Below are 576,716 nucleotides of genomic sequence, written 5' to 3' on the forward strand. Positions count from 1 at the left end.
TCCATCAAAAGTTGAGGAGAATCAATCCTAAGCTGCTGCCATTGATAGAAAAAGAAGTGAACCAGTTGTATATGTCCAGAATCATTGTGCCTATCAGATTTTCTAATTGGATATCAAATTTGGTAACCGTAAGAAAGAAAACCAGTGAGATCCGTTTATGTATTGACTTCAGAAATTTGAATAAGGTATCCTTAAAAGACAATTATCCGCTGCCCAAAATGGACCATATATTGCAGCGAGTAGTTGGAGCATCAAGGATGTCACTACTCGACGGCTATTCGGGATACAAGTAGATTTTAGTGCATGAAGATGATCGTGACAAGACTGTGTTCACTATCCCATGGGGAACATTTCATTATGCAAAGATGCTGTTTGGTTTGAGAAATGCAGGTGCCACTTTTCAGCGTGCAATGGACATGGCTTTCGCCAATGAGAAAGATGTATTTTTAGTTGTTTAACTTGATGATTTAACCGTGTTTTCAAATTCTGATGAGGAGAATTTATATCATTTGAAAATCGTTTCCCAAAAGTGCAGCAAATATGGCATTTCGATGAATCCAAAAAAGAGCCTTTTCGCCATGGATGAAGGTAAGCTACTTGGCCACATCATACCAAAAGATGGCATTCATGTTGACCATGCACGTGTTGAGGCCATCCAACAGATTGAACAGCCCCGGAACAAGAAATAAATACAATCATTTAATGGCAAACTGAATTTTCTGCGTCGTTTTATTCCAAATCTTGTCGAGCATCTTAGAGAAATCACGAACATGCTGAAAAAGGACAGTCAGTTAAGGTGGACAGAAGAGGCGGTGAAATCATTCAATTTGGCAAAATTAGCTCTTTCTTCAGCCCCTACTTTAATTAGCCCGGATTTTACACAGGACTTCATTTTGTTTTCATTTGCTCCTGAGCACACTTTGGTAGCTGTAATAATGCAAAAAAGGGATGGAGTTGAGAAGCCTATTGCTTTTTTCAGTCGTATTATAAGGGACAGAGCATTGAAATACAACATTATTGAAAAACAAGCACTTGCGCTTGTAAAGGCATTGAAAGATTTCCATGTGTATATATTTCATTCCCACATTATAGCATATGTTCCTAACGTAGTGGTAAAAGATGTTTTGGTACAGGCAGATCCAGAAGCAAGGAGGGGTAAGTGCATTGCTGCGTTGTTAGAGTATGATGTAGAAATTAAACCAACCAAGCTGATCAAAGGTCAAGGACTCGCCAAATTAATGGCTGAAACAATTATACATGTTCGAGATATAAATTTGATTGTCGCTGTGTCTGATGAAGATGAGGAGAGTCTGGTGAATGAGGTATCTGATATTTTTGTTTCTTCCCCTTGGTATGTTGACATTATATACGTACTTCAAAATTTGTCTTCACCTCCCGAGATGCCTAAAAATAAGAGTAGAACATTGAAATTGAAAGCTGTCAAATTTTGCATCCTTAATTCTACATTATATTGGAAAGACCCTGGTGGAATGTTGCTGAATTGTTTGGTAGAGGAGGAAGCTAAACGAGTTGTGGAGGATTTTCATAGAGGTGACTGCAGGGGCCATTTGTTTTGGAAAACCACAGCGAATAAGATTCTAAGGGCAGGTTTTTATTGGCCTTCGTTATTTTTAGATGTGTATAAGGCTGTTAAGAATTGTCATGAATGCCAAATTTTTCAGGGGAAGCAGAAACTACAGCCATTGCCTCTCAAACCAACTGAAGTTAGGGCACCATTTCAGTAGTGGGGCTTGGATTTCATTGGGGAAATTCATCCGGAATCGTTAGGACAACATAGATGGATATTGACAGCTACAGACTACTTCAAAAACTGGATCGAAGCAATTCCCACCCGACAGGCCACAGATGCAGTAATTATTTCTTTTCTTGAAACTAATATACTATCACGTTTTGGGTGTCATAGTAAGGTAATCACAGATAATGCAGCGGCATTCAAGTCAAAGAGAATGGTTGAATTTTGCTATAAGTACAATATCAGCTTGGGGCATTCAACCGCCTACCATCCGCAAGGAAATGGGTTGGCGGAATCTTCAAATAAGTCCGTGGTAAATATCATTAAAAAGTTGCTGGAAATCAATAAAAAGGGCTCGCACAAGAAATTAGTGAATGAACTGTGGGCTGATAGGGTAAGTTAGAAAAATTCTATTGGCATGTCTCCTTTCGAGTTGGTGTACGGGATAGACACGGTTTTTCCTACTTCGCTTGCTATTCCGGTAGTCAAATTTCTTCAAGAAGCTGGTAGTGAGGAAGATCCCATGCAGAGGAGGATTAGTGAGATGATTCATTTAAAGCAGACATGGGAGGAATTATTTCAAAATACTTTCAAGTTGTAGGAGCGCATAAAGAAGATTTATGATAGAAAGGCAAAAACAGATAAGTTTCAGCTGGATGAGGTGGTTTTGAAGTTGGATGCCCAGAATGAAGATAAAGGAAAGCACAACAAATTTGAAAATTTATGGAAAGGTCCTTATAAGATTGCAGCATATCATGGTCAAAACGCTTTTCTTCTCAAGGAAATGAATGGAGATGATTGTCCTGGAGTGCCGATCAATGGTCGGCTGCTAAAGCGATACCATTTCTGAGTATTTTCTGCTCATTTCATCATCATTGTATATATCGTTTTACTTATGTTCTATTGCATGTGTGTACTGATCTCTCATCTTCAGTCTGGGGCCCGTAGTGAAGGCTATAATTCTGGAGATGAAGGTTAGTCGGTTTGAGATTTGTCGAGTCATTTTTATCAGTCCTTTCAGTTTTCAAAATCGAGACAATTTAGGTCAGAGTTGTATTCAGTTTTCAGTCAAATCTACAATCAATAAATGTGTCAAAGTTTTGTGTTAAATGTTGAAATAATGACTCCATCGCCCAATGGATGAAAGCACTGGTTTGCTCTCCCAGAGATCTGTCGTTCTTGGTGTCTCCAAGGAGCCACCATCCCCATTGGAGCCAATGTTAGAGTCGGTCCTTATAGCCCTCCATCAGAGATATTTTCGCTTTTGCATATCATTTTTAGGTGTCTCGCTTGTTCCACTTCATTGCATTTCGCTAGGGGCATGCCATTGACTGACGAGGGGGTCTGGTTGTCTTGTGTTTCCTCATGTTTGTCCCTGCAAGGTTAGTGAAAAAACAAATTTTCAAAAAAATCACTGAAGTCCATAATCATGCATTCATTGTCATAAAAGTTTTGATTCGTTAAAAAGTCCTAGAGTCTAGGGTTATCAGTCCTTTGCATATACATAATACAAGCCTGCAGGCCATGAGGTTGATTTCAAAAGACTCTTGTTTAATAGTTTTTTCATAAAGCATTTTAAAACATTTTTAGTCCAAAGCTCTGTTTTGGAACTAAAATTTGTTATTGTAAATAATTGTAAGTTTTATCTGAAAGGGTTTCAAAGCGAGCCCCTGATCTTCTCCAAAGCCAAAATTCTAGATCCTTGCAAAAATCAACAAAAAATGATCATTCCAAACCTCATAAAAGCATGAGAAAATCAAAAAGCAGTTTTGTATTAAAAGACCAAAGGTGAAAAAGTGCCAAACATTACAAAGTGGGTTATTGGATCAATTTAAATCAAATCAGATTTGGTGAGATATTTTGTTTGTATATAAAAGGGAAAACAAGTCTATTTGTTCACAAATTCCCAAAGCAAGATCATGTTCAATTGTTTGAAGGCTGAAAACTGTGATTGCATACCCCTGGACAAAGTTGGAAGTGTGCGTTGCGCATTGGGTGGTGCGCTGCGCATTGGGCTACACTGGCCAATGCTAATTTACAAAGGCGCTGCGCATAGAAGGGTGCACTGCGCACTGGGTTTGTGCACTCCGCATTGAGTAGCAGCAACAAAAAAAACTTGGTACATGCGCCCAGAACATACCCAAATTCACTCCAAGCTTGCAAGTAGGTATTTTATTGCTACCTAGTCAATCTTAGGATGTTTGAAGTATGTTTCAAAGATGGGAATTTGATGTATTGGGTCTTGAAAAATGAAACCCTAGGTTCATGATAAAATCATTCTTTAAGGGTTTTTTTTTAAAGATATGTGGGTGGTTTGGTGAACATTTATCATCCTCCATTGATGAAAACCAGATCCATGCTCATTTTTAAACCTTAGTCGACATTCTAAAGGGCACACATTATATTTTTGTTCATTTGTCAAGCAGTGACTGTTTTGTGCCAGTTCATTGAAAACGGAGCATTATCATTATGACATAGTTTGTATGATGCTTTGGTAAAAATAGTATAGTTTTGAGTATACAATGAAATTTGACTCCACCACACCTATATCACTATACATATCACAGACATCTTGACAGCAAAGCCATGTCAGACACGAAGTGAGAGTATGAGCAGCAGTATGATAGTTATTCTACAACAGAGGGTAATGTGGCACAAAGGTCTCACAGAGGTGGCAAAGGTGGTAAGCCTCTCAAGGAAGAGCCTATCTCTTTGGTTCAATTGCAGGCTTGCCCGCTTGCAATGGATTGTTTTCGTCGTCAGTCATGCTATCACTATCGTGAGCTAATTTCACAAATTCAGCATCATCGTGAATTAGCTCGCTTGTTTGCTCTACATTTACATGATGGCCATGTAAACCTCGCAAGATTTAATTTCATTTTTTCACCAGAGACTATTGCAGAGGCCACTGGGATATCAAATATTGGAGAGTAATGGAATAAGCGTCAGAAGCTAGAGAAGTCCTATTATGAGCCATACATAAAACCTGGGTATATGAGGCACTTGAGCAGGGTTTTTCCTTTCCAATACCTGAATGATCAGTTTGCACCTTTGATGAAACTCATCATTCGGTATTTCAGTTGTGAGGGAAGATTCTCCCGTCTTGATGCGTACCATGTCCGTTTTTTGATGCATTTTACAAGGGTACGTCTCATGAACATTCCATACTTCATGTTTCGCAACATAAAGAGGATGGTTGTATTAGTACAAAGGAAGACCCCAGCGCAGCAGCACAGGAGTATTTATCATTGTGCGTTGATCAAGATCATAGTGGTTCATCAGTTGACACAGCTGAGTATTACTTGGGAGGAATTCATTTCTCGCGACTTTTTCACAATGCCACAGCCACCTCCCGCCATAGTTCATAATGAGGGAGGACCTTCACATCAGTTTGACATTCCTGAGATCGAGCATGTCAGTGCTCCAGCATGTGTGACATATCAGTGAGGCCACATGGTGTGGAAGGGGTCTCGCCTTTTTCTTCAGTACAGGTACAGGTTCAGGACAGAGGAAAGAGGCCAATTTATGACGAGGGCCATTCAGGTGGTCATGATGTTGATGATGCATTGGGTGATGTGGATAGGAGTTCTCCTAGCTCGAAGCTGAAAGAGATCATCCAAGAGAAAAAGGCCGAGATTGATAGCTTGAATGAGAAGTTGTTAAACGCGGAATGTCTAATCAATTACTTGGAGGAGCGCAATAAACAGTTAGAGGATGAGCACACACTTATAGAGCTGCGACAAATTCGTGAGGACTGAAGGCTAGCTCGAAAGAGACCAGGTGATTTGACACCTGTTGAGTGACAATTTTGGCTTGAGAAAGTCAATCGACACTTGGAGGAGTTTTTGGTGAAGGCCAATAGAGACAAAGACTTGCTTCGTCACATGAAGAATCATTATTGGGCTCACATGCATGTTAGCAAATCAAAAATGAAGATTTTGCAAAGGAGGTTGAGCAAAGCACTAAAACGGCGAAAGAGGATAGATCCGCTTCAAGTTTTGGCCGAGGCTTCTCTAGCTGAGCATGACACATGATGGAGGGTCTTTGCTCCGAATTTGAGCAAATTCGGAGAAAATTTTGTCATTTTGAAATTTTGGTCTCAAAAGACAGTTTTTTCCACTCAATGGGTAGCGCGCGAGCGTGCTTGCTTTTGAGTGGAGCACTTGCTGGAGAAAAACCTTATATTTTTTGGTTTTTCATGGTGAATTATACATGCTCAATTATTTCCAAGGCATTTCATCAAGTTCTGGATGATCAAAAGGCCTAAAAACACCATGAAAACCACGTTGCTGCCACCTTTTGCAGCAACTAGAAGTACCTCTTGGAGAATGCAACTTTGAGAGCGAAAATGAGCTCCAAAATGGAAAACTCCACTTGGGTTGGAAATTAGACATCTAGGGCTTTCTAGCGAGCTATCGTGAGCTCAATTTGGATGACGGGAAGTGCCTCAAAATCAGCCCGAAAAGTGCGTTGCGCATAGATATCAGGGCGCTGCGCATAGAGATCAGGGCACTGCACATAGAGGATTTTGGCCAATTTTTCACCTTCCAGCTCATAATTTCGGCCAGTTTTCACCAGTTTCACTCCTTGATATGATTTTTGACTGAACATAATGTAATTTGATCTATGTAAGGTAACATGGCACTTGTCTACCTTCTTCTAGATGATTCATTCACAAATTAGCAAGAAATTAATGTAATGAATCGGTTTCCTTCTTTTTAGAGGTAGGTTGTTTTGGTCACCTAGATTCTTGCTCCATGTTTAGAATTTGTTCAAACTGCTCCTAGAAGGAGGAGCTCGACCCCTAGAGGTTAGAGAATGAGGTTAGCTTGATATATATATGTAAATTTTCATTCAGTAGCACAGGTTGGACTCTTGGGAATATCTTGGCACACTATTATACATATTTTTCATATTTTGGCTAGGGAAAGATGAGAGGTTTTGCAGCACCTGTTGGGATTCTTGCGGCTTTCAGTTCTTGATAGTGTTATCTCTCAATTTATTGTAGGTTTATTCATGTTTAATGTATTCCATTCCCTTCTTATGCTTCTGAAACTAAATGAATGAGTAAATGAGGTTGAATTCATTCTTTACAGTGCTCTTCCTTTAAAATTTTTTAGTTTTACATGTTTTCGCGAGTTTGGAGAGGATCCATGTTCTCCTTTGCCCTCTTCAGCTCCTTATCATTTTGATCCATCCATACACCTGATCAAAGGCATCAAGGTTATTGCCTACCTCGCCCCAACTCGAATTCTGCAAAGATCTGACCTTAATCCCCGCACCCAAAATTGTTCTTTCCCATTTCTCCAACAAAAACCCAAAAAAATCTAAATCAAATTTTCCTATCAATTTACTAGCCTAAAATAAGTTCCCATTCTCGAGTCATCTGGCACCCTATTGCTCATTTTATCTAGATTGACTCGAGAGAGCCCTCTCATGTCCTCGTAGGGCTAGCTACGAGGCTCAGCTTGGTTTGATGTTGCCTTGAGTTTTGCCTTCCTTAGCCCCAGGCAGATTTGAGCGCTAACACTACATGCATTTGTTTATTTGTTTTCATTGTCATGAGTTTCTGCTAGTTTGAAAGTGATTTCAGCCTTACCTTTTCATTTCCACATAACCATGGTGTGATGGGATTCATTCTTGTTTGAGCTTTCTATTACCAGAATGTTTTGGAAGTAGGTGAGGTGATCTTAGTAAATACCCAAGGGTTTTGGGTGGAGGTGATTTTCTCAAGGAAGCCATCGACAAGTTGGTGGAGACAGGAAAATTTCTCAAGTTATGTTTAATGAATTCTAAGGCATAAAAGTTGGTTTGGTTGTTTATCTCAAGGCGAGTTTAGTTGAGATAAATATAGCACGCTGGTGGATGCACTTTAACCTATGAATTCCATGTTTTCTTTTTATTTCTTATTTTATCATATGAGATCCCACATTCATGTTTCAAATATGGAGCGGGCTGATTGACTCAAAGAAATATTTTGTTTAACCCAATCTATGGCTAGGTGGTAAATGTAAGGCCCTGACTTGGTTTGATTTTGCATAAGTTAATATGGGATATTATTCTAATGTAATTAATGAGCACAAGTACTTGTTATTATAAGGATTTTATGGATGACTTTTCATGGTTGCTATTTTTGTTATATACTTGGCTATACGATATGCACATTTTCATTACAACTAAAATTTATTAGGTTATGCAAGTATTAGTCTTCAGATTAAAGTGTAAAAAAGGTGAGGAAGTCTCAAAATTTTCTAGTCTCTAGGAGTCTCATTTTTCATTCAAATTCTCCTAGGAATTGCTACAACATTATACAAATTGTAACCACCAATTTCACTTCCAACTCTAACCTAACCCATGGAAAGAAGGAAATCTGGCACTGGCATTACATCACAATTTTCTACATTTGATTATGAATTCACAAACGTTGGTTAATTTAAATTCCTCAATGTACACCTTACTTCCTTAGATTAAAATCTTCATTCATAGATATAATGGGTTACTCGAAAATAGTCACATTATCCTATGGAAAGTGTAAGTTTCATGAGATAGGGATGTAGGGGGCAATAAAATACAAACTTAGGAATATTTTTATTGAATGGAAAAATCCCATCCCCGCCACTTGGAATGTCATGTTATTAAAACATAGACTTGGAATTCATCACCCCATTTTACTATCCACTTATAGATTTCTAAATCCCCATATGTCTTGTATAACTTGATCTTTGGTAGGAGTATATAATTTCAATTACTCATGAAATGATTTATAATAATCCATTAACATCATGGGCCTTAAATTTCTATCCCTTTAGCCTCAGAACACATTTCATAAGCATGTAGTACTAACAAGGCCTTGTTAAACATCCTAAAATGAATATGTATAATTTAATATGGGGGTATTTAGGGTTGTTAAGAGGATCTATCTCTCTAATTTAAGATCCATTATGCTCCCTAGAGAATGAAGTAGACATTTACTAAATTATTTTATGAATAACTGACCATCCATTCCTTTGAGGTTCTTAGAGAAGGGATTGGTATCAGGTCAGTATCATTCAATACCCCTATGATCTTCTAATATGTTTTCCTCAGATTGTTTATTACCAAAATTTCCTTTATGGAAGTATTGTTGTCTCATTGAGAAGTGGAAATATTTATACCTTCTTTCTACCACCTTTAACCATTGAATTCTTCAGTTTTATCTCTAAATAATTTCCTCTTACTTATGGTTATAACCATTTGTGACTAGAGATAAGTTTCCTACTCAACAAACTCATTTTTTTATTGTTTCATGAATGACTTGTAATGTAACTTGGTCCAATTATGTAGATAGGTATACTCAGGCTTTGAACATGTCCCCAAACTCCTACTTATTTAACTACCTCAAATAGGTCTTGACATATTGTAACCTATTTTAGAATATGTGCATGATGGCACCATTATTTGAGAGGGCTTACTACAACTATATGTCAATATTGTGTTAAGTGAAATGGTGTTGGATCCAATAGATTCAACCAAAGGAGTTTTTTGGCAATTCCCTTCCAATCCTTTATTATTCATACTAGGTAGTGATTGAATATATAAATAGGAAAAATTGAGGATTTTATAATGACTCATAAAATATTAGCCATTTAGAGATAATGAAATAATAAAGTGTGTAGGAAATTGATGTTGATCCCCCTTTTGTTGTTGCAAGTATACAACCCATGGGTGGTATCCTAATGAATCAATTATATCTCTTTAATTATATGAATAAAAATGCTTGATTCAATATATACTAGACACAATCCTCCTCTTTTCTAGAATTTTAATGATTTTGAAATGCAACCCCACAATATATTGTTTTTCCCTATAAATTGTAGCCCATGGTAAAGGATAAACTTTTCAACCCATATACATTTTTGAGACATCCTTTATTAGGAAAGCTATGAAGTTGAGTACTTTGCAAGACTTTTTCTTTAGGAACCTTTATTTTAGTTTCATTTGAGGCCTCTAATCTTCAATGATAGAATCTTCGTTGAGTTGTAGGAAAGGGATGGAATGAATCTATAAGAGATTCTATCAAAATTTATCTCATTTTCTCCTAGATATTATAGTTGCTTACTCTCCTCCGACCTCATTTTTTCCTCCTTGATTTTTGTTTCTGAGGTGTTTACTTTTGGTTTCTATAAAGGAGGCCTCAAGGTTTTCCCCTTTAATAGATTCTGATGTGTTTAATGCCATTCTGATATAGGCTTTTGAAACTAATTGAAGTTGTTGATATGGTATAGACTATGGACATTTTTCTTGCCAAGTTTCTATGCTAAATTATGGATCTACTTCATGAAGTTCAATGTCATGATGGTGATGGTGATATATTTAAACATTAATATCTATACACATGGTAGTCTAACTCACATATATTACAAATGAATCTAATTTTGTTGTAGTTCATTGGCTGAAGTCAATTATTGTCATACAATCCTATTATAGCTTTGAGATATCCATGTATACATAGATTCTAGCATAACATGTGTATGTACAATTTTTTTTCTTAGCAATGTAAAATTGTGCTTCCTATGATGCAAATTACCTCTCTTTGTTTTCTCTTATTTTCTTCTAATTTATAAGGTACCCCTATTATAACAACTATAATCTTGTAAGAGAGCTTAACACCTCCTCCCCATGGTGGACTAATGAGAGCTTGCTTAATGCCCTAGAGATTAAAGAAACTTTAACACTTAGATCCAAAGAGATACTAATTGAGATATGTGTTATTTATAACCATATGCAAAAAAAACAAAAAAAAACACATAGAGTTAACTTAAATGTTATAAATAATGATAATGACATGCTATGTCTCTTCTAAAATTTTATCATTCCCCATTATTATACTTATTCAATTATATTATAGTTATTTTCTCATCAATGTTTTTTTAAATATCAAATTATTCGCTAGAATGATCAAATAATAGATAAACATAGTAACAATATTTTTTTTTAATTAAAAACCAGTTTTCCAACAATAAGCTCAATTTCCCTTGAGGATTTACATAAATTAATGACAAATCACCCTACTACATTTATATCTTCATCAATAAATAAATAAAAAATTAAAGTATTCTCATAACAACATTACAACATATAACTTTCTCCAATACTTAAAAATTTAAGAATCTTTATAATAGTTATAATTTTTTTTTTTTTTCTCCTTCCCTTCTTAAATCCACACAAATATACTATTAATCAAAAATAATTTTCAAAACTTAAATGAGATTAAACTAATTTATCAACCTGATGCATAGCATTCATGCTCATGACCACTGATAAATAGTTTAACAACAGCAATAGTAATAAACAGTCTTCAATATCCTCCCCTTCTCATGACGATATTCTCATTATGGTATGAAAGACTACCTAAGGGATTTCAAATGCTTTCTACGGGTTCCTAAGGTTCCTCATCTTTTCATTCTATTCTAGAATTTGGTGCAAGCTAGGAGAGCTATGAAATTAAACATATTATAGTGTAACTTTGTATATTAAGGTCTAGACGCACGAGTAAAACTTTAACTAACATGAAATAACAAAATAAGAGTGTTTAATGTCTAATTTCAAACTTCAGAAATACTTCATTTTAGGCCTCTAATGTTCATCTACAATAAACTTCACACGTACTTCATAATCAGCTTACTTCAAAATTAATAAAATAAACATGATGAAAATTTATACTGAATATTAAAATACTACGTTTAAGAAAACAGTATTTGGTCTACTCTTTAAACATACATTTGAAATCAGTATTGCGCAATGTCCCAACTCATATAACTAGATTATCAGGGAATGCCCTAGGGTGCAAATCCCATATTTACACGAACGTATTCGCGTTTACTACGCCCTGTCAAACTTAAAAATCCAAAAGTACCAAAATTTACACCTGAGATTTCTATGGAAACTGGTTAATCCTGTTGCGTTAATTATGAAAAGCTCAAAGAAACATTTAGAAAGAGGGAGACATTGAGGCAATCTTCGACTGAAAGTCATTCCTGCATAGAGGGCACTCAAGTTTAGAGTAAAACCACTGAAAAATGCAGTTTCGATGAAATAGGTGATTGCAAGGCAACCGTTTTGCATCGTCTCCTGTGGATAGCATATCATGACAAATAGCACATAAAATTATATCAACCTCACCATCACCTGTGCCAACAGATTGGACTGGAATGACAACTGTTGGGGAAGAGTCAACAGCTGCCAGAGCAGCAGCTAAAGGATAAGTCCCATGGAGAGCAATGTATAGCGCTCGCAAATGAGGATGAAGATAAAAACGTTGACCCCTCATTTCTATAGAATTAACAGCATCACTATTTCCTTCCAAGAGTTGCAGTACCCTACGACCATCTTCAAAACTGCCACTCCATGCAACTTGCTGGCTCCACACATTTCCGTCTTCCCGACTCCAATCTACGATAGTTCGTAGCAAAACAATATTGACGTTTTCAGCCATTGTTTGGCCGCTGTAGTTGTCAGCACGCCATTCAAACTCGGGTTTCTGTCCAATGTCATCTAACTGACGTACAGACACATTATCCCAAATGTTCTCCAATTCCCACTCATCTCCGTTCCGTCTTCCAATCCGTCTAAACACTACGGTTGAGATCAAGTGCTGCTGAACAATACCTTCACCTTCCCTGGATGCTGATTCTTCATGTGAAAGGCCATCAGTTGCAGATGTTGCAGTGGAAGGTACACATCTCTCCCACACCATGCCTCTATTTGACGCTTTATCTATGTGTCTATAAACCCGCTGAAATATTTCTTTCGCACAATTTTTATTTTGAGTGTCGCTTCCAATCTGTGCTTCCGCCATCTCGTCGCTTACTGACTTTTTATTTACAATATTCAGTATATGTTGAGGAGTTCCCGCGATCACAACACATTAATCGGAAGACCTACGATATTGACCTCTGAGGCTTTATATTTCAATTTAGACGAGGTAATATAGTTACCTTTGTGTTATTGGTCCCACGCCGACCAAAGAAGGCTGGCTTTGTTACCCTTACTTTGTCCACAATTATATTTCGGTCTCAAAAGATAATTCGTTCATAGGCGGTCACTTATCCTAATCCGCACTTGTTTCAAACTTTTAAGTGGTCTACTTAGTCGTAAGTCAAAATAGGTCACATGTCTCTTTTATAGGGAGGAATAGAGGAAGAAACGAAAATAAATCTGAGTAAAGCTATATAATTAAATGGGTTCAAAACAATTAACAATACATTTATTAATCTTAGTTGACACAAACATGGTTGACACTTCGTAAATTTGGGTTCTATGTGAACTCCCCAAAGCTAAAATGTAACTTAATGTAGAAATAATTATTTCTCACAATCTCATAGGAATTAATAAATAGTGTTTTGTGATTAGAGAAGGATACATAAGTTTACTTAATAAATTGTTGTTGTCACCACGCCATAGTGACCCCTAGAGCATGCTTCACAAATGTGGTCCACAACTTCCTAGTGCAACACATTATTAATTCACCCTCACGGTGCCTCCACTTCTTGTAGCTAAGTGTTGGTTTAATATTGACTTAATCAATTTTCTTCTTTAACAATGTGCAATACACGTATAATATGCAACCTCATCGATACATATACAACAAATATATACCTTTGTGTTATTAGTCCGAGGGCAACCAAAGACACGTTGGCTTTGTTACCCTTACTTTGTCGTCAATTGTATTTCAATCTCACAAGATAATTTGTTCATAGGCGGTCGCTTATCTTATTCCAAACTTGTTTCAATCTTTTAAGTGGTCTACTTAGTCGTAAGTTAAAATAGGTCACATATCTCTTATATAGGGAGGAATATAGGAGGAAACCACAGTAAAGGTATATGATTAAATGGATTCAAAACAATTAACAATAGATATGTTAACCTTAGTTGATACAAACACTACTCACACTTCACAAATTTAATGTTATGTGAACTACCCAAAGCTAAAAGGTAACTTAATGTGGAAATGATTATCTCTCATAATCTCATAGGGATTAATAAATAGTGTTTTCTTCTTAGAGAATGATACATAAGTTTACTTAATAAATTGTTGTTGTCACCATGCCACAGTGACCCCTAGAGCATGCTTCATAAATGTGGTCCACAACTTCATAGTGTACCAGATTATTAATTCACCCTCACGGCGCCTCCACTTCTTGTAGCTAAGTGTTGGTTTCATTTTGACTTAATGAGTTTTCTTCTTTAACAATGTGCAATACATGTATAATATGCAACCTCATCGACACATATACAAGAGAAATATAGGGCGCGAAACACTTGGCTTAACACTAGAAAAGCATCAACATATAAGACAAATATAATTTATAATAAACAAGTTCAGGCACTTGGCTAAACACAAGAAATCCACTTGCAACCACACACAACATATCTTACAACCTCAACTAGTGTGATGTCTCATTTGCAACTCATTGCAAGACTCCCTGCACTGCAATTCTCGAGCCCCCTATTAGATTCGAAGATCAAATGGGAACCTACGTGTGGAACCAGTACTCGTTTCCAATCACTAAAAATCTTGACCAATCGACCAGGCTCCAAAGTTCTATCTAATTCTACCACCAATATTACATGTATAATATGCAACCTCATCGACACATATACAAGAGAAATATAGGGCAAGAAACACTTGGCTTAACACTAGCAAAGCATCAACATATAAGACAAATATAATTTATAATAAACAAGTTCAGGCACTTGGCTAAACACAACAAATCCACTTGCAGCCACACACAACATATCTTACAACCTCAACTAGTGTGATGTCTCATTTGCAACTCATTGCAAGACTCCCTGCACTGCAATTCTCAAGCCCCCTATTAGATTCGAAGATCAAATGGGAACCTACGTGTGGAACCAGTACTCATTTCCAATCACTAAAAATCTTGACCAATCGACCACGCTCCAAAGTTCTATCTAATTCTGCCACCAATATTACCAAACTTTGATTCTTGCAACCAAAATCACCAATATTTGGGTGGGAAAAACCAAATTCCATTTTAGACCTAAACACCTAATATTGAGCAAGAAAAAACCATATTTTGGGAAAGAAGAGGCCAAAGTTTGGTTAAGATCCAAACATCAACTTTCAAGGATTTGAAAACCAAATTTCTGGGAAGAAAACATCAAAATTTAGGTTGTTTGATATGTGCCCTTCGTAGACCTACCGAACTCACCCAGCTATAAATCACTCAGTGCCTAAATGAATTAAACCAAAATTTTCCACATTTACGTATGCTTGTGCCTACTCATTCTATAAGCTTCATGTTCTCCCCTTGGTAGAGTCCTCTCCGACTCACCATGTATGTTATATATACATGCAAACTAGTCATGTGCCTTATGTGATTGATGAAATGTTCCCAACAACCCTATCACACCGCGATGTTCATTTATGTGCACCCAATCTTTTGCATGAACTCCACACACATATGCCCCATCATGTGGTGCCTTGTTGACATGGCTTACTTCATCATCCAACTTGCCTAGATGAGACCCCTTTAATGCATTTTTACTCATGCACTAGTACACTAGAAAAACCATCATGTCACATTATGTGATATAGGCATTAAATTTTGTGTCACAATGATGTTTCCCGCTATACATGTTCAGTTACTTGTGTGCCCAACTCTGTGCACTTGACATCCTTGCTGCGTGTGGAGCCTGATTATCTTCTTTATTCAGAGATATCATTGCATTGTACCTGAGTTTGTAATGTGGCGGAAACGCCGTCCGTAATATTTATGGTGTAAGGGGGCCCCCAAAGCTAAAAATAGATATAAACTTTCCTTGTAAAATGTTGTAATTTCGTAGTCAATATGGATCGTTCATTAGGCAGAGATCTAATGGTAGAAGTTATGTTTAATTTATGGTTTTTTCCCCCTAGAAGGAAACCCCTCGCTATATATGAGGGAATTGTATTGCATCTACGTAGATCTGTATTTTAAGTGAGAAGGAGAGAAGAGACTATGTGAGAGTGAAGGGGGAATTACCTCAGATCTACTGTAGGTTGTATCTCTTCCTTTTGCTAGATAATATAAAAAGAAAGACTGCTTGTTTCTCTATGGACGTAGCACAAATTGGGTGAACCACGTATATCTGTGTCTCTCTTGTTTTATGCTTTTTTTGTGTTTATATTTCTGCAATATATTTTTTGTGTTCCATTGCTTTGTAATATATAAGTTTCTAACAATCCTCCCCCACTCAAAGCAATTTTCATCGTCAGAAAGTTCTAATAAGCGACCCCATACTTAAAAAGTCGCCAACCGAAGCATCCATGCACAAATCCATCTCCAAGTTTCCATGAGAATACCAAAGGTCTCAAACCTATTCTATCAACACAACATTCAAAAATAATTCTCACTATCCAAAGCTATGATGTAAGGACTATTCCCTCCTACTCTATCTATAATGCGTCAAGCTAATACTACCATCATGCTAATCATTAAAATATTTAAGGGTTGATCCACCTATGAAATTTTTTACCATACTCCAACTTAAATATATCATACATTTTCACATTCATATCCCCCAAAGTTTGTACTATCTGGGTAGATAATTTGACAATCACACATATCCCCTAACAATGCACATCCTCATTCCATCCTCAGTCATTTTTTTGGCATAATCATAGAATACTCATCGAAAACTAATTTCCAAAACCCATAAATGATGTCCATCTACAAACTACTCCATACCCAAGTAGATGAAGAGATCGAGAAGATAATAAATCTTTAAATAAATCATGTAATCCTTTCGTAATGTATCAATTCTTGCAACCTCACCTCAAGGTTCTCTATCGAGTCCAACTTGAATCCACTACTCCTACAGTCAATCAAATCTCTCTATTCCTCATATCCTTGAATATGAAAACTTGTCTCACATCTCTATGATGGAGGTAATGTCCCCATTTTCTGCATTAAGTCATCCATGTTGTTATACAGAATTTACAACTTCTCGCATAGGTATCTTTCCTAGACCTAATGGACTTGTCTAGAAGAAGAGAAACAAAAGAATATAAAGTTTCCCTTAGAGAAATTGAAGAATGGAAATATGCTTAATTTAAATTCATCAGAATATTTTCTCTCTTCTCAGCTTGTAAACTCTAATCGTAGCTCCAATTGTTATAATTAAAACATGCACATACAATCCACACAAGCCAAATATCTACGACATCTATGTAGTATTATCCCATTACTCTATTTAATGGATAAAAAAGACATTGAAATATATGAATGTAAACATAGCATATCAAAAATAGAAAAAGACGTACTTTTTTTATTAATATCAACAATAGAGTTTACAACCAAGAATAGTATTTGATCCTCTAGAAATATCCCCAAGTTGACTTGTCCTTCCTTCTCACAAAACACACCTCCATGATGCCCTAATGCATGAAGATGACGACTCTCATTCAATTCAAGGTAACAACATGAGAGTATGATCAGACTCCAAAAACCAAGCCTAATGTTGTAGATGGCTCAAAATTTATAGGAGATGGATGGTAGTTTAGGAATTCTTATCCATTTTCCAATATAGGCTTGAAATCCACTTAAAATTGGAGGATGAGCTCAAGGGATAAGAGGTGAAATATCCAAGGTAGGATTAGCTAGGATTCAAACTTCTTATCCAAGGTAAGTGGTTAAAAAAACTCTTGGAAGCTTATCAAAAAAGAAGCTTCATGATCCTTTTTATTTTTCCCATATTTCTAGAATAAGCGCACCAAAAAACAAGGGACAACCTGTTGCTTACCAATGTTGGTGTAAAAGGAAGCAAGATGGTGCTGAATACGGGTCCGTGAAGAGGAAGGTGTGTTTTTCATTGAAAGAACTGACTTGAAGCAGTTAGTCCCAAAAACTAATGGATTTGGAGGAGCCATGCTTAGGGATTTATGTAGGGATGATGACAACATGTTCACAGATGGTAATTTATCGAGTTTGTAGGGCTATCAACTAGATGCGGCAAAATGGTGTATAATAGAACTCCCTCTAAAGTGAAAATTCAGAAATGATACCTGATGACTGAAGTGTTTTATCTTGTGACGGCTTCAGATCAAGAACAACTAGTCAAGATCATCATTTTTTATAATACATTTTCATCATGATCTCTTCGCTGAGGGAGGCATACCCATGCTTACCATATAAGCTAAAATTACATGTATAAATATCAAGAAGGCACATCCACTAATGAAAAAGTTTGGAAGCATGAATGGATGACTATTTGTATGATCATAGCCATCACACTTTGTAATCTTGCATTAATACTAAAATCACAACCGATATGGATGAAGCTAGAATTGGGGTCTTCTACCTCATTCACTCGATTTTCCATTGTATGAGTCTAACATGTGAATAAATGTGTTCAATTCGAGGATGGTTGACACTATCTGATTATTGACCAATGATGTAATCCACTAAAAAACATGAGATAAATCATGTATTGTGTTAACGGTTCTCAAGGTATTTCACTACAATCCATATGGTATGAATGGTTCTAAGTCAACTTCCTAGATTATGAGCTGATTTCCATAGGAAGCAACCCATTAGAGGATGGCCATGATGTATCCCCCACCAACGACATGAAACATGTATCATGATTTGAGACAAAAAGATACTGATATGGAGCTAGTTCAAGAACGACAAACATGGGATGCGGACTTAAGAGTATCATATCAAATATCAATTGAATGATGTCTCTTGAACATATTGGTGACATTGAATGGAGTTTGCAGCATTAAACAAAAATCAAAAGTAAAGGATTTGACATGGTAATACGAACCAAAAAAAAAGCAAATTTTCCAACCCAATAGGCATGTAGATGAAGTGGAAGAGTATCATGTTCGAGGGCGACTCGTTCCCTTTAATAAGCAGAGTACCCTTTTTTCCCAATTTTCCCAACCATTTATGGCGAGTACCTCTTTATTTTTCAACAAGCTTGAGTAGGATAAAATATCCTTGATATGTAAGTTCATCCTTTGGATGAATCCCTCTAATTACTTTTAACGAAGATTGAGAAGGCATGGTTTTGTCCAGTCATGTTTGAAGAGTCCGACATTATTTAATGTTTCTACGAGTTCAATGTAGGTATAACACGATATATTTTTCACGTTTAGAGGTTTGAAAAAGAGGCAAAAAAGAAGACTCAAAAGGATCAGTTGTGTAAATTGTCCCTTAAGTCTGAAAAGGCACAAAACGATACTCAGAGAACCTCTTAGGAAAGATCGGCTAAGGTATTCCTTTTTTGTAAATAGTCTATCTTAGTCTAAAAAGGGATTAAATTTATACAGAGTAGACAGATTTTCATTTACTCTAACATGTTCAAAAAGACAAGTGCTTCACAATATTTTCATCTTTGTGGAGTCTGAAAAGAGTTGAAAGAGAACTCTAGGGGGCTTATTTTTCGTAAGACTATGGAGCTTTAAAATGCGTTAAAAGGATGCTCTTTAGTCAAAATGATATGTTTCAATTCATACATCTCTAAATCCATTAAACATTTTTCAAATTTCTCAAAACACCACCAATGGATTAAAAATAAATTTTTCATGATAAAATTGGATCGTATTTAGGTAAAAATATTAAAATATCAATAAAATAATGATGAAAATGACCATAAAATTGGAAAAATGTAATTCATTTTTACCATTTAACATTTTACCTCTTAGTGATTTATTTTTAAGTGATTTTCTTGTAAACCTTCTGCATCTTATTGGTACCAATATGGTGGACCGTTTTAAGCACTGTCACTTCTAGGTAGGAGAGATAACCTTCCTCTTTCTTTTCATGCTTCCATTTTTTCATTTCACACCAGTTTTTTCAAATTTTTAGGGACCTCTAGCTCTAATTCCACACCGTATGTCCAACGACCCCCCAACAAGTTGAAAGGAGAACTAAACAAGAAATAAATTCACTAAGGAGGGCACTCCAGTGCACTATATCACCTTAACGGGGTGCACTTAATGCAATTTCGATATTGATTTTTCCTATTTCTCTAAGCATTTCTCCAATTTTTTGCATGAGGTTTGTCTTAATGATCCTTCTTGTGGATTTTCAATTTCCTACCAAATAAAAATGTATTTAATATGGAAAGAAAAATAACATGAGGAAAAATATTTAATTGTAGCTACTGATCCTGCCACTATCCAAGCTTTAAGAGATTGTGTGCTCTTGAAATTTTTTTGGCTCACTGGGATTAGGCAACAGATGGAGTTGTTGGCATATCTTGTTTGAGCATGGGATTTTTAGGCACAAGCATTCAGAATTCGTGAACATATCCTTGAGATACATATGGAATATATATATTTCCTCATAGGTCTATCGAGCTGAGGTGGCCCCATCTCTTTATCTAGTGTGAGGACGGGTGGAGAGACAGTCAAGCATTACATTAGTGTATATTGTGGACCGATATATCAACTGACCAAGGATGAGGCGATCGAGTTCAAGGATGTGGTATGTTGACCTCTAAGGATGATCATGTTTAGTATCATTACTATATTGGTTGGTAGCACTACTCTACATTTGGCGAATATGTCTCATATGTAGTACACTCTATAGTGTAGGGTGCCGAAAATATTCAATTGGAGTGAGGGAGTACTAGCAAACATGAAGTAACAACTAACCAATGCCATGGATGGATGGTTGAACAACTTTGGCTATTGTTCGATCTTGATTTATTTTTCATTAGAGAAAATTCCATTGATCAAGACACATCACATCTCATTCGAGCTCGTATATTTGAGAGTCCCACAAATAAGGAGGTGGGTGGATCTCGTGTCCATACACGTAGTTCCATCATGTATGAGTTTAACACCAGTCTCCTTCAAATGCTTGCACATGAAACTCATTATTGTATAAGACTATCCATATGTAATGATGGATTTCCATATTACACCCAAAGTTTGTGCTTCCTGATGGTGAGCCATGGGGTGCCATAGGTAAAACAAGAAACATTTTGATCTTTTTTGGATTTTCAGTTTTACAAATTTTAGATAATATTGTATACATTTGAGACTAAATTGGATCCATCCAACCTATGGGTTCCTCTTATCTTTAGCATGCAGGATACCCAACATAGGCAACAACAGTAGTACAAGTTGTTACAGCAAGAAGAGAGGTACTACACGATATCAATCTGGTCGAGACCCTTGTAGAGGGTGAGCGTCACATGGAGGGGTCAACACATGGCATAATAGAGATTACATTCAACTGACTTTCTATGAGACTACCTCGACATACTATTTGTGTGCCTGGTCATATCAATCGGCTACTGCGCAAGATGGCTCGCGTAGTGTCGTGCTACCATGAACACTATAACAAGTATACTAGGAAGCTTCTAGCCATATTTGGACTTCATGTATACATTTTGATATGATAGGTATATATATATATATATATATATATATATATATATATATATATATATATATATATATATATATATATATATATAGATATATATACATAACTATATTTAGTGTTTCTTATGGTTCTATTATCCCTTTCAATGTATGTAATGTGTTTTGAATTTAATTTACATGTGCCACAAATGTATATATAAAACATGATTAGCCAATGCATCTCTCAATGTGTTTAGATTTCTAGAAATGTGTTGATATTCAATCGAATCAAAGTATCTTTCCAGAAGGTGAACCCTTAAGAATATACGAAGCATAGTTATATTTCTAACTGAATAGAAATGATTGAAATGTAGTGCTACAAGTTGTCAGTCAAGTTTGATAACTATATGGTGGATACCATGGGAAATAGAATCAGACAATAGTTCAATAACTACACTATACTCAACGATATTATTTGTAGAGATACTGATACAAACTCCTTGTAAACTCACTAACCCTCCATTCAAAGCATATATAGGCCATGCTACAAAAGAACGGTTTTGAGTACTACGATTAGAGCCATCAAAATCACCAACATATGGTTTGAGGGATGCTGACATCTTTAAACCAAATGTAAGCATGATTAATATAAGCCACATGAAACTACAAAGGGAACACACTACAAACACACTCAACACAACTATATACACCATGTACAAAGTGCACTACGCAAAAACTCAAGCATAATATTCCTTATGGTACAACCCATTTCTATGTTGCACCAATGGAACTCTATTGAAATGAACAAGATCATAGACCCCTTCAACAAGAACATCTTTCAAAATGTATGGAACTATCCACATTGGATCGAACTTCCCCCATCCTAATTTATCAGAATCTTGATCCTATAACAAGACAAGGTCTCCTTCCAAGAAGACACATGGCTTGAAACTCTTGCCATATTGCACCTTGATAAATTTATGATAGGTTTCATTAGCCATTGTGACATCATGCCATGTTTCATGTAACCATTTCACATGTAAGAGACAATCCTGTTCCGTGGAAGTGGCACGGAGGAGTTTGATATCAAGTTTGATAGATGAAATTTTACATTCAATTGGAAGGATTTCTTCCAGTCCATAAACCAATTTTAATGGTGTCAAATCAGTAGCAGTACTAACAGAGGTTAGATATGCCCACAAGGCAACACAAAGGATCAAATTATAATCCAATTTGTGGACCCTTATGATAAGTTGAAGCATTGTTTTGAGAACATTATTGGTCTTGATCTCATTAGGAAAACAATACGCATCGATATGTAGATTCTCAGCAATGTTGGATTTGATCAAAATATCGAGAGGGATAGTGTCTTGAATATTTGAAAATTGATTTCAAAATTGATATCATGAATGAATACAAAATTCCCTATCATGATAGTCCAACCTTGACATGTTGATAAGGGTGTTGTGGGAAAAATGCCTATGCAGGACGATCCTATCCACCTAAGGTGTGACAGTGCCTTAGCAACAAACAGAGACAGCTATTCTAGTATTCTTCCTTTATGAACAAAGAATGAAGAGAGATGGATGGACTAACCGGTGTCTTCCGTTTGTCCCTCGATCCAGTTTCTCTTCTCTTTGAGAGTTCCCAGCTACTTGCCTTCTCGTTCGCCCAGCTTCAACGGGTCTCTGCAAGATCACAAGAAAAGAACACTACACAAGACATAAATTCATATTCATAACTAGTTCAGGATTAGAAGTAAACTAAACATACTAATGCAATCATACATCAAGGATACACCAGCATATAGGAGAAACCAAGATAGCTTCATTGATGAATAACAAGGTTCAGGAAGAGATACAACCGAGAGGGCTCCAATCCAGCATCTCCTTCCCAGCAAAATGGAATTCCTATCTTCACCTCCCTTCAAAGCATTAAGCACCCAATGATTCCAGTCTCAAACCAATAACAATTCTTTGCAATAACAAAATTCCAACCTCCCTGAGGCAAGTGTCATTTTGGAAGCTTCCTGGGTTTTGACACCTTGAGAAATGAGCCTCCCACATGTCCACTCTCGCTCAGTGCAGGTAGCCAGTGTTGGCTTTGACATTCAGCGTAGGTAGCCAGTGGAGCCATTGACATTCAGCGCAGACAGCCAGTGGAGCCATTGACATGATCTTGAATTGAATTGTTTTTGAGCAGTTTCTGGTGGAGAACTTCTGTGAATTGTTGTGGTTTGTTAGCCTTGTTCCTCTAGGGGTAGGAACAACATGTTTAGGGACTTTGGATCCCTTAGATTATGGACATTTCATGCTCAATTCTGTAAGGCACAAAAATGTCTAGAACAGTTGCCCCCTAAAGTATGAGGCCGTTTATCGGGTGAAATGCTGTATCCAGGAGGGTCCAAAGTTCATCCAATGCTGGGAGGAGACCTGTAATAAGATACAATACAATACGTTATTTTTCATACTGCTTTCATGATCTAGCTGAGGCAGGAATTCCCATGCTCAGCTTTATAAATTCATTTTCTGTACATAGAACAGACAACCGTCTGATGGTAGACTGATAATTTTGATGAAATTATCATCCTTTGAGTAGGATGATCATCTGCTGCAATGATGTACATGTCAAATGTCTTTATATTTCCTGAATATATATCGCAGCCCGGATGGATGAAACTAGATCCGGGGTCTTCAAACTCGTTCGATCTTCACTCTAAGTACAAGTCGATCCATGTGAGAATTATTCTGAAGTTGAACATGGAAAGACATCGCTTGATTACCGGTCAATGAGGTAAACTGTTAACAAGCGCGACAGGAATAACCGATAATGATAATGACCCTCAAGGTACTGTAGTACAATTCACATGGTGTGAATAAAGGATTTGGCGTCGAACACCACGCAAAATCTTCTGGTCAAAGGTCATTGATGTATACCTGTAACCGGAAGTGAGAAACTTGCCATTGAGGCATGCAAGCTTCAAAGTACTGAAGGGGTTGTTCCTAGATCAACTTCTTGGATAATGAGCTGATGTCGACAAGAAGCGATCCGTCAAAGGAGGGCCTTAATGAATCCCACATCAGTGACACAGAACAGAGCTAATGATTTTGATGGAGGTGAAAACGATCTGTGACATATGATTCAGGGTGGCGGTCATGAATGGATGAAGGATAATGTATGGCAGTGGATGGGACACGGTTGACTCGTTCTGAACGACTTCTCTTGAACATATGGCGACACTGATTCGATGGATCAGTAGCATTACCCAAAATATGGATGGTATGGCGAGACCATGGTGATGTGACCGGTGAATGAAACAACCCAACCCGATTGTGGTACGGATGAAAAGTGTCATGTTCAAGAGCGACTTGCTACCATCAAAGTTTTCTTGAGTTTCTCCCAATTTTTCCCCAGTCATTGCTGACCAGTACCTCTTTATTTTTGTCAAGCTTGAGGAGGATAACATATGCTTGTTCTATAACTTTCCCTTCGGGCAAGCCCATCGCTATGTTTTAACGAGCCTAGCGATAGTAAACGCGTTCTCGTCTAAAGACAAGTTTGTCGCTATTTAGTGATCTTAACGAGTCTAACGACAAGGATAACTCGATCCTTTTCATTTTTAGAGAGTCTGAAAAGGTACATAAAGTTAACTCCAAAATTCCTTTTTCGTCATCTAATCCCATAAGTCCAAAAAAGTATAAAACAATACAGAAGGGATGAGTTTTCGATAGTTTTAACGAGCCGAACAAACAAGCACTCGATCTTTTTGTGTAATAATCCCTCAGGTCCAAAAAGATTAAAATCTAGAGGAGGGATAGCACTTCCGGTCGCTTTAACGAGCTAGAAGGCCAAAACTCGGCAATCTTTTCATATTTTACGAGTCAGTTGAAAATAGCTTAAAGAAGACTCGTCTTTTGAGGAACGAGTGATAAACAGGGTTAGCGGCTGATTCCAGGTACAGGTTGGAATTTTCCAATCACGGCAGTGTCACAAGGATGGCTAGGTGAAATCACTCTTCGCAGCTGTTCCTCAAAATGGGTAAACAATCATATGGAGGTGAACGATCGGCCAAATGAAAAGTGGAGGTGACGGTGCAAACACGACCAAGGCTTTAATGGCTGATAGTATTACATTCACAGTGGTTATTTACCGGGTAGTGGTTCATTTTTTATTTTAAAATGAGCTTAAATGCTGGTGGAAACACTTGCTCATTGCTTATGTTTATTTTTTAACGAGCATGAAGTCCGCATTAAAACTGCTCGGATCTTGCGCTTATTTTTTAACGAGCATGAACTCTGTGCTAAAACTGCTCGAATCTTGCATTTATTTTTTAACGAGCATGAACTGTGTGCTAAAACTGCTCGATCTCACATTTATTTTCTAATGAGCATGAACTATGCGCTAAAACTGCTCGATTTTGAGTTTGCATGCCCCCAGCATAATAACGCAAATCAAGGTGCATGCATATTGGTCACTATTTAAGCATAGTAACGCTTAAGGTACAACCCATTGCGAGGTTGCGCTAGTGGGATTCCATCATAATCCATTAACTCGTAGGCTCCTTTTGCTAACACTCGTTTAACAATATAGGGGCCCATCCATAAAGAATTAAATTTACCTGCTCCCAATTTGTCGGATTCTTGGTCGTAAAGCAAGACCAAGTCACCTTCTGAGAAGACACGGGGTTTGACATTTTTGTCAAACTGCGCCTTGACTCGTTTCTTATGGGCTTCGTTAGCCAAAACGGTGTCATGACGGGTTTCATCCAATTGGATTAATTCCAAGAAATGTGCCTCTTCTTCTAAAGTTCCGAGGAGGAGATCAATTGCGAGTTTAAGAGATGAAATTTCACACTGGACTGGTAAGACGGCCTCCAGGCCATACACCAGTTGGAAAGGTGTGAACCCAGTCGCATTCTTTACTGATGTTCGGTAAGCCCACAAGGCTGCGTATAGGATTAGGTGCCACCTTCTTGTGTGAACTCCGATTATCCTTTGCAACATACGCTTCAGGACCTTGTTGATTGCTTCAACTTGTCCGTTGGCTTGCGGATAATACGGGGTAGAGCTGTCGTGAGATAGCCCTAGCTTGCTAGCTAATTCAACCATCATGTGATTGCGAAAATGTGACCCATGATCTGTAACTATAGCCTGTGGTACACCGAACCTGGCGACTACATGATTGAAAAAGAAAAGGGCAGTTGTTTCACTAGTGTTATCTAATGTAGGCATCGCCTCGGCCCATTTGGTAAAATAGTCAACGACGACTATAATATACCCATGCCCCCCGGTCGAGGTGGGGTTACATTGCATGAAATCGATGCCCCATTTGGTGAAAGGCCCAACAGCAACTATTGGCTGTAAAGGTTCGGGTGGTCTTCTGGTTTTGCTATCAAAAATTTGACAAGCATGGCAACTTCTGACTGCGGTTATGCAATCTTTGAACATGGTTGGCCAGAAGTATCCTGCTCATAATATTTTTTGTGCTGTTGCATATCCAGATTGATGTCCCCCACACGCGCCTGAATGAAACTCATTCAGGGCTTTTTCGGCCTCCTCATGGGTGAGGCACCTCCTCAGAACTGTATTGATACCACGACGGTAAAGTGTATCACCGACGATCATGTAGTCTTTAGCTTGGTATCTTATACATTTCTGTTCAGAGTGAGAGGTGTTAGGCCTGAACTTTTGGGTTTGGAGATAAATTATGATATCTCCATACCACTCATTGCTTGTAGATATCAGAAACAAATTCTCGTCCACGAATGATTCTTTGGATGTTTCATCGTTGGACGACGATGGGAGATCAAACAATAATTCTGCGAAAGCTAGAGCTTTCTTTGATTTGGATTTTACAAATTCCAGATCAAACTCTTGAAGGATCACTATCCATTTTGAATATTTGCCCCCCAGCAACTGTCGCGACAGTATATAAGTCGTGGGGTTGCAATCTGATAAAATGGTAGTTTTCCGAAAGAGGACATAATGTCGAAATCTTTGAATCGCTTGAACAGCTGCAAGCGCTAGTTTTTCAACATAAGAATACTTGCTTTCTGTATCATTCAAGTTTTTACTTAAATAATATATAGGATGTTCAATTCCATCGACTTCTTGAACTAAAACCATCGCAATGGTCGTATCCGCTGCAGCCAGATACAGGTTAAAATCTCTTTGATAGTCTGGGGCATACATTAATGATGCTTTTACTAGAGAATCTTTCAGAGCGTCAAAGGAAGCTTGCTCCACCTGATCCCAGAAAAAAGGTACATCCTTTTTCAAAAGACGAGTATAACCTTTAGCAAGTTTTGCGTAATTTGGAATGAACCTCCTCAGAAAGTTTGCTTTCCCTTGGAGTTTCTGAATCTGAAGCAAACTTGAAGGTGGAGGCAAATTAATGATTGCCTGAACCTTGCAACGATCGAGACGAATCCCATCCTTAGAGACTACGAAGCCAAGTAAACGACCAGAACTGACGCAAAACACACATTTGTGTGGATTGAGTCTTATCTTGTAGTGTCGGAAACGTAGAAATATCGCTCTTAAATGCTGTGGATGATCAGTTCGCTTTCGCGAATGAGCCGGAAGGTCGTCGAGATATGGTTGAACGATGTTCTTGATGTCATGGAAGGCATAATTCATCGCCCTCTGAAACGTCGCCCCTGCATTCTTTAAACCAAAGGGTAATTTTCGATAAGCGAATGTGCCCCACGGACAAATAAATGCAGTGTTTGACTGGTCCTGTGGGTAGATATTTATTTGATTATACCCGGAAAATCCATCCATAAATGAAAATATTTCAAATCCGGCGCATTCATCAATTATCTAGTGGATGAATGGTGTAGGGTAGTTGTCCTTCGGACAAGCTTGGTTTACATCCCTATAGTCGACACACACTCTAATTGTCCCTTGTTTCTTCATAACAAGGACAATATTCGATACCCAATCGGTTAGAGGAACCGGGTAGACGAAACCAGCATGGAGAAGCTTTTCAACTTCTGCTTTAATGGCAGCGGCTTTCTTAGGGTGCACCTGCCGAAGCCGTTGTCTTACTGGTTTGACATCAGGATACATCTTAATTTCATCTTCAACGATACTCAAGTCAATGCATGGCATTTCATCATATGACCAAGAAAAGACATCTCTCAACTCGCGAAAAAGAACGTTATATATTTCCAATTCTGAAGGAGAACATCCTTTGCCGACATAAATATTCTCTACAACATTTGTTTTAGTTGAGATATTTATGGCTATAGTCTCTTCAATATTGGATAAGTTTCGCTCGGAATCCACCGTATTTATAGTATTTGATAGGAATTCAAAAACTGAAGGGTGATAAAGGTCAGGTTGAGTATCTTCTTCATAATCTGGAAGAAGGGAACGATGGTGGGAATCATTCCATGGTGTCCCCTCAATCAACATTGATTGTAGGATTCCTTCGTCAGTCCCATGCACTTTCGACCAAGGATCTGATGAGGTACCATATTCTCTAGACCTATCTACCCAAACGCTTGAGGAGCGTTGATTTGGGTTCGCCTCCCATGCGCGAAACATTGATTGCTACAATATTTCTATTGGGCTTGGGGGCAAAACCATTGCATGATCCATGTCGATATCGTCTTCTGAGATCTTCATGGAAGATATCATGTTGCAGGCTGCTACCAATGCTATTTCTCCTATATAGATGGGAGGTGGAAGCGCGAAAGTTCCCATCAATGTGGGGTATTTCAGTAGGCCTACTTTGATATCTTGAAGCAAATGGTTGCTTCCATGGATCATGGGAATGCTTCCTGTAACTTGTGAACCATTAGGGAGGAAGTTCTGTTGGTCGACGACCGTAATCCCTCCTTGAAAAGGGAATGCGATCTTCCTAAAATAAGTCGACACGACAACTGCCATGGCATATATCCATGGTCTTCCCAGTAGGATGTTGTAGTCAAGATTGCCATCAATGACTTCAACATCTATTTCGACTGTTTTTCCACCTAGTTCAACCTTCAAGTTATTTAGGATACCGTACGGGGTGTACGTCCTTCCGTCGAATGCTTTTAGTGTCGTCGAAGATCGCGACAGGGTTGGAGACCCTAGAGTTTTCCAGCAACGCATCGACATGATACATGTAGATGCCCCCTCATCAATAATTATTCGGTGAACAGTTTTGTTGAGGGCTTTCACTTGAATAAGGAAAGCTAGTTGAGCTGGTAACTGAGGATCATATCCTTTGTGGTCGAAGGATAGAAGATTGGAATCCCTAGGATCAACCCCACCAATAGCCGATAACAATGCCTGCCTTTGGGATGGGCAATTTTGTAGTACTTCAAGAGTTGACATAGCGTATGGCGATTGGGCCAAGTCTTCCACTATGTTATAATGCTACGCTGCTCTGGCGCGAGGATTAAATGTCGACTTGTGTACTACTCCCTTTGGCGGTTTAATTGTTAATTTAGGAATGATGGGCGGTACAACCTCTGTCGAAGTTGTTGTCGAACTACTTGGTTGATCTTTACCTTTGTCGTTCGACAGCTACGGATTCCCGTAATCTTTGTTCCTTGTCAAAATCAAAGCATTATTTTGTTGCTTGGAGATCGACAACATTAGCACTTGCGACGGGGAAGCATTTCCACTATCAACCAGATTTTGACCTGGATTGGGAAACGGATCAGTTAACACAGCTGAGGTGTGCGAACTTTTGAAGAAATTTTTAAGCTCAGCTTTGTATGGACAATTGGCTGTCCAATGATGCTCGTCACATATCATACATGGAGTTTTTGGTTTTCCTTTCCTAGGAGGGTTCGAAGAAGTTTTTTCAGGGGATGACTCACCCCGTTTCTTCTTCTTCCCTTTGTTTTGCTTCTTCTTGCTTCCTGGTTGATTGGTTTCTTTGCCTTTATCTGCTAATACAACATTTACTTCCGAGGCAAGAATTTCTTCTTTTGCATTTTGATCTGAAGTCTTACGGGCTTTCTTAGAGGAAGCCTTTGTCGATTTCACGTTTGCCGTGCCAATCACACCATCGCTGGCATGAGAGTCACTATTTGATTTAGGAGGAGGAGGAATTGAGAATTCCGGTCTAGGGGCGTCAGGTATTTTGTCGTAGAGTGTGCCAGACTGGGTATATACTAAGTCTAGATATTGTGCACGAGCAATAACTTGCTCCTCTGTTACGACTCCCCCCTTGGCCACATCTTCCGTTATGGCAGGAAGTAACGACTTGATAAACCATTCAGCTAATAGCTGATCGGGAACATATGTTTTGACCATCCTACGACGACGACGCCACTCATGTATATGATCGAATATATGAGCGGCTATTGTCTGCTTGAAGTTGGTTAATATTTCTGTTCCCGTTTCATACCTTATCGGTAATTGAAAATGGGTTAAGAAAGTCGTGGCTAGGGAGCTAAAATTATTGAAAGAGGCTCTAGGTAATTCAATATACCATTTTGTCGCTAGACCCGTTAACGTCCTCTGAAAAAGGAGAAGCCTTATCGAATCATCGTTTAGGGTGTTCGACGAACACCACGGATGAAATGTCATCACGTGATTTGATGGATCTTCGCCTAGATTTCCATTAAATTTAGGAATGTCCAATGGAAGCTTGTGAGGAATTGCTGGCCACCAAGGGGCGTAAGCAATTGGATCGTTCGTTAATCAGTGTAAATCCAGTAATTCTAAAGTTACCACAAATGGTAACTGTTGATTCAGGTTAGGTGAGGCATACCCAGGATACGATGGAATCACCTGAGAAGTAGGCCTTTGCATACCAGCATAATGTAATTGATGTTGGTATGACTGATACGGTTGGTGGACTTGACCACTGTAAAGCGGTTGGTTTTGACAGTTTTTAATATACGATTGTCCACTGTTCGCAAAGATCTACTGCTCAGAACCTTGGTACACTTGCTGGAATTGTGGTTGTTGGTATTGCACCAGCCACGGTTGTGAATCCATGTTCCGCTGCGCTATACTAACCGGCGGACCAAGATGTGGGGTAATTGTACCTGTTTGGACATGTGTCGCCCCACCAGTTGGAAATTGTGGTTTTGTCACAGGGTCAAGGGGTTGTTGCATTACAACCTGAGAAATCTGAGGTTGACATACAACAGGCATCGTTTGAACTTGTGACACTGTTATAATAGCTGGCGTTGTCGGGATGTTCGAAATAGGTACACATTGTTGCATAGAATACACAACTCTTGGCTGTTGGGGTAGCATAGGTACCCAACCACTTGTTGTAACTCTAGTATAACTTGAATACCGTTGAGAACTCCCGTATGGATATCCTCCGGGAGGGGGTAATGAAAGGGCATACTGCCCCCCATACGGTAGTAATCCGAAACTCAAGGGGATTGTTTGCCCTTGGGGACTGGATGGCCCAAATTGACGTCCATAGGGATCAATCTGTCGAGTCTCAACATAAGAGTTACCGGATATTATTCCGGAGGAACAAACTGGAACAGACCACACTGTCGAAATTGTCCCTGGGTGGACTCCTTCTAGCGGTTGCGAGCTAGTTGGGAAAGATGGTACGTCGGCAAACATTGTCGGAGTGACGACAGGTAGTTCTGTTGTCGCTGTGTCGTTCGACACAGTCCTAGATGTTGATGGTTGCTCAGACATTTTTGGTCTATCCAATAGATTTCCTAGTGATTCTACAGGAACTTCCACTGGTGATAGACTAACTTCTGATGTAGAAGGAAATAGAGTGACCCCTACTCCAAAATGGGTTGGAGTACTTGCTTGCAGATCCTCTTCAATTTCCTCTATCGCAATCAAACCAGGTGGAAGAGGAAGACCGTCAGGTCTGTAAAATATTTCTGGTGTCGAAGAAGGGGTTGATTCGATAGTGACAATTGTTTGAGGAACAAGACTCTTTGGACCGGTTACAGATGGAACTGGTTCAGTAACGCAAGTATTTGTTCTCAGACTAGGATCAATGTTACTATCCCTCTGTGGCTGTTGAACTTCTTCAATAGTGGCAGGGTTCCCAGAAATGTTTGGAGTAACCAGAATCTCAGATGTTGTCGGAACACTTGTTCTAACTTTGATAGGAGATTTCGAACTGGTTAAACGAGTTCACTTTGTCCGTACTATTTTCGATTCCGGAGACAAAGACGGTTGACTCGTAAGCCTCCGCGAACGACGAGGTTTCAATTGACTTTCTTCAACGATTGCGGGTTACTCGATCAACTAAAATACAAAAGGGGAAAATGTGTTTCCGAATTGAATGAATTTTTTAGACGCTTTAGACACAACTTGCTTTTTCACTTTTAAAGAGTCGAGAAAAAGCTAAAGATGACTCTAGTCTCCTTCGATGTTTTAACGAGCCCGAAGTGACAAATGCTCGGATGGACTTTTTCTGTTATAGAGTCTGAAAAAGGCCAAAAGAAACTGCTCTGGAGTTCTACGCAGAGGGTGTGCCAAACTTTTCACAAAACCGCAGAATACTTTTTAAGGTACGGGCGGTCGATCTTCCTGAATGCTGTGTTCAGTGCATTGCGATCAGCAGGGCGGCTGACACGACTTCCTAAGGATAAAGGTTATATTCCTATAGGGGTCTCCCAATATATACGCGACGGTACGTGGGAGCACAATCCGTACTGGCGCTATCGTCCCTGAGGAGGAATCACCCACCTTCCACAAGATCGACAGTCACTAGGCTTAACAACGCGGGAACACGTCTCTAGCCTAGACCTCTATGTTTTGCGTTATGCTGCAAAGCGTTGTTAGGTTCATTCAGTTTATTTTAATTTGATCTTTTTATAAGTTTGCCTTTCTAGATCACCACGAGATGTATGGTACAATTCCTAAATGCAGTCTAAGATGATAAGCAAGTTTTATATCTTTTCAACTTTGAAAATCCTAGCTACTTAGGGAAAAGAAAGACACCATCTTTTCTCAAAGAGAAATCAACACACTCTAATGCACTTTTCCTAAATCAAGCATGCAAACTATCAAAATGCAAATGCACAATGCAGGTGTTTATTTTCCGCTTTCTTAGTATTGATGCCTACAAACAAAGCTTTTTGTACAACTTTGAATTTGCTTTTAAATGACAAGTACAAACAAGTTTACTTTTTGGAAATCAACCAGGGTAGAAGAGATTACAACACTTTGCGACCTTCGAAATGAACACTTGTTTCGACACTTAAAAGAGACAAACTCAAAACAATAAGCAAAAGCAAATGTATAATCAACTGTAAACAGCCAATGAAATCTCTCCTAAGATCACAGTCAACAGATCTGAATCAAGGGCTACAGGATGATTATTTCACTCATGCAAAGGAAAAATGTAAATGACGCCACAAACACATAAAAACACTCACAGTATTTTTGTACAAAAGGAGGCGGAATTTAAGAAGAGAAAAGGAGTTATCAGACTGGTACTTATGCTGGTTATAGACTGCAAAAAACAGAGATCAAAACAGGGCAACAGAGAGCAGAGAACCCCAGCTGCACAAGGCAAAACTGGATCAGCGCAACCTCAACACTATGGTTTTGACATTCAGTGCAGGTAGCCTTCACGGGACCTGCGTTGAAATGCAGAATACCTTCACAGGGTTCGCACTGAATGAGAAACGAGAGTTTCTCACTGGGTTCTGGGTCATAGATTGCTAATTAATCAACGGTTTAAGGCCAAATAAAAGCAACAAGCAAGGTACAATCAAAGGGATGCTTTGAGAGGGTACTAAGATCTATCACAAAGGATCATCAAATCATTTGTGAGTCCATTTTTCAGATCATAGACAAATCCAGTGATTGGATCAAGGCAGCAACTGTCTACTTTGCAACTAAAAATAGCAGAAGCAGTTCGATTGTTGCTGTTGAGTCTATGAAACAAACAATGATAGAGACACAAATAAAATGACTAAAACAAATCTCCTATGCAGAAAAATGCCTATGCAGGACGATCCTATCCACCTAAGGTGTGACAGTGCCTTAGAAACAAACAGAGACAGCTATTCTAGTATTCTTCCTTTATGAATTAAGAATGAAGAGAGATGGATGGACTAACCGGTGTCTTCCGTTTGTCCCTCGATCCGGTTTTTCTTCTCTTTGGTTGATCACATCTACTTGCCCTCTCACTCGCCCAGCTTCAACAGGTCTCTGCAAGATTACAAGAGAAGAACACTACACAAAGACATTGATTCATAAACATAACTAGTTCAGGATTAGAAGTAAACTAAACATACTAATGCAATCATACATCAAAGATACACCAGTATATAGGAGAAAACCAAGATAGCTTTATTGATGAATAACAAGGTTCAGGAAGAGATACAACCCAGAGGGCTCCAATCTAGCATCTCCTTCCCAGCAAAATGGAATTCCTATCTTCACCTCCCTTCAAAGCATTAAGCACCCAATGATTCCAGTCTCAAACCAACAACAATTCTTTGCAATAACAAAATTCCAGCCTCTAGATATCATGGAGGAGAGATCCATATATAGATGTTTTGGAGAGAGGATGAGTCAGCTTGAGATCTGACTAGTTTCCTCTCCCTCTGTCAGTTCTTGATTCCACTTGGAGATTTGGAACCTCTTACTCGTCACCAGTCGAATTCCCTAAGGCAAGTGCCATTTTGGAAGCTTCCTGGGTTTTAACACCTTGAGAAATGAGCCTGCCACATGTCAACTCTTGCTCAGCGTAGGTAGCCAGTGTTGGCTTTGATATTCAGCGTAGGTAGCCAGTGGAGCCATTGACATTCAGCGCAGACAGCCAATGGAGCCATTGACATGATCCTGAATTGACTTGTTTTTGAGCAGTTTCTGGTGGAGAACTTCTGTGAATTGTTGTGGTTTGTTAGCCTTGTTCCTCTTAGGGTAGGAACAACATGTTTAGGGACTTTGGATCCCTTAGATTATGGACATTTCATCCTCAATGCTGTAAGGCACAAAAATGTCTATAACAGTTGCCCCCTAAAGTATGAGGTCGTTTATCGGGTGAAATGCTTTATCTAGGAGGGTCCAAAGTTCATCCAATGCTGGGAGGAGACCTGTAATAAGATAAAATACAATACATTATTTTTCATACTGCTTTCATGATCTAGCTGAGGCGGGCATTCCCATGCTCAGCTTTATAAATTCATTTTCTGTACATAGCACAGACAATCGTCTGATGGAAGACTGATAATTTTGATGAAATTATCATCCTTTGAGTAGGATGATCATCTGCTGCAATGATGTACATGTCAAATGTCTTTATCTTTCCTGAATATATATCGCAGCCCGGATGGGTGAAACTAGATCTGGGGTCTTCAAACTCGTTTGATATTCACTCTAAGTACAAGTCGATCCATGTGAGAATGGTTCTGAAGTCGAACATGGAAAGACATCCCTTGATTACCGGTCAATGAGGTAAACCGTTAACAAGCGCGAGAGGAATCACCGATAATGATAATGACCCTCAAGGTACTGCAGTACAATTCACGTGGTGTGAATAAAGGACTTGGCATCGAACACCATGCAAAATCTTCTGGTCGAAGGTCATTGATGTATACCTGTTGCCGGAAGTGAGAAACTTGTCATTGAGGCATGCAAGCTTCAAAGTACTGAAGGGGTTGTTCCTAGATCAACTTATTGGATAATGAGTTGATGTCGACAAGAAGCGATCCGTCAAAGGAGGGCCTTAATGAATCCCACATCAGTGACACGGAACAGAGCTAATGATTTTAATGGAGGTGAAAAACGATCTGTGACATATGATTCAGGGTGGCGGTCATGAACGAATGAAGGATAATGTATGGCAGTGGATGGGACACGGTTGACTCTTTCTGAACGACTTCTCTTGAACATATGGCGAGACTGATGCGATGGATCGGTAGCATTACCCCAAATATGGATGGTATGGCGAGACCATGGTGATGTGACCAGTGAATGAAACAACCCAACCCGATTGTGGTACGGAGGAAAAGTGTCATGTTCAAAAGCGACTTGCTACCATCAAAGTTTTCTTTAGTTTCTCCCAATTTTTCCCCAGTCATTGCTGACCAATACCTCTTTACTTTTGTCAAGATTGAGGAGGATAACATATGCTTGTTCTATAACCTGCCCTTCGGGCAAGCCCATTGCTATTTTTTAACGAGCCTAGCGATAGTGAAACTCGTTCTCGTCTAAAGACAAGTTTGTCGCTATTTAGTGATTTTAACGAGTCTAACGACAAGGATAACTCGGTCCTTTTCATTTTTAGAGAGTCTCAAAAGGGTACATAAAGTTAACTCCAAGATTCCTTTTTCATCATCTAATCTCTTAAGTCCGAAAAAGTATAAAACAATACAGAAGGGATGAGTTTTCGATAGTTTTAACGAGCCGAACAAACAAACGCTCGATCTTTTTGTGTAATAATCCCTCAAGTCCAAAAAGATTAAAATCTAGAGGAGGGATAGCACTTCCGGTTGCTTTAACGAGCTGGAAGGCCAAAACTTGGCAATATTTTCATATTTTACGAGTCAGTTGAAAAGAGCTTAAAGAAGACTCGTCTTTTGAGGAACGAGTGATAAACAGGGTTAGCGGCTGATTCCAAGTACAGGTTGGAATTTTCCAATCACGATAGTGTCACAAGGATGGCTAGGTGAAATCACTCTTCGCAGCTGTTCCTCAAAATGGTTAAACAATCATATGGAGGTGAACGATCGGCCAAATGAAAAGTGGAGGTGACGATGCAAACACGAGCAAGGTTTTAATGGATGATAAGGTTACATTCACAGTGGTCATTTACCGCAATAGGTTCATTTTTTATTTTAAAATGAGCTTAAACACTGGTGGAAACACTTGCTCATTGCTTATGTTTATTTTTTAACGAGCATGAAGTCCGCGTTAAAACTGCTCGGATCTTACGTTTATTTTTTTACGAGCATGAATTTTGCGCTAAAACTGCTTGAATATATGGTCAAATTTTGATTTTTTACCATAACTAGCTTAGCCCTTTTCAAAGATAGTACTGCATTCTCAATTGCTGCATCAAACTTAGTTAGAAATGAATAACATTTGTTTGAAAATGATATTAAAACCCTAATATTTCGCTTTGAACTATGTAAAAAGCAATTAAAAAGTGTTTTTACCTCTCATTTTACCATTTCATTTGAACTTGGTTTGTTGGAGCTTTGGAGGTGCCTCTTCCCCCTTGATTTTCACCAGCTGATTTCAGGAGATTCTGTGGACGATTCTCGGCGCCGTCTGGACCAGGTAGGAGCTAAACCCTAGCTCTTTTTTTTTCATGGTTTCATTTTTCCATTCTGTGCCTGTTTCCCTGTCTCCATGAGCACCTGGGGTTTTGTTAGGATGCCCTGCCATCAGCGCAGGTGCTTCACTTGAAACCTGCGTTGAATGTCAAGCTGCCTTAAGGCAGTTTGACCTTCAACGCAGGTGGAACACTTGCTACCTGCTTTGGGCACAAAAAACTGGTTTTGTTGCACAATTTTTTATGAAATTTTGCTAGTTTCTCATCAAATCCAGGATCTTACTCTTTCTCTTGTTTGTTTTGCAGGGACCATTGAGCAAAATGGCCCTTACATGGCGAGAACAAGAACATGAAGAAGAGGACATGATTGCCCCCCATGATCCTGTCACGGTGAACGCACTGCGGAACTGCGGCCTGCTGAAATTCTTCCGTATCTCTAGTATGACAGCACAGATCTCCTTACTAGAGTATATGCTTGATGCTTGGGATCCCATCAACCAAGTATTCCAGATTAGGGGCAAATCCATCCCCTTGACCATAGTGGACATTTACTTCTTGACTGGGTTGTCAAGGCGGGGTGCCCCCATTTCTTTGTCAGGTTCGGCCCGAGGGAATGACTCCGTGAGAGACTATGTCCGCCAGTATTGTAGGGAAGGATCTCAGCCGAGCAGAGACGGCAAGGTCGTTATCCGTGAGATTACTGACAGGTCTCTCAGGTCCATTCTGTATACTATTGGTAGGATGGCCGGTAGTGCATCTCTTCATGTCGCCAACAGATCTTATGTGCAGCACGCCTTGGAGTGTCTCCAACCGAAAGTATTCAACTGGTGTGATGCAGTACTTCTTCATATGAAGAGTTAGTCGACCAAGGTAAAGGACGGGAAGCTGAAGAACTTTGGATTTGGTTCTATTTTGACTGCCTTTGCCTTGGAAAGGATACCACTGATGCAGCCTCAGTATATTGCACTCGACTTGCCTTCTCCTACCGAGCCACGCATGCAGAGATGGGTTGATCACATGTCTAGGCATGCTGGTCAATCTCATATTACTTTCACTGATATCTTCTTCAGGTGGTTCGAGCGTCAGGAGATGGTCTATTCCGAGTATCCATATGTTGGCATGGATTTCCGAGGTGATCCGGATTTGGTATTACCGGATGGCGAACAGTGGGGCGCTATTGGTAAAATCTTCGACCATATCACTGTTTACTATTTTTATTCATAATGTCTTTTTGCTTTACTCTGTCAATACTTTTAATCAAACTCTTGTATGCATGCAGATGTTGGTCCTGTTCGTCCAGCAGTTCGCCCGAGAGCGCCAGTCGCTGCCCTAGCAGGGGAGCCTGCTGGGAGGGTTATTCTTCGCGACCTTGACGTGGCCGAGACCCTTACAGCTGTGTAGGAGCAGGTTGAGACCCTTACTCTCGGTATTCCGGATGTACGGATCGACGAGTTACCTTTACAGTTGCAGTGGCATACTACTGGTGTGCCTAGACGATGGACTCGTCTCTTGCACATGATTGCACAGGCCGTGAAGTGCTATCATGAGCATCACTAGGCTAGGGTGCCCCCTAACGAGCATGAACTTTATGTCTGCGAAACCAGAGATTCTGGGTTTGATCCCCAGCGTAGTCGCCAATTTGTTGTGGGGAAAAATGCCTATGCAGGACGATCCTATCCACCTAAGGTGTGACAGTGCCTTAGCAACAAACAGAGACAGCTATTCTAGTATTCTTCCTTTATGAATTAAGAATGAAGAGAGATAGATGGACTAACCGGTGTCTTCCGTTTGTCCCTCGATCCAGTTTCTCTTCTCTTTGGGAGTTCACAGCTACTTGTCTTCTCGCTCGCCCAGCTTCAACAGGTCTCTGCAAGATTACAAGAGAAGAGCACTACACAAAGACATTGAATCATAAACATAACTAGTTCAGGATTAGAAGTAAACTAAACATACTAATGCAATCATACATCAAAGATACATCAGTATATAGGAGAAACCAAGATAGCTTTATTGATGAATAACAAGGTTCAGGAAGAGATACAACCCAGAGGGCTCCAATCCAGCATCTCCTTCCCAGCAAAATGAAATTCCTATCTTCACCTCCCTTCAAAGCATTAAGCACCCAATGATTCTGAATTGACTTATTTTTGAGCAGTTTCTTGTGGAGAACTTCTGTGAATTGTTGTGGTTTGTTAGCCTTGTTCCTCTAGGGGTAGGAACAACATGTTTAGGGACTTTGGATCCCTTAGATTATGGAGATTTCATGCTCAATGTTGTAAGGCACAAAAATGTCTATAACAAAGGGTGAGGGGTTTCCCCCATGAGAGGAATGCTTCCAATAATTTGACGACTAGAGGTAAAGAAAGTGAGTTGGTCAATTGCCACTATACCGCCTTTATGAGGAAACTAAATCATTATAAAATATTGTTGTGGGGAAAAGTATCCGACTAGGAATGACCCTATCCCTACTCTAAGGGTGATAGTTCCTTAGCAACAACTGAAAGTAAAGCTTTGATATTTTTCCTTTATGAAAGTACAGAGAAGGAAGAAAAGATTGACCAACCGATGTCTTTCGCTTTTGTCGATCCTGTCTTCTCTCTTTTCCTCTTGTTCCCAGCTCCTTGCTCCTTTTGCCGGCCCAGCTACACAAAGATCCTGCAAAAACAAGAGAGGGAAACTACAAGAAACATGTACTCATAACTGATGCATGGATTAGAATGAATCAAATATACAGATAAAAACAATACATCATTGCAATACAAGTATATAGGAGAACATCGAAGCTTTATTGATAGAAGAAAAAGGTTCTGAGAAGGTTACAACCATAAATGGCTCCAATCCAGCAGCACCTCCCCAGCAGCAAGAAATCTCCTCTTCCCCTCTATAAAAGCAATCACCCAATAGCTCTAACTGTAGACCAACAACACTTCCTTGCTTTGCACAAAATTCCAGCCTCCTTAGACCTCATGAGAGAGCTCTATATATAGGATAGAAGAAGAAAGGATGAGTCAGCTTGAGACTGACATAAAGCTGCCTTGTGTCCTTTCCCTCTTCAGTTAATCTTCAGTTCTTAAGTCCAATTGGAGATCCTTGCTTACACATGGAGATCAAGTACCTCTTACTCATCACAGGGCGAATTCCTTGAACCAAGTGTTAGTTTGGAAGCTTCCTGGGCAATTGACACCTTGCAGAATGACTGTGCCACTTGGCCAATCTCGCCCAGCGCAGGTAGCCTTCATTGGTTTTGACTTTCAGCGCAGGTACAAGGAGGAGCAGTTGACATTCAGCGCAGATGCTCAGTGGAGCAACTGACATGATCCAAAAATAGCCTGTTTTTGAGTGTTTTCAGGTGGAGAACTGATAGGAAGTGCTGTGGTTTGCTGACCTTGTTCCTCTAGGGGTAAGAACAACATGTTTAGGGACTGAGGATCCCTGTAATTATTGACATTTCATGCTCCATGCTGCGAGGCACAAAAATGTCTATAACAGTTGCCCCCTAAAGTATGAGGTCGTTTATCGGGTGAAATGCTTTATCTAGAGGGTCCGAAGTTCATTCAAGTGCTGAGAGGTGCCCTGTAATACAATACAATACAATATATTATTTTTCATTCTGTTTTCATGATCTAGCTGAGGCGGGCATTCCCATGCTCAGCCTTATAAATACATTTTGGTACATAGAACAGACGATCGTCTGATAATTTTCTGCTGAAATTATCATCCTTTGAATAGGATGATCATCTGCTGCAATGATGTACATGACAAATGCTTTTATATTTCCTGAATATGTATCGCAGCCCGGATGGATGAAACTAGATCCGGGGTCTTCAAACTCGTTCCATCTTCACTCTAAGTACAAGTCGATCCATGTGAGAATTGCGCTGAAGTCGAATCATGGAAAGACATCGCTTGATTACCGGTCAATGATGAAAACCGTTAACAAGCGCGAGAGGAATCACCGATAATGATAATGACCCTCAAGGTACTGCAGTACAATTCACGTGGCGTGAATAAAGGACTTGGCATCGAACGCCACGCAAAATCTTCTGGTCGAAGGTCATTGATGTATACCTGTCGCCGGAAGTGAGAAACTTGCCATTGAGGCACGCAAGCTTCAAAGTACTGATGGGGTTGTTCCTAGATCAACTTCTTGGATAGTGAGCTGAAGTCGACAAGAAGCGATCCGTCAAAGGAGGGCCTTAATGAATCCGACATCAATGACACGGAACGGAGCTAATGATTTTAGTGGAGGTGAAAACAAACTGTGACATATGATTCAGGGTGGCGATCATGAATGGATGAAGGATAATGTATGGCAGTGGATGGGACACGGTTGACACTTTCAGAATGACCTCTCTTGAACATATAACGACACTGATGCGATGGATCGGTAGCATTACCCCAAAATGTGGATGGTTTGGCGAAGACCATGGTGATGAGACCGGTGAATGAAACAACCCAACCCGATGTGGTACGGAAGAAAAGTGTCATGTTCAAGAGCGACTTGCTACCATTAAGCTTTGATGTTCTCCCAATTTTTCCCCAGTCATTTCTGACCAGTACCTCTTTATTTTTGTCAAGCTTGAGGAGGATAACATATGCTTGTTCTATAACCTGCCCTTCGGGCAAGCCCATCGCTATGATTTAACGAGCTTAGCGATAGGGAAACTCGTTCTCGTCTAAAGACAAGTTTTTCGCTATTTAATCATTTTAACGAGTCTAACGACAAGGAAAACTCGGTCCTTTTCATTTTTAGAGAGTCTGAAAAGGTACAAAAAGTTAACTCCATAATTCCTTTTTCGTCATCTAATCCCTTAAGTCCGAAAAAGTATAAAACAATACAGAAGGGATGGGTGTTCGGTACTTTTAACGAGCCGAACAAGACAAGCGCTCGATCTTTTTGTGTAATAATCCCTCAGGTCCAAAAAGATTAAAGTCTAAAAGAGGGATAGCTCTTCCGGTCCCTTTAACGAGCTGGAAGGCCAGAGCTCGGCAAACTTTTCATATTTTATGAGTCAGAAGAGAGCTCAAAGATGACTCGTCTTTTGAGGAACGAGTGATAAACAGGGATAGCAGCAGATTCCAGGTACAAATTGGAATTTTCCAATCACGGCAGTGTCACAAGGATGGCTAGGTGAAATCACTCTTCGCAGATGTTCCTCAAAATGGGTAAACACACAAATGGAAGTGAATGATCGGCCAAATGACGGTGGAGGTGACGGTGCACAAACACGACCAAGGCTTTTAAGGCTGATAAAATTACGATCACTGAGGTTATTTACCGGGATAGGTTCTTTTTTTTAGATAAAAATGAGCTTAAACTCTGGAGGGAACATTGCTCACTGCTTCTATTTATTTTTTAACGAGCATGAAGACCGCGTTAAAACTGCTCGGATCTTGCATTTATTTTTTAACGAGCATGAACCATGTGCTAAAACTGCTCGATTCATGGTCAAATTTGATTTTTTACTTTTACTAGCTTTTCTCTTTTCAAATGTAGTACTTCACCTTCAATTGCTGCAACAAACTTTGTTAGAAATGGACAATATTTGTATGAAAATGAGATTATAACCCTAATATTTAACTTTAAACTGTGTAAAAAGTCATAAAAAGGTGTTTTTACCTCTCATTTATCATTTCATTTGCATTTTGCTTGTTGGAGCTCTGGAGGTGCCTCTTCTTCATTGATTTTCACCAGCTGATTTCGGGAGATTCTGTGGACGATTTTCGGCGCCGTTTGGACCAGGTAGGAGCTAAACCTTAGCCCTTCACTTTCATGGTTTCCTTTTTCAGTTTCATGCACATTTTTCAGGGTTTCTGAGCCTCAGGGGTTTCATCAAGGCGCCCTGGCATCAGCGCAGGTTCTCCTTTCGAAACCTGCGCTGCATGTCAGGTTGTCTTAAGGCAGACTACGCCTCAGCGCAAGGGAGAGACTCTCTGCCTGCGCTGGGCCTAGAAAAACTGATCCTGCATGTGATTTTTGATGATTTTTCGCCAGTTTTTCATCAAAATTAGGAACTTACTCCTTCTCTTGTTTTCTTGCAGGGGACTTTGTACAAAATGTCCCTTACATGGCGAGAACGAGAACATGAAGCAGAGGACATGGTTGCACTCCATGACCCGGTCACGGTGAACGTGCTTCGGAACTGTGGCCTACTGAAGTTCTTCCGTATCTCTAGCATGAGAGCACAGATTTCTTTACTGCAGTATATGCTTGATGCTTGGGATCCTGTTAACCAAGTATTCCAGATTAGGGGGAAAACCATCCCCTTGACCATAGAGGACATGTACTTCTTGACTGGGTTGTCAAGGCGGGGTGCCCCCATTTCTTTGTCAGGTACGGCTCGAGGGACTAATTCCACCAGAGACTATATTCGTCAGTATTGCCGGGAAGGTTCACAGCCGAGCAAAGACGACAAGATCAATATCCGTGACATCACTGACAGGTCTCTTAGGTCCATTCTGTTTACCATTGGTAGGATGGCCGGTAGTGCAGCTTTACATGTTGCCAGCAGATCTTACATGCAGCACGCCTTGGAGTGTCTCCAACCGAAAGTGTTTAACTGGTGTGATGCAGTACTTGTTCAGATGAAAAGTCAATTGACCAAGGTAAAGGACGGGAGGCTAAAGAACTTTGGATTTGGTTCTATTCTGACTACCTTCGCCTTGGAGAAAATCCCATTGATGCAGCCTCAGTACATCATACTTGACTTGCCTTCTCCGACCGAGCCACGCATGCAGAGGTGGGTTGACCACATGTCCCGACATGCTGGTCAACCTCAGATTAGTTTCACTGAGGCCTTCTTTAGGTGGTTCGAGCGCCAGGAGATGGTGTTTTTTGAGTATCCATATGTGGGTATGGACTACCGAGGTGATCCGGACTTGGTGCTACCGGATGGCGAGCAATGGGGTGCTATTGGTAAAATCTCTGACCATATCACTGTTTATTGTTTTTACTCATGATGTTACTGTGCAAAACTAATCAAACTCTTGGGTGCATGCAGATGTTGGTCCTGTTCGTCCAGCAGCCCATCCACGATCGCCAGCTGCTGCCCCAGCAGCAGAGCCTGCTAGGAGAGTTGTTATCCGCGACCTTGGTGATACTGATACACTTACAGCTGTGCAGGAGCAGGTTGAGAGCCTTACTCGTGGTCTTCCGGATGTACAGATTGACGAGTTACCTTTACAGTTGCAGTGGCACACTATTGGTGTGCCTAGACGATGGACTCGTCTCTTGTGCATGATTTCACAGACCGTGACGTACTATCATGAGCACCACTAGGCTAGGGTGCCCCCTAGCATCTTTTTGAGTTCTAGGTCATACGACCAATTTTGTTTTGATTACAGCACATCATGTACACACTATAAACAGCTTTATATATTTTGATTTTCGGGGTTTATTCTGGTTTATTTGCGATCCACTTGCATAGCACCGATGCATCTCTTTTTATATATGTCGTAAATGTCTATCTAATACATAGTTTGCTAATGAATCTGTTAATGTGTTCAAGTTTCTGGAAATATGTTGGTATTGAATTGAATCAAACTCTCTTTCCAAAATCTTAACCCTTAGAAACATTCGATAAATAGCTGGATTGCGGACTGAATATATACCAGTGAGTTGTAGTATCACAAGCTGTGAGTCTAGCCTAACAATTAGTCGGCGTATACCATGAGCGATGGTATCAGAGAGGAGTTCAATCAACGCGCTATACTCAGCGATGTTGTTTGTTGACTGCCCAATACACACACCTCTGAAACTCACTAACTCGCCGCTTGGATCAAAAATGGCCCAGGCTGCGGAGGACAAATTCCGCGTACTACGACTCGCTCCGTCGGCATATCCTACATATGTCTCAGAAAAATTCGACATCTGCAACAAACGAGAAGGGTGGATTACTAAACCGAAACAAACACTTTAGCGAAAACAAAATACAACAAAAGCACTCAGGTTACTATTCAGGCATAGTAACGCTTGAGGTACAACCCGTTGCGGGGTTGCGCCAGTGGTATCCCGTCATAATCCATTAAGTCGTAGGCTCCTTTTGCTAACACCCTTTTAACAATATAGGGACCCATCCATAAGGACTTAAATTTTCATGCTCCTAATTTGTCGGATTCTTGGTCGTAAAGCAAAACCAAGTCACCCTCAGAGAAGATACGAGGTTTGACATTCTTGTCGAACTGTGCCTTGACTCGTTTCTTATGGGCTTCATTCGCCAAAGCGGCGTCACGACGGTTTTCATCCAACTGGATCAATTCCAAGAAACGAGCCTCTTCTTTTGAGGTTCCGGGGAGGAGGTCAATTGCGAGTTTAAGAGACGAAATTTCGCACTGGATCGGTAAGACTGCCTCCAGGCCATACACCAATTGGAATGGTGTGAACCCAGTGGCGTTCTTTACCGAGGTTCGGTAAGCCCACAATGCTGAGTACAGGAGTAGGTGCCATCTTCTTTTGTGAACCCCGATCATCCTTTGCAACATACGCTTCAGGACCTTGTTGATTGCCTCAACTTGTCCGTTTCCTTGTGGATAATATGGGGTAGAGCTGTCGTGAGATAGCCCTAGTTTGGCAGCTAATTCAACCATCATGTGATTGCGAAAATGCGATCCATGATCTGTCACTATAGCCTGCGGAACGCCGAACCTGGCGACTACATGATTAAAAAAGAAAAGGGCAGCTGTTTCACCAGTGTTATCCAATGTAGGCATCGCCTCGGCCCATTTGGTAAAATAGTCAACAGCGACTATAATATACCCATGCCCCCCGGTCGAGGTGGGGTTACATTGCATGAAATCGATGCCCCACTTGGCGAAAGGCCCAACAGTAACTATAGGCTGCAAAGGTGCGGGCGGTCTCCTGGTTTTGCTATCAAAGATCTGACACGCATGGCAACTTCTGACAGCTATTATGCAATCTTTAAACATAGTTGGCCAGAAATATCTTGCTCGTAAGATTCTTTGTGCTGTTGCATATCCAGATTGATGCCCCCCGCACGCGCCTGAATGACAATCATTCAGGGCTTTCTCGGCCTCCTCATGGGTAAGGCACCTCCTCAGAACCGTATCGACACCACGACGGTAAAGTGTATCACCGACGATCATGTAGTCTTTAGATTGGTATCGTATACGCTTCTGTTCCGAGTGTGAGGTATTAGGCCTAAATTTTTGGGTTTGGAGATAAACAATGATGTCTCCATACCACTCATCGCTTACTGATATCAGAAACAAATTTTCATCCACGATTGACTCTTCTGATGTTTCATCGTTGGACGACGATGGGAGATCGCATAATAATTCCGCGAAAACTAGAGCCTTCTTCGATTTGGATTTTACAAAATCCAAATCAAACTCTTGAAGGATCGCTATCCATTTTGAATACTTGCCCCCAAGCAACTGTCGCGACAGTATATACGTCATGGGGTTGCAATCTGACAGAATGGTAGTTTTCCTAAAGAGGACATAATGTCGAAACCTTTGAATCGCTTGAACAGCAGCAAGCGCTAGTTTTTCAACATAGGAATATTTACTTTCTGTGTCATTTAAGTTTTTACTTAAATAATAAATAGGGTGTTCAATTCCATCGACTTCTTGCACTAAGACCATCGCAATGGTCGTATCTGCTGCAGCTAGATACAGGTTAAAATCTCTTTGATAGTCCGGGGCGTACATTAATGACGCTCTTACTAGGGAATCTTTCAGAGCGTCAAAGGAAGCTTGCGCAACCTGGTCCCAGACAAAAGGTACATCCTTTTTCAAAAGACGAGTATAACCTTTGGCAAGTTCTGCGTAATTGGGAATGAACCTCCTCAGAAAGTTTGCTTTCCCTTGGAGTTTCTGAATCTGAAGTAAATTTGAAGGTGGAGGCAAATTAATGATTGCCTGAACCTTACAGGGGTCGAGACGAATCCCATCCTTAGAGACTACAAAGCCAAGTAAACGACCAGAACCGACGCAAAACACACACTTGTGCGGATTGAGTCTTATATTGTAGTGTCGGCAACGTAGAAATATTGCTCTCAAATGCCGTGGATGATCAGTCCGCTTCTGCGAATGAGCCGGAAGATCATCGAGGTAAGGTTGAACGATGTTCTTGATGTCATGGAAGGCATAATTCATTGCCCTCTGAAACGTCGCCCCTACGTTCTTTAAACCAAAGGGTAACTTTCGATAAGCGAATGTGCCCCACGGACAAATAAATGCAGTCTTAGACTGGTCCTGTGGGCGGATATTTATTTGATTATACCCGGAAAATCCATCCATAAAGGAAAAGATTTCACATCCGGCGCATTCATCAATTATCTGGTCGATGAAGGGTGTAGGGTAGTTGTCCTTTGGACAAGCTTGGTTTACATCCCTATAGTCGACGCACACTCTTATCGTCCCTTGTTTTTTCATAACAGGGACAATATTCGATACCCAATCGGTTAGAGGAACTGGGTAGATGAATCCAGCATGGAGAAGTTTTTCAACTTCTACTTTAATGGCAGCGGCTTTCTTGGGGTGCACCTGCCGAAGCCGTTGTCTTACTGGTTTGACATCAGGATACATTTTAATCTCATGTTCAACTATGCTCGAGTAAATGCCTGGCATTTCATCATATGACCATGCAAAGACATCTCTAAATTCGCGAAAGAGAGCACCATATATTTCCAGTTCTGAAGGGGAACAACTTTTGTCGACATGAATATTCTCTACAACATCAGGTTTTGTCGAGATGTTTATGGCTACGGTCTCTTCAATATTGGATAGGTTTCGCTCTGAATCCACCGTATTTACAGTATTTGTTAGGAATTCAAACACTGAAGGGTGATATAGGTCGTGTTGAGTTTCTTCTTCACACTCTGGAAGAAGGAAACGATGGTGGTGATCATTCCATGGTGACCCCTCAATCATCATTGATTGTAAGATTCCTTCGTCAGTCCCATGAACTTTTGACCATGGATCTAATGGGGTACCATATTCTCCAGACCTATCTACCCAAACGCTTGATGAGCGTTGATTTGGGCTCGCCTCCCATGCCTGAAACATTGATTGCTACAATATTTCTATAGGGCTAGGTGGCAAAACCACTTGATAATCCATGACGACTTTGTCTTCTGCGACCTTCGAAGAAGATACCATGTTGCATGTTGCTACAAACGGGATATCCCCTACATGGAAAGGAGGTGGCAACGCGAAAGTTCCCATCATTGTGGGATCTTTTAGCAAGCCTACTCCGATATCTTGCACTGAATGGTTGCTCCCATGGATCATGGGAATACTTCCAGTAACTTGTGAACCATTAGGGAGGAAATTCTGCTGGTCGACGATCGTAATCCCTCCTTCAAACGGGAATGTGATCTTCCTAAAATATGTCGACACTACAGCTACCATGGCATATATCCATGGTCTTCCCAGTAGGATGTTATAGTCAAGATTGCCATCAATGACTTCAACATCAATTTCCACTGTTTTTCCTCCTAGTTCAACCTTAAAGTTATTTAGGATACCGTACGGAGTGTACGTCCTACCGTCAAATGCTTTCAATGTCGTCGAAGATCGCGACAAGGTTGGAGATCCAAGAGTTTTCCAGCAACTCATCGACATGATACATGTCGATGATCCCTCATCAATAATTATTCTATGAACAGTTTTGTTGAGTGCTTTCACTTGAATAAGGAAAGCTAGTTGCGCTGGTAACTGAGGATCATATCCTCTGTGATCAAATGATACAAGATTGGAATCTTTAGGATCCACTCCACCAATTGATGATAACAATGCCTGCCTTTGGGATGGATAATTTTGCAGTACCTCACGAGTCGACATAGCAGATGGCGATTGGGCCAAATCTTCCACTATGTTATAATGCTGCGCCGCTCTGGCGCGAGGATTAAATGTCGACTTGTGTACTACTCCCTTAGGTGGCTTTATTGTTAATTCATGCGTGAGGGGGGGTACAGCTTCTGCCGAAGTTGTTGTCGAACTACTGGGTTGATCTTTCCCTTTGTCGTTCGACACCGGCGGATTCCCATAATCTTTATTCCTGGTCGAGATCAAAGCATCATTTTGCTTAGAAACAGACAACATAAGCACTTGTGACGGGGAAGCATTTCCACTATCAACCATATTTTGACCTGGGGTGGGAAATGGATCAGTCAACACAGCTGAAGTTTGGGAACTTTTAAAGAACCTCTTTAACTCAGCTTTGAACGGACAGTTCTTTGTCGAATGATCCTTTTCATCCCATATCTGACATGGATAAATTTGTTTCCCTTGCCCAGGAGGGTTTGAAGGAGTTTTTTGAGGGGATGACTCACCATGTTTCTTCTTCTTCCCTTTGTTTTGTTTCTTCTTGCTTCCTGGTTGATTGGAGTTTTTGCCTTTATCCGTAGATACAGCATTTACCTCCGAAGCAAAAATCTCTTGATTTGCTTTTTGATTCGAAGTCTTACGGGCTTTCTTATTTGAATCCTTTGTCGACTTAGCGTTTGCAGTTCCAATCACGCCATCACCGGCATGAGAGTCACTATTTGATCCGGGAGGAGGAGGGATTGAAAATTCCAGTCTGGGGGCGTCAGGTATCTTATCATAGAGCGTGCCCGACTGAGTATATACTAAGTCCAAATATTGAGCACGAGCAATAACCTGCTCCTCTGTTACGACGCCTCCCTTGGCCACATCTTCTGTTATAGCAGGAAGAAGCGACTTTATAAACCACTCAGCCAATAGCTGATCTGGAACATAGGTCTTTACCATTCTGCGACGACGACGCCACTCATGTATATGATATGATATATGTGTGGCCGTTGTCTGCTTGAAATTGGTCAAGATCTCTGTTCCAGTTTCGTACCTTATAGGTAACTGAAAGTGTGTTAAGAAAGTCGTGGCTAGGGAACTAAAATTGTTGAAAGAGGCTCTAGGTAATTCAATATACCATTTAGCCGCCGGACCAGTCAATGTCCTCTGGAAAAGGCGAAGCCTTATCGAATCATCATTCAAGGTATTCGACGAACACCACAGATGGAATGTCATCACATGATTCGACGGGTCTTCGCCAGGATTTCCATTGAATTTAGGAATGTCCGAAGGAAGTTTGTGAGGAATCGCTGGCCACCAATGGGCATAGGCGATTGGATCGTTCGTCAATCGATGTAAATCTGGTAATTCTAGAGTCGCCACGAATGGCAACTGCTGATTCAGGTTTGGCGAGGCGTACCCAGGATACGATGGAATCGCCTGAGCAATCGGCCTTTGCATACCAGTATAATGCAACTGATGTTGATATGACTGATATGGCTGGTGGGCTTGGCCACTGTAAAGTGGTTGATTTAACCCGTTCTGAATATAGGGTTGCCCACTATTCGCAAAGATCTGTTGTTCAGATCCCTGGTACACCTGTTGAAACTGAGGTTGTTGGTATTGCACCATCCATGGTTGTGAAGCCATGTTTTGTTGTGCGATACTAACCGACGGACCAAGATGCGGGGTTATGGTTCCCGTTTGTGTCTGTGTCGTCCCGGCAGTTGGCGATTGTGGTTGTGTTGCAGGTTCAATGGGCTGTTGCATTACAACTTGGGGTTGACATACAACAGGCATCGATTGAACTTGCGACACGGTTACAATTGCTGGCGTCGTCGGGATACTAGACATAGGTACACACTGTTGCATGGAATATACAACTCTTGGTTGTTGGGGTAACATAGGTACCCAACCACTCGTCATTACTTCAGTCAAACCTGAATGATGTTGAAAACTGCCGTATGGGTATCCCCCCGGAAGGGGAAGTGAAAGGGCATATTGCCCCCCATACGGTAACAATCCGGAACTCAAGGGTATAGATTGCCTTTGAGGACTGGATGGCCCAAACTGATTTCCAAAGGGATCAATTTGTCTAGTTTCAACATAAGAATTACCGGGTATTATACCGGAAGAACAAACTGGAACAGACCAAGTTGTCGTAATAGTCCCTGGGTGGACTCCTTCTAGCTGATGAGAGCTAGTCAGGACAGCTGGTATGCCGGCAAACATCGTTGGAGTGACAGCAGGAGTTTCTGCTGTCGCTGTGTCATTTGGCACAGTCCTAGATGTCGACGGTTGCTCAGACATTTTAAGTCTATCCAATAAACTGCCTAACGATTCTACAGGAACTTCCAGTGGCGATGGACAAACTTCTGATGCAGAAGGAAAAAGAGTGGCGCCTACTCCAAAATGAGTTGGAGTATTTGCTTGCTGGTCCTCTACGATTTCCTCTATTGCAATCAGACCAGGAGGAAGAGGAAGACCGTCAGGTCCGTAAAAGATTTCTGGTGCCGAAGAAGGGGTTGCTTCGACAGCGACAGTTGTTTGAGCAACAAGACTCTGTGGACCGGTTTCAGATGGAACTGGTTCAGTTATGCAAGTACTTGTCCTCAGACTAGGATCAGTACAACTGTCCCTCTGTTGCTGTTGAACTTCTTCAATAGAGGCAGGGATTCCAGAAATATTAGGAGTGACCAGAATCTCAGATGTTGTCGGAACTGTTGTTCTAACTTTAATGGGAGATTTCGACCCGGTCAAGCGAGTTCGCTTCGTCCGTACTACTCTCGATTCCGGAGACAAAGACGGTTGACTCGCGAGTCTCCTCGAACGACGGAGTTTTAATTGACTTTCCTCCACGGTTGCGGATTACTTGATCAACTAAAATACAAAAAGGGGAATTATGTTTCCGTATTGAATGAATTTTATTAGACGCTTTTAGACACAACTTTGCTTTTTCATGTTTTAAGAGTCGAGAAAAAGCTAAAGATGACTCTAGTCGCCTTCGATGTATTAACGAGCCCGAAGTGACAAATGCTCAGTTGGACTTTTTCAGTTATAGAGTTTGAAAAAGGCCAAAAGAAACTGCTCTGGAGATCTAGGCAGAGGGTGTGCCAAACCTTTCGCGAAACCACAGAATACGTTTTACAGTACGGGTGGTCGATCTTCGTGAATGCTGTGTTCACTGCATCGCGATTAGTAGGGCGGCCGACACGGCTTCCTAAGGATAAAGGATAAATGCCTATAGGGGTCTCCCAATATACGCGATGGTACGCGGGAGCACAAGTCCGTATTAGTGTTATCGTCCCTCAGGAGGAATCACCCACCTTCGTAGAGATCGACAGTCACTACGTTTAACGACGCCGGAACACGTCTCTACCTAGACCTCTATTGTGAGCGTTATGTTACAAAGCGTTTTTAGATTCATTCAATATATTTTAAGGTGATCTTGTTTAGCAATTTGTCTTTTAGGATCACCACGAGATGTATTGGTACAAATTCCTAAATGCAGCTAAAATGATAAGCAAGCTTTACAATCTTTTTAGCTTTGAAAATCCTAACTACTGAGGGGAGAGAGAAACATTATCTTTCCACATAGAGCACAAAGCACAAACTAATGCACTTTCCCCTAGATCAATCACGCAAACTTATCAAAAAATGCAAATGCAAGATGCATGTATTTCTTTTCTTTTCCCTTAATGTTGATGTAAGACAAAAAGGAAACTGTTGTATAACTTTGAATCTAATTTCAAGAGAAAGTAAACAAGCTTTGTCTAAAATCAAAAGATGCCTTACAGGTACTTGTTTCGACACTAAAAATGTATGAATTCAAACCATAAAATGAAAAACAAACAAACTCAAACAGCCATGAACAGTAATAAAACTAGCTCTTAAGATCACAAAGACACTTGTGCAGTTCAGGATCTAAGAGGCCACAGCTATACTGGTTTGCTTTTCACAATGGGAAACTGTAACTGAAACAAGAAATACTAAAAGAACAATCACAGTTTCATCACACAACTGAGGCGGAATAATGTCAAGGAAAGTTGGTTTACAGCAAGTACAAATGACAAGCAATCAGCAGCAAAACAACAGTGAAAACAGGGCCAAGACTCAGTGGGAAACCTCAGGAAGACACTGGCTAACTGGTCCAGTGCAGGCTCTGGTCTGTCAAACTGACTTTCAGCGCAGTTCCCGAAGGGAGTACCTGCGCTGAAATGCAGACTGCCTTTGGGCAGCCTGCACTGAGACACGAGAGTTGTGTTTACAAGGGTTTTTGGGTCATAAAAAGCTCAAAAATTCACTGTTTTTGCTGAAATAAAAAGCTATAGGTCAAGTACAAGCTAAGGGATGATCAAGAGGATGAAAAGCTATCACAAATAGCACAAGATTCCTTGTGGATCAGCTCTTCAAATCATAAACTTGCTCAGAAACTGAGCCAGAGCAGCTGCCCTCTACTTTGCAATTGAAGGACTCAATTGCAGTTCGATTTGGTGCTCTCCTTGTTTATGAGATGAATAGCAAGAAACACAATAAACCAACAAGATACTAGCTCCCCAGTGGAGTCGCCAGTTTGTTGTGGGGAAAAGTATCCGACTCGGAATGACCCTATCCCTACTCTAAGGGTGATAGTTCCTTAGCAACAACTGAAAGTAAAGCTTTGATATTTTTCCTTTATGAAAGTACAGAGAAGGAAGAAAAGATTGACCAACCGATGTCTTTCGCTTTTGTCGATCCTGTCTTCTCTCTTTTACTCTTGTTCCCAGCTCCTTGCTCCTTTTGCCGGCCCAGCTACACAAAGATCCTGCAAAAACAAGAGAGGGAAACTACAAGAAACATGTACTCATAACTGATGCATGGATTAGAATGAATCAAATATACAGATAAAAACAATACATCATTGCAATACAAGTATATAGGAGAACATCAAAGCTTTATTGATAGAAGAAAAAGGTTCTGAGAAGGTTACAACCATAAATGGCTCCAATCCAGCAGCACCTCCCCAGCAGCAAGAAATCTCCTCTTCCCCTCTATAAAAGAAATCACCCAATAGCTCTAACTGTAGACCAACAACACTTCCTTGCTTTGCACAAAATTCCAGCCTCCTTAGACCTCATGAGAGAGCTCTATATATAGGATAGAAGAAGAAAGGATGAGTCAGCTTGAGACTGACATAAAGCTGCCTTGTGTCCTTTCCCTCTTCAGTTAATCTTCAGTTCTTAAGTCCACTTGGAGATCCTTGCTTACACATGGAGATCAAGTACCTCTTACTCATCACAGGGCGAATTCCTTGAACCAAGTGTCAGTTTGGAAGCATCCTGGGCAATTGACACCTTGCAGAATGACTGTGCCACTTGGCCAATCTCGCCCAGTGCAGGTAGCCTTCATTGGTTTTGACTTTCAGCGCAGGTACAAGGAGGAGCAGTTGACATTCAGCGCAGATGCTCAGTGGAGCAGCTGACATGATCCAAAAATAGTCTGTTTTTGAGTGTTTTCAGGTGGAGAACTGATAGGAAGTGCTGTGGTTTGTTGACCTTGTTCCTCTAGGGGTAAGAACAACATGTTTAGGGACTGAGGATCCCTGTAATTATTGACATTTCATGCTCCATGCTGCGAGGCAGAAAAATGTCTATAACAAATATGTCAAAAGCACTGCAGCCATGGCATAAATCCACACACGACCCAATATAATATTGTAGTCCCCCCTGTGAGCATCACCCGATGCAATGAGTGCTAAGTGAACTATTTAAAAATCATGAGAAATTAGTCACTTTACGACTACCTCTCATGGAAATGGTCATACGTTTGAATGACTTACTTAACGCAGTTGAATCCCAAAAATGATATCTAATATAATGCACTACGTAAATCCCCCATACTTAAATTCAAAAAGAGTCAAGGGATCTCTACTTGAATGGTTCATGAGGCACAATACTTGCTAAGGTTTTGCAAATGGGGTAGCAAGCTAAGTGGGCTTGATTGTGGGGAAAAACTCCACAGTTAAGCGCGCTTGAGCCAGAGGAGTTCTGGGATGGGTGACCTCCTGGGAAGTCCTGGTTACCGGGTGCAAGCCCCGGAAGTGATGATTGATGCTATGTGATTCGTTCTCCACATTTCACTAGTTTCAATCCCACTTCTTCACCCCTGTGAGCATCACCCGATGCAATGAGTGCTAAGTGAACTATTCAAAAATCATGAGAAATTAGTCACTTTATGACTACCTCTCATGGAAATGGTCATACGTTTGAATGACTTACTTAACGCAGTTGAATCCCAAAAATGATATCTAATATAATGCACTACGTAAATCCCCCATACTTAAATTCAAAAAGAGTCAAGGGATCTCTACTTGAATGGTTCATGAGGCACAATACTTGATAGGTTTTGCAAATGGGGTAGCAAGCTAAGTGGGCTTGATTGTGGGGAAAAAATCCACAGTTAAGCGCGCTTGAGCCAGAGGAGTTCTCAGATGGGTGACCTCCTGGGAAGTCCTGGTTACCGGGTGCAAGCCCCGGAAGTGATGATTGATGCTATGTGATTCGTTCTCCACATTTCACTAGTTTCAATCCCACTTCTTCACCCCTATGAGCATCACCCGATGCAATGAGTGCTAAGTGAACTATTCAAAAATCATGAGAAATTAGTCACTTTACGACTACCTCTCATGGAAATGGTCATACGTTTGAATGACTTACTTAACGCAGTTGAATCCCAAAAATGATATCTAATATAATGCACTACGTAAATCCCCCATACTTAAATTCAAAAAGAGTCAAGGGATCTCTACTTGAATGGTTCATGGGGCACAATACTTGCTAAGGTTTTGCAAATGGGGCAGCAAGCTAAGTGGGCTTGATTGTGGGGAAAAACTCCACAGTTAAGCGCGCTTGAGCCAGAGGAGTTCTGGGATGGGTGACCTCCTGGGAAGTCCTGGTTACCGGGTGCAAGCCCCGGAAGTGATGATTGATGCTATGTGATTCGTACTCCACATTTCACTAGTTTCAATCCCACTTCTTCACCCCTGTGAGCATCACCCAATGCAATGAGTGCTAAGTGAACTATTCAAAAATCATGAGAAATTAGTCACTTTACGACTACCTCTCATGGAAATGGTCATACGTTTGAATGACTTACTTAACGCAGTTGAATCCCAAAAATGATATCTAATATAATGCACTACGTAAATCCCCCATAATTAAATTCAAAAAGAGTCAAGGGATCTCTACTTGAATGGTTCATGAGGCACAATACTTGCTAAGGTTTTGCAAATGGGGTAGCAAGCTAAGTGGGCTTGATTATGGGGCAAAACTCCACAGTTAAGCGCGCTTGAGCCAGAGGAGTTCTGGGATGGGTGACCTCCTGGGAAGTCCTGGTTACCGGGTGCAAGCCCCGGAAGTGATGATTGATGCTATGTGATTCGTTTTCCACATTTCACTAGTTTCAATCCCACTTCTTCACCCCTGTGAGCATCACCCGATGCAATGAGTGCTAAGTGAACTATTCAAAAATCATGAGAAATTAGTCACTTTACGACTACCTCTCATGGAAATGGTCATACGTTTGAATGACTTACTTAACGCAGTTGAATCCCAAAAATGATATCTAATATAATGCACTACGTAAATCCCCCATACTTAAATTCAAAAAGAGTCAAGGGATCTCTACTTGAATGGTTCATGAGGCACAATACTTGCTAAGGTTTTGCAAATGGGGTAGCAAGCTAAGTGGGCTTGATTGTGGGGAAAAACTCCACAGTTAAGCGCGCTTGAGCCAGAGGAGTTCTCGGATGGGTGACCTCCTGGGAAGTCCTGATTACCGGGTGCAAGCCTCGGAAGTGATGATTGATGCTATGTGATTCGTTCTCCACATTTCACTAGTTTCAATCCCACTTCTTCACCCCTGTGAGCATCACCCGATGCAATGAGTGCTAAGTGAACTATTCAAAAATCATGAGAAATTAGTCACTTTACGACTACCTCTCATGGAAATGGTCATACGTTTGAATGACTTACTTAACGCAGTTGAATCCCAAAAATGATATCTAATATAATGCACTACGTAAATCCCCCATACTTAAATTCAAAAAGAGTCAAGGGATCTCTACTTGAATGGTTCATGAGGCACAATACCTGCTAAGGTTTTGCAAATGGGGTAGCAAGCTAAGTGGGCTTGATTGTGGGGAAAAACTCCACAGTTAAGCGCGCTTGAGCCAGAGGAGTTCTCGGATGGGTGACCTCCTGGGAAGTCCTGGTTACCGGGTGCAAGCCCCGGAAGTGATGATTGATGCTATGTGATTCGTTCTCCACATTTCACTAGTTTCAATCCCACTTCTTCACCCCTGTGAGCATCACCCGATGCAATGAGTGCTAAGTGAACTATTCAAAAATCATGAGAAATTAGTCACTTTATGACTACCTCTCATGGAAATGGTCATACGTTTGAATGACTTACTTAACGCAGTTGAATCCCAAAAATGATATCTAATATAATGCACTACGTAAATCCCCCATACTTAAATTCAAAAAGAGTCAAGGGATCTCTACTTGAATGGTTCATGAGGCACAATACTTGCTAAGGTTTTGCAAATGGGGTAGCAAGCTAAGTGGGCTTGATTGTGGGGAAAAACTCCACAGTTAAGCGCGCTTGAGCCAGAGGAGTTCTGGGATGGGTGACCTCCTAGGAAGTCCTGGTTACCGGGTGCAAGCCCCGGAAGTGATGATTGATGCTATGTGATTCGTTCTCCACATTTCACTAGTTTCAATCCCACTTCTTCACCCCTGTGAGCATCACCCGATGCAATGAGTGCTAAGTGAACTATTCAAAAATCATGAGAAATTAGTCACTTTACGACTACCTCTCATGGAAATGGTCATACGTTTGAATGACTTACTTAACGCAGTTGAATCCCAAAAATGATATCTAATATAATGCACTACGTAAATCCCCCATACTTAAATTCAAAAAGAGTCAAGGGATCTCTACTTGAATGGTTCATGAGGCACAATACTTGCTAAGGTTTTGCAAATGGGGTAGCAAGCTAAGTGGGCTTGATTGTGGGGAAAAACTCCACAGTTAAGCGCGCTTGAGCCAGAGGAGTTCTGGGATGGGTGACCTCCTGGGAAGTCCTGGTTACTGGGTGCAAGCCCCGGAAGTGATGATTGATGCTATGTGATTCGTTCTCCACATTTCACTAGTTTCAATCCCTCTTCTTCACCCCTGTGAGCATCACTCGATGCAATGAGTGCTAAGTGAACTATTCAAAAATCATGAGAAATTAGTCACTTTACGACTACCTCTCATGGAAATGGTCATACGTTTGAATGACTTACTTAACGCAGTTGAATCCCAAAAATGATATCTAATATAATGCACTACGTAAATCCCCCATACTTAAATTCAAAAAGAGTCAAGGGATCTCTACTTGAATGGTTCATGAGGCACAATACTTGCTAAGGTTTTGCAAATGGGGTAGCAAGCTAAGTGGGCTTGATTGTGGGGAAAAACTCCACAGTTAAGCGCGCTTGAGCCAGAGGAGTTCTAGGATGGGTGACCTCCTGGGAAGTCCTGGTTACCGGGTGCAAGTCCCGGAAGTGATGATTGATGCTATGTGATTCGTTCTCCACATTTCACTAGTTTCAATCCCACTTCTTCACCCCTGTGAGCATCACCCGATGCAATGAGTGCTAAGTGAACTATTCAAAAATCATGAGAAATTAGTCACTTTACAACTACCTCTCATGGAAATGGTCATACGTTTGAATGACTTACTTAACGCAGTTGAATCCCAAAAATGATATCTAATCTAGTTGTTTGTTGATAACTTTGAATTATGTGGATACGATGTTGCCACATAAGTCTACTTGCAACAAAGTCGAAATTCCACAAGGTTTGTAACTTTTTCCATCCAAGGCCATTAGGGTGGTCGGTGACTGACTTAATTGGAGAGAAACAATAGCCTTACAGCAAGACAAAGACATAATACAGGTTCAGGCCCCCTCACCCACAATGGAGTGATGTATATTCTTACCGTGAATGAATACATGGATCGTGAAAGAAAATTGAACCCGAAAGTCGAGGTGTGTAGTTCTCATTGTTAAAAAATACAAGTTGGAATCTCAGTGATCAATATATCCAATTGGTGAAACCAAAGAGTTATTTTAGGTGGAACAATGTTGTAACGCCTCGAGAGTGGACACATTTCAGGGAGATTGAGCGGGATCTTCAACTATGTTATAATTCTAATCGACTATCACACGAGGGTTGAAAGAATATTTATGGATAATGACTTTGGGAGGCTTAATCATCAGCTCAGTAGGTATGGCATTTGGAATAGGATTTGACGGAGGTGTAGTTGAACTGGTAGGTTGATTAGTAGCCTGACCATTCAAGGGATTCACATTACTATAGTATTTACTGCGGGTGGACACCATAACATCATTTATGGCTTAGTAGAGGAAAACATCGAAATGTCATTAGAGGATGTAGGATCCCTGGCAACCATATTGATCTCCCGATTCAGAAACACTTATGTCAACACAATAGGTGTAGTGGATGATTTAAGGAATTGATTTACTTGTTCCTGGTGTTGAAAATCATGAGGGAATTATCCTCATTACAAATCAAACATTGGTTATGTGGTTCCCACTTTTCATCAGAAGACTTATTGTTTTGTTTATCTTGTAGAGGAATATCTTTCTTCTTTTTACCATTTCCTTTCTTCTTACTTCGTGGTTGTTTAAATTTTCCTTCGGAAGATTGAACGTCATTGATATCCGAAGAGGAAGCCATAGGAGTGGTGGAAGGAGGGATTTTAGTGTGCATATCAAGGGTTGAACCAAATAGTTTACTCATTGAATGTTGGATAGCATAACCAATCATGCCATTGACAATATGTGATTCTTTTCCAAGAAGTTTAGGAACAATATTGGAAGGTTGCATAGAATTTGGTATTTTATCATGAAGCATGAGGGATTGGGTATAAATAAGATCCAAATTCTGGGTATAAGAAATTACCTACTCTTCGGTCACCATTCTGCCCTTAGTGACATATTATATGATGGATGGACACAGATACTTAATGAACTATTCATCTAAAAATTAGTTAGGAACAAAAGTTTTAACCAAAATTCCATAGGGAAACAATATAAATTGTATCATGGCATACCACAAATGCCTTATGGTTAGCAAATCCAAAATTAGTCGTTTCAACCTTTCCAAGGTTATCTTGGAGCTGGGAAGAAAGATTATATGTTTTATGGTTATCAAATTTCTCCTTATCCTAGAAAATAGATACATGTTGCTTAGGCCATCCCATATTACCCAAGGCATCCAAAACCATATATCAATGGCTAGTTTCCATTTGTAGCAACCGTCAAATTTCTAGATTTGACCAAACACACCAATGATCCCATCGCTCATTCTGCTTCATTGCCAGTTATGCCCACAAAATTTCCTAGTGATATCCCTAAATTCAATGGAAATCCTAGATAAGACCCATCCACACATGTGATGACTTATCAGTTGTGGTGTTCTTTGTACAGACACATGAGCTAATGGAAAAGTAACCTTTGGTTTAGTACTCACATGAAAGATGATTTTGGTGGATCTATTTCAGGTGGAGGGCCAAAATTAGTAGCTCCTGAAGTAGTAGATTCGATATTCTGCATATTTTTGTGATTTTGACAATGGCTAGGAGTTTCCTCAAGTGGAGGAGGATGCTTACTTTTCATTCTACACGAATACTGGTGTGTGGGGTGTTGTTATTCCACGTTGGTTTAATAAATTTTAACAATTAAAACAAAAAATAAATCAAAGAGGGTAATCTAGGCATAAAGGTTTACCAAGCAACTATGAACTATAATATATAGTTTTGGAGAAGCAAGAATATACATACGAGAAGGAAATCTCCTTGAATGTTGTGTTCGGTGATCACTGTATCTAATGCAGTTGACTCGGTTACCTATGGTGAGGATAGAAACCTATGGTATACTTCCAAAATATACTTGACAGTACATGGAAGGGCATTCCGTGTTAGTGTTTTCTAATTCATAATCATATGATGAGAAATTTACCGTATAATTTTCATGCATGTCAACCATATAATATACTCAGAGGTATGTCAAGAATGATCTGATAAACTTACATGGAGCAAGATATCACCCCTGGAATGCAATGTTGGAAAAATATGTAAGCTCCTATGTTTATAGACACCTGAAAACGTCCCTAGCCTAGACCTCTAGATGATTGTGTTAATGTTTCAAATGATCCTTGATATTTATTCAATAAATTTTAAATTTTATCTTAAACTATGTTTTGAGTTTTCAAGGCTCACCATGAATTTCATCTGAATATCCTAAAGATGCAATCTAGCATGATGAAATGAAAATTTTCTTTCAATGAAAATCTATATACGAGAGGGAAGAGAACAAAGAATGATGGAGCATACAAGATGAAACAAACAAGAAATCTACATCAATTCCCTTAATGCAACTATTCAAATTCCAATTCACACACAAAGCAATAAATGCAATGCAAAATGCATAAGAATTTTCTTTTCAATTCCACTTAACTTTCATGTGGAAATTAAGATGCTTTCCTAGTCACTAATAAAACAAAATATTCAAAATGATGACTAAAACACCAATTCTTCCAAGAAATCAATGATCAAGCTATCAATTTGTCAATGACCTAATTGACAAGAACAAAGAAAAATCTGAATAGATTCTTATCAATGGAAAGAAAAACCAAAATAAAACAAGATGAAGGGTTGTGAGCGACGAAGGCACACTCAGGGACATAAGGAGAACCATCCAGAACAAAGATAATTATAAAAAGCCAATTTTTTGCATCAAACAAGGGTCAGCACGGGTGCTAAAAGGGCACCAGTGCTCTATATCGTAGGTGTAGAGAAGGCTGGAGAGTGTTGTGATGCTCTGTCTCTAAACTAGGGGGAGTGTTGATCAAGATAAGGCTAAGTTACAACACAAAAATTCAAATGAAACTCAATCAAAGGTCTTCCTAGGTTTAATTCATAATTGAGTGAGGCAATGAAGGTCTGTGTAAGAGGTGAAACAAGTACTAAGGAAAAGGAAACCAGTAAGGGAATGAAACGATCTAAAATCAAGTCACCAATTTGTTATACAGAATTTACAACTATGGAGAGAACCATATTCCCTAGACCTAGTGGACTCATCTAGAACAACAAAAAATAAAGAATATAAAATTTCCCTTAGAGAAATTGAAGAATGGAAAGAGGCTTAATTGGAATCCGTTGCAAGATTTTCTCTCCTCTCAGATTTTAATCTCCAACCTTATCTCTAATTTCTATAATTATAACCCACACATACAATAAAAAAAGCCATATATCTATGAATCTATGTAGCATTATCAAATTACTCTATTCAATGGATCAACAAAGCATTCAAATATATGAACGTAAATATAACATAACACATATAGGAAAACAATGTACTCTTTGTATTAATCTAAATAGGAAGGAGTTTACAACCAAGAATAGTAGTTTTATTTTGTATAAATCTCCCAAATTTGAATTTTCCTTACTTATCAGAAAGCTCACCTTAATGTGCCCCTAATGCATGGAAATGAAAACCCTTGGATTCAAGGTGGCAACATGAGGGTATGATCAGTCTCCAAAACCAAACCCTGATGTTGTAGATGGATGCAAATTTATAGGAGAGGGATGGTAGTTTAGGAATTCTTATCCATTTACCAATATAGGCTTGATAACAACTTAAGAGGAGAGGATGATTTGAAGGGATAAGAGATGAATCTCGCAAGGTAAGATTGGATAGGATTCAAACTTATTATCTAAGGTAAATGTTTAAAATAATTGTTGGAAGATTCTGGAAGATGAAGCTTGAGGATCCTTTTTAATTTTCCTAAATTTCTAAAATCAACGCACCTCCATCAAGGGAAAACTTGATGATGATCAACGTTGGTGCAGAAGGAAGAAACGTATTTGTCAATGCAGGTCCCTAAAGGGACATGGTGTGCTGGGCTTTAAAAGAACTGATTTGAAGCAATAGGTCCAAAAAACGCAAGTATTTTGAAGAGACATTCTTGGGTATTTGTGTAGGGATGATGATAAAATGGTCATGGATGGTGATTCATCAGGTTTGTATGCCTATTAACCAGATGTCACAAAAGGGCCTACAACACGTGTACTACAAAAGGCATCTACATCAAGAAATTTCCAAATTTGTTTAGGTTCTCCTTATGAAGAATGCTAGAATTCAATAATCCCCTCAATCATCCCACTCTTCATAGCTTGTTGTAATGTCTAAGCCTCCATGTCTCAATATAACTACTTCCGAAGTGTCCTTGCATAAAACCCTCATCATAGCTATAGCCAAAAATAACCAAATGCACCCAGTGGATCATGTAGATGATGTCTCAAATAAGATGTTCATTTTCCAAGTCTACTCCCAAGAGACACATCTCATTCATCTAAATGAAGATGCACTTGGTCCATGTTGAAAACTAATCATAGGGATTGGGTGAACATTTGTAATTAGTGTAAATAAATAATAGAGGAAATGGAGAGCCATAGGGAGATGAACTGAAAAATAAGTGCGTCTTGTATATAATAATGAACAACCTGAATGAATAAATCAATCACATTTGAGGAGTTACCTCCTGGTCTGACATGGTATCAGAGCCAGCTCCCAAAATTAGCTTTTATGTTGTAACTCCCTGTATCAGTTTTCTGTCATATTTTGTCCCTCTATTCTCTACACTCTCTCCCATATTCTCTGTGCCCTCTAGGCTCTCTTCCATATGGTATTTTTTAATCATTCTCTGTGCTTTGTGCACTCTCTGAGTTGTGCATAATTGTTCTCATATTCCTGGCATACCTCGACTGTGCCTCTGGCCTTCATATCTCTCAGGTTAAATACGTTGACTGCTGGTGACTCTATTGAATGATGGAGACTCCTCTCCTCCAAACAGTCGGACCTGGAGAGCAATGAAGCATGTTTGAAGTAGTCCTGGAGGGTGTTTGATATGGAGAAAGGTGACAATATGTTGCCTCTGTGTTAACATCATCATTTTTATTTGTAACATTGCCCATTGGCGTCATTTCCAGATATATATGGCCCCTCCTCTCTACTACTCCCTCCTCACAACATTCCCATGTTACTCATGCACAATCTGAGTGGCAGATTTTGAAACGGTTCCATCTATCATGCACACCTCATTTTATGAATATGAAGGTGAAGTCACCCCTCAGCTTTAGCCCTCCCTCCAACTTTGTGAATTGACTACTCCATACGCTGTCATATAAGCACTACTCCTCTACCCTGATGCCTGATGTTTCTACTACTCATCCATAAGCACTCCTCCATACTGCTCCTCGGACCCTACAACCCCTCCTCCCATGCTGCACTACTCCTCCCACAATGCACCAGTCCCACCACTCGTAGTGCCTCCATATAACTCCATGCTTTAAGTCCCCGTCATACACCACTCCCATTCCATACAAATTCGCTCCTCCATATAACTCCATTTCACAGTAAATAAATCCAATTTTCATAGCACCGCTAGTATATTGACTCATTTTTTAATATATTGTTTGAAAATACCACCGTGGGGCCCGAACCCACTCTCGGTCCTCTCCATACAATATTAAATGATATTTCGAATTTTTTTTGGTATTAAATACTCCCCATGAACCACCTCCCCCATAAAACACCTCTGTGCTATATATAAAAGTGATTTTTTTCTCCAATTTTACACGAGAATTGCATTTTTAACACTAGACGTGTAATTTTTTTTACATTAGCAGTAGAAGTATTTTTACACTACATAGATTTTTAGAATGCATTCATTGATATCTATTGTGGGAGTGGTTCTCACCGGAAAGGATAACTATCTAGAATGGTCACGGAAAATCAAACACACTCTCACTTTTAATGAGTTGTGGAAAGGAGTGTGTGTTGGAAAAGGAGACAAATAGCCGGAACAACCTACCATAGAGAAGGAATTCTCCACTTGGGAAAATAAGAATAGCAAGGCTTATGCATTGATTGTAGAATTAGTAAATGAAGAGGTGAGTCACCATATTTTTCCATTTTCAAATGCTTTTGAAGCCTTACAAAAACTGAAGGAACTCTATGACTCACACTCTGCACTTGAAGTTGTTCAACTCATGAATAAACTGTTCACCCTTGAATTACAAAATGATGATCCTCTTTCTCTTGCAACAGAAGAAAAATCTATTATGCATGATATCAAAGTCACTAATGTTGAACTATATATTCCTTTGGTAGCTTTTCTCAAGGTACTTTATCCCACTTACTCAAATTATCTTGAGCCACTGCAAGAAAAAGGAAACCTCAAAGATATTTCTTTTGACTCCCTTTTGAAAAGATTTGTTGAAAGAGAGAAAGCTTTTGGGAAGAAGATAGCTCCTCAGTCTTATGAAGAGTCTGTGTGCCTTGCACATAGAGAAAATAATCTTTCTCAAGACTCTTCTAGAGGAAGAGGAGGTCGAAGAGGAAGAGGAAGGAATTACAGAGGCAGAGGGTGGTAGACTCTCTTAAGGAGAAAAGTCATATTTTCACTGCATATGCTACAAAAGGGATGGATCACATGATGCATCCACATGCAAGTTGCCTTGGGATAGAATTAAGTAGGAAAGAAACCAACCCAAAGGTAAAACTAATGACAAAGAGAATGGTAAAGAACTTGAATCCACTCACTATGTTGTGACACACTGTAATATTCGAGTAAATGAAGAATTATTTAATGCTTCACTTGCTTGAAGGAAAAATGATTGGTTGCTTGATTGAGGAGCAACTTGCCACATGAGTTTTAGAAGATATTTTTTGGAAGAATTTACTGACAATGTTGATGGAGCAATATACTTTGTAGAGAAATCAAAAAGCTAGCCATCAAGGCTTGGCATAATTAGGCTTAAATTGCCTGGTCTTACAGACTTTATTGTGCATCATGTGCTATATCTCCCACAGATGAGGAGAAACTTGTTGTCCTTGGTCCACATCCGCTAGTAAGGACACTCCATTCATATGTTTGATGGAAAGCTTGAGGTAAGAAAAGCATCAAAGCACTCACTTGTCATGATGGGGATAGAGGAAGAAAGGCTTCTCAAGTTGGAGGGTACCTCTGCTCGTGCACAAAATTTCTCATACAATTCTCATTATGAAGAAGGTACATTTCCATCATGTTTGTTATGGCATGCTAGATTTGGACACTTGAATTATGTCATCCTCCGCTTGTTGAAGAAAAATGGTGTTATTGGTTTGCTTACAATTCCTAGGAAACTTAAGCGATGTGATGCTTGCATTCTAGGAAATCATAACAAAAAGTCTTTTCATGACTCAGATTCCAGAGCACATAGAAAACTTGAACTCATTCATTCAGATTTATGTTTTCCAATTCATGTTCCTTCTGCAAATGGAAATAAATATATGATGATATTTATTGATGACTACACCAGAATGTGTTGGCTTTATTTATTGAAGAACAAATCTGATGCTTTTCAAACAATCAAGAACTTTCATACATGGATTGAAAATGATGCACAATCTCATATTGGCTCTATTCGCACTAATAATGAAAAATAATACACTTCAAATGAATTTGAAAACTATCTTCACCAACATTGGATCAAACATAAAATAGTTGTGCCTTATAATCCCCAACAGAACGGAGTAGCTGAAAGAATGAATAGGAAAATATTAAATATGGTGTGCTCCATGATGTTTTTAAAAAATGTAAAATTGATGTTTTGGGCTGATGTAGTTCTATCTACTGTATATTTAAGGAATAGATGTCCATCTAATGCTATTAGAAAGAAGAGTCCTTATGGAATGTGGTATGGGTACATTCCTTCGGTAAAGCATCTCAGGGCCTTTGCTTCCACATGTTATGCCTTGATACCAAAGGTCCATAGGAACAAACTTGGTGCAAGAAGTAAGTGTATCTTCCTGGGGTATTCAAACACCTCCAAATCATGTCGTCTCTATGATGAATTCAATTAAATGTTTGTTGTATCTAGAGATTTACTCTTTCTTGAATCATTCAAAATTGACAATGTTGTTGAGTGGCAACTTGATCGCTTGGACAGATTCACAAATGAAAAATCGTTTCAGGAAATTGATAATCAGATTCCATGTCTTGAAGGGGGGATTCCTGTACTAGATCAACATGCGGAATCTTCTTTTGAAGCACTCTCTCCCCTTCATGAAACTCCAACAATGGATGATACTTTGAATGATGTGATTGAAAGAATTGGGAGACTCAATCTTGTCTCAGTCCTAACTCAACCAATGGAGCAGCCTGGACCATCTGAGAAAGGTCCCCAAAAGTGGCTGACTAAGACACTTGAAAGTGTTCATCTTGATGAGGTTGGAAGACAGGAGCTAGAAATTCAAACCGGAAAAATGGAGGCGATGTAGATGACTCTGATTCATCTATTGTTTTGGATGTTTCTTATGATTGTGAATTTATTTTTTCTACATATTTTGGACCAACTTCCTTCAAAGAAGTTACTTCTCATGATGAATGGAAAGCAGCAACGAAAAAGGAGTATGATGCCTTAATAAAGAATGGCACTTGGACGCTAGTTGATCCTCCATTGGGAACCAAACCAATTCGCTACAAGTGGCTCTACAAGAACAAGTATAAAGCTGATGGCACACATGACAAGCACAAAGGTAGTCTTGAGGTGAAAATTTTTTCGCAGAAGGAAGTGGTCGATTACGAGGAGGCTTTTGCCCCGACAGCAAAATGGGCTACCATCCATACACTCTTTTCCCTAGCAACTTACAACAGTCGAAAAGTCCATCAAATGGATGTAAAAACTTCTTTCTTCAATGGAGATCTAAAAGAGAATGTTTTTATTTCCCAACCTAAAGGATTTGCTGTAAGAGGACATTGACATAGAGTATGCAAACTTGTGAAATCCTTGTATGGCATCTAACAAGCACCGCAAGCCTGGTATGGAAAACTAACTGAGAATCCTCTCAAACTCAATTTCAAGCATTATGATCATGATGATGCAACTTTGTTTGTCAAGAAGGTTGGAAAACTAGTTTTATATCTTGTGGTATATGTAGATGATCTTTCAACGACACAAAACAATGGGAGCTACATTGCATCCATAAAGAAGGAATTGAGGAAAGGTTTTGAAATGACTCATTTGGGCTATGTTCATTACTATCTTTGTATTGAAGTAACTCAACATCTAAAATTCATATTCTTTTCTCAAGATAAGTACATTGGAGAGCTGTTGAACAGATTTGGCGTGACTCAATGCAATCCTATGATTTCTCCAATGGAACAAAACTTAAATCTCACATCCATTGAGGGAAAAGAATTTGAGGATGCAACAAAGTATAGACAACTTGTAGGAAGTCTCAATTACCTAACTACTACTAGACCTTAAATTTCGTCTACTATTGGAATCCTCTCCAGATTTATGCGAAATCCTTGTGAGGGACATTGCTCTGCTACAAAAACACTTCTAAAGTACTTGAAGGGAACTCATGACTTTGGATTCAGGTATACATAGGTGGGAGACTTCAGCTTGATTGGATACTCTAATTCAGAATTTGATGGAGACAAAGAAACCAGGGTATCTACTTCAGGTTATGCTATGAGTCTTGGATCAGTAGTTGTCCCCTGGAGATCATGCAAACAATCAGTTCCTAAAGATTCCACAATAGAGGCAGAATATCTAGCAGCAACTGAGGCAACAAAGGAAATTTTGTGGCTCAGGAAAATTCTTGAAGATTTGCAGGTAAAACAAGTATAATCGACTCCTTTCATGATTGTCAATACCTCAACAATAAAGCTGGCGAAGAACCCAAAGTTCCATGATCAAACGAAGCACATCGATACAAAATATCATCTTATTCAATATCATGTTGAGGCCAAAACAATCTATCTCCACCATTGTTCCACTAATGAACAAATCACAGACATCTTCACCAAAGCGCTTGGAAGAGAAAATCTTGAAGGATTCAGAACGATGCTTGGGATCAACAATATCCCTTTAGATTTATGGGGGGAATGTTGACACCTAATCATAGCGATTGGGTGAACAACTATAATTAGTGTAAATAAATAATAGAGGAAATGGAGTGTCATCAGGAGATGAAATGAATAGTCACTCAATGAATAAATAACCTGAATGAATAAATCAATCACATTTGAGGAGTTACCTCCTGCTTTAACAATCCTTTCAAGTCACTTGATACAGTCTTATTAGTGATTAATATTTACCCCAAGAACTCATTTAACCACATGAGGGCTCTCACAGTCACAACCACGAACATCTGTATGTTTCTCTAGATCCTCATACCTAAGGCGTCATTGTCCCATTCTACTCTAACTGTATATAGCTCCTATCTCCATCTAGATGTGTCTAATCCCACAATAAATCTACCCCATCAAGACACCAAGTCATCATATATGATCATAGTGAAGTCCAGATGAAGAATACCCGAAAAAATATCTAGAGCATGCTTGCTTGAATGGCCTTGATCCTTGAGTCATAGTAGACACTTGGAGAATGTATCTCATGGTGAATTATCCAAGAATTAACCCCATCCAAGCTTAGGTTGATTGCACGATGTAGAACCTCTACGTCACTCTACTCTCTAACTCATTCATGAATGGTAACTCAACGAAAATAATAATGTGCACTCACTCTCACAATCATCATGTTATTTATGATCACCTCCAATATGTAAGAGTTACTCATGCTTTTGTCTACCTATTGTTGATGTGATCAACGAACTCCAAAATGTTTCTCACACTTCATTTTGGAGCTCACTCGGGATATTATGGTACGTTGCTCTATGGTTACTTCATAACTTTTTGATGTTTTGAAAAGTGTTAAAGTCTTCTTCTCGACTTCAAATAGTCAAGTCACTTGCTCTCACATGCACTGTTGGGTCCCTATAATACTAGTGATTACCTCATTACTATTGTAGTTATACCCCCTATTAATATGTTTGTGCCCCTATTGCCCCCATATTATTATTACTGTGCCCCATAGAATCCCTCTATTGTTATTTTTGTGGCTTTATATTATTATTGTTAGGTCGGCTGGATTATATTGTGACTCCTTAGACTCTTATATATAGAAAGGAGGTTTTGTCATTTGATCATCCAAGAATTGTTCATTTATGTAATGTAAAGGAGGTTTCCCCCTCGAAGAGGCTGAATTCTAAGGCGTTGATCTATCTTTTCTTGAGCTGGTTTCATAACATTTGGTATCAGAGCTTTGGATTCTAGGGTTTCGCTGCTCCAAACAGGTCATCGTGGAATTTTCGCTATAACTTTTTTCTGGGGTGTTTCAGAAGTTGAAAAAAAAAACATTTGAGAAGAAAGTGCACTGAACCTTGGGTCCGAATTTCAGAGCTTTTCGCGCGATATTTTCGGAGATATGATATGAGGAAGTTGGTATTTCTGCAGACTCCTGAATTACATTCAAAAAGGGTGACCTGCGAAAAATCGTCATAACTTTCTCTCTAGGGATCGGATTGAAGTTTCGTAAGAAGGTACAGAAAGAGGATGGACTGTAGTTTCTTGTGGGTGTTTTTCAGATCTAGAGGTCAAAACAGCGACTCGTGGCACGTCGTACAAGTTCGCTCTACTGAACTAGTCCATAATCAAGTCACGGTGGGAGATTTCGCATAACTCTTCCTTGGAGAATCCAATTTGGGTCAGACTTGTGGCATTGGAAGGAGGACACAGAGGGCTACTACAAGTCACAAATTCAGAACTAGATAATTGGAAAGTACAGAGATACATTAGAGGCAATATAGAGCTCCTACAAAGTGAAAAAAGGTGTGTAGATTTTCCTTAATTTTTGGTTAAGCTTGGTTTGAAAATTTATTTTGAAGGAATTCAAAGGGCATATTAGAGAATTATTATTAGTAACTGATGCCCCAAGGAAAGAAAATGCAAACACCTAGTAAGGAACCTAAAAGCTCTAGCATGACTCATGAAGAAGAAGAATAAATGCTATATGATATATCAAAATTACAAGAACAAGTGCAACAAGTGTCACTTGCACAAAAAGCAACAGAATCTAAGATGGATGGTTTAAGGAAAGATGTAGAAGCTAATATGGATGGTTTAAAGAAGGGTGTAGAAGCTAATTTGGATTGTTTAAAGAAAGGCGTAGAAGCTGAGATGGATGGAATGGAAGCTAAGGTGAATGGCATGGACGCTAAAATTGATGGCATGGATGATAAGATGGAATAATTGAAGATAAATATGAATAAGTTGCTACAGGAAATGGTCACTAAGGGTGAAAGGGTACTAAAGGAAACTCATGATGAGCACAAAAGAAATGTTAATCATGATTCCATAGACTCTAATGTTGGATCGAAGACTCACCATATTCCAAAAATCGATATGAGGAAGTTTGATGGCAGGGATCCCGCCACATGGATATTACAGATGGAGCAATTCTTCGATCTCAATAATGTGCAAAACACACAAAAGGTAAGTATGGAAACTTTATTTTTGGAACCAAATCAGTTTGTATGGTATCAATGGCTTTGCTCTTGTAAACAATTTATCACTTGGGAAATTTTTACGGAAGAATTGATAGCACATTATGAGGATACAAAAAACAACACTTTTTTTAGCCAATTGATAAGTCTCAAACAAAAGGATTCAATAATGGAGCACATTGAGGAGTTCCAAAAATTGAACATAAGGGTAAAAGATATTCAAGAGGAGCATAGGATTGATGTGTTCATAGGGTCTTTAAAGGATAATATCCAACATGATGTTTGCCTTTGGGAACCTGATTCATTAGAGAAGGCATTCAGGTTAGCAAGAAAAATGGAAAGCAAAATTATGGCAACCAGGAAGCATACCACTCACAACTATAAAGACAAAAGTGTTGTTACCGCTAGTCTTCCACAACCTATAAGGTTGACACCACAACAATTGGAAGAAAAAAGAGAAAAAGGGCTTTGTTATAGTTGTGATAGAAAATACACTAAAGGTCATAAGTGTGCTGAGAAGAAATTATTCTACATAGATTGTGAAGAGGAAGAAGAAAAGGAGCAAGAAAGGTCAAAAGAAGAGGATATACTCCAGGAACAAAGCCTAGATAAAGAAGAAATGAATCCGACCATATCTTGTAATGCATTGGCGGGAATTACCACTCCTCAAACCATCAAGATAGAATGAAAAATCAAGAAGAAAAAGGTAATAGTGTTGATTGATTCAGGAAGTACCCACAATTTTATTCATTGTAAGGTAGCAAGAGAATTGAATTGCTTCTTATATCCAGCACCAGAGTGTCAAGTGATGGTTGCAAATGGAGGAACAATAAATTTCTCAGGAAAGTGCCATAATATCAAGCTATCCATGGGAGAATATGTATTGACTAGCCCAATGCTTTCCATTCCAATGGGAGGTGTTGATGTTGTACTAGGAGTCCAATGGCTACAATCCTTGGGTACAATAGCTTTTAATTTTCAAGAACTTTTCATGAAATTTTCTCTGGAAGGAAAGGAAGTTGAATTAAGGGGTATTTCAGGGAAACCAGGAAAGATAATCAGCTCTAACGGTATGACAAAGCTTCTAAAAAAGGAACAAAGAGGTGTAATTGCACAATTATGTTCGCTAGATGTGTCCACAATGGAATCATCTATTTCTCCAGATCTCCAAAAAGTCTTGGACAATCATTCCAATGTATTTGAGACTCCCAAATGTCTCCCACCTATTCGTGATCATGATCATGCTATTCATCTGATTCCAAGAAGTGTTCCTCCAAACATCAGGCCATACAGATATCCCTATGCCCAAAAGAGTGAAATTGAACGTATGGTTGCAGAAATGCTAGAGGCTGGTATAATTCAACCAAGTCAAAGTTCTTTCTCTGCTCCAGTCGTATTGGTGCACAAGAAGGATGGATCATGGCGCATGTGTCCAGATTATAGGGAGCTCAACAAGCTCACTATTAAAGATAAGTTTCCCATTCCTGTCATTGATGAATTACATGGATCAATTTACTTCACCAAGTTGGATCTTCGTTCGGGATATCATCAAATCATAATGAAGATTGAAGACATTCCCAAAATAGCATTTAGAACTCATGAGTTTCATTATGAATTTTTGGTCATGCCTTTTGGCCCTACCAATGCACCTTCAACATTTCAAGGTTTGATGAATTCAATTTTCAAACCATTCCTTAGAAAATTTGTGTAATTATTTTTTGATGATATACTAATCTACAACAAGTCTTGGAAGGATCATGTTGAAGATGTTGATAGGGTGTTACAACTATTGGAGGAGAAACAGTTATATGCAAAAAGATCCAAATGTTTCTTTGGAGTCGAAGAGGTGGAATATTTGGGTCATATTGTATCTCATGAAGGAGTTAAGGTAGACCCTAGTAAAATTAAAGCCATTAAGGAATGGAAAATTCCCACATCCATAAAGCATCTGCAAGGATTTCTTGGGTTGACAGGGTATTATCGCAAGTTTGTTAAGAATTATGGGAGAATAGCAGCACCTCTAACAACATTATTGAAGAAAGATGCATTTTCATGGACCCCAGAAGCAACAAAGGCATTCGAACATCTTAAAGAGGCAATGTGCCAAGCACCGGTCTTAGCTACACCAAACTTCACAAAAACCTTTATTGTGGAATGTGATGCTTCAGGAAATGGAATTGGTGCTGTTTTAATGCAAGATGAAAGACCCATTGCTTTTGAAAGTCGTCCAATCAAGGGAAAGTTTTTACACAAAGCTATTTATGAGAAGGAAATGTTGGCAATACTCCATGCACTTAAGAAATGGTGACCTTACCTAATGGGAAGACACTTCAAGGTAAAAACGGATCATGATAGCCTTAAATACTTTTTAGAACAAAGATTATCCTCTGAAGAGAAACAAAAGTGGGTCACAAAGATGTTGGGTTATGACTTTGAAATCATCTACAAAAAAGGGAAGCAAAATGTGGTGGCAGATGCACTCTCAAGAAAGGATGAGGATGTGGAAGCATTGTTGTGCGCCATTTCTATTATCCAACCAGATTGGATAAACGAAGAAAGGGAGGAATGGAAGAATGACGAAGAAGTGTGGGCACTTATTCGAAAGTTACAAAAAGATTCCAGTATGTCTGATACATTTAGCTGGCAAAATGATTCGTTATGGTACAAAGATCGCTTATACCTTTGTAAGAATTCCCAGCTAAAACAAAACATTCTTATGGAATTGCACACTTCTCCCTTAGGAGGGCACTCAGGATTTTTAAAAACTTACCACAGGGTTAAGAAGGAATTTTTTTGGATGGCCTTAAATCAGATATTCAAAAGTTTGTGGCAGAATGTTTGGTTTTCCAACAAAATAAAGTTGAAACAATTAAGACACCAGGTCTATTACAACCTTTATCCATTCCAAGCCAACGTTGGGAGGAGGTTTCAATGGATTTTATCACAGGTTTACCAAAGTCTGAGGGAAAGAGTGTCATCATGGTGGTAGTTGACAGACTTACCAAGTATGCACACTTTTGTGCATTATCACATCCATTTAAAGCTAGTACAATTTCTACTGCATTTTTGTAAACAATTCAAAAGCTACATGGAAACCCAAAGATTATTGTAAGTGACAGAGATCCCATTTTCACTGGAAATTTTTGGACAGAATTATTTTCTTGTCTTGGTACTCAGTTAGCTCATAGCGCATCTTATCATCCTCAATCTGATGGGCAAACTGAGATAGTAAACAAATGTTTGGAAGGATATCTTCGTTTCTTTGTATTTGATAAACAGACACAATGGGTCAAATGGTTGCCTTTGGCTGAATGGTGGTATAACACTTCCTTCCATACAACAACAAAAATGACCCCATTTATGGCACTTTATGGGTATCAACCACCATCCATCACATCATATTTAAGAGAAAATTCTAAGGTTCAGGCAGTGGAACATCACATCGAACATCAACAACAAGTCCTCCAACTCTTAAAGGATAACCTCGTGTTGGCACAGAATAGAATGAAACAACGGGAAGATCAACATCATAGTGAAAGATGTTTTGATGTAGGTGATTGGGTATTCCTACGGCTACAACCATTTAAGCAAATGTCCCTCAAGCAAGCTAAGAAGGATAATAAATTATCACCAAAGTATTATGGTCCGTACAAGGTGTTGCAAAAGATTGGTACTATGAAATACAAATTGGAGCTTCTTGCAGCTTCTCGATTGCACCCAGTTTTCCATGTTTCATGTTTAAAGAAGGTTATAGCCGACAAGCTCCCAGTTCAAACAATATTACCAAAACTTGACGAGGAAGGAAAAATTATATTGGAACCGGAAGCAGTCACATAAACAGGAACTCGACAGCTACAAAATCGATCAATTTCAGAGTATCTTATCAAGTGGAAGAACTTATCCGCTGACGATTCCACATGGGAGGATGAGAATTTTATGCAGAATTATCCAGAACTACCAAGCGTTGAGGACAACACTTTTCTGAAGGAGAGGGGCATGTTGGGTCCCTATAATACTAGTGATTACCCCATTACTATTGTAGTTCTACCCCCTATTAATATTGTTGTGCCCCTATTGCCCCCATATTGTTATTACTGTGCCCCATAGAATCCCTCTATTGTTATTTTTGTGGCTTTATATTATTATTGTTAGGTCGGCAGGATTATATTATGACTCCTTAGACTCTTATATATAGAAAGGAGGTTTTGTCATTTGATCATCCAAGAATTGTTCATTTATGTAATGTAAAGGAGGTTGCCCCCTTGAAGAGGCTGAATTCTAAGGCGTTGATCTATCTTTTCTATCTTTTCTTGAGTTGGTTTCATAACATGCACAGTCTTCGATGGTATCTTGAGAACACTTATTTTATGCGATATTGAACAAGCATAGCATCATCGATTAAGATAGTTCCTGTGCAATTCTTAGCTCACGTCGATAGTTAGTGAACACTATTGTTGAGATTCTCCCTCCCATTGGTTGCAATCGTATTCCTATTTCAATGAGTCTTCTCAACTATTTCTTTTGCGCACCTTTGTGTTCACTGGTGTCACTTTCACTTTTGTGGCTATTTTGTTTTCTTTATTTTTCTTTAACAAGTGTCATATTCATGTTATATTCACTCTAGAATTTGTTTCCTTCAATTTACAAGTGTCATTTTCATGTTTTCATACTATTGCAAGTGTCGCTTTGTTATCATTCCAAGGTGTCACCATTGTTAATGAGTCATGTGAATTCCCTTGGTTTGCATCAAAGGAATTAATTTGTGTGATCCATGGTTGAGTTCTAATTGGATGCCTTACTCAATTTTACTTTATTTTTGTCAGACAACCATTTTGAAGCTCATTATTGGTCCTACTATTCAGTGCAATTTGTGGAGGCATTAACCTTCTTTGTATGTAATGAGCGTAACTTATCCATGAGCCTAATTAACCCTCATGAAGCACAAAGCCTTAAGGAACATGTCACACTCATGAAGCACAAAGCCTTAAGGAACATGTCACACTCATGAATCATGAATCATGAAGCTTCATCCTTCCCTTTGAGTGCATGGAGCAGTCACGAAGCTTGAAGCCTGAGCACATTCCTTTGACACAAACAACTACACCCTCTTTGAGAACATGAGCACACCTCGAGGCTTGAATAAGTTTATATTGTCCCTTTGACATGTGCTGGTCTACCATCCTTGTCATTGAGTGCATGAGTGCACCTTGAAGGTATGAAGGCCTAACACTTCTCTCCGTCTCTTTAGAGCATGCCCTTGTGCCCTATTCTTCTTTATGAGTGCATGAGCTCACATTAAAGGCTCAAATGTGTGAGGCCTCACTCTTTCATCTATTTGAAGTGCACCCTTGTTCCCTGAGAGCTCTCTCTCTCTCTTTCTTGAGAAAAAAAGAACACCTTGAAGGTCTCTTGTGAATCTTGATGATTTTAACTGTGACCTACTAATTAATCCTTCTCCTTATATCCCTCTCACAAGGTTATCATGAGAATATTATTCCATGAGCTAGGTAGTGATAGGATAGATGTTTTATACTGATTTTGTATCATCATGAATGATTTTAATTCATAGGAGTATTATCTTAGCATGATAAGATGATGCTCAAGAGTAGATAGCAAGGAGAAAGAATAAAGAAACACATGCATATAAGAAGAACAAAAGAGAGCTATCATGGAGATATGAAGCATATCATGGAATGAAACAAAAACAACACATCACGTTATGAGTTAGAGGATTCCAATGTTGATCCAAGGCCCTTTGGAGGACGAACATAAGAAACAAAGTTGATATTTCATGAAGATAAAACATAGATAAGATCTATCATCAATAATGCAAGATTAAGGATCAAGGAAGATAGTTTGGCATTGCCAGCTCATCATGAATTTCATTTCATCATGGTCAACCCGCAACTTGTAAAAGTGCCATCATAGTGTTCAATGTATTTCCATGTTGCATGCCACATCATCATGTGGATTGTAATGATGCATTTTCAAAGAAAAGGATAGAATGTAATCTGTGGAAGCCCAAGTGTCATATGTGGAACATGAAGAGTCAGATAGTCATATATGTACAAAGATTTTTTATAGGTCAAAAATTCATTTAGAAGTTCAAGAGTTGTTTAGAAGTCCAAGAGTCATGATGGTAATTCAAAAGTCATGAGGATATGAAAGGGCATTCCTCTTGTTATAAAAGAAACCTCATAATTGAAGCAAATGGATTTTAGAGGCTTAAGCTTTAGAGAGCTAGTATTGGCTTCTCTACTTAGCATAAGAGAGGAAAATATTCTTTGGAGAAGCAATAAGTGACTTAATGTTCCACTACCAAAATTAGTGTCCACATTGTAATTGATGTACTTGGATCTTTCACATTTTAATTCAATCTCAATTAGCCAAAACAATTTCATGTATGTATTGTGAATGTCATATGATTATTCTTTGGTTATTTTTTTCTACATGTTTTATTGATATGTGCTAAGGAAATTGAACTATTTTAGTGGCCTCAATAATTATCTTGTTGAAGGTGTGATGTATGTGCTTTAATGATCATTATGTCTATGTGAACTATTTCGCTAGATAACTAATGAATCTTTTCATGCTCTCATGTGCCTCTCCCAGGATAGTAGTATTCCTTTCCTCTTAGAGACTCACTTTTTGTCTCCCCTTGTGATGATTTCATTTTATGTCCTATAATTGGTGCTTCACAATGTCACCTTACTTGCTTGTTCAAGGGTTACATATATAATCTCTTATGTTATTCATTGAAACCATGGAGTACCTTGTGGTTACGATGGCTGGGATGATACTCCAGATGGGGATCCTACTCCAAGTGGTCTAACGTATGATTGGAACTTCACATCGAGGAGACCCCATATATGTTGGAAGTATCTAGCAACATCAAATTTTGGTGGTAGGAGGGAAGATGACAAGTTGTGTCTCTTGAGTTTGTTTTTAATCTCTTATATTTAATGGAAAATCCTCAAATCATACTCTTGGGGTGTTTCTCTAATTCATATGATGGTTAACATTTAATCCCCGATGACCTATTTATGACTTGCATCAAGTGAAATTTGACAGTGAGGATGGAACATGCATAGTCAAGCACATTTCTGATTTTCTTAAATTTTGTGAATATTATGAAATCGATGATGAAAATATTTCTCATGTGATTATATTCCTCACTCTTAAAGGTCATATTAATTGGTGTTGTTATACCCTTCCATCTAATTCCATCTATCTGTTTTATCAATTTATCAAGGAACTTCATCAAGACTTTGATAGGTATGATTACAAGACGTTTTCAAAAGGAATTATCAATTGAGAAGGTTCTGTAATGAATCAATAAACGTTTTTTCTAATATATTCCTTCACTTGTGATATGAGTTTCCTAGAGGAAATTTGGATTGGGATTTAGTTAAGAGGAATTTCTAAATTTTGGTTCATATCTCTTTAAATGATGAATCTAAACCCCCCGATGTTATTTTCCCCCAACTTTAGTAAATTGTGAGACCACTCTAATTCCAAAGGAGGAACCTAATATTCATTTTGTTCCTTGTCCTCCTCCTTTTCCAGTACTAGTTTGGGTGCCTCCTTGTGATAATGTTGAAGTTGGGAAATCTAGAAATCAAATTCCTAATCCATATTCTCAACCTTGTCCCACATTCCATGATTTAGAGCCTATGGAGAAATCCTTGGAATGGTTCATGGAACCCAAGGTGAAGGTTCGTCCCTTTATTTATTAATATGGTATTGACACACAGAACTCTAGTCTTAAATATGATTTTTATACTTGTTATCTTCTATCATCTCTTTCTCATGATCCATTTTTCCTTGATCCGCTTGACGAAGCTGTTATAAATTCAAACAACGAGCAAGAACAAGGTAGTCATTTCACATAGGTAGAGGAGAAATAAAGTGAGGATACTTTGATATTTATTCTCTTTTTCTAAATACTTCATTTCAAGAACATTCTCTTCCATCCTTATGAGATTTTGAATCTAACAATCTTGGCGATAAGTAAAATAAAGTTAATTAGCTTAATTAGTCTAAATTCTTGGACAACAATCATACTCATGATACTCATTTTGTTACTGTATGTGATGATGGTTACCTAAGTACACCATTTTATCTTCAGTTTCTCAAGAATATTTTGTTTTAAAATATCTAGACCTCAAATCTAATTCCATTGAAGAAAACGTTCATATATAGAATTCCTCTTCACCTCACTATATTTTTCATCCACTATCCAATGTTTTTTATTTTACACATTACTCTATATTGGTTTTCCTTGCCCATATCTTTGTGATTGCAGTTTGGAGGAAATTATGTTGGCTTCATTAGAAATATCATTACACTTAGCCCTTACATTCTAGCATGTTAGCCTAGGAGTAGTCTTAATTGCATTTAGTCTCCCTTGCACTGCATCCGCCCTCTACCCTGTTCTACACTGAGTCCTTTCATTTGTTTATTTTACTATCCCACACATTGTTTTTATGTCTTGCTTTCATTTTCTTGGTTATTTTGGTTTTATTTTTTTATTTTCTAGCATCTATTTTCCTTTGTTTGTTCAATAATAATTTGCATGAAATATTTTCCTATTTGGCTCAAAAGACAATGTGGAAAAATTGAGAACAACAATTGTAATAACAAAGAATGATTGGCTAATCTATTACCTCTTCTATATCTTAGGTTTACATATCTTTAGAGTCCCCGATGTCTGAAAGGAAAATATGATCCGCTTGAATGGAATACCTTTGTTCAAATTGTAAATCATGCATATATTCTAGGATCCTCATTCCTCAACTCGATATTGTAAGTAAATATTTTTTTTCTTTTTGATCCATGCAAGTAGAGAAAGGATAAGGGGAAAATGAAAGAATGCATTTTCTGCCCATTGAAAATTATAAGTGTTGAAGAACAATCCTATTAAATAAACAAAGCCCGAAAGAAGAGAAAGTTTCCTCCATAGGGAGGCGATGCAAGTGACTTCACCAGGTTATTGTCCATGATCATTGGTAGTGAAGCAATAGTTGTGCTCCCATTGTGACTCTATTGTTGTAGAGTCCAAGTCTTTTGGAAGCAAAGAAACACTAGAGATGAAACTCATACTCTAAACATCTTAAACACATTGCACATATTACCCTTTCCTATATCCAAATAATTATGTTTTGGAAAGAATTTATATGTGTTTAACCAATTAAGGGAGTGGACGGGACTATATCCCTAACCAGGTTAAGTATGAAGGCCAAGGTAATCAACAATATGAATCAATACTTCTTGAAATATTGATACCTTGCACTTAGAGAATTAAATGTAAACAAAGAAGCTAGAGTGCTACTCGTGTGTCACCAAGTGTTATCACTATGATCAACAACCTCCAAAATTTTTCTCAGATCTTAAATTTTCAAGCCTATTTAGGATCTTATTGTCTATTAATCTATGGTTACTCCATGATCATTTCATGTTTTGCACAATGTTTAAGTCTTCTTCCTAGCTTCAAATTGTGAAGTCACTTCCACTCACATGTATAGTCTTCGATGTTTTATTGAGAACAATTCTTTTATGCAAGCTTGAATAACCATACCAACATCCATCAAGACAATGTTTGTGTGATGCTTAGCTCATGCCAATAGTGAGTGCACATTTTTTTGACAGTCTCCCTCACCTTGGTTGCAATTGTATTCTTATTTTAGTCAGTTTTCTAAACCATTTCTTTTACTCACCTCTATGTTCTGAAGTGTCAATTTAACTTTTGTGGCTCTCTCTTTTATCTTAAAAAGTGTCATATTCATGTTATATTCACTCTCGCATGTGTTTGCTTAAAGTTATTTATATTTTTTAAGTGTCATTTGCCTAATTTCCTATTGTTGAAAGTGTTGCTTTGCTATCATTTGAAGTTATGGCTGTTGTTTGTGAGTCTTGTGCATTCCCTTGGATTGCATCAATGGAATTCATGTGTTTGACCCAGGTTTGAGTTTTTATTAGATGAATTTCTCTCTTTTATTAAATTTGTCTCACACTTAGACATTTTGAAGCCCTTTCTCGGTCCTACTATTTGATGCAAGTTGTGGAGGAATTATCCTTCTTACTATGTAATAAGGGTAATTTATCAATGAGCCTCATTGACCCATATTTCCTCCCATACATGTGCACTGAGTCCTTCTAGGGTCTCCTTACTCTCATAATTCATTAGTATTTCCTAGGAATAAGTGTCTCCTGATTGAGAAATATATTCCAGATGAGCAAGTAGCCATTGTTGGAGAGAATTGCACCATTCCAATAATGAGTGCACTTTGAAACAATAAAGCACACTTCGAACCAATCAATTTTAGTTGAAGTGATTAGTGTAAAATTTCACTTGAATAGAAAAACGACCTTCTTGCCTTAAAAATCCCTCTCCAAGAGCACGAGTGCACTTCAAAACCATGAGCACACTTCCAGTCTCTGAGTGCAGTCTTTCGACATGAAGAACTATGTCGTGTTACAACGCATGTAACAATCACAAAGAATGAATCCTTAAATCACGTATCACATTAATGAATCACGATGCTTCATCCTTCCCTTCTAGTGCATGGATCAGTCATAAAGTCTAAAGCTTGAGCGCACTCATTTGACATGAAGAACTGCACCATCATTAAGCGTATGAGCACATATGAAAGGCTTGAATGTTTTACTTTTGTGCCTATAGCATGCACCAATGCACCATCCTTGTTATCATGTGCATGGGTTCACCTTGATCACCTAAAGGCCCAAAGATTAACTCCATCTCTTCGGAGTGTGACCTTGTTCCCTCATTTTCTCTTAGATTGTGTAAGTGCACCTTGAAGGCTTGAAGTCCTCAATCCTCACTGCTTCATCTCTCCAAAGTAATCCCTTTTTCCCTATGAGATATCTCCCTCTCTTGCTTGAGCTCACAAGTGCACCTTGAAGCCCTCTTGTGAATTTTGACAAGCTTAACTACGCCCTCCTAATCAAGCCTTCTTCTTGTAACTCTCTCATGAGCCTATCGTGAGCACATCATTCCATGAGCTAGGTATAAATATGACAGATGTTTTAAATTGATTTTTCCTTATCATGAATGATTTTCATTTTCATGAGTACTATCTCACCATGACAAGGTAATGCCCAAGAGCAGAGAGCAAGGAGAAATCATAAAGAAAGGCACGTGAAGGAGACAAATAAAAGAGAGCTATCATAATTCATGGACACATGAAGTATATCACAGACCAAAATGGAAAGAAGACATTGCATGATGACCCAAACAACTCTAATGTTGATCGAAGACCCTTTGGAGGTTGAATATATGAAAAATAGTTGATTTTTCATGAAGATGAAGCATACATAATGTTATCACTTAGAGAAAATGTTGGTTGAAAGAAAAAATATAAGGTAACCTCAAACCACTTTGAGGTTGAATGCTGACCCTTAAACCTAGAGAGGGATATCTCCCTAAACTCAAATAATCAAGGTTATTGTAGTAGAAGGTTTGCAATTGAGTCCAATGGCTAGATTTATCTAAAAATGACTGAATTTTAGTTGAGATATGTGAAAGTTCCACCATTAGGCATGGAGTCCATCCCAATATGGTTTGATACAAATGTGGTTTTAATGAGAAAAAAACAAAAGAAGGGTATCAATAATTCCTTTGAAACTGGAGTATCTTATAAGAAGTTCAAGGAAATTAGTGTAAGGGTTAAGTGAACAACAATTATTAATGCCTAGGAAATAAAGAAATAAGAGCATAAAATATGAATCCCAATCATATACACTCAGTTTTTTAGACATGAGGAAATATAAGGTAAAGGAAAAGATAGACAATGAATTACAACATAAGAATTTCTGTAAATGCTCATGAAGACTGTTTTCATTAAGATCTACTCAAAAATATAGAAGGATCTTGTATCTCAAATAAAAACCAACACTTTTTCATTCTACATTTATTTCTTATATAAGAATTACAATAATTGAAACATGTTTGTAGCTCAAAAATAATTATAGTAATACAATAATACAAGTATAAATATCTTGTGTCGATGCATCTGAAAATATATTTAAACATATCAAGTTTTTTCCCAAAATAAAAACAACTTGCTGAAAATTATGCTGAAAATGGGGATGAGAAAATATATCATTGTTGTGCTTCCATTGTTGTATATCAATCATGTTCATCCTTCATTCTTTTTGAATTTCACTGACAGTGGGAATGTCAGCTCTCCTCTTTGACATTTTGTACCTAAACACTGACACGTCCATGATCAGTGATAGATCAACAAAATTCACTTTAAATGTGAATAATCAGAAACCCATAAATGGTTACTAGTTTCCTAGTTGAGGGTATTGGCCGCCTCCAAAAGAACATCCGCCTTATCCATCCTCTACCTCTTTCTCTGTTTGGTTTCCATAGGGGTTTTCTTTTTAGTTTCCTTAGCCTTTGACTCTTTAGAATCTATAGTTTTCTCTCTATTTAGTATCAGGTACTTTAATGGGACATTATCCACATCCATTACTTCCTTAGTGAGGTCGGGATTTTGTTTCAACGTTATATTCAACCTCAATTTGTTTAAGGGCATGATATGAGGTATTTTAACCCCATTGAACATTTCAAATAAGGATGGTTATTCCTCATCTATAACTTCTTTATCATGGGGTTTATGGTCATGCATCTTTCCTTTGATTTGCTCTGGGAGATGAGTTTTTGTAAGAGAACTCTTAGTGGATGACTTTTCAACATGAGTGTAATTCTCAGTAGAAGGAATATTTTCTGTGGGAGGGTTTACAATAGGTTGTGTCTTTTCAAGACTATCAATTCTAGCATAAACATTAGGAATTTTAGGACCAGAAGATGAGGGAATGTCTTTATCCTTTCAAATTTGGGTTTTCTCAGTGGAGGTGCTAGATGAGGAGGTTCATGCCTATGTTTTCTTTCATTGTTTGGTACCCTTATTCCTCCCTCATCTACCCTTAGGAATATGGGGTTGAAACACTCCCCATAAAAGGAAATGGATCCACATTCTTCTAGCTTTGGCCAATTCAACTTCAATTAAAAACTTAATTAAGGCTTTGCGATTATTGAAATGTGCCGATGGGTTCATTCTAGTCTAAACCCGAGAAACTGTGTCCTTGAGACTTTCTAACAAGTAATATCATGTATTCATTCTTACTTGTCTTGTTAGATGAGCTCAGAAATGAAAATGGTATAAGTTTACCTGGTTAGAAATCACTTCACACGTGAAATATGACTGGTTAATTCGTAGTAGCCCATGCCATTTTTCTTGTAGCCAAGACATCGGCACCCCTACCTTCCAATTTTTTCCTTTGAGTTTGACCTTCAGGTAAAGTGGGACATCAGTCCCAGCTAGAAGATGACTTCTCAAAACATTTTCCCCATCTATAGGAAAAGTTCTAACATCTTCCATTAGTTCATCTATGACTAAGAATGAAAGCCCTCCTACCTCCACACACTGACCATAAAACCCTTGGGAGAATGATTGAGTCACCACATCCTCATGTAATCAATGCATCGTTTGAAAAAATCATGCCACTGAGTCTGTTGGAATTGTTGCTAAATATCTAGGTAAATCTCCAGAAGGTTGGGATGTTAATCTTCCCTCTTTTTCCCATTATATTTAAAGGTTGGAGATTATGTATATGAGAGAACCGAATTTAATCTTGTATCTATGCCAATTACTTTGAGCCAAACAACTTTCCAACGATAACAATTAACAAAACTTATAAATGAAACGGTTAAATCACTATGCAAGAAAAAACATTTATGTTTCAGGAAGAATACCTTATTGACTAGTGAAATAATGTTTTAACCCTTCGATAATTATAAAAAAAATCATACCTCTTCGGTGGAAAAAACCTTCCTTTCAACATGTACCTTTCACTTTCAGATTTATTGTGGCATGATTGGGCAATGATTATTTTGTTGCTGATGTGGAATGTGTCAGCATGTTCAAAGAATCGAAATTCAAATTTTAATTTTGGCGTTGATACTCCCGTTATGAATCAATACTTGATAATGATGATACTCCCATTGTCAATGTACTCATATAGTAATTTTTTGAACTTAAAAAGCACTGATAGTCCTATTATAAACATTTCTCATGTTTATTACAAAAAAGTTTTTCTACACTGTAATTGTCAACATTTAAAAAAATTTGAAACCTAGCTGAATGTGATAACAGTTGGCTCCATGGGGATGTTGTCAATAATTGATGGTAGCAAGAACCCCACAGACCAAAAGCCTATTTATTACAAAATATCATTATCGAATAAATACTTCAACTAAATTTAAATAAAGAAGAACTATATTTTTAAAACATGTTCCTTTTACAGACTCTGTTGGGATTTTTTGAAAAACAATAACTGTTGTGAAAAACGTTATTCCCTAATAAGCATTATCAAAACCTTAGGGACTTCTCCTCAAGCTTCAATTTCTTTAGAATTCCCATCCACACCTGTAATTACTTTCAAAAATATGGATATCTACAATGAAATGTGGAACATTCATTGTTCAGGAAATGTAATCTTTCAGGAAACACACATTGACTAGACCTCTTGGAAGCAATAATCCCTTCACATCTTATAAATTGAAATTGTTCTTACCATGAAAAGTTTCAATTCTATGTGGACCTTTCCAAATGTTTTCAAACTTCCCCTGATTACCTTTATCCTCAATGTGAGCATCTCATTTCAAAAGTAAGTCTAGGAACTTAAGATAACCTTCCTTTGTATTTATGTTAAAAAAATTCTTTATTTGGTTATGAACTTCTTAATACTTTTCATACGCCTTCTCTCTATCCTATTGTACCTATATTAATTGATTTATCCTTATTTGTAGATGATTCAGTTCCTCTCCTAATTCTTGTAAATATGTCATAACACGAATTCCAATTAAAATTAGGAATGTTGCATCAACACCGTAATGTTAACTTAAAATGGGTAGTAGCTATTGAAATTTTAGCAATGAGCCTGTCTACCCACAGATAAAACATAATTTTTTTATTTCAAGCCTTTTGGTTGTCTTATAATGTATTTTTTGAAATTCTAAGACCTTTGTTTGAGGAGTCATATAGTCCATTACCTTGAGGGTAACAAGTTGCAGAATAATTAAGTTTAATATGGTACTCATCATAGAATTTTATTAGTCTTTTGGATTTGAAACACTATACATTATGAGTAATAACTATTTTTGGACTATGAAACCTAGAAATAAGGTTTTGTAAAAATTTAATAACAACGAGATCGATAGATTTCTTGCTTGGAAGTGCCTCAATACATTTGGTAAAGTAATCCATTCATTTTAAGATCGAGTTATGTTGGGATAATGTTGTCGAATGAATTTTTCCTATGAATTGAAGGCCCCATTGCTGAAATGGTGCTTCTACAAAAATGGGTTTCAAAGGTAGGGACATTTATTTGGTCTTTCCTTCAAATACCTAACATTGATGGGAGGTTGCAACTTCCTTTCGCACATTAGAAAAAAAAGTAGCTAGTAGAATCCTGCTCTCAAGATATTATCAATAGTAGCCTTCTAGTAATGATTTCCTCAATAGGATCTTTCATGATATTCATTGATCATGGCTTTGGCTTCCTCTTCTAATAGGAAAATCAATAAGATGTATTTTGGGTCTTTGCAAGCTAAAAAACCATCCAAAAGACAATATTTAACATATTTTAGCCTTAAAAATTGGGCCCGAGCTTTATTTGTCCCCAATGGAACTTGTAGATTCTGAAATACATAAATGACACCAGTATAGCATGAAAAAATTCTAAAACAGTCATCCTCTTTAACCATTTACTCGTCCTCTGGGAATTCTGATAATTCCATATTTGAATTCACATCAAAAGTACCAATATTTGTTTAAGTCTATAGCCTAACTAAACCATTTCCTTTGATTAATTTGGTAGGTATAATTTCCAAATTAAATTCTAATGCCTTAGAAATCCACTTCCCCTTGCTGCTATTACTATTAGGTTGGATCAAAATACTTTTTACTGCAGTGTTTGGTCCATAGGAGATCATGTGAGAATGGAGTATAAAGACCCTAAAATATTTTGGTGATTTAATCAATGCATATGCATGTTTGTCCATTATTTTGTATCTTAGTTAAACATCTCGTAATTCCCTACTAAAAAATTAAATCGGTTATTCCTAACCTTCCCCATTCTTCTTAAGTAAAACACCGGAGATGGTGTGCTTGAAAGAAAATGAAAAAAATACAAAAATCTTTAGAGAAATATGGGCTAATGAGTAAAGGAGCTTGACCTAAATCCTTTTCTATATAAATAAAAGATTCCTTAGCTTGTTCATTCCATTTAATATCATTTCGTTTCTTAACCATGTTTCACATCAACTTAAAAATATATGCAAATTTTGGGATAAATCTTCCCCGAAAATTTACCGTACCTAGAAATGAGTACACTTTTTCTTGTTTCTTAGTCATTCAGTGTTTTGTATTGTTCTCACTTGGTTGGGATCTATCTGAATGCCCTCCTTTGATACTATGTGACCCAACAACTTCCCCTCCTTCATAGTGAAATGAATTTTTTTACGATTTAAAGAAACTGAAAACTTCCTACACTTAATGAAGATTTTCCTCAAATGTTGTAAATTATGAAATGTGGATTTTGAAAAGAAAGTAATATCATATAGAAAAATTACAATAAAACTATTTCTTTCATCAATGAAAGTGATATCCATTGCTCTCTAGAAGGTGGCTTCGACATTCATGAGTCTGAATGGCATTTTGAATACATAAATGTGCCCCATGTTGTGGTGAAAGTAGTATTGTCCTGATCTTTTGGATTAACCATTATTTGATTATATCCAAAAAACTATCCAACATGGAAATCCTTTCTGAGCCAACCAATTTTTGCAGAATTTGATCCATTTTTGGTAAAGGATAATTATCCTTCAATGAGACTTTATTTAAATTTCTGAAATCCAAGCACATGCAAATTGCCCTGCTCTTTTTCTTGACTAGTACCAAGTTTTCTATCCAATTTGAAAATATTAGTGGGATGGTGTTTTTTGCATCCAATGGTCTCTTGACCACTTTTTGAATTAGAAACAACTTCTTTGGACTGATCCTTCTTAACTTATGTTTGAAGGGCTTCTCAGTTTCCTTGAGTGGTATAGTATGTTGGATGAAAATTTTATCATAGAGTTTTAAGTCTTCATATCTCCAAGAAAATACATCTACAAACTCCTTGAACAATTTTTCATACATTAGCTTCTGTTATAGTTTCAAATTGTTAGAAACTTTAACCATCTTTGGATTATCTTTAGTTCCCAAATTGCAGTATTCCATCTCTCCATCACTTGGAATGATTCTAGGCCTAACTGCCACATCATTTGAATCAAATAATCTCTTTAAAGGAACTAAAAGTTTAGGGATTATATTATTAATTACTTGAATTATACCCCGTCCAACAACAAAATTCAAGAAAGTTTTTGTTTCAGTGTATTTCTCGGTGGTCTCATCTTCATCTTTGTCCATTGGAGTGCTAGGAAATTCATGAGTTCTTTCAAGAAATATTCTAATTTTTTTATTTTCTTCAAACACCTCCCAATTCCTAGTATTATCTAGGATAGAAGGCCTATGTGTCACATTGATCTCATATTTTTCATTATGATAGATAGGAATTCTAAATGCGCTAGCAATTTTTGCTAAAGAATCTGCATTTCCATTTTTTTCTCTATGGATGAGAGAGATCTCATGATCATAAAAATAAATTGAAAACAAATCCCATATCTCATTTCAGTAGGCTCTCATTCTTGGGTGTTTGTTTTGACAAGTTCCTTTGAATTGGTTCACAATTAGCTCTGAGTCTCCAAAAATGTGATTTTTCTTCACTTTCTTCTCTCTTAACAAGTTCAACCTAATAATCATACCTCCATATTCTTCCATGTTGTTTCTACAGTAAAAATGAAATTTGTGTGAATGTAACTGAATAGTACATTATGGCAGAACAATCCAAATTCCTTCCCACAACCATTCGCACAAGAGGAGCCATCAAAATACAAATTCCATACTTCATCTAAAAATGTTTGAACCTATTTTTTTTAATACATTGACCTTAACGTGTTCAAATACTTCTCCATCAATACAAAAAACATTAAAGAAAATTCATGATCCTACCTTTGTATCTACTGCATAACTGGGATGATTATCTGGTTGCGTTCTACTACTTATCATATAGGCCATTTGGACTTCCCTATATAATATCTTCAACTCACCAAACAATGATATTGATGCGTAAGACATGTCCATCAGCAATGTTGCTCGTAATCTGGTTTCCCAAGACTAAAAAAATAGCATGTCAAATCTAGCTACAATATCTTCTACCACTGTGCTCCTCATTACACTTTTGGTAGGTATATGTGCTAGTGTTACAACTAGATCTTTTATCAACCCTAAAAATTTTACCTTTCTATAGTCAAATGAGAATAGGTCCTTGTAAGGCCTAGTAATATAAATTCCTATATGGTCCATGAATAACTTAGGCATTAGGTAATGTTAAGCTCCAGAGTCTAGCATGGCATTATGAAGAATCATATCATGTATGTTTAGAATTAAATAGAATGGGGGAGCATTATCACTTATAAAGGTGACATGTGGACCAAAAACAAATTCCAGTGCATCATCATCTAAATTTAGGGAATATTTTGAGTTTATATTAACCTGATCACTCTCTGAACTCTTAACCATTATAAATATTATTTTTGTAAACTATTAATTTCTTAAAAGTTCATCAAAATGAATGGATGCTTTCAAATTACTAATTTCACATTCCATATCTAAAGTTGATTGTGTTTTTTCAAATTACTTAATCTCCCTCTTAGAGTATTCTATTTTTCTCGACTCGTCCTGCGTAGGTTCATCTCATATATTCAATATTTCCTTCCTTGAATCAACATGTTTCTCAGTTAATGTCTTTTGTGATGGAGTATTAATACGAACATTTTGACCTCTGAGATGGTACTAGCTTTGAAGATCTACTACTACATTGTTCTAACCCTCTTGATAAAATATTGAATCACAAATGTAAATGTTGTCCTTTTCTACTCAGAACCCAACAAAAATATAATTCTCCTCCTTAGTGACAAACACTTTTGTTTCATTATCATCAGAACATCCAATCTGATGATCTTCTTCCTTGGTGACCTCCTCATCAAAAAATCCCTCTGGAAAAGGAGGCTGCACAAAAACTTGCTAATATTTAGCACCCATCTAGTCCCTTGTACGATTTTGAGTCCCTAGAGGTCTTCTGAAGTTCTGATTTCTCACTTGAGGTTGATTTTCATCCTTGAAAGGAGTTAGCTTATCAACTAGCTTTTCCATTGTCTTCAACATTACATCAAATTTCAAATCATGTGAAGAACATGATTCTTCTTTAAAGACCACTCTCTTCTCAGTTTTCATTTTTTCCTTCTTGGCCAACAAATTGGCTTCTACTCCAATTGCATTACTCTTAATTTCCTCTAAAGTTATAAGATTTATCTCCCAAATTTGATAACACATTTTAGAATCAAAACCATTGGGATAATCCAACAAGGCTAATTGAGGAGGAGATTTTTACTCAGATAGAATTGAATTGTAAACTCTGTTAAATCTAGCTATTAATTATTGCACTAACTCCCTTGGATTCCCTTTTAAACCTTCATATTTAGCTAAAATCTTTTGGGGATTTTTTGTCACCTCCCACCTAGTGAGAAATATCTGTTAAAACTACTAGAAAGTATTGATACTTTTTGTAGGTAAGGATCTAAACCATCTCTTTACCTCTCTTGATAGACTTTATGAAAAAAGTCTTAATTTTATGTCCTCATGGTCGATCTCCTCTAAATCAATGAAGTCATTAAGCTTGTCTACATGTTTTTGAGTTGTGTAAAGTCTAGTGCCATCAAAATGGATCACGTAATGTCTATAATTGAAGGGGTGGTCATGTATTGTACCTTGGAGGATTAAAGGCACATATCTAGTAGCCATAGGGCTCAAAGATTAAATTACACTAACAATAGGAGTTTGGACAATAGATGTCAAAGGAGTTGAGACTATTGTGATAATGGTTGATAAAACAGGATTTTGGACACCCACAAAAGACAAATGAGTGGTTGAAGAAAATAAAAATGGAATGAAATAAGGAAAGGTTGGAGACTTAGCTGCAATCGCCTGAAGTTCCTATACTTTTGGTTCTAATTTTTGAAAATGAGACAAATTATCGAAACGTTGTGGTAATGGCTTTAATTTTGCGATGGAAAAAATAAGGGTAAAGGTGTTTAAATTTGTCGAATTAAGGAAAGTGTATGAAATTATACTTTCATACTTAGATCTGATTAAATTACTTTCAAATTTAATATCTAATGGTAAATCCTCAAGAGATTCAACCTTTGTACGCAAAGAATAACACATTTCTAAGTAAGTTGTACTTGATTCATTTGGAGTTTTCTTCCTAGATAATTTTTTCAAGCTTGACAAAAACGAGGGCAGATTTGGATCAGGGTTCCTCCAAGTATGGATGCCTATATGAGCCAGAACTTTGTCAATAAGAAAACTTCAAATTATAATGTGGATTTGCTAAATTAAACACCTTGAATCCACACGGTTATAGAAATATATGTTTTCCCTCACAAATCTGATCCTAAACAATAAAATAGTTTGGTGAAAATATCCCTTTCACTACCTAGCAACAACACCAAAATGTTATCACTTAGAGAAAATGCTAGTTGTGGGAGAAACTCTAAGGTAACATAAAACTGATTTGAGGTTGAAAGCTAGCCCCTCAACCTGGAGAGGGATCTCTCCCTAAAACTGAACTACTCAAGGCCACTATAGTGGAAGGTTTGAAAGTGAGTCCCATGGTGAGATTTACCAAAAAATGACTGGAATTTGGTTGGGCTATGTGAAAGATCCACCATTTGGCATGGATTCTAACCTAACGAGGTTTTATACAAATGCAATTTTGATGAGAAAAACACAATTCCTTTGACACTTAAGTAATTTAGAGGAGTACGAAGAAAATTAGTGTAAGGGTTAAGTGAACAAAAATTATTAATTCATAATAAATAAATAAACAAGAGCATAAAATAGCAATGGAAATCTCATACACTCAGTTCTTCAAACATGAGGAAATGTAAAAAAAAGAAAAAGACACGCAGGGAATTACAACACAAGAAATTTTGTAAATGCTCATGAACATTGTTTTCTTTAACATCTACTCAAAAATATAAAATGATATTGTATCTCAAATAAAAACCAACCCTTTTTCATTCTACATTTATTTCTTATATAATAATTACAGTAAATGAAACATGTTTGTAGCTCAAAAATAATTACAGTAATACAATAATACAACTATAAATATATTACGTACATTCGTCTAAAAATATCCTTAAACATATCAAGTTTTTTTTCCAAAATAAAAACAACTTGCTGAAAATTATGTTGAAATGGGAATGAGAAAATGTATCATGGTTTTCATTCCCTCGCTGTAGATCGCGCATTGTCATCCTTCAAAAATGGGCTTCTTCTTTTCTCTTGTTTTCTTGACCATTCCTGCTGAAATATGTTGATACCTTAGTTGTTACTCTTTTAGGTGCCTGAACCAATAGTTTTACTGATAGGCCGACTGATAGTGCTTTTCTCAAATAGTTTCTTTCGAAATGCCTTAAAAATGGAAATTTCTGTGCTTGTGTGCAAAATTCTCTCACAATTGGAATGCCACCTCTCCTATGTGCCCACTCAGTACCTAAAAAATGGCAGACGCATGATCAGTGATAGATAAAAAAAATCACTTTAACATTGAACAATCAAAAACCCAAAAATGGTTACGAGATTCCTAGCTGAGGGTATTGTCCACCTGCAAAGGAACATCCACCTTATCCATCATCTCTCGCTTTCCATATCTAGTTTCCATAGGGATTTTATTTTCAGTTTACTTAGCCTTTGAATTTTTAAACCATGCAATTTTCTCTTTGTCTATTATCAGCACCTTTAATGGGACATTGTCCACATTTATTACTTACTCAATGAGGTTAGGATTTTGTTTCAACTTTATCTTCATTGTCAATAGTTCTAAGGGCCTCATGTGAGGTATTTTACCCCCTTTGAACATTGCAAACAAAGATGTTTCTTCTTCAGCTAGAACTTCTCCATCATTGGGTTTATGGTTAGGCCTCTTTCCTTTAGTCTCCTCTAGTAGATGATTTTCTAATGGGGAAATTTCAGTGGGTGGCTTCTTAGCATGAGGGTAATTCTTAGTAGGAGGCATATTTTTAGTGGGAGGCTTTATAGTAGGCTGTCTATTTTTAAGGTTCTCACTTATTCTAGCATAAACCTTAGAAATTTTAGCACCTGAATATGAGGGAATTTCTTTATCCTTTCACCTTTGGGTTTCCTTAGAGTAGGTTCCTTGAGAGGAGGTTCCTGGCCTCATTTTCTTGCCCTATTTGGTACCATTATTCCTCCCTCGTTTAGCCTTAGGAGGCTGGGGTTTAAACCCTCCCTAGAAAAGGGAGTGGCTCCACATTCTTCAAGCCTTGGCATATTGATTTTCAATTAGCAACTTAATTAAGTCTTTTTTATAGATGAAATGTGGGGATGGGTCCATTTTGGGCTGAACGTGAGAAGGCACGTGCTTGAGACATTCTAACAACAAATAACATGTATAAATTCTTATTTTTCCTACTAGATGAGCTAAGAAATGAAAATGGTATAAGTTTATTAGATCAAAAATCCCTTCACACGTCAAATATTACTAGGTAATCCATAAAATACCATGCCATTTGTCATCCAGCCAGGATCTTTGCACCCTTTCCTTCAAGTTTCTATCTTTCAACTTGGATTTAAGGAAAATGGGACATCAATCCTAGGTAGAATGTGACTTCTGAAAACTCTTTCCCCATCTTTAGGCAGAGTTGTAACCTCTACCATTAATTCCTCTACGACCAGGAATGGAAGCCCTCCTACCTCCACACACTGACTATCAAACCCTTGGAAAAATATTTGAGCCACATCAGCATGGTAATCAACGAGACTCCTCTCCTCCGAATAGTCAACCCTTGAGAGCAGCAAAGCATGCTTGAAGTAGTCCCAGAGGTTGTCTGATATGGATAAAGGCAATAGTATGTTGGCTCTATGGTAACAACGTTGTTGTTATTTATAACGTTGTGGATATCTGTAATGTTGCCCATTAGCGCCATTGCTGGATATATATGGCCCCTCCTCTCTGGTGCCCTCACAACATTCCCATGTTTCTCATGTGCAATCTGAGTCATAGACTTTGGAACAGTTCCATCTTTCATGCGCACCTCATTTCTTGAATACGAAGGTGAAGTCAGCCCTCAGCTTCAACACTCCCTCCAACTTTGTGAATATACTACTCCATACGGTGTCATATAAGCACTACTCCTCTGCCGTGCTACCTTGCATTTCCACTGCTCCTCCATAAGCACTTCTCCATATAGCTCCTCAGACCATACAGCGCTTCCCCCATGTTGCGCTGCTCCTCCCACAATACACCAGTCCCACCACTTGCAGCGCCTCCATATAAATCCATGCTTTGAGTCCCCATCATACACCACTCCCATTCCATAGAAATTCGCTCCTCCACATAAATCCATCGGATAGTAAATAAATCTAACTTTCATATCACTGGTAGTATATTCACTCATTTCTTAATGTATTGTTTGAAAATACCACCGTGGGGCCTGTACCCACTGTCTGCCCTCTCCATACAATATTAAATGACCTTTCATTTTTTTTTTGTATTAAATACTCCCCATAAACCACCTCCCCCATAAAATATCTCTATATTGTATATCAAAGTGATTTTTTTTCCAATTTTACACGAGAACTGCATTTTTAACACTAGAGGTGCAAATTTTTTTACATTGGTAGCAGAAGTATTTTTACACTACATAGATTTTTAAAATGCATTAATTGATATCTATTGTGCGAGTGGTTCTCACCAGAAAGGAAAACTATCCAGAATGGTCGTAGAAAATCAAACACACTCTGATTTTTAATGAGCGGTGGAAAGGAGTGTGTGTTGGAAACAAAGACAAAGAGGTAGAACAACCTACCTCAGACAAGGAAATTGCCAATTGGGAAAATAAGAACAACAAGGCTTATGAATTGATTGCGGCATCAATAAATGAATATGTGGGGCACCATATTTCGCCATTTTCAAATGCTTTCGAATCCTTACAAAAATTGAAGGAACTCTATGACTCACACTCTGCACTTGAAGTTGTGCAACTCATGATTAAACAGTTCACCCTTGAATTACAAAATGATGACCCTCTTTATCTTGCATCAAAAGTAGAATCTATTATACATGATATCAAAGTCACTAATTTTGAACTAGATAATCCTCTGATAGCTTTTCTTTAGGAACTTTATCCCACTTACTCAGATTATCTTGAGTCATTGCAAGCAAATGTGTTATCGGGAAATCTAGTGTGTATGCAGAGCTACTAGTCCCACTAAGGCTGGTAGCTACCTTAGAAACAAACAAACAAAAACCAATTTCGTTTTCCTTTATGAGAAGTAGATAAGAGGGGAATAAAGGAGACCAACCTCTGTCTTGCGCTTGGTTCCTTGCTTGATTCCTCTCCCTTCTGATAGGTCTTTGCCAATTGCTTCCTCGTCTACCCAGATTCAAAGAGAACCTATGGAATCAAAGCAGCATAACACTATCCAAGAAAAAAAATCTACAACCATAAACAATATAGGACCAGATATATATTGACCACACAAATGCATATATCATCAATCATACAAGAATGTGGAGGAAAATGTGAATAGCTTTATTAATAATCAAGAATAGCAAAGAGGATTACAACCAATTGCTCTGACCCAGCATCATCCTCTCAGCAAGAAGGCCCTTCTTCACCTCATGAAAAGCTTAGATCACCCAACACTATGATGTTACACCAATAAACCAGCAGCACTTCCATACAAGATACAAAATTCCAGCCTTCGGATCTCTGGGATGAGGGATCCATATATAGATGTTTGCAAGGGGGGTGAGTCAGCTTTTGAGAATTGATTACTATCCTCTCTCTGATAGTTCTTGATTCCACTTGGAGATTGATGATCTCTTACTCATCCCTGGGCGAATGCAGAGAGGCAAGTGTCACAGGAGAAGTTTCTAGAAGACTCCATGATCCTCCACCTCACAGATTGACCAAGCCATTTTTCCACTCTCGCCCATTGCACCTCCCATGTGCATTTAGGTGGGATGCAGCGCACTTTGACCATGGAGCAGGTGAGATGGTCCGTTTTTTACCAGTTTTGAGTAGTTTTTCATGGAGAACTTCTGGGAGATGATGTAATCAGCTGACCTTATTCTTTTAGGGGTTTGGAAAACACTTTTAGGGACTTAGGAGCCCTTTGTTTATGGACATTTATGATTGGGGTTGCAGTGCCCAAAAATGTCTATAACAGTTGCTCCCTAAAGCATGAGGTCGTTAATCTTTTGATGTCGGATGAAATGCTTTATCATGAGGATCCGAAGTTTTTTCGAGCTGGAAGGCGACCTGTAATAAGATACAATACAACACATTATCTTCATAATGTCTTCATGATCTAGCTGAGGCAATCATTCCCATACTCAGCTTTATAAATTCATTTTCATGTACATAAAATAGACAATCGTCTGTGTGCAGACTGATGATTTTAGTAGAGCCATCATCCCTTGGATTGGATGATTATCTATGCAGCAATGACGTACATTTCATGTCTTTATTTTCCTAAATATATATCGCAACCCATATGGATGAAACTAGATCCGGGGTCTTCAATCTCATTTGATCTTCACTCGAAGTACAAGTCGATCCATGTGTGAGATGTTCTGGAGTCGAACATGGAAAGACATCGCCTGATTACCAGCCAATGATGTAGGTTGTTAACATGCGCGAGATGAATCATTGATAATGATGATGAACCTCAAGGTACTACAGTATAATTCACGTGGTGTGAATAAGGGACTTGGCGTCGAACACCATGCAAAATATTTCGGTTGAAGGCCATTGATGTAGACCTATCACTGGAAGTGAGAAACTTGCCATTGAGGCATACAAGCTTCAAAGTACTGAAAGGGTTGTTCCTAGATCGACTTCCTAGATAATGAGCTGATGTCGAAAAGAGGTGATCTATCATAGGAGGGCCTTAGTGAATCCCACATCAATGACACGGAATGGAGCAAATGATTTTAATGGAGGTGAAAATGATCTGATGATATATAAGGTTCAGGGTGGTGGTCATGAAAGAATGGAGAGTAAATGTATTGCAGTGGATGAGACATAGGTGAATTCTCTGAGCGACTTCTCTTGAACATATCGGCGACACTGACATGATGGATTAGTAGCGTTAACCCCAAATATGGATGGTGTGATGGACCAATGTTGATATGACCAGTGAACGGAACAACCCAACCCGACTTGGATGCAGAGTGAAAGTGTCATGTTCAAGAGCGACTTGCTACAAATAAAGTTTCTTCGAGTTTTCTTCCCAATTTTTCCCCAGTCATTGCTGACTAGTACCTCTTTATTTTTTTCAAGCTTTAGGAGGATAACATATGCTTGTTCTATAATTTGCCCTTTGGGAAAACCCATTGCTATGTTTTAACGAGTCTAGCGATAGTGAAACTCGTTCTTGTCTGTATGGACAAGTTTGTCGCTATTCGGTTTTAACGAGTTTAACAACAAAGATAACTCAGCCCTTTTCAATTTTAGAGAGTCTGAAAAAGGGACGTAAAGAAAACTCCAATATTCCTTTTTCTTCATATAATCCCTTGAGTCCGAAAAAGTATAAAATAATACAAAGGAAATGAATTTTCGGTAATTTTGACGAGCCAAACAAAACAAGCGCTCAATATTTTTGTGTAATAATCCCTCAGGTCCAAAAGGATTAAAATCTAAAGGAGAGATAGCACTTCTGGTCACTTTAACTAGCTAGAGAGGCCAATTGCTCGGCAATCTTTTCATATTTTATGAGTCAGATGAAAAGAGCTTAAAGGAGACTCGTTTTTCGAGGAATGAGTGATAAATTTGGGTAGCATCTAATTCCACCTAAGGTTTGGAATTTTCCAATCACGGCAGTGTCACAAGGATGGCTAACAGGATCACTCTTCGCAGCTATTCCTCAAAAATGGTAAACAATCAAATGGAGGTGAATGATCGGCCAAAATAGAGTGGAGGTGATGATGAGAACACGACCAAGGCTTCAAAGGCTGATGGTAATACATTCACGATGGTTATTTACCAAAAATTGGTTCATTTTTTAAAGAGATTAAACTATGGGGGAACATTTTCTCATTGCTTATGTTTATTTTTTAACGAGCTTGAATTCCTCGTTAAAACTGCTTGATCCAATCATATAATAAGGATGTCTCATTTAAAAATGGCATTTTTCAAAGCTTTGCCCCACATCCTTTCTTTATGCAAGTTAGGAAACGCCCAATCCTATGAGTTTAAAGGGTTAGATGACCTACAAATTTAAAAACTGAATGGTCTCTCTTTCCTTGCATGCCAAAGGGTTTGCATACCCCAGGATATAGCGAAAAATTTTCAGGTTACCAAAGATTGTTCTATCCGCACCGCGGACAAAACACATCCTTGTCTACCGAAATAAACAAAGGTGAGTGGTGCAACTGGCTCCACTCACATAACTTTGATGAAGGAATATTATTCCAGTCTAATCTCATAAACTATTCATATATCCTTCACGGAAACCTACCCTATACCCAAGATTTTCCTGTCGAAACAGACCAGGGTGCATGCCCCCTGGGTTTCAGTCATGTCCTGTGAATCACTCGCGCTCATCAGGTGGACGGATTGGGGATTGATGAGACATTCCTTGTGTGAAAAGACCATTTAGGGATGGTATTTGACTATTTGATATGTGTGAACCAGGGAATGAAAGCTGGTCTATGAGCTTGACCACTCTTGGTTCATGCGGAAAACACATTACTCTAAAGAGTGAGGAGACAATGGCTCCCATGCAATAAATATAGTCATGTCCAAGGAGTAGATTATAATCCAGGCATCCTTGGACTACCATTACGTTCATGTGAACGACTTTCCTTCTCAATGTTATCGACACATTGGGAAGGATCCCTAACGGTCGACTGGTTCCTTTGTCGAAGCCTGTTACATTTCTCATTTCAGGAAAAAGTGATGGTGAACCAAGCGCTTTCCAAGCAGTTGAGGAAAGGATACTCACAGAAGCCCCTTCATCTATGATGGTACTGGCCATAACCGTTCTATATATTTGAGGAATGATTCAAAATGGTACACTAGCTGATAAACGGGGTCTGCCTAGTAGAGTCCAATTGAAGGAAACAAATAGGTTGCTTGGAGGTGGGATCGAATAGACGGCTGGATATGACTCTAACGAATTTCCTTCCTATGGTAAAGGAACCGGTAGACTACCCCCATGTTCATCGGAGTCTGTGCTTATGAAAAGAATTTGAATGGTGTCATTCTTGTTCTCTCCGGTGACTGTATCATCTAAAGATGGATCCTCTGAAGGTAAGAGCAGGTCAACTGCCGCCTTGACCTTTTGAATTTTTTCTGGTGTGGATTCAGATGGTTTATCTTCAATGATGGACGCTTTGGCTGACCATAATGGCATGTGATCCGGATTTTCAACTAGTGACGAACTCGGAAAGAGCTTCTTTTATCGAGGAGGAAGCCGTAACGGTGAAATCTGACAGTCGTCCAAATCTATTTTAGCCTCATCTAAGAAGGGGCGTTGGATGGTGTGATCAGCTTCACATAGTTTACAAGGAAATTTGCATTTTCCTTTTTGTCCAGGGGCTTCACTTTCACTAGTTGACGGTGTATTTTCAACATGATCATCAGAGGTTGATGACACCAGATTGTGCAAACGAGGAGACCAGTCTCTTAGGATCCGAGGGATGTAATGACAATCTCGATGATAGTGGTCTCCTTTGCAAATGACACATGGCAATTTAGGCCTGGACGGTGCAGTGTGTGGATTTTCGCTAGACAATGTCTGGTTGCCCCTTTTTGCCTTTGGCTCCTTCTTCTTCTTCTCTTTCTTCTTCTTCTGCTTCTTCTTCTCGGTTACTTGATTTTGGGCTTTACCAGCTTTATCAAGCGAAGAGGAAGGAGGAGAGGGAGAATTGGACGAAGTAGAAGGTTTGGGGGTAACTTTGGTATCGTTTAGTTGCTGACATGATTGTTCAGGAATCACGGTGTTCTAAACGACAGAGGTCGAGAAGAGCCATAAGGGCAAGCCGATTGTCAATCCTGGAAGTGACAATGTGGCCATATGGGTGCACCAAAATCTCCCCAAGAGGAGAAAGGAATAGGATTTCCTCCAATGGGAAATCCTTGGTTGGTGGACTCCATTTTTCTCAACCTAAGACCAACGTAGGAAAGGTGATGTTTATTCCGATTAAAATAAATTTTAGATGCTTTGACACAACTAGTTTTTTCATTTTTTAAGAGTCGAGAAAAAACAAAAGACGACTCTAGTCGCCTTCGATTTTTAATGAGCTTGAAGTCACAAGTGCTCAGATGGACCTTTTCCTTTAAGGAGTTTGAAAAGAAATGAAAGAGACTGCTTTAGAAATCTAGACAGAGGGATTACTAAACCAATTGCAAAACTGTAGAATACGTTTTACAATACGGTAGTCAATCTTCTCGAATGTTGTGTTCAGTGCATTGCGATAAATAGGGCGACAGGCACGACTTCCTATGGATAAAGGATAAATCCTATTGTGGTCTCCCAATATATACTCGACAGTACATGGGAGCACAAGTCCGTACTAGCACTTATTGTCTTGAAGTGGAGGAATCAGCCAACTAGAAATGAAAACAATAGTTACCAGGCTTTACAACACCGAAATATGTCTCTAGCCTAGACTTCTAAATGTTGTGTGTTAGGTTCCAAAGCATATTTAGATTCATTAAATTAGTTTACAGTTGATCTTGCTTAAGAAATTTCCCTTTCAGGTTCACCGCGTGATGTAGATGTACAATTCCTAAAATTCAATCTAAGATGATAAAAACTCATTTAATCTTCTTTTTTGCAATGAAAATCCTAGCTACCAAGGAAAGAGAGATGGTATTCTTTCAACATAAAGCCGAGAGCACACACTTTATGCAATGTCCTAAATCAAACCAACAAACAACCTAAATGCAAATGCACATGCATGTATTTGTTTTCAGCCTTCTTAATGTGTGAATGATAAAAAGAAAGCTAAGCGCAAATCTGAATTATTTTTCAAAGCGACATTACTAACAAGTTTCTTTTCAAGACAAAGTGAAGACAATGATGGCACTTTGTTCTTTGGAATTGAAAACTTGCTTTCAACACTTGAAAAAACTACTAATTCAAATCAAATACAAGAGTAATAGTGTAATCTACTATCAAGAACAATCAGATTCTCTTCTATGACTGAAAATGACACTTGCGACACTTTCAAATCAAGAAATGAGAGTTCAATTACGCTACGTATTTGTAAAAGAGAACTGAAAATGGCTCACAATACATAAAAACATTTACAGTTCTTTGCACAATGGAGGTGGAATAATGGCAAGGAACGGGGTTTCCAACAGAGGTATACTGACTACAGATAGTAAAACTCCTGAATAGATCTGAAAGGAGCGAAAAAACCAAAGTCTGGAGGCAAAATTAGCCCTTTCTGATCACCGCACCTGTTACACAGGTATTCCAGTATGCATCCCACCTACAACACATGGGAAATGCGATGCATACTGAGATCCTTGAAGAGAGGGTGCGATCGTACAGTGTGATAGTATTGATCTAGTTCTTGATCACAGTTTGCAGCAGAGTTCAGGGATTTAGGCCGAGCAAGTGGTAATCAGTACATAAATCACAGGGGTAGATCTAAGGAGGTTACTAGAGCCACCACAAGGGCAGTTAGGGAGCTTGTAAATCGATTGTTCAGTTTATAAACAAAACTCGGAGATAGACTGAAGCAACATTGATCTACTTTTCACTTGCATAGCAAATGCTGTTCGAAGGCTAGCTGGCTTGACTTCAGGCTCTGTCTGTAAGTTTATAAAGCAAACAAATATAGACAAACAAACAATCTATTTTCTCCCCAGTGGAGTCGCCATTTCGTTACGGGGAAATCTAGTGTGTATGCAGAGCTACTAGTCACACTAAGGCTGGTAGCTACCTTAGAAACAAACAAACTAAAACCACTTTCATTTTCCTTTATGAGAAGGAGATAAGAGGGGAATAAAGGAGACCAACCTCTATCTTGCGCTTGGTTCCTTGCTTGATTCCTCTCCCTTCTGATACATCTTTGCCACTCGCTTCCTCATCTACCCATCTTCAAAGAGCACCTATGGAATCAAAGTAGCATAACACTATCCAAGAACATAGATCTACTATCATAAACAATATAGGACCACATATATATTGACCACACAAATGCATATATCATCAATCATACAAGAATGTGGAGGAAAAATTGAATAGCTTTATTAATAATCAAGAATAGCAAAGAGGATTACAACTAACTATTTCGACCCAACGTTATCCTCTTAGGCAGAAAGCCCTTCTTCACCTCATGAAAAGCTTATATCACCCAACATTATGATGTTACACCAAGAAACTAGTAGCACTTACTTACAAGATACAAAATTCCAGCCTCCGGATCTCTGTGATGAGGGATCCATATATAGATGTTTGCAAGGGGGGTGCGTCAGCTTTTGAGATTTGATTAGTGTCCTCTCCCTGATAGTTCTTGATTCCACTTGGAGATTGATGATCTCTTACTCATCCCTGGGTGAATGCAAAGAGGCAAGTGTCACAAGAGAAGTTTCTGGAAGATTCCATGATACTCCACCTCACAGATTGACCCTGCCATTTGTCCAATCTCACCCATCGCACCCCATAGAAGGTCTTTTCAGTATGCATTGCACCTCCCATGTGCATTTAGGTGGGATGCAGTGCACTTTGACCATGGAGCAGGTGAGATGGTCTAGTTTTGACCAGTTCTGAGTAGTTTTTCATGGAGAACTTCTGGGAGATAATGTGATCAGGTGACCTTGTTCTTTTATGGGTTGGAAAAAAACTTTTAGGGACTTATGAGCCCTTGGTTTATGGACATTTATGATTGGGGTTGTAGTGCCCGAAAATGTCTATAACAAAATGGAAACCCCAAAGATATTACTTTTGACTCCCTTGTGAAAGAATTTGCTGAGAGATAGAAATCTTTTGGGAAGAATACAGCTCCTCGGTCTTCTGAAGAGGTTGTGTGACTTGCACATAGAGAAAAGAATCTTGCTCAAGATTCTTCCAAAGGAAGAGGTGGTCGAAGAGGAAGAGGAAACAATTTCAGAGGGAGGGGAGGCAGACATTCTCAAGGAGAAAATTTAGATTTGCATTGCATACGCTGCAAAAGAGATGGATCACATGATGCATCCACATGAAAGTTTCCTTGGGACATAATTGAGTAGGAAGGAAACCAACCCAAAGGTAAAACTAATGATAAAGAAAAAGGTAAAGCACTTGAATCCACTCACTATGTTGTGGCACACTGTAATATTGGAGTAAATGAAGAATTATTTAATGCTTCACTTGCTTCTGGGAAAAATGATTGGTTTCTTGATTTAGGAGAAACTTGCCACATGAGTTTTAGTAGATATTTTTATCAAGAATATACTAACAATGTTGATGGAGCAGTATACTATGCACACAAATCAAAACTCAAGCCATCAGGGCTTGGTACAATCACACTTAAATTGCTTGGTCTTCCAGAATTTCCTCTGCAACATGTTCCATATCTCCCATAGCTGAGGAGAGACTTGTTGTCCTTGGTCCACATCTGCTAGCAAGGACACTCCATTCACATGTTTGATGGCAAGCTTCAGGTGATTAAATCATCAGACCACTCACTTGTCATGATGGGGATGGAAGAAGAATGTCTTCTCAAGCTACAGGGTACCTCTGCTCGTGCACAAAATTTCTCATACAATTCTCATTATGAAGAACGTACATTTACATCAAGTTTATTATGGCATTCTAGATTTGGACAGTTGAACTATGACAACCTCCACTTGTTGAAGAAAAAATGTGTCACTAGTTTGCCTACAATTCCTAGGAAACTTAAGCAATGTGATGCTTGCACTCTAGGAAAGCATAGAAAACAATCTATTCATGATTCACATTCCAGAGCACATAGAAAACTTGAACTCATTCATTCAGATTGATGTGTTCCAATGCCTATTCCTTCTGCAAATGGAAATAAATATATGATGACATTTATTAATTACTACACCAGAATGTGTTGGGTTTATTTATTGAATAACAAATCTAATGCTTTTCAAACATTCAATAACTTTCATACATGTATTTGAAATGATGAACAATCTCATATTGGCTCTATCTGCACTAATAATGGAAAAGAGTACACTTCAAATGAATTTGAAAACTATCTTCACCAACATGTGATCAAACATCAAACAACTATGCCTTATAATCCCCAATAGAGCGGAGTAGCTGAAAGAATGAATTAGACAATCTTAAATATGTTGTGCTCCATAATGTTTTTCAAAAATGTAAAATTGATCTTTTGGGCTGATGCAGTTGTATCTGTTGTATATGTAAAGAATAGATGTCCATCTAATGCTATTAGAAACAAAACTCCTTATGAAATGTGGTATGGGCACATTTCTTCGGTAAAGCATCTCAGGGTCTTTGGTTCCACATTTTATGCCTTGATAATGAAGGTACATAGAAACAAACTTGGTCCAAGAAGTCATAAGCGTATCTTCCTGGGGTGTTCAAGCACCTCCAAAGCATACCATCTCTATGATGAAGTCCATAAAAAGCTTGTTGTATCTAGAGAGGTAATCTTTCTTGAATCATCCAAAATTGACAATGTTGTTGAGTGGCAACTTGATCGCTCAGATAGATTCGCAAATGCAAAATCATTTCAAGAATTTGATAATCAGATTCCACATTTTGAAGGGGGGATTCCTATACTAGATCAAATTGTGGAATCTCCTTCTGAGGCACTCTCTACCCCGCATGAAACTCCAACAACAGATGATACTTTGAGTGATGTGATTGACATAATTGGGAGACACAATCATGATTCAGTCCTAACTCAATCAACGGAGCAGCTTGGACCATTTGAGAAAGGTCCCCCAAAGTGGCTGACAAAGACACTTGAAAGTGTTCATCCTGATGAGATTGGAAAGACAGGAACTAGAAATTTAAAACGACAAAATGGAGGTGATGTAGATGAATATGATTCACTTGTTGATATGGATGTTTCTTATGATTGTGAATTGAATTTGTCTATAGATTTTGAACCAACTTCTTTCAAAAGAATCTCCTTCTCATGATGAGTGGAAATAAGCAATACAAAAGGAGTATGATTCCTTAATAAAGAATTGCACTTGGAAGCTAGTTGATCCTCCATTGGGAACCAAACCAATTGGCTGCATGTGGGTCTACAAAAACAAGTATAAAGTTGATGGATCACTTGACAAGCACAAATCCAAGCCTGTGGTAAAAGGTTTTGCAAAGAAGGAAGGGGTTGATTATGAGGAGACTTTTTCCCCCACAACAAAATGGGCTACCATTCGGATGTTCTTTTCCCTAGCAGCTCAAGATGGTTGGAAAGTCCATCAAATGGATGTAAAAGCTACTTTCTTGAATGGAAATCTAAAAGAGAATGTTTTTATGTCCCAGCCCCAAGGATTTTCTATAAAATGACATCAACATAAAGTATGAAAACTTGTGAAATCCTTGAATGGCCTCAAACAAGCACCGCGAGCCTAGTATGAAAAACTAACTAAGCATCTTCTGAAACTCAATTTTAAACATTATGATCATGATGATACAAATTTTTTTGTCAAGAAGGTTCAAAAAATAGTTGTATATCTTTTGGTATATGTAGATAATCTTTCGGTGACAAGGAGCAATGAGAGCTACATTGCATCTGTAGTGGTCTCAGCTAGGGTGCTAGACTGGACTCTATATTTAATATCGACCGAGGTGCGTAAGCTTAGAGGCGTGGTCTAAGGTATATAGACATAAAGAATTACCGCCCAGGTGATTATGAGGTAAATTGCAAAGCTTCTTTACGGAAGACCGTGATATGCAGCCTATCCTTCACACACCTAGATTACCCTACTGATGTATCTAACTGCAATGCTGGCTAAGACATGCATCTATCAAAGCAAACTGTGAATCTAAAGACTGTGTATGATTGTGGCAATGATTCTAACCCCCTTACAGAGGTATCACTCAGAAAACCTTTGCTTAGTAAACACACACAGCATGCAAGATATTTACACTATGAAACTATATAAAAAGAACATGAATAGACTGTGAAATAAGGCAGAGTTTATGAGCATGCATCTGTAAATCACACAAGGACCAAATCCCTTACAAGATTCTCGTTCCAGATCCTAGTGCTGACCATTCAACATAACAATAAACCCTTCAGATGCGCACACCATATACATGTAATGAAACTCAAAACATAAAGGAATCGAAAGTTCATATGACTGCAGTGTATATACTATGTGAATCAACAGTTATATAAATCGAAACTATGATGCAACCTGTGATACATAAATCGAAACCAATACAACGCTGTGTAAGCATATAGATTGAAACTAATACAACGCTGTGCAAACATATATGTATAAACTAAAATGAAATGTAAACAAAATGAAGAGCAGTATACCAAACAAAGGACGCAGGGCCCATCCGCGCCTAAGGGTATACTGACTACCACCGTTCAGCAATCAACCAATGCAAAAGAGTGAACACACGTTGGGACTGTAACCCGTTCTGGGTATTAACTAAACTCTGTTCTGAGCAAATGTTTTAACAACTGATTAATTAACCTTCAAAAACATTGAACTACTGTATTTACACATGCGTACATACAGCCATGTCATCGATGCAGTGAATGTACATAGTGTTGTTGCCGCGTTTTTACATAGCTTTTTGCAAAATGTTTCCATACCATAAGTTTCAAAAAGAACAAAAATAAAAATGAAAATAGAACAATGCTGTTGCTGCCTTTATGCGCCAGAGTACCCTACTTTGACTGAAGTTGACCGCATGCATAGGAGGCTCGATTGGGATGGAAGATAGGTGTTTCTCCATCCTTGGACATTCCACTTTTCGCCCATGCTTTTCGTTCTCGCTCATCCGCTGCGCCACATGTCAAACGGTAAACTTATTACAGGTTGTGGGTACTTCCTGTAGTAAAGTCATCAAAAACCTCTAATTCTGGAACATAAAACCCCTAAATTAATTCTTATGCAATTTAATAACTATAGAGCAATTAATAATCAATATTCAAGTATTTTGAGGGATAAATGATGAAAATGTATGGATAAATGATGTGAAACTGGGAAGGAAAAAGGTTCTTAAGATGATACCAACATCTCTCCCCGACTTAAGGACTTAGAATGTCCTCATGCTACACCAGAGGTACTCCCTTTAAACTCTGTGCCTGCATGGACCTCTGCTGCCTTGAGCAGGGTATCGAAATTCTCCTTCACCTGTTGATCCTTCTGTCCCTTGAGCTCTTGCTTCAGCTTTTTATATTTCTCTTTAAGAGCCTTTTTCTGGTTGTACCACTTAGTGGCCCAGTTGGAAATCTCAGATTGCTCAGTCTCTAACTCACTGATCCTTTCCTTTAGCTTTTCATTTGTCTTCTGTACTTCTTTGCTTTGTGCCCTGAGCAGTTCATTTTCTCTTTTGATGACCTTTTCCAACATGTTAGCTTCCATGAGCTCTTCTTTCAATTCCTCAATTTGCTTTTCTAACTTCTTCTGTCTCTTGGTAGGAGGTGGTGAACATTTCTCCTGCTGGTTATGGCTTTCCACCTCTATGTCAACTGCTGGTGCTGGAGGTGAATGATCACCACTTTCAACATCCAAATGGGCAGGGGCAGGAGATTCAAATTGGTCTTCTTGCAGCTGAGTTTTTGATGTCCTCCTTGATCTTCGGGAGTAGGTGGTGAAGATTTTGTCTTTCTCAACTCTCTTGACATCCTCTTTTTGCATGTTTCTGGTCCTTATGCTGCCCTCAGGTTGAGGCGCTCTGTTGGCCTTAGACACTGGAATTTCCTCATCGATATCCTTCATAAACCCAGAATCTTCTTGCAGCTCTTCTTTTTCCTCCTCATCTCTGATCTGGTTGACAGTTAAGAATTCTTTCCAAGGCTTCCCTCGCTTCTGCAACTCATGTTCAATGAGGATTTTAATCAGGCCAAAATGGTATAGACTTTTGTCCTCATTCCCTTTTTGTTTCTGGATAGTTTTGGCCATCTTTGTTAAACTTTGCAGCAGAAAATATGGCACACTGATTTCACATTGTTTCTTTAGATGGAGGAGTAGCTTGATGTGATAGAGATAAACAATGTTGTATCTACCTTCACATGTTATAAACTTTTGGATAATGTAGACCATTTCATCCCAAGGATGAACTAACCAGCTTCTTGGAACTCCCTTTTTCTAGTTTACTGAGGAAACTCTAGACCTGGACATGAACTATGTCCATGACTTCTCCTTGAATTGTTTAGTCTTAAAGTACTTTTCTCCCTCAGGGCTGAGTCCAATTGCCTGAGCTATCGTATCCTCTGAGATTCTGAAGGAGAAGGTGCCTATTAGGGCCTTTTCCCCATTAAAAGTAAAGGCAAATTGTTGTGTGACTTCTTCATTACTCCCATGGAATATTTCCAGAAAAGGTAGCCACTTTGCTTCTCTAAGAATCTCAATACAGTCTTCATGGTACTGTGAGCTATCGAATGTACTAGGTTCAACTCTATTAGTCATGGTAATGGCAGAGGGTTATGCCTCTAACACTTCTCTGTCTACACTTTTAGAATTTAAACACAGAGATGTCAAGTCGGTTACCTGGTATATGTAGCTTCCTTCAATCTTCAATTATGGTGCTTAGCTGGTTGATACGACTGCTGTGGGTGTTAGAAGTAGAACGGTGATGCTTCCCTTTTCGGCACTCACCGGTTTCACTGTATAAACCGACCCCAAACAGTGATACTTTCCTCTGCGCTCTTTGTTCAAATTTTCACTTTGTAACCCCACTCAAATGGTAACAATCGCCTCGGCGTTCCTTGCTTCACTCCTTTACGTTGTAACTCTACCCATATGATGACAATCTCCTCGCGTTCCTTGCTTCAAACTTTCGCTGTGTAAGTTATGGGAACCGAGGATGTGAAATACCCTGTACTCGCCTTACAATGTAATCATACAATTTAAAAACAGAGGGTTGTACGCTTGTATGCACATTAGCATAAGGATGTTGAGAGCGTACCGAAAGTGCTGAGCTATAATGCTAGGTAGCAATGCTGGATGGCGAGGTTATAATTCGGGTGTGTGTGTGGTGTAAAACATATAGGCCGTTTGTTATGATTCGACTGTATGGAGTAAAGAATATATATAGGCCGCTTCTATCTCATCCTTTGTATTTTTTTTTAAACAAACACACAGCTTACCACGTGCCCTTTTCAATTATATTCAATCATGTAGAGAATGTTGGTATGCCTGGAGGGTATATGTGTTGGTGATGGGTGTTAGGGATAGGTGGATGTAGGGAATGATGAAACTTGGTGGGATAAGGGGTGGTAAGTGGATGTATGAAGGTGTCCTTGAAATTAATTACAATAGCTTATAGTCACCAAAATTACATTAAAACTAATCTAGGAAATTAAATGCCCAAGAATAGAAATACATTACTCCTTTGTTGATCATTTGACATGCTGAGTTGCTAATCCTTTTGACTGTTCTTTTGACAGGTCCTCTGAGGGAGGTTGCATACACAAGTCCTTTGAGAAAAGTTTTGAAGATATAACAGGTCCCTTTCGAAAAATTTGAATGTACAGGTCCCTTTTTGAAGACTAAAAATGTAGTAGGTCCCTTGTGAAAACTGAAGATGCAATAGGTTCCTTAGGAAGATTTGAAGATACAGGTCCCTTGAGAAAACTGTAACAGGTCCCTTGAACAGCTGAAGATGTTCATGCAACTCTTTGTATTATTATAGGTTTACTAAGCTTGCAATTTGCTGGAGTGTTGGTGGAAGTCTGTTGAAGTAGCCTTTGATGTCAAGAAATTTTTAACAGGTCCCAACTGAATGTTTTAAACAGGTCCCTTACTGCTGGTTGGAATGTCTCAACAGGTGTCAATTGCTTTAAACAGGTCCCTTCTGAATATCTTAAACAGGTCCCATTGCACTGATGGTGTTGATAGCATAGGTGTCTGAACAAAATAGGTCCCCCTGCAAACTATTTATAACCAGGTCCCTCTGAAAATCATGACAGAACATCTTATTTGTTAAAGTCTAGAATGTTGCTAACAAGTTGCTGTTGGAAATTTACAGTGAAATATAGAATAAGAAATCTGAAGAATTTACAAGGGAGAGATAAAAGTAACAGAACAGATGTCTCCCTCTCCCCGACTGAAAGTTTGACTTGTCCTCAAGTCATGATGCAACTGAGAAATGAAACAATAAACAACAGAAATAGAATTCATACCCACCAATAAATTGGTTTTCAGGTAGGAATTCGGGGTTAGATTGTGCCAGATACTGGTTTTCGCATCTAACCCATTATTATTTTTTTTTGAATTGTTGTTTTATTTAATTTTATTTATTTATTTTTAATTTTTTTTTTGTTTTTTTTTTCTTTTTATTTTTTCTTGATTTTGAAATTGAAAGAAAATGAAACTAAGGCAGTGATACTGTAGCTGAGGGCTGCAGTACCTCAACCTCTTCTTGTTGAGATAACGTATTGAGAAAATCTTGGTTGCTGATGGGCTTGTTGTACAGCTTCAGGCGATGACCATTGACTGTGAAATAATGACCTTTGCCATCAATAGTTTGGAGTTTTACTGATCCATTGTCATAAGCCTGAACGATTTCATAAGGGCCCATCCAATGGGTGGTGAACTTAGCTTTATGATCCTTGAATTTTGAATCAAAAAGCAGAGCCCAGTCACCTTCTTTAAAGTGCTTCTTCTTAATGTGTGAATCATGCCATTGCTTCCTGTGCTTTTGCATGAGGGTGGTGGTTTGTTCTGCTTGTTGCCTTATCTCATCCAGCTGGTTCAACTGCTGGATTCTCTCTTTCTGTGCTTGACCCAAATCAATTAGTAAATCTGCAGCTAATTTAAAAGTGTGAATTTGGAATTCAATAGGAAGCATGACATCCTTACCGTACACCAACTGGTATGGTGTAAATCCGGTGGTATCTTTCCAAGTAATCCGGTAAGCCCAGAGTGCCTCCTTGAGCTTTTCCTCCCAGTTTTTGCGGTTCATTGCAACAGTTTTGGTAATGATGCTCTCCAAAGTCTTGTTGGTTGATTCCACCTGCCCATTGGCCTGTGGAAGGTAGGGGGTAATTTTTCTATGCTTTATCTGGTACTTGTCTGTGATGTCCTTCATGAGCTTGGAGGTGAATTGGGTACCTTGATCAGTGACAATTTCCCTTGGCACTCCATACCTCACAAAGATCTCCTCAAAAAGGAAATTGACTACTGTGTGTTCGGTTGCTCTTACCAGTGCTTTTGCTTCTGCCCACTTTGTGACATAATCAGTACACACTAAGATGTACTTCTTACCATTAGAGGCTGGGTTGATTGGTACTATGAAGTCCAGAGCCCACTTATCAAATGGTTCTAAGTGAACTTGGGGCTGAAGTGGCATCTGATCCGTAGCTGTGGGTCTGCCCATCCTTTGGCAGCTGTCAGAACTCTTTACATACTTCTTGGCATCCTTGAAAATGGATGGCCAATAGTATCCAAGAGTAAGAACTTTGAAGGCTGTCCGCTTCGCTGCAAAATGCCCACCACACGGTTCATCATGGAAAGATTTTAAAATGTCAATTACCTCATCATTTCGGACACATCTCCTCATGATCATATCAAAACCAGTGTAAAAGAGATCGCCATTGAGCCATGAATATCTAACACTTTGTTTGATCAGTCTTTTCCTTTCCTTTGCAGTGAAATGTGGAGGTGTCCTACCTGTAGACAAGTAATTAGCTAAATCAGCAAACCAAGGAGTTACTATGGAAATTGCAAATAAGTGCTCATCCGGAAAAGAGTCCTCAACAGGAACAATCTCACCTGGATTTTGCAGTCTAGAGAGGAAATCTGCCACCTGGTTTTATTTGCCTAGTCTATCTAGCACTGTGATGTTAAATTCCTGCAGCAATAGTAACCATCTGGTAACTCTGCCACTAGTTATTGGTTTATTCATGAGATGTCGAATGGCAGAGTGATCAGTATGTACAAAGACTTCATAACCATTTATGTAATGGCGAAATTTGTTCACAACATAAATGATGGCAAGTGTTTCCTTTTCTGTAACTATATAGTTAAACTCGGCAGGTGTGAGATTTTTACTAATGAAATAAATTGCATATGTACAAGATTCTTCTTTTTGGCCTAAGCATGCACCTATCGCAGTGTCAGATGCATCGGTAAAAATATGAAATGGTAAACTCCAATTAGGCCCTCTCAGGACTGGTGCAGTAGATAGCTTCTTCTTAAGTTGTTCAAATGCATGTTGGCGGTTCTCAGTCCAATTAAAAAGTACATCTTTGGCAAGTAGTTTAAACAAGGGTAAGGCTATGTTGCTAAAATGTTCAATGAATCTGCGGTAATAGCTAGCATACCCAAGAAAACTTCTTACCTCTCTCTGGTTCTGTGGAATAGGAAAATCGGAAATAATCTGTATCTTTGCTGGGTCAACCTGGATGCCTTGAAAAGAGATATAATGGCCCAACACTATCCCTTCATTTAGCATCATGAAGCACTTTTCATTGCTGAGGGACAGGTTAGCTTCAATACACCTATTCAAAACTCTTTCTAGATTTTCTAATGCATGTTCAAAAGAATTGCCATATACTGAAAAATCATCCATATACACTTCAACACAATCATGAATCAAATCAGCAAAGATAGCTAACACAGCTCGCTGAAATGTAGCTGGAGTGTTACAAAGTCCAAATGGCAAAACATTGTAGGCATAGGTTCCCCAAGGACAGGTGAAGGTGGTTTTGTCCTAGTCTTCAGAGGCAATCCAGATCTGGTTGTAGCCACTGAAACCGTCAAGAAAGGAAAGTGATGATTTGTCGGCTAGGGTGTCTAACACTTGGTCAATGAATGGCAGTGGGAAGTAGTCTTTGAGTGTTGCTTTGTTCAGCTATCGTAGTCAACACAGATACGCCACTTGCCATTATTATTAGGCACAATAACTAATGGGGATACCCACTGACTGTCAGAAATAGGATATATGAAGTTGACTCTCAAGAGTTTTTGCAACTCTTCTCTGACAATGTCTTGGAGCATGGGGTTCATTCTTCGTTGTGGTTGCCTCACCGGTTTAATGGTGCTATCAGTGTAAATGTGGTGAGTGCATGTGTCGGGGTGAATCCCATGCATGTCAGTGTAATCCCATGCAAAGGCTTTTTGGTACTTTGTCAAGAGTCTAATCAATTTTTCTTGTTGAGATGAGTCAAGGTGGTTGCCTATATTCAAATTTTTGCCTGGACTGATCTCTATGACTTGACTCTGAGTATTGGTGATGGATTGAACTAGAAAGATGTCATGAAATGTAGATTGCAAGGAGTGGATAGTGCATGTTTCTTGAAAGTTTTGAGCTAGAAGTACATCTGCAGCATTATACTGTTCATTTCTCAAATTTTCAGATATATCGGGCTGTGAGAGAAATAATTCTACCAAATCAATATTATCTTCATGGAAATCATAGATCTGGTCAATGCTAAAAACAGATTGTACCTCCTCTTTGTCATTAAATTTGTCATCAAGCCACAAGTTATGTGTGACTGCAGGTGATTGTGCTGATGGATGGAGGGTGAGATGTTTCCTTTCGGTCCCTCTAGAGATAATCATGTTACCTGATCGGCATCCAATAAATGCATCAGCAGTCGCTAACCATGGTCTGCCTAGAATGATAGGATGTCCTCCTAGATTGGATTTGGGTTGAAGGACTAGGAAATCCACCGGATACTCCCAAGAGTCCAGTGAAACAATGATATCTTCCAAAATCCCCTTAGGAATGACTTTGGACCTATCAGCTAGTTCAAGAACAATTGTGGTATGTTGCAAATTCACAAGCTGGAGTGTTCTCATAGTTTCAAGGGTCATGACATTAATTGCAGCTCCAAGATCTATCAAAGTGTTTGGGATCTGTACGTTGTTAATGATGGTGGTCACTTTTGGAATGCCCGGATCAACATACTTCTCCATGGAGATGGTATTGGTCATAAGGCCTGCTAAATTCCCTAGAACATGAATGGTCTGAGGATCAATCCTCTTCCTAGCAGGTTTCTTTAGACACATATCTTTGGTGGATTTGGTGTAAATAGGAATGTCCTTTATAGCTTGCAGCAAAGGGATTCTTATGTAGACATTTTTAAGTTCATCCAAAACATCAAATTGTGGTGGAGGCAATGGTGGTTTGACTTGGACCAAACGGTCCGGAAAAGGTGGTTGCAGTGACTGCATTTGTTTGTCTCTGGTTTCACTGCTTGGTTGTGTTTGAGTTGTCATTTCATTTTCTTTTTCTAAGTTTTCTCCTTGTTGATCTATTATTGGAGAATCCTTTTGGAGCACCCTACCAGACCTCAGGTTAATGTTTTGTAAAGGCAGTGTGGAGTAGGAAGTTCCTTCCTCTACATTATAAGTTGGCCTCTCTGCTCTATTGTTTGGATTTGGGACAGTTTGAGCAGGTATTTGTGTGGGTCTGGGAGGTTGTGAATTAGTTGGAAATTGAAGTTGTGGGACATTTATTTGTGGAGGAGCAGGAAAAGTTTGTTGAGAAGGTTGGGGCTGATAAACAACTGGCTGAGGATGCTGCTGATATGGCTGTGAATGTGATGGATATGACTGAGGGTACTGCTGATATGGCTGTGAGTAAGGTGGGTATGATTGAGGATACTGATGGTAGGATTGGGGATATTGTTGAGATGGTCTCCATTGATTTTGTGATTGGTTTCCATGCTGCCATGGCATAGGTATATTCCATGAGTTTTGTGCATACATCTGATCATTCATAGGAAATTGCATATTTTGATTAGGAAACATACCTTGGGGTGCTTGCCTTGGTTGCCATGGTCGCTTTGCACCCATGTAGTACACGTTCTCCATCTCTGTGTTGGCTGCCATGTTACAGTTCTGCACAATTTTAACTTTAGGACAGTCAAATATATCATGATGCTCAGTACAGAAAGCACATACTTGTATATTGTCTGGAGGACAGTCTTTTAATGCATGCTTCTTGCGACACTTGGGGCAGAAAATGGCCATGATATTGTCTTCTTCCTCTTGTTTCTTTTTGGATTTTAAGGTATCAATTTGGTTTCCTAGAGTACTCAACAAATCTGTTTTGAACTCTTCTAAAAGATTACCAATTTAAGCCTGGGTGACACTAGCAGAGGTAGTTTTTATGACCCTAGATGACAAGGTCCTCTTTCCCATTTTGGCTTTACTTCTTGAATATTTTTCACACAGTTCAGATATTTCTTCAAAGGGTAGGGCGGAGATATCACCTTTGCCCATTAAGTTGAGATCATCCATGTATTCTTCCCTAATACCTTTCAAAAAGATTGTGCGGACTAGATCAGGAGGCATGGTTTGGTGTTTAGATTTTTGCAAATTACAGACAAATCGTTCTAGATATTCTTCTAAGGTTTCGTCCTCTTGCTGGCTCATTCTAAAGATGTCATCTTTAGAGTCTTTGGATCTACAATAAGGCTGATATTTCCTCAGAAATATCCTCCTCATGCCATCCCAATCTACTATGGCATGTTCCCCTAGCCCCATAAACCATTTCAAGGCTGCTGCCTTTAATGTGGCTGGAAACAATCTCAATCTGTGAGCATCATCTGTATAACCATAAGTGCGACACACAATGTCGAACTCGAATAAGAATGAGTCCGGATCCTCTGATGCCATACCATAGAAATTGGGTAACACGGATGGGGGTATATTTTTCATTTTAATCTCCTCATCCTCCTGTGGTTCTTGTATAGGGAATTTAAAAGTGGATTCCTCTTCCTCTTGATGGGGAACTGATCCAGATCCCTCCTCAGCCATTTTGCTTGGTCTCTTAGTGTCTCTTGGTGGAAAAGAGAGAAAGGAATATTGTTTGGTAATGGTGCTACTTTTCCCTTGGGTAGAGGATTTAGGAAAAGGTTGCTGCTGTGATTTATGTGCAAACAGAATTTCTCTCTCAGCAAGAGTAATGTGCTGTCCTGAATAAAATTTCTCAGCTAACGTTTGAATATCCTCCTCAGTTGGTGTTGAGTCTGCTCCTGATGATGATGGATTAGTGTTAGGATGGTGGGGGGGTTTCACAAATCTCCCTTGATTGTCCCTAAGTCTAGGCATATATGAACATGATTCTAACTGTGTTTTTGGTTGTTTTTGTGTATTGAATTTTTTTTTTCTTTTTGTTTGAATTCTTCACGTACGCCTCCCCGGCAATGGCACCAAAATGTAGTGGTCTCAGCTAGGGTGCTAGACTGGACTCTATATTTAATATCGACCGAGGTGCGTAAGCTTAGAGGCGTGGTCTAAGGTATATAGACATAAAGAATTACCGCCCAGGTGATTATGAGGTAAATTGCAAGGCTTATTTACGGAAGACCGTGATATGTAGCCTATCCTTCACACACCTAGATTACCCTACTAATGTATCTAACTGCAATGCTGGTTATGACATGCATCTATCAAAGCAAACTGTGAATCTAAAGACTGTGTATGATTGTGGCAATGATTCTAACCCCCTTACAGAGGTATCACTCAGAAAACCTTTGCTTAGTAAACACACACATCATGCAAGATATTTACACTATGAAACTATATAAAAAGAACATGAATAGACTGTGAAATAAGGCAGAGTTTATGAGCATGCATCTGTAAATCACACAAGGACCAAATCCCTTACAAGATTCTCGTTCCAGATCCCAGTGCTGACCATTCAACATAACAATAAACCCTTCGGATGCACACACCATATACATGTAATGAAACTCAAAACATAAAGAAATCGAAAGTTCATATGACTGCAGCGTATATACTATGTGAATCAACAGTTATATAAATCGAAACTATGATGCAACCTGTGATACATAAATCGAAACCAATACAACGTTGTGTAAGCATATAGATTGAAACTAATACAACGCTGTGCAAACATATATGTATAAACTGAAATGAAATGTAAACAAAACGAAGAGCAGTATACCAAACAAAGGACGCAGGGCCCATCTGCGCCTAAGGGTATACTGACTACCACCGTTCAGCAATCAACCAATGCAAAAGAGTGAACACACGTTGGGACTGTAACCGGTTCTGGGTATTAACTAAACTCTGTTCTGAGCAAATGTTTTAACAACTGATTAATTAACCTTCAAAAACATTGAACTACTGTATTTACACATGCGTACATACAGCCATGTCATCGATGCAGTGAATGTACATAGTGCTGTTGCCGCATTTTTACATAGATTTTTGCAAAATGTTTCCATACCATAAGTTTCAAAAAGAACAAAAATCAAAATGAAAATAGAACAATGCTGTTGCTGCCTTTATGCGCCAGAGTACCCTGCTTTGACTGAAGTTGACCGCATGCATAGGAGGCTCGATTTGGATGGAAGATAGGTGTTTGTCCATCCTTGGACATTCCACTTTTCGCCCATGCTTTTCGTTCTCGCTCATCCGCTGCGCCACATGTCAAACGGTAAACTTATTATAGGTTGTGGGTACTTCCTGTAGTCAAGTCATCAAAAACCTCTAATTCTGGAACATAAAACCCCTAAATTAATTCTTATGCAATTTAATAACTATAGAGCAATTAATAATCAATAGTCAAGGATTTTGAGGGATAAATGATGAAAATGTATGGATAAATGATGTGAAACTGGGAAGGAAAAAGGGTCTTAAGATGATACCAACAGCATCCGTAAAGAAGGAATTGAGGAAATATTTTGAAATGACTGATTTGGGTTATGTTCATTATTATCTTGGTATTGAAGTAACTCAACATCCAAAGTCCATATTCTTTTCTCAAAATAAGTACACTGGAGATCTGTTGAAAAAATTTGGCATGATAGAATGCAATCCTTTGACTACTCTAATGGAACAAAACTTAAAGCTCACATCCATTGAGGGAAAAGAATTTTAGGATTCAACAAAGTATAGACAACTTGTAGGAACTTTCAATTACCCAACTACTATCACAGCAAACATTTTGTTTTCTATTGGAATCCTCTCTAGATTTATGCAAAAGCCTTGTCAGGGACATTGGTCTGCTACAAAAAGAGTTCTTAAGTACTTGAAGGGAACTCAAGAGTTTGGAATCAAGTATACACAGGTGGGAGACTCCAACTTGATTGGATACTCTAATTTAGACTTCGATGGAGATAAAGAAACTAGGGTATCTACTTGAGGTTATGGTATGAGTCTTGGATCAGGAGATATCTCCTAGAGATCATGCAAACAATCAATTCCAATAGATTCAACAACAAAGGCAGAATATATGGCAGCAATTGAGGCAAAAAAAGAAATTTTGTGGCTCAGGAAAATTCTTGAATATTTTTAGGTAAAACAAGTACAGTCGACTACACTCATGATTTACAATAGCTTGGCAATAAAGCTGGGTAAGAACCCACAGTTGCATGATTGAACGAAGCACATCAACACAAATATCATTTGATTCGACATCATGTTTAGGGAAAAACAATCTATCTCCACCATTGTTACACTAATGAATAGATTGCAAACATCTTCACCAAAGCGCTTGGAAGAGAAAATCTCGAAAGATTCAAAATGATGCTTAGACACACCAACATCCATTCTAATTAGGGGGGAATGTTGACACCTTATCATAGGGATTGGGTGAACAGCTGTAATTAGTGTAAATAAATAATAGATGAAACATAGAGTCATCGAGAGATGAACTAAATAGTCACACACTCTTGTATATAATAATGAACAACCTGAATGAATAAATCAATCACATTTGAGGAGTTACCTCCTCGTCTGACTGTCCATTCAAGATACTTAATAAAATCTTATTAGTGATTAATATTTACCCCAAAAACTCATTTAACCACATGAGGGCTCTCACAGTCACAACCACAAACATCAGTATGTTTCTCTAGATCCTCATACCTAAGGTGACATTGTCCCATCCTACTCTAACTGTATATAGCTCCTATCTCCATCTATATGTCTCTACTCATACAAGAAATCTACCCCATCAGGCCACCAAGTCATCATCTATGATCACAGTGAAGTCTAGATGAAGAATACCAGAAAAAAATATCTAGAGCACTCTTGCTAGAATGGCCTCAATCCTTGAGTCGTAGTAGACACTTGGAGAATGTATCTCATGGTGAACCACAAATCATCTTATGCAAATCTCTCTCATCCACTACCCCTATCCAAGAAAAAATCCCATCCAACCTTAGGTTGATTGCACCATGTAGAACCCCCACATCACTCTACTATCTAACTCATTCATGAATGGTAACTCAATGCAAATAATAATGTGCACTCACTCTCACTATCATCATATTATTTATGATCACCTCCAATATGTAAGAGTTACTCATTCTTTTGTCTACCTATTGTTGATGCAATCAACAACCTCCAAAATGTTGCTCACACTTCCATTTTGGAGCTTACTCAGATATTATGGTACGTCACTCTATGGTTACTCCATAATGTTTTGATGTTTTGAAAAGTGTTCAATTCTTCTTCCTGACTTCAAATTGTCAATTCACTTGCACTCAGATGCACAGTCTTTGATGGTATCTTCAGAAAACTTATTTTATGAAATCTTTAACAAGCATAACATCACCGATCAAGACAGTTCATGTGCGATTTTTAGCTCATGTTGATATTTAGTGCACACTTTTGCTAGGATTCTCCCTCCCATTGGCTGCAATTGTAATCCTATTTTAGTGATTTTTCTTAACTGTTGCTTTTGTGCACCTTTGTGTTCACTAGTGTCACTTTCACCTTTGTGGCTATTTTGTTTTCTTTATTTTTCCTTAACAAGTGTCATACTCATGTTATATTCACTTTGGAATTTGTTGTGTTCAATTCATTTAGCTTCTTACAAGTGTCATTTTCATGTTTTCCTACTATTGCAAGTGTCGCTTTGTTATCATTTCAAGGTGTCACCATTGTTAACGAGTCATGTGAATTCCCTTGATTTGCATCAAAGGAATTAATTTGTGTGATCCATGTTTGAGTTCTAATCGGATGCATTACTCACGTTTACTCTATTTCTGTCACACTTAGCCATTTTGAAGCTTGTTATTGGTCCTACTATTCAGTGCAAGTTGTGGAGGCATTAACCTTCTGACTATGTAATGAGAATAACTTATCCATGAGCCTAATGGACCCATATTTTGTACCATATTTGTGCACTAAGTTTTTCTAGAGTCTACTTCCTCTCATAGTGCGTTAATACTGCCTAAGTATAAGTCACTTGGAGAGAACTGTTCCCTTCCAAGCCCGAGCGCACTTCGAAACAACGAAGCACACTTAAAACAAATAAAATTTTCTTCAAACGCTCAACAAAAAATCATACTTCATAAGAACAAGGACCTTCTCTTCTATAAAAAGAAAACTCTAGAAGAAAAATTACCTTCCTTCATTAAAAAGTGCACTTTCATATCTTGAGCACACTTCAAAACTACAAGCGTGCTTTGAGACTATGAGATCACTCCTTGAACGTGAAGCATTGTGCTCTCTTAGAGTACATGTCACACTCATGAAGAACAAAGCCTTAGAGTAGATGTCACACTCATGAATCATGAAACTTCATCCTTCCCTTTGAGCACATGGAGTGGTCACGAAGCCTGAAGCTTGAGCGCATTCCTTTGACACGAAGAACTACACCCTCTTTGAGAACATGAGCACACCTCGAGGCTTGAATATTTTTCTGTTGTCCCTTCGGCATGTGCTAGTCTACCATCCTAGTCCTTGAGTGCATGAATGCACCTTGAAGGTATGAAGGCCTAACACTTATCTCCTTCATCTCTTTGGAGCATGCCCTTGTGCCCTCTTTTTCTTTATGAGCGCATGAGCTCACATTAAAGGCTCAAATGCATGAGGCCTCACTCTTTCATCTATTTGAAGTGCACCCTTGTGCCCTACAACCTCTCTCTCTCTCTTTCTTGAGAAAAAAAGAACACCTTGAAGGCCTCTTGTGAATCTTGATGATTTTGACTGTGACCTACTAATTAATCCTTCTCCTTATATCCCTCTCACATGGTTATCATGAGAATATTATTCCATGAGCTAGGTAGTGATATGATAGATGTTTTACACTGATTTTGCCTCTTCACGAATGATTTTCATTCCTAGGAGTATTATCTTAGCATGATAAGGTGATTCTCAAGAGAAAATAGCAAAGGGAAAGAATAAAGAAACACATGCATATAAGAAGAAAAAAAGAGAGCTATCATGGAGATATGAAGCATATCATGGACTGAAACAAAAATGACACATCACATTATGAGTTAGAGGATTCCAATGTTGATCTAAGACCCTTTGGAGGATGAAAATAAGAAAAAAAGTGGATTATTAATTAAGATAAAACATAGATAAGATCTATCATCAATAATGTAAGATGAAGGATCAAGGAAGATATTTTTGCATTTCCAGCTCATCATGAAGTCCATTTCATCATGGTCAAGCCGAAACTTGTAAAAGTGTCATCATAGTGTTCAATGTATTTCCATGTTGCATGCCACATCATCATGTGGATTGTAATGATGAATTTCAAAGAAAAGGATAAAATGTAATGTGTGGAAGCCCAACTGTCAGATGTGGAACATGAAGAGTCAGATAGTCATATGTGTAGAAAGATTGTTTAGAGGTCAAAAAGTCATTTAGAAGTTCAAGGGTTGTTTAGAAGTCTAAGAGTTATGAGGGTAGTTCAAAAGTCATGAGGATATGAAAGATCATTCCTCTTGTTATAAAAGAAACCTCATAATTGAAGCAAATGAATTTTAGAGGCTTATGCTTTAGAGAGCTAGTATTGGCTTCTGTACTTGGCACAAGAGAGAAAAATATTTTTTGGAGAAGAAATAAGTGACTTAATATTCCACTACTAGAACTATTGTCCACCTTGTAATTGGTGTACTTAGATCTTTCACATTTTAATTCAATGTCGATTAGCCAACACAACTTCATGTATGTATTGTGAATGTCTTAGGATTATTCTTTGGTTGTTTGCTATATATTTTCTATTGATATGTACTAAGAAAATTGAACTTTTTCAATGGCCTCAATAATTATCTTGTTGAAGCTGTGATGTATGTGGTTTAATGATCATTATGTCTATGTGAACTATTTTGCTAGAGAACTAACAAATATTTTCATGCTCTCATGTGCCTCTTCCAAGATAGTAGTATTACTTTCCTCTTAGAGACTCACTTTTTGTCTCCCCTTGTGATGATTTCATTTTATGTCCTGTAATTGGTGCTTCACAATGTCACCTTACTTGCTTGTTCAAGGGTTACATATATAATCTCTTATGTCATTCATTGAAACCAAGGAGTACCTTGTGGTTACAGTGGCTGGGATGATACTCCAGATGGGGATCCTACTCCAAGTGGTCTAAGGTTTGATTGGAACTTCACATCGCAGAGACACCATTTATGTTGGAAGTATCTAGCAACATCAAATTTTTGGTGGTAGGAGGGAAGATGAGAAGTTGTGCCCCTTGAGTTTGTTTTGAATCTCTTATATTTAATGGAAAATCTTCAAATCATATTCTTGTGGTGTTTCTCTAATTCATATGATGGTTAACGCTTAATCCCCGATAACCCTATTTATGACTTGCATTAACTGAAATTTGACGGTGAGGATGGAACATGCATAGTCGAGCACATTTCTGATTTTCTTAAATTTTGTGAATATTATGAAATCGATGATGAAAATATTTCTCATGTGATCTTATTCCTCACTCTTGAAGGTCATGTTAAATGATGTTGTTATACCCTTCCATATACTTCCATCCATTTATTTTATCAACTTATCAAGGAACTTCATCATGACTTTGACATGTATGATTACGAGATGTTTTCAAAAGGAATTATCAATTGAGAAGGTTCTGTAATGAATAAATAAAGGTTTTTTATAATATATTCCTTCACTTGTGTTATGATTTTCCTAGAGAAAATTTGAATTGGGATTTAGTTAAAAGGAATTTTGAAATTTTGGTTCATATCTCTTTACATGATGAATCTAAACCCCCTGATGTTATGTTCCCCCAACTTTAGTAAATTGTGAGACCTCTCTAATTCCAGAGGAGGAACATAATATTCATTTTGTTCCTTGTCTTCCTCCTTTTGCAGTACTAGTTTGGGTGCCTCCTTGTGATAATGTTGAAGTCGGGAAATCTAGAATTCAAATTCCTAATCCATATTCTCAACCTTGTCCCACATTCCATGATTCAGAGCCTATTGAGAAATCCTTGGAATGGTTCATGGAACCCAAGGTGAAGGTTGATCCCTTTGTTTATCAATATGGTATTGACACACATAACTCTAGTCTTAAATATGATTTTTATACTTGTTATCCTCTGTCATCTCTTTCTCATGATCCCTTTTTCCTTGATCTACTTGATGAATCTCTTCCAAATTCAAACAATGATCAAGAACAAGGTAGTCATTTCCCATAGGTAGAGGAGAAATAAAGTGAGGATTCTTTGATATTTCTTCTCTTTTTCAAAATACTTCATTTCAAGAATATGCTCTTCCATCCTTACGAGATTTTGAATCTAACAATGTTGGTGATGAGTAAAATAAAGTTAATTAGCTTAATTAGTCTGAAGTCTTGGACAAGAATCATCCTAATGGTTCTCATTTTGTTATTGTATGTGATGATTATTGCCCAGGTACACCATTTTATCTTCGGTTTCTCAAGAATATTTTGTTTTAGAATATCTAGACCTCAAATCTAGTTCCATTAAAGAAAATGTTTTTATATAAACTTCCTCTTCACCTCACTATCTTTTTCATCCACTATCTAATGTTTTTTATTTTGCACATTATTCTATATTGGTTTTCCTTGCTCATATCTTTGTGATTGGAGTTTCGAAGAAATTATGTTGGCTTCATTGGAAATATCATTACACTTAGCCCTGACCTTCTAGCATGCTAGCTTAGGAGTAGTCTTAATTGCATTTAGTCTCCCTTTCACTGCATCTGCCCTCTACCCTGTTCTCCATTGAGTCTTTTCATTTGTTTATTTTATTATCATGCACATTGTTTTTATGTCTCGCTTCCATTTTCTTGGTTATTTTGGTTTTTTTTTTCTTTTTTGGCATCTATTTTCCGTTGTTTGTTCAATAAGAATTTGCATGAAGGATTTTCCTATTTGGCTCAAAAGAAAATGTGGAAGAAATTGAAAAGGGAAATTGTGATGACAAACAATGCTTGGCTAATCTATTACCTCTTATATAACTTGGGTTTACATATCTTTAGAGTCCCTCATGTCTGAATGGAAAGTATGATCCGCTTGAATGGAATACCTTTGGTCAAATTTTAAATCATGTATATATTCTAGGATCCTCATTCCTAAACTCAATATTATAAGTAAATAGTTTTTTTTTCTTGTCGATCCATGGATGTAGAGAAAGGATAAGGGGGAAATGAATTAGTGAGAAAATGAAAATCAGAGGTCAATAAATACTTATTTGAAGGGTGAACCTCCTCTAATCTCAATAAGTCGGGATCCCTCTTCCACCCATTGAAAATAATAAGCGTTGCAACAAAATCATATTAAATAAATAAAGCGTGAAAGAAGAGAAAAGTTTCCTGCATAGGGAGTTGATGCAAGTGACTTCACGAGGTTATTGTCCATGATCATTACTAGTGAAGCAACATTTGTGCTCCCATAGTGACTATCGCTATAGTGTCCAAGTCTTATGGTAGCCAATAAACACCAAAGGTGAAACTCATACTCTAAACATCTTAAATGCATTGTGCATATTACCCTTTCCTATATCCAAAGAATTATGATTTGGAAAGAATTTATATGTGTTTAATGAAGTAAGGGAATGGACGGGACTATATCCCTAACCAGGTTAAGTATGAAAGCCAAGGTAATCCACAATATGAATCAATACTTCCTAAAAGATTGACAACTTGCACTTAGAGAATTAAATGTAAACAAAGAAGCTAGAGTGCTACTAGTGTGTCACCAAGTGTTATCACTGCGATCAACACCCTCCAAAATTTTTCTCAGACTTTAATTTTCGAGCCTATTTAGGATCTTATGGTCTATCGCTCTATGGTTACTCCATGATCGTTTCATGTTTTGCACAATGTTCAAGTCTTATTCCTAGCTTCAAATTGTGAAGTCACTTGCACTCACATCTATAGTCTTCAATGTTTTCTTGAGAACAATTCTTTTATGAAATCTTGAATAATCATAGAAACATCCATTAGGACAATTTTTGCGTGATTCTTAGCTCATGCAGATAGTGAGTGCACAATTTTTTTTACTGTCTCCCTCACCTTGGTTTCAATTGTATTCTTATCTCAGTCGGTTTTCTAAACCATCGCTTTCACTCACCTCTATGTTCTGAAGTGTCAATTTAACTTTTGTGGCTCTCTCTTTTATCTTAACAAGTGTCATATTCATGTTATACTCACTTTTGCATGTGTTGCCTTAAATTTATTTATATTTTTCATGTGTCATTTGCATGTTTTCCTATTGTTTCAAGTGTCACTTTGCTATCATTTCAAGCTGTGACTATTGTTCATGAGTCTTGTGCATTCCCTTGGCTTGCATCAATGTAATTCATGTGTTTGACCCATGTTTGATTTTTTATCAAATGAATTTCTCTCTTTTACTATATTGGTCTCACACTTAGACATTTTGAAGCCCTTTCTTTGTCTTACTATTCATTGCAAGTTGTGGAGGCATTAGCTTCTTACAATGTAACAAGGGTAATTTATCAATGAGCCTTATTGACCCATATTTCCTCCCATAAATGTGCACTAAGTCCTTTCTAGGGTCTCCTTACTCTCATAGTTCATTAGTACTTCCTAAGGATAAGTGACCTAGCCTTATGTGGCCCTCCTAACTGGAAAATACATTCCATATGAACAAGTAGCCATTGTTGGAGAGAATTGCACCATTCCAATCATGAGTGCACTTTGAAAAAATAAATCACACTTTAAACCAATCAATTTTACTTGAAGTGATTAGCGAAAAATTTCACTTCAAAGGAAAAAGGACCTGCTCTCCTCTAAAAAAGCACACTTTGGAAGAAAAAGGACCTTCTTTCCTTAAAAACCCACTCTGACAGCGTGAGTGCACTTCAAAACCTTGAGCACACTTCCAGACTCTGAGTGCACTCTTTCAACACAAAGAACTATGTCATGTTACAACGCATGTCACACTCACAAAGCATGGATCCTTAAATCACGTGTCACACTCATGAAACACGATGCTTCATCCTTCCCTTTCAATGCATGGATCAGTCATAAAGCCTAAAGCTTGAGCACACTCCATTGACATGAAGAATTGCACCCTCGTTATATGTATGAGCACATATTGAAGGCTTGAATGTTTTCCCTTTGTGCCTATAGCGCTGAAGGCCCAAAGCTTAACTCCATCTCTTTGGAGTGTGACCTTGTTCCCTCATTTTCTCTTAGATTGCGTAAGTGCACCTTGAAGGGTTGAAGTCCTCAAGCTTCACTCCTTCATCTCTTCAAAGTATGCCCTTCTACCTTGCTACCTCTCTCTCTCTTGCTTGAGCTCACAAGTGCACCTTGAAGCCCTATTGTGAATCCTGACAAGCTTAACTATGCCCTCTTAATCAAGCCTTCTTCTTGTAATCCTCTCACGAGCCTATCATGAGGACACCATTCCATGAGCTAGGTAGAAATATGATAGATTTTTTCAGTTGATTTTTCCTTGTCATGAATGATTTTCATTTCCAGGAGTACTATCTCACCATGACAAGGTGATGCCCAAGAGTAGATATAAAGGAGAAACCATAAAGAAGGACATGTGAAGGAGAAGAATAAAAGAGAGCTATCATCATTCATGGAGACATGAAGCATATCATAGACCAAAATGGAAAGAAGACATTGCATGATGACCCAAAGGATTCTAATGTTGATTGAAGACATTTTTGAGGTTGAACATATGAAAAATACTTGATGTTTCATGAAGATGAAGCATAGATAATGTTATCACTTAGAGAAAATGTTGGTTGTGAGAAAAAAATCTAAGGTAACCTCAAACCACTTTGAGGTTGAAAGCTGACCCTTAATCCTAGAGAGGGATCTCTCCCTAAACTCAACTAATCAAGGTTACTATAGTAGAAGGTTTTCAATTGAGTCTAACGACCAGATTTATCTAAAAATGACTGAATTTTACTTGAGATATGTGAAAGTTCCACCATTAGGCATGGAGTCCATTCCAATATGGTTTGATACAAATGTGGTTTCAATGAGAAAAAAACAAAATAAGGGTATCAATAATTCCTTTGAAACTAAATTAATTTATAGGAAGATCAAGGAAATTAGTGTGAGGGTTAAGTGAACAACAATTATTAATGCTTGGGAAATAAAGAAACAAGAGGATAAAATATGAATCCCAATCATATACACTCAGTTTTTCAGAGATGAGGAAATATAAAGTAAAGAAAAAGACAAACAATGAATTACAACATAAGAATTTATGTGAATTCTCATGAAGACTGTTTTCATTAAGATCTGCTAAAAAATACAGAAGGATCTTGTATCTCAAATAAAAAGCAACCTTTTTTAATTCTACATTTATTTCTTATATAAGAATTACAATAACTGAAACATGTTTGTAGCTCAAAAATAATTACAGTAATACAATAATATAAGTATAAATATCTTATGTGGATGCATATGAAAATATATTTAAACATATCAAGTTTTTTCCCAAAATAAAAAAAACTTGTTGAAAATTATGCTAAAAATGGGGATGAGAAAATATATCATTGTTGTGCTTCCATCGTTATATATCAATCATGTTCATCCTTCAAAATTAATGTTCTATTTTTCTCCTATTTTCATGGTCATTCTATTGGAATACACTCTTAATTTCTTGAACTCATAGCTTTGCTAAAGGGCTGACTGTCATCAATTTTCTGAAATTGTTTCTTTCAAAATGCGATGACAATGGAAATGTCATTGCTTCTTTTTGAAATTCACTGACAATGTGAATGTCATCTCTCCTGTGCTAAATTTTGTACCTAAACACTGGTAGGTCCATCATCAGTGATAGATTAACAAAATTCACTTTAAATGTGAATAATGAAAAACCCAGAAATGGTTACTAGTTTCCTAGTTGAGGGTATTGGCCACCTCCAAAAAACATACACCTTATCTTTAGCGTTTGGATCTTTATAATCTATAGTTTTCTCTTTATTTAGTATCAGGTCCTTTAATGTGACATTATCCACATCCATTACTTCCTTACTGAGGTCAAGATTTTGTTTCAACGTTATCTTCAACCTCAATTTGTTTAAGGGCCTACTATGAGGTCTTTCAATGCCTCTGAAAATTTCAAATAAGGATGGTTCTTCCTCATCTAAAACTTCTTCATCATGGGGTATATGGTCATGCCTCTTTCCTTTGGTTTTCTCAGGGAGATGAGTTTTTTGTAGGAGAACTCTCAGTGGATGGCTTTTCAACATGAGCGTAATTCTCAGTAGAATGAATATTTTATGTGGGATGGTTTACAATAGGTTGTGTCTTTTCAAGACTATCAATTCTAGCATAAACCTTAGGAATTTTAGGACCAAAAGATGAGGGAATGTCTTTATCCTTTCAAATTTGGGTTTTCTCAGTCGAGGTACCCTAAGAGGAGGTTCTTGCTTAAGTTTTATTTCCCTATTTGGTACCGTTATTCCTCCCTCATTTACCCTTAGGAATATGGGGTTGAAACACTCCCCATAAAAGGAAATGGCTCCACATTCTTCTAGCTTTCACAAATTCAACTTCAATTAACAACTTAATTTTGGCTTTGTGATAATTGAAATGTGGGGATGGGTTCGTTCTAGTCTGAACCCAAGCAACCATGTGCTTGAGACTTTCAAACAAGAAATATCATGTATTCATTCTTACCTGTCCTGCTAGATGAGCTCAAAAATGAAAATGGTATAAGTTTACCCATTTATAAATCCCTTCACACGTGAAATATGACTGGTTAATTCATAGTAGCCTGTGCCATTTTTCTTGTAGCCAAGATATCTACACCCCTACCTTCCAGTTTCTTCCTTTGAACTCGACCTTCAGGAAAATTGGGACATCAATCCTAGCTAGAACAGGACTTCTCAAAACATTTTCCCCATCTATAGGAAAAGTTGTAACATCTTCCATTAGTTCATATGTGACCAAGAATGAAAGCCCTCCTACCTCCACACACTGAGCGTAAAACCCTTGGGTGAATGATCGAGGCACCAAATCCTCATGGTAATCGGTGAATCGTTGGAAAAATTCCTGCCACTCAGTACGCTGGAATTGCTGCTAAATATCTAGGTAAATCTCTAGAAGGTTGGGACCTTTCGATTCATTTATGTTAAGCTTCCCACTTTTTCCCATTATATTTAAATCTTGGAGATTATGTATATGAGAGACTAGAATTTAATCTTGTATCTATGCCAAGTACTTTGAGCGGAACAACTTTCTAGCGATAACAATTAACAAAATTTACAAGTGAAATGGTTAAATCACTATGCAAGAAAAAACATCTATGTTTTAGGAAGAATACCTTATTGACTAGTGAAATAATGATTTAACCCTTCGATAATTATAAAAGGAATCGTACCTCTTCGGTGGCAAAAAACCTTCCTTTCAACACATACCTTTCACTTTGAGATTTATCGTGGCATGATCTGGCAATGATTATTTTTTTGTTGATGTGGAATGTGTCAGCCATCTAAAAAACCGAAATTCAAATTTTAATTTTGGCATTTCTACTCTTTATATGAGTCAATACTAGATAATGATGATACTACCATTATCAATGTACTCCTATAATAATTTTCTGAACTTAAAAAGCACTCATAGTCCCATTATCAACATTTCTCATGTTTATTACAAAAAAAGTTGTCTACACTGTAATTGTCAACATTTCAAAAAAATTTGAAACCTAATTGAATGTGATAACAGTTGCCTCCATAGGGATGTTGTCAATAATTGTTGGTAGCAAGAATACCATAGACCAAAAGCCTATTTATTACAAAAAATATTTCTCGACGAAATACTTCTACTAAATTTAAATAAAGAAAAATGATATTTTTAAAACATGTTCCTTTTACAGATTGTGATGGGATTTTTTGGAAAACAATAACTATTGTGAAAAAAATTATTCCCTAATAAACATTATCAAAACCTTAGGGACTTCTCCTCGGGCTTAAATTTCTTTATAATTCTCATCCACACCTATAATTACAATGAAATGTGAAACATTCTTTGTTTAGGAAATCTAATATTTCAGGAAACGTACATTGACTAGACCTCCTTGAAGCAATACTCCTTTCAGATCTTATAAAATTAAATTGTTCTTACCATTAAAAGTTGCAATTCTATATGGACCTTTCTAGATGTTTTCAAACTTCCCATGATTACTTTTATCCTCAATGTGAGCATCCCATTTCAAAAGTAGGTCTAGGCACTTAAGATAACCTTCCTTTGTATTTTTATTAAAAAAATTCTCTATTTGATTATGAACTTCTTAATACTTTTCATACACCATCTCTCTATCCTCTTGTACCTATGTTAACTGATTTATCCTCATTTGTAGATGATTCAGTTCTTCTCCTAATTCTTGTAAATATGTCATAACACGAATTCCAATTAAAACTAGGAATGTTGCATCAACACCGTATGTTAACTTAAAAGGGGTAGTACCTATTGAAATTTTAGCACTGATCCTATCTACCCATAGATAAAACATAATTTTTTTATTTCAAGCCTTTTGGTTGTCTTATAATATCTTTTTTCTAATTCTAATAAGACTTTTGTTTAAGGAGTCATATAGTCCATTACCTTGAGGGTAGTAGGTTGTTGAAGGACTAAGTTTATTATGGTACTCATCATAGAATTTAATTAGTCTTTTGGATTTGAAACACTATCGATTATGAGTAATAACTACTTTTGGACTACCAAACCTAGAAATAAAGTTTTCTAAAAATTTAATAACAATGAGATCGATAGATTTCTTGCTTGGAAGTGCCTCAATCCATTTGGTAAAGTAATCCATTCATGTTAAGATCAAGTTGTGTTGGGATAATGATGCCGAATGAATTTTTCCTATGAATTCAAGGCCCCATTGTTGAAATGGTGATCCTACAAAAATGGGTTTCAAATGTAGGGACATTTATTTGGTCTTTCCTTTAAATAACTGACATTTATGGGAGGTTGCAACTTCCTTTCTCAAATTAGGAAAAAATGTAGCTAGTAGAATCCTGCTCTTAAGATATTATCAATACTAGCTTTCTAGTAATGATTTCCTCCATAGGCTCCTTCATGATATTCTTTGATTATGGCTTTGGCTTCCTCTTCTAATAGGAAATTCAATAAGATGTATTTTGGGTATTTCCGAGCTAAATAACAATCCAAAAGACAATATTTAACGTATTTTAGCCTTAAAAATTGGGTCCAGTCTTTATTTGTCCCCAATGGAACTTGTAGATTTTGCCATAAATAAATGACACTAGTATGCCATGAAAAAATTATGAAACAGTCGTCGTCTTCAACCATTGACTCATCATCTGGGAAGTCTGATAATTCCATATTTGAATTCACATTAAAAGTAACAATATTTTTTCAAGTCGGTACCCTAAATAAACCATGTCCTTTGTTTAATTTGGTAGGCATAATTTCCAAATCAAATTCTAACGTCTTAGCAGTCTACTTCCCCTTCCTCCTATCACTATCAGGTTGGATCAAAATAATTGTTATTGCAGCGTCTGGTACATAGGAAATCATGTGAGAATGGAGTATAAAGACCCTAAAATATCGCAATGATTTAATTAATGAATATGAATTTTTGTCCATTATTGCCTATTTCAGTTAAACATCTCATAATTCCCTACTAAAAAATGAAATCGGTTATTCCTAACCTTCCCCATTATTCTTAAGTAAAACACTCGATATGGTGTGCTCAAAAGAAAATGAAAAAAATACAAAATATTTACAGAAATATGGGCTAGTGAGTAAAGGAGCTTGATCTAAATCCTTTTGTATATAAATAAAGGATTCCTTAGCTTGTTCATTCCATTTAATCTCATTTCGTTTCTTAAGCATGTTTGACATCACCTTAAAAATATCTGCAAATTTTGCGATAAATCTTCCCCAAAAATTTACCTTACCTAGAAATGACTACACTTTTTCTTGTTTCTTGGTTGTTCAGTATTTTGTATTGTTGTCACTCAGTTGGGATCTATCTGAATGCTCTCCTTTGATACTATGTGACCCAACAACTTCCCCTCCTTCATAGTGAAATGGATTTTTTTTCGATTTAAAGAAACTCAAAACTTCCTACACTTAATGAAGACTGTCCTCAAACATTTTAAATGAGGAAATGAGGATTTTGAAAAGAAATTAATATCATATAGATAAATTAGAATAAAGCTATCTCTTTCGTCAATGAAAGTGATATCCATCGCTCTCTAGAAGGTGGCTTCGACATTCATGAGTCTGAATGGAATTTTTGAATACATAAATGTGCCCCATGGTGTGGTGAAAGTAGTATTGTCCTGATCTTTTGGATTAACCATTATCTGATTGTATCCAGAAAGCCTATCCAACATGGAAATAATTTCTGAGCCAACCAAATTTTGTAGAATTTGATCCATATTTGGTAAAGGATAATTATCCTTCAATGATACTTTATTTAAATTTTTGAAATCCAAGCACATGTGAATTGCCCTGCTCTTTTTCTTGACTAGTACCAAGTTTTACATACAATTTGGAAATCTTAGTGGCATGGTGTTTTTTTCCATCCAATGACCTCTTAACCTCTATTTGAATCAGCATCAACATCTTTCGACTGATCCTTATTAACTTATGTTTAAAGGGCTTCTCATTTTCTTTGAGTGTTATACTATGTTGGATGACAATTTTGTCATAGACTTTTAAGTCATTATATCTCCAAGAAAATACATATGTAAATGCCTTTAACAATTTTCATACCTTAGCTTATGTTCTAGTTTCAAATTGTTAGAAACTTTAACCATCTTTGGATTATCTTCAGTTCCCAAATTGCAGTATTCCATCTCCCCATCACTTGGAAGGATTCTAGGCTTAACTGCCACATTATTTGAATCAAATAATCTCTTCAAAGGAACTAAAAGTCTAGGGATTATATTATTACTTACTTGAATTATACCCTGTCCAACAACAATATTCAAGAAAATTGTTGTTTCAATATATTTCTCTGTGGTCTCATCTTCATCTTTGTCCATTGGAGTGCTAGGAAATTCATGAGTTCTTTCAAGAAATCTTCTAATTTTTTTATTTTCTTCAAACACCTCCCAATTCCTAGTATTATCCAGGATAGAAGGCCTATGTGTCACATTGATCTCATATTTTTCATTAGGATAAATAGGAATTCTAAATGCACTAGCAATTTTTGCTAAAGAATCTGCATTTCCATTTTTTTCTCTACAGATGAGAGAGATCTCATGCTCATAAAAATAAATTGAAAACAAATCCCATATCTCATTTCGGTAGGCTCTCATTCTTGGGTGTTTTTTTTGACAAGTTCCTTTAACTTGTTTCACAATTGGCTATGAATCTCCAAAAATGTGAATTTTCTTTGCTTTCTTCTCCCTTAACAAGTTCAACCCGATAATCATACCTTCATATTCTACCATGTTTTTTGTACATAAAAAATTCAATTTGTATGAATGTAACTGAATAGTACATTATGGTAGAACAATCCAAATTCCTTCCCCACAACCCTTCGCACAAGTCGAGCCATCCAAATACAAATTCCATACTTCATATAAAAGTGTTTGAATCTATTTTTTGAAGACATTGACCTTAACGTGTTCAGATACTTCTCCATTGATACAAAAAACATTAAAGAAAATTCATAATCCTACCTTTGTATCTACTACATAACTGGAATGACTATCTGGTTTTGTTCTACTGCTTACCATATAGGCCATTTGGAATTCCCTATATAACCTTTTAAACCCACCAAACAATGATATTGATGCATAAGACATGCCCATCTGTAATGTTGCTCATAATATTGTTTCCCAAGACTGAAACAATAACATGTAAAATCTAGCTAGAGTATCTACTACCATTATGTCCCTAATTACACTTTTGGTAGGTATATGAGCCAATGTTACAACTAGATCTTTTATCAACCCTAAACATTTTAGTTTTCTGCAATCAAATGAGAATAAGTCCTTGTAAGGCCTAGTAATATAAAGTCCTATATGGTCCATGAATAACTTAGGCATCAAGTTATGTTAAGCTCCAGAGTCTAAAATAGCATTATGAAGAATCATATCATGTATCTTTAGAATTAAATAGAATGGGGGAACATTGATCCAAATGGATCCTAGAATACTCACTGAGTCTTCAAAATCATTCAAAATATTAATAGAAATGCATGGTAAGAACCCTTAAAAACATCAGAAAAACACTATTGGGAGGTGAGAAACATAAGAAAACTGTGAAAACAGAGCTATTGACGACTTGAACAGTCAATGCATAGTAGCCATCAGATCTAGCTGATCAACGGTCCATATCTGGTTGGAAAATCACAATCGGAAAAGGCTATCGAGGGTTATCTTCGGAGACCCTATGAAACATGTGATGGAAATCGACGGAGTCGACAAGGATAGTTGATCAATCGTGCAGATCGACAGCCCACATTTGTTATAGACATTTTTGTGCCTAACAGCATGGAGCATGAAATGTCAATAATCTGAGGGATCCAAAGTCCCTAAACATGTTGTTCTTACCCTTAGAGGAACAAGGTCTGCAAACCACAGCACTGAAAATCAGTTCTCCACCTGAAAACACTCAGAAACAGGCTATTTCTGGATCATGTCAGCTGCTCCACTGAGCATCTGCGCTGAATGTCAACTGCTCCTCTCTGTACCTGCGCTGAAGGTCAAAACTAATGAAGGCTACCTGCGCTGGGAGAGATTGGACAAGTGGCACAGTCATTCTGCAAGGTGTCAACTTCCCAGGAAGCTTCCAAACCGAAACTTGGGTCAAGGAATTCGCCTACTGATGAGTAAGAGGGTCTTGATCTCCAAGTGGAAGCAAGATTCTCCAAGTGGACTCAAGAATTGAAGATTAACTAAAGTGGGAGAGGACACTAGTCATCTTCATGTCAGTCTCAAGATGACTCATCCTTTCCCCAAAAACCTATATATAGATCTCTCTCATGAGGTCTAAGGAGGCTGGAATTTCGTGCAAGTAAGGAAGTGTTGTTGGTTTGAGTATAGAGCTATTGGGTGTCTTGCTTGAAGGAGGTGAAGAGGAGATTTCTTTCAGCTGGGAGGTGTTGCTGGATTGGGCCTACTGTGGTTGTAACTCTCTCAGAACTTTACTTCTATTATCAATAAAGTATTTGAGGTTCTTCTATATGCATGTATCTTGATGATGAATTGATGCTTTCATATTTGGTTTATGCTAATCCTATAATCGATTATGGATGTATGCTTCTTGTAGTTTCCTTTTCTTGTGCTTTTACAAGATCTGTGTGTAGCTGGGACGGTGAAAGGACAAGGAGCTAGGAGCAAGCAGCAAGGAGTGAAGACTGGATCGACTATTAGCGCAAGATAACAGTTAGTAGATCATCCTTTTCTTCCCTCTCTCATCTCATAAAGAAGAATTCTTGAATAGCTTTGCATTCAGTTGTTGCTGAAGTACTATCACCTTCAGAGTGGGATAGAGGCATTCTGCATTAGATACTTTTCCCCCCAACAAATTGGCGACTCCGCTGGGGAGCGTATCTTGTTGGTTATTTGTGGTTTTTTGCTATTCATTTCGTAAACAAAGGGAGTACCGAATCGAACTGTGTTTGAATCCATCAAACACAAAGTAGAGGGCAGCTACTCTAGCTCAGTTTCTGGGCAAGTTTATGATTTGAAGAGCTGATCCACAAGGACTCTAATAAGCTCTTAGTGATAGCTTTTCATCCTCCTTTACATCCCTTAGTGTGTCCTTGACTGATAGCTTCTGATTTGAGCAAAAACTATGAATTTTTTAGCAATCTGTGACCCGGAAACCAAGACGGACGAAAGTCTCGTTCTTCATTGCAGGTTGTACAAAGGCTGTTTGCATTTCAGTGCAGTTCCCGAAGGGGCTACCTGCGCTGAAGGCCAAACAGGCAGTGTTACACCTGCGCTGGACCAGTCTTGGCTTGAGCTACTAGGGTTTCCTGCTGTGTCTTGCCTTGTTTTCACTATTGTTTTTGCTGTTTGTTGCCAGTCAGTGGGCCTATCTGAAACCATCTTCCTTTGTCATTATTCCGCCTCAGTTGTATAAAGAAACTGTATTTGTTCTTTTGTATTTCTTGTGTCATTTACAGTTTCCCATAACGAAAGTGAACCAGTCTTGCATTGACCTCTTAGATCTAGACCTGTGATTAAGTGTCGTTTTGATCTTAAGAGTTAGTTTATTTGTTGTTCATAGCTGATTGTGTTTGTCGCTTTCGTTATATGGTTTGAATTTATATATTTCTAAGTGTTGAAACAAGTAAATCGTAAGGTGTCTGTCGATTTTGGACAAACTTGTTTTCTTTCGCTTGAAATTGAATTCGAAATTATACAACAGCTTTCTTTTTGTATTTCATCAACATTAAGAAAGAGAAAAGAAATACTTGCATTGTGCATGTGCATTATGACAGTTTGCATGTTGATTTAGGAAAGTGCATTAGTGTGTGCTCTATGATCTGTGTGAAAAGGTGTTATCTTCCTTCTCCCTCAGTAGTTAAGGTTTTCAAAGTTGAAAGATTGAAAAGCTTGCTTATCATCTTAGATTGCATTCAGGAGTGTTTCTATACATCTCGTGGTGATCCATAAAGGCAAACTGCTAAACAAGATCAACCTTAAAATAAATTGAATTTACATAACAACGCATTGAAACATAACGCAAACATCTAGAGGTCTAAGCTAGAGACGTGTTCCGGCATCGTTAAACGTGATATCTTAGCGTTGAGTGGTTGGGTGATTCCTCCACGGTGAAGCGATAAGTATCAATACAGACTTGTGCTCCCACGTACCGTCGCGTATATATTGGGAGACCCCTATAGGATCAAAGCCTTTATGCATAGGAAACCGTGTCGGCCGCCCTACTGATCGCAATGCAGTGAACACAGCATTCATGAAGATCGACCACTCGTACCGTAAAACGTATTCTGTGGTTTTGCGAAAGGTTTAGCACACCCTCTGCCTAGATCTCCAGAGCAGTTTCTTTTGGCCTTTTTCAAACTCTATAACTGAAAACGTCCAACCGAGCATTTGTCACTTCGGGCTCGTTAATACATCGAAGGAGACTAGAGTCATCTTTAGCTTTTTCTCGACTCTTAAAAAGTGAAAAAGCAAGTTGTGTCTAAAAGCGTCTAATAAAATTCATTCAATTTGGAAACACAAATTTCCCCTTTTAATATTTTAGTTGATCGAGTAATCCGCAATCGTGGAAGAAAGTCAATTAAAAATCCGTCGTTCACGGAGGCTTGCGAGTCAACCGTCTTTGTCCCCGGAATCGAAAACAGTACGGGCAAAGCGAACTCGTTTAACCGGTTCAAAATCTCCTTTGAAAGTTAGAACAAGTGTTCCTACTACATCCGAGGTTCTGGTTACTCCTTACATTTCTGGAAACCCTGCCTCTATAGAAGAAGTTCAACAGCCACAGAAGGACAGTAACACTGATCCTAGTCTGGGGGCAAACACTTGTGTAACTGAATCAGTTCCATCTGTAACCGGTTCAGAGAGTTTTGCTCCTCAAACAACTGTCGCTGTCGAAGCAACCACTTCTTCGGCGCCAGAAATATTTTACGGACCTGACAGTCTTCCTCTTCCACCGGGTTTGATGGTGATAGAGGAAATTGCAGAGGATCCGCAAGCAAGTACTCCAACTCATTTTGGAGTCGGGGTCACTCTATTTCCTTCATCAGAAGTTAATCCACCACAAGTGGAAGTTCCTGTAGAATCGCTAGGAAATCTATTGGATAGACTTAAAATATCTGAACAACCGTCATCATCTAGGACTGTGTCAAATGACACAGCGACAGTAGAAGCTCCTGCCATCACTCCGACGATGTTTTCCGGCATACCAACTGTCCCAACTAGTTCTCAACAGCTAGAAGGAGTCCACCAAGGGACTATTTCGACAGTGTGGTCTGTTCCAGTTTGTTCATCCGGAGTAATACCCGGCAACTCTTATGTTGAGACTCAACAGATTGATCCTCATGGAGGACAATCTGGGCCATCAATCCCTTTTAATTTCAGATTGCTACCGTACGGGGGGCAATATGCCCTTTCATTACCCCCTCCGGGAGGGTATCCATACGTGAGTTCACAACAATGTTCAGGTTATACTGGAATTGCATCAAGTAGTTGGGTACCCATGCTACCTCAACAACCAAGGATTGTATACTCTATGCAACAGTGTGTACCTGTGACGAACATCCCAACCACACCGGCTATTGTAACCGTGTCGCAAGTTCAAGCGATACCTGTTACATGTCAACCTCAGGTTGTAATGCAACAGTCGCTTGACCATGGGTCACAACCACAATCGCCAATTGGTGGGTCAACACAAGTACAAACGGGTACAATTACCCCACACCTTGGTCCAATGGTTAACATGGAGCAACAGAACATGGCGTCACAACCATGGCTTGTACAATACCAACAACCGCAGTTCCAGCAAGTATACCAAGGTTCTGAGCAGCAGATCTTTGCGAATAGTGGACAACCGTATATCCAAAACGGTCAAAACCAACCACTTTATAGTGGTCAAGTCCACCAACCGTATCAATCATACCAACATCAATTACATTATGCTGGTATGCAAAGACCCACTGCTCAAGCGATTCCATCGTACCCTGGTTACGCTTCGCCTAACTTGAATCAACAGTTACCATTCGTGGAAACTTTAGAGTTACCTGATTTACATCGGTTAACAAACGATCCGATTGCTTATGCCCCTTGGTGGCCAGCGATTCCTCATAAACTTCCATCTGACATTCCTAAATTCAATGGAAATCCAGGTGAAGACCCGTCGAATCACGTGATGACTTTTCATCTGTGGTGTTCGTTGAACACCCTTAACGATGATTCGATAAGAGTTCGCCTTTTTCAGAGGCCATTGACAGGTCGAGTGGCTAAATGGTATATTGAATTGCGAAGAGCCTCTTTCGACAACTTTAGTTCCCTAGCCACGACTTTCTTAACCCACTTTCAGTTACCGATAAGGTATGAAACGGGAACATAAATATTAACCAACTTCAAACAGACAACTACTACCCATATATCTGATCATATACATGAGTGGCGTCGTCGTCGTAGGATGGTGAAAACATATGTTCCCGATCACCTATTATCTGAATGGTTTATAAAGTCGTTAATTCCGGCTATTACGGAAGATGTGGCCAAGGGGGGAGTCGTAACAGAGGAGCAAGTTATTTCTCGTGCACAGTATTTGGACCTGGTGTATACCCAGTCCGGCACACTCTATGACAAAATACCTGACGCCCCTAGACCGGAATTTTCAATTCCTCCCCCTCCTAAATCAAATAGTGACTCTCATGCTGGTGATGGCGTGATTGGCACCGCAAACACGAAATCGATAAAGGCTTCCGCAAAGAAAGCCCATAAGAATTTGGATCAAAATGCAAAAGCAGATATTCCTGCTTCGGAAGTAAATGACATTTCGGAAGATAAAGGCAAAGAAACCAATCAACCAGGAAGCAAGAAGAAAAAACAAAACAAAGGGAAGAAGAAAAAACAAGGTGAATCATCGCCTAAGGAGAATTCTTCAAACCCTCCTGGGAAAGGGAAACAAATTTATCCATGTCAGATATGTGATGATGAGGATCATTACACAAACAATTGCCCGTTCAAAGCTGAGTTGAAGAGGTTCTTTAAAAGATCCCAAACATCAGCTGTGTTAACTGATCCGTTTCCTAACCCAGGTCAAAATCTGGTTGATAGCGGAAATGCTTCCCCGTTGCAAGTACTTATGTTGTCGGTTTCGAAACAGCAGAATGATGCTTTGATTTCGACAAGGAACAAAGATTATGGAAATCCTCAGGTGTCGAACGAAAAAGGTAAAGATCAACCAAGTAGTTCGACAACAACTTCGACAGAAGTTGTACCACCAATTATACCTGAACTGACAATAAAACTGCCAAAGGGTGTAGTACATAAGTCTACATTTAATCCTCGCGCCAGAGCGGCGCAGCATTATAACATAGTGGAAGATTTGGCCCAATCGCCATCCGCTATGTTGACACTTGAAGTGCTACAAAATTATCCAACCCAAAGGCAGGCATTGTTATCAGCAATTGGTGGAGTAGATCCTAAGGATTTAAATCTGGTATCCTTTGATCACAAGGGATATGATCCTCAGTTACCGGCTCAATTAGCTTTCCTTATTCAAGTGAAAGCCCTCAACAAAACTGTTCACAGAACGATAATTGATGAGGGGGCATGAACATGTATTATGTCGATGAGCTGCTGGAAAACTTTAGGATCTCCAACCTTGTCTCGATCATCAACGACATTAAAGGCTTTCGACGGAAGGACTTATACCCCTTACGGTATCCTTAATAACTTGAAAGTTGAACTTGGAGGAAAAACAATAGAAATTGATGTTGAAGTCATTGATGGAAATCTTGATTATAACATCCTACTGGGAAGACCATGGATTTATGCCATGGTAGCTGTCGTGTCGACTTATTTTAGGAAGATCGCATTCCCGTTTGAAGGAGGGATTACGATCGTCGACCAACAGAATTTCCTCCCAAATGGTTCACAAGTTACAGGAAGCATTCCCATGATCCATGAAACTAACCATTCAATTCAAGATATTAGAGTAGGATTATTGAAAGACCACAGTTTGATGGGAACTTTCACGCTACCACCTCCTGTTTATTCGGGAAATGTACCGTTTGTAGCAACCTGCAACATGATATCTTCCAAGAAGGTCAACATGGATCATGCAATGGTATTGTCCCCAAGCCCTTTGGAAATATTGTAGCAATCAATGTTTCAGGCATGGGAGGCGAGCCCAAATCAACGCTCGTCAAGCGTTTGGGTAGATAGGTCTAGAGAATATGGAACCCCACTAGATCCTTGGTCGAAAGTACATGGGACTGACGAAGGAATCTTACAACCAATGATGATTGAGGGGACACCATGGAATGATCACCATCATCGTTCCCTTCTTCCAGAATATGAAGAAGACACTCAAAGTGACCTTTATCACCCTTCAGTATTTGAATTCCTAAAAAATACTGTAAATACGGTGGATTCCGAGAGAAACCTATCCAATATTGAAGAGTCTATAGCCATAAATATCTCAACCAAACCAGATGTTGTAGAGAATATTTATGCCGGCAAAGGTTGTTCCCCTTCAGAACTAGAAATATATAACGCTCTTTTTCGCAAATTTAGAGATGTCTTTGCTTGGTCATATGATGAAATGCCAGGAATCAACTCGAGTATAGTTGAACATGAAATTAAAATGTATCCCGATGTCAAACCAGTAAGACAACGGCTTCGGCAGGTGCACCCGAAGAAAGACGCTGCCATTAAGGAAGAAGTTGAAAAACTTCTCCATGCTGGATTCATCTACCCGGTTCCTCTAACCGATTGGGTATCGAATATTGTCCCTGTTATGAAGAAACAAGGGACGATTAGAGTGTGTGTCGATTATAGGGATGTAAACCATGCTTGTCCAAAGGAAAACTACCCTACACCCTTCATCGACCAGATAATTGATGAATGCGCCGGATGTGAAATCTTTTCATTTATGGATGGATTCTCCGGGTATAATCAAATAAATATCCGCCCACAGGACCAGTCAAAGACTGCATTTATTTGTCCGTGGGGCACATTTGCTTATCGAAAATTACCCTTTGGTTTAAAGAACGTAGGGGCGACGTTTCAGAGGGCGATGAATTATGCCTTCCATGACATCAAGAACATTGTTCAACCTTATCTCGACGATCTTCCAGCTCATTCGCGAAAGCGGACTGATCATCCGCAGCATTTAAGAGCAATATTTCTACGTTGCCGACACTACAAGATAAGACTCAACCCACACAAATGTGTGTTTTGCGTCGGTTTTCGTCGTTTACTTGGCTTTGTAGTCTCTAAGGATGGGATTTGTCTCGACCCCTATAAGGTTCAAGCAATCATTAATTTGCCTCCACCTTCAAATTTGCTTCAGATTCAGAAACTCCAAGGGAAAGCAAACTGTCTGAGGAGGTTCATTCCAAATTACACAGAACTTGCTAAGGGTTATACTCGTCTATTAAAAAAGGATGTACCTTTTGTCTGGGACCAAGTGGCGCAAGCTTCTTTTGATGCTCTGAAAGATTGTCTAGTAAAAGCATCATTAATGTACGCCCCGGACTATCAAAGAGATTTTAACCTGTATCTGGCTGCAGCGGATACGACCATTGCGATGGTTTTAGTTCAAGAAGTCGATGGAATTGAACATCCTATCTATTATTTAAGTAAAAACTTAAAAAATACAGAAAGTAAATATTCTTATGTGGAAAAACTAGCGCTTGCAGCTGTTCAAGCGATTCAAAGGTTTCGACATTATGTCCTCTTTCGAAAAACTACCGTCTTGTCAGATTGCAACCCCATGACTTATATACTGTCGCGACAGTTGCTTGGGGGCAAATATTCAAAATGGATAGCGATCCTTCAAGAGTTTGATCTGGAATTTGTAAAATCCAAATCAAAGAAAGCTCTAGTTTTCGCAGAATTATTATGTGATTTCCCATCGTCATAGAACGATGAAACATCAGAAGAGTCAAACGTGGACGAAAGTTTGTTTCTCATATCTGCAAGTGATGAATGGTATGGAGATATCATATTTTATCTCAAAACCCAAAAATTTAGGTCTAATACCTCTCACTCGGAACAAAAACGTATACGATACCAAGCAAAAGACTACATGATCGTCGGTGATACACTTTACTGTCGTGGTGTCGATACAGTTCTGAGGAGGTGCCTTACCCATGGGGAGGCTGAAAAAGCCCTGAATGATTGTCATTCAAGCGCATGTGGGGGGCATCATTCTGGATATGCAACAACACAAAGAATACTATGAGCAGGATACTTCTGGCCGACCATGTTCAAAGATTGCATAATAGCAGTCAGAAGTTGCCATGCTTGTCAAATCTTTGATAGCAAAACCAGACGACCACCCGCACCCTTGCAGCCTATAGTTGCTGTTGGGCCCTTCGCCAGGTGGGGCATCGATTTCATGCAATGTAACCCCACCTCGACTGGGGGGCATGGGTATATAATAATCGCTGTCGACTATTTTACCAAATGGGCCGAGGCGATGCCTACATTGGATAACACTGGTGAAACAGCTGCCCTTTTCTTTTTCAATCATGTAGTCGCCAGGTTCGGCGTACCACAGGCTATAGTTACAAATCATGGATCGCATTTTCGCAATCACATGATGGTCGAATTAGCTGCCAAGCTAGGGCTATCTCACGACAGCTCTACCCCATATTATTCGCAAGCCAACGAACAAGTTGAGGCAATCAACAAGGTCCTGAAACGTATGTTGCAAAGGATGATCGGGGTTCATAAAAGAAGATGACACCTAATCCTGTACTCAGCTTTGTGGGCTTATCGGACCTCGGTAAAGAACGCAACTGGGTTCATGCCTTTTCAATTGGTGTATGGCCTGGAAGCAGTCTTACCAATCCAGTGCGAAATTTTGTCGCTTAAACTCGCGATCGACCTCCTCCCCGGAACTTCAGAGGAAGAGGCTCGTTTCTTGGAATTAATCTAGTTGGATGAAACCCGCCGTGATGCCGCTTTGGCTAACGATACCCATAAGAAATGAGTGAAGGCTCAGTTCGACAAAAATGTCAAACCCCGTGTCTTCTCAGAAGGTGATTTGGTCTTGCTTTATGATCAAGAATCCGATAAATTGGGAGAAGGTAAATTCAAGTCCTTATGGATGGGCCCCTATATTGTTAAAAGGGTGTTAGCAAAAGGAGCCTACGAGTTAATGGATTACGATGGAATTCCACTGGCGCAGCCCCGCAACGGGTTGTATCTCAAGCGTTACTATGCTTAAATAGTAACCTGTATGCTTTTGTTGTATTTTGTTTTCGCTAAAGTATTTGTTCTGGTCGAGTGATCCACCTTTTTCATTGATGGCAGATGTCAAACCTTATGGAGACATGTGTTGGATATGCCGACGGAGCGAGTCGTAGTTCGCGGAACCTGTCCTCCGCAGCCTGGGCCATTTTTGATCCAAGCGGCGAGTTAGTAAGTTTCAGAGGTGTATGTATTGGGCAATCAACGAATAATATCGTTGAGTATAGCGCGTTGATAGAACTACTCTCTGATGCCATCACACGTGGCATACGCCGACTAATTGTCAGGCTAGACTCACAGCTCGTCATACTACAACTCAATGGTATATATTCTGTTCGCAATCCAGCTATTTATCGCATGTTCCTAAGAGTTAAGATCTTGGAAAGACGATTTGATTCAATTCAATATCAACATATTTCAAGAAATTTAAACACATTAACCGACTCATTAGCAAACTATGTGTTAGACAGACATTTGCAACATTTATAAAAAGGACACATCATCAAAGATTGTACATATGGATCACGTAAACCAACCAGAATAAAATCCGAAAATCAAAATATATAAGCTGTTTATATAAGTTCATACATAATGTTCTGTAACCAAGACAAAATTGGTCATATGACCTAAGAAATCAAAAAGATGGTAGGGGGCACCCTAGCCTAATGGTGCTCATGATAGTACGTCACGACCTGTGCAATCATGTGCAAGAGACGAGTCCATCGTCTAGGCACGCCAATGGTATGATGCTGCATCTATAAAGGTAACTCGTCGATCTGTACATCCGGAAGGCCACGAGTAAGGCTCTCAACCTACTCCTGCACAGCTATAAGGGTCTTGGTGTCGTCAAGATCGCGGATAACAACTCTCCTAGCAGGTTCCCCTACTGGGGCAGCAGCCGACGATCTCGGACGAACTGCTGGACGAACAGGACCAATAGCTGCATGCACCCAAGAGTACAATTAAAAGTCTTGATAGAATAAAGCACAACAATGTTATGAATAAGAACAATAAATAGTAATGTGGTCAAAGAGTTTACCAATGGCACCCCACTGCTCGCCATCCGGTAGAACCAAATCTGGATCACCTCGGAAATCCATACCCACATATGGATACTCAGAAAACGCCATCTCCTGGCGCTCGAACCACCTAAATAAGGCCTCAGTGAAAGTAATCTGAGGTTGACCTGCATGCCTAGACATGTGGTCAACCCACCTCTGCATGCGTGGCTCGGTCGGAGAGGGCAAATCAAGTATGATGTACTGAGGCTGCATCAGTGGGATTTTCTCCAAGGCAAAGGCAGTCAGAATAGAACCAAATCCAAAGTTCTTCAGCTTCCCATCCTTTATCTTGGTCAATTGACTTTTCATCTGAACAAGTACTGCATCACACCAGTTGAATACTTTCGGTTGGAGACACTCCAGGGCGTGCTGCATATAGGACCTGTTGGCAACATGTAAAGTTGCGCTGCCGACCATCCTACCAATAGTAAACATAATGGACCTGAGAACCCGATCAGTAATCTCACGGATAACAATCTTGCCGTCTCTGCTCAGCTGAGAACCTTCCCTGCAATACTGGCGGACATAATCTCTGGTGGAATCAGTCCCCCGGGCCGTACCTGATAAGGAAACGAAGGCACAACGTCTCGACAACCCAGTCAAGAAGTACATGTCCTCTATGGTCAAGGGGATGGTCTTCCCCCTAATCTAGAATACTTGGTTAACAGGACCCCAAGCATCAAGCATATACTGCAGTAAAGAAATCTGTGCTCTCATACTAGAGATACGGAAGAACTTCAGCAGGCCATAGTTCCGCAGCGCGTTCACCGTGACCGGGTCATGGAGGGCAATCATGTCCTCCTCTTCATGTTCTCATTCTCGCCATGTAAGGGACATTTTGCTCAAGTCACCCTGCAAAGCAAACAAGAGAGAGAATGAGTTCCTGTTTTGGTGAAAAACTGGCGAAAAATTCATCAAAATAACCTTAAAACTCAGTTTTTTTGAGCCCAGCGCAGGCAGGAAGTCTCCCACTTGCGCTGAGGGTCAGGCTGCCTTAAGGTAGCTTGATCTTCAGCGTAGGTTTCGAAAGGGAAACCTGCGCTGATCCTAGGGTGCCCTGGCAAAACCCCAGGGGCTCAGAAAGACCGGAAAACAGGCAAAAAACAGGAAAAGGAAACCATGAAAAGAAAGAGCTAGGGTTTAGCTCCTACCTGGTCCAGACGGCGCCAAAAATCGTCCGCAGAATCTCCCGGAATCAGCTGGTAAAAATCAAGGGGGAAGAGGCACCTCCAGAGCTCCAACAGACCAAGTGCAAATGAAATGGTAAATGAGAGGTAAAAACACCTTTTAATAGCTTTTTACATAGTACAAAGTGAAATATTAGGGTTATAATCTCATTTTCATGCAAATATTATTCATTTCTAACATAGTTTGCTGCAGCAATTGAAAAATACAGTACTATATTTGAAAAGAGAAAAGCTAGTAATGGTAAAAAATCAAAAATTTGACCACAAAACGAGCAGTTTTAGCATAAAGTTCATGCTCGTTAAAAAATAAACGCAAGGTTCGACCAGTTTTAAAGTGGTCTTCATGCTCGTTAAAAAATAAATAAAAGCAGTGAGCAATGTTTCCCCCAGAGTTTAAGCTCATTTTTATCTAAAAAAAGAACCTATTCCGGTAAATAACCATTGTGATCATAAATTTATTACCCATAAAAAGCCTTGGTCGTGTTTGCACCCGCCACCTCCATTTCATTTGGCCAATCGTTCACCTCCATATGATTGTTTACCCATTTTGAGGAACAGCTGCGAAGAGTGATTTCACTTAGCCATCCTTGTGACACTGCCGTGATTGGAAAATTCCAACCTGTACCTGGAATCTGCTGCTATCCCTGTTTATCACTCATTCCTCAAAAGACGAGTCTTCTTTGAGCTCTTTTCAATTGACTCGTAAAACATGAAAAGTTTGCCGAGTTTTGGCCTTCCAGCTCGTTAAAAGGACCGGAAGAGCTATCCCTCCTCTAGATTTTAATATTTTTGGACCTGAGGGATTATTGCACAAAAAGGTCGAGCGCTTGTTTTATTCGGCTCGTTAAGGTTATCGAAAATTCATCCCTTTTGTATTGTTTTATACTTTTTCGGACTTAAGGGATTAGATGACGAAAAAGGAATTTTGGAGTTAACTTTCTGTACCTTTTCAGAATCTCTAAAAATGAAAAGGACTGAGTTGTCTTTCTCGCTAGACTCGTTAAAATGATTAAATAGCGACAAACTTGTCTTTAGACGAGAACGAGTTTCCCTATCGCTAGGCTCGTTAAAACATAGCGATGGGCTTGCCCGAAGGGCAGGTTATAGAACAAGCATATGTTATCCTCCTCAAGCTTGACAAAAATAAAGAGGTACTGGTCAGAGATGACTGGGGAAATATTGGGAGAACCTCAAAGCTTTGATGGTAGCAAGTCGCTCTTGAACATGAAACTTTGTCCTCCGTACCACATCAGGTTGCGTTGTGTTATATTCTTTCCACGACTAACCTACGTAGTTAAACGGGGGGTTAGAGGGGAGCGGTAGCCCCCCTTCGTTGCGCCAATTGGGCAGCGGGAGGGTCACAGGGGGGCAGCAGCCCCCCTGTCCGGGGGGTTTGAGTGGGGCGGGTAGCCCCTCTCTACGGGGTCTGGGGCAGTGCCCCGGGAAAATTTTTTTTGGACCCTATATTAGGTTGGGCGAACCTACCTATGGTTTTGTGCATGATTTTCGCACATGGTATTGGACGCGATGGTTTTTCGGTTCATGGTATTGGATGCTTCGGCATGTATAAATATGTATTGTAACATTGAAAGGAATATAATGAAAAATCAAGCTGGTAGTCGCGGTTTTGGGATCCAAGGAAAAATCTCTCTGCATATGTGTTTTATGGGTTATGCTCTCACATTGTTTATTTTCTTTGTTTAAGAATTCGTATGCAGGTAATTTCTGTACAGGGTTAAAACCTACATTTGGTATCAGAGCTGTTTTGGCTTCAAGGGGACGCCTTTGTTGCTGAGGGGTTTCGCTCGGGCTTGTGGTAGACCCTGTTCAGTGGGAGATCTGCGAGATCGATTCTGGTGGTGAAAGAAGATGGCGAGCAGTGGAAAGATCGAGATTGAGAAGTTCAATGGTCAGAGTTTTGAGTTGTGGAAACTCAAGATGGAGGATCTGTTGGTCGATAAAGATCAGTGGATCGTGGTAGATCCGGGTACTAAACCATCGGGAGTGACCGATGAAGAATGGAAGAAATTGGATCGGAAGGAAAAGAGCACAATACGATTGTGTGTCTTAGATTCAGTATTGTTGAATGTATCAGGGGAAGCTACGGCAAAGGCTTTGTGGGTCAAGTTAGGGACTTTGTACCAATCTAAGTCTCTGGTGAATAAACTGTTGCTGCGGAAAAAGCTGTATAACCTGAGGATGAAAGATGGAGACTCGGTGACAGAGCATCTGAATGCGTTTAATACTGTGGTAAGTCAATTATTATCTGTTGATATTAAAATTTCAGATGAAGATAAGTGCATCAGTCTATTGTGTTCTCTACCAGATTCGTGGGATAGTCTGGTTATTGCAATAGGTAGCAATGCAACTACTTTGCAGTTTGATGAAATAGTCTCAGCCTTGCTGACGGAGGAGATGAGATGGAAGAATATGGACAACCAGAATGGTGATGCCTTGTCTGTACGAGGACGGTCCCAGAACAGAAACAAAAATAAGTCATCGAGTGGGAGATCTAAATCTAGAGGGAGATCTAAATCTCCAGGAAAACCTACAAAGGTGGTGTGCTGGAAATGCGGAAAGGAAGGGCACTTCAGAAGGGATTGTAAATCTAAAGCTCCTGATAAAGGAAAGGGATCTGATGATGCTCCTTCTGCAGAGGCGAAAACCACCTCAGATGAAGGTGGGGATGTGTACTTGGCTTCTTCAAGTACACATGTAGATCATGAGGCATGGTTGATTGACTCAGGTGCATCCTTTCACTTCACTCCCCATAGAGAGTGGTTCTGCGAGTATGAGAAATACGATGGTGGTGATGTCTTCTTAGGAGATGATAGGAAGGCTAGAATCATTGGTCGGGGAAAAGTAAAGTTGAAGTTGCAAGGTGGAAGGGTTAGAACAGTTCTGGGTGTTCTACATATTCCTGCATTGGCCAGAAATCTGATTTCTGTAAGCAAGTTGGATGATGCAGGTGTAAAGACGGTGTTCGAGAAAGATACCTGCAAGATGGTTCGAGGAGCACTGATATTGATGCGGGGAGTTCGGACTGGAACTTTGTACAAACTGCAAGGTAGCACTGTTGTTGATGGGTGCAATAGTTCTATGGTTCCTGAAAATTGAGTAGAAAATCTAGTGGTCTCTGGAGAGAAGACCATGTTGTGGCATCGAAGGCTTGGACATATTGGAGAGAAGGGCCTTTGAATACTTAATGGTAAAGGTATGGTAGAAGGTATGAATGATAGCTCTCTGGATTTTGATTTCTGTGAAAATTGTGTGTATGGGAAGCAGAATCGAGTGAGTTTCCCCTCTGGTGGTAAGAGGACGAAACAGATATTAGAGCTTGTGCACAGTGATGTGTTTGGACCTGTGAAGGTTCCATCACTGGGTAAGTCTGTGTACTATGTATCATTCATAGATGACTTCTCAAGGAATACATGGATATATTTCCTTAAGAAGAAATCTGAAGTCTTTGACAGGTTTAAAGAATTTAAGGCTCTGGTGGAAAATCAGACAGAGAAGAAGATAAAGGTGCTGAGGACAGATAATGGTGGAGAATTTTGCAGCAAGGAATTTGAAGAATTTTGTAAGAAGTGTGGTATAGCACGGCAGAAGACTACTCCATATACACCTCAGCAAAATGGAGTCGCAGAAAGAATGAACAAGACGTTGATGGAAAGGGCAAGAAGCATGCTCAGTGGTGCCGGGTTAGGACAGGAATTTTGGGCAGACGCGGTGGATACTGCACGTTACCTGATCAACAGATCACCCTCATCAGCGTTGGAGGATAAGACTCCACAAGAAGTATGGACTGGTAAGAAACCCTCTCTTTCACATCTGAGGGTATTTGGATGTGATGCATATGTACATGTTCCAAAGGAGAAACGAACCAAGTTGGATAGTAAATCTGAAAAGTGCATCTTTATTGGGTATAAGGATGGTTTAAAGGGTTATAAGCTTTGGAACCCAGTCACACGGAAGGTTGTGTACAGCCGAGATGTGGTGTTCAGAGAGGTAAAAGATGTTATTCAATCTGAAGTCCAACCAAAGGAACCTGAGAAGATAGAGTTTGAGCCAAAGGAGGAAGAATCAGACTCTGCAGCAGAGGAGGAATCAGAAGATGAAGAGCCACAAACTCCGGCTGTGAGAAGATCAGGTCGAGAAAGAAGGCAGCCAGAAAGGTATAGTCCAGCTGCTTTCAGTTCAAATTTTTCTTTGTCTCTTATTGATGATGATCCCAGAACTGTGAAGGAAGCAGTGGATTCAGAGGATGGAAAACTCTGGAAAGAGGCCATGGTTGATGAAATGGCATCTTTGCACAAAAATGAGGCTTGGGATCTGGTAGAGTTGCCGGCTGGAAGGAAACCCATTGGTAGCAAATGGGTGTTCAAGAAGAAGACTAATGCAGAAGGAAAGGTGGAGAAATACAAAGCTCGGTTGGTAGCAAAAGGTTATTCCCAGGTGCTGGGAATTGATTTTGGTGATATTTTTTCTCCTGTTGCCAAGGTAGCTTCTATTAGATTACTTTTATCTGTTGCTGCTGCTTTTGATTTTGAGGTAGAACAGATGAATGTGAAGACAACATTTCTTCACGGGAATTTCGAAGAGGAAATCTACATGAGGCAACCTGAAGGCTTTGCGGTGAAGGGTAAGAAAGAACTGGTATGCAAGTTAAAGAAGTCTCTGTATGGGTTAAAAGAGTCACCAAGGATGTGGTATCAAAAATTTGATACATTTATACGGGGACTTGGCTTCACCAGAAGCAAAGCAGATCATTGTGTGTATTTTAAATTAATTGGTGACCGTGTTATTTATCTGGTCTTGTATGTGGATGATATGTTGCTGGTTGGAAATGACAAAGAAATTATCCAGGATTTGAAGACCCAATTGTCCTCCAAATTTGACATGAAATATCTTGGTGCTGCAAACTATATTTTGGGCATGGAAATTAAAAGAGATCGGGCAAAGAGGAAGCTCTGGTTAAACCAGAGGAAGTATGTCGAGACAATACTGCAGAGGTTTAATATGCAGGATAGTAAACCGGTGAAGGTTCCTATTCCTGTAGGTGTGAGGTTATCTGCTGAAGAGTGTCCCAAGACACAAGAAGAGGAAGAGGACATGTCCCGTGTTCCATATGCAAGTGCAGTCGGTAGCCTGATGTATGCAATGGTCTGTACTAGACCAGACATTGCACATGCAGTGGGAGTATTGAGCAGGTTTATGTCAAAACCTGGGAAGGAGCACTGGACAACAGTGAAGCGGGTTTTCAGGTATTTGCGTGGCACTAGTGATTATGGTTTGTGCTACCAAGGAAGACCAGGATTGGATAGAGTGTTGGATATTCATGGTTTTGTTGATGCAGACTGGGCTGGAGATCTGGATCAGAGAAGATCTACAAGTGGGTATGTGTTTAACCTATTTGGAGGTGCAGTCAGTTGGATGAGTAAGAAACAATCTGTAGTGGTACTATCAACTACAGAGGCAAAATACATGGCAGCCACTCATGCAAGAAAGGAAGCAGTTTGGTTGCAGAGATTGTGTTCAAGTATGGGGTTAGTACAGGGAGCTATAAGAATAGACTGTGACAACCAAACTGCAATTTTCTTGGCAAAGAACCCTGCTTATCATTCAAAGACAAAGCACATTGATGTTCAGTATCACTTTGTGAGGGATATGATAGAAGACAAAAAGGTGTTGCTGGTAAAGGTGGACACTTTGAAGAATACTGCAGATGCATTGACAAAATCTGTGAGCTCTGAGAAGTTCTCTTGGTGTAGAGAAACAATGGGTGTTTCAGGGCTGGAAAAATGACTAAGCTCTCCTGTGGCCCCCTGTGGAAAGAAAACAACAAGTGGGCAGCGCCCCGGGAAATTTTTTTTTGGACCCTATATTAGGTTGGGCGAACCTACCTATGGTTTTGTGCATGATTTTCGCACATGGTATTAGACACGATGGTTTTTCGGTTCATGGTATTGGATGCTTCATCATGTATAAATATGTATTGTAACATTGAAAGGAATATAATGAAAAATCAAGCTGGTAGTCCCGGTTTTGGGATCCAGGGAAAAATCTCTCTGCATATGTGTTTTATGGGTTATGCTCTCACATTGTTTATTTTCTTTGTTTAAGAATTCGTATGCAGGTAATTTCTGTATAGGGTTAAAACCTACACTAAAGTCATTAGCTCCGTTCCGTGTCACTGATGTGGGATTCATTAAGGCCCTCCTTTGACGGATCGCTTCTTGTCGACTTCAGCTCATTATCCAAGAAGTTGATCTAGGAACACCCCCCCAGTACTTTGAAGCTTGCATGCCTCAATGGCAAGTTTCTCACTTCCGGCGACAGGTATACATCAATGACCTTCGACCAGAAGATTTTGCGTGGTGTTCGACGCCAAGTCCTTTATTCACACCACGTGAATTGTACTGCAATACCTTGAGGGTCATTGTCATTATTGGTGATTCCTCTCGCGCTTATTAACGGTTTACATTATTGACCGGTAATCAAGTGATGTCTTTCCATGTTCGACTTCAACGCAATTCTCACATGGATCGACTTGTACTTAGAGTGAAGATCGAACGAGATTGAAGACCCCGGATCTAGTTTCATCCATCCGGGCTGCGATATATATTCAGGAAATATAAAGACATTTTATATGTACATTATTGCAGCAGATGATCATCCTACTCAAAGGATGATAATTTCAGCAGAGAATTATCAGTCTATCATCAGACGATCGTCTGTTATATGTACCAAAATGAATTTATAAAGCTGAGCATGGGAATGCCCGCCTCAGCTAGATCATGAAAGCAGAATGAAAAATAATGTATTGTATTGTATTTTATTGCAGGGCACCTCTCAACGATTGAATGAACTTCGGATCCTCCAAATAAAGCATTTCACCCGATAAACGACCTCATACTTTAGGGGGAAACTGTTATAGACATTTTTGTGCCTAACAACATGGAGCATGAAATGTCAATAATCTGAGGGATCCAAAGTCCCTAAACATGTTGTTCTTACCCTTAGAGGAACAAGGTCTGCAAACCACAGCACTGAAAATCAGTTCTCCACCTGAAAACACTCAGAAACGGGCTATTTCTGGATCATGTCAGCTGCTCCACTCAGCATCTGCGCTGAATGTCAACTGCTCCTCTCTGTACCTGCGCTGAAGGTCAAAACTAATGAAGGCTACCTGCGCTAGGCGAGATTGGCCAAGTGGCACAGTCATTCTTCAAGGTGTCAACTGCCCAGGAAGCTTCCAAACTGACACTTGGGTCAAGGAATTCGCCTAGTGATGAGTAAGAGGGTCTTGATCTCCAAGTGGAAGCAAGATTCTCCAAGTGGACTCAAGAACTAAAGATTAACTAAAGTGGGAGAGGACACTAGTCATCTTCATGCCAGTTTCAAGATGACTCATCCTTTCCCCAAAAACCTATATATAGATCTCTCTCATGAGGTCTAAGGAGGTTGGAATTTCGTGCAAGTAAGGAAGTGTTGTTGGTTTGAGTATAGAGCTATTGGGTGTCTTGCTTGAAGGAGGTGAAGAGGAGATTTCTTTCTGCTGGGAGGTGTTGCTGGATTGGGCCTACTGTGGTTGTAACTCTCTCAGAACTTTACTTCTATTATCAATAAAGTATTTGAGGTTCTTCTATATGCATGTATCTTGATGATGAATTGATGCTTGTATATTTGGTTTATGCTAATCCTATAATCGATTATGGATGTATGCTTCTTGTAGTTTCCTTTTCTTGTGCTTTTACAGGATCTGTGTGTAGCTGGGACGGTGAAAGGACAAGGAGCTAGGAGCAAGCAGCAAGGAGTGAAGACTGGATCGACTATTAGCGCAAGATAACGGTTAGTAGATCATCCTTTTCTTCCCTCTCTCATCTCATAAAGAAGAATTCTTGAATAGCTTTGCATTCAGTTGTTGCTGAAGTACTATCACCTTCAGAGTGGGATAGAGGCATTCTTCATTAGATACTTTCCCCCCCAATAACATTGCATCGTAGAATCACAATCGGAAAATACAATGGAGTGGGGCTATAGACATATATATGTGCGTGATGTGGTTAGCCAAACCCGATGGAAATAGAAACGCGATTTCATAAGGTTTCAGATCCGTTAAACAAAGTTTTTAATGTATTTCCATGTATTTCGTTTATTAAACAAAATACAAAGGGGAGTGCCGATGTGATGAAAATTGGACATGAAAGGTTGGGGAATGAAAATGAATAATATGTCAAATCAACCCAAAGCCATTTTTGCAGGATTTTTCATTATTTTAATGTATTTTCCAAATGCAAAGGAAATCCACAAAACAAGTGGGATTTTGAGAGGAACAAAGCGGTAAGTGGTTTGGGTTGGGCTCCACCCGAGCACATACATTGGCTACCAAGTGTCTAGGTTGATCAGAGAGAAAACCACCCTCATTGGGCAGTTAACCTCCATATGGAAGGGACGCCCGAAATAGAGCACAACCATTGGATCTGGATCTCTCATATCAATGGTGGAGATGTGATATCACTACAAAGGCAGACCCGATAGGAGTTAAAAAGAGGATTCACAATATTTCAAATCTGATGAAGAGTGTTTTGGAGGATTTTCTGTGTTTTTGCAATGTTTATCTTTGTTAATAGAAAACAACTAATTTTGGGATTTCAAAGCCCCGATGACCCATTCCATTACAGTACAGGTGGCCACCATCCCTGAAAGCCTTTAGAAATGATTGCTAACACTCAGAGGGGGATCTGAGCAGGCAGAGGTCGGGAAGCCAGAGATCCTGAGAAGGAGAATGAACATACAATGCAAATTGGCTTTAAAATCCAAAGACCAATAGAAAAAAAGGCACGCAGTATTGAAGGTAGTGCTGAGACAGAGCCATAGAGACAGAGAGTCAGTAAGGAGAGTTTGTGTACTCAGAAGAGACTTGGGGGATCCAAGTAAAGGCTTATTGTTTTGTACCTATGTGTGAGGCTCTAATTGAGCTCACTATTGTAAAAATTTGTTCCAAAAAAATAATAGAGAGGCCACCACTGAAGGCCAGACCAGGAGATGTATCCCAGGAGTGTTGGATGAACTCCTTATTAAACTTGCTATGTTTATGTGTGTTGTCTATTATGTTTCTTTTACTGCTTTGTTGTCTATGTATTTCACAATCTGATCGATCCATTGCACAAAGTAGCATAGGAAGATCCATGCACATGAGTCTGTAATACCTTAATAATTGTCTTAGATCTCATTTCTAGATCAAGTGGTATCAGAGCTTTAGGTTGCTAAGGTTAGACAAACTTGTGCTGGATTGGTGAATGGTAACTAGGTCAAAGCTCAGATTAGGAGAAGGAGAACTAGTTGAAGCTAACCTAGAAATAGGGAGAGTCTATCCTAGGAGGAAAATGTAAGAAGAAAATCGCTTGGAATCAGACTCTCAGTTCATGGACAGTTTCATGACCATGAGAGCCATGGTAGAAGATATGTATCAAGAATTTAAGAAAGGTCGAAGTGAAGATTATTCAACCTCCAAACAAGATAAAGGAACAGAGGAACCTCTTTTAGATGGCCATTCTAAAGGCAAAGGTAAAGGAAAAGAGCCTCATCTAACAGCACCTCCTTCTAGCCCTTTGATTAAATTAGATGTAAAATCTGATTTGCCAATATATGATGGAGAATTAAATGCAGAAAAGCTAGATAACTGGATTAGACACATTGAAGTATATTGCAGGGTGTAGAACATAGATTTAGAAAGGGGAAAGATTCAGCTGGCCAGTCTTCACCTTGGAGGAACTGCCCTAGTGTTGTTGTAATGCAGGACACAAGTTGATTTCAAGAAGCATGGTAAAATTCTTTCTACCTGGAGTGAATTTGTTTCTGCCATTAAAAAAAAATTCTATCCAATAGCTTATATGTAGCAAGCTATGATGAGTTAGCAAGATCTTCACCAATTAAAGGGGCAAAGTGTCCAAAGCTACACCCAAGAATTTAGAAAAATATCTTTAATTCTAGGTGTTTCTCTAGACTCACTTGAAACTTTGTTGAAGTATATAGGTGGTCTACATAGCTATGTGAGGCACAGGGAAGATTTTAATAAGCCCCCCTAAATTTACATGTATAATAAATGGGCGAATCTCCATGGTATATAGGAAAAATGGAAGGCGATTTTATCAATAATATGATATGTATATATAAGTTTTTGGCGAATATCTCACCAGGCATGGCGAATATTTTACTCAATTATAAAATCTTGTGTTTATTGAATACACAAATGAAATCATTGCATTTCTTTAAAATATCTTTTGAAATCAAAATTACCGATATTTGATACCTTTCGGGGGTTAGTAGATCCAGAGTAAAGATGGATCTATGCTGGTTTAATTCCCCCACTTAAATAGGCTACATTGCAGGTGAATACCATGGGTCAATACCATGTGCCATTTTGGCGAATACCATGGGTCAATACCATGTGCCATTTTTATTTTTATTAATACTAATATTAGGGTTAATAATGTTTTTTTGCATGGTGTTAATAACAATCTAGTCCATGGTATTTGTCCCGTAGTATTTTGCCCATAGGTTTCACCTAAATATAACTCATTTTTTGAGTGTTCGTAAATATAAGGTGACTTATGGAGTAAATATAAAGAAATGTTTTATTTGTTTACCATACCTCTCGTTTATTTATATTTTTATTAATTTACCATACCTCTTTTACAAATATGGTATTTGGCCCATAGGATTCACTTAAATAAAACCTATTTCTTGAGCCTTCATAAATAGAATGAGGATTATGGGCTAAATATAAAAAGAGATTTTATTTATTTACCATGCGTCTAGTTTATTTATATTTTTATTTATTTACCATACCTCCACTTTACTTATATTTTTATTTGTTTACACCCTTGCATGTATATAAGGTGACTTATGGAGTAAATATAAAAATTTATTTAATTATTTACCATACTTCCCATTTATTTATATTTTTATTAATTTACCATACCTCTTTTATAAATATGGTATTTGGGCCTTTGGCCCATATGATTCACTTAAATAAAACCTATTCTTGAAAATGGGTGAATGGATTCACTTAAATAAAACCTATTCTTGAAAATGGGCGAATGGAAGGTTGTAACTCCTAATTTCAAGGGCTAAATTTACCTTTTTTACCCTCTCCCTTAAAAGAAGGTGGGCTATTTGAGGTTATTTGTAAAAGTGTACTATGATACAAAATAATCGCCCACTAAAAATTTAAAACCCCTTAATTTCGCCAAAGGGCGAACATTCGCCCCTAAAATCACCCCTAGTGAGGCACACCGTTCTCATGTTTAACCCTACTAGCATAGATGAGTTATATATTTAGGCTACAAATCTAGAGGCTAGAGGGAAGAATGTGAACCCAGAGATTGGGGGATCATCAAAACCCACTGCAAACAAAAGCAAGGAAAAGAGGAATCAGAAATGGAAAGAGAGGAAGGCAAACATTGTATAGAAAGAAAAACTTTCATGCACTCACTGCAAGAAGGGTGGACATGTTGATGAACATTGTTGGTCTTTGCATCCAAAACTAAAACCCAAGAAGTTCAATGGCAAGAAGAAGAAGACTAATGCTGCTATTTAGAAAGATTTGGCGTCAGACTCAGGTGATGAAACAACAGCTGCAACTATAAGTATAAAAGGTAAAAATTTTGAAGCATCTACTAGTAATTCTACACAATCTAATGATATTGAAGAAAATGAGAGGAAAAGACATGAGCTTTTTCATATTCGAGTTATTTCCAAGCATCAAAAGGTTGATACTTTATTTGATAGTGGCTCACAAGTAAACTTGACTTGTAAAGAGATTTAAAGAAATTGGGACTACTAACCACACCTCACAAGAAGCCATATCCATTAGGTTGGGTATGTGATAAAGCAAAGCTACAAGTGACTAGACAATATAAACTTAGGTTTGCTTTTGGGTCAACATTTTTAGATGAGGTTGAGTTAGACATAGTTCCCTTGGATATATGCGGTATTATTTTAGGAAGTCCTTACTTATACGATAGAAAAGCCATTTTCTATAGAGCTGAAAATAAGAATCAACTCACAAAAGATGGAATAGAATATATTGTAAGAGATTGTCAGCTCAAAAATAACTACACTCTCATTAACTCAGGGCAGATGGGAAGAATTGTAAATTCATGCAAGCAATTTTTACTAATGGTTGTAAAGGAAAAGAAACCTGATAAAACAAATGTATTTGAGGGTTGTGGTGCTAAACAGAAAGCTGAATTAGAAAAAGTTGTTTCAGAATATGATATTCTATTTCAAGAACCTAAATGTCTGCCACCTAAGAGGAAAATTGTACATGATATTAATTTGCAGCAAGATGCTCCATTGCCTAACATCGGAACGTACAAGTTGTCCACTTTAGAGAATGAAGATATCAAGAAGCAGGTATAGGAGCGACTAGAAAAGGGGTTGATAAGGCCAAGCACATCATCATGGGGATCTCCAATCATGTTGGTGACAAAGAAAGATGGTTCGTGGAGGATGTGCATTGGTTACAGAGAACTGAATAAAATAATGATCAAGAATCGTTATCCTCTTCCTCGCATACATGACCTATTAGATCAGTTGAAAGAAGTTGTTTACTCTTCCAAGTTGGACTTGCGTAGTGGCTACCATTAGGTTGGAGTTGCAGCACAAGATGCATGGAAGACTCCTTTCAAGAAAAAGCAAGGGGTATATGAATGGCTAGTTATGCCTTTTGGGTTAACTAATGCTCCTGCCACTTTCATGAAAGTAATGAATGATGTACTCCGACCTTTTATTAATGATTTTGTAATTGTATATTTAGATGACAATCTTGTTTTCAATAAAACATGGGAAGAACATTTGAAGCATGTAAAGCAGACTCTAGATGTTTTCAAAAAAGTAAATCTATATGTTAAGTTATCAAAATGTGAATTTGGCAAAACATATTTGAATTATTTGGGTCATATAGTAGGGGGTGGTGAATTGAAGATAGATCCCTCTAAGGTCGAAGTCATTATAAACTGGCCTAAACCCAAATCTGCTATAGAAGTTAGAAGCTTCCTAGGAGCAACACAATATTGGAGAAAGTTTATTGCTAACTTTTCCTTGATTGTAGCTCTCTTACATGCTTTGACAGGATTGAACAAGGTGTTTCAATGGGGAGGCAAACAACATAAAGCCTTTGGAAGAAAAAATTAGTACAACACTAATACTAGCATTGCAAGATCTTCAAAGACCATTTGAGATTGAAACCGATGTCAGTGACTATGCCATGGGAACAATGTTGATGCAACATGGTAAACCCATATGTTATCACTCTGAGACATTTAATTCTGCAGTAGTTAATTATCCCACATATGATAAATAATTGTATGCATTAGTGCAGAGTGTGAAAAAGTGGAAACATTACCTATTAGGAAAAGAAACAATTATACATACTTATCATCAACCACTTCAATATTTACACTCACAAACTAAATTGCAGCAATCAAGGCACTATAGGTGTATGGGTTTTCTACAATAGTTTCATCTAGTCATCAGGTATAAGAAAGGCATACATAATAAAGTTGCAGATATGTTGTCCAGACCAATCATAAATGCATCTACTATACTTTAGCATAACTCAGTATTGCATGAAAGCTACATTGAACAATATGCTCAATATGTAGATTTTAAAGATGTATAAGCAACTTTAAGTCATGGAAAACATGTAGAAGAATTATATTATCATGTTAAGGACCAACTCTTATACCATTTGGGAAAGTTATGCATTCCTCAAACTGAAAGACTTAACATAACCTGAGAAGAACAGACTTCTGTAATATTAGGTCATTTTGGGGTAAGTAAAACAGTTGCACAGCTGCAAAGATTTCATTATTGGCCGAGAATGCATGAAATGGTTTCTAGATATATTAAAGGGTGTACCATGTGTGCTAAAAGCAAGCCTAGCAATAGAAAAATAGGCATGTACACTCCACTTCTAGTTCCTTCTCATCCTTGGGAAAGTGTTTCCATGGACTTTGTTGGGGGACTGCCAAAATCTAGAAAAGGCCATGATTATTTATACGTTATTGTGGACAGGTTCAGTAAAATGTGTATTTAATACCTTGTAACAAGCAGATTACAGCTGAATGAACAACAAAGTCGTTCTGTCAGCATGTATGGGTTCATTTTGGGTTACCCACTTCTATTGTATTTGATCGAGATTCCCGATTTGTTGGGAAGTAATGGTAAAGTCCATGGGAGTTAATGGACACCAAACTAAAGAAGAGCACATCTTTTCATTCACATACAGATGGCCAAACAGAGGTGGTCAACAGGAAAATGATCCAATTGCTCAGGGGTTATTGCAGCAGGCATCCCAAGCTTTGGGATGAACATTTGTGTTATGTCAAACATGCTTACAACTGTGCTAAGCACTCTTCTACACAGAGATCTCCTTTTGAGACATGTTTTGGTTTTACACCAAGGTCTCCCTTCGATTTTGTCTTTATTAAAGACATAGCAGTTGATGGACACAACGATGTGGAAAAAGCAACCAATTTCATTGAATAGATCCAAGAAATTCACGACGCAGTGCAAGAACAACTGGAAAAGAGCCAAGCCAAGCATAAGGAAAGGTGATAAACATCTAATTGAGCATAGCTTCCAAGTTGGTGATCAAGTATGGCTATACATCAACAAAGAAATAATGCAAGGTGAAGGTAAAACACTGAAGCCAATAAGGTATGGGCCTTCCAAGATACTTGAGAAAATTGGTTAGAACATTTTTTTCCTTGATTTTCCAGCTTACATGCACATCTATTCATTAGTTAATGCAAAGAACTTGTGACTATTTGAACTTTCTTTGATTGAAGATCCGAAAGAGTAAAGCCAGTTTCCTTCTATTGATGATCTATTGCCTGAATATCTCAATGAGTTGCAGGAAGATACAGTTCTGGACAAGAAGGTGAGAATTATGCACAGTGGGGATGTTGAGTACCTAAGAATCGGACTCAAAGGTTCAAAACCAAATAGTGCAAAATGGATAGAGATTGGACAAGTAAGGATGTTTTATCCTCACTTGATTGATGCTTAAAAACCAACTTTTTGTGGTCCAAAAGCGTTTTCACAGGGAAGGCGTGAGGCAAATATATCCTAGAATACTCACTAAGTCTTCAAAATCATTCAAAAGATCAAAACAAATGCACGGGAAGAACCCTTAGAAACATTGAGAAAAAACTATTGGGAGGTGAAAAACACAAGAAAATAATGAAAACAAAGCTATCAATGGATTGAACAGTGAATGCACAATAGCCGACAGATCTGGCAGATCAACGGTCCAAATCTAATCCTCAAATCACAATTGATAGAGGCTATCAGAGGTTATCAGCAGAGACCTTGTGGAACTTGCGATGGCGATTGACGGAGTCAATGAGGACCATTGATCAAACGCGTAGATTGATGGCCCACGTCGCATCCCAGAATCCCAATTCACAAACACAATGGAGCGGGGATATATACATATATATGTGCGCAATGCAATTAGCTGGACCCGATGGAAATATAAATGCTATTTAATAAGATTTCAGATTCATCGTATGACATTTTTAATGTATATCTATGTATTTCATTTATTAAACAAAATACAAAGGGGAGTGTTGATGCAATGAAAAGTGAACCCGAAAATGTTGGGGAATGAAACTCAATAATAACTCAAATCCACCGGAAGCCATTTTTACAAGATTTTTCAGTGTTTTAACGTATTTTTCAAATGCAAAAGAAATCCATGAAACATGTGGGATTTCGGGAGGAACAAAGTGGTACGTGGTTTGGGCCACGCTCTGCCCGAGCCAATACATTGGCTACCATGTGTCCAGGCTGAGGAGAAAGGAAGCCACCCTCATCGGGCGATTAACCTCCATACGGAAGGGACGCCCGAAATAGACCTTAACCATTGGATCTGGATCTTCCAGATCAATGGTGGAGATGTGATATCACTATAAAGGAAAACCCGATAGGAATTAGAAAGTTGATTTATAATATTTCAAATACGATGAACAATGTTTTGGAGGATTTTCCGTGTTTTTGCAATGTTTCTTTGTGTTAATAGAAAACAACCAATTTTGGGATTTCAAAGGCCCAATGGCCCACTCCGTTACAGTATAGGTGGCTGCCATCCCTCTAATAGTTTAGTAATGATTTCTAATGCTCAGAGGGGGATCTATGCGGACAGAGGTCGAGAAGCCAGAGAGCCCAAGAAGGAGAATGAACAGATAATGCAGATTGGATTTAAAAGCCACAAAGCGATAGAAACAAAGGCAAGTAGTATTGGAGGTAGTGTTGAGATAGAGCAACATAGACATAGAGTCAGTAAGGAGAGTTTGTGTACTCAGAAGAGACTTGGGGGATCCAAGTAACGCCTTATTGTTTTGTATATGTGTGTGAGGCTCAAATTGAGCTCAGTATTGTAAAAATATGTTTTGAAAACATAATAGAGAGGCCATCACTTAAGGTTCAACCAGGAGATGTAGCTGAGGAGTGTTGGGTGAACTCCTTATTAGACTTTCTATGTTTAAGTATGTTGTATATTATGTTTCTTTTACTGCTCCATTGTCTATGTATTTCGCAATCTGATCGATCCATTGCATAAAGTAACATAGGAAAATCCATGCACATGAGTCTGTAATACCTTAATAATTGTCTTAGATCTCATTCCCATATCAAACATCATCACTTATAATAGTGACATGTGGATCAAAAACAAATTCTAGAGCATCATCATCTAAATTTAGGGAATCTTTTGAGTTTATATTAACCTGGTCACTCTCTGAACTCTTAACCATTGTAAATATTATTTTTCTAAACTACTAATTTCTTAAAAGTTCATCAAAATGAATGGATTCTTTCAACTTACTGATTTCACTTTCCATATTGAAAGCTGATTGTGTTTTTTCAAATTACTTAATCTCCTTCTTAGATTCTTGTATTTTTCTCAAATTTTCCTTCTTAGGTTCATCTCATATCTTCAGTATTTCCTTCCTTGAATCAACATGTTGCTCAGTTGATGTCTTTTGCGATGGAGTATTCATAGGAACATCCTAATCTCTGAGATGGTACTTCCTTTGAAGATATACTACTACATTGTTATAACACTCTTGATAAACTATTGAATCAAAAAATGTGAATGTTTTCCTTTTCTACTAAGCACCCAACAAAAATATAATGCTCCTCCTTAGTGATAAACACTTTCATTTCATTATCATCAGAACATCCAATGTAATGATCTTCTTCCTCGGTGACCTCCTCATCAAAAAATCCCTTTGGAAAAGGAGGTTGGATGACAAATTGCTAATATTTAGTACCCTTCTGCTCCCTTGTATGATTTTGAGTCCCTTTAGGTCTTCTGAAGTTCAGATTTCTCACCTGGGGTTGATTTTCAACCATGGAAGGAGTTAGCTTATCAAACAGCTTTTCCATGGTCTTCAACATTACATCAAATTTCAGATCACGTGAAGAAGAGGATTCTTCTTTAAATACCACTCTCTTCTAAGTTTTCATCCTCTCCTTCTTGGCCAACAAATTGGCTTCTACTCCAATTGCATGACTCTTAATTGCCTCTAAACTGATAGGAGAGTTGATAATACATTTCGGCATCGAAACTGTTAGGATAATCCAATAAGGCTAATCAAGGAGGGTATTTTAACTCAACTAGAATTAAATTGTAATCTCTAGCTATTAATTATTGCACTGACTCCCTTCGATTCCATTTTAAACCTTCATATTTAGTTAAAATCTATAGGGGATTTTTCGTCACCTCCCGCCTGGTGAGAAATATCTATTCACACTACTAGAAACTATTGATAACTTTTGTAGGTAAGGATATAAACCATTTCTTTACCTCTCTTGATAGACATTATGCAAAAAGTCTCAATTTGATGTCCTCATGGTCAATTTCCTCTAAATCGATGAATTCATTAAGCTTGTCTACATGTTGTTGAGTCTTGTAAAGTCTACTGCCATCAAGATGGATCACGCAATGTATATAATTTAAGGGGAGGTCATGTATCGCTCTTTGGAGGATTAAAGGTGCATATCTACAAGCCATATGGCTCAGAGATGAAATTACACTAACAATAGGAGTTTGGACAACAAATGTCAAAGGAGCTGAGACTGTTGCGATAATGGTTGACAAAATAGGATTTTGGACACCAACAAAAGACAAATGAGTGGTCGAAGAAAATAAAAATGGAATGAAATATGGAAATGTTGAAGACTTAGCCGCAACCACCTGAAGTTCCTATACTTTTCCTTCTAATTTTTGAAAATGAGACAAAATCTCAAGATGTTGTGGTAATGGATTTAATTTTGGGATGGTAGAACTAGGGGTAAAGGTCTTTAAATTTGTCGAATCAAGGAAAGTGTTTGAAAGACTACTTTCATACTTAGATCTGAGTAAATTACTTTAAAATTTAATATCTAATGGTAAATCCTCAAGATATTCAACCTTTGTAGGCAAACAATAACACCTTTCTAAGTAAGTTGTACCTAAATCCTTTGGAGTTTTCTTCCTGGACAACATTTCCGGGCTTGAAAAAAATATGGGTGGATTTGGATCAATTTTCCTTGAAGTATGGATGCCTCTATGAGCCAGAACTTTGTCAATAATAAAACTTCAAATTATAATGTGGAGTTCCTAGATTAAACATCTTGAATCCACACTGTTATACAAATATATGTTTTCCCTCACAAATATGATCCTAAACAATAAAATAGTTTGGTCAAAATATCCCTTTCACTAACTAGAAACGACACAAAAATGTTATCACTTAGAGAAAATGCTAGTTGTGGGAAAAAAATATAAGGTAACATCAAACTGATTTGAGGTTGAAAGATGGCCCTTCAACGTGGAGAGGGATCTCTCTCTGAAACTCAACTACTCAAGGCCACTATAGTGGAAGGTTTGCAATTGATTCCCATTACGATATTTACCTAAAAATGACTAAAATTTTGTTGGGCTATGTGAAAGTTCCACCATTCAGCATGGATTATAAGCTAACCAGGTTTTATACAAATGCAGTTTTGATGAGAAAAACACAAAAGAAGGGTAGCATAATTCCTTTGAAACTTAAGTAATTTAGAGGGCGATGAATAAAATTAGTGTAAGGGTTAAGTGAAGAACAATTATTAATTCATAAGAAATAAAGAAACAAGAGCATAAAATAGCGATCCCAATCTCATACAGAAATATAAAACAAAGAAAAAGACAAGCAGGGAATTACAACACAAGAATTTTTGTAAATGCTTATGAACATTGTTTTCTTTAATATCTACTCAAAAATACAAAAGGATCTTGTATCTCAAATAAAAGCCAACCTTTTTTCCTTCTACATTTATTTCTTATATAAGCATTATAGTAAATGAAACATGTTTGTAGCTAAAAAATAATTACAGTAATACAATAATAGAAGTATAAATATTTTACGTACATTCATCTAAAAATATTCTTAAAATATCAAGTTTTTTTCCAAAACAAAAACAACTTGCTAAAAATTATGTTGAAAATGGGAATTAGAAAATGTATCATGGTTGTCCTTCCCTTGCTGTAGATCGAGCATTGTCATTCTTTAAAAATGGGATTATTTTTTTCTCTTGTTTTCTCAATCATTCCTGCTTAAATATGTTGATACTTCAGTTGTTACTCCTTTAGGTGCCTAAACCAATAGTTTTGTTGACAGGCTGATTGTCATATCTTTTCTCAAACGGTTTCTTTCAAAATGCCTTAAAAATGGAAACTTTAGGGCTTATTTGCAAAATTATCTTAGAATGGGAATGCCAACTCTCCTTTGTGCCCACTTAGTACCTAAACACTGGCAAACACATGATTAGTGATAGATAAAAAGAAATCACTTTAACATTGAATAATCAAAAACCCAAAAATGGTTACAAACTTCCTAGCTGAGAGTATTGTCCACCTCCAAAGGAACATCCACCTTATCCCTCCTCTGACTCTTGCTATATCTATTTTCCATAGGGATTTTATTTTCATTTTACTTAGCCCTTGAATTTTTAGAACCTGCAGTTTTCTCTTTGTTTATTATCAAGTCCTTTAATGGGACATTGTCCACATTTATTACTTACTCAACCAGGTCAGTATTTTGTTTCAACTCTATCTTCATTCTCAATATTTTTAAGGGCCTCGTGCGAGGCATTTTAACCCCTTTGAACATTTCAAACAAGGATGTTTCTTCTTAGGCTATAACTTCTTCATCATGGGGTTTATGGTTAGGCCTATTTCCTTTAGTATGCTCTGCTAGATGATTTTCTAATGGGTAAATTTCAGTTGGTGGCTTCTCAGCATGAGGGGAATTCTTAGTAGGAGGCATATTTTTAGTGGGAGGCTTTACAGTAGGTTGTGTATTTTTAAGAATTTTATTTATTCTAGCATAAACCTTAGAAATTTTAGCACCTAAATATGAGGGAATTTCTTTATCCTTTCACCTTTGGGTTTCCTTAGAGGAGGTGCCTTGAGAAGAGGTTCCTGGCTGCATTTTCTTGCCCCATTTGATACCCTTATTCCTCCCTCGTTTAGCCTCAGGAGGCTCCAGTTTAAATCCTCCCCAGAAAAGGGAATGGCTCCACGTTCTACCAACCTTGGCATATTGATTTTCAACTAACAACTCAATTAAGTCTTTTTTATAGATGAAATGTGGGGATGGGTCTGTTTTTGCCCGAATGTGAGAAGCCACATGCTTGAGACATTCTAACAACAAATAACATGTATAAATACTTATTTGTCCTACTAGATGAGCTAAAAAATGAAAATTGTATAATTTTACTCGATTAAAAATCCCTTCACACGTCAAATATTACTAGGTAATCCATATAATACCATGCCATTTGTCTTCCATCCAAGATCTTTCCACCCTTTCCTTCAAGTTTCTATCTTTCAACTCAGCTTTAAGGAAAATGGGACATCAATCCTAGGTAGAACATGACTTCTAAAAACTTTTCCCCATCTGTAGGTAGAGTTGTGCCCTCTACCATTAATTTCTTTGTGACCAGGAATGAAAGCCCTCCTACCTCCACACGCTGACTGTCAAACCCTTGGAAAAATATTTGAGCCACATTTTCATGGTAATCAATTCATCATTGGAAAAGTTCCTGCCACCAAACCCACTAGAATTGCTCTTGAATATTTGGGTAAGTATTCAAAATTTCGGGACCTTTTGGTTCATTTTTGTTAAGCTTCCTATTTTTCCCTATTATGTTTATAGCTTGGATATTACATAGAGACTAGAATTCAATCTTGTATCTACACTAAATAGTTTTATTTGTACAAATTTCTAGCTATAATAGTTAACAAGACATACAAATGAAATGGTCAAATCACTATGCAGGAAAAGACAGTGATGTTTCAGGAAGAATAATTGATTGAAAGGTGAAATAATGTTTTAACCCCTGAATAATTACAAAAACACGTCATACCATTTCGGCGACGGAAAACCTTCTTTTCAACACGTACCTTTCACTTTCATATTTATTGTGACATGACCAGGCAATGGTTATTTTGTTACTGACGTCAAATGTATCAACACATTTCAAAAATAAAAATTGTAATTGTAATTTTGACATTGGTACTCTTGTTATTGTTTAATACTCAATAACATTGACAATCTTGTTGTCAGTATATTCCTCTAATAATCTTATGAACTTAAAAAGTGATGATAGTCCCATTATCAACATTTCTCCTGTTTATTACAAAACAATTCACCGACACTGTAATTGTTAGCATTTAAAAAAAATCAAACTTAGCTAAATGTGATAATAGATCATATCTATCATCAAGAATTTAATATGAAGCAACAAGAAAGAGAACTTGGCATTTCCACCTCATCATGAAGTCCATGTCATCATTGTAAAGTTTTAACTTGTATCGGTGTCATCAAATTGGTCAATGTATGTCCATGTTTCATGCCATATCATCATGTGGAGTGTAATTATGTATGTTCAAAGAAAAGTATGAGATGTAATTTGTGGGATTCCAAGGGTCATATGTGGAACATGAAGAGTCACATAGTCATATATGGAGAAATATTGTATACAAGTCCAAAAGTTATTTAGTAGTTCAAGAGTTGTATAGATGTCCAAAGGAGACACTATAGGTCAAAGAGTCATGAAGGTAATCTAGGAGTCATGATGATATGAAAGGTCATTCCTCTTGTTATGAAAAAAAAACTCATAACCCAAGCAATTGGATTTTGCAGGATTAAGCTTTAGGGAGATTGTCTTCGATTCTCTACTTGGAATAAGAGAGAAAATTATTCTTTAGAGAAGCAAGAATTGACTTAATGTTCCACTGTTGGAACTAGCGTCCACCATTGTAATCGATTCGATTGTATATTTTTCCTTATAATTGAAGCTCGATGAGTCAACACACATTCATGCATGTATTGTGAATGTATTAGGACTATTCTTTGGATGTTTTCTATATATGTTTTGTTCATATGTACTAAGGAAATCAATCTATTTGAGTGGCCTTAATACTTATATTATCGAAGGTGTGTTGTATGTGATTTAATGATCATTGTGTCTATGTGAAATCTTTTGATAGATAACTCATTAGAGGAAACTTAACTCTCAAAGTGCACATGAAATTTTCATGTAAATTTCATGTCATAATATGTAATCCAATCAAAATCATTTAAATTTGAAAAAGAGGTATATGTAAATATTTTGGAAGGAAAAGAAGAAAAACTACCTTTTTCAATTATATTTTTGGCTTATCTTTGCCGGGAAAAGTACTTGGGGGGGTGAGTCAGTACTTTAAAACATATTTAAACCTTTCAATTTATTATTCATATTTTTTTATGTTACTATAATTAAGTAAACCAATGTATGTATGGGGTTATGAACAACATATACCTAGTTAACTAACTGTTCATATATTTCATCATATGTTCTACTTTAACCAATGTATCATTCCTTCATTAGGCTTTAATTAAACATGAACAATGAGAAGTAAGAAAAAAATAAACCATGACACATAAGCAAGACAACAACACATGAGGACACCAGGATTTTTACGTGGAAACCCAATGTGGGAGAAAACCAACATTGCCATCATCTCTCTCTTCATCTTTTATTATAAAGGAAAAAATCTTACATTATTGTACTACTACAGGCTCATACTGGCATGCAGACACCTACCTGTAGAAGGCTACAACCTTCTCTCATTATTTAGTAGCCACTAAAAGGGAGCTCCAGGCCCCTGATCCTATTTATCAACACCCACTGGAAGGGAGTTCCAAGCCCTTGATAAGATTTACTAGCTACCATAGGAAGGAAGCCTCAAACCCCTCATTGAAGGCTTCGACCTTCGACACCTCTATGAACCACGTTTCATAATTTTTCATACTGGATCCACCTGACTCATAACATCAAACGTATAGGCCACTTTTCATTATATTTTTAGACTAGACCCACTTCCAACATTTAAGCTCAATACCAAATAACAATACTGAAACCAATCACTGTATCAAAAGACTGAATCTCTACCATTTCTTGCAACTGAATCAAACCAATTCATAACAAATATAGTACATCAAATCAAATACACATTCATCAATATATGAATCCAGACATTGTTACCCATCACAAAAGCAAACTTCTATCACTACTAACCCTAATCAAGCATACATCATATTATATATGCTACTGTTCTGAGTCATACATGCGTATGTACATGCTTTCCCTGAAGAATGCCTACGTACAAATCTCAATACAATTATAACTGGATCTGAATTACTGTACCATTGAATCACATACTAAACCCATCATAAATCACATAACCAAATACAGATCACCACATAATAGCATCGACCCTAGTCAACATATCATAAATAATTGAATAGGGGCAGAATTGCAAAACATAGATTATCATAAGAGAGACTTCATCGACAAACAACAAAAAAATAACAGAACTGATCAGACATGATTAACAACTTTTACTAAAAAACCCTAGCAGATGTATGCAACTCTTACAAATGACTTACGCGTATGTGCATGCTTTTCATGCTTGACACCTGTGTACAGATTCACAACTTTTCCTAGAATATACATGTAACTAACAAGAGGAAGATACATGTATGCACATGACTTCTCAATGGAAAACCAACGTATAGATTTATAACCACTAATTCATACCTTCACTTCATAACACAACATTTGTCAAAACCAAATCTCGGCATGCAAACTGTTACAGACACACATCATAATACCATGATCAGAGATCTATTAAACCATAAATAGATTGGACAATATGTATTCATTTTTGATCTATCAGATTTAATCCATCTCCATTATCCCTGGTACAAACCTATTTCATATCAAGTCCTTCATAAATAATCCATCACATGCATACGCTAACACTTCATCTCCATCTCCTTATATAACTTAGGCCTTACTGAGTACTTTATGCCAATCCATTAATAATTTCGTTGGTATTCTTTGACATGATCAAATATCTCTTGTCACATTCAATAGTATGGGATAATACCGTGGTAAATACCCCTCGTACTGATAATACCATAATGAAAAAACTATATGTAAGTTATCTTGATTATAGATGTTCTTAAAATTGACAGCTAGGACCAAACTCAATGTGAGTCATCTTATTCATGGTCAATAATATTTTTACTAGATTCCTCTCATCAAGAGATGTAGGATTGATCTAAAGATCATCTGATTCCGACAAGTATTTATGGAGATATGAATTTATTTTTATTATGGAATAATTATCAAGCTGACCAGCAACTCATGGAGGCTCAGAAGCCCAATGGACGCATCTATTCATCATCAACATTTGTGTATAAATACAGGAGGTATTTCCCTCATTTTGACACACACACTGATCATCACATATCTCTCTCTGGTGCGCGGCGAAATCTTACACTGGTGCGCGACGAAATCCTGCGCTAGTGCGAAGTGAAATCTTGCACTCGTTCACGGAAAAATCTTGCACTAGTTCGTGGAAAAATCTTGGACTGGCGCATGGTGAAATCTTGGAATGGTGTGTGGTGAATCTTGGACTGGTGCACGGTGAAGTCTCAGACCGGTGCATAGTGAATGACTCATTGGTGGAGAGTTGAATAGTTAGATCTAGGGTTTGTGGCCCTAGTTTAGGGCTGATCTGGGGTTTGTTGTTGCTGATATAAATCAGATCCTTGTACTATTTATCTCTACTGAACTATTGAAGATAAAAGAAGATTTGATTAAAGGGTTTCCCCATATTGGGGTTTGTCCCTGCCTAGCTTTCACATCTTATGTCTCTTGTCTTGGCTTGTTTTTTGTCAATCGTTTAATGTTCTATCTGCACTTTACTTAATGTACATGTGATTGATAATCTGTGGATAATATTAAGAAACATAAGTAAACTACTCTAAGCATATAACGTACCATAACTTAACATGATATCAGAGCTGAGGTGAAGACAAAGCCCCAGCAAGAGCAAGAGCAATCACCGAAGAGAAGATTGGTAGGTTATCGAAAAGGAATTCATGGTTTCCTCAACACACTTCCCTACAGAAGACAAGATCTGCGATAAGTCTGACTACCATGGATGGAAGATGTCTCTCGATATAACATTAGAAGAACAGGAAGTGTTGGACAATGTGAAAGGAGGAATTACTGAGCCTCCATCAAATACATCTACTACTGCTAGGAACAAATGGACCTAAGGGTGGAAGAAAAGGATGATGTTACATTTGTGATAAAGAAGGTCACTATGTAAGGCAGTGCCCTGATATAAGGGACTCACAGTAGGAAAATGATCAAAATCCCTCTCATGGCAATTATAGGAACAAAAAATCTAATAGCAGAGGTAGAAGGAGTGCTTGAAATCAAGGAATAGGACAACCATTCAAGAAGGCTAGAACTTCCGGGTATGAATCTAACACTGTTAACAATAAACAGGATGAATATTATCTACTGGCTACTCTATATACCTCTGCTCCTCTCGACACATTAGGAAATGATAGTGGTGCCTCAAGGCATTTCACTGGTTACAAAGAAGTTCTCTATAATCTGATAGAGAAAGAAACTGATCTAGAAATTTTCCTTGGAGATAATATGAAATACCCTGTGAAAGGTGTAGGCAATGTCTCTCTTAAATTGAATCAAGGTAATATGATCCACTTACAGGATGTATTATATTTAACTGACCTCAAAAGGAACTTTTTGTCCATGTCTAAAATTGAAGATGAAGGCTACAAGGTGACCTTCAGCAATGGCAAGTTACATGTATGGAAAACAATGTTAAAGATGCGTTCACTATTGGGTTTCCAGTTGATTCAGTATATCATGTCGGTGGAAGTCCGCTAGGTGTCATGTCTTCTAACACATCTCTTCGGTCCGAACTTTGGCATGGAATGATTTCCTACCTTCATTATAAATCTCTACCAGATGTAAGACAAATGGTGATAGGGATGCTCGAATTTTGAGTAGAGAAAGAATGTGTATGTCCGGGATGTGCCGTAGGAAAGATGAAAAGGGGACCTTTCCCCTCAAGCCAAAGTAAGACCTCTGATATATTACAGTTGGTTCACTTAGATATATATGGTATCATTCATGTGAAATCCTTGGGAGGATATTCATATTACCTTAATTTTACAGATGACTATTCTCGAAAGAGTTGGATATACTTCTTGAAATAGAAGGATGAAGTGTTCTCTTGGTTTTGACACTTCAAAGCCTTGATCGAGAATCAAAATGAAAAGAAGATCAAGATCTTAAGACCTAATAATGGGACTGAATATGAATCTAATGAGTTTCATGGCTTTTGTAAAGAAGCTAGCTTTAAAAGGGAGACTACTTACCATATACTCTTGGATAGAACGGTGTGGCAAAAAGGAAGAACCATACGATTTTCGAAGCTGTCAGTTCCATGCTCCATGACCAAAGACTTCCAAAGTTTCTATGGGTTGAAGCTCCAAACACCAGGTGTTGTATGTTTACAAAACTGAAGCCTTCATCAAGCATTGGGTTCCAAGGCTACTAAAGGAATGTTCACCGGTAAGAAACCTGACATATCTCATTTTAGAATTTTTGAAATCCTTGTATATTTTCAAGTGGCGAAAGAGAAAAGGAATAAATTGGGTGCATCTGGAAAGAAAGGAATATTCATGGGCCATGGTGAAAATACTAAGGGCTATAGGATCTAATTGGTCAAAGGGGAGTCATGATTAGTCATGATGTCAGCTTTGATGAAGATATGGCTCTCAGTAAGGTGAACAGTCTTCCTACTTTAAGGAGCTCTCAAGAAGCTGACACTAGGGAACCAAATGAAAAAGATGATGAAACAATGCCCGATGTGGATGATCCCATGGATCCTATTGATCCACCTAAGCATTTCTCTTCTAGGAAGACACACTATTGGTGGCTTAGGGGGCTACTTAATGATGCTAAAGGACACATCACACCTTGAGAAATCTTCAGTGAAAGTAAGAAACCTAGTAGGTATAAGGGATACTTGACCATCATGAGCATGATCATACAAAATGAGCTTTCATAATTCTTAGATTCCATCAAGTATAAAGTATGGAAGGATGCTATGAGCGAAAAATATCAGTGTATTATGAACAATGATGTATGGGAAGTAGTTCCCAGACCCTAGTTCAAGATAATTGTCACTTCTAAATGGCTTTACAAGATAAAGCATGCAACTGACGGAAGTACGAAAAAGTATAAGGCTCGTTTTGTTGCTTGTGGCTTCTCTAGGAGGAAGGTATAGACTATGACAAGATATTTCACTTGTTGCCAAATATACCACCATCCGCTCGAACATAACTGTTGTGGCTTCATAAGGATGGAACCTGCATTAGATGGGCATCAAGAACATGTTCTTGCATGGTTCGATCAAAAAAGTGGTCTACATGGAGCAACCCGAAGGATTTGAGATTTATGATAAAAAATCTCATGTGTTCAGGTTGAAGAAGGCCCTCTATGGGCTAAAGCAAGCACCCCAAGCATGGTATGAGAGGATTGATAACTACTTGATGAAGCAGGGATTCACTAGGAGCGAATCCGATCCCAAACTTTACTTTAAGCTTGAAGATGACAAACCTCTCATACCAGTATTGTATGTTGACGACCTCTTTCTAATAGGTGCAATCCCTCCCATTCACAAATGTAAGAGGGAGTTGGCTTCTGAATTTGAAATTAAGGACCTAGGATCGATGCACTATTTCCTAGGACTTTAAGTTTGGTAGAAGCCAGGGGAATTCTTCCTATCTCAAGGAAGATATGTGGTGAAGATATTGGAAACATTCGGTATGGTGGACTGCAAGCGCATAACTACCCCGCTGGATCTTGACTTCAAAAATTTAAGTGGTATTGCTGCTGGACCTATTTTACGAAATGCCACTGAGTATCATCAACTCGTCGGAGCATTAATGTTCTTAGTGAACTCCCGTCAAGACATATGCTTTGCATTCAACACGTTGAGTCAAGATATGGGTTAACCTCACCACATACATTGGATTGGTGCTAAGAATCTATTGAGATATCTTCATGGCACAATTACTTATGGGTCAAGATACACTACCGGAGATATGAGACTACTTGGATTCACTGACGTTGATTGGGTAGGCTTTGTGATGGATCGGAAGAGCACTTCTGGGTGTTGTTTCTCCTTGGGATCTGCTTCAATATCCTGGATGAGCATGAGGCAGAATTCGATTGCTTTGAGCACCACTGAGGTAGACTATATTGCTGCTAGCATGGCCTCTAGTGATGCAGTCTAGTCGCGAAAGCTCTTTAGTGTGCTTTTTGGATTTACATTGGATACCACCATGATCCTATGTTACAACTAGAGTGGGGTTTGTTTATCAGATAATCATGTATTTCACGATCGCTCCAAGCATATCAATATTAGGTGCCACTATATTCGAGATATGGTGCAGCAGTGAGCTATAAGGCTTCAACATATCGATACAGATGAAGAGGTCGTCGACATTCTCAGGAAGCCCCTAGGGAAGGTCAAATTCTTGACTTTCTGAGAATGACTTGGTGTCATTTAAAGACCCTCTCATGAGGGTCCTGTATGATGTATTGAGCTCTAAGATCTCTAGGGGGCCGCGGGGTACTTTTTGACTGACATATGACTGCAGGGTGACTCACCATCCCCTAGTAGTGTACGTGTATAGGGTAAAAGTATCAAAACTTTCCCTGTGACACCCTATGATGTTTATGTAGCAGGATGATTAGTTCTCTTGTGAGGTCGGGATGATATGTTCTCCATGATGATTATGTAGTAGGATGATTAATTCTCCTGAGGTCTGGATGATGTGTTCTCCATGACGATTATGTGGCAGAATGATTAGTTCTCATGTGAGGTCTGGATGATGTGTTCTCCATGAAGATTATGGAGCAGTATCATTAGTTCTCCTGTGAGGTTTGGATGGTGTGTTCCGCATGACGATTATGTAATAGGATTATTAGTTATACTATGAGGCATGGAAGATGTGTTCTCCATGGCGATTGTGGAACAATATGATTCACTCTCTTGTGGGATAGGATAATTCGCTCTCCTTGTGGACAGGATGATTCGCTCTCCTGTGAACAAGGTGATTCGTTTTCTTGTGGGACAAGATGATTTGCTCTCGTATGGGACAGGATGGGTCCCTCTCCTGTGGATAAGATTGATTAGTTCTCCTATCGAGGCATCCTACCCATGTAGTCTAGGACTCATGAGAAGTACCTCTCATCTAATCAATGACTAGGGTAATCAGGATAGGGACCATGGTAGAACTTATGGATGCATCACTGTACCTACCCTACTCCCTACACTAGGATGACCTTCATTGATCTTAGATCAATGTTACTGGTCTCGGACCAGTGGTAGGAGTTGTAACCACTATGACAATGACTTCAGGTCGGTTGAGGACTGGTCTAGGACTAGTGGTATACACTCTGAGACTGACTTTGAGTCAGTGTCAGATGGTACGATGCATCCTCGATCATTTCTTGTTCTTCATAATTTGGACAAAGAAGAGAAGAGAAAAATAGAGCAGATCAGAGTATATCAGAATAGGAAAGAACAGAGCAGAGCAGGCCGAATATAGTAGAGCAAAGCAAGGGCCAAGCGGTACAGGGTAGTGCAATTGATGGACGAATAGTAGCGAGCGACAGACGAAGTTCTCCCTATTTGAGAGGGAGTGTTAAAATTGACAACTAGGGCCAAAATCCATGTGGGTCATCTTATTCATGGCTGATAACATTTTTATTAGATTCCTCTCATCAAGAGGTGTAGGATTGATCTAAAGATCATCCGATTCTGCTAAGTATTTATGGAGATATGAATTTCTTTTGATTATGGAATAATTATCAAGCTGACCAGCAACTCATGTAGGCTCAGAAGCCCAAGAGATGCATATATTCATCATCAACATTTGTGTATAAATACAGGAGGCCTTTTCCTCATTTTGACACACACACTGATCATCACATCTCTCTCTCTCTCTCTCTGCTGCGCGGTGAAATCTTGCAATGGTGCATGACGAAATCTTGCACCGGTGCGTGGCGAAATCTTCGACTGGTGCACTGCCAAATCTTGGACTAGTGCACAACTAATCTTGTAGTAGTGCACGATGAAGTCTCAGATTGGTGGACGGTGAACAAATCACTGGTGGAGACTTGACAAGTTCGATCTAGGGTTTTCTGCCCTACTTTAGGGTTGATCTAGGGTTTGTTGTTGCTGATATAAATCAGATCCTTCTACTATTTCTCTCTATTGAATTATTGAAGATAAAAGAAGATTTGATCAAAGGGTTTCCCATATTGGGGTTTGTCCCTAGCTAGCCACCGCATCTTATGTCTCTCGTCTTGGCTTGCTTTCTGTCGATCGTTTAATGTTCTATCTGCACTTTACTTAATGTACATGTGATTGCTAATCTGTGGATAATAATAAAAAAATAATTAAACTCCTCTAAGCATAGAACATACCATAACTTAACATGTTATCAGAGCTGAGGTGAAGACAAGGCCCATGCAAGAGCAAGAGCAATCACCGAAGAGACGATTAGCGGGATATCAAAAAAGAATTCATGGGTTCCTGAAAACACTTCCCTATTGAAGACAAGCTCCATGAGACATCTGACTACCATGGATAGAAGATGTCTCTCGATCTAACATTAGAAGAACAAGAAGTGCTCGACCATGTGAAAGGTGGAATCATTGAGCCTCCATCAAATGCATCTACTACTGCTAGGAAAAAATGAACCTAAGCGTGGAAGGAAAGGATGATGTTACATTTGCGATAAAGCAGGTCACTATACAAGGGAGTGCCCTGATAGAAGGGACTCACACTGGGATGATGATCAAAATCCCTCTCATGGAAATCAAAGGAATGGAAAATCTAATAGCAGAGGTAAAAGGAGTACTTGAAATCAAGGAAGAGGACAACCATTCAAGAACGTTAGAAATTCCGGGTATGAATCTAACACTGTTGACAATAAACAAGATGAATATTATCTACCAGCTGCTCTATCTACCTTTTCTCCTCTGGACTCAATGGGAATTGATAGTGGTGCCTCGAGACATTTCACTGGTTACAAAGAAGTTCTTTATAATCTGATAGAGAAAGAAACTAACCTGGAAATTGTCATTGGAGATAATATGAAATATCCCATGAAATGTGTAAGAAATGTCTTTCTTAAATTGAATTAAGATAATACAATCCACTTACAAGATGTATTATATGTACCTGACCTGAAAAAGAACCTGGTGTCCATCTCGGTAATGGAAGACAAAAGCCACAAGGTGACCTTCATCAATAGCAAGGTTTGTGTATGGACAAACAATGTTAAAGATGCCTTCACTCTTGGGTTTCCAGTTGATTCAATATATCATGTTGGTGGAAGTATGCTAAGTGTCATGTCTTGTGACACATCTCTTCAGGACAAACTTTTGCATCGAAGGTCTGCCCACCTTCATTATAAAGCTCTACCCGATGTAAGAAAAATGGTGACAGGGGTGCCTGAATTCCGAGTAGAGAATGAAGGTGTATGTCTAGAATGTGCCGAAGGAAATCCCAAAAGGGGCCTTTCCCCTCAAGCCAAAGAAAGACCTTCGATATATTACAGTTGTTTCACTCAGACATATCTAGTATGATGCTTGTGAACTCCTCGGGAGGATATTCATATTACCTTAATTTTACAGATGACCACTCTTGAAATACCTGGATATACTTCTTGAAAAAGAAGGATGAATTGTTGTGTCGGTTTTGACACTTCAAAGCCTTGGTCGAGAATGAAACCAAAAGGAATATCGAGATATTAAGGACTGATAATGGGACTGAATATGAATCCAATGAGTTTCATGGATTTTGTAAAGAAGCTGGAATTAAGAGGGAGACTACTACACCATATACTCCTTAACAGAGTGGTGTGATGGAAAGGAAGAACCATACGATCATGGAAGTTGTCCGTGCCATGCTCCATGATCAAATACTTCCAATTTTTTTATGGTCTGAAGCTGAAAATACCACCATATATGTAAAAAACCAAAGCCCTCATCAAGCATTGGGTTCCAAGACTCCTGAAGAAATGTTCACTTGTAAGAAACCTGATGTATCTCATTTTAGAATTTTTGGAAGCCCTATATATTTTCATGCATTGAAAGAGAAACATAATAAATTGGGTGCATCTGGAAAGAAAGGAATCTCCATGGACGATGGTGAAAACACTAAGGGCTATAGAATCTATGTAGCCGATCAAAGGGAAGTCATGATTAGTTAGGATGTCACCTTTGACAAAGATATGGCTCTCAACAAGGTCAACAATCATCCTACTTTAACGAGCTCTCAAGAAGCTGACACTAGGGAACCAAAAGAAAAACACGATGAAATAATGCTCGATGTGGATGAACCCATGAATCCTATTGATCCACCTGAGCCTTCCTCTTCTAGGAATATACCCTCTTGGCTTAAGGGGCTTCTCAATGATGCTCAAGGACACACTGCACCCTAAGGAACCCTCCGTGAAAGTAAGAAACCTAACAGGTATCAGGGATACCTCACCGTCATCAGCACGATCATACAAAATGAGCCTTCATCATTCTCAGATGCTGTCAAGTTTCAAGTATGGAAGGATGCTATGACTGAAGAATATCAGTGTATTACAAAGAATGATGTCCAGGAAGTAGTTCACAGACCCCAAGAGAAGACAACTGTCACCTCTAAATGGCTTTACAAGATAAAGCATGTAGCTGATGGAAGTACGGAAAATTATAAGGCTCATTTTGTTGCTTGTGGCTTCTCCCAGAAGGAAGGTATAGACTATGATGAGATATTTGCACATGTTTCCAGATATACCACCCTTCGCTCGATCATAACCCTTGTGGCTTCACAAGGATGGAACCTACATCAGATGGATGTCAAGACCACATTCTTGCATCGTTCGATCAAAGAAGAGGTCTATGTCGAGCAACCTAAAGGATTTGAGATTTATGATAAAAAAATATCATGTGTTCAAGTTGAGGAAGGCCCTCTATGGGATGAAGCAAGCACCCCAAGCATGGTATGAGAGGATTGATCACTACTTGATGAAGCTGGGATTCACTAGGAGCGAAGTCGATCCCAACCATTACTTTAAGGTTGAAGATGAAAAACCTCTCATATTGGTGCTATACGTTGACGACCTCTTTCTAACAAGTTCAGACCCTCTCATTCTCAAATGTAAGAGGGAGTTGGCTTCTGAATTTGAAATGAAGGACCTAGGACTGATGCTATATTTTCTAGCACTTGAAGTTTGGTGGGAGTGAGGGAAAATTTTCCTATCTCAAGGAAAATATGTGGTGAATATGTTGGAAAGATTCGGTATGGTGGATTGTAAGCCCGTAACTACCCTGATGGAGCTTGACTTCAAAAAGTTAAGTGGTAGTGATGCTGGACCTATTTGACGAAATGCCACTGAGTATCCTCAACTCGTCGGGGCATTAATGTTCTTAGTGAACTCTTGTCTATACATATGCTTTGCATTCAACACGTTGAATCAAGTATATGATTGAACGTCACCACAAACATTGGATTGGTGCCAAGAATCTGTTGAGATATCTTCATGGCACAATTAATTATGGGTCAAGAAACACTGTCGAAGATATGAGACTACTTGGATACACTAATACTGATTAGGCAGGTAGTGTGGTGGATCAGAATAGCACTTCTGGGTGTTGTTTCTCCTCGGGATCTACTTTGATATCCTGGATGAGCAGGAGGGAGAAGTCGGTGGCTTTGAGCACTACCTAGGCAGATTATATTGCTGCTAGCATGACCTACAGTGAGGCAGTCTGGTTGGGAAAGCTCTTTAGTGAGTTGTTTGGATTTACATTGGATACCACCTTGATCCTATGTGACAACTAGAGTCGGATTGATTATCAGAGAATCATGTATTTCATGATCACTCCAAGCATATCGATATCAGGTACCACTATATTTGAGATATGCTGCAGCAGGGAGCTATAAAGCTCCAACATATCAGTACAGATGAATAGGTCACAAACATTCTAATAAAGCCCCTAGGGAAGGTCAAATTACTGACCTTTCGATAATGACCTAGTGTCATTTAAAGATCCTCTGATGAGGGTCTCGTATGATGTATTGAGCTCTAGGAGATCTGGGGGGCATGGGGTACTTCTTGGAGTGACATATGACTGTAAGGTGACTCACCATCCCCCAGTGTTGTACGTGTACAGGGTAAAAGAATCGAAACATTCTATGTGACACCCCATGACAATTATGTAGCAGGATGATTAGTTTTCCTGTGAGGTCTGGATGATGTGTTCTCCATCACTATGATGTAGTAGGATGATTAGTTCTCCTATGAGGTTTGGATGATGTGTTCTCCATGGTTATTATGTAGCAGGATGATTAGTTCTCCTATGAGGTCTGGATGATGTGTTCCCCATGAAGATTATGTAGCAGGATGATTAGTTCTCCTTTGAGGCCTATATTATGTGTTCTCCATGGCGATTATGGAACAAAATGATTTGCTCTCTTGTGGGACAAGGTGATTCTCTCTCCTGTGGAAAAGATGACTCGCTTCCGTATGAACACGGTGATTCTCTGTCTTATGGGATAGGATGATTCCCTCTCTTGTGGGATAGGATGATTCTCTCTATTGTGGACAAGATTGATTAGTTTTCCTGTCAAGGCATCCTACCTGTGCAGTCTAGGACTCATGAGAAGTACCTCTCATCTGATCAATGAGAAGGGAAATGAGGATAGCAAACATAGTAGAACTGATGGACACATCACTTTATCTATTGTACTCGCTATGCTATGATGACCTTCATTGGTCTGGGATCAATGTTACTGGTCTGGGACCAGTGGTAGGAGATGTACCCACTCTGACACTGACTTCGGGTTAGTTGAGGACTGGTATGGGACCAGTGGTGCACACTATGAGACCGAATTTGAGTCATTAGAGGATGACATGATACATCCTCAATCATTTCTTCTTCTTCATTATTTGGACAAAGCATGGAAGAGAAAAATAGAGTAGAGTAGAGTAGATTATAATAGGGCAGAACAGAATAGAGTAGAGAAAGTAGAATATAGTAGAGCAGAGCAAGGGTCAATCTATACAGGGCAATGTATTTTATGGATGAATAATAGTGACCGACAAACAAATTGCAGATGGAGTTCTCCCTAGTTGAGAGGGAGTGTTAAAATTGACAACTAGTGCCAAACACCATGTGGGTCATCTTATTCATGGCTGATAATATTTTTATTAGATTCATTTCATTGAGAGGTGTAGGATTGATCTAAATATCATCCGATTCTAATAAGTATTTATTGAGATATGAATTTATTTTGAATATGGAATAATTATCAACCCGACCAACAACTCATGTGAGCTCAGAAGCCCAACAGATGCATCTATTAATCATCAACATTTGTGTATTAATACATGATTCCTTTTCCTCATTTTGACACATGCACTAATCATCACATATCTCTCTCTCTGTACTGCGCGGTGAAATCTTGCACTGGTGCATGGCAAAATCTTGCACTGGTCCGTTGCAAAATCTTTGGATGGTGCATGCTGAAATCTTGGACTAGTGCGTAGTGAATCTTGGACTAGTGCACGGTGAATTTTAGGATAGGTACATAGTGAATGACTCACCGATTGAGACTTGAAAAGTTCGACCTAGGGTTTGCTGCCCTAATTTAGGGCTGATCTGGGGTTTCCTGCTATTGATATAAATCAGATCCTTGTACTATTTCTCTCTGCTGAATTATTGAAGGTAAAAGAAGATTTGATCAAAGGGGTTCCCCATATTGGAGTTTGTCCCTAGCTAGCCACCACATCTTGTGTGTCTTGTCTTGGCTTGTTTTCTATTGATCATTTAATGTTTTATCGGAGCTTTACTTAATGTACATGTGATTGCTAATATGTGGATAATAATAACAAAAAGAAGTAAACTGCTCTAAGCATAGAACATGCCATAACTTAACACATGCGTATGTATGGGGCTTTTCACACAAGAACAATGTATGCTTTCCTAAACTTTACCTTCATAATCCTTCTATCTCTAAACTAATATTCCATTATCCATTGTCTATGTCACATATATATACCAACCTAGATAATCATCCAAATATCATCATGTTGAAATATTTATTAAGTAGGTTTCAATCAAGGAAAAGAATTTAGTCATAATGCTAAAAATCTCCCCTTTTGGACTTGATGGAAACTAGTTTGGTATTTGGTCACCATAACCTATAAATACTTACAAATACATTTCTAAGCATACTGTGTTTCTCCCCAATAATTCTTCTCTAAACAACAAGCTACTCTCCCCCTTTGACATCAAGGGAAAAGGGCTAACAAATGCTAAATGAAGACTTATTCTCTCTTTGTAGAGAGGATCATTGTAGGCTTGTCTCTGGAATATGAACACTAACCACCCTCTCCCTAACCATATGTTGAATCTTTTGGAATATTTCCAATGAATTACATGACTCTATGGCTCAGCCAAGTATTACCTTTCCTACCAAGAAATCATTCTTACATTAATCACCCAAATAAAGGGGCTACATATTTGACTCAACATTAGATTAAATGCCCAAAATTGGATTACATACATAATTGAATTGATCCCTGACAGTGCAAACATGACTGAATAGATTAGTATGGGATCCTTTTTGGAATTGTTTCTACTTAAGATAAAATAAAATAATTTGGTTAATATCAATTAGAGCACCCTTCTTCCTCATTATTAACAAGCATTGTGCCATTGTTTCACCACTTTTTATGCCACTATTTCACTACTAAGAGTGCTTGAATTTTTTTGATTCCACACCTACATAGCATCAAGGAGTAATAGAGAAGGTATGGGGGTAGTATTTAAGATAAGGAAACCATCAAACACTAGGATAATTCACCAACACCCTAATGTAGTTAATATCTTCAGAAATCACTAGTGGTTAGGTTTATTTGATTTACTAAAGGGGTAGGATGATGATATTTCCCATAAATTTACCATGTAATTGCATTATGAAGGGGAATATAGTGCCAAACCTGTTGTCAAAGGGTTGGCCATCTCTCTCAGTCCAGAAACTATAACCAGGGTGACCACCTTTCCTCTACGAATTAGATGGAGCAAAGAAGACAAGAAAGTAAGTGTCACAGCTAGGAAAAACTTCTTCCTTTCAAAAGAGAATCATGTAGAAGACAAGAATGGAGTGAGAAGCTAAAGTATGCCTTACCCTTGGGATGAGGTAAGTTGTCATATCCTTAAATATATAGATTGTGAACGGAGATTAAGTTTGGTTTGAGCCTACCACTTGAGGTTACTCCAAGAGTTTATATTCAAGGTAGAATTACCACTATCTCAAATACTTAGTGTCCCTCATTTCCTTCTGTGATCAAACATGGAGATGAATTACAATGTAAGGGAAGGAAAACACCAACATTTAGCTCACCATCGACTCATCAAATTGATTGTGGTAGATGCTCTGAACCGCATGAGAATCCATGTCATATGGAACAAATTTATGGACATCGATAGTGATAATTTCATATAAATGCAAGCCCTCACACTAAGAGAGACTCCAACCTCTAGTGTTGGAGGAAGAGAAGGGAAAAGAGAGGAAGAAAAAGGATCAAAGATAAAGGAGGAATAAGCAGCAAGAACAAAAGAGTAATAAAGAAAGATAGAGGAGGAAGAGGTAGTAAGAACAAAAGAAGAAGAAATTAAAACATAGGAAACAGAGGTAGCAGTGACAGAGGAAGGACAAGTAAAGATGAAAGGAGAAGAGGAGGAGAAGAGAGAATTAAAAAAATTAAGTCGTGAAAAGACTTATCCACGCCAAAGAGCAGAAGGAATGGACATAAATAGAGAGGAATGTAGGATTTAACCCCCAATAAATCAAAGCATTTTAGCAGCCTTGAGATGTCAAAGAGGCCACAAGGGCCATGAAAGAGCTGCACATGGATAACTGAGTTTCTTAGAGGATGTGAAACACCTTCAGCAGGAGGATGATGATGAATCTCATCAATAGAGACATTTTAAAGATTAATATGACATCCTAAAACTTTAAATATATACTTACCTTACATTAATTCACACTTTTTGTTAGATTATTCTTAGTAATAGGAGTAAAAGGTGTTTTTCATATTATGTGGCCTAATCTGATCTAATTGGGGGAAATAAAGCATTTTTATACTATTACTATGTAAGGGCTTAATGGAGACAACTCAAAGAGAATGTAGGTGGATTTTTACAGCTCCTTACCTCCCTAAACATGGTTTGAGATAATGGTATCCTCTCTCTCCAGTTGGTGTTCATTGGCAACTAAGTGACTCCTAGTGCAAGTGAATGTCAAGAGGTACAAGATCCACTATTTTCGAGATCAAGGATGTATCCACTCCTACTTTTAAGGGAGTTTCTTCAGTTTCCCTTCTGTATAAATAAACTAGAAGAAGAAATCATTATGATTAAAAAAAATTCAAATAGGTGTAGTTATTGAGCCTCAAGCTTGACATTGCTATTTTCAAATTTTATGTGATGTACTAGACTTGAACTTTCTGATAATGGGAAGTTGGATTTTAAACTACATATGAGTTAGTTTTGGAGGGCTGAGACCCTTGGGTTTGGGCCCAACCTAGAGGCTTTGGTCCCTCTTCTTGTACTTATGTTTCTTCTTGATTCCAAGAATTTCATAGTTTCTTGCATTTCAGTAGAGATTAAGCCATAAAATTGTGTAGTTGCAGCCTCTACATCACTATCATCTCTCACTATTATAAAATGAATATTTCATTACTAAAAAAACAACTAAAATTTGCATATAAATGACCATTTTTCGGTCGATGACCAATAGTAGGTAATTTATAGTATCTTATAACGCGACCAACTTTTAGTCATTTTCAACTTGGTAATTAATTGGTTTCCTCAATTTTACCATCTAGTAGTATATTTAGTCATAAATTCGGTCATTCGCTTTTCATTGGTTTAGACATTAATTGTTGCAATTAATGACCAAATATACCATAAAATATATTACTATATGAATCATCGAGAAAACCAATTAATAACCAATTAAATATGACCAAAATGTTGGTTGTGTTATAAGATACTATAAATTAGCTACTATTAGTCATATATATGCAAATTTTAGTCATCATTTGAAAACAATTACTCACCAATGAAATATGACTAACATTTAGTCATGTTATAAGATACTGTAAATTGGCTATTAATAGTCCTATATATGCAAAATTTAGTCATCATTTTAATAAAAAAATTATCATTTGCAGTAGTCATTTATCTTTTCTTGGTATTATCATATTCATTATATAAACGATGGATTCAGTAGCTTCTATCCATTTTATTTAATTTAATTCATAATCAATAAAATGTCTAATTTAGTCGCATATTCATTTTATTTTTTTTCATCATTAATTAATATAAATTACTAATTTAGTATTTTTAGATTGATTTTATATGTTCATTATTAATCAACATAAATTAATTAGTATGATTTTGGGACTAAATTTAAAAAAATGCCATACAGTGTGCATGTTTATATAATATGATAACACAAGGTTACATATGTTAATTACAATACTAAATAATATCAAGTGAAAATAAAAATAATTTCAACCATATAAATTTTATTATATAAAATATCAAGTATTACAATATGAGTTTCCAACTTAATATCGGTTGGACTAAAATTTACACATGAAATATTGTTTCATCATTTCGAAAGATTATCATTATGTTGCGAAAGAATTGCAACTGAATTCACCAACTCTGAAGACTTGACCATCAATATCTATGAGTGTGTCTTATGCAAGATATTGGTTCTAAGGGTATCACTATATAGATTCTCTTCTCTCTCTCAATTTGCATTTGTCACTCCAGTGTTATTGATCTCCTCTTTCTTCAATTGCTGCTTCTGAACATCAATATTGAGTTCCTGTCCTGAAAATCAAAGAAGATACAATGCAGAGTATAAGATATGAAAGAGGATGAATACTTGAATATAAAATAAATTAGACTATAAAATATTTATACGACATATACCTCAACATTTGATAGTGGCCACTATGCAGCTAGACGACATGTATAAACAAAGAAAATAAAACGTCACCATAGAAAATAACATCCTAGGAACTTAGTATTCAACCTTCAACAAAACCTTATGAACAATCATACCAACCAAGTTACATGTTAAAAATATCAGGCAATAGATAACTTGTGAAAACAAATGGAAAAAAAAAATTAGTGTAAAAAATATCCTGATTCCTTGTTCCAAAAGAGTCATGTTCCTTAAATTTGGATATTATTTTTCCCACAGTAAAAGTTCCTCACTATTATCACCTATTATTTTAGGATCATGAGATTGATCCAACATCATATTGGATTGTGGAGACAAAATGATTCAACTTTGCAATATGAGTACCTCACTTAGTTGAATGAAGGTGCTAGTTGTGAGTAGTGTCAAAACCTTACGGAAGCAGAACACTAAGGCCTAAGAAAATATATCACCACCTGTCCACTGAATGAAAAAATCACAATCCTATAATGGCCTCTGGGTGTACATTTCATTGGATGGATATTATGGTTTGGGAGGTGATTGTATAATATAATTATAAGTGTACATATATCGTCACAATGCCCCTCATAATCAAACCCTATAGATGTGTCTTATAATATTAATAATATTATACTATTTAATTATAAATTATGACTATTAGATAAGTATTAGTTTGAATAATTAGTCTGAAATTGGGTTTTTAGTATTTCTGTATACATGAAAATATTCAGAAAAGAAAAGGTACTTTTTGGGACAAGTTAATTTCAAGTGAATCTAAATACACAAGAAATTATGGTGCCTCGGTGCTTCTATAGCGATTATCCACTCATTGTACCAATTTCTCCTATGTCCTCTACTGCTTTTGGTCAGTTCCTCTTTGATGATGTCCTATGGCAATGCAATGGACACTTATCCTCGTCTTTTCTAAGCCAAAGGGAAGCTACAAAAGTAACAACCAAAAATTAGCCTCAAATATACTATTGGGGGCCAAAATGCATTAATTATATGACAAGCCAAGAAACATTGCACATTAATCGTCTTCCCTTTAATATTGATTAATAATTTTTGTGCATGATCATGTAATAATAAAGTGTCAAGTAGGGACATTTAAAGCTATTCATCCATCAATATCATCTTTGAGAGTGCTTAGTAGTTAATACTTCCTACTACACACATAGTATATCACCAACTTCAAGGATAGCAATATAAACACAATAAAATTGAAATTAAAGAAATGCTAGGAAGTCAAATGCGACTCATATTGAGTCAAGAAGATACCGAGCCCTTCACATTAGAAATGAATTCTTAGACAATAAAGTAGAAAATCCTTCCATTGCATCGTTTTGACCTTTTCTTTCATTTCTTTAATTAAGAACATAACTTTCAGAAAGAAAGAAAAAAATCAATGGAAAAGGTCTAAAAATCCTAACAAATGCTTGAGTGATTGTTGTATCAATTAAAAATAAAGGAAATCGTTTGATATGCTTTTAACTTGTGGAATATATTGGATAGTATGAAGCTTTCTCATCCCTTTCTCCTAATCAAATTGTAATCTGTGGGTCTCAATCAAGTAATCAATTTCCATCCAATATAGTTAAGATATCACTTTAGAGAAGGACTTCTAGAAGAATTGGGATAGTAGAAATTGAATTAACTATGAGGAAAATAAAGCACTTTAGTGGGTGCTCCAAAATATTTGAACACAAACGAAAATGATTGTATACTCCCTCCACACATTTTAAAATAGAAACCATTCAATTATGTCTAATTTATTTTCCACCTTTCTATAATATCTAATTCTTTGACCAAGAATAGAGCTTTCATAAATATTGTAATGAATGAGGACTCTTCATAATCCTAATAAGTTGGGCTCTAAAAAATAAACAATTTCATGTAGTGAATAAATCTTACATGGTATATTTCAGTGATTAAAATGACAACTTTATTCTTAATCTCATTACAACAAAAATAAATTCAACCCTAACTAGCTCGGATCTAACAAATCAAGAATTTCAAGTAGTAAAGTAAACTTACTTGGTAGATCCCAATTATTTGCATCGACAAATTTATTCCTGATCTTATTACAACATAGATAAATTGAAGAGTACATACATATTTCCTCATGTAAGACAAACTCTGAACACATTCTGAGATTTTATAGAAATATAATGATACGATTGACCTGTAGCACATGAAAAACCTATCTACATCTAACACCCGTCACTGGGCAATAATGTTATTGAGACACCATCTCATGGCATTAGAATCATGTAGATAGATAGCGCTGCAGAGATACCTTGTAACACATATTTAACACTATCTTCAAGCTTTAAATTCATCAATTGATTTACTTTAGTAGCAAATTCTAGTGGTATTTCATTAAATACAACATGACAAAGCCATTTATGATAGTTGTCATTGCCTTCTCTAGATCTACCCCCCTCTAGAAACAAAATAACTAATATTCCATAATTTTTGAGGTACTTTCTTCATGTTCAACATGGGCTACTGGGTTCTTCATGTGGAAAAGGTTGCAAATATTAGATGTATACTGGAAACAAGCATGCAATTCAATGTTGCTCCTAAAGTCTCTTGGGAGAATTATTAAACACCATCCACTTAAAAATGATCTATAGTAGTAACACAAACCTACCAAATATCCCACTTCATAATTCAAAATGTTGCAAATAGGAGATGTCTTAAACAATATCAACTATTTAATTGCATAATCACACTAAAATAGACAAATATTTAAAATGTTAAAAAGTGTGAAAAAATGGAGTTGGAATATTATAGTTACGTTAGGGTAGATATAGCTACGTGAAATGTAACTTATGCATAACATTCTAAATATCCTTTTTCAATCATTTAAGAGACTAACATCTCTTCATCTTTGGTTAATAACTTAACACTCCACCAAAAATATCATCGAATTGGTTCTTCACAGAGCAAGGGGAAATTTTAAACTACTGTGAAAATGCTTACTCATTCCCCTAGCATATTTCTCATGTTTTATTTATGTGCGGATTTAAGCTAGTGCAATGTAAAAAATTACCCATATAGAAGTTATACAATTAACATATGCACAATAAGATACAATATGCATGTGTTATAAGTAAGATGACGTTTACATATTATATCAAGACAAACGTTTTATCATCTCATCAACTCTTAACTTATACTTGGTGATGGATATAGCCTTTAAAATTATGAGCCATCCTTGTGCTATCTTATATCTAATGATGGATATAGCTTTTAAAAGCATCAACCTTGTTTTTTATTTTATGTATGGTCAATTTAAATGGAAGTACTCTTAACTTTATTCAATATTATCTTGTACAACTACAAATAAAATGATGTGGGGCTGGTGTGTATGATGTTTTTCAAACTTGTTTTAATTACCTAAAATTAGGCTATTTAAAATAAACAGGGTTGGTGTCTCTAGTGATTTTTAAACTTGTTTTAATTACCTAAATTTAGCCTATTTAAAGTAAATAGTTGCACTAACCATCTTATCTTCAAGTCAGTAACTTTTCTTGAGGCATCTTCATGACATCCACCATCTCTAAAAATTATGAAATATTAGTAGTATCTTGCACTAAATAGACAATGTTGGCATATAATTTATTGTGTTTTTTACTCCATGTCACAAATTTATTGATATTTTATGATTCTTGGTTTCGATTTCCATGCTAAGACTGGATTCATTATGAATGCTAGGATTTTTAGTTGTGCACACATCATATTTCTCACTTATAATTGTATAAAAAATAGAGAGTATGAACAATGACATGTAGTGACATGTGGGTGCCTATTTTACTCAATTATATGCTTGATTTTTTAACCCTTTCAAATCCTACCATAATGAAATTAAGAGAGGCAAGGACACAAGAAGGACTATCAATAAATGAAATTAGATACTTTAGAATGCCACTCAAATTGTACCTAAATGTAACAATAAGTATTTGTAGCTACCTGGTCACCGATGAGCATCGAATCACACTATGAAAAATTCCTTTCATTATGAGAATTTGGTTGCACCTGAACTAATCCTCTTTAGTATTTCCTTGAATTGCCTATAGATATAATTTTAGAAACAATCCTACTCTTGCAATTCTTCCCTATATGGATCATGTTTGTCCCCCCTATTGATATTTATTTTTCAAGCTAACAAAATAGAAATCTCAAATTGCATCATTGCCTTCCAAAACAATGCTTGAGTATTTCTAGGTGATTGTCGAACCAATATCTACTCAGGTCCATGAAATCCTTGATTTCTCTCCATCGCACAAACCTCTTTTTGTAATAAAATTATAAATCCCATGTTTTCATTCCTCATCCCCAACATAGCAATTCTTTACAGTGGAATACTTTATCATTTCTCCCTCTGTGCAATAGAGATCCACTATTGTGGCATGGAGATGATTGGTGTCATAAAATGGTGTAGTGCATCATTCAATATATGTCACATAACTCTTCTCACCTCACATAACACCTCTCATCTACAACCATAAGAGTCCTCTCAAAGTGCTTGGTCTCCATCTCATTCATCCTAAAATAAGTGGGTATTTCCATGGGTGACAAAGTGTGATTGAAGATTTTATAGAAGGAGTATCACTAAAAAAATAATACAATGCAGCATAATAGTTATCAGTAGGAGGAACAAACCTACCAAGGCACTTCCTAACTAGATCAAGGTACTCCTGAATTACCTCTTATAATGAAAAAAAATATAACCTCAACTGCCTGTAGAGTCTAGCTATGCATGGTGGAAATGAAAACACTATCAAAAACAACATCTGCAACATCATTGGCCAATATCTTCTTCTAGTCAAGGGCATGCCCGGCTTCATAAAATTACCAAGGAGGTTAGGGTCAACCTCATCTGGGCTGCTCTTCTTCTTCTACTCTCTCTATTTGGGTTTAGAATAATAACAAATGTCTTGGGAATTGATGGGTGGATAAAGGTTATCAGACCATTTGGGTTCTTCCATTTTTAATCATTGTATGTAAGCAAAGAGTGTAAATTTCAAAAGCCATTCAAGTTCCTTCTTTTTAGGTGAAACTAACCAGAGCTTTGGAGAGCTTTAAGGTTTAATAGATCTAAGTATATTCTACTTAAAATATAGTAACATGTTTTAAAATTGTAGGAATTGAGATAAGAATATATAGATGAAACAAAAAATATTTTATATTCATGATTACAAGAAATTTTAATTTTGTGTGAAAAAGTTTGAGGAAGGTCTCTTATTTTCATCCTACTAGAGAATTTTCTTACGTCTCTCGAGCCCTTTGAATTTGGGCATGGTAGAGCCCATTACACAAACAATCAACCCCTAAAAAAATGTGGAAAGAAAAAATAAAATTTCATGCATTCTGACCCTCGAAAAGTTAGGGAGGAGAAAACTGATCTATATAATAAGGACATGCAAAATTCTTACTTATACATTGCCTTTTGATGAATTGTTAGTCAATGAAGATCGAAATTACCATAATCATTAAACCCTTTGTACAATAAGGACATGTAAAATTCTTACTTGTGCATTGTCTTTTGATGAATTGTTGGCCACAATCAAGATCTGCATTATCGTGATCATTAAACCCTCGACTCTAGATGAAATTTATGCTTTGATAATATAAACCCTCAAAATTGTTAACCCATACGAACAAAAATCATCTTTAGTAAAAAGGAAGAACTCTCTAGAGTCAAAATTCATATCCATGTACAAATGGCCAAAATCTCTCGAAATTGTTTACCCATAAGAACAAAAATCATCTCTAGTAAATAGGAAGAACTATCCAAAGTCAAAATTCATACCCATGTACAAATGGCCAAAATCTCCACGTCCAATGACCTTCTTCCTCCTCCATCTAGTCATTGATTCTCTCCTAAGGTGTTTCCCACGCAAACTCCATCTGCGATTCGAATCCCAGGAACTCCATAGATCACGTTGATGGTCTTCCTTCTTCTGGAATTTCCAAGAAGATATCAACAAGGTAGAGAATAATGTATTGCTACAATGTAATGTTGTAATCTCTGAATATTCTATTTGAACTCTATTTGAACCCGGTGCTAGACTAGAAATGAAAAAGAAAAGAAATATTTATAATGGAATAAGTAAAACAAATATTTATAATATCAAATGAAATATATAAATTGCAATTGGGTTAAATGATTTATTTCTAATAAGAATTTGTTATTTTTGTGTAAGATGCTAAATTAAAAGGAATATGAAGTTAAAAATGATATTGGGATGAGTGTAAACATTTACATATGGCCTCAATTATTAATAAAAAGTTAAATTAATAAAAATGATAAATTTAAATTTGTTATATTTTGATTTTTTTATTAACTTGTGAATAGGCCTTGTTACAGTACCATGGGCCAATACCATGGCCTATCAATGCTACAAGTTAAAAAAAAACATAACATATTTCAGAACCAAAATATTTTATAACAATATGACAAGATTCTTAACCCTCGATATCCACCCCCACATTATGGTAGATATTATTAACTTGTAAAAAATAGCCTTTGTTACAATCCCATGGGACAATACCACGGATTATCCATAGCAGATGCCCAAAAACCATAATTTCACAGTCAAAATATTTTATAACAATATGAAAAGATTTCTAACAATTAATATTCACCCTCACTTTACTATGAATATCAACTTGTAAATCATATTTGTTACAATAACATGGGCCAATACCATGGCTTATCAATATCACATGCCAAAAAAACCATAACTTATTTCATAGTAAAAATATTTTAATTTAATTTAATTTTACAACATTTTTTTAATTGAATCTAAAAGGGAAAATGTTACAATTTGAGATATATCTAAACCTTCTATCCTCATAGAAATTAAATTAAGGTTTCAATAAAATTAATCTAAGAGGGACGTATGCAGGTTTTATATATATATAAAGAACTTGCATAGATCCATATTAGCTAATGATCAAAGGGATGAGATCAAGAAAATTGACTAATTATACTAGATTAAATATAGTTGATGATTTTTTTAAAGTTTTTCAAATTTTTATTTTCTTTGACATGATTTATCTAAAATATAGGTTTAATATTTTACAACCAATTAAGTTTTTTCAATTTAGATAATTTCTTAAACACAATACAATGTGATCAAATTTAAGAGAGAGTTGGGGAGGGGGTAGAGAGAGGGAGGGAGATAGTGAAAAAGTTGGAGGGCGTGGAGAGAGAAAGAGAGAGTGATGGGGGGAGAGAGAATAAGGTGGGAGAGAGGAAGCCATAGGAAGGAAGCAAGATGTGTGTGTGTGTGTGTGTGTGTGTGTGAGAGAGAGAGAGAGAGAGAGAGAGAGAGAGAGAGAGAGAGAGAGAGAGAGAGAGAGAGAGAGAGATGGAGTTGGAGTGGGAGAGAGAGGGAGGAAATAACAAAGACATAGATATATAGAGGAGGAGGGAGAGAGGAGTGAGAAGGGAGAGATGGAGAGAGGGTGAGAGAGAGAGGAGAGGAGGGAAGAGAAAGAAGAAGAGAGGATAGAAAAAGGGAGAGAAGGGTAAGGGAGAGAGATGGAGACATGGAGATGGAGAAGGACATGGAGGGGGGATATAGTGATAGAGTTGGAAGAAGGAGAGAGAGAGAGAAGGAGAGTGATTTGGGGGAAGAGACAGAGGGAGGTGGGAGTTAAGTGGTAGAGAGGAAGGAATATAGAGATGATGAGAGAGAGATGGAATTAGAGGGGGCAAGAGAGGGATGGAACAAAAAAATGTAGAGGGAGAAAGATGGAGAGAGAGAGGGGGTTACAAGGGAGTCATGCAGAGAGAGTGAGGGAGAGAGGAGAGTGGGAGGGAACAAAGAGAAGGATATAAATAGAGATGAAGAGAAGGGGAAGGGAGAGATAGACATAGAAGGGAAGAGAGGGAGAGAGAGTGTGTGCACGTTTGGTGGGTGAGATAGAGAGAGGGAATAACAAAGAGACAAAAATACAAATATAGATATTATATTGTATTATATAACCTTAATAAATCCATATTAACCCTATAACTATCAACTGTCAAGAGGGGTGCAATATCTCGAGGTGCAAACATTTCCTCAAATTTTTCACTAGAAAAGAATAGAAAATCACCTCAAGAGATTTGATCCCTCTCGGCGATTGATAGATCTAGGGTTAGGATGGATCTAGGTAGGCTAATATGAAATTAAAGCGTTTTTTATTTGATATTATAGTCTTGAAAGTTAAAATTTGTCCTCAAATTAATTTCAAATTGGAACTAGATCCAATTAGATTCAATGAATATATTTTTTTTAAATACATAAAATAAAATTTTAAAAATATATTTTTAAAATTACAAAATATTAGAGATAAATAATGCAAATTTGGCACACCTATACACCATGTGAGGATGAAGAAGTGCTTAAGGAAGGATAACCTTTCAACCAATCTTTAACAGCCTTTCAATCCCCTATCACTTGTAAGTTTATATTGCTTGACACAATTAAGATGACTAACATAAAAAACGGATTCATATTATTGTAGTACTTGTTAGGTAGTTTCATTTTTGTTCTTAGACTAAATTAGTCATTCATTTTAGTCATTTTTAGTTGTATTACTTGTTAGCTTGTCACATATTTTAACCTATGACTAAATTAGTTATTTATGTTAGTATTTTTTAGTTCGGTCACCTAACATTGCTCATTTTTGGTAGAATTTCACTTGGAAAAGCTATGGTGACTAACGTTTTTAGTCACCTAGTCACTAATTTCTTTTTTTTCTACTAGTGTCTTGTGGGAAAATGAGTGGAAGGATTCACAACCACAACCCACAAAGATTGTGTTTATGATTTCTTGGAAATAGATTAGAGTTAGTTGTCATGGTTTGCATTTTCTTTGTATAGCTTATAAGTTAGTTTAGCGATTATATGAGTGGTATTTCACGAATTAGATGTCATTTAAATTCAACAAATATTTTCCATCATAAGTTATTTCATTTTGTTAATGATAAATGGATGCATGCATGTGATTGATTGCAAGGTTGGTTGATTTTTTGGAAAGGGAACCTTCAAAACTTCTATCCTAATCTCCTTAATCTTCCCCTTCCACTTCTAAAATCTATCCCAAAACCCTATTTTATAATCCATTCATCCTAGGTGAATTGGAGCACTCCTCCTAGTGCATGATGGGCCTTCGAGAGGTCTTGAGCTTGGCTACGGTCTCAGACCAACCCCCTTTCATTTTCTTCAACTACTATCCACCACTCCATACCCTTAAGACAATGTTTTCACCCAAAAAAACCACTAATATGCCCTGGTGTAGCATTACGAGCCTACCTATAGCATTACGTGCCCCCTGTAGTGATCACCTATAACAAACCTGTAGCAGCAATGTCCTTCCTCAGTTTCGATCCCCACTACAAATTCGACTTAGCATAGATTCATAATGATGCCCAACTGGGATAATATGATCTGGGGAACCTCCTAGGCCACTCCAAACCTTACTTTTGTTCACTGCAAAAATAGAGTAGAGTTAGTTTCTTTATCATGCAAGTAGGTTACTGATTTATGAGAAAGTATGAACTAGGTAGATGGTGCATGCAATTCTAATTGGTAGTTTGATTAATTATGCAAGATATGTTGGTTTCCTTTCTACAAGTACATGAGTTAATTTGATGAATTATACAAGATAACATAGCTTTATTTCTACAAGTAAGTTACCATTTTTCCTTTCATAAATAGATTAGTTACATTTTTACAAGTTGAGTCAATGGAATTTCTATTTTCATAGCTAGAAGTAGTTTCTAATTGTCTTTTTACTAGCAAGATTTCATTCTAATTTAGTAGGAGGAAAGGTCTCTCAGATATTTTTGATCTAATGTCATAATTGATGGTGGCATGAGCAGAACCCTATGTACTATGCATATGGCATTGTCACCTTGAAGTTTGTACGAACACCGGGTTTCTAATTTGAGTTGAGGAACCCTTGGATATTGCAACATTTTTGGTGCAATGCCAAGGCTCACAAAATCTAGGAAACAAAACATTTTGGAATATTACCACTTTTATTAATAAAGTAATGTTGAGAAGAAAAGATATAACTATTTGTAGCCTTTCCTATGTTTGATCAAAATCTATTCTTAATCAATTTTTTTTATACTATCTATTTTATTTCCTGATTTTAAATATATTAGATTTTATAAGATAATTGTAAAACTTTGAAATTCCATAGAAAAAAATAATTGAGGAAAGATGTTAAAATAATACAATTTTCTAAGATTTTTAGAAGGAAAATAAAATTAGAAATGTTTGTAGTCTAGCTAGTTGATGTTTGTTTTTTGTGCCCTCGCTAGCCATTAGTCATTTTCTAGCTACTTTGATGGGCCCACTTTCTCTGCTCCAACAACGTCTGTCTCCTATGTTTCGTCAACGTCCTCCTAATGTTTGTTTTCATTATGGTCTAGCTATAAATGATTGTATACACCATGGATGATGTTGCTCTCACACCATGATTTAAAATTTCAAATTAAGATGTAAATTATGGTACACACCATGCATGATGGTGCCATGCATGATGCTGCTATCACACCATGATTTCAAATTTCAAATTAAGCACAGAATGAAATTTTGAAATAAAGTGAGAAGCTATTTGGGTTTCTCTTCTCTCTAATTTAAATATGTTTGGTGAGGTCCTTGTTTAACATTTGGAACTTATATCCTATCAGTGATAGGATTTTCGTGAGTCTGAGAAAGAATCATAGGCACAAACAACTACACATTTGTAACTCCAATTATTTGAAGGAAACTATCTTTATTTTGACAAGGGAGACAATCTATAGATGAATGACCATCCATCCATCTCGTCATATCCTGGACTTGTTTCTTGAGGATATAAATTCCTAAGTATTTGTTGTATTGTTTTATTTTAAAGATTATTTTTTTACTTCAAATTTGAACAATTTATGGGATTCTAACTTGAAGCGATGATCAGAGAAATATAATTTGAAATTTTGTGCACATTTAAGGTGGATTCATAATAATAGTAAATATTTTTTCCACCTTTAAGGAGGAGTGATAATAACAATAAATATTTTATGCATCTTGCTCATGGACAATGGTAAACTTATTTTTTTGCAGCTTTAAGGAGGAGGGATAATAATAGTAAATTTGTTCTGCAGCTCATGGAAAATATTTTATGCATATTGCACTTGGACAATGCTAGACTTTTTTTATTTTCTCCCTTAAGGAGGAGTGATAATAATATTTTATCCATCTTTCTCATCGACAATGCTGGACTTGTTTCATGCAAACAATTTGGCATAATTTTAAGAGTTGGTGTATGGGCATAGTTTTATCAAAAAAATTATAAAATCACCTAAAATATTCAAACATTTTAACCATATAAACATATTTTTTTATAGATTTTTGTTGTATTTTAATAAATGGCTTTGATACCTTCAACTGAGTTGCAAATATATGAGAAGGTGAACAATAGGAGAAGTATGTGGTGAAACACAATAGAATAAATAACTATTGTTTCCAACTTATAAATAGATATCAAGAACCTGAAAACAAAAATATAATTTGCAACATGTAAAACATAGATTTCAACAAACAGTACTTTGTTTTAGTAAGGTACCAGGGAGTTCCCACCATTACGGGGGAGTTGCCCCAAGTAAAAGTAATGGAATTTACACCACTAAAGAAGGAGTTGCACTCAGTTTTAAAATTATATAATTTGTTTTATTCATATATTTTATTTGGTTCACCTTTCACATGATTGACTTGCATAATAGTTAAATCAATAAAAAAAGAATATAAAAATCTAATCTCGTGGAAAACTAATTATGGTGATGAATGCATGCCTAACAAGATTAATGCTAAATTAATGAATCATAAATATGGATAAAAATTTCTGCATTTCAAATATTGTATTCAAAATTTGATTTTGAATCACTTTATGGCATAAAATGTATTTTAAAGTTCAAAATACAGTTGTATAACATTTTACAATTGTTGGCTGATAACGGGTGTCTTCTAAAACACCTAATTACCCCACATTAATCATCAATCTGAGCAAGTCCTTTTATTCCAATAGTGTACACAATATGTGCATGCTATGAATCGAGAGAGTAATGATTCGTAAAAGGAAGTATATACCTTTAATACAAGAGTAAACAAATACATCAAATAAACTAAAATTGCAATCATTAGAGGAAATATGACATCTAATATTTAGGACACAAACCTCTGCCAAAATCATAATCAAATCTCACATAAACAATTCAAGTAAGAATAGCATCAACTGAGAACACAGTAGCAATAACTCATATCTTCTTAGTTGATTCAATATAAATCATACTCAATATCTATAAAGTAATCCAAATGGAAATGATATCAATCTAAAAGTTTGATAGCAATAACCAAACGCTTATAGTTGATTAAATAAATACGGTTCACTATCTAAGTAATTGAATCTGGAATAAGCATAAATTGAATCAAATCACACTGATGTAAAATATTTAAAGGAAACGTACCTCTTCCATACAAGAAAATAGTCATTAGCGAATAAGATTAACTCATAGAAAACAACAAAATTATCAAACCAATCCTACTTGTGAGAATCATAAATATATAACATAGGGAAGTAGTCTAATCCACTAGAGATGAGGCCCTTAGCCACTAGCGAACACTATTGAGCTACTTCAGAGAATATGAATGAAGAAAAACGCCAATTATATATTAATCATGAAACTCAAATAGCATTACAATATCGTCGCGTTCTCCAATAGCATGAGTCTGTAAATTAAAATTATAATTTGAAATAACAGAGATCCCCCCTCTTCTTCATGTACAATCATTTTATTTTATAATCAGAAAGGGGTAAAGGATAAATGTGATCCCTCACGATCTCCCAATCCCGAGGGATCCGCAACTGATTTCTATCTTCAAACACCTTTCCTATTTCATGCTGATCCTCCTGATTTGCTCTCAGTGTTGTCCACAACTGATGCATTCCATACATCGTTTGTTGGTTTATGTTGTTCCATCATTAGGGAACAACAACTATTCCTTTCGTCATTTTTCTGCATAAAGAAGAGTAAAATTTAGTTACTATACCTAAATCTTAACTGTGAGTAGTTCAACAATTTCTTATCATAATCCATCAATATATTAGCGCATTAAGATATGAAAAAGATAAGAAACAAGGAAAAAGCTGATGAAATAAAAGTAAATACATACCCATTTCGTAACTCAACAACAACCGAGACGGAGCAAATTAAATTCATGTCAGAAAACTCCAATAAATTTACTTGTCTCTTAACTAAACTTAACTTATGATGAAACACATTATCTAACAGAATGATCAAAACTACAAAATGATAAAAAATGCATTAAATAAGATGGTTCTAATAAAAAATCAAACTATTATTGACTAAATTTTTATATAATAAAATGAAATAAAACAAAAATTAGTTAAAGAAATCTAATTAATAATTTAATATAATTAATTTTACATTTAAAAGAAAATTTTCTAATTAATTTATTTATATGTAAATATGGTATAGAATTTGAAACCATAGTAGTAAAGTTTTAGTAATAAGTTATAGCTGATTTGTCATCATTAAAGAGGGGTTGCTGCAATTGTAACAAGGAAATAGGGGAGTTGTAGCAACTGTAGCAAGGAAACAAGGTAGTTTCATCCACTAGAACAAGGATTTACACACACATAAATTAAGGTAAAAGGTCACAATTATGTCAATGTGAGTCGTACAAAACTCTCAGACCAAATAATTTAATGTTTTAAATAATTTCAAGTAAAATCTATAGATTGTGGCAATTTTTAAATCATATGATTGGTTTGGTTCAGATTTCAAATGTCTGAACTCCAAGGGAAAAGTGGATATTTTTACCAAATAAATTCACTCTTGAAAGCATAGAATTAATGAATGGGCTTATGGATGATTAAAACATAGTAGAAGTTAGTATGAAAATATCTAACGATATGATTCACTGTGGAAATATCGAATCACTCACATAGTAGTGTGATCAATTAAGTTTAAAAGATATCAATGAATTTATATTTCATATTTACTTAAATAATGAAAGAAACAACTAATAAAATAAATTATTTATAAAAATATTTTTAAATTAATTTTAATTTTGAAATTCAAAATGTCATTTTCATTTTTTTTAATTATTTCCTTGTTTCTAATATTATTCTTATTATTCCCCAGATGTGGGTGGGAAATGACGTTATGAGGGCTACGATCTGGTAGGCGTGCGCATGGCAAGCCCACTAGTTTTCCTATGGAAGGCATTTACTCACATGCAGAACAATAAATTTGATGGGTCGTCATCCTATGTGGCATTTATGCAGGTGGGGAGGCCGAGACACCAACAGCTTCAATACGAAGCCTCTGAGCCCTATGTACCCATCCTTAGTTGAGAATTCAGATGGTTAGATTTGGAATTATGGTGCTCTACCGATCTCCATGTCAAGGCAGCTCTTGCCTGTAGGTTCTCGTTGTTCGCCGGAAGCTGAAGTGCACAACCTTCACATCACTGTTCGAAGGCACTGCCCGCTGGCCTCCTGCATTAGTTCTATCTCTGGTTACCATTACTCGCACAGCCCGTTCTGTGCTTGGCACCTTCCTACTCTATTTGGCTTTTGCCCCCACCTTCCTCCGCTGGGACCCTCTGTCAATTCCACATTCTCTCACAATTTCTATGTTGCAATGCCAAGGCTGAGGTATCGTCTGAGATGCCGCATGGGGGGCTCCAGGCATCATCGTGCCCCTTCCCCTTCCTCTCACTCGTCCTCCTCTCGCAGTCCCTATGAAAGTGCTCCCCATCGTCTTCGTTGCAATGGTCAAGCTCGTCACCTTCCTCCCTCCCCACGGAATGATACCTTCACCTCTCAACATTCCTTTGAACCTCGGCCTACTTTCGCCGGCTCTATTCAGCATCCTTCCACTGATGTCTTCCATTACCATTGCAACTCCTCGAGCCCCTTGGTCATTGGGATGATTAATATTTCTTTCAAAGAGATACCCGAGGTGATTCCTCCCCCCCCGTCTTCTGCACCCCTTATTAGCTTGTAGGCCTCTCCTTCTGTACCGCCTATTTCTCTACCTGTAGACAAAGGTCCCTCTCGTTTGGCAGGTGAAAGCAGCTCTAGCCCACCCGAGGCCACCAGGATGCCTGAAAGTGAGCGTGAAGCGATGGATGCCACTCCTCAAAGTCTTCTAGGTCTAAATCCTGATGACAAGGAAGGATGTTGGTGTAGAATTGAACAGGAATCGCCCTGGGGTGACTACGGACTCTAGCGCTACTGCCTTTTTTCTTGCCATCATGCCTAGTCTTTTGAGCATTTTTCTCGTTTTGTCACCTACGTATCTTAGCTTGTTTAAATTGATCTTTGTAGTTAAATTCATCCTAAATCTGTGTATGAGTCGGTTTCCCCTTGTGGGCGGCTTAGATTTTTGGCTCACTATTGTTAAGTCAAGGCTGGTTTCATCTTACGAGGCAACTCTCAAACGCTTCTCGGGCTGGTTTCCCCTTGCGGACGACTCAATTTTTGGTATCTTGCTGACTGTATGGTGACACTCTGATGCCTAGAACTCTTTGTACCATATGTTACATTAATAGATTTAGGCTTACTTAGAAAGGAAATATTATGCTTATTATTGTTAGGTTTCACTAACACAACTAGTTCACAATGGGCGTCAATAGCATGGCGACCCGGGATCAAACCTCATGAGGAGTGGTTGGGCCCTATGCTTGGGGGAGAAGACATGCTAAAAATCTAGTCATCTAAGGACTCGCGTGGCCCAAGATGGATGTGATTCCTGAGTGACTTTAACGACTAATATTCCCCTAAGTCGCAACTCCTCAAGCCACAAGTCAAGTCTCGAGGAGCAAAAACAACTTGACAAAAAATCTTATTGTGTTGATTCTTTAAATATTGATAATAATAGGTCTTTAAATATGTAAGGCACTTCTCATTCATTGATTTCATCCAGTTATAATTATTTTAATGCAACCTATCATTTGCATATTAACTTTCACAGTGAAAGAAAATTAGAGCTTTCAACTTATGGTTGCTTGATGTAATAAACTTAGAGCTTTGAAGTTTTGGTTGCATGATCACTTTTAGAGGTAGGTGGATAATTTTCGTTACCTAAACTTCAAATTGTCCCATTGGGAGGAATTCATAAAGCTGAGTTTTTTAATGTTTATTGGGTTTAGAGTGTGATAATGAAAATTAAGTTTAGTTTGCAATTTTTAGAAACTTATAAATAAGAGCCAAAATAACATTTCAAACAATATTTTAAATGTGGAAAAAAATATTTTACATTTGCCATGCTATTTTTTTCCAAAAATAATTTAAATATCTATTGATCTCAGATATATGATATATAGGCATTTAATGTGTTGAAACACGTAAGTAGAATTCCTCAAAACCTCCTAGATTTTAATTTAGAAAACAAGAGTTCAACATGTTCTTATCGTTCAAATATTATATCTTAGAAATATATATATTGATTATATCCAAAACTCTATTTTGAAGCATTTTATGGTACAAAACAATTTTTTAAATTTAAAATAAAATTGAAGAACATTTTACAACCAAGTAAGAGCCGATTAAGTTAAGGTGAGAAAGCTCATAAATTAACTTGTCACTTAATTTAACTTCATATCACAACAAGAATAAACTAGCATTTGCACCAAATGTTGCAAAGGAAATGTCGCAAGGCATAAAGTGTGGAAGAATAGCGACATGTGACTGGACATTGTTGAAAGCAAGGGTGTTGTGGGGAAAAATGCCTAAGCAGGACGATCCTATCCACCTAAGGCGTGATCGTGCCCTAGCAACAAACGAATGCAGCTACTTCGGTTTCTTTCCTTTATGAAAATGAAAGAGAGGAGATTGGTAGACTTACCGTTATCTTTCGGTTGTCCCTCGATCTAGATCCTCCCCTTTGTGTGTCCACAGCTACTTGCCTCCTTGCTTTTGTTCCCACAAGATCACAAGAGAACAACTACCTGTGACAAGAGAACAACTACATAAAACAAGAGAAGGACACAATACAAAGGCAAATATACATATTCATAAATGATTCAGGATTAGAAGTAAATCAAATACACTAATGCAAATCATACAATAAACACCAGCATATAGGAAAGAACCAAGAAGCTTTATTGATTGATAAACAGGGTTCAGGAAGAGATACCACCCATAGGGTTCCAACCCAGCATCTCCTTCCCAGCAGCAAGGAATTCCTTCTTCAACCACTTTCAAAAGCATAAACACCCAATGATCCAACCACAATCCAACAACAATTCTTTGCAATACAATCCAGCCTCCTTAGACCTCATGAGAGAGCTCTATATATAGGAGTTTTGGAGAAAGGATGAGTCAGCTTGAGGTTGGCATGGAGCTGACTAGTGTCCTCTCTCACTTCAGTTCTTGAGTCCACTTGGAGGTTCCACTTGGAGACTGATCCAAGTGTCATTTTGGAAGCTTCCTGGGCATTGACACTGAGTCTGACACTTGTCCAAGTACGCTCAGCGCAGGTGGCCTTCTTTGCAGTTGACATTCAGCGCAGGTGGCCTTCTTTGCAGTTGACATTCAGCGCAGGTACACAGTGGAGCACTTGACATTCAGCGCAGATGCTCAGTGGAGCAGTTGACATGATCCAGAAATTGCTTGTTTTTTAGTGTTTTCAGGTGGAGAACTTTAGTAAACTGTTGTGGTTTGCTGGCCTTGTTCCTCTAGGGGTAGGAACAACATGTTTAGGGACTTTGGATCCCTTAATTATTGACATTTCATGCTCAGTGATGCAAGGCACAAAAATGTCTATAACAGTTGCCCCCTAAAGTATGAGGCCGTTTATCAGGTGAAATGCTTTATCCAAGGGAGTCTGAAGTTCATCCATTTGCTGGGAGGAGACCTGTAATAAGATACAATACAATACATTATGATTCATTCTTCTTTCATGATCTAGCTGAGGCGGGCATTCCCATTCTCAGCTTTATAAATACATTTTAGTACATAGAACAGACGATTGTCTGATGGTAGACTGATAGTTCTGGCAAAACTATCATCCTTTGAGAAGGATGATCATCTGCTGCAATGATGTACATGTCAAATGTCTTTATTTTCCTGAATATATTATCGCAGCCCGGAGGGATGAAACTAGATCCGGGGTCTTCAAACTCGTTCGATATTCACTCTAAGTACAAGTCGATCCATGTGAGAATTGCGCTGAAGTCGAACATGGAAAGACATCGCTTGATTACTGGTCAATGATGAAAACCTTTAACAAGCACGAGAGGAATCACCGATAACGATAATGACCCTGAAGGTACTGCAGTACAATTCACGTGGTGTGAATAAAGGACTTGGCGTCGAACACCACGCAAAATCTTCTGGTCGAAGGTCATTGATGTATACCTGTCGCTGGAAGTGAGAAACTTGCCATTGAGGCATGCAAGCTTCAAAGTACTTAAGGGGTTGTTCCTAGATCAACTTCTTGGATAATGAGCTGATGTCGACAAGAAGCGATCCGTCAAAGGAGGGCCTTAATGAATCCCACATCAGTGACACGGAATGGAGCTAATGATTTTAGTGGAGGTGAAAACAATCTGTGACATATGATTCAGGGTGGCGGTCATGAATGGATGAAGGATAATGTATGGCAGTGGATGGGACCTGGTTGACTCTTTCTGAACGACTTCTCTTGAACATATGGCGACACTGATGCGATGGATCGGTAGCATTACCCCAATTATGGATGGTGTGGCAAGGACCATGGTGATGTGACCGGTGAATGAAACAACCCAACCCGATGTGACGGAGGAAAAGTGTCATTTTCAAGAGCAACCTGCTACCATCAAAGACTTCTCGATTTTTCCCAATTTTTCCCCAGTCATTGCTGACCAGTACCTATTTATTTTTGTCATGCTTGAGGAGGATAACATATGCTTGTTCTATAACCTGCCCTTCGGGCAAGCCCATCGCTATGTTTTAACGAGCCTAGCGATAAGGAAACTCGTTCTCGTCTAAAGACAAGTTTGTCGCTATTTAATGATTTTAGCGAGTCTAACGACAAGGAAAACTCGGCCCTTTTCAATTTTAGAGAGTCTGAAAAGGTACATAAAGTTAACTCCAAAATTCCTTATTCGTCATCTAATCCCTTAAGTCCGAAAAAGTATAAAACAATACAGAAGGGATGAGTTTTCGGTACTTTTAACAAGCCGAACAAAACAAGCGCTCGATCTTTTTGTGCAATAATCCCTCAGGTCCAAAAAGATTAAAATCTAGAGGGATAGCTCTTCCTGTCCTTTAACGAGCTGGAAGGCCAAAACTCGGCAAACTTTTCATATTTTACGAGTCAATTGAAAAGAGCTTAAAGAAGACTCGTCTTTTGAGGAACGAGTGATGAACAGGGATAGCAGCAGATTCCAGGTACAGGTTGGAATTTTCCAATCACGGCAGTGTCACAAGGATGGCTAGGTGAAATCACTCTTCGCAGCTGTTCCTCAAAATGGGTAAACAATCATATGGAGGTAAACGATCGGCCAAATGAACGGTGGAGGTGAGGCTGCAGAAACACGACCAAGGCTTTTATATGGTTGATCAGGTTACATACTCAATAGTTATTTACCGGTATGGGTTCATTTTTTAATGAGCTTGAATACTCCCAAAACACTGCTCAAAGCTTATGTTTATTTTTTAACGAGCATGAACTATGCTACTAAAACTGCTCAAAAGCTTATGTTTATTTTTTAACAAGCATGAACTATGCTGCTAAAACTTCTCGATATACCAGTCATATGATAAGATTGTCTCATTGTGAGATCCCTATTTTTTATGGAGCTTCATCTCACTACGCTCTGCTCCGCACCCTTCCTTTATGCAAGCTCGGAAACGGCTAACCCCAAAAACAGATAAATAACCAGTTCCGACACAGCTAACCCAAAAAGTAGGTAAATAGCCGCACTTTTCCTGCACTCCAAAAGGGTTTGCATGCCCCTAGGTATAGAATACAATTTCAAGGTTGCCTCTCCTCCTCGTCACCTCTACTTTTCTTTGGGTGTTCACAGCTACTTGTCATTGCAAGAGAAGAACACTTCTCAAAGACAAAACATTGGTGATGCTGAGGGAGGCTTACCTCTTTCTGGTTACCTGAAGATTGTTTTGTTAGATAAAACACTTCCTTGGCCTACCTTTTTCAGGTTACCTAAAGATTGTCTCGTTAAACAAAACACTTCCTCGGCAATGTCTACCGAAATAGACAAAGATGGGAGACGGGCCGCATCTTTCCCAAGTACCTTGACAAAAGAATCCTATTCTAGAACAACTCTCTTTCCTCCATGGACGGGGTATGGACTAGTCATATTCTTTCACATAAATTCTACCTTATACCCAGCGTTCTCTGCTGAAGCAGACCAGGATGCATGCCCCCTGGGTTCCAGTCATGTCTTCCCGAATTACTCGCGCTTATCAGGAGGACGGACCGTGGGTTGAGACATTCCTTTCGTGAATAGATCATTTAGGGATGGTAAGCGAATATTTGCGATGTGTGATCCGGCAAACGAAAGTTGGTCCACGAGCTTGACCATTCCTCCTCCATCTGGAAAACACATTACTCTAAAGAGTGAGGAGACTATCACTCCTATGCAATATATATAGTCTCGTCCAAGGAGTAGGTTATAATCCAAGGGTCCTTGAACGACCATCACGTTCACTTGAATGGTCTTCCCTTTCAGTGTTATTGGCACATTGGGGAGGATTCCTAAAGGGCGACTGGCTCCTTTATCAAAGCCTGATAGATTTCTCATTTCAGGCAAAAGCACAGGCGAACCAAGCGCTTTCCAAGAAATAGAGGAAAGGATACTCACATATGCCCCCTCATCAATGATAGTGCCCGCCATTACCATTCTGTATATTTGACAAATAATTCTGAATGGTATACCGGCTGGAAACTGGGGTCTGCCTAGTTGGTTCCAATCAAAGGACACAACCAGGTTGCTTGGTGGTGGGACCGAGTAAACGGCCAGATAGCGCTCTGACGAACTTCCTTCCTGCGATAAAGGAATGGTGGCATTGCCCCCTTGATCATCAGAGTCAGTGTTGATGAAGAGAATCTGGACGGTGTCATCTCGATTCTCCTCTGTGATGGTGTCATTCGAAGATGGGGCCTCTGAAGGCAAAACCGGGTCAACTGCCATATCAACCTTTTGACTTTCGTCAGGCATGGATCGAGATGGTTAATCTTCAATGACAGGTGCTTCGGCTGACCACCTGGGTGGGTCAACCGGATTCTCAACTAGCGAGGGACTTGGCAAGAGTTTTTGATATCCAGGAGGAAGATTCGCTCGTAATATCAGGCGATCTTCCAGAACTCTTTTCGTCTCATCTAAGAAGGGACAACAGTGGATGGCGTGATCACCTTCACACAGTCTGTAGGGAAATTTAGCTTTCCCGCTCTGTCCTGGAGCTTCACTCCCACTAGTTGATGGTGAACAATCGACATGGCTATCAGAGGTCGATGTTACCAAATTGTGCACAAGGGGGGACCAGTCACTTAGTATCTGAGGGATACATGGACAATCTCTATGGAAGTGGTCTCCCCTGCATATGACGCATGGCGATTTAGGCCTTACGAGTGCGGTGTGTGGATTTTTGTTAGATGACGCTTGTTTGCCCCCAGTCGCCTTAGGCTCCTTCTGCTTCTTTTCTTTCTTCTTCTTCTCCTTTTTCTCGTTCGGAACTCGGTTCTTTGACTGACCAGTTCCGTCAAGCGAAGAGGAAGGAGGAGAGGAAGATGAAGTAGAAGGCTGGGAGGCAACTCTTGTCTGATCTAACTGTTGACTCGACTGTTCAGGAATGGTGGCATTCTGAATGACATTGGTTGAAAAGAGTCAAATTGGTAGGCCAATTGTCAGTCCTGGAAGCGACAATGTGGCCATGTGGGGCGCACCAACATATCCCCAAGAGGAGAAGGGACTAGGATTCCCACCAAGGGGAACTCCTTGGTTGGTGTGCTCCATCTTTTCAACCTAAAGATCAACGCGGGAATAAGGGTGATTGTTCCGTTTAAAATAAATTGTTAACGATGCTTTTAGACACAACTTGCTTTTTTTAGTTTTAAAGAGTCGAGAAAAAGCTAAAGATGACTCTAGTCTCCTTCGATGTTTTAACGAGCCCGAAGTGACAAATGCTCAGTTGGACTTTTTCTGTTATAGAGTCTGAAAAAGGCCAAAAGAAACTGCTCTGGAGATCTAGGCAGAGGGTGTGCCAAACCTTTCGCGAAACCACAGAATACGTTTTACGGTACGGGTGTTCGATCTTCGTGAATGCTGTGTTCACTGCATCGCGATCAGTAGGGCGGCCGACACAGCTTCCTAAGGATAAAGGATATGTGCCTATAGGGGTCTCCCAATATATATGCGACGGTACGTGGGAGCACAAGTCCGTATTAGTGCTATCGTCTCTCAGGAGGAATCACCCACCTTCGTAGAGATCGACAGTCACTACGTTTAACGACACCGGAACACGTCACCTAGACCTCTACTGTGAGCGTTATGTTGCAAAGCATTGTTAGGTTCATTCAATATATTTTAAGTTGATATTTTTAAAGTTTGTCTTTTAGGATCACCATGAGATGTATTGGTACAAATTCCTAAATGCAGTCTAAGATGATAAGCAAGCTTTATAATCTTTCAACTTTGAAAATCCTAGCTACTAAGGGAAAAGAGAGTGACTATCTTTTCTCAAAGAGAAATCAGCACACTGTAATGCACTCTTCCTAAATCCAACATGCAAACTTATCAAAATGAAAAATGCACAATGCAGGTGTTTGTTTTCACTTTCTTAGTGTAAATGCCTACAAAGAAAGCTTTTTGCACAACTTCGAATTTGCTTTTAAATGACTGAAAATAAACAAGCTTACTTTTTCCCAAATCAGCAAGGGTAGAAGAGATTACAATCACTTTGCGATTTTTCGAAAGAAATACTTGTTTCGACACTTAAAAGTAACAAATTCAAACCAATAAGCAAAAGCAAATGATAGATCAAACTGCAAACAGCCAATGAACTCTCTTCTAAGATCACAATAAATCACACAATCAGATCTGAATCAAGGCTACAGGATGACTATTTCACTCATGCAAAGGAAAATTGTAAATGACGCCACAAACACATAAAAACACTTACAGTGTTTTTGTACAAAAATGAGGCTGAATACAAGCAAAGAAAAGGGATTACAGATGTGGTACCTATGCTGGTTAAAGGTAGCAAAAACAGAGATCAAAACAGGCAAAAGACAGCAAGGAACCCCAGCTGCACAAGGCCACACTGGTTCAGCGCAGGTGCAACACTGTCAGTTTGACATTCAGTGCAGGTATCCTTCACGGGACCTGCATTGAAATGCAGACTACCTTCACAGTGCCTGCGCTGAAAGGAGAAACTCTCGTTTCTCTTGGTTTCCGGGTCATAAAATGCTCAAGAATCAACTGTTTTAGGCCAAATCAGAAACACAAGCAAGGTATAAACAGAGCGATACTTTGAAAGGGTACTAAAGACTATCACAAAGGATCATCAAGTCATTCATGAGTCCATTGTTGAGATCATAGACAAAAACCCAGTAAAGGATCAAAGCATCAACATTCTACCTTGCAAAGCAGTTCGATTGTTGCCGTTGAGTCTATGAGGTAAACAATGATGCAAGCTCAAACAAAATGACTAAAACAAAGTTCTCCCCAGCGGATTCGCCATTTTGTTGTGGGGAAAAATGACTATGCAGGACGATCCTATCCACCTAAGGCGTGATAGTGCCTTAGCAACAAACGAATGCAGCTACTTCGGTTTCTTTCCTTTATGAAAATGAAAGAGAGGAGATTGGTAGACTTACCATTATCTTTCGGTTGTCCCTCGATCTAGATCCTCCCCTTTGTGTGTCCACAACTACTTGCCTCCTCGCTTTTTCTCCCACAAGATAACAAGATAATAGCTACCTGTGACAAGAGAACAACTACATTCAACAAGAGAAGGACACAATACAAAGGTAAATATACATATTCATAAATGATTTAGGATTAGAAGTAAATCAAATACACTAATGCAAATCATACAATAAACACCAGCATATAGGAAAGAACCAAGAAGCTTTATTGATTGATAAACAGGGTTCAGGAAGAGATACAACCCATAGGGTTCCAACCCAGCATCTCCTTCCCAGCAGCAAGGAATTCCTTCTTCAGCCCCTTTCAAAAGCATAAACACCCAATGATCCAACCACAATCCAACAGCAATTCTTTGCAATACAATCCAGCCTCCTTAGACCTCATGAGAGAGCTCTATATATAGGAGTTTTGGAGAAAGGATGAGTCAGCTTGAGGTTGGCATGGAGCTGACTAGTGTCCTCTCTCACTTCAGTTCTTGAGTCCACTTGGAGGTTCCACTTGGAGACTGATCCAAGTGTCATTTTGGAAGCTTCCTGGGCATTGACACTGAGTCTGCCACTTGTCCAAGTACGCTCAGCGCAGGTGGCCTTCTTTTTAGTTGACATTCAGCGCAGGTACACAGTGGAGCACTTGACATTCAGCGCAGATGCTCAGTGGAGCAGTTGACATGATCCAGAAATTTCTTGTTTTTGAGTGTTTTCAGGTGGAGAACTTTAGTAAATTGTTGTGGTTTGCTGGCCTTGTTCCTCTAGGGGTAGGAACAACATGTTTAGGGACTTTGGATCCCTTAATTATTGACATTTCATGCTCAGTGATGCAAGGCACAAAAATGTCTATAACAAAGGGTGGATGATAATAATTTATAGTTTCAATTATTAGTTATGTGTATTCTGATTATGGATATTTTGTAAATAATAATAGTGTCATGTAGAGGTTATCCATTATCCATGTAGTTGTTTATGTGAGCATGTTTTCATATTTTATTTGAAGGTTTATTATTTTTTATTTTTAAATGATTTTGTGGGGCAGAAGATTGTTTAAGATATGAAATTTTCTTCAGATATGTATTTTTTCCATACATGACCAATCTATGGCACTTCTTTTTTATACCTGGGGAAATTGAAGATTAATTATCATTTTATATTCAGTGATGACTTTTTAAGTTTCTATAAAAAATTACTAGTAGATTGTAATGGAAGAGGTGAAAAAAATGATATTACATTGTGAACAACATCATGATTGTCATTCCATATTTAAAAATGCATCAAAACTTCTTGGAGTCATCAAAGACTTGAAGAAGTAGTAAAGTACTTGCGAAATGTATATTTTGTTAAAGTGATGTACAAGTATTATTAATATTTGAAATATGGAAATTAATTATGGAAACTCATTATTGGAAGGTTATTGAAAATAATAATTAATAAACAAGATTGCATGTAATGGTGCAAGATCAAGGTAATTCATATACATTAGGTGGAATTTATAGATAGTATAATGGTTGTAATGAAGAATGCCTCTTGATCTTCAAAGATACTTTTTCAAGTTTCAATTGAAAAATACAAGTAGTAGATTATAATGGAAGAGGTGAAAAAAGAAATATAACATCGTGAAGAACATTGTGGTTGTCATTTCATATTTGAAAATGTATCAAAACTTGTTGAAGACATCGAGCACTTGAAGAAGCAGCAATGAACCTACAAAATGTATATTTTGTTAAAAGTTGTATATGTAAATTAATCATGGAAATTTATTAGTAATAGTTTGCATGTGAGTTGCGTTAAAATGAATTTGGAATGAATGGAAATGAACTTACCTTTGTCATGGGGATTTGAATATTCTTAGTCTAAAATGGAAGGCGAACGATGGCATATCAAAAATCATTGAAGATTTATGCGTAATTGGAGATGGATATTTCTTGATTGCCAATCCGTCCATATTTTTCACATTATGTCACATTGATGAATGTGGATTATGAATTCGAGAGTATATTTTAATCGTAGTAATATTTGTATAGTTTGACAGAGGCGGTATAATGGTACTTCTAGATTTGGTACCGATAGAAATTTGTTTTGTATATTTTGCAATGTGAGAATTATTTCTTCAATTTTGTCACAGTAGTTATATACTTGTGTTATTTCTGAGTCCATATGTCATATTGCAAAAGAAAGAAAATGTTAGAACAAGGTAAATAGAAGATATAATGAAAATGTAATATTTTCAACCATGTATTAATAATGATTAAATTTGATTATTTTTCAATGATATGGAAGGTATGTTATGAAATAGATTGAGGTTAATAAATATAGGAAACGTTTTGGTGATGTTAACGTATGGGTTGGAGAATATTGTCTGGAGATGGAATTGAACGAATAACTTCTTCTACATGTTTCCTACGAGAAATATTTTGTTTTACTTCAGTTTATCATAATGAACGAAACTAAATGACGAGAAAAAAGATCTTGTAGAGAAGGTGTTGGGTGTGGAGCCTGATTATCTTCTATATTCAAAGGTATCGCCACATAGGACCCCAGCTCGAAATGGGGGTGGCAATGCCGCCCGTAAAATGTTCGCTGCAGGGGGGGTCCGGGGGGGAGGCGGCTGTGACCTTTGGGAGCCCCCCCCTGGCGGGGGATTTCGGGGGCAGCGCCCCCGAAGCTAAAAACAGCTGTAAAATTGCCTTGTAAAAGTATAATAATTTCTAGTCAATCTGGGCCGTTCATTAGGTGGATGATCTGACGGTAGAACTTATGTTTAGTTTAGGGTTTTTTTCCCTAGAAGGCAACCCCTCTCTTTGTATGAGGGTATTGTATTTGAGGTTGTGTGATAGATGTGTATTCTGTGAGCGAGAAACAGAGAGGTGAGGTTGTGAGAGAAAACAAAGGATATTACAGCGGATTTGCTGTAGGTTGTGTCTCTTCATTTTGCTGGATAATAGAAAGGAAGGACTGGCTGTTCGGGGTGGACGTAGCCCAAACTGGGTGAACCACGTATATCTGTGTCTCTCTTATTTTGTGCGTTTTCTGTGTTTATATTTCTGCAATATTTTTATGTGTTCCATTGCTCCGTAATATATAATTTTCTGACAGAAGGGACTCTTGAAATTGATGTGAATGTGAGACATTGACATTCAGTTTTTGCAATGTTAATTGTTTCTTTCGACAATGTCATACCTTGAGATTTATGTATGGTTAATTCCCAAGCCGTCATTAGTGGAATTTTCATAGGTCCATCTATTTTTATTACTGGAATAGGTAAGTAAGTCGGATTTATTTCATCCCAAGGATGTTCAATGTATTTGGGAAAATCCACGAAAACAAATGTTGGAAGTTGTGGAGGTGCAATAGCTTCTTTGGAGAAGATAGATATAATTTCTCTAAGGGAACCATTAATAAGTCCAGCTAAAACCCCAAGGTTGGATGTTAGCATCACCTTTTGGAATTTGCATAGAAACACAATTCGCTCAAGTTTCTTGTCTTCTGAGCAAATGTTTGAATATGTGTTATCATCTTCACCAATGGATCTTGTCACAAGAGTGTTTAGAGATTTGATCATTTACTTACTACGGATCGTTGTTTGAGAATTGGTTGGGAATAGGTGCATGGATTCATGGAAAGAATGTATTTCACCTTCTGATCAGAAGGAGTCTGTGCATGACATGCTTGAGCTCAAGTCGTAATTGTTGGATTTTCACTTCTAATGTTTCGAAGGATGTTTCTAAAAGTAATTTGGGCAATGCTATCCCATTGTTGACGACATATTGTGTCCAATGTGATGACTGTGTTAAATATGTTCCACAGCGCGCTTATGTGCCTTGTTCCTACATATAGAGATATGTCTTTGACGGGTGGTAACTCGTCGAGATCACCAACTAATATAATGGAACACCCACAGAAAAGAGTGCTTCTTTGCAGTAGAAATGCCTCTCGAAGACATTCGTCAATACGTCTTGGAATATTTGGCCCAATGAAGCTCACTTCATCAATTAGTATATGTCTGATATGCTTAATTTCTTCTTGGAATTTTTGAAGAGCATTGACTTCTATGGGTGTAAGATCCTTTATAGCAAGCTCAAGGGTGGAATGGATTTTCAAGGCTTATATGTTGAAGATTGCAATGCCTGTAGGGGTGACAAGCATGATTAGTGAACTTTTTAGGCTTGCTAGGTTTATGGTAATTTATTTCATGCAATTTATAAGGAGGTATTTTCCTATACTAGTAGTGCCTTGTATTATCATTCTTAGAGCGGCTAAAATATCCTTCTTAGAAAAATTATTAGAAATAATATTTATAGCTTTTATTTGCATTGGAGATAATGTAGTAAGGATCATCACGATATTTTTATGGGTTTGAACAATGTGTTGAACAAACCTCCTATTCTCAATGAATTGTATGCCATTATTTTGTACATCTAATGGGATAATGGTATGATTCCAGTTATGTTTATAATCAAATCCATGAAGTCCAGCCATGTCAAGGTAATTTATGAGGATATTGTTTGTACGGTGTAATTGGGATACTAATTCCCATCGATTTATTTCCATGGTGTCTAGAGGATTGGTTTCATAAATAGTTGAGTTATCATTTGCAAGAGATTCAATATCAGATAGTGTGCAGTGTTGATGCCAAGGATTGTAGAAAGGAAAAAATGTTTGTGAGTTTTTTATGAATTCTTAGGCATAATCTCCTAAATCTTGTACAATATGACGAAAGGGTTTGTATAGAATAAGTTAAACTCGACATAAGTTAGCATAACAAGGTTATGTTGTGGATAGTATGGAGGAGTAGCGTGGTATCACCTAAATAATTTCCTTTGTAGGTATAAGCTTTCATTTGTTTGTCTTACGACGAGGATCATATGACAAAGATATTTGTATTTCTATAAGTGATGTAGATTTTATGGTATATGGGCATTGGATATATATATCTATGATGTGTGGTGATGTAGAAGAGGTGGTGTTAGTTTCTGGAAGGCACACATAATCTTCTTGGCTTACATTTGAATAAAATAATGATTCATTACATAATGTTAATGGTAATTTTTCCAGCATACGACATGTTTCTTATGATTCAATTTCACGATCAACAAGGGTTTCTCCAAGGAATTTTTGAAATGTAGATGTTGCTGGGTCAACATTGGGTGAAGCTAGGATAATTCTATGTAACATGTGGTGGAATCTTTTAGATTTTTTTTCTGATTTGGATGCATATTTTGCGATATATTTCTATACAACATGTATGGAGAGTACTAGTTGGCAGTCAAAATTTGCACGCCAAATAGATAGGATGGTAGAGTTATGGGTATTGAGTCGATCATATTTTCTACAAGGGATGTATGTTTTTTTTAAATTGGAGTGAATGGGTAAGGATAATTTTAGATGTAATTCCCATGGTGCTTTATAGCGACATTCAAATGAGGATCCTTTCTATCCTATGCTTGTGCTTTCGATGCATTTTGTGTGACATTCAATGCAATTGATTTGTTCGTAATCATTTAGAGGATTGGTTCAAAAAGTATGTGGCATCGACAATAGATAAGGGTCTTATGAATTTGTTTGAGTAATTGGTTGGTTTGAAGGAGAAGGAATGTGATGGTTCCAGCCTGAAATATATTTGTCGAGGAGTTGCTTAGAAATATCCATTGCTTCTATGTCTTCTTAGTTGGGGGTTTCCATATTAGGTGAATTTTATATCCAAAGGAAACCATGGATTTGTGCATATCATCTATGTTTCCATTCATACTTGTTAAATATATGTTTCTCTAAGATAATTTTGTAGTAGATGAGCTTTGATTTTTAGAGAGTTATGAAAGAAATGTAATAGAATGCATACCTGTACCAGTACTCTTTTTTATGCAAGCATTTCTCTAAGATAAATTCATGAAATGTTATGAATCTATGGTGCATATATAGCGATGTTAAATGTGGGTTAGAGATAATGTTATCATTTCTCCATTTTTGTTGTTTCTCAATATCAGAAGGTTGACATCAGGGCATGGCTACATGAAGATCAAGCAATTTGTATCAGTTTCACTTAATGTGAAGAACAACATCGGGCAACCGAGATGATATATCATGTCCGTTAGTTCATTTTTAGCTTTGTGCCAAAAAGATCTTGTGCTTTGTAAAGAGAAACCAAATCGCATGACTTTTTCTGCCATCTTCTCGTTTGGAAATTGGTCTAATCGGATGCTCATATCTTGAATAGGTATTGGAAAGTTATCTGCAATGTTCCTTTTTAAAAAAATGGATCATGTTGCTTGATTGTGATACCGCATCATGAGATTTTCTATGTAATAATGAAAACGTGGTTTCTTTCTGAATTTGTTATCATAGTAACATATGATATGCAGTGTGTATTCATTTAACTAGACTAATTTCATTCTTGGTTGATTCTGCATTACAACTCCAATGGGGAAAAGGGTGGGGAAATCCATAGAGAGTAGATTGCTTATGTTGTACTCATTGATTGGGGATATGCCAATTAGTGGTCATTCAATTGTAGTATCGAAATGGTGCATGTAGGTGTGTAAATAATGTTGTATTCCTTAGAATTTTTGTATTTGTATTGGGAATAATGGGTATGAATGATGATGTGTGGTGTAGGTATGGGTTTGAGGAATCTTCTGTGGGGTCAAGAGGTGGTTCATGATGAAGGTGGAAAATTAGTTCTGTGGTATTGGAATGGTGAATAGAGGAGTTGACATCAGTGGGGATTGTTGGTAAGGATGATAGTGTGTTGTTATGAATACGAGAATTCTTATAGTATGGGTCATTTGCCGATTTGTATTCTAATGAAGCGAGCACAAGATGTCTACTCATAATGCAATCATAAGCACGATGGCCATTACTATGAAGGGTGACAATCAAAATTTCCAAGTCTTCAACACATCACAAAAAGATGTTTGTGATTTTTGTAATGTTTTGTGGAAAAAAATTTATGTGGTCATTGTATTTATATTGGTCACCATGTGTGTAATCACAGTCAATTACTTCAACATTGCATTTTGGGTAAAACCACATGCTTCTATTTTGTGGAATAAGTTTTTCTGTTGATTTTTAATGTACCTTGGACAAGTAGTTTCCCATGGGTTAGTCTCTACCTAGGGAAAAGTGACCAAAATAATTATTTTCCTAATTGTGACTTTATCAAGTGAAACTCACTTTATAAGTGGTAAAGTCCATGTCAAATTATAAAGTGAAAAGTGACTTTAGACATAAAGTACAATGTGGGTACTTTATTTAATCGGTGAGTTAAAAAATATAAAGTGAATTAAATGCACATTTATTCTCATCCCTTAATCTAAATGAATCTAAGAAATTAGATCTTAGGGTTTCCCAAAAGTCATTTATGGAAACAAAGGGGGAAAAATAAACGAGAGACTGCATTCATGCTTCATGAAGAGATTGGAGAAAGGAGACTAAGAGCTAGAGAAACGTTCTGAAGGAAAAATTTGTTGCATCAAGATGAAGGAGTGATTTCTAGGAAAAGTTCATCATGGAAATCAAGACATAGAAGGAAACAAATGGTACAGTATAGACAACATTGAATGTTGTGAGACGCACATCGTTCGAGAGAAGTTGTTGAAAAAAATGAGAAAAAAAAATTGTACAGTCTGTACAGTGGTACGAAAATTCATAAAGTCCGTACGAAGTCCATACACTACAATCCATATAGTTGTATACATACAAAAAATATTTTCATCCTCTAGTGGGAATGGAAATCAAGGAAAAATTGGCATAGTTTTGGAGTTTTTGGCTGAAGAGATAAGTTGTATTTTTCTATTTTGTTTTGTTTGCAAATGTATTTTTCCTGAACTTCAAAGATAAATAAATTTGAATAGCTCTCTAATTGAAGAGGATTTTCATCGGTCTAAGTTGACCAAAAATATGTGTGTATTTTTACATGTGTGGCTGGTCCACTTATGTCCATATTTATTTTCAGCATGTGTTGACAGTCCCATGTGTTTTAATCTGAAAATTTCATTTATAGAATTACATACATTGAATTTATGCTTATATGCAAAAGGGCATTTAATTGAATGGGAGTGATAAGCTGAAATTAAAATCAGGATGGGATTGCACGAAAAAAATTGGTCTTCAAATTTCAACATGGCATGAAAGGTACATGCTGAAAATTGCGGTTTGGGCAACAGACAGTAGTTTGGGACAACAAATAATGGTTTGGACAACAAACTAATATTTTGCAATAGCAAGGTGAAATTTCACACAAAGCAAACTTTTGGGACACAAATGTGTGTTGGGAAGTTCATTTCTCCATTTTCTTGGATTTGTAAATTTTGGATAGTAGTCATGGCCATGTCATTAATGATAGAGGAGATATTAGATGGGATATCAAACTATGTTGTTTGGAAGGACAAAATTACAATGTTTGAGGAGGCAACAATTTGGGACATAGTGCGACAAGTGGTTATACCTCCAATGGCTACAAATGAACTTGCTAAATTCACAAAAAATAATGAAAAGGAAAAAAGGATTTTGATGGACAGTGTGAAGGATCATGGGGTTCCTAAGGTGAGAGGAAACACATATGAATATCACATGTGGACATCTCTAAACACTCCCTATTAGAGTACCAATGAGATCAGAAAGATGTTACTCAAAGAACAATTGAAGAACATGAGGATGGAAAAGGTTCAAATTGTAGATCATTTCTTGGTAGGGTCAAACAAGTACGTGATGATTTGACTGCTATTGGTGAGGCAATTGAACCCACATAGTTAGTCAGGATAGCTATAGAAAGACTTCCTAAGTGTTGGGAGGTCTTTGGATATGTTGTTATTCCCAATTGGGATATCTCGGATGATTGTGTGCAACATGAGATAGAAAAGACTGGAAGTGGTGGTGTGAGGATAGGCGATGTGGAGGATGTAGCCCGGATGTCCAAGAAAGGGGCCTCATCAGATGGGGCTAATGGAAAGGTGGAGGAGAAGAAAAAAGATACTGATATATCCAAAGTCAAATGTTGGGCATGTCAGAAGATAGGACACTATGTTGCTATGTGTCTTGAGAGGGCTACCTCGATCTTGCATGGGAATTCTGAATTGACAACTTACTCTATTCTGAGTCAACGATGTTGTAGATGGATTCTACTCATCAAGATGTCTCTGTTGATATATGACAAGCCAAGTAATTCTTAGTGGTTCGAGAGATATTCACGTTTAAAGTTAGTAACCCCATTTACTGTGCTACAACCCTATGGGGTTGTTGCACCACACTCATAATGACATGATGTGTCTCTTCTAAAATTTTATCATTCCTTATTATTATACTTATTTAATTATATTATAGTAATTTTATCATTAATATTTTTCTCAAATATCAAATTATTCTCTCTGATGATCAAATAATAGATAAACATAGTAACAATATTCTTTTTATAAAATTAAAACCATTTTTCCAACAATAAGCTCACTTTCCCTTACCATTTACATAAATTAAGGTCAAATCACTCTACTACATTTATATCATCATCAATAAATAAATAAAATTCTAAACTATTCTCATAACAACATCACAACATACAACCTTCTCCAATAGATTTATATCATGAATAAATAAATAAATTTCTAAATTATTCTCATAACAACATTACAACATATAACCTTCTCCAATACTTAAAAATTTAAGAATCTTCATGATAGTTATAAGATTTTCTTTTCTCTTTTTTCTCCTTCTTTTCTTAAATCCACACAAATATTCTATTAACCAAAAATCATTTTCAATATTTACATGAGACTAAACTAATTTATCAACCTGATGCATAGCATTCATTCTCATGACCATTGAAGTAATAAACACTCTTCAATATCCTCTCCTTCTCATGACGATATTCTCATGATGGTATGAAAGACCACCTAAGGGATTTCAAATTCTTTCTATGAGTTCTTAAATGTTCCTCATCTTTTCATTCTATTCTAGATTTTGGTGCAAGCTTAATGAGCTATGAAAATTAAACGTATTATAGTGTAACTTTGTACATAGAGGTCTAGATGCACGTGTACCAAGTAAAAACTTTAACTAACATGAAATAATAAACATTGTATATTGAGGCTAGATGCACGTGTACCCGGTAAAAACTTTAGCTAACATGAAATAATAAAATAAATGTTGTTAGATCACAGTTGACATGGTCGATTCTCCATGAGGTGCTTTGAATGTCTAATTTCAAGTTTCAAAAATACTTCATTTTATGCCTCTAATTTTCATCTACAATAAACCTCACAAGTACTTCATAATCAACTTACTCCAAAATTAATAAAATAAACATGACGAAAATTTATACTGAATATTAAAATATTACGTTTAACAAAACAATATTTGGCCTGATCGTTAAACAGACATGAAAAAAATGCTACATGGGAAAACACTAAAATGCTAAACCGAAAAACTATGAACATAACCAGATTTGAAATCAGTATTGTGCAATGTCCATATAACTAGATTATTAGGGAATGCCCTAGGGTGTAAATCCCATATTTACATGAATGTATTCCCGTTTACTATGCCTTGTCAAACTTAAAAAGCCAAAAGTACCAAAATTTTCACCTAAAATTTCTATGGAAGCTCAAAGAAACATTTAAAAAGAGGGAGACGTTGAGGCAATAGAGTGCACTCAAGTTCAGTGTAAAACCACTGAAAAATGCAGTTTCAATGAATAAAATGCAGTGATTGCATCGTCTCAGTGGATAACATATTATGACAAATAGCACATAAAATTATATCAACCTCACCATCACCTGTGCCAACAAATTGGATTAGAATGACAACTGTTGGGGAAGAGTCAATAGCTGCCAGAGCAGCAATTAAAGGATTGTTACACAGTAATTTATCACTGCCTTCCTGTCAGTCATCCTGCTGTATCCAGAATTCACAATCATTAAGTGTTTGATCCCTGAACTGGCTTAAAAACCCTTTTTTCCAAAGTTTTGTTCATCAGCGCGTCTGTTCCTAAAATAACCGCGATGACAGGCGCCTTCCAGTGTATTCTGTGCGCTGCCATCGCGGAAGAACATCACTTTCCCGCGATGATGCACAGCGCGCCTTTCCCGTGTTCTTCCGCGCTGACATGACTTATTCAGTTACTGATATGTGCTGACAGCGCGGCAGTTTCCCTATAATCCGCGCTGATCCAGTTTGGGCGAATTTGTTCAAACAACCTGCCTTCCAGATCTCTCCAGGCTTGGTTGTTAGCTTTGTGAATGTCGACTCCCTTCTATGGCATGTCTGTTCGACCCTTTCCAACAACTTCCCTTGAAGATAAGCTCATCCTTCCACCTTTTTAGGAGACTCCTTCTCCTATATAAACTTCCACCATTACCATGAGCAGCTAGTTGGAACTAGTTAGACTTAGCTTGGATTGTACAGAGCTTGTAGTGCTCAGATTGCTGCTATAGGTTTGGTGTGTTAGGTGTGGAAGTGATTGATTGCTTGGGGAAGTTTGTTTGTGACATTTGTGTGAGAGAGAGAGAGTTGTTTGTCTTGGGAGAACCATCCTCAAAGGTGAATGCTTGAGATACATGCTGACTGATCCCTCCTGAGAAGTTTATCGACGTCAGAACATTTGGTTGTACTCTTCTCTATTCTGATTAATAATAGATGACTGCTATTATTGTTCCATTCTCGTTTGTTTATGCAATGGATAAATGTGAATTATGTCTTTTCTGACTGACATATAGTTACTTTTACTAGATTTCACGCTTGCGTTTGCTTTCTCTTCGTGTGTGCAGGTGTCCGTTCGCGGGGATCGCGGAGGACTGTGACCAGCTGAAGCGAAGGAGCGAAGGAAACATCTCTTCGTCAAACGACAGCGCAGGAATCCAAGTAGGTGCTCTTTACTTCTTGTTTAATTGTAACTAGGAACATGCGTGGCAGCATTGTGTGATTGTTGCTAGACCCCTATTGGGCTAGTAGGGATCGCCTCTATCCGTAGAGGGGATTTACCTCTCCAACAATTTAGCTACTTGTTTTTTTGTATTCGTTTTGGTTTGGTTTAAAAATTCTTTGCTCTCTCGTAGCTAGAATTCATCGAACGAAATGAAATTCTTTTGCATATAGATTGCATCTAAGTAATTGTGAGCGAACATACGATAGAGCTTGAAATCGAAACTTAATCTCAAGATCAACTGTAAAATGAACCAAATGAATCTAAAAACGCATTGGAACTAAACGCAAATATTTAGAGGTCTAGGTTAGAGACGTGTTCCGGCGTCTTAAAACATAGTCACTGTTGTTTCACATTAGGTTGGGTGATTCCTCCTTCTGTGACTCGATAGTGGTCTAATACGGACTGCGCTCCCACGTACCGTCGAGTATATAGGGAGACCCCACTAGGCTTTTATCCTTTATCCATAGGAAGCCGAGTCGGCCACCCTACGATTCGCAATGCAGTGAACACAGCATTCACGAAGATTGACCACCCGTACCCTAAAAAGTATTCTGTGGTTTTGCGAAAAGTTTGGCACACCCTCTACCTAGAGTTCCAGAGCAGTCGCTTTTGATCCTTTTCGGACTCCCTAAACGAAAAGGTGCCTGTGAGCGTCTTGTCACTTCGTGCTCATTAAACATTCGAAGGAGACTGGAGTCATCTTTGTCCTTTTCTCGACTCCTGAAACATGAAAAGGTCAAGTTTGGTCCTTGCGTCTTAAAATTAATTTGGCCACGATAACATCACCTGGTTAGATCTTGTGTGCGTTAGTTTGAGTAAGTGTCGTTTTCGTTTGCTATGGCAACTTTTCTAGGATTCACTAACCCAGGTTCCCCCTCTGATGGGAATCCAGGACAATTCCCTCCTCTTGGGAATGTTGGTGCCCCGTATATGGCGACGTTGTCCCTACCAGGGTTAACTGTCGGGTTGCCTGTGTGGTTGTTTTCAACCTCTTTGGTCTCTACCGTATTGGCTGTTAGTCCATCAGTCCCACCACCTGAACAACATCATGTTGATCCAAAGGTGGATCTCTCCCCTTCGACGCCTACTTCTACGTCGTCCTCTTGTACTTCGCCTGGTGAAATTCTCGATGTGAATAACCAGGTGGCTAAGAAGAAGAAGAGGAAGACCCAGAAGAAGAAGTCCCCTAAGGGAGAGCCTACGCACAAAGTCCCCCTCTCGAGTCCAGCTATCCACTCCAGTACGCCTGAAGTCGGGTCACCTTCTGCTCCTCCGCAGAAGGTTAAGTTTCCTTGTCGATTATGCAGGGAGAACCATCTGCTTCGTGATTGTCCTGGCATTCCCAGGGTATTAGAAGTTTGGTCTCAGGATCCGGCCCGCCCTTCATCGTCCACTAATGATCATGGCGATGCTACCTCATCAGTTGGGAATGGTAAGGAGAAAGGGAAGTTTCGAATCCCCTGTCGACTTTGTGAAGGCAAACATCCCCTTCACCTTTGTCCCCTCATGGATAAAGCCTCTGCTGTGTTGGAAAGTCTTGCTGCTCCTCCGAATCCATTTCCCGCTGGTTATCAACGTCTTTCTACAGCTGTAGATCGCACCCCTGTTGACAAAGAGATCGCTTCAGATTCCCCTTTTGTCCATGCCCCTCTTCCCGAACTTGGCTGTTCCCAGCCTGTTCCAGACCCGCCGTTGGTCGGAAAGGGTGTTGATTCGAGTTCACCTCCTCTCAACCACTCTGTTTCGGAAGAGCAAAATTCTCATGTTCTTCTCGTCTCGGCGAATCCTCCGGAGCCTGATAATGGTGTTCCCACCCCAACCTCTCCCGAGGATTCAGAGTCGGTTCTTTCCGAGCAGGGGGGCAACCATATGGTTCCCCCACCAAGTAGTTCGGTCATCTCCTTTGATTGGAGTCGTCTGACTGCCCCTCCCCTTCCGTCCCATGTGCCTTTCTGGGTCACCGCCTATGCTTGCAATAAGGCGCTGCCCGGCACTGTGTTAGACGAAGGAGCATCGGTTAGTCTCATGCCCGTTACTACTTGGCGAGCTTTGGGTTCCCCATCGCTTGTACCTGTCGCACCGCATCTCACCGCATTTGACGGAGGAACGAGTAAGCCATTAGGGATCCTCCCGAAGTTTCCTATTACTTTGGGAGGCAAGACTGTCTATATAGACATCTCAGTTACCCAAGGTTCTTTAGACTTCAGTCTTCTCCTTGGTCGTGATTATGTGTATGCCATGGGAGCCCTTGTTTCTTCACTTTTCCGTGTGGTCTGCTTTCCACACGATGGAAGAATAGTGACGTTCGATCAGTTATCGTTCGTTCGTCCACAAGCCCCTCCGGCGCACTCATCCTTCCCTCCTGGTTTTCATCCACAAGTTGCATGTGCCTCACCGCAAATCAACTACGTGGCCACCTACCCCGTGCCCTTACCCAGTGATGACACCATCGTGCATAGTGTCCTGGGGGCATTAGGTCCTGACTTCTGAGATATTGACCTCCCACCGGGAGCGCCACTCTTGGAAGCCCCGACTTCCTGTTCATTATGATGAAGTTCGGGCGGAGCATAGTTCCCTTTCCTATGTCAAGCTCCCTAAAAAATGAAATTGGGTCTGGTTGGAGCATAGTTCTTTTCCGGTGTCAAGCTCCTTAAAAAATGAAACTGGGTCTGGTTGGAGCATAGTTCTTTTCCGGTGTCAAGCTCCTTAAAAAATGAAACTGGGTCTGGTCGGAGCATAGTTCGCTTTCCTGTGTCAAGCTCCTTAAAAAATGCAACTAGGTGTTCGAGCATAGTTCCTGATCTTGTGTCAAGCTCGTTAAAAAATGAAACACGGGTTATGAGGATAGTTCTTTTACTGTGTCAACCTCATTAAAAAATGAAACACCTCCCTTTCCAGATCGAGTCTTTTGATTAAGATCTCGTAAAATACAAGTCGAGTCTTTCATAGATCTCGAGAGTGAACCTTCATTCCATCCACTTTGTCGAATGCAATGAAGCTAGGGGGGCATGTACCTCGATTTGCATCATTATGCTGGGGGCATGCGAACTTATAACAAGCATAGTTTTTCGTTTCAAGCTTGTGTAAACATGAAACCGAATCCGAGCAGAGTTCTCCACGGTTCAAGCTTGTGTAAAAAATGAACCCATACCCGATTTACATCTCATGATTGCCATTTTTATCCGCTAAATTCTGCTAGATGAGCCTTGGTTGTTTCATTCCATTGCTACCATCTCTTTGGCCGATCATATGCTCTCACTTGGTTGTTTATCCTTTCCTGAGGAGCCGCAGCGATGAGTGGTTTTATTAGCCAGCCTCTTAACCATCACATGTTTTGAACAGTTCCACCATTACCGGAACCAGTTGCTACCCTTTATACCACTCGTTCCTCTAGGACGAGTCGCCTTTAAGCTCTTTTCTGACTCGTAAAATGTGAAAAGATTGCCGAGTATTTTTCCCTTTTTGACTCGTTAAAGAGAATAAAAATGGAGGTCTGCTTTCAGCTCTTTTCTGACCGTTTAAAGATGAAAAGATTGCCGAGTCCCCCTCTCGACTCGTTAAAAGGAATGAAAGGCGGTCGTTTTTAAGCTCTTTTTCCGACCGTTAAACCAAAAAGATTGCCGGGTGTTTGTCGTTTCGCGCTCGATATCGGCCCTAAAACGACGTGTTTTCGACCGCTTTTTTACTTTTTCAGGTCAAAGACACTATTCATGAAAAGTACTCCTCGGTCGTAATGGCCGGGCAGTTCTTTCGAGCATAGTTTTATACTTTTTCGGGCTCGAGAGACACAAACTGTACGAAAAAGGACCCCCCTGGAGTCTCCTTTTCCGCATTCTTTTCAGACTCTCGAAACAAGAAAAGAAGCCGAGTTTTTCCTTTGTCAGGCTCGTTAAACACTCAATGACATCGGATATTGTCAACATGACACACATCAAGCATATGTTATCCCCGTCAAGCTTGTCATCCAAAAATAACCGGGGTACCTGCCTGCAAAGGTGGGGAAAATGGAACCATGATTACAGTCGTCTCGGCAGTACGTCACTCTTGAACATGGCACTCCGCTGTTTCGTGTCTGGGTGGGATCATCTCATCTCGTTTTCACTAGCCTCCAAGGGTTTGGGATATCCTATTTGACCTCTCATCTGTTCATTGCCATCACCATCTTATTCGCTGCTCATTTGATGTCAAGTACTGCCAAATCCGTTACAGTGCCGTTATATGTTCAAGAGAAGTTGTCCTCTGCCACAATGCAACCTCGTTCGCTATCTCATCACAAACTATTATACCTCTCTCTCATGTCGATGATGTGGGAATCATCATGGCCCACCTTCGATCAAGGTCACTTCTCGTCGACTTCAACTCATTATCCGAGAACGTGACTTAGAGACTCCTTCCAGGTGCCTTGGAACCTGCATGCCTCAATGGCAGGTTCTTCGTGTTCGACGCAAGGTTTACATCATTGACCTACGATCGAATGATTCCGTGGGTGTTCGACACCAACTCATTGATTCACACGCCACGGATTGTACCTATAGTACCTTGAGGGCCATTGTCATTATTGGTGGTACCTCTCGCGTCTGTTAACGGTTTTCATCATTGACCGGTAATCAGACGATGTTCATGCATGTTCGACTTCAACCCATGTATTCACATGCTTGGACTTGTACTCTGTTCGGGTCGAGATGGAGCGCAAGACCCTGGATCCTTGCTCACTGTGGTCCAGGTTGCGATTTTGTGGATAATCATTACATGACTCATTGATGGATGGCTGCGCCCATACCTGAGTCTTCATGGATGGCTGCGACCATACCTTGTCATTATTATGGTCTCTTTAGCTGGGTGGCTGCGTCCATACCATAGACCATTCTCGCATGTCTTTTGGATGGCTGCGCCCATGCCTAGACTGCATGTATTTGATTGTCAGAGATTTTCGGTACTTCCTGGTGGCGTTCCAGTTCGGCGTGTGTTGTAAAGCATTTCACCCCTCCCACTCTCTCGGTCTTCATGCTTTAGGGGGCATCTGTTACACAGTAATTTATCACTGCCTTCCTGTCAGTCACCCTGCTGTATCCAGAATTCACAATCACTAAGTGTTTGATCCCTGAACTGGCTTAAAAACCCTTTTTTCCAAAGTTTTGTTCATCAGCGCTTCTGTTACTAAAATAACCGCGATGACAGGCGCCTTCCAGTGTATTCTGTGAGCTGCCATCGCGGAAGAACATCACTTTCCCGCGATGATGCACAGCACGCCTTTCACGTGTTCTTCCGCGCTGACATGACTTATTCAGTTACTGATATGTGCTGACAGCGCGGCAGTTTCCCTAGAATCCGCGCTGATCCAGTTTGGGCGAATTTGTTCAAACAACCAGCCTTCCAGATCTCTCCAGGCTTGGTTGTTAGCTTTGTGAATGTCGACTCCCTTCTATGGCATGTCTGTTCGACCCTTTCCAACAATTTCCCTTGAAGATAAGCTCATCCTTCCACCTTTTTAGGAGACTCCTTCTCCTATATAAACTTCCACCATTACCATGAGCAGCTAGTTGGAACTAGTTAGACTTAGCTTGGATTGTACAGAGCTTGTAGTGCTCAGATTGCTGCTATAGGTTTGGTGTGTTAGGTGTGGAAGTGATTGATTGCTTGGGGAAGTTTGTTTGTGACATTTGTGTGAGAGAGAGAGAGTTGTTTGTCTTGGGAGAACCATCCTCAAAGGTGAATGCTTGAGATACATGCTGACTGATCCCTCCTGAGAAGTTTATCGACGTCAGAACATTTGGTTGTACTCTTCTCTATTCTGATTAATAATAGATGACTGCTATTATTGTTCCATTCTCGTTTGTTTATGCAATGGATAAATGTGAATTATGTCTTTTCTAACTGACATATAGTTACTTTTACTAGATTTCACGCTTGCGTTTGCTTTCTCTTCGTGTGTGCAGGTGTCCGTTCGCGGGGATCGCGGAGGACTGTGACCAGCTGAAGCGAAGGAGCGAAGGAAACATCTCTTCGTCAAACGACAGCGCGGGAATCCAAGTAGGTGCTCTTTACTTCTTGTTTAATTGTAACTAGGAACATGCGTGGCAGCATTGTGTGATTGTTGCTAGACCCCTATTGGGCTAGTAGGGATCGCCTCTATCCGTAGAGGGGATTTACCTCTCCAACAAGGATAACTACCATGGAGAGTAATGTATTGCGCTCACAATTTCCGGCATTACTTCGACCCCTTTATAGAATTAGCGGCATTACTATTTCCTTCCAAGAGTTGCAGTACCCTATGACCATCTCCAAAGCTGCCACTCCATGCAAATCGCTGGCTCCACAAATTTCCGTCTTCCCGACACCAATCTACGATAGTTTGATTGGCCGTTGTAGTTGACAAGATGCCATTCATAGTTTGGTTTGTATGCAATGTCAACTAATTGACGTACACACACATTATCCCAAATGTTCTCCAATTCCGACACATCTTCGTTCCATCTGCCAATCCATCTAAACACTACGCTTGAGATCAAGTGCCGCTGAACAATACCTTCACTTTCTGTGGATGCAGATTTTCATGTGAAAGGCCATCAGTTGCAATTGTTTCAGTGGAAGGTACACATCTTTCGCACACCATGCCTCCATTTGATGCTTTATCTTTGTGTCTATAAACCCAGTGAAATATTTCTTTCGCACACTTTTTATTTGGAGTGTCGCTTCCAATCTGTGATTCCGCCATCCCGTCGCTTACTGACTTTTTATTTACAATATTGTGTATACGTTGAGGAGTTCGTATCACAACACATTAATCGGAAGACTTACGATATTGACCCCTCAGGCTTTATATTTCAATTTAGACGAGGTAACATAGTTACCTTTGTGTTATTAGTCCCAGGCCGACCAAAGACAGGTTGGCTTTGTTACCCTTACTTTGTCCTCAATTGTATTTTAGTCTCAAAAGATAATTCGTTCATAGGCGGTCACTTATCTTGATCTGAACTTGTTTCAATCTTTTAAGTGGTCTACTTAGTCGTAAGTCAAAATAAGTCACATATCTCTTATATTGGGAGGAATAGAGGAGGAAACCACAAATCCGAGTAAACTCATATGATTAAATGGATTCAAAACAATTAACAATAGATGTGTTAATCTTAGTTGATACAAACACTATTGACACTTCCTAAATTTAGACTCTATGTAAACTCCCTAAAGATAAAATGTAACTTAATGTGGAAATAGTTATCTCTCACAATCTCATAGGAATTAATAAATAATGCTTTGTTACTAGAGAAAGATACATAAGTTTACTTAATAAATTGTTGTTGTCACCACGCCACAACAAACCCTAAAGCATGCTTCACAAATGTGGTCCACAACTTCCTAGTGTAATGGATTATTAATTCACCCTTTGTAGTTAAGTGTTGGTTTAATATTGACTTAATCAATTTTGTTCTTTCACAATGTGCAATGCATGTCTAATATGCAACCTCATTGGTGCATATACAAGAGATATATGGGGTGAGAAACACTTTGATTAACACTTGCAAAAAATCAACATATAAGAGAAATATAATTTATAATAAACAAGTTCAACCACTTGGCTAAACACAACAGATTGACTTACAACCACACACAAAATATCTTACAACCTCAACTAGTGTGATGTCTCATTTGCACCTCATTGCAAGACTCCGTGCAGTGCAATTCTCAACCCCCCCATTAGATTCGAAGACCAAATAGGAACCTATGTGTGGAACCATTACTCATTTCCAAACACTAAGTTTCTCTAGGGTCAAAACACCACATTTGTCCCAATCACTAAAATTCTTGACCAATTGACCAAGCTCCAAAGTTCTATCTAATTCTGCCACCAATATTAGCAAATTTTGATTCTTGCAACCAAAATCACCAATATTTAGGTGAGCAAAACCAAAATTTCATTTTAGGCAAAGCAAGCAAACACCATATTTTAGTAAAGAAAAGACCAAATTTTGTTAAAGATCCAAACGTCAATTTCAAGGATGTGAAAACGAAATTTCAGGGAAGAAAACTCCAAAATTTAGGTTGTTTGATATGTGCGCTTCATAGACCTACTGAACTTGCCCAACTATAATCCACTCAGTGCCCAAATGAACTAAACCAAAATTTTCCACATTTACGTATGCCTTTGCCTACTCATTCTATAAGCTTCATGTTCTCACCTTGGCAAAGTCCTCTCCCACTCACCATGTATGTTATATATACATGCAAACTAGTCATGTGCCTTAAGTTATCGATGAAATGTTCCCAACCACCAGGTCACACTGCAATGTTCATTTATGTGCACACAATATTTTGCATGAACTCCACACACATATGCCCCATCATGTGGTTCCTTGTTGACATGGCTTACTTCATCAACCAACTTGCCTAGATGAGACCCCCTTAGTGCATTTTTACTCATGCACTAGCACACAACTAGAAAAACCATCATGTCACATTATGTGATATAAGCATTAAATTTTGTGTCACAACGATGTTTCCCACTATACATGTTCAGTGACTTGTGTTCCCAACTCCATGGACTTGACATCCTTGTTGGGTGTGGAGCCTAATTATCTTCTATATTCAGAGGTATCATTGCATTGGACCCGAGTTCGTAATGTGGCGACAATGCTGCTGGTAATTTTTGCACTGTAAGGGAGGGCCTTGAAGCTAAAAAATAGATGTAAAATTCCCTTGTAAAATGTTGTAATATCGTAGTCAATCTAGGTCGTTCATTAGGCGAGGATCTCACAGTAGAAGTTATGTTTAATTTAGGATTCAAAACAATTAAAAATAGATGTGTTAACCTTAGTTGATACAAAAACTATTGAAACTTCCTAAATTTAGGTTCTATGTGGACTGTCGAAAGCTAAAATGTAACTTAATGTGGAAATAATTATCTCTCACAATCTCATAGGAATTAATAAATAGTGTTTTATTATTAGAGAAGGGTACATAAGTTTAATTAATAATTTGTTGTTGTCACCATGCCACAGTGAACCCTAAAGCATGCTTCAAATGTGGTCCACAACTTCCTAGTGTAACAAATTATTAATTCACCCTCACGGTGCCTCCACTTCTTATAGCTAAGTGTTGGTTTAATATTGACTTAATAAATTTTCTTCTTTAACAATGTGCAATACATGTATGATATGCACCCTCATCGGCACATATACAAGAGGTATATAGGGTGAGAAACACTTGGCTTAACACCTGCAAAGAATCAACATATAAGAGAAATATAATTTATAATAAACAAGTTCAAGCACTTGGCTAAACACAACAAATCAAATTGCAGCCACACACAACATATCTTACAACCTCAACTAGTGATGTCTCATTTGCACATCATTGCAAGACTCCTTGTAGTCCAATTCTCAAGCCCCATGTTAGATTCGAAGAAAAAATGGAAACCTACGTATGCAACCAGTATTGATTTCCAAACACTGAGTTTCTCTAGGGTCGAAACCCCACATTTGTCCCAATCACTAAAATTCTTGACCAATCGACCAAGCTCCGAAGTTCCATCTAATTTTGCCACCAATATTATCAAATTTTGATTCTTGGAAACAAGATCACCAATATTTATGTGAGCAAATACCAAATTTCATTTTAGAGCTAAATTCCTAATATTGAATAAGCAAACACCATATTTTGGGAAAGAAAAGAACAAAGTTTGTTTAAGATCCAAACATGAAATTTCAATGATGTTAAAACCAAATTTCAGGGAAGAAAACACCAAAATTTAGGCTGTTTGATATGTGCCCTTTGTCGACGTACCGACCTCGCCCAACTATAATCCACTTAGTGCCAAATGAATAAAACCAAAAATATCCACGTATATGTATGCCTCTACCTATTCATTCTATAAGCTTCATGTTCTCCCCTTGGCAGAGTCCTCTCGCACTCACCGAATCTTTTGCATGAACTCCACAAACATATGCCCCATCATGTGGTCCCTTGTCGACATGGCTTACTTCATCAACCAACTTGCCTAGATGAGACCCCCTTAGAGCATTTTTACTCATGCACCAACACACAACTAGAAAAATCATCATGTAACATTATGTGATATAAACATTAAATTTTGTGGCACAACGATGTTTCCCACTGTACATGTTTGGTTACTTTTGTGGCCAACTCCATGGACTCGACATCCCTGTTAGGTGTGGAGCCTAATTATCTTCTTTATTCAGAGGTATCACCGCATTGGACCCCAGTTCGTAATGTGGTAGCAACACAACATGTAATATTTGTGCTGCAACGGGGGGCCCCGAAGCTAAAAATAGATGTAAAACTCCCTTATAAAATGTTGTAATTTCGTAGTCAATATGGGCCATTCATTAGCTAGAGATCTAATTGTAGAAGTTATGTTTAATTTATGGTTTTTCCCCTAGAAGGCAACCCATCGCTATATATGAGGGAACTATATTGCGTCTATGCAGTTCTGTATTCGGAGTGATAAAGAGAGAGAAGATTGTGTGAGAGTGAAGACGGAATTAGAACGGATATGTTGTAGGTTGTATCTCTTCAATTTGTTGGATAATATAAAATGAAGGACTAGTTGTTTCTCCGTGGACATAGCCCAAATTGGGTGAACCACGTATATTTGTGTCTCTCTTGTTTTATGTGTTTTCTGTGTTTGTATTTTTGCAATATATTTTTTGTGTTCCATTTCTTTGTAATATATAGTTTTCTAACAATCATCTCCCACTCAAAGAAATTTTCATCCTCATAAATTTCTAATGAGCAACCCCATACTTGAAAAGTTTTCAACAGAAGCATCCATGCAAAAATCCATCCCCAAGTCTCCATGAGAATACCAAAGGTCTCAAAGCTATTCTATAAACACAACATTCAACAAGAATTCTCACTATCCAAAGCTATGATGTAAGGAATATGCCCTCCTACTCTATCCATAATGCCTCAAGCCGCTACTACCATCATGCTAATCATTAAAATATTCAAGGGTTCTACCTATGAAATTTTCTACCATACTCCAACATAAATATATCATACCTTTACACATTCATATCCCCCAAAGTTTGTACTACCTGGGTAGATAATTTGACAATCACAGATATCCCATAAGAAGGCACATCCTCATTCCATCCTCAGTCATTTTTTTGGCATAATCATAGCATACTCATCGAAAACTAATTGCAAAAGCCTATAAATGATGTCCATCTACAAACTACTCCATAACCAAGTAGATGAACAGATCCAGAAGATAATAAGTCCTCAAATAAATCATGTAATTCTTTCGTGTTGTCTCAATTCGTACAACCTCACCTCAAGGTTCTCTATCGAGTCTAATTTGAATCCACTAGTCCTATGTTCAATCAAATCTCTCCATCCCTCATATTCTTGAATATGAAAACTTCTCTCACATCTCCATGATGGAGGTAATGTCCCCATTTGCCGTAATAAGTCATCCATGTTGCTATACATAATTTACAACTGTTAGCATAAGTATCTTTCCTAGACCTAGTGGACTGGTCTAGAACAAGAGAAAGAAAAGAATATAAAGTTTCCCTTAGAGAAATTGAAGAATGGAAATATGCTTAACTTAAATTTGTCACAATATTTTCTCTCTTCTCGGCTTTTAAGCTCTAATCGTAGCTCCAATTGTTATAATTAGAACATGCACATACAATCCACACAAGCTAAATATCTAGAACATCTATGTGGTATTATCCAATTACTCTATTTAATGGATAAGAAAGGCATTGAAATATATGAATGTAAACATAACATAACACATATAGAAAAAAATGTACTTTTGCATTAATAGCGATGATATAGTTTACAAACAAGAATAGTAGTTGATCATGTAGAAATATCCCAGAGGTTACTTCTCCTTCCTTGTTGCAAAGCACAGCTCAATTTTTCCCTAATGCATGGAGATGATGACTCTCCTTTGATTCGTGGTAACAAAACAAGGGTATGAATAGACTTCGAAAAACAAGCTTGATGTTGTAGGTGGCTTAAAATTTATAGGAGAGGGATGGTAGTTTATGAATTCTTATCCATTTTCCAATATAGGCTTGAAATCCACTTAAAAATGGAGGATGAGCTCAAGTGATAACAAGTGAAATGTCCAACGTAGGATTAGATAGGATTCAAACTCATTATCCAAGGTAGACGGTTAAAACAACTCCTGTAATCTTATCGAAAAAAATGCTTCAGGATCCTTTTTAATTTTCCAATATTTCTAGAATCAGCGCACCCAAAACAAGGTACAACCTGTTGCTGATCAATGTTGGTGCAAAAGGAGGAGAAATGGTGTTGAATATGGGTCCCTGAAGGGGAAGGGTGTGTTTTGCATTGAAATAACTTATTTCAAGCAGTTAGTCCCAAAAACGTAGGGATTTGGAGGAGCCATGCCCTAGGATTTATGTAGGGATGATGAAAACATGTTCAAGGATCGTAATTTGTCGAGTTTGTAGGCCTATCAACTATATGCGACAAAGTGGCGTATAATAGAACTCCCCCTAAAGCGCAAAGTCAGAAATGATACCTGATCACTGAAGTGTTTTAGCTTGTAACAGCGTCGTGTCAAGAACAACTGGTCGAGATCATCATTTGTTATAATGCATTTTTGTCGTAATCTCTTTGCTAAGGGAGGCATACCCATGCTTACCATATAAACTAAAATTACATGATCAAGAAGTCACATACACTGATAACAAAGTGTTGAAGCATGACTAGATGACTATTTGTATGATCATAGCCATCACACTTTGTAATCTTGCATTAATACTAAAATCACAACCCATATGGATGAAAGTAGATTTCGGGTCTTCTACCTCATTCACTCGATTTTCCATTGTGGAGTCTAACATGTGAATAAATGAGTTGAATTTGAACATGGTAGACACTATCTGATTATAGACCAATGATGTAATCCACTAACAAACATGAGAGAAATCATGTATTATGTTAACAGTTCTCAAGGTATTGCACTGCAATCCGTATTGTATGAATGAATGAATTGAAGTCGAACACAAAACATAATCTTTCGGTCAAAATCCCATGATAAAAACTTCTCACCAACAATGAGGAAACTTGCCATTGATGATATCATAGTTCAATGGAGAAGGAGGTGATCCTTCCAGTTATGTTTATGTTTCATAATTGAAGTGAGCTCAAGAATCTTATCTTGATGGAGTTTCACGTCAATCCGTACTCAGGTCATATAGGATATCAAAAGATATTGACTATGGTGATGAAGCTATGCTATTAGCCAAATTTGAAGAAGGAAGTGGTAGAGTTTGTGGACAGATGTTTAGATTGTTAGTAGGTAAAGGCAGAATGTAAGCATCCAGGTGCTTTACTCCAGCCAATAGTGATCCAGAATGGAAATGGGAGGTGATTTTTATGGAATTCATAATATTTCTTCTGAGGACAGTCAGGTAGCATGATTCTATTATTTTCATGGTTGACAAGTTGAGAAAGGTAGTTCACTTCAATCCAGTGAACACTACATATTCAGCCAGTGAGGTAGCATAAGTATACATTTGAAAGATAGTGATATTGCATGGTGTTACGAAGAATATTGTGTCAAACAAGGATTGGAAAGTTCATTTCCAAGTTCTGGAAGGATTTATTTGTAGGTTTGGGTAGAAAGTTGGCCTTCAATAGAGCTTATCATCTGTAGACAGATGGATAGACAAAGAGTGTGCATAGGATCTTTGAGGATATGTTGAGGATGTATGTGATGCACTATCAGAGGAAATGGGAGGATTATCTTCCATTGGTTGAGTTTAGATACAAAAATGGTTATTAGGGGTCATTGAGGATGATTTCTTTCGGGGCATTGTATGGGTGGAGTTGTAACAGTCCCATCATCTGGAGTAGTCGAGTGAACAATTTACTTTTTGGACTAGATATGTTGGAATACATGGAGTAGGAAATGAAGGTTATAAAGAAGAATCTAAAGGAAGCACATGATAGACAGAATAGTTATGCAGATTAGCATAGGGTTTTTGAGGAGTTTCAGGTTGGGGATCATGTGTATTTTCTCACAAAGCCTAAGAAAAACTCTTTGAGGATTGGTTCATGTGCCAAGTTCACACCATGGTATTTCGAGCCTTTCAATATCCTTAAGAGGATTGAACCAATGACATATCTACTTGCACTGCCTCCAATAATGAAATTCCATGATGTTTTCCATATTTCATTGGTTAAGAAGAATATAAAGGATGTTGATCATGTTATTGATTGCTCTACATTATAGGTGGAGTATGTAGGAGAGTTCCAGCCAGAGCCTCAGTGCGTATTGCAGTGGAACCATCTCATGATTTGAAACAGAGCCATACACCAAGTTAAAGTGTAGTGGAATCACTTTGGGCTTGAAGAAACTAAATGGGAGATGGTGGACCACGTGCGGGCCCCGTATCCTTCATTGTTTGCAGGTTGAGGCAAAGAAATTTTGGTTTGATGGTGGTAGATGTTTGGCATATGCTTTTCTAATGATTTGGTATATGTATATGTATATCGATGTAAATACCACCATGAGCTAAGCTATAAAGCTCTAATAAGTGGTATGAGTGTCATGTCATCTTGTCATGTTTTCATGATGTTTTTCTTTTGAGTAGTATTTCATTGTAAATACTACAAAGAGCTATGTTATAAATCTCCATGGGTAGTATGTTCTATTTTCAGTGGTTTTGTTGAGGTCATGGTGCGGTTTAACACTCAGGATAGTGTTCCCCAGGGGAAGGGTTCTATAATAGCCCTGGTGAAAAGTTCATGTAATAAAAGTTAATAAAGGAAAAATAAGACCATGCTTAAGGGAAAAGCATTCCAAGTTCAATGTTGCAAAAATATATCCTAGTGGGCATCGCAGTATTTGTGTTTTGGCTAATGAAAATTGGCAAAAGATAAGGAAAAGGCATTAAAAGGAAAAATACATTTTTGTCACATTTATTTATGAAAATAAAGGAAATTAGGATGAAAGGAAGATAAGAGGTCACAAGTTGCATGTGAGGAGGAAAATGAAGGAAAATAATGGAAAATTAAGAAATTAGAGGCCTTATTCATAAAAAGGATTATGAGGATCAGTGGGCAAGCTTTTCCTAACATTTTTTGTTCAATTTTGGATCTCTCTCATTATTCCATTATCTCTCACTCTTGGTCACTTAGAGTTTTCTTGGAGTTCTTGTTTTGGATCAAAGAAGGAAAACAAAGCAAAGGGACAGGAAGGAAAGAAATGATGAAGGAAAGGAAAGCAGGATCAAGCAGCTTCAACAAGAGGACTTGCAGTTAACATTGTGCATGTGTGATTTCCTAGCTGGTTTGGACATGCATGGGTTTGCATGTTGCTATATGGTTCTCTTGTTGTCAGTGGAATGGTTTCTTCGGATTATGACAATGTTTTTCAGCCTAGTCCTTCTTTTTGTAGAGAACATGGGATGTTGGGATGTTTATCTCAGTTTTGAGCTTTTTTTTTTCCATATGGATTTCGAAATCTAAGGCAGAGTTGGTCTCGAGTTTCATTCCCAAAGGCATAGGAATCCCTTGATCGATTTTGGCAGAATACATGGTAAAGCCTTAGGGACAAGTGTCAGTTTATGGCATAGTGATCCTGGTTTGGATTACAGTGAATCTTGAGAGATTGGTCTTGATCTAAGGCCTAGTGATCCGAGATTGAATTACTATAAAGCTTGAGAGAAAAGGAGACAAAAAATTCCTCAAGGATAGTGATGAATTGCCGATGGAATTCCAAGTTTGCTTCAGTTATGATCAGAGAACTGGGTATGGTGTCATCATGGTTTGGTGAGGGTGGAGGTGATTTAGCCTCTGGATTCCCTTTGTTGTTCTTGGATTGGTTGTCCTATGAGATCCCACATTCATGCTTGTAATATGGCATGAGCATGCCTGAATGAAAGAGATATTTCATTCAACCATGTATATGGTCGGGTGGTGTGTGGAAGTGATTAACCCAATCAGGTTTGTCTATGATTAATAAAACCTAAGTTCTCTCACTTCTACACTAGTTTAGATGTGGATTTAATGGTTTTCATATCTTTCATATTTATATCGTTTTATGCTAGTTATAAGCAAGGTGATATGACTGGTTCATCTCATGGCTATTTTATATATTTACTTGTAATATTTAAATGGATGGATGCAAGATCTAATTGATGATATAAGAGTTCAATGGAGAAGGAGGTGATCCTTCTGGTTATGTTTCATAATTTTTTTCATTCATTTATGCTCTATCTTGTATCCTAGACCTATAGGCTACATCCATGTGAAGTGTTTGAAAGAATGTTAGTCTCAGTCGGGGATACTCAGGCCTACTCCTGAGGTTGATTTTTGGTTTGTTTATCTTGTCATCATATTGTCAATGGATTCTGGAGGTTGTAACAAGCTTTGGGAAGACGTCAGGATTCTATGCTAGAAAAGTGGCAGAAATATCTGGGATGTTGGCATAGTTCGATTGAAACGATTCTAGGGATGATGGAAGATAGGCATTTGAGAGAAAATTGGCATTATGGACGTTGTCATGCCTATAGCATGAGAGTGACCAAGGGTTAAAAGGCTTAAATCATCAATGTGACTCACGGAGAGGATGTTTGAGTGGCTGACATGTCTTTTGAGGTGTTTTTTCTGATGTGGAGGGGTTGGTTTAAGGTGTTCCATTGACTCCATTTCCTTAAGGTCACTAAGGAAGTTGAAACCCTTACAGTAGCCTCTCTCGTCACATGTCTACCTCGACTGGTCGATTGCTTATGCAGACTTAGGATGGGGTCTTACAACAAGGGTAAAAAGGAAATTCCTAAGCTTTCTTTGATCTTACCCAATCACGGAATTATAACCTAGGGGTAATTATTCATATATATTAATTCAAAGTTGTATTGTGGACCAAAACTGGTGAAGGAATGTAATGCTACAATTTTTCTACAGGCGATTGCTACAGGAGGCCTATAATGTTACAAGAGTGAGAATCTTGCTAAATTATAAAGTAAATAAAACTAAAATGGGATGGATTTTTTTTAAATTAATTATTATGTCTTATGTCTCTATTCCAAGTGGAATAACTCCAAAATACCCATATTAAGACATGCTAAAATAATAGGTGAAAATTACTACTCTAAAAACTAGAAATTCAAGAACTAGTAAGATAGTTAACGTATCGAATGCGTAACCTAATAAATTGAAAATGTTAGGAAGCCAGCGCACAAGAAGATAGAAAAGATATATCAAACCCTTATAATTCAACCTCTTTGAGGGGGCAACCTCCTTTAGATTACACAAATGAACAATTCTTGGATGATACAAATGACAAGACCTCCTTTCTGTATATAGGAGTCTAAGGGGTCATAGTATAATCAGAGCTAACATAAAAATAATAATATAAGGGAAGAATAATAACAATAGTGGGCTTCTATGGGGCACAATAATAAAAATATGGGGACTACATGGCCACAACAATATAATAAAGGGGTTGTACTAATAACAATAAGGGGTTACATTAGTAGTATAGGGACCTAACATGCCTGTTGGGTCCCTATAATACTAGTGATTACCCCATTACTATTGTAGTTATACCCCTTATTTATATTGATTTACCCATGTAGTGCCCATATTGTTACTATTGTGCCACATAGAAGCCCACTATTGTTATTGTTGTGCCCTACAATATTATTGTTATGTAGGCTTTGATTGTATTGGGACCACTTAGACTCCTATATATAGAAAGGAGGTATTTTCATTTGTATCATCCAAGAATTGTTCATTTATGTAATGTAAAGGAGGTTGCCCCCTTGAAGAGGCTGAATTCTAAGTCGTGGATCTCTCTTTTCTATCTTTTTGTGAGCTGGTTTCATAACATTTGGTATCAGAGCTTTGGATTCTAGGGTTTCGCTGCTCCAAACAGGTCATCGTGGCATTTTCGCTATAACTTTTTTTCTGTGACATTTCAGAAGTCGCAAAACAAACCCATTTGCGAAGAATTGGTGCTGAACCGTAGGTCAGAATTTCAGAGCCTTTCGCACAACATTTTCGGAGATATGATCTGAGGAAGTTGGCCTTTTTGCAGACTCCTGAATTACATTCAAAACAGGTGACCTGGGGAAAATCGTCATAACCTTCTCTCTGGGGATCGGATTGAAATTTCGTAAGAAGGTACAGAAAGAGGACGGACTGTAGTTTCTTGTGTGTGAGTTTCAGATTCAAAGGTTGAAACAGTGACTCGTGGCACGTCATACAAGTTCGCTCTGCTGAACCAGTCTAAAAGCAAGTCACTGTGGGAGATTTCACATAACTCTTCCTTGGAGAATCCAATTTGGCTCAGACTTGTGGCATTGGAAAGAGGACGCAAAAGGCTACTATAGGTAGCAATTTCATAATTGGATAATCTGAAATTACATAGATACATCAGATTCAATATCATGCTACTATAGAGTGAAAAAAGGTGTGTAGTTTTTTTTTTTTAAATTTTTGTGTAAGCTTGGTTTAACGGAATTCAAAGGGCATAGTAAAGCATTATTATCGGTAACTGATGCCCCGAGGAAAGAAAATGCAAACACCTAGTAAGGAACCTGAAAGCTCTAGCATGACTCATGAAGAAGAGGAAGAAATGCTACATGATATATCAAAATTACAAGAACAAGTGCAACAAATGTCACGCTCACAAAAGCTAACAGAAGCTAAGATAAGTGGCGTGGAATCTAAGGTAAATGGCGTGGAATCTAAGATAAAGGGCATGGAAGCTAAGATGGATGATTTGAAGATAGATTTGAAGACAGACATGGAAGCTAAGATGGATGATTTGAAGATAGATATAAAGACAGACATGGAAGAATTGAAGAAGTTGCTACAAGAAAGGGTTACTAATGGTGAGAAGGTAGTAAAGGAACCTCATGATGAGAACAAAAGAAACGTTAATCATGATTCCATAGATGCTAATGTTGGATCGAAGAATCACCACATTCCAAAAATCGATATGAGGAAGTTTGATGGCAAGGATCCCGCCACATGGATATTACAGATGGAGCAATTCTTCGATCTCAATAATGTGCAAAACACACAAAAGGTACGTATGGCAACTTTATATTTGGAACCAAATCAGTTTGTATGGTATCAATGGCTTTGTTCTCGTAAACAATTTATCACTTGGGCAATTTTTACGGAAGAATTGATAGCACATTATGAGGATACAAAAAGCAACACTTTTTTTAGCCAATTGATGAGTCTCAAACAAAAGGGTTCAATAATGGAGCACATTGAGGAGTTCCAAAAATTGAACATAAGGGTAAAAGATATTCCAGAGGAGCATAGGATTGATGTGTTCATATGGTATTTAAAGGATAATATCCAACATGATGTGCGCCTTTGGGAACCTGATTCATTAGAGAAGGCATTCAGGTTAGCAAGAAAAATGGAAAGCAAAATTATGGCAACTAGGAAGCATACCATTCACAACTATAAATATGGAAGTGTTGTTTCCCATAGTCTTCCACAACCTACAAGGTTGACACCGCAACAATTGGAAGAAAAAGGAGCAAAAGGGCTTTGTTACAATTGTGATAGCAAATACACAAAAGGTCATAAGTGTGCTGAGAAGAAATTATTCTACAAAGATTGTGAAGAGGAAGAAGAAAATGAGCAAGAAAGGTCAAAAGAAGAGGATATATTCCAGGAACAAAGCCTATATGAAGAAAAAATAAATCCGACCATATCTTGTAATGCATTGGCGGGAATTACCACTCCTCAAACCATCAAGATAGAAGGACAAATCAAGAAGAAAAAGGTGATAGTGTTGATTGATTCAGGAAGCACCCACAATTTTATTCATTGTAGGGTAGCAAAAGAATTGAATTGCTTCCTGAATCAATCAACACTATCAAATTTTTCCTTCTTAGACTCTTATATATAGAAAGGAGATTTTGTCATTTGATCATCCAAGAATTGTTCATTTATGTAATGTAAAGGAGGTTTCCCCCTCGAAGAGGCTGAATTCTAAGGCGTGGATCTCTCTTTTCTATCTTTGTGTGAGCTGGTTTCATAACAATGCATCTCTCCTTCAAAAAGTGTTGTCCTCAACACTTGAGTAGTTCTTAATTATTTTGTATAAAATTCTTGTCCTCCCACATCGAATATTTAGCGGGTAAGTTCTTCCACTTGATGTGATACTCCAAAATTGATCGATTTTGTAGTTGTCGGGTTCTTGTTTTTGTGACTTCTTCAAGTTCTAATATGTGTTTTCCTTCCTTGTCAAGTTCTGGCAATATTGTCTGAACTGGGATCTTCTGCAACTTTTGAATGAGTTGCCACACTTTTTCATCCTTCTTCTGATCATCCCTTGATTCGTTTATCCAATATAGTTGGATAATAAAAGTAGTATAAAACAATGCTTCCACATCCTCATCCTTTCTTGAGAGTGCATCTGCAACAACATTTTTCTTCCCTTTTTTGTAGATGATTTCAAAGTCATAAGCCAACATATTTGTGACCCATTTTTCTTGTTCTTCTAAATATAATATTTGCTCTAAAAATTATATAAGACTATCATGATCCATTTTTACCTTGAAGTGTCCTCCCCTTACGTGGGGTCGCCATTTCTTAAGTGCATGTAGTATTGCTAATATTTCCTTCTAATAGATAGCTTACTTGAGATGTAGCCATAAAAATACCCAATCACCTACATCAAAAATTCTTTCACTACGATTTTGATCTTCTTGTTGTTTCATTCGATTCTACACAAAAGTGGCATTATCCTTTAAAAGTTGGAGAACTTGTTGTTGATGCTCGATGTGATCTTTCACTGCTTGAATATTTTTCTTCATTATATATCCTTCTATCTTGAGAGTTTGAGCTATGGTGATTTTTTCTAATGCACTACAATATATCATCATTTTCATTTCTTGATGCTCGATGTGATCTCTCACTTCTTGAACATTTTTCTTCTTAATATGTCCTTCTATCTTAACAGTTTGAGGACTGGTAATTCCAGCCAATGTATTACAAGATATGGTCGGATTCATTTCTTCTTTCTCGGTGTGATCTTTCACTTCTTGAACTTTTTTCTTCGTGATATGTCCGCTTATCTTGAGAGTTTGAGGAGTGGCAATTCTTGCCAGTTCTTTACAGGATAAGGTAAGATTCATTTCTTCTTTCTCTAGGGTTGGTTCCGAGTGTATATCCTCTTCTTTTGATGTTTTTTGATCCTTTTCTTCCTCCTCTTCACAATCAATGTAAAATAATTTCTTCTCAGCACACCTATGACGTTTAATGTATTTGTTATCACAATTGTAACAAATTATTTTTCCTCCTTTTTGTTCCAATTGTTGTGGTGTCAACCTTGTAGGTTGTTGAGGGCTAGGAGAAACAACACTTCCATCTTTATAGTTGTGAGCGGTAGAATTCCTTTTTTCCATAATTTTTCTTTTCACTTTTCTTTCCAACCTAAATGCCTTCTCTAATGAATCGAGTTCCCAAAGACAAACCTCATGTTGAATGTTATCCTTTAAAGTCCTTATGGATACATCAATCCTCTACTTCTATGGATTATCATTTTCCCTTATATTAAGTTTTTTAAAGTCCTTAATGTGCTCTACCATTGAACACTTTTGTTTGAGATTTATCAATTGGCTAAATAAGGTGTTTCTCTTTGTATCAACATAATGTGCTATTATTTTCTCTGTGAAAATTGACCACATAACAAGTTTTTTACGGAAACAAAACCCTTTATACCATAAAAATTGATCTGGTTCTAAATAATTAAATGCAATACATACCTTTTGTAACAGTGGTACACCATGTAGATCAAAATATTTCCACATTTGTAGTATCCAATTTACCAGATCCTTGCCATCAAACTTCCTCTTACTATATTTTCTTGATATTAGGAGCTTGATATTGAAACAACTGTAACTTTTTAATTTTGGATCTTCCATTTTTTAAATCATGACCTACAGTAGCCCTCTGTGTCCTCTTTCTAATGCCACCAACTTGATCAAAATTGGATTCTCCAAGAGAGACTTATACACAATCTCCCAACATGACCTGATTATATGCATTTTTAAAAGAGCGAACTTGTATGAAGTGTCATGTGCCACATTTTTTACCTTCAGATCTAAAGAATAGACACCAAAAACTAGAGTCCATGCTCTTTCTATAAGTTCTTACGAAATTTAAATCTGATTCTCAGAGAGACAGTTATGACAATTTTCCCAATGTCACCTATTTAAGATGTAATTCGGGAGCCTACAAACACCCCAAATTCCTTATATCATATATCTAAAACTGTAGTGAGTAAAGATCTGAAATTCGGAGCCAAAGTTCAGATCGTGTTTTTCCCAAACATGTTTTTTTTTTTGGTCTAGAAACTTGATAGCAAACAAGTTATAGCGAAAATTCCATGATAACCTGTTTTAGATGAAATTATGGATCTTACAAAAACTGTACCTTCCTCAGATCATATCTCCGAAAATATAGCATGACAAGATCTGAAATTTGGACCCGAGGTTCAGCGCAATTTCGTTTCAAATCCTATAGCAAAAGAAGCATCAATACTAAATACAAAAATAGAAAAAACAAGAATAAGAGATGCATGTGAATAAGAAGTGAAAAGATAAACGTAAATTATAAGAAAGAGTTTTGAGTCTCTTGGTGTGGAAAATACCAATGATAATAAGATTCCTACGAAGTATACCAAGATTTAAAAACTAAAAATGGCACCAAACTTCATTATTTGGATCAATCCAAGTACATCCCTACTAGAAATGAAAGTGGAGTTGCAAAAATACAAGTTTTCTCCACAAGTAAACTAAAAAATACATGCCCATGGAGGCCAATTATAATTGGTACTTATGAAAACTAATGAGGAATAATTCTCCTTGAAAGGAGGAAGATTTCCCTCCAAAATCCCTCAAATAGTGGATTTGGTTCCCAACACTAGGAATCTGCATTAAATGACAGGGAACAAATCCCTAAATTTTCTCAATCACTGGAGCTCCAGAATTTGTAAATAATTTCATGAGATTTTTTCATTTATTATCCGATATTGGTCCTCCTATAGTAAGGAGCAACACTGTAGATTATCCCCTCCTCTAAATCTTCATAATTTGCCCAATATTCTCACAATATTCTACAAAAAAAAATATATTAGTAACATAATATGCAATTATCTCTAAACCTTGCTAAGAACATTTTAAAGCTAAGAAATAATATAGAGTGTAGAAGGAGTAGTTTAATATAGACTTAAATAACTAAGAAAGGTTAGATGGGTCTTAATTTGTGTCTAATTTAGGACCCCGTTAGTTATATTCTAGTTAAATACCTCATTATACAACATGCTCTAGCTATGGCTCTTTTTCATGATTTGATCATTCATTGAATTGTTGATGAATGAATGGCTAACAAATGTTGTTGAACATAGATTGATATAACACTGAGACTTTTTGGTGATTCTTAGATGAGGTTCTGAAGTTTATTATCAAATATGCGTTCATGACCTGTAGCTTATATGTTTACCACATGTTCGAGAAAATGTATATCATGTACTACGCATGTCATGTTCAAGTTATTGTTCATTTTTTTGCATGTTTAATATTGTTATAATTTTATTTTTGATTCTATAAATGGATACTTCTACCCAAAACCGAAGAAACAAAATCGTTCTAATCTTCCACACATGCTACAAAACCTTCAAGAGCCAACCAACTTCCATGTGACCAACCCCTGAGGAAACTTGACATTTCACTAATGTCGACCCCCATCCACTCCCATTACAATATATGCATGCACCTAAGCCCTTCTAGTCACTCCTACTGCATGGGCATGCCAGCAATTGTGAACATTTTCAACTAGTTTGGGCCAATGACCCCGGATTTTGAGCTACAGATTCAGGGCCAAGACTCGGGCCACTGCCCAGAACTTCATGAAACCTTCAACAATGATAAATGATGTTGAAAAAAGGTACTAATGCAAAGACTTGACTAATGACTTGACTGGACCCATACTAGCCATGACAAGAATTTTGTCAAAACATGTCACAAATATGTAGTCTACATGTCATAACGACGGATCTGAAAATAGGGGTCTCATACTTATCTCAGATTTGTAAAGAATCATTGTTGCATTGTCACAATAGTTGCATTATCATATATTGGGCCATATATTCGTTGTAATTTCTAACACTACTCAAAACATGAAGGAAACCATACATTAAGTCTACCATAAAACATACTCATAACTAGCATACAACAGAGAAAAATATAAGGATATAACAACCATAAAATCGACATATAAGCCAATACATTTACACATGATATACAAATGATATATAACTCTTATTAATGAATGAAAAATGTAACTAGCAATGGGACTTCCATGAACCACCTGATCATAGATTGGCTAAACCAAATATATCTTTTAGCCAATCACCCCTATTCCATATTCCAAGCATGAATGTGGGACTCAGGAGCAAACCAAACTAGGTTTCATCATGCTTTACTGAAAACCCCACAGGATCAATAAGCCCTAAACAAACATGGATACCACTAGATTTCTCCACCTATACCATAAGGAAGTTTCTTATCTCCTAGTTCTTGGGATTTACCATATATCTCGCCATGAAACGGTCAATGATTCATAGGCCTAATCATGACTCCACCCTGTAGGATTTACTTTTTATCCTGCCATTCACCAGTCAAGGATTCGTAGGCATGATTCAGGGCGCACATATCTAGCATTTATTATATCTCCCACCATCCATTGGTTGAGAATTCCTAGGCCCATCGAGGAACAAACAATATGGCTTTACAGTAATCCTAGTTCGGTCCAACGATTCCCAGGCCTTGTGGTATTTTTTTTAGAGATCACCTCTCTCAGTTTTGAAACCATTCAGTAGTATAGCTCAATCGAATACAATAGAACACATCACATCATGGCTATTCAAAAATGGCAAGGTAAGGTTGAAGAATACAGTTGCACCTAGAAAAACCCACACCAATGACAGGAGAACCAAATACACACATGCATTTACTATGCATGCAAAAAATCACAAGGAAATCACACATGAAATCGATACCTGTAAATAATCTCGCTATAGCTACTAGATGTTGTTCTTCATTTCTTGATCTTTTCCTTCTTGGTCCTTCCTTTGCTTTCTTGATCCAATGCTAGAGTTCTCCAACAAAACTCTATGTTTCTGAGAGTGTGAAAGAGATAAAATAGAAAGAGAGCTCCAAAACTAAATCGGAAAAAGGTACCAACCGATCATCAGAGACTACTTCGTTAATGGGACCTCTATTTTCTTCAATTTTTTATTATTTTCCTCATTTTCCTCCTCACTTGCAGCCTGTGACATTTCACCTTCCTTTTCTACTAATTTCTGTCATTTTCATAAATAAAATGTCAATCAATTCCTCATTCTTTTTTAAATCCTTTGCCATTTAATTTGGCATTTCCCTTAGCCATAATAAACCAGATGAACACCCACACTAGGTTGTTTTGCACAACATTCAACTTGGGATAGATTTCCAATGACCTTGGTTATTGTTTTGCCTTTATTAAATTTATTACATGGAATTTTGACTAGGGTTGTAACAAAACCCGCCACCTTGGGGGAACACCATCCTTGGTGTTCATTGACACCTAAAACCAATAAGATTGGTGAAAGCAAAACATACTACCCATGGAGGATTATAACATAGCTTGATGAAGTATTTACAATGACCAACCTACTGAGAAGCAAACCAACATGGAAACAATAATGACATGATGTCCATACCACTTATTAGAGCATTATAACGCAACTCATGGTGGTATTTACATCCATATACATATCAGCATATACCAAAACATCACACAAAAACATATACCAGAAAAACTCAGTGAACTTGTTAATAGAAAATGATACATAGCTCATATTTAATCTCCATCTCCCATGTCGTTTCATCAGGCCCAAAGTGATTCCAATGCACTTTAAACTACTCAATTGCTCGGTTTCAGAGCCTGGGCATACGTTTCTACAATATACGGTAAGGTTTTTGCTATAATTCTCCATCCAGCTCAGCTAGCAATACATACCATTGAATCATATGATCAACATATTTAACATACTTCTTAGGTAATGACACATGGAAAAAATCATGGACTTTCATAGTCAGAGGCATTGCAAGTTGATAGGCTAATAGTCCAATCGTTTCAAGAATGGTCTGTAAAATTGAGTTACCACCTTGGCACATGATCTAATGCTCAAGGAGCCCTTTTTAGGCTTGATGCGCAAATATGTTTATTCCCGAACCTAGAACTCCTTAAAAAACCTATTTTGATCTACATAAATTTTTTATTTCTCTTATGTTACCTTTACATTCTGCTTGATAACTTGCATTACATGTTACATCTCTGGAAACATGTTCTATCCTATCAACACCCTATTCACATCATCATTCCAACTAATTGTTGTATTACAACTCTGCCCATATAGTTTCAAATAGAGTGATCCATAATGACTCCTCGTACCCATTATTGTAATAAAAATCAACTAATGAAGGGTACTCCTCCCATATCCTTTGTTTATGCATCACATACATCCTCAACATGTTATGTAATATCCCATTGACCGTCTCTATCTATAAATTTTTCTTCGGATGATAATTTGTACTAAAGGCCAACTCTATCCACAAAGTTGCAAACAACTCCTTCAAAAATTGGGAAGTGAACTTAGCATCCCTATGTCACAAAATATTCCATAGAACACCTTGCAACCTCATTACATCTCCGATGAATACCTTTGCCAGATCACTAGCTAAATAAGAAAACTTCTTTGGTAATAAGTGCAATACCTTAGTTAACCTGTCCACCACAACCATGATGGAATCATGTTGTCTAGATGTCCTCGATAAACGTCTCATGGAATACATGGAAGTGAATGCCAACTTCCACTCTAGAATCAGAATCACCTATAGTAGTCCACCTGGATTCTTACATTTAGCTTTCACCTCCTTACAATCCAAACATCTAGCCACAAAGTCTATGACCTCAATTTTGAGATTCGATCAATCATAAAACTTCTTCACTACTATCGATGTCTTCTTTTATCTTGAGTGACCTGAATAAGGTTTTGCACGAAACTTGCACAAGATAGCCTTCTTCAGCTCATTTTTTTCTAACACATATATCTTGTCCCTAAATCTCACAAGACAATCTTTTGTAAGATGATAGTCCACATGCTAACCATATGCACCCTATTGTAACTTGTGCATAAGATCTATGTACTTTCCATCCTATTCCCCTGCATGTAAGTTATGATCCTCTAAGTCTATCCCATAATAACTCATAGTTGTTAGGTGATTCACCTGTACTTTCCTACTAAGAGCATTTGTAACCCTATTCTCATTACCCTTAATGTACCTAATCTCAAATTTAAACTCACTAACAGTTGCCAACCATATCGCTTTTATGGCATTCAAATTTGATTGGTCAAACAAGTATCTCAATCCAATGTGATCGCTCATCAAGATGGACAACCTACCAAAAATATAATATCTCCACATATTCAATTCATGGATGACCGCTTCCAACTCAAGATCATGTGTCGAATTATTTTGCTCATGCTCATTCAGTTTCCATGACTCATAACACACTCCTTGTCCTTCATGGATAAGGACTCCACCAACTCCTATATTGGAACCATTTGTAGACACCAAATTTTTTTTTTCTGGATATGTTATCTTTAACACTAGAGTGTTTGTCAACAACTCTTCAATTTCTCAAAACTTGCTTCACATTCCTCTTTCCATTCAAATTTCTTAACTTGCCTCTAGAGTGATGTAATCGAATATGCAATGTGAGGGAATTTCCTAATGAACCTCTTATGATAACCTACTAAACCAATAAATGACCTTACCTCATCCAATTTTCTAGAAGCTAGATACACCATGATAGCTCTTATCTTCTCTAGATTCACTGTTATACCTTCCTTGGAAGCAACATATCCCAAGTAATGTATCTATTTCTAAAAGAAATTACATTTCCTAAGCTTGAAATACAATTGATGCTCTCTGAGTAATATCAACATTTTTCTTAACTGCTCAACATGCTCTTCCTCATTTTTAGAATATATGAGGATGTCATCAATGAATACAATAACAAACTTGTGCAGGTAAGGATGTAATACATTATTCGTCAAGCACATAAACATAGCTATAGCATTAGTCAAACTAAATGGAACTACAACAAACTCATAATTCACATACATTGTCTTCAAAGTTGTCTTGTATATGCCCTCTTCCTTGATGCATACATGATGGTATCCTGATCTTTCATAAATCTTTGAGAACATTGTTGCTCACTTCAACTGATTGAAAAAGTCATCAATTATAAGTAATGGGTACTTTTTCCTTATTTTTACCTTATTCAAATTCTTGTAATCAATACACAATTTGAGAATACCATCCTTCTTCTTCACAAAGAACATTAGTGGTCCCAAAGATGATACACTTGGCCTAATGTATCTGTTTTGAATCATTTCCTTTAACTGTAAATTCACCTCTACCATGTTGGGTCCCTATAATACTATTGATTCCCCAATCACTATTATTTTTTATATCCATTATTGTTATTTTTGTGCCCCTATTGTCCCTATATTGTTATTATTGTGCCCCATAGAATCCCTCTATTGTTATTTTTGTGCCTCTATATTATTATTGTTAAGTTGGCTTGGTTATAATGTGACCCCTTAGACTCCTATCAATACAAACGAGGTTTTGTCATTTGAATCATTCAAGAATTGTTCATTTGTGTAATGTAAAGGAGGTTGCCCCCTCGAACAGACTGAATGCTAAGGCATTGATCTATCCTTTCTATCTTTTTGTGAGCCGGTTTCATAACATTTGGTATCAAAGCTTTGGATTCTAGGGTTTCACTACTCCAAAGAGGTCATTGTTGAATTTTTTCTATAACCACTTTTCTGAGACATTTCAAAAGCTAAAAAAAACCCATTTGAGACTAAATCTTGCTAAACCATGCGTCCAAATTTCAGATTTTGTCTCGCTATATTTGGGAGATATGACCTACGGAAGTTAGGGTTTTTGCAAGCTCTAGAATTTCATGTAAAAGAGGGAATTGTGGAATTTTTGCTATAACTATTTCTCTACAAAGTTTCAGAAGCTAAAAAAAATACCCATTTTAGAAGAAATCGATCTGAACTGCGGCTATAAATTTTAGATCCTGTCTCCCTATATTTTCAGAGGTATAATCTGACAAAGTTAGGGTTTTTGTAGACCCCCAAATTACATTCCAAATAGGGCACCTTCGGAAAATCATCATAGCATTCGCTCTGAGCATCAGATTGAATTTTAGTAAGAACTTACAGAAAGAGTACCGAATGTAGTTTTTCTTGGTATTATTTTCATCGTACAAGTTCGCTCTACTGAACCAGTCTATACTGGGGTCATCATGGGGGATTTGGAATAACTATTCATTGGAGAATACAATCTTTATCAGACTTGTGGGGTTAGAAATACTACTCAGAGGATTATTGTAGGAAGAAATTTTAGACCTAGGATATCAAAAGTTGCAGATATACATCAAATTCAAGATTGAGCTCCTACAAAGTGAGAAAAAGGTGTGTATTTATTTTTTTTAATTTTTGCATAGGCTTGGTTTGAAGGATTCGTTTGAAGCAATTCAAACGGCATAGTGAAGCATTATTATTGGTAATTTATGCCCCAAAGAAAGAAAATGGAATCGCCTGGTAAGAAACCTGAAATCTCTAGAACGAATCATGAATAAGAGGAATAAATGCAACATGATATATCAAAATTACGAGACCAATTGCCACAAATTTAACTCGCACAAAAATTATTAGAAAATAAGATGGATTGTTTAAAGAAATATGTAAAAGCTAAGATGGACGACCTAAAGAAAGGTGTGGAAGCTAAGATGGGTGACGTGGAAGCTAAGATGGATGGTGTGGAATCTAGCATGGATGATTTAAAGAAAGGCATGTAATATTTGAAGAGAGATTCAACAAAGTTTCAACATGAAATGCTTACTAATGGTGAAAGGGTAGTAAAGGAAACTCATGATGAGAATAAAATAAATGTTAATCATGATTTCATAGACTCTAACATTGGATCAAAAAACCACCATTTCTGAAAGATCGATATGAGGAAGTTTGATGGCAAGGATCCCAGAACATGGATACTACAGATGGAGCAATGGTTCGATCTCCATAATGTGTAAAACACATAAAAGGTACGCATTGCAACTTTATATTTGGAATCAAATCAGTTTGTATAGTATCGATGGCTTTTCTCTCGTAAACAAATTGTCACTTGAAATATTTTGACGGATGAAATCATATCACATTATGAGGATACAAAAAGGAACACCTTTTTTAGCCAATTGATCAATCTCAAACAAAGGAGTTCAATGATGGAGCGCATCGAGGACTTCCAAAAATTGAATATAAGGGTAAAACATATTCTAGAGGAGCATAGGATTGATGTGTTCATAGGGACTTTAAAAGATAACATACAACATGAGTTTCACCTTTGGGAACTAGATTCATTGGAGAAGGCATTTAGGTTGGCAAGGAAAATGGAAAGTAAAATTATGGCAACAAGGAAGCCTACCACTCACAATAATAAAGATGGATGTGTTGTTGTCCCTAGCCATCCACAACCTACAAGGTTGACACCATAAAAATTGGATGAAAAAAGAGAAAAATGGCTTTGTTACAGTTGTGATAGAAAATACACTAAAGGTCATAAGTGTGCCAAGCAGAAATTATTTGACATAGATTGTGAAGAGGAGAAAGAAAATGAACAAGAGAAGAAGATATACACCAGGAAAAAAACCTAGAAAAAGAAGAAATGAATATGACCATATCTTGTAATGCATTGGTTAGAATTATGACTCCTCAAACTACTAAGATAAAAGGGCATATCGATAAGAAAAAGGTAATAGTGTTGATTGATTCGGGAAGTACCCATAATTTTATTCATTGTAAGATAACGAAGGAATTGAATTGCTTCCTATATCTAACACCATAGTGTCGAGTGATGTTTTCAAGTGGGGGAACCATAAATTGCTCATATAAGTGCCATAATATCAAGCTATCCATGGGAGAGTATGTATTGAATAGATAAATGATTTCCATTTCAATAGGTGGTGCTAATTTTGTACTAAGAGTCCAATGGCTACAATCCTTAGGTACAATAGCTTTTAATTTTCAAGAAATTTTCATGAAATTCTATTTAGAATGAAAGGAAGTTGAATTAAGGGGTATCATAGGGAAACTAGGAAAGATAATCAGCTCTAACAAAATGACAAAGCTTATAAAGAGAGAACAACGAGGCATAATTGCACGATTATGTTCACTAGAAGTTCCCACATTGAAATCATCCATTTCTCTAGATCTCCAAAATGTCTTGGAGAATCATTCCAAGGTATTTGAGACTCCCAATGTCCTCCCACCTATTCGTGATCACGATCATACCATTAATTTCATTCCAGGAAGTGTTCCTACAAACATCAGACCTTACAGATATCCCTATGTCCGAAAGAGTGAAACTGAACATATGGTTGGAGAAATGATAGAGGTTTGTATAATTAAACCTAGTCAAAGTTCTTTCTTTTCTCCATTAGTATTGGTTCACAAGAACGATGCATTATGGCGGATGTCTCAAGATTATAGGGAGATCAACAAGCTCACTATTAAAGATAAATTAACCATTCCTATCATTGGTGAATTATTGGATGAATTGCATGGATCAATTTACTTCACAAAGTTGGATCTTCATTGAGGATATCAAGAAATTAGACTAAAGACTAAAGACATTGCAAAAAAAACATTTAGAACTCATGAGGGTCATTACAAATTTTTTGTCATGCCTTTTGGCCTTACTAATTCACATTCTACATTTCAATGTTTGATGAATTCCATTTTCAAACCCTTCCTTAGAAAATGTGTGTTAGTATTTTTTGAGATATACTAATCTACAACAAGTCTTGTTTCTTTAGAGTATAGGAGGTGGAATATGAAAAAATCTCCAAATGTTTCTTTGGAGTACAAGAGGTGGAATATCTAGGTCATATTGTATCTCATGAAGCTGTAAATGTAGACCCTAGCAAAATTAAAACCATTAACGAATGGAAAATCCCCACATCCATAATGCATCTACGAGGATTTTTCAGGTTGACAGGGTATTATCCTAACTTTGTTAAGAATTATGGGAGAATAGTAGCAACTCTAACAACATTATTGAAGAAAGATTCATTTTCATGGACTCTCGAAGAAATAAAGGCCTTTGAACATCTTAAAGAGGTAATGTGCCAAGCACCAGTCTTAGCTACACCGAACTTCACAAAAATATTTATTGTGGAATGTGATGCCTAAGGAAATGGAATTGGTGTTGTTTTAATGCAAGAAGAATGACCCATTGCTTTCAAAATTTATCAAATCAGAATAAATTATCTACAAAAATCTATTTATCAGAAGGAAATGTTTGAAATATTGCATGAACTTAAGAAATGGCGACCCTACCTAATGGGAAGATATTTCAAGGTAAAAACATATCATGACAGTCTTAAATACTTTTTAGAATAGAGATTATCTTCAGAAGAGCAACAAAAATGTGTCACAAAGATGTTGGGTTATTACTTTGAAATCATCTACAAAAAAGAGAATAAAATGTTGTGGCAGATGCACTCTCAAGAAAGAATGAGGATGTGGAAGCATTTATTTCCATCATTTTTATTATCCAGCTAGATTGGATAAACAAAGCAAGGGATGAATGGAAAAATGACAAGGAAGTGTGGACACTCATTCAGAAGATACAACGACATCCCAATACATCTGATACATTTAGCTGGAAAAATGATTTTCTATGGTACAAGGATTGGTTATACCTAAGTAAGAATTCCCAACTCAAACAAAAGATTCTTAGGGAATTGCACACCTCTCCCTTAGGAGGGCACTCAGGATCTCTAAAAACCTACCACAAGGTTAAGAAGGATTTTTTTGGGGATGACCTTAAATCAAATATTCAAAAGTTTGTGGTGGAATGTTTGGTTTTCCAACAAAATAAAGTTGAAACAATTAAGACCCCAAGACTATTACAACCTTTATTCATTCCAAGCCAACATTGGGAGGAGGTTTCAATGGATTTTATCACAGGTTTACCTAAGTCCAAAGGAAAGAGTGTTATCATAGTGGTAATTGATAGAATTACTAGGTATGCACACTTTTTTGCATTATCTCATCCATTTAAAGTGAGTATAGTTTTTAATACATTTATGCAAACAATTAAAAATCTATGTGGAAACCCGAAGATTTTTGTAAGTCATAGAGATCCCATTTTCACTAGAAAGTTTTGGACAAAATTATTTTCTTGTCTTCGTACTCAGTTAGCTCATAGCACATCTTATCATCATCAATATGATGGGGAAACTGAGATCGTAAACAAATGTTTGGAAGGATATCTTGGTTCTTTTGTATCTCTTAAACAGACACAATGGGTCAAATGGTTGCCTCTGGCTAAATGGTGGTATAACACTTCCTTCCATGTGGCAACAAAAATGACCCCATTTATGGTACTTTATGGATATGATCCACCATCCATCACATCATATTTAAGAGAAAAATTGAAGTTTCAAGCAGTGAAAGATCACATCAAGCATCAACAACAAGTTCTCTAACTCTTAAAGGATAACCTCACCTTTGCGCAGAATGGAATGAAACAACAGGCAGATCAACAATGCAGCGAAAGAAGTTTTGGTGTAGGTGATTGGGTATTCCTAAGGCTACAACCATATAAATAAATGTCCCACAGGCAAGCTAAGAACGATAGTAAATTTTCACCAAAGTATTATGGTTCATACAAGGTGTTGCAAAAGATAGGTACTATGGCATACAAATTGGAGCTTCCTGCAGCTTCCCGAGTGCACCCAACTTTCCATGTTTTATGCTTAAATAAGGTTATAGGTGACAATATTCTAGTTCAAACAATATTTCTGGGACTTGATGAGGAAGGAAAAGTCATATTGGAACATGAAGCAGTCAAAGAAACAACAACTTGACAGCTACAAAATTGATCAATTTCAGAGCATCTCATCAAGTGGAAGAACTTACCTGTTGAAGATTCCACATGGGAGGATGAGAAATTTATACATAAGAATCTAGAACTACTCAAGCATTGAGGAAAACACTTTTTAGAAGGAGAAAGGCATGTTATGTCCCTATAATACTAGTGATTACCCAATTACTATTGTTGTTTTATCCCTTATTGTTATTATTGTGCCCCAATTGTCCCCATATTGTTATTATTGTGCCCCATAGAATCCGTCTATTGTTATTTTTTTGCCTTTATATTATTATTGTTTGGTCAACGTGGTTATATTGTGAACCCTTAGACTCCTATAGATAGAAAGGAGGTTTTGTCATTTGAATCATCTAAGAATTGCTCGTTTGTGTAATGTAAAAGAGGTTGTCCCCTCGAAGAGGCTGAATTCGAAGGCAATGATCTATCTTTTCTATCTTTTTGTGAGATGCTTTCATAACATACTAAATCTAGGGTGCTCATGCAATACAGTTCCTTTGATGTTGGTGCTTCGTCTGGTACCAGCTTAATGAAAAATTCCACTTCTCTATGAGGAAGAAACTCTTAAATCTCTAATGGAAATACATCCTAAAAAACTATTGTAATATTGGGTACCTACTCAATACCTATACATCCTCAACATCCTTACCTTTTTCACTGGAAAGATGCAATGCAATTAAAAAACACCCTTCTCTGCGACTGTGCTCTTCTTGTTTAGTTCTCACCATTATAAACGATGTTTCCTTCTTCTTACCCAACAAGATTCTCTATTCTCCATTGTCATCCAAACACTCAATGGATTTTTCATAACAATCCACTCTAGCCCTATGAATGTACATCTAGTCCATACCCAAAATAATATTATATGAACCCAATTACACTACATTCAAACATGTTGAGGCAATAATACCATTTAACTCGAATGCATAATCTCTTACCCAATGATACACTCTCTTCTTTGTACCTATAACCAATTGCGCTAACGAGGATTAGGCATGCATTTCTTTATTCAAATCACACTTATCAACCAAGTCAGGACTAGCATAACTATAATTACATTTAGGGTCAATCAAAATGGAAAAGACTTGATCACAAAGCTTATAGTCCATCTCAATAATAGTTTCATGGTTCTCTACCTCCCTGTTAGCCAGCGATGAATAAATTTGTGGAATGCTCTGCCCAACATCCCCACCCATTTTCGCTTCCTATACACTACCAATATCATTCCCACCACCATGATTCTATATACAATCCATCTTAATGTGCTCCTTACCACATGTACAGCACTCCAACTGTCTTGTACCATAACCTTTATTCTTCTGCCCTCCATGTTGTGACCCGTTAAAATTCTTGTAAGCTGGAATATTTTCTTTCTCACCTGCATCCTATGAGATTTTTCATTTTAGTTTCCATTTACTTTTAGATTTATATTTCCCTTTCTAACCTTGTTGATATTTTGTCCTACGCTTTGAATTCTCGTAACAATGATTCAATTTCCCAATAACTTCCTCAAGCGACCAAGGCTTATCATACTTTATCAGATCTCTAAATGCTAAAGGAAATCCATTGAAAAATATCTTAAATTGAGCCTTCTCATCTTTAAGATATAGTACATACCTCAGAAACTCAAAAAACATGGTGGTGTGCTCATCATCTTGTTGTTGGGAAAAGTATCCAATACGGAATGACCCTATCCCACTCTAAGGGTGATAGTACCTCAGCAACAATCGAATCAAAGCTATCTAAGATTTCTTCTTTATGAAAGTAAAATAGGGGAGAAAGAGGTCCACTAACCGATGTCTTTCGCTAATGGTTGATCCAATCTTCTCTCCTTGCTGCTTGCTCCTAGCTCCTTACTCTTTCACTGGCCCAGCTACACCAAGATCCTGCAAAATGGCAAGAGAGGGAAACTACAAGAAGCATACATTCATAATTGATTCAAGGATTAGAATAAATCAAATACACAAGTATGACAATACATCATTGAGACACATGCATATAGAAGAACCTCAAATGCTTTATTAATGGAAGAAGTAAAGTTTAGGAAGTGATACAACCATAAGAGGCCCAATCCAGCATCACCTTCCCAGCAGAAATAAATCTCCTCTTCACCTCCTTCAAAGCAAATCACCCAATAGCTCTAAACTCAAACCAACAACACTTCCTTACATTCACAATATTCCAGCCTCCTTAGACCTCATGAGAGAGCTCTATATATAGGATTTTTGGAGAAAGGATGAGTCAGCTTGAGAGCTGACTAGTGTCCTCTCTCACTTCAGTTATTCTTTAGTTCTTGAGTCCACTTGGAGGTTCTTGCTTCCACTTGGAGATCTATACCCTCTTACTCATCACCAGTCGAATTCCTTGATCCAAGTGTCATTTTGGAAGCTTCCTGGGCGCTGACACCTTGAGGAATGACTGTTCCACTTGTCCAAGTACGCTCAGTACAGGTGGCCTTCTTTGCAGTTGACATTCAGCGTAGGTACAGAGTGGAGCACTTGACATTCAGCGTAGATGATCAGTGGAGCAGTTGACATGATCCAGAATTGCCTTGTTTTTGAGTGTTTTCAGGTGGAGAACTGTTATTCAGTGCTGTGGTTTGCTGACCTTGTTCCTCTAGGGGTAGGAACAACATGTTTAGGGACTTTGGATCCCTTAGATTATGGACATTTCATGCTTCATGTTGTAAGGCACAAAAATGTCTATAACAGTTTCCCCCTAAAGTATGAGGTCGTTTATCGGGTGAAATGCTTTATCAGGAGGATTCGAAGTTCATTCAATCACTGAGAGATGACCTGTAATAAAATACAATACAATACATTATTTTTCATTCTGCTTTCATGATCTAGCTGAGGTGGGCATTCCCATGCTTAGCTTTATAAATTCATTTTGGTACATAGAACAGGCGATCGTCTGATGGTAGACTGATAATTCTCTGCTGAAATTATCATCCTTTGAGTAGGATGATCATCTGCTGCAATGACGTACATGTCAAATGTCTTTATATTTCCTGAATATATATCACAGCCCAGATGGATGAAACTAGATCCGGGGTCTTCAAACTCGTTCGATCTTCACTCTAAGTACAAGTCAATCCATGTGAGAATTGCGCTGAAGTCGAACATGGAAAGACATCGCTTGATTACCGGTCAATGATGTAAACCGTTAACAAGCGCGAGAGGAATCACCGATAATGATAATGACCCTCAAGGTACTGCAGTACAATTCACATGGTGTGAATAAAGGACTTGGCGTCGAACACCAAGTAAAATCTTTCGGTTGAAGGTCACTGATGTATACCTGTCGCCGGAAGTGAGAAACTTGCCATTGAGGCATGCAAACTTCAAAGTACTGGGGGTTTTGTTCCTAGATCAACTCCTTGGATAATGAGCTGAAGTCGACAAGAAGTGATCCGTCAAAGGAGGGCCTTAATGAATCCCACATCAGTGACACGGAACGGAGCTAATGATTTTAGTGGAGGTGAAAACAATCTGTGACATATGATTCAGGGAGGCGGTCATGGATGGATGAAGGATAATGTATGGCAGTGGATGGGACACGATTGACTCTTTTTGAACAACATCTCTTGAACATATAACGACACTGATGGGATGGATCGGTAGCATTACCCCAAATGGATGGTTTGGCGAGACCATGGTGATGAGACCGGTGAATGAAACAACCCAACCCGATGTGGTACGGAGGAAAAGTGTCATGTTCAAGAGTGACTTGCTACCATTAAAGCTTTGAGGTTCTCCCAATTTTCCCCAGTCATTTCTGACCAGTACCTATTTATTTTTGTCAAGCTTGAGGAGGATAACATATGCTTGTTCTATAACCTGACCTTCGGGCAAGCCCATCGCTATGTTTTAACGAGCCTAGCAATAGGGAAACTCGTTCTCGTCTAAAGACAAGTTTGTCGCTATTTAATCATTTTAACGAGTCTAACGACAAGGAAAACTCGGTCCTTTTCATTTTTAGAGAGTCTGAAAAGGTATAGAAAGTTAACTCCAAAATTCCTTTTTCGTCATCTAATCCCTTAAGTCCGAAAAAGTGTAAAACAATACAGAAGGGATGAGTTTTCGATAACTTTAACGAGCCGAATAAAACAAGCGCTCGACCTTTTTGTGCAATAATCCCTCAGGTCCAAAAAGATTAAAATCTAGAGGAGGGATAGCTCTTCCGGTCACTTTAACGAGCTGGAAGGCCAAAACTCGGCAAACTTTTCACATTTTACGAGTAAGATGAAACGAGCTTAAAGAAGACTCGTCTTTTGAGGAACGAGTGATAAACAGGGATAGCAACTGATTCCAGGTACAGGTTGGAACTTTCCAATCACGACAGTGTCCCAAGGATGGCTAGGTGAAATCACTCTTCGCAGCTGTTCCTCAAAATGGGTAAACAATCATATGGAGGTGAATGATCGGCCAAATGAACGGTGGAGGTGATGGTGCACAAAACACGACCAAGGTCTTTTTACGGTTGATCACGTTACATACTCAATAGTTATTTACCGGTATGGGTTCATTTTTTAACGAGCTTGAATGCGCCAAAACACGGCTCAATCTTATGTTTATTTTTTAACGAGCATGAACTACGTGCTAAAACTGCTCGGATCTTGCGTTTATTTTTTTTAACGAGAATGAAGTTTATGCTAAGACTGCTCGAATTACCAGTCATAAGATAAGAATGTCTCCTAAAAGATTCCATTTTTTATAGAGCTTGCACCTTACCAAAGCTATGCTCCCTCTCATCCTTTCTTTATGCAAGTTCGGAAACGACTAATCCAAAAAAAAAGATAAATAACCGCTCTTTGCTTGCACTCCAAAAGGTTTACATGCCCCCAGGTATAAAATACAATTTCAAGGCTGCCCCTCCTCCTTCCCACCTCTGTTTTTCTTTGGGTGTTCACAGCTACTTGTCGTCTTGCCAGTCTAATGTTAACGATACTTGTCTTCTCATTATTTTTAACGGGTCTTACGCGATACTTGTCTTCTCGTCAGCCCAACTTTTAACAGATCTTTTGCAAGATCGCAAGAGAACAGCTACTTGCGACAAGAGAAGAACACTACTCAAAGACAAAAAATTTGTGTTATTGAGGGAGGCTTTCCTCTTTCTGGCTACCCAAAGATTGTTTCGTTAACTTCTTCAAACAAAAACATTTCCTCGGCACTGTCTACCGAAATAGACAAGGGTGAATGACTCTTGTCAAACACGTAACTTTGACAAAAGAATCCTATTCCAGAACAACCCCTCTTCCTCTATGGACGGGGTACGGACTAGTCATATTCTCTCGCGGAAATTCTATCTTATACCCAAGGTTTTCTCTGCCCAAAGCAGACCAGGATGCATGCCCCCTAGGTTCCAGTCCTATCTTTCCAAATCACTCGCACTCATCGGGAAGAAGGACTGGGGGTGGAGACATTTCTTGATTGAATAGACCATTCAGGGTTGGTATGTGACTATTTGCGATGCGTGACCCCGGAAATGAAAGTTGGCCTACGAGCTTGACCATTCTTCCTTCGTGTGGAAAACACATTACTCTAAAGAGTGAGGAGACTATTGCTCCCATGCAATATATATAGTCTCATCCAAGGAGTAGGTTATAATCCAAGGGTCCTTGAACGACCATCACGTTCATTTGAACGGTCTTCCGTTTCAATGTTATAGGCACATTGGGGAGGATCCCTAATGGTCGACTGGTTCCTTTATCGAAACCCGAGAGATTTCTTATCTTAGGCAAAAGCGCCGGGGAACCCAGTGCTTTCCAAGCAATAGAGGAAAGGATACTCACAGATGCCCCTTCATCAATGATAGTGCCAGCCATTACCATTATGTATATTTGGACTATGATTCTTAATGGTATACTGGCTGGCAACAGGGGTCTGCCTAGTTGATTCCAATCAAAGGATACAACCAGGTTGCTTGGTGGTGGGACCGAATATACGGTCGGATATGACCCTGACGATGTTCTTTCCTTTGATAAAGGAATGGGCGCATTGCCCTGATGCTCATCAGAGTCTGTGTTGATGAAAAGAATCTGGATGGTGTCATCCTTATTCTCTTCAGTGAGGGTGTCATTTGAAGATGAAACTTCTAAAGGGAGAACCGGGTCAACTGTCGTTTCGACCTTTGGACTTTCGTCCGGTGTGGATTCAGTAGGTTCATTTTCAGTGACTGACGCTTCAGCCGACCACTTGAGCGAGCCAGCTGTATTCTCAACCAACGAAGGACTTGGCACGAGTTTTTTGTATCCAGGAGGAAGTCTCAACGGTGAAACCGGACGATCTTCCAAAACTCTCTTCGCTTCGTCTAAGAAGGGACAACAGTGGATGGCGTGATCGCCTTCATACAGTCTTCAGGGGGATCTTACTCCCCCTCTTTGTCTTGAACCTTCACTTTCGCTGGTTGACGGTAAGCATTCAACATGGCTATCAGAGGTTGATGCTCCCGAATTGTGCAAACGAGGGGACCAGTCCCTTAGTATCCGGGGAATACAGGGACAATCTCTATGGAAGTGGTCTCCTCTAGATATGACACATGGCGATTTAGGCCCGGTCTGTGATGTGTGTGGATTTTTGTCAGATGTCTTTTGCTTGCCCCCAGTCGCCTTAGGCTCCTTCTTCTTCTTCTCTCTCTTCTTCTTCTCCTTCTTCTCCATGGGAGATTGGCTTTTGCCGACTCTACCTTGCGAAGACGAGGGATTGGAGGAAGAGTTATAGGAAGTAGAAGGCTGGTGGGCAGCTCTAGACTGAGCTAACTGTTGACTCGACTATTCAGGAACCATGGTGTTCTGAACTACATTGGTTGAGAATAGCCAAATTGGCAGGCCAATTGTCAGTCTTGGAAGCGACAATGTGGCCATGTGGGGCGCACCAACTTCTCCCCAAGAGGAGAAAGGACTAGGATTTCCATCATGGGGAATTCCTTGGTTGGGGCGTTCCATGTTCTCAACCTACAGATCAACTCAGGAATAGGAGGTGATTATGTTCCGTTTAAAATAAATTTTATAACGACGCTTTAGACACAACTTGCTTTTTCACTTTTTAAGAGTCGAGAAAAAGCTAAGGATGACTCTAGTCTCCTTCGATGTTTTAACGAGCCCGAAGTGACAAATGCTCGGATGGACTTTTTCAGTTATAGAGTTTGAAAAAGGCCAAAAGAAACTGCTCTGGAGATCTAGGCAGAGGGTGTGCCAAACATTTCGCAAAACCACAGAATACGTTTTACGGTACGGGTGGTCGATCTTCGTGAATGCTGTGTTCACAGTATTGCGATCAGTAGGGCGGCCGACACGACTTCCTATGGATAAAGGCTTTGTTCCTATAGGGGTCTCCCAATATATACGCGACGGTACATGGGAGCACAAGTCCGTATTGATACTTATCGCTTCACTGTGGAGGAATCACCCAACCACTCAACGCTAAGATATCACGTTTAACGACGCCGGAACACGTCTCTAGCTTAGACCTCTATGTGTTTGCATTATGTTTCAAAGTGTTGTTATGTAAATTCAATTCATTTTAAGTTGATCTTGTTTAGCAGTTTGCCTTTATGGATCACCACGAGATGTATAATACAACTTCCTAAATGCAGTCTAAGATGATAAGCAAGCTTTTCAATCTTTCAACTTTGAAAATCTTAACTACTGAGGGAAAAGAAAGACATCTTCTTTTCACACAGATCATAGAGCACACACTAATGCACTTTTCCCTAAATCAACATACAAGCTGTCAAAATGCACATGCACAATGCAGGTATTTCTTTTCTCTTTCTTAATGTTGATGTACTACAAAAAGAAAGCTGTTGTATAATATTGAATTCAATTTCAAGTGAAAGCAAACAAGCTTTTTCCAAAATCAAAAGAAACCTTAAGATTTACTTGTTTCAACACTAGAAATACATAAATTCAAACCATATGACGAAAGAAAAAGCTCAATCAGCTATGAACAACAAAACAAACTAACTCTTAAGACCAATACGACACTTATCACAGGTCTAGATCTAAGAGGCCACAGCAAGACTAGTTCACTTTTCGTTATGGGAAACTGCAAATGATGTAAGAAATACACAAAGAACAAATACAGTTTCTTTATACAACTGAGGTGGAATAGTGGCAAGGAAAGGTGGTTTCAGATAGGTACATTGACTGATAACAGGCTGCAAAAACAAGGATGAAAACAGGGCAATAAACAGCAGGGAACCCCAGTTGCACAAGGCAACACTGGTTCAGCGCAGGTAGTACACTGTCAGTTTGAAATTCAGCGGAGGTAGCCCCTTCGGGACCTGCGATGAAATGTAGACTGCCTTCATAGTGCCTGCAATGAAGAGAGAAACTCTCGTTTCTCTTGGTTTCCGGGTCATATATTGCTAAAAAATTCATAGTTTTTGGCCAAATCAAAAGCTATCAATCAAGTACACACTAAAGGGTAATTAGGAGGATGAAAAGCTATAACTAATAGCTGTTTAGAGTCCTTGTGGATCAGCTCTTCAAATCATAAACATGCCCAGAAACTGAGCTAGAGTAGCTGCCCTCTACTTTGCATTTGAAAGATCCAAATGCAGTTCGATTCAGTACTCCCTGTGTTTAGGAAATGAATAGCAAAAACACAAACAACCAAAAAGATACGCTCCCCAGCTAAGTTGCCAATTTGTTGTTGGGAAAAGTATCCAATACGGAATGACCCTATCCCACTCTAAGGGTGATAGTACCTCAGCAATAATCGAAGCAAAGCTATCTAAGATTTCTTCTTTATGAAAGTAAAATAGGGGAGAAAGAGGTCCACTAACCGATGTCTTTCGCTAATGGTTGATCCAATCTTCTCTCCTTGCTGCTTGTTCCCAGCTCCTTACTCTTTCACTAGCCCAGCTACACCAAGATCCTACAAAATGGCAAGAGAGGGAAACTACAAGAAGCATAAATTCATAATTGATTCAAGGATTAGAGTAAATCAAATACACAAGTATGACAATACATCATTGAGACACATGCATATCTAAGAACCTCAAATGCTTTATTAATGGAAGAATTAAACTTCAGGAAGTGATACAACCATAAGAGGCCCAATCCAGCATAACCTTCCCAGCAGAAAGAAATCTCCTCTTCACCTCCTTCAAAGCAAATCACCCAATAGCTCTAAACTCAAACCAACAACACTTCCTTACATTCACAAGATTCCAGCCTCCTTAGACCTCATGAGAGAGCTCTATATATAGGATTTTTGGAGAAAGGATGAGTCAGCTTGAGAGCTGACTAGTGTCCTCTCTCACTTCAGTTATTCTTCAGTTCTTGAGTCCACTTGGAGGTTCTTGCTTCCACTTGGAGATCTAGACCCTCTTACTCATCACCAGTCGAATTCCTTGATCCAAGTGTCATTTTGGAAGCTTCCTGGGCGCTGACACCTTGAGGAATGACTGTGCCACTTGTCCAAGTACGCTCAGCGCAGGTGGCCTTCTTTGCAGTTGACATTCAGCGCAGGTACAGACTGGAGCACTTGACATTCAGCGCAGATGCTCAGTGGAGCAGTTGACATGATCCAGAATTGCCTTGTTTTTTAGTGTTTTCAGGTGGAGAACTATTATTCAGTGCTGTGGTTTGCTGACCTTGTTCCTCTAGGGGTAGGAACAACATGTTTAGGGACTTTGGATCCCTTAGATTATGGACATTTCATGCTTCATGATGTAAGGTACAAAAATGTCTATAACACATCTATCATTGATCCCATCTTTAGTGCATAAAATTCCTTGGCTTTGCTGTCATAGTACCTGTCTCACAAGTATTTCTTCTTGAAAAGTCTCTTGAATTCAAGCCAACTCAACCCTTTTGTTATGATATCTCCGACCCGCTTCACATATTCCCACCAGATTTTTATTTTTGTTTTAGGTTAAAGATGGTTATTTAGGCCTTCATATTCTCAGCGTAATCATGCAGCTCAAATAATTTATTCATCCAAAGTAGCCATGCTTATGCATCCTCCCACTTCTTCAAATCTCCATGAAATGTAGGTGGCTTCATTTTGTTGAACTCATTTAGAAAATATCCCTGGTCACTCCTCCTGTAATGACCATAACAATGACAATTATAGTGTCGATCAGAACCAGAACTAGAATAGAACGTTTGTCCATAACCTCTCCTATATGGAGTATCCAAGAGCCTGCCATATCTGATATTGCATCCCTTTCTGACCTATGCCCAACATGAGACCTACTTCCATATGCCCCATTAGTTTTTTCCCCATACACATGGTTGATCTGAAGTAGTCCATGTCTGTGCAATTATGACAAACTATGAATGATTAATGCATTGAATTATACTTGTTTCTTTTGTGCCTTAATGATTTTGTCATTATATAGCTTGCAAATTCTTATTTCTTCCTTCAAGCTTCTCAATGTGTCTATTAAGTGAGAAGAATTCCCAATAGCACACCCCTCATATGATCCATAGGGATATTCTCATAAAATGTAGTCTACCATTTTTCCAGTCATCTTTGATCTCTTTCCTTCAAGTACACCATGTTAGCTAAAACCAAAACATAACATAATTCACATACTTCAGTATAGTTGAGGGGAGGATACCTCATCTACAAGATCAACCAAATTAGTAGGATACATGCATAATGACGATCACATCAGCATGTTAACATCAATTTAACCACTATCCGGTTATCAATTCCTAATCATACCAACCACATATAATGACTCCACTAATGAGAACTACACCCATATCAATGTATGTATAACAATAGATAAGCACTGACATGCATACCTAATTCATAACTGACATAAGCTCATGATGACCACATCCAACAACAAACCATACACTTTAACATGGTGACACCACTGTACCTATGACCACCACCATGTATACACAACAAGTACATAGACCACAAGCATAAAGAAGACATATATGAAACTGACATGAATGCATGACCAACACAATTCCCATCCATTCAAAGGGGTGAACCATGCTCTGATACCACTCTGTAACACCCTCCCCCCACATTTACCCAAGTTAACTGGTATGCTAGGGTAAACATGTGACAAGAGGCTACTTTATTCGATTCAAATCCCAATGTACAATTAAGGAAGTGGAACCGATGAAACAAAACCATGGTGACCGTCCACACATGCTACAGAACCATTAGGAGCAAACCAACCCTTCGAGGTGACCAACCCCTAAGGAAACTTAAAATTTCATTCATCTAGGCCCCCAACCACTCCCATGACAAGCCATGCATCTGACTAAGGCCTTCTAGTCACTACCACAACATGAGCATGTCAATGACTCTGGACATTTCAGCAAGTTTTGAAATAGTGACGCTATATTATGAGCCACAATTTCAGGGCGAGGACTCAAGCCACTACCCAAAACTTCATGAAACCTCTAGAAACGATAAATTCCATTGAAATAAAGGTACTAATACAAACACTTGATTAATGGATTGACATGACCCCTACTATCCATGACAAACATTTCATCAAACATGTCACAAATATGTAGTCTACAGGTCCTAAGAACAAATTTGAGCATATGGGTCTCAAACTTATCTCAGATTCGTAGAGAATCATTTTTGCCTTATCAAAATAGCTTAATTATTATCTATTAGGTCATATATTGATTTTACTTTCAACTGTTAATAAAAACACGATGGAAACCATATATAAAATTTTTCATAAAACATACTCTTAACTAACATATAACTAGCATAAATACATGGATATAACAGGAATAAAATCCACATATAAGCTAGTACATTTACACATGATATACCAATGATAAATAACTCTTATTAATGAATAAAAGGTCCAACCAAGTATGGAACTCGCACGAACGACCTTGCCATAGATTAACTCAACCAAATATTTATTTCATCCAATCACCTATATTTTATATTCGGGCATGAATGTGGGAATTAAATCCAAACCAAACTAGGTTTCGCTCAAGATTTACTGCAATCCACACAGGATCACCAGGCCCTAAAATCCATGGATTCCATAAAATTTCTCCATCTACCTCGTGAGGAATTTTCGTTTCTCCTAGTCTCTAGGCTTTACCATATATCCCTCCACACAACAGTCAAGGATTCCCAAGCCTAATCAAGACTCCACCCTCCAAGATTTACTATATATCCCGTCATTCATAGTCAAGGATTCCTAGACCTTATCCAGTGCAAAAACCTCTAGGATTTACCATATATCCTGTCATTTACTGGTTGCGGATTCACAAGGCCACCGAGGCACACAAAATATGACTTCATCATAATCCTAGTCTGGTCCATGAATTCATAGGCCTTGAGTTATTTCTTTTAGAGACCACCTCACTCATTGTTTAAACCATCTAACAAACCACCTCAACCAAATATAGGAAAACCATCACACCATGGCTATATGCAAATGGAAAGGCAAGGTTGAATGAAACTCTCACACTTGGAAAATCCCAAGCCAATGACAACAAGAGAACCAAATAAACCCATGCATGTACCATGCATGCAAAAACTAGCAAGGAAATCACACATGCTAATTGACACTTGAAAAAATCTCGTTGTAGTTGTTATATGCTACGAGGGAAAATTCTAAGGATGGAATATTATCTTGAAGTTTAAAAACATTGGAAAATCTCAGTAGTCCCTAATATGCAAACTATAAAATTTTGGAAATAATAATAAGGGGGGTGGGGGGCGAATCAATATTTACAAATCAATAAATTTTCATTTCCATAATCAGATTTATATATGCTACTTCAAAGAAGGGAAGTCGTGTGTGCACGCAACTGTTCTTAAGGCAACCAACATGTATATAGTGAACTTATGATTCAGTTAATTTGTCATATTCTCATCTTCAGTGAGTGCACCAATACTTTATTAAACATTAAATAGTAAGCATGTGCAGTAATAATGGAATGAACCATCACACATAAGAAACACACATGAACATCAATATTTAAGGTGGAAACCCAATGTGGGTAAAGACCACCTGCTGTTGTTGTCTTTGTCTTCCTTTAATAATAAGAAAATCTATTTACAATCTTGTACTGGTGCAGACTCATACCAGTATGTAGGCACCCACCTATAAAAGGCTACAACCTTCTCTTGTTCTCCACCTTCTACAGGAAGGGAGCTACAACACCCTAGTTCTTGTACTAGACGATATGTTTACTAGTACGTAGGCTCTAACCTACAGAAGGCTACAACCTTCACTCATTCTCCAACTACTACCGGAAGGGAGCTCCACCCCCTGGTCAAATCACTAGCCACTACTAGCAGGAAGCTTCGACTTCCTCACTGAAGGCTTCAACCCTCAATATCCTCCAGGAAACATGCTTCATAAATTTTCATATTAGATGCTCCTGGTAAACAACAATACACATGAAGGCCTCGTTTCATCGAATTTTCATACTAAACCCATTTGCAACATTGAAGCTCAAAATCAATCACCACTGCAATACAACCATGAAATACATCTACATCAACCAATCACTGGAACACAATTAATGTTTGATATAATTCAAACCCAATCATCATTATCTGATATAACTGAAACAATCAATCACTGAAACCTTTGAACCCTTAACAGAACTGAATCAAACAATATTGAACCTCTGACACAACTAAATCAACCATTCATTCCAAATTAAGTAAATTCAACCAATCAACAGTAAAAAAGAGATAAATGTAACTAGCACATAGATCTGAACCTAGAACTATGTATCAACAACCAGAAGCAATCGTAACCTCAAAAGGCATGTGTAAAAATCTATGCACTCCTTTAATGAAGAAAACATACCTATATACACTACTTCCATTTGCCCAACCTGCGTATACCTCTAAATATACTGAATCATAAAACTTTTGAAACACAAATTGTAGCAATTAGTGACATTCTAAAGGTCTATTGTCATATTACAAAGTTCTAAACAGATACCAATAAGGATCACCATTCTTTCTTAATCAATTAGTCAATGGGACACAAACTCATTATGCATTAAGTTTTACTTTAAGATCTAAGAAGACTTCGTTGACAGACAACACTAAAACAATAACATTAATCTTATAGATCAGAACATCAAGCTTTTATTTTGCATACACTACTTGGAAGAGATGAACCAATGCATATATGAACCTTCATCAAAGAGAACCAGCGTATGTATTTGCAAATACTTATTGATAACTTTGTTGCAATTCCTGACTTCAGACAGACCCATATCATCACATATAAAGGATAAAACATGTGTTAGAAATCCGATCTAGCCCATCCATTATAAGATTACATAACGATAAGTCATTATGATCATGGTCCATCATTAGATCTCATCCATCATGAAACACTCAGGTGCATATTTAGTCTAGATGAAGAAAACAGTCAGAAACCCATAACATGCATATTTTCTTTTTTGATCTAAAAGTTCATAAGATATTCATTTCTTATGCACCTATCCCTTTGAGATTCTCCTCCTTATATAGGTCTAGGCCTTTCTCAATACCTTGGACCAAAACAACTTAAGGAAAATACCTAAGACCAAATTCCTTGCACCAATACCTTGGAGCAAATGCCTCAGAGTAAATACCTTGGACAAAATACCTCGAACCAAAACCTCAAACCAAAACATTAGACCAAAACCTCAAACCCAAACCTCGAACCAAATACCTTGGACCAAATACCTCGGACCAATACCTTGGACTAAAACCTGGGACCAAAACCTCGAACCAATACCTCGGACCAAATACCTCGGACTAAATACCTTGGACATAAACCTCGGACCAAAACCTTGATTTTCCATTCCATACATGCTTTTCCTTCTGTAAAAGTGTGTGCATATGTATACACTTGTTCTATTCCATGAGCCTGTGTGTATTCACTACTTGGACAAGGTGAACCAATGTATACTTCTTAAACCATTCTCTTTCTTCAATTTCTTATTCTGATTTGTAGTCCTTTGTTCCTTCATCCTATTCATTTGTACCATTACATTGTTCCCTCCGAATAGACTTGTTATAATGTAATTTTCCATATTGTTATGAAATCAGCTCACAAAAACATGGAAAAGATAGATGAATGCCTTAGAATTCAGCCTCTTCGAGGGGGCAACCTCCTTTACATTACACAAATGAATAATTCTTGGATGATACAAATGACAAGACCTCCTTTGTATATATAGGAGTCTAAGGGGTCATAATATGATCAGAGCCGACATAACAATAATAATGTAAGGGCACAATAATAACAATAGTGGGTTTCTATGGGGCATGATAATAATAATATGGGGACTACATGGGCACAACGATATAATAAGGGGGTTGTAATAATAACAATAAGGGGTTACACTAGTAGTATAGGCACCTAACATGCCCCTCTCCTTCAAAAAGCGTTTTCCTCAATTCTTGAGTAGTTCTGAATGATTCTTTATAAAATTCTCATCCTCCCATGTGGAATCCTCAATGGGTAAGTTCTTCCACTTGATCAGATACTCTGAAATTGATTGATTTCGTAGATATCGATTTATTGATTTTGTGATTGTTTCAGGTTCCAATATGATTTTTCCTTCCTCATCAAATTATGGAAATATTAATTGAATTGGGATCTTTTTCGACTTTTGAATGAGTGGCCACACTTCTTCTTCATTCTTCCATTCATCCCTTAATTCATTTTTTGAATCTAGTTGGATAATAGAAATAACACAAAAAAATTCTTCCACATCCTCATCCTTTATTGAGAGTGCGTCCGCAACAACAATTTGCTTCCCTTTTTTGTAGATGATTTCAAATTCATAACCCAACATCGTTGTGACCCATTTTTTTTTCTCTTTAGAGGATAATATTTTTTCTAAAAATTATTTAAGGCTATCGTGATCTATTTTTACCTTGAAGTGTGTTCCAATTAGCTAGGGACACCATTTCTTAAGTGCATGTAGTATTGCCAACATTTCCTTCTCATAATTAGCTTTGTGTAAATTCATTCCTTTTATTGGAAAATTTTCGAAAGTAATGGGTCTTTCATCTTGCATTAAAATAGCACCAATTCCATTTCTTCAAGCATCACATTCCACAATAAATATTTTTGTGAAGTCCGGTGTAGCTAAGACTCGTGCTTGGCACATTGCTTCTTTCAGATGTTTGAAGGCCTTTGTTGCTTCTGGAGTCGATGAAAATGCATATTTCTTCAATAATGTTGTTAGAGGTGCTACTATTGTCCCATAATTCTTAAAACACTTGTGATAATACCCTGTCAACCCTAGAAAACCTCACAGATGCTTTATGGATGTAAGGATTTTACATTCCTTAATGGCTTTAATTTTGCTAGGGTCTACCTTAACACCTTGAGGAGATACAATATGACCTAGATATTGCATCTCTTCTACTCCAAATAAATGTTTGGAGCTTTCTGCATATAATTGTTTCTCCTCCAATAGTTTGAGCACCCTGTCAACATGTTGAACATGATCCTTCCAAGACTTGCTATAGATTAGTATATCATCAAAAAATACTAACACAAATTTTCTAAGGAAGGTTTTGAAAATGGAATTCATCAAACCTTGAAATGTATAAGGTGCATTGGTGAGGCCAAATGGCATGACCAAAAATCCATAATGACCCTCATGAGTTCTAAATGTTGCTCTTAGCATGTCTTCAGTCTTTATTCTAATTTGATGATATCCTGAATGAAGATCCAACTTGTTGAAGTAAATTGATCCATGCAATTCAACGAATAATTCATCAATGACAGGAATGGGAAATTTATTTTTAATAGTGAACATTTTGAGCTCCCTATAATGCAAACACATGCACCCTGTTACACTAAAAAATGTCACCATGACTATTTACAGTTACGATGGCTCTATCAACAGTCATGCTACCCTCTTAGGCAAGTCTTATGCCTCTGCTCTCCATGTCAAACTCAAAAAAAGAGAGAAAGTCTTTCTAAAATGTATTTATCTCTGGGGACGCAGGTTCTCTCAACCTTGCCTGCGGGGACGCACCCAATGTTCACAAAAACTGCATCTTTGGACACTCTGTATGTAAAGGGGCAGGTGCGTCCCCCTGAAAAGGTTAAAATGCACAAGTTTCATCTTTAAAAAGTCACTTGTGGTCATTTCTAGAGCATTCTAGAAGGTTGTTCGACGTGTATTGAGCGCCTCCAGATGGTTCATGCACTCCTACCAAAGAGGAACTTATCCCATCAATAGGGGAGCTATCCCATCCAAAGAGGGGATTATCCCATTGATGGTGGACCTGATTAACTTCCTCTTGAGCACTATAAATACAGGCATTGGGCCAGAAGGAGAAGAGGTTGAAAGCTATACATTTCTAAGGGTAAATGTTGTAGGAATTAGGACTCCCATTTAGAAGCTTGTGAGGAGAGATTGCCATCTTTGCTTGTTCTATTTGGAAGTGGGTGAGCTTTGTCAAAGTAAAGGAAGACTCTTGTGGACCCTGGAAGGAGCTTGCACAACACCAAGGCTCAGGTTGTAATGGTTCCTTTTGATTACCTTTAATGCAAATTGGTCCATTCTTCTCAATAACTTGTTGTTTATGAGTTATTTCATGTACTCCTTGGTCTATATGTTGAATATGCTTTGTTTTATGTTATAATCAGGTGTTATTTATTGGTTTGACTATTGGTGATTGCAGGTTTTGGAGAAAAGGAGGAGCTCATCCAGATCAACAAAGCTTGGACTTCTACAACAGCGTTTGGACAAAGGTAAGAACAAAACACTTGATTTCTCATATTATAATGCATGTTTAGAGAAGGATAGCTCTAGTTTGTTTTGTTTGTCATTAGAATGTCTTAGACTTCTAGGAAGGTCGGTTGTGTCCGCACTTTTGACTGATTTCGTGTGACAAATTGGCGACCATACTGGGGATTCCATTGATGAGAAAAGTCTTTTCCTTTGTATGCAACTTTGCTCTTAGAAAAGTCATTTATTTTTTGGTTTTTGGCTTTGTGACTTTGCTTTTGGGTGGGTTAGCTTAGGGTTAGATTCATTTTGGTTTTTCTTGAATTTTCCAGTAGGACGCACCCTCTGAGTATTGCACAGTGCGTCACTGGACGCACTGTCGCTGTGAGCACAGAGCGGGCCCACACCTGTCTTAACGGGTTGCCTGCGTCCCCTGCTAAAATTTAAGAAAATTCCATTTTTTGCATTTTTTCTCTTAGATTTTGCTTTTTCTTAGTTTTTACTGCCCAGATCCATTAGTCTCTTGTCAAAGATCTTAACCTAAGCTTGTTTCATTGGCATTCCTATTTTAAGCTTTCATCAATTGGGTGTTTTGAGTCTCTTTTTTGAGAAATTCTTAATTTGATTTCCTTTGGTCATTACTTGGAGGTTTGTCTCAGTCTTTTCACAATTTTGCATCTTTTTGCTTTCGTTTTTGCAAAAAAATTTCCCCCTTTTGTGTGAGTGATAATCGCCTTTGAGTGTTCTTATTTTTTGATCTTTGGAACTCTCACCCAGTTTTCTCGACTTGCACTTGATTGATTCCTAGATTACATTAGAATCATCTTGTGTTTGAGGATTCTCTTGCATCGATCACGTTTGCATAATTAGAATTCTCATTTTCAGAATATGGATGAAAAATGTGCATAGATTACATCTGCATAGTTTTCGAGTGAATTGTGCTTAGATTACCATTGCATAGTTTACATTCTGAAAAATCAATCGTAGATTTAGATCAGCTTCCTTTGATTTGAATTTACACAAAATAAAAAATAAAAAAATGGTTTGGAATTGATTTGCATTAGTTTTTCTTGATAAAATTAGTGCATTAGAGAATTTGTTATATTTTCTCTTAGTGATCAATTTTTTGCATTGTCGGAAGTGAATGGAAACTCTCTCCTTACTTTAATTAGGATTCATCGAATTGAAAGGATTGCATTATCATATTCGATTGCATTCAGTTGAGTCGGATCATAACACCATTGGTTTCATATCCATTTACCCATTTGAGTAATAACAACCTTAATAACATAGCGCTTAATTAAAATTCATCTAGTAATTTTTACATTTCTAGGGCTCTGATACACCAACATAGCTTAGGCTAGTGTCTTGGAGTAGGAGAGTAATTAACTCTCCAAGACAGCAAAACCAAACAAGTAGCTCATCTTGTTGTAGGATAAATCCAATTGTTTCATTTGTACTCTGGGAAAGCTCCTCTTAAAGGAGAAGCACGAGCTCGTGTCCGAACCAGTGAGGGGATCAATCCTCCCTCGTTGGGAACGACGCCAGACATGCACGTATTACAAACGGTAAACCTCGGATTAACCATTGTCGAGGAGCCAGGGGTCACTTGTCGGTAAACCTTGGATTATTGTCAAGGAGCCGACAAGGGGATTGAGCTTGCTACTTTGCCCTTGCGTGCTGTCGGAGTTTAGACTGTTCCCCCAGGTGCATTTGTTGCGGTTGGTAACCTTAGTGACCATTATCTTTAGGATTCTACCGAGGTGACGGTGGAGGGAAGATCCCACTGTACCTGGAGCAGACGTCGGCTAGACTCACTTGGATTTTCTGGGGGGCTCACTTCACTCGAGACGGTTAAAGTGGAGGAACTTGGTCCAGTCTATTCATTAAGCACGTTGCCGGGGTAACTATTCCACCCACCATTTCTGTACTGAATTCTGTGAGGTTGGGCTTCATCACCAACTAGTGTTTTCGGTCCGGAGAGCTTACTGTTTGTGTGTGGTTTGACTCCTAGATTTCATAGTGTGTGTTAATTTGTTTGTTTTTACTTTTAGAGACCATAGGTGTGAATTGTGAATTTTAATTGTTAGGTGTGAATTGTGGATTGTTAATTTTAGTTTTAAATTGTTAATAAAATTCAATGAAGTTGAATATAATGGCAAATGTTCCGGAATTTACCAACCTAGGAACCCCTCCTAATGAGAATCCTAGTACTTTTCCTTACTTTGGAAATGTTGGTCCTCTTTATATGGCTACTTTGTCATTACCTGGATTTACAATAGGTTTACCGATATGGTTATTTTCAACTTCGTTGGCCCAAAGTACTCCAATTGTTCCACCTCAACCAGATTCTTCACCTCAATAGAGTTCACCATCTCAACATCACCAACCTTCTGTTGACCCTTTACCTTCTTCGCCTAATTTTCTTTCTCCATTTCTTCCTCTTCGCCTGGTAAAAGCCTTGATGCTAGTAACTAGGTATCTAAGAAGAAGAAGAAAGGGAAGAAGAAGAAGAAGAAGAAGAAGCAAGATAAGAAAGAAGTCAACCAACCAACCATGGCTGTAAGTGTTAGTTGTGTTGAGGAAAACTCTGACATGCATCATAAACCCAAATACCCTTGCAGGCTTTGTAAAGGTGACCACTTCCTTGTCAATTGTCCTGGTATTCCAAAGGTCTTGGAAGTATGGTCAGAAAAATCTCATCAACTTTCTGTTGATCCATCAACCAGTGATAGTCAGGTTCCTGGGAAAAAGGGTAAAGTTAGGTTTCCTTGTAAGTTATGCAAAGGGAGTCATCAAACTCACATTTGCCCTCACATGGATGAAGCCTCAACATTGTTGGAAATCCTTACTGTTCCACGGCAAGAATTTCCACCTGGTTACCGTAAACTTTCTCCCAACCTACCGTCAACTGACGGAGTGATTGATCTAAATTCAAGTATAGTCGATCACACTCTTCCATTGGAGAGTGAAACTCATGTCACTCAGGTTGATGATCCGTTAGTTGATCAAGTGGTCGATTCAATTTCACATTCGGTCGATCCCACTTTCCATTTAGAGAGTGAACTTCATACCGCTCAGGTTCTTCTTGTTACATCAGATTCTTCTATGCCAGGGGGCATTTCACCTGTTTCTACAGAACCCCCTCTAAGCACTGAGGTCTTTTCCTTTGATTGGAATAGACTGACAGAACCTCGTCTTCCTTCCTCCATCCCTTTCCAGATCATGTTCAAGGCTGGTGGTAGGGACATACATCGTACTCAGGTAGATGAAGGTGCTTCTGTTAGTATTTTATCCTCAACTGTTTGGAAAGCTTTGGGTTCCCCTCAGCTTGCGCCTATTACGCAGAATCTGAAAGCTTTTAACATAACCATTAGTGAACCTTTAGGGATCCTTCCTAAGTTTTCTCTTACCTTGGAAGGTAAAACTGTCTGTATTGATCTTATGGTAGTTCGAGGTCCCTTGGATTTCAATTTACTCCTTGGACGAGACTATGTTTATGCATTGAAAGTTGTTGTATCGACACTCTTTCGTGTGATGTCTTTCCCTCACAATGGACATATTGTGACTATAGACCAGCTTTCGTTCCCTAGTCTTGTTTCGACTACCGATAAAATGACAGCCCTAAATGTTCCTGATTCTCAAGTGGTATCTACCCTGCCACGGGTTAATTATGTGGCAACCGGTCCCATGTTTTCAGTTACCAATGTAAGTGAGCCTCTCACTGTTTGCTCATCTACCTTTGATTTAGATCTGCTAATTGACATGGAAAACTCTATGGGGTTACTTGAAAACGATGTTCTTATCCCTTTTGAGTCCCTTGACATGTGTTCCTTCCAAAGCACTATTCTTCCTTCTGATGAAGACCTCTTGGAAGCCATGATCAAGGTGTGTCCATTGACATGTCTTTCTTCCAGTTGGAAGCCATGATCAATGTGAGCGAGGATAGTTTTTTCCTGTCTCAACCTCGTTAAAAAATAAAACTGGATGTAGTGAGGAAAGTTCCTTTTACTGTGTCAACCTCGTTAAACAATGAATCAGTGTGTGCGAGGATAGTTTTTTCCTGTCTCAACCTCGTTAAAAAATGAAACAGGCTAGTATGAGGATAGTTCTTTTACTGAGTCAACCTCATTAAAAAATGAATCAGCTAGATTTTAGGATATGTAGGTAGATTGTAGAAAGTAGGATTGTGAGGACAGTTCCTTATCTTGTGTCAAGCTCGTTTAAAAAATGAAACAAGGGTTTTGAGGATAGTTCTTTTCTTGTGTCAACCTCACTAAAAAATGAAACGCCTCCCACAATTCTTTCCAAGATCTTGAAAGTAAAGCTTCATTCCATCCACCTCATTGAATGCAATGAAGCTTGGGGGGCATGTACCTTGTTTTGCGTCATTACGCTGGGGGCATGTGAACTTATAACAAGCATAGTTTTTCATTTCAAGCTTGCGTAAACATGAAATCGAATCCGAGCATAGTTCTTTTCCTGTGTCAAGCTCATTAAAAAATGAAACAAATCCTCCTCTACTTGAGTCGAGAGATTGATTAGATCTCATAAATGTTAAGTTGTATATTTAGGTTAGTTGTTTCAGTTTTTGCATAATTTTCTTACAGTTTTAGGTCAAGTCTTTCAAATGATCTCGTTCATGAACCTTCATTTCATCCAACTGGTTGAATGAAATGAAGCTGGGGGGCATGCGCTCTAGCAGTTACGCTTAGGGGGCATCAAGCACAGTTTTCTCTCTGTTTCAAGCTTGTGTAAAAATGAAACTACTTTGAAGCATAGTTTTTCTCTGTTTCAAGCTTTTGTAAAAATGAAACCTATCTCGAGTCAATTTCAGTTATTTTCAAGACTCGTTAAACTCATGAAAATCTCGAGATTATTTTGCTATCTTTCATTCTCGTAAAACAAATGAAAATGCCGAGTTCTTTCCGTCTTTTCCTGCTCGTAAATTAAATTGAAAGTCGGCCATATGAGTACCTTTTTTATCATTTTTTCGAACTCATTTAAAACTTATGAAAAAATGAAAACCATGAGTACATTTTTATCATTTTTTCGAACTCGTTAAAACTTACGAAAAAGTGAAACCTTAGAGTCATATTTTAAGCCCTTTTCTGACTCCTAAAACATGAAAAGATTGCCGAGCGTTTCTTTTACACTCGTTAAAAGGGAATTAAAAGACGGTCCCCTTATAACTCTTTTCTGACCGTAAAATCAGGAAAAGATTGCCGGGTTTTTGTCGTTTCGAACTCGATACGGAAATAAAACGACGTGTCCTTGATCACTTTTTACTTTTCAGGTCAGTGACACTAATTATGAAAGTACTCCTTGGTCGCAAGATCAAGCGGTTCCCCCAGGTATTATTTTATACTTTTTCGGGCTTGAGGGACACAAATCTACGAAAAAGTTCAACTTGGAGTCTTCTTAAGTTTTTCAGACTCTCTCAAATTGAAAATCGTCGAGTTTCTCCTATACTGGACTCGTCAAACATTTCACAGTGAAGGACCTATTCAATTACAAACAGGAACGAACCACTCCTTCCTAGGGTTCGAATCAAAACTAGGTTGGACTCATCCGAAGGATGAGCTTATAATCAAGCATATGTTATCCTCCTCAAGCTTGTTAAAAATAAAGAGGTACTTGCCAGAAATGGTGGGGGAAAAGAGAGAAGAATGAGCCTATTTGTTATCTTTTGTCTCAGAAGAAACTTTATTACCACTCTTGGACATGACACTTTTCATTCACCTGGGTTGGGAAATCCTTTACCTCACAGTTGATCAAACCACTTTGAAAGTCTTCAGCCGGGTTCCGGGGATTAACTTTGAGTTATTCATCACCAAGCCATCTGTCGTGTCGTTATGTGTTCAAGAGGTCTGCAAGCAAAACTTTCATCTGCAAAATACTTGTCATCCATTTGACCATCCCTGAGTCAGTCCTTACAGCAACATTTCTTCAACATGAACAATGATTTCGTGTTGTGGGATTGCCTGCAACGGGTCGCTTTCTATCGGCATCAGCACATTATCTAGAGAGATGACTTAGAAATCGTCAGTACCTTGAAGTCTGCATGCATCAATGGCAGGTTTCTCGCCTTTGACGTCATTTTACATCATTGACTTTCGATCGAAGGATTCCGTGAAATGTTCGACATCAACTCATTCATTCACATCTCATGGATTGTACTGGGTACTTTGAGAACCATTGACATTACTGGTGGTCTCTCTCACGCTTGTTAACAGTTCACATCACCGACTGGTAATCAAGTGGTTTCTACCATGTTCGACATCAACTCATTTATTCACATGGCTAGAATCGTACCAATTCGAGAAGTAGAAATGAAGACCCTGGATCTAGTCTCTACCATCCAGGCTGCGAGGAGTTTTGTATTCATTATCTAAGTAAACTAATCATAAACAGATGGCTGCGCCCATACTGTGTCTACAAAAGTCTATGATTATGATGTACTGCAAGATCATTCCTGTATCAGAGTAGTTAGTCTGTTAGTTAAAGTTTTAATCTGAGTATGGGAATCCCTACCTCAGTAATGATATAATCTTATACATGTATTTTGTGTTGAAAATTGCAGGTTCTGACCAGGATCTCCACGAGATAATCCTTGAAATGATAAAGCACTTCACCCTTCCTAGATAATACAAAACCCTAATCTATTCCAGGCTTCGCACTTTAGGGGGCAATCTGTTACACTAAAAAATGTCACCATGACTATTTACAGTTAGGATGGCTCTATCAACAGTCATGCTACCCTCTTAGGCAAGTCTTATGCCTCTGCTCTCCATGTCAAACTCCAACAAAGAGAGAAAGTCTTTCTAAAATGTATTTATCTCTGGGGACGCAGGTTCTCTCAACCTTGCCTGCGGGGACGCACCCAATGTTCACAAAAACTGCGTCTTTGGACGCTCTGTATGTAAAGGGGCAGGTGCGTCCCCCTGAAAAGGTTAAAATGTGCAAGTTTCATCTTTAAAAAGTCACTTGTGGTCATTTCTAGAGCATTCTAGAAGGTTGTTCGACGTGTATTGAGCGCCTCCAGATGGTTCATGCACTCCTACCAAAGAGGAACTTATCCCATCAATAGGGGAGCTATCCCATCCAAAGAAGGGATTATCCCATTGATGGTGGACCTGATTAACTTCCTCTTGAGCACTATAAATACAGGCATTGGGCCAGAAGGAGAAGAGGTTGAAAGCTATACATTTCTAAGGGTAAATGCTGCAGGAATTAGGACTCCCATTTAGAAGCTTGTGAGGAGAGATTGCCATCTTTGCTTGTTCTATTTGGAAGTGGGTGAGCTTTGTCAAAGTAAAGGAAGACTCTTGTGGACCCTGGAAGGAGCTTGCACAACACCAAGGCTCAGGTTGTAATGGTTCCTTTTGATTACCTTTAATGCAAATTGGTCCATTCTTCTCAATAACTTGTTGTTTATGAGTTATTTCATGTACTCCTTGGTATATATGTTGAATATGCTTTGTTTTATGTTATAATCAGGTGCTATTTAATGGTTTGACTGTTGGTGATTGCAGGTTTTGGAGAAAAGGAGGAGCTCATCCAGATCAACAAAGCTTGGACTTCTACAACAACGTTTGGACAAAGGTAAGAACAAAACACTTGATTTCTCATATTATAATGCATGTTTAGAGAAGGATAGCTCTAGTTTGTTTTGTTTGTCATTAGAATGTCCTAGACTTCTAGGAAGGTCGGTTGTGTCCGCACTTTTGACTGATTCCATGTGACACACCCTGATCCATCCTTCTTGTGCACCAATACTGCTCGAGCAGAGAAAAAACTTTGACTTAGTTGAATTATACCAGCCTCTAGCATTTCTACAACCATATGTTCAATTTCACTCTTTTGGGCATAGGGATATCTGTATGGCCTGATGTTTTGAGGAACACTTCCTGGAATCAAATGAATTGCATGATCATGGTCACAAATAGGTGGGAGGCCTTTTGGAGTCTCAAATACCTTGGAATGATTGTCCAATTTTTTTTGAGATCTGGAGAAATAGATGATTTCGATGTGGGAACCTCTAGCAAACATAATTATACAATTAAGCCTCATTATTCCTTATTTAGAAGATTTTTCATACCATTAGAGCTAACTATCTTTCCCGATTTCCCTACAATACCCTCTTAATTCAACTTCCTTTCCTTCCGCACAAAATTTCATGAAAAGTTCTTAAAAATTAAAATCTATTGTACCCAAAGATTGTAGCCATTGGGCTCCTAGTACAACATCAACACCACCCATTGGAATGGAAAGAATTGGGCTATTCAATACATATTATCCCATAGATAGCTTGATATTATGGCACTTTCTAGAGCAATTTATGGTTCCTCCACTTGCAATCATCACCCAACACTTTGGTGCTGGGTATAGGATGCAATTTAATTCATTGGCTATCTTACAATGAATAAAGTTATGGGTAATGCCTGAATCAATCAACACTATTACCTATTTCTTCTTGATATGTCCTTCTATATTTGTAGTTTTAGGAGTGGTGATCCCGCCCAATGCATTATAATATATGGTTGGATTCATTTCTTCTTTCTCAATGTGATAGTTCACTTCTTGAGCCTTTTTGTTCTTGACATGTCCTTCTATCTTGAGAGTTTGAGAAGTGGTAATTCTTGCCAATTATTTACAAGATATGGCCCGATTCATTTCTTCTTTCTCTATGTTCGGTTCCTAGTCTATATCCTTTTGTTTTGATGTTTCTTTATCATTTTCTTCCTCCTCTTCACAATCTATGTAAAATAATTTCTTCTTAGCACACTTATGACTTTTAGTGTATTTGCTATCACAAATGTAAGAAAGCCCTCTTTCTCTTTTTCCCTCATATTGTTGTGGTGTAAACCTTGTAGGTTGTGGAATTCTAGGAGAAAAATCACTTCCATATTTATAGCTATGAGTGGTGGGCTTCCTTGTTTCCATAATTTTGCTTTCAATTTTTGTTGCCAACCTGAATGCCTTCTCCAATGAATTAGGTTCCCAAAGATGTACCTCATGCTGAATGATATCCTTTAAAGTCCCTATGAAGACGTCAATTCTTTGCTTCTCCGGAATATCATTTACTCTTATATTCAATTTTTGAAAGTCCTCAATGTGCTCTGCCGTTGAACACTTTTGTTCGAGATTTATCGATTGGCTAAAGAAGGTGTTTCTCTTTGTATCCTCATAATGTGTTATCATTTCCTCTGTGAAAATCGACAACGTAACAAGTGGTTTATGAGAACAAAGCCCTTTATACCATAAAAATTGATCTGATTCTAAATATGAAGATGCAATATGTACATTTTGTAATAGTTTCACCTCATATGGATCAAAATATTGCTCCATCTATAGTATGCAATTTACTGGATCCTTGCCATCAAACTTCCTCATATCACCATTTCTTGATTTTAGGATCTCGATCTTGAAATGACTATAACTCTATAATTTTGGCTCTTCTAGTTTTGAAATTTCGACCTGCAATAACCCTCTGTGTCCTCTTTCCAATGCCACCATTCTAATCAAAATTGAATTCTCTAAGAAATACTTATGCACAATCTCCCAATATGACCTGATTATATAAATATTCAGAAGAGCGAACTTGTATGAAGTGCCACGTGTCACTGTTTTAACCTTTGGATCTAAAACAGATACACAAGAAACTTCAGTCTGTCCTATTTCTGTAACTTCTGACGAAATTTCAATATGATGCTCAGAAAGACAATTATGACAATTTTCCCAAGGTGGCCTGTTTGGAATGTAATCTGGCGGTTTGCAAAAACCTAACCTCCTCTGACTATATCTCTGAAACTATAGCGAGACATGATGTGAAATTCGGAGCAAAGGTTTAAACTAATTTCTTCTTAAATGGGTTTTTGTTTTAGCTTTTGAGACTTCGTAGCGAAATAGTTATAGAGAAAATCGCACAATGACCCATTTTAGTTGACATTTTGGAGCTTGTAGAAACCTTAAATTCGCAGATTGTATCTCCGAAAATATACCGAGACAAGCTCTGAAGTTTGGAACCAAGGATAAGTGTGACTTCTTCTTAGATTGGTTTTTTCTTCTCACTTATGAAATGTTGCAAAAAACAAGTTACAATGAAGATGCCACAATGACCTATTTGGAGTAGCGAAACCCTAGAATCCAAATCTCTCATACCAAATGTTATGAAACCAACTCACAAAAAGATATAAAGGATAGGTCAACGCCCTAGAATTCAGCCTCTTCAAGGGGGCATACAAATGACAAGACCTCCTCTCTATATATAGGATTCTAAGGGGTCATTTTATAATCAAAGTCGACATAAGAATAAAAATATAAGGGCACAACAATAATAATAGTGGGCTTCTATGGGGCACTATAATAATAATATGGGGACTAGATGGGCACAACAATATAATAAGGGGGTTTTAATAATAACAATAAGGGGTAACACTAGTAGTATAGAGACCTAACACATATTACTTCTAAAATGATTCCTTTGAATTGCCTTGCATTCTCTCACATCTGTAAATACAACCGTCCTGCATTCTGTCACATGTGATATCTCCCATGTAGATTCATCTAGTTACATAGATTCATCTAGTTACCATATAGAAGTGAGTTGTTCTGCTACAAGTGGGTTGCAATCAAGTACAACACGTACCATAATGGTAACATAAAATTCTTATTGATGTATTTTTAAAATATTTTAAATTTTATAATGATTTTATATATACTCTTTATATAACGTTGGCGATTTTTAAGGTAAAATAATTTTATATTGTAAAATTTGGGCGAATCATTTTTTATAAAAAAAGTAAATTGTCGAATCTTCTTTTGAAAAAATCATGGAAACTTAGCCCACCTATGAATATTACCCCATAAAATTTTCCATGGATGTTTCTCTTCCTTGCTTGATATTTTCCTTCTGTGTCACTTCAGTTCTTTCTTGATCCAATGCTAGACTGCTCCAACAAAAATTTAAGTGTCCAAGAGTGTGTGAGAGAGAGAATAGAGAGAAAGCTCCATAACTGAAATGATAAAAGATACCAAAAGATCCCCATAAGCCTTTTTATTAATGAGGCCTGTACTTTCTTCAAATTTCCATTATTCTTCTTCGTTTGCCTCCTCACATGCAACCTGTGAACTTTCACCTTCATTTTCTCCTAGTATCCATTATTTTCATAAATAAAATGCCAATTAATGCCTTGTTCCTTTCCAAGGCCTTTTCCATTACCTTTTCCAATTTCCTGAGCCATAATAAACTGAATGAACAACCACACTAGGATGCTTTGCCCAACAGTTAGCTTGGAATATGTGTCTATGAACATGGTCATCATCTTTCATTTATTAACTTCATTTCATGGAATTTTGAGTAGGATTTTTACAATTGTGAGCACATGCATTGGACTAAGGAATTTGAGTCATAACTACATGCAAGAAGGCTTATGTACAGGGTTATAGCCTCCTAGTCTCATGCACATAGTGGGGTATTTCTCTTGTGAAAAAATGTTCTAGTTTAGGGATTGATCAACTGAGGTTATTTGTAGGCTCTTAAGTGGTATGTAGTCCATAAGGGATGGTTGAAATTTTTTGGTTAGTCGACCCCACATCCATAATAAGAACTTGGAGTTCAGGTCGTATCATAGTGACACTCAACCAGTGTTTACCTTGGGGAGATTGTAAAGTGGGTAAATGTGGGAGGAGCCATTTACACAATGGTCTCTGAGCTTCTAGGTTGAAAACCTTCAAGTGGATGGGATAGATGTGATTGTTATGCATGCATGCCAGTCATATGTGTGTCTACTATGCATGCATTGCGGTGTCTATGGTTTTCTAAAATTATAGTCAATTTTGTAGCTTGTGTTATTTTTCATGATGTTGAGATGTCGATATGTTCATATATTGATGTCATCATGCTAATATGGACTGATTTGTAAAGATCAGAGATTGTCCCCTAAACTTCGTTGAGGTATGATTTAATTATTATTATATTTGGTTTATCTAACATGAAATGTTTGTAGGAAAGATAAGGTGAAACGTGAAGAGAATAACAATGGACTATAGTTTACATGACTTCTGTTACTGGCCTAATGTGAATTCTATGCAATGGGAAAAGTCAATTGAGAAACAAGGAGATGAGTATTCTCCTAATCTACCAAATACATTGAGAAGTATAAAGGGAGAAATCAAATGTTGCAAGGCATATAACAATAGGTTGATTGAGATTTAGGAAAGTTTGCCAAAGCTCAAAAAAATCAACCCAAGGTTAATGCAGTGATCCTTCGGAGACCAATAAGATTTGCAGATATAGGGGAAACTAAGGATTAGCCATGGATAGGAGGAAAGGACTAATGGGACATATGGTAGAAGGTATTGATCAAGATAGAGGTTGGACAAATATGATATAGTTAGATGTGGTAGATGGTTGGATACACCTGATAGGAGAGGTAGTGATTATTGCTTCTAGTTTAGTTTTGGTTCAAAGGGACATCATCATAATCACTACAATCATTCTTATAGGATTGAGAAGAACTATTTTCCACACAAGCTCAATAAATTCAAGCCTCCCACCTTTGATGGATAAATGAAGAAATTGGAAGCTGTAGAATAATGGTTGTTTGGGATGAAAAATTTCTTCATATTACATGATTATTCAAAGAATATGAAAGCTATGTGTTTGGTCGTTAATATGTCAACCTTTTAACACCCATTTCATCCATTTCTACTCTTCTTTATCATGTCATTTGTCATGATTTATCATGTAATCCCATTTTATAATTATTTATGATTTTATGGATAAATATTATTTATTCTCCTTTATTTTTAATAAATTGACTATTATGCATGTTTTTACCAATGATGGTTTATTAATAAATTCGTTGTAACATCACTCTCCATTTCAACCTCCAATATATTTTCCATATTTCAGATTTGACCTCCAGCTCATCATTAAATGTGCCAACTCATAAATTCGCTGGAATAAGAAGTGAGAATTCTGCATTGGACGTTTTGGGAAAATGGAGAAGAATGTGGAAAATCTGAAACATGGGCTTTGTCCACAACAGACCAAGTTAGTCTTCTAATGTGTCGTTTTCCCAAATTCAATCCATATGAAGATAATAGAAGGTTCTCTGAAGACGTTTTTCTTAGATTTGTTGTTGTGGACGTTTTCCAAATTATCTCAGTTGCAATACCAAATTCGACCTGTTCCTGTTGAATGTTGATTGAAAGATATTTCAGATATTATCTTGTTGATCAATTTGTTGTGAACACTTCAATTTTGTAATGGGAATCACATTGTGATCATCTTTGTTCTAACTGCTCTCTACTCTTTGTGTATTTAAATGAAAACATAGATCAAGGCAAAGGGAGATTATGGGATAGATTATGAGAGATTAAGATAGGTATTATTAGAGATAGCATAGGATATGATAGGAGGAAAGGGCACTGTTGTATTACCATTGTAATTCTTAATTACAGACTTTTTTTGTAGGGCGCAAATACGTTGTAATGATTTCATAGTTTGACGATTAATAAATGAAAGAGTTGGTGTTCCTCTCCATTCTCTGAAGTAACTAAACGGTGTACATTGGCAGCTACGGCTCCACATTCAGTGGAACTCATTGCTTCATCTGTATTATATGATTTTAATTATCGCAAGTGTGCTACTGTGATCATATTACTGCCTCCTTTCATTTTATCACTTTGTTGCTCATTGGTTCTTTGCGTGATAGAATAACTCTATTTTTCATTTAATTTACAGAATTGTTTCTTGATTAGTTTCCTTTCATTTCAGATTGAGTTTCATTGATACATCTCTTTCTCAGTGTAATCAACTGTAATGAGCTATAACTATTGTTGTTAAGAACTCTCAGATTGATGCCATCGTTATTTTACATTCGAATGAACATGATCTAATTTCTATCAATTTCTAAGGGAAGATTTATTATTATTTCACTCTTAACTGATAGCGCTGTTATACAGATTGCATTGTTGTTACTTAAATTACTGCAGGATTTGAGTTCTTTAAAGGATTGGACTTTCTTTCAATTGCAATTAGAAGTTATTTGTTGCATCGATTTATTCTTGAATTTGAGAGCAATGTACTGCACTTTAGAAACATTACTCTTGAGTAAATAGTCGCCACAAACTGTGCACACTCTTGAAATAGAAAATCTTGCCCATATTGATAACTAATGTGAAGACAATTGGGAGTTAAAAAGACACCTTTTATCAACCAACATTTTGGCGCCACTTCCGGGGAGAATAGGTTAGTGTAAAAAAAAAAAGGACATAAATAAATACATGTTGTTTTTATGTAAAAATAGTTATTTTTTTTGCAACATGTCGTGGCAATCAACATAGTTGATATATGTTTTAATTAGTTTGTGTATTTAGATGAATTATAATGGAAATAACAATTCTACAAACACTTATATTCATTTTTATCACCAATTTGGAAAAAATTCTTGAATATCATATTTTTTGGCTGGTGGGCTTGATGAAATTTCTGAAAGCACAGTCGGGAGAGTCATGTGTTGAGGGACGAAAATGGAATATTTTTAAAACTTGTTTCTGTCATAAGTATCCATTGATGTCTAATTTCCAACCAAATTTGAATCACTCAATTTGGATTTGAAACGAAAAAGTTAGAACCAAAACATTGACAACATGTCTAGCAGACAGCTCAGGAACAGAGTTCGGACAGTCCATTTTTGGAGGCCTAAATGACTATGTTTTTAAAACATTCTTTCTATAATAAGTAGCCCTTGATGTTTAATTCCCAACCCAATTTGAATTACTCAATTTGGATTTGAAACGAAAAAGTTAGAACCAAAACATTGACAAGGTGTCTAGTAGACAGCCCAAGAATAGAGTTGGGACAGTCTGTTTTTGAAGGCCTAAATGACCATATTTTGTTAATCTGCTTCTATGGTATTTTTCCACATGAATCCGTTTTACAAGTAAATTTTAATCACTCATTTTTTATATCATATTAGGAAGTTATGACAAAAATATTGTTTATGTATCGTAAATCGACACTCTTAAAACTTTACTTTTTGGGTTGTTCCTTAGAGTATTTGACCTATCAATTATTATTTTCTCCAAAATATGTTTCTATTGGAGATAAATAAATTAATCTAATTTTATTTCCAATTCAAATCATTTGAACCCAACATCAAACGAAAAATCTATGCTTAAATATCCACTGTTGTTCTAAGTGGGGTAGTCGAAAATGACTGAGTTATTCAGGTTGTTCTAAGTAAAATTGACATATCATATTATTTAAGTTTTAAAAATTGTTTTTATTGGAGATATACCTCTGAAATTTCTCTCATATGGATTTGGAATCACTCAATTTGGATGAAAAGTAAAGAAGTTGTGATTAAAACACTGCAAGTTAGCATGATTAGCCACTACTCTCCCGCAAGTGACAAATAAGTTTTACTTTGTTATTTTCTCCGTGGATTTGTTATACAGAGTAACTACTTGTTGTTTTTCTTCATAATTCTTGGACTACGAGAGCCCGATCACTTCTCTTTCTCCATGATTTAATGTTTTATTATAGGTAGACACTCGTTTTTTTTTTTCAGCTCCTAGGAGAATAAAGAAGGTCAATTTATGGACAAGCGATTCTTGAAAGAAATTTTAATGAAACAAGAGAATTTTATCCTATTCATTACCCAATGGATTCATAATAGAAGAAATGAAGAATTGATTTCGATTTGAATATTCATGTCACGTCTCTGCTGCCAAAACATTTTTCAAAGAGATCATTCTTTTCCTTGCCTTAGGAAATAACATCATAGCTATTGTAACTTAATTTATTCACATACTATTTGTAAATAAAGTGTTTGTGTTTTTGTTGTTCCATTTAAGGAATTGCTACTATTCCTCTTAAGAAACAATAGTCATTCCATTTAAGGAACAACAATTGCGTGTGTTTTTATTTTTGTTGTTCCTCTTAAGGAACAGTTGTTGTTCCTCTTAAGGAACATTAGCCGTTCCTCTTAAGGAACAAGAGTTTTACATATGTTGTATTTTTGTTGTTCCTCTTAAGGAACATTAGCTGTTCCTCTTAAGGAACAACAATCTTATGTATGTTGTATTTTTGTTGTTCCTCTTAGGGAACAACTGCTATTCCTCTTAAGGAACAACAATCGTTCCATTTAAGGAATAGCAGTTTCGCGTGCTTGTGTTTTTGTTGTTCCATTTAAGGAACGGATGCTATTCCTATCAAGGAACAGTTGCTGTTCGTTGAGAGGAATAGTTGTCGTTCCTTTTAAGGAACAACAATTTTGGGCAAACTGGTCAAAAGCGCAGTGTTGTTTTCCACCTTCTTTTGGAGGCCACCCCCTTAGCCAAATTGAGCGTGCAAGAGCTCGTTGGAGAGCTTGTCAAAATTGAGCTCATGATATCATTAGAAAGCTATTTGTGTCTACTTATCAGTTGACTCATCAAGTAAGTCATTTGATCATTTCACATAGGAGAAAAATTGATTTTACCAAGGTCACTCTAGAGGTTCACTAACCATCTAGAGGCAAATGATGTTTTTGACATTTCTCCCAAACCATGAAACCTTTGTAATAAATAAAAGAGGTTTTTCTTCCTAAGTCAATGATGGACAAAAACATCTCTCACTTTTCTCAAATTCATCTTTTCTTTCCCAGAAACATAGCTTTAAGAAAAATCATCCCTTATGTGTGGTGAATGGCTTGTTCCTTGGAATGACTTCTCGACAAATGATGGAGACCTGATATTTGATGATATGAAATGGCCTCATACCTTTTAATATCCATCATACCTCCTCTTCTCAGATATCTCTGAACAACACTTTTGCATGTATTTTCCTTTACTATTCCCTACAAGGAACAAAACGTTTTTGAGTGTTTTTGTTGTTCCTTCAAAGGAACAACACTTTGGGAGTATTTTCAAGAACAACCCTTCCTTCCTCTTGTGGGATTATTCCTAGTTCATCTCAACCACATTTATTGATTCCCCGTCATGTCATCAAGTACACTACTTTTATGAGGACAAGAATTATGGATTCTATTGAAGCGAGTTAATATCATTCACGTTATAATCTTTAACACGATAGCTCCTTGATGATAGATTATTTTCAAAAGGGACACAATTATTTATATACTACTTTACTGCATTGTTTTTTGTTGAACATGATACTGATTGGTCATCTTAATACCATGCTAGTTCCTGCCTTCCTGGTTATAATCTTCTTTGTTTGTAATAAGTGAGATTATGGGTATATTTTTCTTTATTGACATGTTCAACTTCCTCCACCATCCCTACTCTTAAGGAGTAATGAACCTCCCTCTTTTTATCATAAAAATGTTTAATAACAACAAAATTTTGTTTGCAGATGGAGGAGAGGGGGTTTCATTATGAGCCAACCTACCATGTTCATAAGGCTGTAACGCATTTACATTCCCTTTATGGCCACCACACTAGAGTTATGATCCATTAGATAGTCAAATTATCCTTGGAATAGGAGGTGTCATCACAAGCCGGCCTGATCACTTTTACTGCATTCCAGTGAATGGCAGTGTGGTTATCTGGTTACCACGCTAGCACACCGATATCTTTTGTAGAAAAACATTGGAACTCTCTAATTATAAATTGAGGATCCTGGCTCATACGGGTTAAAAAGAAACCCTGTCGAGGCTATGGATGCTTGTTGGTAACAGAGGCTCTGGTTATTGTATTGAAGTTATATCTTATCATCAATTATTACTATAATACCCTTTTCTTATTTTCTCTTTTTATCGAAGAATTTATTTCCTTAATTTTTTCCCTGTTTTGAACCTTTACGCATGAGAAATTGTTTTCATATCAATCGCGTCATTTTTTTCTAGAATACCACCAACAAAGCATCTTTTTGGCATATTGTTGTCCTTTTCCTTTTTCGCATAACTTATCATCAACCCAAAGCATCCTATCTCTTATTCATAACTATATTTAGACACTATGATCTCATTATAACCATAACTCTCGTCGTCTTATCATTGATATGTGTACTCTACTTCATTTAATGTTGTATCGTTCATTCCCTTGACTTGCCATCAGCATAACACCTTTCATAGGCTTTATGGTCATGGAATCCATTTTCCAATTGGAGGGGGGAATGTATGCATTATGGGATAACATACAATATGATTACTGCACTCTGCCATAACTTATTGATTTGACAATATATTAGTATTGTATGTATAGAAAAGTTTTTTATTGAAATTTTTGCATGCATCTTATCTTTCGCTATTCAAAACTAACGCTATGGATTCAAGAAGATTGTATGAAAAATAGTGATTTGTTGACAGGAGAACAATAAGTATGGGGGGGGAACTATATTCGCAACATGACCACACTATTGCAACTAACAGAAGAGGCTCGAGCAACTCGTAAATGTGAACAATTGTTCAGACATGACATGCTTGCCTAGATTCCACCTTTTGCATCACTTTCAGCACCAACTCTACCTACATCGGCTTCAAAAAATTCCAGTCCATACGTGTCATCAGACATTTTTTTTCAGAGGTAAAACTTGAGGTAAAATAGTATAATTTTTTGATTTATTACGAATTTAGGAGAATTTCATGAAAATCCATTGAGCATTATTTATTATCATCCATTCCACATCCTTACCACTTCCCATTTTTCAGAGACATATCATCTTTCACTTTGGGGGAGTGTTTCTTTCATTCATTTATTTCTTATGACCATGTCATTAATATTCTTTATCATCCATTGATATTCTTATTCATTCTCAACACCTCCCTTATTCCATGTTATTTTACACCAAGCATAGATTTCAATAGATCGTGGCAACTACCTCAATTTGTTTTCTAGCATTGCATGAGGGTATGATAATTCTTCATTTTGCGGGACGAATTGCTATGCATGATGGATGTTTTCTAATTTCTTTCTCATTTAAGGCATACAATTTCATTTTTATATAGTGCAGAAATTGCTCTCCATATATTTTTAAAACTATGAACCCAATCCTTGTGATTTTCAGAAAACACAAACATATCATTCAAATACACAAACCCAGATAATTTCAAGTTAAATTAGTTCATAAAATTGTGGAAATCATGCAGTACCACCTACAACCATTTTCTCTATATCTCATGATTCGTGCATCAAAACGATCTTATTTTTGGATCGTAAAAGCATTCATATATTATAAATCTACTTGCAAATTTTCAGCAAAATCTGGTTTTTAATTTTTGAGAAAATGGTTAATGAAGTTTTATGCTACTTATATGATATTTTGTTGCAACTTCATATACACATAAGCTCAACGTCAATGTAAAAATTGTTACGCCTTCATCAAGATTTCTAAAATTAAATATTCATTAATCGAGGAAGAATTCATTTGTTCTATCCATTTCATGAGTTGGGATGAACAATTTTTATATTATTGCTTGGTTAACATAGAGTCTTTCGATTGCATGAGGACATGCAATATATTCAGTTTGGGGGTATGTTGGGCCATTAATATGTCATTATTATTACCACTTTTTAACACCTATTTCATCCATTTATAATCTTCTTTATCATGTCATTTATCATGATTTATCATATAATCCCATTTTATAATTATTTATGCTCTTACGGATAAATATTATTTCTTCTCCTTTATTTTTAATAAATTGATTATTATGCATGTATTTTCCAATGATGATTTATTAATAAATTGGTTCTAACATCACTCACCGTTTTAGCCTCCAAGATATTATCCATATTGCAGATTTGATCTCCAGCTCATCATTAAATGTGCCAACTCAAAAATTCACTGGAATAAGAAGTGAGAATTTTGCATTGGACCTTTTAAACAAATGGTGAAGAATTTGGAAGATCTGAAACATGGGTTTTGTCCAAAACGAACCAAGTTAGTTTTGGGATGAGTCGTTTTCCCAAATTCAGTTTGTATTAAGAGAAACAGAAGGTTCTCTGAAGACATTTTTCTAAGATTTGATGTTGTGGCCGTTCTCTAAAGTATTTTAGTTGCAATACCAAATTCGACGTATTCCTGTTGAATGTTGATGGAAAGATATTTTAGATATGATCTTGTTGATCAATTTTTTGTGAACACTACAATTTTGTAATGGGAATCACATTGTGATCATCTCTGTTGTAACTGCTATCTGCTCTCTGTGTATTTAAATGAAAACATAGATCAAAGCAAAGGGATATTATGGGATAGATTATGAGAGACTAAGATAGGGATTATTAGGGATAGGATAGGAAAGGATAGGAGGAAAGTCGAACTATTGTATTACCATTGTAATTCTCAATTACAAACTTTTGCTGTAGAGGGCAAATATGTTGTAATGATTTCATAGTTTTATGATTAATAAATAAAAGAGTTGATGTTCCCCTCCATTATCTGAAGTAACTAAGCGGTGTATGCTGGCAGCTAGGGCCCGGCTTCTGGTGGAACTCATTGATTCATCTGTATTATATGTTTTTAACTATCGCAAGTGTGCTGGTGTGAACATATTACTGCCTTCTGTTATTTTATCGCTTTGTTGTTCATTGGTTCTTTTCGTGATAGAATAACTCTATTTTATATTTAATTTACAAAATTGTTCCCTGATTAGTTTCCTTTCATTTCAGATTGAGTTTCATTGATACATCACTTGCTTGGTGTAATCAACTATAATGAGCTATAACTATTGATGTTAAGAACTATCAGATTGATGCCATCGTTATTTTACATTCAAGTGAACATGATTTAATTTCAATCAGCTTCGAAGGGAAGAGTTATTATTACTGCACCCTTAACTGATAGAAATATTATATAGATTACATTATTGTTACTTAGGTTACTGCAGGATTTGAGTTCTTTAAAGGATTGGACATTCTTTTAATTACAATTAGAATTTATTTGTTGCATCCATTTATTCTTGTATTGGACAGCACTATACTACAATTTAGAAACATTACTCTTGAGTAAATAGCCACCACAAACTGTGTACACTCTTGAAATAGAAAATCTTGCCTAGATTGATAACTAATGTGAAGATAATTAGGAGTTAAAAATACACCTTTTATCAACCAACATTTTGGCGCCGCTGCGGGGGAGAGTGTAGCCATTTCTAAAGAGTAGTGTGCATTTGATGGGTGTCTGTTAGGAAAGATTTGGATATTAAAAATAGAAGGTAAGAACTTGTGTACGGAGCATGTAAAAGTTGTGATGCCTCGCCCGCTTTCTAGTAGAATTGTTAAAGAACTTAGGATAGAAATAAATGTTTGAATTCTGTTTGAATCACTAAAAAAAATTAAACTTTTGAAAAACAAATCTCACGATTTCACTTAAGTGGTGATGTAAGCACCACCCATTTCACTAACCAATTGACAGGAAAATTTGAAGGAGGAGCCTCAAAGAAACACATGAAGAACATCTTCTATTATGGTAAGAAATGGCTCACATTGCAACTTTTGAATTTCCTATCAAAGATCTAAGAGGAGTGACACAAATGCACATAATTCCCCCATCTTCTCTACCAAATTTTCATGGTTTGACAAATGAATATCTAGATACATTCTTATTTGAGTTCAAAATACTTTGTAGAGGATATCATTATTGTACTAACAATCAAAGGCTGAAAGTGTTTCATCTTACTGTAAAAGGAACAACTCTCTGATGGTTCATGAGCCTAGGTGGGAACTGCATCCAAACATGGGAGGACATGAAGAACATATTCTTGAAGAAGTACTAAGACTACTGCAAATCCAATGAAGATATTTTATGTATGATACAAGGGGACGATGAAAGCTTGGATGACTATGTAGAGCGATTTCAATATAACCTTCAAAAATCAAAGCATAAGCATTTGAAAAAAGAGATCTTAAAAACACTCCTACTAAAAGGAATCAAAGATGAATTTTTAGAACTCTTAAATATGATAGGAAAAGGTGATGTTTTTCATTTGTCATTTGATGATGTTTGTGAATCGTGCATAAGGTATTCAAGAAGAATCTCTAAGGATGGTAATAATTCTAGAGAATTTTGCTCTTTCTTTTCCAAATCTGCTACAAGAACAAGAGACATAAGAGTTGAAACCAATGATTTATTCGAACATTTTAAATTTTATTTTATTAGCTCTCTAAATTCAGAATTGGAAGTTTTTCAGGTGCGGAAAAATCAAGAATTTGATGAAGCGTTTTTCCCTCATTACCGAAAGGAGCATCCCATACATAGTTGTTCTTCCTTATCTAGGATGGATGTACCATATCAAAGAGATGAGGAAGCTACAACAATGTCAAAACCATGGAAATCATGGGCTACAGGTATGGTTCAAAACACTTCCTTTCCATTCTCTTACTTGGATAATCCATTATGGAATACTAATGCATTAGGGCAGCCATTTCAGTCTCAATACAACCACCACCAATATTGTCTACAAACTTGGCATGGTTCATCATATGATTGTATGACTACTCTCCATCATCTTGTAGCACAAATACATTATACATGTTCTTCATCAACTCTTCCACAACATCTTACTTGCTTGTCAAAATCATCCACTCAACCCAATCAACTACATCATCAAAATGCTCCATTCCGTACACAATTTCCTACTCAACTCATTCCACACCCTCACCATAATAAACCAGTACAACATGCTTACAATGTTGAACCACAAAATTTACCCACCCTTCCCACCCATTCTATCTCACATGCACCATTGGAAAAATCTTACAATGAGATTCAGAATGTTTCAAATTCAAAAATTGTAGAAGTTATGGAAGAAAATGAGGTTTCTTCTAGAGTGCATCAACAAGTCATTCTAAAAGCTCAAGAACTTCATGATATGATGGCTATCAAAGATCAAGAAAGTAAAGGATATATTGAAGATTGGTTTCACTCCATCATTTGTTTGCAGCAACACTCCGTACTTCAACAATTTTTTACACCATTTTTTCAAGGGAAGTTTTCTTCTCATATCGTAATATTTATTAACATGCATTTTTCAAATTTTGGTATGTTCATATTTGAAGCCTTATTTTGAAAATGGTTCCACTAGTAGTACTCTTATACGTAATCATATTTATTTTTCAAATTAGAATAGGTTAGCGTAAAAAATAAAATAAATAAGGACATAAATAAATACATTTTGTTTTTACGTAAAAATACTTATTTTTTTTGCAACACTCCATGGAAATCAACATATGTGATAAATGTTTTAATTAATTTTCTTATATAGATGAATTATAATGGAAATAATAATTCTGCAAACACTCATATTCATTTTTATCACCAATTTGGAAAAAATTCATGAATATCATATTTTTTGGCTTGTTGGCTTGATGAAATTTTTGAAAACACAGTCGGGAGAGTTATGTTTTGAGGGACCAAAAGGGAATATTTTTAAAACCCGTTTCTATTTTAAGTAACCCTTGATGTCCACTTTCCAACCCAATTCTAATCACTCAATTTGGATTTGAAACAAAAAAGTTAAAACCAAAACATTGACAAGTTGTCTAGCAAATAGCTTAGGAACAGAGTTGGGACAATCCATTTTTGAAGGCCTAAATAATCATATTATGAAAACCTGTTTCTATGATATCTTCTCTTATGAATCTAGATTACAAGTGAATTTTAATCACTCATTTTTGATATCGTATGAGGAATTTATAACAAAAATATTGAAAGCCTATAGTAAATTAGCACTCTTAAAACTCTATTTTTCCTATTGTTCCTTAGAGTATTTGACCTATCAATTTTTCCTTTCAAAACCTATTTCTATTGGAGACAAATAGATTAATCTAATTTTATTTCCAATTTGAATCATTCTAAATCAACATCAAATGAAAAATGTTATGAAACCAGCTCACAAAAAGATAGAAAAGAGAGATCCACGCCTTAGAATTCAGCCTCTTCGAGGTGGCAACCTCCTTGACATTACAGAAATGAACAATTCTTGGATGATACAAATGACAAAACCTCCTTTCTATATATAGGAGTCTAAAGAGTCACAATATAATCCGGCCGACCTAATAATAATAATATAAAGCCACAAAAATAACAATAGAGGGATTCTATGGGGCACAGAAATAACAATATGGGGGTAATAGGGGCACAACAATATAAATAGGGGGTATAACTACAATAGTAATGGGGTAATCACTAGTATTATAGGGACCCAACATGCCCCTCTCCTTCAAAAAAGTGTTGTCCTCAACGCTTGAGCAGTTATGGATACTTCTACATAAAATTCTCATCCTCCCATGTGGAATCTTCAGCGGATAAGTTCTTCCACTTGATAAGATACTCTCAAAGTGATCGATTTCGTAGCTGTCGAGTTCTTGTTTCTGTGATTTCTTCCGGTTCCAATATAATTTTTCCTTCCTCGTCAAGTTCTGGAAATATTGTTTGAATTGGGAGCTTGTCACCTATAACCTTCTTTAAACATGAAACATGGAAAACTAGGTGCAATGGAGAAGCTGCAGGAAGCTCCAATTTGTATGCCATAGTACCAATCTTTTCCAACACCTTGTACGGACCATAATACTTTGGTGATAATTTATTATCCTTCTTAGCTTGCTTTAGGGACATTTGCTTATATGGTTGTAGCCGTAGGAATACCCAATCACCTACATCAAAACTTCTTTCACTGCAATGTTGATCTGTCTGTTGTTTCATTCTATTTTGTGCCAACACGAGGTTATCCTTTAAGAGTTGGAGGACTTGTTGTTGATGTTCGATGTGATGTTCCACTGCCTGAACCTTAGAATTTTCTCTTAAATATGATGTGATGGATGGTAGTTGATACCCATAAAGTGCCATAAATGGGGTCATTTTTGTTGTTGTATGGAAGGAAGTGTTATACCACCATTCAGCTAGAGGCAACCATTTGACCCATTTTGTCTATTTATCATATACAAAGCAACGAAGATATCCTTCCAAACATTTGTCTACTATCTCAGTTTGCCCATTAGATTGAGGATGATAAGATGAGCTATGAGCTAACTGAGTACCAAGACAAGAAAATAATTCTGTCCAAAAATTTCCAGTGAAAATGGGATCTCTGTCACTTACAATAATCTTTGGGTTTCCATGTAGCTTTTGAATTGTTTCCATAAATGCAGTAGAAACTGTACTGGCTTTAAATGGATGTGATAATGCACAAAAGTGTGCATACTTGGTAAGTCTGCCAACTACCACCATGATGACACTCTTTCCCTCAGACTTGGGTAAACTTGTGATAAAATCCATTGAAACCTCCTCCCAACATTGGCTTGGAATGGATAAAGGTTGTAATAGACCGGGTGTCTTAATTGTTTCAACTTTATTTTGCTGGAAAACCAAACATTCTGCCACAAACTTTTGAATATCTGATTTAAGGCCATCCCAAAAAAATTCCTTCTTAACCCTGTGGTAAGTTTTTAACAATCCTGAGTGCCCTCCTAAGGGAGAAGTGTGCAATTCCATAAGAATCTTTTGTTTTAGCTGGGAATTCTTACAGAGGTATAAGCGATCTTTGTACCATAACGAATCATTTTGCCAGCTAAATGTATCAGAAATACTGGAATCTTGTTGTAGCTTTTGAATAAGTGCCCACACTTCTTCATCATTCTTCCATTCCTCCCTTGCTTCGTTTATCCAATATGGTTGGATAATAGAAATGGCACACAACAATGCTTCCACATCCTCATCCTTTCTTGAGAGTGCATCTGCCACCACATTTTGCTTCCCTTTTTTGTAGATGATTTCAAAATCATAACCCAACATCTTTGTGACCCACTTTTGTTGCTCTTCAGAGGATAATCTTTGTTCTAAAAAGTATTTAAGGCTATCATGATCCGTTTTTACCTTGAAGTGTCTTCCCATTAGGTAGGGTCGCCATTTCTTAAGTGCATGGAGTATTGCCAACATTTCCTTCTCATAAATAGCTTTGTTTAAAAACTTTCCCTTGATTGGACGACTTTCAAAAGCAATGGGTCTTTCATCTTGCATTAGAACAGCACCAATTCCATTTCCTGAAGCATCACATTCCACAATAAAGGTTTTTGTGAAGTCCGACGTAGCTAAGACCGGTGCTTGGCACATTTCCTCTTTAATATGTTCAAAGGCCTTTGTTGCTTCCGAAGTCCATGAAAATGAATCTTTCTCCAATAATGTTGTTAGAGGTGCTGCTATTCTCCCATAATTCTTAATAAACTTGCGATAATACCCTGTCAACCCAAGAAATCCTCGCAGATGCTTTATGGATGTGGGGATTTTCCATTCCTTAATGGCTTTAATTTTGCTAGGGTCTACCTTAACTCCTTCATGAGATACAATATGACCCAAATATTCCACCTCCTGGACTCCAAAGAAACATTTGAATCTTTTTGCATATAATTGTTTCTCCTCCAATAGTTGTAACACCTTGTCAACATGTTCAACATGATCCCTCCAAGACTTGCTTTTAGACTGGTTCAGTAGAGCTAACTTGTACGACGTGCCACGAGTCCCTGTTTCAACCTTTGAATCTGAAACACACATACAAAAAGCTACAGTCCATCCTCTTTCTGTACCTTCTTACGAAATTTCAATCCGATCCCCAGAGAGAAATTTATGACGATTTTCCCCAGGTCACCTGTTTTGAATGTAATTCAGTAGTCTGCAAAAAGACCAACTTCCTCAGATCATATCTCCGCAAATATCGCGCGAAAAGCTCTGCAATTCGGACCCAAGGTTCAGCGCGATTTCTTCTCAAATGAGTTTTTTTTGCGACTTCTGAAACGTCACAGAAAAAAAATTATAGTGAAAATGCCACGATGACCTGTTTTGAGTAGCGAAACCCTAGAATCCAATGCTCTGATACCAAATGTTATGAAACCAGCTCACAAAAAGATAGAAAAGAGAGATCCACGCCTTAGAATTCAGCCTCTTCGAGGGGGAAACCTCCTTTACATTACATAAATGAACAATTCTTGGACGATACAAATGACAAAACCTCCTTTCTATATATAGGAGTCTAAGGAGTCACAATATAATCCAGCCGGCCTAATAATAATAATATAAAGCCACAAAAATAACAATAGAGGGATTCTATGGGGCATAGAAATAACAATATGGGGGTAATAGGGGCACAACAATATAAATAGGGGGTATAACTACAATAGTAATGGGGTAATCACTAGTATTATAGGGACCCAACAAAAAATCTATGCTTAAAATATCCACTATTGTTCTAAGTGGGGTAGTTGAAAATGACTCTCTTATGTAGGTTTTTATAAGTAAAATTGACATATCATATTATTTAATTTCTAAAACCTGTTTCCATTAGAGATATACCTTTTAATTAGCTCTCATTTTGATTTGGAATCACTCAATTTGGACAAGAAACAATGAAGTTGTGATTAAAACACTGCAGGTTAGCATGATTGTCCATTGCTCCCCCGTAAGCGACAAATCAATTTTACTTTGTTATTTTCTCCATGGATTTGTTATACGGAGTAATTGGTTGTTCTTTTTTTGGATAACTGTTGGACTAGAGAAGCCTGATCACCTCTCTTTCTAGATTATTCAATCTTTTATTACAGGTAGACACTCATTTTTTTGTAGGTCCTAGGAGAATAAAGAAGGTCAATTTATGGACGAGCGATTCTTGAAATAAATTTTAAAGAAACAAGGGAATTTCATCAAATTCATTACCCAATGGATTCATAATAGAAGAAATGAAGAATTGATTTTGATTTGAAGATTGATGTCATGTCTCTACTGCCAAATTTTTTTTCAAAGAGATCATTCTTTTCCTTGCCTTAAGAAATAACATCATAGCTATTGTAACTTAATTTATTCCCATACTCTTTGTAAATAATTTTTTTGTGTTTTTGTTGTTCCTTTCAAGGAATAGCTATTGTTCCTCTTAGGGAATAGTAGCCATTCCATTTAAGGAACAACAGTTGCGCATGTTTTTATTTTTGTTGTTTCTCTTAAGGAACAACAGTTTTGCTTGTTTATATTTTTTCCATCCCTCTTAAGGAATAGTTGTTGTTCCTCTTAAGGAATAGTTGATATTCTGCTTAAGGAACAACAACCCTCTCTCTTAAGGAACAACAGTTTTGCGTATGTTGTATTTTTGTTGTTCCTCTTAAGGAACAACAGCCATTCCATTTAAGGACCAAAAATTTCACATGCTTGTGTTTTTGTTGTTCCATTTAAGGAACAGTTGTTGTTCCTATTAAAGAATGGTTGTTGTTCCTCTTAAGGAACAACAGTGAGTCCTTTTAAGGAACAACAATTTTGGGCAAACTGACCAAAAGCGTAGTGCTGATTTCAACCTGATTTTGGAGGCCTTCCCGTTAGCCAAATTAAGCGCGAAATATCTGGTTAGAAAGCTTGTCGAGTCTACTTTCGAGAACATCTTGAATTTTTTGATTTGGATTTCATTTTCCTTATCAAAGGTCCAACCTCCCAGGACTGGTCAAAATGTGTAGAATGAGGCTATCGAAATGCATAGTGATGTTGCGGTCAAATTTTGAAGGCCTTCCTCAACTCCAAATTGAGCTCATGATATCCGATTGGAGAGCTATCTATGTCTACTTGATTAGGTGACTCATCAAGAAATTAATTTGGTCATTTCATATAGGAGAAAAAATTATTTTACCAAGGTCACTACAGAAGTGCACTAACCATCCTGAGGTAAATGATGTTTTTGACATTTCTCCCAAACCATGAAACCTCTGTAAAAAATAAAATATTTTTTTCTTACTAAGTCAATTATGGACAAAAATCCCTTTCACTTTTCTCAAATTCATCTTTTCTTGCCCAGAAAGACAGCTTTAAGAAAACATGTCCCTTATGTGTGGTGAATGGCTTGTTCCTTGGAATGTCTTCTCAACAAATGATGGAGACCTGATGTTTCATGATATGAAATGGCGTTATACCTTCTAATATCCATCATACCTCCTCTACTCAAATATCTCTAAAAAACATTTTTGCATGTATTTTCCATTGTTGTTCCCTACAAGGAACAACACTTTTTTGAGTGTTTTTGTTGTTCCTTCAAAGGAACAACACTTTGGGAGTATTTTCAAGAACAACCCTTCCTTCCTCTTGTCGGATTATTCCTAGTTCATCTCAACCACATTTTATTGACTCCCCGTCATGGCATGAAGTACACTACTTTTATCTTAGTGGTATGCATACATCAACACATTTAAATGTGCTTCCTTTGGGATAACATAGTATGCTTTGTGGCATGGATTGGTTGTTTACTAACAAGACCATGGTATACCTCTATAAGAAGGATACTGAGTGCATGGATGATGATACGGAAAAGAAAATCTTGCACGGAAAGGAGAATCCTACATCAGTAAGAATGGTTACAGCCATGCAAGCTAAGCACAGTTCCAGGAAATGGTGTGTATTGTTTGCAGTGCATATTTCTAGTGACAAAGGGAAGGACTTTGAGGATGATTAAGTTTTGAAGAGATATCTTGTTGTTCAACTATTTGAGGATGTGTTCAAGCATATTTTTTAGAGTTACCACCACATAGGGAAGTGTATTTCCCTATTTTGTTGGTTCCATGAGCAACACTAGCATCAAAGCCACCTTATAGGATGAGTACTTCAGAGTTCGTGGAATTGAAGTTGCAACTTAAGGAAATGCTTGATAAGGGATATGTAAGGCCAAGTGTATCACCTCGGGGTGCATTAGTGTTTTTTGTAAAGAATATGGATCGTACTCGCATATTGTACATTAATTAAGGGTAATTGAATAGTGTGACCATCATGAATAGGTATACATTTCGACGAATTGATGACTTTTTTGATCAGATGAAGGGAGAAAAAATATTCTCAAGAATTTATTTTATATCATGCTATCATAAGGTGTGCATCAAAGAAGAATCTGGTATGGATATTGTAACAGTCCAAAAATAGATATCTAATGAACTTTTCTGATTAACATTAAATTCAACTAAGAATAGTGCTTACATGTTGTAGAAGTAGGCTTACCGCAACAAGGTTTTGGGAAGACTCTCCACCCAACCGTAGGCTCAATTGTGCAAGGATTCTGCTACAACTGGCCGCCCCCAAGCCCTCAATCAACGTACTACTGCCAGTGACTCCTAAGTCTTAGAACACCATTCTCCCAAGAGAATGCAAGATAGAATCTTAGAATGATGGAATTCCTCTCATCTTCCTCACCATGTATTAAATAGAACAACATTGAAAGGGGAACCACATGCACACACTCCATGTGTCTACATGCAACTTTCTTTTCATTTTTAGCTTTTCTTGTTTTATTTCCTTCTTTTTTATAGTTTTCTTGTTTTATTTCTATTTATTCTTATTTAGAGTTTTAGTATGGTTATTACTATTTTTATTTTTATTATTTTTATTTATTTCCTTGTATATTTTTAAATGTCATTTATTATTTAAAATTTATGATTTATTATTTTTATTATTTATTATTAAGTGATTTGTTATTTATTATTTATATTATTATTATTTATTTGTATTATTTATTATTTATTATTATATTATTATATTATTATTTATTATTTATTATTAAGGGGAGGAATATTACAAATATTATGAGTTTGTGGTGTTTCTTTTTGGTCTTGCTAATCCTCCAACCACATTTTATGCTTGATGAATACTGTGTTGGGTCCTTATATAGAAAATTTTATGATATCCTTCATTGATGATATATTGATATACTGTAAGAATGAGGAGGAGCAAGCATAGGACTTGGCAAAAATGTTGATATTGTTGAGAGAGAATCAATTGTATGCCTAGGTTAGCAAGTGTAGTATCTTTTAGACTCAAATTCACTTGGGACATGTTATTTCCAAGGAGAAGATAAAAGTGCACCAAAAAAAGATTAAACACATGATGAAGTGGCCAACTACTAAGAATATGGAGGAGGTCATATCACTTAATGGAGTAGAAGATTATTAGAAGAGTTTCATCATAAGCTTATCAATGATTTCCTATCCTATTACATCTTTGCATAGAAAGGGAAAGAAGTTTGAATGGATTGAGGAGTGTGCAACTAGATTTGAGAAATTGAAGACTTTTCTGAAGAATGCTCCAACTTTTAAGATTGCAGATCTTGATAAGGAGTTTATAGTCTATACATATGTTCATAAGAACGGTCTTCGTGAAGTCCTAATGCAAGAAGGATAAGTGGTATGCTAAGGGTCAATGCAGTTGAATGAGCATGAGCATAAATATGTGACTCATGATATCGAGTTGGAGACTATCGTTCATGCGTTGATGATGTGGAGACATTATCTTCTAGGCAAGAGGTTTCTTCTCATGAGTGATGATAGAGGATTGAGGTATTTGTTTGACCAACCCAATCTAAATTCCAAATGACCTAGATAGTTGGATACCCTCAATGAATTTAGCTTTGAGATAAGGTACATTAAGGGAAAAGAGAATAGGGTTGTAGATTCTCTCAATAGTAAAGTGTAGGTAAATCATATTTATTTGTTAGCCTTTATGGGGCAGATTTACATGATCAGATCTTGCTTGAAAAATGTCATGATGAGAGGTACGAGAAACTAAAGGACAGATTACAGCCACAATGTGAAGATAATAGAGATGAGGAGTATCACCTCATGATAGATGGATTCATCAAATTAAGGATAGTGTTTATGTGCCAGATAGTAGTGAGCTTGTTGAGTCTCAAAATTATCTTCCATTTTCATCTGTATTTCCAACATTTCATGTTCATTTAACCTTCATCTCATGACTATCTAGCCGTAAAACCCTACAACAGGTAATGATCTTCACAAACATATGGGTTACAATCCTTATTTTCCAAATTGATTTATTTTATGCATTATAAGTGAATTTATGATTTAAAACTAGGAAATTAATATGGTTTCTTATATCTATATATGTGTAATGAGTTTTGTGACATGTGTGTGCTTATTTGGATGTTCTAGAAGGGTCTTACTTTTCATCCCAAGAACAAATTCGAATTTCAACTCAATAGGTGAACCGTATTCCAAGGAGAAAGGTCATGGAGATCTTGATGTGTCAGAGTATTTGTGTCTAGTATTTAGGGATAAGTTGAGACAAGCATGGATCTAGTAGATATTTAAGGGATCTACATTTATTGAGAAGATATCTCTAATTCATGTATAAATAAGAGGAGCATCCTTCAAACAAAGGAGAGATTCACCAATTATTCATTACCATCAGATTTATGATTGTTCATTTATCATGAATAATATCATTTTTTCCACAATTATGAGTTATGAGTGTTGTTTGACTCTTGATGAGCGATAGCTGTTCATGTGTGCTCATTAAGGAATAGAAGGATCCCCATCAACCTCAATCTGTACACAATTATAACATAGTTTCATTTTTTTCTATTTCCTTTTAGCAAGTATGATTTCATTTCCTTGATTTGATTTGATTGTCATTAAACTACTTTCTTACTAGTTATCCTAGTTTTCTTTCTTGACAATTAAATCACTAGTTGTGATTTACTATTTCCTCATTAGTTGTTATTTACTTTTGTCTCACTAGTTGTTATTTACTTCCTTCTAGATTATCATAGCATGTTTTGAGTAGTTGTTCATAGATTAGTTTATAATATATTAGGAAGGCCATGGCATTCATTCATTTCACCCTTAGAATCTAATTCAGTTTTCTTGCATGTGATTTTTTTTGTAGATTTATTTAGTTATAATTGTAACATGCATTTCCATTCTAAAAAAACTTTCTACAACATTTTCATATGAGGTTCGATATATTTTGGTTTTCTTCTAAGTTTATGAAACCCCCGGGTTGACAAATTAAATGACAAAGATTTATCATACATTTAAATCGCCCTACATTTTTGCAATTGTTGTCGGGGAAGCAAACATAGATGCAACTAAGTTAGGAGGATTGTTTAGGAAGCATTTTTATTTAGGGTTAATTGTGTTTAATAATTTTCATTTGCATATAGAAGACATAGAAATAAATTAAACATCCAAAAATAAAAATAAAAACATTCACTAAAAAATAAATGAAAAATATAAAAAAAAATCATAAAAATCCAGTTGCAAAAACAAGATCTAAAGAGATTTGTGCTATGGCAATTTAAGAAGATAAAAAACCTAAAGATCACATTCAAATTTGGTCTCAACTAGTCATTAGGCTATCATTTTTAACATCAAATCTTCGTAATCATGTACAATAATTCACTAGGGTTTATTTTTCAAACTTGGATATGAGTTTACTCATGATCTTGTTACCCAAATGGATGCATTGGAAATTCTCTTATACTTAAGAGAATGTTCATTTTTTTGTTAAATAGAATAGGACTAACCAATAAAAGCAAGTTTTTGTGATTTCTAGGATAAATTTACTATTTTTCAATAAGAGCTACCAATTTACTAACCCTTGGCACGAAAATTTGCAATAATACAAATGATTGTGAACAAGGAGCACAAGAAAATATTAAACAGTGATAATTTCACATATGAAATTGATTATTCTCATTTATTTTCTGAATCTAAATTTAAAAAAAAAAAAGAGTCATTTAATGAAAATATTGAGTATGCTCTCTTCTGATGCTTTGTTGTTGAGAAATATGTCTAACTGATAGGAGTATAAAAATAAAATCACTCCAACTACTAGGAGTATTACAACTCCTTCCATATAATTCCTCGAAAGGACTCATCATCAACAATTCTTAATACTCATTGTTGGATGCAAACTCAACCAATGGAAGGTACTCTTCCCACTTTCGCTGATAATGCATTACATACATCCTCAACATGTCCTCAAATATCTTGTTGACCCTCTCTGTTTTTCCATCTATCTGCAGACGATAAGTTGTAATGAAGGCCAACTTTGTGCCCAAACATGCAAATAACTCCTTCAAAAACTTGGAAGTGAACTTGGCATCCCTATCGAACACAACATTTTTTGGAACACCTTGCAGTCTGAACACATCTCTGATGAGTACCTATGCTACATCACTAGCTGAGAATGTATACTTCACTAGAATGAAATGTGCAACCTTTGTCAACCTGCCCACAATAACCATGATGGAATCATGTTGTCTCACCATCCTCAACAACACTGTGATAGAATCCATGGAAATGACCTCCCATTTCCACTCTAGAATTGCAATCGGTTGTAGTTGTCCACCTGGATGTTTACACTCAGCCTTCACACATTGATAGTTAAAACACCGAGCTACAAACTGTGCTACATCCCTCTTTAGATTCTCCAATAGTAAAATCTCTTCACTCCAGTCAATGTATTTTGATAACCTGGGTGACATGAATAAGGTTTCGCATGAAAATCTCTCAAGGTTACCTTCGTGAGCTCATTTCTATTCGAAAAATATATTTTGTCTCATAATCTAACCAATCCATCTATTGAAAGGCAATAGTCCACATCCACTGCACCTACAAATGTACCATGACATGTACTTCTACCTCTACATTTATTATCACTTTTACCCATACTTATACCATCATCTGTAACAATACCTATACTATCACCTATACCTATACCATCACATGTACCTATACCTATACTCTGCTGGACCTTGTGCATAATCTCCATATATCTGAAATCCTACTAACCTGCATACAAAATCCTATCCTATAAGTCTGTTGCATAGGAACTCATAGCTACTAAGTGATTTACCTATTACTTGTACCTAATTACTAAGAGAATCTACCACTCTGTTCTCTTTACCTTTGATATAGTAAATCTCAAAATTGAACTCACTAATCGTAGCCAACCACCAAGCCTGCCTACCATTCTGATTTAGCTGGTCAAATAGATATTTCAAACCATTTTGATCACTCGTCAATGTAAACCTCCTACCCAGAGGATAGTGTTTCGACATATTCAATACATGTATAATCACTTCTAACTCAAGATCATGTGTGAGATAGTTATGCTCGTGCGCATTCAACTTTCACGACTCATAGCATATCACATGTACATACTGCATGAGGACGCCACCAAGTCCTTCCTTGCAAGCATATATGCATAAGAAAAACTCTTTTTCTAGATTTTCAATATTTAGCATTGGTGCATGTGTCAGCGACTACTTGAGCTGCTCAAAACTAGCCTCACAGTCCTCTATCCATTCAAAATTCTTGCCTTTCCTTTGCAAAGATAGATAGGATAAGCAATCTACGAGAAGTTCCTGATGAACATCCTATAATATCTTACCAAACCCATGATAGAGCTCACTTCATCAGCATTCTTAGGAGCTACCCACTAAATCATGACCCTTATCATTTTTGGATCTACTGCAATGCCCTCCTTGGAGACAACATGCCCCCCTTGGAGACAACATGCCCCAAGTAGTGTACCTCAGTCTGAAAGAAACTACACTTGTTGATATTAGCATTCAACTAATGCTCTCTCAACAACCTCAACAGTTCTGTTAAATATTCAGCATGTTCTTCCTCATTTTTAGAATATACCAATATATCCTACATGAACATAATAACAAACTTATCCAAATACTAATACAACACACTATTCATCAAACACATTAATGTAGTTGTAGCATTAGTTAAGCCAAATGGAACTACAAAAAACTCATAATGCCCATATAGTCCTGAAAGTTGTCTTGTAAATGTCCTCTTCTTTGATGCACACTTGATGATATCTCAATCTTAGATCGATCTTCATGAACACTGTTGCTCCCTTCAATTGATCAAAAAAGTCATCAGTCCTCCGAAAAGGATACCTATTCGTGATCGTTACTTTGTTCATATGCCTCTAGTCAATGAAAAATATGAGAATACCATCTTTCTTGTTCACAAACAATACTAGTGCACCCCATGGTGATGCATTTGACCTAATATATCCCTTGCCCAACACTTCCTTCAACTGCAACTTTAACTCAACCAAATGAGGTGTGTGGATCCTTATGTTTCTTTTGATGCAGGAGATGCCTCTCGTGCTAACTCAATATCAAATTATAGCTCCCTATAAGGTGGAAACTTTGAAATTTCCTCAGGCAATACATCATTGAACTACTAAAAAACTGGGTACCTGCTCAACACATCTATATCCTCAACTTCCTTACCCTTATCACCAAAAATGTGCACTACAAATAGCTTACACCCTTTCTTCCAACTACGCATTGATTGCATAGCTCTCACCATCCTAACTAAGGTATATTTCTTCTTACCATGTAAGATTGTTGGTTCTCCATTTTCATCAACACAATCAATGAATTTTTCAAAACAGTCTACCTTGTTTCTATGTAGATACAACCAATCCATGCCCAAAAATATATTGTGTGATGCCAATAGTAATACATTCAAATGTGTTGTGGTATGCATACCATTCAAATCAAATGCCTAACCTCTTACCCAATGATGAACTCATTTCTTCGTACCTATAGCCAACTGCACTAATCGAGACTCTACATGAAATTCCTTACTCAAACCACACTTATACACCAAGTCAATAATAACATAGTTGTAATTAGATCCATGGTCAATCAAAATAGAAATAAATTTATTAAAAATATTACCTTCCATCTCAATGATAGATGCCTGATGTTCTTCTTGTTTTTTGTATAATGTTGCATAAATACGTCGAATACTCTGACCAACATCCCAAATAGTTTGTGCCTCTTTCACACTACATATCATAGGCCTTCCAATCTAGTATTGTCAACAATCCCTCTTGCAATGATCTCCTCCACAAGTCCAACACCACACGAGCTCCTTATTTCTTTCCTCACATAGGTTTCCCTAACCTCTATTTTATGTATTGAATCTCTTAGGTTGTGAAACATTCTCCTTGCTACCCGAGTCTTGTGGTTTTACTCACTTCTTGTCCCATTTTCCTTTTTTATTTACATTACCTCTCCATTCTAGCTTAGTTTCAGACCTCCACTTCGATTGTTCATAGAAATTCCTTAGCTTTCACATGGCCTCCTCTAATGATCGAGGCTCCTTGATCTCAATCATGTCTTTAAATTCCATCAGTAATCCACTAATGATCCTTTGAATTTTATCCTTTTCCTCAGTGAGATAAGGTACATACCTCAACAACTCCAAAAAACTTCTAGTGTATTCATCATCTATCATGGAACCCATCTTTACCACATAAAAATATTTCGTCCTTGCATCAAATTATCTCTCTGACAAATACTTCTTCCTGAAAACTACTCAAACTCACTCCAATTCAAATCCTCCTCGTTAATGCATTTGAAATTATTCACATCTTCCCACCAAATTTCTACTTTACCTTTGAGATTGAACGTAGCCGCTCTATCTTTGAGATTCTCTTAATAGTCATAAAATCTGAAGAATTTCCTCATGCCAAGAAACCATGCCTTCGCATCCTTTGGTTTCTTCATCTCTCCATCAAGCATTGGTGTTTTTTCTTTCTTAAACTCATTTGAGAAATATCCCCTATCACTCTGCTTGTAAGGATGATAACAACGATGATCATGATGCTTATCTAAATGAAACCTAGAATAATACTTATGTTTGTCCCCTCCCTTATCAAGAGAGTGAAACAATCAACAATATTTGACTTTGTCATCTCTATCTGACATGTGACCACTATTCGACCTACTACCATATGCCATGTTACTTTTATTCTCCTACTCATAGTTGATCATGTAACAACCCCAAAATAAAAACATGTAATTAATTAGATTAATCATGCGATTTAAATTTATCAACTAATTAACATCAAATTTCAAAAATATGAGTAGAGACATCTTACATGTGGTGATGATGTTTCTCACTTGTGATTTTGGAGTTCAACACTAGTTGAATTTTTCTAACTGCAACAAAGTCTTCGGGATGACTATCCAGCCAACCGTAGGCTCAATTGAACAAAATCTTTCTATAATTGGCCACCCTCGAGCCCTCAATCAATGTACTACTACCAGGGAATCGTATGTCTCATAACATTATTCTCACAAGAGAATGGATGACAGAATCATGGAATCATGGAATGCCTCTCATCTTCCTCAACATCTATTAAATAGAGCAAACATTGGAACGGAAACCACATGCACACACTCCATGTGTCAACATGCAACTTTAGTGCTTTCTTGTTTTATTTCTTTTGTTTTTACTTTTTAATAGTTTTACTCATTTTTACTTCTTTCTTGTTTTATTTCTTTTGTTTTTACCTTTTGATAGCTTTACTGATTTTTACTATTTTTTTGTTTATTGATATTTATATTTATTTAGAGTGTTAGTATCGTTATTTATTATTTGTTTATTATTTATTTTCTTGTATTTTAATATTATATTATATTATTATTATTATTATTATTATTTTATTTATTTATTATTTATTATTAAGGGACATTACATAATCCCCCACTTTAAGGAACTTCGTCCCGAAGTTAAGTTGAATTATTTAACATTTTATTTTGTTATTTATTACTTCATGTTCGCTAACACCCTCTGTTGAACTAGTATAACTAGCAGGCATCGAAAATTTCACAACACCAGGGAAATCAACAGGAATCTTTGTCGTTTTCCCACTTTTGGAACCAGGCATAAGCCTCCTTGACCTCTATCCTAGTCCAAGGCTAGCCCGAAGGCTCACGCCTGACTCAGACCTCATCTGCCCCAAGGCGGGTATCTAGTATAGTGCTCAATATCTCCGAGCATCTCGCAAGGTTGTTCCACTCCCTCCACAACTCACTAAGGAGCACAAACCCACGCATCGAATTCCTTACACCCCTACCAGACTTCGGCATCCCAATACAATACTAGACACCTAACCTTCAATATCAGGCACTTGGCCTCCTCATGATGGTCCCACAGCCCTCAAGAGCTATCCATCACGAGCTATAGAAGACAAAGGAACCACTGGAATATGTAGGGTTGATTAAGTATGTCCCTAACCCATATGGTGTTACATATTCTCCCTCGCAGTTAATGGCTCCCATGAGATCATCAAATAACCTGGCCCTCTTGGCCCATTTGTGCAGTTCCTGTCAATCACCACATCTCAACATGCATTCAATGCATTAGTGATAACATCATAGTATCATAGAAAATAATCCACATGCCATGTATTGCATGTCACCGTGAGAACATAACGTCATTGTTCTCACAAAATTTTGCATGTCATAAATCTACACATAGTTACCACACTTTTCACATCATAATGTCATCAACATATCAACATCAAAGACATATCATTACATAATAAATGCAACAGATGTCAATATACCTCATATCATAACATCATAATCCCTATGCATATCATATTCATCATAAGCATACAACATCATTATCATATAAGAACCACATGTGCATCATTAACCTCATACCATCATATGATGAAACCTCATCCCAACATTACACTCTACAACATTATTTTGACATAATAGTTAAACAAAACCTTAACTAAAATCATTGTGTATAATTTAGATGTATCAATAAAATTTAAAAATTAAAACGTGATTTTTACATTTCACGAAAGTATCTATCTAAGCTAAGTTATACAATCCTTTGATTCACCACACAATTTAATAAAAAGGATAAGGAAAATCACGATGAATAGAATATCCATCCTCCATCTTCCGAGGTAGCTAACCAAGGGCTATATTGGTCCCATTGAACCTTGATTAGTTTAGCATATTATCAATTTAGTATGTTCCTTCATATTAGATGGTCTCTTCCTTTATCTTTAGTATACATTTAAACTTCCAATTAGATTCTATCAATAAGTACATACTTTGCAAATATTATTACTAACTATATTCAAGATGTCACTCAATGATTATAAATCAACCATGAAATTCATAAAATTCACAAGTTCACAATTTGTCAACTATCAATAATCAATGTATATAAAATATTCCAAAAATAATTTATCAAATTTATCTTTACAATCATATATTTAATTAACTCACTTACAATATCACATAAAATAATTTTGTATCAACCATTTTATTAATCGAGAATTATATGTAGTCATATAAATATTAATCGAGAATTATATGTAGTCATATATAATATTTATTAGTATAAAATAATTTCTTATTTTATGAACTCAACCTATATGAAAATTCTTGGATCGAATTTGATTAGTAGGCATGATTGTTTGATCCCGTGACTTACCAGGCTGAAAATTGATGAAGCCACGTGAATCTCTTGTTTGTTGTATCAACACTACTATCCGAACAATGAGGAAGTCTCATATTTTGTTTGTCTATGGATTTACTCGCCAAAACAACGGCAGGCAATTTCGAATCCCGACAAGCTCAACCGTATCTAGGTTTGAATAATTCTAATTACGTACTAGACATGACATAATGACACCATATTTAATCATAAGCATGAATTGAGCGAGGGCTTTGAACAAAGATTTTTAGTTGGAGCCACGCCCACTACTGGACATTTAACTCTAGTTATTAATTATTCCCGAGTTCTTTTAAGTTGATATTTGAGTAATGAAATTGTAAAAAGAACGTCCACCGTTGAGTGAAATTTATGAGGGTTTTAACTTTGATTTGTTTTTTTGTTAACAATTGAGATTACAATCGAAATTTGTCCCAGAAGTCAAGTAGGAAAGCTTATTGAAGTTTTTCTACGGTTAATAGGTCTTAATAATTGAAAACCTCCGAAATCTTTAAATTTTTATCACGTGTAAGATTCATTTTTTTTATATAATTATTATTTTTATTTATTTAATAATTAAAAAATTTAAGATTATGGATGGATACCGCATGGAAACAAAAATTTAAAGTTTATAATAATTTAATAAATAGTATTTATTTATTTTTTAATAATTTACATAATAATTATGGTAAGAAAAATAAGGAAACTATGTATTTATTTATGTCAAATTTAATTTAATTAGATTAAACAATTTAGTATTATTCTAATATTTTTTTTTGAGGTTATTCAGAGTTAAAACTTTGCTATGATACCATATGTAATAGCTCCAAAATAAAAATATGTAATTAATTAGATTAATCATGCGATTTATAATCAACACTCAATTTATCAAATAATTAACATCAAATTTCAAAAATATGAGTAGAAACAACTTACTTGTGGCAATAATGTTTCTCACTTGTGATTTCGAGGTTGAATGTTAGTTGAATTCTGCTAATTGCAACAAAGTCTTGGGGACGACTTATTATGAAACCAACTCAAGAAAAGATAGAAAAGATAGATCAACGCCTTAGAAGGGGCAACCTCCTTTACATTGCATAAATGAACAATTCTTCCATGATTCAAATGACAAAACCTCCTTTCTATATATAGGAGTCTAAGGAATCACAATATAATCCAGTCAACCTAACAATAATAATACAAAGCCAAAATAATAACAGTAGAGAGATTCTATGGGGCACAATAATAATAATATGGGGGCAATAGGGGCACAACAATATTAATAACGAGTATAACTACAATAGTAATGGGATAATCACTAGTATTATAGGGACCCAACATGCCCCTCTCCTTCAAAAAAGCGTTGTAGTCAACGCTTGAGTAGTTTTGGATACATCTGCATAAAATTCTCATCCTCCCATGTGGAATCTTCAGCGGATAAGTTCTTCCACTTGATAATATACTCTCAAATTGATCGATTTCGTAGTTGTCGAGTTGACTGCTTCCGGTTCCAATATAATTTTTCCTTCCTCATCAAGTTCTGGCAATATTGTTTGAACTGGGAGCTTGTCGCCTATAACCTTCTTTAAACATGAAACATGGAAAAATGGGTGCAATCGAGAAGCTGCACGAAGCTCCAATTTGTATGCCATTGTACCAATTTTTTGCAACACCTTGTACGGACCATAATACTTTGGTAATAATTTATTGTCCTTCTTAGCTTGCTTGAGGGACATTTTCTTATATGGTTGTAGCCGTAGGAATACCCAATCACCTACATCAAAACTTCTTTCACTGCGATGTTGATGTGTCTGTTGTTTCTTTCTATTCTGTGCCAACACGAGGTTATCCTTTAAGAGTTGGAGGACTTGTTGTTGATGTTCGATGTGATGTTCCACTGCCTGAACCTTAGAATTTTCTCTTAAATATGATGTGATGGATGGTGGTTGATACCCATAAAGTGCCATAAATGGGGTCATTTTTGTTTCTGTATGGAAGGAAGTGTTATACCACCATTCAGCAAGAAGCAACCATTTGACCCATTATGTCTGTTTATCAGATACAACGCAACGAAGATATCCTTCCAAACATTTGTTTACTATCTCAGTTTTCCCATCATATTGAGAATGATAAGATGAGTTATGAGCTAACTGAGTAACAAGACATGAAAATAATTTTGTCCAAAAGTTTCAAGTGAAAATGGGATCTCTGTCACTTATAATAATCTTTGGGTTTCCATGTAGCTTTTGAATTGTTTCCATAAATGCAGTAGAAACTATACTGGCTTTAAATGGATGTGATAATGCACAAAAGTGTCCATACTTGGTAAGTCTGTCAACTACCACCATGATGACACTCTTTCCCTCAGACTTGGGTAAACCTGTGATAAAATCCATTGAAACCTCCTCCCAATGTTGGCTTGGAATGGATAAAGGTTGTAATAGACCCAGTGTCTTAATTGTTTCAACTTTATTTTGTTAGCAAACCAAACATTCTGCCACAAACTTTTGAATGTCTGATTTAAGGCCATCGCAAAAAAATTCCTTCTTAACCTTGTGGTAAGTTTTTAAAAATCTTGAGTGCCCTCCTAAGGGAGAAGTGTGCAGTTCCATAAGAATCTTTTGTTTTAGCTGGGAATTCTTATAGATGTATAAGCGATCTTTGTACCATAACGAATCATTTTGCTAGCTAAATGTATCAGACGTACTGGAATCTTGTTGTAAATTTCGAATAAGTGCCCACACTTCTTCGTCATTCCTCTCTTGCTTCGTTTATCCAATCTGGTTGGATAATAGAAATCGCGCAAAACAATGCTTCGACATCCTCATCCTTTCTTGAGAGTGCATCTGCCACCACATTTTTCTTCCCATTTTTGTAGATGATTTCAAAGTCATAACCCAACATCTTTGTGACCCACTTTTGTTGCTCTTCAGAGGATAATTTTTGTTCTAAAAAGTATTTAAGGTTATCATGATCTGTTTTTACCTTGAAGTGTCTTCCCATTAGGTAGGGTGACCATTTCTTAAGTGCATGGAGTATTGCCAACATTTCCTTCTCATAAATAACTTTGCTTAAAAAATTTCCCTTGATTGGATGACTTTCAAAAGCAATGTGCCTTTCATCTTGCATTAGAACATAACCAATTCCATTTCCTGAAGCATCACATTCCACAATAAAGGTTTTTGTGAAGTCCGGTGTAGCTAAGACCGGTGCTTGGCACATTGCCTCTTTAAGATGTTCAAAGGCCTTTGTTGCTTCCGGAGTCCATGAAAATGCATCTTTCTTCAATAATGTTGTTAGAGGTGCTGCTATTCTCCCATAATTCTTAACAAACTTGCGATAATACCCTGTCAACCCGAGAAATCCTCATAGATGCTTTATGGATGTGGGGATTTTCCATTCCTTAATGTCTTTAATTTTTCTAGGGTCTACCTTAACTCCTTCATGAGATACAATATGACCCAGTTATTCCACCTCCTCGACTCCAAAGAAACATTTGGATCTTTTTGCATATAATTGTTTCTCATCCAATAGTTGTAGCACCCTGTCAACATGTTCAACATGATCCTTCCAAGAGTTGTTGTAGATTAGTATATCATCAAAAAATAGTAACACAAATTTTCTAGGGAATGGTTTAAAAATTGAATTCATCAAACATTGAAATGTTGAAGGTGCATTGGTAAGGCCAAAAGGCATGACCAAAAATTCATAATGACCCTCATGAGTTCTAAATACTATTTTCAGAATGTCTTCAGTCTTCATTCTGATTTGATGATATCTTGAACGAAGATCCAACTTGGTGATGTAAATTGATCCATGCAATTCATCCAGTAATTCATCAATGACAGGAATGGGGAACTTATCTTTAATACTGAACTTGTTGAACTCCGTATAATACGGACACATGCGCCATGATCCATCCTTCTTGTGCACCAATACTACTGGAGTAGAGAAAGAACTTTGAGTTCGTTGAATTATACCAGCCTCTAGCATTTCTACAATCATACACTCAATTTCACTCTTTTGGACATAGGGATATCTGTACAGCCTCATGTTTGGAGGAACACTTCCTGAAATCAGATGAATAGCATGATCATGATCACGCATAGGTGGGAGACCTTTGGGAGTCTCAAATACCTTGGAATGATTGTCCATGACTTTTTGGAGACCTGGAGAAATAGACAATTCCTATGTGGAAACATCTAGCCAACATAATTGTGCAATTACACCTATTTGCTCCTTTTTTAGAAGCTTTGTCATACCATTAGAGCTGATTATCTTTCCTGGTTTCCCTACAATACCCCTTAATTCAACTTCCTTTCCTTCCGTAGAAAATTTGATGAAAAGTTCTTGAAAATTAAAAGCTATTGTACCCAAGGATTGTAGCCATTGGACTCCTAGTATAATATCAGCACCTCCCATTGGAATGGAAAGCATTGGGCTACTCAATACATATTCTCCCATGGATAGCTTGATATTATGGAACTTTCCATAGCAATTTATTATTCCTCCATTTGGAATCATCACTTGACACTCTGGTGCTAGATATAGGAAGCAATTCAATTCTTTTGCTACCTTACAATGAATAAAATTATGGGTGCTTCCTAAATCAATCAACACTATTAACTTTTTCTTCTTGATTTGTCCTTCTATCTTGATGGTTTGAGGAGTGGTAATTCCCGCCAATGCATTACAAGATATGGTCAGATTTATTTGTTCTTCATCTAGGCTTTGTTCCTGGAGTATATCCTCTTCTTTTGACCTTTCTTGCTCCTTTTCTTCTTCCTCTTCACAATCTATGTAGAATAATTTCTTCTCAGCACATTTATGACCTTTAGTGTATTTGCTATCACAACTATAACAAAGCCCTTTTTCTATTTTTTCTTCCAATTTTTGTGGTGTCAACCTTATAGGTTGTGGATGACTAGGGGCAACAACACATCTGTCTTTATAGTTGTGAGTGGTATGCTTCCTGGTTGCCATAATTTTGCTTTCCATTTTTCTTGCTAACCTGAATGCCTTCTCTAAAATCAGGTTCCCAAAGGCGAACATCATGTTGGATATTATCGTTTAAAGACCCTATGAACACATCAATCCTATTACCATCTGGAATATCTTTTACCCTTATGTTCAATTTTTGGAACTCCTCAATGTGCTCCATTATTGAACACTTTTGTTTGAGACTTATCAATTGGCTAAAAAAAGGGTCGCTTTTTGTATCCTCATAATATGCTATCAATTCTTCCGTAAAAATTTCCCGAGTGATAAATTGTTTACAAGAGCAAAGCCATTGATACCATACAAACTGATTTGGTTCCAAATATAAAGTTTTCATACGTACCTTTTGTGTGTTTTGCACATTATTGAGATCGAATAATTGCTCAATCTGTAATATCCATGTGGCGGGATCCTTGCCATCAAACTTCTTCATATCGATTTTTGGAATATGGTGAGTCTTCGATCCAACATTAGAGTCTATCGAATCATGATTAACATTTATTTTGTTCTCATCTTGAGTTTCCTTTAGTACCCTTTCACCCTTAGTGACCATTTCTTGTAGCAACTTATTCATATTTATCTTCAATTCTTCCATCTTATCATCCATGCCATCAACTTTAGCTTCTACGCCTTTCTTTAAACAATCCATCTTAGCTTCTACATATTTCTTTAAACCATCCATCTTAGCTTATACATCTTTCCTTAAACCATCCATCTTAGATTATGTTGCTTTTTGTGCAAGTGACACTTGTTGCACTCATTCTTGTAATTTTGATATATCATATAGCATTTCTTCTTCTTTTTCATGAGTCATGCTAGAGCTTTCAGGTTCCTTACTAGGTGTTTTCATTTTCTTTCCTCGGGGCATCATTTATCGATAATAATTCTCTATTATGCCCTTTGAATTCCTTCAAAATAAAATTTCAAACCAAGCTTAAGCAAAAATTTAAGAAAATCTACACACCTTTTTTCACTTTGTAGGAACTCGATATTGTCTCTGATGTATCTCTATAATTTCCAATCATCTAGTTCATAGTTTGTGACTTGCAGTACCCCTTTTTATCCTCTTTCCAATGCCACAAGTCTGACCCAAATTGGATTCTCCAAGAAATAGTTATGCGAGACCTTCCACAGTGACTTGATTATAGACTACTTCAGTGGAGCGAACTTGTACAACATGCCACGAGTCACTGTTTCGACCTTTGGATCTGAAAAATGCATACAAGAATCCATAGTCCATCCTATTTTTGTACCTTCTTACAAAATTTCAATCCGATCCCTAGAGATAAAGTTATGACGATTTTTCCCAGGTCACCTATTTGGAATGTAATTCAGGAGTCTGCAAAAAGACCAACTTACTTAGATCATATCTCCGGAAATATAGCGCAAAAATCTCTGAAGTTTGGATGCAAGGTTTAGCATGATTTCTTCTCAAATGGGTTTTTTTTGCAACTTCTTACATTTCAAAGAAAAAATTTTATAGCGAAAATGCCACGATGACCTGTTTGGAGCAACGAAACCCTAGAATCCAAAGCTATGATACCAAACGTTATGAAACCAGCTTAAGAAAAGATAGAAAAGATAGATCAACACCTAATAATTCAGCCTCTTCGAGGGGGAAACGTCCTTCACATTACATAAATGAAAAATTCTTGGATGATTCAAATGACAAAACCTCCTTTCTATATATAGGAGTCTAAGGAGTCACAATATAATCCAGGCGACCTAACAATAATAATATAAAACCAGAAAAATAACAATAGATGGATTCTATGGGGCATAGTAATAACAATACGGGGCAATAGTGCCACAACAATATTAATAATGACTATAACTACAATAGTAATGGGGTAATCACTAGTATTATAGGGACCTAACACGAGTCTCCATGCAACCATAGGTTCAATTGCACAAAATCTTGCTACCATTGGCTACCCCCGAGCCCTCAATCAATGTAGTACTACCAGGGAATGGATGATGGAATCACAGAATGATGTAATGCTTGTCATCTTCCTTACCATCTATTAAATAGAGCAAACATTGGAAGGGGAATCACATGCACACACACCATGTGTCAACATGCAACTTTACTGCTTTCTTTCTATATTTGTTTTGTTTTTACTTTTTGATAGATTTTTACTGCGTTCTTGTTTTATTTCTTTTGTTTTTACTTTTTGATAGATTTTTACTGCTTTCTTTTTTTATTTCTTTTGTTTTTAATTTTTGATAGCTTTACTAATTTTTGCTATTTATTTTTTTTTATTTAGATTTTTAGTATTGTTATTTATTATTTTATTATTATTTATCATTTATTTAGTATTACAATTTGTTTATTATTTATTTTCTTGTATTTTAATATTATATTATATTATTTATTATTTATTATTATTATTATTATTATTTATTATTTATTATTAAGGGGAATTACAGATCCAACATGGTCCCTATCACTACAAATATGACAAACTTTGAAGTATCATTGCATTTACCTCTTCTTGTTTCTCTTGTGCCTGCAATATTTTGTCATTATCTTCCTTACAAATCTTTATTTCGTCCTTTAAGCTTCTCAGTGGAACTACCAAATCGAAAGAGTCCACAACGCCATACTTCTCTTCAAATTCATAGGGAGATTCTTTGTAGTCAACCATCTTGCTAGGCATTTGATATTTCTTCCTACAAGATATATCATGTTAGCTAAACGAAATCACAATAAACTAGTGTACCTTAGTATAGGTCGGGGAGGATACCTTGTCTGCAAGATCAACAAATCAACGTGGTACATGTATAACATAATTTTGACAACCTATTGAAACTTAATACATAAACATATAACCATGCAACCGTCATTCTAGCTAGGGTCCAGTTATCAATGCATGAACTGAACTACAACACACACCACAACTGCATGCATAATAACAACCACTACATCACTATACACTTCACTAGATGCAAACATGAACATGCATAAGAAATACGTAACCAACTATAGAAAATCATAAGCACATATGGTCAAGCATGAATGAATGATACTTGAACCAAACTTACAAGAATGATACATGCAACCAAACATACAAGAATGTAACAAAACATACTACAAAAGTACATGTAAGTGACATAAGTCATCATGTAAGTAGTCATACACTCACAATGCTACATTCCACAATAGCAACCTCAAATTTCACTTGACGACATCACTACAACCATGAAAAAAATCATGAAAATGCACCAAGAACATGGAAGGCTAGTGTGAGAGAAACACATGCAATTTACATGCATGCATGACCAACACATAGCCCATCCATTTTGAGGGGTGAACCATTCTCTGATACCACGCTATAACACCCTTCTCCCACATCTACAGAAGCAACCATCCGTCCGGGGTAAACATGTGACAAGAGGCCACTTTGATACGATTCAACCTCCTAAGTCACATTATGGAGGCAGAACCAATGGAAACACACCATATAGACATTCAACGTTAGCTTCAGGACCCTTAGGAACCAATCCAACACTTTAGAAAACTTTCCCTTAGATCCCACTAACCTTTTAGACAACTTAAGCCTTAGTCACTCTCATGCCAATGTTAGTGTTATGCCAATGTTCCTAGTATTTGAGCCACTTTTTTTAGGCCTAGAGCCCAAGTCACCGCCTAGAATTAAACCATCTTTTCATATCACTAAAATAAGATGGAAATGAAAATACTAAAGCAAATACTTGTTTAATACCTTCAGTGGACCCCTACTATCCATGAAAGGAACTTCATCAAACATATAATGAATATGTTATTTATAGGTGTAAATAATAGTTCTCAGCATGGTGGTCTCATACTTAGCTGAGAACTGCTAAGAACCATTGATGCCTCAACACATCAATTGCCATTCCATGCATTAGGTCATAGACAGATTGATCATTCAATTACAATTAAAAACATGGTGAAATCCATACATGGTTTCTTTCATAAAACACATACATAACTAGCATAATATCAACATACATACTCATGAAAGTGCAGCCATATAGACCACATATAATCGATCAAATGTTGATAAAAATATAAGGAGAAATAACCTTTTGGTAATGATGAAAAGTCTAAACCTGAGATGGGACTTCCACATTTCACCTAACCATACAATGGCTTAGCTAAATATCTCTTCATCGATTCACCCCCGTTCCATTTTCCAAGTTTGAATGTCAGATCTCTGAAAACACGAAAATCAAAACTTATCCAGGCCTTCCAAAAACAATCCACCTCCACCCATTAAACAATGATTCCACCTCACAGTGACACATGACAAAACCATCATCAGATTAGTCTCTATTCCATCCATCTAGGGCTCTAGAGCATTTGTTCTAACCAAGGCTCCAAGACTAGTAACTCAACCCACAACTGCTGGAGGACCCAAAACATTTGTCCAACATGGGCTCCAGGAACAGTAACTCAACCTCTCAAGGGCTCTAGGGAATTTTTCCAACCAAGGGTATGGGACTAGTAACTCAATCCAAGTTGTTACAAGGCTCAAGAGAATTTTGCCAACCAAAGCTCCAGGAACTTGTAACTCAACCAAAGATAAGGAAACATCAGAACCAACCAAAACCATAACAAGGAAATAAACCCACAAAATCCATGGCTATCTAGGAATTGTAAAGGTTACGCAATCCACTGTTAGTCCAAGCAATCCTCCATGCCAATGACAGATCACAACTAATAATCCACTTGCACATTCCATGCATGCGAAAGCTAGTGAAGAAATCATACATCAAACATAGTACCTACAAGAAAATCTAATGTAGTTGTTGATCTCAATGCCCTCTTGTGCTCTCGTTCTCTTCCTTTCCCTTCTTCATCCAAAAATCCAGTTATGCTAAAAATTGATTTGATTTAGAATATTAGTTTTTAGTGCTAAGATCTTCCTCATATTATAAGAAAAAGTATTTCATTTTGCTTAATAATTTATCAATTTTTGCAAGTAAAATGAAGATTTTTTATGCTAATTTTATGAGAAATTTAACATAAACCAGAAACTGAACAACATAAACATATACAGAGCGTCATCAAAAACACTTTACAACAAGAAAATGATAAAGGAGTTCACCCCTTTTGGGGTACATCTTCTTGGTCCAGCTTCTACTGTATTGGGCCTCTCTATTATGCTCAAAAGTCTAAAAATTTGTGTTTACAATGCTCAAATGCTTCAAAAACCTCTTCCAATCAGTTTAGAATACTAAAAAATGGCTATCTAGCCTCTCTTTGAAACCAATTTGGTAAAAAACTAAATAATTTATGCCTTCTACTAAATAATTTGTCTATTCTTTCCACAAATTGCTCCAAGCCCGACATGGTCCTCCAAATTAGCTTTGAATATCCACTAACTGGGTGAATATTTCGCCATGCAGAGGACAATAATCTGCCGACACTGACTATCGTATTGCAATTTACAATCAATAGAGTTCTATGGGATTATGTTCTTGTGAACATGGCAGGCAATGTGTGATTTCGATGTGGCGGACTTGACGGGAGTATTAACTAGAACCAGTAAACATTTTGCATTCAGGGACTTATCACATTTTGCAATTCTATGAATAACCAGGGTTTTGTATCTGCAAAACTTTGCACCGTTGAGATTTTCGATTGTGATATCGCATATCAACCTAATACCTGTGAGGGAACAACTCTGTAACACTTACCCTTCACCTATCTACGGTCTCGATCCATCACATTGTGCCTCCATCAATTTCTTTAAAACCTTTTTGGCTACTTTATCGCATCACACCCTTCGCTGCTCAGGGGCTAGTTTCTAATGCCAACCTACTTGCGGCTACAATTTGTGATATGTGAGGGCCAATGGAGGCTTGCCACTTGGTGCCTCCTCATTCACTAAAGGACCTTGCCACATCAACGAATCATGCCATGTGAGGAACTCAATCCTCAACTTTGGCTTCCTATAACTTCTGCATACAATCTCGGATTTGAGTGTCATTCACACCATTGGAATAAAAATGATGAAATCTTTGATATGAGGATAAGTTTATCAAGATTCTGATACTTTGATTTTTTATCCCAATTTTGAGCACCTGATCACTCCTCCACACTCAAAGCCTTTTGGACCCCAGAAAGGTCACTTCAATTGTTCAGTAGGTGAGGGTACAATTCCCTTATCTTTCCCACCTCTATCCATTTGGATTTTGAGGTAACTATAGCCTTTAGCCCCACTGAAAGATAATCGATACTTCCCCTTTTTGTTGTCGTTATTCTTCTGTCAGGTATAGTGTCTTACTTAGGAGAATCAAAGAATTATGGATAAAAGTCCCTAATAGATGGAATTTTAATATTCCCTCATCGATATTCAATCAAATGAGGATCGTTCAACCTTAAATTCTCAACATTAACAACAACATTAATTTTCATATATGGGGGAAAATCCAACCTGAAGGCATAATTTTCAATCTTTTCTAAAATTCTAAATGGACCATATCTAATTAATTTTATCTTCTTACCTTCTCCTTGGAGCCTCTCTTTTTTAACGTGAAGCCAAAATTCATTACCAAGTTGGAACTTGTGACCTTGACGATTCTTGTCGTGCCTTGCTTTGTACTTGCCTTGGCCTTTCTAGAGCTGTTCTTGAGCCTTTTGGTGTACTAATTGTATTTGTTCATTGAACTTTATTTCTTTTTCTATGTTGCTATGACCTTCAATAACAACACCTTTTCCAAAATTGAAATTCAAAGGAGATTTCGGGATGTATCACTTTCATGCATCAAATGGCAAAGTTTGAGTGGAAGAGTGCTTTGATCGGTTGTGAGCATGTTGAATATAGTGCAACTATTCATCTCACAACTTAGGATGCTTGGTGTAATATCCATGAAAAATATGTATTACTATTATGTTCACTTCCTATGTTTGACCATCTGTTTGTGCATGAAATGATGTGCTCTTTTTCAGTTTGGTGTCCATGAATGCCTAGATGTTTAACCATAAATTCCCCACAAAGTGATAATCTTGATCACTAACAACGGATGTGGGCAATTCAAAATGCACCTAAACATTCTGAAAGATTAACTGAGTAGTTTGTTCAGCTGTAACTTTCTTTTTACATGGCATCAAAATACACATTTTGGTGGAAATACCCACAACTACATAGAAATAATCATGGTCTCTTTTGAAAATGGATGGCCTCCTACAAAATCCATAGAAACACTCTCCCACGGCCATGAAGGAGCCAAAAGTGGTGTGTACAATCCTCACCTCCTATTTCTAGGCTTAGCAATTGCATATAATGAACATCCCTTAATAAAACGAGACAAACATTCAAGCATACGACGCCAATAACAATACCTGTATAGATGTGCCACCATATTACATACATCGAAATGACCAACAATAAGAGAAGTATGTGCCTCTCTTATGATTTTAACTCTTTCTCCCCACGGAATACAAAGCTTTCCAAGATGATACATCAAGTTATCATGTAAACTATAATCCAATTTCTCTTCTTGGTTACCTTGACTCAATCTTGCATATACATATTGAAAGTCATTATCTAAAGGATATTGCTCAATATAAATTTCATTTAAAATAGAATTGTGCTTGAGTAAAGGAGCTACGCTAAAAATCGCTCTATAAAGCATAGAAACAACTTTATCGTAGATATGTTCCTTATACATGATTACCAAGTGGAATTTTTGAAGGAAACCAATCCATTAGAAATGCCTTGATTGTTGTAAATTTGATTCGGATTACAAGTATTGCAACTGTTTATGATTAGTGTGAGTGCCCATTTCCTTACCCATCAGGTAGTGTTTCCATTTTTCCACACTTTGCACCAATGCATACAATTCTTTGTCATATGTAGGATAGTTAATTGCTAATTAGAAGTTCCTGAATCAAAACATATAGGTTTACCATGCTTCATGAGGACTTCACCAATAACATAGTCACTAGCATCTTTCTGAATCTCAAACGATTGTCTCAAGTCTGGAAGTGCGAGTACAAGATTTCTATTGATCGTTTCCTTCAATACATCAAAGGCCTTTGGTTGTTTGCCTCCCCACTGAAAAACATTTTTCACATTGGTCAATGCATGAAAAGGAGCTGCTATAAGAGAAAAATTAGCAATGAATTTCCTCCAATATTGGGCTGCTCCCAGAAAACTTCTTTCCTCTGTAAGGGTCTTGGGCCTTTCCTAATTTAGAATGACATCAACCTTGGAGTGATCTATTTTCAACTCACGTCCTCCAATAATATGACCCAAGTAAGCTAAAGAAGTCTTTCCAAACTCACACTTTCACATATTCAGATACAATTGTTCTTTTTCAAGACATCAAGTACTTTTCTTACATGCATGACATGTTCGTCACGGGATTTACTGAAAAATTAAGATTTCATCTAAGTAGACTACAAAAAATTCATCAAGAAATGGCCTAAACACATCATTCATCACACATATGAATGTAGCAGGAGCATTACATAAACCAAATGACATAACTAGCCCTTCAAACAAACTCTTTTTTTTTAATGTTGTCTTCCAAATGTCTCCAACTATTCTAATTTGATGGTAGCCACTTCTTAAGTCTAGATTTGAAAATACTTTGCATCTCTCAATTGATCTAGTAAATAATCTATTTGGTGCAATGTGTAATGGTTCTTTACCGTAATGTTGTTTAATGCACGAAACTCCACAAATATGTGCCATGTTCCATCCTTCTTTGGCACCAAGACAATAGGTGCACCACAAGGTGAGGAAGATGGTATGATGATCCCTTTATTCAACAACTCTTGAATTTGCATCTTAATTTCTATGCTTTCCACCACTCACATCCTTTATATGCCAATGTTAGGAAGAGGACAATCTTGTCGCAACTGTATCTCGTGTTCGATTCCTCTCTTGGGGGGTAATCCCTTTGCTTTCTGAAACATTTCATCATGTTCATTAACTATGTTAACCAATTCAGATTTCAAATTCAAATCACAACCTTGAAAAGCTTCATCGTGAACATCATTTTTGGGTTTGATCATGAAGAGAATGAAACTCTTGCTCTAATTCGCCAGTTTTTTCATTTTCCCTTCATTAACAAGCCAAATATCTATTTTCTTATTGTGAGCTCTCACAATATATTCTACTCCATTTTTAAATAAATGGTATTTATTTTCATGTCAATGGAAGATATATTTTCTGTCGTAAAGGTACATGCTACCCAAAAGAATGCCACAGATATCTAATGCCACAACGTCAAGCTCCATTTCATCTATAAATTTTGCAGTGAAAGAAAGTTTCAGTTTACAATTTCTTGTAACCTGAAATTGCACATTGTCGTATACCCATCCAAGGGGATATGGTTTATGATGCAGAATACTTTCTAGATTTAAAATCTTCACAATCTTTTTAGATATAAGATTGACTTGAGAGTCGTTATCAAACAACATATCAATCTTGCTACGTTTTGAGATCACCCTTATCTGAAATAGTTCTATTCTCCTCTTTTCATTTGAAGTTTCATTTTTCAAGTGGGAAGAACTAGTGCTAGAAATGGATTCTTTTCCTTTTAATCCCATGGCTGTGATTTTAGTTTCATTACCTGAGTCTGATCCCAAATCTTGTTGAGTGGTTGTAGTTGTGTTTTGTTTTCCCTTGTTGTAGTTTCTCTTTGGTTTAATTTCGGGATGAAGATTCAAGCAATGAGCTTCATCATGACCTCTCTAGAACAATGTCTTCATGTAATTTTTTGTCCTTCTTTTTTGATAGATGCATTTTATTTTCCTCCCCTTTGAAATCCTTTTCTTTTCCATTACTCTTAAATGGATTTATACTACCTTCTTCTGGGGTATTTTTCCCTCTTCCCTCAAGATGAGTGGCTTGCACACACACATCATCTAGATTAATGTGATTAAGAATTAAGATAATATGCCTAAGGTAACTGTGTAAAACCCCCATATATTTCAGCAAAGTGTCCTACGACTGCAAATATACACCTAACATCAGAGACCTTTTCCTGAATTCTTGGGTGTAATCTTGCACATTTTGACCGTTAAGTTTTATATAGTTCTACCAATTCATGATGGATTTCTGCATACTAGATAGAGGATATAATTATCCTTTAACTTGAGAAATTAAATAATTCCAAGAAATTGAAATCTTACCATGATTTTTAATCTCCTCTTAGGTCTTTGATTCCCGCTGATCCAGGTGGATGTTGGTGGCCACCCACCAACCCATTTGGACCCCCACAACTGTCTCTTTCAGTCTTTTCAGTTTCCTAAATTGTAGCACAGTTTACTATTTTTAGCAGCTTTTCGGGTCCTGAACTTCCGGAGCCGTTTTGAGGCCTTAAACGACGTTTTTTTGGGAATCATGGACCCATGTTGCCTCCCAAAATGGTAGTACTCGGATATATATTTCTAACGAGCTATCGTGCGCATCAAACAGAGATCGTATGCCAAAGTTACGACCTTGGGAAATTGATGTACCAATTTACCCAAACGGGGCCCACAATTTGGCGTTTCATCTTCTAGGGTTAGGTTTTGGAATGTGAAGGGTTTTCCATTGTTTCTCAACAATAAATAGGCCTCCGAGCCTCATTGTAACTCAGTTCGGAACAGTTCAGAGGCATGTAGCTGCACATCTCTTCTCAGAGATAAGCTACCATCGCCCTAGCTGGTTTCTTTCCATTTCTGTTTGTAAGCATATTTCAGTATTTTCCATTAATGAAATGAAGTATTATTTCCGCTACATCTCTGTATTTATGGTTATCGCATCTCTGTGTTTATGGCTATCTCTGTAATCTATTGCGTTCCCATTTAAATCCGGATCAGTGGAATCAAAGCGGTCTGCTTTTTCTCTGTTTTTCTTTGCATGTCCCCAACAAGGTCGGGATATAAGGAGTTAGGGCTTGAACTGGTCGAACCTTTGCAAGACCAGCCTCGCAAATCCCGACGGCCTCCCATGGCAGATGAGAAGAAAGACGAGGGGGCAGGAGATCCTATCAAAATCTTGCTCGAAGAAGCGCTCGAGCGGCAAAGGAACGCGATGATGGATAGCTTTGCGCAGATCCTTCAGCAACTACCCAGAGGTGACGCATCAGCTTCCAACAGCGACTCTGGAAACGCCACACCGTTTAAGGTACAAGTTAATTTTGAAATCCCCATCTTCGAGGGTCAAATAGACGCAGATGCCGTAGATAAATGGTTAAATCTGCTAGATGGGTATTTTTCTGTTCACGAATTTTCAAGTCGGGAAAAGATTGTTTTCGCTCTTCTCAAAGCAGCCCCCCACGTCAAGGACTGGTGGGAAACCTACTGCGAGCAGAAGGATGAAAGTACAGGCTCACTATTTTCAGCTGCACCCACTTGGAATGACTTCCGGGATGCCATCAAGGAGCAGTACTACCCTGTCGGAACCTATGAGGACAAATACATCAAATGGACCACATTGCGGCAGGGACGAGACCAAGATGTGTCGGAGTTCACAAACATTTTTCACACCCTTCGCACACAGTTGGGTATCAAAGATTCTGAGCTGCATCTGGTACTCAAATACCACGGCTGCCTACACAGATACATCCAGGAAGAGATGGTGTTCTTGAACATCTCCTCACTCGGCACAGCATACCGATATGCTGTCAAAATCGAGCAAAAGTTCAAACAGAAGAAGCGAGACTTTGGATCTGCAAATCCGAAGCCCAAAGAACAAAGCCAAGGCGGGGTGACCCAAGGCCACCCATCGAAGCCGCAAGAAAAGAACAACACCATGAAGCCGAAGAAGGACACAGGAAAGTGGTGTGAGTTCCACAAGAGTCCCACTCATAACACAAGTGAGTGTCGGACCAAGCAGTCACTCGTGGCTGAGTTGAGGGCTTCCGAATCAGATGCATGTTCCAACCCTGAGCCAGAACCCGACAAGGGGAATGGCAAAGGGAAGCAGATCATTGATGCAGATCCCACTGCCACTTTTGCCACCGCCAAGATCAAGAAAAATGAGCCCGAAGATCCAGAGGAGGGGGAGCGTCTTTTCCACTCATAGATGTGGGTGAAGGGTTCACCGCTGCGATTCATTGTTGACAGTGGTAGCCAAAAGAACCTCATTTCAGCAGAGGTCGTGAAGTGGTTGGGCCTACCGACTACACCACACCCACAACCGTACAGTATCGGGTGGCTTCATGAAGGACGAGATCTCAAAGTTCGCCAGCAGTGCCGCCTTCCCTACAACATCAAGCCCTTCACTGACGAGGTATTGTGTGATGTTACACCTCTGGATGTTTGTGATGTACTATTAGGCCAGCCATACTTGTGGAGGCGACATGCTGTGTATGAGTCAAGGCCTCGCGCTGTCATTATTTCTTTGAATAATTCATTATACAGGATACTGGAGGTAGCCCCACCTACCGCCACATCTTTGATCACTACCAAGAAAGGCAACAAGCTCATATCACAGACCAGGAAATTCATCTGTCTGGTTCACTCCCAAAATAAGGGGAAGATCGTTGCTACATCCATGACCCCCGCAAAGGATTCCTCCATGCAGCAGCAGCAGCAAAGGGATACGGTCATGACAGAATACAGGAACAACTTCTCCTCACCTACACGGGTACCACACAAGTTTCAGGTGGACAACAAAGTCTGGTTGCATCGACAGAAAGAACGCCTTACCAGAACCCATCAGAAGCTCAGACCACTCCGACCTGGTCCTTACAGCTGTACCAAGGCTATGGGGAACAATGCTTTGGAGCACATCATTCCTCCATTCCTTTGCCTGCACCAAGTGTTCAATATGGACCATCGTCGACCATGCTTCCCACCATTACTGGGCACATCAGAGATTGCAGGACAAGTTCAGCAGATGGAGGAACTCAACGCAATGGGGACCATTGCTTCCTAAGGGGGGAGGAATGATCCAGGTGGATGTTGGTGGCCACCCACCAACCCATTTGGACCCCCACAACTATCTCTTTCAGTCTTTTCAGTTTCCTAAATTGCAGCACAATTTACTATTTTTAGCAGCTTTTCGGGTCCTGAACTTCCGGAGCCGTTTTGAGGCCTTAAACGACGTTTTTTTGGGAATCTGGGGCAACATGTGTCCATGGACCGATGTTGTCTCCCAAAATGGTAGTACTCGGATAGATCTTTCTAACGAGCTATCGTGCGCGTCAAACGGAGATCGTATGCCAAAGTTACGACCCCGGGAAATTGATGTACCAATTTACCCAAACGGGGCCCACAATTTGGCGTTTCATCTTCTAGGGTTAGGTTTTGGAATGTGAAGGGTTTTCCATTGTTTCCCAACAATAAATAGGCCTCCGAGCCTCATTGTAACTCAGTTCGGAACAGTTCAGAGGCATGTAGCCGCACATCTCTTCTCAGAGATAAGCTACCATCGCCCTAGTTGGTTTCTTTCCATTTCTGTTTGTAAGCATATTTCAGTATTTTTCATTAATGAAATGAAGTATTATTTCCGCTGCATCTCTGTATTTATGGTTATCGCATCTCTGTGTTTATGGCTATCTCTGTAATCTATTGCGTTCCCATTTAAATCCGGATCACCCGCCCTACAAGTGTTTCACCCTCCATTCTCAAGGAACCTAACTGAATCTTTATGTCCTCCTCATGAAGGTTTTGAATCCTACAATATACCTCCAAATAAAGAATCCAATTAACAAGTTTGTTTGTATTCACTTCACCATTATACATGGGGAACTCAAATTTAAAATCAAGTTTAAAAAAAGGTGATTTACGAGTTCCTTTTGAGGAATGATGATGACTATGAGTAAGGGTTGTATTAGTGGAAGAGTGTGAACATGGTTGTGAAGAAGAATATAGTGGAGAGGGTCATCGTTTGCCTCATTCCCATTACCTCCTCCTAAAGAGCCTTCTCCTTTGGGAATTTTGGAACTTTCTCCTTGCGACTTGCCTCTCTTCATAGAGGACCTTGACCATCTCAGTCATATCAAATAAAACCTTTATGAATGTGTTCCCATATTTTTTCATATTTGTAGGTTCTCCTTCATGAGACATGATCTCCGAACTCTCAACTGCAACTTGAGGTTGAAATGGTGTTGGAGATTGTGGCAACCTTTATCTTCTTCCCCTTGACCCAACTTCTGGGCTTCCAACCAGCTTTCCTTCACCTATTTTTACTATTAACCTTGTAAGCATCACATAAACTTGCAAACAATTAAATTCTCCTTTCAAAAAGAAAACCTAGTCCTCCAATACAAAATTGATCTAATTTACAATAGTAGTTTGCAGTGCTAAGATCTTCCTCAAATTAAAAACAAAATACTTTCATTGTGGTTACATATTCATCAATTATTACAAGTAAGGTGAAGGGTTTTTATGTTAATTTTATGAGAAATTTGACATAAACCAAAAACTGAACAACAACTTAAACATATATAGAACATCACCAAAACCACATTACAAGAAGCAGATGATAAAGGAGGTCATCCCTCCTAGCTACTTCACCTCTGTTCTAGCTTCCAATGGCTCGGGCCTCTCTCCTGTGCTCAAAAGTGTTAAAATCTATGTTTACAATGCTCAAATGCTTCTATAACCCACTCCAGTCAATCCAAAATCCTAAAAATATAGCTATATAGCCTCTTTTTGCAACCAATTTGGTGGAATGTATGACTTATCCTAGTTCTCCCTCTATTCGTTCCAGAAATTTCTCAAGACATGACATGATCCTTCAAATTAGCTATGAAAATCTGCTAACTAGGTGAACATTTCACCGCACGTTGGAACATAATTTTATGGCACCTACTGTCTTATCACAAATCACAACCAGTCGAGTCATACAGGCTTATCGTCTTGTGAACATAACAGGTGAAGTGTGATTGCAATGTTGTGGACTTAACATGAGTATTGACCAAAACCGATAAACATCTCGCATCTGGGGACTTATTGCATTTCACAATTCAATGGATAACCGATCTTTTGTATATGTGGAACATTCCATCATTGAGATTTTCAATTGTGATATCGCATCACAACTTGATACCTTCTAGGGCCTGATTCTGTAACGTTGACTATTCGTCGATCTACAATTGTGATCCATCGTATCCTGCCTTTGTCTCTTTCTTGAAAACCTTCCCACCTACCTTATCGCATCATACCCCTCCCTACCTGGGGGTTGATTTATAATGAAGACATGGCTATGATTGTGATTTGTGACATGTGGGGGGCAATGGAAACTTGCCACTTGGTGCCTCCTCATCCATTGAAGGACCTTGCAACATCATCCAATCTTGCCATTTGAGAAAGTCAAACCTTAACTTTCACTTGCTATAACTTTTGTATACGAGCTCGAATTCAAGTGCAATTCACACCATTCGAATAAAAATTATGAGTTCTTCGATATAAAGATAAGTTTATCAAGATTATGACACTTTGAATTTTGAACCTAATTTTGAGCACCTGATTAGTATGCCAACCCCTCCAATAGTTCTCTAGGAAACCTCTAAGTCTCCAAGTGTATGAGAGAGAGAGAGAACAATAAGAGAGCTCCAAAATTTAACTGACAAAATGTTACAAACTAATCCTTAGAAATGTTTTTATGGATGAGGCTTCTATTTTCTTCATTTTCCACTATTTTACATCATTTTCCTCCTCACATGAAACATGTGACCTTTCACCTCCTTTTTCTCCTAATTTCCATTATTTTCGTAACTAAAAGTGCAAAAAATTCCATTTGGCCTTTCCAAATCCTTAACCATATGTTCTGCCAATTTCATTGGCCATAAACAACCACAAGTGATTCCCATCACTCTAATTTTGCCCAACATTCATATTGGAAAAAGTGTCCCATCATCCATGTCTATTATTTTTCATTTCTTAAATTTTATTACATTGAATTTTCACCATGGTTGTTATAGACAATGTTCCCCCATGGGGGAGGGGTTTCTCACAACCCCGAGTTAAAGTTTCATTTAGTAAAGGATAACAAAGGGAAAATAAGACCAAGGTCATGGGATAAATACTCCAAGTTGAATGTTTAGAAAACATTGTAATCAACATCATTGTGGTTAATAATGGCTATGGAAATTGGAAAGGGAATTAGCAAAGGAAAAGGCGAAATAATTGGCACTTTTTATGAAAATAAAGGAAAATAGGGGAAAAGGAAGGTGAAGAGACAAAAATTTTCATGCAAGAAATCAGATGAAAATGAAGGAAAATGAAAGAAAATGAGATATCAATGATCGAAATGGATCAGATATGTAACAAACCTCGTGAAAAATCCATGTAATAAAAGTAGATAAAGAGAAAATTAATTACCACAGTTGATGGAACCCTTATTCCAATCTAAGGAAATTGGCATAGGAAAAATGGCATTTTGACACAATTATTTATGAAAATAATGAAAATTAGGAGAAAAAGGAGGCGAAAGGTCATAGGTTGTATGTGAGGAGGAAAGTTGAAGGAAAATAATTGAAAATTAAGAAAATAGATGGGTCATTCATAAAAATACTTCTCAGGATCAGTTGAGAACCTTTTTGTCAGTGCAATTTTGGATCTCACTCAGTATTCTCTCTCTTTGTCTCTCATACTCTTGGAGACTTTGAGTTTTCTTGGAACAATCTTGGAGGGTGTGGCATACTTGGATTCTTGGAGCAAGAAAGAAAAGGAAATGAAGGAAAGTGCAAGAAGGCAACAACATCAACAACTACATTATATTTTATTGTAGTTAGTGTGTTGCATGTATGTTTCCTTCACTAGTTTTTGCGTGAATGGCATATGCATCTGAATATTTGGTTGTGCTATGTCATTGGCATGGAAGATGGACTAGATTGATAGTGGATTTCCAAGCCTTTCCATTTCTTGGATAGCCATGGTAATCTTGGGTTTATTTTCATTATTTGTTTTTGGTTGGTTCTCATGTTTCCTCAGCTTGGGTTGAGTTATTAGTTCTTGGAATCCCTGGTTGGACAATTCTCTTGAAACCTTGTAACATCTTAGGCTGGGTTGCTAGTTCTCAAAACCTTGGTTGGAGAAATGCTCTGTAATCCCTTGGTGCGTTGAGTTACTAATCCTTGAAGCAGTGGTTGGACAATGACTATGGAATCCCTATATAATTTGTGGGTTTAGTCACTGATCCTGGAAGCCTTGGTTGGAACAAGCAATCTTAAAGCCTTGGAAGGCTTGGATGTAAACCGATCTGATGATGGTTTTTGTGATCTCCAACTGGGTGGTGGAATCATTATTTGATGGGTTGAGGTGGATGGTGTCTAGAAGCCTTCAATTAGTTTTGATTGATGTGTTCTATGAGATCCTACATTCATGCTTGGAATATGGCATAGGGGTGAAAGGCGGAAGACAAATTTGGCTTAGCTACTATATGGTCGGGTGGAATGTGGAAGTCCCATCTAGGGTTTGGATTTTTCATCTTTAATGACAGGTTATTTCTCCTTGAATTTCTATGATCATTTTGATTGATTATATGTGGTCTATATGGTTGTATTTTTATCAGTAATGCTACTGATATAATGATGGTTATGTATGTGTTTTTTGAGAACAACCATGTAATGATTTCATCATGTTTTTTACTTGTAATTGAATTATCAATGTATTGATGACCTAATGGATGGAATGGTAGTTTATGTGTTAAGACATCAATGGTTCTTAGCGATTCTCAGCTAAGTATGAGACCACTATGTTTAGAATTGTTATTTACACTTGTAGATCACATATTCCTGATATGTTTGATATAATGCATGTCATGGTTAGTATGGGTCTAGGCAAGGTCTTAAGCAACTATATTATTTAGTACTGCCATTTCCAGCTTATTTTACTAAACTGAAGGTATCATAAAATTTTGGGTAGTGAGCCGGGCTCTGGGCCTCAAAAAATCGTTTAAATCACAGGGTCACTAGCATAGCACTAACAAATTTTGTCTTCGGTCACTAGTAGATAAGCGTGTGAAAGAAAATGTTGGTTTTTGGACACTGGAATTCCTATAGCATGAGAGGGATTGAGGCTTAAGTTGTCCAAAAATTTAGTGGGATGCAAGGGCAAGTTCTTTAAAGAATTGGATTGGTTCGTGAGGGTCTTTTAACTGATGTTCAATTATCTATATATTATGTTTCTCTCGATTCCACTTCCTGAACGTGATTTAGGAGGTTGAATAATATCATAGTGCCCTTGCGTCACATGTTTACCCCAGCTAGCCAGTTTCTTGGGTAGATGTTGGAGGAGGGTGGTATATAGTGGTATTAGAGTATTTGTAGTCAACCATCTTGCTAGTAATTTGATAATTTAGAGTTTGTCATATTTGAAGCGACAAGGACCACATTAGATCAGTTATGAGCAAGAGGATAAAACTAATGCAACATATGGTAATCGATCACATGGTGGTTAGAGGTCAAATATAGATGACACAATTAGAGACGACATATTGTTTAACACAACGAATAGGAGAGGGGATAGACACATTTTTTATTCTAGTTCTTATTCAAATAGGCATCATGGTCATCATCGTTATCATCCTTATAAGAGGAGTGATAGGGGGTAGTTTCTGGATGTGTTTAGGAAAGAAAAGACACCAACATTTGACGATGAGATGAAGAAGTTGTAGGATACAGAGCCATGGTTACCTAGCATATAGAAATTATTCAGATTACAAGACTATTTAGAGAAGATGAAATCTAAAGTGGCTACATTTTGTCTCAAAGGTAAATAAGACATTTGGTGGGAAGATGTGAATAATGGAAAATGCATTCAGGAGGAGGATTTGACTTGGAGTAAGTTTAAGAGGTTGTTCAAGAAGAAGTATTTGTCAAAGAGATACTTTGATGATATGGAGAAATAATTTTATGAGCTAGATATTGGTTCCGTGACATATGATGAGTACATTAGAAGATTCTTGAAGTTGTTGAGGTATGTGCCTTATCTCACATAGGAAAAGGCCAATATTCTGAGGTTCATTAGTGGGTTACCAGTTGAATTTAAAGACTAGATTGTGTTAGATGAGCCTAGATCATTGGAGGAGGCCATTTGGAGGCTAAGGCATTTATATGAACAATTAAAGCACAGAACTGAGGCTAGGCCAGAGTAGAGAGGTAATGAAAATAACAAAGGAAAATGGGACAAAAAGATAGCAAGGCCTCAAGCTCTACGTGACAAGGAGAATGTTGAACCACCTAAGAAGTTTAATGAATCAGATAGAGGACAAGGATTCTGATGAGGAGAACAAACGAAGGAGACAGGATAGAAGCCTATAGAGTGTTTGATTTGTGGCAAGAATCATTCCAGGGGAGATTTTCTATAGAATTAGGATGGTAAACCTCATATATATAGTGCATAGGAGGAAAAGACTATTGGGAATTTTTGTAAGAGCATTCGACATATCTATGAGGCATTCGATAACAAAGGGGTAGATCATTAGGAATCTATCATTGATATGGATGGTAGGATTTGTGATCGAGTTATTTATATTTCGATTGACACTAGATCAAACTATAGTTATGTTAGTCTTAACTTGGTGGATAAATGTGGTTTGAGTAAGGAATTGCATGCAGAATCCTTGTTAGTGCAATTTGCTACATGAACGTAGAAGTGAGTTCATCATTTGGTAAGAGCTTGTTCATTTGATTTGAATGGTATGCCTACAATAACACATTTCATTGTATTACAGTTTGGATCATGCAATATGTTTTTGGGAATAGATTGGTTGTATCTTCATAGAACCAAGGTAGATTGTTATGACAAAGCCATTGGTTGTGTTGATGATAATGGAGAACCAAGAGTCTTAGGTGGAAATAAGAAAGCCACATCAGTTAGGATGGTGAAAAATATGGAAGAAAACTATAGTCGCAAGAAAGGGTGTAAGTTATTTACAGTGAACATTTCTAGTGATAAAGGTAAGGAAGTTGAGGATGCGGATGTATTGAAAATATACCCTATTCTATAAAAATTCAAGGATGTGTTTCCTGAGGACATGTTATAGTTACCACCTCATAGGCGGGTAGAATTTCCTATTGAGTTAGTGTGAGGGGCAGCTCTAACATTAGAAGCACCTTATAGGATGATAATAGTTGAATTGGTTGAGTTAAAGATGCACTTAAAGGAAATGTTGGACAACGGGTAAATTAGGCCAAGTGTATAACCTTTGGGGTGCACTAGTATTGTTTGTAAAACAAGAAATATGGTACTAATAGATTATGGATTGACCACAAGAAATTGAACAAAGTAACCATCAAGGAAAATTATCCATTGCCAAGGAAAAAATGACATTTTTGATCAGCTGAAGGGAGAAGCAATGTTCATTAAGATGAACTTGCGATCTGTATGTCATTAGGTACACATCAAAGAGGAGTACATTTACAAGATTGCATTAAGGACTAGGTATGGCCATATGAGTTTTTTGTTGTTCGATTTGACTTAACTAATTCTCCCACTACATTTATGTGCTTGAGGAATAGTGTGTTGTGTCCCTACTTGGATATGTTTGTTATTGTGTTCATTAATTATATAATGGTATACTCTATAAATGAAGAAGGGCATACTGAGCATTTAGTAGCAGTGTTGAGGTTGTTGAGAGAGAATTTGTTGTATTCTAAGCTCAACAATTTTAGTTTCTTTTATACTAAGGTATAGTACTTGTGCCATGTTGTATCTAAGGAGGGAATTGTAGTACACCCAAAAAAGATAAGTGCCATCATGTAGTGCATAGCTCCTAAGTATGTGGATGAGGTGAGATATCACATGGGATTAGCAAGCTATTATAGGAGGTTCATGTGGAGCTTCTCATAGATTTCTTATCCTATTACATCATTGTAGAGGAAAGGTAAGAAGTTCAAATGGATAGAGGAGTGTGAGGCTAGTTTTGAGCAACTCAAGTAGTTGTTGACACATGCACTAGTGCTAAAGATTGCAAATCGAGACAAAGAATTTCTAGTATTCATGGATTTCTTGCAGGAAGGGACTTAGTGGAGTACTTATGTAGTATGGACACATGGTGTGTTGAGTTACAGAAACATAATGAGCATGAGAAGAACTATGCCACATAGGATCCTGAGATAGGATCGATTATACATGCATTGAAGATGTTGACACACTATCTTCTAGGAAGGATATTTACATTCATATGTGATCATAGTTATTTGTGATATCTATTTGACTAATGGAATTTGAGTGGTTGGATACAATTAGTGAGATTGATTTTTCGATCATATATATCAAAGGTAAAGAGAACAAAGTGGTAGATTCCCTTAGTAGCTGGATACAGGTAAATCACTTTGCAGCGATCACCTCCTATGGGAAAGATCTACATGATAGGATGTTGCGGGTAGGTCAACAATATGTCAAATATATGGATATTTTGTAAACATTGGAGCGGAGCATAGGCACAAGTACATGTGATAGTAGAGGTATAGGTATAGTTGATGGTACAGGTAAGGGTATAGCTGATAGTATAGGTATAGGTACAGGTGATAATAGAGGTACAAGTACAAGTACAGGTGCAGGTGCATAGGATATGGATTATTTTCTTACAACATATGGATTGGTTAGATTCTGAGATATGATATATGTGGCAGATAAGTGTGAGCTCAAGAAGATGATATTCAGAGACTTCCATGAGAAACCTTATTTAGGTCAACCCAAGCTACCAGAAGACACTGATAATAGTGAAGATATTTTTTTATTGGCAGAATATAAAGAGGGATGTAACAGAGTTCATGGATAGATGTTTTTATTGTTAGTGCCTAAAAGCAAAATGTAAGTGTCTAGGTCGATTGGTACAACTGATCGCGATTCTAGAGTGAAAATCAGAAGTCATTTCCACGGACTTCATTACAGGTTTTCAAAGCATAGTGAGACAACATTATTCAATCATGGTTATTATGGAGAGATTGACAAAGGTTACATATTTCACTATGTTGAAGTCTACATTCTTAGCTAGCAATGTCGCATGGGTGTTCATCAGAGATGTGGTCAAATTGCACGGTGTTCTGAAGAAGATTTTGTCATACAAGGATGAAAAGTTCAATTCCAAGTTATGGAAGGAGTTGTTTATAGGTTTGGGCACAAATTTTCCTTCGTTACAACTTATAATCAGAGACATATGGATAGACAGAGAGGGTCAATAGGATATTAGAGGAAATGTTGAGGATGTATGTGATGCATTAAAAATGAATGTGGGAAGAGTATATTCCACTGGTAGAGTTTGTGTACAACAATGTGTATAGCAAATCTTTGAGTATGATTCCTTTTGTGGCATTGTATGGGTGAAGTTGCAACACTCCAATCAATTGGAGTGATCTGGTTAGCATGGTATTGATTGGACCAAATATGTTGGCAGACATGGAATAAGGAATGTAGGTGATCAAGAACAATCTAAACGAGGAGAAGATATGCATAATAGTCATGTAGATAGGAACAAGTTGTTCAACAATTTCTATGTTAGTGAACATGTGTACTTCTCCATGAAATCGAAGAAGAGCTCCTTGCATATTGGGTCATGTGCCAAGATGGCACCATAGATTTATGGCCCCTTTAATATTATTGAGAGGATTGGGCCAGTAGCTTATCGACTTTCACTTCGTTTGACAGTGAAATTCCAAGATGTTTTTCACATTTCATCACTTAAGGAATATGTTAAATATGTTGATCATGTGATTGACTGGTCTATATTGCAGGTGGAGCCAGATGGAGAATTTGAGTCAAAGCCTCCATGTATATTACAATAAAAGGTGCTCATGCTCTGGAACCAAATGATTGAGCAAGTTAAAGTGCAATGGGAGAACTTTGGGCCTCATGAATCTACATGGTAGATGGTGGATTAGATGCAGGCTATGTATCCTTCCTTGTTTGCCAGTTGAGGTAAAGCATTTTTGGCTTGGTGTTTTGGTTTGATTTTGGTATATTATTTGGTATATGCTTTGGATATATGTTTGGTCATGATTGTTTATGTACATATGTATATGGATTTAAATACATCCATGAGCTATGTTATAAATATACAAAAAGTGGTATGGGTGTCATGTCATTATGGTGTTATGTTGTTCTGTTTTCATGTTGGTTTGATTCTCAATAGGTTGATCATTGTAAATATTGCATCAAGATAAGTTATAGAGCTCCATCCATAGTATAATTTGGTTACATAAGTTTTGTCGTTATATGTGTTTTCGAACACCAAGGATGGTGTTCCCCCAAAGGGGAGTGTTCTGTAACAACCCTCACGAAAATTCCATGTAATAAAGGTAAATAAATGAAAAATAATAACCACGGCTGATGGGACACTTATCTCGAGCTGAATGTTGGACAAAATCCTAGTGGTGGGGATCACTCATGATTGGTTATGGATAAGGAAATTGGAAAAGGCAATGACTACGACTTTTGAAGGAAAAATGGCATTATGGCACATTTATTTATGAAACTAATAGAAATTAGGAGAAAAGGGAGGTGAAAGGTCATAGGTTTCATGTGAGGAGGAAATTGAAAGAAAATAATGGAAAATAAGAAAATACTGACCTCATTCATAAAAAGGCTTATGAGGATCATTGGTAACATTTTTGTAAATTCAGTTTTGGGTCTCTCTCTCTCACACATACTCTTGGAGACATAGAGTTTTCTTGGAGCACTCTTGGAGGGTATGGCATACTTGGATTCTTGTAGCAAGAAGAGAAAGGAAGATTGGGAAAGCACAAGAATACATTGAGATTAGTAGCTACATCAAATTGTATTGTAGGTACTAAGTTGAATGTATGTTTACCTCACTATTTTTGTCATGCATGACATATGAATGTGAATTTTTGGTTGAGATTTGTTATTCGCATGGAGTATGGCCAATATTGAGAATGGATTGCCTAGCCCTGCCAATTCCTAGATAGTCATGGTCATTATGGGTTTACTTTAGTTGTTTTCTTTTGGTTGGTTCTCATGTTTCCTTAGTTTGCATTGAGTTATTAGTTCTTGTAAACCCTGGTTGTAGAAACTCTCCTGAAGCCCTATAATAGATGGGTTGAGTTATTAGCGCTAGAAGCATTGGATGGAAAAATACTCTGGAAGCCCTTGTTGGGTTGAGTTACTAGTCCTAGAAACCCTGGTTGGAAAAATGCTACAGAAGCCTTATATAAGCTATGGGTTGAGTTACTATTCTTGGAGCCCTTAGTTGGAAAAAATGCTCTAAAAGCCCTGGAAGGCTAGGATGGAGACAAATTTAACGATGGTTTTGGTGATGTCTAACCAAGTGGTTGAATCATTGTTTGATGGGTTGAGGTGGATGGCCTCTAGAAGCCTTGGTTGAGTTTTGATTTATGTTTTCTATGAGACCCCACCTTCATGCTTGGAATATGACATGAGCGTGAATAGATGCAGAGAGATTTGGCTAAACCATTCTACGTTCAGGTGAAATGTGGAAATCCCATCTCGTGATTGGACTTTTTATTTTAATGAAAGGTTATTTATGCTTGTATTCGTATGAGAATTTTTATGGATTATATGTAGTCTATATGGTTGTAATTTCATGAATAATTTTGTTGCTATTATCCTGGTTATTTATTTGTTTTATGACGACAACCATGTATGTCTTTCATCATGTTTTTTACTTCTTATTGAATGATCAATGTAGCTATGACCTAATGTATGGAATGGTAGTTGTTGTGTCAATATATCAATGGTTCTTAGCGATTTTGAGCTAAGTATGAGACCCCTATGCTCAGAAATCTTATTCAAAATTGTAGATTACATATTCGTGATATGTTTGACGAAATGTCTACATGGCTAGTTGATATGTTTTTGAATGACTAGTTTTTGTTGTTCTAATATCAATTACAAATTTCTAAACATATGATTTCTTATTGCTTCTTGTACTAAGGTTTCATAAGGTATTTGTGGATGTAATCACGTAAATTTCCTTAAGTTTAAAATGACATTCATGAGAAAAATAGCTTCAAAAAAAAATACTAAACATCAAACATTAAAAGTACAACAAACCATCAAAGAGAAACTTTAACACAGTGTTTTGATGAAGGAGTTCACCCCTCTTGGGCTACAACACCTTCGTGTAGCTTTCCTGGCTTGGACTTATGTATTAGCTCAATATGGAAAAATGTTTTTTTACAAACCTCTATGGCTCCTGATACCTACACCAATGTGTTTAGAATTTCCAAATTATCCAAGAACACCTCTTCTTGAGCTCAATTTAGTCAAAAAAATCCCTCTCTATGACTCAATCAATCTTTTCGTAGAGAAGTTCCTCTTAATTTGGAATAATTCTAGTTAGCATGCTAAATGTGGAGGCAGGCCTAAAATTGGTGGCACCGCCAAACTTCCACCAAACAAGAATGAGATTTAATTGGTTATAAGTTGAGATTAAGTTATGTTTTAGCGCTAATCACATAGATTAGGCTAACTGTAACCTTTAATATCGTTGGAACTAGTCACATGCTAACCATTTTAGAGTGATGGTATGCTGGAACCATCATATTAGCTAACAATTTGATGTAACATCCATTGTGTTCATGTGTAGAGCACTAACCATCGAAGTCTTGATATTGGACTGTGTGCCATATAAACTGTTTGTTGTTACAACTATCATGTTCACATGTGAAGCCATTGTAGTGATGGTTGGTTGCAGCCATTGGGGTTAACTCATTTTCATTCACATGGGGGAAGGTTGGCCCTCGCCTAACCACCCCAACCCACATCGCTTAACTTTAAATATAGATGGAAAACATATGGTGTAAGAAGCACAATGTAGTGGAGCTAGTTAGAACTTGTGGATGGTATGTCAAAGGTCACAATTTCGACGTTGACCTCCACTATAAAAAAAAAATCAACTGTTGAGACTATCAATGCCTTTGGGAGGTGCCATGTGGTGGCCTTCGAGCTTCCCATGTGGCATTCTTTCATTGGCCCAAAATGAACCAATAGAAATTTACCAACACACCACCTGAAACCAAATGAAATGATGAAACTTGTCCATATGTGATACATTATTGACCATATTTGACCATGCCTAGTCACTTGCCACGTTAGTAGTATCTAATGCTGACTGTGTAGTGACTAGGAATTTTTTTGCAAATTTCGTTTATTTAGCAAAGCGATCAGAACACAATAACTTTCTCATACAAACTCAGTTTTAAGCGAAACGAGTTGCATTAGGATCATTTTTCTGAGATGGACGTAGAAGTTTAGATTTTGATCTATTATAAGAACTTTGATTTTTGAGCTAAATACTATGCACCTGATCATTCCTCCCCACTAGAAGCCTTTTTGACCCCAAAAAATACTATCAATTGTTTAGCAGGTGAGGGTACAACTCCCTCACCTTCTCGGTCTGCAACCATTTGGCTTGAGAAGGCTTTTGACTATTGAGTCCCAATCTAAGGTATTTGACATCGCCTCTCATCAAAGTCTCGATTCTTGTGTCAAGTATGAGATCTTGTTGAATCTCCTCAAGATATTATGGTGAGAAATCATCTATAGAAGTCAGTTGAATGTGTTTTCCTTGATCAACATGAACAATAAAGTATATTTGTATATAAGGAGGCAAATCAGACTTAAAAAGCCTTGTTACCATTTTTTTCTAGAATTATAAAAGGACGATAAAGGATTGGTTTAAGACTTTTACCTTCCCCTTGAAGTATCTCTTTGCTAATATATAACCAAACTTCATCACCAGCTTGAAATTCCCAATCAACCAGGTGTTTTTCATGCCCTGCTTTGTCGCTACTTTGACTTTTCTCATGTTTTTCTTATGTTGTATGATGTATCAATTGAGTTTTCTCTATGAACCTCCTTGACTTATCGATGTCATTGTGACCATTGATGGCTACATATTTCTCAAATATGAAGTCCAATGGTGATCTTGGAAACTACCCATAACATGCCTCAAATGGCTATGTGTTTGTGGAAGAATTCTTTGCCCTATTGTGTGCATGTTGTCTGTAATGCAACTATTCATCCCACAACTTGGGATGTTTGCTGCAATATCATCTAAGAAGATGATTAATTGTTCTATTGACCACCTAGGTTTGTCGATATATCTATGGTTGAAGGGTTGTACTCTTCTTCAACTTTGTGTCCATCACGTCCGACAAATTTGACCAAAAATTCCCAACAAATTGAGAATCTCTATCACTTATAGTAGAAGTAGGAAAACCATAATGAACCCAAATGTTTTGGAAAACAATATGAGATGTTTACTCAGATCTAATTTTCTTGTTAAATGGTGTTATTATGCACATCTTCCCAAACCTATCTACAACTATATACAAGTAATCATGACCTTTCCTTGACTATGGAAGACCTCCTACAAAACCCATTGAGATACTCTCTCATGGCTGTGAAGGTACCAGAAGTGGAGTGTATAAACCAAGTTTCCTATTGCTCAACTTACTTGCATCACATAAAGAACATCCTCTTATGAAACAAGAAACATTATACAACATGCATGCCCAATAACAATACCTTTGAAGATTCACTACTCTCTTGCCTACACCAAAGTGTCCAGCAATCAATGAAGTGTGTGCCTCCCTTATGATGTTATTTCTTTCTCCCTATGGAATACACAACTTACCCAATTGATACAACAAAATTTTATATACATCATAATCCAACTCTTCAATTTGGTTTCCTTGACTCAAGCTTACAGATACTTCTTGAAATTCACAATCATTTGCATATTGTTCTATCTAACTTTTATGAAAAAAAGAATTATGCTCAAGTATAGCAGATGAATTTACAATAAGCCTTGAAATCATATCAATTACCTTATTTTAGATTCCCTTTTTATACCTACTAACCAAATGAAATTGTTGTATAAAACCCATCCATATGAAATTTCATTACTACTACAACTTTTAGTGTTACTGTAAATACTACAATGGTTGATGGTTGGTATGGATGATGGTCTCCTTCCCCATCAAATATTGTTTCCATTAATTAATGATTTGAACTAATGCATAATTTTGTTTGTCATGGGTGGGATAGTTAGATAAAACTCCATTAAAGATTTTAGAATGAAATGAAATGGGCTTACCATGCTTCATATTGCTCCCATGGCATAATCTCTTGCATTAATTTGAATATCGAATGGTTGTCTAAGATACAAAAGGTCCAATACTGGTGATGGAATTCTCTTTTTCTTCAAAGCATCAAATTCTTTATGTTGTACATATCCCCAATGGAAGACTTTCTGGACACTTGTCAATGCATGTAATGGAGCTGCAATGGAAGAAAAAATATCAATAAACATTCTTCAATATTGTGCTACCCCTAAAAAGCTTCTTACCTCTGTAACTGTATTGTGCTTGGGCCAATTAATAATGACCTCACCTCCTCCAACAATGTGTCCAGAATACACCAAAGAAGGGTTTCCAAATTCACATTTTGACATCTTTAAAAACAACTTTTCTTTTCTCAAGACATCACATACTTTGTTTACATGCATGACATGTTCCTCTCTTAACTTTCTAAATATGAGGACATCATCTAAGTAGACAATGAAAAATTCGTCTAGAAATGGTCTCAATACATCATTCATTACCCTCATGAAAGTAGCTAGAGAATTTGTAAGACCGAAAGGCGTAACAAGCTACTCAAAGAATCGTTGTTTAGTTTTAAATGTTCTGCTCCAAATCTCTTCTTAAACTATCCTAACCTGATGATAACCGCATTGTAAGTTCAACTTAGTGAAATACTTTTCATACCTCAACTGATCAAGAAAATCATCAATTCTTTCGAGTGGATAACGATCCTTTACCATGATTTTGTTTAGTACACTGAAATCCACACATTTGCACTAAGTTCCACCCTTCTTTGGAACCAAGTCAATGGGTGAACCATATGGTGAAGTAGATGGGTGTATGATACCTTTGTTAAGAAGTTTTGGAATTTTCTCTTTTATTTCCATTCTGTTCATAATCGACATACGATACATGCTTATATTTGGAAGTGGAACATCGTGTTGCAACTGAATCTCATGTTGAATTCCCCTGTTGGGAGGTAACGCCTTTTCTTCTTGAAACATCTCACCATGATTTCTTACCACATCAAAAAAATAAGATTTTTATTTATAATGACAACTTTCAAAGTATTCATAATCAATATCATTATTTTTCTTGATTATGAGGAGCACAAAACTTTTACTTTCATTTACTAGTCTCTTAATCTGCCCTGTATTAACCAAAGAAATCTTCATGTTTTTGCGATGGGCTCTCATATTGTACTCCACCCCATTCTTGAGTAATAGTTTTTTTTCATGGCGATAAAATACTACTTTCCTATCATACAAATAAGGACTACTCAAAATGATTACTGAGATGTCAAGTGGAACTACATCTAACTCAACTTCACCAATGAACTCTGCAGTAATGGTGAACTTGAATAAACAATTCCTTATAACTTGTAAGTTTGCATTGTCAAATATCCAACCAAATATGGATATCGCTTATGATGAAGTATAGTTTCAAGGTTTGGTTCTTTTACTAGGTCTTCTGAAATCAAGTTTGATTTTGACCTGCTATCAAATAATGCATCAACCTTCTTATGATTTGAAATCACTCTTACATGAAACAACTCTATTCTTGACTCTTCATTCGGAGTGTTGTTTTGACTATGTGAGAAACTGGTGCTTGAAAATGCTTCTTTCCTTTTGTAACCATGGTTGAAATCTTGGTCTCATCACCACAATCTAAACCAAGGTGATGTTGTGTGGTAGCGGTCATCTTTTTTTTCCCTTGTTGTTTTCTTTCTCATGCATTAATTCAAGATGCAATTTCTAGAAGTGGGCTTCATCATGCCCCTTTTCGGAAGAATGTCTGCATGTGAATTCCCCCCCTTATTTATTCACACTTGAATTCTTCTTTCCATTCCATTTTCCACCCTTCTCTTTCTCCTTGCCCTTGAATGGATTCCTCTTACAACCCTCTTCCTGAATGTTCTTTCCTCTAGATTCAAGGTCCATGGCTTGCATACTTACCTCATCCAAATTGTTTGGATTGAACATAAGGATGGTATGCTTCAAATAGGAATGTAAAGCCCCAATATATTTCAGCAGTGTATCTTGAGAACTCAAATTTACTCCTAAAAACAAAGCCCCTTTCCTAAAAACCTGTGTATAATCTTGGAATGTTTAGCCTTTAACTACCTAAAATAATGCTAACTCATAATGAATTTTTGCATATAGGCTAAACGATAAAACTTTTTTTTAATTGCAGAAAAAAATTCAACCGATGTATTGGATATCTTACCATGGATTGACATTTCCTCTTGAGTCTTTGCTTCCCACCAAACTAGTGCAGCTCCTTCTAGCCTCAATGAAGCCAACTAGATTTTTATGTCATCTTCTTGAATGTTCTAAATTCTATAGTATACCTCCAACTATCCAATCTAGTTGTCCAACTTTTCTGCATTCACCTCTCCATTGTACATGGGAATATCGAATTTTATGTCCAATTTAAGTAAGGGAGTCTTTCCTTTTAGGGTTTTTGAATGAGTATGGGAAGATTTAGTGGTGGTAGTGGAAGATGATATTGTGTGAGATGATGAAGATTATGAGGAATATGATGAGGATGGTGGAGATGGAGGTGGATTTCCACCATTCCCTTTGGAATCCTTCTTCTAATCGTTCTTATCCTCCGAGCTTCCTTCTCCATGTGGAGGTTTAGAACTCTCTCCAACCATTCTAGTGTTCCTCTCTTCATAGAGGATACTAACCATCTCAATTAAAGTGAAGAAATATTTCTTGAATTCTTCCTCTTTTGAAGAAGGACCTTCAGGCTCTCTTTCTCCACACATAATGGCTGTGGATTCACGCTGAAAAAATGGTACTACTTGTACCCATTCAATCTCAGTTGAAGGAAAAACTTCAGGAGTTTCAAGTGAAGTTGTAATTGGAACTTTAGGTTATGGAGGTTGTGCCCTTGTCGCTCTACCTTTTTTGGGAATTACCTCAGGAGTTGCAACCAATATCTTCCCTTCTCTTTTCTACAACTTTAACCTTATAAGCATCACAATTTCTCAACTATTAAAACCATAACTTCACAAAATCAAGCAGTCAAGTAATTAAAACTTACTCTGATAACAACTTGACCTATTTTTGAATGATTATCTTTTGTTGTGCTCATACCAATTACAGATTTCAAAAAAATATGCTTTCTTATTTCTTCTTGCATTGAGGTTTCATTAGTTGTTTGTGGATGTAATAAGGTAAATTTCCTCAAGTGGAAAATGACATTCATGATAAAAATAGCTTCAAAAACAAATATTGAACAACGTATATTCAAAGTACAACAAACCATCCAAAAGACACTTTAACACAATGTTTTGATGAAGGCATTCACCCCTCCTAGGCTACATCTCGTTGGTCTAGCTTCCATGGCTTGGGCCTCTCTATTAGTTAAATATGGAAAAATGTTGTTTTACAAAGATCTATGGCTCGTGATACATGTACCAATGTGTTCAGAATGACCAAATTAGGCAAGAACACCTCTTCCTGAGCTGAATTTGGTCGAAAAATTGCCTTCTCCATGACCCAGTCAACTTTTTAATAGAAAAGTTCCACTAAATTAGGAATGAGTACAGTTAGCACACTTAATGTGGAGGAAGGTCTGAAATTGGGGGCAACACCAAACTTCCACCAGACTAATTTGACATTTAATTAGTGTTAACTTGCGTTGAACTTATGGTTTAGTGATAATCACGTGGATTATGCTAGCTGTAACCTTAACTCCTACCAGAACGAGACACATGTTGACTGTTTTGGAGTAATGGTAAGTATGTAAACTTATATTAGTTGACAATTTGGTGTAACATACATCGTGTTTAAATTTGGAGCACTAACCGTCAGAGTTGGTGTATTGCAATGTGCTCTTTATAAACTGTTTGACATTAAAATTATCATATTCACATGTGAAACCCTTAAAGTGATGGTAGGTTGTAGCTGTGGGGGTTAATAGTAACTCTACGAAGTTACCACATTTGCATTCACATGGGGGAGGGTTGGCCCTCCCGTAACCGCCCAAACCCACATTGCTTAACTTTAAAAATAAACAAAAAACATATGGTGTAAGAAACACCATTTAGCGGAGGAGGTTAGAACTTGTGGATGATATGCCAGAGGTCGCGGGTTCGACCCCGACCTCCACCATAAATTTTTGTTCCACTGGTGAGATTGTCAAGTCCTTTACAAGGTGCTATGTGGTGCCATCCGGGCTTGCCACGTGGAATTCTTTCATTGGCCAAAAACGAACCAATAGAAATGTGCCAGCACACCACCTGAAACCCAATGAAATGATTCCACTTGTCCATTTATGATACAATGTTGACCATATTTGACCATTCCTAGTCACTTGACACATTAATAATACGAACTGCTGACTGTGTAGTGACTGGGCATTTTTTTTGCAACTTTTCCTGCTTTAGTAAAGTGATCAGAACACAATTGCTTTCTCATACGAAATTAGTTTTCGGCGAAACAAGTTGCATTATGATTGTTTTTCTGAGACGGACGCAAACGTTTAGGTTTTTAGCCATTCCAAGAACATTTATTTTTTAGCTAATTACTGAGCTATCATCACTAGTAGGGTTCCAGTAAAGGTGTTAAACACATTTGCTTTAGTACTGTCATTTGCATGTTATTTTACTAATCTGAAGATACCATGAAATTATGGCTAGTGACCTGGGCTTTGGTCCTGAAAAAGTGGCTTATATCCCTAATCCCTGGGTCATTGGCATAACACTCACAAATTTAGTCTTTGGTCACTGGAAGACAAGCGTATGAGACAAAATTTGGGTTTGTTGATGCTTTCATGACTATAGCATGAGATTGATTAAGTCTTAAGTTATCTAAAAGTTAAACAGGATCCAAGAGCAAGTTGTCTAAAGTATTGGATTGGTTCCTGAGGGTCCTATAGCTGATGTTGAATGTATCTATGGTTTGTTTCCATTGGTTTCACTTCTCTTCGCATGTTTACCTGAGGTGGTCTGTTTCTTGGGTAGATGTCTACTACAGGAAAAGTTGGGCACATCAACACCAACTTCTAGATCCATGTTATTAGGGTCTATCAACCCCTAATTGAGTTTTTTTCATACCCTAATCAATTTAGCCTACATCATTCATGCCTCCAAATAATTTCATGTCACCATTCATCCAAAAAATTCCGCTAAGGAGATCATCTCAGGCAGCCTTCTGTCTGGCTGCAATGCATTGCAGGAACTACACTATCTAGGTGCTATGCATCGCACCTAGCCTTTGTTTCACCTACGATGAGTGACATTCATCAAATTTTTGAAATGAATCCATTGGATTCCTCATCTAATGGATCCTTCTGGAAGTTTCCAGATGGATTGGGTTCGCATTTGGATGAGGAAGGAGATGAATGAACCTTGATCCATTATCCCTTCCTCCATGGAACCACTTCCAAATTATGGAAAAGAATTCATGAGGGCCATTAATGGCTTGACCTCCTCCATTCAGCTATAAAAGGACCAAGCATCCTAAGGCTAGTCTAGGTTGAAACTTCTTGAGCTAAGGAAATGCTATTGGAAATAGATTAGTAGAGAGAGTAATGTTATCATGTCAAATTGTTGTTTCATGAGGAGAGAAGGGTTAGAAGCTCGAAGGATGACGGTAAATTGGACATGCGTCTACATGGGTTTTAATCTTTCCTTCTATGAATAAAGATTTCTATGCTTTTTCCCATCCATGTGTTATGTCACGTATATTGTACTTTCAATTATATAATATGTTTAGTTAATAGATCGATATGTATGCTTTGATGGTTTTCTACCTCGGCTTATGTTTAGGTACCTTTCAAGCTAGTTAGGTATCGAAGGGAGTGGGGAAAGCGGTCAAAGGGAAGAGGGATCGAGCAAGAGATACAGGTTGGTTCTTTTGCTCCTCTTTCTTTTCTCTGTTAGCTACAAGAAAAGCAATGGAATTACTTTAACTCTTGTTCTACACTTGCTACTAGGTCTATGGCTTAGTCGTTTGGAGAAACACTAAATTTTCCCATAACAAAATGGTGACTCCACTGGGGATCGATCCTATCCCTTATAGTAGCTTATAAATCTCTTAAAACACATTGACATACTTTAACATTTTTTATTCATCGAATTCAAGTTCAATTCAATTAAATTTGAGTGAGTTTTGAGTATAAAATTGTCACTCTATAATCAACGCACCTTTGTAATTGACACAGTGCACTCCGTTGCACCCTTTGCATAGAGATAGTGCTATGCATCACACCGTCCCTCACTCTGGTTTGCGTTGATCCCTTTAGGATCAGTTTTCCCATCTACTAGCTGAAACCTTTATTCAAATTTCAGTTGTTTGAATTTCTTGTTGGATTTAGCTGAGGTTTTGTCTTTGAAAATAGACTTTGTTTCCTTGTTTCAAGCCAATTTAGACTAGAATGTTGAATTTTTGTTTACGTATTTTTTTTTATCATTTGCAGTCCATTCTCGAAAATAGTTTCAATCGATTTTTATGTCAAAAAATGAAGTGTCGTAAAATATTCATTCATTAAATAATTGATTGGTCTATTTGTGCATCAGATTCATATTTTCATTTAAGTGTCAAAAACCATTGTTTCCTTAAGGTTGAAAGTGTCGCTTAGTATTCCTTTACCTTTAAGGGAATTTTTCATAAATCGACATTTTTGTGAAAAGAAGTTTTGAATCATTTGTGCATTAGTTTTTCTTAGTGCATAATTCACATTAAGGTTAACTTAAAAGAAAAAGAAATACATGTAATTTCATTTTATAGTTTGAGTTTGTGTGCTTAAAAGGAATGGTTAGGGAATTGCATTAGCTTGTGTTCTTTCTTGTTTGATCCAAAAAGTACTTGTTTTCTCTATCCCTTGTAGCTAGGATTTTCATTGTTGAAAACAAATGGAAGGAATGCTTCTCATCCTAGTTTCATTCTTAAGAATTTTGTAAAACATCTCGTGGTGAAACCCAAAGGAAAACTTTAAGCAAGATCAACCTAAAATTAACTTCAATTAACCTAATAATGCATTGGAATTTAATGCAAACATCTAGAGGTGTCTATGCTAGAGACATGTTTGAGCATCTTAAAACCTAGTGGCTATCGTTTTCATTGAGGTTGGGTGATTCCTCCTCTCTGAGCTGATAAGTACTAGTATGAACTTATGCTCCCTGTATCGTCGAGTATATAGTGGGAGACCCCAATAGGTTTAAATCCTTTATCCCTAGGAAGCTGATTTTGCTGTCGTACCAATCATAATGCATCGAACACAACATTCTGGATCACTGACTACTGTACGGTAAATCCTTGGTAATTTCTCTTCCATTTACCACCAAGGTGTATATTGTGGTTCTGTGATTAGCTTGGTAAACCCTCTTGCTCAGTATCTCCAGAGTAGTCACCTTTGCTCCCTTTCGACTCCTTAAAAGAAAAGGTTCACCTGAGTGCTTGTCCTTTCAATCTCATTAAACAACGAAAGCAACTAGAGTCATCTTTTAGTTTTTCTCGACACTTAAAAAATGAAAAATCAAAGTTATGTTCTAGTGTCATACAAGTTAATTGACCATGAATAACATCCTTTTTCCTTAGTTGATTTTTTGTTGATAAGAATAATAAGCAATTCTGGAGGAACATCAACCTCCACTCCGTGTTCGAGGAGAGTTACGAGTAAATTGTCCTTGCCACCGGAAGTGACACCCATCCGGTCAAGGCGTACTCATGAAATTGAGTCTGGTACTTCAAGATTTTCTAGTATTTCATCTAAATTACCAGTGCCGACTATTACGGCTAGTACTAAGCCTCAAGTTACTCCAACTATGTTTAGTACACCTGTTACACAAGAAGATGTTACTCAACTACCTGAGATCACTGTAACAGGAACAAGTGAACAAGTACCTGAAGTTGATTCACAAGTTGAAGTTAATCAACAGGAAGTTACTTCAAAACTTGAACCAATTCAATTGGAATTTGATTTAGAACCCATAGAAATTGAAACCAAATACATTTCTGAACCTAAAACTGTTCACGCATCTTCCCTTGAAACTGAGGTTCTTTTACCAGAACATCTCGACTTTGACCTTGAGCATTCCAAAATTCTTACTGAAATACCTTAGTCATCTATAGTTCTTGAAACTCCATCTTTAACACCAAAATTCTTTTTTGGACCTGACGGTGAAATCCTTCCACCTGGATTAATTTTCATACAGGAAGAAGTTGAAGAAGCTTCTACGACTCCACATCATTTTGGATCTAGCTTATATCTTTATTCTGAGACTCTTCCTCATTTTACTGCTGCCTCTGAAATCCCACTTGATTCATTAGGTCAACTTTTGCGTCAGTTAACCATGGGAAAACAACCAAAAACATCCTAGACAGCTTCATCTTATGCAACTGCGACAGAATACTTTTCTACTACTTCTTTGATGTTTACAACCACACCTAAGTCACATTTGTATGGACAGTCATCTATCCATTCTAGTTACTAGTCGATGTCTGGAATCCACCCAGGGGCTTCTTATTTACCGTGGTCATCTCCCATGTCATCATCAGGAATTTTACCTGGTTCTTCTTATCAATGACAACAGTTTGATCCTGCGTACCAGTGTCAAACTGGGCAATTTGGTGAAAAAAGACCTGTATAACCTGTTAACACTAGACTACCACCAAGTGGTTAGTAGTATTCCTATTCAGAGTATCCTCCCTATCAAGGAGGAAAACCCTATGGTTATGTCTCATTGTATCTAGGTCAGCTTGAAATGAGAGTTTTCCAGTGGCAGCCAACTATGCCACTACAACTACATCTTATGTATCTAATACAACTTATGCAAACTTAGCTGATTATTCAACCCAACCTGTCATAACTATGCAACCATAGGTACAGGCTGAACTTGTTGTATCTAAACCTGTGCAAGTTAGTTATTCTACCTCGCAACCACAAGTTTCAGGTTAGCAAAACCAAACTTCTCAAGTTGTTATGCAATAATCACTTGTTTCTGGGGTACTTACCCTAGATCAGTGTACAATTATCTGGAGCGACTCAAGTTGCTACAAGTTTAGTTTATTCTCAGCCTGGTCAAAGTAGCGTTGGGGGGCAATATCAAACTTCAGAACCGATACCCCAACAACCTTAGAAGATGCAATATCCACAACCTCCTTTCCAGAATATCCAACCTCAGTATGGGCATGCTTTCCAAACTCAGCCTCGGTAAGGGCAGTATTAAGCATATCAGGGTCCTGTGTATCAAGCCCAAATGAGATACAGAAAAATGCAAGGTCAACCTGGTTTCAATACATATACCAAATATGTCCCACCACCTTTTCAAGGATATCTGCTTTATGCGGGTATGCAAAAGTCTATGGCGTGGGCAATTCCATCTTATCTCGGATATGTTCAACCTGATCTGATTTGGTAGTTGCCATTTGTGGCAACCCTAGAATTACTAGATTTAAACCGGCTCACCAATGATGAAATTTTGTATTCACCATTATGGCCGGTAATTCCTCATAAGTTTCCTTCTGATATTCGAAAGTTTAGTGGAAATCCTGGAGAAGACCTGCTAAATCACATTATGGCATATCATTGATGGTGTTCTTTGAACTCCTTTAATGATGATTCGGTAAGACTCCATCTTTTCCAAAGAGTGCTCATTGGTTCAGCTGCTAAGTGGTATATTGAATTGCTGAGAGCTTATTTTAATAATTTCACCCATTTAGCCACTACCTTTCTAACCCACTTCTAGTTACCCATCAGATATGAAACTAGAATGGATCTTTTGACCAACTTTAAACAAACGACTTCTACTCACATATTGGATCATATTCATGAGTGGTGTCGTCATCGTCGCATGGTTAAAACCTATGTTCCTCATCAGCTTTTAGCTGAGTGGTTCATTAAATCCTTATTTCCATATATCACTGAGGATGTGGCTAAAGGTGGCGTTGTTACAGAAGAGCAAGCTATTGCTCATGCACAATATTTGGATTTTATTTACACACAATCCAGCATGCTCTATGAAAAAATTCCAGATGCACCGTGCCTATATCAATCCATTCCACCTCCATCATCGAATAGGAATCTCATTCCAGAGACGGTGTGATGTTCCTTGAGCATGCAAACGGCAAGTGGACCATATGGTCAATCACTTGCCACAAATCAAACTATAAATGCACCTAAGGTTCCTGCTTCCAAGATTAATGTTGTGTCATCTAACAAAGGTAAAAATCAAAAGAAACCAGGAAGCAAGAAGAAATGGAAGAATAAAAAGAAAATTGAAAACCCTCCTTAAGAGAAATCATCTAATTCCTCTAGTTCGGGAAAGAAACCTTGTTACCCATGTCTGATATGTGATAACGAGCATTTTACAAGGGATTGTTATCACTTCTCAAAAGTATCTATATTGATTAAATCTTCTACCACATCTGCAGTGTTGATAGATCCATTTCTGAACCTGGATACCAATATGGTTCCAACTGAAAACGCTTCCACATCCCAAGTATTAATGTTATCCATTGAAAAATCTAAAGATGAAGTTTTGGTTTAGACACATAGTAAAGATTATGGTAATCCTCCATCGTCGTCAAATAATCATGCCACTGATCAACTTGGTTCTTCGACTTCGACCGCATCGGAAAATATTCCACTACTCATTGCACCAGAGTTAACAATAAAGCCACCTAAGGGAGTTGTGCATAAATAAATCTTTAACCCTTGAGCTTGAGCTGCTCAAAATTATAACATAGTATAAGATCTTTCTCAGTCTCCCTCTACTATGTCGATGATTGAGGTATTACTGATGCAGCCCAGGCCGCTCCCACGCCGCTAATACCAGGATCCTCTTACTCTCATGCATATAAAAGTTTATTTTATGATGTTATAATCTCATGATTTATAACCATGCTTGTTTCACACATAATGCTTAAACCCATACCTGTTTAACACTCGGTGCTATAATAACCATTCTCGTGCCCTTCATGAAATCCTTTTAAAAGAACCATATGATTTGTGGACTTACGCACATAATAGACATGTGCATTCATATTATATACGCCACAGCATACTCTCCCTTCCTCCTTGATATCGCGTCGGAAATATAGGCTGGCCCGCTATCATGTACAAAGACTCGTTTATATGTATATTGCATCAGCTTACAACTATATATCTCTATTTCTATGTTGCTTGCTTAAACAACCAACTGTCCGATACACTCATCCACAGTATATCTTTGGTAGGGGCGCAGTGCTTCAAGGAGGAATCGTTGTGTACATTCACCTTACTTAACTTGAAGCCTGTTATCCTTTAACAGTAATTTATCAATGCACATACATGCATTCAAACCAGTGATCGTTGATTACTCTATCACATGATGGACAGCTTCAAGAAGTCTTCGACGCCGGTTGAGGTGATAGATAAACGGTTATACCGTTTACTCCTAAGTTGTTCTCGGCCCTGGTTACACTGTTACTCACTTCACAACCGACAGAATTGAATGCTTGTCACTCAACGAACGCCGATATGGTCTAAGACAGAGGCGATAAAACTCCCAGGTGTGAATTCAAATACAAACAGAGAAGGAGAATTCAAGAATTCAGTTCTGCTTGTCACCGGTCAATGTAATGAGCAACTCCCCACTTTCGAAACGACGACCTATCTGTATATTTTGTCACAATTTATATATATTCGCTTCCAAATTCGGAACTTGCCCTATTGCAATACGTTGCTATAACCCAAGACTATATATATAAATCGTAGCATATAAACATGAAACGAAAGGGAAATTGACCCAGCCATTCAATGCAGTAATTGCGCATTGTGAAAAAACAGAACCATCAGCACCCATTAATTCACACAGGTTTATTATTCCAACTAACCACTGCAATTTCAACTATGTGCAGAACCATATCTCAAAATTTATTAAAGGCAAGCATGTCCATACAACATCGAATTCAACATCCTCATATTCACATAAAACAAACATTCATACAGAACTTGCTATTCACGGCCAGATATACAGATCTATGGTCCTTTTACACACTGTCCGAAGGCTCCCAAAGAGAATCCTTGCTCACTTCTCACACACTCTCCTCACACCCACTCCTACCTTCAATGCCTTTGAGGCTTCCTAATTTATTAAACTTAGCATGATCTAAAAATCCTAAAATCACTCAACTAAAGCTCATGCAATGCATACATATGGCAAAAGCATCCCTTCAGCTTTATTCTGTCTTTTTCCCTTGTTCTAAAATAGAAAATCTTTCCTTATCACTTAATGGTCCACATCCATTCCTTTTATGCCTAAAAGCTCTCCTAGTTTTATTTATTTATTTTGAGAATATCTATGTAACTTGGAATTTAGGAAACTAATGCATGACCCTTATGTCTATTATTTACAATAATTTCCCTTTGAGTTGAATGCTCCTACATCATACTCCGAAGGTAGAAAAATTTCATGATCTCCTGATCATGTGTTCAGTTCTATGTTTTCCTGGATCCCATATCTTGTACTGTAACTTTCCATTTTCCGCTGCTTCTGTCTGCTGTTCTTCTCCATGTCTCCACACTTTATGCTGCTTTGCTCCACTAGATGTACTCTTGCAATCTTCTGTTGTATTCCTCTTGTTGCTTCTGCTACTTCTCTTCTTTGTTGATGTCTTTTTCTGAGACACTTTCAACATGATTCTTCTAATTAATTCAATTTCCTTGTCTAATAAATCTTCAAGCTGTTGATTTCTTGCTTCTATGCTCGTCTTTGTTCTGACTACCACCCGATCATCCACCCCCTCTTGTCTTCTGGAACAGAGAACTTCTTTTCCCTTCAATTGACTGTCTAGCTGAGTCAAATGTTTCTCAGCACCGGCAACGATTCTTGCATTCACAAAACACATGTTAAAACAAAAATCACAAGGCATCAGTGCCTTACTTCCTTCTGCCAGCATCTCAGTATGTTGTTCCATCTCAATCAGCACATCAGTATGTTGTTTTTCTCTGCCCAAAGAATTCTCTAAAGAACTCTCAAGACTATCAATCAGTCTTCCTCTCATACCATCTGTTTCCATGATGTCTTTCTCCTCTTGTTTCTTCATCCAATAAGTCCTCTGTCTCTCCAATTCTCTTCTCTGGAGATCTAGTTTCCTATACAATTCAACAACTTCATTAGGAGTAGACCTTGGAAATTTCACATGATTTTCCATACCTCCACTAGTGTTTGACCAATCATCAGCTGGTCCTTCTCTTTCTGCATCAACATCCTGATTAGACTCCTTCTTCCCCATCTGCTTATGAGATCTTGCTAACTCATTATCGATCTGAACAGCCTTCAGGTTCAATTATTATTGCACAAACTCTAAAGCTTGTTTATCTTCCTGTTCTGTACCTGCAAACATGTGCAACTCATTAGTTTTTAAATCATGAGACTTTTCAGTCTTGACTGCTTCTTCCATTGCTTCTTTTCGAACAAATCTGCATTTGGAATCTTTAATTCCCATCTCTGGCATAAGAACTTTAAGCTCCTTCTTTAGTAAGGCAATCTCAATTTTCCCAACTTCCTCTGCAATTGTTGCCAAATCACTCTCTTTCCCTTCAGTGGAAAGATCCATCCTCTATTCTAGTTTTTCTACTCTTGTAGCCATTCTTCCAGTACCTGCAATTGTATCTTCATTACTGCAATCTCTCTTTCTCGAACTCCTGCAGTCATCCCATTTCTGTGCCATTTCTCTAAACTTCTTCTCTGATTCTCCATGATCAACTTCTCCAGCTGTATATAAGACCCATCTACCTTCTGCTTTTCCAGAACAGAATTTTGATTTTGCTGGTCTTTTTCCTTCTTCATGACAATATCAGCCAATTTTCTTTCACCTGCAAACATCCACAAATTGTCAGATTTAAAAATGTATGACCCTTTGGTCTTACTTGAAGTTTCAGTCTTCAAGCCTTCATCTTCACTATCTCCCAGAAATTCTCCTTGTTCTGGTTCACAGATGTATTCTTCCATTTCAACTTCCTCTGGACTTATATTCTTGCCATTTACCTTGGCATCCTCTTTATTATGTCCTCTACCGTGGCATTTTCCTGAACCTCTCTTATGACTATCAGTAGTCATCTTCTCCTTCGCCATGAGTTCCTCACCTATGAGTTGCATGAAGCCTCTACCACAGCAAACTCTCTTGCTGCAACTTACCTCACCAATCCTTCCCTCCGGATCTGGTCTTTTGGTAATCATTGGTCCTCTGCTGGAACCCTTCGAGCATTCTCCACTGCTCTTGTAGGCTTCTCTTATCTGCAACTTTCTTCAACCTCTGTTGATTCTCCTTTGCAACAAGCCTTTGCAACATCTAGTCCTCCTGGATGGAATCTTACCTCACTAAGCTCTCCTTACTTAGTCTTTTCGTAAGCACGGTCTTTTTTCTGGAACCTTCTCCTGAGCAACACCTTTTCTCCCTCTAGGCTTATCCTATCTCCTTCTCTCTCTTGAGAACACTTAAGTTGTCTTCTTTATCCAATTCCTTATTAGATTCTTCAGGTTCACTGCCACTTCTCTGCAACCATAAACTTCAATTCACAAATTTAAAACCAGGAAATCATCTCACCTCTTAAGATCTTGCATGATCTCATCCTTCCTTTGTTTCTGCAATCCTGTTCACTCATGTAGTTTGCATATCAAAAAAAATCATTCATCACACATTCAAAAAAACACACTTCAGTTCTCGACTGTACTCATTCAATAAAACAAACTTCTTCAACAAGGTATTCCTGCTCTGATACCACCTGATGCAGCCCAGGCCGCTCCCAGGCCACTAATGCCAGGATCCTCTTACTCTCATGCATATAAAATTTTATTTTATGATGTTATAATCTCATGATTTATAACCATGCTTGTTTAACACATAATGCTTAAACCCATACCTGTTTAACACTCGGTGCTATAATAACCATTCTCGTGCTCTTCATGAAATCCTTTTAAAAGAACCATATGATTTGTGGACTTACGCACACAATACACATGTGCATTCATGTTATATATGCCACAACATACTCTCCCTTCCTCCTTGATATCGCGTCGGAAATATAGGCTGGCCTGCTATCATGTACAAAGACTCGTTTATATGTATATTGCACCGGCTTACAGCTATATATCTCTGTCTCTATGTTGCTTGCTTAAACAACCAACTGTCTGATACGCTCATCCGCAGTATATCTTTGGTAGGGGCGCAACGCTTCAAGGAGGAATCGCTGTGTATATTCGCCTTACTTAACTTGAAGCCTGTTATCCTTTAACAGTAATTTATCAATGCACATACATGCGTTCAAACCAGTGATCGTTGATTACTCTATCACTCGATGGACAACTTCAAGAAGTCTTCGACGCCGGTTGAGGTGATAGATAAAGGGTTATACCGTTTACTCCTAAGCTGTTCTCGGCCCTCGTTACACTATTACTCACTTCACAACTGACAGAATTGAACGCTTATCACTCAATGAACGACGATATGGTCTAAGACAGAGGTGATAAAACTCTCAGGTGTGAATTCAAATACAAACAGAGAAGGAGAATTCAAGAATTCAGTTCTGCTTGTCACCGGTCAATGTAATGAGCAACTCCCCACTTTCGAAATGACGGCCTGTCTGTATATTTTGTCACAGTTTATATATATTCGCTTCCAAATTCGGAACTTGCCCTGTTGCAATACGTTGTTGTAACTCAAGACTATATATATAAACACAGAGACATGTTCGTAGCGTATAAACATGAAACGAAAGGGAAATTGACCCAGTCATTCAACACAGTAATTGCGCATTGTGAAAAAATAGAACCATCAGCACCCATTAATTTAAACGAGTTTATTATTCCAACTAACCACTGCAATTTCAAATATGTGCAGAACCATATCTCAAAATTTATTAAACACAAACATGTCCATACAACATCGAATTCAACATCCTCATATTCACATAAAACAAACATTCATACAAAACTTGCTATTCATGGCCAGATATACAGATCTATGGTCCTTTTACACACTGCCCGAAGGCTCCCAAGGAGAATCCTTTCTCACTTCTCACACACTCTCCTCACACCCACTCCTACCTTCAATGCCTTTGAGGCTTCCTAATTTATTAAACTTAGCATGATCTAAAAATCCTAAAATCACTCAACTAAAGCTCATGCAATGCATACATATGGCAAAAGCATCCCTTCAGCTTTATTCTGTCTTTTTCCCTTGTTCTAAAATAGAAAATATTTCCTTATCACTTAATGGTCCACATCCATTCCTTTTATGCCTAAAAGCTCTCCTACTTTTATTTATTTATTTTGAGAATATCTAAGTAACTTGGAATTTAGGAAACTAATGCATGACCCCTATGTCTATTATTTACAATAATTTCCCTTTGAGTTGAATGCTCCCACATTAATTACAAAATTGCCCCACCTAGAAGCAGGCTCTATTGTTGGTAATAAGTGGAATAGATCTCGCGGATTCTAATGTTCTGATTTTTAATCACTTAGGATATACACCACAGTTACCAACTCAATTAGCCTTTCTAATTCACGTTAAAGATCTCAACAAGAATATTCATCAAACCATCGTAGATGAGGGAGCTTCTACCTATATTATTTCAATGAGCTACCGGAAAACGTTGGGGTCACCTATCTTGTCATGATCACCAACCACATTGAAGGCTTTTTATGGAAGGACTTATACTTCATGTGCAATTTTGAATAATTTACAAGTAGAAATAGGGGGAAAATGGTAAATGTTGAGATTGAGGTGGTTGATGGACCCCTTGATTACAACATTTTACTTGGACAACCATTGGTTTATGTGATGGCTATTTTTGTTTCCACGTACTTTCATAATATTACATTTCCTCATAAAGGTGGAATAGTAGTTATCGAGCAAACCTCATTTTTTACCTTTATTTCTTAGGTTATGGGAAGCATTCCATCTATTAAAGGATCCCCACTTTCACTTCAATCTGTTGGTGTAGGTCTTTTTAAAAATCCCTCCTTAATGGGTACTTTCACACTTCCTCCACCAATTGGAACATTGGAAGTTGCGAGAGTCAAAACATGTAATATGTTATCCTCTACTTCATGTGATTTAAAGAGGATCACCAATAGTATTGAAGATGAGAATTTTTCTGAGGTTATGCCACTAAGTCCCATCATACTCGCATAGCAATCAATTTATCTTGCTTGTGCGACATTTCCAGATCCACATTCGCCAATTGTATGGCTAGATCATTCATTTGAATATGGTACTTCTTCCGATCGTTTTTCTTGTATATATTCTACAGACGAGGAAATCATCCAATCCATGATGATAGTAGAAGAACCTCGAGAAGATTAGCATCATTGTCCCATTCTTCCAGATTCCAAGGAATATTATTAAGATGAACTAGTATCAAGGAAATCTCTCGTATTTGTTGAACTACTTTCCGATATTCCCTCATTCTCCAACGATTCAACATCAGAAACATCAAATGTTGATGATTCTCTATTTATAATTTCTTCAATTGATTCATGGTATGAAGATATATTGATCTATCTCTAAGCCCAAGTTGTCTAACACGATACATTTCTCTCTAAACAATGACGTATCAAATACCAAGCCAAAAATTATCTGATTATTGGTGACACTTTATTTCTGTGGTACTGATATGATTTTACGTAGGTGCCTCACTCATGAGGAGGCCAAGAAAGCTTTGAATGATTGTCACTCAGGTGCTTGTGGTGGACACCTGTCCAGATATGCAACAGCACAGAGAATTCTCCGTGCTGGATACTTTTGGCCAACAATATTCAAAGATTGCATAATTTCTATCAAAAGTTGTCATGCATGCAAAATATTTTATCGGAAAACTAGATTACCACCTGCACCTTTGCATCCAGTAGTTGTTGTTGGACCATTCACAAAATGGGGCATATATTTCATGACATCTAACCCCACCTCGACTGGGGGGCATGGGTATATTATAGTTTTCGTTGACTATTTTACTAAATGGGCCAAGGCGATGCCTACATTAAACAACAGTGGTGAAACAACTGCATTATTTTTCTTCAACCACGTGGTTGCCAAGTTTGGTGTACCATAGGCCATAGTTATAGATCATGGGTCGCATTTTCGCAATCACATGATGGTTGTGTTAGCTGCCAAATTAGGATTGTCACATGATAGTTCTACTCCATATTATCTACAAGCTAATGTAAAAGTTGAGGCTATCAATGAAGTCATTAAGTGCATGTTACAATGCATGATTGGAGTTCAAAAAACGAAATTGGCATTTAATCCTATACTCGTCCTTGTAGGCATATCGAACCTCGGTGACAAATGCTACCAGATTCACACCTTTTTAGTTGGTGTATGGTTTAGAAGCAGTCTTGCCAACTCAATGTGAACTTCCGTCACTCAAACTCGCAATTGACCTGCTACCTGACACTTCTGAGGAAGAAGCATGTTTCTTGGAATTAATCCATCTCGATGAAACCCGTCGTGATGGCGCATTGGTTAATGAAGCAAATAAGAAAAGATTAAAGGCACAATATGATCAAAATGTCCAGCCTCAAGTCTTCTCAAAAGGGGACCTGGTCTTGCTTTATGATCAGGAGTCAGATAAAATTGGTGCAGGAAAATTTGAACCACTTTGGATGGGCACTTATATTGTTAAACGCGTTTTGACGAAATATGCTTATGAGTTGGTAGATTATGACGAAGCTCCATTGTCTAAGCCAAGAAATGTGTTGTATTTAAAATTTTATGATGCTTAATCACTTATGGTAAAACTCACGTAAATATGCATGGATTGCATGTGTGAGTGTGTTTCTTTTAGGATTTTTATTTGGTTAACAAATCCACTTAACATTTATTGCCAATGTCGAACTTTTAAAACAATTTGTTGGTTACGCTGATGGTGCTAGTCATAGTATGCAAAACCTATCTTCTACAACATGGGCCATTTTTGCTCTGAGTGACGAGTCAAAGAGTTTTAGTTTTTTGTATTGGTCGATAAAAAAAAAATATTTTTGAGTATAGTGCATTAATTGAACTTCTTTCTGATGCCATTTCACTTGGCATTCGCTGAATTATCATCAGGCTTCACTCACAGCTCATTGTGCTACAAGTTACTGGTGTTTATTCTATTCGAAACCCATCAATTTATTGCATGTTCCTTAGAGTTTGTATTTTGGAAAGTTATTTCAATTTTATTCAATATCAACATATTAGCAGAAGTCTAAACACATTGACCTACTCTCTTTCAAATTATGTGTTAAATATACATTTGCAACACATGTAAAGTAGATACTTTCAATTACCATCATCAGTTTAATATGATTGCATAACTCAACCATAATAAAACCGGAAAGTAAATTGTAAAAAGTTTCTAAAAACATTTTGTGTCCAAGACAAAAATTGGTCATTTGACCCAAAAACTAAATGTACGCGGAAATGATCTTAGTAAGCTTGTGGTGCTCATGATAATAAGTCACTGCTTATGATATCATGTGTAAAAGTTTCATTCAACGACCCAGTACACTGATGGTGTGGCGTTGCAATTGCATAGGTAGCTCCTCGATCCAAATATCTGGAATACCTACAGTTAAACCCTCTATGTGATTTCGCAATTCAGCCAGAGTCTCAACCAAGTCCAAGTCTCAGAGAATCACTCTCCCTATAGATCTCTATGCTGTTCCAGCTACATCTCGTGGGTCTCCCACAGGTTGAATAGGTCCAATATCTATATACATAAAAAAATTGTTTTTGTTTAGTCTTGGAGTTAATCAAAAACACAAAAAATGCAAAAACTTTAAAAATTAAAAACACTTGGTCAAACAATTTACCAATAGCACCCCACTTTGCTCCAACTGGTAGTGGTAAATCTGGATCACCACAGAAATCCATTCTTGAATATGGATGTTCTGCGAAAGTCATCTCCTGTCAGTTGAACCATTCAAAGAATGTAGGGGTAAATACAATCGTAGAGTTGGCACCATGCCTAGCCATTAGATCTATCCACCTCTGCAACCATGGGTCTCTTGGTCCAAATACACATAGTGAAATGAGTTGTTGTTGTAAGAGAGGTATTCTTTCCAACGTGAAAGAGATCACGATGGATCCATAACCAAAATTTATGAGCTTTCCATTTTTCACCTTGGTTAGTTGCGCTTTCACAGATGAAAAGACAGCCTCACACCAGTTGAATACTTTTGGCTCTAATCATTCTAAGGCATACTACATATACGACTTGGTGGCCAAGTGAACTGTGGAACTACCAGTCAATTTGGAAACGGTAGAAAGGATCGTATCTTTCTGTCAATCACTAACATCCTTGATATGTATCTTTCTGTCTCTACTAGGTTGGGCACCATGACTAGAGAACTGTTGCACATAATCTTTCACTGGTCTACCTCCGTGGGCAAGACCTGTTAGTGAAATGCAGGCACCTCACCTTGAGAATGCAGTTAGGAAGTATATATCAATGATGGTAAAAGGGATTTCTTTGTCCTAAATGTGAAAATTTTGAGCGGTTGGATCCCATGATTGAATAAGAAACTGTAGAAGATCCATATGTTGTCGCAGGTTGGATAGCTTAAAATACTTGAGTAATCCACAATTTCTTAGGGCCTCTACTATTCCCTGATTACTCAAGGCTATGCTATCTTATTCTTCGTGTTCTTGTTCTCTCCATATGAGTACCATTTCAAATTCCTGATTTGGAAAAAGAAACCCTAGGGGCCTCAAAACCCTAGAATGTTATTGACTAAAACAGGAGATAAATGAAATAAAAGAGAATGGAATTAGTTTCTACTTGATCCAAATAGCAGAAGGAATGATCCCTTCAATCCTTTGCAAGAAACTGGTGAACTTTGGAAAAATTTCTCAAGAAATTAGAAGGTAGAAATGAGATGGTGAAAATGAAAGGTAAGAACGAGTTTTTTATGTTTATTTCTTGCACACTAATCGAGTAAACATTGGGTTTTTATTTATTTAATCCATGAACATGTATTGCTTAATATTTTGATGGTACCTTGAGCAGTGCTAACAATTGGCAAGCATTTATGATGTGCTTATGTGTAGATTGTGTTAACACCCAGGTTGTTCCCTATGACTCCCAAGGGAATACGGCCGAGGTAACCACTAACCAATCTTTGGATCACAGTTCCTAGCCAAACTGTAATCAGAGAGGGCTCTCTCTTTATAATTTGTCTCTGTTTTGATGGTGTTTTAGGCTAGTTATTATGCTCAGGTTTTGGTTTATGTTTTGGTTGAAGGACTTCTTTCAGGGCTTAAGGTGTAGTGTTCAGAGAATAGTATATCATTGGGCAATGGAGTCTAGAGTTGTGAAATGCTTTGAAATGCAGGATTGGTGATGTTCAGACTGCAGGGCCTATTGTGTATCTTAAACAAACAAATTTAAACTTAAGTGGTGAAGCATGGTCAGCCAACAGAAAGCAATTAAGAATTTTCTATTGAGCTGGTGATATGAAAGTGAAACATGTTGCACAGGAGCAAACTTGAATTCCTGAAACAAAGCTCACTGTGAAAGATATATTCTGAAAGTGCAGCAATTAAGAATTACACTTATCAAGATTACAGCTGAAGAAAAACATTCATTAACAACACAGATTGAACTCAGGGTATTCCTTGAATAAGTCCTGAAGGTTATTCTTTTTCCTTGTTGCTAAATATTCAGAAATTAGAAACATATATGGGTTGTAAAAGATTAAAGCACATAACAAAGAGAGTTACAGAAACTTATTGTATTGTGAAGTACACAGGAATCCTGCAGTTTTCAACAGACACCAGAACGCATTCAACACTTCAGAAATCCGAGAAATTCCATCACTTTCTTTATTAAACTCTGAAAGGATTACAGCATAAGAACTTCTTCAGGAGAAATCAACAACAACCCTTTGCAAACTCATGCGAAGGGGACTTTATAGAAATGTTTATACAAAATATCTCAGGCATTGAGTCATCTGAGAGAGAAATATCTTCATTACTTCGTACAGAAAAGTAGAAAAGAAGTTATTACAGCTTTGAATACAACATAACTGCTCTTTAAGTCTGTCAGAGGATATTTTGACCTTTGGAGGTCACTGAGTCGGTTGGAACGCTTTGCTTAAATGCTGGAAAATGTGCCTTTACGTTTGTTGCGCTGTATCTTCTCGGCCCTGCCACCTGTAGCTTCCTACTTTTGCTTCGTTGGCCGAAATTTCTGCTGAGTTGGCTCAGCTTTAATCTTTAATGCATGCTGATTTTATTAAACTGTGCTTTGCATAACAATTCATATTTTTATAAACAAAATTTGGTGAATGGCTCACTGTTTACAAAATTGTTTGTATTGCTTTGGTCCACCAGTCATGTGTAGGTAATTGATGCTTGAGGATTGCATCTATAGTCTCCTCTGCCTCTGTATACTTATAAAAATTGGGAGGGGCCTCAAACAGGTGTTTGATTTCATTCATTATAAAAAATAAATTCTCTACTCTGTTATAGAGAGTCTGTCCTGTGGCTGGCCCTGTTTCCTCTGAGGTGCTGGGCTTCTCATTGATCTGACTAGTGGAAAATGTGTTGACCCTTTTGGCATACTGGTCATGTGTGAACAATCTCCCTGCGCTGTTCAGTAAGCTAGGGAGCCCTCTGTTTTCTAACACCTGAAACTTCTCCAAAAATCTGTTCACCTCAGTCTGCATATCCTGGGTTCTTCTTTCCAATGTCTGCACTAAGTTTCTCAGTGTGAGAACCCTTTTGATCAACTGAATGTGCTCAGTTCTGTTTGGAATTCCCATGGCAGCCAACTGAGTGCTTGTCCTATTGTTAAGCACATTGATCATCCTGGTGGCTATCTCAGGCATGTTGCTTAGAGCAGCTCTTGCTCTCTGAATTTCAGTGTGTGCTTTTGGAATGAGGTCCAACTGCTCATGGATTGTTTCAATATATTGCCATTGCTCATTGATAGATTGACCAATGTTAGCCCACAGCACTATTTTAAGCTCAGCCACCACCTTATCTAATTTGAGCTCATTTTCTAGCTCTTTGATTTTATCTTTGAGGGCTTTTATCTCCCTGCCGTTTTCTGCCACAGATTGCTTAGATTTATCATATCTGTCATTTACTTTGGCCAATTTATCCCTGGTCTCATTCAGCTCTGTCATTTGAGCTTCCAGGGCCTGGATCTCATTCCTCAGCTTTTGCATGTCCATGCTTGGGGCCTGCTCTATTGCTGGTGGTGCTGCTGAGGTGGATGTTGCTGCTTGTTCTGGCTGCTGAGGAGGAGGAACAGTAGGTGGAGCAGTTTCCTAAAGATTTATTACTTCAGGAGGAGGCTGGGAGGTTTGTCCTTCTTCTCTTTGTTTCAAAGCTGCCTGTAATGCTGCCTGTGCAGCCTCTGACTCTCCCAGCTTTTCTTGTGCCTGGATGAGCTGTTTATAGAGAGACACCAGTAAATCAGTGGCTTCCTTATCCTGCCTCTGCTGGGCAACCTCATCTGTTTGAGGGTGAATTGTGGCTGGCATTTTTATCTTTTTCTTCAAAGCAGCCATGTCTGCATCCCTTAACTTCAATATCTCCTGGATGCCCTTGATATCTTTGGGATCATGCCCAATCTCAATAATTATATCTTCTAAGGACCTAATTCTGTTGTCCTTAGTCTGTGATGATGCCCTTTCCAACTCAAGTTGGGCAGCTGTATTATTAAGGCTATTTTCCAGCCTGTAGTTGTCCAACGTTTTGTCTGCCAAGGAGGCATAGACCATCTCACCTGTTTGCTTGTGCAACTCAATTTTATCCATTGGGTGGATGTCTTTGGCAAGGACCTCAAGATTGGTCCTTATATAATCTGCATGAGTTTGGGGCTGTGCTACAGCTGGTAAGAAATGACTCATGATCATCTTGCCCTCACTGACATCAAAAGCAGACATCAGTCTTTGCTGGTTGGTGGGAGCCATCTTCAGCAAGTGATTATACAGCTGTATTTTTATGGGCTCACTCCTTTTCTTTATGTCTATGAACTGCTGTTTGATGCTCAGTTCACCCTCCCTCTGCTGGCTAGAGCAGCTGAATTCTCCTCCCACAGTTCTGTTCTGTTCCCCTTGGAAGGAACTTGCAGATACTTCCCTGCTAGGTGGGCCCATGCCCAGAGACTGCCATGTTGGCATTTCCTCATCCGAGAAAGGGTTCATTCTCTTTCTTTTCTCACCATGAATTTATGATGTGGCCAAGGGAGTCTCTCTGTCCCTTTTTCTGCTAGTATCCTCCTTTTGTGGAGTTTGGAGGATTGATGCATCAACTGATGTTTCTTGCCTAGGAGGCACTGTATTTTGTGCCTGCTGTTCTGTGGAAATTGGGGCTTCAACTGCCCCTTCTTGCTGTGGGGGCTGCTCATTATTATGTTGCCCTTCTTCTTGCTGCATTTCCTGTTGTTGTTGTTGTTGTACCTGTTGCTGCACCTTCTCATGCGGTGGCTGTTCAGTATCCATCTCTTTTTCCTTGCCCTTGCCAGATATATCTTCAGTGGCTTTGGGTGCTTGCTGGTTTGCAGTCGAGGAGGATGCAACTGCTCCCACTTGTGTGCTTGGCAGTGAAAACACCTGTGAACAAAGTTCAAGGTCAGCCATTTTTTTAAGATTCCTCACTGCTCTTTGATTCAGCTCTTCTTGTGTAACCGGCTCTTCTAGGGTTCCTCTCCTCCATTTTGCTTGGTTAGCATGTTTTTCAATGTGAGGGATTTTTAGATGATCATAGCCAGAGAGCCTATATCTGAGCCTTCTCAAAGTGATGAAGTGGTTGGGTTCATAAGGTTTCCAGAGGAAACTAGTTTGAAGGCCAAGGGACTCAAGCATCCTGTCTACTTCTTTCCAACCTTCCTCCCTTTGGTTATAGACAAAGTGGCCCAGTTGGTTCCTGACTTTCAACTGTGCTTTCTTGCCTTTTCCTGAAAAGTGAAGCACATCAACGTTGCCAAACTGCCTGAAGTATTCTATGGAAAATAGCCTCATAGGCACATATCTGGGTAGTCTGTAGGGAGGCAGTTCACACCCATACATCCTGATGACGGTGTGGTGCTGGTAAAAGTACCAGTCCCCAATGCTGTATGATTTGGATAGCTGCAGGATCCTTTGCATTTCATCTGTGAGTCTCGGAGGAGGTGAGCCCATCATCATTGACATAGCTGGGTGAATGAACTGATCTATGAACTCACAATAGGTGTATGGAGTTTCACCTCTACAGTGGAAAACAGATGACCAATAGACCACTGATCTTGGATTGCCTTGGGCATCCTCTCTTTTGATTGGAAAAGAGAATTTCTGATGTTGATGATATAAGATCAAGTGGTAAATGTAGGAGGTATACCTGAACACTCTTTCTCTTGCCAGGTTCATTAGTTGCTCATGTATTTTGTCTGCTATATAGGTGGCATAGTCATAGCAGATAGGAGACTTGCCAGGAGCAAACATGAGCATGATTACCAGCACAGTTTGATCAACAAACTCAATGGAGTTATAGCCCAAAATGGGACTAATCATGTCAGCCAGATCTCTGCCCAGTTGGTTTAGGTATACCTGATTGATAGGAGGATACTTCACAGAGTCAGAGCCAATGTATAGCTGGTTTAGTTTGGTAACCTGAGCATCTGTCATTCTGGCTCCTCGATTTATCAGGTCTACAAGTGATAGAGGGACCAGTTTCTTCTCAGTCCTAAAGCAGAGCATATCCTTGAAAGCTTCTGGGGTGACATAAAACACAGCTGATCCTGAAGGGTCAAGAACTGCCCTCTGAGTGGGGTCATAATTTTCAGCACACAGATGGATCAAATCAGGGAATTGGTTAACTTGAGGGAGTTTGAAAATAGGGAGGAATGAGCCCCATATCCCCAGCACATCTGTTCCAGCCTCATGCTTAGCCTTCAGTTCATTGAGCAGGTGGATGTGGAACTTAGTACCCATCAGCATTTCCTCTGAAATCTGATAGTCCATGTCTGCTAGAGACTGCCATTCCAATTATCTCTGAGGGGAATTTAATGGAGCAATATTTAATGCTATTGGAGCCACTGGTGGATCCATGACTTCTCCTAGGATTTATGAATAGAGTTGCTATGCAGAGCAACCCAAAGAGTTTTCTTTGAGGGAGAAATGTGAATTGTATGGAACAGAGAGTGAGTGAGACAGTTGCAGCAATTGAAATACTGCTTAAAGGACTGATAAAACAGTAGCAGGACTGAGCAAAGTGTTTTCTGTGGTGAATTTGGTCAGTTAAGGTACCTAGTTCACGACTGTGCGAACTAGCTGCGAATTTCAACTCAATTTGTCAAATGCGGCCCTGCAGGAGTTTAATGGCTTCACTGGCTGGATATAAGTGCAGGTCACAGTGTGTTTAATGGTGAAAATAGAGTTTTAAAGTCTGTTAACAGTTTATTTGTGGAATTATGGATGAAACCAGGTTTATGGGATGATTTTGAAGAATACTTGGTGAATTCGTCGATAAGAGTTGCGAATGCAGGTGCAATGGAGGCTCTGGCGGTCTCGGAATCGACTTTAGCAAGCTGGTGCTGGTTTGGACGTGAGCAGCATGCAGAAATAACAGTAGTGTCTTTTGCCAAAAGTGGAAAAAACACGAGATTTTGGCCTAAAAATGGATTTTTGGCAATATTGGCGCGTTTTTGGGATGACGTCAGCATGACGTCATCGGGTGGGGTCGGAGTCGGATGACGTCAGCATGACATCATCGGGTGAGGTGGCAAGCTGCTATTGGTCCACGGAGATGATGCGGTGGTAGACACATTGGCACGGGGGCGGACAAAAAGGTTGACGCGATGGCGGGGTGGCAATGACGTGGGGATGACGTTGGATGAGCGGATTGACCGAAACCGGAAACGGTTAGCGGTTTTATATCGCACCGCTATAGCTACAGAGGTGGAATGTGTCAGGCGTACCTCTGATGCATTGTGGGGAAGGCGCGTGGCGGGCACCTGACGTCACCTTCTGACAGATATCGGAAGGTATCTGTCGGACGTCGGGGCCGCTCCGATATCAACGAGGGCCGTCGGATCACATGGGTCCGATCCGACGGTTGACGGAAGAGTGATGTGATCGGACAATACAGATGGGGGGCGGGATTAATTTATTATTTGTTTTGGAATATGCGCCCGGCGGAAAACATTAGGATATGGTGTTTTGTAAGGCTTTTCAATGTATTTTGAAAAATCAAACATATGCGCCGAAACTTTGGATAAGCGGCAAAAGGTGGGTTTTTGGGTTATTTCACAATTTGAAAGGGGTTTATGGGTAGGAGGGGGTTTTTATAAGGTTTTTTCTTTACAAACGAAGGTTTAATGGGTGGAATGACTTTAAAGAAGGGAGAGGGGTGAGGTTTAGGTTCATCAAAGTGACCAGATGCCAATTTGATCCCTGAGAGAGGATTTATTGGCTATAATGCCAAGGGGAGGGATATGTATACAAAATTTTGGGGTTTATACTGTTATAGACAATTTTGTGCCTTACAGCAACAAGCATGAATTGTCAATAATCCATGGGATCCAAAGTTCCCTAAACATGATGTTCCTACCCCTAAAGGAACAAGGTCAGCAAACCAACAGCTCTCAGATCAGTTCTCCACCTGAAAACACTCAAAAACAAGCAATCCTGAAATCAAAGCAGGTGCTCCACTAGGTTTCTGCGCTGAAACGCAGTTGCTCCATGGTGTACCTGTGTTGCAAAGAAAGTGGGACAAAGGCCACCTGCGCTGAGCGAGAAGGGACAAGTGGCACAGTGAGTCATTGCTTTGGAATCTTCCAAAAATGACACTTGGATCAGGTATTTCTCCTTGTGATGAGTCAGAGGCTCTGTTTCTCCAAGTGGAAACAAAGTTCTCCAAGTGGACTCAAGAACTGAAGATCAACTAAAGATTAACTGAAGAGAGAGAGGACACAAGGCAGCTACACATCAGTTGCAAGCTGACTCATCCTTTCTCAATTCATCTATATATTGAGCTCTCTCCTATGAGCTCAGGAGGCTGGAATTTTGTGCAAAGTAATGATATGCTGTTGGTTTCACTATTGAGTTATTGGGTGATTGTTTGAGAGAGGTGAAGAAGAGCAATTCTTTCTGCTGGGAGGTGTTGCTGGGTTGGAGCCTTCAATGGTTGTAATACTCTCAGAACCTTTATTTCTTCATTAATAAAAGCTATTGAGGTTCTTCTATGTGCTCTTGTTTCAATAATATATTGTGATGATTGCATGTTTGGTTTACACTAATCCATGAACCAGTTATGATTGCATGCCTCTTGTAGTTTCCTTCTTTGTTATTTTGCAAGATCTCATTGTAGCTGGGCAAGCAGAAGAACAAAGAGCTAGGAGCAAGCGGCCAAAGAGAAGAGTTTGGATTCGACATTAAGTGCAAGGCAACGGTTAGTGCATTTCTCCATTCTCTTTTGCTTTCATAAAGAAGTAAACCTTAAGTAGTTTGTTTTACAGTTGTTGCTAAGGAACTGTCACCCTTAGAGTGGGATAGGGTCATCCGAGTCGGATACTTTTCCCTACAACAAACTGGCGACCATACTGGGGATCGTATCTGTTTGATTGTGTTTGTAGTATTTTGCTATTCATTTCCTGAACGAAAGAGTACCAAATCGAAAAGCTTTTGACTATATCAAAAGCGAAGTAGAGGGCAGCTACTCTTGCTCATTTTCTGAGCAAATTCATGATTTGAAGAGCTGATCTACAAGGATCCTTGTAAGCTCTTAGTGATAGCTTTGCACCTTCCTAATCATCCCTTTGAGTGTGTTTGACTGATTGCTTCTGATTTGAGCAAAAACCGTGCATTTTTGAGAAAATTATGACCCAGAAACTGTGAAAACGCAATTCTCGTTTTCCAAAGCAGGTAGTACACAGGCTACCTGCTTTGCAACGCAGGTCCCGAAGGGGCTACCTGCGCTGAGAGCCAGTTTGGCTGTGCAGAGCCTGCGTTGGCCCAAATTTGCCTAGTGCATTTGGGGTTTCCTCCTTTCTCTTGCCTGTTTTCACTTAGTTTTGCTGCTAGGTGTCAGTCTTGTGCCTGTTTTGAAACCAATATTACTTGCCATCATTCTGCCTCTTTTATATAACGAAATTGTACTTGTTCTTTGTATTTCTTACTCATTTACAATTTCCCATAACGAAGAGTAAACTAGTCTTGCTTTTGGCCTCTTAGATCTGAACCTGTGTTAGGCATTTTGCTGGTCTAAAGAGTTAGCTTGTCTGTTGTCCATAGCTGATTAGTCATTTTACTTTCGTTAGTATGGTTTGATTTCATGTATTTCCAGTGATTAAGCAAGTGAATCTTAAGGTGTCTTTTGATTTTGGACAAACTTGTTTGTTTTCGCTCTAAATCGAAATCAAAGTTATATAACCACTTTCTTTTTGTAATCCATCCACATTAAGAAAGGGAAAAGAAAATACATGCATTGTGCATTTTGCATTTGAAAAAGTTTGCATGATGATTTAGGAGAAAGTGCATTAGTTTGTGCTGTATGAACTGTGTGAAAAGAATTTGCCTTTCTTCTCCCTCAGTAGTTAAGATTTTCATCAGTCAAAAAGATTTGAAAAAGCTTGCTTCTCATCTTAGGCTGCATTTAGGAATTTGTCATATACATCTCGTGGTGAACCTTGAAAGGCAAACTTTAAAAAGATCAACTTAAAATATACTGAATGAACCTAACAACGCATTGTAACATAACGCAAACATCTAGAGGTCTAGGTAGAGACGTGTTCCGGCGTCGTTAAACATAGTGACTGTCGATCTCTACGAAGGTGGGTGTTTCCTCCTGAGAGTCGGTAGCACTAATACGGACTTGTGCTCCCACGTACCGTCGCGTATATATTGGGAGACCCATATAGGCAATTATCCTTTATCCATAGGAAGCCGTGTCGGCCGCCCTACTGATCGCGATGCAGTGAACACAGCATTCACGAAGATCGACCACCCGTACCGTAAAACGTATTCTGTGGTTTCGCGAAAAGTTTGGCACACCCTCTGCCTAGATCTCCAGAGCAGTTTCTTTTGGCCTTTTTCAAACTCTATAACTGAAAAGGTCCAACCGAGCATTTGTCACTTCGGGCTCGTTAATACATCGAAGGAGACTAGAGTCATCTTTAGCTTTTTCTCGACTCTTAAAACATGAAAAAACAAAGTTATGTTTAAAAGCGTCTAAGAAAATTCATTCAAATCGGAAACACAAATTTTCCCCCTTTATATTTTAGTTGATCGAGTAATCCGCAATCGTGGAAGAAATTCAATTGAATATCCGTCATTCTCGGAGGATTGCGAGTCAACCGTCTTTGTCTCCGGAATCGAAAACAATCCGGACAAAGCGAGCTCGTCGAACCAGTTCAAAATCTCCTTTAAAAGTTAGAACAAGTGTTCCAACAACATCTGAGATTCTGGTCACTCCAAACATTTCCGGAAACCCTGCCTCCATAGAAGAAGTTCAATCGCCACAGAGGGACATTAATACTGATCCTAGTCTGGGGGCAAATACTTGTATGACTGTAACCAGTTCCATCTGTAACCGATCCAGAGAGTTTTGTTCCTCAAACATCTGTCGCGGTCGATACAACCCCTTCTTCAGCACCAAAAATCTTTTACGGACCTGACGGTCTTCCTCTTCCACCTAGTCTGATTGCGATAGAGGAAATTATAGAGGAACCGCAAGTATCCACTCCAATTCAATTTGGAGTAGGGGTCACTCTATTTCCTGCTACAACAGAAGTTTGTCCATCACCAGTGGAAGTTCCTGTAGAATCACTAGGTGATCAATTGGATAGACTAAAAATGACTGAACAACTGTCGACATCTAGGACTGTGTCGAATGACACGGCGATGGCAGAATTACCTGCTGCAAATCCAACAATGTTCGCCGGCATACCATCTGTCCCAACTAGCTCTCAGTCGCTAGAAGGAGTCCACCAAGAGACTATCTCGACAGTATGGTCTGTTCTTGTTTGTTCCGGAGTAATGTCTGGTAACTCTCATGGTGAGGCTCATCAAATTGACCCTTTTGGGAATCTAATTAGGCCATCCAGTTGTCCAGGACAATCAATTGCCTTGAGTTCTGGATTGCTACCGTATGGGGGGCAGTATGCCCTTTCATTACCCCCTCCGGGAGGGTACCCATACGGGAGTTCTCAACCTTATTCAAGTTATGGCGGAATTGCAACGAGTAGTTGGGTACCTATGATATCCCAGCCACCGAGAGTTGTATATTCTATGCAACAGTGTGTACCTGTGACGAACATCCCAACTACACCGGCTATTGCGACCGTGTCGCAAGTTCAAACAATGCCTGTTGTATGTCGACCTCAGATTTCTCAGGTTCTCATGCAACAGCCCCTTGACCCTGCGACCCAACCACAATCACCTACTGGTGGGGCAACACAAGTACGGTTGGGTACAGCTACCCCACATCTTGGTCCAATGGTTAGTGTAGCGCAACAACCCATGGTGTCGCAACCGTGGATAGTGCAATACCAACAGCCGCAATTCCAACAAGTGTACCAAGGTTCTGAACAGCAAATATTTGCGAATACTGGACAACCATATATTCAAAATGGTCAAAATCAACCACTTTATAGTGGTCAAGTCCATCAACCGTATTCATCATACCAACATCAACTCCATTATGCTGGTATGCAAAGACCGACTGTTCAGGCGATTCCATCGTATCCTGGTTACGCTTCACCTAACTTGAACCAGCAGTTACCGTTCGTGGTGACTTTAGAGTTGCCTGATTTACATTGGTTAACCAATGATCCAATTACTTACGCCCCTTGGTGGCCAGTGATTCCACACAAACTTCCATCTGACATTCCTAAATTCAATGGAAATCCAGGTGAAGACCCGTCGAATCATGTGATGACATTTCATCTATGGTGTTCGTCGAACACTTTAAATGACGATTCGATAAGGCTTCGACTCTTTCAGAGGACATTGACAGGTCCAGCGGCAAAATGGTATATAGAGTTGCCTATAGCTTCGTTCGACAATTTTGGCTCCCTTGCCACGACATTCTTGACCCACTTTCAATTACCAATAAGGTATGAAACAGGAACAGAGATATTGACTAACTTCAAACAGACAACCGCAACTCATATATCATATCATATACATGAGTGGCAACGTCGACGAAGAATGGTTAAGACATACGTTCCTGATCAGCTTTTAGCTGAGTGGTTTATAAAGTTGTTACTTCCGGCCATAACGGAAGATGTGGCAAAGGGAGGAGTCGTAACAGAAGAGCAAGTTATAGCTCGTGCACAATATTTGGACTTAGTATATACTCAGTCCGGCACGCTTTATGACAAAATACCAGACGCCCCTATACCAGAGTTTTCAATCCCTCCTCCTCCTAAATCGAACAGTGACTCTCATGCCGGTGATGGCGTGATTGGCACGGAAAACACGAATCCGAAAAAGACCCATCAAAAGAAGGTCCGTAAGGATTCGAGTCAAAATGCACATGAAGAAGTTCTTGCTTCGGAAGTAAATGTCGTATCGACAGATAAGGGCAAAGAAACCAATCAACCAGGAAGCAAGAAGAATCAAAACAAAGGGAGGAAGAATAAACAAGGTGAGTCATCCCCTAAGAAAAATTCTTCAAACCCTCCTGGGAATAGGAAACGGTTTCCGTGTCACATATGCGACGACGATCATCGGACGGCAGATTGCCCGTACAAAGCTGAGTTTAAAAGATTCGTAAAAAATCCGCATACTCCAGCTGTGTTGACTGATCCTTTTCCCGACCCAAGTCAAAATCTAGTTGATAGTGGAAACACTTCCGGGTGCCAAGTTCTAATGTTGTCAAGTGATAAGCAACCAAACAATGCTTTAACTTTGACAATGAACAAAAATTATGGGAACCCGCAGTTGTCGAATGGCGAGGAAAAAGGTCGATTAGGTAGTTCGACAACAACTTCGGCAAAAGTTGTGCCGCCATCCAACACACGAAGCATCCCAACAATCCATGGAGGCAATCACCCTCTCCCATATATCGGAGTAATTTTCCTAAAAGGCCCTTCTTTAATGGGCACTTTTGCCCCACCACCGCCGAGTAATCTTGCGGAGATGGGGGCAACGGGATATGAAGCCTTCTATTTTTAATGGATCTAAAAGTTTCGAGGATAGTTCCTATCTCAAGTCAACCTCGTTTAAAAAATGAAATAAAGAGTAAAGAGGATAGTTCTTCACGATGTCAACCTCATTAAAAAATGAAATGTCCCCTTTAGAATTAGAGGACATATGCCTTGCCCGCATTTTTTATGCTGGGGGCATCAAGATCGAGCAGTTTTAGCAATGTTCATGCTCGTTAAAAAAATAAATGCAAGAATCGAGCAGTTTTGTACAGAGTTCATGCTCGTTAAAAAATAAACACAAGTTGTGAGCAATCTTTCCCTACAGTTCAAGCTCATCCAGAAAAAATGAACCGGTAAACAACCTCGAGAAATGTAAACTTTGAAAGCCATATTAAAAGCCCTTGGTCGTGTTTATATGCCATCACCTCCATCCGTTCATTTGGCCAATCGTTCACCTCCATATGTTTGTTTACCCATTTTGAGGAACAGCTACGAAGAGTGATTTCACTTAGCCATCCTTGTGACACTGCCGTGATTGGAGAATTCCAACCTGTACCTGGAATCTGCTGCTATCATTGTTCATCACTCGTTCCTCAAAAGACGAGTCTTCTTTGAGCTCTTTTCACTGACTCGTAAAATATGAAAATTTTGCCGAGTTTTGGCCTTCCAGCTCGTTAAAGGACAAGAAGAGCTATCCCTCCTCTAGATTTTAATCTTTTTGGACCTGAGGGATTATTACACAAAAAGATCGAGCGCTTGTTTTGTTCGGCTCGTTAAAGAAATCGAAAATTCATCCCTTCTGTATTGTTTTATACTTTTTCGGACTTAAGGGATTAGAAGACGAAAAAGGAATTTTGGAGTTAACTTTTCGTACCTTTTCAGACTCTCTAAAAATGAAAAGGACTGAGTTTTCTTTGTCGTTAGACTCGTTAAAATGATTAAATAGCAACAAACTTGTCTTTAGACGAGAACGAGTTTCCCTATCGCTAGGCTCGTTAAAACATAGCGATGGGCTTGCCCGAAGGGCAGGTTATAGAACAAGCATATGTTATCCTCCTCAAGCTTGACAAAAATAAAGAGGTACTGGTCAGCAATGACTGGGGAAAAATTGGGAGAACCTCACAGCATTAATGGTAGCAAGTCGCTCTTGAACATGACACTTTGTCCTCCGTATCACATCGGGTTGGGTTGTTTCATTCACCGGTCTCATAACCATGGTCCTCGCCACACCATCCGCAATTGGGTTAATGCTACCAATCCATCACATCAGTGTCGTTATATGTTCAAGAGATGTGGTTCTGTAAAGAGTCAACCGTGTTCCACCCACTGCCATACATTATCCTTCATCCACTTCATGACCGCCACCCTGAATCATACATCACAGTTTGTTTTCACCTCATCACAATCACTAGCTCCGTTCCATGTCACTGATGTGGGATTCATTAAGGCCCTCCTTTGACGGATCGCTCCTTGTCGACATCAACTCATTATCCAAGGAGTTGATCTAGGAACACCCCCCTCAGTACTTTGAAGCTTGCATGCCTCAATGGCAAGTTTCTCACTTCCGGCGACAGGTATACATCAATGACCTTCGACCAGAAGATTTTGCATGGTGGTCGACGCCAAGTCCTTTATTCCCACCATGTGGATTGTACTGCCGTACCTTGAGGGTCATCATCCTTATCGGTGACTCCTCTCGCGCTTGTTAACGGTTTACATCATTGACCGGTAATCAAGCGATGTCTTTCCATGTTCGACTTCAAGAAATTCTCACATGGATCGACTTGTACATCGAGTGAAGATCGGAAGAGATTGAAGACCCCGGATCTAGTTTCATCCATCCGGGCTGCGATATATATTCAGGACATAAAGACATTTGATATGTACATCATTACAGCAGATGATCATCCTTCTCAAAGGATGATAATTTCAGCAGAAAATTATCAGTCTACAATCAGACGATTGTCTGTTCTATGTACCAAAATGTATTTATAAAGCTGAGCATGGGAATGCCCGCCTCAGCTAGATCATGAAAAATGTATGAAAAATAATGTATTGTATTGTATCTTATTACATGACACTTCTCAGCAGATTGAATGAACTTCGGATCCTCTCAATAAAGCATTTCACCCGATAAACGACCTCATACTTTAGGGGGCATCTGTTATAGACAATTTTGTGCCTTACAGCAACAAGCATGAATTGTCAATAATCCAAGGGATCCAAAGTTCCCTAAACATGATGTTCCTACCCCTAGAGGAACAAGGTCAGCAAACCAACAGCTCTCAGATCAGTTCTCCACCTGAAAACACTCAAAAATAAGCAATCCTGAAATCAAAGCAGGTGCTCCACTAGGTTTCTGCGCTGAAACTCAGTTGCTCCATGGTGTACCTGCGTTGCAAAGCAAGTGGGACAAAGGCCACCTGCGGTGAGCGAGAAGGGACAAGTGGCACAGTGAGTCATTGCTTTGGAATCTTCCAAAAATGACACTTGGATCAGGTATTTCGCCTTGTGATGAGTCAGAGGCTCTGTTTCTCCAAGTGGAAGCAAAGTTCTCCAAGTGGACTCAAGAACTGAAGATCAACTAAAGATTAACTGAAGAGAGAGAGGACACAAGGCAGCTACACATCAGTTGCAAGCTTACTCATCCTTTCTCAATTCATCTATATATTGAGCTCTCTCCTATGAGCTCAGGAGGCTGGAATTTTGTGCAAAGTAATGATATGCTGTTGGTTTCACTATTGAGTTATTGGGTGATTGTTTGAGAGAGGTGAAGAAGAGCAATTCTTTCTGCTGGGAGGTGTTGCTGGGTTGGAGCCTTCAATGGTTGTAATACTCTTAGAACCTTTATTTCTTCATTAATAAAAGCTATTGAGGTTCTTCTATGTGCTCTTGTTTCAATAATATATTGTGATGATTGCATGTTTGGTTTACACTAATCCATGAACCAGTTATGATTGCATGCCTCTTGTAGTTTCCTTCTTTGTTATTTTGCAGGATCTCATTGTAGCTGGGCGAGTAGAAGAACAAAGAGCTAGGAGCAAGCGGCCAAAGAGAAGAGTTTGGATTCGACATTAAGCGCAAGGCAACGGTTAGTGCATTTCTCCATTCTCTTTTGCTTTCATAAAGAAGTAAACCTTAAGTAGTTTGTTTTACAGTTGTTGCTAAGGAACTGTCACCCTTAGAGTGGGATAGGGTCATCCGAGTCGGATACTTTTCCCTACAACATATACACCATGGTGTTAATAATAGTAGGGGAAGGGTAACATAGGGGAATTACATAATAGAGTTAGAGTTAATATGGGGGAAAATGTGAATGAGGGGGGAAATCACTAAGTTTATTTGAAACTTACTTAGTTTTAGGGAGTAGATCAAAATGAAAAGAATTTTAGACAAGAAATGTGGCTTCTAAAAAGATTAAGAACCACCATGAAACCATAATTTCTTCCATGAATCTCAACTGATGAGGGAGTGTTAGTAATGAAATGGAAAAAGGGGAAGAAGGGAGGTTAGACATGCTTCTTGCTTGCTGCAACTTGATGAAGAATAACACCTTCTTAATTCATTGATTTTGCTTTGGTAAACAAAGTTAGCACACATGCAACTTATAAGAAATGACCTTTCTGCAACCCCAACTGCCTACCCATCTATTTGCCTAGCATTTTTTATTTCTTCTTGGAGGGTGCACTTGGACTTGCAGACCCTTACTTGCCTTTTCTTTTCTTTGGCTTTTTCTTTTGTTTTTCTATCTACTTCTACCCTTATTTCTTCCAAGGTCCCAGATTAAGCTGTTGGGAGCCTTTTCTTCTCTACCTCAACTACTTGTCTGCCAAGATTAAACAGTTTGGACAGACTTCTTTCTCTATTCTACAACTGAAAATTCAAAACATGGCATGATCCAGATTAGACTGTTGGACCATCCATCAAAATTTGAGTCCATATCAAGCTATAAGCATAGATTGTATTCTCTTGGAAATATGTGATCTTTGAATCATCAAAGCAGAGCATATTTGGACCTTTTCATTGCCAATCATGAAATATGAAACCTATTGGTATAGGTAGCTAACAGATTGAACATCTTTGACCACAAAGCAAACTTTTATCGCTTTTTCGAGCTTTGTTAAAAACAAAAAAGGAAACCCCTTGTAGTCCTCTTTAAGCTCTTTTTAGACTCCATAAACATGAAAATATTGCCGAGAACTTCTCGTTTCTAGCTCGTTAATGGATTAGAATCGATATGTACTCAGTATAGTTTTACCCCTTCTTTGGGATGAGATAGATTAAATACGAAAATGGTACTCCTTATCCAAACATGATCAGTAGGTTTTGTGTTGTATTGTTTTATGATTTTTCAGGCTTGATAGACAAATGTATGAAAAATAACTTTTGGAGTTTCCTTTTTGTCCCTTTTCAAACTATCTAAACATGAAAAGGACTGAGTTATCTTTATCGTTAAACTTGTTAAAAACATCTAATAGCAAAAAACTTGTCCATCTAGAAAAGACTGAGTTTCACCTTTGCTAGACCCATTAAAATATCAAATAGCGATGGATTCACCCGAAGGGTGGAATTATACAACAAGCATATATTATCCTCCTCAAGCTTGATAAAAATAAAGAGGTACTGGTTAGAAATGACTGGGGAAAAATGGGAAGAAGTTGGGAACACTTTATGGTAGTGGGTTACTCTTGAACATGACACTTTCACCTCACCACCATGATTATGTGGGTTGGGTCATTCAACTTTATGGTTATCACAATGTTGGTATATCATACCATCCATCACTGTGGGTCAATGCTATCAATTCAATTCAGTGTCACCGATATGTTCAAGAGAAGTCATTTAGTTCAAAACTTCATCCTTTACAATATAATAAAGCTTCATTTTCATGCGCATGATTCCTAAACCTTGTGTCGTTAGTCAATGTTTTATCTCCAAAAATCATTTACCTCGTTTCCTGTCATTGATGTGGGATAAATCAAGGCCCACCTACGACGAGTCACTTCTTCTCGACGTCAGTACATCATCCAAGAACTTAACTTAGAAATACCACTTCAGTACCTTGAGGTTTGCATACGTCAATGGAAGGTTTCTCACTTCCGGCGATAGGTTGACATCAATGGCCTTTGACCGAAAGACTTCGTATGGTGTTCGACTTCGAGACATTTATTCACACCATGTGAAATGTATTGCAGTGCCTTGAGGTTCATTATTAGTATTGGTGATTCCTCTCATGTTTGTTAACAGCTTACATCAATGGCTAGTAATCAGATGATGTCTCTCCATGTTCGACTTCAGATCATCTATTCACATGGTTAGACTTGTACTTGAGTGAAAGATTGGACGAGATTGAAGACCTTGGATCTAGTTTCATCCTTTCGCGCTGCGATATATTTTTCAGGAGTACTATATCAAATGTACAATGGCCTTACATTCATTTTCATCGATTCATGGGTTTATATATGTAGACGACTATACTTGTACAAGTAATGCAATTTTATAAGGCTGAGCATGCGTATGCCTTCACTAAGCTAGATTGTAAGAAAAAATAAAATATCATGATATTTGTAATGTAACTAATGTAGGTCTCCTTCCGCTTCGAAAAATTCTCTCCAAGTGGTAAAGCATCTCACTTGACATGTTTATTTTCAACTTCATGCTTTAGGGTGCAACTCTTAAAGGAAAATTTGGGCACATCAATTCCGACTTTGAGATCCATGTTATTAGGGTATATCAACCCCTAATTTAGTTGTTTTCATTCCCTAATGAAGTTAACCTACACCATGCTTGCATCCCAAGAGTTTCATGTCACCATTCATCCAAAAAATGCCCCTAAGGAGATCATGTCAGGCAGCCTTCTATTTTGCTGCAATGCATTACAAGAACTACGTTGTCTAGGTGCTATGCGTTGCACGTATCCTTTGATTCACCTGCGATGAGCAAGATTCATTGAATTTTTGAAATGAATCCATTGGATTCCTCATCCAATGGATCCTTCTAGAAGTTTCTAGATGGATTGGGCTCACATTTGGATGAGGAATGAGACAACTAAATCTTGATCCATTATCCCTTCCTCCATGGAACCACTTCAAAATTATGGAAAAGAATTCATGAGGGCCATTAATGGCTTAACCTCCTCCATTCAGCTATAAAAGGACCAGACATCACAAGGCTGGTCTAGGTTGAAACTTCTTGAGCTAAGGAAATGTTTTTTGAAAGATATTAGTAGAGAGAGTAATTTTATCATGTCAAATTTTTGTTTCATGACGAGAGAAGGGTTTGAAGCTGGAAGGACGACGCTGAGTCAGACATGCATGTACACAGGTTGTAAGCTTTCCTTATATGAATAAAGAGTTCTATGATTTTTCTCATTCATGTGTTATGTGATGTATATTTTACTTTCGATTCTATAATATGTTTAGTTAATATATCGATATGTATGCTTTGATGGTTTTCTGTCTCATCTTATGTGTAGGTACCTTTCGAGCGAGTTATGTGTGGAAGGGAGCGGTGAAAGCGGTCAAAGGGAAGAGGGATTGAGTGAGAGATATAGGCTGGTTCTTTTGCTCCTCTTTCTTTTGTCTGTTAGCTATAGGAAAAACAATGGAATTACTTTAACTGTTGCTCTAAACTTTCTACTTGGTCTAGGGGTTAGTCATTTGGAGAAACACTGAATTTTCCTAGAATAATGCCGGAGGAGGTTGTTACAAGAGAAAAAATCCACAACCTTTTTCAGTTTACTTTTGACTCTTATTCACTATTACACACTTTGAGGATTCTTGGAGCACTTTAGAATTCACCTAGATTTGGAGGTTGGCAAGCAAGCAAGAAAAGGAAGGAAAATGACAAGAAAAGAAAAGAAGAAAAGGAAGGAGAAGGATGGATAAAAAATTTTAGTAGGATGGAAAATGTGAATGCATGCTACATGCATTTTTTTATTTGTTGTCATCAGCATGATTTTTTGCTGGTTTGAAAGTGATTTCAACCTTACCTTGTCATTTCTCAAATAACCATGGTGTGATGGGATTGATTGTTGTTTTAGCTTTGTATTACAAGAATGTTTTGGAACTAGGTGAGGTGGTCTTAGTAAATACCCAAGGGTTTTGGTTGGAAGTGATTTTCTCAGGGAAGCCCTCGACAACTGGGTGGAGATAGGAGAATTTCTCAAGGTATGGTTAAGGAATTCTAAGGCATAAAAGTTTGGTTTGGTTTTTTTATCTCAAGACCAGTTTAGGTGAGATAACTATAGCTCGAGCGTGGATGCAGTTTAACCTATGAATTCCATGTTTTCTTTTTTATTTCTTAGTTTATCATATGAGATCCCACATTCATGCTTCAAATATGGAACGAGGGTGATTTACTGAAAGAAATATTTCGTTTAACCCAATCTATGGTTGGGTGGTAAATGAAAGACCCTGACCTGGTTTGATTTTGCATAAGTTAATATGGGATATTCTTCTAATGAAATTAATGAGCACAAGTACTTGTTATTATGAGGATTTTATGGATGATTTTTCATGGCTGCTATTTTTGTCATATACTTGGTTATACAATGTGCACCTTTTCATTACAAATAAAATTTATTAAGTTATGCAACTATTAGTCTTCATATTAAAGTGTAAAAAGGATGACAAATTCTCAAAAACTTCTAGTCTCTAGGAGTTTCATTTTTCTTTCAAACTCTCCTAGGAATTTCTACAACATTATGCAAATTGTAACCACCAATTTCCCTTCCAACTCTAACCTAACCCATGGAAAGAAGAAAATTTGGCAAAGGCATTACATCACAATTTTCTACATTAGATTATGAATTCACAAAATTTGATTAATTCAAATTTCTCAATGTACACCTTTCTTCCTTAGATTAAAAGCTTCATTCATAGATATAATGGGTTACTCCAAAATAGTCCCATTATCCTATGGAACGTATAAGTTGCATGAGATAGGGATGGATGGGGCAATAGAATACAAACGTAGGAATTTTTTTGTTGAATGGAAAACTCCCCTCCCCGCCACTCGGAATGTCATGTTATTAAAACATAGACTTGGAATTCATCATCTCATTTTACTGTCCACTTATAGATTTATAAATCCCCATATGTCATGTCTAACTTGACCTTTGGTAGCAATATATAATTCAATTACTCATGAGAAGATTTATAATAATCCATTAACATCATGGGCCTTAAATTTCTATCCCTCTAGCCTAAGAACACATTTCATAAGCTTGTAGGACTAACAAGGCCTAGTTAAACATCCTAAAATAAATATGTATAATTTAATATGAGGGTATTTACGGTTGTTAAGTGGATCTATCTCTCTAATTGAAGATCCATTATGCTCCTTAGAGAATGAAGCAGACATTTACTAAATTATTTTATGAATAACATACCAATCATTCCTTTGAGGTTCTTAGAGAAGGGATTGGTATCAGGTTAGTATCATTGAATACCCCTATGATTTTCTAATATGTTTCCCTCACATTTTTTATTACCAAATTTTCCTTTATTGAAGTATTGTTTTCTCATTGAGAAATGGAAATATTTATACCTTCTCTCTACCTCCTTTAACCATAGAATTCTTCATTTTTATCTCTAAATAATTTCCTCTTACTTATGGTTATAGCCATTTGTGACTAGAGATAAGTTTCCAAATCAACAACTCAATTTTTTATTATTTCATGAATGACTTGTAATGTAATTTGGTCTAGTTATGTAGATAGGCCTACTTAGGCTATGAACATGTCCCCAAATCCTACTTATTCAACTACCTCAAATAGGTATTGACATATTTTAACTTATTTTTGAATATGTGCATGATGGCGCCATTATTTGTGAGGGCTTACTACAACTATATATCAATATTGTGTTAAGAGAAAGGGTGTTGGATCCAAAAGGATTCAACCAAAGGAGACTTTTTTGGCAATTCCCTTCCAATCCTTTATTAGTCATACTATGTAGTGATTGAATATATAAATGGGAAAAATTGAGGATTTTATAATGACGCATAAAATATTATCCATTTAGAGATAATGAAATAATAAAGTGTGTAGGAAATTTATGTTGATCCCCCATTTTGTTGTTGCAAATATACAACCCATCAGTGGTATCCTAATTATGCAGTTAAATCTCTTTAATTATATGAATAAACATGCTCGATTCAATATATACTAGACACAATCCTCCTCCTTTCTAGAATTTTAATGATTTTCAAATACACCAACACCACAATATAATGTTTTTCCATATAAATTGTAGCCTGTGGAAAAGGATGAACATTTCGACCCATATACATTTTTTAGACACCCTTTATTAGGAAAACTATGAAGTTGAGTACTTTGCCAGACTTGTTCTTTACAAACCTTTATTTTAGTTTCATTTGAGGCCTCTAATGTTCCATGATAGAATCTTCATTTAGTTGGAGGGAAGGGATGGAATGAATCTCTAAGAGATTCTATCAAAATTTATGTCATTTTCTCCTAGATATTGTAGTTGCTTACTCTCGTCCTACCTCATTTTTTCCTCCTTGATTCATTTGTTTCTTGGGTGTTTATTTGTTATTGTTATAAAGGAGGCCTAAGGTTTTCCCCTTTAATAGATTTTGATGTGCTTAATGCCATTTGATATAGGCTTTTGAAATTAATTGAAGTTGTTGATATGGTATAGACTATGGATAATTTTCTTGCAAAGTTTCTATGCTAAATTATGGATCTACTTCATGAATTTTAATGTCATGATGGTGATGACCATATATTTAAACATTAATATCTATACACATGGTAGCCTCACTCACATCTATTACAAATGGTTCATTGGTTGAAGCAGATTACTGTCAACATAGGTAAGGCAAATATTATCTTATTAGAGCTTTGAGATATCCATGTATACATAGATTCTAGCATAACATGTGTATGTACAATTTTTTTTTTTCTTAGCAATGTACAATTGTGCTTCCTATGATGCAAATTACCTCTCTTTGTTTTCTCTTGTTTTCTTCTAATTTATAAGGTACCGGTACTATAGCAACTACAATCTTGTAAGAGAGGTTAACACCTCCTCTCCATGGTAGAATAATGAGAGCTTGCTTAATGCCCTACAAATTAAAGAAACTTTAACACTTAGATCCAAAGAGTTACTAATTAAGATATGTGTTATTTATAACCATATGCAATAAAAACAAATCTAGTTAACTTAAATGTATGAAATGTTATAAATAATGTTAATGACATGCTATGTCTCTTCTAAAATTTTATCATTCCTTATTATTATACTTATTTAATTATACTATAGTTATTTTCTCATCAATGTTTTTTTAAATATCAAATTATTCTCTAGAATGATCAAATAATAGATAAACATAGTAACAATTTTTTTTTTTATAAAATTAAAAACGAGTTTTCCAAAAATAAGCTCACTTTCCCTTGACCATTTACATAAATTAATGACAAATCACCCTACTACATTTATACCATCATCAATAAATAAATAAAATTCTAAAGTATTCTCATAACAACATCACAACATACAACCTTCTCCAATACATTTATATCATCATCAATAAATAAATACAATTCTAAACTATTCTCATAACAACAATACAACATAATAACCTTTTCCTTCCCTTTTTAATTCCACACAAATAACATAATAACCTTTTCCTTCCCTTTTTAATTCCACACAAATATTGGGGAAAAAAGAGAATGAAATAAGAGAAATAAGAAAAGAAGAAAAAATAAGAAGAGATGCATAGCATTCATGCTAATTACCACTGATAAATAGTTTAACGACAACAATAGTAATAAACCGTCTTCAATATCCTCTTCTTCTCATGACGATATTCTCATCATGGTATAAAAGACTACCTAAGGGATTCCAAATGCTTTCTACGAGTTCTTCAGGTTCGTCATCTTTTCATTTTATTCTAGATTTGGTGCAAGCTTAATAAGATATGAGAGCTATGAAAATTAAATGTATTATAGTGTAACTTTGTATATTGAGTTCTAGATGCACGTGTACCGAGAAAAAACTTTAACTAACATGAAATAATAATCTTTGTATATTGAGGCCTAGATTCACGTGTACCCGGCAAAAACGTTAACTAACATGAAATAATAAAATAAGAGTGTTTAATGTCTAATTTCAAACTTCAGAAATACTTCATTTTAGGCCTCTAATGTTCATCTACAATAAACTTCACACGTACTTCATAATCAGCTTACTTCATAAAATTTACACCTGAGATTTCTATGGAAACTGGTTAATCCTGTTGCGTTAATTATGAAAAGCTCAAAGAAACATTTAAAAAGAGGGAGACTTTGAGGCTGTCTTTGACTGAATGTCATCCCTCATTTCTATAGAATTAGCGGCATTACTATTTCCTTCCAAGCGTTGCAGTACCCTACGACCATCTTCAAAACTGCCACTCCATGCAACTTGCTGGCTCCACACATTTCCGTCTTCCCGACTCCAATCTACGATAGTTCGTAGCAAAACAATATTGACGTTTTCAGCCATTGTTTGGCCGCTGTAGTTGCCAGCACGCCATTCAAACTCGGGTTTCTGTCCAATGTCATCTAATTGACGTACACACACATTATCCCAAATGTTCTCCAATTCCCACTTATCTCCGTTCCGTCTGCCAATCCATCTAAACACTACGCTTGAGATCAAGTGCTGCTCAACAATACCTTCACTTTCCCTCGATGCCGATTCGTCATGTGAAAGGCCATCAGTTGCAGTGGAAGGTACACATCTCTCCCACACCATGCCATCTAGGTGTCTATAAGCCCGCTGAAATATTTCTCTCGCACAATTTTTTTTTTGAGTGTCGCTTCCAATCTGTGAATCCGCCATCTCGTCGCTTACTGACTTTTTATTTACAATATTCACTATATGTTGAGAAGTTCCCGCGATCACAACACATTAATCGGAAAACCTTCGATATTGACCCCTTAGGCTTTATATTTCGATTTAGACGAGGTAATATAGATACCTTTGTGTTATTGGTCCCCCGCCGACCAAAGAAGGCTGGCTTTGTTACCCTTACTTTGTCCTCAATTATATTTCAATTATATTTCGGTCTCAAAAGATAATTCGTTCATAGCCGATCACTTATCCTAATCCGAACTTGTTTCAATCTACTTAGTCGTAAGTCAAAATACGTCACATATCTCTTATATAGGGTGGAAATACGTCACATATCTCTTATATAGGGTGGAATAGAGGAGGAAACCCCAATAAATCTGAGTAAAGGTATATGATTAAATGGATTCAAAACAATTAATTAACAATAGATGTGTTAATCTTAGTTGATACAAACACTATTGACACTTCGTAAATTTAGGTTCTATGTGAACTCCCCAAAGCTAAAATGTAACTTAATGTGGAAATAATTCTCTCTCACAATCTCATAGGAATTAATAAATAGTGTTTTGTTATTAGAGAAGGATACATAAGTTTACTTAATAAATAATTGTTGTCACCACGCCACAGTGACCCCTAGAGCATGCTTCACAAATGTGGTCCACAACTTCCTAGTGTAACATATTATTAATTCACCCTCACGGTGCCTCCACTTCTTGTAGCTATGTGTTGGTTTAATATTGACTTAATCAATTTTCTTCTTTAACAATGTGCAATACACGTATAATATGCAACCTCAACGGTACATATACAAGAGATATATAGGGCGAGAAACACTTGGCTTAACACCTACAAAGCATCAACATATAAGAGAAATATAATTTATAATAAACAAGTTCAAGCACTTGGCTAAACACAACAAATTGGCTTGCAGCCACACACAACATATCTTACAACCTCAACTAGTGTGATGTCTCATTTGCACCTCATTGCAACACTCCCTGCAGTGCAATTCTCAAGCACCCCTGTTAGATTCGATGACCAAATGGGAACCTACTTATGGAACCAGTACTCATTTCCAAACGCATGGCTTACTTCATCAACCAACTTACCTAAATGAGACCCCCTTAGTGCACTTTTACTCATGCACTAGCACACAACTAGAAAAACCATCATGTCACATTATGTGATATAAGCATTATATTTTGTGTCACAACGATGTTTCCCACTATATATGTTCAGTTACTTGTGTGCCCAACTCCATGGACTTGACATCCTCTCCCAGTCAAAGAAATTTTCATCCTCAGAAAAGTTATAATCAGTAACCCCGTACTCAAAAAGTCGTGAACTGAAGCATCCATGCAAAAATCCATCTCCAAGTCTCCATGAGAATACCAAAGGTCTCAAGCCTACTCTATCAACACAACATTCAACAAGCATTCTCACTATCCAAAGCTATGATGTGAGGACTATTGCCTCCTACTCTATCCATAATGCCTCAAGTTTATACTACCATCATGCTAATCATTAAAATATTTAAGGGTTGATCTACCTATGAATTTTTCTACCATATTCCAACATAAATATATCATACCTTTTCACATTGATATCCCCCAAGTTTTGTACTAGTTGGGTATATAATTTAACGATCACACACATCCCATCAGAATGTAGATCCTCATTCCATCATCAATCATTTTTTTGGCATTCTTATCACTTCCTCATCCAAAATAACTACAAAAAAAATATAAATGATGTCCATACAAACTACCCCATACCCAAGTAGATGAAGGTATCCAGATGAAAATAAATCTTCAAATAAATCATGTAATCCTTTCGTTATCCCTCAATTCTTGCAACCTCACCTCAAGGTTCTCTATCAAGTCTAATTTGAATCCACTACTCCTATGGTCAATCAAATCGCTCCATACCTCATCTCCTTCAAAATGAAAACTTCTCTCACATCTCTATGATGGAGTTAGTGTCCCCATTTTCCTCAATAAGTCATCCATGTTATTATATAGAATTTACAACTGCTAGCAGAAGTATATTTCCTAGAACTAGTAGATTGATCTGCAACAAGAGAAAGAAAGGAATATAAAGTTTCCCTTAGAGAAATTGAATAATGGAAAGAGGATTAATTTATATTCATTGCAATGTTTTCTCTCCTCTCGTTTTGTAGTATCCAATTGTAGCTCGAATTGATATAATTAGAACATGCACATAACATCAACACAAGTCAAATGAAATGATTGAAGACTGAAAGGGGGGGAGTGGAAGGACTGGCGCGATGGCTCTGAAACCGCGCTCCACAGAAGACCGCGACGGTTTCGGGTAAAACAACGCATCGGACACAGGACCACAGAACGGTTGTTTTCGGTCGGGAGTTAGGGTTTCTTGAACAGGTGACAGCTCGACGTCGACGGTTGCTGTTCGCTCTCGGTCGCAATGGAGGACTTTCCGGTAACGGACCTCGTGGATTATTCCGAGGATCCGCTATCCGGACAGGCGGTGTTCACCGACCCTATATTCTCATCTCCGTTTCAGGCAACTGTTACAGATTCTGACCTCCTGTCTAGGGCAAACTTGTCGTCAATTTCCACTGCTGATCAGGGTCTCGAGGCACCTCCCCTATCGCCTGCTACCGCTTACTTGCTCGCATCTTCATACCCAGAGACTCTGACTCTGGATGACATTCCTCCCACACCGATTATTCTTCCTTCCTCACTCCCGGATCCTCGGGTTCATGTGCCCCCGCTGTCGAACCCGGCTACCCCTCTTGCGTCATCCGGGTCAAAGCCCTCTGGATGCTTTGGCACACCAGTGATAAATTCTAGCGCTCCGGGGTCCTCCTCGGCGGGCAATACAAATCCCCTCTCTGAACATCCATCCGCCCCGCGAACAAAGAAGCCGAAGGCAAGATGTGTTAGGGCTATCAGGAAGGACACCACCGTTACCTTTGGGAATTCGACAAGCTTCGAAGAGACCATGGCGCTCGCCTGCACCGTCTTGGTGGGTCACGTGCGAGGGCGCACATTCTCGGTTGATCGTTTGATTCGATGGGTGAAGGAAATCTGGGGCTCTTTGCTTCCAAAGCTCCCAGAGGTTGAGGTACTCCCACGGGGATGGTTTACACTCCAATTTGCGCACGAAGATCACACGAACATCGTACTTGAGAACTATTGGCACATAGAAACAGCCCCTGTACTCCTGAAACGCTGGACCCCGCTATTTGACCCTGAGCGGGAGCAGATCGCTGCTGGACCTCTGTGGGTAAGATTGCCTGGACTCCCTAGGCAATATTGGAATGAGGAGGCGTTCATCAAAATAGGAAACGCTCTGGGGACATACCTGGATCATGACCGCTCTTATATAGACACTCGGAGAAGAACCTTGGCTCGCATCCTGGTACATCTTGACACCAGGGAAGGATTGGAGGAGGACATCACCCTGCAATGGGGAAGGCACAAGCGCATCCAGATTCTGGACTACGAGGGTGTCCCATTTCGGTGCAACAGATGCCACCAGGTAGGGCATCTCTATAAGGATTGCCCTCTCAATAATCGTGGGAACAGTCCACCAAAGCATACTCCCATTGTTTCCCGAAGATCGGCGCCACAGATCTCCCCGCCTCAGATGGCTTCATCAACACCACAGGGAGGGTTTCAACATCCACCGTCTTCTGCAAAGGGCACAGCCACTCCTCCCATGACGAGGCAAAGGGCAGCTGCGGCAGCTTATCAGAAATCAGGTACTGACTTACCTCCCTTATCACAATCTCTCTCCCTTACATCTGATTGCTTTCACTCTATCTCTGTATCTAAGGCTCAATGCTCAATTCCGCCGCCCCCTCCTACTACTGCCACTATCCCCCCTTCCCTTACCCATGATCGCTCCCTGTCCCCATCTCGCCCCAATGTGCCTCTTTCTGGATCAAATCCGCCTCACCATTATTCACTCCGGCCCCGTCCCTCTCAATCTGTATCTGAGGGTACCTCGGGGTTGTGCATTATTCCCCCTGAACCTGGTCACACCTCATCCAGGGGTCGAAAATCCAATTTGAATAAAGCCATTCGGCGTGCTGGGGCTGAAGTTGCTTCGGGACGTCAATCCACCATTGTCGGGGCCCTTAGAGCTACAAACCCCCCTCGGAGGGTTCCCCCATGAAGTGTCTCTCATTCAACTGCAGGGGTCTAGCTAGCACCCCGAAAAAGCTAGCCCTAAAACGACTTTTTCAGGTCGAAAATCCTGACATCATCCTCCTTCAAGAAACCCTGGGTTCTGCAGAAGCCATATCTCTTGCCTTGAAATCGATTGCGCCAAAGTGGCAATACATGGGGTTGGATGCTATGGGCCGTTCAGGTGGTCTGGCCATTGGGCTCAACCCTCTTTCCATCAGATTGGACTCCTCATGGGGCGGACCAGGATATTTGGGTGCTGACATTTTTTCAAAAGACCTTGGGATGCCACTGCGCATCATCAATATTTATGGTCCTTGTCAGCAGAGGGAAGGATTCTGGCGCACCCTCCTTAATCGTTCTTTGCTGCAAGAGGAAAACCTGATCATTGGAGGCGACCTAAACTTCTCCTTGGGATATGGTGAATCTTGGGGCTCATCTGCTCAATCAGATCCCATTTCAGACTTCATGAGGCATCTGCTTGAACAGCACGATCTCATCGACATCCCTATGCATCACCCTCTTCCCACATGGAGGAACCGAAGGATCGGATCAGCAGCCTTGGCTCGTCGACTTGATCGTTATCTGATCAAGGGACCGTTGCTCCGCAATCTCCATCACTATAAACAGTGGGTAAGTTCGGGGGGAATCTCGGATCACTCTCCCATCCTGATGGAAATTCTGGGCCCTCACCCTAAACCAAAAGCTCCTTTTAAATTCAACCATCATTGGTTACAGGACCCTGGTTTCTCTAAGCTGGTCACTGACTTTTGGGCAGCTCACCCTATTGACAGAGAACCCTCTTTGGCCAGGGGATTTGTAAAAAATTTGACGGAACTCAAGCATATTGTGATTGAATGGGCCAAGAGGAAAAAGGCAAGGGAAGATGAACTGCTCACCACGATAGAAGCAGACATACACGCCCTGTTGGATGAACAAAACTTGGGCTTTATCTCTGTGGATAGCAAGCATAGGCTGGTTGATCTAGAAGAGCAGAAGTCTAGCATTCTCAGACTCAGAGAAGAATCGATCAGGCTGAGAAGTAGAGCTACTTGGCTCAAGGCTGGGGATGAAAATTCCAGATTCTTCCATAATTTTGCAAATGGGAGGAGGGTTGCAAATACCATCTGGAACCTTCCCTATCCGGATGGGGGTCTGGCAGACTCTTTCAACAAGCTCTCTAGCATGGGTACCTCCTATTTCAAAGGCATCTTCAAATGCCCTGAGGGCTCCAACCTGGCTGAAATCTTCCGTGTCGCTTCCCATTTCCCGAGGTTCGTTAACAATGAAGACTTGGAGGATCTAAATGCTCCTGTCACCATGATTGAATTGGAGAACACCATTAAATGGTTTCAGAAGGAAAAGAGCCCGGGCCCTGATGGATGGACCATTGAATTCTATCTGGCTTTTTTTGACATCTTGGGTGAGGACATATTAAGGGTGGTAGAGGAAAGCAGAACCTCAGGTCAGATCTATCATGCTATAAATTCTACCTTCATTGCGCTTATTCCCAAGTCCGACTCGCCATCATCCTTTGCTGATTTTCGTCCCATTTCGCTATGCAATGTACTCTACAAGATCATATCCAAGATCATAGCCAACAGGATCAGACCCATCCTTTCCAATCACATTGCTCCTCAGCAATTTGCTTTCTTGGAAAACAGGCAGATTCATGAAGCCATTGGCTCTGCCCAGGAAGCCATTCACTCTATCTGGACCAAGCACCTCAAGAGTATTCTTCTCAAAATCGATCTCTCAAAGGCTTTCGATAGAGTCAGCTGGCTTTACATCAAAATGATTCTCATTCACCTGGGCTTTCCACATCAGCTTATCACTTGGATTATGGCATGCATTACCTCTCCTACTTATAGTATTCTGATAAATGGTGCTGCATCCCATTTCTTCCACTCTGAAAGGGGACTTCGTCAAGGATGTCCCCTTTCCCCCCTCTTGTTCCTATTGGTTACAGAAGCGCTCAGTCGTCTCATCATTGATGCAAAGAGGGATGGAACTATCCGGGGCCTAAAGATCTCAGAAGCTTGCTTCCTAACTCACCTTCTATTCGTGGACGATGTCCTCATACTTCTCGATGGAAGTATTCGGGATACCTCATCATTCAACAGAATCCTTAATCTTTTTTCACATGCCACGGGCATGGTGGTCAACCATGAGAAGTCTTCCATCACTATGGTTGGTACATCTGTAGCTGAATCACAATCGGCCATGCAGGCTTTTCCATTTATCACACAACCTCTGGATCGAGGTATAAAATACCTTGGATATTGGCTAAAGCCTACAAACCAAAAAATTGCCGACTGGGTATGGCTTGTCACCAAGATTGAAAAGAAAATAACTTGTTGGTACTTCAGATACCTATCCAGAGCAGGCAGATTAACTCTGATCAAATCTGTGCTGGAAGCAACTCCTGTTTTTTGGATGGCATTAGCATGGATTCCCCGAAACATTCTCTCAAAGATTCAGAGACTCTGCAACAGATATTTGTGGGCTGGAAAGGAAGAGAAGCGCACCTTTGCTTGGATCTCCTGGAGTAAGATTGCCCTCCCTAAGAAGTGGGGGGGCTGGGGATTAAAGGACCTGGCATCCTTTGCAAAAGCCCTCGCTGCTAAAATGGGTTGGGCATTGCTGACTTCCCACAGTTTATGGACAGAGATTGTATACCATAAGTACATCTGGCCTCTCGACATCATCGATTGGGCCAGACTCCCAAGCTGGAACAGAACGGGCATCTCTTCCATTTGGAAAGCCCTCCTACACTCCCTCCCCCTCCTCAGGAGCAACATCATATGGCGCATAAAAAGTGGGAACCGAGCACGCATCGGAATGGATCCATGGAGTGGATGCGAGGGAAGACACAGACTTCACTCAGACCTGATTGCCCTCCTAAACTCCCGTGGCATTAGAGTGCTTGCGCAGATCGCTGACCCTGTGGGCTCGGACATATTGCATCAGGCTTGGAAATCTGGCACACAGTTAGACATCCCGATCAGATGGCACGAACCATGGAAAGCATACTGTGACGCCCTCTCAGAATCCCATATCAGAATTATGGATGGACCGGATGAACTCATCTGGCAGATTGCTGATAGTGGGATTTACTCTCCTCGTGAGGGATACAAAGTCATTATTTCTCACAGAAAGCCGGAGGTGCTTGATAGATGGTGGCACCAGATTTGGAAGCTTAATGCATCGCCCAGGTCCAAGTTATTTACTTGGTGTGTCCTTCGCAACCGCATTCCCACTGACGAACACCTCAAGCGCAGGGCGGTATCCGGTCCTTCGCGTTGTGTGCTGTGCAAAGCAGACACAGAGACCACCGAACACCTATTTTTAAGATGCCCCATTGTAAATCATTTATGGCATCATATCAAACATCACTTACAGTTTTCGGGCGATTGGTCTGGTACAGAACTTATCAACGCGTGGATGGATTGGGGGAACAGACACCGTGGTTCGAAATTTGTAAACCTTCCGATCATTGTAAACTGGTCTATATGGAAGACTAGGAACATAATGATATTCGATGGATGGGAGCCTACATGGCCTCTCGTTGAAGCTGGTATCATTACAGCATATAACGAACTACCGAATCCCCCTCCCCCAAAACAGCGACGGCCGACCCCTCCTCCCAATATCGACATGAGCTCACCTTGGGCTTTCTTTGATGGGGCTGCAAACGAACATGGCTGTGGAGGGGGCATCATTATACACAAATCATTGAGGCACTTCTATCACATCAAAGTAGGACTGGGGGCTGGCACAAACAATTACTCTGAGCTCATATCTCTCCGCCACTTACTTCATTTTGCACTCAGCCATCATTGCACCAGCATCAACATCTATGGAGATTCTCAGATTGTCGTTAATTGGGTCAATAGAGTTACTACATGTCACTCACACACTCTAAATATACTGCTAGATGAAGTCTTTATACTAATGGCGGCTTTTAACTCATTTCACATATCTCATATATACAGAGAACATAACCAGACTGTTGACAAGCTTTCCAAGGAGGCCGCGGTGATGGAAAATGGCTTATGGGAAATCACTGAATCTTTGGAACAGCAGGAGCAGAAATTCCACCATCGGCCATATCTAGACCCGTCATATCCTACTGCGGGTCCACAAGCGACTTAACAATCAGTTTTTTTTTTGTTATTTTGACTGCACAATATGATATATATGTAAATAGATCGAGGTTTGCCTTAAATGGCACCATTTTGCACAATTTTTGTAAATGTAACAGACAGATATACAGCACTGATCTGCAAATATCTTGAAAATGCACTAAACAGTTTGGCATATGCGACAAAGCATCTACATATGTAATCTTTCATATTTATAATGAAATATTACGGATTTTTCCAGTGGAAAAAAAATCAACACAAGTCAAATATCTACTACATTTATGTAGCATTATCCAATTACTCTACTTAATGGATCAACAAGGCATTGAAATATATGAATGTAAACATAACATAACACATATAGAAAAAAAAATTACTTTTTGTATTAATATGAATAGGACAGAGTTTACAACCAAGAATAGTAGTTGATCTCATAGAAATATCCCCATGTTGACTTGTCCTTCCTTGTCACAAAGCACACCTCAATGTTTCCCTAATACATGAATATATCATACCTTTGGATTCAAGGAATCAACATGAGGGTATGATCAGACTCCAAAAACCAACCCTGATGTTGTAGATGGCTGTAAATTTATAGGAGAGGGGTGGTAGCTTTAGGAATTCTTATCCATTTTCCAATCTAAGCTTGAGATCCACTTAAAGTGGGAGGATGAGCTCAAGGGGCAACATGTGAAATATCCAAGATAGGATTAGATAAGATTCAAACCTCTTATGCAAGGTAAATGGTTAAAACAACTCCTGGAAGCTTATCGAAGAGGAAGCTTCACGATCCTTTTTAAATTTCTTATATTTCTAGAATTAGCACACCCATAACAAGGGACAGCCTATTGCTGATCAACGTTGGTATAAAAGGAACCAACTTCATCCTGAACACTGGTCCTTAAAGGGGCAGGGTGTGTCAATCCTTAAAAGAACTGATTTAATGTAGTTAGTCCCAAAAACTCAGGGATTTGGAAGAGCCATGCTTAGGGATTTCTGTAGGGATGGTGATTTATCCAATGTGTACAGTTATTGACTAGATGTGATAAAATTGTGTATAATAGATTGCCCCCAAAAGTTCAATGTTAGAAAGGGTAGCTGATGAATGAATTGTTTTGCTTTATGCCAACTTTGGATAAAAAACAACTAGTCAAGATCATCATTTGTTATAATACATTTACATCATGACATCTTTTCTGAGGGAGGCATACCCATGCTTAGCATATAAGCTAAAATTACATGTATAATGATGAAGAAATCACATCCATTGATGAAAAAGTGTGGAACCATGATTGGATGACTATCTTTATGAACATATCTATCATGCTTTGTAATCTTGCATTAATACTAAAATCACAACCCAGATGGATGAAACTAGATCTGGGGTCTTCTATCTCGTTCCATCGATTTTCCATTTTATGAGTCTAACCATGCGAAAAAATGATATGAAGTCGAACATGGTAGACACTACTTGATTATTAGCCAATGATGTAATCCATTAACAAACATGAGAAAAATCTTATTTTGTGTTAATGTCTCTCAACTCACTTCACCAAAATCTATATGGTGTGAATGAATGAGTTGAAGTCGAACACGAAACATAATATTTTGGTCAAAAACCAATGATAAAAACATGACGTCGAGAATGAGGAAACTTGCCAATGATGTATGCAAGTCCCAATGTACCAAACGGATAGTTTGTAAGTCAACTTAATAGATTATGAGCTTATGTCGACATGAAGCGAACCATCACAAGAGGGCATTGATGCATCCCCCACCAACGACACAAAACGGGTATCATGATTTGAGATAAAATGATACTGATATGGAGTTGGTTTAAGAATGACATACTTGGAATGAAAAATTACGAGTATCATAGTAGATATAAACTAAATGACTTCTCTTGAACATATTGGTGAAATTGAATGGAGATGGAAGCATTGACCCAAAACCAAAAGCAGAGGATTTGACATGGTATGATGAATAAAAAAACACGCAGATTTCCCAACCCAAAAACCACGAAGATGAAGTGGAAGAGTGTCATATTCAAGGACAAATTGTTGCCATTAATAGGTATAGTACCTTTTTTTCCCAATTTTCCCAACCATTTCTAGTCAGTACCTCTTTATTTTTCAACAAGCTTGAGGAGGATAGCATATGCTTGATCTACATGTTCATCATTTGGATGAATCCCTCTGATTATTTTTAATGAACCCTCAGAGTGAGTGGTTCAATCCTCTGATGTTTGAAAATTCCATCATTATTTGATGATTTCATGAGTTTAGTGAAGGTCTAGCTACACTACAAGAAAACCGTTCATTGGAGAGGGTCATGCTTGTGATTAACCTTCAAGGTTCATCACCAATGTTGCATATGGTGATGGTATTTGAAGAAACGTTGTTGTAAGTGTATATAGTCGTGGTCCTTTATGGTTTGTCACCGAAGCCATTTTCAATGACACTTTTGGTGAGGGTCTTTAAATGCCCATCACTAATTCTCTCTTTGGTGACACTTCTAGTGATGGTACGTTATTGACCCTCACCAATGATCTTCTTGGTTACTTTTAGTGATGGTCAATAAATGCTTGTCATCATTTAGAGTTACAATGAGTTTTTGATGACGCTTCATGCCTTTGATGGACCTTTAAGGTCCATCACCAATGTCGCATATGGTGATGGTGTTTAAAAAATCGTTGTTGTAAGTGTATATAGTGACGGTCCTTTAAGGTTTATCACCAAAGCCATTTTCAATGACACTATTCGTGAGGGTTGTTAATTTCCCATCACTAATTCTCTCTTTGGTGACACTTTTCGTGAGTGTTGTTAAAGGTCCATCACTAATTCTCTCTTTGGGGACACTTCGAGTGATGATATTTTATTTACCCTCACTAATGCTATTTTATGTTACTTTTGGTGACGGTCAAAAAATGTTCATCATCATTGATCATTCCAATAAATTTTTGATGACGCTATGTACGTGTTGCTATATTTTTGTCAAAATATAATGATTTAAGACCATTGTTGTGGAGTATTTTTCATTATGTGTCCAAGGTCATAATGGTTATAATAGCCAATCAATTTGTTAGGAAGTAATTAGTGTGTATCATTTCCCTCAAGTCATAAGAATATAGTCTTCCTATGAGTCATCTCTATTAGGTTTATTATCTAGAAAATTTCCTTCAAATAAAGTTCCACTAGTGTGTGTAGGAACTATGTTATTTGATACATAATCAAGCTCTATACATTCTATTAATGAGAGAGACCTAGCACTCCTCAACACTCATACCAAACCTTAACATGCTTTGGAACAATGCACTAACATTCCTTGGTACCTCGCATATCTTGGAACATCTTTGTACCTAGAACATCTTTCCATGACTAGGATGCCAAAGCACATGTTGGCATGCCATAGCATAGCATAGTACTCCGCTATCATGTGTTGCATTCCTTGTAGTCCCTAGCATGCCTTGGAACTCCTTGGCATAATATTGCATTGACAAAAAATAAAACTTGGCACACATTGTCACTTGGCATGTATTGGAACATATTATTAGTGTGCCTAGCATGCCCCTAAAAGAGAAAGTCTCAACTTTTTAGCCCTTTTATGTGTTCATTTCCTTTCATTTTCTCTTGGTTATTCCTTTTTTTGCCTTGAAACCGCTTGACACATATTGCCATACCCTGACACCCTGCGCATCCTAGCATGTCTTAGCATTTGGAATGCCTTGGCACTATTTGGCACATGTTAGCACACCCCGGAACTACCTAGCACACTCTAGCACTACTTAAAATTCCCTAATATTACCTGGCATGACTTACCCATTCTTAGCATACCTTGTCACTCCCTCATTGGCGTGACAACTAGCACTAACTGACACTCCCCAACACACCATCTGTTATGGGAAAATTTAGTGTCTTTTCGAATGACTAACCCCTAGACCTAGTAGAAACTCTAGAACAACAGATAGAGTAATTCCATTTCTTTTCCTATAGCTAACAGATAAAAGAAAGAGCAACCAAAATACCAACATGTATCTTTCGCTCGATCCCTCTTCTCTTTGACTACTTTTGCCACTCCCTGTTCATACTTAACTCAGTTGGGAGGTACGTTCACACAAGTCGAGATAGAAAACCATCAAAGAATACATATCGATGTGTTAACTAAACATATTATAGAATCGAAAGTACAATATACATCACATAACACATGAATGGGAAAAAGGATAGAACTCTTTATTCATAGAAAGGAAGATTACAACCCATGTAGATGCATGTTCGATTCAGCGTCATCCTCCCAGCTTCAAGCCCTTCTCTCCTCATGGAAACAACAATTTGAAATGATAACATTACTCTCTCTACTAATCTCATCCAAGCAACATTTCCTTAGCTTAAGAAGTTTCAACCTTGGACTAGTCTTGAATGCCTACTCCTTTTATAGCTGAATAGAGGAGGTTAGGCTATTAATGGCCCTTATGAATGCTTCTCCATATTTGGGAAGTGGTTCGATGGAGGAAGGGATAATGGATTAAGGTTCATTCATCTCCTCCCTCATCCAAAAGTGAGGCCAATCCTTATAGAAACCTGTAGAAGAATCCATTGGATGAGGAATCCAATGGATTCATTTGAAAAATTCGATGGATTTTGCTCATCGGAGGTGATACAAAGACCAGGTGATATGCATAGAACCCAAATAGTGTAGTGGCTACCATTCATTGTAGCCAGATAGAAGGGAACCTGCGATGATCTCCTTAGGGATATTCTTTGGATGAATTGTGTCATGAAATTATTGGGAGGCAATCATGATGTAGGTTAACTTCATTAAGGAATGAAAACAACTAAATTATGGGTTGATAGACCCTAATAATACAGACCTAGAGGTTGGGGTTGATGTGGGAAAATTTTCCTGTAACAGATGCCCCCTAAAGCATGAAGTCAAAAATAACCATGTTGAGTGAGATGCTTTACCATTTAGAGAGGGGTTTTTGAACCGAAAGGTGACCTACATGAGTTACAACACAAATATCATGATACTTTGATTTTTTCTCATAATTTTTCTAAGGGAAGGCATACGCATGCTCAGCTTCATAAACTTTCATTACATGTAAAAATATAGTCGTCTATGGATGTACATCCATGAATGGATGACCATGAATGTAAGGCCATTGTACATTTGATATAGTACTTCTGAAAAATATATCGCAGCCTAGATGGATGAAACTAGATCTGGGGTCTTCAATCTCGTCCAATCATTCACAAAAGTACATGTCTAGCCATGTGAATAGATGATATGAAGTCAAACATGGAGAGACATCGTTTGATTACCAGCCAATGATGTAAGCCGTTAACATATGCTAGAGGAATCACCGATAATGATAATGACCCTCAAGGTACTGCAATACATTTCGCATGGTGTGAATAAATGATTTCATGTCGAACACCATAGGAATTCTTTCGGTCGAAGGTCAGTGATGTCAACCTATCGTCGGAAGCGAGAAACATGCCATTGATGTACGCATGCCTCAAGGTACTGAAGGGGTGTTTCTAAATCAACTTCTTAGATGATGTGCTAGTCAACAAGAAGCGACTCATCGCAGGTGGGCCTTGATGTATCCTACATCAATGACACGAAATGAGGTAAATGATTTTGGAGATGACACATCGACTGACGACACAAGGTTCAGGCATGGCGGGCATGAAAATGAAGGTTTACTGTACTGTAAAGGATGAAGTTTTCAACTGAATCACTTCCCTTGAACATATCAGCGACACTAAAGTGAATTGGTAGCGTTAACCCCAAAAAAGCAATGGATGGTATGATAGACCAACGGTATGATAACCATCAAGCTGAGTGACCCAACCCACATAGTCACGGTGATGAGGTGAACGTGTCATGTTCAAGAGTGACCTACTACCATAAAGTGTTCCCAGCTTTTTCCCATTTTCCCCATTCATTTCTGATGAGTACCTCTTTATTTTTTATTGAGATTGAGGAGTATAACATATTCTTGTTGTATAATTTCGCCCTTGGGGCGAATCCATTGCTATTTGATGTTTTAACGAATCTAGCGAAGGTGAAACTCGACCTTGTCTAGATGGACAAGTTTGTCACTATTTGATGTTCTTAACGAGTTTAACAACAAAGATAACTCGATCCTTTTCATATTTAGAGAATCTGAAAGCAGACTAAAAAATAACTCCAAAAGTTCTATTTCATACATTTTCCTCTCAAATATGAAAAAGCATAAAACAATACAAGAGAGAACCTATTGATAACGTTTGACCAAGGAGTACCTTTTTCATAGTTAATCTATCTCAGCCCGAAGAATGGGAAAAACTATATTGAGTAGATATCGATTCTAATCCGTTAACGAGCTAGAAATGGCAAGTGCTTAAAGGGGTTCCTCCAAAAGAGCTTAAAGGGGTCTCCAATTTGAGGAACGAGTGTTTTCTAGGGTAGCAACTAGTTTCGGTGATGTTGGAACTTCTCAAAACATGTTGATTTATGTGAAGAGGTTCGCTAATAAGACAACTCATTGGAACTGTTCCTCAAAAAAGATAAAACAACCAAGTGAAAGCGTATGATTGGCCAAAGGAATGGTGGTGATGGGATGAAAGAAAACAAGGCTCATCTGATAGAAGGGATGATAGAATGGAAATCAGAAGCATTAAAATGGAAATCGGTTCATTTTTAGACAATATTGAACCACAGGGAACTATGCTTGGATTCATTTTCATGTTTACACAAGCTTGAAATGACAAACTATGCTTGGATTCATTTTGATTGTTACACAAGCTTGAAACGAAAAACTATGCTTGAATTGGTTTACATGCTCCCAGCATAATGAAAGGGAGAGTCTCCAGTAACGAAATGGAAGTCACTGCGGTGAAGTAGGATGGTTATCCAACACCTATTTGGCTTTGTCCAGATAGACAAAGGTGAATGGGGTGATTCCCTTCACATAATCTTCAGTGAAACTTATCTTTACCACTACGTGCATGTCGCCAAAGCTTCATTACATTCACCTAAGTAGACTACTCATGGCTATAAGGTGGATGGAATGAAGGTTCTCCTATGAGATCAAGTGAAAGACTCAACTGGGATTTTATGAGATCTACTCAAATACTCAACTTGGAACTTTGCTCTAGGTGTGCTTGTTTCATTTTTTAATGAGCTTGACACAAGACAAGGAACTTTTCTCAAATTCCTTGTTTCGTTTTTTTAACAAAGGTTAAAAGAAGACCAGGAATTCTCCTTGTATATCCTTGTTTCATTTTTCAATGAGGTTGACACAAGACAACGAACTATCTTCAAACTCCTTGTTTCATTTTTTTAATGAGGTTGACACAAGACAATGAACTCTCCTCATACTCCTTGTTTCATTTTTTAATGAGGTTGACACAAGAAAAATAACTATCCTCATATTCCTTGTTTCATTTTTTTAACAAGGTTGACACAAGACAACGAACCATCCTCGGACCCTTGTTTCATTTTTTAATGAGGTTGACACAAGAAAAAGAACTATCCTCATGCCCCTGTTTCTTTTTTAACAAGGTTGACACAAGACAAGGAGCTATCCTCGAACACCTTGTTTCATGTTTTAACGAGGTTGACATAAGACAATGAACTATCCTTGGACACTCGATCACAACTCAGAAGAGGTCATGAAAGATAGATCTGGTTCCAATGCCCCCAGTTCATGATGTACAACATCACTAAATTTATCGTTAGTCGATGCAGCTATGGAACAGGTTGCCACATAATTAACCCGTGTCAAGGATGATACCATTTGTATGAATGGACGAATTAGGGAATATGGTTGACTAGGAGCCATATTTGGACCAGGAAATGAAAGATGGTCAATGGTGACAATCCTGCCTTCATGCAGGAAACAAATCACTCGAAAGGGTGTGGAAACAACAGCTCCCACGCCATAAACATAGTCGCGCCCAAGAAGCAAATTGTAATATAAAGGGCCCGAGACTACCATCACGTTCAGATAAATGGTTTTTCCTCCCAATGTAATAGGTAACACAGGAAGGATCCCTAATGGTTGACTGGTTCCTTTGTTAACACCCAACAGATTCTGTGTAACAAGCACAAGCAATGGCAAACTAAGCGCTTGCCAAGCAGTTGAGGAAAGGATACTCACTGATGCACCTTCATCTATAATAGTGCTCGATACAATCATATTACAAACTTGTACTCTGATTTGGAAAGGCACATAGGAAGGAAGTCAGAATGCTGCGTGTTGATTCCAATCAAAGGAAGTGACTAGACTAATTAGAGGGGAGACTGTAGAAACGGGAGGATTAATACCTTGAGTTACGGGAACTAGAGGATTTTCCTCGTCTCTTGATGGTACAAGAATATTTTCCTCAAGCTCATTAGAATCTAAAGAAACAAAAGAACTTGAGTGGTATCATGTTCACTCTCTTCAGGAAAGGTATGATTTGGTGAAGGTGAATCCGAGTCAACTGTTACCTCGACCTGTTAATTTGGGTCGGGTATAGACTGAGAGGATTCACTTTCAAAGAGAGTGGGTTTGGTTGACGGTTGATTTTGGTCAGTGAAATCACCAACTAGTGAAGGATTTAGGGGGATTTTCCTATAACCAGATGGAAGTCGCTGCGATGAAGTAGGACGGTTATCCAACACTCTTTTGGCTTCATCCATATAGCAAAAACGGTGAATGGGGTGATTCCCTTCACATAACCTACATGGAAACTTGACTTTTCCCTTCTTTCCATGATCTTTACTATCACTAGTTGACGGTATGTAACCAACATGACCTCCAGAGGTTGATGACACGAGATGATGTGAATGGGAAGACCATTCTTCTAAGATCCAAGGAATATCAGGAAAATTTCGAAGAAGATGGTCTCTTTCACAAAGTTTGCATGGATATCGAATTTTATGAGGCTTAATGGACGGTTTCTCATCAAATTTTGCATTCAAAGCAATGGTTTCTTGGTTGCCCCTCTGCTGAATTACCTTATTCTTATTCTTCTTCCCTTTCTTCTTCTTCTTAGCCACCTAGTTACTAGTACCAATACTTTCACCAAGCAAAGACGAAGAAGGGGAGGAAGAAACAAACAAGGAAGAAGGCAAAGGGTCAACTTTATGATCAACTGGAGGTTGATTTTTTCCAGTTGGAGGTCTACTTTATTGCAGAGAAATCACGACATTTTGAACCAAAGAGGTTGAAAACAACCATACTAGCAAGACAATGGTAAATCCCAAAAGGGACAATGTATCCATATATGGAGCACTAATATTTCTAAATGGAGGAAAAGGACTAGGATTCCCATCAAAAATAATTCCTTGATTGGTGGACTCTATATTTATCGCCATATGTTTCAACCTAAGATCAACTAAGAAGAGAACATGGAGGATGTTATCCACGGTCAATTAACTTTTAAGAGACTAGACCTTAACTTCGCTTCTTCATGTTTTAAGAGTCAAGAAAAAGCAAAAGATGACTCAAGTCACTTTTGTTGTTTAATGAGCTTCAGAGGACAAGCGCTCAGATGAACGTTTTCTTTTAAGGAGTTGAAAAGGTACAAAAGTGACTACTCTGGAGATACTAAGCAATAGGGTTTACCAAACTAATCACAAAATTGAAATATACACCTTGGCGATAAATTAAAGAGAAATTACCAAGGATTTACCGTACAACAGTCATTCTTCCTGAATGTTGTGTTTAGCGCATTGTGATCGGTAAGGCGAAAGACTCAGCTTCCTAGGGATAAAGGATTTAAACCTATTGTGGTCTCCCACTATATACATAACGGCACATGGAGCACAAGTTCCTACTAGTACTTATTGGTTCAGAGAGGAGGAATCACCCAACCTCAATGAAACGATAGCCACTAGGTTTTAAGATGCTAGGACACGTCTCTAGCCTAGACACCTCTAGATGTTTGTGTTAAATTCCAATACGTTATTAAGTTAATTGAGGTTAATTTAGGTTGATGTTACTTAAAATTTTCCTTTTGGTTTCACCACGTGATGTTTTCCAAAATTCTTAAGAATGCAATTAAAATGAGAAGCAATCTTTCCATTTTGACAATGAAAATCCTAGCTACAAGGAAAAGAGAAAACAAGTACTTTTTGGATCAAACAACAAAGAGCACTCACTAATGCATTTCCCTAACCATTCCTTTTAAGCGCACACATTCAATCTCGTAAAATGAAATTACATGTATTTTTTTTTTTTTTCAGTTCTCCTTAATGTGAATTATGCACTAAGAAAACAAATGCACAATGATTCAAAATCTCTTTTCAAAGAAATGTCAATTTATGATAGGTTCACTTAAATATAAAGGAAGACTAAACGACACTTTAAACTTTAAGGAAATGAATATTTTCGACACTTAAACGAAAATATGAATCAGAGGGACAAAATAGACCAATCGATTATTCTAAGAAGGAAGATTTTACGACACTTCGTATTTGACAAAACAATTGACTGAACGTATTTTCTACAATGGAATGCAAATGATAAAACAAATACATCAACAAAAATTTAACGATCCAGTCTAAAATGGGTCAAAAAAGGAAACAAAGACTACTTTCAGAGATAAGAAATCATCTAAATCCAACAAACAATTCAAACAACTTAAAATTGACTTAAGGCTTCAGCTACTAGATGGGAAAAATGATCCAAAAGGAATCATCGCAGGCCAGAGTGAGGGACAATGTGATGCATAACACTGTCTCTATGCAGAGGGTGCAATGCATAGCACCCTGTCAGTTACAAAGTTGCAATGATTAAAGAATGACAATTTTATGCTCAAAATTGAGTCAAATTTGAGTAAATTGAACTTGAATTCGATGAGAAAAAGAGGGTAAAGTATGTCAAAGTGTTCTAACAGATTGATTAGCTACTATAAGGGATAAAATTGATCCCCAACAGAGTCGCCATTTTGTTATGGGCAAATTTAGTGTCTTTTCGAATGACTAACCCCTAGACCTAGTAGCAAGTCTAGAACAATAGTTAAAGTAATTCCACTGCTTTTCCTATAGCTAATAGATGAAAGAAAGAGGAGAAAAAGTACAATCATGTATCTCCAGCTCGATCCCTCTTCCCTTTGACCACTTTTTCCACTCCCTTTCATAGTTAACTCGCTTGAAAGGTACCCGCAGACAAGCCGAGACATAACACCATCAAAGCATACATATTGATCTATTAACTAAGCATATTATAGAATCGAAAGTACGATATACATCACATAACACATGAATGGGAAAAATCATAGAACTCATTATTCATAGAAAGGAAGATTACAACCCATGTAGATGCATGTTTGACTTAGCATCATCCTTCCAGCTTCAAAACCTTCTCTCCTCATGGAAATAACAATTTGACATGATAAGATTACTCTCTCTACTAATCTCATCTAAGCACCATTTCCTTAGCTTAAGAAGTTTGAAGCTTGGACCAGCCTTGAATGCCTGGTCCTTTTATAGTTGAACAAAGGAGGCTAGGCCATTAATGGCCCTCATGAATTCTTTGTCATATTTGGGAAGTGGTTCCATGGAGGAAAGGTTAATTGATTAAGGTTCATTCATCTCCTTCCTCATCAGAAAGTGAGCACAATCATTCTAGAAACCTTTAAAAGCATCCATTAGATGAGGAATCCAATGGTTTCATTTGAAAAATTTGTTGGATCTCCCTCATCATAAGTGATACAAATGCCAGGTGCTACACATAGCACCCAAACAGTGTAGTGCCTGCCGTTCATTGTATCTAGATAGAAGGCAACCTACAATGATCTCCTTAGGGACCCTTTTTGGTTGAATGGTGTCATGGAACTCTTGGGAGGCAAGCATGATGTAGGTTAACTTCATTAGGGAATTAAGACAACTAAATTAGGCGTTGATAGATCCTAATAATACAGATCTAGATGTTGGGGTTGATGTGCCAAAATTTTGCCGTAACACCCTCATATTCATTCACTTCCATGAATTTTGACCTAGTGCTCCCTTGTGTTGTCCTAGTACTCCCAAACACTCTTTAGCATGCATTGGGACTCTCTAGCACACCTCAACACTCATAACTGAGTGAAACTTGTAACCAATGTTACCAGACTCAGAATAGACAATAAATCGATGAGGAAAAAGAGCTAAGAGTTTTAATCAGATTTTGGAAAAACCAGAAAATAATCGGGAAAAATTTGGAAAAAACATAAGTGAATTCAATAAATAAAAATATACACATATATTGATTTAAAAAAAAAAACATTTTTCATTGATATTCAGTAAATCCATGTCCAAACAATTCATAATATCAATAGATGTTGAAAATATCATGAATGAATAAGTATCTCATATATGTTATGAGTTCGAACATGATCCAATGCACTGAGTCATGACTCCTAACTAGTGACTACATAGAAGTAGAAGCAACTGCTTCTAAAAGTTTACAAACAACTGCATACCAATTAGAAAAAAATCCGTAACTAAGAGTCTAAGACTCTTAAGAGTGAGAAATAGAAGTGATTCCTCCCACTCTTCTGCTTGCCTGACTCTCAAAGTTTTTTAAGTCATGTAGGCTTAAAAGATGAGCCTCCTCTAATTGGACCCAATCTGCTGCATTTGTAGTTTGAAAATATATCTCTTCATAGTATATTGGTGAATGATCCAAACCTATCATTATCATGAGACGTTGAAATGTGAATTTATGTTTGCCTTTGAACATTAAATTTTAAACTTTAAATTCCAAATCAGACCATGAAACCTTCAAATTCAAGCTCTCACCTAGTATTTTCTTGTTGCGAACTTGTATATTGTAATGGACAAATACAAGGTCATTTAAGTCATTTTGCGTCAATCGGTTGTGCTTCTTAGAATGTGTTTTCTCAAACATGTTGTAGTTGCACTCACAACCTGAAGCACTGCATGCTTGGTTTAAGATTTGAATGGCAAATCTCTTCAAATCGGGCGTATCACTACAAAAGTTTTTTGACCAAAGAAATAGCAAGTGGCAAGGGTTCGTAGGTAGACGTACTAAATACTAAGTAGTAAAAAATAAAAAAGACAACAAAATTTAATAAAACATTTAACATACAATATAAAGTTTAAACAAATTTTTTGAATTGATAAAGCCTTCAAGCCTCGAAGTGTAGCTGGCAACACCTTAGACCTTTCTCGTATAACACTGGTATAGGAAAATAATTTAGGTAGTGCTCTATAATCCTATAGTTTGGAAAATAAAAGACTTTGAAATTATAGATTAGGGAAGCACCTTTCCATGCATGTCATAAGTCCTCTGTGAACCTCCCCATCCTCATTAAATTTGCTCTTATCATAAAAATACTATGGGTTTAAGAAGTACTTAGCAAAATGTAAGGGGGAATGCAATTTCCTATCCCAATGTGAATCAATAATGTATTAAAGAGGCATATACTTTGCCCCCTCATCCCCATATCTTCTTTTGATGGCCTCCATTGCGAGATCCATCACCTCATAAATGTAACCCATAGCGGGTTTGCCTCCATCAACCATCCTAAAATTTCAAGATTTCAAATTCCAATTAATATGAAACATTGAAAATAAAAAGAAGCCTGAAATGAAATTTAGAACATGAAAAAGTTAAAAGACTTGAAGTACCCGAAAACTCTAAAAAGGGACTCCATCAAAACAATAATCTCTTCAACATCTTTCTAGAAACCGTCATTAAACACAAGTGCAAAAAATTCAATGCCTTCAAGGGTCCTGGAATGTTTAGATGCCATCAACTTAGGTCCCAAGGACATTGTCTTTAGATTTAACTTTTGATCAACAACAAATTGCAAATATATAAAATTTCTTGCAAATCTAGTCATTGCAGTTTGAACAATTTCTTTACCTTCAGTGTATTTTCTCACAATGTTTAGGACAATAATGTGGTTGCATAGGTATTTGGTTATGGATTTTTCCTTCTCTGCAACCTTATGTATCCAACGAAGCTTACCAATGTCCTCAAGCATTAAATCTATACAATGGGCAACACAACAGGTCCAAAAAATAATGGGGTGCCTGATCTCAAAAAGTCTACCAGCAACCATATAATTAGCTGCATTGTTGGTGACAATTGTAAAACACATTCTTCTCCCACTTCTTCAATGACTTCCTCCATCATTTTACAAATAATTTTTGCAGTCTTAACCTTGTTTGAGGCATCCACTGATTTGAGAGACATTGTACCTATTGGACAAGATACAAGGAGATTTATTAGAGTTTTATTCATTTGATCTATCCCTCCATCACTCATGATCGTGCACCCAGTTCTACCCTTGATGAATGAAAGTTAGATAACACAAGCATGACATATTCAGCACTTTCTAATAGAAAATCTATGCTAATGTTTTCTAATGGAGGAGCTTTGAACCCTAGACCTGCAACAACAATTGCATCAATCATAGCTTGCCAATAAGGACTTAATGCATAGTGGAAAGGTATGTCAGAATAGTACTAAAATTTAGCAATGGCCTTCCCTACCTCACTATGGATACCTTTTTTCCAATCAGTGGTATCCAAGGTTGGTTGGGAACTTGTTTTTTTGTGGGGAGAAAAAAAGGTGTTTATGTTTCCACCTCCAATGTTGAATGCATGAGGATTCATTTGGCCTTGAGTTTGACTTGGACTTGGAGGCATGTGTGGGAAACTTGGGAACTACATTGACAATTCAATAGAGGGAGATGACAACGGGGTAGTGGAAGAAAAAATTTCAACTCCAGTAGTTATTATTTCTTTCTTTTTCTTTTCTTTCTTTGCATTATGCGGACTCAACATATCAATGCCCAAGGTTGCGTGGTGTTTGACAATTTCATCAACATTTTTGTAGAGACCTATATCATGGTCGAGTATTTGTGCAAGGTGGTAATTGAATCTAGAAATGCCTCCACTAAATTTGTCTTTGCAAAGTTTGCAAAGGAGCTTAGGCTATCCAAGAACCTTGTCATAATAAGCCCAAGCAAATTCCTTCTCCCTCAACATAGTTGTTGTTTTAGACTTGTGTTTAAATTGCGGCTTCTGTTTAGAATTGGAGTTGTGCCTTCTATTTAATTTGGCTCCTGTAAAATACAATAAAAATTAAAATTAAAAATGCCATATATAACTTCGTAAAAAAGAGGATTGGTTTTAAAGGATATGAGGTTTTGTTAAGGATCAGAGAGGAGTCTGTCCAGAAACAAAAGCAAATTTCAACCTAGTATATCATTATGACCTTGAAACACAATTAGGTATATATGGGGAAATGCTACCTAAAGGAAATATTATCAATAAACATTGCACTATAATCTTGAACTTGGAAGTTCGTTTAGCATAAGACAACTGAACCAGTACATCAATAACAGATTCTGGAAGAACAAAAATACCAAAAGTTGTGAATGCATGGTTAAAGCATTTGAAGTCACAAGATATTAGCCATGGAAGGAATTCTTGATGACTTGTTCGATGGTTGTCATGAAACCATTTATTAGTGATTTTTTAAAATCTACTTAAGCCCCATTTATATGGTTGAAAAGTCATAACCAAAGGAACATGCCGAACATTCGATTGTTGAACTATGAAACATGAAACTTGCCATTGAAAACAACATTGAAACTTCAATATAGTAATATACCTATTATTTAAGCCAAGTGCCAATGTACCTCGATTGTTAAATAGTGAAGCGGCTAAGCATAAAGGTAACACATGTTCAAGGTGATGCATGACTTCCTGAGGGTCGATATGAAGTATTGATAGATCACACATTGGCGACTGTCCGATATGTAGTTTGGACTTAGGATCACCTTAGTAGTTCCCCGATATTGAGTCTAGACTATGTAATAGTGAGTAGTGATTGATTACTGAAGGTATCGACGTATGATTTTTCGTACTAAGAAATGATAAATAAATTTTGGAACGAGTGAAATTTAGTTTTTATCAATGCGACATACCTAAACTTGAAAAACCTTCATTGAAGCTAAGTTAAACATGGTCAGCGTGAGTTTGACTCGAAAATATTTAGATCGGATCGTTTGGAAAGTGAGTAGATTCTGACTCGTGATTAATCGTGATTGATCGATGAGTCTTGTTTCACTGCTTGTAACTAAAACCTGAACTGAAAATAGGAGATCTTCTAATTGAAACTACTTGTGAACTTTCTAAATTGAAATTGGCCCATCGACAGTGTTTCTATTTGCAACTGGGTGCATCAACGGAAGAGATTCATTTTAAATCAGGTTCATGGAGAAAATATTTAGTGGAAGATGTAAATTTGAATAATAATAGTATCTACTCTGTATCTCTCGTATCTCATTATTTTTATCTCCTGTAACTCATACAGAAAGTGGGGTAGTAGTGGACATGTAGCATCAAGCTCCACTCCTTTTAATCTAAAGTTCTGCATGCAAACCTTTGTGTCACTTGCGCCGCAAAGCTTGCACTATAGTGTGTGGAGTTAACACCTACATCTACATGATAAAAGATATGCATACCTTTTGACTTGGCTTTTTCACCTTTTGTACATTTTTTTTTTGGAGTGTGGGACAACAAGCTTCACATAGTTTTTTTCCATATCTCTATGTGAGTGTAACTTTGCAAATTTTCTTGCTTCAAGCAATATCAAAAGCATTTGTGAGCTTCTTTCCAGGCATGAATACATTCTTGAATCATGGAAATTAGCAAACTTTCTAAAGCAAAAAATAACCATGGGGTTATCCTCTTCCATTTCAAATATGTTAGGATTCTATTGAGTTTTTTTTAGAGATAATTATTAACTGGCCCTCTACTTTTCCCTTTCCCTTAATATAAGCTACATGTATCTTATTACATTTATAATCAAGACATTTACTTCAAATACTGGATCAAAGGGCCAAGGACTTTTCGTAAATGCTTCCCTGTCCAATAGAAGAATAAATGGTCGACATGTCAGTCTGGCTCCAATTTCTTGGGAATCTAGAACTATGTTTAAGCCTTGAAAATGGATTTTCCTCCAAATTGATATTTCAAAGGTCCTTACTAAAGGCTTCTCTATATCTCTGCCACTAGAATGAATGGCTTATATGTTGAAAAGTATAGCAGAGCTCCCTTCTGAAAAACCTGATCATCCCATTGTCACCAAGAGCTCCTCCTTTCCCCCAAATTGAACCCAAAACAACATTAAGTAGTTAATTATGATCCAACCTGAAAAATTTTGATTGACACTAGAACTCAAGAGCTATTAAATTTAAAGTGCGCTAATTTGATTTGTCATTCTTTCATTGAATAAGTATATTATTTTTGAATTTGTAATTTGTGGATGTAGTATGTGGTACTTACCTTATTTCACCTGAAAGGGTTTTTATTCTCGGACTATGACAATGCCAATAAGATTTAGGCATTTTTTTGTATTTATACCCCGTGATAATTTTTTCAAGATGTATGTCCTATGTGGAAAGAAATAAGAATTTAGTTATCACCTCCTAAACTAAAGCATTGTTTCTTTTACTATGTGCCATGAAATGTCCTCTACAAATTGACAATGAATGGGACGTAATATCCTATCCATCCCAGTAGAATATAGTCCTCGATAAGGGGGGGAACCCCAAGATACCCATATTTGGGCAATTTTTGGGGAAAATGGGCATAAAAAAGCCAAATTTGGGGTTTGGAGTAAGGTTTACTCGATCACTTAAGAATATTAAACCCGTCTAGAAAATCTATAAATATAGAAGGATTCAATTCATTTTGGATCACAAAGTATGGATTAATTCATTTGTTCTTAAGCATTCAGTCTGATAGTTTTTGACCCCTTCTATCTCTTGTCAATTTCGGTGGTGATATATTCCACCCTAGTTGACATTCTCTTATTATCTCACTATTTGAGCACAAGGATCTCTGTTTGGTTAGCAAATTTTGTTGGATATTTGTCTCTTGTCCTCTTCTGGGCACAAGATTTATGTTAAAGATGAACGAATTTGAAGGATAGTGCATAATAGCTTAGTTATTTTTGGCATAAACGTCTCTTGAAGGAAGCACCAAGGTTTTTGAGTCCTTAATATCTTGTTCTCTTCAAAGCACTTACCTTAGGCAGTGGATTCGTTTCTGGCACCTGAAGTAGCGAAACGCTTTTCTTTATTTCATTTTTTCATGCACAGTTAAAAGGAGCACTTCCCTAGTTATTAATTCTCAGCCTTAGCTAAGGAAGCATGCTTGCATACCTCATATCATATTCATTAGCAACAGAATTTAATTGTCTTGTCTATCCTTGAAAGGAAGGAGCATTAGGATTAGTTGTTAAGAAAGTTGAGACATTCTTGTACATGTTTTCAAATTCATTGTACCTTCTAGACGAAAGGAAAATTGAATAGTAGCGTTTGAAATTTTTAGTTATTCCTTGTTTCAAAGAGTAATAAATAATGATGTGATATGAGTTTCAAATCTATGTACTTGTTTTTACTTTCTTCAATGGCATGTGCTTCCCTATTTGAGACAAGGGGTTTTTCTATAGTATCTAGCATCCAAAGCTTCTTCAATGCAAACAAAATATCAAATCATGCCCTCGTACTCCAAATCATCTAAGGCATCACCCTATATAAGTTCCAAAGTAGACCAATGAGCTTTAGCAGTCCAACTGTAACCCCATGTCACTATACAAGTGTTGACATCAATGCTACAAAAATTATTCTGAAGTGTTTCATCCTACACCAATTCCTAAGATGGATGCCCAGAGGGGTTCTAGAATGAGGCTCAACCTTCATTACCACATTTAATAATTTTCAAATGGATTGGTACCTTTAAACCATACCAATCTTTACACTTTCACAATTTGGCCATGTTCCTATCAATTTATATTTTTTATTGAAAAGTCAGTCCTATTTTACGTGTTTATTAAATTTATGAACAATTATGGGTCAGGTCCAGCAAAATGACAACAAATTTGTGGGTTAGGTTGGTGTTTCTCCAAATACTATCACACATGTATGTATAATCACACATTTTCCTTTTTAGATCTTGATTGGTTGAACAAAAAGGTTTGTTGCCTATGTAATTTTGTCCGATACCTCCACATCAACACTCATAGATAACAACATTCTTAATTCTTCATCTATGTGAATAGTAAGATCCCTTTTGGATGCTAATTTTGATGGATCAGCCTCTGACAATACCCCTTTTACCATAGAGATGTTGTCGTTGGATAGAAATCTCCAGAGGAGTCTTACACCAGACATATAAATGGCTATTGTATATCACAATAATAAAAATTAACATATGAAGATGTGCAGACCCTAAAATATGTGCATTCAATCCATTACCTTTTGTTCCACAACAAATTTTGTTCTAAATAGTAGATGTGTTAAGGAACTTGAGTATGTTCTCATAAAAAATTCTAAGGCCAAACCCAGATTCTTATGTGTCATGGAAATTCAACATATCCCTTGTTCACCTAAGAACTACTTGTAACTCATCTTAGGGTAATCATGTACAATCTCACTCATCCCACTTAACAAGTTACCAAGACAAGGCTCATCACATCCAACCTTGTTCTAAAACAATTAAGCAACACAATTTACATCTTGACATGACATAGCACCTGACATGTCTTAGAATTCCTTGGCACTATGTGGCATGCGTTAACATCCCCTGCATTGATTGGCATGCTTTGACACTACCTAGCACACCATGGCACTTCCTGACATGCCTTGGTAGATTAGCATACCTTGGCATTCCCTAGGATATAATCTTGTCACTCCATCCTTAACACACCTAGAAATCATTGAAACTCCCTCTCACACACTCTTATTCGTTAATTTCCATGAATTTTGAACTAGCGCTTCCTCATGTTTCCTTTAAACCTCCTAACACTCCCTAACTAACCATAGCACCTAACACATCTTGGCCAACCGCCTTAAAACTCTAGCATTCCTTGGCACTACATAGTATACCTTGCCACTCCCTCCTTAGCACACCTAGACATCACTAACACTCTTGGTCATAAACTCTTATTCATTCATTTCCATGCATTTTTACCTAGTTCTCCCTTGTGTTTCCCTAGCACTCCTTATCACTTCTTGACACATTTTTTTACACCCTAGCACCTATGACATCTTGGCATATCACCCTAGCCTCCAGCATGCCCTAACACTCCCTAGCATACCTTGTCAATTTGTCCTTAGCATGCCTAGAAGTCACTCAAAATTCTAATCACAAACTCTTATTTGTTCATTTCCATTCACTTTGACATAGTTCTCCCTTGTGTTTCCCTGGCACTCCTAGGTAACACTTCCTTACACGCGTTGGCACATCTTGGGCCCATGTCACCCTAGAACTCAAGCATTCCTTAGCATTTCTAAGCGTGCCTTGTAACTCATGCTTAAAACACTTGGAACTCACTAACACTACATGCCACACACTCTTATTCCTTCATTTCCATGCATTATGACCTAGTTCTCACTTGTGATTCCCTAACACTCCTTGGCACACATTGGTACACCATGGCACTTGTCACATATTAGTAGCATTTCCTAGCACTTCATCTTCTATTGGCATTGCTTATCATACATTCTCACTCCCTCCTTAGCACACCTATAACTTGTTAACACTCCCTATGACACATGCACATTCATTCATTTACATGTAACTGAAATGCTTCCTCCCTCGTGTTTCCTTGGCAATCCCTAGCATGTGTTGGTGCCACATTCTCGAACCTAGCACACATTGGCATGCCTTAGAACTTGGCATGTATTGACATGCCTAACATTCCTCGGAACTTTATAACATGTGTTAGCACTTCCTGAAATTCCCTCCACACCTTGGCACTCCCTAGTTTTCATGCCCTCATAGATAACCTTACTTTTTTTGTGACTTGGGAACCCAACCAAGTCATTGAAAAAATAATGTTGTGCCTAGACCAAAGTCTCCCTTTGTCTCAAATTTATCTTTCCATACTCTTATCAAAATCATAGGCTTTCCTCCTACAAGTCCTAATACGAAATTATCCTAACACACTTCATCCATGGGACACCTAGAATTCACTAACACTCCCTAGCATAATCTCTTATTCATTCATTTCCATACACTTTGACCTAGTTCTCCCTTATGATTTCCTCACACTCCCAAACACTCCTTGACATACATTGAGACTATCTAGTATATGTCAGCACATCTTTTCATTCCTTGGCATGCCATGTCACTCCTTAATTATCATTCCCTCATAAATACCCTTATTCTCTTTTAGACTTACAAACCCAACCATGTCTTTCCTCGACTACAAAAACTTTACCAAGTTACATTTACTGCAACTAGACTATGCCTTGTTCCCTTAATGGACTATAAATCATCTTAGGCTTCTCATGTCCAATACTAACTCATCCCACATAACAAGTTAGCAAGTTAAGGCTCACATCTAATAGTTCCCATAAAACAACTAAGCAACTTACTTTACATCTTCACATGCCATAACATCTAGCACGTATAACAATCCATTCGCACTACGTGGAACACATTATCATCCATTGCATTCCTTGACATGATTTTCCACTCTCTAATAGACCCTACCACTCCCTAACATTCCCTAAAACTCTATCATGCCTTGGCACTACCTAGCATATACCCTTGTCACTCCCTCAACATAATTGGAACTTGCTGACACTCCTTATGGCACACTCTTATCTATTCATTTCCATGCAATTCTAACTAGTTCTCCCTTGTGTTCTCATGGCAATCCCTGACACACATTGGCACACCCTAGGACTTGTCACATCTTGGCATGTCGCCCTAGCACTCTAGCATTTCTTGGAACTACCTAGCATACCGTGTCACTCCCTCCGTAACACACCTAGAATTCGTTGACAATCCCTGTCACGTACTCTTATTCATTCATTTCCATGCATTTGAAACTAGTGCTCCATTGTTTTTCCCTAACTCTCCATAACTCTCCCTGGCATGCATTGACACACCTTAGCACCTAGCACATCTTGTGATGTTTCCCTGGCCTCTAGAATGCCTTCGCATTGCGTAGCATAGCTTGTCACTCCCTCCTTAACACACCCTGAAATCACTGACACTTCATGTCACAAACTCTTAATTCTTCATTTGCATGCATTATTTTCACCTAGTGCTACCTTCTATTTCCATAACACTTGCTAACACTTCCTAGCACTGTCTGGAACACCTTAGCACCTAGCACATATTGGTTGTATGTCCCTCTCGCATGCTAGAATGACTTAGCACTAGTTAGCATACCATGTCACTCCCATCTTACCACACCTGGAACTCATTGGCAGTCCCTGTCATGCACTCTTATTCATTCATTTCCATGCATTTAGACATAGTTCTCCCTTGTTCTTCCCTAGCACTCACTAACACTCACCACACATTGGCAAACATAAATGCAATGAGTTTTAGTAACAGTCAATCCAAAAAACCTTCAAGAGTGTACCTAGTTACTTCTTCTTCACTAAGATTTTATGGTTAAGTTTATTGTATAGTGTTCAGTGTGAAAATATTACTAGGTGTTTTTATCACATAGAGTAATTATGGTCTTCTAGATGTACACAAGGTTAACTGAGAAGTGTTTCCCATAGTCATGCAAGTGGAACTTCAACATGTACATGAGGGTAACCACAAAATATTTATCATATTTACACAATGCAAGGTGATAGGAAAATATTTACATTATATATGTGAATGTACTAAGATCAGTACCATTAGCATCATATCTAGATATTTACCAAAAGACAAGGGTCATTACAACCCCTTAAAAATAGCCATAAGGCCTTTCTCTTTTGCATCTCTTTGACCACAAGGGTTTAATTGAAAAGCACATAGTTCCTTTAAACATTTGTAGGTTGAGGCAGCCGCATCAAGCCCTTGAACTTAAAGATAATCAAATATTTGCAATTTGTTACAATAATAAGTCCATTGTGCACACTTCTCATCTTAGAGTTGGGTAGAGAGGGAGAATAATGGATTGCTGCGAACCTTGTAAATGAAAACTTTGCCTACACATTGGTTGGAAACTCCACCAATAGTTTAAACCACTAACACACACCAAAAGTCCAAGATACCCCTAATATGTGCCCTACACCCAAGGGCTTAGACTACACCTCCATAAAATGTACCTTCAACTTTAGATGTCCCAAAATAGCAATATCCTAACCCTAGCCTATTTGTTAGACTTTTGTAGCTTTCTCCTTAGCTAAAATTTTATTTTAACTATTTAATCCACTTACCATATACTCTGTCTTGTTTGCCACCACCTAGTATACAAGAACACTTATGTTTCTAATACAACCAAGTTAACAAGGCATGTTTCTTTCTTACAATTAAATATTTTCAATAAAACCAAGTTATGAGCACTTGTTTCCTTTTCAAATTCTAAAAGTAAAACATGTCTATCTCTATAAACTAACAACACAATCATTGCATAAAAAATGTAAGCTTAAAATTAAATTAAAATTATAATATTATTATTATGATAAACACCAAATATGGAAAAGTTGTTTTCAAGCACAACCATAAAAATAAGTGTTAGTTTATCAAATACAACTAAAAACTTATTAAGCAAGCCTAGATCCATCTTAACCCGGATCTATCAAGCGCCAATAGGGATCCAATATCTCGATGTTAAAGCCAATTTTTTGGCACTTGCTAGATCCAGGTCAAGATGGATCTACGCTAGTTATATAATACTCTATAATATCTATATTTGCATCTATGTGTCTCTTTCTTATTCCCACTCTCTATCTCACGCATAAACATACACACTCTTTCTCCATATCTATCTCTCTCTCTCACTCCCTCTTCCTCTCCGTCTATCTCTCCTCCCTCTATCTCTCCTCTCTCCGCCATTCCCTTGTCACTCCCATTCTCTCTACCTTTCTCCCTCTATGTCTTTCTTCTTCCTTCCATCTCTCTACCCCTCTAACTTCATCTCTCTCTCCCTCCTCTCTTAGTCCTCTCTCTCCCCTTCTCTCTCACCTCCCACTATCCCCTCCATCACTCTCTCTCTCTCCGCCTCCATCTTTATCCCTCCCTCTCTCTCTTTCCCTTATCTCTCTATCTTTATCCCCACCTATTCCCTCTCTCTCCTCACTTCTCTCCCTCTCTCTCTATCCATCTATCCCTTGTCACTCCCTCTCTCTCTCCACCTCTATATCCCTATGCCTTAGTTCTTTCCTCCCTCTCTCTCCGCCTCTATCTCCCTATGCCATATTTCTTTCCTCCCTCTCTCTCCCCCACTCTCTTCTTCTCTCTCTCCCCTCTCTCTCTTCCTACGTCCTTCTCTCTATCTCCCCCCATCGCTCTCTCTCTCTCTCTCCATCTTTGTCACTATCTCCCTCCCCGTCTCTTCCCTTCACTTTGCTTGCTATCATCACTTGGATCCTTAGTTAAGATAGATCTATGTTTGTTCTTACTAATATTTGTATTATATAAATTTCACATCTTTAAGTACAAAAGTATTCTCATTTTTTTATTTTATTAGAACCTTAATTTAACCTATGTGGTAACTGTAGTAGTTGTGAGGATAGAGGGTTTATATATATCTCAAAACTAATTACAACCATTTTCCTCAGGGAAAATTTTAAGAACCCCCCCTAGATTTATAAATATAATAAATGGGCGAATCTCCATGGTATATAAGAAAAATTGAAGGCGATTTTATCAATAATATAATATGTATATATAATTTTTTGGTGAATCTCTCACCAGGCATGGCGAATATTTTACTCAATTATAAAATCTTGTAAGACCTTGGCGAGTCTTTCACTAAATAATAAAACTTTGTAAAGTCCTAGTGAATCTTAGCATAGGCTACATGCTGGTTTAATTCCCCCATTTAAATAGGCTACATTCCACGTGAATACCATGGGTCAATACGATGTGCCATTTTGGTGAATACCATGGGTCAATACCATGTGCCATTTTGGTGAATACCATGGGTCAATACCATGTGCCATTTTTATTTTTATTAATTCTAATATTAGGGTTAATAATGGGTTTTTGCATGGTATTAATAACAATCTAGTCCATGGTATTTGTCCCATAGTATTTTGGCCATAAGTTTCACCTAAATATAACTCATTTTTTGAGTATTCGTAAATATAAGGTGACTTATGGAGTAAATATAAAAAAATGTTTATTTATATTTTTATTAATTTACCATACCTCTTTTACAAATATGGTATTTGGCCCATAGGATTCACTTAAATAAAACCTCTTTCTTGAGCCTTCATAAATAGAATGAGGGTTATGGACTAAATATAAAAAGAGGTTTTATTTATTTACGATACGTCTAGTTTATTTATATTTTTATTTGGTTTTATTTATTTACGATACGTCTAGTTTATTTATATTTTTATTTATTTACCATACCTTTTGAGTAAGTATAAAAAGACATTTTATTTATTTACCATACCTCTCATTTGTTTATATTTTTATTAATTTACCATACCTCTTTTATAAATATGGTATTTGGCCCATAGGATTCACTTAAATAAAACCTATTCTTGAAAATGGGTGAATGGATTCACTTAAATAAAACCTTTTCTTGAAAATGGGCGAATGGAAGGTTGTAAGTCCTAATTTCAAGGGCTAAATTTACCTTTTTTACCCTCTCCCTTAAAATAAGGTGGGCTATTTGAGGTGATTTGTAAAAATGTACTATGATACAAAATATTCACCCACTAAAAATTTAAAACCCCTTAATTTCACCGAAGGGTGAACATTCGCCCCTAAAATTATCCTTGATTTTCCTATTAGCTTCAAATAAAAAATGTTATAAAATTAAATTAAATTAAAATATTTTTATTGTGAAATAAGTTATGGTTTTTGGGCATGTGGTATTGATAAGGCATGATATTGGCCAATGGTATTGTAACAAAGCCTATTGACAAGTTAATAATATCCATGGTAAAGTGGGGGTGAATATCGATGGTTAAGAATCTTGTCATATTATTATAAAATATTTAGATTGTGAAATAAGATATGATTTTTTGGCATGTGGTATTGATAAGCCATGGTATTAGCCCATGCTATTGTAACAAAACCTATTGACAATTTCATAATATCAATGACAAATCAGGGGTGAATATCCATGATTAAGAATCTTGTCATATTCTTATAAAATATTTTGATTTTCAAATAAGTTATGTGTTTTGGGCATGTGATATTGATAATACATGGTATTGTAACAAAGTATATTTCCAAGTTAATAATATCCATGGTAAAGTGAGAATGAATTCCATGGTTAAGAATATTTTCATATTGTTAAAAAATATTTTTATTGTGAAATAAGATATGTTTTTAGAGCATGTGATATTGATAAGCCATAGTATTGGCCCATGGTATTATAACAAATCCAATTTTTTACAAGTTAATAATATCCACTATAAAGTCGGGGGTGAATATCCATGGTTAAGAATCTTGTCATATTGTTATAAAATATTTTGGTTGTCAAATAACTTATGGTTTTTGGGCTTGAGGTATTGATAAGCCATGGTATTGGCTCATGGTATTTTAACAAAACCTATTCACAATTTAATAACAAAATCGAAATATAACAAATTGAATTTTATTATTTTTATTACTAATTGAGCCAAAATTTAGATTTTTTCACTCATCCCCATACTTTTGACTTTTATTATTATTATTACTATTATTCTTCAACTAAGCCCATATTTAGAATTGTTTACATACGTATATTACACCTACACATCTACTCTGTACTCTATAAATTTTATATTTATTTTTTTTAGGGAGGGAAACTTTAACATTTTTGAAAAAAATCAGCATTAATTTTGATGTAACAAAGCCCTCCTAATTCCAATCTTCATTTACTTTCTAAAACAAGTAGTATATTTTCACTTTTCATAGGGTGGAGGGAAAACTAGTAGATATTTTCACTTTTCATAAGGAGGAGGGAGGGAAAAATAGTAGCATATTTTCACTTTTCATAAGGCAGGAGGAAAAACGATATTGAAGAGAGTTGTGAATTAAACCCACCATTAGATCTTCGATCCATTAATGGCACCCAGGTATGTTTAATTTCTAACCTCACAACCTTTACACCCCACTTTTAGTCTTCCTCCACACAGGGAGGAGTACACACACCTCATATCTCCGGTTCAAAATTCACTATTTTTTTCATCCTTTATTTTATGTTTATGAGTAGCATATTTTCACTTTTCACAGAGGAGGAGGGAAAATGAGATTGAAGAGAGTTGTGAAGGTTTTACGAGTAGTAGACTAATATTGAACCCCACCATTGGATCCTCAATCCATTAATGGTGCTTAGGTATGTTTTTTTTCTAACCTCATTACATTTCCACCCCAGTTTCAGTCTTCTTCGACACAAGGAGGACTGGTTCAAAATTCACTATTTTTTTCATCCTTTCTTTTAAGTTTAAGAGTAGCATATAGTGTTGTGAATTCAGGTTTTACTAGTAGCAGATTGATATCAAAACCTTCCATTGGATCTTCAATCCATTAACGACGCCTAGTTATTTTTCATTTCTAACCTCATTGCATTTTCACCCCACTTTTAGTCTTCTTCCACGTAGGGAGGAGTACAAAATCCTCAGAACCCCCACCATTGGATCTTCAATCCATTAATGGAACCCATGTATGTTTCATTTCTAACTTCATTTACACCTCACTTTTATTCTTCTTCCACACACGGAGGAGTAAACATAGCTCAGATCTCTAGTTCAAAATTCACTATTTTCTTCATCCTGGTTTTTAAGTTTACAAGTAGCATATTTTCACTTTTCACAGGGCAGGAGGGAAGACTAGATTGAAGAGATTTGTGAGTTAAAGTTTTAACTCTTCAATCCATTAATGGCACTAACGTACGTTTCCTTTCTAACCTCGCTGCATTTCCACCCCACTTTTAGTCTTCTTCCACACAAGGAGGACTCGTTCAAAATTCACTATTTTTTTCATCCTTCCTTTAAAGCTTAAGAGTAGCATATTTTCACTTTTCACAGGGAGGTAGAGAAAATGAGTGAACATAGGTAGAAGCATATGTATTTTTCTGTCTTTTATGGTTTTTCTCTATAGACTTGTTTTTACTAGGTGTACACTATATGCGTCTCAAAACATCTCTTTAGGAAATCCTATTTTTATTATTTCGAAGAGAAACTCTCTGAGGAATCCCAATGGATGTTTCCCCACATTCATGGAGCACATCCCTGGTAAATACATTGCCATTAGCTAGTGCACCTCACCCAAGGGATTTAAAATAGGGCACCCGCCAGCACAGAACTATCCAAACACCTAGTAACAGTAATGACATTCGGTTGGGCTAACCCCTTCGGCTCAATAAATCATAATCAACTACACTCTTTTCCATATTAACATATTGATCCTATTTAAAATTTTGTTAGAGTAACCATAAAAATCAAAGCATGTTCCTATTTTTATTTTGGCTTTTAATTCCTTCTTTGGTGCGGTGACAACTTTGTATGACTGTATAGATGTCTATTTTTGTCCGAGTATATGATGAAAGGTAGATGCTTTCTTACATTCTACCTTGTTTGTTTGTATGGATGGAGTTCAGTTTCATTAGTTGTCACTAAAGAACCGTGTCACGCATGTATACAAGTATTCTTGTATCATTATTTATAAAATGAACATTGTCCTTAAACAAGCAAAGTTGATCATTAATGCTACATGTTTGTATCTGAGGGAACTCCCAATCGTAATAAATGAGGTGAAATTTTAGTGTTTCCAGAATCCAAATCTCAAGTTTTGTGAATTCACTCACATATGGTCCTCGAAAAGCGAAGTGAAATTTAATTATTTCCAAATCTTAAATTCTGTGAATTCACTCATATTATGTCAATTCAATCATATTTGGTGCTAGAATCTTTTGAGAAAATAGGATGAATTTCTTTTAGTTGCATTCAAATTTTCCAAAAATAATACTAAATTTCTCCCCGACTAAAATTCTCCCTGAAATGGCTTTGGGATTGAAATTTTTGTAAATATTTTTAGGGAAACAACCCAAAATAATTCTTCCAGATTAGAGTTTTATAACACTAGGTACTAAAATAATATTCTATTTTCTGCTGCAAATGTCTGATAGAGACTTCCGAGAAACTTATCAAAAAATTAGGTAGATGCACTGGACGGACTAAATTATTTTTAATGAAAAATTATTTAACATAAATGATATATTAGGATGGATAAATATATAACTTAGAAGCATGAAATTAAGAAGAAACCTCAATGAGATTGATATATTCTTAATTGAGTTGAATGAGGCTAGGAATAAATTTGACTAGAGGGTGTTGAAAATGGCGTAATTTTGTTCTGGTTGGATAGATTTAGAACTAAAAATTAGCAGTTTTCTTGCTTGCATAACATCAGAAGATTTTTGTATCTCAAGTCTCAACCTTATTGAATACTATGATTTATGACTTGCAATGTTGAGATATGTTGTGATACCACTTGCTAGTAACCTAAACACTTCGGATGAAAATTTAGTTGTGAATTTTACTTGCAAAAGATATAAGTGAAAATATAGATTAATTGTCCCTTGTGTAGAATTTCCTTGAAATTCTGCTACTCCTTGAATGAATAAATATGAAACTAATTGTTTCATGAAGACAAAAAAATATCTCTACAGATTTGTAGTGGAATAGAATAGAAATAAAACAGAGTCACACTATAGCAAAATGAAAAACAAATTCTAGGGAACGAACTGGGAAAACACTCTACTAGCTATAGAAATTTAAAATACTATCCATATTAGACTTTGAGACACCTTCTTCAAGACCAGGTTCATCGATGATTATTTCTTTCCATATTCATTTTCATAACCATTAGGGTTGTTGTCCATCAAATCAGAGTAGTTAGGAAGTGTCCCGTTGATTTCAAAAAGAAGTTCATGATCAAATTCATCCAAGAATCCCCTAGAAGGCTCATGAGTAACAAGAAGAAAGGTATTTTTTTATTTTATTTCATCACTTGCATCCATCATAATCGATGATTAGTATTCATTTCTTTCACAGTCATTTTCAATGATAGATGCAAAAGGTAATTTAGTATGATATAATCCTTAGGTAACCAACCTCAGACATATTGTCGGTTAATTTATGTTGTTCGAAGTTTATTGAGTTTGAGTTTTATCATGAAAGTACTTGAAGCATACTAGAATGGTTGAGTTTATTATCTTGATAACAGTGTTATGGTTTGATCTATTCCTTGAAAGGAACTTATAGTTGATGGTCAAAATTTCACATTCCTTTCATTTTTTTATCTTCACATATAATAAATATCTTTATGTTATAGCCTCTACCTAGATATATAGTAAATGCCACTCAGAAGTTGGATGCCATCATTTTCGACCACGAGCTTACTCAACATACCTTTGTTTGAGTTGAAAATGTCATTAGATCTCATTATGTCATCTATTGCAGAGCATGAATCCAATTTACCTTTGTTTCAATTAAAAATGTAATTATAATTTTCTATATCATCTTTTGTAGAGAATGAATCCAATTTCTCATAGAACATTTGCTTGAGGTACAAAAAATCTACTTTAATTCATTAAACTTACTTTTCATATTCTATTTGCTGATTGTGATTCTGGAGGCCACATCTGCATTGGAAAAGGTGCATATTTAATGAAGTGTGGAAGGAGAGGGAAGCTTCAGTTATGCCCTTTCAAACATTCTATAGTATGTAATAAAATTAAAAAAAAAATCTCCATAGAATGTTGTGCTTTAACATTCTATTTTCATCATGGATTATGTATGTGATCTCCCCTATTTTACTCACAACTACAGTCCAAACATACATGGTCTTTCGGGATATGTGGACAATGGACATATTTATGCTAACCATCTATCTAGAAATTTACATTGTAGAAGACCAAGCATTTATAGTTGAATATTTCCTCACCACTAAATTAGAGTTGAAGAGTTAGGCTCCTATTTTTAAGGCATATACCTCACTTTTAAATCAATTTATTGCTCACTCTATATAGATCTTCCATGGGAGGGGAAAGAGTGATCACTACCATTGATTAATCTTTCTACTGACCAAGTAAAGATGCGAAATGTGTATAAATGAGTGGCTCCTTGGAGAATCCCAAGAGTGGCGCTTTTGTAGAAATAAGAAATATGTTTATTTTAAGTTTTTCATTAGTGCATTGATAGTATATTGTTTATTCGATACAATACCTCAACAATGTATGATCAAATTACAGTTAAGCATGTCATAATATTTTTACTTACCCCCTTTTTAGAGGGAAAATAGTGTGTGTCAAACTTGCACATCACAATTGTATCATGCAAAGTTTACCTGAGACAAGTTTTTTGGATCTAAGTAGGAAGATACATGTTGGAATTCAAGAGGCAACAATACTACAAAGTGGGAAAGAGGTTTTGACAGTTAAACATTATGGTTGGAGCCGGTTTGTTGGCAAGATGTTGGATACCCCAACTTCCTTTTTATGATTGAGTGCAAAATTCAATCCTTCGACATATTCCTCGCTCAATTGTCATTAAGTGATGGGTTTTCTTAGAAGTGTTGCACACCTATAAACTTTACTAGAGTTGTTCTTGAGTCTTTGGAGGTGGTTATCTTTTCAAAGCACACATGTATAGGAAGAGGAGAAATAATATTCCCAACTAATTTGAAGTTATCTACCTATGAATAGGGTGTTCCCATTAATAAACCTGACAACTTGCTCTACTTCTTTCTAGTGAACAACTTTGGGACTTTCCACGAATCGTGAGAAAATTCCAACCCCATAACTATAAATTTCTCGTTTAAATCTATACCCAATAGATTAGAATCTACAGAAGGAAAACTCCATCTGTGTTTCAAAAGAACCTACAATCGACTTGTACCATGCTATTTAATATTTTATGTATTTATTTGCATCCTTGGTCTATGACATAAAGATGCAACAAACTACCTTGCATTTTCTATACTAACACTCCTAAAAGATAGTAAAGTATGCCCAAATCTATCATTTCAAATGATCTATGTAGCTCATCTTTTGGTTTTTCAATTATCAAAGTTATTACCTATATTGATGAGAACTTCTACAACCGATACCAAAGTGACAATATATGTTATAGTTCTATCTGTGTTTCTATGAAGGTGTTTCTTGGAAATGCTTCACATCTATAAACTTTACCAGAGTTGTTATTGATTCTTTGGAAGTGGTTATCTTTCCAAATCACACACGAACAAGAAGATGAGAAATAATATGCCTGGCTAATTTCAAGTTGTCATCCTGTGAATGGGGTGTCCGCTTCCATAAACCTGGCAACTCGCTATACTTCTTTCTAGTGAACAAATTTGGGACTTTTCATGAATCGTGAGACAATTTCAACCCAATAACTATCAGTTTCTTATTTAATGTTATACCCACTAGATTAGAACCCACACAATGAGAATTGCATTTCTGTCTTAAAATAACCTACAATCGACTTATACCATGCTATTTAATATTTTATGTATTTCTTTGCATCCTTGGCTTGTCACATAAATATGCAACACATTATCTTTCATTTTCTATACTAACACTCCTAAGCAATAATAAAGTGTGCCCAAATTTGTCATTTCAAACGATCTATGCATCTCACCTTTTGGTTTTTTAATTCTTTAAGTTGTTACCTATATTGATGAGATAATCAACAGCTGAGGCCATAGTGACAATATCTATTAGAGTTTTATCCATGTTGCATTGAAGCTATTTTTCGTTCAGCAACACTACAATACATTGTAGTTTCCATTCAGCGAAGAAGTGTACCCAGTAGCAGCCTTTGTCCATGTGCAAATGGGTTGAATTCACAATAGACTTTATCTATTGTTTTGAAGGTGTTTCTCCTTCAATAGTACTTTATCTCAGCAAATCCTTTCAATCTACACCTTCAGCAAATGCATACAGCCTTGGGGTACATGCTATAGATTCCAGTTTTGTTGTGAGGGTATAGGAACAATGAAAGAATTGCATTGATTTTAGGCGTCTTATTGTTGATGTATGAAAGCATGATTGTCTAGCTTTTCCCAAAGTTATATATAGCCATATTTATTATATTTTTATAGTTTGACATAGATGCTCACTTTTCTTAGTTTAGGTGTTTTTCTTAGTACCATTTTATGCATAGATTTATCTTTAAGAAAAGTGCACAGTAGACAAGGGCTCTATATTTTGAGCAGGGGACACTCGTCTAGGTAGGAGGTATTCTATTATAGGGAGCTTCTGTCATGCATGTTAGGTGCTTTATCCTAGATAGAGTCCCAAGTCCTTTCCTCCTTAAAAAAGTCCCTGCCAGACATGACACTAGTGGATAGAGTTCCAAGTTCCTAAATTTTCAAGAAACCCACCTGACCCTAGCTATCTAGCCTAAAATCCTTTACGTTCAAGTCATCTCTTGGTTGTGGTTTCATAGAGAGAGGCCTTTCTGGTTTGGTAGGACAATATACCAAAATAAAAGCTTGGTCTATGGTTACCTTGGTCGATCTCTTCATCAACCTGGGAAATTATGGAAGAAAACAGAGGGAATGACAACTAGGGAGTGCTAAGGTGTTCTAGTGAATGTAAGGTTTCTAAGTCATGGAAAAATGTAATTGTATTTGTGAGGTCATGACTGGCAAGGTGTGTTAGGGAATGCTAGGGCATGCTAAGATGTGTGAGATAATATGAAGACATGCCAAACAAGCTAAGATGTCCCAAGTGCTAAGGCATGCCAAGGTGTACAGGGATTCCATGTCCCTGCCTCATCTTCTTCCATATGATATCAACTTATGACATTCCCTTTGCAATATTTGGTGCATTTGATAGTTATAGGTCATTTGTAGGTTATAAATGTCTTTAGAGTTTCACTTCTAATTGAGTATTCAACTGAACATATTGATTCTCTTATACATAACTAATGTTCCCTCCACCCAATTTTCGTAACTTCAATAACCATTAGGTAGGGACCTACATCTTCGATGTTTCTTTGTTTGCTTAGTAAAATACCTTTGAGATTTTAATTTATTGAAAGTTGTAGAATTTTCAATTTAAGAAGTTTCAAGGTCTAATTTTAAAAAATATAATTCTTTTAAGGGTGATAGCTCAATGGAAGAGGACTTTATTTACAAGCAGGAGGTTGGTGGTTCGATTCCATCATGCCTTGAGATCCATATGGAATGGCGATGATCAATTTTTTGCGTTGGACACTCTTTTGATCATCACCAATGTGCTTTGGTGACATTTTTCGACCCTCACCAACAATATGAAATGGTGACCCTCAACAAACGCCACCATATGTACGCATCAATAGTGATGATCCTCAAACGTTTGTAACCATAAATCGTTTTTTCTGATATGAAATGGTGACGGTTTTTTCCCGTCATTATAGTCATTATTCGTGATGGATATTGAATGTCACCACAACACCTATAGTTCTAGAAATGCGACTTTTGGTGACAGTCAATGAACGTCACCATATATATGCACCAATAGTGACAACCATTAAAGATCTATCACAATAAATCATGATTGTTTATATGAAATGGTGACAGTCACTATCCGTCATTATAACCAATATTTATGATGGACCTTGAATGTCACCATAAAACCTATACTTTTGGCGACACCACCTTTGGTGACGTTTAGTTTTTGGTGACAGAAGCTATGGTTCATCACCATTGCTAATATGCAATGGTGGCAGTCACTATCCATCATTATAATTCATTATTGGTGACGAAATTTGAATTTCACTACAACAACTATACTTTTGGTGGCACCAACTTTGGTGATGTTCAATTTCTGGTGATGGGGGCTATGGTCCATCACTATTGCTCATATGAAATGTTCATGGTCATTATTTGTAATTATCAATCAGTATTGGTGACAGAATTTGTATGTCATTGCAACACCTATAGTTCTCGTGAAGCCACATTTGGTGACGTTCAATTTTTGGTGATGAATGCTCTTTTTGCTATCACCAATAAGCTTATGGTGACATTTTTCGCCCCTCACCAATGTCCTTTTTTCTTGTAGTGCTAGTTATATTTTTCTTGTTTAGATAGTTTGAAAAAGAGGTGAAAAATAAAACTCTAAATGTTCATTTTTGTAATTGTCACTTAAGTCCAAAAAGACAAAAAAATGATACTCAAGAGAACCTCTTAGGCATGCTCGACTAAGGTATTCCTTTTTTGTAAATAGTCTATCTCAGTCTGAAAAAGGGTTAAACTTATACTGAGTAGACATATTTTCAATTACTTTAACGAGTTCGAAAAGACAAGTGCTTCACAATGTTTTCATGTTTTGGGAGTCTGAAAAGAGCTGAAAGAGAACTCCAAGGGGTTTCTTTTTTGTAACTTTATAGAGCCTAAAAAAGAGATAAAATCATACTCTTTTGTCAAAATGATATTTTTCAATTCATACATCACTAAATCCGTAAAAAAAAAATCAACCTACTTAGAACACCATCAAAGGATTAAAAATACTTGTTTCGTGATAAAATTGAATCATATTTAGGTCAAAATATTAAGATTTTAATTAAATAATGACGAAAATGACTATAAAATAGGAAAAAGAAATTCAATTTACTATTTCACATTTTACTTCTTGGTGAGTAAGTTATGAGTGTTTTTCCCTTCAATCTTTTGCAATTGATTGTCACTAATATGGTGGACCATTTCGAGCATCGTCACTTCGAGGTAGGAGCTACAACCTTCTTATTTCTTTTCATGCTTCCATTTTGTCATTTGACAAAAGTTTTTTCAATTTTTTACGGCCCTATGGATGTAATTCCTTACGTTAGTTCCAACGGCCCCCCATCAAGTTGAAAGGAGAATTGAACATTCTACCCTTAGCTTGTTCATTCCATTTAATCTCATTTTGTTTCTTAAGCATGTTTCACATCACCTTAAAAATATCTACAAATTTTGGGATAAATCTTCCCCGAAAATTTGCCTTACCTAGAAATGGGGAAAATTTTTCTTGCTTCTTGGTCATTCAGTGTTTTGTATTGTTGGGATCTATATAAATGCCTTCCTTCGATACTATGTGACCCAAAAACTTCCCCTCCTTCATAGTGAAATGGATTTTTTTCCGATTTAAAGAAACTTAAAACTTCCTACACTTAATGAAGATTGTCCTCAAATGTTTTAAATGAGGAAATGTGGATTTTGAAAAGAAAGTAATATCATATAGATAAATTACAATAAAACTATTTCTTTCATCAATGAAAGTGATATCCATCGCTCTATAGAAGGTGGCTTCGACATTCATGATTTCGAATGGCATTTTTGAATAAATAAATGTGCCCCATGGTGTGGTGAAAGTAGTATTGTCCTAATCTTTTGGACTAACCGTTATCTAATTATATCCAGAAAACATGTCCAACATGGAAATCCTTTCTGAGCCAACCAATTTTTGCAGAATTTGATCCATTTTTGGTAAAGGATAATTATCCTTCAATGTTACTTTATTTAAATTTCTGAAATCCAAGCACATGCGAATTTCTCTGCTCTTTTTCTTGACTAGTACCAAGTTTTCTATCCAATTTGAAAATCTTAGTGGGATGGTGTTTTTTGCCTCCAATGGTCTCTTGACCTCTTTTTGAATCAACAACAACATCTTTGGACTAATCCTTCTTAGCTTATGTTTAAAGGGCTTCTCAATTTCCTTGAGTGGTATAGTATGTTGGATGATAATTTTGTCATAGACTTTTAAGTCTTCATATCTCCAAGAAAATACATCTGCAAACTCCTTTAACAATTTTTCATACTTTAGCTTCTATTCTAGTTTTAAATTGTTAGAAACTTTAACCATCTTTGGATTATCTTCAGTTCCCAAATTGCAGTATTCCATCTCCACATAACTTGGAAGGATTCTAGGCTTAATTGCCACATCATTTGAATCAAATAATCTCTTTAAAGGAACTAAAACTCTAGGGATTATATTATTACTTACTTGAATTATACCCTATCCAGAAACAATATTCAATAAAATTGTTATTTCAATACATTTCTCTGTGGTCTCATCTTCATCTTTGTCCATTGGAGTGCTAGGAAATTATTGAGTTCTTTCAAAAAAATATTCTAACTTTTTTTATTTTCTTCAAACGCCTCCCAATTCCTAGTATTGTCCAAGATAGAAGGCCTACGTGTCACATTGATATCATATTTTTCATTAGGATAAATAGGAATTCTAAATGCACTAGCAGTTTTTGCTAAAGAATCTACATTTCCATTTTTTTCTGTACAAACGAGAGAGATCTCATGCTCGTAAAAGTAAATCGAAAACAAATCCCATATCTCATTTCGGTACACTATCATCCTTTGGTGTTCGTTTTGACAAGTTCTTTTGACTTGGTTCACAATTAGCTCTGAATCTCCAAAAATGTGAATTTTCTTCACTTTCGTCTCTCTTAACAGGTTCAACCCGATAATCATACCTCCATATTTTGCCACGTTGTTTGTACAATGAAAATGCAATTTGTATGAATATAATTGAATAGTACATTATGGCAGAACAATCCAAATTCCTTCCCCACAACCCTTCGCACAAGTGAAGCCATCGAAATACAAATTCCATACTTCATCTAAAAATGTTTGAACCTATTTTTTTAAGACATTGACCTTAACGTGTTCAGATACTTCTCCATCAATACAAAAAACATTAAAGAAAATTCATGATCCTACCTTTGTATCTACTACATAACTGGGATGATTATATGGTTGAGCTCTACTAATTAATATATAGGCCATTTGGACTTCCCTATATAATCTTTTCAACTCACCAAACAATGATATTGATGTGTAAGAAATGTCCATCTACAATATTTCTCATAATCTTGTTTCCCAAGACTAAAACAATAGCATGTCAAATCTAGCTAGAATATCTTCTACCACTATGTCCCTCATTACACTTTTTGTAGGTATATGTGCCAGCGTTAGAACTAGATCTTTTATCAACCCTAAACATTTTACTTTTCTGCAATCAAATGAGAATAGGTCCTTGCAAGGCCTAGTGATATAAAGTCCTATATGGTCCATGAATAACTTAGGCATCAGGTTATGTTAAGCTCCAGAGTCTAACATAGCATTATGAAGAATCATATCGTGTATGTTTAGAATTAAATAGAATGGGGGAACATCATCACTTATAATAGTGACATGTGGACCAAAAACAAATTCCAGAGCATCATCATCTAAATTTAGGGAATCTTTTGAGTTTATATTAACCTGATCACTCTCTAAACTCTTAACCATTGTAAATATTATTTTTCTAAACTATTAATTTCTTAAAAGTTCATCAAAATGAATGGATGCTTTCAACTTACTGATTTCAGTTTCCATATTGAAACTTGATTGTGTTTTTTCAAATTACTTAATCTGCTTCTTAGATTCTTCTATTTTTCTCGAATTGTCCTTCTTAGGTTCGTCTCATATCTTCAGTATTTCCTTCCTTGAATCAACATGTTGTTCAGTAATGTCTTTTGTGATGGAGTATTAATATGAATAGTCTGACCTCTGAGATGGTACTACCTTTGAAGATCTACTACTACATTGCTATAACCCTCTTGATAAACTATTGAATCACAAATGTGAATGTTGTCCTTTTCTACTGAGCACCCAACAAAAATATAATGCTCCTCCTTAGTAACAAACACTTTCGTTTCATTATCATTAGTACATCCAATCTGATTATCTTCTTCCTCGATGACCTCCTCATCAAAAAATCCCTCTGGAAAAGGAGGTCAGATGACAACTTGCTAATATTTAGCACCCTTTTGCTCCCTTATACGATTTTGAGTCCCTTGAGGTCTTCTGAAGTTCTGATTTCTCACTTGAGGTTGATTTTCAGCCCTAAAGAAGATGAATCTTCTTTAAACACCACTCTCTTCTCAGTTTTCATTTTTTCCTTCTTGGCCAACAAATTGGCTTCTACTCCAATTGCATTACTCTTAATTGCCTCTAAAGTGATAGGATTTATCTCCCAGAGTTGATAATACATTTTAGCATCAAAACCATTAGGATAATCGAACAAGGCTGATTGAGGAGGAGATTTTAACTCAGCTAGAATTGAATTGTAAACTTTGTTAAATCTAGCTATTAATTATTGCACTGACTCCCTTGGATTCCCTTTTAAACCTTCATATTTAGCTAAAATCTATAGGGGATTTTTTGTCACCTCCCACCTGGTGAGAAATATCTATTCAAACTACTAGAAAGTATTGGTACTTTTTGTAGGTAAGGATATAAACCATCTCTTTACCTCTCCTGATAGAAAAGTCTCAATTTGATGTCTTCATGGTCAATCTCCTCTAAATCAATGAAGTCATTAAGCTTGTCTACATGTTGTTGAGTTGTGTAAAGTCTAGTGCCATCAAAATGGATCACACAATATCTATAATTGAAGGGGATGTCATGTATCATACCTTGGAGGATTAAAGGAACATATCTAGTAGCTAGAGAGCTCAAAATAGAACTTACACTAATAATAGGAGTTTGGACAACAAATTTCAAAGGAACTGAGATTGCTGTGATAATGGTTGATAAAACGAGATTTGGACACCCACGAAAGACAAATGAGTGGTTGAAGAAAAAAAATGGAATGAAATAAGGAAAGGTTGAAGAATTACCGGCAACCACCTGAAGTTCCTATACTTTTGTTCTAATTTTTGAAAATGAGACAAAATCTCGAAATGTTATGGTAATGGCTTTAATTTAGGGATGGCGGAACTAGGGGTAAAGGTATTTAAATTTGTTGAATCAAGGAAAGTGTCTGAAACATTACTTTCATACTTAGATCTGAGTAAATTACTTTCAAATTTAATATCTAACAGTAAATCCTCAAAAGATTCAACCTTTGTAGGCAAAGAATAACATGTTTCTAAGTAAGTTGTACCTGATTCCTTTGTAGTTTTCTTCCTGGACAATTTTTCCGGGCTTGACAAAAATGGTGGTATATTTGGATCATGGTTCCTCCAAGTATGGACGCCTCTATGAGCCAGAACTTTTTCAATAAGAAAACTTCAAATTATAATGTGGAGTTGCTAGATTAAACACCTTGAATCCACACTGTTATACAAATATATGTTTTCCCTCACAAATCTGATCCTAAACAATAAAATAGTTTGGTGAAAATATCCCTTTCACTACCTAGCAATGACACCAAAATGTTATTACTTAGAGAAAATGCTAGTTGTGGGAAAAACTCTAAGGTAATATCAAACTGATTTGAGGTTGAAAGCTAGCCCTTCAACCTGGAGAGGGATCTCTCCCTAAAACTCAACTACTCAAGGCCACTATAGTGGAAGGTTTGCAATTGAGTCCCATGGCGATATTTACCTAAAATGACTAGAATTTGGTTGGGCTATGTGAAATTTCCACCATTTTGCATGGATTCTAACCTAACCAGGTTTTATACAAATGCAATTTCGATGAGAAAAACACAAAAGAAAGGTAGCAGTAATTCCTTTGACACTTAAGTAATTTAGAGGAAGATGAAGAAAATTAGTGTAAGGGTAAAGTGAACAACAATTATTAATTCATAAGAAATAAAGAAACAAGAGCATAAAATAGCAATCCCAATCTCATACACTCAGTTCTTCAAACATGAAGAAATATAAAACAAAGAAAAAGACAGGCAGGGAATTACAACACAAGAATTTTTGTAAATGCTCATGAACATTGTTTTCTTTAATATCTGCTCAAAAATACAAAATGATCTTGTATCTCAAATAAAAACCAACCCTTTTTCCTTCTACATTTATTTCTTATATAAGCATTACAATAAATGAAACATGTTTGTAGCTCAAAAATAATTACAGTAATACAATAATAGAAGTATAAATATTTTACGTACATTCATCTCAAAATATCCTTAAACATATCAAGTTTTTTTCCAAAATAAAAACAACTTGTTGAAAATTATGTTGAAAATGGGAATGAGAAAATGTATCATGGTTGTCCTTCCCTCGCTGTAGATCAGGCATTATCATCCTTCAAAAATGGGCTTCTTTTTTCTCTTGTTTTCTCGATCATTCTTGCTGAAATATGTTGATACTTCAGTTGTTACTCCTTTAGGTGCCTGAACCAATAGTTTTGCTGACAGGCCAACTGTCAGTGCTTTTCTCAAACAAATTCTTTCAAAATGCCTTAAAAATGGAAATTTCAGTGCTTCTGTACAAAATTCTCTCACAATGGGAATGCCAACTCTCCTCTGTGCCCACTCAATACCTAAACACTGGCAGAGGAATGATCAGTGATAGATAAAAAAATCACTTTAACATTGAATAATCAAAAACCCAAAAATGGTTACCAGCTTCCTAGCTGAGGGTATTTTCCACCTCCAAAGGAACATCCACCTTATCCATCCTCAGCCTCTTTCTATATCTAGTTTCCATAGGGATTTTATTTTCAATCTACTTAGCCTTTGAATTTTTATAACCTGCAGTTTTCTCTTTGTTTATTATCGGGTCATTTAACAAGACATTGTCCACATTTATTACTTTTTCAATGAGGTCAGGATTTTGTTTCAACTTTATCTTCATTCTCAATATTTTTAAGGGCCTCGTGTGAGGTATTTTACCCCCTTTGAACATTTCAAACAAGGATGTTTCTTCTTCGGCTAAAACTTCTTCATCATGGGGTTTATGGTTAGGCCTCTTTCCTTTAGTCTCCTTTGGTAGATGATTTTCTAATGGGGAAATTTCAGTGGGTGGCTTCTCAGCATGAGGGGAATTCTTAGTAGGAGGCATATTTTTAGTGGGAGGCTTTATAGTAGGCTGTGTATTTTTAATACTGTCATTTATTCTAGCATAAATCTTAGAAATTTTAGCACCTGAATATGAGGGAATTTCTTTATCATTTCACCTTTGGGTTTCCTTAGAGGAGGTGCCTTGAGAGGAAGTTCCTGGCTATGTTTTCTTGCCCTGTTTGGTACCCTTATTCCTCCCTCATTTAGCCTTAGGAGGTTGGGGTTTAAACCCTCCCTCGAAAAGGGAATGGCTCCATGTTCTTCCAGCCTTGGCATATTGATTTTCAATTAACAACTTAATTAAGTCTTTTTTATAGATGAAATGTGGGGATGGGTCTGTTTTGGCCCGAACGTGAGAAGCCATGTGCTTGAGACATTATAACAACAAATAACATGTATAAATTCTTATTTTTCCTACTAGATGAGCTAAGAAATGAAAATGGTATAAGTTTACTCGATTAAAAATCCCTTCACACGTCAAATATTACTGGGTAATCCATAGAATACCATGCCATTTGTCTTCCATCTAGGATATTTCCACCCTTTCCTTCAAGTTTCTATCTTTCAACTCAGCTTTAAGGAAAATGGGACATCAATCCTAGGTAGAACGTGACTTCTAAAAACTTTTTCCCCATCTGTAGGAAGAGTTGTAACCTCTACCATTAATTCCTCTGTGACCAGGAATGAAAGCCCTCCTACCTCCACACGCTGACTGTCAAACCCTTGGCAAAATATTTGAGCCACATCGTCATGGTAATCAATGCATCATTCGAAAAATTCCTGCCACCTAGCCCACTAGAATTGTTGCTGAATATTTGGGTAAGTCTTGAAAATGTCGAGACCTTTTGGTTCATTTTTGTTAAGCTTCCCATTTTTCCCTATTATATCTATAGCTTGGATATTATGCAGATGACAAACTAGAATTCAATCTTGTATCTACACTAAATAGTTTGATTTGTACAAATTTCTAGCTATAACAGTTAAAAAAACATACAAATGAAATGGTCAAATCACTATGCAGGAAAAAGTAGTGATGTTTTAGGAAGAATAATTGATTGAAAGGTTAAATAATGTTTTAACCCTTCGATAATTACAAAAACAAATCATACCATTTTGGCGACAGAAAACCTTGTTTTGAACACGTACCTTTCACTTTCATATTTATCGTCACATGACTAGGCAATGATTATTTTGTTGCTGACATCAAATGTATCAACACATTTCAAAAATAAAAATTCTAATTCTAATTTTGGCATTGGTACTCTTGTTATCATTTAATACTCAATAACATTGACAATCTCATTGTCAGCGTATTCCTCTAATAATCTTATGAACTTAAAAAGTGATGATAGTCCCATTATCAACATTTCTCTTGTTTATTACAAAAAAAATCGTCGACACTGTAATTGTCAACATTTAAAAAGAAATCAAACTTAGCTAAATTTTATAACAGATCATATCTATCATCAAGAATTTAATATGAAGCAACAAGAAAGACAACTTGGCATTTCCACCTCATCATGAAGTCCATGTCATCATTGTAAAGTTGTAACTTGTATAGGTGTCATCATATTGGTCAATGTGTGTCCATGTTTCATGCCATATCATCATGTGGAGTGTAATGATGTATGTTCAAAGAAAAGTATGAGATGTAATCTGTGGGATTCCAAGGGTCATATGTGGAACATGAAGAGTCACATAGTCATATATGGAGAAATATTGTATAGAAGTCCAAAAGTCATTTAGAAGTTCATGAGTTGTATAGATGTCCAAAGGAGACACTAGAGGTCCAAGAGTCATGAAGGTAATCCAGGAGTCATGATGATATGAAAGGTCATTCCTCTTGTTATGAAAAATAACTCATAACTCAAGTAATTGGATTTTGGAGGATTAAGCTTTAGGGAGATAGTCTTCGATTCTCTACTTGGAATAAGAGAGAAAACTATTCTTTGGAGAAGCAAGAAGTGACTTAATGTTCCATTGTTGGAACTAGCATCCACCATTGTAATCGATTTGATTGTATATTTTGCCTTATAATTGAAGCTCGATGAGTCAACACACTTTCATGCATGTATTGTGAATGTCTTAGGACTATTCTTTGGATGTTTTTTATATATGTTTTGTTCATATGTACTAAGGAAATCAATCTATTTTAGTGGCCTTGATACTTATATTATCGAAGGTGTGTTGTATGTGATTTAATGTTCATTGTGTCTATGTGAACTCTATTGATAGATAACGCATTAGAGGAAATTTCACTCTGAAAGTGCACATGAAATTTTCATGTCATAATATGTAGTCCAATCAAAATCATTTATTTAAAAAAGAGGTATATGTAAATATTTTGGAAGGAAAAGAAGAAAAACTACCTTTTTTAATTATATTTTTGGCTTATCTTTGCTGCGAAAAATACTGAGGGGGGGGGGGGGTGAGTCAGTACTTTAAAACATATTTAAACCTTTCAATTTATTATTCATATTTTTGTATGTTACTATCATTAAGTAAACCAGTGTATGTATGCGGCTATGAACAACATATACCCAATTAACTAACTTTTCATATATTTCATCATATGTTCTACTTTAACCAGTGTATCATTACTTCATTAGGCTTTAATTAAACATGAACAATGAGTAGTAAGAAAAAAATAAACCATGACACATAAGAAAGACAACAACACATGAGGACACCAAGATTTTTACGTGGAAACCCAATGTGGGAGAAAACCAACATTGCCATCATCTATGTCTTCATCTTTTATTATAAAGGAAAACATCTTACATTATTGTACTACTGCAAACTCATACTTGTATGCAGGCACCCACCTGTAGAAGGCTAAAACCTTCTCTCATTATTTAGCAGCCACTGGAAGGGAGCTCCAGCCCCCTGATCATGTTTATCAACACCCACTAGAAGGGAGTTCCAACCCGTTGATCAGATTTACTAGCTACCATAGGAAGGAAGCCTCAAACCCCTCACAGAAGGCTTTGACCTTCGGCACCTCTGTGAACCACGTTTCATAATTTTTCATACTAGATCCACTTGACTCACAACATCAAACCTATAGGACACTTTTCATCATATTTTCAGACTAGACCCACTTCCAACATTTAAGCTGAATACAAAATAACAATACTGAAACCAATCACTGTATCAAATCACTGAATCTCTACCATTTTTTGCAACTGAATCAAACCAATTCATAACAAATATAAACCATCAAATCACATATACATTCATCAATATATGAATCCAAACATTGTTACCCATCACAAAAGGCAACTTCTATCACTACTAACCCTGATCAAGCATACATCATATTGTATATGCTACTGTTCTGAGTCATACATGCATATGTATAGGCTTTCCCTAAAGAATACCTACGTACAAATCTCAACACAATTATAACTGAATCTGAATTATTGTACCACTAAATCACATACTGAACCCATCATAAATAACTTAACCAAATATAGATGACCACACAATAGAATCATCCCTAGTCAACATATCATAAACAATTAGATCCCGACAGAATTGCAAAAGATAGATTATCATAAGAGAGACTTCATCGATAGACAACAAAAAAAATCATAGAATTGATCAGACATGATTAACAAGTTTTACTACAAAACCCTAGAAAATGTAGGCAACTCTTACAAATGACTTACACATCTGTGCATGCTTTTCATGCTTGACACCTGCGTACAGATTCAAAACTTTTCATAGAATATACACATAACTACCAAGAGGAAGATCCAGGTATGTATGCGACTTCTCAATGGAAAACCAATGTATAGATCTATAACCACTAACTCATACCTTCGCTTCATAACACAACATTTTCCAAACCCAAATCTCGGCATGCAAATTGTTACAGACACACATCATAATACCATCATCAGAGCTCTATTAAACCATAAATAGATTAGCCAATATGTATTCATTTCTGATCTAGCAGATCTAATCCATCTCCATGATCCCTGGTACACACCTATTTCATATCAAGTCCTTCATAAATAATCCATCACATGCACACGCTAACACTTCATCTCCATCTCCTTATATAACTTAGGCCTTAGTGAGTACTTTATGCCAATCCCTTAGTAATTTCGTTGGTATTCATTGACGTGATCAAATATCTCTTGTCACGCTCAATACTATGGGATAATACCATGGTAAATACCCCTCGTATTCATAATACCATGGTGAAAAAACTATATGTAAGTTATCTTCATTATACATGTGTATGTATGGGGTTTTTCGCACAAGACCAATGTATACTTTCCTAAACTTCACCTTTATAATCCTTCTATCTCTGAACTGATATTCCATTATCCATTCTCTATGTCACATATATGCCAACCTAGATAATCATCCAAATATCATCATGTTGAAATATTTATTAAGTAGGTTTCAATCAAGGACAAGACTGTAGTCATAATTCCAATAATCGCCCCCTTTGGACTTGATGGAAACCACTTTGGTATTTGGTCACCATAACCTATAAATACCTACAAATACATTTGTAAGCATACCATGTTTCTCCCCAAGAATTCTTCTCCAAACAACAAGCTACTCTCCCCCTTTGACATCAAGGGGAAAGGGCTAACAAATGCTAAATGAAGACTTATTTCTCTCTTTGTAGAAAGGATCATTGTAGGCATGTCTATGGAATATGAACACTAACCATCCTCTCCCTGAGCATATGTTGAACCTTTTGGAATATTTCCAATGAATTACATGACTCTATGACTCAGCCAAGTATTACCTTTCCTACCAAGAACTCATGCTTACATTAATCACCCAAATAGAGGGGCTACATATTTGACTCAACATTACATGAAATGCCCAAAATGGGATTACATACATAAATGAATTGATCCCCAATAGTCTAAACATGACTGAATAGATTAGTATGGGATCCTTTTTGGAATTGTTTCTGCTTAAGATAAAACAAAATAATTTGGTTAATATCAATTTGAGCACCCTTCTTCCTCACTATTAACAAGCACTGTACCATTGTTTCACCACTTTTTATGCCACTATTTCACCACTAATATTTCTTGAATTTTTTTAATTCCACACCTACATAGCATCAAGGAGTAATAGAGAAGATATGGGGGTAGTATTTAAGATAAGGAAACCCTCAGACACTAGGATAATTCACCAACACCCTCATGTAGTTGACATCTTCAGAAATCACTAGTGGTTTGGTTTATTTGATTTACTAAAGGAGTAGGATGATGATCTTTCCCATAAATTTACCATGTAATTGCATTGTCAAGGGGAATATAGTGTCAAACTTGCTGTCAGAGGGTTGGCCATCTCTCTGAGTCTAGAAACTATCACCAGAGTGACCACCTTTCCTCTAGGAATTAGATGGAGAAAAGAAGAAAAGAATGTAAGTATTAAAGCTAGGAAAAAAATATTGCTTTCAAAAGAGAATCATGTAAAAGACAACAGTGGAGTGAGAAGCTAAAGTATCCCTTACCCTTGGCATGAGCCAACTTTCTGTATCCTCAAATATATAGATTGTGAATGGTGACTAAGTGTGGTTTGAGCCTACCACTTGAGGTTACTGCAAGAGTTGATATTCAAGGTAGAATTACCACTGTCCAAATACTTAGTGTCCCCCATTTCCTTGTGTAATCAATCATGGAGGTGAATTAGAATGTAAGGGAAGGAAAACACCAACATTTAGCTCACCATGGACTCATCAAATTGATAGTGGTAGATGCTCTGAACCACTTGAGAATCCCTGTCATATGGAACAAATTTATGGACATCGATAGGGATAATTTCATAGAAACGCAAGCCCTCACACTAAGAGAGACTCTAGCCTCTAGTGTTGGAGGAAGAGAAGGGAAAAGAGAGGAAGAACAAGGATCAAATATAAAGGAGGAATAAGCAACAAGAACAAAAGAATAAGAAAGAAAGATAGAGGAGGAAGAGGTAGTAAGAACAAAAGAAGAAGAAATTAAAACAGAGGAAACAAAGGTAGCAGTGACAGAGGAAGGAGAAGTAAAGATGAAAGGAGAAGAGGAGGAGAAGAAAGGATACAAAAAAATAAGCCCTAAAAAGACTTATCCACCCCAAAGAGTAGAAGGAATGGACATAAATAGAGAGGAATGTAGGTTTTAACCCCCAATAAATCAAACCATCTTAGGAGCCTTGGGATGTCAAAGAGGCCACAAGGGCCATGAAAGAGCTGCACATGGATAACTGAGTTTCTTAGAGGATGTGAAACACCTTCAGTAGGGGGGTGATGATGACTCTCATCAATAGGGACATTTTAAAGATCAATATGCCATCCTACAACCTTAAATATATCGTTACCTTACCTTAATTCACATTTTTTGTTAGATTATGCTTAGTAAGAGGAATAAAAGGTGTTTGTCATAGTATGCAGCCTAATGTGATTTAATTTCTGGAAAATAAAGCATTTTTTAGGCTATTACTATGTAAGGGCTTAATGGAGACAACTAGGAGAGAATGTAAGGGGAATTTTCCACCTCCTTACCTCCCTAAACACGGTTTGGGATCATGGTATCCTCTCTCACCAGTTTGAGTTCATTGGCAACCAAGTGACTCCTAGTCCAAGTGAAGATCAAGAAGTACAAGATCCACTATTTTCAAGATCAAGGAGGGAACCACTCCTACTTTTAAGGGAGTTTCTTCAATTTCCCTTTTGTATAAATAAACTAGAAGAATAAATCATTACGATAGAGAAAAAATAAAATAGGTGTAGTTATTGAGCCTCAAGCTTGACATTGCTATTTTCAAATTTTATGTGATGTACTAGACTTGCACTTTCTGATAATGGGATGTTGGATTTTACACTACATATGAGTTAGTTTTGGAGGGCTGAGACCCTTGGGTTTGGGCCCAACCCGTAGGCTTTGGTCCCTCATAATGTACTTATGCTTCTTCTTGATTCCAATAATTTCATAGTTGCTTGCATTCCAGTAGAGATTAACCTATAAAATCCTGTAGTTGTAGCCTCTACATCACTGTTCTCTCTCACTAGTACAAAATGACTAATTAATTACTAAAAAAACAACTAAAATTTGCGTATAAACAACCAACTTATATTCATTTTTAGCTTAGTCATTAATTGGTTTCCTCAATTTTACCATATAGTAGTATATTTAGTCATAAATTTTGTCATAAATTTTTCATTAGTTTAGTCATTAATTGTCGCAATTAATGACCAAATATACCACAAAATACATTACTATATGAATCATCGAGAAAACCAATTAATGACCAAAAAAATATGACGAAAATGTTGGTCGTGTTATAAGATACTATAAATTAGCTACTAATAGTCATATACATGCAAATTTTAATCATCATTTGAAAACAATTAATGACCGAAGGAATATGACTAAAGTTTAATCGTGTTATAAAATTGAACACTAATAGTTCTATATATGCGAAGTTTAGTCATCATTTTAATAAAAAGAATTATCATTTGCAATAGTCATTTATCTTTTTTTTGGTATTATCATATTCATTATATAAATGACGGATTCAGTAGCTTTTATTCATTTTATTTAATTTAATTCATAATCATTAAAAATGACTAATTTAGTCATATATTCATTTTATTTGTGTTCATCATTAATTAATATAAACTACTAATTTAGTATTTTTAGATTGATTTTATGTGTTCATTATTAATCAACATAAATTAATTAGTATGATTTTGTGACTAAATTTTTTAAAAATTCCATATAATGTGCATGTTTATCTAATATGATAACGCAAAGTTACATATGTTAATTACAAGACTAAATAATATCAAGAGAAAATAAAAATAATTTTAACCATGTAAATTTTATTATATAAAATATCAAGTATTACAATGTAGGTTTCCAAATTAATATTAGTTAGACTACAATTTACACATGAAATATTGTTTCATCATTTCAAAAGATTATCGTTGTGTTGCCAAAGAATTGCAAGTGAATTCACCAACTTTGAAAGCTTGACCATCAATCTCTATGAGTGTGTCTTATGCAAGATATTAGCTCTAAGGGTATCACTAGATAGATTCTTTTGCATTTGTCACTCCAGTGTTATTGATCTCCTCTTTCTTCAATTTCTGCTTTTGAACATCAATATTAAGTTTATGTCCTCAAAATGAAAGAAGGTGAAATGTAGAGTATATGACACGAAAGACGATGAATACTTGAATACAAAATAAATTAAACTATAAAATACTTATATGACATACACTTCAACCTTCGATAGTGGCCACTATGTGGCTAGATGACCTGTATAAACAAAGAAAATAAAATGTCACCATAGAAAATAACATCTTAGGAACTGAATATTCAACCTTCAACAAAACCATATGAACAACCATACCAACCAAGTTACATGTTAAAAATATTAGGCAATACATAACTTGTTAAAACAAATGGAAAAAAAAAATAGTGTAAAGAATATCCTGATTCCTTGTTCTGAAAGAGTCATCTTCCTTAAATTTGGGTATTCTTTTGACCATAGTAAAAGTTCCTCACTACTATGACCTATTATTTTAGGATCATGAGATTGATCCAACAGCATATTGGATTGTGGAGACAAAATGATTCAACTTTACAACATGACTACCTCACTCAATTGAATGAAGGTGCTAGTTGTGAGTAGTGTCAAAACCTTAAGGAAATAGAACACTAAGGCCTAAGAAAATATATCACCACCTGTCCACTGAATGAAAAAATTGCAATCCCACAATGGCCTCTGGGAGTACGTTTCATTGGATGGATATCACACTCTGAGAGATGATTGTATAATATAATGAGAAGTGTACATATATTGTCACAATGCCCCTCACAGTCAAACCCTATGGTTGTGTCCTATAATATTAATCTTTTTTTTGCTAATGCAAGAGTTGGACCTTCCCATTCATTAATCAAGAAATATATTACATATAGTTACAACACAACCTTCAAGCTCAATGACCAAGGAAAAGGACTTAAGCATAACTTTTCCTTACTTCTAACCATCAAACTTAACTGCTCTAAAGTAGAAAGATAAAAGAGAATCGACAAGTTTTCTTAAAAACCCAAAGAGAACTACAGGACGAGGAGGCTCCAACGCTTGAGAGAAAAATCCATGAAAAACCCTCTCGGGAAATGGTCCAAGAACTCACTTCCGCACTGCAAGCCCATACCTCGGGGACGACAAATCTGCTTGGGTGATCAAAACCATTGAAACCCCTAGGCCATCCGATGGAGGATAATAATATCACACTAGCCAACAAGCTTGTAAGATATCCTGTGATGAGGGCAGTTTTTCACCAGACCCCACCGCCACGTGGAACTCACTGATTGTGATCGCATACAAATGGTGAAAACCCCTTACCATCTATATCGGCCACAAAAACCACTTCCACAACATGAGCCTAGTCATCCCCTTCAGACCGTCGTATGGCTTAGGAAAAAATGGACAGATGTGCTTGATATCGCTCAGCCATAATTCACTAAACTTTAAGGTGCGATGGGGGTGGTATTCCAATCCGTCCCTCAACCACATGTCACTCTTTAAATGGAGTCGCTGTCCATACTCCGAAACCACTTTTTGATGGATTGCTATTCGAACTCCAGAATACTGCTACCTGTTCACCCGACTATAGGAATTAGGAAGCGAAAGACCCCAGCTCCACTACCAATGATTATTGACCCAGGAATTTTCTAGGCATGGGGAAAGCTTGTACTGACCCCTGAGGATTATAGGAAACGATATAAACCATCCACCATTATCCACCGGGACCATTCTTTTTCCAGTTTGCCCCAAAAGAACGAAACCAACCTGGCTCTCCACACAGTGCCAACAAGGGAAGCTAATTCGATAGCTCAAGGAGCCACTTTCCTGCCACTTCCCATCTAATGGAAGCCCCATAACCATAGGATGATCTGAAGAGGTGGAGGTAATCATTTCAAACCATCTGTGAACCAAAATTGCCCAAAGGGTAAGTCAAGAGGCCGAGGAAACATTAGCCGGGGACACTTCACCTCTGCTAGAAACCCTCCCACCCCTACAGGCCACCTAAATGTCCTGTACCACTTGGTTATAGCAAAGAACCTTTAAATGATTTTGGGGCAAATCCGACCACTTCATCACCATCCTGCGATCTTCATTGTTCACTCCTTGCTTGGCTGGAATGTCCGCAAGCTTGTTAGCATTTTTGTGCACATGATTGAAACTTACCGACCGTAAACCTTGAAGGTGAGCTTGAATCCTTTGATAAACCTAGATTAGTCTCCAATATTTTGACACTTTCTCCTGTTTGGATCCACAACAGATTATTTTAACAGAGTTGATCGTGATTTCGGAGTCTGCCTCAATAATTACATTTGAGCTACGATTAATAATCAGAATCTCTAGGCCCTACTCCATTGCCATAATTTCCACCATGTTATTGGTTTCTTTACCTAAATAGCTGTGGAAGATTAATAGGATTCTTCCCCTTTCATTCCTTAAAACTCCTCCAAACCCAACAACTCCCGGATTAACTTTCAAGGCTCCATCAATATTGAGTTTCAGGTAGTTTTTCGGAGGAGGCTGCTAGCAATCTTTCTCTATGTTTATTATCGTTATCTTTTTTCCCAACCCTTGCAGAATGATCTTATGCAATCCCAGTAGTCTGAGAGTTCTCAACACCATTGTTGAGGGAGGAGTCTAGAGGCTATAGCACACTGTGGTGCTGAGAGTTTCCCTAATCTGCGTTAGGATCATATCATATAGCTTCTAAGGTTTTCTTTTTCCTCCTTTAAGATCCTCTTATTTCTTTCTTTCCACACATTCCAGATAATGAATCCTGGTGTGAAAGCCCATGCCCAATTAATCGCCCCATTCTTCGAAAAGATCCTCCTCCAATTATTTAGGGTGTTTGTGATACTCTCTCTGTCCCTTTTTGATTGCTGGAATATGTTATAGAAGGAATTCCACAACCACGTGGTGTAAGAGCAGTCGTTGAGGATGTGCTCCATAGTCTCCTCATTCTCTTCACAAAGCTGACATTTAGAAGGCCCCAAGACGCACCTTTTCCTAATATTTGCCCAAGTTAAATTTTTCTTATGGTTCACCAGCCACAAAAAAGCTTGATTTTCATCCATCCTTGATGAGACCAGAGTTGCCTCCAAGATTTTTCTGGAACACAGGATTCCAACCCCAGTAGAATACACTTTGCTTCTTTGAGATTGAAGATGCCTTTGTTGTTATTGTCGCATCTCACTTGATCCTGCCCCTCTATGACCATGATCATCCTCTGTTTCGAAATTCCTCTCAGTTCTTTAGCATTTGTTGTTCTTACGTTGTTACTTCTACAATCGATGTTACTCCAATTTCTTCACTTGTCCTGGCCCTGAGGGATGATCTAGAAATATTTAAATTTATGCAATCCTTGGGATTTTGTTTCATGTTCGAGGCTTATGAAGTCCTCCTTTAACGGCACCGATTCTTGTTTCCATTTGTCCTCCCAAAAGAGTGCATGCTCCCCATCTCTTCTTTCCCAGCAACTGTGTTGTTGCACTATAATTCTATTCTCCCATGCCTTGTTCCAGATACGTGACCCCTTATATCTCCCGACATTCTGATAAGATTAGTAGTGTGCCAGGAGCTAGCATATTTGTCTTTCCAGACCCTTGCCCAAAGGGATATTGGCTCTTGCACCCATCACCACCAAAGCTTGGCTCCTAGAACTTTATTTAGAATCTCCTGATCATCTAAGCCTAGACCCCCATGGCTTTTGGGTTTGCAGATTTTTTCCCTGGAAACCAAGGCCCATTTCTTCCTTGTCTCCTCCTTACCCCACAAAAAATCTCTTTAAATGTTTCTGATTTTTTCTAAGACTCGTTTGGGAGATAGAAGGGCTGATAACATGAAAAACGATATGGATTGAAGAACTGCCTTAGTCAGAACTAATCTTCCTGCTAGGTTCAAGGCTCCAAAGGTCCATTTTTTAACTTTATCGTGCAACTTAATTATCATAAGATCCCGAAAAATTTTAAGCGTAGGTTTGTCTGTGAGAGGTAATTCCAAATATTTTTAGGGGAGGGATTCTCTTTGGAAGCCTGCGATTCTTGATATATTACTTTGAATAGAAATGTTAGCATTAAAGAAGAATATTTTTGATTTGGTGAGATTAACTTCCATACCTAAAGCCTTCGCAAAAGAATTGAGGATTTGTTTGTAGGCAGTCACTTCTTTGACTATGGAAATGCCTTGCATCATGGTATCATCTACAAATTATTGGTCAGTAAGAGTCTTTCCATTCTCCGATACTTGAAAACCCTTGAGTTTGCCCATATTTTTTGCCTGCTTGATAGCCCTACCCAGTCCTTCCATCATGAGGACAAAGAGAAAGGGAGAGAGCAGGTCTCCCTATCTCAGGCCTTGGGAGGGAAGGAAGATAAATGAAGGAGAGCCATTAACCAAGAGAGAAATGCTGGAAGTATTTACCAGAGCCATCGCCCACCTTATCTGGTTATGATCTAACCCGAAGGCTGTAAGTATCTTCTTGATATATCCCCAATTGACCTTATCATACGCTTTAGCAATATCTAGTTGCATGATCATCCCTGCCTGCATTTTTCTTTTAAGAGAGTAAACCACCTCATGAGCTTGAATAATGCTATCCAAAATTTTCCTACCATCCACATATCCAGATTTCTCCTCAGACAATAGTTTAGGAAGGAGGGGTTTGAGTCTCTTAGCCACTATTTTGGATATAATCTTGTAAATCACATTGCACAAAGCTATGGGTCGATACTTATCAGCCATTTGAGTCGATTCCTATTTGGGAATCAGGGAGATGAAGGAGGTATTGAGGGCTCTCAGGATAGATTTATTGACCCTAGAACCCTCCACAACATTTACAATATCCAGTTTAACTATATCCCAACAAGCTTTGAAGAAATCCACATTAAAACCATTTGGTCCTGGTGATTTTCCATTTTTCATTTCTTTGAGAACTTCGCTAACCTCCTCTTCAACTACTGGCTTGTTTAGGTTGATATTGTCCTCTCTAGACACTAGCTTAGGGATGTATCTAGTAATTTCCTTTATGGAATCTTCCCTGTCTGTATTGTTTTCTCATGCAATGTCCCGAAAATGTTGAACAAGAACTTTTTCAATTTCCTTATGAGTATTCCGTGTCTCTCCCTTTTTATCCCTTATTTCTGAGATTCTGCTAAATGCCCTATTGGCCATGGTGGATCTATGAAAAAGCTCGTATTGCGATCCCCTTCTTTGAGCCATTGCACTCTGGATTTTTGTCTCCAAAATATTTCCTTCTTTTTTCATAGAGTACCCCACTACTGGTTCAGTTTGTCAGATTTTTCATTTATCTCATTGTTAAAGCCTTCTTGGATCATCTGCTGGTTGAGTTCCTGCATTTTCCTTTCCAACCGATTTCTTGTTCACAAAAATGTTCCTGAAATCCACCGTGTTCTAGTCTTTGAGTTTGCTCTTAATATGCTTTAGTCTTTTATGAAGGAGAAACATTTTAGATCCTTGGGTTTGTAAGTCCTCACTCCACCACTATTTGATATTACTCTGGAAGTCCAGGTGGCAAGCCACATATTTTCGAATCTGAAGGGTCTGTTCCTTGGAGCATCCACACCCTTCATTTCCAATTGTTTTGGCCAATGATCCAAGCCACCGAAGGGAAGAATCCTTGCTGTAATTTCATTCTTTCTAAGCATAAGCTCTTCTGAAACCAAGAACTTGTCTAACTTGGAGGCTACCTAGGCTTCCCCTCCTCTCTTGTTGTTCCAAGTAAATAGGCCATTCTCTGAGTGTGGGTCAACAAATTTCACGTTCTTCGTGAACGCTTGAAATTCCGAGGAATCTCTGTTTAGCCCTCTAGTTCCTCCTTTCTTATCCGAAATAGATTTTATTATACTAAAATCCCCTCCGAAGATCTAGGGGATGCCATTTTGTCTGCTCCTAAGATCAGAGAGGGATTCTAGCAGTCTGAGTTTATCCTCTACTCTTGGAGGACGATAAATATTAGTGACTAGGAAGGTTTCAGCCACCCCTTCTGGTTGAATAACTATAGACAAATAGTTTTTGGATGCCTCTGCATCCAGAACTCTAACTTTTTGAGGGTTCCATAGAGTAAGAATGCCCCCCGCTGTGTTATCTGCTTTGACTTCTAAAAACTCAAATATTTGAAGCCATATGCTATGGATTTCTTTTATTTTCTATATGGAACACTTCGTTTCCTGAATGAATATTATATCCGACATATCCTGTTTCATTCTCATGCTTAGCATTCTTTGCTTTCTCTTACTACCCAGGCCTCTTATATTCCAAGATGTAAACTTCATTATTAAAGATTTGTGAAGATGTAACTGGTCAAGTCTTTCATCTTACTTGAATCGATCATGAGCTTCCCACACTCTACTAAAATCTCCTTCTACTTCTTTCTTCCTTGTTTCTTGCCCGTACTTTTGGTTGCTGAACCTGGATTAGCTTTCATTGTTTTCACTCCTTTGTATTGCTTCCCTTTGTTGTTTCTACCTCTAACTGCCCCCTTTTCCTGCGTTTTCCATAGAAATAGTTGCTCTATTCTATTACATTCATCTGGAGGTATAGAATCTATCCCCACCCTGGTTCCCTGTTGTAGAAAACCTTCCAAATCTAGGTTTTCCTTATGTAGTATTTCCTGCAGTTCATGATCCTCTAGACCTGTTTCGCTTTGGAACATTTCCTGGTCCATTTCTAGCTCTGTTTCACTCATCTTGGTTTCTTCTTCTTCATTGATATTATGTTCTCGAGTGTTGTTTTCATCTTTTTCCTTCTCCTTGGGGTCTTTTCCCATAGAATGGTTTTCAAATGGCATGTATTCCATCTCAACCAACGCTTGGAATTTGTTTTCACTACCGTTTTTTCCCTCTTTATGTTGTTTCTTTGGTTCTTTTTTGCTTCCTTTTCCTCTTCTTGAAACTTTCGGAAAGCTTTCAATGTCCTTCTTTGCATTTAGTTTACCTTTGTCTTCTTCCTTATTGAGAGGGCAGTCTCTATTCAAGTTTCCATGTTCATGGCATTTACGACATCTGAACAGAATATGCTCATAGTCCACCATTTGCACACATTCCTCATCAAATACTTCCAAGATGACTTCGTCCGGAAGAGCACCTAAAATGTCCATCTCCACACAAATCCTTGCATAGGAAGTATATTTTCCTCTTCTGGTGGCTTCTGAGGCTTTGATAAAATGACCTAGTTTGTTTCCTATAGCCACTATTGCTTCATTTTGCCAATAATCCATGGGAAGCGAAAAAATCCTTTCCCAAACAGGAAAGGAGGTGAAGGTCTCCCTCTCTGGAACAAATTTCATCACCAAAGGCCGCATATAAAGTCCTACTTCTACAAAAAGGTAGGGCCTTCCTTTGAATATTCTATCCTTGTCTTCAATGTTTGTAAACACCACTATGAAGAAACCCTTGGACCCAAGGTGCAGATCAATGCTCCCCTTAGGTTTCGATTGGTATTTGATCCATGTTTGCAGTGCTTTCTCAATGGGCCAAACCCCCATAAATTTTCATATGATGGCATACATTTCCATGTGTTCCATGGGCTCCTACAGTGTTGGATTATTTAAAACTACTCGAGGAGTGATGTTCGGTTTGGGTCTACCCGGTCCCTTTTGATTGGCTTCATCTTCTTTGTCTCCCTAAATTTTTTCTTCTTCCTCATTGTCCTTAGTGTTTCCCTTTTCCTTTGTCTTTGCCTTATCTGTCTCCTTCTCCTTACTGTTGTTTTCTTCTTCCCTTGTGACTCTCACATTCCTCAGATGGGTCTTGTTTTCGCCAGCTAGAGCATCCTTGAAGGAGGGAGTGGAGCTGCCTCCTCTTTTGGTCGCCATTAGGGTCCGCTCCCTCCTCTTCGGGCCTATGTGTTTCTAACTTCTGCTCGCTCTTCTGTCTCCCCGCTAATGTTCGCTCCCTTCCATGTCCTATAATATTAATCATATTATACTATTTAATTACAAATTATGACTATTAGACAATTATTAGTTTGAATAATTAGTCTGAAATTGCATTTTTAGTATTTCTGTATACATGAAAATATTCAGAAAAGAAAAGGTACTTTTTGTGACTAGTTAATTTCGAGTGAATCTAAATACACAAGAAATTATGGTGCCTCAGTGCTTCTGTAGCGATTATCCACTCATTGTACCAATTTCTCCTATGTCCTCTACTGCTTTTGGTGAATTCCTCTTTGATGATGTCCAATGCCAATGCAATGGACATTTATCCTCGATGTTTTTCTAAGCCAAAAGGGAAGATCCAAAAGGAACAACCAAAAAGTAGCCTCAAATATATTATTGGGGGCCAAAATGCATTAATTATATGACAAGGCAAGAAATATTGCACGTTAATCATCTTCCCTTTAATATTGATTAATAGTTTCTTTGCATGATCATGTAATAATAAAGTGTCATGTAGGGACATTTAAAGTTAGTCATCCATAGATATCACCTTTGAGAGTGCTTAGTAGTTAATACTTCCTATTACACACACAGTATATCACCAACTTCAACGCTAGCAATATAAACAAAACAAAATTAAAATTAAAGAAATGCTAGGAAGTCAAATGCGAGTAATATTTAGTCTAGAAGATACTGAGCCCTTCACATTAGCAAGGCATTCTTAGGCACTAAAATATAAAATCCTCCCATTGCATAATTTTCACCTTTTCTTTCATTTCTTTAATTGTGAACATAACTTTCAGAAAAAAAGAAAAAAAAAATCATTGAAAAAAGGTCTTAAAAATCTAAAAAATGCTCAAGTGGTTGTCATATCAATTAAAAAAAAAAGGAAATCATTTGATATGCTTTTAACTTGTGGAATATATTGAAGAATATGAATCTTTCTCATCCCTTGCTCCTAATAGAATTTTAATTTGTGGGTTCTAATAAAGTAATCAATTTCCCTCCAAGATAGTTAAGGTATCACTTTAGAGGACCTCTAGAAGCATTGGGATAGTAGTAATGGAGTTAACTAGGAGGAAAATAAAGCACTTTAGTGGGTGCTCCAAAATATTTGAACACAAACAAAAGTGATTCTATACTCCCTCCATGCATTTTAAAACAAAAACCATTCAACTGTGTCTCATTTATTTTCCATCTTTCCATAATATGTAATTCTTTGAGTAAGAATAGAGCTTTCATAAATATTGTAATGAAAGAGGACTCTTCATAATCCTAATATGTTGGGCTCTAAAAAATAAACAATTTCATCTAGTGAATAAATCTTACATGGTATATTTCAGTGATTAAAATGACAACTTTATTCTTAATCTCATTACAACAAAAATAAATTCAACCCTAACTAGCTGGGATCTAACAAATCAAGAATTTCATGTAGTAAAGTAAACTTACGTGGTAGATCCCAATTATTTGCAATGACAACTTTATTCTTGATATTATTACAACATAGATAAATTCAAGAGTACATACATATTTCCTTATCTAAGACAAACTTTGAACACATTCTGAGATTTCATAGAAATATAATGATACAATTTACTTGTAGGACATGAAAAACATATCTACATCTAGCACCCATCACTGGACAATAGTGTTATTGAGACACCATCTCATGGCATTAGAATCATGTAGATAGATAGTGTTACAAAGATACCTTGCAACACATATTTAGCACTATGTTCAAGCTTCAAATTCATCAATTGATTTACTTTAGTAGCAAATTCTAGTGGGATTTCATTAAATACAACCCGACAAAAGCCATTTATGATAGTTGTCGTTGCCTTCTCTAGATCTATCCCCCTCTAGAAATAGAATAACTGATATTCCCTAATTTTTGAGGTACTTTCTTCATGTTCAACATGGGCTATTGGGTTCTTCACATGGAAAAGGTTGCAAATATTAGATGTATAATGGAAACAAACATGTAATTCAAGGTTGCTCCTAAAGTCTCTTGGGTGAATTATAAAACACCATCTACTTAAAACATGATATATAGTAGTAACACAAACCTACCAAAGATCCCACTTCATAATTCAAAATGTTGCAAATAGGAGATGTCTTAAACAATATCAACTATTTAATTGCATAATCACACTAAAATAGACAAATATTTAAAATGTTGAAAAGTGTGAAAAAAATGGAGTTGGAATATTATAGTTATGTCACGGTAGATATAGCTATGTAAAATGTAACTTCTATCTAAAACACATAAATGTAACTTCTATAGCTACATGAAATGTAACTTCCATATAAAAAAAATGGAGTTGGAATATTATAGTTACATTAGGGTAGATATAACTACGTGAAATGTAACTTATATATAACATTCTAAATATCCTTTTTTAGTCATTTAAGAGACTAACCTTTTTTTATATTTTGTTAATAACTTAACACTCCACCAAAAATATCATTGAATTGGTTCTTCACTAACCAAGGGGAAATTTTAAACTAGTGTGAAAATGCTTACTCATTCCCCTGCCATATTTCTCATATTTTATTTATGTGCGGATTTAAGCTAGTGTAATGTAACTTCTACATATTTGACAATTTAAATGTGAAAAATTACCCATATTGAAGTTATACAATTAACATATACACAAGAAGATACAATATGTATGAGTTATAAGTAATATGACATTTACATGTTATATCAAGACAAACATTTTCTCTTCTCATCAACTCTTATCGTATAGTTGGTGATGGATATAGCCTTTAAAATTATGAGCCATGTTTGTCCTATCTTATATTTAATGATGGATATAGATTTTAAAAGCATCAACCTTGTTTTTTATTTTATGTACGGTTAATTTAAATGGAAGTACTCATAACTTTATTCAATATTATCTTGTACAACTAGAAATAAAATGATGTGGGGGTGGTGTTTATAGTGTTTTTCAAACTTGTTTTAATTACCTAAAATTAGGCTATTTAAGATAAACAGGGGTGGTGTTTCTAGTGATTTTTAAACTTGTTTTAATTACCTAAATTTAGCCTATTTAAAGTAAATAGTTGCACTGACCATCTTATCTTCAAGTCAGTAACTTTGCTTGAGGCATCTTCATGACATCCACCATCTCTGAAAATTATGAAATATTAGTAGTATCTTGCACTAAATAGACAATGTTGGCATATAATCCTTTATTGTGTTTTTTACTCTGTGTCACAAATTTATTGATATTTTATGATTCATGGTTTCGATTTCCATGCTAAGACTGGATTCATTATGCATGCTAGGATTTTTAGTTGTGCACACATCATATTTCTCACTTATAATTATATATAAAAAAAAGAGACTACGCACAACAACATGTAGTGACATGTGGGTGTCTATTTTACTCAATGATATGCTTGATTTTTTAACCCATTCAAATCCTACCACAATGAAATTAAGAGAGGCAAGGACACAAGAATGACTATCAATAAATGAAATTAGAGACTTTAGAATGCCACTCAAATTGTACCTAAATGTAACAATAAGTATTTGTAGCTACCTAAATGTAACAATAAGTATTTGTAGAAAAATTCCTTTGATTATGCGAATTTGGTTGCACCTACACTAATCCTCTTTAGTAGTTCCTTGAATTGCCTATAGATATAATTTTAGAAACAATCCTACTCTTGCAATTCTTCCCTATATGTATCATCTTTGTCCCCCCTATTGATATTTATTTTTCAAGCTAACAAAATAGAACTATAAAATTGCATCGTCGCCTTCCAAAACAATGCTTGAGTATTTCTAGGTGATTGTCAAACCAATCTCTACTTAGGTCCATGAAATTCTTGATTTCTCTCCATCGCATAAACCTATTTTTGTAATAAAATTATAAATCCCACGTTTTCATTCCTCGTCCCCGACATAACAATTCTTTACAGTGGAATACTTTATCGTTTCTCCCCCTATGCAATAGAGATCCACTACTGTGGCATGGAGATGATTGGTGTCATAAAATGGTGCAGTGCATCCTTTAATATATGTCACATAACTCTTCTCACCTCACATAACTCCTCTCATCTACAACCATAAGAGTCCTCTGAGGATGATCTTGTTTATCATTACCATATTGGTTGGTAATGCTACTCTACATTTGGCCAATGGGTCTCATATGCAGTACGCTCTATAATGTATGGTGCCGATAGTATTCAACTGGAGTGAGGGAGTACTAGAAAACATGAAGGAAGAACTAACCAAGGCCAAGGATGTGTGGTTGAAGAACTTTGGCTATGGTTCAATCTTGATTTATTTTTCCTTAGAGAAGATTCCATTACTTAGGACATATCATATCTCACTCGAGCCCGCAAATCTGAGAGTCCCATTGATGAGGAGGTGGGTAGGTCTCATGTCCAGACATGCAAGTCCATCATGGATGAGTTTCACACCAATCTTCTTCAGATGGTTGCTCATGCAACTAATTATGATATAAGAATATCCATATGAAGCGATGGAATTCTGTAGACACCCAAAGCTTGTGCTTCCTGATGATGAGCGATGGTGTGCCATAGGTAAAACAAGAAACATTTTGATCATTTCTCCATTTTAACAAAATTTAGATAATTTTTTTATACATCCAAGACTAAACTATTGATTTCTACATGTAGAAATTGGATCCATTCAACCTGTGGGTTCCTCTTATCTTCGGTGTAAAGGATACTCAAAACAGGCACCAATAGTAGTATAGGTTGTTGCAGAAGGAGGAGAGGTACTACATGATGTGAATGTGGCCGAGACCATTGCAAAGGGTGAGTGTCACATGGATGGGTCTACCCATGGCATAACAGAGACTAGGGTCGACCGACTTCCTATGAGACTGTAATGACATACTATTGGTGTGCTTGGTCATATCAGTCAGCTACTATGCAAGATAGCTTACGTAGTGGCATGCTAACATGAGCACTATTATTATTCTACTAGGAAGCTTATAGCCATATTTGGACTGCATGTATACATTTTGATAGGATAGGTTGTGTGGCCATATGTGCCTCGAGAAAATTTTAATTTTTTTATTAACTTGTGAATAGGCATTGTTACAATACCATGGGCCAATACCATGGATTATCAATACTACAAGTCGAAAAACCATAACATATTTCACAACCAAAATATTTTATAACAATATGACAAGATTCTCAACCATGGATATTCATCCCCACGTAACAATAGATATTATTAACTTGTAGAAATAGCCTTTGTTACAATACCATGGGGCAATACCATGGATTATCAATACCATATGCCAAGAAACCATAAATTATTTCAGAGTCAAAATATTTTATAACAATATGAAAAGATTGCTAATGATGGATATTCACCCTCACTTTGCTATGAATATCAACTTGTAAATCAGCTTTGTTACAATACCATGGGCCAATACCATGGCTTATCAATATCACATGCCAAAAAACCATAACTTATTTCATGTTAAAAATATTTTATTTTAATTTAATTTTAAAGAATTTTTTAAATTCAATCTAAAAGGGAAAATATTACAATTTGAGATATATCTAAACCTTTTATCCTCATAGAATTTAAATTAACGTTTTAATAAAATTAATCTAAGATGGATCTATGTGGGATCTTTATATATATATATATATATATATATATATAGAGAGAGAGAGAGAGAGAGAGAGAGAGAGAGAGAGAGAGAACTTGCATAGATCCATATTAGCTAATTATACTACATAAAATATAGTTGATGATTTTTTAAACTTTTTATTTTCTTTGACATGATTGATCCAAAATATAGGTTTAGTATCTTACAACCAATTAATATTTTTTTATTTAGATAATTTATTAAACACAATATAATGTGATCAAATTTAACAGAGAGTTGGGGACGGGGTAGAGAGAGGGAGGGAGACAGTGAAAAAGTTGGAGGGTAGAGAGAGAGAGAAACAGAGAGTGATGGGGGCAGGGAGATTGACATGGGAGAGAGGGAGCCAGAGGAGGGAAGCAAGAGGAGAGAGAAAGAGAGAGATGGAGTTGGAGTGGGAAAGAGAGGGAGGAAAGAACAAAGACATAGATAAATAGAGGAGGAGAGAGAGAGGAGTGAGAAGGGGGAGATGGAGAGAGGGTGAGGGAGAGAGGAGAGGAGAGAAGGGAAAGAAGAGGAGAGGATAGAGAAAGGGAGAGAAGGGTAAGGGAGAGAGATGGAGACATGGAGATGGAGAAGGATGGGGAGGGGGGGATATAGTGATAGAGTTGGAAGGAAGAGAAAGAGAGAGAGAGAGAGGGAGAGTGATTTGGTGGGGAGAGATAGAGGGAGGTGGGAGTTAAGGGATAGAGAGGAAGGAAGATAGATATGAGGGGAGAGAGATGGAATTGGAGGGGAAAAGAGAGGGAGGGAACAAAAAAAACATAGAGGGAGAAAGATGGAGAGAGAGAGAGGGGGGTGACAAGGGAGTCATGGAGAGAGAGTGAGGGAGAGAGGAGAGTGGGAGGGAATAGAGAGAAGGGTATAAATAGAGAGGGAGAGAAGGGGAAGAGAGAGATATACCTAGAAGGGAAGAGAGGGAAAGAGTGTGTGTGTATGTTTAGTGGGTGAGATAGAGAGAGGGAATAACAAAGAGACACAAATAGAAATATAGATATTATATAGTATTATATAACCATCATAAACCCATATTAACGTTATAACTATCAAGTGTCAAGAGGGATCCAATATCTCAATGTACAAACATTTCCTCAAGTTCTTCACTAGAAAAAATATTATTCACCTTGAGAGATTGGATCCCTCTCGACAATTGATAGATCCATGGATAACATGGATATAGTTTAGTTAATATGAAATTAAAGTGTTTTTTATTTGATATTATAGTCTTAAAAAATAAAATTTCTCTTCAAATTAATTTCAAATTGGAACTAGATCCAATTAGGTTCAATGAATAGATTTTTTTAAAATACATAAAATAATTTTTTTTATTAAAAAATATAATTTTGAAACTACAAAGAATTAGAGATAAATAATGCAAACTTGGCTCACCTAAATACCATGTGAGGATGAAGAAGTGCTTAAGGAAGGATAAGCTTTCAACCAATATTTAACAGCCTTTCAATCCCCTATCATTTGTAAGTTTAGATTGCTTGACACAATTAAGATGACTAACATAAAAAAACTGATTCATATTATTGTAGTGCTTGTTAGGTAGTTTCATTTTTGTTCTTAGACTAAATCAGTCATTCATTTTAGTCATTTTTAATGGATTACTTATTAGCTTCTCACATATTTTAACCCGTGACTAAATTAGTGATTTATGTTTGTAGTTTTTAGTTCGGTCACCTAACATTGCTCACTTTTGGTATAATTTCACTTGGAAAAGATATGGTGACTAACGTTTTTAGTCACCTAGTCACTAATTTTTTTTTTCCTACTAGTGTCTTGTGGGAGAATGAGTGGAGGGATTCACAACCACAACCCACAAATATTGTGTTTATGATTTCTTGGAAATAGATTAGAGTTAGTTGTCATGGTTTGCATTTTCTTTGTATAGCTTTAGTCAGTTTAGTGATTATATGAGTGATATTGCACGAATTAGATGTTATTTAAATTGAACTAATATTTTCCATCATAAGTTATTTCATTTTGTTAATGATAAATGGATGCATGCATGTGATTGATTGCAAGGTTGGTTGATTTGTAGGAAAGGGAACCTTCACCACTTCCATCCTAATCTCCTTCATCTTCCCCTTCCACTTCCAAAATCTATCCCAAAACCCTATTTTATAATCCATTCTTCCTAGGTGAATGAGAGCACTCATCCTAGTGCAACATGGGACTTTGAGAGGTCCTGAGCTTGGCTATGGGCTCAGACCAACCCCCTTTCATTTTCTTAAACTACTATCCACCTCTCCATACCCTTAAGACAATGTTTTCACCTACAAAAACCACTAAGACACCCTCGCGTAGCATTACAGGCCTACCTGTAGCATTACATGCCTCCTGTAGCAATCACCTATAACAAACTTGTAGCATCATTTTCCTTTGTCAATTTGGATCCCCACTACAACTTCAAGTTAGCATAGATTCATAATGATTCCCAACTGGAATAATATGATTTGGAAAACCTCCTACACCACTCCAATCCTTACTTTTATTCACTGCAAAAACAGAGTACATGCAATTTTGATTGGTAGTTTGATTAATTATGCAAGATAGGTTGGTTTCATTTCTACAAGTACATGAGTTAATTTGATGAATTATGCAAGATAACATAGCTTTATTTCTACAATTAAGTTACCATTTTTCCTTTCATAAATAGATTAGTTACATTTTTACAATTTGAGTCAATGGAATTTCTATTTTCATAGCTAGAAGCAATTTCTAATTGTCCTTTTATCAGCAAGTTTTCATTTTAATTTAGTAGGAGGAAGGGTCTCTGAGATATTTTTGATCTAATGTCATAATTGATGGTGGCATGAGTGGAACCCAGGGATATTGCATCATTTTTGGTGCAATACCAAGGCTCACAAAATCTAGGAAACCAAACATTTTGGAATATTACCACTTTTATTAATAAATTAATGTTGAGAAGAAAATATATAACTATTTGTAGCCTTTCCTATGTTTGATCAAAATTTATTCTTAATCAATTTTGTTTATACCATCTATTTTATTTCTAAATATTAAATATATTAGATTTTATAAAATAATTGTAAAACTTTGAAATTCCATAGAAAAAATTAATTGAGGAAACATGTTAAAATAATACAATTTTCTAAGCTCTTTAGAAGGAAAATAAAATTAGAAAAGTTTGTAGTCTTACAAGTTGATGTTTGTTTTTTGTGCCCTCCCTAGCCATTAGTCATTTGCCAGCTACATCGATGGGCCCACTGATCCGGATTTAAACAGGAACGCAACAAATTACAGAGATAACCATATACACAAAGAAGCAGTGGAAATAATACTTAATTTCATTAATGGAAAATACTGAAATATGCTTACAACCAGAAATGGAAATAAACCAGCTAGGGCGATGGTAGCTTATCTCTGAGAAGATATGTGATGGATACATGCCGCTGAACTGTGTTACAATGAGGCTCGAAGGCCTATTTATTGTTGAGAAACAATGGAAAACCCTTAACATTCCAAAACCTAACCCGAGGAGATGAAACGCCAAGTTGTGGGCCCCGTTTGGGGTAAATTGGTACATCAACTTCCCGGGGTGGTAACTTTGGAATATTATCTCCGTTTGATGCATACAATAGCTCGTTAGAAATATCTATCCGAGTACTACCATTATTGGAATGGGCAACATCGGTCCATCCCATGGACCCATGTTGCCCCTGGATTCCCCAAAAAACGTCGTTTAGGGCCTCAAAACGGCTCCGGAAGTTCAGGACCAGAAAAACTGCTAAAAATAGTAAGTTGTGCTACAATTAAGGAAACTGAAAATGCTGAGAAAGACAATGGTGGGGGTCCAGGTGGACTTGGCAGGTGGCCACCAATATCCACCTGGATCATTCCTCCCCCCTTAGGAAGCAATGGTCCCCATTGCGTTGAGCTCCTCCATGAGATGAGGAAACGTTTGTTGAACCTGTTCCCTGGTGAGCCACTTTCCCTGCTGAAGGAGTTGGCCTGCTTTGACAACTCGATATAGTTGGATATTCTGTTGGCGAGTGTTCTTGATCTGTGTGTCCATGATCCGATCAGTTGCAGCTTGTTCCATGCAATCTAGATTTAATTCTGTGGGTTTGAGATGTTCTGCAATGTCGGATGTGTCTAGCAATGGTGGAAAGCATGGTCGAAGGCGATCCACATTGAACACTGGGTGCAGGCCAAGGAATGGGGGAATGCTGAGCTCAAATGCATTGTCTCCCATAGCCTTAGTAATGGTGTAAGGACCATATCGGAGTGGTCTCAATTTCCGATAGGCTCCAGTAAGGCGTTCCTTTTGCAAATGCAACCAGACTTTGTCGCCCACCTGAAACTTGTGTGGCACCCGATGTTGATCATGTCGCTGCTTGTACTTGGCATTTGATTTCTCAAGAATGTCATGGACCTACTGGCGAATATGTTGGATGCGCTCAATGAAGCTAGTGGCCTTATCCGTTTCGGACTGGGCATGAGCTAAATTCATGTGAGTAGCTGCAAGTGGCATGGCCACATCAATGGGGAATAGTGGCTGGAATCCAAAACCCACTTGAAAAGGGCTATGGCCAGTGGAGCTGTGAAGAGCTCAGTTGTAGCTATGCTGAACATAGGGGAGGCTCTCGTCCCATGTGCGTGGATGCTTTGAGTTATACATGCGCAGAATGTGCACAATCATCCTATTGACAACCTCTGTCTGGCCATCAGTTTGAGGATGGAAGGTTGTGGACTTCGTGAGTTCGGTGTCCAGCATTGACCAAAGACTGGACCAAAATGTGCTGAGAAACCGACTGTCCCAATCTGAGATGATAGACTGTGGGATCCCAAAGCGCACCCACACTCGTTCAAAGAAGAGTTTAGCAGTGGCTTCTGCTGTGATATTCTTCTTGCAGGCCACCGTAATGGCCATCTTTGAGAACCTGTCGACGAACACAAAAACACAGTCATTTCCATGCTTAGTGGAAGGAATGCCTGACATGTAATCCATAGAGATGGATTCCCAAGGTCGACTAGGGGTAGGCAACGGGGTATAGAGGTCGTGCTTCTTAATGGTCGGTTTGGCAATGGCATAGGCAGTACATGATCTGATGTACTTCCCAACATCCTGTCGAAGATTCGGCCAATAGAAATAATTTTGCAGTACTGCCACTGTTTTCTCGACCCCGTAATGCCCAACAGCCTGGCTGTAGTGTGCTTCCAAAATCATCTTGGCACGCTCGCTTGAAGGAACACAAAGGTGACCGAGGTGGCATAATAGGGTATCCTGGAGGTGAAAATATGCAACACGCCAACCCTCGAAGAGTGTCTGGTATGTGTGGCCGAATTCTGGGTCGCTTTTGTAGAAAAGTGGCCAATCAGAAGTCTCGTGCCCACAAGAGTTGAGCACAGTGGTTAACGCCATGATCGGTGGTCGACTGAGGCAATCTGCAACGTTATTGGTGCTGACCTTCTTATACTTGATATTCAAGTGGAACTGTTGCAGGTATGTAGACCACTTTTGATGGTGATCATTCTGCAATTTCCCTTGGGTCTGTATGAACTACAGGGGTTGGTGGTCTGTGTGGATGACTATTTCCTTCCCCAAAATGTAATGCTTCCATTGTCCGCAGGCCTGTAAAATGGAATACATCTCTTTATCATAAGTGGGGTACTTCCGGACTGTGTCCGAAAGTGTTTCACTGTGATATGCCACTGGATGTCCATGTTGAGTAAGGACTGCCCCAATAGCATAGTCAGAGGCATTTGTCTCGACCTCAAATGGTTGTTGTAAATCTGGTAACGTGAGCACTGGTGCTGTGCAGAGGCGATCCTTCAACTCCATGAATGCCTTCTGTTGAGATTCAGACCAAAAAAATCTTGCTTTCTCCCCTCCCTTGGTGACCTGACTCAAGGGCCAAGAAATATGAGAAAACCCCAACACAAACCTGCGGTAGAAGTTGGCAAGACCTAGAAAGCTGCGGAGCTCTGTTAGAGTGGTTGGAGAGGGCCAATCCCGAATGACTTGGATCTTGGCTAGATCGACATGAACCCCCTGTTCATCAATGATGTATCCCAGATACTGAACCTGGGTCATGCCAAAAGTGCATTTCTCCAAATTGGCACATAGCTTGTGTTGCCGCAGTGTTTGGAGAACCTGTCGGATGTGGTGGAGGTGCTCTTCCCAACTCTGGCTGAAGATCAGAATGTCATCGAAGTATACTACTACAAAGGAGTTGGTGAATGGCCGCAAGATGTCATCCATTAGCCTCATAAAGGTTGCAGGAGCATTCGTCAACCCGAAAGGCATGAGCAACCATTCGAAGGGGCCCTCCTTGTATTTGAAGGCAGTCTTCCACACGTCAAAGGGTTCGATTGGTACCTGCTGATATCCTGACTTCAGATCGATCTTGCTGAAATATTTCGCCCCCTTTAGTTGATCTAGGAGGTCATCAATCCATGGGATCAGGTACCTATTATGGACAGTGATCTTGTTCAGCGCCCGATAGTCAATACAGAGTCTCCACGTCCCATCCTTCTTCTATACCAACACGATCGGGCTCCCACAGGGCGATGAACTCAGACGGATGTGACCTTTCTGCAGGAGCTCCTGAATCTGCCTCTTGATTTCATCGTTCTCCAGAATGGAGCACCGATAAATTGGTCCATTGGGTAGCGGCGCACCTGCGGGTCAGATCAATGGAGTGCTTGACTTGACAGTGCAGAGGAACCCTTGCCGGGGAGGTGAAGATGTCCTCATACTCCTCCACAATCTTGTCCATCTATAGTTGTCGTGCAGAGGGACCCCGTCTGGAGGCTGCGGCCACTGTCTTCTTCCTTCCTTGAGGGCGTATCATTAGGAACACAAATTTCCTGGTTTTGGAAATGATCTTACTGCATTGTTTTGCAGTAATCAAAGAGATGGCGGCAGGTAGTGCTACCTCTGGTATCCTGAACAACTTATTTCCCAATGTAATAATAACAGCACAGGGTCTTGATTCATACATAGCATGTCGCTTCCACAAGTATGGTTGTCCTAGTAATACATCACAAACTTGAAGGGGAGCAATGTCACACAATACCTCATCCATGAAGGGCTTGATGTTGTATGGAAGGCGACACTGCCGGCTCACGCGAAGATCTCGTCCTTGGTGAAGCCACCCAATGGTGTATGGTTGTGGATGTGTTGTGGTCAGTAAGCCCAACCGCTTCATGACCTCTGTCGAAATGAGGTTCTTTTGACTCCCGCTATCAATAATGAACTGTATCGGGGAGCCCTTTACCTACATCTGATAGTGGAAGAGACGCTCCTCCTCCTCTGGATCTTCGGGTTCATTTTTCTGGATCTTTGCGGTAGCAACAGTGGCGCTGGGATCCGCATCAATGATGTGCTTCCCTTTTTCATATCCGTTATCGGGTTCTGACTCAGAGTCGGAACATGCATCTGATTCTGAAACCTTTAGCTCAGCCACCAGTGACTGCTTGGCCCGACACTCACTTGTGTTGTGAGTGGATCTCTTATGGAACTCGCACCATTTTCCAGTGTCCTTTCTCGGCTTCGTGGCACTGTTCTCTGCTTGCAGCTTCGGCTGGTTGTCTTGGGCTGTCCCGCCTTGGCTTTGTCCTTTGTTATGTGGTTTCGGGGCACCTTTCCCCTGCTTTGGATTCGCAGATCCAAAGTCTCTCTTCTTTTGTTTAAACTTCTGCTCGACCTTGACGGCATATCGGTATGCTGCGCCGAGCGAGGGGATGTTTAGGAATTATATTTCTTCCTGGATGTACTTGTGCAGGCAGTCGTGGTATTTGAGTATCAAATGTTGCTCTGAATCCTTGATACCCAACTTTGTGCGAAGGGTATGGAAAAGATTGGTGAACTCCGACACGTCTTGGTTCCTTCCCTGCCGCAGCGTGGTCCACTTTATGTATTCATCCTCATAGCTTACAACAGGGTAGTACTGCTCCTTGACGGCATCCCGGAACGAATCCCAGGTGGGTGCGGCTGAATATAGTGAGCCAGTACTTTCATCCTTCTGCTCGCAGTAGGTTTCCCACCAGTTCTTGACGTGGGGGGCTACTTTGAGGAGAGCAAAAACAATCTTTTCCCGACTCGAAAATTCATGAACAGAAAAATAACCCTCCAGCAGATTTAACCATTTATCTACGGCATCTGCGTCTATCTGACCCTCGAATATGGGGATTTCAAAATTAACTTGTACCTTAAAGGGTGTGGCGTTTCCAAAGTAGCTGTTGGAAGCCGATGCGCCGCTTCTGGGTAGCCGCTGAAGGATCTGGGCAAAGTTGTCCATCATCGCATTCCATTGTCGCTCGAGGGCTTCTTCAAGCAATATTTTGATGGGATCTCCTGCCCCCTCGTCCTTCTTCTCATCCGCCATGGGAGGTCGTCGGGATTTGCGAGGCTGGTCTTGCAAAGGTTCAACCAGTTCAAGCCCTAACTCCTTATATCCTGACCTTGTTGGGGACATGCAAAGAAAAACAGAGAAAAAGCAGACCGTTCTGATACCACTGATCCAGATTTAAACAGGAACATAACAAATTATAGAGATAACCATATACACAAAGATGCAGCGGAAATAATACTTAATTTCATTAATGGAAAATACTGAAATATGCTTACAACCAGAAATGGAAATAAACCAGCTAGGGCGATGGTAGCTTATCCCTGAGAAGAGATGTGATGGATACATGCCTCTGAACTGTGTTACAATGAGGCTTGAAGGCCTATTTATTGTTGAGAAACAATGGAAAACCCTTAACATTCCAAAACCTAACCCTAGGAGATGAAACGCCAAGCTGTGGGCCCTGTTTGGGGTAAATTGGTACATCAACTTCCCGGGGTCGTAACTTTGGCATATGATCTTCGTTTGACGCATACAATAGCTCGTTAGAAAGATCTATCCGAGTACTACCATTGTTGGAATAGGCAACGTCGGTCCATTCCATGGACCCATGTTGCCCCTGGATTCCCCAAAAAACGTCGTTTAGGGCCTCAAAACGGCTCCGGAAGTTCAGGACCCGAAAAACTGCTAAAAATAGTAATTTGTGCTACAATTAAGGAAACTGAAAATGCTGAGAAAGACAATGGTGGGGGTCCAGGTGGACTTGGCAGGTGGCCACCAATATCCACCTGGATCACCCACTTTGTCTACTCCAACAACGTCTATCTCCTTTGTTTCATCAACATCCTCCTAATGTTCGTTTTCATTACGGTCTAGCTGTAAATGATTGTACACACCATGAATGGTGTTGCTCTCACACCATGATTTAAAATTTCAAATTAAGATGTAAATGATGGTACACACCATGCATGATGCTACTATCACAACATGATTTCAAACTTGAAATTAAGCATAGAATGAAATTTTGAAATAAAGTGAGAAGCTAGTTGGGTTTCTTTTCTCTCTAATTTACATATGTTTGGTGAGGTCCTTGTTTAACATTTGGAACTTACCTCCTATCAGTGACAGGATTTTCATGAGTTTGAGAAAGAATCGTAGGCACAAACAACCACACATTTGTAACTCCAATGATTTGAAGGAAACTATATTTATTTTGACAATGGAGACAATCTCTAGTTCAATGACCATCCATCCCTCTCATCATATCTTGCACTTGTTTCTTGAGCATGTAAATTTCTAAGTATCTGTTGTATTGTTTTATTTTAAAGATTATTTTTTTACTTCAAATTTGATTCTAACTTGAAGTGATGATAAGAGAAATATAATTTGAAATTTTGTGCACATTTAAGGTGGATTGATAATAATAGTAAATATTTTTTGCTTCTTTAAGGAGGAGCGATAATAACAGTAAATATTTTATGCAGCTTTCTCATGGACAATGGTAAACTTATTTTTTTGCAGCTTTAAGGAGGAGGGATAATAATAGTAAATTTGTTCTGAAGCTCATGGTAAATATTTTATGCAACTTGCTCTTGGACAATGCTAGACTTTTTTTATTTTCTCCCTTAAGGAAGAGCGATAATAATATTTTATCCATCTTGCTCATGGACAATGTTGGACTTGTATCATGCAAACAATTTGGCATAATTTTAAGAGTTGGTGTATGGGTATGGTTTTATCAAAAAAATTATAAAATCACCTAAAATATTCAAACATTTTAAGCATATAACCATATTTTTTTATATATTTTTTTTGTATTTTAATAAATGGCTTTGATGCCTTCAGCTGAGTTGCCAATATATGAGAAGGTGAACAATAGGAGAAGTATGTGGTGAAACCACAATGGAATAAATAACTATTGATTCAAACTTATAAATAAATATCAAGGACATCACAACAAAAATATAATTTGTAAGGTGTCAAACATAGATTTCAGCAAACATTACTCTTTCTTAGTAATGTGCAAGGGAGTTTCCACCATCACGGGGGCACTAAAAGTAATATAATTTACACCACTAAAGAAGGAGTTGCACTAAGTTCTAAAATTATATAATTTTTTTTATTCAAATATTTTATTTGTTTCACCTTTCACACGATTGACTTGAAGAATAGCTAAATCAATAAAAAAGATAAAAAAAAAAAGGATAAAAATCTAATCTAGTGGAAAACTAATTATGGTGATGAATGCATGCCTAACAAGATCAATGCTTAATTAATGAATCATAAATAAGGATAAAAATTTCTGCAATTCAAATATTGTATTCAAAATTTGATTTTGAATCACTTTATGGCATAAAATGTATTTTAAAATTCAAAATATAGTTGTATAACATTTTACAACCAAGTCAGAGCCAATTAAATTCATGTGAGAAACTCTAATAAATTTACTTGTCACTTAACTAAACCTAACTTATGATGAAACACATTATCTAGCAGAATGATCAAAACTACAAAATGATAAAAAATGCATTAAATAAGATGGTTCTAATAAAAAATCAAACTATTATTGACTAAATTTTGAAATAATAAAATCAAATAAAACAAAAAAAGTTAAAGAAACATAATTAATTTTACAATTTAAAAGAAAATTTTCTAATTAATTTCTTTATATGTAAATATGGTATATAAGTTGACACCATAGTAGTAAAGTTTTAGTAATAAGTTATAGGTGAGTTGTCATCATTAAAGGGGGGTTGCTACAATTGTAACAAGGAAATAGGGGAGTTGCAGCAACTGTAACAAGGAAACAAGGGAGTTGCATCCACTAGAACAAGGAGTTACACACACATAATTTAAGGTAAAAAATCACCATTATGTCAAAGTCACTCTTACAAAACTCTCAAACCAAATAATTTCAAGTTTTAAATACTTTCGAGTACAATCTATAGATTGTGTCAATTTTTAAATCATATGATTGGTTTGGTTTAGATTTCAAAGGTTTGAACTCCAAGGAGAAAGTGGATATTTATACCAAATAAATTCTCTCTTGAAAGTGTTCCATTAATGAATGGGCTTATGGATGATTAAAACATAGTAGAAGTTAGTCTGAAAATATCTAACAATATGATTCACTGTGGAAATATCCAATCACTCACATAGTAGTGTGATCAATTAAGTTTAAAAGATATCAATGAATTTACATTTCATATTTAGTTAAATAATGAAAGAAACAATTAATAAAATAAATTATTTATAAAAATATTTTTAAATTAATTTTAATTTTGAAATTCAAAATGTCATTTTCATTTTTTTTAATTTATTTCTTTGTTTCTAATATTGTGCTTATTATTGTCAAGTTTCACTAGCACAACTCGTTGACAATGGGCCTCATTAGCATGGTGACCTGGGATCAAACCTCACGAGGGGTGGTTGTGCCCTGTGCTTGGGGGAGAAGACATGCTAAAAAATATAGTCATCTAAGGGTTGGCATGGCGCTAAAAAATATAGTCATCTAAGGGCTGGCATAGCCGAGGCCGGATGCGATCCCCAAGTGACTGATCCCCAAGTGACTTTGATGACTAATATTCCCCTAAGTCACAACTCCTTAAGCCACGGGTCAAGTCTCGAGTAGCACAAAAAACTTGACAAAAAAAATTATTGTGTTGATTCTTTAAATATTGATAATAATAGGTCTTTAAATATGTAAGACACTTCACATTCATTGATTTCATCCAGTTATAATTATTTTAATGCAACCTATCATTCACATGTTAACTTTCACAGTGAAAGAAAATTAGAGCTTTCAGCTTATGGTTTACAAGCTTAGAGCTTTGAAGTTCTGGTTGTATGATTACCTTTAGAGGTAGGTGTATAATGTCCATTACCTAAACTTCAAATTGTCCAATTGGGAGGAATTCATAAACCTGAGTTTTTTAATATTTATTGGGTTTAGAGTGTGATAATGAAAATAAAGTTTAGTTTGCAATTTTTAGAAAGTTATAAATAAGAGCCAAAATAACATTTCAATCAATATTTTAAATGTGGAAAAAAATATTTTACATTTGCCATGCTATTTTTTTCCAAAAATAATTTAAATATCTATTGATCTTAGATATATGATATATAGGCATTTAATGTGTTGAAACACATAAGTAGAATTCCTCAAAATCTCGTAGATTTTAATTTAGAAAGCAAGAGTTCAATATGTTCTTATCATTCAAACATTATACCTTAAAAATATATATATTGATTATATCCAAAACTCTATTTTGAATCACTTTATGGTATAAAATAATTTTTTGAATTTAAAATAAAATTGAAGAACATTTTACAACCAAGTAAGAGTCGATTAAGTTAAGGTGAGAAAGCTCATAAATTAACTTGTCACTTAATTTAACTTCATATCACAACAAGAATAAACTAGCATTTTCACCAGATGTTGCAAAGGAAACGTCGTAAGGCATAAAGTGTGGAAGAATAGTGACATGTGACTGGACATTGTTGAAAGAAAGGGTGGATGATAATAAGTTATAGTTTCAATTATTAGTTATGTGTATTCTGAATATGGATATTTTGTAAATAATAATAGTGTCATGTAGAGGTTATCCATTATCCATGTAGTTCTTGTTTATGTGAACATGTTTTCGTATATTATTTTAAGGTTTATTGTTTTTTATTTTTAATCAATTTTGAGGGACAGAAGATTGTTTAAGATATGATATTTTTCTTCGGATATGTAATTTTGTGACCGATTTATGGCACTTCTTTTTTATATCTGGGGAAATTGAAGATTAATCATCATTTGATCTCCAGTGATGACTTTTTAAGTTTCTATAAAAAATACTAGTAGATTGTAATGGAAGAGGTGAAAAAAATGATATTACATTGTGAACAACATCATGGTTGTCATTCCATATTTGAAAATGCATCAAAACTTCTTGGAGTCATCAAAGACTTGAAGAAGTAGTAAAGTAAATGTGAAATCTATATTTTGTTAAAGTGATGTAGAATTATTATTAATATTTGAAATATGGAAATAAATTGTGGAAATTCATTAGTAGTAGTTTACATGGGAAGGTTATAGAAAATAATAATTAATAAACAAGATTGCATGTAATGGTGGAAGATGAAGGTAAGTTATATACATTAGGTGGAATTTACAGATAGTATAATGTTTGTAATCAAGAATGCCTCTTGATCTTCAAAGATTCTTTTTCAAGTTTCAATTGAAAAATACAAGTCTCTATTGTAATGGAACAGGTGCAAAAAGAAATATAACATCGTGAAGAACATTGTGGTTGTAATTGCATATTTGAAAATGCAACAAACTTGTTGGAGACATCAAAGACTTGAAGAATCAGTCATGAGCCTGCAAAATGCATATTTTGTTAAGATTTGTAATATGTAAATTAATTGTGGAAATTTATTAGTAATAGTTTTCATGTGAGTTGTGTTAAATGGAATGGAAATGAATTTACCTTAGTCATACGGATTTAAATATTGTTAGTCTAAAATGCAAGGCGAACTATGGAATATCAAACATTATTGAATATTTATGCGTAATTGGAGAGGTATATTTCTTGATTGCAAGTCTGTCCATATTTTTCGCATTCTGTCACATTGATGAATGTCGATTATGAATTTCAGAGTAGATTTTATTTGTAGTAATAACTGTATAGTTGGACGGAGGTGGTATAATGGTACTTCTGGATTTGGTACCAGTAGAAATCTGTTTTCTATATTTTGCAATGTAAGAATTAATGCTTCAATTTTGTCAGAGTAGTTATATATTTGTGTTATTTCTTAGTCCATTTGTCCTGTTGCAAAAGAAAGAAAATGTTAGAACCAAGTAAATAGAAGATATAATGAAAATGTAATATTTGCAACCATGTATTAATAATGATTAATTTTTATTATTTTTCAAAGATATGAAAGGTATGTTTGAAATAGATTGAGCTTAATAAATATAGGAAATATTTTGGTGATGTTAACGTATGGGTTGGAGCAGATTGTCAGGAGTTGGCATTGTACAAATAATTTCTTCTGCATGTTTTCTATAAGCAATGTTTTTATTTCTTTCATTTTATCATAATGAATGAAACTGAATGAGGGGAAACCCAAACATCTCGTAGAGAAAGGACTCTTGAAATTGATGTGAATGTGAGACATTGACATTCAGTTTTTGCAATGTCAATTGTTTCTTTCAGCAATGTCATACCTTGAGATTTATGTATGGTTAATTCCCAAGCCATATTTAGTGGAATTTTCATAGTTCTTACTGGAATAGGCAAGTGAGCGGGATTTCATTAATCCCAAGGAGGTTCAATGTATTTGGGAAAAGCTACGACAACAAATGTTGAAAGTTGTGGAGGTGTAGTTGCTTCATTGTAGAAGATAGATATAATTTCTCTAAGGGAACCATTAAAAAGTCTAGCTAAAACCCAAAGGTTGGAAGTTAGCATCACATTTTGGAATTTGCATAGGAAAACAATTCACTCAAGTTTCTTGTCTTCTGAGAAAATGTTGGAATATGTGTTATCATCTTCACCATTGGATCTTGCGACAAGACTGTTTACAGATTTTATCATTTAATTATTACGGATCGTTGTTTGAGAATTGGTTGGGAATAGGTGCATGGAATCATGGAAAGAATGTATTTAATCTTTTGATAGCAAGGACTTTGTGCATGGCATGATTATGCTGAAGTCTTCAATTGTTGGATTTTCATTTCTAATGTTCTGAAGGATGTTCCTGAAAGCAAGTTCGGCAATGTTGTCACCTTGTTGATGACATATTGTTTCCAATGTGATGATTGTGTTAAATATGTTCCACAGTGTGTTTATGTGGCTCGTGCCTACATATAGAGGTATGTCTTTGGCAGACAGTAACTGGTTGAGATCACAAACTAATATAATGGAACACCCACCAAAAAGAGTGTTTCCTTGTAGTGGAAATGCCTCTCGAAGACATTCGTCAATATGTCTTAGAAGATTTGGCCCAATGAAGCTCACTTCATTGATTAGTATGTGTCTGATATGCTTAATTTCTTCTTGGAATTTTTCAAGAGAATTTCCTTCTATGGGTGTAAGATCCTTTATAGGAAGGTGGAGGGAAGAATGGAGTTTTGATGCTTGTACGTTGAAGGTTGCAATGCCTGTAGGGGTGAGGAGCATGATTGGTGAAGTTTTTAGGCTTTCTAGGGTTATGGTAATTTATTTGATGCAATTTATAAGGAGGGATTTTCATATACCAGAAGTGCCTTGTACTATCATTCTTAGAGTGGCTAAAATATCCTTCTTAGAAAAAATATTAGAAATAATATTTAGAGCTTTTATTTGCATTGGAGATAATGTAGTAAGGATTGTCATGACATGTTTATGGGTTTGAACAATGTGATGAATAGAGCTACTATTCTCAATGAATTGTATGCCATTATTTTGTAGATCTAACGAGATATGGTATGATTCCAGTTATAGTTGTCATCAAAACCATTGTTGGACACCTAATCCTAAAGGGTTAGTGTGGAAGCCGAATGGACAAAGTAGTCCAAGAGACCTTGGGATCTGAAACCCAAGAGTCACAACATTGTATTATAAATGTACATCTCCTGTTAATAAAAAAAAAGCATTACATGATTTATCTTTCATATGTTTGAGCTGTCCATGTGTGTTTAACATGGTATCAGAGCAAGCGTATTCCTGCCTTGCATAATTAGTTTAAGCCACTTGTTTTTTCTGTGGCCGTTTTTATGTGCATGTCAGTGCTGCTTCTCCATATAATTAGCTGCTACACTGCATGCGCTCTGTCCTTTGAATTATGCCTGCGCTCTTTCCTGTTTATAAACGTTCTGTAAAAGAAGCGTTGCCCTGACATATTCTATTCCTGCTCCCGGTCAGAACTGTTTTCTCCGTTTAATCCACTGAAATTCTTCTCTAAAAGGAATTCTTCTTGAAGAGCGATTTATCTAACGATTTGTGTGTTGGTCTTCGAAAACGCTTCTGCCATGTGTTGCACTGCATCTACCCTGCAATCACTGCACCCAATCCATACCACGAAATCGCCCCATCATTTTTATTATGTTTCTCGTCTGAATAATTAGGCTGTAAGCTAGCAGTCTCTGGCTATAGCAGTCGAGGTGAAAACTGGCCATATACCCGAGGTGAAAGCGGTATCATGTATTATGGGATTGAAAATTTTGCATGTTCTTTTGAAGGTATGATAGCATCCCAAAGCGACACCTGATTCAATACATTTTTTGGTGTCTCGTATTCTGCTGCTACAAAGATAAAGACCTGTTTTGTGTTCCATGTAAACAATGACTGCAAATCAACTGTGATATTCATTGTCAAACTAAAGACAGACAGCTGGAGCGGTTCCCTTTGTGCATTGAAGACTTTGTTCGGTCGCATAAGAGGATTGAGGCGTATCAGTGCATACTTCAGAGTTGAATGATGGTATGTATGGGGACAAGTTTCAGTTAATTAAGGCGTGTATGCACAACTATTATTTCTTGAAGACCGAGCGTCATTCGGAGGTGGGAAATTCATTAATAGAACCGACATGGAACTGGCGAGGGCATATTAAAGTTATTGGAGACGGAGACCATTATGCACATGATGGCCATCTCTGCAAATTCTCTGCAATATTTTCTGTCCCTATTTTCTCTATGATTGGACAAAGCTTTCTCTGCTCTCTGCGTATGATCCATTTGATGCTTCTCTCTGGTGTATGCTACTCTCCGGCAAATTATATGTGTATGGTGCGGTGAAAGCCTGATTGATGTGCTGAACATTGAGCTTTGCATATTGTATCTGGTGGTGCGTTCATCCCTGTACGATAAACCCGCTGTGCCGTGAGCATCTGGTATGTGCATTAAAAAAAAAAACTTTGTTAAACATCGTGAGCAGCACACCCTTGACCAAAGCCATACTACGTGAAATAGTCGAGGTCGCGGGATTTCTCTATAGAGGGTTGATGTGCCTCAACAGATTGTAAGTCCGGTGGTCCCTTAAAGTAATCTTGCCAAGAAAAACACTAACGGACTATTCCATTGGACTCTTCTAGCACATTCGATTTACATACTACCCGCACAGGGCAATAGGGCCAGTTTCGGAGTTTCCCCATGCAAGTTTGACAAGATTTGGATCCGGAAACTCACGAAAGGCTTGGGCAAGACTTATAATCAACCACATCAGATTAATCCTCAGTTATACGCGTGGTAGATGAAGCTCATTAGAATTTGTAATTTCTTCTAAAATTTATGGATGAAAGAAAATCCTCTCCAGCCAGTTACAGACTTTTCTAGCAATTTCGTGGCTTTCAGTGACTAAACGTGGATAATGTGGGGAAGGAAGCTCAGATTTGTGGAACCAGTTGGCATAGGAACAGACGAGAAGAGCCTCTGCGTGCCAAGTTTGATTCCCACCAACTTTCTTTGCTGGGGCACCATATCTGACGTTAACAGAGACATATCAGAAATTCAAATGCCAACAGTGCATTCCGTCAGCGGCTCTAGATACCTGGACCTATATTCAGTCATCGATTCCACTTGCTGTTATAACACTAATATATTCAGTCATTTTCTCTCGCTGTTATAATACTAATATATTCAGTCATCGATTCCGCTTGCCCCCTCCAAGGTGCGGTCTGTGTTCCTGTTTCTTCTTATTCGACATCAACACATTTGTTCACTGTCACCATTGCATCACTCTGGCTTTCGACATACACAACAGCATTAAAACAACCATATGAACGTTACTGCTATTATTATTACTGAAATAGAACAGGCAGCTTGGACCATTGTACGAAGAGCCTGGCATTCTCATCAATTGGAGGATTAATTGGAACGACAGAGTTCAATGTTCATAAGCATTGGGGGGCTATTTATATTCTTTAAAGTTGCGGTTATTTGGCATTGTATGAGATATTTGTGCAACATTTTCATTAAATGGAGCAAATTGATGATGCATTACAGTTACTAAATAGTCTAATCTTTTCCACTGTTGATGGGACAGTCAGAATCAGTAAGGATTTTCTCTCAGAAATTCAGACATGTCTACAAAATGCACAGGAAAATATTGAGTTTTTGCAGTTGGAGACAAAGCTACAGTAAGAAGAATTACAACAGTGGAGTCATCATTCTGAACCTGTTTCTGTTCAGAACAATGAAACAGACTCCCATAAACAGCAAAACAATATTGCTGAAGTTCATTCAGATCCAGTGCCCAATAAAGCAGCAATTGTACATGCAGATGCAGAAACTCAGTCTGCATTTCCCAAGCCCATCATCAAACTTTGGGAACAGCTTGTCCACACCAAGCACAAAAATGGTCTTGGATATGACAAGGACTTGTCCTTTCATATTCCAGGCTATGCCAAGCCCATTCAGTTTCAGAGTGCTGGATTCATTTATGACAGTTCACCTGCTCCTTATGACAGTTCAGTTTCAGCTGTTCCAGATTCTTCCCCTCTTCCACAGCAACAACAACAACAACAGATTGTGAAATGCCAACACTGTGACCGAGTTGGCCATATGAAAGATCATTGTTTTGATCTTCATCCATGTAAGCACTGTCATAAAACCAGCCATTCTTCACACAGATGCTTCAGAAATAAACATCCTGCAAGAACAAAGATTCATCTTGGATGGATTGCTTCTTGGCAATGGGCATCAACAACCAAGAAGATATTCCAAACACACGTCAGAACTTGTTCCAGAATATTGAACAGTCTTGCAGTTGAGTTTTCTCCATCTTCTCACCTTGTATCTGACAGGGGGGGAAATGATGGTCATCTACAAGCTTCAAAGCCACATCAAGCGAGCCTGAGCCACAACCTACCACACCAGTTTCAAAGTTGTAGCCAGAGACAAAGATGCCTGAACATGCCTTCAGTTGGCAATCTGGGACACTTCCTCTAGAAGAAGACTTCAGCTTCTTGCCAGTTTTGGAAGAATTCCGGGAACACAATTGAGAACACTTCCTGTAGCAGAAGACTCCAGCTTCTTGCCAGTTTTGGAAGAGTTCCAGGAATTGCATTAACCATTCCAGAGTTGTTGGTCATCCTTAAACCATCACAGATTGAGAACACTTCCTCTAGCAGAAAACTTCAGTTTCTTGCCAGTTTTGGAAGAGTTCCGGGAACTGCACTAAGCGTTCCAGTGTTGGTGGTCATCCTTAAACCACCGCCCGTTATACCAACATTTAATAGAGCACATTCAGCCTAGTGCTGTCATGCATTTTTGCACATTTTGTATTAGAGCTCTCTTCTTGGACTCATACATAACCCTTCGGATTAAGGGGGGGAATGTTGGACACCTAATCCTAAAGGGTTAGTGTGGAAGCCGAATGGACAAAGCAGTCCAAGAGACCTTGGGATCTGAAACCCAAGAGTCATATGTTGTACTATAAATGTATATCTGATGTTAATAAAAAATATGCACTCACTGATTTATCTTTCATATGTTTGAGCTATCCATGTGTGTTTAACAACCATGAAGGCCAACCATGTCAAGGTAATTTATGAGGAGATTGTTTGTACAGATAAATTGGGATACTAATTCCCATCCATATATTTCCATGGTGTCTAGAGGATTGCTTTCATGAATACTTGAGTTATGATTTGCAACAGATTGAATATCAGATAGTGTGTGGTGTTGATGCTGTTGTGGGGAAAAGTATCCGATGCGGATGACCCTATCCCTACTCTAAAGGTGACAGTCTTTAGCAACAACTGAAAGTAAAGCTTTGATGTTTTCCTTTATGAAAGTACAGAGAGAAGGAAGAGAAGATTAACCAACCTGGTGTCTTTCGCTTAGTCGATCCTTGTCCTCTCTCTTTTATCTCTTGTTCCCAGCTCCTTGCTCTCTTTGCCGGTCCAGCTACACACAGATCCTGCACAAAACAAGAGAGGAAACTACAAGATACATGTACTCATAACTGATGCATGGATTAGGGTGAATCAAATATACAAGTAAATACAATACATCAATGCAATACAAGTATATAGGAGAACATGCAAAACTTTATTGATAGAAGTAACAGGGTTCTGAGAAGGTTACAACCATAGATGGCTCCAATCCAGCAGCACCTCCCCAGCAGCAAGAACTCTACTCTTCACCTCTAGTAAAACAATCACCCAATAGCTCTAACTGTAATCCAACAGCACCTCCTTGCTTTACACAAAATTCCAGCCTCCTTAGACCTCATAGAAGAGCTCTATATATAGGAGAGAAGAAGAGAGGATGAGTCAGCTTGAGGCTGGCATGAAGCTGACTAGTGTCCTCTCCCTCTTCAGTTAAACTTCAGTTCTTGAGTCCACTTGGAGATCCTTGCTTACACATGGAGATCAAGTACCTCTTACTCATCACAGGGCGAATCCCATGAACCAAGTGTCAGTTTGGAAGCTTCCTGGGCAATTGACACCTTGCAGAATGACTGTGCCACTTGGCCAATCTCGCCCAGCGCAGGTAGCCTTCATTAGATTTGACTTCCAGTGCAGGTACAAGGAGGAGCAGTTGCAATACAGCGCAGATGCTCAGTGGAGCAGCTGAAATGATCCAAAAATAGCCTGTTTCTGAGTGTTTTCAGGTGGAGAACTGATGGGAAGTGTTGTGGTTTGCTGACCTTGTTCTTCTAGGGGTAAGAACAACATGTTTAGGGACTGAGGATCCCTGTAATTATCGACATTTCATGCTCCATGCTGCGAGGCACAAAAATGTCTATAACAGTTGCCCCCTAAAGTATGAGGCCGTTTATCGGGTGAAATGCTTTATCTAGAGGGTCCGAAGTTCATTCCAGTGCTGAGGTGGCGCCCTGTAATACAATACAATACAATACATTATTTTTCATTTTGTTTTCATGATCTAGCTGAGGCGGGCATTCCCATGCCCAGCTTTATAAATACATTCTGGTACATAGAACAGACGATCGTCTGATAGTAGACTGACAATTTTCTGCTGAAATTATCATCCTTTGAATAGGATGATCATCTGCTGCAATGATGTACATGACAAATGCTTTTATATTTCCTGAATATATATCGCAGCCCGGATGGATGAAACTAGATCCGGGGTCTTCAAACTCGTTCGATCTTCACTCTAAGTACAAGTCGATCCATGTGAGAATTGCGCTGAAGTCGAACATGGAAAGACATCGCTTGATTACCGGCCAATAATGAAAACCGTTAACAAGCGCGAGAGGAATCACCGATAATGATAATGACCCTCAAGGTACCGCAGTACAATTCACGTGGCGTGAATAAAGGACTTGGCGTCGAACGCCACGCAAAATCTTCTGGTCGAAGGTCATTGATGTATACCTGTCGCCGGAAGTGAGAAACTTGCCATTGAGGCATGCAAGCTTCAAAGTACTGATGGGGTTGTTCCTAGATCAACTTCTTGGATAATGAGCTGAAGTCGACAAGAAGCGATCCGTCAAAGGAGGGCGTTAATGAATCCCACATCAATGAGACGGAACGGAGCTAATGATTTTAGTGGAGGTGAAAACAAACTGTGACATATGATTCAGGGTGGCGATCATGAATGGATGAAGGATAATGTATGGTAGTGGATGGGACACGGTTGACACTTTCAGAATGACCTCTCTTAAACATATAGCGACACTGATGCGATGGATCGGTAGTATTACCCCAAATGTGGATGGTTTGGCGAGGACCATGGTGATGAGACCGGTGAATGAAACAACCCAACCCGATGTGGTACGGAGGAAAAGTGTCATGTTCAAGAGTGACTTGCTACCATTAAACTTTGATGTTCTCCCAATTTTTCCCCAGTCATTTCTGACCAGTACCTCTTTATTTTTGTCAAGCTTGAGGAGGATAACATATGCTTGTTCTATAACCTGCCCTTCGGGCAAGCCCATCGCTATGATTTAACGAGCTTAGCGATAGGGAAACTCGTTCTCGTCTAAAGACAAGTTTGTCGCTATTTAATCATTTTAACGAGTCTAACGACAAGGAAAACTCGATCCTTTTCATTTTTAGAGAGTTTGAAAAGGTACAGAAAGTTAACTCCATAATTCCTTTTTCGTCATCTAATCCCTTAAGTCCGAAAAAGTATAAAACAATACAGAAGGGATGAGTTTTCGATTGCTTTAACGAGCCGAACAAGACAAGCGCTCGATCTTTTTGTGCAATAATCCCTCAGGTCCAAAAAGATTAAAATCTAGAGGAGGGATAGCTCTTCCAGTCGTTTAACGAGCTGGAAGGTCAAAACTCAGCAAACTTTTCATATTTTACGAGTCAGTGAAAAGAGCTCAAAGAAGACTCGTCTTTTGAGGAACGAGTGATAAACAGGGATAGCAGCAGTTTCCAGGTACAAATTGGAATTTTCCAATCACGGTAGTGTCACAAGGATGGCTAGGTGAAATCACTCTTTGTAGATGTTCCTCAAAATGGGTAAACAATCATATGGAGGTGAACGATCGGCCAAATGAAAGTGGAGGTGGCAGGTGCAAAACACGACCAAGGCTTTTATGGTTGATCAGGTTACATACTTAATGGTTATTTACCGAGATGGGTTCATTTTTTAACGAGCTTGAATGCGCCAAAACACTGCTCAATCTTATGTTTATTTTTTAACGAGCATGAACTATGTGCTAAAACTGCTCGGTTGTTTGCATGCCCCCAGCATAATAACGCAAATCGAGGTGCATGCCCCCCGAGCTTCATTGCATTCAACTCGGTGGTTGGAATGAAGGTTTACCTTTGAGAAAGGGGATTTGTTTCATTTTTTAATGAGGTTGACATAGTAAAAGAACTATCCTCATGACTCCTTGTTTCATTTTTTAACGAGGTTGACACGAGATTAGAACCGTCCTCGGGGCCCACTGTATTTACAGTATTTCCATTAGGGCGATGATCCATGCTGACAAAATGTTCAGGAATCTTCCGAATCCATTAGATATAGAAGATTTCATATTGTAGGTTTCCACTGTGGCCACTTCCGCCAGATTTCTTGCAGGCGGTAGGGCAAAAGTACCCATTAAGGCAGGGTCTTTTAGGAGACCTACTCCAATATTTTGAAGCGAATGATCGCTTCCATGGATCATTGGAATGCTTCCCGTAACTTGTGAACTGTCGGGGAGGAAAGTTTGTTGGTCGATGACTGTAATCCCTCCTTGAAAGGGAAATGCAATCTTCCTGAAGTAGGTCGACACGACTGCGGCCATGGCATATATCCAAGGTCTTCCCAGTAGGATGTTGTAATCGATGTTTCCGTCGATTACTTCCACATCAACTTCTACTGTTTTGCCCCCCAGTTCAACTTGCAAGTTACTTAAAATCCCGTATGGAGTGTATGATCGTCCATCAAATGCTTTTAACGTCGTTGACGATTTCGACAAGGGTGGTGAGCCTAAATTTTTCCAGCAACTCATCGACATAAGACATGTAGATGCCCCCTCATCAATAATTGTTCGATGAACAGTTTTGTTGAGGGCTTTCACTTGAATAAGGAAAGCTAGTTGAGCTGGTAACTTAGGGTCATATCCTTTATGATCAAAGGCCACAAGATTGGAATCCATTGGGCCAATCCCACCTATTGCTGATAATAAAGTTTGCTCTTGGGAGGGGCAATTTTGCGGTACCTCAAGTGTCGACATAGCGGACGGCGATTGGGCCAGGTCCTCTATTATATTATAATTCTGTGCTATTTTGGCATGACGATTAAATGTCGATTTGTGTACTACTCCCTTTGGCAACTTTATCATTGGTTCAGGAATGATGGGTGGCACAACTTTGGTCAAAGCTGTCGTCGAACTACTAGGTTGTTCATTAGCCTTGTTATTTGACAGCCATGGATTCCCGTAATCTTTATTCCTTGTCAAAGCATTATTCTGCTGCTTTGAGGTAGACAACATAAGCACTTGGGATCGGGAAGAATTTTGATTAGCAACCAGATTTTGACCAGGATTAGGAAACGGATCAGTCAACACAGCTGAGGTTTTCGGACTCTTAAAGAATCTTTTAAGCTCAGCTTTGCATGGACAATCTGCTGTCCAATGATCCTCATCGCATATATGACACCCCGAAGGGGGTTTCCCTTTCCTTTTCTTTATCTTCTTGCCCCCTGGTTGCTTCAGTTGTTTGCCCTTGTCGGTCGACATGGCATTTACTTCTGAGGCAAGAAGTCGCTCATTTGCATTTTGACTAGAAATTTTGCGTTTGCCAGTCACGCCATTACTGGCGTGAGAGTTAGTATTCGATCCAGGAGGGGGAGGAATTGAAAATTCAGGTCTAGGGGCGTCAGGTATTTTGTCGTAGAGCGTGCCCGACTGAGTATATACTAAGTCTAAATATTGAGCACGAGCAATGACTTGCTCTTCTGTTACGACTCCTCTCTTGGCCACATCTTCCGTTATAGCTGGAAGTAACGACTTTATAAACCATTCAGCTAACAGCTGATCGGGAACGTAAGTTTTCACCATCCTACGACGACGTCGCCACTCATGTATATGATCAGATATGTGAGTGGCCGTTGTCTGTTTGAAGTTGGTAAGGAGTTCTGTCCCCGTTTCATACCTTATCGGTAATTGAAAATGGGTTAAAAAGGTAGTAGCTAAGGTACTGAAGTTGTCGAACGAAGCTCTAGGCAATTCAATGTACCATTTTGCCGCTGGACCCGTTAACGTCCTCTGAAAGAGGCGAAGTCTTATCGAATCATCATTCAGAGTGTTCGATGAACACCATAGATGGAATGTCATCACATGATTCGACGGATCTTCACCCGGATTTCCATTAAATTTAGGAATATCTGACGGAAGTTTATGTGGAATCGCTGGCCACCAAGGGGCATAAGCAATTGGATCATTCGTCAGCCGGTTTAGATCTGGTAGTTCTAGAGTTGCTACAAAGGGCAACTGTTGGTTCAGGTTAGGCGAAGCATGTCCAGGATAGGATGGTATCGCCTGAGCAATGGGTCTTTGCAGACCAGCATTATGCTGACAATTTTGACAAGGTTGATGGGCGTAACCATTATAGTATGGTTGTCCATTACTTACAAAGACTTGTTGCTCAGGTCCTTGATATGATTGCTGGAAAGGCGGTTGTTGAGATTGAAGCAGCTCTGGTTGTTGGACCATTTGCTGTTGACCAATACTAGATGATTGACCAGGATGAGGAGTTATAGTACTTGTTTGAGCCTGAGTCACTCCAGATAAGGAGGCACTACCCTGAGATTGTGATTGAGTCGCTGAGCCAAGAGGTTGTTGTATTACAACAGGTAACGCTTGTACTTGCCACACATTCGCCATAGCAGGTGTGGTGGTAATATTCGACACAGGGTGGACTGGTTGCATAGAATATACAACTCCTGGTTGTTGAGGCAGTATCGGTACCCAACTGCTGGATGTAATTCCAGTTTGACCTGAACTTTGTTGTGAACTCACGGATGGGCATCCTCCCGGAGGAGGTAATGAAAAGGCATACTGCCCCCATATGGTATCAATCCGGAACTCAAGGGGATCGATTGCCCAGGTTGACCTCCAAATGGATCAATTTGGCGAGTTTCAACATAAGAAATACCAGATGATAATCCGGACGAAGAAATAGGAACTAACCATGTCATCGTCCCTGAGGGGACTCCGGCTTGTTGTTGACAATTTGCCGGGACAGATGGTATACCAGCGAACATCGTTGGAGTAGCAGCAGGAGGTTCTGCTGCTGCTGTGTCGGACGGCACAGTCCTAGATGTCGACGGTTGTTCAGACATATCTAGTCTATCCAAAAGATTTTAGCGATTTTGCAGGAACTTCCACTTGTGGTGGACTAACTTCGAAGATCAACGAGGGAATGGTGATGATTATTCCGCTTAAAATAAATTTTATAACAACGCTTTTAGACACAAACTTGCTTTTTCATGTTTTAAGAGTCGAGAAAAAGCTAAAGATGACTCTAGTCGCCTTCGATGTATTAACGAGCTCGAAGTGACAAATGCTCGGCTGGACTTTTTCAGTTATAGAGTTTGAAAAAGGCCAAAAGAAACTGCTCTGGAGATCTAGGCAGAGGGTGTGCCAAACCTTTCGCGAAACCACAGAATACGTTTTACGGTACGGGTGGTCGATCTTCGTGAATGCTGTGTTCACTGCATCGCGATCAGTAGGGCGGCCGACACGGCTTCCTAAGGATAAAGGATAAATGCCTATAGGGGTCTCCCAATATACGCGACGGTACGCGGGAGCACAAGTCCGTATTAGTGCCACCGACTCTCAGGAGGAATCACCCACCTTCGTAGAGATCGACAGTCACTATGTTTAACGACGCCGGAACACGTCTCTACCTAGACCTCTAGATGTTTGCGTTATGTTACAAAGCGTTGTTATGTAAATTGGGTTTATTTTAATGTTGATCTTGCTTAGCAGTTTGTCTTTCAGGGTCACCACGAGATGTATTGGTACAAATTCCTAAATGCAGCTAAAATGATAAGCAAGCTTTTACAATCTTTTTAGCTTTGAAAATCCTAACTACTGAGGGGAGAGAAAAACACTATCTTTCCACACAGAGCACAAAGCACAAACTAATGCACTTTCTCCTAGATCAGTCACGCAAACTTATCAAAAATGCAAATGCAAGATGCATGTATTTCTTTTCTTTTCCCTTAATGTTGATGTAGACAAAAGGAAACTGTTGTATAATTTTCGAATTCAATTTGAAGCGTAAACAAACAAGTTTCGTCTAAAATGAAAAGACACCTTACAGGTACTTGTTTCAACACTAAAAATATATGAATTCAAACCATAAAATGAAAAACAAACAAACTCAAACAGCCATGAACAGTAATAAAACTAGCTCTTAAGATCACACAGACACTTTTACAGTTTAGGATCTAAGAGGCCACAGCTATACTGGTTCGCTTTTCACAATGGGAAACTGTAACTGAAGCAAGAAATACTGAAAGAACATTCACAGTTTCATCACACAACTGAGGTGGAATAATGTCAAGGAAAGTTGGTTACAGCAAGTACAATGACCATCAATCAGCAGCAAAAAATCAATGAAAACAGGGCTAAGACACAGTGGAAAACCTCTGGAAGACAGTGGCTAACAGGTCCAGCGCAGGCTTTGGTCTGTCAAATTGACTTCCAGCGCAGTTCCCGAAGGGAGTACCTGCGCTGTAATGTAGACTGCCTGTGGACAGCCTGCTCTGGGACACGAGAGTTGCGTTTACAAGGATTTCCGGGTCATAAAAAGCTCAAAAATGCACTGTTTTTGCTGAAATAAAAAACTATAGGTCAAGTACAGGCTAAGGGATGATCAAGAGGATGAAAAGCTATCACAAAGAGTAAAGAGTCTTTTGTAGATAAGCTCTTTAAATCTTGAATTTGCTCAGCAAATGAGCAAGAGTAGCAGTCCCTCTACTTCGCTTTTGATATAGTCAAAAGCTTTTCGATTTGGTACTCTTTTCTTCAAGAAATGAATAGCAAAATACTACAAACACCAACAAGATACTAGGCTCCCCAGCGGAGTCGCCAGTTTGTTGTGGGGAAAAGTATCCGATGCGGATGACCCTATCCCTACTCTAAAGGTGACAGTCTTTAGCAACAACTGAAAGTAAAGCTTTGATGTTTTCCTTTATGAAAGTACAGAGAGAAGGAAGAGAAGATTAACCAACCTGGTGTCTTTCGCTTAGTCAATCCTTGTCCTCTCTCTTTTATCTCTTGTTCCCAGCTCCTTGCTCTCTTTGCCGGTCCAGCTACACACAGATCCTGCACAAAACAAGAGAGGAAACTACAAGATACATGTACTCATAACTGATGCATGGATTAGGGTGAATCAAATATACAAGTAAATACAATACATCAATGCAATACAAGTATATAGGAGAACATGCAAAACTTTATTGATAGAAGTAACAGGGTTCTGAGAAGGTTACAACCATAGATGGCTCCAATCCAGCAGCACCTCCCCAGCAGCAAGAACTCTCCTCTTCACCTCTAGTAAAACAATCACCCAATAGCTCTAACTGTAATCCAACAGCACCTCCTTGCTTTACACAAAATTCCAGCCTCCGTAGACCTCATAGAAGAGCTCTATATATAGGAGAGAAGAAGAGAGGATGAGTCAGCTTGAGGCTGGCATGAAGCTGACTAGTGTCCTCTCCCTCTTCAGTTAAACTTCAGTTCTTGAGTCCACTTGGAGATCCTTGCTTACACATGGAGATCAAGTACCTCTTACTCATCACAGGGCGAATCCCATGAACCAAGTGTCAGTTTGGAAGCTTCCTGGACAATTGACACCTTGCAGAATGACTGTGCCACTTGGCCAATCTCGCCCAGCGCAGGTAGCCTTCATTAGATTTGACTTCCAGCGTAGGTACAAGGAGGAGCAGTTGCAATACAGCGCAGATGCTCAGTGGAGCAGCTGACATGATCCAAAAATAGCCTGTTTCTGAGTGTTTTCAGGTGGAGAACTGATGGGAAGTGTTGTGGTTTGCTGACCTTGTTCTTCTAGGGGTAAGAACAACATGTTTAGGGACTGAGGATCCTTGTAATTATCGACATTTCATGCTCCATGCTGCGAGGCACAAAAATGTCTATAACAGATGCCAAGGTTTGTAGAAAGGAAAAAAAATTGCGAGTTTTTTACGAATTCTAAGGCCTAATATCCTATATCTTGTACAATATGGCAAAAGGGTTTGTATAGCATAAGTTAAAATCGACAAAAGTCAGCATAAAAAGGTTATGTTGTGGATAGTATGGAGGAGTAGCATGGTATGACCCAAATAATTTCTTTTGTAGGTCTAAGTTTTCATTTGTTTGTCTTGCGACGTGGATCATATGACAAAGATATTGTTATTTCTATAAGTGATGTGGATTATATGGTATATGGGAATTGGATATATGTATCTATGATGTGTGGTGATGTAGAAGAGGTGGTGTTAGTTTGTGGAAGTTGCATATAATTTTCTTGGCTTACATTTGAAGAAAAGAATGCTTGAGTACACAATGTTAATGGTAATTTTTCCACCATATGGCAGGTTTCTTTTGCTTCAATGTCACGATCAACAAGGGTTTTTGCAAAGAATTTTTGAATTGTAGATGTTGTTGTGTCAACATTGGGTGAATCTAGGACAATTCTACCTAGCTTGTGGTGGAATCTTTCATAATTTTTTCTGCTTTGAATGCATATTTTGTGATATATTTCTATACAACATGTATCGAGGGTACTAGTTGGTAGTTAAAATTTGCATGCCAAATAGATAGGATGGTAGAGTTATGGGTATTAAGTCGATCATAGTTGTGAGAAGGGGTGTATGTTTTTTGTTGATTGGAATCAATGAGTAAGGATAATTTTGGATGTAATTCCCATGGTGCTTTATAGTGTCACTCAAATGAGGATCCTTTTTGTCCTAGTCTTGTGCTTTTGATGCATTTTGTGTGATATTCAATGCAATTGATGATTTGTTCATAATCATTGAGAGGATTGGTTCTGAAAATATGAGGCATGGATAATAGATAAGGGCCTTATGAATTTTTCTAAGTAATTGGTTTGTTTGAAAGAGAAAGAATGTGAGGGTTCCAAGCTGAAATATATTTGTCAGAGAATTGGTTAGCAATATCCACTACTTCTATGTCTTTCTAGTTGAGGGTTTCCATATCAGGTGCATTTTCTATCAAAAGGAGACCATGGATTTGTGCAGATTGTCTATGTTTCCATTCATACTTGTCAAGTATACATTTGTCTAAGATAATTTTGCAGTAGATGAGATTTGATGTTTAGAGAGTTACGAAAGAAATACATTAGAATGTGTACCTGTACCAGTAGTCTTTTGTATGCAAGTGTTCATGTAAGATAACTTCATGAAATGTTGTGAATCTATGGTGCATATATAGAGATCTTAAATGTGGGTTAGATATAATGTTATCGTTTCTCCATTTGGTTTTGCAATATCAGAAGGTTGACATCTGGGCTTGACTGCATGTAGATCAAGCCATTTTTTATCAGATGTGCTTAATGTGAAGAATAACATCAGGAAACCGAGCTGAGATATCATGTCCGTTAGTTCATTTTTAGCTTTGTGCCAAAAAAATCTTGTGCTACATAAAGAGAAACCAAATCACGTGACTATTTTTACCATATTCTCATCTGGAAATTGGTCTAATCGGATGTTCATATCTTCAATAAATATTAGAGAGTTATCTAAGATGTTCTTTTAAGGAAAATGGATCGTGTTGCCTGACTGTGATATTACATCATGAGATTGTATATGTAATAATGAAAATGTGGGTGCTTTCCGAATATGTTACCGTAGCTACATATGAGATGAAGTGTGTATTCATGTAACTGCACTACTTTTATTCTTGGTTGATTCGGAATTGCAGATCCTATGGGGAAAAGGGTTGGGAAATCCATAGAGAGTAGACCTTCTATGCTATACTCATTGATTGGGGATAGGCCAATTAGTGGCCATTCCATTGTAGTATCAAAATGGTGGCTGTAGGCATGTAAATAATGGCATATTTCTTACATTTTTGTATTTGTATTGGGAATGATGAGTATGAGTGATGATGTCTGGTGTAGTAAGGGTTTGCAGAATCTTCTGTGGGGTCAAGTGGTGGTTCAGGCGAAATGTGGGAAATTATTTCTTTGGTATTGTAATAGTGAACATATGATCCAGGTGGATGTTGGTGGCCATCCACCTATCCGGTTTCTACCCCCATGATTGTCTCTCTCAGTTTTTTAGTTTCCGTAATTGTAGCACAATTTGCTATTTTTAGCAGTTTTTCGAGTCCTAAACTTCCAGAGCAGTTTTGAGGCCCTAAACAACAATTTTTTGGGAAATATGGGAGCAACATGGGTCCATTGATTGATGTTTTTCTTCCCAAAGTTATATTTTTTAGGTAGATCATTCTAACGAGCTATTGTACACGTCAAATAGAGATCAGGTGCCAAGGTTACGACCTCAGGAAATTGATGTACCAATTTACCAAAACGGGGCCCACAGTTTGGTGTTTCATCTTCTAGGGTTAGGGTTTGGAGTGTTAAGGGTTTTCCATTGTTTCTCAATAATAAATAGGCCTTTAAACCTCATTGTAACAAAGTTTAGAGGCATGTAGCGACCACATCTGTTCTCAGAGATAAGCTACCATCCCCCTAGTCAGTTTCTTTCGATTTTTGTTTGTAAGCATATTTCAGTATTTTACATTAATGAAATGAAGTATTATTTCGACTGCATCTTTGTGTATATGATTATATTTGTATTTTTTTGTGTTCCTATTTAAATCTGGATCAGTGGTATTAGAGTGGTCTACCTTTTCTCTGTTTTTCTTTGCATGTCGCCAACGAGGTCATGATATAAGGAGTTAGGGCTTGAACTAGTCGAAACTTTGCAAGACCAACCTCGTAAATCCTGACAACCTCCCATGGCGGATGAAAATAAAGACAAGGGGGTAGGAGATCCTGTCAAAATCTTTCTTGAAGAAGCCATCAAGTGACAAAGGAATGTTATGAAGGATATATTTGTGCAGGTACTTCAGCGTCTACCTAGAGGTGACGCATCATCTTCTAGCAGCTACTCTGGATATGCTACACCATTTAAGGTACAAGTTAGTTTTGAAATCCCCATATTCAAGGGTCAAATAGAGGTAGATACTATAGATAAATGGTTAAATCAGCTAGATGGGTATTTTTTTGTTCATGAATTTTCAAGTTAGCAAAATATTGTTTTCGCTCTTCTCAAAGTAGCGCCCCACATCAAGGAATAGTGGGAAACCTATTGCGAACAAAAGAATGAAAGTAATGGCTCACTATTTTTTAGTCACACCCACTTGGGATTCATTCTGGGATGTTGTCAAGGAGCAGTACTACCTTGTCAAAATCTATGAGGACAAATAAATCAAATGGACCACACTGCGGCAAGGACAGGACCAAGAAGTGCCAGAGTTCACAAACATTTTTGATACCCTTCGCGCACAGTTGGGTATCAAATATTTTGAGCTACATCTGGTTCTCAAATACTGTGGCTACCTAAACAGATACATCCAAGAAGAGATGGAGTTCCCGAACATCTCCTCGCTCAACATAATGTATGGATACGTTGTCAAAATCAAGCAAAAGTTCAAACAGAAGAAGCGAGACTTTGGATTTGCAAATCCAAAGACCAAAGGACAAAGCCAAGGTGGGGTGACCCAAGACAACCCGTGAAAGCCGCATAGAAATAACAACACCACAAAGTCGAAGAAGGACACAAGAAAGTGGTGTGAGTTCCTTAAGAGTCCCCCTCATAACACAAGTGAGTGTCAGACCAAGCATTCACTGGTGGCCGAGTTGAAGGCTTCAAAATCAGATGCATGTTCTGACCCTGAGTTAGAACCTGACAAGGAGAATGGCAAAGGGAAGCATATCATTAATGCGGAGCCCAACATCATTGTTGCCACCACCAAGATCTAGAAGAAAGAGCTTGAAGACCCAGAGGAGGGGGAGCATCTTTTCCACTCACAGATGTGGGTGAAGGGTTCGTCGTTGCAATTCGTGGTCGACAGTGGCAGCCAAAATAACCTCATTTTAGTAGAGATCGTGAAGCGGTTGGGTCTACTAGCTACACCACACTTGCAGTCGTAATGTATCAGGTGGCTTCATGGAAGATGACATCTAAAAGTTCGCCAGCAGTGCCGCCTTCCCTACAGCATCAAGCCTTTCACAGACAAGGTATTGTGTGATGTTACACCTATGGATGTTTGTGATGTATTATCAGGCTAGCCATACTTGTGGACACAAAATGTTCTGTATGAGTCAAGGCCTCGTGTTGTCATTATTTCTTTGGATAATTCATTATACAAGATACTAGAGGTAGCTCCACCTACCGCCACCTCTTTGATCGCTACTAAGAAAGGTAGCAAGCTTATCTCCCAGACTAGGAAATTCATCTGTTTGGTTCACTTCCAAAGTAAGGGGAAGATAGACACCACATCCATGACCCCTATGAAGGGTTCCTCCACGCAACAGCAATAAGAAAGGAACACGGTCATGACAGAACATAGGAACAACTTCTCCTCACCCACAAGGGTACCACACAAGCTTCAGGTGGGCAACAAAGTCTAGTTGTATCTACAGAAAGAACACCTTACAAGAGCCCATCAGAAGCTTCGACCATGTCGACATGGTCCTTACACCATTACTAAGGCTTTTGGAAATAATGCCTTGGAGCACGACATTCCTCCATTCATTTTTATACACCATGTGTTCAATGTGTACCACCCTCGACCATGCTTCCCACCATTACTAGACACATCAAAGATTGTAGAACAACACACCAGAAACCCAGCTCAGCAGAAGCTTCCTCATCTCAAGGAGGAACTCAACACAATGGGGACCATTGCTTCCTAAGGGGGGAGGAATGATCCAGGTGGATGATGGTGGCCACCCACCTATACCATTTGGAGCCCCATGACTATCTCTTTTAGTTTTTCAGTTTTCATAATTATAGCACAATTTAATATTTTTAGCAGTTTTTCGGGTCCTGAACTTCCGGAGCCATTTTGACGACCTAATCGTCGTTTTTTGGGAAATATGGGAGCAACATGGGTCCATGGACCGATGTATCTCTTCCCAAAGTTATATTTCTCGAATAGTCTTTCTAACAAGCTATTGTACACATCAAACAGAGATCGGGTGCCAAACTTACGACCCCGAGAAATTGATGTACTAATTTACCCAAACGAGGCCCACAATTTGGCATTTCATATTCTAGGGTTAGGTTTTGGGATGTTAACGGTTTTCCATTGTTTCTCAACAATAAATAGGCCTTCGAGACTCATTGTAACAAAGTTCAAAGGCATGTAGCTGCCACATCTCTTCTCAGAGATAAGCTACCATCACCCTAGCTAGTTTCTTTCCATTTTTGTTTGTAAGAATATTTCAGTATTTTATATTAACGAAATGAAGTATTATTTTTGCTAGATCTTTGTGTATATGGTTATCTGTGTATTTCCTTGTGTTCCTATTTAAATTCAGATCAACATAGTTGGAAACATCAGTGGGGATTGTTGGTAATGATGATAGTGTGTTGTTATGAATATGAGAATTCTTATAGTATGGGTCATTTTCCAATTTGTATTCTAATGAAGCAAGCACCTGATGTCTAATCATAATGCAATCATAAGCACGATGGTCATTACTATGAAGGGTGACAATCAAAATTTCCAATTCCTCAAGACATCACGGAAGCATGATTGTGATTTTTGTAATGTTTTCTGGAAAAAAAATTGTGTGGCAATTGTATTTATATTGGCCACCATTTGTGTAATCACAATCAATTACCTCAACATTTCATTTTGGGTAAAATCACCTCCCTATATTTTGTGGCATAAGTTCTTTCTGTTGCTTTTTAATATACCTTGGACAAGTGGTTTCCCATGTGTTAGTCTCTACCTAGGGAAAAGTGTCCAAAATAATTATTTTCCTAATTGTGACTTTATCAAGTGAAAGTTACTTTATAATTTTTAAAGTCAATGTTAAATTATAAAGTGAAAAGTGACCTTAGACATAAATTACAATGTGGGTACATTATTTAATGGGCAAGTTAAAAAATATAGATTGAATTAAATGCATATTTATTCTCATCCCTTCATCTAAATGAATCTAAGAAATTAGATCTTAGGGTTTCCCAAAAGTCATTTATGGAAACAAAGGGGGGAAAATAATAGAGAGACTGCATTCATGCTTCATGACTAGATTGGAGAAAGGAGACTGAGAGCTAGAGAAATGTTCCAAAGGAGAAATTTGTTGCATCAAGTTGAAGGAGTGATTTCTAGGAAAAGATTGGTATGGAAATCAAGCCATAGAAGGAAACAAAAGGTATAGTATAGAAAACGTTGAATGTTGTGAGATGCACGTCGTTCGAGAGAAGTTCTTGAATAAAAATTGAGAAAAAAATTTGTACAGTCTCTACAATGGTACAAAAATTCGTAAATTCTATACGAAGTCTATACACGAGAGTCTGTACGAGAAAAGTTCTTGAAAAAAAATTGAGAAAATAAAATTGTACAATCTGTAGAGCGGTACAAAAGTTCATAAAGTCCATAAGAAGTCTAGACACTGCATTCTGTATAGTTGGATCCATACAAAAAATATTTTCATCCTCTAGTGGGAATCGAAATCAAGGAAAGGTGGGCATGGTTTTGAAGGAGTTTTGGGATGAAGAGATAAGTTGTATTTTTCTAATTCGTTTTGCTTGCAAATGTATTTTTCCTGAACTTGAAAGGTAAATAAATTTGAAAATCCCTTTAACAAGTTTTCCTCGGAGAAGATTGAAGGGATTTTGCTTTGGTCTAAGTTGACCATAAATATGTGTGTGTTTTTATATGTGTCATTGGTTTTTTTATGTCCATATTTATTTTCAGCATGTGTTGACAATCCCATGTGTTTTAATCTAAAAATTTCATTTCCATAATTCTATATCTTGAATGTATGTTTAAGGGAAAGGGCATTTAACTCAATGGGAGTGATAAGGTCAAACTAAAATTGGGTTGGGATTGCACGAAAAAAAAAAAATTAGTCATCAAATTTCAAGATGGTATGAGAGCTACATGCTAAAAATTGCAGTTTGAGCAATAGACATTAGTTTGGGACAACAAATAGTGGTTTGGACAAGAAACTAAATTTTTGGACAACAAACTAATATTTTGGGACATCAAGGTGAAATTTCACACAAAGCGAACTTTTGGGACAAAAACGTGTGCTAGAAAGTTCATTTGTCCATTTCCTTGGTTTTGTAAATTTTCGACAGCAGTCATGGCCATGTTCTTAAGGACAGAGGACATATTGGATGGGATATCAAACTATGTTGTTTGGAAGGACAAAATTCAGACAATGTTCAAGGAGGAAATAGTTTGGGACATAGTGCTAGCGAGCTTCAGTATTGCAGCAATAATGCTACAACTCCTGCGGCTTTTTACTTTACTTTTATCAACCCGACAGTTTGTAACAAACTTAGAAGCGATGGTGTTGTATGCACAAGTACTAGCTCTTACTACAGGTTGTCACTTGATCAGTTGGCGCAAGTTCGCTAGGAGCTCAAGCCAACTTCTTTGACTTCTCAGAAGAAGCTTTAACTACGATGAAAGGAAACTAACTCTACAGGGGCTATTCTAATTGCCGAAAGAGAATGAAAATTGGAATTAAACGCAAACCCTAACAAACCCTAGTTTACCCACTAACCTTACTTTTTCAAGGAAAGAGATGGAAACCACTGAAATGGGGACATTGACTACTAGAAAGGTAAATTGCATTTATTCAAGCTACTAAAAATAAATGAGAAGAAATCATCTTTTTGTACTTTTGAGTGTTTTTATGTGGAATTATTATGCTTGTGATTTATCTAGTTGTGATTGTGCAAAGGATTGGCTGCAAAGGAAGATGGAGTTGGTTCTTGCAGAGGTGGATGACAAAGTGGAGAGGTCTTAAGAAGCCCCTAGTACCCTTATGGATACTTCCATAGTGATCAGACTTTGAAAAACCACTCACAAGAAATTCTATAGGAGGCTACACGGGATCTACACGAGGATCTACACGAGGAGGCCGAAAGTTGTTTTTACAGTTTGGAAGGTGGAAGAATGATGGGAAAGGGGAAATGAAGGCTAGATGAAGGTGTTGAGGTGTCTAGAATTTGTCAAAGAAGATCAGGTATGAACGTGGTTAGATTTGTTCAAATGCCAAGAAAGCAACTTTATGGGAAAAACCTAGAAATTAGGGCAAATTGGCGAAATGTTGTGAATGAGCTAGGAAATATATGAGAGGTGAGTTGGTGCTGGTTTTTTTATGGAGATGAGCTAGGAAATATATGAGAGGTGAGTTGGTGCTGGTTTTTTTATGGAGGGATGGTGAACTAGGATGTCCTGCAAGGGATTTGCACATTTACTTATCAAAACTAACCAAAGAAAAAACTAAAAACGGAATTTTGTCTAGCTTGACCTAATTTCTTACCTACGAACAAAAACTGTTGAACAATACCTTATGAACAGAAAAACATGCAAGAGAACTATGGTAAAAGAACAGGAAATGATATAAGCAATTAAATCTTAACCAATATCAACTTTTCCAAATCAAAGTATCACACTAGGAGTTGCATGGAAGAGAAAAAACATGTTTTTGGTGGCAGTAATGCCTTGACCTCAAATCATAGTCCCAAGAAGGGAGAAAGGAGATAAAGACCTATTGTTGGCCTTTTCTTATCTTTGTCTACAACCTGAAACAAAAACAACTATAATAACCATCAAAAGCAACCTAATCTAACAAAATAAAGTGAATCTATGCAACATAAATTAACTCATGAATTGAAGCAAAAACATATAAGTACATAGTAGGAGGTGTTGGGCATGGGTTGGGCCCTAACCCAAGAGCTTTAGCCCTTGAAAGAGATCGGTGCTAGCTCAAAAACTGTTTCATCTTCATTATCAAAAAAAGCAGTTACATTACATAAACTATTCCTAAAAAGAACTTGAAAATGAGCTGAACACAATGCTGCACAAAAGTGCGAAAATCTACTAATAACTGGCTAACCTAGTGAGGGTGTAAGTCTTCTTATTTAAAAAAATGGGGGCTTCCAATAGTCCTCCTAAAATACAAGGAACTCCGCTTCCTAGAACTGAAGACAAACAGTAATGCTACTTGACTTGCTTACCTGCCCCTTGGAATCATCAATGTGGGCCTTTGTGCTTGAGTTGCTGCTGGAAGATTCAAGGAAAGGAGTCATTAATGAAGGATACACCCCCCCCTACAAGTCCTCTTCCCTATTTTCCTTGAGTTTGGCTGCCATTTTCTCATAAATTCCTTGTCTTTGTCCAAAATTGTCCAAAAAGTCTGCATAAAACACACATTAGACTACATGGCAAGGTGACTAACCCAATTCACTCTATTACATAAATATATTCATAAAAATGCAACAAACTAATGAGAATGGTAGATTTAGTCATCGAAATAAGAGGCAAAATGAGGCCATATAACTACCCATTTCTCGGGTTGATCAAGTGCGACAAATGGTTGTACCTCCAATGGCTACATACTTGCTCAATTCACAAAAAATAATGAAAAGGAAAAAATTATTTTGATGGACAATCTGAAGGATCATGGAGTTCCTAAGGTGAGAGGAAACACATATGAATATCACATGTGGAAATCTCTAACCACTCCTTACGAGAGTACCAATGAGATTAGGACGATGTTACTCAAAGAAGAATTGAAGAACATGAGGATGACATGTTGTGTTTCTTCTAAAATTTTATCATTCCTTATTATTATACTTATTTAATTATATTATAGTTATTTTCTCATTAATATTTTTTTCAAATATCAAATTATTCTCTAAAATGATCAAATAATAGATAAACATAGTAACAATATTTTTTTTTATAAAATTAAAAATGAGTTTTCCAACAATAAGCTCACTTTCCCTTGACCATTTACATAAATTAAGGACAAATCACTATACTACATTTATATCATCATCAATAAATAAATAAAATTCTAAAGCATTCTCATAACAACATGATCACAACATACAACCTTCTCCAATACATTTATATCATCAATAAATAAATAAAATTCTAAAATATTCTCATAACAACATATAACCTTCTCCAATACTTAAAAATTTAAGAATCGTTATGATAGTTATAAGATTTTTTTTTCTCTTTTTCTCCTTCCCTTCTTAAATCCACACAAATAATATATTAATCAAAAATCATTTTCAAAACTTACATGAGACTGAACTAGTTTATCAACCTGATGCATAGCATTCATGCTGATGACCACTAATAAATACTTTAACAACAACAATAGTAATAAACACTCTTCAATATCCTCTCCTTCTCATGAAGATATTCTCATGATGGTATGAAAGACTACCTAAGGGATTTCAAATGCTTTCTACGAGTTCTTAAGGTTCCTCATCTTTTCATTCTATTCTAGATTTTGGTGCAAGCTTAATAAGCTATGAGAGCTATGAAAATTAAAAGTATTATAGTGTAACTTTGTAAAGTATTATAGTACAACTTTGTATATTGAGGTGTAGATGCACGTGTACCCCGTGAAAACTTTAACTAACATTAAATAATAATCTTCGTGTATTGAGGCCTAGATTCACGTGTACCTTGCAAAAACGTTAACTAACCTGAAATAATAAAATAAGCGATAATAAAATAAGAGTGTTTAATGTCTAATTTCAAACTTCAGAAATACTTCATTTTAGGCCTCTAATGTTCATCTACAATAAACTTCACACGTACTTCATAATCAGCTTACTTCAGAATTAATAAAATAAACATGATGAAAATTTATACTGAATATTAAAATACTAAGTTTAACAAAACAGTCTTTCGCCTCCTCTTTAAACATACATTAAAAAAAAAAAAGCTAAACCGAAAAACCATGGGCATAACTAGATTACGCAATGTATTGCGCAATGTCCCAGTATTGCGCATGTCCCAACCCATATAACTAGACTATCAGGGAATGCCATAGGGTGCAAATCCCATATTTACACGAATGTATTTGCATTTAAAAAGAGGGAGACATTGAGGCTATGTTCGACTGAATGTCATCCCTGCATAGAGGGCACTCAAGTTTAGAGAAAAACCACTGAAAAATGCAGTTTCGATGAAATAGGTGATTGCAAGGCAACCGTTTTGCATCGTCTCCTGTGGATAGCATATCATGACAAATAGCACATAAAATTATATCAACCTCACCATCACCTGTGCCAACAGATTGGACTGGAATGACAACTGTTGGGGAAGAGTCAACAGCTGCCAGAGCAGCAGCTAAAGGATAACTCCCATGGAGAGCAATGTATCGCGCTCGCAAATGAGGATGAAGATCAAAACGTTGACCCCTCATTTCTATAGAATTAGCGGCATTACTATTTCCTTCCAAGCGTTGCAGTACCCTACGACCATCTTCAAAACTGCCACTCCATGCAACTTGCTGGCTCCACACATTTCCGTCTTCCCGACTCCAATCTACGATAGTTCGTAGCAAAACAATATTGACGTTTTCAGCCATTGTTTGGCCGCTGTAGTTGCCAGCACGCCATTCAAACTCGGGTTTCTGTCCAATGTCATCTAATTGACGTACACACACATTATCCCAAATGTTCTCCAATTCCCACTTATCTCCGTTCCGTCTGCCAATCCATCTAAACACTACGCTTGAGATCAAGTGCTGCTGAACAATACCTTCACTTTCCCTGGATGCCGATTCGTCATGTGAAAGGCCATCAGTTGCAGTTGTTGCAGTGGAAGGTACACATCTCTCCCACACCATGCCATCTAGGTGTCTATAAGCCCGCTGAAATATTTCTTTCGCACAATTTTTATTTTGAGTGTCGCTTCCAATCTGTGAATCCGCCATCTCGTCGCTTACTGACTTTTTATTTACAATATTCAGTATATGTTGAGGAGTTCCCGCGATCACAACACATTAATCGGAAAACCTTCGATATTGACCCCTTACGCTTTAGATTTCAATTTAGACGAGGTAATATAGATACCTTTGTGTTATTGGTCCCACGCCGACCAAAGAAGGCTGGCTTTGTTACCCTTACTTTGTCCTCAATTATATTTCGGCCTCAAAAGATAATTCGTTCATAGCCGATCACTTATCCTAATCCGAACTTGTTTCAATCTTTAAAGTGGTCTACTTAGTCGTAAGTCAAAATAGGTCACATATCTCTTATATAAGGAGGAATAGAGCATGAAACCACTCACATATCTCTTATATAGGGAGGAATAGAGCATGAAACCAAAATAAATTGAGTAAAGGTATATGATTAAATGGATTCAAAACAATTAATTAACAATAGATGTGTTAATTTTAGTTGATACAAACACTATTGACATTTTGTAAATTTAGGTTCTATATGAACTGCTCAAAGCTAAAATGTAACTCAATGTGGAAATAATTATCTCTCACAATCTCATAGGAATTAATAAATAGTGTTTTGTTATTAGAGAAGGATACATAAGTTTACTTAATAAATTGTTGTTGTCACCACACCACAGTGACCCCTAGAGCATGCTTCACAAATGTGGTCCACAACTTCCTAGTGTAACAAATTATTAATTCACCCTCACGGTGCCTCCACTTCTTGTAGCTACGTGTTGGTTTAATATTGACTTAATCAATTTTTTTCTTTAACAATGTGCAATACACGTATAATATGCAACCTCATCGGTACATATACAAGAGATATATAGGGCGACAAACTCTTGGCTTAACACTTGCAAAGCATCAACATATAAGAGAAATATAATTTATAATAAACAAGTTTAAGCACTTGGCTAAACACAACAAATCGGCTTGTAGCCACACACAACATATCTTACAACCTCAACTAGTGTGATGTCTCATTTGCACCTCATTGCAACACTCCCTTCGATGCAATTCTCAAGCACCTCCGTTAGATTCGATGACCAAATGGGAACCTACGTATGGAACCAGTACTCATTTCCAAACACTAAGTTTCTCTAGGGTCGAAACACCACATTTGTCCCAATCACTAAAATTCTTGACCAATCGACCAACCTCGAAAGTTCTATCTAATTCTGCCACCAATATTACCAAATTTTGATTCTTGCAACCAAAATCACCAATATATGGGTGAGCAAAAACCAAATTTCATTTTAGACCTAAACACCTAATATTGAGCAAGAAAACACCGTATTTTGGGAAAGAAAAGACCAAATTTTGTTTAAGATCCAAACATCAAACTTCAAGGATGTCAAAACAAAATTTCAGGGAAGAAAGCACCAAAATATAGGTTGTTTTATATGTGCCCTTCGTAGACCTACTGAACTCGCCCAACTATAATCCACTCAGTGCCCAAATGAACTAAACCAAAATTTTCCACGTTTACGTATGTCTGTTCCTACTCATTCCATAAGCTTCACGTTCTCCCCTTGGCAGAGTCCTCTCCCACTCACCATATATGTTATATATACATGAAAACTAGTCATGTGCCTTATGTTATCGATGAAATGCTCCCAACCACCCGCTCGCACCACAATGTTCATTTTCAAGCCTACTCTATCAACACAACATTCAACAAGCATTCTCACTATCCAAAGATATGATGTGAGGACTATTGCCTCCTACTCTATCCATAGTGCCTCAAGTTGATGCTACCATCATGCTAATCATTAAAATATTTAAGGGTTGATCTACCTATGAATTTTTCTACCATACTCCAACATAAATATATCATACCTTTTCACATTGATATCCCCCAAGTTTTGTACTAGTTGGGTATATAATTTAACGATCACACACATCCCCTCATAATGTAGATCCTCATTCCATCATCAATCATTTTTTTGGCATTCTTATCACTTCCTCATCCAAAATAACTACAACAAAAATCTAAATGATGTCCATACAAACTACCCCATAGCCAACTAGATGAAGCTATCGAGACGAAAATAAATATTCAAATAAATCATGTAATCCTTTTGTTATCCCTCAATTCTTGCAACCTCACCTCAAGGTTTTCTATCAAGTCTAATTTGAATCCACTACTCCTATGGTAAATGAAATCGCTCCATCCCTCATCTCCTTCAAAATGAAAACTTCTATCACATCTCTATGATGGAGTTAGTATCCCCATTTTCCTCAATAAGTCATCCATGTTATTATATAGAATTTATAACTGCTAGCAGAAGTATCTTTCCTAGACCTAGTGGATTGGTCTAGAACAAGAGAAAGAAAGTAATATAAAGTTTCCCTTAGAGATATTGAAGAATGGAAAGAGGATTACTTTAAATTCATTACAATGTTTTCTCTCCTCTCGTTTTGTAATCTCCAATCGTAGCTCCAATTGATATAATTAGAACCTGCACATAAAATTAACATAAGCCAAATATCTACGACATCTATGTAGCATTATCCAATTACTCTACTTAATGGATCAACAAGGCATTGAAATATATGAATGTAAACATAAAATAACACATATAGAAAAACAAAGTACTTTTTGTATTAATATGAATATGAGAGAGTTTACAACCGAGAATAGTAGTTTATCTTGTAGAAGTCTCCCCATGTTGACTTGTCCTTCCTTGTCACAAATCACACCTCAATGTTTCCCTAATACATGAATATGAGGAATCTATTGGATCCAAGGAATCAACATTATGGTATGGTCAGACTCCAAAAACCAACACTAATGTTGTAGATGGCTATAAATTTATAGGAGAGGGGTGGTAGTTTTAGGAATTCTTATCCATTTTCCAATCTAGGATTGAGATCCACTTAAAATGGGAGGATGAGCTCAAGGGGCAACAAGTGAAATATCCAAGGTAGGGTTAGATAAGATTCAAACTTCTTATGCAAGGTAAATATTTAAAACAACTCCTGGAAGCTTATCAAAGAGGAAGCTTCGGGATCCTTTTTAAATTTCTTATATTTCTAGAATCAACACACCCCTAACAAAGGATAGCCTGTTGCTGATCAACGTTGGTATAAAAGGAAGCAACCTCATCCTCAACACGAGTCCCTAAAGGGGCAGGGTGTGTCAATCCTTAAAAGAAATGTTTTGAAGTAGTTAGCCCCAGAAACTCAGCGATTTGGAAGAGCCATGCTTAGGGCTTTGTGTAGGGATGGTGATTTATCCAATTTGTAGGCTTATTGACTAGATGTGATAAAATTGTGTATAATAGATTGCCCCCAAAAGCGGAATGTTAGAAATGGTAGCTGATGACTGAAGTGTTTTACTTTATGACAACCTCGTATCAAGAACAGCCAGTCAAGATCATCATTTGTTATAATACATTTACATCATGATATATTTTCTGAGGGAGGCATACCCATGTTTAGCATATAAGCTAAAATTACATGTATAATGATGAAGAAATCACATCTCCTGATGACAAAGTGAGGAACCATGATTGGATGACTATATTCATGATCCCCAAAACAAAGCAATGGATGATATGATATACCAACGGTATGATAACCTTCAAGTTGAATGACGCAACCCACATAGTCACGGTGATGAGGTGAAAGTGTCATGTTCAAGAGCGACCTCCTACCATAAAGTGTTCCCAGCTTTTTCCCATTTTCCCCAATCATTTCTGACCAGTACCTCTTTATTTTTTATCAAGCTTGAGGAGGATAACATATGCTTGTTGTATAATTTCTCCCTTCAGGCAAATCCATCGCTATTTGATGTTTTAATGAGTCTAGCGAAGGTGAAACTCGGCCTTGTCTAGATGGACAAGTTTCTCGCTATTTGATGTTTTTAACAAGTTTAACAACAAAGATAACTCGTTCCTTTTCATATTTAGAGAGTCTGAAAAGAGACTAAAAGAGAACTCCAAAAGTTCTTTTTCATACATTTGTCTCTCAAGTCCGAAAAAGCATAAAACAATACAAGGGAGAACCTATTGATCATGTTTTACCAACGAGTGCCTTTTTCGTAGTTAATCTATCTCATCCGAAGAAGGGGTAAAATTATACTGAGTATGTATCGATTCTAATCCGTTAACAAGCTAGAAATGACAAGCACTCGACAATCTTTTCATGTTTAGAGAGTCTGAAAAGAGCTTAAAGAGGACTCGAATTTGAGGAACGAGTGGTGTCTATGGTAGCAACTAGTTCCGGCGATGTTGGAACTTCTCAAAACATGTTGATTTATGTGAAAAGGTTTGCTATTAAGACCACTCATTGCAACTGTTCCTCAAAAATGGTAAAACAACCAAGTGAAAGCATATGATCAGCCAAAGGGATGGTGGCGATGGGATGAAAACAACCAGGGCTCACCTGACAAAAAGGATGATAGAATAAAAATTAAAAAGGGTTAAAATGGAAATGGGTTCATTTTTAGATAAGCTTGAACCATATGGAACTATGCCTAGATTCAGTTTCATGTTTACAGAACCTTGAAATGACAAACTATGCTTGGATTTAGTTTCATTGTTACACAAGCTAAAAATGAAAAACTATGCTTGAATTAGTTTACATGCCCCCAACATAGTGAAAGGGAGAGTCTCCAATAACTAGATGGAAGTCACTGCAGTGAAGCAGGATAATTATCCAACACCTATTTGGGTTCGTCCAGATAGACAAAGTTGATTGGGGTGATTCCCTTCACATAAACTACAGGGAAACTTATCTTTACCACTAGGTGCATGCCCCTCAAGCTTCATTACATTCACCTAAGTAGACTACTCATGGCTATCAGGTGGATGGAATGAAGGTTCTTTTACAAGATCAAGTGAAAGACTCGACTGGGATTTTACGAGATCTACCCAAAGACTCGACTTGGAACTTTTATGTGGGGGTCCTTGTTTCATTTTTTAATGAGCTTGACACAAGACAAGGAATTTTGCTCAGATTCCTTATTTCATTATTTTAATGAGGTTAACACAAGACCAGGAAGTCTCCTCGTATATCCTTGTTTCATTTTTTAACAAGGTTGACACAAGACAATGAACTATCCTCGAACTCCTTGTTTCATTTTTCTAATGAGGTTGACAGAAGACAAAGAACTCTCCTCATACTCCTTGTTTCGTTTTTTAACGAGTTTGACACAAGAAAAAGAACTATCCTCATATTCCTTGTTTCATTTCTTTCATGAGGTCGACACAGGACAACGAACCATCCTCAGACCCTTGTTTCATTTTCTAACGAGGTTGACACAAGAAAAAGAACTATCCTCATGGACCTGTTTCATTTTTTAACAAGGTCGACACAAGACAAGGAACTATCCTCGAAACCCTTATTTCATTTTTTAACGAGGTTGACACAAGACAACGAACTATCGTTGAACCCTTGATCACAACTCATAAGAGGTCATAAAAGAGAGATCTGGTTCCAATGCCCACAGTACATGATGTACAACATCACTGAATTGATCGTCAGTCAATGTAGGTATGGAACAGGTTGCCACATAATTAACCCATGGTGAGAATGATACGATTGGTTTAAATGGACCAATTAGGTAATATGGCTGACTAGGAGCCATATGTGGACTGGGAAATGAAAGCTGGTCAACTGTGACAATCCTGCCTTCATGCGGGAAACAAATCACTCGAAAGAGTGTGGAAACAATAGCTCCCATGCCATAAACATAATCGCGCCCAAGAAGTAAATTGTAATCTAAAGGGCATGGTACTACCATCACATTCAAACAAATGGTTTTTGCTCCCAAAGTAATAGTTAACTGAAGAAGGATCCCTAATGGTTGACTAGTTCCTCTATTATAAGACAACAAATTCTGGGTAACTGGCACAAGTGGCGACGAACCAAACGCTTGCCAAGCAATTGATAAAAGTATACTCACAGATGCACCTTCATCTATAATAGTGTTAGATACAATCATATTACAAACCTATACTATGATCTGGAAAGGCACATAAGAAGGAAGACGAAATCCTGGTAGTTGATTCCAATCAAAGGAAGTGACTAGACTACTTGGAGGGGGTACCATAGAAATGGGAGAATTAACCCCTTGAGTTATGAGAATGGGAGGATTTTCCTCTTGTCTTGATGGAACAATAGGATTTCCCCCAATCTCATTTGAATATGAAGAAACAAAGAGAAATTGAGTGGTATCATATTTACTCTCTTCAGGAAAGGTACGATTTACTGAAGGTGAAATTGAGTCAACTGTTACCTCGACCTGTTGATTTGGGTCGGGCATAGACTCATAGGATTCACTTTCATAGAGAGTGGTTTCGACCGACTATTGATTTTGGTCAGTCAAATCATCAACTAGTGAAGGATTTAGGGAGTGTTTCTTGTAACCAGATGGAAGTCATTGCTGTGAATCAGGACGGTTATCCAACACTCTTTTGGCTTCATTCAGATAGGGACAAAGGTGAATGGGGTGATTCCCTTCATAAAACCTACATGGAAACTTGACTTTTCCCTTCTTTCCATGATCTTTACTATCACTAGTTGATGATATGTCACCAACATGATCTCCAGAGGTTGATGACACAGGATGATGTGAACGAGGAGACCATTCTTCTAAGATCCAAGGAATATCAAGACAATTTCGAAGAAGATGGTCTCCCGCACAAAGTTTGCATGGATATCGAACTTTGTGAGGCTTAATGGATGGTTTCTCGTCAGATTTTGCATTCAAAGCAATGGTTTCTTGGTTGCATCTCTACTAAATTTGCTTCTTCTTCTTCTTCTTCCCTTTCTTCTTCTTCTTAGCCACCTGGTTACTAGTACCAATACTTTCACCACGCGAAGAGGAAGAAGGGGAGGAAGAAACAAATGAGGATGAAGGAAAAGGGTCAACTTTAGGATCAACTGGAGGTTGATTTTGTGCAGTTGGAGGTGTACTCGATTGCGGAGAAATCACGACATTTTGAACCAAAGAGGTTGAAAACAACGATACTAGCAAGCCAATGGTAAATCCTGGAAGGGACAATGTAGCCATATATGGGCCACCAATATTTCCAAATGGAGGAAAAGGACTAGGATTCCCATCAAAAGGAATTCCTTGATTGGTGGACTCCAAATTTGTTGCCATATGTTTCAACCTAAGATCAACTAAGAAGAGAACATGGAGGATGTTATCCGTGGTCAATTAAATTTTATGACACTAGAACTTAACTTTTCTTTTTCATGTTTTAAGAGTTGAGAAAAAGAAAAAGATAACTCTAGTCACTTTCGTTGTTTAATGAGATTGAAAGGACAAGCGTTTAGATGAACCGTTTCTCTTAAGGAGGCAAAAAGGAACAAAAGTGACTACTCTGGAGATACTAAGCAAGGGTGTTTACCAAACTAATCACAAAACTCCAATATACACCTTGGTGGTAAATTAAAGAGAAATTACCAAGGATTTACCGTATGGCAGTCAGTCTTCCTGAATGTTGTGTTCAATGCATTGTGATCAGTAAGGCGGTAGATTGGGCTTCCTAGGGATAAAGGATTTAAACCTATTGGGGTCTCCCACTATATACACAACAATACAGGGAGCACAATTCCATACTAGTACTTACCCGTTTAGAGAGGAGGAATTACCCAACCTCAATGAAACGACATCCACTAGGTTTTAAGATGCCAAAACACATCTCTAGCCTAGACACCTCTAGATGTTTGCATTAAATTCCAATGCGTTATTAGGTTAATTGAGGTTAATTTTAGGTTGATCTTGCTTAAAATTTTCCTTTGGGTTTCACCACGTGATGTTTTCCAAAATTCCTAAGAATGCAATTAAAATGAGAAGCAATCTTTCCATTTTGACAATGAGAATCCTAGCTATAAGGGAAAGAGAAAACAAGTACTTTTTGGATCAAACAACAAAGAGCACTCACTAATGAATTTCCCTAACCATTCCTTTTAAGCACACACATTCAATCTCCTAAAATGCAATTACATGTATTTATTTTTCTTTTCAGTTCTCCTTAATGTGAATTATGTACTAAGAAAAACAAATGCACAATGATTCAAACGCTATTTTCACAAAATTGTCGATTTATGATAGTTTCACTTAAAGATAAAGGAAGACTAAATGAAACTTTTAACATTAAGGAAACGTATATTTTTGACACTTAAATGTAAATATGAATCAGATGCACAAAATAGACCAATCGATTATTCTAAGAAGGAAGATTTTACGACACTTCGTATTTGACAAAACTATCGACTGAAACTATTTTCGACAATGGACTGCAAATGATAAAACAAATACATAAACAAACATTTAACAATCCAGTCTAAAATGGGTCAAAACAAGGAAACAAAGGCTGCCTCCAGAGACAAGAAATCATCTAAATCCAACAAACAATTCAAACAACTGAAAATTGACTTAAGGCTTCAGCTACTAGATGGGAAAACTGATTCAAAAGGAATCGTCGCAAGCCAGAGTAAGGGACAATGTGATGCATATCTATGTAGAGGGTGCAATGCATAGCACCCTGTCATTTACAGAGATATAATGATTACAGAATGACAATTTTATGCTCAAAATTGACTCAAATTTCAGTAAATTGAACTTGAATTTGATGAGAAAGAGAGGGAAAAGTATGTCAAGGTGTTCTAAGAGATTGATTAGCTACTATAAGGGATCAAAATGATCCCCAACGGAGTCACCATTTTGTTATCGGAAAATTTAGTGTCTTTTCGAACGACTAACCCCTAGACCTAATAACAAGTCTAGAACAACAGTTAAAGTAATTCCATTCTTTTTCCTATAGCTAACAGATAAAAGAAAGAGGAGAAAAAGTACCAACCTGTATCTCTCACTTGATCCCTCTTCCCTTTGACCACTTTTGCCACTTCCTTCCATACTTAACTCACTTGAAAGGTACCTGCACATAAGCCAAGACAGAAAACCATCAAATCATACATATCAATCTAGTAACTAAACATATTATAGAATCGAAAGTACAATATACATCACATAACACATGAATGGGAAAAATCATAGAACTCTTTATTCATAGAAAGGAAGATTATGACCTATGTAGATGCATGTTCGATTTAGCGTCATTCTCCCAGCTTCAAACCCTTCCCTCCTCATGGAAACAATAATTTGACATGATAACATTACTCTCTCTACTAATCTCATCCAACCAGCATTTCCTTAGCTTAAGAAGTTTCAACCTTGGACCAACCTTGAATGCCTGGTCCTTTTATAGCTGAACAGAGGAGGTTAGGCCATTAATGGCCATCATGAATGGTTTACCATATTTGGGAACTAGTTCAATGGAGGAAGAGATAATGAGTTAAGTTTCATTCATCTCCTTCATCATCCAAAAGCAAGGAAAATCCATCTAGAAACCTCTAGAAGCATACATTAGATGAGGAATCCAATGGATTCATTTGAAATATTCGATGGATCTCACTCATCGCAGGTGATACAAAGGTCAGGTGCTATGCATAGCATCGAGACAATGTAGTGCCTACCATTCATTGCATCCAGATAGAAGGCAACCTGCGATGATCTCCTCAGGGACATTTTTTGGATGAATGGTGTTATGAAACTCTTGGGAGGAAAGCGTGATGTAGGTTAACTTCATTAGGGAATTAAAACAACTAAATTAGGGGTTGATAGACCATAATAATACAAATCTAGAAGTTGGGGTTGATGTGCCCAAATTTTCCTATAACACCCTCATATTCATTCACTTCCATGCATTTTGACCTAGTCCTCCCTTGTGTTGTCCTAGTACTCTCAAACAATCCTCAGCATGCATTGGTACTCTCTACGACACCTCAGCACTCATAAGTGAAGAATGAAACTTGTAACCAATGTTACCAGACTTGGAATAGAGAATAAATCAGTGAGGCAAAAGAGATAAGAGTTTTAATCAGATTGGGGAAAAATAAGAAAAAAATTGGAAAAAAATCAGTGAATTCAATAAATAAAAATATACCCATATATTGATTTAAAAAGACAAAAAAATTTAATAAAACATTTAACATACAAGATAAAGTTTAAAAAAATTTAATGAACTGATAAAGCCTTCAAGCCTTAAAGGGTACCTGGCAACACCTTAGACCTTTCTCGTATAACACTGGTATAGGAAAGTAATTTAGGTAGTGCTCTATAATCCTATACGTGGGAAAATACATGACTTTGAAATTCTGGATTAAGGAAGCAACTTTCCATTCATGTCATAGGTCCTCTTTGAACCTCCCCATCCTCATTAAATTTGCTCTTATCATAAAAATACTATGGGTTTAAGAAGTACCTAGCAGCATGTAAGGGGGAATGCAATTTCCTATCCCAATGTGTGTCAATAATGTCTCAAAGAGGCATATACTTTGCCTCCTCATCCCCATATCTTCTTTTGATGGCCTCCTTTGCGAGATCCATCGCCTCATAAATGTAACCCATAGCGGGTTTGTCACCATCATCCATCCTGAAAGTTTAATCTTTCAAATTTAAATTAATATGAAACATTGAAAATAAAAAGAAGGTTGAAATGAAATTTAAAAAATTTAAAATTTAAAATACTTGAAGTACCTGAGAACTCTAACAAGGGACTCCATCACAGCGATAATCTCTTCGGCATCTTTCCAGAAACCCTCATTAAACACAAGTGCAACAAATTCAATTCCTTCAAGGGTCTTGGAATGTTTAGATGCCATCCACTCAGGTCCCAAGGACATCCTCTTCAGATTTATATTTTTCTCAACAACAAATTGCAAATATATGAAATTTGTTACAAATCTAGCCACTGCAGGTTGAACAATTTCTTTACCTTCAGTGTATTTTCTCACAGTGTTTAGGACAATAATGTGGTTGTATAGGTATTTGGTTATGGAATTTTCCTTCTCCACAAGCTTATGTATCCAGTGAATCTTACCAATATCCTCAAGCATTAAATCTATACAATGGGAAATACAGTAGGTCACAAAAATAGTGGGGTGCCTAATCTCAAAAATTCTACCAACAACCATATAATTAGTTGCATTGTTAGTGACAATTTGTAGAACATGTTCTTCTCCCACTTCTTGAATGACTTCCTCCATCATTTTAAAATAAGTTGTGCAGTTTTAACCTTGTCTGAGGCATCCACTAATTTGAGAAACATTATAGCTACTGGACAAGATACAAGGAGATTTATTAAAGTTCTATTCCTTTGATCTATCCTTCCATCACTCATGATCATGCACCCTGTTTCTACCCTCGATGAACGAAACTCAGATAGCACAAGCATGGCATCTTCAACACTTTCTAATAGAAAATTTGTCTTAATTCTTTCTAATGAAGGAACTATGAACCCTAGGCCTGCAACAACAACTACATCAATCATAGCTTTCCAATAAGGACTTATTGCATAGTGGAAAGGTATGTCAGAATAGTACCAAAATTTAGCAATGGCCTTCCCTGCTTGACTATGGATATTTTTTTTCCAATCAGTAGTATCCAAGGTAGGTTGGGAACATGGTTTTATGTGGGGAGAAAAAAATGCGTTTATGTTTCCACCTCTAATTTTGAATGCATGAGGATTCATTTGGCCTTGAGTTTGATTTTGACATGGAGGCATGTGTGGGAAACTTGGGAACTGCATTGAGGATTCAACAGAGGGAGATGACAATGGGGTAGTGGAAGAAAAATTGTCAACTCCAGGAGTTATTATTTCTTTTCCTTTCTTTTCTTCCTTTGCATTATGTTGACTCAACATATCAATGGGCAAGGTTGCCCGGTGTTTGACATTTTCATGAACATTTTTGCAGAGACCTATATCAGGGCCAGGTATTTGTGCAAGGTGGTACTTAAATCTCCAAATGCCTCCACTACATTTCTCTTTGCAAAATTTACAAAGGATCTTAGGGTCTCCAATAATCTTGTCACAATAAGCCCAAGAAAAGTCCTTCTCCCTCAACATTGTTGTTGTTTTGGACTTGTGTTTAAATTGCAACTTATGTTTAGAATTGGAGTTGTGCCTTGTATTTAATTTGGCTCTTGTAAAATAAAATAAAAAATTAAAATTAAAAATGCCATATATAACTTCGTAAAAAAGAGGTTTGGTTTTAAAGGATATTAGGTTTTTTTAAGAATTGAAGAGCAGTCTGTCCAGCAACATAAGCACATTTCAACCTAATATATCATTATGACCTTGAAACACAGTTTCGTGTATATGAGGAAATGCTACCTAAAGGAAATATTATCAACATATATTGCATTGTAATCTTTAACTTGCAAGTTCGTTTAACATAAGAAAACTGAACCAATACATCAATAACAAATTCTGGAAGAACAAAAATACCCAAAGTTGTGAATACATGGTTAAAGCCTTTGAGGTCAGCAAGACATTGACCATGGAAGGAATGCTTGATGACTTGTTCGATGGTTGTTATGAAACCATTTCTTAATGAATTTTTAAATCTATTTAAGCCCCATTTATATGGTTGAAAAGTCATAACCAAAGGAATACGCCGAACATTCAGTTGTTGAATAGTGAAACTTGAAACTTTCCATTGAAAATGACATTGAAACTTCAATATAAAAATATACCTATTATTTAAGCCAAGTGCCAATGTACCTCGATTGTTGAATAATGAAGCGGCTAAGCCTAAAGGCAACACACTTTGAAGGTGATGCTCGATTTCCCAAGGGTCGATATGAAGTATGGATAGATCACACGTTGGCGGCTACCCGATATGGAGTCTAGACTTAGGCTCACCTTGGTGGTTCCCCGATATTGAGTCTGGACTATGTAATAGTGAGTAGTGATTGATTACTTGATCCAGGTGGATATTGGTGGCCACCTGCCAAGTCCACCTGGACCCCCACCATTGTCTTTCTCAGCATTTTCAGTTTCCTTAATTGTAGCACAGTTTACTATTTTTAGCAGTTTTTCGGGTCCTGAACTTCCGGAGCCGTTTTGAGGCCCTAAACGACGTTTTTTTGGGAATCTGGGGCAACATGGGTCCATGGACCCTTGTTGCCTCCCAAAGTGGTAGTACTCGGATAGATCTTTCTAACGAGCTATTGTACGCGTCAAATGGAGATCATATGCCAAAGTTACGACCCCGGGAAGTTGATGTACCAATTTACCCCCAAACGGGGCCCACAGTTTGGCGTTTCATCTCCTAGGGTTAGGTTTTGGAATGTTAAGGGTTTTCCATTGTTTCTCAACAATAAATAGGCCTTCGAGCCTCATTGTAACACAGTTCAGAGGCATGTAGCCATCACATCTCTTCTCAGAGATAAGCTACCATCGCCCTAGCTGGTTTATTTCCATTTCTGGTTGTAAGCATATTTCAGTATTTTCCATTAATGAAATGAAGTATTATTTCCGCTGCATCTCTGTGTTTATGGTTATTGCATCTCTGTATTTATGGTTATCTCTGTAATCTATTGCGTTCCTGTTTAAATCCGGATCAGTGGTATCGGAGCGGTCTGCTTTTTCTCTGTTTTTCTTTGCATGTCCCCAACAAGGTCGGGATATAAGGAGTTAGGGCTTGAACTGGTTGAACCTTTGCAAGACCAGTCTCGCAAATCCCGACGGCCTCCCATGGCGGACGAGAAGAAAGACGAGGGGGCAGGAGATCCCATCAAAATCTTGCTCGAAGAAGCCCTCGAGCGACAACGGAACGCGATGATGGACAGCTTTGCCCAGATCCTTCAGCGGCTACCCAGAAGCAACGCATCGGCTTCCAGCAGCTACTCTGGAAACGCCACACCCTTTAAGGTACAAGTTAATTTTGAAATCCCCATATTCGAGGGTCAGATAGACGCAGATGCCGTAGATAAATGGTTAAATCTGCTAGAGGGTTATTTTTCTGTTCATGAATTTTCGAGTCGGGAAAAGATTGTTTTTGCTCTTCTCAAAGCAGCCCCCCACGTCAAGGACTGGTGGGAAACCTACTGCGAGCAGAAGGATGAAAGTACTGGCTCACTATTTTCAGCCGCACCCACCTGGGATTCGTTCCGGGATGCCATCAAGGAGCAGTACTACCCTGTCGGAAGCTATGAGGATGAATACATAAAGTGGACCACGCTGCGGCAGGGAAGGGACCAAGACGTGCCGGAGTTCACCAATCTTTTCCATACCCTTCGCACAAAGTTGGGTATCAAGGATTCAGAGCAACATTTGATACTCAAATACCGTGGCTGCCTGCACAAGTACATTCAGGAAGAAATACAATTCCTAAACATCCCCTTGCTCGGCGCAGCATACCGATATGCCGTCAAGGTCGAACAGAAGTTTAAACAAAAGAAGCGAGACTTTGGGTCTGCGAATCCAAAGCAGGGGAAAGGTGCCCCTAAACCACAGAACAAAGGACAAAGCCAAGGCGGGACAGCCCAAGACAACCAGCCGAAGTTGCAAGCAAAGAACAGCGCCGCGAAGCCGAGAAAGGACACTGGAAAATGGTGCGAGTTCCATAAGAGCTCCACTCACAACACAAGTGAGTGTCGGGCCAAGCAGTCACTGGTGGCTGAGCTAAAGGTTTCAGAATCAGATGCATGTTCCGACTCTGAGTCAGAACCCGATAAGGGGTATGAAAAAGGGAAGCAGATCATTGATGCGGATCCCAGCGCCACTGTTGCTACCGCAAGGATCCAGAAAAATGAACCCGAAGATCCAGAGGAGGAGGAGCGTCTCTTCCACTCCCAGATGTGGGTAAAGGGCTCCCCGATACAGTTCATTGTTGATAGCGGGAGTCAAAAGAACCTCATTTCGGTAGAGGTCGTGAAGCGGTTGGGCTTACCGACCACAGCACATCCACAACCATACACCATTGGGTGGCTTCACCAAGGACGAGATCTTCGCGTGAGCCAGCAGTGTCGCCTTCCATACAACATCAAGCCCTTCACGGATGAGGTATTGTGTGACATTGCTCCCCTTGAAGTTTGTGATGTATTACTAGGACAACCATACTTGTGGAAGCGACATGCTGTGTATGAATCAAGGCCTCGTGCTGTTATTGTTACATTGGGAAATAAGTTGTTCAGGATACCAGAGGTAGCACCACCTGCCGCCATCTCTTTGATTACTGCAAAACAATGCAGTAAGATCATTTCCAAAACCAGGAAATTTGTTTTCTTGATGATACGCCCTCAAGGAAAGAAGAAGACAGTGGCCGCGGCCTCCAAACGGGGTCCCTCTGCACGACAACTACAGATGGACAAGGTTGTGGAGGAGTACGAGGACATCTTCACCTCCCCGGCAGGGGTTCCTCTGCACTGTCAAGTCAAGCACTCCATCGATCTGACCCCAGGTGCGCCGCTACCCAATGGACCAATTTATCGGCGCTCTGTTCTGGAGAACAATGAAATCAAGAGGCAGATTCAGGAGCTCCTGCAGAAAGGTCACATCCGTCCGAGTTCATCGCCCTGTGGGAGCCCGATCGTGTTGGTACAGAAGAAGGATGGGACGTGGAGACTCTGTATTGACTATCGGGCGCTGAACAAGATCACTGTCCGTAATAGGTACCCGATCCCGCGGATTGATGACCTCCTAGACCAACTAAAGGGGGCGAAATATTTCAGCAAGATCGATCTGAAGTCAGGATATCACCAGGTACCAATCGAACCCTCCGATGTGTGGAAAACTGCCTTCAAATCCAAGGAGGGCATCTTCGAATGGTTGGTCATGCCTTTCGGATTGACGAATGCTCCTGCAACCTTTATGAGGCTAATGGATGACATCTTGCGGCCATTCACCAACTCCTTTGTAGTAGTATACTTGGATGACATTCTGATCTTCAGCCAGAGTTGGGAAGAGCACCTCCACCACATCCGACAAGTTCTCCAAACACTGCGGCAACACAAGCTATGTGCCAATTTGGAGAAATGCACTTTTGGCATGACCCAGGTTCAGTATCTGGGATACATCATTGATGAACAGGGGGTGCATGTCGATCCAGCCAAGATCCAAGTCATTCGGGATTGGCCCTCTCCAACCACTCTAACAGAGCTCCGCAACTTTCTAGGTCTTGCCAACTTCTACCGCAGGTTTGTGTTGGGGTTTTCTCATATTTCTTGGCCCTTGAGTCAAGTCACCAAGGGCGGGGCGAAAGCAAAATTCTTTTGGTCTGAATCTCAACAGAAGGCATTCAGGGAGTTGAAAGATCGCCTCTGCACGGCACCAGTGCTCGCGTTACCAGATTTACAACAACCATTTGAGGTCGAGACAGATGCCTCTGACTATGCTATTGGGGCAGTCCTTACTCAACATGGACATCCCGTGGCATATCACAGTGAAACACTTTCAGACACAGTCCGGAAGTACCCCACTTATGATAAAGAGATGTATTCCATTGTACAGGCCTGCCGACAATGGAAGCATTACATTTTGGGGAAGGAAACGGTCATCCATACAGACCACCGACCTCTGCAGTTCATACAGACCCAAGGGAAATTGCAGAATGATCGCCATCAGAAGTGGTCTACATACCTGCAACAGTTTCACTTGAATATCAAGTATAAAAAGGGCAGCACCAATAATGTTGCAGATTGCCTCAGTCGGCCACCGATCATGGCGCTAACCACCGTGCTCAACTCTTGTGGGCACGAGACTTCTGATTGGCCACTTCTCTACAAAAGCGACCCAGAATTCGGCCACACATACCAGACACTCTTGGAGGGTCGACATGTTGCAGATTTTCACCTCCAGGATGCCCTATTATGCCACCTCGGTCACCTTTGTGTTCCTTCAAGCGAGCGTGCCAAGATGATTTGGGAAGCACACTACAGTCGGGCTGCTGGGCATTTCGGGGTCGAGAAAACAGTGGCAGTACTGCAAAATTATTTCTATTGGCCGAATCTTCGACAGGATGTTGGGAAGTACATCCGATCATGTACTGCCTGTGCCATTGCCAAACCGACCATTAAGAAGCACGGCCTCTATACCCCGTTGCCTACCCCTAGTCGACCTTGGGAATCCATCTCCATGGATTACATGTCAGGCCTTCCTTCCACTAAGCATGGAAATGACTGTGTTTTTGTGGTCGTCGACAGGTTCTCGAAGATGGCCATTATGATGGCTTGCAAGAAGAATATCACAGCAGAAGCCACTGCTAAACTCTTCTTTGAACGAGTGTGGGTGCACTTTGGGATCCCACAGTCTATCATCTCAGATCGGGACAGTCGGTTTCTTAGCACATTTTGGTCCAGTCTCTGGTCAATGCTGGACACCAAACTCACGAAGTCCACAGCCTTCCATCCTCAAACGGATGGCCAGACAGAGGTTGTCAACAGGATGATTGTGCACATTCTGCGCATGTATAACTCAAAGCATCCACGCACATGGGACGAGAGCCTCCCCTATGTTCAGCACAGCTACAACCGAGCTCTTCACAGCTCCACTGGCCATAGCCCTTTTCAGGTGGGTTTGGGATTCCAGCCACTATGCCCCATTGATGTGGCCATGCCCCTTGCAGCTACTCACATGAATTCAGCTCATGTCCAGTCCGAAACAGATAAGGCCACCAGCTTCATCGAGCGCATCCAACATATTCGCCAACAGGTCCATGACATTCTTGAGAAATCAAATGCCAAGTACAAGCAGCGACATGATCAACACCGGGTGCCACACAAGTTTCAGGTGGGCGACAAAGTCTGGTTGCATTTGCAAAAGGAACGCCTTACTGGAGCCTATCGGAAATTGAGACCACTCCGATATGGTCCTTACACCATTAATAAGGCTATGGGAGACAATGCATTTGAGCTCAGCATTCCCCCATTCCTTGGCCTGCACCCAGTGTTCAATGTGGACCGCCTTCGGCCATACTTTCCACCATTGCTAGACACATCCGACATTGCAGAACAGCTCAAACCCACAGAATTAAATCCAGATTGCATGGAACAAGCTGCAACTGATCAGATCATGGACACACAGATCAAGAACACTCGCCAACAGAATATCCAACTGTATCGAGTTGTCAAAGCAGGCCAACTCCTTCAGCAGGGCAAGTGGCTCACCAGGGAACAAGTTCAGCAGAAGTTTCCTCATCTCATGGAGGAGCTCAACGCAATGGGGACCATTGCTTCCTAAGGGGGGAGGAATGATCCAGGTGGATATTGGTGGCCACCTGCCAAGTCCACCTGGACCCCCACCATTGTCTTTCTCAGCATTTTCAGTTTCCTTAATTGTAGCACAGTTTACTATTTTTAGCAGTTTTTCGGGTCCTGAACTTCCGGAGCCGTTTTGAGGCCCTAAACGACGTTTTTTTTGGGAATCTGGGGCAACATGGGTCCATGCATGTTGCCTCCCAAAGTGGTAGTACTCGGATAGATCTTTCTAACGAGCTATTGTACGCGTCAAATGGAGATCATATGCCAAAGTTACGACCCCGGGAAGTTGATGTACCAATTTACCCCCAAACGGGGCCCACAGTTTGGCGTTTCATCTCCTAGGGTTAGGTTTTGGAATGTTAAGGGTTTTCCATTGTTTCTCAACAATAAATAGGCCTTCGAGCCTCATTGTAACACAGTTCAGAGGCATGTAGCCATCACATCTCTTCTCAGAGATAAGCTACCATCGCCCTAGCTGGTTTATTTCCATTTCTGGTTGTAAGCATATTTCAGTATTTTCCATTAATGAAATGAAGTATTATTTCCGCTGCATCTCTGTGTTTATGGTTATTGCATCTCTGTATTTATGGTTATCTCTGTAATCTATTGCGTTCCTGTTTAAATCTGGATCATTACTAAAGGTATCAACGTATGAGTTTTGGGCCTGAGAAATGAGAAATAAATTTTGGAATGAATGACATTTAGTTTTTATCAATGCGACATACCTAAACTTGAAAAAAACTTGCATTGACCGTGAGTTAAACATGGTCAACGTGAGTCTGACTCGTAAATATTTAAATCAGATCATTTGGAGAGTGATCAGATTCTGACTCGTGATTAATTTCGATTGATTAGTGAGTCCTATTTCACTGCTTGTAACTAAAATCTGAACTGAAAATACGAGATCTTATAATTGAAACTAATTGTGAATTTTCTAAATTGAAATTGGCCCATTGGCATCGTTTCTATTTGCAGTTGGGCGCCTCAATGGAAGAGATTCATTTTAAATCAGGTTCATGGAGAAAATATTTAATGGAAGATGTAAATTTGACTAACAATATTATCTACTCTGTATCTCCCGTTTCTCATTATTTTTATCTCTTGTAACTCATACAGAAAGTGGGGTAATAGTGGACATGTAGCATCAAGCTCCACTCCTTTTAATCCAAAGTTCTGCATGCAAACCTTTGTGTCACTTGTGCCGCAAAGCCTGCGCCGTAGAGTATGGAGTTAAAACCTACCTCTGCATGACAAAAGCTACACATACCTTTTGACTTGGTTTTTTCACCTTTTGTACATTCTTTGTTTGGAGTCTGGGACAATGAGCTCCACATACTTTTTTTCCATATCTCTATGTGAGTGTAACTTTGCACATTTTCTTGCTTCAACCAATATCAAAAGCATTTGTGAGCTTCTTTCAAGGCATGAATACATGCTTGAATGATCGAAATTAGCAAACTTTCTAAAGCAAAAAATTACCATCGAGTTATCCTTTTCCATTTCAAATATGTTAGGAATCTATTGAGAGTTTTCTAGAGATAATTATTAACTGGCCCTCTACTTTTCCCTTTTCCCTAATATAAAATGCATCTCTTATTACATTTCTAATCAAGACATTTACATCAAATACTAGATTAAAGGGCCAAGGACTTTTCATAAATGCTTCCCTGTCTAGTAGAAGAATAAATGGTCAACATGTCATCCTGGCTCCAATTTCTTAGGAATTAATAATTGGCAATATAGAACTATGATTAAGCTTTGAAAATTGATTTTCCTCCATATTGATCTTGGAAAGGCCCTTATGAAAGACTTCTTTATATCTCCTCCACTAGAATGAATGGCTTATATGTTGAAAAGTATAGCAGAGCTCCATTCTAAGAAGCCTGATCATCCCATTGTCGCCAAGAGCTCCTCCTTTTCCCCAAATTGGACCCAAAACAACATTGAGTAGTTAATTATGATCCAACCTGAGAAATTTTGATTGACACTACAAATCAAGAGCTATTAAATTTAAAGTGAGATAATATGATTCCTCATTCTTTCATTGAATAAGTATATTTTTTTTGAATTTGTCATTTGTGCTTGTAGTATGTGGTACTTACCTTGTTTCACCTGAAAGGGTTTTATTCTTGGACTATGAAAATGCGAGTAAGATTTAGGCCTTTTGTAGTATTTGTACCCCATGATAATTTTTGCAAGATGTATGTCCTATGTGGAAAGAAATAAGCATTTAGTTATTACCTGCTAAACTAAAGCACTGTTTCTTTTTTTATGTGTCATGAAATGTCCTCTACAAATTTAGGACAAACGGGACATAATATCCTATTTTTTGGGGCTAAATCTACCTCAGACTAAGAAAGGTAGGTCTAGGATAACATCAAACCACGCTTAACTTGGTAGCTAGCCCTACCAGGTCAGGAGAGGGCTCTCTCCTTGTCATACTCAGGAAAATATGGCCAATAAAGCTTGATATGATTGATATAAAAAACTAATTTTAGGCTAGGTATATGCTCAGGGGAGTTTCATTGAGTTTTATGGTGGTTTGCTAGATCAAATGTGAAAGGAACTTTTGGGTCCTGGGAATTAACTCATTTTTGCAGAGTTTTCTATCGGGCGAGGTAGGCAAGTGATTTAGTACTTTAGATTAGGTGTAATGATGAGTATTGAGACTGGTGAGGAGTTGGAGATGGCATGGAAGTGTCATGAATTTGTTCAAACAGTAGAAAACATGTAAAGCTAAATAAACCCTAAGGTAGAGCACTGCAACATCAATGATTTCCACCTTTATACTTGATTCATTTAGTTAAGCAGAAAATAGAGAGATAATGGCACACATAAACATTTGATAACTTGATTCAAAAAAGAGAAAACAATACTAAATCACGTTGCCACAAGAATCCCATAAAATGCTACAAACCCTGGTATGTTTCCTTGCCAAACTGTAGAGATGATATACAATAGTGCTCAAAGCATTCACAAGAGTCCAACCCTTACAAATGACTGAAAAAACAGATGATATAGACCTCCAAACCACCTTTTCTATCCATGAGGGGTCGAATCCATGAGGAGAGGGTGGTTTCAACCATATCTAAAATAGGAACACAAAAATAGGCAGTGGAATAGCTTGCCTCTAAAACCTAGGAAATTGATTCATTCAACTCAAAACCACCTACAACTGATGTATCTAACTTATCAAGTCAATTTTTATAATTTTGACATCATAGTACATCAATTTACATCATGTCACATCATGAATTTGACCATAAGAGAGAAAAATTCAAACTAGAAGAAAACTAGGTGAAAAACAATGTTTTTGAGCAAAATTGGCACTTTTTTCATCCTGTGCATAGCGCCATTTTTTATCTACACAACGCTTTTTCCAAGATGCTTTTGGAAGGCTTCCCAAGGTCCATATCAGGTGTAGGATAGTTTGTTGGAAATCCATGTGAGTCTACTTTCTGGACCAACTTGACCCCTCTAAAATTGCAATCTCCCAAGACTACTTCCTGTGTGGCCAAAAAGTGGCAGAGAGGGCATTTTTCCTTTGACACTTAAGTAATTTAGAGGAAGATGAAGAAAATTAGTGTAAGGGTAAAGTGATTTTGGGTAGTGATTGGGTCCTCGCCCTGTAATTTAGCCTTAAATATTTCACTTGCTCGCATATCACTCGAAAAGAAGCTTGCAGTCACACTCATGCATATTAATTAATAATGTGAGTGATTAGAACCCTCACTCCCTTGGAGGGCTTGATGTCTTACTCCCTTGGACTGAGTTTCCTCATGGGTTGGTCACCTTGAAAGGTGGGATAACTCCTAGAAGTTTTGTTTGGTTCTTTTTTGTTGGTTCGACCTCCTTAAATTGACCAAGGAGGTTGAATTAGATCATAGTAGCCTCTCGTCACATGTTTACCATGGTTCTTCAGTTACTTAGGTAGATATGGGAGGAGAGTACTATAGAGTGATATCGAGCATGGTTCACCGCTTGGAGTGGATGGGTGGTGCTTTGGTCATGCATTCATGTCAGTTGCATATGTTTTCTCATGATTTTGGTCTATATATTGGTTGTTTATGCATGGTTTTGTTTATGGTTGTAGTGGTGTTGTCATGTGAAAAGTTAATAGCGTTGTTGTTGGATGTGTTTATCATGAATTTATGTCTATTATGCACTAGATATTCATGTTAGTATATGTATAATTTCTTTGAATTGAATGAGTATACAAAGAATATGTTGGTCAGAATAGCTATCTTTAGCCTCAAAGTGTGTTATGAAACCAGCTCACAAAAAGAGAACAAAAATAGATGAATGCCTTAGAAATAAGCTTCGTTTAGGGGGAAACCTCCTTTACATTACACAAATGAACAATTCTTGGATGATACATATGACAACACCTCCTTTCTATATATAGGAGTCTAAGGGATCATAATATAATTAGAGCCGACATAACAATAATAATGTAACGCTGCAATAATAACAATAGTGGGCTTCTATGGGGCACAATAATAACAATATGGGGACTACATGGGCACAACAATATAATAAGGGGGTTTAACTTATAACAATAACAGGATACACTAGAAGTATAGGGACCTAACATGCCCCTCTCCTTCAAAAAGTGTTTTCCTCAATGCTTGAGTAGTTCTTGATGCTTTTGTATAAAATTCGTGTCCTCGCATGTGGAATCTTCCGTAGGTAAGTTCTTCCACTTGATGAGATACTCATAAATTGATCGATTTCGTAGCTTTCGGGTTCTTGTTTATGTGACTGCTCCAGTTTCCAATATGACTTCTCCTTCGTCGTCAAGTTCTAACAATATTGTTTGAACTAGGATCTTCTGCAACTTTTGAATGAGTGGCACAATGATAATAGAAATAGCACAATGATGCTTCCACATTCTCATCCTTTCTTGAGAGTGCATCTGCATCAACATTTCGCTTCCTTTTTTTGTAGATGGTTTCAAAGTCATAACCCAACATATTTGTGACACATTTTTTTGGTTCTTCTAAAGATAATCTTTGTTCTAAAAAGTATTTAAGGATATCATGATCCATTTTTACCTTGAAGCGTCTTCCCCTTAGCTAAGGCTGTCATTTATTAAGTGCATGTATTATTTCCAATGTTTCCCTCCCATAAATAGCTTGCTTGAGATGTAGCTGTAAAAATACCCAATCGCCTACATCAAAACTTCTTTCACTCCGATGTTGATCTGCCTATTGCTTCATTCGATTCTGCACCAAAGTGGTGCTATCCTTTAAAAGTTGGAGAACTTGTTGTTGATGCTCGATGTGATATTTCACTACTTGAATCTTCTTCTTCTTGATATGTCCTTCTAGCTAATGTACAATCATATGGAATGTGGTAGTCCCATACCGGGTTGGATTTTCATTCATTAAAAAGAGTTTATTTCCTTGGTATTTTGTGGGTAAATTTATTGGATTATATGTTTCATTTATGCCTATTTTATCCAGATTATTTCTATTGTTTATATGTTTCTTATGAATGTGTTTTATGACAGTGAAAATTTATGGTTCTCATCAGGTTTTTATTTGTAAATGAATGAGCAATGAAACTCTGACCTAAAAGATGATAATGCATCTAATTTCATAAGGCACCAATGCTTCTTAGCAATTCTCAGATAAGTATAAGGCCCTTATGCTCAGTTATGCTATTATGACCTGTAGGATTCATATTTATTACATGTTTGACGAAATGTCCATCATGGCCAGTAGGGGTCTAGTCAAGTCCTTGTTAAACAATTCTCATTGACATCATTCTCTTTATGTTTCTTCTCATTTCTCTTAATTCCATGATGTTTTGGGTATTGACTAGGTCCTCGCCCTATAATTTAGCCTTAAATATTGCAGTCACTGGAATATCACTAGAAAATAAGGCTACAGTCACACCCACGCAGGTTCATGGGAGTGACTAGAACCCTCACTCCCTTGGAGTGCTTGATGAATTAGTCCCTTGTACTGAGTTTCCTCATGGGTTGGTCACCTAGAAAGGTGGGATAACTCCTAGAGGTTTTGTTTGGTTCTTTTTTGTTGGTTCCACTTCCTTAATGTGACCAAGGAGGTTGAATTAGATCATAGTAGCCTCTCGTCACAAGTTTACCCTTGTTTGTCAGTTATTTAGGTAGATGTGGGAGGAGAGTATTAGAGAGTGGTATCAGAGCATGGTTCATCCCTTGGGGTAGATGGACGGTGCTTTGGTCATGCATTCATGTAGGTTGCATATGTTTTCTCATGATTTTTGATGCAGGAGCATTCAACCCAAGAGAAAATCATTGTAATTAAGTAGACATAGGGGGTCATGTATTTTAGGAGGTTAGATTCCTAAGTGATGAATTAATGTAATATTAGGCTTTTGAGTACATAAAATAGGAATTAATTAGATAATGAGAGGAAGTTGTAACCGGTCTTGAATAAATGAGAACATGAATGGTTATTAATGACAAAAGAGTTAAAAGTCAATTAGGACTCTTAAAACAATCCCATGATTCGAGGAACTAAGGAGAGCTCTTAGGAATTAAATAGAGATTAGAGGTGGACATAAAGGACAGTGTGGATTTAGGAGTTAGTTCAGTAGATTTAGGAGTCGAACCATGATTACTTCAAGAAACCTTTCTGGTATAAATGTAAGCCTATGGGCAGAGTGCAAAGGAGAGGCCACTGATATTGAATAACGGGTTTGTGTGAGACATAGTGTCTCGAATGTAATCATTTGCTTATATTTATATATACATATTTATTCTTGACTGTGTCAGTGTGTGGAATGAGTTTTTCATGAATGAATGGCTTATGAATTCGTAGGTTCTGTAACAAGGTTGCAGGTAGAATTTTGAAGGACACAAAGAGGGATTGGAATGATTTAGATGAATCATAAATGGGTTATTGAATCCAGTTGAGGAATAGAGTAAGCTTTGTAGAGACTTTGATGTGAATAATTCACAAATATCAAAGCCTAGGAGGAGTTGAGCATCGGAAGAGTGAAAATTCAAACCCTTGGAGGAAAAGCCCGTAACCATAGCAAACACTGAGAAATAGCATAAAACTAGGTAGAAAGGCAGGAACAGAGAAGTGAAGTGTTAGTACATAGCAACCATTGGATCTTATAGATCAACGGTCCAGATCATGTCGTATGAGGTAGTATTAAAATATCACATCGGAAAACTTTAATGAAGGAAGGTGGGTTTTGTAACAGTGAAAGTGGATTTTGGGTGGCCTCAAAACCGTAAGTAGTATTGAAGGATGAGCGTCGATTCCACTCATAAAATGATGCATGGCAATGAGAGGAGAGAGGAAACCACATTATCGGGTGGTTAATCCTCGTGCTTGTTATCTACCCGATATCAATGATAGTCGTCAGATCTGTTGGGTGCAGTTCAATGGTGGAAAATAGGAACGCAAGTTTAAATGGTCGGAAGTAATGTCAACTATTGGATAGGAGGATACAATAGATAGTCAAGATTTGTTTGGAGGCTTCGGTGATCAGAGATCAGAGGAGGAAGAGCGCAGTAGAAGTTTTGATATGGAAGGGAGTATCTGATGATAAATGTAGATGGAGGCTTATAAACTTTGAAGTCCAACCTTATGTATTCAGGTCGAGATTTCAATGTATTTCCTTTGTATTTCTATAAAGTGTTGTGTCGATGGTTTAATGCAAAGGTGTGATTTAAATGTGCTGATAGTTGCATATTGGAGTTGGAGGGTTAATGAAGGTGTATATGTAGTGTGATTGTGAAGGAGCTAATATCCGATTGCAATAAAGGTAGAACCTTAGTATGTGTGCAGAGGCCATATAAAGGCAAAAACGATGTGTTTTCATATGTTTTCCTTCGTAAATGGTTTTACATAGAAAATAGCGCCGAGGGAAGGGTACATATATAAGTGGTTAAAGGGATAATGAAGGTTATGAGGAGGTTTAAAGACCCGATAGGAGGTTTAAGCCGGGTGATTGAGTTCTGATATAAAGGAAATGATAAATGAGGGCTTTAACCATTCAGGGTTGATGATTTGTCTCCGTTGAGAGTTAAATACCTGGTACTAATGAGTGGATGAATTTATATGCATATTGTGGGTGTTAAGTGGGGTAACCCTGCATCAATTATGGTAGTGTATGCATGGTTTTGTTTATGGTTGTAGTGGTGTTGCCATGTGAAAAGTTAATAGCGTTTTTCTTGGATGTGTTTATCATGAGTTTATGTCTATTATGCACTGGATATTCATGTTATTATTTGTATCTAACATGTATGTGTGTGTGTCATACATATATTGTTATGCATACATTGATATGGGTTTAGTTGTCATGCATGAGGTCATGGTGTGTGGTTAATATGGCCATGCATTGATTATTGTATTATGTTTAGGATGATATCTATATGTTGCTATGACTATCTTTACACATGTATTGTGCTAATTTGGTCGGTCTTGGAGATAATATATCCTCCCCAAGTTATACTAAGGAATTATTAGACACATTGGGGAGTTTGAAGGAAGAAATAATTAATTTTAAAGAAGATAATGACGTAATCAATGTGATGATAATTTACAGTTTATCTATAATTGCAGCAGCATGGGCCACTCTGAATCAGCCATGAGCAGGAGAACAAAATGAATGGGGCATATGGAAGTAGGTCTCATGGTTGTCATAGGTCAGGTATAGATGACACAATTAGAGTTGGCAGATTGTTGGATACTCTAGATATTAGAGGTGATGGAGAGGGGTACTATTCTAGTTCTTGTTTTGATAGGTATCACGATCGTGATCATTATCATCGTTATAGGAGGAATGATATGGGATAATTTCTTGATCAGTTTAAGAAAGTGAAACTGCCAAATTTTAAATGATATTGAAAGCACTGTGAGGATACAGAGGCTTGGTTACATGGTATGAAAAATTTCTTTGAATTGAATGAGTATACAAAGAATATGATGGTTAGAATAGCTATGTTCAGCCTCACAAGGAACTAATATATCTGGTGGGAAAACGTAACATGGATCAGAGACATCACAACATAGGAGTTAAATTGGTATGAATTAAAGATACCCTTTGGAACAACTACTTGTCACAAAGGTGATACGAAAGTGAAGCTATTGAGGTATGCACCATATCTTAAACATGAAAAGGATAAAGTTCATAAATTTGTTAGTGGATTCCCATGAGAATTTAAAGATTGGATTGAGTATGATCAAATCATAAGAAAAAATATCAACAATTCTGGAAAGGGAAAGATAAAAGTAAAAGAATATGGAAGTCTAAACGAACAAGGCCTCAAAATGCAAAGGAGAAAGAGAATGTTAAACTGCAAGAAGTTCAATGCAATTAGATAGGGACATGGGTAACAATAGAAGAGTAGGGGTGATGGTACAAGATGTTTGGAGTGTTGGACATGTGGTAAGTTGTATCTTAAGAGGGATTTTCTGCAGAATAATGATGGTAGGCCTTAGACCTATAGTGTAGAGGAGGTGTATACTTTTGGGGATGTTCGGTAGAGAATTACACGTATCTATGCACTGTTAGATAATAGGCATGAAGATCATCATGCATCTATCATTAATATGGAGGGTAACATTTTTTATCAGGGTGTTTCTATTTTGATTCACCTTGCATTTAATTATATTTATGTTAAGCCTCACTCGATGGATATGTGTGGTTTTAATAAATAAGTGCATGGAAAATCTTGTTTAGTCTCATTGGCTATAGGTACTAAGAAGAGAGTTCATCATTAGGTAAGAGCTTGTGCATTTTAGTTAAATGGTATGCCTACAAAAACACATTTTTCCATTGCAGACATAGGATATACTTTGGGGTATGCACTGGCTATATCTTCATAGGGCCAATGTGGATTATTATGAAAAATCCATTGAGTGCTTGGATGAGTCTTATGTGGACTTATCCCTCTTGGGGACAAGAGAGATATCCCTAGACCTAAAAAAAATATAGTAACAAACAACAAGGAAATGAGGTTTATAATCATTGCCTTTCTTCGCGTTCTAATAATAGGGTTTTAAATCTTTCCAGTTTCTCCTTTCCCCCTTCTGTTTTTAAGGTTTTAGGCAGAGGTTTAAATTTTGCCTTAGCTCCGAAGAGAATCCCTGTAGATGATATCATTTGTGACATAGAGTTTGGGATCAGAGATTTACCTGATGGGGTCAAGGACACCATTAGGCAAGATTGTGCGGTTGTCTTGAGAAAGGCTAAGCCCCCTAAGAGCAATCTTAGCAAGGAAGAATCTGTCGCTCTCAGATCCCTAAACCAGAACAAGGATATCATTGTTTTAAAGGCAGACAAGGGTGGTGCTGCCGTCATTCTTAACAAGGCTGATTACCACAGCAAGATGTTGGATCATCTTCATAATAGTGGTAGCTACAAAAAGCTTCGTAAGAATCTGTTAAAGAAGGTTTCTAAGAATGTGGCGCTTGCCATTAAATCCATTAGCTCAATGAGTTCCATGCACCATAAACTCATTGAAAGCAACCCTATCACGCCTAGAATCTATGGTCTCCCCAAGATTCACAAGGATGGGGCTCCCTTGAGGCCCATTGTCAACACCATTGGTGGTCCTACCTACCTTCTTGCTAAGTTCCTTGCGTTAAAGCTTAAGCCCTTGGTTGGTCGTACGGAGTCCTTCGTAAAGGACTCTGCTTCCTTCATTAAGGAGCTCAAGGACATCAAGCTTGACCCCGGGGACATTCTTGTTAGTTTTGATGTTGTTTCCTTCTTCACTTGCATCCCTATTAGTGAGGCCATGGAGGTGATAAACCGCCTAACAGATCCTGACACTGCTAAGTTAGTTGAGATCTGTCTCAATTCTACATTTTTCTGTTTTGAGGGAGAGTTCTTCGAGAAAACCTGCGAGGTTGCCATGGGCTCACCCCTTTCCCCTGTCGTTGCTAATCTTTTCATGGAAGATTTTGAGTCCAAGGCTCTAAACTCTTCCCGGTTCTTACCAAAGCTTTGGAGAAGATATGTAGATGACACCAATGTTATCTTGTCTCACGGCCAGGAAGAATTAGATCTCTTCTTCAATCATCTCAATAATCAATCCTCTGCCATTAAGTTCACTATGGAGCAGGAGGTCGATGGTTTCCTTCCATTCCTCGATATTCTTATTTCTAAGAATAGTGATGGTTCCCTCGGCCACCAAGTTTTTCGGAAGAAAACGCATACTGAGCAGTATCTTCATGCCAGTTCCCATCATTTCCCATCTCAAAAGATGGGTGTTCTCAATACCCTTGCTACTCGGGCCCTAAGGATCTCGGATAAGAAGAGTTTTGAGAAAGAAAAATCCCATCTCCTTGATGTCTTTGTTGAGAATGGTTATAGTAGATTCATGGGTCAGAGGGCTTTCCTTAAAGCTTCCAAGAATTCGATGTCTCAACGAGAACCAAAGGAGCGAGTTCTAGGTGTCCATCTTCTGTATGTTCAGGGGACTACTGATAAGATTGGTAGGATTCTCACGATGCATAATGTCCCTGTGACCTTTAGGCCCCTGAACACCATTCGCATGTCCCTCAGATCAGCGAAGGATCCCATCGACCCTAAAGATATGAAAGGTGTGTACTTGATCCCTTGTTCCTGTGGGACCCCCTACATTGGGGAAACTGGTCACTCCATTAATCAGAGGATTAGTGAGCATGCAGCAGACCTTAAGCATAGGCGAACTAATTCTTCCGCTTTAGCTGAGCATGATGAGAAAACCAATCATCATGTTTGTATTGAGGAAGCTAGCGTTATTGCTAAGGTTTCGCACTTCCATCATAGGAAATTTAGGGAGGCGCTTGAGATTGAAAAGAGGCCGAGTAATCTCAATAGAGATGATGGCTGAAAAATCAGTCGGTGTTGGGTCCCAGCACTCTCGACCTAGTCTTCCTTTTTTTTTTTACTAACTTTTCTTTTTATTATTATTATTATTATTATTCTTATTCTTATTCTTATTATTTTAGTTTATTTTATTTGATTTTGATTTTGTTTTTGATTTCTATTATTTTTTTTTTTTTTTCATACTTTTAACCAACTCTTTCTTTTATTTATTCATATAAGAATGGTCCTGTTTTTAATTCCTTCTAATACTAGTTTAACTTACTATTTTTAAATATTTATTTTTAACTAACTATTATCATGAATTATTTTTAATTACTAATTTAGCATAAAATTTTAATTATTTATTAATAATTTTTAACTAACTATTATCATTAAATTATTTTTATTTATTTTATTTTAAGGGATTGGTCCCCCTAGGGTAATTTTTTCCCTTGAATATAATTTTTAATTATTTATTTTTAACTAACTATTATCATGAATTATTTTTATTTACTAATTTAACATAACATTTCAATTATTTATTAATATTTTTTAACTAACTATTATCAGAAAATTATTTTTATTTATTTTATTTTAAAGGATTGGTACCCCTAGGGTTGTTTATTTATTTATTTCCCTTAAATTATTAAAAAGGGTTTTGATCCTGGTACCTAGTCAAAAGTAGTTGTTGGTCTTTTTAGCCGTTGGAGGCTCTGCTCTGTTTATTTAACTTACTAAGCTGGATCTGTTTCTTCAACTTGTCCTGACGATGAACCACACTGGTTGGTTCGAAACGCGTCGACAAATTATGTTTCATGTGATCTTCGCCGAAAGATCTTTTGTAATACAAAATATCTGTCATCCATCTTGACCATCCCTGAGTTAGTCCTTGCCAAATAGATTTCTTCAAACTTGATCTATGATTTTGTGTTGTAGGCTTGCCTACAATAGATCGCTTTCTATCGACTTCAGCTCATTATCTAGAAAGATGATCTAGAAATCATCAGTACCTTGGAATCTGTATTCCCTAATGGCAGGTTTCTCACCATCGACGACAGGTTGCATCATTGACCTTCGATCAAAGGATTCTATGACATGTTCGACATCAACTCATCTATTCACATTTCATGGATTGTACTGAGTACTTTGAGAGTCGTTGACATTACTGGTTGTTTCTCTCACACTTGTTAACAGTTCACATCATTGACTGGTAATCAAGTGGTTTCTACCATGTTTGACTTCAATACATTCATTCACATGGATAGAATCGTACTAGTTCGGGAAGCAGAAATCAAGACCTTGGATCCAGTTTCCACCATCCCGGCTGCGAGGAATTTTGTTATTCATTATACAATGAACTATTCATAAATAGATGGTTGTTTCCATACTGTGTCTACATATGTCTATACTTGTGATGTATTACAAAATCATTCCTATATCAGAGAAGTTTAGTTAGTTTTCTAGTCAGTTTTGATCTGAGTATGGGAATGCCTACCTCAGCAATGATATGTTCACATATATATTTTGCATTGAATTTTTTTATAGGTTCCGATTGGGGTGTACATAAGATGATCCTTGAAATGATAAAGTACTTAACTCTTCATACATGAAAGACTTCTATTTTCATCTATTACAGACTTTGCACTTTAGGGGGCAATCTGTTGCACAAAATATTGTCACCATGACATTCTGCAATCGGTGTGAGTCTATCATCACTCATACTTTCCTCCTTTGCAAGTCTTAAACCTCAGTTCTTCATGCCAAGCCTTGAAAATAAGAGGAAGCCCTTAAAAGTCTCTAAAACTATGGTTCAGCACTTTCTCTTAGCATTACCTACGGTCCCGCACCTAATGGTCATGTCCCCTACACACCTAACTACTCTGTCTCTGTGTAATGGGTGTGGACCCCTGTAAAAATAAAAAAGGTGCAATTACATTCTTAAAAACTCAGTTTGAGTCATTTCTGGAAGCGTCTAGAAGGAATCTTGAGGTGGCAAGTTCGCTCCTTTAAAGTTCATGCATCCCATACCTTAAGGAGCTAACCCCTTGATGTGAGGAGCTTGTCCCTTTGAAGGAGGACTCTATCCCTTCATATGTGGACCTGTAACCTCCTTCCTTTGCACTATAAAATGAAGCATTGGGCTGGTTACTTGGGGGGTTGAAAGCTAAATATTTTTGAGGTGAAATGCTGCTGGAACTTAGTCTTCCTAATTGAGCTTTTGTGAGGAAAGATTACATACCTTGTTGATCTCATTGGAAGAGTGTGAGGCTTGTCAAAGTAGAGGAGATTCTTGTTTTGGACCCTGGGAGGAGCTTGTACAACATCAAGGCACCAAAGGTTGTAAAGTTCTTCTATTTTCAAAGTGAATACAATCAAGTTTATTTTTCTGAATAAGTTGTCTTTTATGGTTTATTTCATGGATTCCTTGATCACCATGATGAATATGATTTATTATATTAGCTATGCAAGTGTTATTTGATGTGTGCTTATTTGTGATTGCAGGTTCTCAAAAGGAAACTCTTTTGGATGGTTGAAGCATGGCTGCCACAAACTAGCGTTCGACTCAAGGTAGGGTCTAAAACACCTCTTTAGTTTTTATTAATGAATCGCAATATGTTTAGAGAAAGGTAGATTTGTTTGTCCTATTTGTTTCTAGATATATTTTGATACTAGGGAGATGGGCCTTGTCCACAAGAATGATTTATCCGGCCAACATTAACTTCCAAGTTGTATAACCTAATCCATTCAAAAATTGAACTCCATTTGAGGTAATCTAGTCATATTTATCCATGATCCATGATCTTCCTTCCAATTGTTAAGTTGATTATGAAGGACACTGGTTGTGTGTTATGAAACCAGCTCACAAAAAGATAGAAAAGAGAGATCCACGCCTTAGAATTCAGCCTCTTCGAGGGGGCAACCTCCTTTACATTACATAAATGAACAATTCTTGGATGATACAAATGACAAAACCTCCTTTCTATATATAGGAGTCTAAGGAGTCGCAATATAATTCAGCCGACCTAACAATAATAATATAAAGCCACAAAAATAACAATAGAGGGATTCTAAGGGGCACAGAAATAACAATATGGGGGTAATAGGGGCACAACAATATAAATAGGGGGTATAACTACAATAGTAATGGGGTAATCACTAGTATTATAGGGACCCAACATGCCCCTCTCCTTAAAAAAGTGTTGTCCTCAACGCTTGAGCAGTTCTGGATACTTCTGCACAAAATTCTGATCCTCCCATGTGGAATCTTCAGCAGATAAGTTCTTCCACTTGATAAGATACTCTGAAATTGATCGATTTCGTAGCTGTCGAGTTCTTGTTTCTGTGATTGCTTCCGGTTCCAATATAATTTTTCCTTCCTCGTCAAGTTCTGGCAATATTGTTTGAATTGGGAGCTTGTCACCTATAACCTTCTTTAAACATGAAACATGGAAGACTGGGTGCAATCGAGAAGCTGCAGGGAGCTCCAATTTGTATGCCATAGTACCAATCTTTTCCAACACCTTGTACGGACCATAATACTTTGGTGATAATTTATTATCCTTCTTAGCTTGCTTTAGGGACATTTGCTTATATGGTTGTAGCCGTAGGAATACCCAATCACCTACATCAAAACTTCTTTCACTGCGATGTTGATCTGCCTGTTGTTTCATTCTATTTTGTGCCAACACGAGGTTATCCTTTAAGAGTTGGAGGACTTGTTGTTGATGTTCGATGTGATGTTCCACTGCCTGAACCTTAGAATTTTCTCTTAAATATGATGTGATGGATGGTGGTTGATACCCATAAAGTGCCATAAATGGGGTCATTTTTGTTGCTGTATGGAAGGAAGTGTTATACCACCATTCAGCCAGAGGCAACCATTTGACCCATTGTGTCTGTTTATCAGATACAAAGCAACGAAGATATCCTTCCAAACATTTGTTTACTATCTCAGTTTGCCCATCAGATTGAGGATGATAAGATGAGCTATGAGCTAACTGAGTACCAAGACAAGAAAATAATTCTGTCCAAAAATTTCCAGTGAAAATGGGATCTCTGTCACTTACAATAATCTTTGGGTTTCCATGTAGCTTTTGAACTGTTTCCATAAATGCAGTAGAAACTGTACTGGCTTTAAATGGATGTGATAATGCACAAAAGTGTGCATACTTGGTAAGTCTGTCAACTACCACCATGATGACACTCTTTCCCTCAGACTTGGGTAAACCTGTGATAAAATCCATTGAAACCTCCTCCCAACGTTGGCTTGGAATGGATAAAGGTTGTAATAGACCCGGTGTCTTAATTGTTTCAACTTTATTTTGCTGGCAAACCAAACATTCCGCCACAAACTTTTGAATATCTGATTTAAGGCCATCCCAAAAAAATTCCTTCTTAACCCTGTGGTAAGTTTTTAAAAATCCTGAGTGCCCTCCTAAGGGAGAAGTGTGCAATTCCATAAGAATCTTTTGTTTTAGCTGGGAATTCTTACAGAGGTATAAGCGATCTTTGTACCATAACGAATCATTTTGCCAGCTAAATGTATCAGAAGTACTGGAATCTTGTTGTAGCTTTTGAATAAGTGCCCACACTTCTTCGTCATTCTTCCATTCCTCCCTTGCTTCGTTTATCCAATCTGGTTGGATAATAGAAATGGCACACAACAATGCTTCCACATCCTCATCCTTTCTTGAGAGTGCATCTGCCACCACATTTTGCTTCCCTTTTTTGTAGATGATTTCAAAGTCATAACCCAACATCTTTGTGACCCACTTTTGTTGCTCTTCAGAGGATAATCTTTGTTCTAAAAAGTATTTAAGGCTATCATGATCCGTTTTTACCTTGAAGTGTCTTCCCATTAGGTAGGGTCGCCATTTCTTAAGTGCATGGAGTATTGCCAACATTTCCTTCTCATAAATAGCTTTTCTTAAAAACTTTCCCTTGATTGGACGACTTTCAAAAGCAATGGGTCTTTCATCTTGCATTAGAACAGCACCAATTCCATTTCCTGAAGCATCACATTCCACAATAAAGGTTTTTGTGAAGTCCGGTGTAGCTAAGACCGGTGCTTGGCACATTGCCTCTTTAAGATGTTCAAAGGCCTTTGTTGCTTCCTAAGTCCATGAAAATGAATCTTTCTTCAATAATGTTGTTAGAGGTGCTGCTATTCTCCCATAATTCTTAACAAACTTGCGATAATACCCTGTCAACCCAAGAAATCCTCGCAGATGCTTTATGGATGTGGGGATTTTCCATTCCTTAATGGCTTTAATTTTGCTAGGGTCTACCTTAACTCCTTCATGAGATACAATATGACCCAAATATTCCACCTCCTGGACTCCAAAGAAACATTTGGATCTTTTTGCATATAATTGTTTCTCCTCCAATAGTTGTAGCACCCTGTCAACATGTTCAACATGATCCTTCCAAGACTTGTTGTAGATTAGTATATCATCAAAAAATACTAACACAAATTTTCTAAGGAATGGTTTGAAAATTGAATTCATCAAACCTTGAAATGTTGAAGGTGCATTGGTAAGGCCAAAAGGCATGACCAAAAATTCATAATGACCCTCATGAGTTCTAAATGCTGTTTTCGGAATGTCTTCAATCTTCATTCTGATTTGATGATATCCTGAACGAAGATCCAACTTGGTGAAGTAAATTGATCCATGCAATTCATCCAGTAATTCATCAATAACAGGAATGGGGAACTTATCTTTAATAGTGAGCTTGTTGAGCTCCCTATAATCTGGACACATGCGCCATGATCCATCCTTCTTGTGCACCAATACTACTGGAGCTGAGAAAGAACTTTGACTCGGTTGAATTATACCAGCCTCTAGCATTTCTGCAACCATACGTTCAATTTCACTTTTTTGGACATATGGATATCTGTACGGCCTGATGTTTGGAGGAACACTTCCTGGAATCAGATGAATAGCATGATCATGATCACGCATAGGTGGGAGACCTTTGGGAGTCTCAAATACCTTGGAATGATTGTCCAGGACTTTTTGGAGATCTGGAGAAATAGATGATTCCAATGTGGAAACATCTAGCGAACATAATTGTGCAATTACACCTCTTTGCTCCTTTTTTAGAAGCTTTGTCATTCCATTAGAGCTGATTATCTTTCCTGGTTTCCCTGCAATACCCCTTAATTCAACTTCCTTTCCTTCCACAGAAAATTTCATGAAAAGTTCTTGAAAATTAAAAGCTATTGTACCCAAGGATTGTAGCCATTGGACTCCTAGTACAACATCAGCACCTCCCATTGGAATGGAAAGCATTGGGCTAGTCAATACATATTCTCCCATGGATAGCTTGATATTATGGCACTTTCCAGAACAATTTATTGTTCCTCCATTTGCAATCATCACTTGACACTCTGGAGCTGGATATAGGAAGCAATTCAATTCTTTTGCTACCCTACAATGAATAAAATTGTGGGTGCTTCCTGAATCAATCAACACTATTACCTTTTTCTTCTTGATTTGTCCTTCTATCTTGATGGTTTGAGGAGTGGTAATTCCCGCCAATGCATTACAAGATATGGTCGGATTTATTTGTTCTTCATCTAGGCTTTGTTCCTGGAATATATCCTCTTCTTTTGACCTTTCTTGCTCCTTTTCTTCTTCCTCTTCACAATCTATGTAGAATAATTTCTTCTCAGCACACTTATAACACATATTTCATTAAATTTGGAATTAAATAGTGGATCTAGAATTTAAAATTAAGCAAAAATGTCAATTCTAGTGATGTTCTTGAAATATAATTTTTCCAATTTTAATGAAATATGTGTTTTATGACCTTTTGTGTATTTGCTATCACAATTGTAACAAAGCCCTTTTGCTCTTTTTTCTTCCAATTGTTGTGGTGTCAACCTTGTAGGTTGTGGAAGACTATGGGAAACAACACTTCCGTCTTTATAGTTGTGAATGGTATGCTTCCTAGTTGCCATAATTTTGCTTTCCATTTTTCTTGCTAACCTGAATGCCTTCTCTAATGAATCAGGTTCCCAAAGGCGCACATCATGTTGGATATTATCCTTTAAAGACCCTATGAACACATCAATCCTATGATCCTCTGGAATATCTTTTACCCTTATGTTCAATTTTTGGAACTCCTCAATGTGCTCCATTATTGAACCCTTTTGTTTGAGACTTATCAATTGGCTAAAAAAAGTGTTGCTTTTTGTATCCTCATAATGTGCTATTAATTCTTCCGTAAAAATTGCCCAAGTGATAAATTGTTTACGAGAACAAAGCCATTGATACCATACAAACTGATTTGGTTCCAAATATAAAGTTGTCATACGTACCTTTTGTGTGTTTTGCACATTATTGAGATCGAAGAATTGCTCCATCTGTAATATCCATGTGGCGGGATCCTTGCCATCAAACTTCCTCATATCGATTTTTGGAACATGGTGAGTCTTTGATCCAACATTAGAGTCTATGGAATCATGATTAACATTTCTTTTGTTCTCATCATGAGTTTCCTTTACTACATTTTCACCATTAGTGACCCTTTCTTGTAGCAACTTCTTCAATTCTTCCATGTTTGTATTCAAATCTATCTTCAAATTTGCCATCTAATCCTCCATCTTAGCTTTCATGCCCTTTATCTTAGATTCAACGCCATTTACCTTAGATTCCACGCCACTTATCTTAGCTTCTGTTAGCTTTTGTGAGCGTGACATTTGTTGCACTTGTTCTTGTAATTTTGATATATCATGTAGCATTTCTTCCTCTTCTTCATGAGTCATGCTAGAGCTTTCAGGTTCCTTACTAGGTGTTTGCATTTTCTTTCCTCGGGGCATCAGTTACCGATAATAATGCTTTACTATGCCGTTTGAATTCCGTTAAACCAAGCTTACACAAAAATTAAAAAAAAAACTACACACATTTTTTTTCACTTTATAGAAGCCTGATATTGAATCTGATGTATCTCTGTAATTTTGGATCATCCAATTCTGAGCCAAATTGGATTCTCCAAGGAAGAGATATGAGCAATCTCCCATAGTGACTTGCTTTTAGACTAGTTCAGTAGAGCGAAGTTGTACGACGTGCCACGAGTCCCTGTTTCAACCTTTGAATCTAAAACACACGTACAAGAAACTACAGTCCGTCCTCTTTCTGTACCTTCTTACGAAATTTCAATCCGATCCTCAGAGAGAAAGTTATGACGCTTTTCCTCAGGTCACCTGTTTTGAATGTAATTCAGGAGTCTGCAAAAAGACCAACTTCCTCAGATCATGTCTCCGCAAATATTGCGCAAAAAGCTCTGAAATTCGGACCCGAGGTTCAACGCGATTTCTTATCAAATGGGTTTTTTTTGCGACTTCTGAAATGTCACAGAAAAAAAGTTATAGCGAAAATTCCACGATGACCTGTTTGGAGCAGCGAAACCCTAGAATCCAAAGCTCTGATACCAAATGTTATGAAACCAGCTCACAAAAAGATAGAAAAGAGAGATCCACGCCTTAGAATTCAGCCTCTTCGAGGGGGCAACCTCCTTTACATTACATAAATGAACAATTCTTGGATGATACAAATGACAAAACCTCCTTTCTATATATAGGAGTCTAAGGAGTCACAATATAATCCAGCCGACCTAACAATAATAATATAAAGCCACAAAAATAACAATAGAGGGATTCTAAGGGGCACAGAAATAACAATATGGGGGTAATAGGGGCACAACAATATAAATAGGGGGTATAACTACAATAGTAATGGGGTAATCACTAGTATTATAGGGACCCAACATTGTGATACCAATTATTACAAGTAATGGAAACCATGGCACTACTCAAAGTGGGGGTGTGGGGGGGAATCAGTACTACACCCATATTATACAATTCTTCACAAATTATACTTTTCAACCAATTAAGAAATTGTTCTTGGATCAACAAAAAAAATTAATCATGTAAAGCATAAGAATCATCAACCAAATGGGAAACCTATACAAAAGACACAAGCCTTGCTTTTATCACAAGCGTCAACTTGATTACATCATTTCCCCACAAGCTACTATGTGTAGGTTTAATAGCTAATACTAAAAGGAACTTATGTTCCTACTCATTTTTCAATCTTATGTGAAATGGACTACTGCCCCTACTCATTTATCAGCCTCTCTTCAGAGGGATATTTCCCCTATTCATTTATCAGCTACGACTCAAAGGAAATCTTGACATAATTTTCCAATGCACACTAAAAGAGACTGTTACCACTGATCTTCATGCTACCACTTGTTGGCCCTCTTTATTCATCTTTCACCTATTTTCAAACTAGAACCAATAGACATATTACCACATAAAAAAATGTCTCTACAACTTCTCACAAAAACTACCTTAGAAACACACTTATCAATCTATTATTACTCATAAAAACACCATCACCTTTAGTAATTTCTCATTACTGAACAAATCACCAAACTATATCCATCGACAAAATCAATTACCAAAAGAACTAATCACCAATTCATCATTCACATATCATATATCAAATCTCATCTTTGTTTCACCCTTGATGCATACCACCATTATGTGTCATGTTGTACCAAAAAATTTCAACCTCTCATCTACGCACAATGATTCACACAAAAGCTTTGCTACTCGAATTCTTCTTTTCAATAATTTTGGAATGATATTTTTGTAATTGATCTTTCATTAACTTGTCCTTTGAGGCTTGCAGGAATTTCTTATTTTTTCATTTTTCCTATTTAGTTTAGTGTTCTAATTATTCTCCTAAAATATTCCTTTACTCATCACATGTTACTTCAAGAAATTCTAAGTTAAATTCCCATCTTCTTCAATTTTGGTGAGTTACAGGTTTTAGCAATACTTTTATATTTTAGCGAGCCTCTAGATTTGTCAAAACTACCAAATATTCCTCTTAGCTTTTGCTGACTCTTTCATGTATTGTCAACTAATTTCATATGTTTGGTTTAGATTCCAAACTCCACCACTAAACTATCACCTATCAAAAGATGCCAACTCATTTCGTTAATGTAAAACATTCAATTTTCGACTCAATTGTTCAAGCCCTTTCGTTATGGCCCAAAGCCTTTTATTGATCACCACTACTAAAAAAAAATTGCGTTGGGGTGATTGTTTTAAAAATAATTCCAAAATACATGTCTAGCCCTCATTTAAATTATAGCCCATTTTCCTAATAATGTTTCTAGAAGCATGTCTTTAATTTATACTAATTTTTCCTGTCAATTCTGCCATATTTTTCTTTAGCTCGTTTTTCTTGACACCTGTTTTCTTTTGCACCATAAGACCAAGTCTCATGATCACTGGCTCAATCCTTTATTCGATTAATCATTTTCAGGCCTCTGATGGATTATTCTCTTCATTAATCGCTCTTCCACACCCTTGGTCTTTAACTACTGCATATGCGTTTCTTGTTGGCATTAAGCCTAGAGCCCTCTTACTCGGGCCTTTCATTTGTGACTCCTTTTAAATCATATTCCTCCTCTTACCAAGCCTACCTATAGGCGACATCAGTATTACTTTAATTCCTCATCTAAATTGGATCATTATATTTTTTTTCATCCATCTTTATGAATTTGGAGTTGAAAAAGTGGAGGAATCAGCTAACAGGACCTAGTATGGCAAGACCTATTCTAAAACCTTCTAGGGGCATTTTGAGGCATCAAACAATGTTGTTTTGGGGTAAAAAATTTCCACCCAAGTGCTGAAACTATTCTTGTTATTTTACACACATAAATATCTCCAACGGTGAAAGAATCACGTCAAACGTAGTCTGTATTCAAAAGTTATGCCACTCAGACATTGACCTTCATGTTTTCACAGCTATAGCTCAGGAGGTTACCATGTTAGCCCCCATTATTCATTGAAAAGGGGATAACAAAGTGTTTTTTATGTAGAAGACTCTAGGAGAGTCTATTTCATAACTCTAGTTAATATTTGATATAGTCAAACATAACCACTAGTAGGTTATCGGGTTGTGTTATAACCAGGCCACTAGGAGGTAGAGGAATTGCATCATTTCGAGATGATTTTGTTCCATAGTTGAGAAAACATAGCTAGGAGAGATAGGAGGTAGATCACATAGATAGGATTTGTGCACTATAACAACACACAGGCCACATACATTACTTCTCTGTATCTGCAACCATATTTCCAGACAGAGAAAGAGAGCAAAGAGACCTCACCTTCCAGTTGGGTTTTCACTTGAAAGGGTTTCCCAGAGAGCATATCTTATGTATTATGTATGTTTGAGCTTATTTGGCCATTCTCTAATTTTCTAATTGATTAAATTTTACATGCATGCACTAATTGAAGTTAATTTTATAGATCTAGAAATTAAATAAAACTATAATAGTGTATAATCATAGAATTCTAATATAATATTAACGAATCTATTGTGATGAACTATCCCATGGAATATCGAAGGTGCTTTATGGATCAATTCCACTGGTAACTCACTACCTAATGTTAGTTTAACATCTACCAGCTCCCTCTGCCTGACGCATCCACTTTGTTGCATTAAAAAGTCCTTCGATTTTTCCTTTGTAGGCCTATATGTCATGGAGGGGTAAAATATTCCATCTACGAACCAATAGCATTGCTCCTATTCTTAGCAGGCTCAGACACAAGCCTCATTAGGCCATTGCCTCCTACCTGATGATTCCTTCGTGTGCTTATCCTTAACCTTATGGGGTCTGACCAGTGGGATGACATCATGATGAGGTCAGTTGTGCCATGTGTCATCTTATGATTAGTGCATGCATCACTAAAAAATGGGACATTCGGGTACCCAAGAACATAAAATATTCTTGCCATGTGTCCACCTCTGATTGGACCACGTCATGTTGACGTCATAAACCACCATTATCTCCTCAGATCCAATAAAACTATGACACCTGTTATCACAAAATCACTACTGAGGGCTGCAACCAAGCAAGATTTCATGTAACTCTTTCAACCAGACTTTAGATCAAAGATTAGCCTCTTTGATCAGAGAGGGCTCTCTCACAAACTCTTGATAAAAATCTTTCACTACAACAGATGGCTAACTCTTTACTCATTCATGAAAACAAAAGCTGGTTGGATACACATCAAACTGGTCCTCATTGGGCTATGGAGTCTCATACACTAAGTAAACAAGAAAAACATAGTCATTTCATGGAAGTCAAGGCTCTTTGCATTAAATGTTCAAACATACTCCATAAAAACCACAGCTTGCCAAACACACAGGAAGTCAGAGCATAAAGTATGAATTCTGAGTGATTGTGCTATAACAAGGCTGTAAAAGAACATATAATATAAAACACCACCATTATATTTGAACACAATAATCCATCGAGAATCTTGAGAAGAAATCAACACTGTTTTACTATTACTGCAACAAGTCTTACAATGGCCCAAATAACTCTGTTTTTGTATAAAATGTCCAACCTTTTTTACATCAGAGTCATTTCTATATATAGCAAACCAAAATACTACTACCTGAGACTCCTCAACAAGCATGAAGGGAGCTCGGAATCCTATCATTAATTATCTTATCCATATCTAAACAAACTTAATTAATTACAAAGGTATTGCGCTGCAAAAACAGAGGGTTCCATTCCCATTGAAACTTCAAGTCTATCTCCTCGTGTACATTGATGCGTTCTTGAAATTTGACACCTGTAGCACTTCAATAATAGCCAAGCCATGCTGGAAGAACATTCACTGAATGAGCAGCTTCGGATGCCTGATATGTGGATGATTCATCAACTGATAAGAATCTGTGCCCTATGTCCACGGTCTCTGCCTCCCATTAGTGTTCATGCATTTAAGATTATGCTTCAAGCCATTTAATCCTCTAATAGTCACGTATGATGGAAGAAACCTTATGATCTGGCCATCTCATAAACTGAACAGGTGTACCACTCAACATCTCGGCAACCCTACCAGAACCCTAAAAATTCGGATATAAAGTGAAAACTTTAACAAAAGACAAAATTTCACCTTTTCCTTAAATACTCACACCTGTCACCTTTTTAAACATCTGAATGGCTTTATATAATCTCCATGCTAGCCTCGAGTCATCCCTTTAAGATTCGCTGACCTCAGCATCAATCTCAAATTTTTCACATAAACAGTCATCTACAGCAGTTTCGTAGCGCGCTACGAAACTGCTGTAGGTAATCAAAACTAAGCATATGAACCTTAAAGCAACAATGACTTAACTCTGTGATTTCTTCAGCTATTTTACACAGGTGTAAGGACTTCAAAAAGTTTCAAAATGTTTCAAAACAATGACAGCCAAAATTTACCAAAATTTGGAAGGCAAATTTCCCCTTCGATCAATTAGCTAGTTTGCCTAGCTTCCTCTTCAAATTACTAACTTCTTCCTTTAAAACCTTGTTTTCTGCTCTTAAGCTTGTATTCATTTGTTTCATGACTTTTGCCTGCTTCAGAGCTGGCACCGTCCACACATATGCATCAGACACTGAGTCAGTTTGGCTAATCAAACTTGTTCTGCCTTTCATTACAGCCTTTTTATAATTTGCATATCTTACTGCCCTTTCCTTAGAAACATTTATAATCTGAGGTATTTCTTCTTTTGTTGCTCCAGCTTGTTTCTTGATAGCAATAACATTTCCACTTTGACTGATGATAACCTTATTACCCTTGTTCTTACTTTTGGCTGCTTGAACTGTTCTGGTCAAAGCCTCAAGTACCTCTGTCCTAGGCACTTCTAAAGGTGCCTTCTCCTTCTGCGCTTTCTCCACTTCTTTGATTTGCCTTCTTGTGACTGGTCTACGTGGCTTAAAAGCATATTCTTTACTAGGCTCTTCAAATTTCAACCTTTTAGAAGCCCTTGATTTTTTAGAACTTTCAGGTGAGGACTGAGTGAGGTCAATATGCATTGGCTGCACCGAGTGATCTTGCTCAAATTCTAGTGGTTCAATTTGTATTGGCTGATCTTGCTCTAGTTCAATGGCCTCAAGTAAGTCATTTAAACTACCTTTTGAAACAGGACTTTCTTCCACAGTAACTGACTTACCTTTCTCCTTGTTTAGTTGACCTCTGGTTCTCACCCTTGAAATCTTTTCAACTTCACTTGATTTAACTTCATCCTTCTTTTTCTGAATCTTCTGCTTTGATGACTGAGGTGTTTCCTTAGATAATGGCTTAGGAGTTTTCTTCACTGATGATTCAGGTGTCTCTTTAGCTGCCACAGACTTCTCTGATTTCCTTGATTTAGTCTTAGGCTTCTTTTGGTCTGTCCCTTCTCTTCTAGGTTCAGCCAAAGTGGGTTCTTCACTCCTTTCTTCCCTTTCTCTCACAGGTAATGGAGTGAGGCCTGTTTTGCTTGGGAAGCCGGCCATAAACACAAATGAATCCCAATCTCTGCCAATTTTTTGTAAACTATCCAACACCAGCAACTTTACTAGACCATGATGAAACAGGGATGTATCACAACCATCTTTCTTTAACTGAATTTTATCACACATCTTGCTAATGCTCCTGAACAAATAGAAAGGTATGTCTATTGAAACCTTACCTGTGAAGTGTAACAAAAGCTTGAAGTGGTAGGAGTAAACTTTATTGTACCTACCCTCGCATGTCAGGTATTTCTGGATGCATGTGAGGAGCATAGCATAATTTTCCTTTATATAACTCCTTGGCACCGCTTTGGTGAGGTCTTCATCTACATAAGGTTCCTTCAAAAACTCTTTACAGGGACTCATGTCGAACTTGAAGTTTTTGAACCATTCTTGGCCACCTCTCGGAATTTCAGTGACAGTGGAAATAACTTCAGGAGACACAGGAAACTCTAACATTGACACCTTCGAATTCAGTCCAGTGAAATTTAATGCGAAAGCCTTCGTTACCTCTGCATGTCCTCCCTTCAATTTTTCGCAAAACCTCCAGCAACCAGCATTTCGAAAGGCTCTTGCTACACCTTCATCCCTGAGAGTAACATCTAACCCCTCCGGCTCTGTCCTCACACACTTACCGGATCGGTGTTCCCTCTTTTCCATCTTGCTTTGAATATTTTCACACAGGGAACTAATGGTAGCTTGTAGCGCAAAAACAAACTTCGACTTTGGAGTGCAGGCTCGCTTGCAATGGTCCCTTTAAATAAGAACTTGGGCTTCTCATACAGCAAACATGTTTACACATTATGAAAAACCCATTATGATATAACCATTCCTTGTAAAATCCCTTAAACTGACACTCAAATGCATGACTCTGGACCTTATGGCGGAATGATGGTTTATCATGACATGGAGAGGACGTAAACTGACAATCATGAACGGACCTATGACTCACCTCTCTCGGATTTGACATTCAAAGGAAGAGCGCTACAAAAAACCCTGAAACCCCGATTTCGTAGCGCGGACAGTTCAAACTTAACAAGATGCGCTACTAAATGGCTGACAAACAGAACGCTGCGAAAAAACGAAAACATCATTTCGCAGCTAAACTGACCAATCAAACATGCGCTGCGAAACTGCGCAAAGTACTAATGACATGACAAGCTTTAACTAACAATGATGGAGGGTGTCTAATGATCTTTTCCTTACACGAATTCACATCAATACCTTTTGAAATTCAAATTTCAAATTGACATACACCAATAAACCTATTCACAAAACTGAAAACCTTTATATGAAACTTATGGACAACCTTATATACATGAACTATAGTTCTAAGTGATAACAACACCTATCCTTCTGCTAGAGAGGAGAGAGAAGGGTCCTATGGCCCGTTTTTCACCATATTTCCTTTGTTATAATTTTCAGGGCTCTAGGATTATTTTCCTTAAATCTTGTTTAGGTTGGCAATCCTTTGCACTTTTCTTTCAAATATTCTAGGATCCTTTCCCCCATGCTTAAGCTTACAATCTAATTTTTTATGTGGAAACCTCTTTCCTAAGTATCTCCACCAATGATAAGCCTTTATTGCACTATTTCCGGCCATCTATGTTTACTTTATAATCATCTTGGATGATCACTAGAGGGCTTTGAAATATTTCACAGTCCTTTACCATTTCATCGGGATGTACCTGCCAGGGTCCTTTTCACGGGCTTATGTGTTATGTGGGCTCCACCTTGCTGAGTAAGAACTGCACCAATAGCGTAGTTAGAGGAATCTATCTTGATCTCAAATGGTTGTTGTAGTTATGGTACTGTGAGTACTAGTGCATAGAAGAGGTGATGTTGCAACTCAACAAATTCCCTCTATTGGGATTCATATCAAACAAATGTTGCTTTCTCTCCTCCCTTGGTGACTTGACTCAAAGGCCAAGTGACATGATAGAACCCCAAGATCAACCTGTGGTAGAAGTTGGCAACAATGAGAGAGATGTGGACTTTGTTAGAGTGGTTGGTGTTGGCCAATCCCAAATGACATGTCTCTTGGTTGGGTCCACATGCAAACCCTTCTCATCAATGATGTACCCTAGATATTGAACTTGCTTCATACGAAAAGTGTATTTCTCCAAATTGGCACAAAAATGTTGTTAACACAATGTTTGGAGGACATGTTGAATATGGTGGGGGTGGTCTTCCCAACTCTGTTTGAAGATCAAAATTTCATCCAAATACACCACCACAAAATGAGTTGGTGAAGGGTCACAAGATGTTGTCCATCAGAATCCTGAAGGTTTTCAGGGCATTCGTTAACCTAAAGTGCATGACCAATCATTTGAAAAGGACATCCTTGGATTTGAAGGAATTATTCTTTATCCAAGAGAATGGATCTAGTAGGATTGATTTAGGAGGATCCAGGAGGATTGATGTAAGTGGATCTCCAAATAGAAGTCCGGGGAGCAAGAATTTTGTGTGATAGTTGCTTGTGTTGGTGTACGATGGATGCTTATGGATGGGAAATAAGATCCCTATAAATCCAATGTTGATATGGAGAATCACTAGACTTCCATATCAAGGGTTGAACCCCGCGGAAGAATTCATTGGAATGCACCATAGCTGAAACCATGAAGAATAAGTTTGGTCTAACAAAAGGAAAGAGGGGATATAATATAAACTCAATCAGTGACTAGGTAGTTCACTTCACAACAGACATATTAGCTGGGAAGATCATGAGAAAGTGTCAGGCTAATGATGTGCTTGCAGTGGTAGCTTCATTAGCCATCTAATGTGCTAATGGGTTTTAGGACAACTGGGTTGACTACCTTTGCAAAAAAAATGTCGGCAACTGTCACAAGGTCTACGAGAAAGGTACCACATTCCATTATGAATGGTTGATATTGGTGATTGTTGCTTTTCTTCTATTTTTCTATACTCGCCTTCTGCTAAATAGTTTATTTCATTTCCATCTTGAAATTTCATTTCTGCAAAAGTAAAATAGATGTTTCCTGCTTTCATAGATTAGCATTTCAATTTTGCAATTTCAATTCTGCAAGGGTAGATTAGCAATTTCAATTCTGCAAGCGTAGATTAGAAATTTCAATTCTGCAAGTGTAGACTAGCATTTCATTCCTGTAATTTCATTTGAGCAATGTAGCTTAGTCCTTTCCTGCTTTCATTTCAATTCCGCATCTTCATTCCAGTAAGATAGCTAGTTGCAGTTCAATCTATTTTAGTTTTGCAGGTATAAGCAGAAAAAGCAAAAAGCAATCAAAAGCCTTTCCATTTCATGCCTCGTAGGAACAGAGATAAAACCGACAAATTCTTACCCAACACCCCCACCACTTCACTATGTCACCCTTCTCTCTTCTTTAGTGACAGTGACCCAGAAGAACCTATAGGCGAGCCTACTGAGATATACAAAGATCCTATACCAGAAGAAGAGTTAGAAACCACTCCACCTGAAGCCATGGCTAAGAATGGAAGAGAAGATGAGAGAATAGAAGGTGCCTTTCCCATTCGAGAGACCAATGGATACATGAAAATGAAAAACATAAGCCCCTCCGCTTTACCTCACTTCCATGGATTGACTACTGAAGACCCTGCTACCTTCCTATTTGAGTTTGATGTCCTTTGTCGAAGCTATGACTATACAGAAGATGAGAAAAAACTGAAACTCTTTTGCTCTACCCTCAAGGATGCAGCATTACGCTGGTTCATGGGATTACCTGGAAACAATATCACCACTTGGGCTCAGATGCAACAAGCTTTCAATACCAAATACCTGGACTACTATAGGTCCAAGGAAGCCAAGGGAGAGATCTTTCGGATGACCATGGGAAATGATGAGTCTTTAGAAGATTATGAGGAAAGATTCCAACTTAGCTATAAACAGGCCAGGTGCACACTCGACCCTGAATCTCTCAAGTTGGTCCTGCTACGAGGAGTTCCTGAAGACCTTCTAGATACCCTTCACATGCCAGCTAGAGGAGACATTTAGCAACTACCTTATGAGGATATAAAGACTGTGTTTAGAAACCACTCTAGGGAAGCCCGGAAAAGAGGAAGGGGAAACCCCCTTTCAGCTAGTGCTACTTTCTCCAAGCATGAGTTTGTTAATCAGCTGGAGGACCTCAAAAGTGAGGTGAGACAGACCATTGCCATGCAACTTGATACATTCTGAATCCAGCAAAAGAAAGAGGAAGCTGAGAGGGATTTGGCCATCTTCTGTCCTAGGTGTACAAGGAAGAACCCTAAGAACGAGTGTCCATTACACTCGGTAGAGATATGCTTCGTTTGTGAGGAGGACCACCCCACAAACCAATTCCCAACCTTACTTGGGTTTAAGGCCATGTACCAAGGAACTGAGGCACCCACTGAACCTCTCTACTTCCTCAACCAAAGGAGGCCGCATGGACCTAGACCTTACCAGCAGGGGATGCAAGGGACATCCCAAGCCTATTATAGCCCCAACCAATCTGCTCCTATGCCTTCTTGGGGCCCCCCTGCTCATCCTCGCTGGTCTGTGCCTCCTCCATGGTCTTAGCCACCTTAATACCATACTCAACCCACTACTCATTCGTTTCACTCACATGTCCAGCAACAGCCTCAATGGAATGCACCTCAACCGGGGTGGAGGCCCCAGTACAACACTCCTCCCGCCATTTTGCCTCCACCACCAGCTCAACCACAACCATTACCTCCTGCTCCTCCGAGACAACCCCAGATGCCTGCTCAACTGAACCCGAACCCCAACAACTGACATGCCTAGCAGGTATATACTAGGGAAACAACCTGCCCTACCTATGTTGTGGAGATCCAGGAGATCAACCTGCCATCCGGGAAGACTCTTCCGCATCACCAACCTCCTCCCCTATAGGACGAGGAAGATAAACAGGAAAGTGAACCCAAGACCACTCCACCCTTTCCTGAGAGACTAACAGTAACCACATAACCTGACCCAGAGGAGAATGAGCTTCTGGGAGAACTCAAACAGTTGTGTGTGAGAATACCACTTCTCCAAGCCATCAAAGATGTACCAATATACAACAAATTGGTTGAGGAAAAGTGTTTCAGGCACCCAGGCAGGTGAAAAAGAGATGCCTCAACCATCAATGTCATAGGACAACTGTCTGATCTTATGTTGGGGCAAGTAATCTGTCCAAAGTATTTGGATCCTGGGAGTCCTGTAGTTGATGTCCACATCAATGGCACCATCATACCCCACACTTTGATTGATTTAGGGGCTGCCATTAATGTGATCACCAGCGATACCATGCTCAAACTCAACCTTCAGGGTTCCTTAAGGAAGACCTCGATGGTCCTGCAGTTGGTAGATCGCTCCACCGTGACTCCCGAAGGGATTGTGGAGGATGTCCTTGTCTCTGTTGACTCCTGGGAGTATCCTGTGGACTTCCTGGTTCTTCAGCCAAAGGCAAAGCTTATTGGATACCCCCTTATTTTGGGAAGACCTTGGTTAGCCACTGCGGATGCTTACATAAGCTGCCGAGCAGGAAACATGACCATCAAAAATGGTCCTATGTCCAAGCAGCTAGTCCTATACCCTCCTGCCCAACCTCTATTAGAGCATGACTTACCACTTTGGTTGGAAGAAGGAGAAGAGAATGAGGTGTACTATGCACCCTTGTGCACCTTAGAAACCACCAGGGGAGGTCCTCAAACTGAGGATGATTTGATTGAGACCTTGATTCAGAATCTGCCTCCCAGTGCATTGTCCTTAGAGAAATTGGTGGAAGATACTCAAGCCAGCACCTTAGTTGACCTTTGTGTGACCGATCCACTCTCTCCCAGAGTAAAAAATGCGGAGTTTGGCCCCGAGAGAACGTTAAAAATCAGCTCCTCCCTATCTCCTTCCCAGGAAAAGGAGTTGTATAGTCTGTTGGCCAGTCATCTAGATGCTTTTGCTTGGAGCTATAAGGAGGTGAAAGGAGTCCATCCTTCGGTCTGTACCCATCACATCTACATCAAAGAATATTGTAAATTGGTCAGGCAACCTCAGAGTAGAATGAATCCAGCCCTTAAGGACATTGTCAAAGAAGAACTGCAAAAACTATTGGATGCAGGATTCATTTACCCCATCTCGGATAGCGAGTGGGTGTCCCCTCTGGTGTTGGTACCCAAGAAAAATGGAAAGTGGAGAATCTGTTTGGACTACTGGGAACTGAACAAAGCCACCAAGAAAGACCACTTTCCTCTGCCTTTCATAGATCAAGTGTTGGATGGACTAGCGGGGAAGAAGTTTTTCTCTTTCCTAGATGGGTTCAGCGGGTATAACCAGATCCAAATAAGCCCGGAAGACCAAGATAAGACCACCTTCACTTGTCCTTGGGGTACCTTTGCTTACCGAGTCCTTCCCTTTGGGCTATGCAATGCTCCTGCCACTTTCCAAAGAGCAGTATTGAGCATCTTTTCTGAGTTGGTCCATGATTCGGTGGAAATCTATATGGATGACTTCACTCCCTATGGGTCCAACTTCCAAGAAGCATTGTCCAATCTGGGAAAAGTCCTAACCAGGTGCATTGAGATGAACCTGTCCCTTAGTCCTAAAAAATGTGAATTCTTGATGACTGAAGGGACCGTGCTAGGACATACCATTTCTCGCCAAGGATTGCAGGTGGATCCTAATAAAATTGCTCTCATCAAAAAGGTTCCACCTCCTCAGAAAGTAAGATATGTTCGGAGTTTCCTAGGCTTAGCAGGATATTATAGAAGATTTATTAAAGACTTCAGTAAGCTAGCCTCACCACTATTTGGTCTCTTAGCAAAAGATGTTGAGTTCAAATGGACGGACGACTATCAAAGGGCTCTGAATGAATTAAAGGATAAGTTGGTGTCCGCCCCAATATTAAGAGGTCCAAACTGGGCCCTACCTTTCGACATCCACACTGATGCCTCGAACAAAGCCATAGGGGCAGCCTTAGGACAAGTTGAACAAAAACTCCCATATGCAATATACTTTGTCAGCAAAAACTTATCCAAGGCAGAACTGAATTATACTGTAACTGAGAAAGAGTTCTTGGTCGTGGTCCATGCCCTGAACAAGTTCCGACACTACATCACTTGCTATCAAACATTTGTACATATTGATCATGCTGCAATTAGATATTTAATGAATAAACCAAATGTGAATGCTCGTATTATTAGATGGTTACTTCTGTTGCAGCAGTTTGATTTGACTATCGTTGACAAACTAGGTAAAGAAAATGTCTTTGCTGACTTCTTGTCTAGACTAGATTTACCTGCAGGTGAAGATGGAACAGTGGACGACCAGATGCCAAAAGAACATCTGTTTGCTATCTCAGTACTCTCTCCATGGTTTGTTGATATAGCAAACTATCTGGTCTCAGCACAGTTCCCTCCGCATCTATCTTCCAAAGAGAAAAGCAGAATTGTAAGGAAGAGTTCCTCATTCACTTGGATTGTGTAAGGGAGGAGGAAGTCTTTGACATCCTCCTAACCTGTCATGACGGGCCTTGTGGAGGACATTTTGCAGCCAAGAGGACTTCCTTCAAAATTCTACAGGCAGGTTACTATTGGCCCATGCTTCATCAAGATGTCAAGAGATATATCATCTAATGTGACCAATGCCAAAGGATGGGGAAGCCAACTCCAAGGGACGAAATGCCTCTCCAACCTCAAGTGTCTCTTGAACCATTTGAGAAGTGGGGCATGGATTTTGTGGGTCCTATCAATCCTCCTTCAAGGCAAAGGTCTTACATCATTGTGTGTACAGACTATCTGACAAAGTGGGCGGAAACCAAGGCAATCAAAGCAGCGACAGAAGAGAAGGTGGCTGAGTTTTTAAGAGAAAACATCTACAAATTTGGCTACCCAAGAGAGCTAGTCACCGATCAAGGAAGCCAGTTCACCTCCAACTTAATTGAAGATTTTCTTGCTCATCACAAGATCAAGCATAGGACTTCGACCCCCTATCATCCTCAAGCAAATGGGCAGGTGGAAGTCACCAATAGAGTAGTAGAAGGGATTTTGACTAAGGTGGTGAGAAACAACAGAAAGGATTGGGTATATCACCTGGTTGAGGCCACTTGGGCTTACAACACCACTTGGAAGACCACAACCGGCTTCACACCTTATGAATTGGTCTATGGGAAGAGAGCTTTGTTGTCAATTGAGTTCGAGTACAACACATTGAGGATGGCAGCCCAGCTGGACCTAGATCTCAGCCATGCCCAACAAGAAATTTTATTGCAGCTGAATTGGCTAGATGAACACAGAATGCAGGCCCTTCCCCACTCATAAGTGGTTCAACTTCAGAGGAAGATATGGCATGACCGACATCTCAATGACAAGCAATTCCAACCGGGAGATTGGGTGTTGTTATATGATTCCAGACATAAGGATTTCAAGGGGAAGCTGAGGACAAGATGGCTAGGACCATATGTAGTGGAGAAGTGTAATGATAATGGGTCTGTTCTTATTCAGACCATTGATGAGGAAGCCATCCCCATGCTCGTCAATGGGCATGGAGTAAAGATCTACAGGAAACCTCTTTCGAGGCCAGAGTTCATCAAAACTATGGAAAAATCAGTGCTGGTCATAGAGAAGGGTTCTGCCTCTATTTTGGGAATACCCTGAGCATCAAAAAAAAAAATCATAATAAAAAGATCCTTGGGTGAAAACCTTTTTGAGGCTCCCAAGGCAGATGGTAGGGGTGAAAACCTCATTGAGGCGCCCCTGCTGTCTCTCTAAAAAATTGAAAAAAGACCCTTGGGTGAGAACCTCTCTGAGGCGCCCAAGGCAGATAGTAGGGGTGGAAACCTCATTGAGGCGCCCCTGCTATCTCCTCAAAAAAAAAAAAAAAAAAAACAAAGAAAAAGAAAAAGAAGAAGGCAGAAACAGAAAAAGAGGCTCAGGCTTTGGAAATTAATACAGGTTGCAGAAATTCCATGCAAAAAAGGAGGCCTCTCAACTCAAGGACAAGGGTCCCTACCATGCTACCAGGTGACCTCACCAACACTCCCTCCAGAAACACTCATCTCTTCCAAGGTTTGGGCATGATCTGGTCATAGTTTAGCCTCCTACAGGAAGCTACAGGACTTTCTACAGGAAGTTCTGTATTTCTACAGGAAACTTCCTGTAGAATATTGGGACGGGCAAGGACCGACTATGTAGAAGAATTTGAAGCCCGAAGTCCAATAAGGAGGCATGCAACCAATTTTTTTCTCCATCACCCACTGCTGTCGCCTACTTCCACCACCATTGTTGCCATACAATTGAAATACCTGCATAGAGGCCCAATGCGCTACCTGTCAAGGAAATCCGAGGACCCTGCAACTATGAACGCGACTCCACCATTTCAGCATTCACCCTAGGAGGAGAAACGACTATAGGATGTCCTACAGGAACCGTGTAGCAGTTGATCCGGCTAGAGCACACGCCATGAAGATACCTGAAACTCATGAGCTGGTGCATGCACCATCCACTGCTAGGCAACCGGTATCATAACCAGCAGCAGTCAGTGAAAAGGAGCTCCCGTGCCTGTGCATGAAGCGACAGCAAGCAGATCTGTCACCCTCGTCTTGAAGAATGAGAAAAATAACATCCACGGCCGCACAGGTAAGTGCCTCACCCTGTTTCATCAAATTACATGAACAATGCTCTAAAATGTGTGTAAATATGAAAATGAATGGGTTAAGCAAGTCGGGTAGCCATTCAACTGGCAACCACAACCAGCCCGATGGCCTCGTCTGATCCGAAAAGCTTTGGGTGTGTCGACGAGACAGGAAATGGACATGTGGGAAGCGTCCAGTCAGAGAGAAGCGGCGATCTAATAGGAGTGGCGGTGGTAGATATGCAGGGAATGATTCGGCAGTCAGACAGACATAGAGTGGAATGATAGCAGGTGACGTTGGCCAACGGGCCGACGGGGACAGCTCACCCCCGCGCCACGAGTTCCGCAGAGATTCAAATCCACCAGCTAGATCGCGTATGGCGCACTACACTCATTTATTCTCAACCGCTTTGCAGCCGAGTACGCATCCGCAATTTCCTGAAGGCTGTTACTCCGAGTTCTCGGCCTGTTCAAATGTCCTGTTGTTGCACAGAAGGCCCAGAACCACTGAAGCGCTCCCTAGGACTTGTGCACGACTTCTACAGGAAGATGCGCTACAAGAAGCTCAATGTTACGGAGCAAAATAAAATTGTTCACGTCAAGGGTGGCAATTCTGGAATGAGGCAAGCCTGAACATAAGCCTGAAGAAAACCATAAATTGCAGTCTGTGCATGAATTTGCAAGCGTCTTCTTATTTCTGCATGAGAATTGTCATCGTAGTGTGTATGCGGGATTCTCTCCAGGGTTTGGTTCATAATTGAGCCACTGTCAAGGCTCACCTGTAGACAGTCGTGAATTTATAAACTGTGTGCATGATAGAGGCGTAACTCTGCACTCTGTCCAAGGAAATCCCAAAGATCCATCTTTTTATACGCACAAGCCAGCTTAGGCCAACACATCAAGATTTTACCATGCCGGGTGGGTTCATTAGGAAAGAGCCTACAGACTCAAAGAAGCTATGAGAAACCCCTGAGGTGGTAGACCTGTTTTCTCGTGCACGGTAGATGTCATTTTGTGACAAGCTTCAAGGTCACGATGACGAGGATGCAGAAGAATTCCTGCGATCCTTGTAGCCAAAGTCAAAAATGTTGGCTGTTGTCAACTTCAGAGGTTTGACCCTCAGACTCACCCCACAGTTCATTAGCAGAGTCACTGATCTACCAATGGGGGTACCTCGGGATAAGGAGGAGAGAAAACTGAGCCAGAAGGCTAAGAAGGAGCTCATTTTGCCGGAGGAGCAATTCTCAGAAGACAAGAATGGAGTTCGAAGGACCAGCCTACAGCCGTTCTGGAGTGAGGTCAACCTCCAAATTATGAAGTATATCACGTGCGAGGGGCAATTCGGCATCGTGTATGGATATCATTTCCAGCTGCTCACAGAACTTAGGCACCAAATGGACCTACCCTGAGAGAAAAGGTTGAGCATTCCTTACTTCCTCCTGCAGTCCATGACTGAGTGTGCCACCAAATTGAGAGAGGGGACGCCAGACCAGATAGCCCATCATGGGATCATTAAGCTCCTCGTGGAAGATGCACTCCACACGTACACCGTCCCTCTCTCCTGGGAAACGTTTCGAAATTTGACTAAGGATGATGACATCCGAGTGCTGGCTGAGGAGCTCACCTCCTCCAGCAGCGAGGAGAAGGAACCAATTAAAACAGAGAAGAAAGGAAAAGGCCAAGAAACCATGGCCAAAGCACTAAAGAAAGAGCACAAGGGAAAACAAGAGAAAAACCAAGCTGCCAAAACAGAGGGTGACAAAACCACACTAACACCCAGGGAGAAACGACTATAGAGCAGGGTGGAAAGGACTGAAAAAGTCCATGTCAGTGAGGGCACCTCTAAGGCAACCTCAGCAAAATTGAAAGAAAAAGCACCCTTAGACAAGCAAGCTAAACGGTGCCATCTGTTTCTACAGGAAAATTAAAAACGACTTCTACAGGAAGCCAAAAATCAGCCACTATAGGGCTTTCTACAGGAAGTCCTAAGAAAAGAACACAGAAGGAGAAGACGGCTGAAATTCTTGCTCGAGAGGGAGTAGCTGTGCTGGCCACCCTAAGTACCTCTCCCAAGCCAAAGGAGAAACGCAAAAGGGAGACTCCTTTGTATTTCAAAGCGAGGAGAAGTGTAAGAATTAAAACCGGCAGACCCCAACCTCCATCTAAAGACCCAATTACCATCGAAGACACCCCTACCTCGCCAAAGGAGAAGTCCCCCTCCAAAGTATCAGTCACTTATGAGCGGGGGAGCCCCAAGACAACTACCTAGAGGGAGAGAATGGAAAGGTCAACTTCAAAAACCCCTCTACAGGATGTTGAAGCAGTTCTACAGGAAACATTAGCCAGGCTCAAGGAGACCGAAAGAATGGAGGGGGAGGCAACCACCTCACCACAAAGGGAAGAAGAGGTAGAACACATTATGGAGCCTAGCCCCCAGCCCAACTTGTGCTCTTATTATAACTTTTTGGAGGCTGGGAAAATTATCCCACAAAAATTCACAGTAACACTTTTCTTTGCATTGGAAGAAGAAAGAGTGCGGACCCACACATGGATGAGGATAGCTAAATCTAAAGGAGTAGCAGATATAGGCCCCTTGGAGGAACAACTCAAGGAGGCAAGAAGGGAATTAGCTATGGCAAAACATGTGGGAAACTGCCAACGAGTATTTCTACAGGAAGAAAATGAGAAGCTCAAACTGCAGCTACAGGAATAGAGGAAAGAAAGGGGCACAACATGAGAGGACACTACAGCAGAACCTCATGGCAAAGAAGGAATGCAAGCTGGTCTTGAGGAACTAAACCAACATCTACAGGAAAGGGAATTGCAAGCAAACATAGAGATACAAGCTCTCAAACAGCAGTTGCAAGAAAAAGAGGCACAACTGGCCTGCATGGCTAGTTGGGCTATGGATGCTCTACAATGTAGGCAGCCGGCCAAATATTATGGCCTATACCTACGGGACCAGTGGCTGCGGTTCCAAATTAATGCATTAGCACAGAGGGGTATCTCCCAGATCCAAAAACCCTAGCAGTTCATAGATTTATGCAACAACAGCTCCACAGAGGACAAGGCCAAGCTATCAGAGTTCTACCTCCATAATTTGGCCCTTCCTAATGTAACTTCATGGGATCCCAACACAGTTGTGGGAGATATGCAGCTGATGACATTTACCTCATGGTTAAACCACGAAGAAAAGAGAGCGACAAAGGTTAAAGATGTTATGAACCGAGAGTTACATGAACCACTGTTAATCAGAGCAGAGCTAGGGGACCCCACTGCATTGGTATCCGCCCACCAACACCTAACAACCAACCCTCAGGCTTTACTAAAATACATGGATCAGCAGGCTCAGGCTATAGCACATTTCAAGGATATGGAACGATTATTAGGGGACAATTATGTCCATGCTTGCACCCGAAGGTAGAACACATTGTCCCACAGCCTCAAAATCAAGGAGTATCACACTCCAACTAGAATGAGGGAGGGCCTAGTATGGGTACCTCTCTACAAGAAGTCCATGTAGAACCTCCAGGCCAGCTGGATCGGCCTCAAGCTAAGCCCACTTTTGCTTTTGGGATTGGTAGAAGGCAGCATAGAAAAAGAAGAGCATAAGCAGTGGGAAGAGGTGGAAAAGAAGGCCGGGTTCCATGACAGTGAGGATGATACTACTTCAGAAGCCTGGGATGTGAGAGTGGTGGTTAAAGCAATGAAGGATGAGGAGCTGGATTAGTTGCTCAGGGATGAGAAATCATTTTAGCAGAGGGGTGATGATGAGCCCCAAATTTGGTAACATTTACGGCTCATTTGGCCTAACTACCCTTGTTCAATCCTTCATTTTTCATAACTTATGCATTATTTTTTAGTATGTTTATGTCATTTGTATGAATAAGGGTAGTCGTTATTCCTAGGTGGCTAACACATGCTCATTTCAGGATTTTTTTGACACATGTTGGAGCAAAACTGAGCAAACATGGGCCGGGAGAAAGCCAAGCTTGGGTTGAGGATTCGTAGGGGGGTTGTCTATGGCATTAAATAGCCTCTATCGGGATCTTCACCCCCAACTCCGAGCTCCAAAGGCCACCAAAACCGGATCTAGAAGGCAGCCAAACAGATTTCTTGGAAGGAGCTGTTCACTCACAGTTTGGTCAGCCAAGTCCCATAGATTTAGGAAGCCATCTAGGGCCTCGTAGTGTATAAATGTTAAGGCCTCAACCTTTGAAAAGGACTTTTGAAAAACTCTTGCATATTCTGCACTACAGGCTGCTAGCTCTATTTTGTTCTTTTGTAGCCATTATTGGCACAACTCTTGAGTTATGATTATTTTTTGATAATGGAAAGCATTCAGATTTGATATCAGCTCTGAGTTTTTATAGGAGCCATAGCTCTCGGGGTTGGGCCCAACCTGAGAGCCTAGGGCCTCCTCCTTTGTATTGTTATCTTTCCTTTGAGCACTGTGATTTTCTTTTTTTATGCATTTGAAACGAAGTTTTGTTGAGCAAGATTCAGTTGTGTTGGTTAAATAGGTCATTGTTGAGGAATAGAATTGCTTCAGATGTCTAGAATAGATTGATAAGAAAAGAATTGAAAAAGCTCCAGAAAAGGGTTGCCTGCACTCTCAGTTTCACCTCTCCCTTATTGGATCAGGGGCTGGAATTGTAGAACCAGTGCTGCTAAAAAAAAACACTAGTTTTCTTGACCATGCAATCTTTGGTGTAATGTCTTCATTTGTAGAAGTTAGTCATGCATTCAGACCTTTTTAGATGTTTCTTTGATTAAGTGTTGTACATGGTTCTCTTTGGAAATAAACCTGTTGTTCATTTGTTTCGTTGACAGTGCAGATAGATTAGCTAAGATTTTGATTGTATGCAGGATTTGGTTGATTCAATTAAGTACACACCGTGCAGGGCATATCCATCTTTCTCTCATCCACCTAAGCTTCGTCTAGGACAGCTGCTCCATCTCCTAGTTAGCTTCTTCGTCTCACAACTGCTCTTTTGTCCACGTAACCCTACCTTCTTGCTCTTCATTTACCTTAGCCTCCTTTAAGCCAAGTGAGCTGTCCACACCCTCTCATCATTTCATCCATCAGTCACTGGGCCATCTCAGACCCCTACCCTACCTCTCTATCAATTCATGCATCCTCTTTCACTCACCCATCCTTTAAAATCCAATATTAGAACATCCTGTAGAAATTTATGAACATCCTGTACAAATCCCTGAAACATCCTGTAAAACCCCTGCAGACTTCCTGTAGAAGCTCACAAGTGAGGTTGCTGGATAGCCAAACTTTGTGAAACTCTCTGGAAGGGTGTTAGGGACTCCTTAGACCTTCTCTGCACCTTCCCAACCGTTTCCAAGCATTTCCCGCTCTTGATCCACCCCTGCACAGTAAAAAGCCAGTTGAAAGCACATGTATGATAATTCTGATAACTTATTCAAAAATACAAAAAGATATGTTCTTCAGATAGAGATAGCATAGGCATGTGCATTTTACTTTTGTAGAAGTAATGGCATATTTTTCAATAGGTTGCATCCTCTCCCCTGCATCACTAGGACTAGCTAGTAGAATTAGTGTTTTCTAGGGTTTATGTTACTCTTTGACTTTCAGTTTCTTTCTGCAAGTAGATCAGCTTCCTTCGAGTTAGCTTCCATCCATCAGGTAAGCTTCTTCTAAGAGCTCATAGAAGTTGGCTTGAGCCCCTAGCGGACTTGTGCCAGCTGACCAAGTGATAGCTGTGGCAAGAGCTAGTACTTGTGCATACAGCACCGTCGCTTCCAAGTTTGTTACGAACTACCGGGTTGATAAGAGTAAAGAAGGGAGTTCCAGGAGTTGCAGCATTATTGCTGCAATACTGGAGCCCACCAATAGGTAGTAGATAAGAAGCTTCAAAAGCTTCTATAGAGGGAGATAGTGATGGTACATAAGGCTACAAAACATGTGATAGGAGCACTTTTTGAGGAAGCGCACAACGAATAAAAGTAGCTCACAAAGATCTTGCATAAGTTCAATAATTTCTACAAAAACATCACAAGAAAAATTAGAGGCAAAGTGACTGAGTGAGTCAGGACGAGTCACATGTTAGCGTTGGGGGCCTATTGGGCACAACCCAACTTGGCCTAGTTTTTGACAAAGACTCCACATTTTGTGGGGTGGAGCATACAGTGGAGTGCGGCACATAGTGCAAAGTACACTGTGCAATGAAGAAGTTTGAATATAGCACACATTATAAGGACATTGGAGTGGGTTGAAACCCCTCCTTTTTGTACAAACATGTGATAATGTAAAGTATCAATGGTTTTATCTACTTGTTTTAGGGAGCTCATGGTATTTGGACCATGGTATTGTAATGATGTAACCCTCAATGTAATAGTATAGATAGGGTGAAATAATACTAAAATAATCATTTGTGATCCAAATCTATTGTATGGTTGAACTTTTGTAACATGTTGTTTGCGAAAAGAAGGTGCGGCTCTGTAGCAAGGTGCACAGAGGCCTGAGTTTGTAGCTAAGTGTGCAGATGATCTACACCATAGTACTCAGGTCAAGAACTCTTTGTTGTACAAAAAATCATTATATTAGCAACATTTCTTGTGGACGTAGCCCACATTGGGGTGAACCATTGTAATTTGGTGCCTTCATGTGTATATTTGCTTATTATCTATTGTAGCATAGCTGTTTATTTCAGTAGCACTTTATTTCAACGTACTCATGATTTATGGTTTTATATGATATGCTAAGTGGTTAAATGATTGTAGTGAAATAATTTATGAATGTTAAGAATAAATATAATATAAAATCAACACATCTACACGTCCCTCTAGGCTATAGAAACCCGACTCTACATCCTCCCATAGTAACTTTGCGTGAGACTACGATATGCTTACAGGTCATTGTCGGAATGGCTAGTGACTGAGGGCTTTGTTAGTGTGTATTATAGACTGAACCTGGATCATCCCAAATCATAACCAACAAGGTGACTTTTCTATCTCTTCCTTTTCGAGAAGATCTCTCTTTGTTGCTTCTTTCTCTAGGATCTCCTTCTCAGGTTGTTGCTTTGGCTCTGTTTAAGGAGTCTCCAACACTTCATCTCAATTTTTTGACTCCTTGTTGCCATTATGGTTTCATTGGTATGGCATCCTTCAATCCTTCCCCGTTGTTCCAACTTTTGTGAAACCATTGACATATCTTTTTGGTATAGGATTTGTTTGCTTAGATTTGTCATTTAGTGGGAATTCCCTATTAAGGTTCCCATGTTCATGGCATCATCGACATCAAAACATGATTTTTTTATAGTCAATGTTTTGAATCCAACTCTCATCCTAGAACTTGAGTTGGAATACCTCAGAGGGGGCTATGGAGATGTCCATTTCAACAAAGATACTGGTATATGTTATATATTTTCCTTGTTGGGTTGCCTCTACGAGTTTGAGAAAGAATCCTAAGGAGTTACCTATGGCTTGAAGATTTTTTTGGAGCTAATAATCCAATAGTAGTGATTAAAGCTTGATACACACTGAGACATAGGTGAAGGTAACAAATTTTGTTGTGAAGTTCTCCTTCCATGGGCACATGTATAATCTTGTCGATAACAAGAAATAGGGTCCTCCATTGAATATTTTATCCCTATGTTTAAGGTCAGAAACAACAATTGTCAAAAAAACTTTATAGCTTAGGTGAGGGCCCACTTCCCCTTTAGGCTTCCAAGTATGCATTATCCAAGATCTGAGGAGTTTCTCATTGGGCCAGACCCTCATAAATTTGTAGGTCAAGGCATATGTCTTCAAGTGGTCCCTGTGGGCCTCAGCTTGTGGGTCAGTCAGGACCAACATTGGTTTCTTTGTCGATATATGCTTGCATCATCCTTTCAGTAATGATCGATCATTCTATTTCTCCTTCACCATTTCTATTGCTTTTCCTACATTAAGATTTTTGTCAACAGGCTTTGTATTATGCATCAGAGCCTGACTGGTTCTAGAAACAATCCCTCCCATTTTTTGGAAAAGTTTCCAGATCCCCCTTTGATATTATTTCCTTATTTAATCAGAAATCTCCAATAGGAAGGAGGAGAGATTCACCCCTATTGTTGTCATGCTACTTTGACACCATTCTAACAGAAGTTTACCTGTCTTTCACCTCTAGTTGTAGATATTTTCCATAGGGATAGTTATTCCCTTGCTCTGCTCTATTAGTTGCATAATACAATGCCAAATGTCCTCCTAGTACATCTCTATATCTTATTTTTCTAAGTTATACTAATTCTATTAATGAAAAAAGGATATCATACATTGAGGCCGAAGCCTGTACTTAACCATGCCAGAGGAAAGGCATCAACTAGCAAAAGTATAGATTTGAACTGCCCAGAAGGGAAACTAGTTCGTAACCAAAGAAGTTCAGGAAATTACCTTGCTGCCCATGCAGGGGAACCATCAAAGCATCCAATTTTATATCATTGTATCTAAGGAGACAAAAAAGAGAAACCCCAACTAAAGAGCTGAAAATTTTATGTTGTTCTCCCAAAATCCCATTGAAAACAGAAAGCTAAAAAACAAAGTCCCAATGAACTTGAGAAACATGGCATACTGAGTGGCAGTCTATCAGGCAGGTGCGTGGCACACTGAGTGGCAGCAAGGTGGCAGACCAAAAAGCTAACACAGGGCACCGAGGTGGCATGTTGTGGGGAAAAATGCCTATGCAGGACGATCCTATCCACCTAAGGTGTGACAGTGCCTTAGCAACAAACAGAGACAACTATTTTAGTATTCTTCCTTTATGAATTAAGAATGAAGAGAGATGGATGGACTAACCAGTGTCTTCCGTTTGTCCCTCGATCCAGATCCTCTTCTCTTTGGGTGTTCACAGCTACTCGCCTTCTTGCTCGCCCAGCTTCAATAGGTCTCTGCAAGATCACAAGAGAAGAACACTGCACAAAGACATTGATTCATAAACATAACTAGTTCAGGATTAGAAGTAAACTAAACATACTAATGCAATCATACATCAAAGATACATCAGTATATAGGAGAAACCAAGATAGATTTATTGATGAATAACAAGGTTCAGGAAGAGATACAACCCAGAGGGCTCCAATCCAGCATCTCCTTCCCAGCAAAATGGAATTCCTATCTTCACCTCCCTTCAAAGCATTAAGCACCCAATGATTCCAATCTCAAACCAACAACAATTCTTTGCAATAACAAAATTCCAGCCTCTAGATCTCATGGAGGAGAGATCCATATATAGATGTTTTGGAGAGAGGATGAGTCAGCTTGAGATCTGACTAGTGTCCTCTCCCTCTGTCAGTTCTTGATTCCACTTGGAGGTTCTTGCTTCCACTTGGAGATTTGGAACCTCTTACTCATCACCAGTCGAATTCCCTGAGGCAAGTGTCATTTTGGAAGCTTCCTGGGTTTTGACACCTTGAGAAATGAGCTTGCCACATGTCCACTCTCGCTCAGCGCAGGTAGCCAGTGTTGGCTTTGACATTCAGCGCAGGTAGCCAGTGGAGCCATTGACATTCAGCGCAGACAGCCAGTGGAGCTATTGACATGATCCTGAATTGACTTGTTTTTGAGAAGTTTCTGGTGGAGAACTTCTGTGAATTGCTGTGGTTTGTTAGCCTTGTTCCTCTAGCGGTAGGAACAACATGTTTAGGGACTTTGGATCCCTTAGATTATGGACATTTCATGCTCAATGTTGTAAGGCACAAAAATGTCTATAACAGTTGCCCCCTAAAGTATGAGGTCGTTTATCAGGTGAAATGCTTTATCCAGGAGGGTCCGAAGTTCATCCAATGCTGGGAGGAGGCCTGTAGTGAGATACAATACAATACAATATTTTTCATACTGCTTTCATGATCTAGCTGAGGCGGGCATTCCCATGCTCAGTTTTATAAATTCATTTTTTTGTACATAGAACAGATAATCGTCTGATGGTAGACTGATAATTTTGATGAAATTATCATCCTTTGAGTAGGATGATCATCTGCTGCAATGATGTACATGTCAAATGTCTTTATTTTTCCTGAATATATATCGCAGCCCGGATGGATGAAACTAGATCCGGGGTCTTCAAACTCGTTCGATCTTCACTCTAAGTACAAGTCGATCCATGTGAGAATTGTTCTGAAGTCGAACATGGAAAGACATCGCTTGATTACCGGTCAATGTGGTAAACCGTTAACAAACGCGAGAGGAATCACCGATAATGATAATGACCCTCAAGGTACTACAGTACAATTCACGTGGTGTGAATAAAGGACTTGGCGTCGAACACCACACAAAATCTTTCGGTCGAAGGTCATTGATGTATACCTGTCGCCGGAAGTGAGAAACTTGCCATTGAGGCATGCAAGCTTCAAAGCACTGAAGGGGTTGTTCCTAGACCAACTTCTTGGATAATGAGCTGATGTCGACAAGAAGCGATCCGTCAAATGAGGGCCTTAATGTATCCCACATCAGTGACACGGAACGGAGCTAATGATTTTGATGGAGGTGAAAACGATCTGTGACATATGATTCAGGGTGGCGGTCATGAACGGATGAAGGATAATGTATGGCAGTGGATGGGACACGGTTGACTCTTTCTGAACGACTTCTCTTGAACATATGGTGACACTGATGCGATGGATCGGTAGCATTACCCCAAATATGGATGGTATGGCGAGACCATGGTGATGTGACCGGTGAATGAAACAACCCAACCTGATTGTGGTACGGAGGAAAAGTGTCATGTTCAAGAGCGACTTGCTACCATCAAAGTTTTCTTTAGTTTCTCCCAATTTTTTCCCAGTCATTGCTGACCAGTACCTCTTTATTTTTGTCAAGCTTGAGGAGGATAACATATGCTTGTTCTATAACCTGCCCTTCGGGCAAACCCATCGCTATGTTTTAACGAGCCTAGCGATAGTGAAACTCATTCTCGTCTAAAGACAAGTTTGTCGCTATTTAGTGATTTTAACGAGTCTAACGACAAAGATAACTCGGTCCTTTTCATTTTTAGAGAGTCTGAAAAGGTACATAAAGTTAACTCCGAAAGTCCTTTTTCGTCATCTAATCCCTTAAGTCCAAAAAGTATAAAACAATACAGAAGGGATGAGTTTTCGATAGTTTTAACGAGCCGAACAAACAAGCGCTCGATCTTTTTGTGCAATAATCCCTCAGGTCCAAAAAGATTAAAATCTAGAGGAGGGATAGCACTTCCTGTCGCTTTAACGAGCTGGAAGGCCAAAACTCGGCAATCTTTTCATATTTTACGAGTCAGTTGAAAAGAGCTTAAAGAAGAATCGTCTTTTGAGGAACGAGTGATAAACAGGGTTAGCAGCTGATTCCAGGTACAGGTTGGAATTTTCCAATCATGGCAGTGTCACAAGGATGGCTAGGTGAAATCACTCTTCGCAGCTGTTCCTCAAAATGGGTAAACAATCATATGGAGGTGAACGATCGGCCAAATGAAAAGTGGAGGTGACGGTGCAAACACGACCAAGGCTTTAATGGCTGATAAGGTTACATTCACAGTGGTTATTTACCGGGTAGAGGTTCATTTTTTATTTTAAAATGAGCTTAAACGCTGGTGGAAACACTTGCTCATTGCTTATGTTTATTTTTTAACGAGCATGAAGTCCACGTTAAAACTGCTCGGATCTTGCGTTTATTTTTTAACGAGCATGAACTGTGTGCTAAAACTGCTCGTTATACCAGTCATATGATAAGAGTGTCTCATTGAGATTCTATTTTTTATGGAGCTTCATCTCACGAAGCTTTGCCCCGGATCCTTTCGTTATGCAAGTTCGGAAACGACTAATCCTACGAGTTTAAAGGTTAGACCTACAGGTTTAAAGGGAGGACCTAAAAATTTAAAAAATAAATAGCCGCCCCTTGCTAGCACTCCAAAAGGTTTGCATGCCCCCAGGCATAAAACAGAGTTTCAAGGTTACCTCTACTTCACTTCCGCCAAAACATTTGTTTTAACGAGAGAGGCTTACCTCTTTCAGGTTACCCAAAGATTGTCTCGTTTGCGGAGCAAACAAAACATTTCTTTGGTGATCTCTACTGAGATAAACAAAGGTGAGCGACGTAGCCCGCCAACTCACATAACTTTGACAAAAGAATATTATTCTAGAACAACCCTCTTCCTAGACGGACGGGGTACGGACTAGTCATATTCTCCCGCGGAAACCTACCCTATACCCAAAGTTTCCCTGCCGAAGAAGACCAGGACGCATGCCCCCTGGGTTTCAGTCATATCCTCCCGGATTACTCGCGCTCATCAGGAGGACGGACCGTGGGTTGAGACACTTCTTGCGTGAATAGACCATTTAGGGATGGTATATGACTATTTGCGATGTGTGATCCGGGAAACGAAAGTTGGTCCACGAGCTTGACCATTCTTCCTTCATGCGGAAAACACATTACTCTAAAGAGTGAGGAGACGAGGGCCCCCATGCAATATATATAGTCTCTTCCAAGGAGTAGGTTATAATCCAAGGGTCCTTGAACGACCATCACGTTCATTTGAACGGTCTTCCCTTTCAATGTTATGGGAACATTGGGGAGGACACCTATAGGTCGACTGGTTCCTTTATCAAAGCCTGATAGATTTCTCATCTCAGGCAAAAGCGCTGGTGAACCAAGCGCTTTCCAAGAAATAGAGGAAAGGATACTCACAGATGCCCCTTCATCAATGATAGTACCAGCCATTACCATTCTATATATTTGGACGATAATTCTGAATGGTATACTGGCTGGCAACCGGGGTCTGCCTAGTTGGTTCCAGTCGAACGAGACAACTAGGTTGCTTGGTGGTGGGACCGAATAGACGGCCGGATATCGCTCTGACGAACTTCCTTCCTGCGATAAAGGAATGGTGGCATTGCCCCCTTGTTCATCAGAGTCAGTGTTGATGAAGAGAATTTGGACGGTGTCGTCTTTATTCTCCTCTGTGATGGTATCATTCGAAGATAGAGCTTCTGAAGGCAAAACCGGGTCAACTGCCGTTTCAACCTTTAGACTTTCGTCAGGTATGGATTCAGACGGTTCATCTTCAATGACAGGTGCTTCGGCTGACCACCTGAGCGGGCCAGTCGGGTTCTCAACTAGCGAAGGACTTGGCAGGAGTCTTTGATATCCAGGAGGAAGTTGCGCTCGTAAAATCGGGCGATCTTCCAGAACTCTTTTTGCCTCGTCTAAGAAGGGACAACGGTGGATGGCATGGTCGCCTTCACACAGTCTGCAGGGAAATCTAGCTTTCCCTCTCTGTCCTGGGGCTTCACTTCCGCTAGTTGACGGTGAGCAGTCAACATGGCTATCAGAGGTTGACGCTACCGAATTGTGAAAACGGGGAGACCAGTCCCTTATATCTGAGGGATACAGGGACAATCTCTGTGGAAGTGGTCTCCCTTGCATATGACACATGGCGATTTAGGCCTAGTGAGTGCTGTGTGTGGATTTTTGTCAGACGACACTTGTTTTCCCCCAGTCGCCTTTGGCTCCTTCTTCTTATTCTCTTTCTTCTTCTTCTCCTTCTTCTCCTTAGGAACTCGGTTTTTTGTTCTACCAGTTCCGTCAAGCGAAGAGGAAGGAGGAGAGGAAGAATTATATGAAGTCGAAGGCTAGTGGGTAATTCTTGTCTGGTCTAACTGTTGACTCAACTGTTCAGGAACCGTGGTGTTCTGAACGACATTGGTTGAAAAGAGCCAGACTGGTAGGCCAATTGTCAGTCCTGGAAGCGACAAAGTGGCCATGTGGGGCACACCAACATCTCCCCAAGAGGAGAAGGGACTAGGATTTCCACCAAGGGGAATTCCTTGGTTGGTCTGCTCCATCTTTTCAACCTAAAGATCAATGCGGGAATAAAGGGTGATTGTTCCGTTTTAAAATAAATTGTTAACGACGCTTTAGACACAACTTGCTTTTTCACTTTTGAAGAGTCGAGAAAAAGCTAAAGATGACTCTAGTCTCCTTCGATGTTTTAACGAGCCCGAAGTGACAAATGCTCGGATGGAATTTTTCTCTTATAGAGTCTGAAAAAGGCCAAAAGGAACTGCTCTGGAGTTCTAGGCAGAGGGTGTGCCAAACTTTTCGCAAAACCGCAGAATACTTTTTAGGGTACGGGCGGTCGATCTTCCTGAATGCTATGTTCAGTGCATTGCGATCAGTAGGGCGGCCGACACGGCTTCCTAAGGATAAAGGTTATATTCCTATAGGGGTCTCCCAATATATACGCGACGGTACGTGGGAGCACAATCCGTACTGGCGCTATCGTCCCTCAGGAGGAATCACCCACCTTACACGAGATCGACAGTCACCAGTCTTAACGACCCCGGAACACGTCTCTAGCCTAGACCTCTATGTTGTGCGTTATGTTGCAAAGCGTTGTTAGGTTCATTCAGTTTATTTTAAGTTGATCTTTTTAGAAGTTTGCCTTTCTGGATCACCACGAGATGTATGGTACAATTCCTAAATGCAGTCTAAGATGATAAGCAAGCTTTATATCTTTTCAACTTTGAAAATCCTAGCTACTAAGGGAAAAGAAAGACACCATCTTTTCTCAAAGAGCAATCAGCACACTCTAATGCACTTTCCCTAAATCAAGCATGCAAACTTATCAAAATGCAAATGCACAATGCAGGTGTTTGTTTTCCGCTTTCTTAGTATTGATGCCTACAAAGAAAGCTTTTTGTACAATTTTGAATTTGCTTTTAAATGACAAATACAAACAAGTTTACTTTTTCGAAATCCGAAAGGGTAGAAGAGATTACAGCACTTTACGACTTTCGAAATGAACACTTGTTTCGACACTTAAAAGAGACAAACTCAAACCGATAAGCAAAAGTAAATGTATAATCAACTGTAAATAGCCAATGAAATCTCTCCTAAGATCACAATCAACAGATCTGAATCAAGGGCTACAGGATGATTATTTCACTCATGCAAAGGAAAACTGTAAATGACGCCACAAACACATAAAATCACTCACAGTCTTTTTGTACAAAAGGAGGCGGAATTTAAGCAGAGAAAAGGAGTTATCTGACTGGTACCTATGCTAGTTACAGGCTGCAAAAATCAGAGATCAAAACAGGGCAACAGAGAGCAGAGAACCCCAGCTGCACAAGGCTAAACTGGTTCAGCGCAACCTCAACACTATGGTTTTGACATTCAGCACAGGTAGCCTTCACGGGACCTGTGTTGAAATGCAGAATGCCTTCACAGTGGTCACGCTGAAGGAGAAACTCTCGTTTCTCACTGGGTTCTGGGTCACAGATTGCTAATTAATCAACGGTTTCAGGCCAAATCAAAGCAACAAGCAAGGTAAAATCAAAGGGATGCTTTGAGGGGGTACTAAGATATATCACAAAGGATCATCAAATCATTTGTGAGTCCATTGTTCAGATCATAGACAAATCCAGTGACTGGATCAAGGCAGCAACTGTCTACTTTGCAACTGAGAATAGCAGAAGCAGTACGATTGTTGTTGTTGAGTCTATGAAGCAAACAATGATAGAGACACAAATAAAATGACTAAAACAAATCTCCCCAGCGGAGTCGCCAATTTGTTGTGGGGAAAAATGCCTATGCAGGACGATCCTATCCACCTAAGGTGTGACAGTGCCTTAGCAACAAACAGAGACATCTATTCTACTATTCTTCCTTTATGAATTAAGAATGAAGAGAGATGGATGGACTAACCGGTGTCTTCCGTTTGTCCCTCGATCCAGATCCTCTTCTCTTTGGGTGTTCACAGCTACTCGCCTTCTTGCTCGCCCAGCTTCAACAGGTCTCTGCAAGATCACAAGAGAAGAACACTACACAAAGACATTGATTCATAAACATAACTAGTTCAGGATTAGAAGTAAACTAAACATACTAATGCAATCATACATCAAAGATACATCAGTATATAGGAGAAACCAAGATAGCTTTATTGATGAATAACAAGGTTCAGGAAGAGATACAACCCAGAGGGCTCCAATCCAGCATCTCCTTCCCAGCAAAATGGAATTCCTATCTTCACCTCCCTTCAAAGCATTAAGCACCCAATGATTCCAGTCTCAAACCAACAACAATTCTTTGCAATAACAAAATTCCAGCCTCTAGATCTCATGGAGGAGAGATCCATATATAGATGTTTTGGAGAGAGGATGAGTCAGCTTGAGATCTGACTAGTGTCCTCTCCCTCTGTCAGTTCTTGATTCCACTTGAAGGTTCTTGCTTCCACTTGGAGATTTGGAACCTCTTACTCATCACCAGTCGAATTTCCTTGAGGCAAGTGTCATTTTGGAAGCTTCCTGGGTTTTGACACCTTGAGAAATGAGCTTGCCACATGTCCACTCTCGCTCAGCGCAGGTAGCCAGTGTTGGCTTTGACATTTAGCGCAGGTAGCCAGTGGAGCCATTGACATTCAGCGCAGACAGCCAGTGGAGCTATTGACATGATCCTGAATTGACTTGTTTTTGAGCAGTTTCTGGTGGAGAACTTCTGTGAATTGTTGTGGTTTGTTAGCCTTGTTCCTCTAGGGGTAGGAACAACATGTTTAGGGACTTTGGATCCCTTAGATTATAGACATTTCATGCTCAATGCTGTAAGGCACAAAAATGTCTATAACATGGCAGGCTACGGACGTGGTGGCGATGGAGGGTGCTCCTCCATGATGCAGCATCTGTACTCATCCATGTTGCCACTTGCCAGCAGCGAAGTCTCTGTGTCACCAACCTACAACTTCAGGTGTTCTTCCTTGAAGAGACAGTAGTATTCATCCATTACCCAATTAGTTTGCAGAGCCTCGTTCACCTCCTTCCCTGCACGTCTGGTCTACTACTCCTGGCTCCGCTCCTCTGTGCCGTAAATGCTCATCTGAGCTAGTTCTAATTTGGCTTTGGTGTGGCTGCCCCCTTCTATGGTTCACCCACCACCAGCAATGTTCGATATGCCAATTGCTCTGGTTCGGCCACCTCCCATTGTTCCTTGCTCCTCAGTTACTGTGATTCATCCACCAGCGTTGGTGTCTTGTGCCTCAAAGCTCTGCTCTTCCTCGTGAAAGCTTATGGTTATGGTGGCCATGATGAGGGGCTTGTTTAGGGTAGAGTGGAAGGTGAATTGGGCATTCTGGGAATGCAGTGGAGGAGCGGGTGGAGTGCCTCTGGGAGATGGGGTAAAAGTGGAGGGGATGCTGCTGGGAGGCAAGGCAAAGGAAACTGAGTGGAGGCGACCTCTTCCATTGCGCGTATTTGGGTAACGACCTGTGTTTTGCTTAGCTAGAGAGGAAGTGCTATCTGAAGT

At 37.9% G+C, this 576,716-nt stretch overlaps 1 protein-coding gene across 1 annotated transcript; it reads left to right on the forward strand.

Annotated features, from left to right (window-relative positions):
- The first annotated feature begins 397,669 nt into the window (after window positions 1-397,669).
- Window positions 397,670-401,668, forward strand: LOC149165226 (uncharacterized). The gene is made up of 2 exons (XM_089429752.1): window positions 397,670-398,862; window positions 399,385-401,668. The coding sequence occupies exons 1-2, from the start codon at window positions 397,670-397,672 to the stop codon at window positions 401,666-401,668; spliced, it is 3,477 nt and encodes a 1,158-aa protein (XP_089285878.1).
- The last annotated feature ends 175,048 nt before the right edge of the window (window positions 401,669-576,716 follow it).

This window comes from Pinus tabuliformis, chromosome 5_1 (genome assembly GCF_031772625.1).
Source record: "Pinus tabuliformis cultivar Carrire ecotype Pingquan chromosome 5_1, CPIR1, whole genome shotgun sequence".
Taxonomy (NCBI): domain Eukaryota; kingdom Viridiplantae; phylum Streptophyta; class Pinopsida; order Pinales; family Pinaceae; genus Pinus; species Pinus tabuliformis.

Bases quoted from the DNA above. Each gene is read 5' to 3' on its own strand.
- LOC149165226 (XM_089429752.1), top strand. From the start codon at position 397,670: ATGGGGTTGGATGCTATGGGCCGTTCAGGTGGTCTGGCCATTGGGCTC. The intron at 398,863-399,384 runs GTTTCAGAAGGA...TCCTACTTATAG, and splicing joins TTGGAGAACACCATTAAATG to TATTCTGATAAATGGTGCTG.